At 33.9% G+C, this 576,716-nt stretch overlaps 5 protein-coding genes across 19 annotated transcripts; 2 read left to right on the top strand and 3 right to left on the bottom strand.

The window, feature by feature from the left end:
- The first annotated feature begins 96,810 nt into the window (after positions 1-96,810).
- Positions 96,811-116,857, top strand: COCH (cochlin). The gene is made up of 12 exons (XM_051977297.1): positions 96,811-96,853; positions 97,444-97,500; positions 97,712-97,756; positions 101,464-101,620; positions 103,224-103,357; positions 103,879-103,959; positions 105,299-105,343; positions 105,436-105,583; positions 111,032-111,135; positions 112,328-112,554; positions 112,801-113,317; positions 115,701-116,857. The coding sequence occupies exons 2-12, from the start codon at positions 97,467-97,469 to the stop codon at positions 115,874-115,876; spliced, it is 1,668 nt and encodes a 555-aa protein (XP_051833257.1). The 5' UTR covers positions 96,811-96,853; positions 97,444-97,466; the 3' UTR covers positions 115,877-116,857.
- A 2,691-nt stretch (positions 116,858-119,548) lies between these two features.
- On the bottom strand, positions 119,549-207,105 carry STRN3 (striatin 3). 4 transcript variants are annotated; one of them, XM_051977294.1, is made up of 18 exons: positions 206,437-207,105; positions 169,578-169,681; positions 166,064-166,137; positions 162,439-162,517; positions 157,964-158,140; positions 155,768-155,897; positions 154,523-154,664; positions 149,532-149,642; positions 136,692-136,832; positions 131,992-132,122; positions 130,709-130,884; positions 130,516-130,563; positions 127,058-127,179; positions 126,272-126,439; positions 125,434-125,574; positions 123,186-123,293; positions 121,335-121,421; positions 119,549-121,243 (listed from the first exon to the last, which is right to left on the bottom strand). In XM_051977294.1, exons 1-18 carry the CDS (start codon positions 206,740-206,742, stop codon positions 121,074-121,076), a joined length of 2,415 nt encoding a protein of 804 aa, XP_051833254.1. In that variant the 5' UTR covers positions 206,743-207,105; the 3' UTR covers positions 119,549-121,073. The 4 variants fall into 4 exon arrangements, with proteins under 4 accessions (XP_051833254.1, XP_051833253.1, XP_051833255.1 ...); XM_051977293.1 differs by having other exon boundaries at positions 162,439-162,520; positions 206,437-207,104; XM_051977295.1 differs by lacking the exon at positions 149,532-149,642 and having other exon boundaries at positions 162,439-162,520; positions 206,437-207,103.
- On the top strand, positions 205,807-265,404 carry AP4S1 (adaptor related protein complex 4 subunit sigma 1). 6 transcript variants are annotated; one of them, XM_051977305.1, is made up of 9 exons: positions 205,807-206,311; positions 231,833-233,292; positions 234,850-234,974; positions 235,606-235,758; positions 240,154-240,356; positions 244,163-244,249; positions 245,249-245,317; positions 250,310-250,393; positions 264,771-265,404. In XM_051977305.1, exons 5-8 carry the CDS (start codon positions 240,219-240,221, stop codon positions 250,379-250,381), a joined length of 366 nt encoding a protein of 121 aa, XP_051833265.1. In that variant the 5' UTR covers positions 205,807-206,311; positions 231,833-233,292; positions 234,850-234,974; positions 235,606-235,758; positions 240,154-240,218; the 3' UTR covers positions 250,382-250,393; positions 264,771-265,404. The 6 variants fall into 6 exon arrangements, with proteins under 6 accessions (XP_051833265.1, XP_051833264.1, XP_051833258.1 ...); XM_051977304.1 differs by having other exon boundaries at positions 205,808-206,311; positions 265,157-265,404; XM_051977298.1 differs by lacking the exon at positions 264,771-265,404 and adding an exon at positions 257,894-258,474 and having other exon boundaries at positions 205,812-206,311; positions 250,310-250,321.
- HECTD1 (HECT domain E3 ubiquitin protein ligase 1) lies at positions 261,559-350,689 on the bottom strand. 4 transcript variants are annotated; one of them, XM_051977288.1, is made up of 43 exons: positions 350,593-350,689; positions 348,942-349,203; positions 321,266-321,500; positions 319,425-319,652; positions 316,661-316,942; positions 316,287-316,557; positions 315,381-315,457; positions 315,201-315,299; positions 309,903-310,017; positions 309,212-309,386; positions 307,459-307,597; positions 307,125-307,295; positions 306,480-306,702; positions 301,253-301,516; positions 301,090-301,166; positions 297,375-297,509; positions 296,323-296,469; positions 295,175-295,269; positions 294,209-294,314; positions 293,354-293,488; positions 293,128-293,267; positions 289,833-290,156; positions 289,116-289,282; positions 288,838-289,014; positions 282,786-283,622; positions 281,784-282,005; positions 277,970-278,103; positions 277,219-277,341; positions 275,737-275,893; positions 274,783-275,005; positions 273,687-273,741; positions 273,257-273,439; positions 272,498-272,705; positions 272,331-272,416; positions 271,987-272,114; positions 269,975-270,176; positions 269,489-269,626; positions 268,297-268,904; positions 267,202-267,280; positions 266,860-266,953; positions 265,485-265,635; positions 262,629-262,773; positions 261,559-262,539 (listed from the first exon to the last, which is right to left on the bottom strand). In XM_051977288.1, exons 2-43 carry the CDS (start codon positions 349,079-349,081, stop codon positions 262,402-262,404), a joined length of 7,833 nt encoding a protein of 2,610 aa, XP_051833248.1. In that variant the 5' UTR covers positions 349,082-349,203; positions 350,593-350,689; the 3' UTR covers positions 261,559-262,401. The 4 variants fall into 4 exon arrangements, with proteins under 4 accessions (XP_051833248.1, XP_051833249.1, XP_051833250.1 ...); XM_051977289.1 differs by having other exon boundaries at positions 272,331-272,380; XM_051977290.1 differs by having other exon boundaries at positions 282,786-283,481.
- A 58,695-nt stretch (positions 350,690-409,384) lies between these two features.
- On the bottom strand, positions 409,385-576,452 carry HEATR5A (HEAT repeat containing 5A). 4 transcript variants are annotated; one of them, XM_051977285.1, is made up of 36 exons: positions 576,105-576,450; positions 549,763-549,992; positions 546,282-546,493; positions 544,992-545,100; positions 543,619-543,768; positions 542,949-543,120; positions 539,563-539,723; positions 537,888-538,143; positions 537,048-537,203; positions 529,285-529,535; positions 527,013-527,124; positions 521,308-521,460; positions 520,440-520,539; positions 509,735-509,844; positions 504,103-504,266; positions 503,853-504,028; positions 496,927-497,032; positions 490,359-490,549; positions 482,090-482,249; positions 477,514-477,703; positions 476,670-476,839; positions 470,132-470,270; positions 465,318-465,497; positions 462,902-463,141; positions 458,229-458,410; positions 457,393-457,461; positions 455,300-455,479; positions 448,895-449,129; positions 444,894-445,139; positions 442,579-442,706; positions 440,930-441,077; positions 436,095-436,367; positions 422,854-423,078; positions 414,636-414,790; positions 412,487-412,700; positions 409,385-410,944 (listed from the first exon to the last, which is right to left on the bottom strand). In XM_051977285.1, the coding sequence occupies exons 2-36, from the start codon at positions 549,886-549,888 to the stop codon at positions 410,640-410,642; spliced, it is 6,144 nt and encodes a 2,047-aa protein (XP_051833245.1). In that variant the 5' UTR covers positions 549,889-549,992; positions 576,105-576,450; the 3' UTR covers positions 409,385-410,639. The 4 variants fall into 4 exon arrangements, 2 of the variants coding, with proteins under 2 accessions (XP_051833245.1, XP_051833246.1); XM_051977286.1 differs by having other exon boundaries at positions 414,636-414,787; XR_007950563.1 differs by lacking the exons at positions 409,385-410,944; positions 412,487-412,700 and adding an exon at positions 421,430-421,575 and having other exon boundaries at positions 414,695-414,787; positions 576,105-576,452.
- Between the last annotated feature and the right edge of the window lie 264 nt (positions 576,453-576,716).

Raw genomic sequence — 576,716 nt, 5'->3', positions numbered from 1 at the left:
AGAATACTTGGATTTGAATTCTAGTTTTGCCTCTTGGTACCTGTATGATCTTGCACAAGTCCCTCTCAAACTCAGTTTCCTCATTTGTGAAATGAAATATAGTAGAACTAAATCAATTCTAAGTTCAAAGTTCCTTGAAGAAAATTGTTTCAATTTTTTTGTTTTTCTTTTTATACCCAGTCTTGCCTAGATCCTAACATGTAGAATACACTTACACATGATTTGTTAAATGAATTATAAAATGAGTGAATGAATTTTCTAGCTCTAAATCTATCATCTAAAACCAAGTGCAAAACAAAGATAACTAATGGACATTGCTGCAAGGATCCACTTCTCAAATGCATTAGCGACCAAATCTCAGTTTCCCATATGAAAAGACTCTCTAACATTGTACACAGTAACAGCAATATTATGTGATAATCAACTGTAATAGACTTGACTCTTCTCAGCAATCCCAGTAGGTTTGTGATGGAAAGTGCCACCTGTATCCTGAGATTGAATGTGGATCAAAGCATAGTATTTTCACCTTTTTGTTTTTATTGTTTATTTGCTGATTTTTCCCCTTTTTTCATAATTTTTTAACCTTTTGATCTGATTTTTTTGCGTACAGCATGATGAATATGGAAATACATTTAGAAAAATTACACATTTAATCTATGTTGGATTTTTTGTTGTCTTGGGAAAGAGGGAAGGAGAGGGAGAAAAAATTTGGAACTCAAAGTTTTGCAAAAGTAAATGTTGAAAACTATCTTTACATGTATTTGGAAAAATAAAATATTTTTAAAAGAAAAAAGAAAGAAAGAAAAGGACTCCTTGGTTTCCCTTGGACATTTACTTCAGGATACCCCAATATTGATGAACAGGCCTTCTGTCAAATTGAAATCCCTCACACAGTTGTTGAGGTCCATATTAAAGCACAACTAAATTCCCACCTCCTCTAAGAAGTCTTTACTGATTACTTATTCACTTAGCAAATAGTTGTCAAGATATAATACAGGTAGTATTTCTACAATGCTTTAAGATTCATAAAAATCTTTTCACAACAACCGTAGGACATAAGCACTATTATTGTTCCTGTTTTACAGATGAGAAATCTGATGCAAATAGAAGTTAAGTGGCTTGTCCAAAGTCACACAACTGCCAAATATCTAAGTTCAATTTGAACTCAAGTCTTCTTGATTCCACATCCAGTGCTCTATCCTCCATTTTAAGTACTAGGTAAAATAGAGTTGCATAAAACTTAGCATCTACCTTTAAAGAAATTACAATCTAGTAGAAAAGATAACACAACCCCATTTGAGGTTTTTCATGGCAAAGCTACTGGAGTGATTTCATTCAATCTAACCTAAACCCCTCACACTATATCCAGTTTCCTTTTATTCTATCCTCAGTAAAGACAAATCTCTTACAATCCTTGTTTTGAATGATTCCATCTGTGCAAATGTAAAATCTACAAGATTTGATTGTATGATTGCATGTGGTAAGTGGGATGAAAAAGAAAGAGAAAAAAACTAATTTCAAGCTTTCGGACATGAGTGAAGGGATAGCAGTGTCAACAACAGAAATATTCATAGTATAAGAAAGGATTGGCCTAGGGTAAAAAATGGTAAGTTCAATTTTGGAAAAGAAGAGTCTGTATAATAAAAACTTGGTCTTGGCAATGCTAATTAGTTCTCTAGAAAAGTAGACTTTGAAGCATAAATCTGAGTAAGAGATTTAGATTAGATTGAAGAAAGGATTTTCTGTTATCTAGAGATTATCAGGCAATTCAATGAAAGTATAAGAGATTTAGATCAGATTGAAGAAAGGATTTTCTGTTATCAAGAGATTACCAGGCAATTCTATGAAAGTATAATAGAACCTTCTTTCTTGAACGTCTTTAAGAAAAAGATTCACATGTAAGCTATCAAAAGTATGGCTTTGTCCCAAAGGCTAAGGGACTTCACAAAGTTCCCTCCACTCTTATAATTCCAAGTATCATAAAGAAAACTTTAATTTTCATCTGTGAATCAAATCTCATGTGGATTCCAGAGAAGTCACAAATCATTAATACATAGAACTACTCCAAAAATATAAAAGCAAAATTGCCCGTAAGTCTAGTTCGTATTGGTGGCAGTTGTTCAGTCTTGTTCTGTCATGTCCAATTCTTGAAATCCTCATCTTGATTTTTTGGTTTTTTTTATTTCATGGCAAAGATATTAAAGTGATTTTCTATTTCCTTCTCCAGCTCATGAAGCACTGAGGCAGAGTTAAATGACTTGCCCAGGCTCACATAACTAGTAAGTATCTGAGGACAGATTTGAACTTTCTGACTCTGAGTCTGGGAACAAACAAAATCAAATATTTAGTCTATTACTTTCCAAAGGTTTATAAAAATTAGATTTGGAAAGGATCTTCATTTGTCTCAATCTATACCTAAATAAGAATCCTTCTTTAACATCACCAATGATTGGCCAACAGCCTCTGCTTAGGGACCTCCATGATGAAAAATTTACCAGGATACTCTGTGAATCAAAATCTTCCCCAAACTAATTCACAAGCCCCCCAAATGTGTTTACTTTGACTAGTCAGACAGAGGTCACATGTAAAGCATTTCTTAAAAAGAACATAGTTATAAGAGTAACATAAGTGACCTTCCCTAAACATGGAATTCACTTTTCTCTAAACAGCCTCTCTGTGGAGAGAGTAAACATAAAAAGATATAGCACAAAAGGAAGGGAACACATATACAAGGTATAGTGTATGGCAATAGTTCATTCCTTGACAATCAGATAGCTGCCAGTATTTTTCATGATGTAATTATGAATCATGATACATTCTTTTGGACCAGACTCATGTTTCTGCTATTCCTAGTAGATGTTGCTCTTCCACGGCAACTAAACTTCAATCAGCTATCTTCAGGCTTTATAAGGTGAGGATGTTTTGATTAGTAACCCTCTTAAGCATTGGTTCACATCTATGTCAGACAGTACTTTCAGCAAGCTCCATGATTTACTGGAATTAGTTGCCAATTACTTTTGTAGTTAGATGTTGGAATCCTTAATGCTGTTAAGTCATTAGAGTTGATAGAGCAATAATTATCTAATTTAGCATGGTTCAGTATGATTGATCTGTCCTACGAGGAGATGTTATGGGCCAGAACTTGAAACAAGATACTAAGTAGAACTGATAGAAACAATGCTTGTGTTCACACCTTTAGAGAGCTCATGACTAAGAGCAAGAAGCTCTTAGGGCCAGAGAGCACTCTGGGAGGAAATCCATAATCCCACTCTCAGATCCCACAATCCCACTCTCGGAGAAGGAACATAAATAGAGCTTCAGTGAGCCAGTCAAGTCAGTTCAGAGAGAAGCCCTCTCTCAGAGACAAGACAGATTCATTCCAGCTTTCACCTTGGTGCTGGCTGGAGGTTGAAGAAAGCAGAGGCAAAGAACAACTGCAAGAGCTCTTGGAACCAAGCAGAGAGATAGGTCTCTAAGGAAAACTAACCAGGCTATTTTGGAAGTAGAAAATAAATGTTTGAACTTTTATCACCTGGCTGTGTTTGGAGAGATTATTGATCTGAACTGATACTGAGGCTGCCTCCAGAAAACCTCCCCAAGAAACCTGCTCCCAGAGAGAACCATTATATTTTAAAGAAGAAAAATACCACAGTTAGAAAGCCTGTCCCTCTGGTAGAGTAGCTTTTCAATCTAGTCAGCTCTTTTATTCTCTTATTTGATGTCAGGTATGGTCTTTTTTTTCCAATGGAATTTTATTTTTCCAAATATATGTAAAGATCATTTTCAACATTCATTCATAAGGTTCCAAATTTTTCTCTCTCCTCTCCCCCCATAACTCCCCACTCTACCCCTTCCTTCCTCCCCAAGACAGCAAGCAATCTAATATAGGTTAAATATGTGCAATTTTTAAAAACATATTTTCACATTATGTTGTGCAAGAAAAATCAGATCAAAAGGGAAAGACACACACACACATACACACACACACACACACAAAAGAAACAAGCAAACAAGAAGGTGAAAATATGCTTTTGTTCATATTCAATCTTCACAGTTCTTTTTGTGTATGCAGATGACTCTTTCCATAACAAATCTATTAGAATTGTCTTGAATCACCATGCTATTGAAAAGACCCAGTCCATCACAGTTGATGATCACATAATCTTCTTATAATGTACAATGTTCTCTTGGTTCTGCTCACTTCACTCACCATCAGTTCACATAAGTCTTTCTGAAATCTCAGCTATAATCTTCATGTTAGGTGCTACTTGCAAAGCAATCTGCATCTGTTTGTCTCCCACCAGATGCTGTTGTGATTAATTAGCCTTTTCTGAATGGGAAAAATGGGGAGATTTTCTGTTCAATGGCTATGCACTGCCTCTCAGAATGAACTAAAACTCCAGGCCATAAATTGAGATCAATTCTATTTTTTAAAGTCATCTCTCCTTTATCATCTTTTCTCTCTTCTTCATTGCAACTCTCATCATATATGATCAGAAATCCAATTTATTTTTTGTCTTTCTTCATATCATACCACTGACTGTGACAAGTATTCCTAGGACTCTACTTTTTCAAAAGAAAAAAAAAGGAGAGTGCATGAAATTATTGAGGAAAATGTTTTCACTTTCATGATCCAATGTTCAGTACAAATCATAATGGCTGAGCACTATTAAGGAAAGTGAAAATTCCATTCCCCATCACAAAATATATCCAGGCTTCTTGCTGATACTGCTATACTTTTAAGAGCTTTTATTTGACTTACCATTCTCTAACTCTATCATTCTTTATTTATTCCTACTTACTCTCTACCCAATAATTTCTCAAACTGTTATAATATGCTTTCTGACACCAATACTCAATTGCAGCTTCTCTCTAGATTACCTATTTACCACGTAATATAATTCAACTTCCTTTTAGTTATACTATTTCTTTTAAAGAAGGTAAATTTATATAGGGACAAGTTTCATCCCACCAAGTCTCAGTCAAGCAAGTAGAGCAGTATATTAAATAGAGAGCTAGATCCAAGTTAGGAAAACCTCAATTCGAATCCTAAGTCAGACTTAGTTATATAGCTCTCAGTTTCCTCATTCACAGAAAAGGAGATAATAGCAGTTCTATTTCCTAGGATCATTTTATGGATCAAGTGAAATAATCTATGTAATCTATGTGGGTAATTATTATCTATTATTAATTAATCATAATATCAGAATTCTTTTGAATACTGATAAAATGATATAATAATTCATAAAATAAGTCAGGAAAACTCATCTCCCCAAGTTCAAACCCAGCCTCAGACACTTAAATGTATGACACTACATAAGTCTTTTAATCCTGTTGGCCACAGTTTCCTCATGTGTAAAATGAACTGGAGATGGAAAAGGCAAGCCTTTTCTGTAACCTTGCTTAAAAAAACAAAACAAAACAAAACAACAACAACCAAAAAAAAAACAAGTAGAATCACAAAGACAGAAGCAAAACAACAACAATGGCAAACTTTCAAGCTTTAATTAAGTATGAACTATTATTATTAACTTTCTTTTATTGTGACATGTAGCTCTTTTTGCTTGTTTCCTAAACTGTGGGGATTTATATATAAATATGTAAGTCTATGGACTTTATCATTTCTTTCTTCTTAGATTATTGTTTCCTGTGAACATCTGGATATTTCAGCTGCTAATCTTCTTTCATTCTTGCTATTATTTATGATAAACTAACTTTGTAAATATATGTAAGATAGCTTTTCCCCTCTCCCATTATTTTTACTGTAAAATTATTTTGACCAGAATTGCCATTACATTTCAAATTGTGTGGGATGAACTGAGTGAAGATCCTCTCATGGGAATATTGGCTTAATCCATTCCCTAATTATGACTTAGGATTTTTGCAATAACAAGTTGAGTTATAGTTAAAAAGCTGCAGGTATTAGATTGTCTTAAATGAACACTCCTCTTCTGTTTCCCCCAACTTTTAATGAACATTTAAATACTTCTTTTAAAGGCAATTTATTCTTTTGTTTCTGGAATAGATATCCATCTTTAAAATATAAGCCTGGACTCCCCCAAACAATGGGAGAAAAGGTCAAAGATGGGGGGGGGGATTCTGTTCTATTTAATCTTATGTTTTGCACTTTATGCTTTGTACTTTGACACCCTGTCAGTTGGGAGATGCCCTTTCTCATGAGATCATTGCTTTTTCTTACTCTTTGCCTTTATGGTCTTCAGTTTCTTGCCTAAAGCTTTGTAACATTTTACACTTTCTAAACTATTTATGTTAGTATCATTTGTGTGCACATGATATCACCAGAAGTGGGTGATAGCCATTAATTTTTGCAAATCTTGTAAGTGCTTTGTTATGTGAGAGGTGTCTACTTCCAACCTCTTTGTTGTCATCATTAGGTCAATGAATAGCTGTCTCAGTGCCTCTAATAATCTTCCATCTTGCAGCTTCTGTAGCTCTATATTATCAGCCCTTGGAGGACAGTCACTCCTTCTCCAATGTACTTATCTCCTTCAGAAAGAGCCTCAAACTTGGTTGTTAACTCCGAATATTCTCCACAATGTGACATTCCTTCAATTTTCAATTATTTTCATTGCTTTTAGCTTTTCTTATTCTGAATTTAATGAATAGCCCAAAGAAGAATATTTCCATATGTAATATAGACGAGTAAAAGAGGATTTTGAGTGAGATAGTGAATATCTATTATGAATATCTATACATATTTTTAAGAGTATATAACCAATTCAGCAGATTACTTTCAAAGCTGTCCTACGGAGAGTGAAGCTAAAATGACAGAGAGTAGACAGGTCTTTGAGCTCTCCCTGGCTTCCCTCAGATCAACACCTATTAGATAAATGTGAAGTTGAATTTTACATTTGTTTTAATTTGTATTTTTCTAATTATTTAAGGGGGCTTTTTATGTATCTGTTAATAACTTATTTTTTTCCTTTAATAACTTTTGGGACATATTGTGTATTTTGAATAGCAGATTTTTTTCAAACTTGCTGAAAGCAAGATAACTGTATAACTATGTATACATAGATTGTATTTAACATATACTTTAACATATTTAACATGTATTGGACTGCCTGTCAAATAGGGAAGGTGGGGGGGAGAAGAAGGGGAAAAGTTGGAACAGAAGGTTTTATAAGGGTCAATGATGAAAATTTACCCATGCATATGTTTTGTAAATAAAAAACTATAATAATAAAAAAAGAAAGAAAGAAAGCAGATTTGTGGAGGAGGAAGAAATTTGTCACCAAAGAAGAACTAGAGATCATTATTAATCATAAAATAATTTTGATTATATTAAGTTTAAAAGTTTTTGTACAAATAAAACTAATGCAGACAAGATTAGAAGGGAAGCAATAAACTGGGAAAACATTTTTTACATCCAAAGAATCCCTCATTTCTAAAATATATAGAGAATTGATTCAAATGTATAATAGTCTAAGCCATTCTCCAATTGATAAATGGTCAAAGGATATGAACAGACAATTTTCAGATAAAGAAATTGAAACTATTTGTAGCCACATGAAAAGGTGCTCCAAATCACTCTTGATCAAAGAATTGCAAATTAAGCAACTCGACAGAGACTACAGACAGACTACACACCTGTCAGATTGGCTAAGATGACAAGATGAGAAAAAAAGATATGATGAATGTTGGAGGGGATGTGGGAAAACTGGGACACTGATGCATTGTTGGTGGAGCTGTGAACGGATCCTACTATTCTGGAGAGCAATTTAGAACCATGCTCAAAAAGTTATCAAACTGTGCATACCTTTTGATCCAGCAGTGTTTCTGTTGGGCCAGTATCCCAAAGAGATCTTAAAGGAAAGAAAGAAACCCACATGTGCAAAAATGTTTGTGGCAGCCCTGTTTGTAGTGGCAAGAAACAGTGGATGCTCATCAGTTGGAGAATGGCTGAATAAATTATGGTACTATTCTGTAAGAAACAATCAGCAGAATGATTTTAGAGAGGCTTGGAGAGTCCTACATGAACTGATGAAATGAGCAGAACCAGGAGATATTATTCATGGCAACAAGAAGACTATACGACAATCAATTCTGATGGATGTGACTCTCTTCAGTATTGAGATGATTCAAACCATTTCCACTTGTGCAGTGACAAAGAGAGACATCTACACTCAGAGAGAGAACTGTGGGAACAGTGTGGAACACAATAAAGCATTCTCACTCTCTGTGTTGTTATTTGCTTGAATTGTGTTTTCTTTCTCAGTTTTTCTTTTTCTTCCTTCTTGATCTGATTTTTCTTGCAAAACAAGATAATTGTAAATATATATATACATATTGGATCTAACATGTATTTCAATATATTTAATATGTATTGGATTATCTACCAGCTAGGGGAGGAGGTGAGGGGAAGGAGGAGGAAATTTGCAAGAAAAGTGTCTGCAAGGGTGAATGTTGGAAAAATTACCCATTGTTATGGGCCAGAACTCTGAACTTGAAACAAAAGATTCTTACAAGGTATAAATAAGTGGAATTGATAGAGATATTAGTTATCTAATTTAGCATGGTTCAGTATGATTGATTTAATCCTACAAGGAGATGTTACGGGCCAGAACTTGAAATAAGGTACTAAGTGAATTGAGGAGACAATGGTTAAATCTAATGTACCATTGATTTAATCTTACAACCAATAATGGTTTCCTAGTGATACAATGATTGGTGTATACTCAGTGTGTTGCATATAAACTAGAAGTCTCAGCCAGGGAGATTCAGAGATTCAGAGACAAGCAGACAGAAGGCTAGAGGTTAAAGGCTGGAGCCCAAGCCCAAGCCCTTAGACTCAGACAGATTCATCCCATCTCACACCAGCTTGGTGGCAGGCTCTCCTCCTTCACTTCTCTGCTGAAACCAAGATTTGGAAGGTTTCCAGAAAACTAGTCAAGTCCCAAATGAAGGAGATAGGACTTTGAAAGAGATAATAAAGGACTTGACTTTAACCCTTGGCTGCACTTGTAGTGATTACTGAACTGAAAGGAAGGCTACTCTCAGAGACCCCAAGAGAATATTACAACCCATGCATACGCTTTATAAATAAAAAGCCTCAGTAAAAAATAAATAAAAACTAAACATGCTGCAAAGACTTTTCTTCCTAGTTAACCGTTTTCTCTTCTAATTTTAACTTTATTGATTTTGTTTAGATAAAAACTTATCAATTTTTGTTGTTTAGTCGTTTTCAGTCATGCCCAACTATTCATGACTTCCCTGGGATGTTCTTGGCAAAGATATTGGAGTGGCTTTCCATACCCTTTGCCAGCTCATTTTACAGATTTCCTAATCTGTTGGATTAACTGAGGCAAACAGGCTTGGGTGACTTGCTCAGAGTCACACAGCTGGTAAGTGTCTGAGGCCAGACTTGAACTCAGAAAAATGAGATTTTTTTTGACTTGAAGGCTGGCTCTTTTAAAGGCCCCCATTCAATTTTATATTATCAAAATTGCCTGTTATACCTTATATGATGCTCTCTATCTTTTCTCTGATTATCAGCTCTTCCCTTACTCATAGTTGCAAAGTTATTTTATTCCTTAATTCTTTAATGTGTTTATGATGTGAGCTTTCATATCTAGATTATATAGTCATTTGGAGCTCATCGTGGTATGTGGTGTGAGCTATTGTCCTAAACATAATTTCTTTAAGACTGCCTTCCAGTTTCCCCAGTATGTTTTGTCAAATGAGGAGTCTGTGATTTCTTCTTTTTAAGATATATATTAATTGTTCTGTATTAATTGGAATATGGACAGGAATTTGTTGAATCTTTTCTCATTCTCTTCTACAAGAAAAACCGTTCTACAAGAGACAATCTTCATTTCAATGAGGAAGAAATACTAACATTGCAGCACAGCACAATGAAAAATAGCTTTCTCCATAATGGTTGAAATTTTCAACCTAATTTTTCAAACTTCATGTAGTTTGTGTACCTCACCTCTTAAGAAATTTCTCTCTCTATTATCTCAGTGATTTCATCAGGATCCTGGCTTCAGTTATCCTATCTATAAAGAATGATTCTCAAATCCATATAACCATATACTTAATCTGTTCTGAAGTTCATTCCTCCATCTCCAGCTGTCTCCCTAACATCTATACTCAAATTTAACATATATAAAAATAAACCCATTGTCTTCCCCTAAAGCTCATCTCTCTTCTAAACTCTCCTATTTCTAAGGAGGGATTCACAACAGTCAAACAGATTTGCAATGTTAGAGTCACTTTACCAGACTCTTATTATCAGATATTGCCCACCCATAACCTCATCTGCTTCCTATTCTCGATATCTTCCTATATCTTTTCAACATTTCTATCCACTTTTAAATGCAGGAATTGTTAGAACTGATCAAATATTAAGTTAATTAAAGTTTTGTGAATTTATACTCTACTACATCAGCTTGGATTTATTAGAAGGCAAGAATCTCAATTATAAAAATATATTTCCAAAGAGTCTTTTTGTGAATTTTTCCTGAAATTTCTATAGCACTTTTCAGTTTAAAGGTATTTTATATATTCTCATTTGAATTTCTGTGAGATAGGCAGGGCAGGTATTATCCCCATTTTATAGATAAGGAAACTATGGCTCAGAGAAGCCAACTATTATACCCAAGGTCACATAACTCATATCAAATTGAATTCCAAGTCAATATAATTTTTCCCACTACATATGTGTATTAATACTAATTTCTATCAACATTCTCTACATGAATTAGCCCCATATTTTCTTCTCTCTTCATATTCCCAAGATTAGTTTTCCCTAAAATACAATAAAGCTGTCCATAGGACATGATTAGTCCCTGTTTCCTTTGGTACAACTTTCTGGTCACCTAATGGCCTAAAAAGTCTCATCCATGTGGAGTCCAGGGCCTTCAAATTTGGTGGTACGTTAGAACATGAAAAGTAACCATACCTTCCTCTGCTGATCAAAAGCATTTTCATAAGACGGAGAAGGATGAAGAACAGATGTTTTGTTAATTGTTTGAAAATCAAGATTACTTTATTTCATCCTAACATCTACCCTGAACTGACAGGATCAAAAATCACAATTTATATAAGATATGCTATTAGTCTTGGTCCTGAGAAACAGATACTGAAACATAGTCATTTCTGGACCTCTACTACCTTCCCTTCCATCTCTGCACCACCACTCTCCCCAATAAAAAAAGTCAACTAAATATCACCAGTATATAGAACTTTACTGACATACAACATTCTGATTCTTCAATTTCTCATTTTTCTGCTGAGAGAATAGGAATTTTATTCTTTATAGAACTTTATCTACCTAAGATTTTATGCTTTCTTGAATCTCCCAGTGTCACAAAAATGACATTTTACAAATAACATTTCTATAGATAACTAATAATCTTGATGCCTGAGGCAAATTTAATGGAACAGAGGAATGGCAGGATCACCAATGAATGAATTAGGTAGAGGTAACTGGATTTGAAGAGGTTGAAGAACTGGCAGAAATTGGTACAGGAAAAAACTGTTAGCCAGGTACTGAATTTATTCAGGAGGAGTGAAAGTTGACCTAGAAGTTTATAGAGAGCACCAATGAAGGCCTAAACAGGAAGGAATAAACTTTGAAGGAGGAAAGGAAATGGTTGAGGGTTAAAGAATTAGGAGCAATTTGAAAATTACATTGAGGAACAAAGAATATGTCAACTCTTCCTTCTGGCCCTGAACATCAGGGAGCATGAGAAAAGATATACCCAGGTTTGGATAGGGCACCAAGAGATAAAGTATCTTCAGGAAAAAGCTAGGTTTCAGTGAGTACCAGAAGATGAAATGAATCTAAAACAAAGAGATCAAGGATGAATGAATATTTTTAAAAACAAAAGTTTCTAGAGGACATAATGTAAGAGAAGGCAGAGAAATGTGGACTGAAGTGGATTAAAAAAGAAGGGGACAGGCATTAGTATGGGGAGAAATAGCAGGAGAAAGAAGTTTCGGAAGCAAGAAATAAAGCAGGACAGTCCATGAAGAGACAATCAAACCAAGGGTACAGCCATGGTGGGACAGAGTGTGGCTTTTTCCTCCCCATCTTGTTCACTAACTTCCAATGACAAGAACACTAATTTTTCACCCTTTTCTGGGGCTGTCACAGAAGCAAAGGACGCTAGAGATATCCTCTACACCCCAGCTTCTTAAACTGTGGTTTGTGACTCCATGAGATCTCATAATGTGTGTGGAGGGGTGGGGGTCACAAAATTAGGCTTTATTATCAGTAAATATTTGATTTGTGTGCCTATTTTACATATCTATATACCCAAAGTCATATAAAAATGTCTTCCGCAACAAGGAGTCATTAATGGGAAAAGTTAAGAAGCCCTTCTCTAGACCACAGTAAGGAGAAAGTGGAACCCTAGTCAATGACTCCTGAACAAACGTTCTCATTCTTCTAGCTTAAATACGGTTCTTATCATTTCAAAATACTAAGAGCTGTGTAGAATTCTTTTGTTGGTTTTATAAGCATGATTGCTAGTTTTTTCCTTAATATTTGGCTTACAGTCTTCTTCTGTCCCAATTTCTACCCCTTGAGACATCCTAGATTCCCATTTCCTGACATTACAAGGACAAAAAATATTTTGGAGGAAATATTTATTTTCTTTGTGGTTTCAGAATTATCTATAGTATCATTCCAATGTTAACCCCCTTGATCAATGCCTCTTCCAAAGATCTAACAACATTCATTTCCTGAGGGTGATAATGAAATGGAGGAATTTGACAACCTTTGGTATTTTCCTCAGTGAGAAGATGATTGGGAAGGAAATGGATATCATATATGAATGGAGATCTTAATAAATACATATGTTACAGACCCAGAACAATATTTTTTGTTAGTGAGTGGGAAAGTCTCAAATTCCTTTGGCTGGTAGGGAAATCTGTTAATGTCAGTGTCTGACCAAGGGCTATTTATTTTAAAAATCAAAACAGATTTTTGTGTACAATACATTTTTCTGTTGTTTGCATGATTAGCCTTTTACCAGAAGAAAGACCATTTTCACATAATAGATCCACGGGTCCCATAAGTAAATTCCCAGGATAAGGGAGTGAGGGACTGATTAGTGGCAGGTGCTCTTTTCTTCCACATCTAGATGTTGCCTTGGTTCCAACTCCATTACAATCATTCTGGTCTGGTGTGCTTGGTTTGCCCTATATTGCTCTCTCATAGCCCTAGGAACCAAAGAGAGGGCAATCCTCTCTTTGAAGGATCCCTAGGAAGACCAAGTGATTTTAGGGACTACCTTAAAGTTTGAAGATAGCATCTAAGATGGGATCTGAATAGACCCAACAGGGGATAAACTGGAACTCTGAGATTGTGTCCTCTAAACTACAATCCTCTATCTTCAAATTCCTTAAGCATCTCCAATAAAATTCCCATAACCATCTCACAAATTGAAGACGTACAAATCACTTACCTCGTCCTCCAAACTTTTTCTGTCTAGCAAAGGAATCATTTCAAGCATCCATTTTTAAATGGTTTAAAAATCAAATTTTTAATTAAATAGTAAAATATATTTTTGACTATTTTCTATACAGCTCATTATCAACAAGCAGCTAAGAGTTCTAAGGTTTTCAAAACTAGCCTCAGACACATATTAACTGTGTGACCATAGGCAAACGATTTAAACCTTTGTTTGCCTCAGTTTCCTCAATTGTAAAATAGGGATAACAGCACCTACTTCACAGGGTTGTTTCAAGTATGTTCTGATCATGAAATGAGATAATATTTTTAAAGTGCTTGGCACAAAGTCTGTCTCATTAAAAGAGACATATAAATACTTGTTCCTTTGTTCTTTCCCATTAACATCCAATCAACTGCCAAATTCTGTCAATTCTAGCTCTGTGACATCTTTTATGTCTGTCTCCTTTTCTGTTTTTCTGCAGTCACAGTTTTTATCAGGCTTTATCACCTTTCACCTCTACAACTGTAATTGCCTGCTAAGTGATCTTTCAGACTGGTTTCTCCAATTCATCCTTCCCACAAAAATATCCTTCTCTAAAATAATCTTAAAGCCCAAGTCTGACCACGTCGATTTTCTCCTCAAAAATCTTCAGTGATTCTTTATTCCATCTAAGATAATAGTCATTCATCACCCTTCCCACCCTTACTAATTCTGAGCCCAAAATTAGATTGTCTCTCCTAATTTGTAATCTCTGTTTTGACACTTCAGTTCTCAGTTTGGTGGATTCTTTAATTGACCCTGGGACTCTTACTATATCAAGATGATTTTTTAAAAATAATTAATTTTGGGAACAAAAGGATAAATCAAAGTATATTTTTTTCATCTCTTAGAATCAACTTTTTCATTGAATGCCAACAAATTCTAATTAAAAACACCATACTCATCAGTTATATAAGTTAGAAAAAAAATCAGCATAAACAGAGCTATTGACTGACACCGGCATACATGTATACATAAGGACGTCTCTCTCTATGTATATATATACATGTATGTGTACATAAAATATATCTATGTACATACATGCACACATATTCACAATTATACTTAAATGAATGCATAATTTCATTAATGTGTGTGTCTCCACCAATACAGATTGTAAATCACCTACACTTTTTTGTCCTGACTGATTCTTGCCCATGCCCTCCCATAAATTCTGTTTTCTCATTTGTAAAAAGGAACAAGGATATTACCACATGTTTTCATAAGAAAGTACCTGATAAATAATCCTAAAATTTCTAATAATTTATTAAGTTTTTATCTTCTTTTACTTCTCAAACACACACCACATTTTCCAACAAATTTTTGCCATCTTCTACTATGTCTACTTGGGCATTGAAGTCACCATATGTCAAGGTGTATGTTGAAATGCTCTGGAAGATTTTGTCGCTTACTGTAGAATTTTTCTACTTCTTTTATCTTCTATAACAGATGTAGGCACACAAGCTACAATTATCTTCATGGTGGTCTTTTTGTCTATGTTCATCATAAGCAAGATGACCAAATATTCTATGAAATGATGTTTCTTGCCATCTTTCAGTGCATGATGAAACCAACACTTCCAATTCTTTTTTGACTCTGAGGAGAATCTGGAAGTCATCCTTCCTTTTAGCTAGGATTTTCTTCTTTTCTGGTTTCATTTAAAGCAATAGTGTTTGTACGGACATGATTCAGCTTTTGTATTAGGACATCAATTCATTCATCATTGAGCAAAGTCATCACATACAAAGTGCCAAAAATTAAAACAAGACTTATGGACAATCTAAATGCTATGTGATTCTTGGTCCCCTTTGTCTCCTTTTCTGACACTCTATAGCCATCATTATACAAAGGGATTAAGTCTACAAAAAAAAAAAAGAATCAAATAATCAATAAGCATTAAATCATACGATCTAGCATTTATCTAGTACATTAAGTCTTGAAATATATAGTACATATATTTCTACTACATACATACTCTATCACTACTATATCAATAACAACTTGCTTTATATTTTCACAGACATGTTGCTACACAAGAAGAACCAAATATATATATATATATCCACTTTATGGATAAGGAAGCTGAAGGTGGGAGGGGTTAAGTGACTTGTCTAAGCTCATACCTAGGATGAGTCCAAAGTAATAGTTAAACTTCCTGCCTCTCTATCTACTATGCCATCTACTGTCCTACTATATATCTGGCATTATGCTAGGGGATATAAAATATTTTTTTAAGAGGCAATTGAAGTTAAGTGACTTACCTAGGGTCACACAGCTAATAAGTGTCTGAGGCTATATTTGAACTCAGGTCCTCCTAACTCCAGAGCCAGTGCTCTATCCATTACATGGGATATAAAATTGAACATTTTTCTTGGTTTCATAAAACACTAAGTCAAAGAATTCATCATCTAGGAATCAGCCAATTAATGATGAGCCTCTTTGGACTTTGCTAGATTAGCTCTTTAGATAGTAAGTGAATGTCATCACTGCAATGTATTTCAATGAATATTATATCATTTTAAGTTATATGTGAGTGGCAGCTTGTTGGAAGGAAACCCATGAGATGGCATTTTGTTCTACAGAATCAAATAAATTTGTTTTTTACAGTAAATCATCAAAGCCATATATTTCAGAGAATTATATGACAGTAAAATATGATCTACTGTGCAATAGTCACCTGTAACATCTTGTATTCCCTCTTAATAATTTAACATTTGATGAATGTAGAAAATAAATTAGCAAATGAGATAATAGTTGGAAAAAACAGCTTAGGACAATGCCTAAAGCATAGTAGGCACTATAAAAATATTCCCTTCTTCCTTATTCTCATAAAGTTTTTCTACAGTTGAGAAAGTAGATATGGTTCAGCAGTTTTTAATATTCCCACAGTAATGAAATCTGAGTTTTTTCGCATACTTTTGGCATGTTTTCTTCCTTTAGATACCTCAGAATTAGCTGTTTAGTGTTATCATAATAGTGTCATTTCCAGTACAGAACTCTTTTGTGTTTATTTGATCTAATTCAGTTGCTTTTCCCATCTTTATTCTCTTCAGTCCATTTTTATCTCCTTTATAAGAGGATTCAGATGACAGTGCCTTTTTTAATGAAAAGAGATGCTTATTTAAAAACAAAAACAAAAAAACCCTTTACAGATCTTTTCTCTCTTTCTTCTTCTTCTTCTTCTTCTTCTTCTTCTTCTTCTTCTTCTTCTTCTTCTTCTTCTTCTTCTTCTTCTTTTTTTTTTTGTCCTCCTTCCAGCTTGATTTTTAAATACTCTCCGGGATGACTTGCCTTAATTAGATATTTCATCAACCTTTTTTAAAATTGATTTTATCTTTTATTTTTCTCTTATCAGATAAACCTGATCAGAATCTACCACTGTTCTTCATAATATTTTACCACTGAGTATTTATTTTAAATGAGTATTACTCATGGCTGCCCTATTTCTCTGCTTAGCAAATATATCCAGTGTTTTCCAACACAAGAATGTGAGGCTCTTTTATTCTCCTTATGATGACTGATTTTCATTGGTTAAACTTCTATATTAAATTAGCATAACCAATGTCAGTGGTTTTTCCTCCAACCATATTTCAGCATCAACAACTTATCTAAATCAGTCACAATAAGGTTTTTAAAAATTATTTAACAAGCATATTTCTTACTTTTTTTCATTTAGTTTTTTATTTAGTCTGACCATTGCTCTAATAAGACAGTGACCCTAATATACATAGCCAGCTAATTCATGAATAACTATTGTATCAATAATAATTTGCTTTATATTTTCACAAACAAAAAGAGCCTTAGCTCTATATATGGTTATACACGAAACTTATATAGTAAGGCCTTATACAAAGGGAAAAAAATTTTTTTTAAGCTGTACATTACTTTTTACTAGCATTTATGGTTATGTCCTAGGATCCACTAGTATCTTGAGTTTTAACTTGATAATCATTTCATTGGGTTTTAATTTGGTTATCACAATACAGAAAACTGTCATTAATATCAATGATCCTTCTGGTACATAAAAATTATAAATAGCAATAGGAGATTAGCCTGAGTCTATTGATCCCAGGGTACAATCTATAAATTGCACCCTTTCCCCCCCAATATAAGCTTGTTTTTCCTACCATTTGCCTCTTGCTTCACAAAGTATGATTATAAAGTACAAAAGCACAGTTCTAAAATTCCATTTTAATTAGGACAAGTTTTACCAAATTTGAGGAATTTCTTAAGTTTTTAGTTTTTTTCTGTTTTGTTTTATTTTGTTTTGTTTTTGAAACTGATTCTCTCTGTGTAGGTTAGAAGTGTAGCAGCCACTTACATGCTCAACCTCAGGGCTTTGGGGAATAAAAGCTTCAATCCACTCCACTTCTAAATGGGTACACTTGACCCCCCTTAAGTAATCTGAAGGGCTCCCACTACTTGGGGCTCATCATAATGATTCTGGATTTAATTCAGAAACCTTATAGGTTTAGCATAATTGCAGCTCAGAACTCCCAAATTCAAGCGATGCACTAGCCCACAGCCTTCCTAGAGCAGAGATTATAGGTATGCTGCACAAACTTGGCCAAGGCAAATTCTGTCTAAAACAACAGCCAGTTCACTTTGCCATAGGTTAACTTGTTCTCTCTGGACAACTGCCACAAAATCCTTAAATTTGTGTTATAGGTTACCTATTTTTTTTCCAGAGTAATTACCTTGTTACATTTACACTTTTAACCATAATAACAGTATATCATAGTGGGTGTGGGGGGAGGGTAAACTATGGAACAAGGAATAAGAGATTTCATGAATAATCTTGGATAAGGTTTTTAACTCTAAAAATCAGATTCCTCATCTGTGTGAATTAAAAGGTTTGAAATAGATTATCTCTTTAAGCTTCCTTTTAGCTCAAATTCTATGATCCTAAAATAATTGTTTGGGTAAATGGAGAGGTAATCTATCAAACAATAATATTTCATTAAGTGATTACTGTGTACCAGATATTATGCTAGATATTCTGGTAATAAAAAAGAAACAAAAATGAATTTATTTCTGCCTTCTATGAGGGAGCAAATGTATAGTAATTCCATAAATTAGTGCATGTAACTTTTTTGCCTTGATTTTATTTTTAATAATATTTTGTTTTCCCCCTGATTAAATGTGAAAAGCAATTTTCAACATTCATTTTTAAAAAACTTTTGCGTTCCAAATTCTGTCCCTCCCTCTTTTTCTTCCCCTCTTCCCTGAGATGGTAAGTAATCATCATATGGGTTATACATGTGCAATCAGGTAGTCATTTTATATAAGAAAACTTGAATCAAAGAAATGTAGTTACCTATGACTAGGCATTTATTTTTAGGAGAATGTAGCTATGCTATAAGGGAAAACAGCTCCCCTAAATAATAGGTGTTTTGACAAATGGAATTCAACTCTGAAATGGGACCAAAAGGTTAGAATTGGCATAAGATGGCATTGGAATTTTTAGGTATATATGAAGAAATAATGAATGAGCATAATGAAAGATTTAGAAATTCTAGTGAAGTCAAATAAAGAAGGCAAAAGAGCTGGCATGAGGGTTGAGATCAGCACTGCATGACTGAAACTAGTTTCCTGTTTAAAATACAGGCCCCAGTGAGTCTTTCCCTAAAAAATGTACAAAGAGCTTTTTTTTCCCCCCAGCTTTCACTACTTGCTATTTTAGGTGTGTAAAAAATCTGTGGTGTCAAATCACTTCAATGATTTCCTAATATCACTACTTCCAGCTAGTCTCCAAAGAAATGCAAATGTAAAATATTCTATTCCACTAAAGATGGGTGTGTCATTTTTCATTTTACTAAGAGTGGCAAAAGATGAGCTCAGACATGTCATCAACCTCAAGTTTCTTTGTTTCCCCAAATGCCAGTGCTTTGTCAATCCACAACTGACAGAAGGATCTAACTGATAAAGAAGTAATTTTCAAATTGAGGAGGTGAAGATTCATGCTATAGACTCCAGAATTTTATAATCTAAAAACAACAAAGTTTGAAAAACTCTGATCTTTGCAGTAAACTACAAATTCAATATAAGTAAATATTGTCTTGGGGATTGGGAGAAGAAAGGGAAATAGTGATATTATCAAAGAAGGAAACTCTCAGTCTGGAAACTCCCTCCACAGATACAAAGAAGCAACATGGATGTTGACTCAGAGATTGAGTTGTATCAGTTGGAATCTATCATCTGTTCTTTGGATCACTAAAGCATTTTTGTTCAAAAATCTTCTGTGAATTTTACAAGTTTCCAACTTGAAAAGGACTCCAGAGGATGTCTAGTCTACCCTGTAACTGAAGAAAACCATGATTACAACATCCTCAATAAACGGTCTTACCCATGTAAACTATTGCAAAATGAAGTGAACAGAACCAGGAGAACAATTTACCCAGTAACAGCAATACTATTAAAATAATAGAGTATAAAAATAATCAAGTAATTCTAATTAGTACAATGATGTACCACAATTTCAAAGGACTCATGTCAAAAATGCTGTTCACCTCCAATTAAAGAACTGATGGACTCAGTGTACAGATTGAAGCATATTTTTATCTCTTTCTTTTTCTTTTTTCCAGAATGTGACTAATATGAAAATGTGTTTTGCACGAATCCATTTGTATAATGGATATTGTAATTCTTGCCTTCTCAATGGAAGAAAGAAGGGGTGGAAGTAGTGAGAGAATTTGGATGTGAAAATAAAAATTAAATTGAAAGAATATCAAAGACTATTAGGAAGGAGAAACCCAGTACATCTTAGGATGTAACTAGCCCCTTCTACTTCAAGCTAACCACAAATGAAAATAAGAAACCCACAGCCCAAATTGAGTATGTGTGGATTCCCATTTATGAATCCTTAAAATAAGAGTTAAAAAAGAGTGATATCATTTTCCTGTGGGACCTTCTTGGTTATGGGAGGTAAATGAACATTATGATAATATACTTCAGGATCTGAAATGTGACATTTAAGTAGCACACTGAGATTTGCAAAGCATTTTACATATATTATCTCATTTGATCCTCAAAACAATCCAGTAAATTAAGTGCTGGCATGCAGGTTTGACCATGTCTTTTTCTCCTACCCCATTCAATAAACTACTCCCAAGATTGAATATAAAAACCTATGTTCAGCTTTTAAAGCTTTTCCCAACTTAGCTCCTACTACCCATTCCAGATTTTTTAGACCTTATTCCTCACAATGTACTCTGAGATCCAGTGACCCCAGTCTCTTTGCTGTTCCTGAAATAAGACACCACCATTTTCTGACTTGGGGCATTTAATTGCTTGTTCCTCATGCCTGGAACTCTCTCCTTCCTCACAAATGCCTCTTTCTTTCTCTGGTTTCCTTCCAGTCTCACCTTAAGTCCCATCTTCTGCAAAATATCTTTCTTAGACTTTTTTAATCTTGTACTTCCTGTATATATATCTTGTTCGTAGATATTGTGTTTGCCTGTTGTCTCTTCCACTGGACAATGAGCTCTTTGAGAAGATGTACTATTTTTACATTTTTGTTTTATTTTTATTTGTTTCTGCCCCTTTTTGTATTCCTAGTATTTTTACTCAGTTCATTACCTGGCACATAGTAGATACTTAATAAACACTTACTGACTCAACAAGACAATTATTAACCTCATTTTACAAATTTTACAAACTAAGTTGGAGAAACCAAATGCTGTGTCCAAATTATATAGTTAGTAAAGAGTCTACAGCAACATTTGCACTCATGTCTTTCTAAATCTAACCTCTGCTCTTTCTATTATGCCCAGACTATTAACTATTGGTTACCCCATAGCTTAGGAGCAAATCTGTGGAGCAGAGTAAAAGTTAAGTAACTGAAACATTTTAAAAGCATTAAATTTCTAGGTGTTATAGGGATATAAAGGACAGGACTTGGAGTCCAGAAGATCCAAGTTCAAATCCTGTCTCAGATGTTTACTAGCTGTGTTACCCTAGATAAGTCATTTACTTTCTCTAAGACCCAGGTTCTTCATATTTTAAAGAGAGATAATAGCAGTCTCCAATTCCCAGAGTTGGTGTGAGAATCATATGACATAGTATTTTTTAAAACTCTAGAAATCTTAAAGTGCTATTACTATCATCTATTATGATAGCTGCTGGGACCCCAAAACAAAAAACAGAACAGTCACAAGTGGTATTTTATTACAATTCAGAAATGTTTAAAGAAAATGGTTCTGTCCTTTAGTACCATTCTTGTCTATTAATTTAGACCAGATTTTAGAAGCAAGGCTTATGTGATTTGCCTAGACTGGAGTATTCAGATGACTGATTGCCCAGAGTGATAGGAAAAGGTCTGATGACAGATTAGTTCCTCCCAAACCGGAAAACTATAAGATGAACCAAAATATTTGACATCTTATGCATAAACTTCTCCTTTGAAGTCTTGCCCAAATTAAAACACACACACACACACACACACACACACACACCAAAACAAAACAAAAACAAAAACCCCACAATCCCACAATCCCACAATTCTCACAGAAGGAAAATAGCTCTTTACATCCCTTCTAAAAATTTGATCTATTTCTTCCGATACAGTCACAGAAATGTGTTTGCATAATTCTTCTCATTTCACATGCTCAAAAAGGAACTGCTGAATTTGGCACTTGGCAAGACCTCTGAAGTCTTTGATGGTATAGTGAAAATAAAGAAATAGGATTATAGACCCTTCCCTTGGAATTGGCATCTCATCTAAAAATGAGGTATAATCAGATGAAGATGCCTGTGTCCCAGCTTGTAAAGCTGGTCCTCACCAGTAATTGTTCCTAGAGATTTATTAAGTGGGACTTCGCAGCAACTGAAAGTTATAACTACAGTAAGAGCTGATTTGGGCAATCTAATAATTAGAAATCTCTATTAATAAATCTTGCCCTATTGCAGTGGTTTCAGTAATGTCTAATCTCTGTGACCCAAATGGGGTTTTCTGAGCAAAGATACTGAAATGGTTTGTCATTTCCTTCACATCATTTTACAGATGAGTAAACTAAGTCATACAAGGCTAAGTCACTTGCCTGGAGTCACATAGTTAACATCTGAAGCTGCAGCTGTTATAAATACAAAAATGATAACATAGACTTGTGATGATGACCTTTAGGCATAGTGCTTTCTGGATAATCAAAGAAAGATAAGAGTTCACTTAGTTTTAGTTTTATGCATGCTAACCAAAATATATATATTTCATGCACTATAATACTTGGGTGAAGCAATATAACATAGACAGTGGAATTCTATACCTGCAACCTTGTTTTTAAGTGTTGTTTCTAAGTATTGTTTCTGACAGGAGTTGTGTGATCATGGATCAGTCACTTAATCTCTCCAAAACTTGTAGATTTCCTTAAGATTCATTTATTTCTCTATAAATGACTTATGATCTAGATTAATGGAAGGAGATCCTATGTCAATGAAATTACAGTGAATAAATATATATTAGGTGCCTATGATGTGCCAGGTACTATGCTAAGCACTGAGGATACAAAGTCTCTGCTCTTAAGAAGCTCCTACTGTTATTTTGACAATAATATTCAATAAACCAAAATGAAGTTGGATGTGCCATTCCCCAAATATTCTGAGAAAGGGAAAAGCTGTTATTAGAACTGTGATCATTCAAGAAACAGAGAATTTTCTAAATACAAAGGGCCTTAGAAATCATTTAACCTGATTTATCTGCCTTGAAAATGTGCTTCCCAATATTCTAGATCAAGTATTAGATGAGTCTTAGATTTCTTTTCCTCTATTTTAAATTCCAAATTGAAGAGATTACTTTTCTCCAAAGTCCCCCTCCTTTTTAACTTCAGCCACCAGTTCCTCCTTGTTGGTGAAAATCAATTCCAAAATTATTCATCTCTAAAAAGTTGAACACAAAAGATATGCCCAAGTGTAGGAGAATAGTTAAACAAATCATGGTATGTGAATGCTGTAAAATAATAATCCTCTGTAAGAATTTAGAGAAACATGAGAAGACTTATTTCAAATAAGGTAGAATGAGGGAAGGGAAGCAGAATAAAAAGGAAAAAATATAATTGGTTCAGAAGGCACAACAATTTAAGTGAAATTGAAGATTAAAAAAATACTTTTGTTTAATATAAATACCATATAGCCAAAGTTAAAAGACATGCATGATTACTTTCTGTTACTATTTTTTAAAAATATAATTTGTAATAAAATTTTCTTGAATTAATGATGTATCAAAAATAAAAGATATCTTAAAAAAAAATAGGTGTTCCTCTTGTTTCTAGCCACAACTTTTGAAGGGCAAAATTATCAAGCCAAGAAGTCAATAACTGTTCTCTATTTGAAGAAAAAGAGTTTCAGGAATAGGTACACTAGTACATTGTTAGTGGATTTGTGAATTAGTTCAATCAGTTTGAAAAGCAATTTGCAAATAAAGTGACTAAAAAGTCCATACTCTAACTTAACAGTATTTTTTGTGGTAACCAAAAACTGGAAACAAAGTAGAAACCAACTGAGTAAAAAATTGCTCAACTTACTTTGCTACATGAATATATAATACAATATTACTGTGCAGAAAGAAATGATGAATGTAATAAATGCAGAGAAATATAAAAAGAGCTATATGAACAAAGATAAAATAAACAGAGCCAACAGTACATACAATGACACCATTTTTTAAAAAGTATCACAGAATCATAAAGAACAAGAGAAAACCAAAAGCCAATAATAAAAACTTATTTTTTTAATAAAATAGATTTTTGAGGGAAACAGGGAAAGGGGGAGGGAAAGGAGAATAGAAGAAAGAGAGAAAAAGAGGGAGGGAGAGAAAAAGAGAGATGGACACAAGGAAGAAGAAGGAGAAAAGGAAGAAGGAAAAGAGGGGGAAAGGCAGGGGGAAAAGAAAGAAGAGGGGAGACAGAGACCCAAAGACAGAAAGAAAAACATGTGTGTGTTAAGGGGGAGGGGGAAAAGGAGAGGCTGAGATTGACAAGGAGAAAAGAGAAAGATAGAGAAAGAAAAAAAGAGACAGAGAAATCCAGTAGCTGACTGGATAATTTCAGCCCCATCACTATATATGGTATTTCCTTGGTAACCTTCTGATGTTTCCTGACAACCTTATGCTTTTTCTCTTTAGGTTCAGATGGTCTGAAGCATACTCTGCTAACAATCGTGTTATAATTTATGTCTCTATTGGTCCTCACCCAAATGTTCTCTACCATGGCACTTCGTCCCTTTGGTTCCTAGATTTTTTTTACATGCACATATATTCTTAATGTACTACTCTGCTTCATTCCCATATCTCCTTTACCTATCTTGTTCCTTTTGTTATATCCCTCCAAAATCATATTCCAGTCATGGCTCTCTTCCATGAGAAATATCTAGAAGGTAATAGTAAGTTTGGATAGTAAGATCAGTAGTTAAGTGTCTTTATTACCTTTTCTTTGTGTGTTTATATATAGATATTGGAGACTACTGATTTTATTGATGGCTTTAATGCAGTTAGTGGCAATGCAGAGAGTTGTGGGAATCCCCTCTTTGGTTGGAGATGTACAGAACGAACGTGAAAGAATTCACAAACCCAAAAAGTCTGATTGGAAAAGAGGAGAGGTCCCTTGGCAAAGCATAATTCCTACTTCGGACTTCTGCAGAGATTTGGAGTTCAAAATTGTCTTTTTATAAGAAATCTTTTATAAGACTAGGGTTTCTATTGAATGAGATTCCTTCAATGTTGTCACTGCCCCCAGATCTAGATTTCTAGCTGAATGAGACCACTTAAGTTAGAGCTAAGTCGGGAGTGGTCCTGGGCTAATCTTAATGAAACTACTTAACTGTCAGGAGAGTTTGAGAGTTCACTCCAAAAGTCAAGGAGGACAGTTTCAGGGTTCACCTCCATCAACTTCTTTCTTAGATTTTGTTTCCTATCAGTCTCAGAATATCTTTATTTTATTTTTTGTTGCTATTCTCTGTAGCACAAAAACTGTAACACAGTATCATAAGTATATATATCCATATATATGATCCAGAAGGTACTTTAAAAACTAACAGTATTTTAAGATCACTTTATGGGCATATATTACAGTTATTACATATATAACAATGGCAACAGGACAGAGTTCATTGATATAAATTTCCAGTTATTAAATTGACTAAACCAGCTCTTACTTTAGTAATTTTCTGTAGTTTAGAAATTCCATTTAATAATCTTCAAAAACAACTTCTAGGTTGCTATTCTTTTGGTAAGTATAAACAAGCAGGTTTTTTCCCTCTCTCTTCTTTTTCAGTGTACATTTTTTATTAGATTTTTGATACCACATAAGAAGCTATTATTTGTGAGTGTAGTCCAGAAATCTAAAATTAAAGGTGGGATAACATTGAATGAAATGAGGTGAGCTCTTTGAAGATAGTTATGAAAATCGAGTAAGGCTTCATCTACTTCAGAGTTTGAGTAGACCTGAAGGACTTTGAGCATTGATCCAAGGGCATACGTAAGTCCCCTTCCTGCTATCTTCCCATGACATCATTTTCTCCTTATTTCAGTCAAATATGGGTTATTATGTACTTTTTGGTCAGGTTCAATTTCTTGGGTAGTTCCCGTATTTAGAATGTAAGATCCTCAGCCAATGAGGATGAGGGTCAGTGGTGAGAGGGGATATTTGTGTTAGGGATTAAAAGTGTTAACTCTGCCCTAGAAGGTGCTTCCCCACTTTGGTTGTCTGCTCGAGGGTGAGACTCCTTTCTTTCAAGAATGTATAATAAACTTTGCTTTGCTTCTAGAGATCTCTCCAGCTTTTTTTAAATTAAAAGGTGACTCCCTCACCATTTCTAACCATACAACTTTTTTTTAGCTAGTTTTTCATTTCCCAAATTCTCCTCTGAAATTCTCACCTTCATTGGCAGCTTTAAAGATAGCATCTGTGCAATGAAAGTTGTTAATTTCGTGCCCAATATTTCAAAATCTTTACAGTTTTTTTGCCATTGTTTCCAGTAATATCTTTCATGCCCACATAAATCATTACAAGTGGGTAGAACTAATCAAATGTGACAAGTCTTGGTAGATTCTCCATCATTTCCTGGATAAGTGGCTAATAGAGCAAGTCTCTCTAAATTAAGATTAGATATACAAATAACTGTCTCAATATTCCCTTATCAGAGAGGTGGCTACAATGACTACTTGCTCTTTTTTTTTCCTTCCTTTTTTTCAAAGACCTTTAACTGGAGGTATTTGTAATTCTACAGCATCACTCCTTAGAGTTTAAGTATCTATATTCAAATAGTCTAGCTCTCTCTGCTTTGAAAGAATTTCTTATTTATTTTATAGCACTAGGTGTTCACTAAACCTGCCTCCAAACTGGAATTCTCCTTTGGCTTCATTTCTCTCTCTCAGAATCTTTAATTTGGGTTAAAGTTCAGTTTAAGTTTCAATTCCTGTATAAGACTTTTCTTGATTCCTCCACTTGCTAATAATGCTTTTGCCACCAAAAATTGCATACATGCATATGCACGTATGTTACACAAATATAAAATATGTAATTATATACATATACTATGTTTCCTCTCATAAGCTTTAGGATCATTAAGTGTAGAGATGGTTTGATTTTTGTTTTTGAATGACCAGCTCTTACTTTAGTAATTTTCAGTAGTTTGGAAATTCCATTTAATAATCTTCAAAAACAACTTCTAGGCTGCTATTCTTTTGGTAAGTATAAACAAGCAGGTTTTTGAAGAGTTCAGCACTCTCCTCATTCACCTGACTCCCATGAAGAAGTTGCTTTCCTTTTTGCCAAGACAAATTCTTATACATGTCCATTTTCATATTCTAGGTCATGGAGACAACAAGGTAATAGGGCTTAGTGAAACCAAGGACATAAACAATGCTCTGCTCAAGGCTGAGGTTAAATTTTGATGTAAGAAGCTAATGAATTGGGAACCCACATGTCCATGAGAAAAATGATGTGTATGCTGAAGATCTGAGTATGAAAATATGGATTAAAGACAAAAACAAAATTCCTTAAGACAGGAAGAAAAATCACCTAGAGTCTAATAAGCAACTATAAATTTACATAATTACATAAGCCACCAAAATTTACATAAAACACATACATATGCATGTATGTTTATAGCACAGGTGTGTAATATGTAATTATATATATGTATATTATTTCATTCCATAGAGTTTAGGATCACTAAGACTAGATTGGATAATATATAACAGATGGAATTAATCTCAAGTAATAGTGGCAAAGAGATGGTCTGGAGATGGCAATAAAGAAAGACAAATATGCCTACTCTTCCTCATGGTCCAACTGGGTGTATGGAAAAAGGAGTATCCAGTACCAGAAAGTGTGTCCAGGAAAGACTTATATGAACTGTTGCCAAGTAAAATGAGTAGAACTAGGAGAATATTATACATAGCAACAACAAGGTTATGTGATGATCAACTGTGATGAACTTGGCTCTTCTCAACAATGAGGTGATTCAGGACATTTCCAATAGACTTGGATTGAAAAATGTCATCTGCATCCAAAGACAGAACTATGGAGACTGAATATAGATCAAAGCATAGTATTTTCAATTTTTTTTGTTCATTCATTCATTTCTCATGGATTTTTTTATTTTGTTGTTATTTTGGTCTGATTTTTCTTGCATAGCATGACAAATATGGAAATATGTTTAAACACATATTTAACCTATATCAGATTATATGCTCTCTTGGGGAGGGGAAAGGTAAAGAAGGGAGGGAGAAAATTTTGGAATGCAAAGACAAAAACAAATGTTGAAAACTATCTTTACATGTATTTGGAAACAAGATACTATTGAAAAATTTTTAAAAACACACAAAAAAGTGAATCACACAAATTTTTTTGTTTCCCAGTGCATATAAAAGTTATGTTTTCACCATAAAAAAGAAAAAAATAAAGTGTGGGCAGGAATAGTGTTCTCTGGAGGGATTCAGGTTTCTGTTAGCACAAAAAAGTTGGAAAGAATGTGAAGCAAAAAGATTCAGTAGTAGAATAGAATGAGAATGGGGAGAAGGAGAGAGCCAGAACTGAGTTGTTGTTTTATTTTATTTTGGGTTGTTTTTTGTTTGTTTGTTTTTGAGTCCATGATTTCTGGTTTCAGCAAGTTACTTATTTCCTAGTCACATCATTTCTCCTATCTGATTGCCTCCTTCTGTTTTCAATAATCATCTCTGAGATCCTATATATCTGAAATTTTCATGATGGCAATATTCCAGGTTAGAAAATTCCAAATTCCTGGTTGATTGATAACTGACTCTTTCTCATGACCAAGAAATTGATACCTTACCTGTACAGGACTCATACTTCATCTAAAAGCATTTGAGCAGTTTTAATTTAAGAGAAATCCTGAATCCTAAGCTGAATGAATTGCTCAAAAGCATGGACCCAGGAGCCTTAGACCAGTAGTGTGATATACAAGGTCACATGCAGCCCATACTGCATATGTACTTCAGGTCCTGAGGATGACCTGAAGAAGATTTAAATATAATTGTGAAATGTTTAACAAAGTAAATAATAATAATGTAATGTAATTTATGTAAAAACATAAATAATATCACATCAGACAACACAACAGCCTCTCAGAGAGGTCAGAGAACAGAAACTGCCTCTCAGTCTCTTTGTATCATCTCTCACAAGAGGAGATCCATTCTAGGTTGGATCTACAGCAGCCACCGTCAGGTGGCTCCCATGTATTCCAACAGCTCTCCTGTGTATTTCAACAGAGTAAGTACACCCAGAAATCACTCCATTTTGGTATCATTCTTAATCTTGGATCACTAGTACAGGTCCTTGAGCGCATTTAGGACTCTAAGGCTTAATATTAATGATAGATGTGATTCCTTTTGAAAACAAACTCTCTACAATTCCTTGCGCTCTAAAGCCAGAGATGTGTGATACATTTGGAACTCAGTAATGAGCAGACTCTGGACAAAAGATTTTCCTAAGGGTAAAATATGAGGAAAAACTACGGAAGAAATCAAATACAAGGGTAATATATCTTGACTGGTAACTTTTAGTAGGACCCCATATGGGGTCATAAAGTGTCAGACAAGACTGAAACTACAAAAACAGAAAACTTTTAGTAACTTGAAATCCTGATATATGGGAACTAGCTATGTGTTCTTTCCAGTGTGTATCTACCCTCAACTATGCAGATAATGGAGAAGAAAAGAGTTGCAGATAATACAAATCAAAAGAGAATTCATACTTTTTTATAGAGGCAGACCAAATTTATTCAAAAGATTATGTATTGATGTTCATTCAGTGATTACTATAGAGAACCCAAGACCTAGCTCCATGATCTCAAGGAAAGGTGTCAGATTGATGAAGGAAAATCTCAAGTAACTGAAAGACTGCCAGCATAGATGAAGAAGACAGTTAAGTTACAATCTGTACCAGTGGAGGGAATAGCTATAAGAATGAGAAAGATGAACTCTGAGATACCACTACACGTCTGTCAGATTGGCTAGAATGACAGGGAAAGATAATGATGAATGTTGGAGGGGATGTGGGAAAACTGGAACACTGATACATTGTTGGTGGAATTGTGAATACATCCAGCCATTCTGGAGAGCAATTTGGAACTATGCTCAAAAAGTTATCAAACTGTGTATCCCCTTTGATCCATCAGTGTTACTACTGGGCTTATACTCCAAAGAGATCTTAAAGAAGGGAAAGGGACCTGTATGTTCAAGAATGTTTGTGGCAGCCCTCTTTGTAGTGGCCAGAAACTAGAAACTGAGTGGATGCCCATCAATTGGAGAATGGCTGAATAAATTGTGGTATATGAATATTATGGAATATTATTGTTCTGTAAGAAATGACCAGCAGGATGATTTCAGAAAGACCTGGAGAGACTTACATGAACTGATACTGAATGAAAGAGCAGGACCAGAAGATCATTATGTACTTCAACAACAATACTATATGACGATCAATTCTGATGGACGTGGTCCTCTTCAACAATGAGATGAACCAAATCAGTTCCAATAGAGCAGTAATGAACTGAACCAGCTACACCCAGCAAAAGAACTCTGGGAGATAACTATGAACTACTACATGGATTTCCCAATCCCTCTATTTTTGTCCACCTGCATTTTTTATTTCCTTCACAGGCTAATTGTACACTGTTTCAAAGTCCAGTTCTTTTGTACAGCAAAATAACTGTTTGAACATGTATACATATATTGTATTTAACTTATATTTTAACATATTTAACATATATTGGTCAACCTGCCATTTCGGGGAAGGGGTGAGGAAAAGGAGGGGAAAAGTTGGAACAAAAGGTTTTGCAATTGTCAATGCTGAAAAATTACTCATGCATATACCTTGTAAATAAAAAGCTATAATTTTTTTTAAAAAAAGAATGAGATAGATGACATACTAAAGAATTGAAGGAGCTGAAAATGACCTCCTTTTTCTAGAAAGGCAGCCGCTAATCTGTGAATTCTTTCCATAGATTGTAGGGGACCTACTAGCCTTGCTTATGTAATTTTTATTCTGCTTTCTGATTTTCTCTGCCTGCAATGGAAAATGAGATGAACTCAATTATTAAGGGAGGAACTGCTTGGTTTAATTGAAACCATTTCTTCTAATAAACTGTCCATGTGGTATGTTGACAAAGAAACTACTGATTTCCAGAGTCAGGATCCATGGACCAGAGCACTTAAAAGGATTTTGAGAGACTAGTCTTCCCACCTTCAGGGAAGGTTATGCCTATATACTCCTAGATAATGCTCAACACAGCTTTAAAAGCTCTCCAGAACTCTCCAGAAAAACTCTTTTCAACAATGAAGATTCACAGCAAGTCCAATAGATTTGGTAGGGAAGGAGCCATTTGCATCCAGAACTATAGAGAGTGAATGTGGATTAAAACAGCTTTTGTTGTGGTTGTTGTTGTGGTGATGGTGGTTAATTTGTTTGGTGGCTTTTTTTTCCTCTTGTGGGTTTTTTTTCCTCCTTTTGATCTGATTTTTCTTACTCAGCATGAAGAATGTGAACATAGGTTTAGAAGAATTGCACATTTGACCTATATCAGATTGTTTGCTATCTTTGGGATGGAGGGGAAGAAGAAAAAATTGGAACACAAGTTTTGCAAAGGTGAATGTTGAAAACTATCTTTGCATGTATTGGAAAAATAAAATACCATTAAACAATAAAAAAGCTATCCCGAGAAGGAAATAAAACCTCTACTATCCATTTATTTCAAGTTCAGTAACTATGTAAGAAATCTCTTCTTTTAGCTAAATTAAACATTATACTCATGTAATCATGGAATGAGAACAGCGGTTCCCAACATTTCTTGATCCACAAACCTCTTTTAAGAACAACAAAATTATGGATCCCCAGAGTAATGTAAAGTACTATTTCTATTTTTTTTGCAATTATTTACTGCTTAAAGCATCTTTAAAGAACTTTTAACAACTTGGACTCACAGCAAGAAATCCTAGGAGGTCTGAAAACCACTAAATGAGAACCTCTAGATCAGAAGGAATTTCAAGAGATTATCTAACATATGGCTTGCTTTTGAACTAAACTTCTCCCAAACAAGTATTCTTTAGATCTGAAAATATATTTCATAGTCAGGAAACTATTATTATAGTTATCATTATATTATATCTAATATTTTATTACAATTCTTATCAATATTTAACCAATTTCTTTCTTCTTATACATAATTTTAAGTATGAAAGACTCTTGACACAAAGAGGCTTGGTACATTTTAAAAAAGGAATTTCTTAAATATCTGGTTTATTTAGACCTACTCAAGTAGCATCTAGAAATAATATGTTTGCACTTCCCCAAATATAGCCATCAAATCTCTTGTCTAACTAACTTAGCTCATTTAACCCCACTCAGGAGTTAGTTGGGAATAACTATGTATAATACTCCCACAAGAGTAGACAATAGTTCCCCCATATAAATTTTCAACTTCATAAAACATCAAACATACAACCAATTTTATTTACACAGCAAAAGACACAGAAAGGATTTGCACTCAATATAAAGAATCAAGAGTTACCCATTCCCGTTCTTAATAGATTTCTGCCTTTCTACAGAGGAAGATAAGTATAGTCCTCACAATTTATAGATTACTATGTGTAGGACTTCAGCAAGAGTAAAGAACTTGGGATTCAATAAAGAGCCTGAGACCTCTTCTCCAGGAATCTATATAATACGTTTGAATTATAGTATAACTCATTGTGGGAAGGACTCAGTTTTATGGCCTCCACATGTCCAGAATTTGCCTTATTATTTTGTCACCAGCCTCATGCTACTACCATTGTCTTCCATAACCATAAGGTATTTTTAAGTTCCTATGGCATCAATTATTACTTAGTTCCTAGCTGGTGATGAGGACCTTTTTTCTACAATTATTGTGCTCAAATGAGCCTCACTCCTCCAACTCCAAAAATTCTTTGCTTCTTTCCTCTTTGAGATGGTTTCAGGTCTTTTGGATATATAATAACCAGGACCTGAATGCCTCCAGGTTCATTTAAACTTTATCACTCTTCCCAACCCACTAGCAGAATGTATCTGGACTGTTTTAATTTACTCAGCTTCAATAGTCTTGCTTTCCACACAAAGTCTCCTCAGATAATTGTGGGAACATGCTCTTGCTTGGACCCCTCCAAGGTATCTACATTTCCACTTTAGGTCAGTTCATAGGTAATCCATCTTGATTACCTCCTTCCCCAAACTTGGACATTGTGCTTTCCACTGAGACCTAGACTGTAACCATTTCTCAGAATCTTCTCCAGCAGTTCTTTAGAAATCACTAAAAAGAGGGCAGCAAAATCAATGGTTTCCACTGGCTACTCCCAGAACATGTACCTATAACATATATAATTTAAGCCCAGCTATTATTCTAGAAATACAAAAATACCAGATAGAAGAAACATTGATTATCATCTACTTTTTATTCTTTCACTGATATAAAAACTGAAGCTATTTGCTCCAAATTATATTATCATTAATGGAAGAAATGGAATTAGAACCTAAGTATTCTTCCTCCAGACCAATGATCTTTCCACTATAGCATTATTCCATGTTGTTATTGACTTCTCAAATATCATATATTTTTTTCTCCCTCATATCAACTCTCCATATTTTATTTAAATAGGTTGTTTTAGCACCTTATCTGTTCTTTCAACTATTCAATGTGAAATCAGGGAACCTGAATTTAAATCTCTGTTCTGACTTATCATCTGTGGAATTTGGGCAATTAATTGGTCTAGCTAATCTCTTTGGTCCTTCACATCTCTACATCTATCATACTTATTCTTTCTCATTCCTCCAATTGACCAAATACAATGTGAATTATCATTAGTGTAGAGCAGGAGATACAGAGCTGGCCTTGGCATCCAAAGGACCTTGGGTCAAGTCCAGCCTCTGACATGTACATGAATGGCTGCTAGACAATACAATAGAGAGAGTACTCGATTTGAAGTCAATAAGACTCAGCTTCAAAAAAATGGTACATAACTCATAGGATTGTTGTGAAGATCAAATGACTTAAATGACTAAATCATTTACAAACCTTAAAGTGCTATGTGTTGCTGTTCAGTCATTTTCAGTTGTGTGCAACTCTTTATGACCCATTTTGGGGTTTCCTTGGCAAAGATATTGGAATGATTTCTTCTCCAGCCCATTTTACAGCTAAGGAAAGTGAGGCAGATAGGGTTAAGGGATTTCCTCAGGGTCACAGAACTAGTAAGTATTTAAGGTTGGAATTGAACTCAGGAAAATGACTCCAGGCTAAGCACTGGAGGCACTTAACTGTCCCAAAGTGCTAGATAAATGCTTATTATTGTTATTATTATCTGTATGACCTTGGTCAAGTCATTTAATTTCCCACTACTTAACCCCCTTTCCCCATAGGTGACTCTCTAAGACTATAAATGACTCTCTAAGATTAGAGTGGGTACCCATGTATATTGGTATAAAGACCTTCCTCATCAGGAGCTCCATAAAGAAATCACAGGGCTGTTCTTTTTTTAAAGATTAACTGAATTATAGCATTATTTTCTTAGGTTCTGATCACAAACTGCATTATTTCTAAATTGGCATTGCTTACAAAAATACTGTCTATGGTACTGTGAAAATGTCAAGCTACATGAGTTCTATGATCACATCCTCTGAAATGCCATTTATATTCCCCCACTGATAACTATTTGGCTTACTTCCAGGCAGTGCAAGAGTATATTTTTTAAAGGATGATTTCAGTCAGCGCTACTATATATGGGCTTCAGAAGACTTAATGGACCTACTGTGGAGAAAAGTATGCTGTTTTGCTGTTCAAAATGTGTTTTGATCTGTTTGGTATGTTTAAAAATAGGTTTAAAAGAAATAAGTTTGAAAGAATTGCCTTAGTAGCTGCCTGACTAATGGAAGAGTTGCTAAACAACATCCATTATGTATAGAAGCACTCATAGAGCAAAATTTTTCAAACTATATCCCACCTACGGGAATACTTGAATCCCTAGGGGTAAGGGGAAACATGAAGCAAAAAAAACCCCAAAATTATTTAGTATTTCAAGTACAATTTCTCCTTCTTTAATTTCATTTTTTAATCTTATGTAATTGGGAAAGGGGAGGGTGAAGATTGACTGATGAGAGCCTAGTCCTTGAATCATGTACCACATACATGTGATACACAGGTTTAGTGAGCCTGCTTCCAGAAATCCATGATGGAGAGGCCCTTTCCATCCCTGTTTCAAAGAAGGTATGGGTATCCTTCTATTATTTCCCTTTGGCTTACTTTATGGTGATGAAAAAATCTTTTTAAATGGATTCTGAGACAGAACTAAATATGCATACAAAAATTTAAAGCAGACAAACTCATTTTATCTTCCCTACTAGCTTTCAAGGGAGGAGGAAGAAATGTGGGTCTATGGGTGGAGAGAGAAACAGAAGTAATGGAAACATAAATGGGAATAGTCTACCATGCAGCTGCCTTATCTCCCCATCAGATACCATAAAATAGTGAACACACTGTGCCTTTTCTTTCATGCTAAAAAAAAAAAAAAAAAAAAAAAAAAAAAAAGATTTCCTGAGTCAATGAGAATCAGCGGTGGACCTCTTTGAAAGATTTGAAAATCCATAAAAGTTTCCCTCTGCAACTCAAGGTGGTAGCATTAGCCACATATGGTAGGAAGACAACTCTAAAGAGCAACACGTTTGATTCATTCTAGCAGTGAACAAAACCCAAGACATCAAGTTCCTTGAACAAGGCTAATTCTTCATTAGCTATGCCACATGCAGAAGGGAATTAAGTGGGGATGTCATAAAGGGATAACAGGAAAGAATAAAATTCTTCCTAAGGACCAGGGTGCAGAAAGGGGAGCCTAGACTCCTGATTAGGCTATTATTGTTCTTTAATTCTTGCTATATTCCCTCAGTAAACATCCTTTTATAAAAGTTAGTCAATATTCATTGTTTAATTGATTTTGAAGAAATAGTAATTAGCTGTTTATTATATGAAGAAACTATGAGATGGAGGATTGTGAAAGATGGCTTTAGAAAAACATCTCCAGTTCTTCAAGTTTACCTCTGGACCTCCAATGGGGAAAAATAGTAAGTGTTCTCTGGGAACCCAATCTGTCAATCTAAATGGGGTTGTGAGAATGATCCCAGGATTTATACCATGCTTATTTTTGTTGCTAGCTTTTGTTTTTATGTCAATTCGCTTAAGAATATATCATTGTCCTCATATGTACCCAACTAGACATCCCTTGTAACAGATTTAAAAAAAAATTAATTAGTTCAGTAAAACTACTCTACATTTTATCTAATATTATTCATTCATAGCCCTACCTTGTCTAAATAAAGGGAGAAAGGTATATTTTCTCAACTCTTTTTAAGATCCAAACTTGATCATTTTAATTATACAGGATAAAAGTTTTTTTTTGTTTTGTGTGCATTGTTATTATAATTCTTCTTCTTTTCTCTGCACCAGTTCTATATCTTCCTATGCATCTCTAAATTCATCATACTTATAATTTCCTATAGACATCCACTTTTTTCCATGAAAGCAAAGTTCAATTCAAAATCATCACAAATGAGATTCACAGCAAATTCACTTCAAAAAATGTGGCATAGCCATTAAGTGACATAGTACATGTTCAAACAAGACCAAATTATAGCTGAACATACTGAATGTTGTTCCAAGCATACTCTGCCACTATCAGTCATGTCACTGATATTTGCTGTATTTGTACATGAAGGATATAAAATCAAACTTTAAAGGGTTTTGTATGAAAGTTTAAAATACTTTCTTTAATTCCATTGGTTTTTTAAAAAATCTTATGTAATTGGGAAGGGGAAAGAGATTGGCTGATGAAGGCCCAGGCCTTAAATCATGCATCATATACACATGATATGTAAATTTAGTGAGTCTGCTTCCAGAAATCCATGATGGACGGGCCCTTTCCACTACTTCAGAGGAGATGTAGGTATTCTCTTACTATTTCCTTTTGGCTTACTGCATGGTGATGAAAAATCTTTTAAATGGTTTCTGGGACAGAATTACATATGCATATAAAAATTTAGAGTGAACAAACTTTATTGTGTTCCCTAGTAGCTTTCAAGGCAGGAAGAAGAAATGTTGTGTAGGTAGAGAGAGAAATAGAGGTAATGGCAATATAAGTGGATGTAGTCTAATATGCTGCTGTCTTATCTACCCATCAGTCACCATTTGACAAATAACATTTGTCTTTTGTACCATTGTGGTTTTTCTCTCCTTGTACTTTTTAAAAATTTTCTGATTTTAACTAAATGAGAAACAGAATTTGATCCACTTTGAATCTCTATAGTTCTCTTTCTGCATGTGAATGTCTCTTTCCATCACAAGTCTTTTGGAATGGACAGGTGTCATTCTAAATGAAGCTTAAGTAGCTATCTTTTCCTTCTATTAATAATAGTCCTTATGAATCCCAAATATAAGAACAGAATTTTGAATTTGTGCTTTTTACTTTGTGTTTTAGTATTTCTGCTATTTATCTGTCTCTGTTTTCTTTTACTAGTTTCATTTTTTCTGGTATGGGTTTTCTCTTTAAACTGGTTATGTATTTAACCATAACAAAGGGATTTTATTGCACCTTTAAAATGAGACAAATTTAACATTTTAATTTAAAAAGGTAAAAATTCAAGTGATAATCTATAATTATTCTCAAGTTATTTCAGTTTTTTAAAAGTTATAGCTTTTTGACAAATCGATTGTGAGGGACTTGACTCTTCAAAAATGAGGTGATCCAAGAAAATTCCAATGAATTGTGATAGAAAGTACGATTCGCATCCAGAGAGAAAATTATGGAGTCTGATTGTGGATAAAAACATAGTATTTTCACTATTTTTGTGGTTTGCTTTTTGTTTTTTTGTTTTCTTTCTCATGGTTTTTTTCCTTCTCAATCTAATTTTTCATGTGCAGCAAAACAAATATGGAAATATGTTTAGAATTACATATGTTTTACCTGTATTATATTGTTTGCTGTCTTGGAGAGGAGGAGGGGAGAAGAGAGTGAGAAAATTTTGGAACACAAAGTTTTTCAAAGGTAAATGTTGAAAATTATCTTTGCAACATATCTAACATATATAGGACTGCTTGCCATCTAGGGGAGGGGGTGGAGGGAGAGAGGGGAAAAATCAGAACAGAAGCGAGTGCAAGGGATAATGTTGTAAAAATAAATTACCCTGGCATGGATTCTGTCAATATAAAATTATTATAAAATAAAATTAAATATATATATATAAAGAAAATTATCTTTGCATTTATTTAGAAAAATAAAATATTATTAAAATGTTAAAAATATCATTTGTTTGCATGAGATGATCTTTTGGAATAATTCAGATGATATTAAAAAAATAAAAATAATTTTATTATTCTAAAAAAATCCTTTGGTATAGGCCAAGGCCTCCAAATCTCTTTTGATCCCCTCTAGTTTTTACAATACTTACCATAACCCCTATTTGATATGAAAGTAAACTAAATTCTAGGCTTTATCAAGCATATGCATATAAAACATTCAAAATAGAGAAGAGCATGAACTTGTGATTTCATTGGTATAAGAAACTTTCTTTACCAACAAGGGTCATTTCAGAAAAAAAGCTTTCAATAGTTATATGAAAAAAAATTCTAAATTAATAATAACTGGAGAAATGATAATCAAAACAACTCTAAAGTGTCAACTCACACATATCAGATTGACTAGCACAAAAAAAAAAAAAAAGAAAATGACAAATACTGGAGGGAAATGTAGAAAAATAGGTAAACTAGTGCATTATTGGTAGAGCTGCAAACTGATCCAACCATTCTGTAGAACAATTTGGATAAAGACCTATAAAATTGTGCATGCCCTTCCCCCTGCCATATCATTATTAGGTTTATATCATAAAGAGATCATAAAAAAGTGAAAAGGATCTGTATGTACAAAAATATTTATAGTAGCTCCTTTTTCTGGTGGCAAAGAATCGGAAATTGAGGAGATGACCATTAAGTTGGGGAATGAATGAATATGTTATGATATATGACTGAGATAGGCTACTATTGTGTATACTATTGTGTCACAAGAAATGACAAGGACAGCGGGTTCAGTTAACCTGGGAAAACTAATATAAAATGATACAAAGTAAAGTTTACAGACCTGGGAGAACATAGTATATAATAATAGTAATATTGTAATTATGATCAATTGAAAGTCTTAGCTACTCTGATCAATACAATGATCCAAGATAATTTTAAAGGACAAATAATGAAAACTCTCCACCTTCAGAGAGAGAATCCATGAATTTGAGTGCAAACTGAAGTATATTGTTTTTTCAACTTCTTTATTTTTCTTGCCTTTTTTTTGCAACATGACTAATATGAAAATGTTTTATATGACTTTACATGTATAATGAGTATCACATTGCTTGCCTTCTCAATGAATGGGTATAGATTTGGAAGAAGAACTTTGGAACACTAAAATTTGAAACTTTCCAAAAAATTTTTTAAATCAATGTTTAAAATGTTTAAAAAAAAAAAGTGCAGATCTCAATAGACTTGGGATGGAGAGTGTCAACTGCATTCAGAGAAAGAACTATGGAGACTGAATGTGGAACAAAACTTAGTATTTTTATCCTTTTGTTGTTGTTGTTTGTTTGCTTGTTGTTTTTTCCCCTTCTCATGGATTTTCCCCTCTTGATCCAATTTTTCTTGTGTAACAGATGGAAATATGTTTTGGAAGAATTTCATATATTTAACCCATATCAGATTGTTTACTGTCTTGGGGAAGGGAAACAGAGAAGAGAGAGAAAAATTTGGAACACAAGATTTTGCAAAGGTAAATGTTGAAAACTATTTTTCTATGTATTTGAAAAGATAAAATACTATTGAAAGAAATTTTATATCTCAAAAAATATTTTAATAAAATTTAAAAAAGAAAAAAAAAGTGCAGGTCAACAACTTCTTTGCAATTTTGGTTTACTACCTGTCTAGGAAAGTCACTTAACTGATATTTACCTCAATTTCTTCAATTGTAAAAACAGGAAAAATAACAACATTTACCTCACAGAGTTGTTGGGAGGATTAAATGAGATCTGTAAAGCTTTTAGCACAGAGCCTTGTAAATAGTTGATGCCATATAAGAACTTGTTCTTTTCTCTCTCCCCAGTCCCTTTCCTTTTTTCTCCATAATTGCCTAGAATAGTGAGAAGTTGAAAACTAGTCTAGGTTCACATGACCAATATATGTTAGAGGCATCATTTGAACCCAATCTCCGGGCCTTTGATGCCATTTCTATATATTATGCTAATTGCCTCTTAAGAAATGAAATAAAAAGAATAATTTTTCATAAAGAAAACTTGATTTTGTATATAAATGCCACATGAAAGCTATTCATGAGAGTAGGGTAGAATTAAGTTTTTATTGGAATACATTCAAATAAATTTGGTAAAACCATTGATTCTATTTTTTTATTAACCAACATTTTCAACCTGGGAACTATTTTTTGCAATTCTTGATATAAATTTATTTTTATTTTCAGTTCCAAGTTGTCTCCCTTCTCACTCTCCCTTCCCTATTCATTGAAAAGACAAGAAAAAGAAAAAATAAATTTCTGCCATGTTTCAAAAAAAATCCAAGAAAAATAAAAAGAAGAAAAGAAAAGAAAAGAAGAAAATATGTTTCAAAGTATACTCTGAAGCTATCTGCAAGTGGTTAGAATGATTCATCATCAGTACTTTGGAATTGTGGTCAGTCATTATGTCGATCAGTTACTAAGTCATTATCATTACAATATTGCAATTTACTGTATAAATTGTTCTTCTTGGTTACTTGTTTTTGTTACTTTATGTCACTTCATACAAGTCTTCCAAGGTTTTTCTGAAACCTTTCCTTTCATCATTTCATCATTCAGCACAATAGTGTGTTCTATACACATTCGTATTTGTTCTATCACATTCAGCTTCCATTTGTTTTTGGCTTGGAATTTAATTGAGAAGAAGCCTGAAAACCTTGATTCACAGAGATATGCAATAGCAAACAGAATTAAAACCTTGTAAACATGATTAGTAAGATAGAGGATGCTTCTCTGAAATTTTCTAACTTCAGTGACTGGCTATTGTAGAAATCAGTTAATTCATCTTACACTTGGTTGCTGTTGCTGATTTTTCTCTAGTTTAGTATGAAAAACTAAATACAAGGGTCACTCATAGTTTGTTTCCAACTGCTAAATATTATTCATTGAAATTTTGACCTGCTCCATTTCCAACTTGGATGAGTTCATTATACTTTAGACAACTTAATTTGGTGCCAATCTGAATACTCTTGGGGCTTCAGCCTTATTGCCCTCAGTACTCTCAAATTCAAGTGATCCACCACTTTCATTTCCCTATAGCAGGGAATGACTACATGTGTGTACCATCACTCCCAGCAATTAAAATCACATTTATTTTAAAGATAATATACTATTTTTTGTAGTCCTCCCAAAAAATCTAGATTGGTGTAGGTTCTTATTTCTCTTTCTATTAAGTTGTCTATGATCTGGCTACCCCCAATTCTCCTGCCTGGTACCACTTCCTTGTTTTGTCCCTTTTCTATAAACTCTCCCTCATAAAATATTTTATGCCCTTAAAGCCCAGTTTTAGGCTTAATTACCATCAACTATCTGCCTAAAGAATTAGAAACTAAAAAAATAGGACCCGCATGAATGGATCCCTCCTCCCCCTCCACATAAATATCTGACCCTGGTTGGTATTCTGAACTGATTTCATGTATGGCAGAAAGAATGATCCTGATATCTTAGCAAGAATTATATAGTATAAATGAATACTTGAAGCTATCTTTAGCAAAACTATATCTCTTGCTACCTTTTGAAGGCCATTGGATAAACAGGGTTCAGCTAGGCGATACAATGTATAGGGAGTCAGGTCTAAAGTTAGGGAGACTTATCTTCCTGAATTCAAACCTGGCTTCAAAAACTGGCTAGCTGTGTGATCCTGGGCAAGTCACTTAATCCTGCTTGCCTCATTTTCCTATCTGTAAAATAAGCTGAAGAAAGAAATGGAAACCACTTCATTATCTTTGCCAAGAAAATACCAGATAGAAACTATGCTCAAAAAGTTATCAAACTGTGCAAACCCTTTGATCCAGCAGTGTTCCTACTGGGCTTACATCCCAAAGAGATCTTAAAGAAGATAAAGGGACCTGTATGTGCAAAAATGTTTGTGGCAGCCCTTTTTGTAGTGGCCAGAAACTGGAAACTGAATGGATGTCCATCAATTGGAGAATGGCTGGATAAATTGTGGTATATGAATGTTATGGAATATTATTGTTCTGTAAGAAACAATCAGCAGGATGATTTCAGAAAGGCCTGGAAAGACTTACATGAACTGATACTGAGTGAAATGGCAGGACCAGGAGATCATTAAACACTTCAAAAACAATACTATATGATGATCAATACTGATGGATATGGCTCTCTTCAACAATGAGATGAACCAAATTAGTTCCATTTCTTCAATAATGAATCAAATCAGCTACACCCAGAGAAAGAACCCTGGGAAATGAGTGTGAACCACAACATAGCATTTCCAATCCCTCTGTTTTTGTCCACCTGCATTTTTGATTTCCCTCACAGGTTGATTGTACATTATTTCAAAGTCCAATTCTTCTTGTGCAGCAAAATAACTGCATGGATATGTATACATATATTGTATTTAATATCTACTTTAACATATTTAACACGTATTGGTCTACCTGTCATCTGGGGGTGGGGGAAAGGTGGGAAAAAATTGGAACAAAAGGTTTTGCAATTGTGCTGAAAAATTACCCATGCATAACTCTTGTAAATAAAAAGCTATAATAAAAAAGAAAGAAAGAAAGAAAACTACCAAATAGAGTCATGAACAGTAGGACATGTCTGGCAAATGACAACACAAAATACACAAGGCTACCTGGTCATATTCCTTTCTCCATTATTTTCCCAGAATATGTTAGTCCTGTTCAGGATGAGTAGATGTTTTAGATATTAATACTATACTACTATTAATACTATTATACTCTTCCCTTCTTGTCCCTGACTCTATATCCCACATCTTTCTTTGCCTGTCTCCAGTTAGCTATGTGACCTCTCTCCCCATCCTTTTTGACATGTGAGTACCCTATATGAGGAACTTCCTCTTCCAAGATAGATATCATTGTTGCAACTTATACTCTTAGTTGAGTGGGACAGTGAGAAATTAAGTATTTTGCACAAGATCCTAAAACTAGTTTGCATCAGAAATAAACTTTGAACCTTAGTCTCCTTAACTTTAAGTCCAACTCTCCACCTACTTTGTCACTCTGTCTCTCACAAATTTTCCCTTAAATGTACCAAATAAAATGACCAATTGCTTCCCAAACTGACAGTATCAGGTCTGCTAGGGAACAGTAATACAGCAAATATCCTACTGACCAAAGCAGCTAGAGATGCCAAGTGTACAGCTGCTTCGGTAGAAATAACAATTAATTTTCTACAAGACTACAATGTTTTTGTTTTTGTTAGAATTAGGCACTAATAACATATGGGAGCAGTTTAGGTCTCTAGTATAATTAACAGACCCTAGATCTGAATCCAAGGCTGGGCTGCGGTTGAGGGCTACTGTAAAAAAGACTCCAAGACACCAGCAGATTTCAATTGTACATGATGGAACTGGACATCTTTATGCCCCACCCTGTGGCCTGGCATATTAAAAACTCCCTGGTCTACTTGGAGGGTAACAGTCCCACCCCATCCCTATGTATGTTTTTCCTCCTGCAAATATGGCATGCATTTTTAAAAGATGTTAAATATTTTTAAAGATCTCTGTATCTTTATTTTAAAAGGGTAATTAACTACATGAGCAGGTGTCCTATTCCTCAACATAATGGGAGTAGAAGACAAACATTCTTTCTAGGTACAAAGGGAAGAAAATTTCCTCTTCTGTTACCCCTTGTACCATCTTTACCATTTCAATTTATGCTAAAATTGAGAGACTAAGTTTCTCTCATGGCTACTGGTAGGTAGAAAATTATTATTAATGGAACTCTAATAAATATTCCAATGGTTTTTCATTCTTTCTCACCCTTCAGCTTGGCTACATGCCTTTTATGATCTATCTCTTCTGACCTCTGCTATTCCACATAAAAACATTGCTTTCTGTTATAATAGTCTAGCACAGAAAATTTATTCTAGATTACCAATAGTTTTTGACACAAATATTTTTACCTTTACACACTATCTCCTGGCACAAAGGTATGCTTCAGAGAACTTCTCAGTCTCTTGGCTGAAAGCCTCTACCCAAGAAACCTAAGAAAATCTACACATGGTACCTCTTAAGATATTTGCAAGCATGAAGTTCACATTATTACAGAAAAAAAGTATTTCACTGAATGAAGAAAATGGTAAAACATTAAAATGATGAAGAGTAAAGAAAGCATTATACATGACAGCAATGTAAACAGGAAAAAGAAAGAGAAAAAAAATGAACATTGTATAATTATGATGACCAAGCTTGGTCCCAGAGTAGGGCTGAAATTATATACTTCTCCATACCCCTTATCAGAGTTTTGGAAATTCACATATGTTTTCAGACAACTGGATGAGTTGGTTGCTTTTTCTCATCTACTTTTATCCTTCTGTTTCTTTTTTAATCATTTTATGAACAATACCTCTCTTGGTAGAGGAAGAGAAATGGATATGTTTACAACAGAAAGTAACATAAAAGCAAGATAACACACAAAAAAATTAACAAAAGAGAAAAATATAAATCCTTGAATGCACAACTATTAGTCCCAAAGATATCTACAAATCTCTAGAATAATTTACTGCCTCAAATCAGAATAGAATAATTTACTGCCTCTCAAAAAAACTCTAAATCCCCAAAAGTCCTAATGTTTTACTTCTAACTGGTTAAAAGTATCTTTTCTATAAGAAAGTGTCTTTCTTTAACTTATAGCATATGTTATTCTCACACTGTCAGAACAACATCCTTCTCAATAGTAGTACACTAGTCTCTCAGGCAAGGAAAGGATGAGTCATATTTTTGTGCTTTCTCTAATGGACCAAATGAAGGCAAAAATTCTTCAAAAAATCCTTTTCTTTTCTAGGGGTCATTGCTCTTATCCAAAACACCAACCCCCCCAATTCTCTCCTAGTAACCACTTGCATTCACCCCAAGCTTATCTTCATAGAAACATAGTTTATTTTCCCCAATTAATCAAATATAAGGAGAGGGAAAGAAAAATATCCCAAAATTTACCACATTTTTCTCCTCAGTCAAAAAAATTTTGTCCCTGCAAATTATCACACCACCAGACATTTAAACAAAATAAATTTTACATATACCATATACAGTTACTATAGTCCAGAAAAATCACACAACTAAGTGTCTTTTCTTTAACCATACTTCTTTTCCTCTTGCCTTCCTCCTTTTCTCAAACTCACCTATCAGAATCTTCTATGCCTGAAATTTTCAGGCTAAAAAGTTCCAATTCCCCGGGCTAACTGGCAGTTTCCCTGTTGATGGACTTAAGATTAGAGGAAAATAATCAGAACTGCTTAAGAGGGATCCCACCCCTCCCAATAAAATAATCCAATTGCCACATGCTGAGCATGAAGTGATGCGAAACTCAAAAGTTCCAGGGAGAACTTGGCATAATCATGGACCACATCCTAAAAACTTTTCCATAAACCATTGTAGATTCTCTCTTTTAGCCATTTATGTCCCTGGTTTTACCCCTTCTCTATTATTCCCTCTTCCTCCACTTTGAGTGCATAAGCCTGGAAAAAAGTAAAAAGACCACTAGCTCTGGAAACAGAGGACCTGACCTTTACCTGTATTATCTTGGCAATTTATTTACTTTTGGATCTTGGTTTCCTAATCTGAAAGAAAAATAAGAAGATCAAATGGCCTTTGAAGTAAGTTCTTTCTCTCTCTATGATCTTACAAGCCTCTGTCCTGGACCCATTATGTGGGACTGATGGGCTGTCCTAGTATGGTAATAGCAGTCTTGGACTCAGGGTTTAAAAAGGGTTGGGATAGAGGAAGATAGAATTAACAGACTGTCCTAGGTCAGAAGGATGTCCTATTAGATGAATGTTGCCTCACTCCCAGTATCAACTCTAATTTTTCCTTCAGGCTTCCTTGAGTATTTCTAATTAAGTCAATGTGGCTTTCCTATCAATACTGCCAAATAAAAATTGTTTTTAGTCATTTTGATTGCTTTCAGCACTATTATCTTACACTTCTTCAAAGCTCCTTTAGTCTTAGCAAAAAGAACTCAACATTAGTAAACAAAGTTCAATTCAGATGTGGTCCACTTTATGAGCACTTAATCCTTCCCACAATATAACATGCCATCCTGTGCTCATAGGCAGCTATGTGCCACATTGGCTATATGTTCACCTATTACCTCCAGGGTATCATATATTAGTCCAGTGAGTAGTTGAATAGTCTGAGTCACATCTGATGTGACTTACTGCCACTTTCAAAATATTCTTCTTCCCTGTTATTTATAGAGGACAAAACAAAATATTGTTTCCTTGTTATTTTTTGAGAAACAATTATCACATATATTGAAAATCAGCTTAAGTACTGATGCCATGTACACTTGAGAGCTATTGAAACTATCTACTTCTCCTAGGTGGGGCACAGGTCAGGAGGTAGCCAAGTTTTTCACTCAAATATCAGCTAATATGAAGTAAATCCTGTGACATAATTCCTGGTGATATTTCAACCATGTACCAGGAATGTCTCATATTGGCTCCCCTGATCCTTCTGCTACAAATATTGCCAAGGTACTTAACAAGGTGTGATTGCAACATTCTGGTAAATCATGGGTTTAGATGTCTTAATTTCTGCCAAGTCAAGTACTGGTTTTCACAATCTCGACCCTAATTATTCTTCAGCAAAGAAGCAATAATTGAAAAATACTTTTTTTAAAAAATTATTTATTTAATATTTTCCCGCAGTTATATTCAAAACTTGCTTTTTACATTTGTTTTTAAGATTTCTGAATTCTAGATTCTCTCCCTTATCTCCACCCACAATTAAGAAACCACCTATGAAGTTATGCAAAACACTTGGAAATATTTGCACAGAGCTTTCAAGTAGTTTTTGGAGAATCTCTGATTCCAAATTGGCTAAACCTATGGATTTTGGGTCAGAGTTATACTTACTATTGAAACAACAGACTTATCAAAACAAACCCCCAAGCAAATCTCCTCACAAACATAAATATCAAAAGCAGTTGAGCAAAACCAGCCAACAAAATTGTTATGTCTAATCTAATTGTATATGTGAAATTCTGTTTTGGGAACCTACCATGGTTAATTGAAAAAATGCTTATTTAACTTTACAATATTTAGTGATAACACCAAATATTACATTTTACCTAAATTTTGTTGCCAATCAATTTTTCCAAGTTGTATTTTTAAAATAATGAATCTCTTCAAAGCATAGTATTTTTACTTTTGTTGTTGTTTGTTTGTTCTCCCCCCCCCCCTTCTCAAGTTTATTTCCTTTTTGATCTGATTTTTCTTGTGCAGCATAACTAATATGGAAATATGTTTAGAAGAATTGCACACATTTAACCTGTATTGGATTGCTTGCTGTCTAAAGAACAAGGGAAGATGGAGAGGGAGAAAATTTTGGAACACAAGTTTTGCAAAGGTGAATGTTGAAAACTATCTTTGCATGTATTTGAAAAAATAAAAAGCTATTATAAAAAAATAATAAAATAGGGAAAAAATGAATGCTTTCCCTAGTTTTTATTTTCTAAAAGTTTGTCAAATAGCAATTTTTTTATATTCACTTAACTGGACAGGTAGATTACATGGTATATAGTGCTCTGGTCCTGGAATCAAAAAGACCTGAATTCAAATCCAATCTCAGACCCTAAAAGTTGTGTGACCCTAAGTCATTTAACCTCTGCCTCAGTTTCCCTAATTATAAAATGAGGATAATAGCCATCCATTTTGCAGTGGTAAACCCCTTAAGTTTGTGGAAAAGATTTTCAAATAAAAAGCCAAAATAGTCCTGTTTGTTTGTATAATTGTCTCTTTTTGTGACTAATTATCTGCTTAGTATAGATACTGCACTAGATCTTGAGTTTCTTCAACCTAGGAATTAGAAATCATTATGATAGATTGTATAGCTATTGAGTAGTATTAATGGGATTGGCACCATATGTGGGGGAAAGAGGATTTGGGGGCATGTTGGAATTACAGGCTAGTATTGCAGATTGTCTCAAAAGAATTTGTAGACTTAGACCATCATGATCAAATCAAAAGTAAAAGATTTATTACTCTACTCGCAGGCTAAATCTTTATGGAATTTTAGCAATAAATAAGGGGAAAGAGGAGAGAGAAGTTTCCTAATGGAATTCACAATTAAACAGGGTGAAAGATGCTATTAAGGAGGAAGACATCATTAAGGGGAAAAACACGTTGGCATGGCAAGCTCCTAGAGGACCTGAGATATCATAAGGTAGGCTAAATCCTAAAGAAGAAATTTTAGCAGAGGATTACACCATTGACTGGTAGGCTAATCCTAAAAAGGAGTTTAGCATCCTAAAAAGACTTAGCTATATATAACAAAGAATAAGATAAAATAAGATGTGGCAATTTCCTAGAGAACCCAAGATGCTATAAGGTGGGCTAAATTCCTAAAAATGGAGTTGGGAGTGGGGCAAGGTTTACAATAAAAATAGGTTCTTTTAAAGGAGAAATAAATCTCAGGGTTGACAATATAATTTTGATTTCTGATTGGACACAGTAACCATGGTTTTAGAAAGGTTTTGTCAATGCAAAGATTTTAGCTAAGAATTCCATACTGGCTTCTGCTTGGGTAGGGATAATAAAAGTCCACTTAAAGGTAATAAAAAGTCAAGATAATCAGAGGTCCTTCCTGTTTGCCTCAGGGAGTACCTTGAGCTATGAAATTCAAGCTGTGTCTCACTAGCTACTTCTTGCTATTAAGGATTGCCTAGCTATCAAACATCTAGAGTTTGCTCTACCCTAAAGGTTTTAGGGTAATAAATCAATAAATATTTATTAAGAATCTATGTATCTGCCACTGTACTAATTACTGGGGAGTGATAATTTACTTTGTATAGCCTTCATTAGACTTTTTTTTCAGTATAATATTTTATTATTCTGCCAATCTCAAAATTGTATATTAGCTTTGATATAAACTAAGATCTTTTGGGGGGAAAGGTTGGAAAGGCCCTGATATAAACTGTGTCCCTTTTGAGGAGAAGGGTGCTCCTGACTCTCAAACCCCAGGAGGGACAAGCTCTTCCCAAGATAAGTAATCTCATTCAATTGGAAATCTATGCCTGGAACATAGTCAATATCCTCTATTGAATGGCTCAAACTGCTCCCCAGCTCCAAGCCAAGACTGACCCAATATAACCAGGGTTTTATCAACCTATCTTTGCAGAAGTCTTAACAGGATTTTGCCCACTGGTGATATTTTCTTCTCAGTATAAACCCATCTTAGCTAATTGCCCTTCTGGACTTAGCCCACTGATGAAGATATTTTCTTCTCACTGTAAGCCCATCTTTACTAATTCTTCACAGGAGTTTGCCCACTAAGAAAGCTTTCTTCTTAGCGTAAATAAACCCATTCTTTGCCACATATCTCATGCTTGTATTTATTGGAGTTTGCGAATTCTTTCACAAAACCTACCACTGACTAAGGGGATCTCTTACCCTCATTCTCACACTTCATCAGTTTTAGATCAGCTATTTCTGAACACATGTAAAGCATGATTCTTCTATCTTGTCTGTCTAGCATCTAAACCTCTCCTCCCTCCCCCGTTTTTTAAGAGCATCACTGACAAACTGCAAGTATGAAAATTATTTATCCCAGGAAGTATTCAGGTCCAGAATTTCAAAGAATAGATAAATTTCCAAGTTTATGTGACTGTGAGATTTTTTGGATACTGATTTAATGAATTTAGTTATGTGTGAAGGATATAAGAAGACAGGTGGTATTGATGAGGGGAGCCCCGAAACTCTTTTTCTCTCTCTGCCTTCTGGGTAAGCCATGAGATGAAGCATTTGGGAAGCTCTTTGAAGGAGAGATTCTCCTTGGCCCTGCCTCTGTAAAGGACCCCACCACAGGGAAACAGGATAAACAGCTTCATTCTGTTATTTTGAGAAAGGGGCACTACCCCCTTGCATAACAACTGATTAAGCTTCCCATTGTGTTGGAATCTTTACAAACTGTTAAGTCATTAAAGTTGATAGAGACAATAATTATCTAATTTAGCATGGTCCAGTATGATTGATGTGATGCTACAAGGAGATGTTATGGGCCAGAAGAAACAAGGTACTAAGTGGAACTGAGAAACAATGCTTGTGTTCACACCTTTACTCATTGGAGTTCACATGTTTGGGAGATTTCAGGGTTTAGTATGAGATATCCGAATTCACACCTCCCTTAATCCCTGCCTTCAGAAGGAGGAGTTAACCTTTGGGAGATCATATATAAAGAAGCTCTTAGCTTCGGGTTAGAGAATTTTACTTCAGAACATTCCCAGGGGTTGGAGAGGAGACTGAGAACCAGAAGCCCTCTCTTGGTGGCAAGACAGATTCACCTTTGTGCTGGCTGGAGGCTGAAGAAAGCAGAGGCAGAAGCAAAGGACAAAGCTACAAAAACTCTTAGAACCAAGGAGAGAGAGAGGCCTCTAAGAAAACTAACCAGGCTATATTAGAGACAATAAAAGATCAGAACTTTTAGCACCTGGCTGCATTTGGGTGATTATTACTTTTAACTGATACTAAGGCTACCTCCAGAAAATCTCCCCGAGAAACCTGCTCCCAGAGAGAAACATTATATTATAAAGAAGAAAAACACCACACCATTGAATTAAAGATCAGCTCAAAGACATTCATTCAATTCCAAGAATCTCTATTTTAATTCCAGCTCAAGCTGCGCTGACAAGCCCATCAGAGCAAACTCTAGCTTGTAGATAAAATGAGCCAACTCGGGGCTCAATCTTTGCAGAGGATCTAATATGCCAAGGAATCTCTTTCCCTGGCATAACAGCAACCTCTGCCCGCTGAAATGATATTCTCTTTCAGCATTACCCTCTCTTTATCTTCCTCACCTATTTCTCTAACAAGACTTTATACCTCTTTGTTGGGATTTCTCTGCTAGAAATTCTCTCTCACTCTGTCAGGACTCCTCCACTAGAAACTTTACCTTGCCACCAAGGAATTCAGTCTTTCTATTCATGCATAGCAAAGGCTGACTTCTCCATGTAAATAATAAACTTCTTTTACCATTCTAGCTTTTCGGGTTTGTAAATTCCTTTGTGAAGGACCTCTGCATTCCAGAAAAGGGTTCCCACAACACCCTGCCATGTGCCGAATCATTTGATTCCCTGAACCCCAAATCTGCCACTAACCTCATCATTTAACTCTCTGATCACCAGAAACCTTAACCTCATCATTTAACTCCCTAACCACCAGGAACCCTGAATCTCATCACTATAGTTCCCCATCCTTAATTGTATCAAAATATAACTTCCTCCAAAAAATTAGCTCTATTGAGAGAGGTGGGAATGGGGAGGGAGGAAAGGAGATAAATTGGAACTCAAAGCTTTAAAAACAAATGTTAAAAATTGTTTTACATGTAACTGGGGAAAAAAAAAATAAGAAATTATTCCTATTCCATCATAGCCCAATCATAGGATGGCCTGCAAATGTTAGGGACAGAATGGCTTCATATCAAAGAAGAATAAGGGAACTGCAATCTCTTTAAATCATCACTCTATGGAGAATAGAGTTTAGGGAACTTTAGCAATACCAAAGAAAAGTAAAATCAATACTGCTAAATAGAGAGTGCTAAAATTCCTTTTGGCTTCAAGGGATATGAATGTTGATAATCATCAGTCACTCTAATGTTTCTCCCTTCCCCTTTCTATGTACATGTGTCTGTGTGTCTTTCTTTTTCTTTCCTCTCTCTCTCTGTATCTGTTTGCTGTCTCTCTCTGCATGTCCCCCCTTTTTTTTTTGTTTGAAGGACTGTAATTCAATAGGAGTGAGCCAGATTTGTAATGTCATTTATCTATGGTTCCTTCTTCTCCTCTGCTCTCTTTTGTATTTGATTAGATACCAAGTTAAGCTGATCATAGCTCCATGACAGCTCTTCTTTGCATATTGCCCACATATCTTAGTTCAAGTCCTCTTCAACTTTCTCATAGAATAATTGACTTCCCTATTTCTAGTCCTTCAGCTCTGAATTAATTCACCCTCTACATCACTGAAAAATTAGTCTTCCCTAATGCACAAGTCTTATAATTTTAATTCTCTACTCAAAAACCTTCAGTAGTTTCCCATTGGCTATAAGATAAAGTTATAAATCCCTTAGTCCACCACAGCCACAGTCCACCACCATATAACTTCAAGATTGATTTAATACTATTTTTCTTCTTGAATTTTACCTTTTATTCACACTAGACTTTCAGCTACTTCTCAAATTTAACATTCTTCCCACTTTTTTTTCTTTGTCCAAGTTGTCTTATATATCTAGAATAATCTCTTTCTGTTGTTTGCCTTTCATCCTTGAAAACAATCATGCCATCGGGGAGGTGATGCCATGACTTGCAAGTGAATTGAATTTAAGTGATGGTAGGCTGTGCAAAGTCATCAGCCTTACTTTTTCCTTCAGAGTCATGTAGGTCTATTGATAAAATGTAGATCAAAATAACTGAAGATGGCCCCAGATACAGTGGGAGATTTTGGTCTTTTTAAACTGAAATCTTTCCTAGGTCTCAGTTTGACTGAGGCAACAGGCATTCTATTCATTCTATCCATCTATTCTATTCTATTAAGGCCAAGTAAGAAATAAGGCAAAGCATCATGGCCTTTTACCTAGTCAAAAACAAATGTTTGCTAAATATAAACCATTGAAGTGGGTGAAAGGGACACAAGACACAGTTGGGGGTCTGGACTTAGGAAAACTAGTTCAAATTCAGCCTCACACAAGTCCCTACACTTCTGCCTGTCTCTGTTTCCTCATCTGTAAAATGGAGATTAACAGGATCACCTCCCACTTCTGCTGGGAATCCAAAAATGAGAAAATGTTTTTAAAGCACTTAACCCAGTGTCAGGCACAAATGTGAAATTCTGATACTCTTAGAGCAATGAAATGTGCCGCCTTTCTGCAAGAATAATACTAACACCCTAAAGAGTTCCAATTCAGTGGCCTATCTAGGCACCTGTTCTTCAAAGGCTAAGCTCAAGCACTTTCCTTGTGAAGCTTTCCCTGCTTCCTCCTCCTCCAGGGGGATGTCAGTGTTCCCTCCTGCTATGATTGTCTTTATATTCATAAACTAGTTTCCATCCAAACCTTAGAGTCCTTTTGCAAACTGCTGAATACTCAGGGGAAGACATATCTCTTGATCATGTCAGCTATCTGCCATAAAGGACTTTGGTGGGTTCTAGAGACTTTAGGCAAAGATACACAGAAAAAAGAATTTCCTAAGAGGAGAGGGAAAGAAAAGGCTTTGGAGAATTATAGATTCTCAGTTATGTATGAGAATTAGCTCCATCATATTCCTGAATCTCTATAGTTTTGCAACAAATGAATAATTCCTTCTTATATTTAAATAACTATATCGGACAGTATCAACCACAAAAACAATCAGAGACTTTTAGAATAAGAAAAAGCAAAAAGGGATTTATTACGATCTCACCAGAAAGGGCATCTTCCATCTGAAAAGGTGTTTGTCAGCAAAAAGAGTGCAAAATAAAAACTGCAAAACAGAAGATTAAATATCCTGAATGTAGAAGTTCCTACCCTCCCCCCACTCCTCATCTTTTCTCTCATTATTTGGGGGAAATCAGGCTTACATTGTAATGGAGGAAATCTAACCCAGAAATAAAAGAATAAATAGCCTTTTTAAAAGAGGTACTTAAATGCTAATTAAGAGGTGGTAGGAAAGCTGTACCTGATCTAAAATTATATTATAAAGCAGCAGTCACCAAAACCATTTGGTATTGGCTAAGAAATAGATTAGTGGATCAGTGGAAAAGGCTAGGTTCACAAGACAGAATAGTCAATTATAGCAATCTAGTGTTTGACAAACCCAAAGCCCCTAACTTCTGGGAAAAGAATTCATTATTTGATAAAAACTGCTGGGATAATTGGAAATTAGTATGGCAGAAATTAGGCATGGACCCACACTTAACACCATATACCAAGATAAGATCAAAATGGGTCTATGACCTAGGCATAAAGAACGAGATTATAAATAAATTAGAGGAACATAGAATAGTTTATCTCTCAGACTTGTGGAGGAGAAAGAAATTTGTGACCAAAGATGAACTAGAGACCATTACTGATCACAAAATAGAAAATTTCGATTACATCAAATTAAAAAGCCTTTGTACAAATAAAACTAATGCAAACAAGATTAGAAGGGAAGCAACAAACTGGGAAAACATTTTCACAGTTAAAGGTCCTGATAAAGGCCTCATTTCCAAAATATATAGAGAACTGACTCAAATTTATAAGAAATCAAGCCATTCTCCAATTGATAAATGGTCAAAGGATATGAACAGACAATTTTCAGAGGATGAAATTGAAACTATTACCACTCATATGAAAGAGTGTTCCAAATCATTATTGATCAGAGAAATGCAAATTAAGACAACTCTGAGATACCACTACACACCTGTCAGATTGGCTAAGATGACAGGAAAAAATAATGATGAATGTTGGAGGGGATGCGGGAAAACTGGGACACTATTGCATTGTTGGTGGAGTTGTGAACGAATCCAACCATTCTGGAGAGCAATCTGGAATTATGCCCAAAAAATTATCAAATTGTGCATACCCTTTGATCCAGCAGTGTTTCTATTGGGCTTATATCCCAAAGAAATACTAAAGAAGGGAAAGGGACCTGTATGTGCCAAAATGTTTGTAGCAGCCCTGTTTGTAGTGGCTAGAAACTGGAAAATGAATGGATGCCCATCAATTGGAGAATGGCTGGGTAAATTATGGTATATGAATGTTATGGAATATTATTGTTCTGTAAGAAATGACCAGCAGGATGAATACAGAGAGGATTGGCGAGACTTACATGAACTGATGCTAAGTGAAATGAGCAGAACCAGGAGATCATTATACACTTCGACAACGATATTGTATGAGGACATATTTTGATGGAAGGGGATTTCTTTGACAAAGAGATCTGAGTTTCAATCGATAAATGACGGACAAAAGCAGCTACACCCAAAGAAAGAACACTGGGAAACGAATGTGAACTATCTGCATTTTTGTTTTTCTTCCCGGGTTATTTATACCTTCTGAATCCAATTCTCCCTATGCAACAAGAGAACTGTTCGGTTCTGCAAACATATATTGTATCTAGGATATACTGCAACATATCCAACATATAAAGGACTGCTTGCCATCTAGGGGAGGGGGTGGAGGGAGGGAGGGAAAAAAAATTGGAACAGAAACGAGTGTCAATATAAAGTAATTATTAAATAAAAATTAAAAAAAAAAAGAGGTGGTAGGAAACTGGAGGGATAAACACCTGCAACTCTTTAGTTATAGCTTCATTTGGTATTATAAAATTTCAAGTCACAACTAAGGTATAGTTTAAGACTACATTCCCATAAGAGTGTCTTCACTCAGTTAAGTCCACACATAACTAATATTATATTAGGGCCAAGATTTCTCCCCTTTTCTACTTTATCAAGAAACCAATCACTATGGGAGATCTCAAAGATTTACTTAGGCCAAGATCTAATCAAACAGGAAAATTCCAATTTTAGGCCAATGAATACACTCCTGTTTATTTTATTTGTTTAGACAAGTCTGGAAAAATGTTGATTCTTACTATTATCAAGACAGGTGATATGGAAATTGTTATCTCTCTGACCAAGATTTGAATGATCTAATTTTAGGGATAATTTAGAATGAGCTTTAATAAGCTAAAGACCAACCAGAGTATATAAATTAAGATGTGAAGAAACACACTTCTTGAGTGAGGAATGGTTGAAGGAACTGGGAATATTACACCTGAAAAAGGGTAGATTTCTCTAAGTATTTGAAATGTTGTCACACACAAGAGGGATGAGATTTATTCTAGTTGACCTCAAAGAAAAGAACTAAAATACAGAGAGAAGGATTTAGGTTTGATGTAAAGAAAAATTTCCAGACAAGAAGTTACTCCAAAGAAAAATGAGGTAATGATTCCCTCATCACTATAGGTTTATAAGCAAAGACTGAAAAATTTTCCTTGTCAATGATGTTGGTAGTAGAGATTCTCATTCAGGTATGAGTGAGACATATTGAAAGTCTCCCAGAGATGGTTTATTAAAATAATTAAAGTCTGAGAACCCCAGCTTCCATTTCTCAGAAATAAAATTACTAACCCCTTCACAATAACACTAATGCCAGACCTTGCAAAATGCTGTTGTGACAACCACATCTTGTAAAGCCCTTGCAAAAGTACCTTGCAGGATTTCCACAAGCTTCCTTATTCCCAGAATAAGACCTTGCAGGAAATCCACAAGTTTCCTTACTCCCTGCGGGCAAGGATCCAGCCAATGAAATGAAAAGCCAATAGGAACGGGGTGGGTTAGGGAAGTACTGTGGTTTTTGTGATTTTTGATGATAAAAGCTTGCTGACAGTGAATCTTCCTCGGTGCTGGGACAGCCCACTTCTCATGAGAATTCTAATAAAGGAACTTTCCGTTCATAGTGGAGACACTTCTGAGTAGTCAGTTTGAGTGAGGGTCTTGCTATTCCACACAGGTAGATATTGGATTACTTGGTTTCCAAGTTTCTTCAATTCAGAGATTCTGTAAGCTTCTATTTCCTTGGATGACTTTAAAAATCTGGAAGGAAAGATATCATGCCTAAGTACCCTTAATGAAAAGCACTAAATGAAAAAAATGCTACCATTTTCACTTTTTTGTTCTGTTCTGTTTTTTTTCTTTCCCTCTTCTCTGATTTTTCTTTCATAACATGATTGATACGAAAATAAGTTTAAAATGATTTTACATGTATACCTTATATAAGATTGTTTTCTATCCTTAGGAGGGGAAAAGTAACAGAGAGAGAGGGAAATTTCAAACTCAAGAGTCTTAAAAAAATGCATATTGAAAATCATCTTTAAATGTAATTAGAAAAAATAAAATACTATTAAGTAAAAAAGGGGGGAAAATTTAAAAGATATTAAAATTGCTACAAAGAAAGTCATATGTCAAATGTTACAAGTAAGAAGAGGAGGATAGCTTATTTCTGTCTGTGGAAAGAAATTAATAAAAGTAGATTGGGAGAATATCAAAAAAAAATGTCAAGACAGAAGGGTGTTCCAGATAGAAGGACCAAGGATTCCTAGTCAGCAGAGTGCGATATGTATCCCCTAGTCTAGAATGGAAAAGGCATTTGTTCAATAAAGAGACCACATTTTCCATAAGAAAATGAAATTACCCCCATCTTTCCCTCAAAATTGTCCCTCTATTTCTCTTTTTTCTAGTTCTTCATCACTAACTGTATTCCGTAAGAGTCTGTTCTGAGTCTTCCTTTCTCCTACCTTATTATGTATCTTCTTTGGTGATCTTATTAGCTTCCAAAGAATCAATTATTAGTTCTTTGCAAATAACTCTCAGATCTACTTATCCAGCTCTAAATACTACTTTGACCTCTAGCTTGCATCACTAAATGCCTCTGTATGGAAAGGTGAAGAACTTACAGATTAAGCACATATTGACCAGAGACTGTTAACTAAAGTAGATCAGACCTACAGGCCCCAGTCACATGATTTTAGATGAGACCTGGACTGCATTCCATTGTCCAAAGAAGGAATTAAGTGGCCGAAGCTGTATATTACCTTTTTCACTGCATTCCATTGACAAAATAGGGAGATAAAGGTTTATATAACCAATCATAGCCTGTAAAGGGTGGGATTTGGGGGGGTTCTTTGTCTGAAATGTATAAAAGTTGTAAGCATCTTCAAGTGAATGACTCTCCTCCTGTGGCTATCTTTGCTGTCCTTTCGGGCCCACAGGCCAGGATGGTCCGCTTGTCGAGATTCTAATAAATTCTTTCTGTACATTATTTGGAGTGACTCCTGAGTAGTCAGTTTGGGTAGGTGCAATTGCCCCAAACAGTTTTGGGGGCTCGTCCGGGATGGTGTCTTTTGGGGAGACGGGTGCGCACCTTGAGTGGAGGCAGGCGCCCACAGAGGAATTTTTCCAGTGGTCTCCAACTCAAGCATGTGCGTCCTCCCTCCTTATCAGACAACAGACTGAAGCAGGGGCACTCAATGATGTACAGAAACTAATACTTTGGAAGGAACGAATGCCTGACTGGCTGGCGCAGTTTAGAATCTGCACCGTGTGGCTCGGTAAGCTCTTGGAATAGTTTGGGGGTCTTATTGGCTGGGTTTTAGGGAACCCGAGGGAATAGCCCTCGCTAAATTTTGTGGAGTGATGGACTGTGACAGGTCCCAATGGTAAAGAACTGCCAAGGGAGGCTGCTGAGAAACTGCTGAACTTAGTTTGGGGAACTAAGTAAGATGGGGAAATCACAGTCCAAAAGTGAGTGTCAGGACCTTATTCAAGGAATTCTAGTCGACAGCCCATTAGGAAGTTGACTTAAGGACTGGGAGGAATTTCCCAGATACAAAGGAAAGGACAAAAGAAAGATCATTAAATATTACTGCTTTGTTTGGAGCGGCCAAAATATTGGCGGGGGAACGATTTGGCCAAAATTTGGTTCCTCTGAGGATTGGGTATGTCAACAATTGAATTTGTATGTGAATGGTAAAGACTCTTTTAACCCAGAAGAATCCACCTGTGCTAATCTCTAGCTTGATGGGTCTGCTAAAATCTTTTTGAACCAGCCCCAGACACCGGAATCAGAGAAAACAGAAAAGAGCCAGGGGCTAAAGAGAAAGTAGTAAAGGAAGAGAAGCAAAATTGGGACCCTTTAGAAGCTCTGCCCCCACCCCCAGGGGAGGGACAGCTGGTTGAGGCCCAGTTCGTGGCTGAAGCTCCAGGAGAACAGATAAGAGAAGGGCCATATTCTCCTATTTCCAGGAAATTGCACCAGGTACAGAAGGATATTCAGAGCCTCCCCTTTAGGGATGAGGCAGGATCATTCCCAAGAAAGACACGGGGTTCAGTGGGAGATGTAGGTAGAGAGGTTCCCTTCCCAGCGGGGGGATGCAATATGTTTCCCCTCAGGGAAGTCCCATTAGATGGGGCTCAAGGGGGCATTGGATATGTGAATGCACTCCTAGCAAGAAGTGAGGTCAGGGCATTTAAAAAAGAATTAGTTTCTGTTATGGAGGACTCAGGTGGGGCATCAAAACAGTTAGATCGATTCCTGGGCCCCAGTTTATATACTTGGGGGGAATTAATGCGTGTATTGTCAATATTGTTTACTCCTGAAGAGCGCTGCTCAATTCGGGCACAAGCCATGTGGGAATGGAAAAGGAGGCACCCACCCCTGAATGATGGGATGGTCCCCATCACAGAAGTATCCTGTGAATGACCCAGGGTGGGATGGTAATACTCAGGCGCATAGACAGAATATGCAAGATCTGAGGGAGTTAATAGTTGTGGGGTTGAGGTATGCCTTTCCAAAGAGACAAAATATAAACAAGGCCTTAGCTATCACCCAAGAAAAGGACGAGTCACCAGCACAGTATTTAGAGAGAATTAGAGAAGGAATAAGAAAATATTCAGGAACAGATCCTGATAGCCCAGAGAATGAACAGATGTTAAAGGTGCAGTTTGTATCTAATTCCTGGCTGGACATAAATAGGAAGTTACAGAAGACTGAAGGGTAGATGCAGTCTCCTTTGGAAATTTTATTGGAGGAAACTACTAAGGTTTATGTAAGGAGAGATGAGGACCGGGCTAAGGAAAAAGAGAGGCAGAGAAGGGAATGGGAAAAGTACAGGGATAAGAGAGAAAGAGAGAGAAATAGGTTCATGATTCAGCAGATCCATAACTCAGATGCTGCTAAAAAGGAATATAAGGGACCCAGGAGGGGCTGGGAGTCCGAAAGAAACAATAAAGGAAAGGGTGCATTGAGGAATCCAAATTTAGAATGTTGGACATGTGGAAAACAAGGAAACATATTGGGTAATTTGTTAACATTGTAAGTTATGCTTTATGGAGTTTTTCTAGCTATTCACTATATTGTGAATCTTAAAAGTTCTGAAGGGAACTGGAAAGAAGAATGCAGGGGATTTATAGAGGATTGATTTGTAGGAGCAAATTGAGAGCCTGAATGATATCAAAAAGGAATCAGTTGGAAAATGAAAGGAAATAAACTGATTGCCTAAATCTTGAGAAGGATTCCCAAGTGGGAAATTGAGCGGAGAAACAGGAGGGAATCCTTTGTCTAAGAGTGCAGGAATGGGGGAAGGGTGGCCACATGAAATCCTCTCTTCCTCTCCTCCCCCTCACCAAGTGTGTTCCAGTCACTTTCTGTAATGGCTTGGTTAACTGACTGAATATTTGTTTCTTTGAAACATAATGGTTTTCTTGTTTAAGGAATATGATCATAAATGCGATCTATAGTTTGAAAGAGTTATTTTTAAAAGTTTAATTGATGTTTTTAAGAACTTTTCAGATTCTTTCATGTGAAAATAGGAAGTTTTAATTAACTGTATCAATGCCAATTATTTAAAGGGACTCCAAAGATAATAGTTTTTGCCTTTGTCCTTTTGAAAAAGTTTTTTTTATGAACAATATGTAGTTTGGGATTTTTCTGTGTATTGGGTAATTTAAAAGCAAAATGATTGGTATAATATTCAATTTATGAAACATCTACTTGGGTATGTAAGAAGTGTGAACATTCTGGGATAAATTTCTTATTGTTAAAAGTCTTACAATATGTAGATGATCCTCTTGTGGCAAGAAGGAAAAAGAGTGACCTTGTCCAAGTCACTATCAGTTTGTTAAATTATTTAGGAGCACAGGGACTGAGAATTTCTTAAGCTAATTGCAATTTGTGAAACATGAGGTAAAACATTTAGGTCATTGTATAAGTGAAGGAAAAAAGAAATTAGATCCCAAGTAAATTACTTGGGGGAAAGAATGGAAACAGTAAAGGTAAGGGATTGGCACACAGGGCATTGGTCACTGAAATTTTGACTAATTTTAAGTTATCTAAGAACACTGCAGTGATTTATGTGCAGGGGCACCAAAAAGGAAATTCCTTTGAGACAAGGGGAAACTGCTTTATGGATGAGGAGGTGAAATGGGCTGGAGGAGAGGAATCTGTAAGCACGGAGAAGATGAAGGTGCTAATTCTGGCATTCTGCCTCTAGTGCCTCTACCTTCCCTTACTCCAGAAGAGAAGCAGGATATCCAAAGCCTTGGCGCTCAGAAGGATAAAGAGAGGCACTGGCTCCTCCCTGATGGCAGAGAGGTACTGACCACAGCAGGTATGAGACACGTGCTCCAACATTTACATCAGGGCAGTCCTTGGGGTGTCCAAGACCTGTGTGATGGGGTGCTGACTAAGTCTGTGGCACTGACTTGTACACACTAGCAGGCAAGTGGTCAGTGGGTGTCCTGTTTGTCAAAGGATGAATAGGGCAGCCCAATGACAAGCCCAAAAAGGAGGAAGGCCCCCTGGTATCAGGTCTTTCCAAAGCATTCAGGTGGACTTTACCATCAGTGCTGCCATCCATGGGGCGTCTCAAATACCTGTTGGTGGTAGTGAACCATCTGATCTCATGGGTGGAGGACTTTCCCCTTGACCGGGCAACTGCCTCAGCAGTTGTAAAAGTCCTCCCTGAGCATATCATTCCAGGATATGGGATGGTAGAGCAGGAAGATTCGGACCAAGGTACCCGTTTCACAGGTAAGATCCTCCTATCTGTGGCCCAAGCTGTAGAAATATCATGGGTCTTACATATCCCATGACCTCCGCTCTCATCAGGTAAAATGGAAAGGATGAATAAGGAAATTAAACAGCAACTGACTAAATTGGCATTAGAGACACAATTGCCCTGGACCAAGTGCCTTCCCCTTGCCTTATTAAGAATCGAACAAAACCCCAAAGGGATGTGGGATTATCACCTTATGAATTATTGTATAGTCACCCTTATCCAAAAGGGATTCAAAATTCTTCCTTGGATCCAACATTTGAGACCAAGGATTTGTTTTTAAAGAAATATGTTCTTTCAGCCAAAGAATCCTGGGGGTGGAATGAATATGTTCAATAAACACAGTGCTAACATGAAAAAAAAAAAAAGAAATATGTTCTGTTTTTACTGTAACATCTGAAAACATCACAACTAAAAGGGCTTATTGCTCAGACTCCTCCCTTAGGATTCACAGTGCACAAATTTTAGCTTGGAGACTGGGCCCTGGTTTGGACATGGAAGGAGGACAAGCTGACCCTGAGCTGAGAAGGACCGTTCCAGATCCTGTTGACTTCAGATACAGCGATACACACCAAAGAGAAAGATTGAACACATCACACTCGAGTCAAAGGTCCCGTGGATGCGCCAAAGAAGTGGGCAATAGAGACTGATCCAGGAACATTGAAAGTGCGGCTGAAATTACAGGAAACTTAGCAAAGACTGATGAATTGTGCCTGTAAAATCTTTTTGACTTGTCTCATTTGGAGAACTCTCTTGGGACTTTTCTTGTTTGTATTAGATATTACATTTGTTGAACTGTATTGTTAGGATTAGGGATCTTCTATACTATCAGGAAGAATGGGGTGTGAACCAAACCCAAAGGGTTGGAGACTGTGCCTTGCATATGCATGTATGATGTTATGTGGGTACACCTTTTGTACTGGTACCTTGAGAGTAGTGGGGTATAAAAATACCTTTCAAACCCTGATGCAAACAATAGCCAGTAGCTTTAGATTGACTGACTATTGGACATGTGGGGGACCTGATCAACTTACACGGTGGCCCTGAGTTCCTGTTCCCTTGTCTCCAGCCTGAATCTCGAGCAACAGGTCAGTAATACACAACGGAACAGGTTTCTGGTCAGCAGAAGAAAAGCATCACTGGACTCTGACCAGTACAGCTTTAGGGAGATATTGCCTGAATCAGTCTGGTATAGGGCCACGGATGGGAGAAAATGAATGTACATGGACATTTACTCGCAGGCCAGAGAAGGAGCTGCCATAGACTGCAGTAGGAATGTGAATAGATGGGACCAAACCAATATAACTTGGTATGACGGATCAGTGGTTCGCTGTTTCCAATGTTCTAATAGTAGTGAGGGGTGTGCAAGGAAAATGCCACCTGCCTGTTTAATCCCTGACCCAAAGGGACCCCAAATATGGACATGTGTAACCTTGAAAAGCATAGCATCAGGTTCAACTTACACTTCTATGTAATGGAAGTGGGGGAATAGAGAAGGCACCGTTAGGAAAATGTTTAATAATTTCTGGAGTTGTCAGAATCTAACTGGGAAAATGGTCGCACCTGCCAATGGGTAGTTGAAAGTCATCTTTGGAGATGTAATTCTAATACGGGAGGAGAGCCTTAGGTCCCTGGGAGGTCAGGTATTTTCCACTTTCAAGTGAACCTGTTATATATGTTATATTTTGGTATAAAAATAATCCTGCCCTAAAAGGCATTATTGGATCTGTGGTGAAGGGGCTTATACCCATTTACCCAAAAACTGAGCTGGGGTTTGTTATGTAGGTATAATTAGACCTAAATTTTTCTTTCTCCCATCAAGCATTGGCGGCAATTGGGAATACGGTTATATGAAGATTTGGAAAGGAAAACACGAAGTTCCGACTGCTCCCTAACCCGCATTGCTACTTCTTTGACCCAGTCAAATGATGCCAATGGGTGGGAGATGCCTGGCCTCTGGAGAGAATATAAAAGAGTACGGACCTGCAACATGGGCCCAGGATGGTAGTGGGGAGCACCGAATGCTGATATATGTGTTAAATCAGTTGATTAGGCTACAGGCAGTCCTAGAGGTAATAACCAACCAAACTGCTCAAGCCTTAGACTTACTGGCTGATCAGGCAACTCAGACAAGGGAAGCAGTGTTACAACATCCGCTAGTCCTAGACTCTTTGCTAGCAGAGGAAGGAGGAGTCTGTGGGAAACTGAATTTGTCCACCTGCTGTATGCAGATTGATGATAATGGGCAAATTGTTAAGAAAATCACAAAGAACATCCGTAAGGTTGCACATGTACTGGTGGAGGTTTGGAAATCTCCCTTTACAAATGGCTGGTGGTCATGGTTCGGTGGAAGCTGGTGGAAACAACTGTTGGGATATGGGTTAATAGCTATAAGTGGAATCATCCTGTCACCACTATGTTTACCCTGTATGATTATATTGGTAACAAAAATAGTTAGGAGGTCATTGTCAAGAATCTTACAGAGGATGCCATTAAAATGATTTTACAAAAGGAGGGATGGGAGGTGGTAGCAGGGGATGATCCTGATGAAGTGATTAACAAGCAATGTGTAGAAATGTTAATCGAATTTGACCACAATGTTAGTTCTTCATGAGGAAATATATATACATATATTTTTATGAATAACGGGGGGATGGTGTGTAAAGGTGAAGAACTTACAGATTAAGCACATATTGACCAGAGACTGTTAACTAAAGTAGATCAGGCCTATAGGCCCCAGTCACGTGATTTTAGATGAGACCTGGACTGCGTTCCATTGTCCAAAGAAGGAATTAAGTGGCCAAAGCTGTATATCACCTTTTTCACTGCATTCCATGACAAAATAGGGAGATAAAGGTTTATGTAACCAATCACAGCCTGTAAAGGGTGGGGTTTTGGGGTTCTTTGTCTGAAATTTTTAAAAGTTGTAAGCATCTTCAAGTGAATGACTCTCCTCCTGTGGTATCTTTGCTGCCCTTTCAGGCCCATAGGCCAGGATGGTCCACTTCTCGAGATTGTAATAAATTCTTTCTGTACATCATTTGGAGTTTCTCCTGAGTAGTCAGTTTGGGTAGGTGCAATTGCCCCAAACACCTCAAACTAATACTTCAAACTGGATGTCTAATAGACATCTCAACAAGTCCAAAACTGAACTTATTATCTCCCCCTTCTAAAAACAAATCAAAAAACCTCTTTTCCCAAACTCCTAATGACTATCAACAATATCACAACCCAGCTCACAGGTACAATCTGTTGCCAAGTTTTATTATTTCTCCCTTCACAACATTTCTTATATATGTCCCTTTCTTTCCATTCATATAGCTGCCATGCTCAGGCAGACTCTTATTATCTCACACCCAGATTACTTTAATAACTTTCTTCTTGTTCTTCCTGCCACAGGTCTTTCAAAAATTTCTTAAACATTTTCCTCTCAGAACCCCTTTTTTTACCCATATGATCTCAGGTATATAGGTATATTAAAAAATAGTACTTAAATCCAACATTTTTTTTTTAAACTGGTGGTTTTCTTTATCCGGAAAGCTCTTTCTCTTCATATCTACAACATGGCTTCTTTTAAGAATCAACTAAAATCCCGCTTTCTTCAAGAGGTCTTTCCCAGTGTGTGTCTCCTGACTCTCATCAAATGTTCCCTATACCTACTAATAGTCAATTTCCTTTTGAAATTATCTCACATTTATACTGTATTAGATCTTACATATATTTAGAAGTTTACATATGGTTTCTCCCATTAGGCTGTGAACTCTTTGAGGCTGGTGACTGGTTTTTTTTGGTTTGTTTGTTTGTTTTGGTTTTTTTGGGTTTTCCCCCTTTCATTGTATAACCAACACTAGCAAAATGCCTGATTCACAAGAGGTGCTTTGTAAATGCTTGTTGATATGATAAATTTAAAGGCAGGTCAATTACCAAACACTTATTAAGCACTTTGTGCCAGGCTCTGTGCCAAGTGACAGAAATGCAAAGGCAGGCAAAAACAAAACAAAAACAAAAAAAGTTCTGGCCTTCAATGAGTTATCATTTTAATAGATTAGACCCTATATTCTCAAACTGTGGTTCATAATACCATGTGAGATTTCAAATGAATGTGGAAGTCCTAAAATTACGATTTATTATCAGTGAATATTTGAATACCTGTTTTATATATCTGTATACCTGAGATCACATAAAAATTTCATAGGTAAAAAGGAGTCTCAGTAGAAAATGTTTACTAAACTTTGGTTTAAACAATGTCTAAATAATGAGATGTCTACAAGCTATAGCTAGAAGATAATCTTAAAGAAGAAGGCATTAGCAGTTTGAATGGAAGAAAGGGACTGGGACTAGGAAAGGTCTCTTGCAGAAAACTATTTTGTTCTCTTTCTGGAAAAATACAAGCTTTTTTTTTTTTAAAGGTAAGGAAGCTATTATAATAAAGCCTAACTCATAAAAATTTGGGACTACCAGGGGAAGATTCAATCTGAAGCAAGAGGAAAAGTTATGACCTTTCCAGAGATGACAAAAATACAAAAACAAAAAGTGTCAATAAAACTGTTTTGAAAAACTTGGGGTATTTCTAAACCCAAAATAAGACATTTGTCAAAAATTAGGATGGCACCATTACTAAGGTCATTCTGTTTTTCTGATACTTCTGCTCTGGCCCGAGACTGAGACATCTCATTACTGACATCTTTTCCAGTATGAGAAAAGAAACAGATTTACAATGCTTATTTTTGTTGGGCATTCAAACATGGCCTACTTCTTCACAACTGTTAGAATTTAGAACTAGCTTTTTATCCTTGCCAAATGCCTATTAACAACAGGGTAGATATGTGAATGCACATGATAGAGGGCAGCTGTTCACAGCCTCTTCAATATCTTTAAATGATTTATTGCTATAGATTTTTTCATAATAGTATTTTATTTTTCCTATTACAGGTAAAGATTTTGAGTTCCATTTTTTTCTCTTTCCCTCCCCCCTTCAAAAACGTGTACAATCATTTTAAACACATTTCCATATTAGTCATATTGTGGGAAAATATCAGAATAAGACAAAAAATAAACCAAAAAAGCTGGAAATAGTATACTTCGATTGACATATAGTCTCCATAGTTCTCTCTCAGGATGTGGATGGCATTTTCCATTCCATAACTATTGGAATTGTTGTACACTGCTATATTCCTGAGAAAAGCTAATTCTATCATGGTTGATCATCATACAATCTTGCTTACTGTTCTTTTGGTTCTTCTTATTCACTCAGCATCAGGTTGTGTAAATCTTCACAGGCTTTTCTGAAATTCACTTGCTTATTACTTCTTATAGAAGAATAATATTCTATTACATTCATACATCCTAACCTATTTAACCATTCCCCAATTGATGGATATCCACTCAATTTTTTGCTTATCATCACTGTTGCCATAGACTTTTCACCTCTCAGGCAAATTTTCTGTCCTCCCTTATCTTTTTTCCTTCCCTCACTTTCTCCTCCAACTCCTACATGAACATGGAGAAATATGTAACTTTTTTTCCAGGATCTCCCCTCCTATAATCCTGCCTGGTAAAAAAATGTAGAACTCTGTGACATTCTTTTGGTAATTGTTTTCTGTATTGGGCAAAAAGTTGGGGGAGCCTTCCTCTGTTTTTTTCCCTCATTCTCAAACTGTGTGGGAGCAAATGGATCTTTGCATTTGTCCCTTGTGTGATTTCCAGAAAGAAAAAAATGAATGACTAGCCAGAAAAGGCTGTGAACAGAACAGTTTGCTCTTAGCAGCACTGCCAGTACAAGCAGATGTTGTATGTTCAACAAAGCAATATAGCTTCATCTTGGCATTTGCCTTCCCTTTTCTTCCCTTTGGATAAGATCCTAAAATAATGTTTAAAGAAGATGGAAGAAAGCTTGGATAAAACTCACTTGCTGTATAGCAGGACACTTAACAGGTCACACTAATAAGTTGGGAGAGCTTAGAAGTTGCCAAGTTCCTTTGGTATTCCCATTTTTGAAGATTCTCAGGGAAGAAAAGGTTAGCAAGCAGACCTCAGAGTCAGGAAGACTCAAGGTCAAATGCAATCTCTGACTTATTTACTGGCTGTTTGGCACAGGACAAATTAGTTAATCTTTTAGTACCTTCAGGAAGTTTCTAAGTCTAGAAAATGCAGAATAGGGACCATGTTGTTCAGTCATTTCAGTCATGTTTGACTCTCTGTGACCCTTTTTGGGGAATTTCTTGGCAAAGATACAAGAGTGGTTTGCCATTTCCTTCTCTAGCTCATTTGACAGATGAGGAAAGTAAGGCAAACAGGGTTACATGACTTACCTAGAGTTACACAGCTAGTGACTGAAGCTAGATTTGAACTTGAAGATGAGTCCTCCTGATTCCAAGCTCCCTTCATTGCACCACCTAGTTGCCTGTGAAATATATTCTGCCTGTCAAAAGAGGGGAATCCTGATACAAAATATACTTTTTATTATTAAACTTTGCTATTTTCTTAATAGATTCTAATTAGTTGTATGCCTTTGCTATAAGAGAAAATTCATTGAGGCATACATTGTATACTGGGAAATCCCTATTAATTTTTTAAGTTTAATAAGCTTATAATATATATGTATTAATTTAATATGTTTGAAATTGGTGCTTTTCTAAAAATAATGAATGAAAGACAGGCAAGGTATTGTGTAGCCAGAAGCTAACAGAAGCAATGACAAATGGGAATAGATTCAGTAAGAGGACCTGTGAGCTCTGCTGGGATTTAAGGGTCTACTGTCAGACAAGGAAACTCCTCTGGATTTTCCTCTGATTGACAAAAGCCAAAGACTATATCCAGAAACAGAACTAATTTTGCAGTAGAGGGGAAGGTTTTGGCCTTGACCAAAATACAATATCTGTGCAGATAAGCAAATAGAGCTACATCCAGGACTCCTGTAGAGACCATTAGGAAACTACAGAAAGAGCCCCTAAAAATGAGACACCCACACCCACAGAGAGAGACATGGTTAAGGGCACCTACTAGGAAAACCAAGAAACTACATATATTAGGGCTATTCCCCAAAGAAAAAATTAGATGAGAGCAAAAAAAGAAGAGAGCAAAAAATAAGATCCATTCTCAAAATATCAACGGGGACTACACAAGAGAGAGAAGGTTTCATATCTGAGACTGTAAATGACTGAGAATTTCCATAGATCTTGGAAGATTTCTGTTTTGTTTCCAAGGATTTGTTTTTCTCATTCTTTCTATAAAACTTCTTTTCTTCCTCAATATTGTGAAATGTGTATTTGCAAGGGGAACTGGTATCAGCCCACTGGATGCTGTCATAAAGTGATTTCTCCAGATTTTCTGGGTAGGAGCTATGAATCAGACAATAGAAAAGATTCCATAGGACACTACAATCTTTCCAGGTGCTGAAGCCTTTGCTACAAAGTTTGAGGACAGTTTTCTCAAAAGGTCCTTCAGCATCGAATTCCAAGTATAGTCAATTTTGTATATTAACAATTAAAACAGAAGAAAGTAGAAATCAGAAGGAGACTTCATTATGAAGAAAATTTGTAGAAATTTAAACAAAAACCATAAGAGTAGAATGAAGCATATAATTTCAGACATGATTTATATTTTAAACACCATTCATTTAGGGAGAACTTAATTGTCATAAGAGAAAATATGAGGGTGAGGAGAGTCATTGGGAAGTAAAATGATTTTTTTTAAGAATACTAATAAAACTTTTCAAAACAATGTTTTTAGAATCACACAGAGTGTGAAAAGATTGAAAAAAAAAAGCCATCTAGGAGAAACTTAAAGGAACTTGAAGGAAAAAAATACATATAACATGTATCTTGCATTAAAATAAGATAGATTTTTTGAGAGTTTTTTTCTATTTATTCTCTAATCTTTGCATTGGACTTGTGGTTTTCTCAGTAAAGGGAACTTTCAGAGAGGAAATTTCCTCTATCTATACTAGTCCCACCTGCTCTATAACTTATAGTCTTAGAGAGTTGACATTCCATTAGGAGGTAAAGTAGGTTGCCCAGGGGTCACAAAGCCAGTATGGGTCAGAAGCTGGACTTTAATCTAGGTCTTCTTGCCTCTGAGAATAGCTCTCTATCAGTTTGCCATAAACCAATTATTATTATTGTTGCTACGGTTACCTTTGTTTTTCTTATTCAGACATTTCAGTCATGTCTGATTCTTCATGATCCCATTTGGAGTTTTCTTGGCAAAGATAACTGGAGCAGTTTGCCATTTCCTTTTCCAGATCATTTTACAGATGATCTGCAGTTTTACAGGAAGGAAACAGGGCTAAATGACTTGCCTAGGATCACACAGCTAGAGTCTGAGGCAAGAAATGAATTTAGTAAAATGAACCTTCTTGACTCCAAGCCTGACACTCTATCCACTGCACCATCTAACTGCCTTATTCTTGTTGTTAGCTTCCGAGGGAAATCAAGATTACAAATCCATTGACATGTTATTCACAATAGAAAAAAAAGACTGAGAAATAATTTAATTGTTGTCTTCAACTGAAAGTGAAAGAAGTCTCTTCCTCTAAGAATATAATAAAAATAAGTCTAGAGTAGACATAAGAAAGAACTTTCTGATAGTTGAGATAAGTTGCTAAGAAATGTTACTAAATTATCCACAATTATCTAAAAATTGCAAAGATTCTCATCTATTTGGGATGACTTGAAGTGTGGTCTCTCTGTACATATATTTCCTCAATTCAAAACCTTTTAAATAAATAGATACTATTTCAGAAAACTCATACAAAAGTTCTATCATTTAAAGTATGAAATAAAAAAAGAACTTTCCTCTTCATTAAGAATAATTGGTGCACTCTTTTTGGGACACTTGATTAGCTGTAAAAATTTGACAAAGACATTTTCGAGCTACAGTGAGACAGGAAAGACATTTTTAGATGATTTTTAGATGAATTTAAAGAATGACTTTTTAAAATAGTCAAAGCAGAGTACCTTGAACCATTCAAACACTCAAGTACTGGGTAAATGAGACTTCTTTAACTTTTAATTTTTTTAAACTAATTAGTAATCTCGATCCTTTTTTACCTTTTGACTAGTTAACTCCTTATCAACTCCTCTTAGCTCCAACCTTTTCCTTTTTATCATGTGCTTAGATTAAGGTCTTCAAGAAACAAGTATCTCAATAAATAATTTAAATTTGTGAAATAAAAAGTGTCCGTTATTTTCTGTCAAGCTACTACAAATAAAATTTCTATGTTCTAAAAAAAAAAAAAAAGAAAAGAAAAGAAAAAGAAAAAGAAAAGAAAGAAAGAAAGGAAAGGAAATTTGACAAAGGAAGAGTGGTGAAATTTTAATACCTGAGTTACTAAACACAACATTCTGTCTTCAAGAAAAATTCTCATATATGGGTCAGCATACCAGGGAAAACAACAGTAGCATACTCACTTCCAAGAAATTCTCCCAGAAGACCACTGTATCCTTCCCAAGTTCTAGGGTTTAGCTGGTCTGCATCTCCTCCCACAAATAGCCAAATGCTTCTCAAAGCAACAATGATATGGTCAGCCTAATTATCCATCAGCTAGTACTTAGCGTTTTTTTCTTCTCCTCAGACCACCCAGTTACCACACCATCCTCATGTCCTGGTGATGGCAAACCAAATATAAGACACCTGAAGCCAGGTTTGCTCTTTCCTTGTCATTGAGAAATTAGGAATCAGACTATATTCTTGTTCTGACCTTAATAAATATGACCTTAATTGAGTCATTTAACTTTAGAAGCTTAGTGCCTTTCCTTCTCAAAAAATGAAAATAATCACTGTTGTTGAGGGATGGAGTGTGGAGAATCACATTGCAAGTGTGAAAGTACCTTAAAAAAGCAAAAAGCCTGATAAAAATCCAAGTTATTATCTTCTTACTTATACATAAGGCTATATTTCTGAGCAGTAAAATACAGAGCACTTGCAGTTGTGAATTTGTACAGAGAATTTTCAGAGTTCTCCAAGCAATGAAATCACATGCTTAAACACAAAGGAAAAAAAAAGGAATTAATATATCCTAAACCTGTGTTCAGAAAAGAAAAATGGGCAACCTCTTTACAGGGATGAGAAACAGCCATGTAACCTCTCTTTATAAGTACACTGGATATAAATGAAGCATCAGATTTTGACAGAAAAGAAATACTTAGTAAAAAAAAAATGGAGTTTCAGGGTTTTAATATTAACACAGAGAAAAATGGTCCAATGACAATTGAAGTTGCATTCTTCCCAACATGGCATATCCTTTGTCAGTTTTGTATCTTGTAATTCAAATTATTTTAAACACACACACAAACTCACACAAACTTTTTTCTAGATCCTAAGTTCAGCCCCAAAAATCTCCAAAGCTAGTACCCTAAGAGATAGTCAAGGGAACTTCTTGCAGCAACAATTCACCATAGAAATGACAATGACTTACAAATTAAGCAGTAATAGCTTGGAGTTCAACCATATATGACCTATAGTCCTTACCCTGAAGATCAGAAACAAGAAATGGTTCCTTCCCTCTCAACAATGCAAATTGTAAATTCTTAAATTTAGAGCTAGAAGGAACCTTAGAAATTACCATTTCCAGCTCCCTCATTTTACAGGTGAGGAAACTAAGACCAGTGATTCTCACTCCTCCCTTCATTTAGGTGTCAGGATATGTATGTCCACCAATGAAAAGAGATTCCCATAGTAATGAGCTTTGGAACTCAGTTACATTCTACTATCAATGGTCCTAGGCAGGATTTACAGCCAGGGCTGCTAAACTTCCAATTCCGTCCTTATGCTCTGTGCTTTGCTAACTCTTCTCAGAAGCAATTGAGGAAACAAAGTTAAAAGAATAATTTAGGGAATTTTCTTTTTTGGAGGAAATAGGAATTAAGCAATTTGTTTAGTAACCCTCATAAGTATCTGAGGATGGATTTGAATTCAAGTTCTCCAGACTCTAGGGTTGGTGCTCTATCTACTGCAGCATCTAACTGTCTCTAACTTAGGAAATTTTTAAAAAGTGGTTCTCCTTTACTTTCCCAGGAGTCTTTTTCTATTCTATCAAATGTATACTCGTGTGTGTGTGTGTGTGTGTGTGTGTGTGTTAGATCCAAGTTAAGTCTAGAAGTTCATCCAGCACAGATTTCTGAGTAGTCAAATTCTCTTTGAAAGCCTGAGAAGGTCATGTTGGTTCCAAACCAGATCTTAGGAATATTATCAGTGAGATCACTGTCACTGGGATCAAAAACGAAGAAAGTCAAGAGACAGTCTTCATCACCTCCATTATCTCATTGAAATTAGGAAGCTATAAAAAGGGCCAAGAACAAAGGTAACTCAATGGGACTCAGTTGAATGGTGTTTCAATTTAATATCCTTACACTTACATAGAAAAGTATGGCTTGAGTTCCAGAGGTGGACCAAGATGGTGGAATAAAGTCAGGAAGCTGTTGGAGCTCTCCCAGTTTCCCTCAAAAAACATATAAAACCAAGACTCTGAACAGTCAGATGGAATGAAACCAATCTCCAGCTCAAGATAGGTTGAAAGAATTTCAAATTCCTGAACAGGAAGCTTGGGACAGCACCCCCTTTATCCTAGGAGCAGAGTGCTACCTTAAAAGTTAAAAAAAAAATGAGGAAATACCAAAAGAAAAGGTAAGAAAATGAGCAAGAAACAGAAAAGAACATTGACCATAGAAAGCTACTATGGTGACAGGGCAGACCAAAACACAAACTCAGAGGAGGACAAAATGTACACAGAAGAAATCTCAAAGAGTGAGATAAGTTGGTTTCAAACCCAAAGAGGCTTCTTGGAAATGTTTATAAAAGACTTCAAAAGTCAAATTAGAGGTAGAAGAAAAAATGAGAAAAGAAATGAGAGGTATGCATGAGAGAGTCAATAGTTTGGAAAAGGAAGGAAAAAAATTATCTGAAGAAAACAACTCAAAAGTAGAATAAACCAAAAGAGATACAAAAGATAACTGAAGAAAATCACACATTAAAAATTAGAACAGAGCAAATGGACGATAATGACTTAGTGAGACAGCAAGAATCAATCCACCTAAAAAGAATGGAAAAAATGGAAGAACAAAATAAATATCTCATTGGCAAAACAGTCAACCTGGAAAATAAATCCAAAAGAGACAATTTAAAAATTATTGGCTTACCTGAAGGCCATGATCAAAAAAAGAGCCTGAATAGCATTCTATAAAAGGTCATTAAGGAAAACTGCTCTGATATTCTAGAAACAAAGGGGAAAAGACTCATTGAAAGTATCCATCAATCATCTCTGTAAAGAGATATCTCACAAGGAAAACCACAAGGAACATTGTTGTAAAAGTCCAAAACTTAATTTCAAAGAAAAAATACTGCAAGCTGCCAGACAAAAAACAATTCAAATTTCAAAAAGCAACACTCAGGATTACCCAGATCTGGCAGCTCCTACAATAAAGGATCAGAGGGCCTAGAATACCATATTCCAAAAGGCAAAGGTTTACAACCAAGAATTAACTACCCAGAGAGATTCAGCATCATCTTTCAGGGGAGGAGATAGAGCTTCAATGAAGTAAGAGACTTCCAGTCATTTCTATTGAAAAAAACTAGAACTAAACAGGAAATTTAAACCACAGAAAGGTAAACGGGGGGAAGTGTGTGTGTGTGTGTGTGTGTGTGTGTGTGTGTTTAAAGATTAAACCCTTAGATGGGAAGACAATACCTGTAGCACTTGAAAACTGTATCTGTCACTGAGACAGACAAAAGGGAGTATCACATGAACTGAGGGTGTGGTTGTGAATGGACTCTGATGTGATGACATCAAAGAAAAAGAGATTAAGGGGTAGGAAACAGTCTGTACTGGGAAAAGAAGAAAAGGGGAAGTCTAATGGGACAATTATTGTTCACACCAAGAGGCTCAAAAAACCTATTACAATTGAGGGAAAGAAGGAGGGGGATGAGCATCAAAGGCTTTAAGAGGAAATAACTTAATCATTAAGTTGGGTATAGAAATGTATCTAATCCTACAAAGAAATAAGAGGAGAAAGAGGAAAAGAAAAAGAAGGGACAGGATAAAAGGGAGGGCAGAAACACTAAGGGAAAAGATTACATTGTTGTAAAAGTCCAAAACTTAATTTCAAAGAAAAAAATACTGCAAGCTGCCAGACAAAAAACAATTCAAATTTCAAAAAGCAACACTCAGGATTACCCAGGATCTGGCAGCTCCTACAATTAAGGATCAGAGGAGGTAAGGGTGATAGAAGATAAGGTAGTAGGTGGAGTGGGTTAAAAAAAAACTCGTAAGAGAAGTGGGGGGAGGGTTGATAGATAAGGTAGAGGGTGGGGTGGGCAAGAAAAAAAAAACAACCCATACAATTAAAGACAGGGCGGAAAGAGAAAACAAAAGTATATACAGGAGAGAAAATACAGAGGGAAATACACAGCTCTGGTAATTATAATTGATAATGTGAATGGGATGAACTCTCCCATAAAATGGAAGCAAATAACAAAGAGTGGATTAAAAAACAGAAATGTATGGCTCATAGAACATAAAACATGTATGCACGTACATACACACACACATACACACACACACGCTGAACCAAAGGCTTTATTGCAGTTTTAAGCTTTTAATAACAGAAAACTGCACTAAGATTTAAAAGATGTTGTGTTTATACATATGTATGTTCATATATGTGTATATATATATAGCAGGTACCTATATGATATGTGTATATCATATATGTGTATATTTTTGCACATGCAAAAATCTATATGCATGTATGCTTATAAACTTCTCTTTGGGCTTTTAAATGCCTTTACAATCTGGCTCCTAGTAATCTATCCAGTATCATTATATGTAACTACCACTTGCTGTACTCTACAACTGTACTCATTCACAACACTCCTTTCCACTTCCATGCATCTCCCTGCTTAGCACCCATTCCTTCCTCACTTCTACCTCATAAGATCCCTTAGTCTCTCAGCTCAAGTACTTCATTGTACACAAAGCCTTTCCTAATTTAAAATCCTAGTGCCTTCCCTACCTTATTTCATAGGGTTTTTAAAACTTGCACATTATATATTTTGTATATATTTATCCTCTATTGCTATATATGTACAAATTGTCTTGCCCTGATGGCATATAAGACTCCTTTTAGACAGGAATTAATTCATTTTTTTTTTGTCTGAGTTCCCAGTATCTACAGTAGTCCCTGGCACATGATGAGTGCTTAATAAATGCTTGTTGATGATGCTGAGTGAAGTGAGCAGAACCAGGAGAACACTGTACACAGAAACATCAAGATTGTGTGATAATCAACTATGATAGCCTTTACTCAGCAATACAGAAATCTAAGACAATTCCAATAGAGTTGGAATAGAAAATGCCATCCATATCCAGAGAGAGAGAGAGAGAATTGAATGCATATCAAAGCATAATATTTTCACCTTTTTTGTTTGTTTTTTCTTTCTTGTGGTTTTTCCCTTTTGTTCTGATTTTTCTTTCACAGCTTGACTAATGTGGAAATGTGTTTAAAATGATTGTACACATATAATCTATATCAGATTGCTTGCTATCTTGGGGAGAGGGTGGTAAAAGAAGAAGGAAGAAAAAAATTTGGAACTCAAAATCTTACAAAAATGAATGTTGAAAACTATCCATGTAATTAGAAAAATTAAATACTATTAAGTAATAAATGCTTGTTGATTCATATGCACATATCTTTTCCATTAGACTGTAAGCTACATCAGGGAAGGGAACATTTTTTATATATATCTTGTGCTTATATCACTTTCATTTATAAATATATCTCTCCCCTTAGAGCAATCCCATATAACAAATAACTCCCTCCAAAAAAGAAAAGAAACAAAGGGGGAAATAGCAGTTTTGAAAAACTAATCCAACAAATGAGTCTGATAATACATGTAACCTTCCACACTCAAAGTGACCAAACTCCAAAGTTTGGAGGCACATTTCTCATCCCTTATTATAATTAAACTGCTCAACTTTATTTTTCATTTCATATTATGGTTATTATAGATGTTGTTTTCTTGGTTCTGTATAATTTATATTAATCCATATAAATCTCCTCATGCTTCTGTTTTCTTCATATTTGTAATTTCTTAAAGCACTGTAATATTTTAGTCAATGTACCATAATTTAATATTAATAATTGCCATTCCCTAACCAATAAGAATTTACTCTGTCTATTATTCTTTATTAAGACAAAAGTACTACCATAAATGTTTTGGCATATGTACGAGCTTACTTTCTAAATCTGATCTCCTGAAGGTATAAACCTAACAGTGGAATATCTAGATCAAAGACTACAATCTGACAAGAGTAATATTTTTGTCACTTGATTTGCATAGTTCCATACTGCTTTCAAGAATAGTTAGGAATGCTTCCAAAAATAACTTCACCAATTGTATACTAGCCTCCCTATCTTTCCAAAACCCTCCAATATTAACCATTTGCACCTTTTGTTATTTTTACCAATTTGCTGGATGGAAGGTGAATTCTCAGTTGTTTTAATTTGCATTTCTCATTTCTCTTATTTCTTGTGATTTGTAACAATTGTATAGTCATATAGTTGTTAATAATTTGTCATTCTTCTTTTGAAAACTATTAATATCCTTTGACTATTTATCCACTGGATAATGACTCTTGGTCAAATATTTTTTGTCTTAGTTCCCCATATCAAATCCTTATCATAAATATTTGATTCAAAGATTTTTCCCAGTCAGCTCTTTCTCTTCTTCTCTTAGTTGCATTGATTTTGTTTGCAATTTTTTTCTCAACTTTTTGTAATCACAATTTTTTTTTTATAATTTGTGTTCATCTCTATTCCTTGTTTAAGTACTCTCCCCTTCACCAAAACTATGAAAATACATGATTTGGCTCTGGCAGGAATCATTTTTTAGCTAAATTATTTCTCTCCTCCAGTACCAAAAACATTGCCAGTGTGTAATGGTTATTGAAAGATTGAATTTTGGATTTAAGTCATTTTATTTAATCTTCAAAACAATATAAGGAAAGCAGGGCATATCCCTATTTTACAAATCTGGAGACGAAAGCATGTAATTAATAAGTGGGAGAATCAGGACTTGAACTCACGTCTCCTATCTATAAGCCACATGTTTTTTTCTATTATGCCATACTATCTTTCTTTTTTAAAACTTATCACACCAAACAGCAAAACTCTCTCATGATTTTTTTCCTTTTTTTCCATATAATCCAAAATAATCTATAAGTAAATCTTATGATAATTGGTTCCCTTTTTAGTGCTGCTCCCATCTCAGCCCCAAACTCATGCAAAAGTTAGGCCAGCCTATGGCTGCTAAAAGTCTCCTAAATTTGTTTTATATCCCTGGAGTTTTAGTATTATTTGGTCTCAGTTTTCTCAGTAAACCACTTTTTTTGGAGCTCTATTCAGTAAATCAGAAGTCTAATCAGTCCAATAAGAAGCATTGTAGTATAGAAGCTAGAAGAGGGAGTTTATCAGGGTTTTCTTGATCACCCTGTAGGATGAATCTTTGCTTTTTTCTTCCTATGAAAGTTGTGGACATATCCATTTCACATATTCAACTCAGTGTAGATCAACTGTAGATGAGCTGATTGGCTCAGACTTGTAAAATAGAGCCACCCCTCTGTGGTACATTCATTAAAATAGGAATCTGCTTTTTTCTCTTTTTTTGGAGAACTAGAGGGAAGGTGGGAATAAACTAGTATATGCCTATAACTTTCCCCCATCTATGAGCTGTTATGAATATCTAGGGCAAAAGAACATGGGAGTAACAAGTGCTTTCATCCATGTGGTGAGGGTTCCTGGATGCAAGTCATTAGCTTCCAGATTTCTGGATAGTCAGCAAGTAATTTCCTAAGCAATGTCAATTTTTTTGAGATTTCTGGAATATAACTTCTAGCAAGAAAAGAAACAGCTCCTGGGCAGCAACAGCATATTAGGGAAAAGAAGATTTTTCATATGTTCCTGAAGCTAAAAGAGCAATAAAAGACTTAAATACAGCATGGTGAAATAAAAAATCCTGAACTTTGCCTTCTACATATACATTAAGATATTCAGACAATATAAGATCAGTGGAAAGAAGATTGCCTTTTTATCATCATCAGGCTTCTAGAGGAAGCCTTTACAGTAGTACCAGAAGGCTAGAGACCTGTACATTCCCCTGGAGTAAAAGCAGGATTCAGAGGAATATCAGGGGTCTACCTCTCAAACAACCCCAAATTCAATTATGTATTACCTATTCTGAGTATATTATTTTTCTGCATTGTTTATTGAATCATAATGTCACTATTTTCTCTAAATTTCCTCTGTGGGGTGAAATAAAGGCTGTCCTATACTCAATAATCATTGTTACCTTGGGTGCTTATATGGGAAATGGAGACCCTTTTATCCAAATCTATAAAGATTTATAATTTATAAATATGACCTATATTTAGGAATTTCCCAAAAGGAATTTTAGATGGAGGCAAAACAAGTCAAAAGGCCATTTTAAACAAATGAACCTATTCCATATATTCCCAGAACCGGGGATCAATACTGAAGACAAAAGAGCCCTAGAATAGAAGTCAGAGAACCTAGGTTCTAGTCCTGCTTTTTGGCTCTTGCTAACTATATGAACTTACTAGCTATGTGAAAGTAAGTCAATTCTTTGGATCTCAGTTTCTTCACTTGAAAAACAAGGAGATCAAACTAGGTGACTTCTATAATATCCCTTCTATCTCTAAAATCCTCTCATACTACACAAACTACTAGTGGCCTAAAAGAATGACTACATTTCTGCAGAGTAAATAATTAAATTCTATTTGATGTGTTATATCCAGACAAAAGCATTATTTATTTGACATTCCCAACTGTTTAGTAGTTTTTGGCTACATCTAAAATATGCAACATTTAAAGATGGATTTCCTGTCATCAATCCATCTATCAAGCAACATGTTTTGTAAACTACTTGAGATGTCTAACTTCAGGGTTTTTTAATTTAATCATCACTGGAATGAGCTAAAAATGTCAACACCAGTCTGAAGGGAAAAAACCTATGAAAATGACTGAGAAGACAAGTAAATGAATAACAACAAGTAGAGGAAAATACCAATCTGTCAAGTAGAATAACACATGAGGTGCACTACACAACTCGGGGTTATTCAAACTGGGCTATTAGTAGGCCCAGGAACATAGACATCACTGAGTACATGGAAATGATCATCTTGACTATTAAAAAACAAACAAAAACAGACAAGTTTGAGGTGAAAGGGAGAGACATGACCAAGTGGAACAAACAGAAAAAAAAAAAAAACTAGAACTTTAGCTGTCCTGTGCAGAAATGGATTGAGTTGGACCAGATTCACATAGTAATTGTTCTTTTAGTCTTAGATGGTCTCAGTTTTTCCAGCCCAAACTACAAGCAACAGCATAGCACTTTGCTCTTTAAATAGCTTCTTACGTTTGCCACATATGATCATTCAAAGGAATTTGGTCTGTCTATTCACGCAAGAAAACTGAAATGTCTATCAGTCAAATTTCAACAGATATTTGGATCTGAGCACAGGGGACAATCTCCTTTCTGGGCCTTAGCTCTTGGGAAACAGGATTGTCTCCAATATCTTGACAATAGATACCTTAGAGTGTTTATTCAATAGAAGTATATCTGTATAGTACAGGCAAAAAAGTGATCCCACAGTTGAGTTGAGGAGAAAAAAAGTGTGCTAGATTATCTTCAGGAAATAAAGTCCTTTTATTGACTTCAAGCAACCATGGAAGGAAAAGTCTATATTTTATTTAATTTTTAATTTTTAAAAATGGTTGTCTTTTCCTTATCTTTTTAATACCAATATTTTACTGTGATGTGAGATATGTAACACTACTGCTACTCAGAACTAAGGATAAATATCAAGCATAGGATAATAGAGAATCTCGTGATAGATATGAGAACATTATAATATATACCGACATAACTCTTAGGAAAAATGGAGCAAAGGATGTCTTCAAAGAATTACATGAGAGAAGGAGAAAGTAAGTGAGCTGATCATATGGCAATAGCAAAGGATGACAATTTTGTTTTACAAGGCAATTTGGGGTTAATCCTAGACAGCAAATAATCCAATATAGGTTAAAAATGTGCAATTCTTCTAAACATATTTTTACATTTATTATGCTGCACAAGAAAAATCAGATCAAAAAAGAAAAAATGAAAAAGAAAAAAAAGCAAGCAAATAACAAAAGAGATGAAAATACTATGTTTATTTCCCAAAAGACCTCTCTTTGAATGCAGATGGTTCTCTCCATCACAAGTCTATTGGAATTGGCTTGAACCCCTTCATTGTTGAAAAGAGCCAAGTTCATCACAGTTGATCATCACATAATCTTGTTGTTGCTGTGTATTATGTTCTTGGTTCTACTCACTTCACTTAGCATCAGTTTCTATAAGTCTCTCCAGGCTTTTCTGAAATCAACCTGCTGATCATTTCTTAGAGAACAATAATATTCCATTACATCCATATACCATAATTCAGCCATGATGGGCATCCACTCAGTTTCCAGTTTCTTGCCACCATAAAAAGGGCTGCTACAAACATTTTTCATATGTGGGTCCTTTTCCCTTTTGTATAATCTCTTTGGGTTATTGACCCATTAGTGAAACTGCTGGATCTAAGGTTATGTGCAATTTTGATAGTCCTTTAGATATAATTCCAAATTTCTCTCCAGAATGGTTGGATCATTTCACAACTCCACCAACAATATATTAGTGTCCCAGTTTTTTCATATCCTCTCCAACATTTACCATTATCTTTTCCTAACATCTTAGCCAATCTGGTACCTCAGAGTTGTCTTAATTTAGCATTTCTTTAATCAATAATGGATGACAGTTTTACAGAGAGACTATTCTGCTAGTCCAAGAAAAATAAAAGACAAGTCAAGATGACAGAATGAAAAAAAATAGAGCCTAGTTCCCCACTTTTTTCCTCCACAATGATCTAGAAAATGTATCAAACTGAATTCTGATTAGGAAATCCAAGAAAAAGTCATATTTTTCAGCCAAGGGGAGATAGACGAAGAGATCATAAAAAAGGGAAAGGATCCATATGTAGAAAAATATTTGTAGCAGCTCTTTTTGAGACAGCTAAAATTGGAAATTGAATTTGCATCATTTGGGAATGGCTGAACAAGTTGAGGTATATGAATGTAATGGAATACTCTTTTTCTATAAGAAATGTTGAGCAGGTAGATTTCAGAAAACCCTGGAAAGATTTACATGAACTGATGCTAAGTAAAATGAGCAGAATCAGGAAAATACTGTACACAATAACAGTAGTATGGTGTGATGATCAACCACAATAGACTTAGCTCTTCTCAGCAATAAGATAATTCAAGACAATCCCAAAAGACTTATGATAGAAAATGCTATCTACGGCCAGAGAAAGAACTATGGAGTTGGAATGCAGATAGAAGCATACTATTTACACTTTTAAAAAATTTGGTTTTTGTTTTTTTCTTTATCATGGCTTTTCCCTATTGTTCTGATTGTTTTTTTTTTCCATATGACTAATATGGAACTATATTTAACGTGATTGTACACGTATAGTCTAAATTTTTTTTAAAAAATTATTTCCTATGTTTAACATTTTTGGCACAACATTAACATCCTATTAAGCAATCTTCTTTAGTGTGAAGATGTAGCCAAGAAATTAAACTACATTCATTTCAATTTTAAAATTTGTATCTGAAAATACTGAACAACTTAATTCAGCTTAATTCTAGGGAATTAATTTCACAGATTTTCTTAGTTCTAAAAAGCATGCTGGAGAAATGCTATTAGTGCTCCTTGAAATATAAAAGGAAAAATGGAGAATGGAGTTAAAAGGTAATTGGGCACATTACGTATACCAGCTTTAGAAAAGATATTTCTAAAGTACTTATTTTTATTAATATATTCTAATAACTCTTATATGGCCTTCTTGCTTTCAGTCTTTCCTCTCTCTATTCAGTCTTCTATATAGATGCCAAATTGATCATTCTAAAACATATATCTGACTACGTCACTTCTTTCTCATTAAGTTTCAGTGTCTCCCTACTGACTTTTGATAAAATACAAACTGTTCTGACATTTAAAGCTGATCATAATGTGACTTTTTTTCAAATTGATTTCATTTTACTTCTTTTTACACACTCTGTGTTTCATCCAAACACATCTGCTTCGGCTCCCAATACACGATACTCCATTTACCCCTTTTGTGTCTTTGTAAAGGCTGTCCCTCATGCCTGGAATATTTGCCCTCTTCTTCATCTCTTATAATCCTTAGCTCACTTTAAGACTCAGTTTAGGTGGTGCTTCATGCACAAGACCTTTCTTTTCCCCTTGAGTGTTAGTGCTTTCCACCACAACATTCCCAATAGGCTAGCACAATATGAGAGCCAGCATGGTTTATCCAAAAGGGTCCAAACATGATGCTTTGAGTCCAACCTTGGAAATGTGCTACATGTGCCACCACAGGCCAATCACTCATCTCTGAGAGCTGAGCTTCAATTTCTTAATTTGCAAAATGAGAATGATAATAGTTATACTACCTACTTCAAAGAATTATTGCAAGAAAAGTACTTTTTAACTTTTAAGGAACTACATAATTTGAGCCATTGTGAATAATTATTAATAATTATAACTGTGGCTATTAAAAAAAGAGAGAGAGAAAGACTCTACTTGTCACCTGGAGACTAGTTTCTGGCGGTAATACCTTAAAAAAAAAAAAAAAAAAAAAGGAAAGACAGTAGTATTAAAAAAAAAAAAAAGTCACCAGCACTTACTACCTGGCCCTTTTCAATTTTGTTTTTGAACTGATGACCACCAAAGGCAGCATGGGGCTGAAAGAAGTTCCTTTATCACAGTTCTAGCTAACACCATTATGGTTTAGATAAATGAATTTCTTGAAGGGGACCCTTTAATATATCCAAGGTTATGAATTGAGTTAAAGGGCAATTTCAGAGCATAACTCAGGGGGAAAAAATAGATTAAGGTGCAGCAGGAGAAAAGCAATTCAAAAGATAGACTTTAAAATGCCTAAGGGCTTCTCTGACTTATTGGCTGAGTGCAGGTGGCTGGAGAGTTGGAATCACAGGAAGAGCTCAAAATCGTCCCGGGACTATCATAGGATCCGAAGACCAGCCAAGAGCAAAAAGAACAGCTGACTTCCTAAAGAGTGCAGCTTGGAAGAGAGGAACCCAGCTCCCCAAAGAGAGCAGTGTGTACCGTGATATCACTGGAGCATATCAGTGTAACTTAATTTGCCGTACTTATGGCATATGTTCTTGAAATGCATGTCTTATAAGTATCCCTTCCCCAGAAGTTGCAGGGTAACCTTTGGTAAAGTATAACATTGTATTATGAGGAAAATCTTTCTTACCATTTTTATTGCTATGTGTTTAATTAAATATCTTGATTTGAGATTAAATATCTTGATTTGATTTGATTGAGATAATACACTATCTGTGTATTATCTGCTTAACCAGTAAAAGAAATATTCAAGTGAGGGCTTATGACCTAAACGAATAACAGTAAAAATATAATAATAAATGTATATAACAATAACAAAATAATTACTCATCTATAACACTAGACTTTTATATAACACTTTTGTTTTGAAAAGTGGCTTACAAATATCATCTTATTGAACCCTCAAGATTATCCTATAAGTACTATAGACTTTAGAAATATTCTTTATCCTCATTTTTTCAGATGAAGAAACTGAATTGTTGAGAGATTAAGACCTAATAGGGCAACCAGGTAGTATAGTGCATAGAGCACAGGACTTGAAATCAGGATTTCATGAGTTCAAATCTGGTCTCAGATACTTATTAACTGGGTGAGCTTGGGCAAGTTACTTAACACTGTTTGCCTCAGTTTCCTTATCTGTAAAATGGACTGGAGAAGGAAATGACAAACCACTCCAGTATCTTTGTCAAAAAAAAAAAAAAATCCTTAAAATGGGTCGGAAAGAGTCAGACATGACTGAAACAACCTTTACAAAAAGTTAGCAAATGTCAGAGGAAGTATTTTAATCCAAGTCTTTTTAACTCCAAGTCCAGTACACTATCCATCATGCCACATTGCCTCTATGATTTTAAATAGATCCTCATCTATGCATAAATATCCATTCCTTAAATCTGGGAGAGTATTTAGAGTTGGGGAAGGTACCTACCAATTACAGGAGCCTTAGGTATTAGACTGATAAACAGGTAATAAGAATTGCTAAGTGACAGAATGTATTAATTTCTCATAAGAGAGGAAAATAGACTTTGAGAAAGGAAAACCATTTGTCAGTCCCTAGGGCTTAGGTTTTGCAGGTAAACAGGTAAGCATATTCATAGTTTATAAGTAATATTCTATCATCTAAGAGAGCTAATGATGCAAAATAGTAATGATGCAGTCAGAAAGTTTAAAGAGGTCTACTACATTAATTCATTAAAAATATATTTATACTAAAAAAAAGGACATAATTCAGTTTATGCTACAAATTTTAAATGAAACAAAGGTCATTGCATGGCAGCCTGACTTACTATTTTACCTGTTGAAATGCTTTAAAATAAATTCAAAGTCATATATGTGTAACAATGATATTAGTAGACAAGTTTATTGCACAACTATATTATATAGGACTTTTAGTGCATATAGTGATGTAAATTGTGCTTGGCTGTTGATAGATAAGCCAGAATCAAGTGCTAGAAGCAATTTTGGAGATAACCTAGATTAATCCCTTCATTTCCCAGAGATAGAAACTGAGTTCTACAAAGATTGTGGGACCCAGATCCTCTGACTTTTAGATAAAGGACTCTTTCCATTGGGATAGCATGGTATTTTTTGTCTTACAACCTCTTTATATTCTTAAATATCATTAAAGACTCCAAAGAACTTGTACTTATATGTTATATGTATTTAAATGTACTATAATAGAAATTAAAACATCCTAATTCTTGTGACAATGTTTTTGATTGCAAGGTTCTTCTGAAAGAGTCTTGAGGATTCCATAGACCTCTGGGCCAAACTGTGAGAATTGTTGGTATAATGGATAAAGAGCTGAACTCAAGTCAGGAATGAATTCAAATACTACATCTAATACCTAATATTATGACTCTGGGAATATTATTTCACCTTTCAGTGCTGTGGATATTTCTCTAAGGCTAAACTAAAAAGGTAGATCTTACCTACTTTGGGAGATTCCTTATATAGGAGTTTCTGACATCAATGAAATGATAGATATAGTCCTCATCTTTATCCTTTTCCCTATCACAGTGACTAATTTTGAGCATCTGTTTGGTTTGGTAGATGGAATATTGGTTTTTAAATTGGAGTCCTGTTTCTGTCACTTATAATTAATTACTCTGCAGCTCAGTTTTCTTATCTGTAAAATGATGGAGTAGGGGTGAGGTAAAACACATCACCTTCAACATCTCTTCTACCTCCCTCCAAATTTCTTATGATACTAGCTATATGACCGGACTACCTCTCTCAAGCTCAATTTACTCCTCTGAATATTATTATTAAGTATTATTATTTACTCATCTCAGTATTATTAATCTCCACAAAATGGGGATTAATGATAGCATCTCCCTCGGATGTTTGTTGTGAACTCCAAATAAGATATTACATGCATTATAATACTATATGATGAATTATATGATCAAATATTATAACTGAGACTTTTTAAACCTGAAATTTGCTTTTAAATGAAATTTCATCTTAAAAAAAAATATAACAAACCAAGCACCCAGAGGATATGTTTTTAATTATATAAGCAATGAACCAAATCCAATCAGATAAATCTGCAACTCTGTTTTCAAGGTTATGAACTTTTTCAGATCTTCAGGGAGTATGTAATGAGTTACTGCTGCCTGTAGTCTAAAAGATCTTATGCCCTCCCTAAAGGGCCAAACTTCTGGAGGTAACTTCCTCATTGAACAATGTCCGGTTCATTATGGAGAAGATTAGAAACTTAATTGTGCTACCGTGCTTATGGAAAATTACTTTTTAGCTGAACAAATTGGGATGCATCAATATAATGGAATATTATTATACAATTAAAATAGCAAATATAGTACAAAGGAATATGGAAAGTTGTATAAAATACATAGATCGGAATAGAGAAAGATTTTCTTCAATCAAGCCTTTGACAATATAAACCCTATGATCATCCTGGAAACTCCTCAGTTTCTTAAAATGTTGTATGCAGAATTAATCACACTAACTCCAGATGTAGTTTCACTAGGGAAGAGTAGATCTTTTTTTTTCTTTTTTCTTTTCAGATGTATATCTCTTGATTTTTAAGGCTTTTTGGCTGCCATATTGCCCTGTTAACTCAAAACTCACAATTCATTAAAACTCATGGTTTTTTTTTTTTTTCAGATTAATTTCTTTCTAGCCACTCACTATCTTATACGTGTAAAGTTTATGTTTTCAGCCTAAACATATATTTACATTTATTCCAATTAAATATTTCCTACTTAGTTCAGCCCTCCTGGAAAGCAACTTGGAAATAAGCTCACAAAGTCACACAATCCAATGTGTGATTTGTAAATAAATTAATAAATAATAATAATTTAATTATAAATCACTTATGATATTTAAAATTTTGACTATGTTTTCCAGCATATGATATCCATCTGAGGTCTCCTGACAGCGGTGATGGATGCAGGGTAGAGAATGAGATATACATTTTTGGGCATGGCCAATGTAGGTTTTGTTTGACTATGAATATTTGTTTCAGAAGGTTTTTTTTTTCTTTTTTTCATTTGGGAGGCAAAATAAATTCTTGCTACTTGAAAAAATAAATTTTATGATCCCATTGAACCTTACGTTTTCCTATAATATTCATATGAAAAATGTATATTTAGACATCCTTTACTTTATGACTCAAACATTTTGCGATATAATTAAGAAATTTTGCCAATGAAAATAAACAACAATCAATACAAAAAGATAATTTTATGTTCTTTCCCAGAGGATTCATTTTTAAAGTGGTAAAGGAAAAGACAAACTGAGCAGGGTAAAAGTTTGCAGTAGTTATTATTGTTATTATTAGCACTCTAACATTAAGTTTGGTAATTTAATTGTGTCTTCCTTCTCCTTGCAATAAGTTAGCAGAGTATAGACTTTAAAGGGCCAAAAGTTATATTAATTAAATTACATTAATCTATCTATTTATGGCATCATCTGTAATAACCACAGATGCTGAATTTTGTATAAAAAGCCCTAATTTCAACCAAAAAAAGATATTCTCCATGAAATGAGATGCAGCAAATTGGTCATTTGAATCCTCAATCTCTCTGTTTGACCTTCTGTAACTCATTTGCCCTCTTTGGATCTTAAGTCTTTCACTTTCTTTATCCTTTTATCATCCGTTTTCAGGCCTGTACTGATTTTTGTTTGGGAAAAGAAAGTTGTCATGACCATCTATAATGGTTTGTTCTAAAAAATCACATTTAATCCCACACTATCAACAACCATATGAGAAATTGTTCCTGTCCATCAGAGAGAGAGAGAGATATGGAGGAAGGAAGGGAGGGAGACAAAGATGGAGATGGAGAGAGAGAGAGAGACAGAGAAAGAAAGAGGGAGAGAAAGAGAAAAGGAGAAAGGAGAAACAGGAAAAAAGGAAAGAGGAATAGAAGGAAGGAAAGAAAGAAGGAAGGAAGGAAGGAAGGAAGGAAGGAAGGAAGGAAGGAAGGAAGGAAGAAAGGAAGGAAGAAAGAAAAGAAGGAAGAAAGGAAAGAAAGGAGAGAGGAGAAATGGATTCATTATTGCATTGTTGGTGGACCTATAAATTGGTTCAGCCCTCCTGGAAAACAATTTGGAAATAAGCCCACAAAGTCACTAAATTGTGCATATATACCTTTTGATTCACTAATAACCAATACTGGATCTCTATCCAAAAAATATCTAAGAGGAAAAGAGCTTACAAAAATGTGTAAAGCTCTTCTTTTTGTACTGGCAAAGAACTAAAAATTAAAGGAATCAATTAGCTGAACAAATTACAATATATGGATGTAATGAAAGATTATTGGAACCATAAGAAAGGCTAAAAAAGAGGGCTTCAGAGAAACCTGAGCAGATTTGTCTGAACTGATGCAAAGTAAAGTGAGCAGGACCATAAGAATAACTTTTGCTGTAACATCAATATTGTAAAAATGAACATTTACTCTGATGAATGCCGTAACTAGCCACAGTTCTGTAGGATTGATGAGGAAAAAGGCTACCCATCTCTTGACAGAGAGGTGATAGAATCAGAGTGCAGAATGAGATAAATTTTATAATGTAGCCACTATGGGAAATTGTTTTAATTTTTCATACATATTTTTCCCTGTCATAGGGGAACATGGCAGGAACTAGAAAAAACAAATGCTTTTAAGTTGAAAAAAAGAAAGAAAAAGAAAAAAGGAGAACACTTAACTTTACATTTTCTATAGTAATTCCATGAAAAATTCTTTTCCAGACATCTCTGACTTTACCCCATTCCTGTAGACTTCCCCATGCAGAGTGTACTCAATCTTGAGTTTGACTATTTTTCAACCATATGAAAATGTGTAAATTATTTTTTCCCTTCTAAAACATCAATTTAACTTTACAGAATAACAACAACTATAATGACAAAAACCTTAAACTCATTTCTGGATAAATAACAACTCTAAAATCAAAGAGCAATTTTCTTTTCCCTTTTGAATGATTTCTGCAAATAAAGACCTACCCAGAAAATAGTTTCGCAACTGGGTATAATGAGATCCCAGTGTCATAGGCTGACTCTGCTGTGTATAAGTTGAAAATAATGTCTAGCATATTTTGTTGAACAAGCCCTTCCAGGAACTGGGCCTCTTCTGCCTGGTGAACTATGGGGTAACTCATACTTTTTCCAAGGAGTGTGTGTATTCTTCCTGATAGCCTGCCATCATGAGGATTTGCCCAGCCTAATTGGGGGGAGTTAGTCCAAGGACGTTTGTGGGTACTCAATAAACATTAAACAACAGCAACAAGATCATAGATGGTTTTAATCATTCTGAAGGTTTGAAATTTCTCCCAAGGAAAACTTCAGGGATGGTGGTTTCTACTAGTTTCGAAGAACTAGAACATTATAATGCTTCTCTCTCTCTTGATGGAACTGATTAAAGTTTTAACATAGCCCAGCAAGTAAGTACCAAACTTCAGCCAGCCCACAAATGTTATTTTACCAGCCACCCTACCTCCCAAAGACAGAGAGGTAGTCCAATAAATTAAATCAGTGTTCTTGATTTGCTTGGAATAAATATTTACTTCTCTGGGCAAGAGGATATTTGCTTAACTGCTTCAATATTTTGGTCTTCGGGTGTTTGGTTTTTGTTTGTTTGTTTAATAAAAAAGACATGATACTGCCTCCCTTACTTTAAGCAGCCTGAGGTCATATTTCTCTAGTGTGGATATCATCTACATGCAGCAACATATCTAGCACTTTTATTCTCCTAGAGCTAGCTCCAAAATATCTTGTATCTTCCCTTATATCTATTTTTAAAATAGAAATAAACATTTTTTGTTTTAAAGAAGAGAAAAGATTATTCTGCAAGGTCATATCTGGACTCAGATCTTGAATTGAGGTCAGCTTGTCACAGAATCTTTCTGACTGAAGAAAGAAAAAGATAGGAAAAATTAATTACTCCCATAATCCATTTTTTGTTGAATCATTTTAGTTGTGTTTGATCCTCTATGACACCATTTGGAATTTTCTTGCCAAAGATAACTGGAATGGTTTGTCATTTCCTTTTCCTGCTCAATTTTTGGAGATGAGAAACTGAGGCAAATGAGGTTAAATGACTTTCCCAGGATCACACAGCTAGTCAAGATTTGAAATCCGGGAGATTAGTCTTCCAGTTTCCAGGCCAGTCACTCTATCCACTGTGTCACATAGGGGCCTGATGTTGGGGTAAAGTAGCTGGAACCATCTCAGTAGTCTCCACTCACTGAGAGGCTCGCTATGTAGCAGAGGGGATAAGGCTAGCTTTGGAATCAAGAAAACAGGTTCAAATTCCATGTCCAACATCCACTAGCTATGCAACCCTATACAAATCATTTAATATCCCATTGCCTCAATTAGAATGCTCAGTCCTAAGGATTTTTAACATTTTTTTTTGTCATGGACCCTTTGACTGTCTGGTGAAACCTATGAACCCCTTCTTAAATCATGTTTTACAATGCATAAAATTATGCTTTAATATGTATTAAAATAAAATTAATGCCATTAGCTTCTTTTCTAATTGGTTTACAAAGAATTTCAATTATGCTGAAATATAAGTCAAAATTTTTTTTGTCAAATTCACAAATTTCCAGCTTTACCTTTCCCTAAAATTATAGATTTTAGAGACAGCATCATCTGCTTTTTTATAGAAAGTTCTACAAGAGTGCACCTTACATTAATGAAATAGAGAAGGGTGGGGGAGAAGAAGAGAAGGAAAGAGAAAGATGAAGAGAAAAAAGAAAGAAAAGGAACAAGAAGAGAAAGAAGCAGTAGAAGGAAGGAGGAAGAGGAGCAACAGTAGTAGAAGCAGAAGCAAAAGGAAAAAAAAGAAATCCTGAAATAAAGGACTTAGGTAGCATACTTGTTAATTTGTGCTGATACTATTTGGCTCTCTATAGCAGGACTGACATTAGGATCCATGTCAGACTCTTAATGTTACAAAAGATATTTTATTAAATTTGGATTTGGATTTATGTTTAGCAAGGTACTTTCTAAACTATTAAGGGAGAAGGGATGTGATGTCATAACCTACTATTTCAATAAAATGTTGCTTGTTTCAATTGTGCAATGGGATTTTTTTTTTTTAACCTGCAGGGATATTTTGTGTTTGTGTTCAAAAAAATAGTAAATTGGCATCTTTGTTTCAAGTGATGTTTTTTTTTCCCCCTTGGCAATTATCCATTAAAATGAAATGTGTATGGATGGCAAAAAAGAAAGAATCCACATCAAAAATCCCCAATACTAGATGGGATAAGACTCAAATTCAAATTCTGTTGTAGATACTAATTGTGTGACTCTCGACAACTCACTTACTCTCTCTTATAGCATCTCTGAAATGCTACTGGACTTAAAAGCCTGTAAGGTCCTTTCCGCCTCTAAATCTATTATCTTAGATATAACTAAGATAACTTAGATATAACTAACCAAAGCCAAAGGGACCTAATAAAGATTTGTCAAGCCATGAGCACAACTCATAAAAATCTAAATAATTAAAAACACCAGCAATAACAGTACTTTGGATTGCAATAAATGTCCTCCAACTAATATATCACATAAATCTTAAATTATCTGTATACTGAATCTCCTTAAGTCTCAGCTGTAAAATGAGGATAAAAACAGCTTCTCTCCCTCAGGGTTGATGCAAAACCAAATGAGATATTTCTAAAGCTTGACACACAGTAGGCTCTGCATAAATTCTTATTTCCTTCACCCTCTGTAAGTCAACAGACTTTCCCAGTTCATCCTTTACTCAACGTATACCAGAAAAGGGATGTTTGATTGTTCTCAACAAATCTACTTTAATCTACTTTAATGGATTAAAAAATATATATATATATATATATATACATATATGTATATGTGTGTATATATATATATAAAATATATATATATAAAATGAAGTAACATGGCAAGGAAGTGTTCTTTAAGCCATTCTCCAAATGATAAATGATCAATAAATATGAATAGTTTTCAGAGAAAGATCAAAGCTCTCAATAGTCATATGAAAAATTATATAAAAGATTAATAATTTTTAAGATGAAAATTAAAACAACTTTGGGATACTACTTCATAACTGTCAGATTGGTTAAGGTGACAAAAAAGAAAAATTACAAATGTTTGGAGGGATGTGGGAAAATAGGTACATTAACACACAGTTAGTGGAATTTTGAATTAGTACAAGCATTCTGGAAAGCAGTTTGAAACTATGCCCCCAAAACCCCAAACTATGGCCTTTTGATCTAGTGATACCACTACTAGATCTATATACCTCAAAAAGATCAAAGCAAAATAACAAGGACACATATATACAAAAATACTTACAGCAGTTCTTTTTGTGGTGGCAAAAAATTGGAAACTGAGGGAATGACCATTAATTGGGGAATGGATGAAAAAATTACAGGGCAACTAGGAGGCACCATAGTTCATCAATTGTAACAATGAGCCAAATTGTTGAATAGGGACAAATAAATTACTTATTTACTATTAAGGATAGTGAACTGAATAAGGATAATTGTAAAGTTTTACACATTGGTTAAAAAAAATAAAACATTTATAGAGGAGGATAGATAAAAGTAAATTTAAGTGAACTGCAAACTCAATGAGTCAACATGTGATATGGCAACCAAAGAAGCTAAAATACATTTGTGCTACATTAATAGAAATATATTATTCAAAATGATCTAGTGGCATAGGTAATCTGCCATAGTTTCTCTTGGTCAACTCATACCTTGAATGTAGTGTTAAGTTTTAGATGCCACATTTTAGGAAGAATATTGACAAACTGGAACCTCTCCTTAGGAAGTTGGCCAAGATAAGAGAAATTCAAACCACGTCATTTATGGATTGGTTAAAAGAAATTGCTAATATTTAGCCAAGAGGAGAAAAGACTTTGAATGGGTCAAGGTAGCTATCAAATGAGATATCTTTTTTAAAAAATGCTTAGCACAGAATAGAATCAATAGTTAATAAAATTTTATTCCTTTCTCCTCTCTCTCCCTACCCCATCTTCAAGTGCTATATTTGAAAGATTGTCATGTAAAAGAAGAATTAGACTTAATTTGCTTGATTTCAGAGTGCAAATTGAGAAGTAATGGATGAAAATTGAAAATGGAAGGTTTCAACTCAATATAAGTAAAACTTCCTAACAATTAGAACTATGGGAAAAAAAGGTGAAATTGACTGCCGCAAGAGATAACAAGTCCCATTTTGTGAGGCCTTCACACAAGTGGTAGATGACCATTTGTCAGAAATTTTATAGAAAGATTCATTCTTCAGATATCAATCTTTTAACATGTATTTACTGAACATCTACTTACATTCCAGGCATTGGGGCTACAAAGACAAAACTAAAACAATTCCTGTCCTCAGGAGGCTTACTTTCTTTCAAGAGAGACAACATGGTCATTTGTTGCTGATGAATGGTTTCTGTCATATCTGATTGACATGAACCCATTTGGGGTTTTCTTGACAGATACTGAAGTGGCTTGCTATTTCTTTGTATAACTCATTTTACTATGAGGGAACTCAGGCAAACAGGGTTAAGTGACTTGTCCAGAGTCACACAGGAAGCATCTGAGGTTAGATTTGAACTCAGGAGATAAGTCTTTCTGATCCAGGGCTGGCATTTTATCCACTGTACTATGTAGCTGCCCCTATACTACATATCTACTCTCTCAACCAAACTCCTTGGAAAAAAAAAAAAACAGTATCTACAATTCCTTTCTTCTCACTTTAAACCCTCTATAATCTGATTTCTAAGAGCCTCCCTTAACTGGAACTATTCTCTTGAAAGTAACCAATGATCTCTTAATTTCCAACTCTAATGACCTTTTTTAACCAATTCTCATTCTTCTTAACCTCTTTATAGTTTTTGACTCTCTTTTCTTCTCTGTACTCTCTTCTCTCTGGATTATTCTAGGATTGTTCTCTCCTCTTTTTCCAGATACCTGTCTAACCACACCTCAGATCACCAGCTGTGAAAAAAATAGTTCTTTTTTTTCTATATATATTTTCATTTGATGATCTCTTCAATTATCATAGTTATGCTGACTTATGTTTCCCAGACACATATTCCACTTGATGTCTCTTCTGAGCTCTTGTGAATTGTTCAATATCCAATAGACATCTCTAATTCAGTATGTTCAAAAGAGAACTCATCTTTCCATCTTCTTAATTTCACTATTATTGTTAAAGGTATAATCTTCTTTTCAGTCATCCTAGAATCCTCATTTTCACTTGCCTTCATATATTGAATCATTTGCCAAATCTTATCATTCCTATCATAATAACATCTCTCAGATACAAATCCTTTTCTCCACTTACTGAATACGACCACTGCCCTAGTTCATTCAGGTCCTCATCACCTCTTGCCAGACTTTTAAAATAGCCTGTTTTTCTTGAAATAGTGAAAAGTAAAATGAGCAGAACCAAAATAACATTGCATATAATAACAGCAATATTGTTTTAAGCACAACTTAATGATAAGTCATTTTGATTATTATAAATATTTTGACTATTATAAATTTTGATTATTATAAGTATTCAAATTAATTACAAAGGACAAATGAAGGAAGATGCTATTTACAACCAGAGAAAGAACTAATAAATAGAGGTCTATAAAGAATGATTTTACATATGTATACATATTTGTTTCTAATGATAGCCATCTGGGGAAAAAGAAAAAAGGGGGGAGAAAAGAAATTTCCATAACTTTACCATATATTTATTTTTTTATTTTTTATCACATATTTAAAAGAAATACCAAGTTTACAGAATAAATTTGCAGTTTCACATGTAATCATTTTTTTTTAGTGTACTATGTTATGGAAACGCTTGTTTTATTCCATAAATTAAAAAGAAAATAAAGAGAAAAAAAGAAAATAGTCTATTTGGCTTCCCTACCTCAAACCATTCTCTACATTGCTGTCTAAATTATTTTACTAAAATGTAGGATTGACCATGTCAACATCCACTCTTTCCCAAAGACAATAAACTCCAAAAGTTCCCCATTTCCTCTAATATAAAATACAAACTGACCTGTTTGTCATCTGAAGCCCTACATAATCTGTTCCTTTCTACTTTTGCAGTCAACTTACATACTTTTCTCCAGCCAAGTTGGCTTATTTGTTCCTCTTCACACCCAATGTTCCATCTATCCACAATCATTTCCTACGTCCATGCCTTTGCACTGGTTCTCTCCCATGCCTGGCAGGCACTCCCACCTCATCTCTGTGTCTCAGAATAACTGCTTTCCTCACAACTCAGTTCGCTTGTTAGATTTTATATAAAACCTTTTCTTAAACTCTCTTCCCCCAGATCTAGGCTCCTTTCCCTAAAATTACCTATTTATTTTGCATATACTTATATATGTGTATTTCTTCCCCTTTACAAAGGTAATCAACTAGTATTTGTTAAGCATATGTGTCAGGCACTGTGCCCAATTGCCAGGCAACAAGGTTCAAACTCAACGTAAGGCTTGACAAAGCACCTCAGAATTGCTGCCTTCTCTTTTTCTTAGAGAAATATTAAAAAAAAAAATGCAGGGATTTGTACCTAGTGAAATCCCACCACCCACTAATCAAATACTGGATTGTTTTCTGGGGAACAGAGGAGGGTAGTTAGAAATCTGACCGTGGCTTTTATGTATACCACCTGCTCAATTGTACGGCATAATTTCTTCTCCCACTAAAATCACAACGAAACGCTGGGCGAGGCTGAATACTTCATATCAGCGGAGTTTTATTCCTCCCCGAAATAGACATTTCTGAGTCCTTGGCACCTCCAGCCCAGGTCATGTCTGTGGCGTCCCCATTCATCCACGCGCCCATCCTCTGGGGCTCCCTTGGGGAAATGGGGAGGAGGAGGTGTCCACCCCTCGGTTCTTGGTCCCCTTTGTCCGACTTCCCCCAGCAGGGAGGAAGGGCTAGTCCAGGTGACTCTGGCCTGAGCCCTTAGGGTTCCCCCAAGCTACTGGGCAGCCCCGCGGGGAGTAGGCGGCTCCTGTGGCGCTAGGCGCCTCCAACCTGGCCTCACCCCAGGCAAGTCCCCAAGGTAGAAGGGAGGAGAAAGAACAGTGGGAACCCGGCTGCTGCCGCCGCCCAGTCTCAAGGGGAAATCCCAGCTCCCCCAAGCAGCTCCTTCCTTCCCCTCAAGGCCCTCCCCCATTTCTGTCCCCTCTTTGCCCCCGGCCCAGTGCCCATGCGCGCAAGAGACTCTTTATAGTCCACCCCAGCGCCCGGGCTTTCTGCACTAGTGCACACCCGGTCTGACAGCGAGCAAGCAGGTGGAGAACCGTGTGTGTGTGTGTGTGTGTGTGTGTGTGTGTGTGTGTGTCTGTCTGTCTGTCTATCTCTTCTCGTCTCTTTTCTCCTTTTCTCTCTCCTTTGCCCATCCTCTTGCGTGCCTTCATGTCTTCTCTTTGCATTCCCCCTCACCTAACCCGAGTACCTTCTCCCAGTCTTCTCTTAAAGGAAGCTCCGTTGTAACCCCTAAAATTCTGAATTTTGCACCTTCTATAGAAGGAATATAAAGCCCTTAGCTGGAAGGGAGCAGCTGCCCCGTTTCTTCTTCTTAGGGCGGAGAAATGGCCCCTTTGCACCCTAAGGGAACCGGGATTTCCGAAGGAGTCCCAAACGCACCGGGCAACTGGGTGAGGGGAGGGAAAGGGTAGAGACTCAAGTTCCTTGAGCTAGGACACCGTAAACAGAGTATGTGAAGACCAGAGACCAGAGATTTGGGAGCCGAAGGTGAAGGAGACTGAGATTTATCGGGAGGGTGGGAGAGGCATTCTAGTAGGATCATCGATTGCCAGTGAAGCTAATGGTAGGGAGTTAAAGATAAAGCACAGAAGTCCCTCTTTTCTCCTCCTCGCAGGTTTGAGCATTCCTCGAATCACGATGTCTCCGGCTTGGATCTCTGTTCTCTGCCTCGGTGGGTAATTTCTGGGTTATCACGTCCCCTCAGTTCTATGTTCTAGTGCCTCTCCCTTTCTGATTCTCTTTCCCTTTTCCCCCCAATATCCTGTCCCGGTTTGTTTCCAGTCTCTCTTTGACTCCGGGGGAAGGTAGTGGGATGGAGAGAAGGAAGAAGGGGGAGCATTGAGCCTCAGCTGCAATCCCGCCCCCTTTTCTTCTTTGTACAGGTGGCTACTTTCTCCTGCCGGGACCTGTGAGCTGCGAGGGTGCTGGTGAGTTCAGCCTCTGGCCAGAGCGAATGGGGAAATAAGGGTTGGAGTGAGCGGTTCACGGAACTTGGGCCTCAGTGGGAGCAATGCGCAGGAACCCAACCCATCCCCAGGACCTGTCCTTGAGGTTCTTAGGCCAGCCTTTTGGTAGAAATATCCAAGTATAGATTCGGGGGGAAAAAAGGAAGAAATAGGTGTGTTCGGGCTGGTCGCGAATTTGTCCTCTCTATAGGGATTTCTACCTCTGTCCTAGTTCTGAAGCTGTAATATAGCGGTTTATTGTTCGTTCATCCTACATCCTACTTGTTCCTGTGGTACCCAGTGGAGGTCGTTCTCCCAGCTCCGCTACTCCTCCTAGTTCTGTCCTCCTTTCAGTCTTTACGCAGGGTTTCCTCCCAGTCCTGCTGTTCTAGGAATAGTTGCCCCACCTCTAACCCTAAAATAGAGAAGGTAAGTGTTAAGGAACTGGGGGTGGAGAGCTCTAGTAGATTCATTACCTGAAAAAAGTACCTTTCAGCGGGAAGAGGGGAGGCTAATTACAGGTAAGCTTTTAGCCTCTAGAGAGAAGTGATGGTCTTGTCAAATCGGAAGGATGTCTTTCAACTCTGATTCCATATTTAAAAGGTCATTGAGAAGTAAGGAAAAAAACCCTATTTAAGACAATTGTGATGGTGAGGGAACTGGAAACTGCCTTTAAAAGTGTCAGTTTGTAGAAATGAGAGTGTGCATCCTAAAGAAGGACATTTACTAAGGATATGGAAGGTGAGAGGAGAGTAGTCATCATCAAATATTTGAAAAGTTGTCATAAATATTTATTAGATTTCTTGAACTCAATTGGTAGAAATTTTAGGAAGTTTGGTTTTGTTTTGGTTCAGTATATGAAAAAAAAAGTTATTTTTTAAAAAATGGACTAAGCTGCCAGATGAACTTCTGCGTTTCTCATCCTTGGAAATGTTCAAACAGAAGCTAGATGGAAGCCAGATCATCCTTTTGTTATTATTGTTGTAGATAGGATTCATGTTAAGGAATAGATCCCTTCCAGTTCTAGATGCTTTCATTCCCTAAGTCACAGGATGAGGAAAAAGTTATTTCCTTTTCTGGGCAGTCTTACAGAATCCACTGACTGACTAACAGCATTCAACTCTGCCCCATGCTGGGTTCCAGATGAGATTGTCCCTTGAGAACCTGCAGCATTTGTATTTCATGAATATGGGCCAGGTGGGCCAAAAGTTTTAATCAAGATTCATTTATTTGTCTGCAACTCTATAGGTAACTCCTTTAAAATGCAACAATTTAATATTAATTTCTTATTCTAGGAAATTTTCCAAACTTGTATATTTGGAAAGTTTTTTGGTTTGCTTGGAATTTTATTGTTTCTGAATTTTACAAATGGAATTCAGTTTTAAAATATATTATTATTTGTTCTTGTTGTTTTCCAAAGAAAAGTATTGTGAAGGGGAAAATAGGCAGCCAATGAATGAGGTAATAGTGAGGAAAGAAATAACAATGGGAGATAGGGGATTTTGGTCGAACTTTGATCTGCTATATAAAAGGTGATGATTTTCACTATGATTTCAGTGAAACCAGTGAAATAATAGGTTTGAAAATATTGAATTCTTCTTCTTCTGTAAGAAAAATAGGTTTGAAAATTTTGGATTCTTCTTCTTCTGTAAAGACATTAAATTTTCTCCAGCTAATAAAGTAGTATTAGATATGAATCTCTGCTAAAACAATGGTGTCAGTCCTGTTTAAATCTCTTTATGGGAAAACTTTTACTTCTTATTCCTGGTAAAATAAGTCTTGGTAGATTTCTCAAAGAATGCCCCAGACCAGGGACAGCTAAGTGGCTAAGTGGCACAGTGGGTAGAGCCTCAGCTCTGAAATCAGGAGGACCTGAGTTCAAATTTGGTCTCAGACACTTAATACTACCTAGCTGTGTAACCCTGGGCAAGTCACTTAATCCCAACTGCCTCAGGAAGGAGAAAAAAAAGAATGCTAAAGACTGTAGAGTATTAAATTGAGCACTATTGATTCTAATAAACATATGCATTAGGTACTTGAACAGAATTCTATCTGATTTTTCACACAATCTGTTGTAAAATTTCTCTACTGATTGCTTTTAAGATAATACCTGCAATTATCCATTCTGAATTTAATATTTACATAGGTTTAAAAAGTTGTTCTTGTATTTTGAATATCTTTTTTGATGTAGATTTTTATTTTCACTATTATGTCACGTGGAGGATGATTGTTTTGTTTCATAATTATGGTCTAGATCTGTGATTTAATCGGAGTAATTAAAACTAACATTTATATAGCACTTTGTTATATGCAAAGTAGTTTACAAGTATCATTTCATCCTATCCTCACAATAACCCTGGGAAATAGGCGCTGTTATTATCCCCATTATATCTGGGGAAGATGAAGCAAACAGGGCTAGTGTCTTGCCCAGATTCACATTAACTGTTTGTTGATGTCATATTTGATTTTAGAACTTTTCCCCAGTTTCAGCATTGTCTCCATTGTGCCCCCTAGCTGCCTCTAGAGACTCAGAATGCCTTAAGTTGTAAACTCCTTTGCCAGTGTAGATCAGCAACTCATCTTTATTTTAAACAGATCTTAGAAAATTGCCTGGGCACTGAGAGATTAAGGGACTTATTCTGTGATTGTAGTGAAAGTGTGTATCAGCAATAGAATTTGAAATTAGCTACTTTTTCTAAATTTCAAAGCCAACCCTCCATCCTTATATCTTATTATGCTTCTCTGTTTCATATTAGGGAAAAATATCTTATTTATTATTTGACTTACATAAGCACAGAGAGTCAATTAGTTTGTTTGTTTTAACATCTATATAATATATTCCACTAAACTACAGAAATAGCATTCTTAAACCAGAGAGCTATTTGATATCTCGTTCAGATTGTGTAGACATATATAGTTATTTAATTATAGAAACATTCAAAAATAATTTTACATGCATAATTACTTTGCAGGTGGCATTGAGATATATAAAATTTTCACTTTTATAAAAGTAAAGATCATCATTGTTATTACTAATACTGCTTTATTTTAGACTAAAGTTCTTAAATCATCCCAAATAGAGCTGTGCAACATGATTTTTAAACCAGCCCTGAAAAAATACACAAATTAGAATTTTATAATAGAAGAGACTTATAAGTAGGGGCTAAATTCAGTTTGGGGAAGATATTTATCTGCCTTGCTAAAAATCTGAAATATAGTAGAGAAATGTCAAAATATTCACTTGAAAAAAACCAAACATTTTTATTGATATATTTTTACATGCTCTACATTTGCCAAAGTATCCCTCCCTTCTTCTCTAAATTCCCTTTAAAACAATTTTATTAATGTCTTTTGTTTTTACAACATCTATATTTCTCAAAGAACTCCTCCTCTTTCCATCTCCCAGAATTTATTATCTTATAGCAAAATTAAAATGAGTTTTTAAAAAAATCAGCAAAATGAGTCAACTTATTAAAAACATCTGACATTTATTATACTCCACATTCCTAATCCATCAAAATTGGCAAAACAAAACAAAACAAGAAACAGAGTAGTACCTTCTCTTATCTTTTCTTAGGGACCAAGATTGGCTAAAGTCAAGATATTTCTGGATTTAAAAAAAGAAAGAATAGAAAAACAGCTATCACAAAGAATCATGGGGCTGGTTGTATCCCCTTCTTTTTCTTCAGCTCCTATTGCTATCACATGCTTTACAAGAGGACTTGATATCAGGAAGGAGAAAGCTGATGTCCTTTGCCCAGGGGGGTGTCTTCTCCGAGATTTCTATGTCTTTGGGAACATAGTCTATGCCTCTCTTTCAAGCATCTGTGGAGCTGCCATTCACAGGTAAGCCTGGTGATCATGTCAGAGTAGGAGTGTCTGTTTTATCCATCTTCCAGTTTTACATTGTTATTTTGCAAATTTTCGTTTAGGAGAAAACCAGCTTTTAAAACTTTCCTTAATAATCTCAAAACCTTAGAGGGAATAAAATAGTCACTGGAGGCTTTAGGAGAGAGAGGGGAAGAGAGAGGAGAAAGAGACACAGAAGGGGGGGAAGGAGAGAGAGAGAGAGAGAGAGAGAGAGAGAGAGAGAGAGAGAGAGAGAGAGAAGAAGAAGAAGAAAGAGGAGGATGAGGAGGAGAAGAAGAAGGAGGAGGAGAAGAAGGAAGAGAAGGAGAAGAAGGAGGAAGAGGAGGAGAAGGAGGAGGAGGGAGGGAAGGAGGAGGAAGGAAGGAAGGAAAAGAAAGAAAGAAAGGAAGGAAGGAAGCAAGGAAGGAAGGAAAATCCCTATGAAAGGTTGTCCTGGAAAAAAAAAATAGAGTCATTTCCTCTTGGGGTCTCTTCAGTTAACTGCAGCTCCCTATGCTAGTGGTAACCTGAAGAATGAACTCTGGTCCTTTTAATTTCTTTTGAATGAAATCTAAAATCCTCTGCTTCAAGGCATAGTATGGAAAAGTTTGGAAAGTTGCATTGAGATTTTCATTAACATGGCAGCTCTAAAAAATAAGAAACTAGTGCCCCTTCCCCAATTTTATGCCTATCAGTCACTCAACAAGTTAAGAGGGCACATTTTCCCAGAATTTTTTTTATTACAACTCTTAACAGCTATAATTACAAAACCAAACCGATGCAATATTGATAGAATCCATAGATGACTTTGTTGTCTGAATTATTGAGACATGGATGATTTCCTTGACTCATAATAAACAGTAACCTACATTTGCATAGAGCTTTACCTTTGTTATTTCATTTAAGAATCACAAGAGCTTTGTGGGATGGATTTTGCCTGCCTTATTTTCCCAATTTTATTGATGAGGAAATTTTGGCCCACAAAAGTTAAGTGGCTTCCCCATGGTCTCCTAACTAGAAAGTGTCAGAGGCAGGTCTTAAATTGAGGTCTTCATGAATAATACTAATTTTTTTTATGCCATGGTTTCTATCAAAATTGCAGATTATCAGACCTCTAATTTATACAGCATGTTCACAAAAAGTAGGTAGTACAGGTATTATTATTATCTCTGTTTCACACATGAAAAAAACTCTGGAATGGAGAAGCTGGGTAATTTGCTTATGGATACATGATTTATAACTATCAGGCTCAGGAATGAAACTCAGAGCTTCTGACTCCCAAGACAAATTCTCTTTCTATTCGTCAATAACAGCAGAGTACTTGCAGCTCAGACAACCCACTCCAGTCCCTAGAGCTACTATAAAATTTTTGAGAAGTATCATCTGGTGCTGGATTTGTAGACTGAAGATCTGGGATCAAATCCAGGTTCCTTCCACTACTTATTGGTGTGAGCAATTTCACTTCTCTGAAACTCAGTTTCTTTAATTATAAAATGAGAAAGTTGGAGTAGATCTCTGGATTTCCTTCCCTCTCTAAATCTATAATCCTATGATCTTGGATAAGAATTTTAATTCTGTTCATCCCATTATTATGTTTCAGGGGGGTAATCACCAGCTCAGGAGGGGTTGTGCGGGTCTATGGTCTTCCTGGCCGGGAAAACTATTCTTCAGTAGCTTCCAATGGCATCCAGTCTCAAACCCTGACCCGATGGTCCTCATCTTTCACAGTGTCCAGTAGGTGCAACTAGCTTTTTTTTCTTTGAAAAAAAAAAAAGTGTCACTAGGCAGTAACATTGCCTACCTTTCTTAAGCATTTTTGGTTATATTGCTTGTTCCAAAGACTGAAGCCATCAATTGATGTCAGTCAATGATGTCAGACCTTTGATTTTGGGGATCTAGTGCTCAATCTGATAGAATACATGTGAAAGGAGAAAAAAGTTTTTTTTTTTAATTTCTTTATCTGTCTACTTTTTCCATCTCATGTTAGAGGATTGGTCTGGTATTGATATAAATATAGACCATCTAGCTAAGTAACAGTAAAGTTGAAAAGAAGTGGGATTTGTTCTCTTCTTGTCCAATGAGGGTCTGATTTGGCTCTTCACAGTGGAAAGATCATAGTCTGTTCCCATGGGCAATCAGCATTCAGGTTCACCAGCCCTGTCTACTACTCAGTCTCAATTCTGAACTGGATTTCTTAATCTCTGATGATGATGAGATCAGTAGGAAAAAATTGATCATCTTTTTTTTATTAACAGAAGGCAAAAGTGAAGCTCTAGAAGCTACAGGACGGGCAGTGTCCACAGCACGTCCAGTGTCCACAGCACGTCCAGCAGCAGGTATGAAATGTGGAGTCTATTTTTTCAGTTTCCTGGCCCAAAAAAGTTTTTTTTTTAAATATATTTTAATAATTGGGATGAGTCAACTTTTTAATTGTTTTGTGATAATGTTAAAGAGCAATTAAATCAATATATTGAATTTTGCTTTCTTTAAGTGATAGGTATAAGAAGGCACAATTTTTTCTTCCATGTATCCTATGATTGCTTTTATCTACTGAACTGTGGTAACAACCATTCTCCACTATTCCCTACATTACTGCTCCTTGATCTTATGCAGTAGAAGAAACAAACGTGTTATGAGCTCCTGATATAGTCACATTTAGAGTTTTAAGACATGAATTATAATCCTTCCTCTGTCATTTAAGACCTGTGTGTCCTAAGATGGCTACTCTCTGAACCTCAATTTCTTCCTACAAAATGAAAGTGTTGGACTCAATAGTTTCTAAGATCCTTTTTAGTTCTGAATCTATGATTATGAAATTCTTTCACTCACCAAGTCCTCTCTGATTTTTCCTCCTAGGTGAAGATAAAAGAAGCCAAGGAATTCCCTCCTTCAGTTATATTAATTAGTCATTGTTAATTAGTTAATTAATGTTGATACATAGATTTTCACCTTCCTAGATGTTATTGTTCATAAAATTACTTTGTATTTGCTATTTGTGCATATGTTGTATTTTTCAGTAGATTTTTGTAATCCTTCAGAGCAGGGATTGTTTCATTTTTTGTGCAGAGGGCCTAGTACAAATTCATTAAGAATTTCACGAATGCTTGTGGATTGATAGATTCCTAAGGCTTTCACAGATTTAAAGCCACAAAAAAAGATTTAAAGCCACAGCAATGAAATGCAAGATTATAAGAGAAGAAATAACAACGATAAATAAAAATTCACATAATAATATTATTTTTAGATAGTACAAGTGTTATCTTCTCCATTTTACAGATGAGGAAACAATCTCAGAGATATGAAAATGAGATTCTTTATTTTGTTTTTCTCCCTCCTGACAAGGCCTCCAACCTTGTTGACTTCAAAGTGTCCTCACTGGCCTTAGCAGGAGATTAAACATCTCTAGAAGTCTATACTGGCCTCTACATTGAGATACAGCAAACTATACTCTTAGAGTCTTTACTTCTAATTTCTTTGTAGAGATATTGCTTCCTGACTTTTCGTTTCTTTGGTGGAGATATGGCTGCCTCTAACTCTGAAAGTGACTTAAAGAGATAGATCAGTCTGTTTAAGAATGATGGTCCTTATCATCGACTCCTCTCCTTGCTTCTGTTTTCCACTTTGGAACTTCCTTCCCTCCTTTTGATAATGTGCTGGGTGCTTCCTGTGTTGCAGGTAAACGACAGAAGAAGACACCTGACAAAAAGGCTGGAAACAAAGGTAAGATGAGCTAAGACTTTTACCTTCCTCCAGACTTAGTCCTTGTCTTTCTAGGACTGTTGAGAGAACTTACTTATTTTACTTTTTTGCAGATTGTAAGGCAGATATTGCTTTTCTGATTGATGGAAGCTTTAATATTGGACAGCGCAGATTTAATCTCCAGAAGAATTTTGTTGGAAAAGTGGCTTTGATGTTGGGGATTGGAACAGAAGGACCACATGTGGGACTTGTTCAAGCCAGGTACCTATATTTCAAAATGTCAGGAGACTTGATTGATGGAGCAAATGACCTCTCAGAATTAGAAACCATAGATGGGCAGATTGTGTTTATGGTAGGTATATCATGAACAATGCAAATCCCCAAATACCATGAGAATTAATGGTAGGAGTGCCAAATAAATTCAACACACATACATGAAGTTCCTCCTATCATAAGGTACTATGCTAGACATTAGGTATACAATGACAAAAACAAAACAACCCGTCTTTGAGGAGTTTACTCTCTATTGGGGGAATACAATTTTTGTGTGTGTGTGTGTGTGTGCATGTACTATTCTGAGTTATACATATATATAGATATATGCATATATGGTAGAATAATACATATTCATAAATATAAATAAATACAAAGATTTTACAGAGTAATTCAAATTTATTTCCAGAGTGGAGTCAACAAGCATTTATTATGTATCTCTTGTGTGCTAGACACTGTGTGTATACATATATGTATGTCATACATGTACATATATGTGTATATATGCATGTATAAACATACACCTATGTGTTTGTGTTTAAAATTCCCACTTTCTTCACAATGATACATATCATTTATTCGCTTTCCCAACTCTCAGATAGTTTTGTTCTTACAGTCTTATCTTGTGAGCCCTAAATATTTTTCTCATATCTCAAAAATTCCAGTCCATCTTGATTAGATTCAAATATAATATTTAATTTCTAGCAAAAAGAAATCTGTCTACCACTAATTGCATATAGTTAAATATAGATATGATTTCCAATTGTTACCATTAAGCCCAATTATAAAAATGATTTATCTTTCAAATTAGAAAAGATTCTAATGACATTGATTTTTAAAAAGTGTAGAATTTTAGTTAGGCTTACCCATTTTGTATTTCATTCTATTAGATTCTTCCCATAATTCTGGCATGTCAAGATCTTTTTTTCTATCTCATACCTGTGATCTAATATCTTTACTATGCAAATTGGCTTTACAGAATTGATAAGTTCAATGAGCATGTCATTTATGACTTCTTTGAAATTATTGATTAAAAAAAATTTGAACTGCATAGGTAAAAGCTATTTCAGTAATTTCACTGAAACCTCCGTGGGTGATTTGTTCCTACTGTTTAGGTCCAGTCATTCAAATTTATTCAAATCTATTTATCATACTAGTTTTCTAATTCATGTTTTTCCATCTTATCCATAAGGATACTGTGAAAAATACTGTGACAAAAATTTTGTCAAATTGAAGAGGTATGGCTAAATAAAAAATTGTCTGAAAAACATCTAGGGCGGGGAACTGTGATTTTGGAGGGTTTTTGGTTTGTTTTTTTAAAGATATTTGATAATTAGCACACACTTTGAATCCCTGCTGCTGGGGAAGCTGAAGGCTGGTGAATCAGTTGAGCTTGGAAATTCTGAATTGTAGCAAGGTATGCTCATTGGGTGTGTACGTGAAGTCTGGCACCAATATGGTGAACTCTAAAAGGAACCCATCAAATCCCCTAAGGAGAGGTGATTAATCCAGATCAGAAAAAGAAAAGGTCACAGTTCTCATGATGATTAGTAGTGAGATCTAGCCTTTAGGAAGCTTTTGTACTTTCAAACTGGGCAAGATAGAGGGAATCAGTCTTTAAAAATAATAACAAAAGTTTTTTGGGGGGAGTTCAAAAAGATTATTGAGAAAGGGTCCCTGGACTTCACCAGACTGTCAGAGAGGTACAAGACACAGAAAAAAAAAAAAAAAAAAAAAGGCTGAGAACCTCAGACTTCATGGTTTTAGTGAACTGCAAGCTCAATAAAAAACAATAGTGGAAAAGCTAATGAACTCTTAAGACTGCATTCCAGTTTTAGAGGCATGGTATCTAGAGTTAAAGTACAGGTATATTCTGATCAGTCAGAGTATATCTGGAATAGCATGTTTTCATAGTTTAGAATGAACATTAATGAGCTGGATAAGAGAAATATAACTAGAATGGTGAAGGGTCTTGGGTTCATGAAGACTACTAAGAGGATCAAGGAAGAAACTATTTGGCAGGGAGAAAGAGGAAGACATGATACCTATTTTTGAGAATTGAAGGATTTTCTTGTGGTAAAGGAAATATGTTTGCTTCTTGGTTCTAATTGAAAGTAATGGATAGATACTGTTAAAAGAAAGAAAGAAAGAAAGAAAGAACAAAAGAAAGAAGGAAAGGAAGGAAGAAAGAAAGAAAGACAGACAAATTTAGGCTTGAAATAAGAAAAAAAAAACTTTATTTAAAAAAAATTATCATATCCCAAAGTATAAGGGCTGCACTGGAAGGAAGTAGATTCATTCCCTCTTTGTAGAGGTCTTCAGGTAATAGATAAGTAGTATGACACAGTGGAAAGAACATAAATTCTGTGTTCCAATTAATATTTGATCTCTTGTACCTCAGCTTCCTTATCTATAAAAGGTTGGGATTGGATAGCATCTGTGGTCTCTTCTGGCTCTAAATTTCTAATCCAAAGACTGGTAACCACTAGGGTATGTCACTTACATGGCCTTAAAGGCCCCTTCTTGTGATTGTGAAATGCTCTGGTAAAATCTAAGCATACTATATCTAGGTAATTTTTGTGATCAATAGTAACCCTATTATATAAGAGATGTATATATGATTTGTTCTTGATGAAATCATAGGGAATTATCATCATTTCTCTTGGTAGAGTTCTAGATCTGGACTCATGAAAACTCATTTTCCTGAATTTAAAGGGGACCCTGGGCAAGTCACTTGAACCTTGCTTTTGCCTCAGTTTCCTCACCTGTAAAAAGGGGCTGGAGAAAATGGCAGACCATTCCAGTATCTTTGTCAAGAGAATCCCAAATGAGATCACAAAGAGTTAGACATGACTGAAAGAACTGAACAACAATAGTTAAAAGCTTTCATTTGTAAGATGAGTAAACTAGGGCCCAGAGAGATTGAGGTGACCTGCCCAAGATCACTCAGATAATAAGTGACAGAGGAAGAATAAGAATCCTGATCCTCAACCCAGAACTATTATGCTTTCCCCTGTACCATATACTCTATTGCTATAGCCTTGAACAATCTACCATGACTTTCATGCTAGAATGAAATACTAGAGCAGTTATCTATGCCTTTCCAAATCAACAGATAGATACAAAGATAAATAAAAATAATAAATAAAAAGTTTTTAAATTTCTAAGATTGCCAAGTTTGAGACTAGGACGTTCCATATGCCAGTGAATGAATTTAAACTCTTCTGAGTACCAACTTCAGATTTGGCCATCATAACCGAGACACCTCTGCAAGCTAAGCCTGTTGTAAACTTTATAAATTTGACTAATCTCTGAAATGCATAGCAAATTTAAGAGATTAGAGATTAGGTTTCTAGATTTGACTCCTACTTGTCTCTCCTCATTTGGTCATTGGTGAATTAGTCTCCAGACTAAAATGTAAATTATCTTTGTCTTTCAATTTAATGTTCATCCTGTTCAGCTTAGATTTTACATTAAAAACTTTTAATTCATAAACCAGGAGCACAGATTTTGCTCCTTATCCTCCCCAAAGTCCCCCGACACCTATTTAATCATGAATTTCAAGTAGAAAAACACCTTTGTTACTATGGCAACCACTCAACCTACTGCTTGGATGAAGCCCATCTAAAAGTGAGAAAGCTGATATAGGCCACAGTTGCCCACAGTCTGGGGGTGGGGATGCATGAGTATGTCAGGTTTTATAGAGATGATTATAATTTTGAGTTTAAAAAGAATTCTGCTCCAATTCATGGCATTAACTCTTAAGTGATAAATGATTAAATTTTTGTGAGCAATAGAACTGGGAAACTAAAAGCAAAATTCTCTATTAATCATTAATGACTTAAAAGTGCACAGAAAATAAGCTATACTTCACAGAAATTGTTTCTTAAATAAGCCTCTCATTCTTTTTATATTGAAATATTATGTTCATGATGGTCATTTTTCAGTTGTGTCTGATTCTTTGTGACTCTATTTGGGTTTTCTTGGCAAAGATACTGAAGTAAGGTTTGCCATTTCCTTCTTCAGTTCACTTTACAGATGAGGAAACTGAGGCAAATAGGATTAAGTGACTTCCCAAGAATTATACAACTAGTAACTATCTGAGGTTAGATTTAAACTTAGGGAAATGAGGCTTCCTGACTTTACTACTGGTGCTCTATCCACTGTACCACTTAGCTACTCCAGGGACATAATTATTCCAGTTTAAAAGCAAGTCAGTCCTCCAGATGCTGCTGGATTAGAACAAATGCATAACATTCACCAAATATATTTTGGCTATACTATTGTATACAAGGTATGATAACTGCTAAAAAGAAAAAAATGTTCAATAGGTTCTTACTATTATTTTTTTGTCCCACATAAGTTATGACATGTTATTTGCAAGGAAAAACACAATAGCAAAATAATATAATACAAGAGTAATCCAGGCAATCTAAATACAATTAATTTGTAGAGGCTAGTGAATACTGTGCTGTTATCTGAAGTCAGGAACACCTGGGTTCAAATGTTGTCTCTGACACTTTACTGTTTGTATGACTGAGGATGTCATTTAAATCTCTAAACCTCACACAACTCTCTAAGATTTATTTTACTAAGTTATAGTTAGTTCATCTAGGTGGAGGAAGTTCCCACTCCCCAAATCACAGATCCTTAAGTATTGGTATTTTAGCATGGTTTTGACACTACCAAATAACTTAACCCATCCTCCCCCTCCCTACACACACACACACACACACACACACACACACACACACACACAAGTGAGAGAATATTTATAAAAGGAAAATGAAATGCTTATAACCCTCAGTTAGAAATGCAGAATCCTTAATCAGTACCTGAATAACACATAGATTTAAGAACGGTAGATTTGTCTATATTTTTAAAAATAAGAATAAAACCTTTAATTTACTAAAACTCTATAACAAAGATTTTTGTTTTAACTCTTCTTTTCCTCTGTTAAAAACTTTGGGCTGTTACTGTATTTACCTTACTCTGGAGTTCTGGGCTCAGAAACATTAACGGCTTAGTTACTAACATTCCTGTCTTTAGTAATAAGGACCAAGGCTTCTGTATCCTTGTACCCATTATTCTGTGGCGAGAAATTGAAATGTTGCCTAATGTCACAGTAAAGCAAGTTATAGTGGAGAGAGCTTTGGGTCTAGAAGCAGGAAGATGAATTTGAATTCTACTTTATGATACTTACTCTCTATGTGATTCTAAGCAAGTCACTTATCCAGTCTTAGCCCTTCATCTCCTCACCTTTTAGGGGGGATAATGATAGCACCTAACCTCAGGGTTGTTGAAAGGATCAAATGAAATAACATCATAAAAGGACTTTAAAAATTTTAAGACACTATATAAATGCTATTATTGGAGAAATTCAGAATTTATTTTTATTCATTCTGTTGGGAATAACTTGTCTTGTTTTCCTCTTAGTGAACATCCTAAAATTGAATTTTTTCTGAAGAACTTTACCTCAGCCAAAGATGTTTTGTTTGCCATAAAGGAGGTGGGTTTCAGAGGGGGCAATTCCAATACAGGTAAGTAGACCTAAAGTTACAGGACCTGGTGATAATTAATAGTGGAAAATCATCTCTTAATCTGTGACAGTGTGACAAAATATTTTTGGATTAAAAAAAATCTTACAACTTTGTAGGCTTTATTCCCCCTTATAAGTCATTTACAATTAGCTAAATTGCATGTCTCATATAGGTATCCTTAATGTACAGAAGAAAGCAAAGGAACCAAGTTTAGTAATCAGTATAGCACTAATTTTGTACATTATTGATGGCATTGTCATTTTTATTATATTGGCACAATGCAGCAATGACTACTGAATATTCCTGTTATTTGTCTTTCTTCATATCTGAAAGAGCAGTATGTAATTATATCTATACAAGTCAATCAATAAAAAAACAAATATTTATTAAGTACTTACTAAGGGCCAGGCACCTATGCTAAATTCTGGAAACAGAAAAAAAAGCAAAAGATAGATAGACCTGCCATAATGGAATTTACAATATAATGGGGAAGACTTTATGAAAACAAATAAACACAAAGCAAGATATATGTAAGATAAATAGGAAATAATTAAAAGAATTAAGGGCGACTGAGATTTGCCCCAAAAGACATTTGCTAGAGTTTGAATTAGCTGCCCTTATAGATTTCCAGTGCTATTGAACACTTTAGACTGGTCATTCGCTAATTAGGACACAAAAGATTTCCAATGGGGGTAAGGGCCTACTTGTGTCTTTATCATTCCCAACTTAAATTCTTATGAAAATTATTTTAAAAGAAGTAAGGTTTATAAGAATTAGTATAGGAATAATGTAGATTTTTAAAGAGAAACAGAGAATGCACGAGCTTTACCCATGCAAGTATTGTCCTTGTCTAAAAAACAAAAATTATACACATACACACATATACATATAGAAACATATATCTATAACATGGGTATTCATATATACATACACATACACACACATATATATGCAGTATATATAATATGGCACTTAATGAATTTTAAATTAAATTGGCTGGTGAGCAGTCTTCCAGAAATTATTAAAATTTTTCCTTCAATCAGGTCTTTACAATCAAAGGAACAGGAGGGAGAGAAGGCATCCACAATTTAAAACCTCAAATTGCCAGCCAGGGGGTGTCTGTAGGTAATTGGAAAATCTGTTCCTGCAGTGATAAAGGCTGCTTCAGTATACTTTTCCCTTTCAATCCTAGGAAAAGCCTTAAAGCACACAGCCCAGAAATTCTTCTCAGCAGACAGTGGAGTGAGAAAAGGCATTCCAAAGGTGGTGGTGGTCTTCATTGACGGCTGGCCCTCAGATGACATAGAGGAAGCCGGCATTGTGGCCAGAGAATTTGGGGTTAATGTGTTCATTGTCTCTGTGGCCAAACCCATTCCTGAAGAACTGGGGATGGTTCAGGATGTCGGCTTTGTGGACAAGGTAAGGTGGTCGGGAGAGGGGTGAGGTGTCCTTTGGCTTTAGGTTAATGACATTATGCTGGAACTTCAAACACTGCTCTGGGGAAATAGGAATTTTTTCATGTCCATTCGAGCTTTGAAGATTTATAATGAGAGCACAGATTTGTGGTTTTTCCTTAAGGAGAGCCTTTCTTTTTTGTGAGAAGCAGCAGCCAATTCTGGAGTTTCCCTAAGAGTTTCTCTCGTGTCTTCTGTTCCACCACGTCAGGCCGTCTGTCGGAATAACGGTTTCTTCTCTTACCACATTCCAAGCTGGTTTGGCACTACCAAGTACGTGAAGCCGCTGGTCCAGAAGCTCTGCACCCACGAGCAGATGATGTGCAGCAAAACCTGCTACAACTCCGTCAACATTGCTTTCCTGATTGACGGTTCCAGTAGCGTAGGAGACAGTAATTTCCGCCTCATGCTTGAGTTTGTCTCCAATATAGCCAAGACTTTTGAGATCTCCGACATCGGTGCCAAGATCGCTGCAGTACAGTTCACCTACGATCAGCGCACAGAGTTCAGTTTTACCGACTACACCACCAAGGAGAATGTGCTGGCGGTCATTCGGAACATCCGCTACATGAGTGGCGGGACAGCCACAGGGGATGCCATTTCTTTCACTGTGAGAAATGTATTTGGCCCCATGAGGGACGGACCCAATAAAAACTTCCTTGTAATCGTAACTGATGGGCAGTCCTATGATGATGTCCGAGCCCCTGCAGCTGCTGCTCATAAAGCAGGTAATGTTTTTGCCCTGGCATGCATTAAGATTTGGGAGAAAACTGGAAAAGTTCATTTGCAAGTAGTTATTAGAATTAATGAGCAAGGTTATTTTATTTACATAGTATAATCATTCATTTAGTGTAGCAATTATTTCCTTATATTTTCATATTCTTTAAAGGAGAATACTATTAAATATTCTCTTCAGAATTTTTTTTTTCTTAGAGAAATGGCTTGATGTAGTGTAGTGTTGATTTTAGGTACATCTGGGTTGAAATTCTTCTGACACATACTAGTTGGGTGACTTTGAGCCAGTTACTTCTCTCTTCAAGCCTGTTAAGTTGGGGAAGGAGTTCCACTAGATGTCTTTTAAAGTCTCTTGCAGTGCCAAATCTGAGATTCTGTGATTTCTATCCTGGGTCAAACTCAGTCTAAACACTCTAGTAGTATCCTATCTCTGAAATAAGAGTAGAACAGCAGTCTTCCTTGGCATTAACTTTGCCAACTGAATTTATTAGATCCGATTTGAATCTTTTTTCATTCTATGCCAACTCCTCTACCTCTAGAGTAGAAAAGAATGTTTTACATGGAGAGGTTCCTATCATTCTAATATTCTTGGATTTACTTTGTTCATTAGTCTTCCGCAATTTTTATCTCCCAACACGAGGCCTGATTTTAGGCTTTCTTAGATCATTTCTCATTCTGCTTATTATTTTACTTGCCCTTTTCTGGAGCTAGACCTTTCATAATATCTTCCTAGAGATAAACAGAAATATTTGTAATTTAAAATAAGATACACTGTGATTTTTGTATTAGTATGCTTTCAGCTTTGCTTCCAAAATGTCTTATTAGTGATGCATCAGGAACATATAATCAGGAAATACTCAAAAGGATTTTTTACCTTTCTTCCTAGAATATAGCTGTCGGACACAAACTATCATGGACTATAAAGAAATTTGCTTTGCATGTGTTCATTTTAACCCATCTGTCATATTTCTGAATATTCAAATATCTTCCTATATTTTATCTTCATTGAGGCTCTATTGGAACAATCTTACTTGACTGTTTTTCCACTGTATGTATGATACATCCTCTGTATGTTTTAGAAGTATGATTCCTAAAAAAGCTTGAAACTAGATGAGATTCTAAATCCAGAAACTCAGCAATTACTTTAGTCAGGAGTCTAAACAATGTTTTAGTGCAACAGGCAGGGCCAAATGGAGTGAACATCAATAGAGAATAGAGAATCTACAATATCATCGTAAATTAGTACTATTTGTCATGCTATCTGTGCTTACTTTTACTACGATAACTTTGGTAAATTGTTAATCTTGAAGAACTATAGTGACTTTTCGGCTGAAGTTGAAACCATGGGAGTAAAATGACTAGGATCCATTCTGATACTTCCCTTAGGAGTATCTAATGTATCAATATTATGTAGAAGAAAGAAACTAACATGCTAAGAATCTGAAAGATGATTTACACGTTTGGGAATTATACAAACTACTGTATAGGAAACACACCTCATCTCCAAAAAGGTGAAAAGTGTTTCTAGTGAGACCCAAGAAAAATTGCATTTTCAAACTTATTTAGGGCAAAGGAAGTTTTCTGAAAGATTTCTGAAAAATAAGATTATTTTTTTGATTAGTAGCTAAGAGTTTAATTGGGTATGTTTTTTTCCTATGTTCTTTTTTTTTCTTTTGATTTAATGAAATCATAGGCAATTAATGATTTCTCTTAAGTGTTCATATGCTGGGACAGAGCCCCAGATCTGGTGTCATGAAAACTTCTTGACTTTTAAGGAAGAATATGAATCGTGGTCCTTTGACCCCAGAGCTATTACACTTTCCCCTGTACCATATATACCATTGCCATAACCTTGAAGAACCTACCATGACTTTCTTGCTCCAATGTCCCAGTTTACTTTTATGCCTGTTTAAGAGAAGGTGAGGACATTTTTCTTTCACAAAAGGTAGGAGGATAAGAGAATGACAGGAGTGTAATAGTCTAGTCTTAGCAAGAAGTATGAACATAGAAGACTAAGAAATGACATTAATGACAACAGAGCTGTTAAAGAAGCCTGCAGATATGCAAAAAGTTGCCTTAAATGCTATTGGTTTTGAAGTAACATTCACCATAAACATTCATTAACATAGTTACAAGAAAAGGTATTCCAATATTCCAAGATTTATCTGGGATCCTACAATCTAAGCTCATACTCATCTAATCTCACTATTCTCAATTTAACTAGGTTGCTTAATGAGATGGGAAACTTGAGGTGATAGAATTTGACCCTCATTTAACCTAATTGTGTTTGAATGCAAAATGTGAAATTAAGTTTTATAATTTATGTAGTAAATTGATTCTATCATTTAAATTCATTTTGAATTATTTCCCTTGTAGGTATCACTGTCTACTCTATTGGTGTGGCTTGGGCACCTTTGGATGATCTGAAAGATATGGCCTCTGAACCAAAGGAGACCCACGCCTTCTTCACAAGAGAATTCTCAGGATTAGAACAGATAGCTACTGATATAATTAGAGGCATTTGTAGAGATTTCTTGGAATCACAACAGTAAAGGTGACATTTTCATAGAAGGAAATGCTATAAAGGTCTCTAGTGCTTATGCTCTGATGTTTTAATACATAAAGTACTTGGATCTAATACAAAAACATTAAAGATGTCAGTACCTTTCAAACAATTTCCAACAACTTAATTGAGCATATTCACTATACATTTTATATTCATGGCTTTAACAAGCATAAGATCCAAGATAGTATTTGGAAGCACTACATTTCTTATTTGCAAAAATGCTCTTATAATCTTGACTAGGGAAAATAAACAATCATTTAATGATAATCATTCAATGATTAATTGATATAACATAAGCTCAACTTATAAATAAAAGGTAATTGTTAATTGGCCTGAAAGCAGGGTTAGCTCCTCCAAAAAGGAAAAAAAAATTAATAAACATGAGAAATGAAAAGGACACATTGGAGCCTATCTAGTTATAGAAGTAGCTTTTAGTTCTTCAGAGCTTACCAAAATAGCTGATGTCATGATCGATAAAATAGTACTTTGATCCAATTATGTTCTGCTCATTTGTAGATGTTTCTATAACTTTATGCACTTAAAGATGATTTTCTTGGTATTTTATTCATTTCTGTATGTGTTCATTGGCTATAAAACTAAGAACTTATGAATGGCATGAAGGGAATCATTTATCAGGCTTTATGTAGTGTATTTTTGTAATAACTTATGACTTCCAACTTATTACACTCAACATGGGGGGAGTGCCTTGTATTTTTCTATTTATAATCATAATTTTTTTTACATGTATAGATAAAATTGGCTAGTACTATAAGAATCTCTAATGTACAAAAAAAAAACAAGATTTAAACTCATCTTACATTGTAAACATTTTGCTTGAAGATCTCATATAGAGGAAAAAATACATACTGCAAATAACTTAGAATGAAACTACAGAGATATTTGGATTGCAGTTTGGATGTTTTGAGCAATAAAAAAACCAAAACCCTTTTATTCTGTACTATTCTAAGCTGCCTAACATTTCAATCTTATTTGTGGGATGTAATTATTTCAGTGATTCGAGAGGGAAGTGGGGGATGAGGAAAAAAATGGCCATTAATTGAGATATAAACAGATAAACATTTACAAAGTTCCCTCTCTTACCAAGATACAGGAACAAACAAAAGTTTAACCTCTCTCCCTCCTCCAACTATGACCCATTAGTACAATTCTAAGACCAGAGACTTTTCCTCCACCCTTCAGTTCCCCCAGACCTTGGGGGCTTAAAAAAAATTGGAAACCTTAACTGAAGTAGAAGAGGATTTCAACATAATCAGTTACAACCAAAGCAGAACAAATCCACCCGCCAAGTCTTCTAGAATAATTAAAAGTATTACAGTTAACGGGAAGAGGAAAGACCTAGTCTGACGTTTTTTAAAAAAACAACAAACATGGGGCTTAACATAGACCATGTGAGTGGGAGAATTTTTAAAATTGTATTAAATGTGGGTTTTTTACTCATTTGGAATCCAAGATAACCTCTCCTTTTATTTGGTCCCTAATTATTTCATCAAGGTAGACCACTAACACAACTACAAATCAATTCAGCTGAACACTAAGTTGCCTTATCCTGAGGTCCCAAGTAAAAAAATGACTTGCCCATGGTCTCACAGTAATCAGTCCGTATCACGACTTGAACCCAAATATTCTTGACTCCAAAGCCCAAGTTAAAAATTCTCAGGGAAGGGACAGCTAGGTGGTGCAGTGGATAGAGCACCAGCCCTGAAGTCAGGAGGACCCGAGTTCAAATCTGATCTCAGACACTTAACACTTAATAGCTGTGTGAGCCTGGGCAAGTCATTTAACCCAAATTACCTCAGCAGAAAAAAAAAAATTAAAAGAGAAAAAATTGTGAAATTGTAAAAAAAAAAAAAAAAATATTCTTTACTTTCACTAACTTAACTGGAAACAAGGATTTCTTTCAATGACAGAATTGTATTAGTTCTACACAATACATATATTCCTATTACCTTGCTGCTATTGTAAATATCTTGAAATATTATTTATGCAATATTTAATAGAACCTGGAGCATGAATTGTGTCATCAGTTTTCCCAACTATAGTTTCAACATGTTTTCTTTGTAATTATACTTATTTCACATTCTGCATATAAAAACATTACTCTTGAGGAATCAAGGTGTCATACCAGATTGCCATGTACAACATAAAAATGCTTAAAATTATAACAGTAGCTTTAGACACACAACACTCCCAAGCTGCCTTTCTCTCAAAGTGCTCTGCAATAATTTTTTTGATGCACATTTCCATACATAACTTTTAAAATTCTGATTATTATCTTGGGTGAAATATGATCCACACATTTCATGTATCTTATGTTTATTTCCTTAAGGAAAAAAAAAGGTAATTGTTTCGATCATTGAGCAGGATGACATTTGACACCATTTTTAAGAATACTTTTTTTTGCAGCAGTCCTTGGCTACCCCTACCCTAACTTCAGGGTAAAAAGAAGTTGTTCCAGCCAGTTACTCTATGCAATAAAAAATGCTTGACAAGCCTCCTTTGCACCCTTGCTTTTGAGAAGCAGGAGAAATGTGGGAAAAGCTGAAGTAGCATTTGTTATTAAGCTCGGAAGACATCTCTGGTATAAAGTGGTGGTGGTGGCAATGCAAAGGAAGAGGCTTTCAAGGATGGTGAGACAGTCAAGAGTCCCACTATATATGCCAAAGATAGGCTTGTGTTGACTGTTGATGCACCACTGTGTAACCCTAAACCTGTCTGCTTAGAGAAACATTGTAGGCAGGAATGTTGTTTCATAGCACTATTACTAGTTTTGGGTATATTTATAAACTCTTTAAAGAATTGGGCTGGGAAATTAAATTAAGTGTTCAGTCAATTCAGTTATGTTCTTTGTGATCTCATCTGGGGTTTTCTCAGCAAAAATTCTGGGATCTTTTGTCATTTTCTTCTCCATCTCACTTTACAGGTGAAGAAACAAACAAGGATTAAGTAACTTGTCCAGGGTGATAAATAGGAAGTATCTAAGGTGAAATTTGAACTTATCAAGAAGATAAGCCTTCCTAATTCCAGGCCAGATATCCAAGTCACTACCTAGCTGCCTGAGGAATTAAATATCATTTAAAACATTATTTTCATGAGAGGAGAATTTTGGTGACCCAAATGACTGACTGAAAAACAAAATCATAGATTGCCGACTGTCCAAAAAATTCAATCTTAGTTTTAATAATTTCTGCTTCTAGATTAGGACAAATTGAATTTAAGTGGGGGAGATGAGATAAAGAAGAGAATCAATGTTTTGAATTCAATTTTGTGAGGCAGAGAGAAGGACATGGGAGAAGAGAAGAGATTAAGTTTCTTAATTGCTTTTCAAGACCATCCAAATAAAAATAATGGTAATATTCAAAGTAGACACAAATTACCAAAGTTCAATTTCAGAATATGCAAGAGAAAATCAAACTTAAATGAAATTCCTGAAAAATTATTCTTAAAACTAGAGTCAAAAACAAAAAACTGGTGTCAAGTGTACTGCTAAAGAATATTTTCAAAATACTGATATTAAGATAAATGCTAGTTAAGTAGCATACAAAGTAAAGAATCTAGAAAATTCTCTAGTTCAGTGACTAAGAATAAAGTAGTATCCTTTATTGCAATTCAACACAAAATAATGTGGCCAACAGTAACATACAGGTACACCATTTAATATTTATTATATGCATTTTATATACATTATTTTTCAACAGCTGTACTTTTGCTATGTGGTACAATCTTAAAAATTTGCTGATTCATAGTTTGTAAAACAAAAACCTTACAAAACTCATCAAAACTCGCAAACTGATCAGAAAAGTTTTGTGGAAGACTAGAAAAAATACTTTATTGTCTTAATCATGCATTACACAAACAAAATCTTTAGTTACACCATAAAATTAAGCACATCTGAAAAAATAAAAACAGGGATAACTAGTCCAAACACAGCAGATTTTTCTGAATCCTGATTCAACTACTTTTGTGTCCTATTTGTAATGCAAATATAACATTTTCACTCCAAATATTTTTTAAACAAGATAGCTTTTCTGGAATCGTGGTAAACTGAGATATGTAACGGGAGAAAAGTAAGTTGGTTTGCAAATTAAACTATGAAATTATCCATTTTTAGTCTATTTTAGACTGTTCAAAGAATGCCATAATAGATATACAGGGCCCTTTAGCACATACATAAATGATATAAAGACCAACAAAAAGTGAAATAAATAACAATAGGCCATTAGAGTAAGATGGGTAATCCTTGATAAATAAACTTGTAAATACAGTAAGATGTACAAAATATCACATAGTGATAGGATGCCAAGATTAGTTTTTTTATTTTTGTGTTTTTTTTTTTTATTTTAAAGAGTTCATTGGGGGTAGTAAGCCCCAGTGTTTTATTTTAACACATCTTTCTTTACAGTCTTTTATTTATGAAGACAGTTATGTGATGATGATGAATTAGCATCCTTATGGAAGGACTTGGCTGAGCTGTATTAGGCAAAAGAAGGGAAGAGTGGTTACACGGCAGCGGGTCAGTGAGATCTCTGTGTTTTAGGGTTCTATAATGCAGAAAAACATCATCAATACAATCTTGAGCACTGTTGTGACAGGCTAAATATATAAAAAGACTTATAAAAACTAGAATTTTATCCAAACATTTTGTGCAACTAATGCTAAAATATTTTAAGTTAAATTTCCTTTTTTTTTTTTTTAAAGCAAAATAAATTTAAAAGGGAATCTGTGGCATTCAACTGATAAACAGAGAAGATCACTAAGAGATGAAAAGAAAGCTACTCTTGGAGCTCACTTCCCCCCCACAAGAGCACCACATCCTAACCCTAAGGCAGCACACAGAGTCCAAAATAAGTCTTTTTTTAAGATCAGACTCCACACGTTGGCTTAGACATGTAATGAACAGACATATGCTCAGTTCATATCCAGTAAAGGCTACAAATACTGGTTTCCTTTTTTGCCCCCACAAAATACAGTAATTACAGTTAAATGAATGAGCCTGACATTATTCAAGATGTGGTGATTTTCACCAATTTAAACCTGCCCCAAAATAGCCTTTGCTTAGGCAGATCATACGTAGTGTCTTATCAGTAACCTCATTGATGGCAGTGATGCATTCCCTCTTTCTGTCCAAGAAGACCTGCTATTATGTTGCAGGTACTTTTTTTATGTCACACAAATACTTTGGCAAGGGCATCAGCTCCTGCACTGGCAATATATGCTTTTGATGGATGGAAAGCTACATCATAAATGGATTCATCCAACTTCTTCCTATGAGCTGTTATTTCTTGTACACAAGTCTTGCTGTCTAAATTCCACAACCTAATGGAACAGTCATGACCTGTGGAAGAAGGTCACAATTAATTAAATCTTGCAACAGAACCACAATTGGCATACAACACTCAGATATAATGAATTACATTAAAACTTACTTCCAGACATCAGATAGATGCCATTAGGATCTACTGCTAGACTTGTAACAGCATCCAAATGAGCAACCATAGAATGGATCATTTTACCTATATGAAATACAATAAAGAACATTACTGAATTAACTTTGTGTTTGTTGGGGGGGTGGTGTTATTTTTCAACATGTTAATAGCAACAATTTCACATAAGAGCAAAATCCCAAAATGGACTTTTGGTAAGTAGCCTCAAATAACCAATGTGTAAAATGATGTGGTAGACACTGAAACTACACTGATAAGAAAATCATACCACTAGATTCTACATAAAATTACACAAAGAACTAAAGACTGTTTGCAGAAGTGAGTTCATTTTTACAATACAACATTTAAACAGATTGCTAAAACAAGCATGAATAAATCTTCCTATATAAATTCAAAACTAATCAAGTTCATTATTCTTCTGAGATGTCAAATATTTCATATTTCAGGAATAAATAAAGGCAAGCGCACAGTGCTGTGCCATGAATCCAGGCCAGCAGTCAGGTAAAGTCTATGAACCCACTTTCAGAATGATTTTAATGCAAAAATTAAAACAAAGCATATATAAATCTACACTCCCTCCACCACCGAATTGACAAGAAAACTAAAACTACTGAAATAAAAACAGACAAAAACAAGTTCATGAATATCCTAGGTTAAAGAACTTGTCTCGGGCATTAATTGAAGACACTGTAAAAAATAACCTATAGGGATATCTAAATGGTGCAGTGGATAATTTCCTAACTATGTGACCCTGGGCAAGTCACTTAACCCCAATTGCCTCAGCAAAAAGCAACCTAATACAAAAAACAATTTAGAAGTAAATGTTAAAGATTAAAGAGAGATATTAAAAAAAAAAAAAAAAAAAAACCCAGAAGGTACTACCAAAATACTCTTCTACATGGGGAACCTTTGCTATGAGACTTGTCACTCCATCGAAGTCAGGAAGTAGGCAAGCACTGCAAATCACGTATATTTTCCTATACCAATACTCTTTTTATTGCTGGAAATGCTAGGGCTGCTGTTAATAAAGGCCTCCTTGCACTACTGTGTGGGTGTGTGCCCGCACAAACATACATACATACATACATATATATATATATATATATATATCAAGCATTTAAGCTATAAATAACCATATTTGTATAATGCTTAATACCTAATATGAAATATAAAGTACAGGCATGAGCACTATAAAAATATACTTGATTACTATTACTTTTCAAGTAAAGCAGGATATAACACTTAACTAGCAGGATAACCAGGAATGAATGAGTTTTTCTGATTAAGTCTTACCATATATATTTACTCTGAAAGATTAATAAGGAAACAAAACAAATTATAAGAATATAACTGTGAAATTAAAGTTAATAATTATTTCTTGATAATAAAGAATGTTACTTTTATTAAAAGTTACCAGTCATCATTGTAGACATGTGAAGTTAATGAAAAATTAAACTAAAGATTTTTTTAAAGAATAAAACATTTTAGTTTCCTTTAATTTGGCCTATTTTTGCCTCCTAATTTCAAGACAATGCTTTGTAGTACCCCAAAGTTCTAGGGCTAATATGTATTATATACTATCATAAATTTCCCTACTTTTACCCAGAAAAAATATCAAGATGACTTAAGCTATTTTGAAGAAAACAAAAACTTCATATAAAGAAAACTACTATATAAAATCTAGAGGTTAAATAAAGCATAACATTACAAAAAGTTTTTTAAAAGTCATAGATTCATTACTTAATAGCATAATCTGAAAATTAATAATTCCAATAAGGCAAAATAAAGGCAATAATATTCTCATAATAAAAATAACAAGACCAGTTTTCTTACCCGTTTTATTGTCAAAAAACTTGATATGTCTATCTTCATGAGCAGTAATTGTAACAGGAAGTGTGGGATGGCTTACTACCCTGTTAATATGATTATTTGATTGTAAACCTAGATGGAAAAGAAAAAGCGTGACCAGTGAATCATTTTGTTTTCTTTACTGCTGCATCTTGTACTTATCAAATTACAATCCCTCACATAGTCTAAATTATTGGGAGTCAGTAGGAAGTTAAGATCACTATTTAATAATAAGACCTAAGCACCAAAGTCTGACGATGTTATTTAGGATTCCCTTTTGCTACTCATTATACATGGGAAGTCATTAAGTTTAAGATTATCGAATATGATATTGATTTTTCTATGTTTAAGCTCAGTATATATTATCAGTAACAAAATACTACGTCATATGAGACAAAAGTAATTTCACTAATGATTAAATTAATTTTTTATTCAATTTATTAAAACTATATAAGGTCATCATGAGAAGAAAGTGATGTAGTAGAGATTTTTTAAATAAACCCAAACAATAAAAATTAGTCTTGTGGAAAGAAAAAAAATCCCTCAATTTTATCAATTTTTATAAAAATTTTATCAATTCTAAGTTAAATTCAAGAAAAGGAGAAAATAACTTAAAATTATAAAGCATTTTAAATACAGCATTTCATTTCACTCCCATGGTAATTATGTGAGGTAAATGGACATATAATCCCTATTTTACAGAAGAAATTGTCATTAGCTGTATGTAAGTTTTACTAGTTTGGACAAGTCATTTAGCCTCTAAATCTCAGTGCAATACCTTTTAACTCTTAAAACAAACAAACCCTATACGTAACAATAGACTTCAATCCAATGAGATCTATCACAAAGGCACTACATATAGCATAGTTGAGTCCAAGGACATGGACAAATAGGAAAATTTGCATTGTAACATGATTTTTAAAAAATGTATTGTTGCTGGCTTTAAAATTTCTATTCAACTGCATCAATATGATATGGAGGTGACTCTGGTTTTTTTTTTTTTTTTTTTTTTTTTGCTGAGGCAAATTAAGTGACTTACTTGCCCAGAGTCACACAGCCAGGAATTGTTAAGTGTCTGAGACCACATTTGAACTCAAGTCCTCCTGACTTCAGTGCTGGTGCTCTATCCACTGCACCATCTAGCTGCCCCCCTCTCGGTTCTTAAATACTAAGACAGTGGGGCTTAACTCTGACAAGTTTTACTAACATTTTAAGTATAGTTGCAACAATGGACTATGTCACATATCTACATGCAAAAAATGTACAATCGATATAGTTGCTAAATGAAAAAAAAGAGAAACTAATGATAAATTAAGAGCACAGAATGAATATTTCAGAATTAAGTTAGAGAAAAGTTAATACCAACTTAGTTTTTGATCTCTGAACCTTCTCATCTTATTTATAATGAAAACTTCAGGAAATAATCTAAGCCGATGAAACAAAACAAATAACTCTAGAAGATTTACTCTTCTAGAGAGCCATTCCTCTTTAAAAAATGGTCAAAAGCTATGAATTATTATCAAAGTATCAACATAAAAACAACTGTTTGAAACGACTGCTTCAAATTTCTAGACTAGAAAAATGATTCCCAAATCAGAGTTTATACCTATTGAATGGCAGGTGATGAATTGACAGTCAATACTGGCTGGGGGAGGGGGAAAGAAAAGGAGAGGGAGTGGGAGAGAAGAGTACAGTAATATATTTTTGGTAGACCTGAGAAATGGGCCAAACAATGCAGAAAAATCATTATATTTATGCCTTTTGATTCAGTGGCTCCAGTACTGAGCACAAAGACACACTTTTATGGCAGCAAGAAATTGAACACTCTATATAAAATATTGTAACATCATAAGAAACAATAAATGACAAATTTGTCATATTGTAGGTAGGAAGTGAATGAATATAATGAAATAAGCTGAACCAGGAAAAAATATATACAATAAGTAGAAAAGTACATTAAAAAGCTAAATTCTGACTAACTATAATAACCAAGCTTGGTCTCAATGAGTTGATAAAAAGACTTTTCCACTCCAGCTCCTTCCAGTGAATTCAAGAGGACTACATTTCAGACATACTTACTTTGTATTGTTGGTTTTCCTTAAATGTTCTTCTTTGTTAAACAACAACAGTGAGCTAAAGACCCACAACTTCACCCCATTCCTTCCATTCCCTTTTTGAACACAAAGGACAGAAGTTGGTAGGAAATCACTGATAGATATTCAAGCAAACTTACCAGAATCTACCTGTGATGAAAGCATCAACAATGATTGTGATGTTTCTAAATCATAAATGACTGTACTGCCAGTGTTGAAAGAGGTCACCATATGAGCAGGATCACAGCCTATGAAGTCTACAGATGTAGGTATTCCATGCTCTAAAAAAAAGTCAGGAGGAATAAGAATGTATTATGAGATGAAATGATAATTATGACATCTTTATTCTTTTGAAAAGAAAATAACTTCTATATAACACCAATTAAATTAAGACAATGAATAACTATCAAAATCATGAAGGATAAAAAACACACTGAGATAACTGATGCAAAAATAGGGAAAGTTTAAAAAAATTATTCAAACATGGAAGCACAGCTACAATAGCAGGAAAAAGAACAAATGTTTCATTTGAAATGATTCAAGGTACCTATAAAATAAGTAAGCGATGAATAGACAATAGTTACTAGTTACATTATTAGTTACAAGTTATAGGGGTATACCAAATTTTTTTTAAAAGCTTTTTATTTTCAAAACATATGCTTCTCTCAACATGAGATGTAAAAAGTGCAAGAAAACTTAAAATCATTTTCTCCTTACATAAACTAGATAAAAAATTATTATAAAGAGGATCCTTTAAATCCTTGGATTCATCTAACATCCTTTTGCTTTAAACAGGTGACTGATTAAAATATTAACATAAATTTTCCAATATTCATTTTTTAACCACTAAGAATATTCATCAAAACCTATCTTGAGTTACTTTCTGTCAAAAGCAAAGGAATTAAAAACTACTTAACTCCTCTAATTTTAACAAATTCATTTTTAAAAGTTTGTGTTTTTGTTAGAAAATTTACTTACCTTTATCTCCATTGTAAGTGCAAATGCAGGGTAATTTTTCTGGTGGATTCCACAATCTAACAGTGCCATCTGCTGAACAAGACAGTAATTGATTCTTTATGCCACTATAGGCAAGACCCCAGACTGCATCTGTATGAGCAACTAATGTGCCAGCTAGAACGTTTGGCTCTGGGAAAGAAGAGTGAGAGAAAGGAAGAGCAAGTAAATTTTAATTATTAAAATAATGGCAAAAAATAAATAAACTTTTTGGTCTATTGGATCTGTCATTTTATTACCATCATAAACTCATTCATAATATCAGAAATCTTACATTAAGTAATTCCTTATTTAAATTTAAAATTGGGCTTATATTTCCAAGTTATTGTGGCATTTTACTTTAATTCTAGGAAAGAAATTAATCACCAAATACAGAGTTAATCATTATGTTAAAAGTTCCAAGTGCACAAAATGCCTATTTGTCATACCACCACCATGATCTGTTAGGTTGCAGAAAAAGCTTAATTCTATACTCAAACAAACCAGTTTATGGTGGCCAAACTAGTTCTGCTATCAGACTAACCGCTTTTTGTCTAAGTTTATAATGTGCTTAGAAACAAAATAATTTTCTTTGCAGACTCTTTTTCCATATCTTTTCAGACTTTGTAGAAAGTCATCCATGATAAATAACTAGATCCTAACAAAACCAAAACATATCAAGTATGAGAAAGAACAATTTCCTGATATGGCAGACAACCACACATTCACAGATTTGTAGGCCCTAGTGAAATCATAATATCTACTGCTTACCGTATGTATCATATGGATCCACATTAGGACTAGGCATATTCCACCACTGAATAGTTGCATCAATGCCACCACTAAAACACTGTTCTCCGTTAGAACTAATAGCTAATGATAGTACAGGTCCACTACAAAAAAGAAAAAGGGGAAAGATTATTTATCAAGGAATTTATTTTTTTAAAAAGTCAATGAAAACCTCAAGGCTAATTTTATTTATATACATACACACTCACAAATAATATATATATAGTCCTTTAATTATAATTCTATGTTCCTAAACCTAGTTATATTCAAAAATCTTTCAAGGCCTCTTCCTTTCTTTCTAAAATTCAAACCCTCCATAAGCTGGTACTCTGTGACTTGTGCAGGTACCCATTTTACAATAGCATACGATCTATGCTGCAACCAAACCGATTACCCCTCAATGGAGACGCTTTCTTCTCCCAGTTCTACATCCTCAATACAAATAGTAATGGCTGCATACATTGGCCTTTGTCTCCAACTTCTGAGAGTGCCAAGTAGAACATGGTTAATCCTCTTCCACATGACAAGTTCACTAAATAGTTTTTCTTTCTAGACTAAATAAATTAATTTTCACTAGGCATATTCTCAAGGGCCCTCATCATTTTAATTCTCTAGGTCAGGTATCAAACTTAACAGAAACCACATTTAATTGTAATTGGGAAATGTCTAATGAAATAAATAAAAACATACTACAGTCCAAGTAATAATTTGTAGTGTGCTAAGTCAACACATGGCCCATAAGGGCTTCTATTTGAGTTACTAAGTTCTACTGAGCTATTGACTAGCTGGCTATAGACATCAAGATTGCCAATTCATTATCAAATGCAGCCTCAAGATTACACATCAACTCGGGCTCTGCCATGTTCCCATAAACCAAAACCCTTGAGGATTTCAAACAGAGCCCAAATCAGACACTGCTGACATTTTTTTCAAACTCGTACAGCCTTCACAATCTATAATGCCATCCACCAGCTGTGAAGGGAAGAGAGTCAGGGGATGTCGAGATCTTGCCAGTCTTAGTGTTTTACAATACCACTGACAAGTCCCAGGTACCTCTCACTTAGTTTTCAGAGGGTTGTTAAGATAGACAGATTTATTAGTATAGTATATAAAACACCATCTTCAAAACTGCCATTTGATATAGTGAAAGCTAAGATTTAGGTTAATTTTTTTTTAAGTTTTAGTTTTAATAATTTTATTTGCTGTACAGTATTTATGGCACTATAGATTCCATGTATTACAAAAAGTGAATATTTTCTAAAAATCAATGTCTTGTTTTTTAAGATATTAGAAAAAAAGATCATAGAATTGTAAAAAATTATTTAAAATATTTTGCATGTTACCAATTTTATTTCTTGTATTGCATAATACAAGTTAGTTCATGGCTTCTGTGTTGGAAAATGTATATTATCAGAATTAACATTTTGCTATAAAGAACAGGAAGCAGAAAAGTCAGCCTTTAGTAATCTCCCTCTGGTGAAAAATTTGCAGTTTTTGGTGACTACGGGAATCTAATCTCCTATTTCCCACAGTTTTAAGGTTATCAACAGTTGCGACAAACTGATTATTTAATAACTTCATTTTTTGAAGCTCATTATAAGGATATGTTTAGGAACAGGAACTGAATACCCTCTGATTTCATTAGTATAGAGAACTTCTGTATAAGGAAAACTCTGTATAAGGAAACTCCCTCTACAAGTCAATGTCAGAATATTATCGGTGATTTGCCATCCTAAGAGCTATCTACAACACTCATCAGTTAAGTTACTTGCTCAGAGTCACAGCCACGAAGTGTCAGAAAAATTTCAAAATCAGGTATTTTTGGCCTTAAGACCTGCTTTCTCTTCACTATACTCATAATGCTTTTTATATATTATTAAGTGTAAAAAAAAAAAAAGAATAGTTCTGCCTCTACCTCATCAAGTCATCAAATGACCCCAACAAGGGGCTCCATCTCATTAATTTATTCCACCTACCACCCACTCCTATTTCTTTTAAAGACACTTTTTGGTTGTCCATAAGTCAAGCTAACCTTGGCTAAGAGTCTTAGCACTAATCTTTTAAGATGAGATTTCAGTTTTCTTCTTTGCATTGTCTTTTTAAAATTTAAAATTGGTTGGAGTTTCCTAGATATTGCAAAAGGGTGATTAAACAATCGCCCTCTTTTTCTTTAAGGGTTTTCTTAATTGTGCCATAAGTATTTCATTCTTGGGAGTTTTTCCTTTTACTTGGGCTTTCCCAAGAGAAGCTTCATCAAATTGCATCCTTATTTCCCTGAACTATTTAACAGTCTCCAAAAATCTAGCATAAAAGTCAATCAGTGCCTTCCTGATGTTTTCTTATGATAAAACAAAATTTAATTTTAATTAATTCTCTCCTTTTTAATTTTCTCTCCTTTACTCCAATAACCAGTTTTTTCTTGGCAATAATCAGATAATTCAGCTATCCGCCCTTGTTGCTTCTTCCAACTTTTGAAAGATGAAATTCCATTAAGCTAAGTCAATAAAATATATTAGCTGCTCTGCTTCTGACAGGAAAAAAACAAAACAAAACATAAAAAAAAAAAAAAAAAAAACACTACAAAGTCTAGATAACTCAAGTCCTCCATGACTGCAGCATTATGTCTCCATGGAAGTATCAATTAACCAAATTCATCTATTTCCTTTTTCTATGTTCTCTGTGATATATACTCTTGTAACATTTTCACTTCTGTTCTTCCAATGATCTTTATTCAACTACTCTTTCCCTTATTATTCCTGGATTTCTTCACTTGTCTTTATGTCTATATTTTCTTAATCTACAAAACTATTTTGCAACTCTGCCCCTACTCTCTTTTTATATATCCTGTTACTTAGAATAAAATATGATACTCGTTCCTGCCATCTTCTAATCATGGTTCCCATTTTACAGTATTTCAGTAATACCTACAAGATTAAATTTATTTCTTTGCATTCTTAACTCTAGTCCAACTTGGCTGTTAGAAGTATTTTTATGCAGTTGAGGTCAAATGTTTCATTGCTAGGTTCCTTTCAAGGATTTTTTGTGGCCTGTGAATTTCTAGACACTTTGGGCAAACTAATTTTCACTTTTAAATTGAAGTCTACTTGATTTCTTTCTGTGCAAATAGATCAAAGATTCCTATCAGGAGTAATATATACTAAGCTAGAAATTATTCTGCAAAAAAAAACAAATCAAATCAACTACTCAACTAAACTCTCTTGATGAAATTTCTCAGAAAATTACTGCATTTAGGAATTTATTCACATTAAGCAATTATTTAGTTATACTCTGGTACAAGCGCTACACCAAGCAATGAAAAAAACAAAATGCAAAGATGAAAAATAGAAGAGTTCTGCAATATGATTAATAGAAATGTTTAGTGTTATATATCAACATATAAATATCTATTGGTATATCTATAATTAATTTGAAAGACTTACATGTGGGCCCTAAATGTGTAGATAGGTTCTACATCTAATGAGGCACTCCTGAAAAGGAGAAAAAAAAAAAAATTAAAGTAATTGAATAGTCATACAACAATCATAGAGTAGATTGAATCAGGAAAACAAAAGGGATAGAATAACTTATCAATTACTAATCAAATTACAAAGAGGCTAACATTTAAATACTTGCTTTTTGGCAGGAACTGTTTTTTGCAAGTTCCAAAGTTTTAGAGTATGATCTTCAGAGGCTGTAACTAGCACTGGCTCTACAGGATGAAAAGCTAATGCCCGTACTCCATCAAAATGACTACGTAGTGTATATTTGGGATTCCATGTCTTTCGAAAGGCATCTTTATTGGCAGGTAACTAAAAAAGATAAAATTAGTAAGAATGATATTTAGGGCAATGTGAAGCCTTTAAAAAATTTGTAAGACATCAAAAAGTGGCAATGCACACTCAAAACATTTAAGCATGGTACGGTCAGTGGGTTCTGCCAATATTCAACATTTAAGAATCCTTATTGTGAAAAATTTTGTTTAAAAAGATGTTTTAGCCAAATGGAAATTTCTTTAAATCAGAAAACTAAACTTACAATTACTTTTGTCAACTGAGAATAAAAAAGGCCTTCTATAAATTATAACAAAATCTATATCTATCATTTTCCCAAAGTATTTTTAATAGTGTATCATAACTTTTTTCCAGAAAATCAAGTCATATTATTTTTTAAAAAGGAATAAAGTACTTTCTCCCATACTACAATAATGTTGCCAGTTAAAACATTTGTCTCTCTCATACTTGAAATCACTTATAAAATAATCATATTTACTAAAACTTGAAGCTATTAAGTTTTTAATAGTTTTTAAATAGTAGAAACTATTTCTTTAAGATTTTCAGAAATATCTCCTAAAACAAAGTAACAACCCGCTTATTCAACTTGAATATGGAAGTGAGGAATGCTGAAAGTAATGGGGGGAAGGGAAGAGGGGAGAATCTTGATTTAATTTAAACCTCTATTTTATTGAGTATCTGGACAGAAACAAAAAAGAAAAACAGATAAACCATTAATTAGAGTGAACATGTCATAATAGAACTGAGTCTAAGGTTGGTTTCCTTCCAGCATTCAGCATGACTCTAGGTAGTTTTGTTTTTACAAAATATGTATTAAACTGGCCTTAGCAAATTTCCTAAGGAAAATCTGCTTATAATATGATTTCTTTTAGTTGTCTACTACTTGGAATTACTTATACTACTACTTGCTATCATTTGGAAGGACAATCAAAAGTTTACGGTACCTAATAAGTAACTAATTTTTCATATTTCACTCCAAACTTCAAACAATAAATCACAACAAATTGTCATTTTAATCCGAATATTTTTACTGTATCTTGACATTAATTTCCTTGTAGAAATCAGTCTGAAAATGAAGAGCCCTTTATTAAATCATTAAGTTTAATAAAATAAAACTGCACTTACATCATAACTATAGTCTGCATCATTTGTTACCGTCAAGTCTGCAAGGTCGCCAAGGCCTAGTACACTTAACAAAACATCATCAGAACCCATAATAAATGACTTGCCTCCTCCAGATGGAAACATTGGTTCAGCTATAAAGAAGAAAACCACTTCTTAAATGCTGAAAAATCATACAGAGTAACACAATATTGGCAAATGGAAGTATTTTAACTAAGACATAAAACAGTAGAAATATAACATTTAATTTCCCTACTTCCCATCTATAAAAAGGGAGCCATGGTTAAAATGCAAAATTGTAATGAAATCTACAAAAATAAGTTTTAAAAACCCCAATTAAATTGGCATCTTCTGTAAAGCCAAAATAAATATCATAGCTAAACAGGCCTTTGCATTATTAGTATTTCAAACAATTTTATATGTTGAGATGGAAACGAGAAGAATCTTGTATTACTCCAAGCAAAATTTTGAATGGTTTCCGAGAATCTAAGAACTGTAAGATTACTTTATGATAACAGTCAACTAATTTTAAAGGATATATAGTTAATAAATGTCACCAGTTTTTTAGTCTCTTGTTTACTAGGTTTTAAAGAAATAAAAGAAACATAGTTCCTGATACACATCTAACAGAATTCTTAAAACTGAAATTGCTTTACAACACTTTACAATGTTCATTTGCTGCAATGAAACTCTTAGTTTGGGAACTCTTAATTTGTTAAAGAGAGATATAACTATTCACAGTTCACTAAATACTTCACGATCACCTTAAGGTGTGATCTCTCTCCCTTTTCAGAAGCATTACTTATGTGGATTCAATAAAAAGAAAGAAAGGCTTTGGACTAAGAGTCAGGAAACCTGGGTTCTAGTTTTAGTTCTATTGTTAATTAGCTATATGATTATATAGCTATTATCTGTATCTACTGGCTTTATTTCTTATCCATTACTACAAAGATTACTTTTAGTTTGAAAGTTATACAACTATAATTTTCCCCAAACTGTTCTTAAAATAAACATGTTAGCTAAAATTTACCACTAAGTTTTAAAGTTTAAAATCCAATTTATAAAATAAGCCATCAAATTTAACTAGTTTTTAAGTAAAACTCCTAAATATGTTAATCACCGTTTTCATGTTATCACTGAATCTAAAAACACAATGCTTAAGTTACGTTTTTTAAATTTGCTATTTCTTCTATTTGCAGCTACCATTACATTACTTACAAGAATTATTTTCCCTCTGTATTTTACTACACACCTGTAAATTTATAAATATTGAGGTGGGTAGGCAACTTAGCAATGATGTTAATTTTCTGCTTTGAAAATTATAGTATGAGCAAGATTTTAAAAGAAATTTACGATTATCCATTAAAAGCAAATTTAACTATGATGCTAAAAAAACCAGAAGAATCAATGTAACAACATTTTTACTATGTAATTCTAATCACATCAGAAAATCAGACACAGATATAATTGGGAGAATTCATATACAAAATGCACATGTTAAATAAGATATTTATTCTAATATTTCATACTTCAAAATTATTATGATAAATAGCATCAATGACTTTATATAGAAAAAAATGAAACTAAGTAAATCCAAATTACTTTTAAAGAAGAGAAATTTAATATCTTTCAAATCTATTAAAAGTCAAATTCAACTTTTTAAGACTTCCACAGTTTGATACCAATATTGTTTCCTAAATCGTCTTCATACCATGCTCATAATAATGTGCAAAAATTTACAGGTTAAATTCTGAATTACCAACAGATTTGAAATAGTGAACACAGTTAAATAATGCATGAATATAATTAGTAATTTTAAAAAATAATTTAAGTCTGATTATAATTGCAGAAATATGAACAAATTTAGGTTTCCCTCCCTCCCCCCATTTTGCTAATAATATACTAGATATCACTATTTATAAATGAAAAAAATTTGGAAATGTAAAATTAGCAAATTTAATTATTTTTTAAAAAACCTGTAGGTAAAATTAAAGGTAAGTTACATTTTGCTGTAGTGTAAGCCAGTTACTAGAAAAGCTAATACTTTTTCCAGTTTCTCACACACACATGCATATGCATACACATACACACTGCGGGACATCTTCATAATTTGAGGTGAAGTACCACTCTATTGGCTATCTTAAAGTTATAGAATCAATCTTCCTGGTATAATACACAATTCTTATCAATAAGTAGTCTTGATCTTTGGGAGGGTTAAAGGCAGCCAAGGGTCAAATAATTTATTGGCCCGTATAAAAAGACTGGATCATTTGCATTAAAAAAAAAAAAAAAGCTTCGATATTTTCATAAAAAAATTTTAAAAGGTATGCTTATATAACAAGCTAGTCCTGTCCATTTGGCATTTGTTCAAATATATTCTGATGAGAATTTTTTTAAGCTATATTTTTATAAAATTCAGCTTACTTCAAAGAGCTACCACCACAGCAAATTATACTCAAAAAGCATAACAAGTACCTCCTTCACAAAAATATTTTCCTTTTTTAGGAAAATTATTTGTTGTTGTATACATTGATAACGTGTGTGTGTGTGTGTGTGTGTGTGTGTGTGACACAAACACACAGTATTAAGATTTTTCTACATACAAATTTACTTTGAAAAAATTACTCTGTAGTTCATAACTCATTTTTCCCTCTGCAAAGCTTCTTTTAAAAAAAAACAGCACAAATTAATTGATCTAAAATTAGGGAGCAGAATTGATTTCAAAAAGCCCTTGTTAATTTTAAATACATTAGCGTTTTCCCACTATTTCAATAAATAAGGAATGTGAAAGTGGGACTACAAAAGTGAGACTGCCTTATATCATGGATCCGGTGGGATTTATGAATCCAATCTTTTTCCTGAAGATAAAAGAAAAAAAATCTTTAGCAAAAGGGGTAGAAACACAAGAAAGCCTCAAATTAGGCTGCAATATTCCATGCAAAAAACTCTTTTCTATAAGAAATGTCTGACACTAAAGTGTTTTGCAAAGTAAGAACACTTCCATGGGAAGTGAGAAAATTCTGTAAATATTTTAAAAATAAGAAATAACTAAATTTCTCACACATCCTTAACCCACTACCCAAAGAGGTCAAAAGAAGTATTTTGTCTTTTTTTTCTCCCCAGGCTTTAAAATAAAGCTTCTGACTGTACCTCTGCTCGCTCTTTATTTTTTTTTTTTTACAACTGGTTCTATTTTTTTTTCCCTTTCCTTTAACTGGAGGGAACATTATCATTTGTTATATGTGTTGGAAAATGTCATATTGTCTACCCTTATACATGCAGAAATCTTTTGTATTTCTTTCAATAAAAAAAATTTAGTTGGTTTTTAATTATGTGGTATACACTTGAATTTGCTTTTTCCTAAGGGCCACTGCCTTAGTAAAACAGTGTTTGTCTACTCTAAGATCAGCTCTGTGTGAATGTCTGAGCACATAAGTAATGGCGGGGTGAGAGCTGATGAAGGGATGAGGGTGGAGAACTAAGTCCAAGCAACAGAATGTTATTTATTCAGAAACCTTTCAATTCTATTAATTTTGCTTTTGTTAAGTTGTACCTGACTCTTTATGAACCCATTTAGGATTTTCTTGACAGAGATACTGGAGTGGTTTGATTTTGCATATGATAAAACAGAGGCAAACTGGATTAAGGATTTGCCCAGGGTCACACAGTTAATACGAATCTTAGGCTACATTTGAATTCAGATCTTCCTGACCTGATCCCAGGTTTCCACTGAACCGCCTAACTATCCTAATCTATGAATAAGTATTAAATTCTTCACTCATTAAAAAAAAAATTTAAATATTTGAAATTCAAAGTGTCCAAATAAAAATAAAAATAAAAAATAGTTTATGTCTTTTCTTTCTATTTTGGTATTTTAAACTTTTTACTGTTCATTTTCTTGCCCTTTCTTACCTCTATCTAAACATGTAATTAATATAGTTGGTGCTGTTTAAAAAATATATATACATATTACTTAATATTCACAAATTTAAAAACACTAAAATCATAAGGAAAGGGTTCAAAAGGAAAAACATAACTGGGAAACTGTAGCTAATTTGAAATGCTTTATTAACTAAGGCACCACAAAAATCAACTGTCAGCATATAATCTACTAAAATTTAAACTTAATTTAAATTTTAATATCAAATACTCTCATAAGACAGTTGAAATTGATACTACATTCATTCTAAGAGATGTTACCTTTATCTGACAAAGGTCTAATACTAACAACTCTCTATACTTTAGAAGTTATCAGGCAGTACATGTGTATACATATACATATAAAAACATACATGCATACATAAACATATACATAACAGTACAAAACCAAGAATAGACTTTCCCCCAAATACATACTTTTTCTTTAAAGGAATTAGTATAATTTCCAATTACTACCATATACAATAAATTAAAATTAGTCTTCTGAAAGCCGCCCTGAAAAAGAACCTATAAAGAAATTATAGGAAGCAATGCTTCCCTGATACAGAATGAAAAATAATTTGCTGATTTAAAATTAGAAACTAAAATTCCATAATGTATATTTTAGTTATATTATCAAGGATATGTCCAAAGTCTCTCTGAAGAGCATACTGAAGACTTGCTATTAAAACTCAAACAGCAGCAAGTGAGAGGAAAAAGGAGCTATATTTTGGAATGAAAATCTTCTGTAATATAAACAAATATGGCAGCTAAATTTTTTGTACCTTCCTCTGCTCTTGCACCTTCGTGATCAGTCATTCTAGTTGAGGGTGACCTAGACTGATTAATGATTCCTGAAGGGATGTGGGGTAGCTCATCATCTCCCAGATCAGCTATCATGTCGTGAAGTTTTGTCCTGTTGACCCCTGTAAATTAATGGCAGCAGCAGAGGTTCATTTGGTGGCTACTGCTTGATTTGCTAGAAATTTTTACAACCAGTTTACCAATGAAACACAATAAACTAATGCTTAAGACAATCCCAGTTGTAAATGCCAGTACCAAACATTGTAAATTCCCTATATCATTTAAGCATAATTTTAAAAACAGTTATCAATAAAGTATAATTCCCATCATCCACCAACCTCCCAAGTTCTATCAAAAGCCTATGAGCACTGAATACAGATGATAACTTCCCATAAAATAAAATGATGTACATAACTTGAATATGTAATAATTAAACATAGGTTTTTTCAACTTAAAATTCACTATTTTAAAAGTAACCCCTCCCCCCAAAAATATTACACATGATCTGTAATATGGGTGCAACAAACAATTAACTTTCCCTGATGTTTTTTCATCCCACAAAATTAAGTTACTGCTAAAATTATTCTAATTTCTTCTGATATTTCATGTATATATGTATATGCATGTTATATATGTGAATGAAAGTTTATCTGTGACTCCTTTGTATATTAATATATAAGAACACACAATCTTAAAAGTAGCAATCTAAAGCTTTTTTTCTCTCGATAATTTTAGCTATTTCTCCCCATTCTCCAGAGCCTACCACCCCAAAAAGTTTTTGCCTTATACCATTTCTCTCTTCATTTTCAACTAAATGGACCTGATCAAAGAAAGACGTGTATGGTTTGATTTAAGGTTTTAGAAAAGAGAATAATTTTAACTTTTATTATTAGTGGCTTTAAGCAAACTTACTTGAAACTTTCAGGATGACTAAATATAATCACCTTTTGGCTAGACTTTTGGTTTTGCTAGAAAGGATTTTCAAAGAATTAATCATTCCCACTCTCCTCTGCCACTGGGGCAGAGGATTTTATTTGAATTTTTCCTATGCACTTATTTGTACTTATATACTTTATTTCATGATTAATAACCAATAAACCTACATTTTAAGACTTTTAAAGACAACAAGCTTTTAGCATAGTGAATTTTGTATACTAAGTACTTAGAAAATGTTTACTGAATTTAATTACTACAGTTCCTTCTTATGGAAAATTTCAATAGGTATAATCGAGTAAAATCTGCCTACAAAAATTTCCATTTGAATGTCACCAAATCTCAAATTTAACATGACCAAGACTCAAGCCTTTTTCCTCATCCCACCAAATCTCTTTTACCCATTTACTCCTTCTTATTTAATAGCACCAACTATTTTCCTAGTGAGCAAACTTGAAATCTATGGGTTATCTCTTCCCCCTCCTTAGCCTTTAAGTATCTATCATCAATCACTATGTCCTGTAATCTTTTTTGGAAAAAAAATAATAATAATAACAAATCTCTTTCCCTTCGCCATTTCCACTGCCAAAATACCCAAACAGGTTAGCAAGCTGTAAATTACTACAATAGTTGCATAATCTTCCTGCCCTAATCTCTATTTCCAAAACATTCTTTTAGCTCAAATTAGCTTCCTCAAAGGCCATTTGTTTTCACTTACTTTCTCAGAAAACAATGATGTCTAATGTCCAATATAATAAAATTATTAAACTAATTAAAATAAAATAAAGGGTACTTAAAGTCATGAACTTATTTTTAAAAATGGTTTGTTAACTACTTTTAATAACTGATCGCTCCTCTTTGATAAGATTTATATGCTTGATGAGACTGCCAGCAAAAGGGTTCAGGGCACAAAGATTAACGTATGATTTAAACTCTCAATGTACTTAATGATTTAGTTCTACAAATTGTAATTAATCTGAACAACATCTATTTTAGAATTTAACTCTGCCCACACAGAATTCAATTATTTCCTTGTTTAAGGATGACTTCAAAATGACAATTCAGAAGAAACATATAAGTACCCATTTTATTTAATTATTTCATGTGTGCATATTATTTCCTGAGATAGAACACAAGGTTTTACTAATTTAGATCAATTTCAGGAGTGTAAGTCAAATCTGCTCTCAATGAACTTCAGATGGAATAAAAAGGCTTTCTTGTGTTTAAAAAAATTTTTTTTGTATAATTTAACAAGGTTTCCCCTCATGTCATAAGAATGATGCCAGGACTGAAGAGAACTGAAGGCATTGGTAATGTTTTACAAGAAATAAGATGATTAAAATAAGGTAGTAATACCTTTAAAAGAAAGAGAACCACGAGGCAAGAATTAAGCTTATATATTTCCTTAAACAATGAACTACTACTAAGGAGACAATCTAACAAAAACATAATTTCTTTACAGCTGAAAAATTAGTTGCATATTGCTATTTACTCAGCTCCTCACATAAAGGGCTAAAGTATTTATTTACACCCAGGTGCACACATGTACATAACACAAAGTACTAAATATCACCCCCATTTTCAGAAACAAGATAAAAAGCCTGGGAGTGTTCATTTTTTTCAACATCTCACATCTAGTGTCCGGGCAGGATCTCAATTTTAACACTCCTGACTCCCAGTCCCAAGTACCATTTTTCTGCTATCCCATACTAACTGTACTTAAAACAACAACAACAACAACAACAACAAAAACTTGTGATAGTATGTTCTAACCACAGTGATTTCAGGATGAGGTGGGGATGAGCTAATATATAAAAGTAAATGTCTGTACTTAAAAAGTTATATTTTAGAGTTATTTTATATAATTACTATATATTACAAGGGAAAAAAATGAGTCCCCTGACTTTGCATCAGTTACTGATGATTTTAAAGCATTGCTGAGAAAACCCCAAATCAGGTTCTTAGAAACAATAAGCTTCAACCTCAAGCTCATTCTAACCACCTGTGTTCATCCACTCTGCTTAATAATCAATCCAGTTCACAGAAAAGGACAGATTTAACTGTTCTGCTGAGCTAACACAAAAGGGAAAAAGAAAAACACAAACCTCTTTGATATAAAAATCTCTGTTCATGGACATGTCTACTCTCCCTTAAATCTTTTGAAGACAAGAATTACAAAGGTAATAGGCTCCAACTCTAATCAATTACCCTTCCCCTTTTCACATACTGTACTTGTATTGTAATACTTGCACAGTATTTTTCAATTGTTTTCTTCCTCTGGGAATTGTACCTTCTCACAATGGGGAGAAGACTGGGAGTTTTTTTTTTTTTTTTTGGGGGGGGGGTTGCAGGGGGAGTTTAGCAGTTGTTTTTATTTTGGGAGGGGAAAGATTGTAGGAATCTGAAAGTTCATTCTAAAAGTTATAATTTTGGCAGTATCTATATAACAGCAGGTCCTTTTTTCCCCAGTAGCTATCTTAAGTGTCCTAAATAAAGATTTTAAATTACAAAGTTATGGCAATGCTAAGTAACTAAAGTTCTACATTAATTTGTTTTAAATTTATCAGAACAAAATATGTCACATATGCCTTCCTTAGAGTTGAACTGATAATGGAAATACCTAGATATATTATATATGTAAAATAAAATGATTCATTTACCTTTGACTATGATTTCAACCTATTTCCCAATTCTCAGAGTCTTCTGTAATCTATAAATACCAACTCAGAATTAGCAGGCCTAGGAACATTTCTAGGGACATATATAAAACAGATAATTTTATCTTTTTTTTCTAGATTTAAATTTCTAATTTGTTATGTATTCCTTTTAGTAACATATTAAATAAAAATAAACTTTGTTATGATAATTAAATCACTATATTTTCTAAAGATTATAATCACACTGATAAAATAACATGTCTGTCTAGCACCCTATGAGATATAGTTACATAAAATGTATAAGTTATGAAAGAGAATTCTTAATATAAATTGTTTCTCCTAAACATCTTATGCTTTTTGGTGTAGCAATAAGTGCACAGGACTTGGAGGCAAAAGAACAGCTCTTGCATATACTATTTGTGTGACCTCTGGCAAATCACTTAACCTACTTCTCTGGACCTCAGTTTCATCAATTAGGTCTTTCTATTCCAATATTTTACATCAGAAATAATTTACAATGATAAGATATAAAACTTCTTCCTTATCAGCAGTGTTTGCTGATGTCATATGAATATTTAATTGAGTATACAGAATGGGTGATATCCCCCCCCCCAACTATATAAAGAGAGAAGAATGCATTAATCTCTCTCTCTCTCTCTCTCTCTCTCTCTCTCTCCATGCTGTTCTTCCTGAGTTGTTTTGAGTCATGTCTGACTCTTCATTAAGCCCATTTAGAAATTATGATAAAGGAGTGGCTGACCATTGCCTACCATAGATTCATTTGAAGATGAGGAAAGTGAGGCAAATAAGGTAAAGTGATTTGCCCAGGATGATATTACAATTATCTGAGGCTATATCTGAACTTGGGTCTGACTACAGGGTCTCTCACAGAACATGTGCGTGTGTGTGTGTATATGTGCATGTGTATATACACACATATACATTTACATGAGCCCATAGAATAAATACCATCAGAAATTCATACTAATTTTTAGAATATACCAAAATTACATGAAATGTTACATCTGAATATATTATCTTACAACATAATAAAAATTAACTGATCAAAAACTTCTCCTTTAAATAAAAGAAATGTGTAGGCACATAAAAACTCCTGTGAATAAAAGGGAGCATTGATCTAAGACAATGGTGTCAAACTCTTAGTTTAGTGGGAAGAAAATTAGTATAGGAGTCAAGAAGTCTAGTTCAAGTTTCACCTCACTTTTGAAATATTGATTGAGCAAGGGCAAGTCACATGACCTCTTAGGGCCTTTCCCACAAGCAAATTCTTAACATTCTAAAAGGCAGGGGTGCTGATCTTCATTCCTCATTCCCTTAGAAGGCACTGAACAGATGAAGATCCACTCTAGAAGGGGAAAAAAAAACATCACCCCAAGTACTCTAATTTACAAGAATCGAAATGTGTTTTTTGAATAGGTTCAGAGAAATTCAACGGTTTTGCTCAATGTCAAACTAATATAATAAACAGAACCAGGATTCAAAGAAGCATGATTCTTTGATCAAATAGTCTAGAATACTGAGATATATGGTGCAATGGAAAAATCTAAGTTTTAATTACGGCATTACTATTTACTATCTGTGTGACTCTTGCAACAAAATCATTTAACTTCTATGGGATTTCTTGACCTCCTGAGTCCCTTCAAACCTTCATGATCTTTTGAATTTAAGTTCAACGATGCTATCTCTAACAAATGAAACATGTTTTTGTGAATAGAGAATGAAGAGAGTTCTAAGTAGTGCGGATTAAAATAAGCCAACTCTAAAATAAATAGTTTCTGGTAACCTGTCATCTTTAAAGTAAACATCAAAACAAGATGACAGTCAAGAAAACATACAGGGAAAAGATTATATGATGAGTTTGTATAAAGATTTTTTTTTTAAGTTTTCCTTTATAAAACTGTAATGATCATAAAAGATCTTTAAAATTCTCAAGGGTATGTCCATTAATTGGAAAACTGCTCAAGAAGTTGCGGCACATAATTGTAATAGAATACTGTTGTGCTATAAGAAATTATGAGTAGTATTGGTTTGTGAGAAAATCTAGTGAGATTTATATGAACTGATGCAAAACAAAGTGAGCAGGATCACAACACTGTTCACAGTAACAGCAACATTGTACAATAATTCATCTGAGAATGATTTAGCTATTCTTAGCAGTATAATCATCTTTTTTGTTGTTGTTTATCCCCCTTTCTCAAAGATGACTGATGAAATCAGAAAGGTAGCATCTTGATTTGCAAATGAATGGATATAAATTACCAGTTTCACTCTTCTCCCCAAAGATCTAGGACAATTAAGAAGAAGTGATGAGGAAAAATGCTACCTACCTCCAGAGAAAGGACTGGAGAAGTATGATGCAGATTGAAGCATACCTTTTTAAACTTTATTTTTCTTTTTTGTTGATTGCATGACTACACATATAAAACCTATACAGAATTCCTTGCCTTTTAAGAAGAAGCAAGGAGGGGAGAGAACATGCAACTCAAAGTTTTGAAAAACTAATATAAAAAATTGCTTTTATGTGTAACTGTGAAAAAATAAAAACAAAAACTCAAAGAAAAAACCTCTAAAAACAAACAAGTGGAGTAAAAGTAGATGAAAATTCACAATGTTTTGTCTATACATAAAGAACAAGAAGTTGAACAATTGAGAAAAAATGATAAACTTAGAATAAAGAAAGGGAAAAAACATTTTTATATTTTAAAAAGGGATAGAGGAGAACTAGGTGGACTTTCCACCCTTAGCATGTCCTACTTGCTTTTAAAAACATTTCAATTAGAAAAAGAATACTGTTAAGAAGAGAGAAATATACTTTGTTAATTTGAATAGGTTCAGAGAAATTCAACAGTTTTGCTCAATGTCAAACTAATATAATAAACAGAATCAGGATTCAAAGAAGCTTGGTTCTTTGATCAAATAGTCTAGAATACTGAGATATATGGTGCAATGGAAAAATATAGGTTTTAATTATGGAATTACTACTTATTATCTGTGTGACTCTTGCAACAAAATTATTTAACTTCTATGGGATTTCTTGACCTCTGAGTTCCTTCAAACCTTCATGAATCTTTGAATTTAACCTTAACCATGCAATTTCTGAAAATTGATGCCTTAAATTATATGTCCTTCAATTTGAAAGAGGACATTATAAGGATAATGTCTTGGCCCAAGCATAAATTAGATTTAAATGAAGATGAGCTAAGCAAAAATAAGCAAAAATTAAGCACCTACTACAAGCCAGGCATCGTGCGAAGCACTTAAAATATCATCTCATTTAATCTTCACAATATTTCTGGGAAAAGGTAGTTACTATTATTTTCATTTTACAGAATGAGGAAACTGAGGTAAATAGAAATTAAATGACTTGCCAAGGGGCACTCAGCTGGTAAAATTCTACAGTTATATATAAATTCAATTTTCCCCAACTTCAACCCCAGAATCTATCAACTTTACTGTCTTGCTGCCTATTAAGGAAATATAAGCAGTGCAGTCAACTATGTTCAACCTGAGAGCTATGAAAAATCTAATAGCCCAAGGAGAAAGAGATGAACTTTTATTATGTTAGCTGAGAATAGTAAAAAAAAATTTTTAATTGGTTTATTAAACTTGCTAAGAAGGCACAGAATGAGTGGAACAGTTATTAGACTTCTTTTCTATATTCAACTAGTTTTTCAGAATATTTAAAGCAATAATAAACAGATCCAGGATATTTCACAACTATTTTTTTTTTCTTTCTGCAGAGAATTGGGAAAATATAAATTCCATTCCAGCAAAATAATAACAAAATAAAGAGAAAGCAGACAAAACTGACAGAAGAGCAAGGTATAATTGCAAGATCAAAGCTCTGCAGCCTCAAAACTATGGCTGAAATCCTGGCTGAAGCTTGTTCTATCTGTATCATCTTGGCAAAGTCACAAAACCTCTTTGGGATAGAGCACCTATACCTGTAAACTAGGGGGAGAGCTGAAAAGGAGAATGGATTTTATCATCTTGAAATTCCCATCCATGACATAAAGCCTATAATTTCATAATATATGTATTTTATTAATTATAGGCTTTCTGATTTGCTTTTACTACTAAATTTATTTTAGAGACTTTCCACTCCACCTCAAACAGTTCAAAGGGATGAGCACTCTTTTCCTCGCTGAAAAATTTTTTTACGACTAAGAAAAAGAATGGGTTTTATATTAACAATTATAATATCCTCCAACTCTCTATGCAAGATCTTTTACCAGATCTTTTATCAGTTTACTAAAATCTGAAGAGATTGTAGAAAATATCTTTAGTAAATAGAGAAAAGAGTGTCATTAACATAGCACAGCTTAACAAATATTTCGTGGTGAGCATTAAAAAGCAGTCAACAAAGAATAATCAAAATATTGAAGTTTTATTCTTTATTTCTTCTGGAAAATTTTCAAAGTCCTATCGATAATGGGTAATTCATGGATTACTTTAACTTTTTGACTTGAAACTAAGAACAGTCATGAATAATGAAAAATGTTTTAATTTTAGCAAGTACCACTCCCCATTAGCAGTCCAGGCATAGGCAACATTGTAAGTTAATACAGAAACTTAAGTAAATGAAATCTTGATTATCATGTGGCAATGAAAGAAATATAAAAATAAAATCTAAATTGCCAAGTCTTCTTTCGTACTAAGGTGTTTATAATCTTTAACAAATACAAAATACAGCCAAAAACTACACAGAGAAAGCACATCTACTGGGTTTTTTTTTTTAACAGTTATACTTATACACTAAGGCAAATTGATTAATCTAGCTAGTCCTCAGTAATAACTTTTCAAAAAGCTCCATTAGCCTAATGTTCAAAGCAATTCAACTCACATATAACTAAAATTTAAGTTTAGGAAAGCTACAAACTATTGAGACATTAGCCTTAAAAAAAATTATCATGGCATGCTAATAACTGGGGACAAGTTTCTGTTTATATATTCTGATATAATATCAGACTTCAGCAGTTACTAAAACCATCTGGTATTGGCTAGGAAATAAATTAGTTGATCAATGGAATCGGTTAAGTTCAAAGGACAAAACAGCCAATAACTTTAATAATCTAGTGTTTCACAAACCCAAAGACCCCAGTTTTTGGGATAAGAACACAGTATTTGACAAAAATTTCTGGGAAAATTGGAAATTAGTATGGCAGAAACTAGGCATTGACCCACACTTAACACTGTATACCAAGATAAGGTCAAAATGGGTTCATGACCTAGGCATAAAGAATGAGATTAAATAAATTGGAAGATAGGATAGTTTACCTCTCAGACCTGTGGAAGAGGGAGGAATTTATGACCAAAGAAGAACTAGAGATCACTATTGACCACAAAATAGAAAATTTTGATTATATCAAATTGAAAAGTTTTTGTACAAACAAAACAAATGCAGACAAGATTAGAAGGGAAACAATAAACTGGGAAAGCATTTTTACACTCAAAGGTTCTGATAAAGGCCTCATTTCCAAAATATATAGAGAACTGACTCTAATTTATAAGAAATCAAGCCATTCTCCAATTGATAAATGGTCAAAGGATATGAACAGACAATTCTCAGATGAAGAAATTAAAATTATTTATAGCCATATGAAAAGATGCTCCAAAACATTATTAATCAAAGAAATGCAAATTAAGACAACTCTGAGATACCACTACACACCTGTCAGATTGGGTAGAGTGACAGGGAAAGATAATGTGGAATGTTGGAGGGGATGTGGGAAAACAGGGACACTGATACATTGTTGGTGGACTTGTGAACACATCCAGCCATTCTGGAGAGCAATTTGGAACTATGCTCAAAAAGTTATCAAACTGTGCATACCCTTTGATCCAGCAGTGTTTCTATTGGGCTTATACCCCAAAGAGATACTAAAGAAAGGAAAGGGACCTGTATGTGCCAAAATGTTTGTGGCAGCCCTGTTTGTAGTGGCTAGAAGCTGGAAAATGAATGGATGCCCATCATTTGGAGAATGGTTGAGTAAATTGTGGTATATGAACGTTATGGAATATTATTGTTCTGTAAGGAATGACCAGCAGGATGAATACAGAGAGGACTGGCGAGACTTACATGAACTGATGCTAAGTGAAATGAGCAGAACCAGGAGATCATTATATATATATCTCAACAACGATACTGTTTGAGGATATATTCTGATGGAAGTGGATCTCTTCGATAGAGAGCTAATTCAGTTTCAATTGATCAAGGATGGACAGAAGCAGCTACACCCAAAGAAAGAACACTGGGAAATGAATATAAACTGCTTGCATTTCTGTTTTTCTTCTCAGGTTATTTTTACCTTCTGAATCTAATTCTCCCTGTGCAACAAGAGAACTGTTCGGTTCTGCACACATATATTGTATCTAGGATATGTAACCTATTCAATATATAAAGGACTGCTTGCCATCTGGGGGAGGGGGTGGAAGGAGGGAGGGGAAAAATTCAGAACAGAAGTGAGTGCAAGGGATAATGCTGTAAAAAATTACCCTGGCATGGGTTCTGTCAATAAAAAGTACAAAAAAACAAAACAAAAAACAAACAAACAAACCTTAAAAAAATAATAATAATAATAAATAAATAAATAAAAATAATATCAGACTTGATAAGATGAAATCAAATTGAACTGGTTTCCCAACCTTTAGCTCAGTCTCCATCCATTAAGTGGTGGATTTAATACTATGCACATGTATTTCATTGTTTCCTTAACAGGAAACACAAGCCGCAGTTTTTATGGACCAAACTTCCATGATTGTTAAAGAGAATGGTAATGTCATGAGTTTTAAGAATAATTCAAGCCCACATAAATAAACAGGATCTGTTGCACCGAAGCTAAAAAGAAAAAGCAGGAGAAAATGAAAACTAATACTAAGAACTGAAAATACCATGGAAGCAACCTAATTAAGCCTCAAAAAACAGTTTTCCCAAGGCAACTGGCAGCTATACATTATTGTTCAACTGAAGGAACAGTGAGATCAATTCTTTACTGCTATGGATGAAGAAAAACTGCCTTCCTTGGACAAAACAATATAAAGAATGAATATTATGGACAAGATAATTTTATTTATGAAATTCACTTTTAAAAATTAAACCTATATGAAAATCACTGTGAGAAGAATTCTGGATAAGCCTGTAAAATCTGAGCATTTTAATCAGACTGCAAAATATCCACTATAAAAAGACCCTATGTGGATGACATGACTAATTCTGAAAAATGAGCTGATAACACTGAGAAGCAAAATTAATGCATAATTACAGAAATTCCATAAAGAAGATAAAAGACTGTACCCATGGCTTTGGACAGTGTGACTTGGTCGCAGAACGTTAAGAATATCTAGATGGAGAAATATGTTTCATTTACCTGAATTCTGAACCACTGAAGACCCATAATCTAGGGTATACTTGGAAAATTTCACAAGTATGTTTAATAGTCAATGATAAAAGTATCTTCATAATAAAGAATTTAAGATTATCTTGTGAATTCAAAAGGTAACTTTAAAAAAGACATTTATTAAAATATATTCTTAAATGATATATTTTAAAATATAAACAGGAGTTATAATTATTAATTCAATAACTTTATTTTGTACTTGTTGAATTATACACCAATATACTAAAAGAAAGGATTCTAGAAGGATTTGGCCTAATAATCATCAAGCTGACATAGAATACTTCTATTTTTGTCCAAAGCTAAGAATAAGAAGAAACACAGAGGGCAAAAGGAAAACTGGGAGAAAGATCAAGATGATTTAAATTTTATACAAAACTCAATAACAAATTATGCTAATAACTATACTTAATTAAATCAAAACCACTTTCTTTTGCTTTCCAATTTTCAAATTTTAATAAAGGTATCTATATATAGTCATGTAGGTAATGTAAATATCAAGTTAAATAGGACAAGAAAGAAATGTGATGTCACTTAACATTGAGAATAGTGATATCACATTTTGAGAACACTGCAACAGATATTTTTCAGCTAAAAATCTCTACATATAAGTCCAAAAGGTCAAAGAAAGTATGTCTCTTAAAGCTTAGTTTTTCCAAACTAATCCTAATTTCATTAAAATAACTAATCATGCAAAAAAACCACTTAAACACTCAACATGCACAAATTATAAATAAGTGATGTTAGAGCCTTAATACAGCACCAGCCCAGCACTGTTTTAAAATAAAATAAGCATTTTACTATATAAGTTGAAACTTCTTATAGAATTGCTTAGTTCTAATTTTTAAGTTTCTTAAATCAGCATGCAATAACTGAGGCTAGCACATAGCAACAACTTAAATCTACAGCAAGAAAAATGCAAAAAGTCAAATTTCAATAATGTTAAGCTACTAACATCTAACCCTACCCTCTAAAAAATATTTCCAGAGTGAAACTCTCATTCTTCAACTCTTACACCTACCACTTCATAACCTGACCTATCTAGTGAATCAAATGTGTTATAAAAACTATCAATTTGAAAAATTGTGTCCCTTTACTTTTCTCACCAACTTTTATTTTTCTTTTTGAAAAAGTCAGAAATAACTTAATAGGAGTCGATGGCCACTAAAAACAGTATTAAAATAGCTATTTTAGATTTAAAGCTGATTTATATTAAAAGTTTCAAGATAAACATCACCACTGAACTTTTACATATGATAAGCTCTTAAGGTTTTGTATTGTGAACACTAGCCAGATAGCTTTTTTCTTTTGTAACTTAGGCAGGAGAAATACTGGAAAGTATCATTTTGCTCCTGATATTTTTATATCTACAGGAAACAAAAGATAATAACAGTTAAGGCTGAAGGGAAAGGGGACTGGAGTTTAGTAACCAATTACACAGGTTGTGTAGGACAAACCTGGTTCTCTTTTTCTCCCTTTCTTGTTGATTGCTAACATCCTTATTTCCTGACAAATCTCATACAATGTTTAAGATTTAGAAAATATTTTTTCCCTTTATCCCCATCCAATTAGATGTGCTTTCAATGTTCCTCCATTTTACTAATGATAGACTAAATTTTGTTCATATGAACTTGAGATGATGTACAACAGACAAAGTTTAAAGTTGGTTGCCCCATTGTGAAAAATGGTAAATGTTCACACACACACACACACACACACACACACACACACACACACACACACCATAACTTGAAAATGTTTTCCTCTATATTTAATATGAAATTTACATTATAATAGTCAGAATATCTGCACTTACTCTTGACCCCTTTCTTCCCCTTTCGTTCCTTCTTGTACTGTTCCTTCAGTTTACTTATTAGTCCCTGGTCTACATCCCAAACCTCAGCAGTTGGGGACAGGTCATCTTTGTCTACATGCAGCATATTATTAAAAGAAAAAAAATCAGCAGTTGGCAATGCAAGCTTTTGGCAATCAAATGTTATATAGATTTATTTAATCATCATCAAAATGTACTATTAAGTTATACTCAAAATATTTAAAGGTGCAGTCTTTGCCTTGTTATTCACAATTCAAGCATGAAATCCTATGTTAGTTTTCCAAATTTTAAAATATTTTGACATTTAGAATTTGATTTAATTTTATGAATAAAAATTTGGGAAGTTATTTTCTGAATACTGCTGCTGTCAAAGCACCAATAAACCAAAACTAGAAATAAAATATAAGTACCCAAAATAGATTACTGCATCTTTAGAAAGGTGTTAATAAAAAAATTATTCAGCCAGCATCATAAGCAAATAAATGAATTTCATGCGTACTAACCATGAAAGTGCAAGCTAAGTATATGTCAGTGCCATTTTGTTGATGAAAGTAATCATGCACCCTCTCTCCCTCTTACTCTGCATGCAGAGGCAACTCTACAAATGAGATTATCATGGCCAATATAATAAATATATAGTTCCAAAGTAAAGCCTCTTAAATAATATAAAAACATTCACACAAACCCAAAATAGTTCAACATCTCATTACCTTCTTCCATAGGTCTACCACTAAAGTTAGCCAAAAAAAAAAAAAAAAACCTCAAGATTCTACTGTTGAATATTTTAAAATCACACTTTTGGGGAGTGAGACCAGTGAAATGCAGGGAGATGTGAAAATAAACACTGCTGTGCATTTACTAAAGACGAAATTTCAGCACCTTTAATTGGTCATCCACAAATCCATATTTGTATTAGCTAAAACTTGTGCCTGGAAAAAAGTTACTGTTAAGTAAATGTGGAAGAAACATTTTAGGGGGAGCGAAGTGGTAAAGAAAATAATAAGTCTGTTTATACATAACTAGAATACTGCTGATGTTGGAAGGGCAGAAGGGAGGGGAAAGGATTGCTGGTTGATTTTAAACAGCCCAGTTATTACAAAGTTTGACAAAATATCCTGCAATGGAATCATAATTGTGAGTTTATATCATTATAGCCTGTACCAAAAAAAGAAAACCAAATTATATCAAAATACATTATAGTACTGAAAAGGTAGATAACTTTTAGGGAATAAGTACTTGTTAAATTTTTAAAATTCAAGCAATAAAAAAATATACAACAGAATTTTTTAAACAATTTATTATGAAGGTTTCCCTTCAAAGTTATCAAAAAGTTGTAAATATAAATTTGTGTAGTGATGATTATTTTAGCTATTCTAGATAAAAAGGATAAAAAAGATTGGACAATTTAGATCTATATACAAAACATCCAGTTTTCTTTTTAGAGATGCAACTGATATTTAAAAAATAAAAAAAACAAAACTACCTGAGCATGTCTTGACTGGGAGGTGATAAACTTAAGAATTTGAAAAATAAACTTGAATTGAGTCTCAGATAGTTTTTAAGGTAATTTTTCTCCTTGTGGACATAATATCTGAGTAACCATATGTGCATGTGTTCTATCACTGCCTCAAATGTATTCTAAAAAAGTTAAATTCTCTTACATTTGCCAAAGGCATCAAGTATATTTAACATGACTAATCTAAAGTAAAAACTGAATTGACAGGTGATCTGATATGAAGTTTCTTGATGAATACAGTACAAAGAATCCAATCAGCTTTAACAAAGCAAAAGATTCTATCTAAAAAAGAAATCACTTAAGAGCAGTGTGACAGGAGGATAACCTCAAACAAGAGTTTGGATATCACATTAAAAAAAAAAATTACATACATATCCACAATAGAAACCAAATGGGATTGTTTTAACAGAAGTGGCATAATCTTCATCAGAAATTATATGAAGTAGAAAAAATTAATGAGACATTTTACCAATTAAGATAGATTCTTTGCAGAAAGAAAAAAAAAGCTGTGAGTAGCTCAAACTAAAGCAGCAAAAGGGAGTGAATAAGCAAAAGGCAATATATAAGAATAAGCTGAAGGGGGAAAATAAACCATCATTTGCAAAATAACCTACTTTCTCAAAAATTCAAAGTTAAACTTATTGCAATATAAGGAACATGTTGGTGAATGCATATGTGCACAGACAACATCCTGAAACTTGCCTGGTAAGTAACTGCTGATTGATATTGCTTATAAGAAATAGATAAGAGCACAAAGGAAGAGGCATCATAATCTTCTACACTGTTAATCCTTTTTTAAAAAATCTAGGGGGAAGAAAAAAAATCAAGAAATGAGGTTGTACCACTTCAGGCCATTTTTACTTTTTTTCTTTTTTTTTTTTTAAGGCAAACATGATTATGGAATGTGCACAAAAGTTACACCCATGAAAATTCAACGCAACTAAACACATGGAATTTTAATATGGGCATTTCTGACTGCAAAGGTAGAATAAATATCAAAGACTTTTTAGACATGGCCTAAATCAATGATTCATTTTGTTTTCTTGAAACATGAAAAATTTCAAACTATTATCTATGAAATCTAAATATATACATCCAGGTACCAATTAGACCTTTAGAACAATGTTTCTATCAGCTCAAAAGAAGTTTTGGCAGGTTGGGGAGAAGGAAAAATAAAGCACTTGAAATTATAATTCCTTTAAAGAAATAATAAAAATCGGAAATGCAACAGCAGGCATTTGCAGGGTTACATAGTTAGATAGGAGAAAATATAAAAAACTTTAAAATTAAGTAATGCTATATATTTAATTAGGAGGAAAAATATATAAAATTAAAATGTAGTAATAAAATAGCTAGGTAAGAGAAAACAATCATTTTTTTTAAAGGTCCCAAACTGAATTTTGTCAAATTTTATAATTGGACTACTAGCTTGCATAAATAAATAAATGTGAGAATAAAATGAAATTACGTTCAACAATACAAGTGTCTCTATATGAGGCAATATAATTCATTAGAAAATATATATAAAATGTTTTGTAAACCTTAAAGTAATATATGCCAGCTATTATCATTATCATTACTATTATAATATAACTAATAATATTTATTGCTATATATAATTCAGCACTTTTATAGCTAGTACTATGAGAAACTAAAACTGTCTACTTAGAAATAAACAATTTTGTTAAATCAATTTAAAATAAAAGTAAAGTTACACAAATATTGTCGGACCCACACAAAAAGTAACTTAATAATATAAAATAAAATTAATAAATATTTACAATATTTCTGGACACTTTCTCTTAAATATAATTTAGAAAGATAGGAACATACTATATTTGTGAAGTATGCTTTCTTCTTTGGTATAGAAACTAAATTAGGAAAACAAATTTGCTCTATAAAAACTTTTCCCCTCCAAATAATCCCAAGTGTAAAATAGATACTATTTTAAAAGTGCTTCCTGAAAAGGAAAAAATAATTGAGATGATACCTAAGTTATTAAGCACTAATGAAATTAAATTTTCAATTATTGAGAAGTAAACAGAAATAATTGTTCAAGTTCTTACTGGTTATTACAATTGTTCTAATTCCTCTGCTGAAAGGTCACTCTTACATGTAATAGAGACTGCATCTTCCACACCCTTGGCCAAAAGATTTTCTGTATGCAAAGAGTTCATAACATGCAACTTGGCCTAAAATGCTATTTGGCTATTTAAGTAATGATGCTGTCTATTCTTTGGAAAGAGTATGTTGTATTTCTGTTATCATTTTATCCTCATGCTTTTGAATTGTGTCTTTATTCCTCTCCACTTGTATAGATAATTTGAGTCAATTAATTGTATGGAAGTCTGTGTTTAAAGAACTGTGGGATAAATAGAGATCTCATGGATACACTGTCCACTTATACTTATATATAGTATATAATTTATGCTATTTCATTTCATTTGCTGTAACATTATTGTTTTTCTGTGAGAAATGAAGAAGCCCTTTATATAATGATTTACAAATAATCATAAAGGCAACTTTAAAAATGAACTACAAAAAATTGCTCACTCTTTTAAAGAGTTAATAATGTCTAATGACATATTAAGTACTGATTAAGTTTTCTTCTAAAACTTTTGTAATCAAATTCTTACATTCTGGCATAAAAGTAAGATAATGATAGCAACTCACATTTATATAGTACTTCATGGTTTACAATACACTTTCCTCACAACAGCTCTGTGAGACAGGTGGCACAAATAATTATCCCAAAATGAGTTTGCTGAGGGTAAGTGACTTGTTCAGAATCACATATGTATTAAATGTTGTACTCAGGAGACCTGGGTTCAAATGCTTGTTGCAAGTACAGTACCACTTTCCATTATACCATAGTGCTTCTCCATCAAGCCAAAATACTTTATAGAAACAAATATTTAATATAAGCAACAAAAAGGATACTAAATCTAATGTCTAAAGATTTAGTTTACCATATATCAAGTAAAATTACAAAGTAGAGCATATTGTGACTTATAATCAGACCATTATATTTTATCATGATTGTTATATGTCAAGTTTTTTATTACAGTATTTTAAAAAATCAAATATCTTGATAAAAAAAATAGCATTAATTCTTGACCAACAGAAACCTAAAATCAGATTTGGTAACTTCACCTGCTTTCAATATCTGAAAGGACAAACGACCAGATCAAAATGAAACATAAAAAAAGTTAACAAATTTACTTCCCAAGTTGATCAAAATGAGAAGATTTAAGAAAAGGTTTTGAATAAGATAACACTTCAACATATATTTTCTTGAAATTTTTCATCGCTGGTCCTTTGATATCCATTTTTTAACTTCAACCACACATTCAGATAAACGCACTCAATCTCTTAAAAGTTTTTTTTCCCCAATATATACATCTATCAGACTACTCCCCGCCTTCAAATATTATTTGCTTTTATCTTATCTTCTTACCCCATTCTGTGCCATCCCCTGAGCTCCGTGCTTCTCCAGCGCCTTCTCCATCTTCAGCTGTAACTAAAAAATCAAATTCTTTCAGGGCTTCCTCAGTATCTGGGTCATCAGTAAGGTCAGCTGCTAAGCCTTCATTACCAATCTGCAAATGGATAAAGAGCCACAAAATTTCCTTATGACTAAATTTTTAAGAGATAGTATATTTTAATATTTTCAAACACTTAGTTTGAAATGTATATTGTATTACAGTTTCCAGCACACAGAAAGTTAATGCTTGTTGACTACAGAATGACAATTCTAAATTTTTAACACTAGCTCCATAATACGCAAATTTCCTAGGTGGAACACAAGCTCCATATTGTATTTAAACTGTTAAGTTCTTTAAAGCAGGGAAATCCTCTTAGTTGAGGTAAAACACACACTCTCTCTCTCTCTCTCTCTCACACCCACACACACAGTCAGAGAGTCAATCAGTAAGTCAGTCAGTCTCTCTCATTGAGTATGCTCTCTCAACTACACTACATACAAACATATTCATCTGTGACCCTTGAAAACTGCCACAAATGATCATTGCTACTTTCCCTCCATAATTTCATCTTACTCTAAAATTTGAGACTTCTCTTGTAAGTTCGATTTTTTGGGACTAATTAAAAGGTCCAATAATTAACAAAGATCTCAGGACTTTTTGAGCTGAAAGAGACCTCAAATATTATGTAGCCCAACACTCTTTTTTTTTTTTAAATTCATGTAAATTCTAGCAGGGGGAGGAGGGAGCAATAGATTTGCTCAAGATAAAAAAGGAGAGTCTTAGTGCTAAGATATAGCTTGGGCTTCCCATTCACATAATCAAGCATTAAGAAAAATTCATAGGTTATTTACCAAACTAGACAAATGCTTTTCAATACTCCATTTTTAGTTGCAGATAAACATACTAAGTAAGACAAGTAGGACTAATCCTGACCAAGAGCAGAATATATTCTCCTACACTATGAAATCCAGTTAGGTGGTACAGTAGCTGAGCAATAAACATACTTCCTATTACACACAAAAAAATTAGAAATGAAAATGACTGTTGGACAATTCTGATGAAAAAAAAAAAAACAAAAAGTGAACTAAAGCAGGATATCTAAGAGCCACTGATATAATTATGTGATTAAATACATGAATAAGAGCACTATAAAAATATCTGAAATACATGCATACAAATGTGTCCTAGTTTTTAAGCACATAAAAGTAAGCCTCTACTTTGTGTTTATTCATCCGATGCTTTTCTTTTCCATCTGTGAGATCTTCAATCATATCACTTTCCTCTTCTTCATCACTATCATCTGCATTTTCTAGGAAATTGAATGTTTCAAGAACATCGCCAGAGTTTCTAGAAAAAAAAAAGAATTCACTGATTTTAATGAAATTAAGCACTCTCTATTAATCTATTAATACAATTTAGTTCTAAGATAAATTAATGGTTATTTAACCTGATACGTTATTTAAGACTGGAATTTTTAACAAAATAGGTTTGATTTTCTTTTGTTGTATCACACTCTTAATATTCATATAAATGAATCATATAACTATAGAAATAGTTAGCAGAGTTTTATGCTAACTTTCAAGCAACTCATGTCTGTTTCTGTAATTTAAACCAAATTGTCAATGAAGAAGTAGATACAGTGAAAGCTTGTTTCTGTTTATTCATGCCCAACTGATTTGGAATTTGTTTTAGTATGGACATCTACATGAGCTTGTAGATTAGCTAAAAAAGTTTTAACTACAAAAAAAGGAAATGCTTAATCTATTGAAAACTAAATCTCAGTAAGAGTGCATTTAAAATTAACAATTTTATCTATTCATTAAATGTTGTTTAGATTATAACCATATACCCTTGAAAGTAACCCAAATTAATTTCCTTAAAAACATTCTGAAATTCAAAATTATCATTATTTCCAACTACATTTGTCAAAAGATAAAGGTTTTTAAAATCTCAAAGTGTAAGTTAGCACCATATTTTACCTAAGCACCATATTTTTATACCCCGACTACCACTGGCAACCTGGAGAAGTCTATGGACCTTCTAAATGCTGATTTTAACTACATGAATCACAATGCATAGGTTTACAAAAGAAACCAATTATGTTGATATTAAGTTGCCAAAATACTGGAGGAAGCATTTTCTCCCTCCACTAAGAGGGAAGAGATAAGGCAAGTTTATTAAGAGATTTTAAACTTTGTTTTTAGGATTTGTAAAAATCATTTGCACTAAGATTTAGTCTAAGTTCAAGAGAATAAGTTTCAAATTTCAAATAATTTTAATGACTAGGCTGCCTACATTTAGAGAAAAAAGTAACCAGAATATATCTTCTTCCCAATTAGAATTACTCTTTCACTCCTTAAATTTCTCTTGACACTTTGTACTTTTCCTCGGATTTTTATGTTATTAAAGAGGGAACCCTGAAACTCTGTAAATCCTTGAAGGAGAAAATCTCCTTTAACTCTGTCTCAGTGAGGGACTCTGTCCCCCAGGAACAGTTTCACCCTAGTTATCTGGGTGGGGTCAGCTCAGTCCAGAAACTCACAAAATTCCATTCAAATTCTAACTCAATAGGAAACCCATCTAGGAGCCAACTTGGGACTCCACCCATAGGCCCCCTTCAGCTAAATCCCTAATTATAAAAAGAGTCAAACGAAAACCCTTTCTTTGCAGAGGTTCCAAACATGCCAAGCTCCATGGTTGGCATGCTAAAGGCATCTGTCTACTGGAATACTCTTTCCAGTACCATCCTCTCTTTACCCTCATCTATTTCCCTAATGAGACTTTGTGCCTCTGTCAGGATTTCTAACTTTACTTCCAATCCCCATAATAAACCCTTTTATCAATCTAGGTTTTCAGGTTGGTAAACTCTTTTACATAGAACCTCCATGCCACTACAAGGGAGTCCCCAAAACTTCCTAGCTTGTGCCAAATCCCAAGGGATTGCAGGGGAGCCAAACCTCTCCATTTGGTTCTCTGAACCCTGAATCTATCACACTAGACTTTATCATTTAACTTCTTGACCACCAGAAACTCTAATTTCATTTTGGTTCCCTAAATCTAAACCTCATCATTACCATAAATGTTTTATACTTATATTTCTTTCCTCTACTACTATAACGTTCTTTTTTAAAAAAGTGTGTTTTAACATTTTTTCTCATATCACTGATATAATATCATGTATTTTTTAATTACTTAATGATAAAATTTAGAGAGCACAAATGTTTTCCTATACACAGCAAGGCTCCTTCTGATTATGGTGCTATAATGATTAAGAATTAAAAATTAGTGTATTAATTTCTAATGGACTGTTTCGAAGAAATATAGAATATAGGATTTGAGTGTCCCATAAGCTGTTAACAAATTTTTATTTATCATATGTTCATGAGTGTAATTATTAGAAACATGTATCATACCTTTTGATTTCTTGTCCTTTTTGCTTAGATGGAGATTCTCCTCCATTCAGAATCTGCTCTAAATTCTTTGTCTCTACTGAGCCATTTGGTTCTGAACCAGAAAGTCCAAGCAATGATCTTACTCTCTGAGACCGTACATCTAATATTGTGTCTGTGTAACCTACTTCCTGAAGATACCTGTTGGGGAAAGACAGTGAATCCTGAAAAACATGAATCACCAAGATCAGATAGAACATATGTCAAAATAGATAAATGACTATTCTTTGGCTTGAAGGAAAGAACTTCCAACTTTGTAGTCTTCACAATGCCCAATATACTACCAGGTAATTTGGTAAATGTTTTCTAACTGAGTAACAAAATTGTTCCTTTTCACATTTTGTTATTTTTGCCCTGTTCTCCCTGGGCAAGTTATAAGAACCTAAGAGCATAAATACATTTGTAAATATACACAATTCACAGAGATTTCCTTATGTAAGACTAGTGGGGAGGAGCCCCAATTGTTCAGAAGCCCAGAAATAAAAAGCCAGAAATGTTTTTGTAAGACACGTGTCTCGGCAGGAATAGTTTATTTACTTTTGTGATATGAAAAAAAAATTTTTTTAATTGGATGGCATCTGCAATGATGATTAGGTAGGACAAAAAGAAAAACTTTCTGTTTTTCTGAAAAACAACTGAAGGTGAAGTGACTTGCCCAGGGTTACACAACTAGTAAGTGTCAAGTATCTGAGGCTAAATTTGAACTCGCGTCCTTCCTGACTCCCGGCAGGTGCTCTATCCATTGTTCTAGCCACCCAACTCTGCCCCAAAAAGAGATTTTCAAAAAAATGTGGTAACATTAAATATACAAATAAAATCTCATTACAAAAAAATTCTCATTAAAAGAAATGTATTAACTAAGCTCCTTCCTTTATAGGTAGCTCAGAGTCAAGTGATGTGCTGCTGATCTAATTATTCTTTGTTCTGAAATTTGGTTCCTTTTAATGCCTTAAAATAATTAAAATTGTAAGGTGTCAGATCAATATAGTTCCCTTCAATTCCACAGATTAAAACATTAAGCAGTACAGGACTTTTTGCAAATGGAAAAATATATATATATGTGTGTATAAAAATACATGCATTTAAATAAATAGATGAAGCCATGACCAAAGAAGTAAAAAAATTACAAAATCGTAGGTTTTAAGCTATCTGAGAATTGAGGTTAAGTGAAAATGTTTCTTTACAAATTCAAGGATAAGAAACTATACAAACTACTCACCAAATTTAAACACAAAATAACTAATTAGCAAAATACTTAGAGAATCAGAATTTTAAGCAAAAGGCAAAATATGCCATTTTCTGTTTCTGGTAAGCTTAGAATTTTTCTACAAAGATGTCAATGCCAAATATAGATCAAGCTACTTTATCAATTCCAAGTCAAAAAGATTCTGCTTACTAATCACAAGTCATATTGAATAGGAACTTCTATATTTAAAAAAAACAACAACGGTCATCTTCAAAAATATTTGGAACAGGATAAGATAAACGTGTTAGTTTCTAAAGTCTTTCACAACCTGTTGTCCACCTACCCTTCCAGTCTCAAAGGACATTAATCCTCTATGAACACATCTCAGTCCAATCAAAACTGGCTTTTGTTCCTCATACAATGCATCATCATCAAAGGGTTGAATATGTCCCAGAACTGGAATGTATTCCTTTCTCACACCTTTGCTTTACAAAAATAGCTCTCTTCCTGCAAGCATATATACATATCTTTATACATATAGTGCCCTCCTTTCCAAATACCATCTAGTCAAGAATTTGTACTTACTCTCTATATTTATTGTGTATATGAAATAGAAGGTGCATTTATTATGTGCCTTTTACCAAGTCTTTGTTGTTTCCCCTATTAGAGTAAGAGATCTTTTAGAGACTGGTCCAGGTACTATATTTGTATCCCCAGTGCCTAACATAATCAGGCACTTAATACTCATTGAGAAGAAATCAAAATCATTAAGAGTCACTTCAAAAAAAGCTGTAAATCACTATAGATTAAAATAATAATAATAATGAGGTACCATTCCAAATCTATTAGATTGGCTAACATGACAGGAAAGGAAAATGATGGGGAAAATTTGCATCATTGAGTTCTGAACTAATCCAATCATTCTGGCAAACAATTTGGAACTATGTCCAAAGGGCTATAGAACTGCATACCCTTTGACCCTGCAATATCATTACAAAGTCTGTATCCCAACAATATGAAAGAAAAAGGGAAAGCACCTATATGCAAAAAAATATTTATAGCAGCTTTTTGTGGGAGAATGCTGTCAAAGAATTGAATGAAAGAGTATCTGTCACCTGAAGAATGGCTGAAGTAGTTGTGGTATATAATTGTGACAGATTACTACAGTGAAATGATGTGGTAGCTGGGGGTAGGGTAGTTTCAAAAAAACCTGGCAACATCTATATGAACACAGCAACAGTATTAATTTAACAATGATAAATTATGAAAGATTTAGCTAATTAATTCCAGAGGCAGCTAGGTGATGCAATGAATAGAGCACCAGCCCTTAAGTCAGCAGGACCTGAGTTCAAATCTAGTCTCAGACACTTAACACTTCCTAGCTGTGTGACCCTGGGCAAGTCCCTTGACCCCAATTGCCTCAGCTCCCCCCACCCTTACCTAAAAAAAGGAAACAAAATAAAATTAATTCCAAAGGATCCATGCTGAAAAATGCTATCCACCTCCAAAGAGAGAATTGATAAAACTGAGTAAAATGGAACTTGTTTCTATTGGGGTTTTCCTTCATAATATGAATAACATGAAAATATGTTTTACATGATTTTACATGTATAATTCATCTAGTGCTTGCAATTGTATGGGATGGAGGCAGGGCAGGAAGAAGAATTTAGAACTCAAAATTTTGAAAAATTAATGTTAATTTTTTTACCTTCTACCAAGAAAATATTTAACTTTTTAAAAAAAGATTAATATGCTCTAACATATATTATCTTCTCAAGCACAGACAAGTCCTAGCTTTTAAAATATAAACTGTTCCAAGCAAATACTGAACAGCAGATCATAAAATGAACTCAATGTTAGGGAATTCTATTGATTAAAAAAAAAAAAAAAAAACCACCATTCCAACTTGCCCCTCCATCCACAATTTGTAGTTTTATTCATTAAGGAAACCTTTAATACTGGTCCTAGTTTACAAATGGTTACTGCTTTGTAAAAGGAAGATAAAAAGGACCTAAGATAAAGCTTTATCTGTAGCTATTTATGCCTTTCTTGGACTGAGACTTTCTGGTTATGACAACTGAACTTCTAGATTCCATTGTTCAATTTAAGCTTATTACTCAAAACACTTGTGTTTTTTATTCCCTCAATGTATATGCATCTTTCTTCTCTACTTAACTGCTGGACTATATACCTCTGAAGATAACATCTAGTCATATAAACTACACAAGCAGTCAGAATCAGAGGAATAGTAAGCAGATTTTCTAGTAACAGCTGATAGTCACATATCAATTAAGTTTGCAAAACTCTTTACATTTACTATCTAATTTGATTCTCAAAATAACCATATTAGGTAAGTATTACAGATACTTATGCCCATTTTACAGATAAGGAAACTGAGGCTGGTTAAAGTAAGATTAAGAGAGAGTAAACCAACATTCTCTAAAAGGATGTTTATGAAAAAATAAAATAAAATAAAATAAGACTATGGTTCTGGTTCTCCAGAAAAGTAGAATGGTATCATACCATTTTGACATACTTCAAAAACTGCTCATATATTTGAATTAAGCTCATTTTGTTGAATCTCGGTACATCTTAAACAGTTCTTAGGCTAGTTTGTGCCATTAAAGAAAGTTACACTATTTATTTAGATCAGTACTTTTGTTCTATGCAATGCAAAAGAATTATTCTGAAAATATTTGTATTTAAATTGAATTTTTATACAGTGATTTAAGGAATGATTATCTCGAGTCAAATCAGGAGTTAGTACCTGGCAGGACAATGCAAAATGTGGCATATTCAAGTAATAAAGGGAAGCTCCAAGCTAGGAAATTGTTTTTTGGTTTTGTCCCACTGTTCCTCTTTTCCTTCTTCTTGCCCAAGCAATAACGCTTTATTGTCAATAGTGCAAATACTAATAGGGTTAATAAAGCTTTCCTGCTAACCCATCAATTGCAGGTTGAGGAGCTAGTTTTCATGAAAGATCCCTCACAAGAACAAATATGAATTGTTAAAAATTATTCTTCAATTTTAAAAAACAACAAATTTACAAATTCAAGGGAATAAAATACACCATTTCCCATATCCCAACAACCAAACAACTTCTTCCCTATTCCAAGCCTACTAGAGAAGTAGTAAATAAACAAACTCACGTTTTATCATCTGCCTGAAAAATCTCATGAGTTCTGTTATATCAGGAGTCCAATTTGTATAACAAAGATTACTTGATATCATTTAAGCATATTACTTTACTCACTGTCTTAATAGCTGTCTGCCTTGTTTCCAGGTCAGCTGACTGTTCTGAGGTACTGTGGGAACCTCTGTGTCTTTGGTTTCTTCTGAAAAGGAAAAGTTTATTACTAATAGCTGTCACCCAAACTGCTAAAAATTGTCTGCAAAGTTGCTGTTTATAGTGCATAATCAAAACCTTAAGGGGAAAAAGGCAAAAGCAAAACAAATACTTAGGAAAAGTTTTTATAAATATTAGAATCTATTTCTAAAAATACAAATTAATCTAATTTATTTAAATCAAATGGGCTTTATTGAAGCTTCAGATACTCTGAAGGATACATGATCTCCGATAATTAGAATTCCCCCTAAGTAAATCATAAACCATCTTGTAAGGCTCTAATTCACATCCTCCAGGAAATTTCTGCAAGGGGAGAATGAGGAGGGTGGGTGTTGAGGGAAGGCAAAGGAAAGGGGACATTTCATAGAGCCCCAGCATGAGCTATACAATGGTTATTCCTTGTTTGTAAGATATCTAGGTCACTCACATTTCTAATAATATTTTTTTTATATTATCATGTCACTTCCTACACAATTTTATTTATCTATAATACACTGCATCCTACTCGTGCCAACCATATGTCTCTCCATTCCCTTTTGAGTGACCTACAATTGTAATTTTTCAGAAATTAAATGTCTGATTCACAGACATATAGCATCACTGATAGGCTAAAAATAAGATGGTACTAAAAATAAACTTTTTGTCTTTTTAATGAAAATATTTAGGGGTCATACACAACACTTCAAAGATGTTTAGGAGTAATTCAATACTCCAAAGGCAATTCAGTCTATTTTCTTTCTCCCACTTAATTCTGAATCCAGTTTATTGTTCATTACTAATGTCTGGCATATAAGAAGTGGTCAATAAATACTTGTTGAATGATTAAGCTATAATTTTTCTTTCAATGAAAAACCAATTAATTATTACAATATAACCAAGTTACAATATAACATAGCGTTTTCCCTATGTGGATAATTAAGCAAACCAAACCCAAAAGAAATCTCATTTTATATGCTTTGCTGAGGCATAGCACATTCCACATGTCATTATCACAAACCAGAGCATTTGGTAAACTTCATTGTAATAGAAAATTCTTTTGATACATGCTTCCTGACATTGGCAACTTTGGAGACCATATAGTTCACACCTTGCCATAAGTTTATAAACAAATCATTAACAAACTTATTTCTGTTGCATTTTTTTTCAAGAAATCTCGAGATTTTAACATAGATTCATGGGTGGATGCCTTGTTGAATAGTTTATAAAGCCATTTTGCTCTGCAGAATACCTCTTTAATAGTCAACAATAAGCAGAATGCGATTTTGCTTTTATACCTATTAACTATGTGTTCTAAATATATGGCCTACAAATGCCATATAAGTACTAAAAACATGGTTTCTACTGAAATTTTTTATTATTTCAACATTTTTAGTTATTAGGTAACAAAAACAAAAATACCAACATTCATTTCAGGCACTGTCACATTTTCTTCCAATTTTATAAAAATTGAAATTCAACATAGGTTCTAAAGACAAGCAAGCCCCTTCAAGAAAAAATGGGAGGAGGGGATGGGTGCTATCACAAACTCCAGCAAATAAAACACTTTCCACAATGATTTCCATTAAAACACTAGAGATGGAATACCAAAGAAAGAATATTGAAATTAAAATGTAGAAGATCAATGGATTAGGAATTGGAAAATTAGTTCTAGTCATACAAAGTAACTATGAGAAAGATATGTCCTCTTTTCTAGGCCTCAGTTTCCTTTTCCATAAAACTAGGATGTTGTGTTACATGATTTCTATATTTGCTTTAATTACCAAATTGCACAATTGTTTTAACTTTAGCATTGAACACTTTAGCACATTAGCATTGAAAACAAACTTTAGCAATGAAAATTTTGCAACAGGGTAGAGTAGTTTTCACTCTGTGGGATACAGATACATTTATTTTGTAACACTTTTTTCCTCACTCTAAAATCTGCTTTCCATTGTTAACTATTACTCCATTCTTTTTGTATCATTTAATTTTCCCTATTTCTAGAAATCACATTTAGAAGATTTAGGTTCTTGCCCCAACTCCTTTTGAACATATTTCTCACCAAACCAAGCTTTAACTTTACCAGCAGATGGGGCCAAATAATTAGTTAACATTTCAATTAACTCCAGTTCTGGGCTATATATAAATACATTAGTATTTATAAACAAATACAGAAGTAAAAGGAAAGTCAATGAAAGAGAGAGATGAAGATGAATCATATATACTATGGAAGAGAAGTAGGATGATACAATATGGAAAAAGACAGACTTAAAATCACTAGGTTCAAGTGTCAATTATTCCACTTAACTTAGTAATGCTATATAAAAATCACTTAATCTTTCTGTTTCCTTATCTATAACATAAGGAAAACATTTGCCTCTATCTCTTTAGGATTTTAGAAAGATAAAATGACAAAGTATGTAAAGTGCTTTTTTCTTGAGAACCAAAGTTACTTCTATATAAAATAAAAAAAATTTTAACCTTTGAGATTATAAAGATCATTCAATTCAGTCCAATTTCTTCATTTCACAGATGAGGAAAAAAAAAGAATCCACAAGGTTCTGACTCAGTCAAAAGCTAAAGTTATCATCTCAATTACATAATACAGAATTCTAATCAGGTTAAAAGAAAATCAGACATTCAATATTAAAAAAAAAAAATAGACGTTAAAGAAATCATATTCAGTGCCTACACACTGAAAATTAATTACCATCAAGGCATAAACATTGCAAAATTATAATGTGACCTGTAAGATGACATGATCTTTTAAAGAAAAAGAAAGAAAAATGGGTTGGCAGGGAAGGAAGAGTTAGGTAGAGGAGACATAAATTGTGTGTTATGAGAGGTTAAGTTAGTCATGTAACAGGCTAATAATAGCTGACACTTGAACCCAGTGACTTCAAGTCTACTGCTTTCCATTTATTATTACCCTGTACCTTTTCTGTAATAAAGAGATGTGATTCTATTTCTCTTGGAATCTCTCCTGCCATACCAGAAACTTGGTGCCAAAATTAAACCACTTCCTCCTAAGCTGAACAGCTGAGTAAGTAAATGGGTTACTTAGAGGCAGTAAGAAATCTGGGCCTGAACATATGGTTCACATCTTCTAAAGTACCAGATCCAGTCATATTCCCAACCTCCCAGAGTTAATTAATTCACCATAACCTTTCCAGATGTTGAATATTCTAAATGCAAACTTGTAAATATTTGTGAGGGTGGGACAAAATTATAGGTAAAATATTAAGCACTCATCTCTCCAAGTTCTAAATAAAATATAAATTACTCCATAACTTGGAGCAGGGTTGTTAAGAGGAGGAATACTTAACAATTTTTCAGTTTCACTACATTTCTAGGAGGGAAGGAAGAAGAAAGGGAGCAAGGAAGAAAGGAATGAAGGCTCAAAACTGTTGTTTCACCAATCATATCAAAGCAAAATATAGACACTAAATACATTAGCTAAAAAAAAAAAAATCACTTAAAAAAATAAATCACAAAAGGTAGTAGGGGTAGATGCTATGTTTGTGTGTGTAAATGCATGTATAAATATATTTACCTGATTCAAAAGTTGGCATTTTCAAGTCACCTTGGTTCAATTCTGTGCCATATTTTAATTTGTGGTATTTTGCCCTGAAAAAAATAAAAATAAACTGATGAAAACTGAAACTCACCAAAACATTTCAGGCTTTCAAATAGGTACTTAATTAATAATTACAACTATATAGTTCTTTAAGAATTATACTACATTGAATTATACTGCATTGTCCCAAGAGCAACTCCTTGAATTAAATTACTAATTGAATAGTAAATAATTACTATAAAATTGAATCCTCATTTTATAGATGAAAAAAAGCGTTTTTCTTCCTCAAGGATAACTGAGATTTGAACTTAGGTTCTTCAACTCATAAGTCTAGCATTCTTTCTATTACATCATTTTATCTCCTTCCAAATTAGGACTGATCTTGTAAAGTCTATAAAATTGAAAGTCTAACCTATTGACCTTTTGAAGATGTATAGAATCCCTTTTCTGACAAATTCTAAATTAAAATTCTGATGTGCTTATTTTAGTTTTCATCTTTTTTACTTGAACTCTATTCAGTGTTGCATAATGTTCAGAGTCTGAAATCAGTAATTTCTGAATTCAGATCAGTCTTAGTCACATCTCTGCATCCTCCTTTTCCTTAATTGTGAAATGGATATAGTAAAAGGCACCACTGCCCACCTCCTGCCCTTGCAGGGTATCTAGAGGATCAAATAAGATAGTATTTGTAAAGCAATGAGCACAGCACCTGGCACAGAATAGATGTTATAAAAATGCTGATTTCCTTCCTCTACCTTCCTCTTCACAACTTCTACAAGAGTGAAACATACAACTTTATTGTGCATTGTCCCCTACCAACACTAGAGAAAGGACAGCTGCTCTCTTTTTTTTGGCAGTTATATCCCCAGTCAAGATTATCTTTGGGCTAGAAAGTATTTAAAAAAAAAAAAAAATAGATAACTGATACTTAAGATAAGGAGAAAAAAGTTTTAAGAAAGCTGTCTTTGATATGTTAAAGTCAGGAAGCCAAGATGAACTACACCCTCAAATAATCATAACTTGAAAAGCTAGGAATAAAGACAAAGGTTCCACAGAATCTTTGATGAAGGACAAAATGTAACAATTTTCCCCCAAAAAGGAGTTGGAATGGAATATTCCAAAGTATAAGTTGGACATCATTTCTTTGGAAAATTAAAGAGATATCAGTGCATCAATAAAGATATATTAAGCATCTAGTTTATATGCCAGGAATTTTCCTAGTTAGTGATTACCTAAAAAATACGCCAAAAACACAATGAGCTAATGCAATTTCATCAAGACTATCCTGTTTCTGGTTTCAGAAAAACCTGGAAAAATTTACATGAACTGAGATAAAGTTAAATGAATAGAACCAGAAGAACCTTGTACACAGTATCAGCAACATTCTAACAATGATCAACTGCTAAAGACTTGGCTATCCTTAGCAACATGATAATCCGAGACAATTCTGAAGAACTTGTGATAAAAAATGCCACCTACATTTAAAGAGAGAAACAATGGAATCTCAATGCAGATGGAAGCATACATTCTCCCCCCTTCCCCCAATTTTCTTTTACTTTTTTTTTTTACAGGGGGGGTAGGAGGAGGAGGGCAAGAAATAGAAGAGGGATTCCGTTTTCTTTTGAAACATAGCTAATATAGAAATGTTTCACATGACTGCACATGTATAATTTATATGAAATTGCATGCCTTCTCAAAGAAGGGAGAAAGGAAGACGACTACTGGGAATTCAAAACAGTTTTTTAAAAAGTTGTAATTACATATAATTAGGAAAAAAATTTTTTTTTTAATTTAAAGGCTATATAACAGGGGTTTATAATCTATAATCCTTGGACAAATTTCAAGTTATCTGTATATTTTAATGGGGAGTAGGGAGAAATGCATTTTTATTTCAGTAAGGTCTAATAGTTTCTTTGACTAAATATTGTATTTTATCATTTTAAACTTTTTCTGAGGAAGTCAGAGAGTCCCATAAAACATTAATAAAAATTTAGTTCTTACTTTCTTGGGACAAGATTATTAAATTGGGGAGAACAGAGAATGTTACAGACATAGTTAACTAGATTTCAGCCAAATGATACTCAGGAAAATTTAACAATTTTATCAATGATTTAGAATCCTCATTAAATTTGCAGCTAGAAGGTATTGATGACACAAAAGATCTTAAAGTTAGAGTCAAAGATTAAAGATTTAAAAGAACATAGGATCATAGATTTAGGTTAATGAATACAACCCATTCATTTTACAAACAAGGACACAGAGGCTGAGAAGTTAATTAATTTGCCAGAATTAGCCAGCTACTAAGTGTCTAACTCAAGAGGGATGAAAGGCTTTCTTCATGAAATTTCAAAAACTCAACTATACAAGTGCAAAACTGTAGAAGATAATTTGTCTGGGAAGTAAAAGTGCGTGTGTTTGTGTGTAAAAGTAAAGCAGAAAAGTAAGTGGTGTGGTATGGCACCCAAAAAATAAATCTGAGCTTGAAATGCATTAAGAAAGGCAGAGCATCAAATCAGCTTATGATAAATTGGACAATACCAGGGACAGCAACCAGAATGGTGGAGGGTCTACAACATCTTATGAGGACTGGTTGAAGAAATTTGGATTAGTGTCAAGAAGAGAAGGGAAATGACAGCTGTTAAAAGGCTTCTGTGTAGAAAATGGATTTGACTTATTTTGGTAGCCCCAAAAGGCTGCTTAAAGAAACAGCTAAACAATGGCTGGAGGTAGCAAAGAAAAACAATGTAAGCTTGGTATCATACAAAGATTTCTTAATTATTAGAACTACCCCAAAGTGGGATGGTCTGCTTCAGAATGCAATTAAATTTCGCCTCACTGGAGGTCTTCAAAGGCTGAATTGCCCACTTGTGGAGTATACTACAGAGAGTTTCTTTGTATAAGGGCTGGAACAGAGGGCTGCTGAAGTCCCTCTTCCAATTCTGAAATTTTGTGATTCAGTGATAACCCTACAACTACCATTCAAGTAACAATGAAAACAAACTTGTATGGGACTATATTAAAATTCCTAAGGGCAATGGAGTAAATAAACGTCTAATATTTTTAAAGCCCTTGTATATTTTTAGAACGCTTCTACAAACTATGTTGTAATATTATTCAGATGGTTGTCTATTTTCAAATAACTTTCCTATGGGACAAACTATCCCATATATTATTTTCCTTAACATGACTTTTCAGAACCAATTCAAGATGCTGGGTGAGCTATGCTATATAATTATTGAATTGGGCAGAGGAAACAAGATCTTTCTTTTTAACAAAGGATGCAAATCTTAGGTCCCAAATTAATTTTGTTGTTTCTATTTAGACATTTTAAGCATGATTTATTTCTCCTATTCACCTACAGGAATACTCCTTTTTTCATCTCTATAGCACTTTATACTTTTCAAAGTGCTTTTATAAACATTGCTTAATGGAGTAAAGAAAAGCAAGATTATTCATATTTCAGATGTATGAGAATATGAAACATACATACCTTTCTTGTTTTAATGCATATTCTAACATTTTTATTCTTCTTACTAAGTCTTTCTTCAAGTTTTCTTGACCTTTCCTTTCTCCTTGTAAAAATGCTATTCGAGCCTAGAAAAATAAAAGTAGTATTTACTAAGAAGTTTATAATATTATCTAAATAAAGCATACTGAGCTCTTAGCAGTTCATAAGTTTTTTAATTGTACAGCTAAAAAAATTATCATCTTAAAATACTTGTGTATCTCTAATATTCTTCACTAAATGTAATTAATTCCTTTCAAATTCCTAAAAAGCAAAGGATACCATAAATCTTTGAAATTAAGCTATTTAATAACCTCATTATTATTTCCAGTCATCCTCAGTTTGATAACTTTACAGAATCACAAAATCTCAAAATTGAAAGAGACTTCAGGGGCTATCTAGTCCAATCTATAAGTGGCAAGAATCCACCTTTCTCTTCCCCAAATAACCCCAATAAATTATTTTCCAATTTATGCTTATAGACTTTGGGACTACTTCAGGATGAAGCCTGATTCATTTTTGTCTATCTCTGTTAGGAAGTTTTCCTTGCATAACAATGAAGCATTTCTCCAATTCCCCAACACATCTTCTGATTTCAAATGTCAACAAAATCACTCTTTCCTACAAACCATCCTAAACAAGGAGAAAAAGTCATTGATTTTTCCCACTGTTCAATAAGGAAGTATGAAAACTTAGTACAAACAAGCATAACTACTTTCTTGTTCTCTGAAAAACCCCAACATTTTCCTCCTTTGATCCCTTACTATTTTCAAGTTAACATTTGAAAGATCCATTTGTATATTTAATACCTACACTGAAACCATTTCATAGAATGCTGGTTTTCTAAATATCGATACTCTTGGCCTATAGTTTGGTCCAGTGTCCCACATGAGAGTCAACAAGAATATAAAAAAATTTAAAATATTAAAAGATCACTGGCCTGATTTAAACCAAGGACCTCTAAGTATTAAAAATGCTTTAGTAAAATAACAAATCCATGATATGTCGAAAGATATAAAAGACAATGCAGTATGGTCTAGTGGAAAGAGAATTAGATTTGGGGTCAGAAGAATTTGACTATAAGATCTGGATTCCAATCCTGCCTCCAAGTAACATTAGAGAAAAGTCACTACACCTCTCTGATTTTTCAAAGCAATGTTTTAAAGAAGACACAGAAAGAAGATTTTAATATTTTGACTGGTTATTTGAAAAATCATTTGGAAATAGGGTGGGTTTTTAAAAAATCAATTAGGGAACATACTTAAGTGATATTATTCACTTTTTTAAAAAAAATTGTTATTTTCCAAGGCTGAGTGTCAGATTTTTACTGTATCACCAAAATCAAATAAGATGGTGTGCAATGTTAAATAACAGGACACCATAAAGGCATATGTTCTAAACAATTTTTTGAATTACAGCATTTCTAAATAAGAAGATCTGAAAATACTCAGCCAATTAAAACAAGCATAAATACTGGGTACTAAGAGTAACCTCCTGAAGTTTAAAAGGCATAAGTAATTTTTAATCTGAGATAATATTTTTGGATTGCCATCAACATATTACCTATTTTATTTATCAATTTTGATTCAATGAGAATAGTAAGATAACAAAGATATTTGCCAAAAAAAAAAAAAAAACCTTCAGTAAAATACCATACATAGACCCCCCCCTCCCAAATGGGATATTCACAAAAATTAAGGGAAAACGCAGCTAAAATTTAAGCACAAATCAATGGTAAACAAGAGCTTAAATCTACAGATTAAGAAGAAAGAAATCAATACAAATAATTCTATGTATTGATAAAGGGGAAATATGAAGTCATATGCAATTGCACAATATATCTGAAAAATACAGATGTATCCACCTTCATAACAGACTAAGAAGGAATTCAGCATAACAGAAGTGTTGTCACTACTTCCAACTGAAGTTAAACGCATTCCTAGTGAGACCTTCAAAGAAGACTGCTTAGATACTGTGACTATATTAATTTTAATTTGATCCTTATAATATTGTGACATGAAGAGAACAGACATTATTAATCCCATTCATAGGTGAAAGAACAGAAACATGAGTTTGCTTACCTGTAAAAATATCACATTCATATATCACTTTAGTTTACAATACTCTATATAAATGTCAGCTACTATCACAACTGGAAAACAATCTTTTCTCAGCTGTCCCTTAACTGCCATAAAAAAAAATGGTTTATTTCACTAAGTGGGAACTTTGAGGGAGCAGAGCTTTTAAATGTTTGATTCCCATTTTTCAATTAACACTGCTAATGTACTAATTAGTAGCAATTAGCAAGCTATCACTATCTATAGAAACTCTCAGAATAATTTCTACCTTTCACAGGGAATCCACACAGTAAGAGCAAGGAGTATAATCAAATTCCTACATTATTTCAACTCAAATCTACTCAGCTATTCATTTTACTCTTATCATCAGTAGCATGTCATGGAAAGGTGCCTTATTAAACCTAAACAGTTTTCTACTACATCCCGAATTCTGTTGCTGAAGATTGTTTACATTTATCTACACCTAAGTGATGTAAAAATAAAAGGTAACAACACTTCAAAAGTGCAGAGAAGAGAATGCCAAACCTGGAGTTAGGAAGATATCTCTGCTTAAAAATTCCATGCTTAACTCTGTTTACTACTTCTTCTACTTCAATAAAATGAGCTAGAGAAATAACCAAAATTCTACTATCTTTATTAAAAAAAAAAACAAAAACCTAACGGAGTAAAGAAAAGTCAGACATGACTAAAAGACTCAACAAACTCAACAACAAAAGGATTTGGAACAATATATACTGAAGAACTCAATACATTGCTTAATTTTGTTAACTATTCCTACTGACCTCTACCCTAGATTTTAGTCTTTGTTTATGGGATGGGTTTATGAATATTGGAAAAATATAAAGGTAATATGAAAACAAAGAAAAGAAAAAAATTAAGGAAAAAAATCTAAAAATAATTTTTCAAGTAAGTTTACCTTCTAGGACTAAGTCAAGATAGAGCAACACATTGATTTGAGAGTTTCTTAACAAAGTAGTTCATATTTTAGCCACTAGAGGTCATAAATTGTTAATTTTCTACAATGATTGCTATGACAAACTTTTGAAGTTTCTTTTTATGTTTTCTGACTGGTTAGTTCAACTGAATTTACATTATTGCTGAATTAAAAGTCTTGCATGAAATCATAAAGATACATTCCATTTGATCATTTTATAAGAAATACTAAGTAATTCAATAATCTAAAACTTCGTATTTGAAGCTTCTTAAACTTCCAAGCAACTAAAATCACCTCAAATTTTAAAATTCCATCGATGTCTTTGTTTTTACATTAAAGGCATTTCAGACTTAATCAACTCTTCCTTCAAAAATGAATAAATAGATAAGAACAGGCAGCAAAATCAATAAACATACCAAACATTTCTGATTGCATATTCAACACTCTGAAACCCTTTACTTCGAGCTTGCATCCCCAACTTTTCTTTTCGACATTTCCTCATCTGTTCCGTGGGACCAAGATCAGTTTTTAGTTTTTGACTTCTCAACAAGGATTTAAATATACTCATATCTGGACTAGTTGGCTTGACATGTCTCACCATGGGACTCCAATGATTATGGAGAGACAAGTTGATGACTTTTGCTCAGCTGTCTCACTTAAATTCAATTCACTCAAAGATCAAGATATGACCCTAATGATATCATTCATTAGTCCTGTAAAAAAACAAATGTTTGTGTGCTGAACACTCTGCTAGGAATTGTTAATATGCTGTCCAAACAAGTTTTGAAAGAAATTTATCAAGAAAAGATTGTTGCTTATTCAATCATTTATTTCAAGGACATCTGAATCTCCGACTCCACGTAGGGTTTTTTTTGACAGGGATACTGAAATGGTTTACCATTTCCTTCTTTACCTCACATAACAGTTAAGGAATCTGAAGTAATCAAGGTTACTCCAAAGTTATTTGTCATTTCCACGCTCATTAGTTGAATTCATCCATTACCGTGTGATCAATGGATATGATCTCTGAATTCAGCCCCAAACTCTCCTAAACTCGTCTTGCATTACTCGTATTTTATCGTATTGCTTAATGCACATTTCAAAGTAGATGTTTCATAGGCATCTCAAATTCAAAGATGCAAAATGATTCATCCTTATTTCCCTAGCTTTCCGCCCTTCCATTTCCCATTTCCATTGAGGAAACCACTGTTTTATAACCTTGACATTATAAGTGGATTTCACATTTCTTCACTGCACACATCAAATCACTTACTAAAGCTTGTTTATAGCTCTATTACAATTCTTACATCCATTCCCCTTCTATTTACATATTCTATGTAATAACCACCACAGTGACAAAAACTACTCCACTGGGACCCAAGTGAATTGGTCAATTGGGTAACAAAATTCTTTCTTCCATCTTCTTTCTTCGTTTCTATGTAGGGTGCCATATATTAACTTGTAAGTGCTCTGCTCAAAGTAACAATTTTTTTTTCTTTTTTTTGATAACTTCCTAAGATATCTTAGGGTTTACAGGCTAGATTTCTTTCTTAAGAACCTGCCCTACACGCTCCCAACAATTGGTCCCAGGCCAACCCCCAATTGGTCATGGTGTAGATTCTAACTGACTCAAAACAAATGCAAATAGCAATTGTTTCTATTTAGGCCCCAAATCCTGAAGGTCTTCCCTTCTCAGATTTTTTTTTTTTTTTGACTATGTAAAAGAGGCTCTACTTAGCCTAAATTTTTATTTAACCTATCACAGAATGGGTGTTACCTCAGTCACAGTGAGACTGATTAGAGATCTTAGCTCTCCCTCTGCATGCAGGGCCATTTCCAATCATTCTAATCTACATCTTGCCACTGAAGTCAGATGCCACTGGAGGAGAAAGTGAAGCTTGTGACTTTGCACAAACCATCCTCATTTAAATCCAACTCATTTACATGTCATGGCATCACTCATCATGTTATAGTTGTCTTGGAAAAGAAAGAACAAATAATTACTTACATAGATATAGGTCCTCATCTCTCACTGGACCTATAGTAATATGTAATGACCAAATTTGGTCCCCTTTTGTCTCTCTTCTTCAATCCATCCTCCATACTAAATACAGGTTTGACTAATCATGTATCTTCTCTACTCAATTCCAAAGTCCCCTTACAGTTTCTGGAATGAAATATGAGCTATATATGTAGCTTTTGAAGTCACACACAGCCTGGCCACAATCTCTTTCCAGACTTACATAAGAAATTAATTAATTTCCCATACTCTATGAACTAGTCAAAATGACCAGCTCACTATTTCTTGCACCCAACATTCAAGTCTATCTCCAGTAATCTATGTTTTTGCATTGCCTACCTCAAAAACCTAAGATGTACCCTTCCTCATTTCTGTTAGGTGAGCTACAGGTTTCCTTCAAAACTATGCTTAAGTCCCACCTTTTATATGAAAACTTTCTTCATCTCCCATAGTTTTGAGTACATTCAAAACATTTATCTTTAATATATTTTATATTCTACATTTAATACATTCTTGACTATACTTTGTATGTGTTGTTTATATACATCCTTCCAAAAAAGTCAAGGACTTTATCTTTGTCTCCATATTCTGAGCACTGTACTACAGTGCCTGACACATAGCGAAACTTAAATGCTTCTTTTTTCTTGATTGACTGAATAATAACTAATAAATATCTTAATATTTGCAAAACAAGTGACATAATCAAATGAAGTCCTCAAAGAACACTGGTAGTTCTAAATCCATGATCTAATTAACAATAAAACACCCCATGGGACATATACTGCAAGTTTTATGCTCATTTTACAAATGGGAAGGCTAGATACTCTGAAAAGTGATTTACCTAGGGTCACAAAGCTCATAAAATGTAATAAAAATGTGGAGGTCAGTAAAGATTTTGGCTTATTTTCATCAGTTTTTATATATATCTTTAGAAAGATGGTCATTTGTTTGGAAAAACACATTTTCCCAACATATTAGCTGCAATATATAAAGGTATTTCGATTCCCAGTTAAATGGGCCAGAGAAGCCAGAAAGCAGAGATGAAAACAGAGAGTATTCCAGGTATGGTGAGATAGCCAGAGAAAATGCCTGGAGCCAAGAGATCAAGTATTTTGAGAAGGCCAGTAATGGCTACAAAGGGGGTGAAGTGGAGAAAAGCTAAGTTATGAGCAGTTTTGAATTTTGAACTTTAAACAGAGGACTTTGTATTTGATCCTAGAAGCAATAGGGATCCACCAGAAGTTTATTTACATGTTTGTGGAAACATAGAAGAACTGAGTTTTAGGAAAATCACTTTGGAGGCTGAATGGATAGGCATGGGGACAGAGTTGAGAAAAGCACTTTGTAGGCTACTACAACAGAGATGAAGATGTAGATAAATATGGAGACACGGGCTATGTAATAAACAATGAAAAATAAAATATAATATATAATGTAAATACATATAGTGTAAATAAGGTTGAATAACTGCCCCAAAACTGGGTAGTTAATGTCCACATAGAAAGAAGTCTCTAATTGGATGCCCCAGAGAGCTGTTGTTGGAACTGCATTATTATCAAATCAATAGTTGATACAAAATGAGAATAACATGTTCAATCAGGTCAGAATTAAAAAATATTTTGATGCAATGTAATAATGCAATTAATTTAAGATTAAACAGGATTAAATATAAAGTCCTAGAGTTGGAGTAACCAGGTGGCACAGACTCTGTACTCGTAGCCAGAAAGGTCTGAGTTCAAATCCAGTTACTTTAGTAGCTGTGTAACTTTAGGCAAATCATCTAATCTGTTTGTTTCAGTTTCTTCTACTGAAAAATGAGGGTAATAATAGCATCTACATGCCAATGTTGTGATAAGGAATAAATACAATCATAGTTGTTCATAGTTGTAAACTTAGCACAATGCCTGGCATACAGCAATAGCTATATAAATTCCAGATTAGATTCAAAAAATAAACTACATAAACACATGTGATTATACAACAGAACTTGGAAATCAACTCTGGGAATTTCAGTGAATTGCAAGGCAAACTCCAAAGCAGTACAAGGAAATGGTGTGATATGGAAGCCAAAAACATGAAAGCAACCTTACTTTAGTTGTATTATTTTTCCAATATGAGAATCAGTGGCACTGATATTCCACCCCAGCCAAAGCATATATACACATTATATTCATTTCCCAGCCCATTTTAGGAAGGAAAGAGAAGGGGAATTCAAATAGATCCAAGAGCTTGATACGTTATGAGGCTCAGCTCAAAGAACTGGGAATATTTTAGCCCAAGTAACAGATAACAATAGTATCTAAGAGTGCATTTATGTCTATCATGCATCTCTCAATTGTCTACAACTTTAATTCTTAAGAGACTGCAGTATTCCATGCTTATAATATCACTAGAAGAAACTTGTTCTTCAGGAATAAGACTGGGGTCACTGAAACCAAAGTAGAATTTCCCAAAAGTGACTGAGCCAAGTAGTTTCCTTTTCTTCAACTCTGGACCAACTCATTGCTCAAGAGAAGTGTAAGCCCAAGATATATGTACTATAAACCAGCTCTATGAGCTGAACTATTCAAGTGCATTTTGAAATTTGGACAATAAGCATTCCTCATTCACTTTCTTACTCCTATATGGGGAATAAGTCCAACTTTCTAAAGTGATATAGTTCTTATTTTGGAAATTTTCTAAATGTTCTGCAAATTGATATAATCAGCATCATAAATAAATTTGGAGGACCATACCATCTATCTCCAGACAATATCTTGGTATATTTTCCAGGAATCTTTTAAGATCTTGGACTATATATAGGATATAACTTGTTAGTCAATAGACTTGAAAAAGGCATTAAATTCAAGTTAACCAAATCTTGACTTCTCTTGTAAGAACTTTTTTTAAAAATGCTATCATGGAAACTCATATGCTTTACAACCTCCAATTATAACTACGAAGGTGATCTACTTTAGTTTATAAAAACCTTCCCCCCCCATATTTTTATCAAAGATGTCATCCATGAAATGCATATATAACTGATACAATTTTGTAAGGAATAAAAAAGGGGTCAGTAGTTAGTAACTGATCAACAGTAATTAATTCTTGAGCATTCTTTTTCAGTAATAGTACCATCTATTATCTTTTCCTAGAATACTTGTTTTCTGTCTCAGGTAGCTTGAGAATTTATCCCTAAATGCACCACAAATTACATCTCCTGCAATATGGACATTCACTAGATTCACTTGGTCTAATCCAACTATAGTTTCATTTATTCGATTTAATTTCCTACTTCCTCAATGAAGTACAATGATGAATGATGTTAGCTTTCCAATGAAGTGGCTTCACTATCAATGAAAAAGAAAAGAGTTCATTGTAAAATCTTAAGAGATTCATTTCATTTATTTATAATGATCTCCTTCCAGATTCACCCTTAAACGCTTTGGGATGACCTAACTTAATAATTTCACATCAAACTTTCAAAAAATTCCTCCATGAGGAGTTCTCTATTCATGAAATCACATGTCCAGACTCTCATCTTCCTGAGGATATTACAAATGAGTCTGCACTTTAAATCACACTAACTCTTAAAGGCCATAGTTTTTGACCTGGCAAAATGACCAAGTATTTGCTGTCTAAAACAGCTATTAGAATCTTCTGATGTCCTCTTGTGATGGGATAAAATGCAAATGTATAAAATAGTGTTAGATCCCTGTCCAAGTCTGTTTTGCATTATTAAGGCTTTTTAACAAGTTAGGATACTCCAAATTTCCTAATTTGGTACTGATTTTTAATTTTGCTTCAAAAAGTAAATTATTTGATTTCATGGATAGCTAATTCTGAAATTATTCCCCTATTGACAGCCAGTCATTTCCTGTTCATAAAAAATACAATTCCATTTTTTTTTATGATCAGTTAGTGTTTATCATGTGATTGCTATGACTCTTGATTCTGTTCTTGAAATATTGAAGTATTCACATGTATATACATACATGGAATTTCTGGGTAGTCTTTTAGTCTACATCCTCTGGTTGTTTTTTAATTTGGGTCAGATTTTCCATAATATAGCTTTGATATGATGTCCTTTGCACTGAAACCAGCATATATTAACTTAAAAGGTTATTATAAAGTTCCTTGAAAAATTATACAAATTCTAAAAATGCATCCATTTACTCATGCAAAAAAATTCACATACCTTCACAATAGTCTTTTTGATAAGGTTTATCACAAATCATAAATAATATGCAGAATTAATGGAGAAATTTGACAATTTTTCTATGATCTAAGGCGATTTCTATAAAAAGAAAAAAGCACTAAGCAATCAGACAACTTAAAACTGAATTCACTGACCTAACCATTACAAACCTTTCAGATTAATGCCAACTAAGAATGTTCCAGCTGCAAAAGTATATGAACTCCCTCTAGTTGAAATTACTTGAGCCCCTAAATTTTTTAAAATACCAATTCAAAAAGAACTTACTAAAATTAAGGCAATATAAAATGTATCAGCAGTCTAGAGATGAATGTGTAAACAAATGGCTGCTTGAATTTGGACTCTTATCTAAACAAAAAATGTATAATTATTAATCTTTAACATGATAAAAAAAAAATGAAAAAAAGGAGAGGGAACCATCTACAACCAGAGAGAAGACTGTGGGAACTAAGTGTGGATCACAACATAGCATTTTCACTTTTTGTTGTTGTTTGCATACATTTTATTTTCTCTCATTTTTTTTTTGATCTGATTTTCTTTATGCAGCAAGATAACTATTTAAATATGCATGCATATATTGGGTTTAACATATATATATATATATATTTTAAACCATATTTAATGCATTGGATTACTTGCCATCTAGGGGGAAAAAATGAAAATTGAAAATAAAAAACTTTTAAAATTAAATTAAAAAAAAACACCAAGAATAGGCCTTTCATATACTTTCATATATTCCAAAATGTCAACAAGGAAAACAGAAAACAGGTAATGTAAATTATTCCGCTATAGCTTCCCTCTGACAACTACAGAAGACTATTCTATCTATAAGATAGTTGTTTCCACAAAACTGGATGCCTTGATTTGGCATGCACCAACTACCTGGATGGCAAAGTCAGGAATCCATCTGTTCCTTTGCTTTCTGGAATTCAATGAATTCTTCTGTTTGAGTTCAGCAATTCCTTTCAAAAGACTTCTGAAGAGGATAGCTAGGTGGTGCAATGAGTACTAGCCCTGAAGTACTAACCCTGAAGCCAGGAGGACCCGAGTTCAAATCTAACCTCAGACACTTCCTAGCTGTGTGACCCTAGGCCAGTCACTTAACCCCAATTGCCTCCAAAAAAAATAACATAAGACTACTGAAAATAAATTGATTAAATTAACCCTTTTTCAAGGGTTCAAAATTGAACTTAAAAAAAAATTTAATGAAAAGTCTTTTCAAAAAATATCTAACTCTCATTTTGCACATTCTATCAGTCAACTATTAATATGAAACATTTTTCTTCCAGTTTATCCACTACTTCCCAAACAGCAATTTCAATTTTTTAAAATTATCATGAGTATATTAAAATTTGGGAACTAAACTTTTCTTTCTAGTACATTCTTTTTCCTAAAGTGATATTAGCTGTATGAAATTTCATTTATAAATTAAAGTTAATACAATTCAATAAACCTGTTGTTTCAAATAGCAATGAAGCAAAGTCAGTTTACTGTTATTCATTTCAACTTTTTAAAATACACAATTGAATCTATTATTAATTCTAAGTTTATTTAAGCAGAAAAAAAATAATTTGATGAATACTTTTTTTGTTGTTGCTTTTATTCTCCCACATAGCCTACAGTCCAAGAAAAAACAATTTAAAACAAATACATTTTGGAAATACATTCAAGTATTTGAAAAGTCATATAGATATTACATATCTCAAACTTTTTAGGTGAAATACACCAGTTAAATTTAAACCTTGCAACTGCATAATACTTCAAAATTTACAAAGTGTTCCCATGATTTATTTTATTTGATCCTCACAACAAATCTCTCAAGTCAGCAGGACAAATGATAATGATGGGGAAAATAAGTTTTAGATAATGTTAGGTGACAGGTCATAAGTAAAACTACTGTGATTTATTAAAACTGCCACTTAAGACTCCTCTCTCTACTACCCATGTCCAAAAATGTATCTCTTTCTACATTTTATATTCATCATCCCTCCATCCAGAAAGGAAATTACATTTTTCATCTTCATTCCTTTGGACTCATGTTTTATCAACATGTTAACGTGATTACTGGCACATAAACTGTTCTTTAATCCAAAGAAGTCTTGCCAATTTCCCCTCAAAACTGTCCATTTTATAATTTCTTATGGCACAATTTTCCATTACATTCATATATCACAATTTCTTTAATCATTCACCAACAGGATAGCACCTTAGGTTCCAATTTTTTACTACAAAATAGTTATAAACGGGAATTTTTTCATCATAAGTATTTTATAAACTTTTTCTATACAAACAGATTTTTTTTCATTCTCTGTAGTACAGATCTAGTAATAGTATAACTGGATCAATGAATACGAGAAGCATATAATGAACTATCAAAGGATAGTTGTTAAGTTTCTGGACTTCCCTGAAAAAATGGATCAAATAACCATCAAAAATGTTCTAGAAGTGGTATCAAATTCAAATATATCTCAGGGCCACTAAATCAAAAAAATCTTTACTGTAACTAATGTAACTGTTAACATAAATGTTACAAAAGTACAAATTAATACAATACAAAGTAAGCACAACTATTTTTATTTATTTGTTAAATATTTCCCAATTAAATTTTAATGTAGTGGGGAGAGATAGAATAAGAAAACTGCAAAGGCAGAAAGAAAATATAATCCTGGAGGTCATAAGGAACACCACTAAAATTGAATAGAGGACTGTCCATTCTGACCTTTTTGACAAGTGAATTCACTTTTGGCAAGTCTTTTTAAGAAATCAGGCAAGACTAGGATATACTGCGACATATTTAACATATATAGGACTGCTTGCCATTTGGGGGAGGGGGTGGAGAGAGGGAGGGGAAAAATCGGAACAGAGTGAGTGCAAGAGATAATGTTGTAAAAAATTACCCTGGCATGGGTTCTGTCAATAAAAAGTTATTTAAAAAAAAGAAAGAAATCAGGTAAGAAAAGTCAAAAAAAAAAAAAATCAAACAATTAAATGGCTAATCCTCAACCAATAGAAAACTCTAATATCCAAAATATTTTTATCAAGGCAGATAAGGAGGATGCAGAGACAATATTATTTGAGAGATAATCAAAAATGCTCAGGCCATGCCCATCAATGTCCCAGGACATCATCAAGAATAAATGCCTTAAAAATCTCTGCATGGGGAAGCTGGTTGGGATAGTGGAGAGAGCACCAGTCAGGAGGACCCGAATTCAAATTAAATCCTAGCTGTGTGACCCTGGGCAACTCACTTAACGCCAAATGCTTCAGGAAAAAAAAAAATCTCTGCATGACTGCTCTCTACCATGCCAGCACAATCTTGCTGAACTAGAAACCAATGGTGGTAAAGAACCAGAGCCCTCTTCTGCCTCCCCCCATTCCAAGTCAAAGAGTATATGCTAGCCCTACTTTTGGCTAATAAAATCAAAATACCCAAATCTATTCAAAAAAGAAAACTTTCTTGAGTACTTTTGATGAGTATATGCCATACATACCATTGTCACTGAAAAAATAATGTCAGGCACTCGTTGGACAAAATCAAACTTGTGTAATTAATAAGAAGTTACAAAAGTTACAAAACCGAACTAATTTTTTTTTACATCATTAAAGTACATAGTAACAACAAAGGACTGGTTTTGTGGTGAAAATGAGAGGTAATTAATGGATAGCCTCCCTGTACTGCAATGTATCTTCTTGATATTAGAAGTAAAAAAGGTCCACAAATATTAGACAGATGAACTTAGTAAAGAGGATAGACATACATGGACTGGATACAATCTGCATTACAATAAAGAATATGTACACTGATAGGATGTGATAGATCTCTTTGAATATCTGAAAAGAGGGAGGGGGAGAATCATTCACAGAAATACGACTAAATAGGATTTAACTGGTAAGTAACTAAATGGTGCAGTAGATAGAACATAGGATCTGGAATTAAGAAGATTTGAATTCAAGTCCAGACTCACAATTAGTTATAGAACTCTGAGCAAAAAAACTTAAAAACTGCTCTTTATACCTCAGTTTTCTTATTTGTAAAATAATGGGGATAACAACATTTACATTCAAAAGTTGTTTTGAAAATAAAATCAGATCATTTGCAAAATTTGTTATAAATGTTAAATAGCAATATAAATGCAAACTATTATTTTATTTTATTTTTGAATTGAATATTCTTTATAGAATTTCACAACTTTATGAGATTAACAGTGCATACATTATTATTCCCATTTTACAGGTGAGGAAACTAAGGCTCAAGGAGACAAAGTGACTTTTTCAAAGTCACTCAAGTTGTGACAGAGGCAGATATAGAACCCTGGTCTTTAACTCCAGGTACAATGTTCTTTCCACTATATCACACTCTGCATAGGAGTAAACTATTATTTTCTTAAAGTACACAAAAACAAAACAAAACCAGAAATTTCTGAACAGTTCCATAAACAAAGATGGGCTCATAAAATAAATCTTAAGTGATCAGAAAGAGAAAATGTCTAAATATTAAGGCTTTCAAAAGTATTATACATTTATTATTTTATCTTCAAAAGGTAAGCCATAATTTGATTATTTCAATCCTCTTAATGCACATTTAAAGTGAAAAGATAATTTCAGAAACTTTGTCAGCAGGGTTACTATATAAGTAAAACAATTGTACATTTTATCTTAAACCCACAAGATTATAGTTTAACTATTTTGTTATACCCAATGTTACGTCACTGAATCAATTTATTATTTATTTGGTGGACTTAATTATTACATAGACTAGGAAATTATGTTTCTAGATATTTTAAAATGAATTCCATATGCAGACACCAAACATGCTTTCAATATGTTGTAATACTAAAAATGAAAATTTTGAAGTTCTTTATAACTAGAATACTAGCAAGTTAAACTCAAAAGAAAATTGTGATCTCCACGTTTCACTCAAACATAATGATATTGGGGTCTTTCTCAAGTAAATAAGTTGAAGGTCCAGAATCTACTTAATCTGCAACTCCTGTAAATCCATTACAATTATACCATAACTACTGATTTTCATGATAATCATGTGTCATCAAGAAAATAACCTTTTGTTTTCTTCTATTTCATATTTTTTATTTTGCTGACCAAGTCCTTTTAATAATTCAGGAAAGAAAAAATACTAAATTTTCATTTAATTCACTCCAGAGTAATTTCTGTCACCAAAAGTAGAAATAATTAAATGACTAATACTCAATCAATAGAAAACTCAGCCAAAATATCTTTACGAAGGCAGGTAAAATAGTTATTTGAGAGGTAACCAAACACAATTTTGTCTAGGCAACAAAGTAAATGGAGCAAATAAGCAACTTTCAGAATCAAAATATCAACTAATGACTAACTCCTTCCACTTCCCCTTTTCCTTTCCTTTCCCTTCCTTCCCCCAACCGGGCCCCCAAAAAAGCACAGAAATCAGGAAACAGTCTTCTTGATCCCTAGTTCTCTTTATATCAGAAGGGAAGCAGCATATTCAAACTTTTCCTGTGCCTTGATTAATTTCTTGTGCAATGTTTTTAAAAGCTATGTAGCCACTGATTCCAGAGAATAAAAATTTTAATTTCTAGAACTTAATTTTTTTCCTGCCAGTGATTCACTGTCTGCAATCTTTGATAGCATAATTATATTAAACTCAATTATATTCAACATTGTCATCCAACTCATCTCCCTAATCAAAATAATTTAGAATATTCATTTTCCTAAAAGAAAAAAAGGATTATAATTTCCTAGTCACAACAAAAATCAACTAGAAAAAAGCACTATTTGTATATTCTTTGTTTATATAATAGCAAAGACCTTTTAAAAAATTCTATCTGCCCAGTGAAATATTAAATAAACAAGGTACCAATTTTGCTTCATAAAATCAAATCCAAAACAGAAAAGAGAAACACAAGGGTGAACAAGATGACAATGACGACCACAAAAAAGGGACACATGTAAACATGCAAACTCCCCGAAACAAGCTAAACTTTGGGGTAAATGAAAATAATGTGAAGGAAAGTAAAATTTAGCTTTTATAAAATGTATTAAAATTGTTTTAATTGAATAAGATATTACTACCGATCATCAGTGGGAATAAAAAGACAAAATGATAAAAGGAGTTCCCTGCCCTTAAAAAAGTTTAAATATTCTTGGTTTAATAAACCAAAACCAAGAATTTACCAAAATACATCAAATGGAATGGCTAGCAAGCTAGAGCTTTCTATTAATTAATAGATGGTGAAACTACAAGAAAAGTTGTTTTAAACAAATCCTACAAGATTTTTGAGAACAATCTCAATCTAATTCTACTCTGTTATCATCTTACCTAAAGCTCATTTTAAATCTAGGGCATGGCAAGGTACACTATGCCACTTACTGAGCTCAATTTTCACAAAGAGAATTTGCTAAGTACTACTATTTTGATATTTTTTAAATGGAGAATTTGCTACCACTAAGTTATGTGGGATTTTTAAAAATATCTTTTAGAATGATTTCTGCCATACTTTTCCTCTTCAATAACAATGCTAAATGAAAGAAAAGAACACAAAAGTATAATGCAAATTATAAACACAGATAATTAAACTCATAAACTACTTTCCCAAAACAATTCCCTTAAATAGCAATGATATTTTCTACATCTCAATTCCCAGAACCTTGCTTATAATGATCTAATACCACTTAGTACATTCTGACTTGTACTACTCATTTTTAATCATGTTAGCTCCCCTTAAGTTCTAAATTCCGTAAGAACTAGGATAATGTCTGTTTTCTTGTTGCACAGTGCAACAAGAAACTAAATTAAATTAACAATTTATTAAAATTCCTACTATGCTTCTAGTGTTTAAGTTCTGAAGATTCAAAGCAAGGTAAACAATTCCCCTTTCTCAAGGAGCTCATAGTTTATTAAGGGACACAACCTACAAACAACTTGGTATACACTAGAAAAAGACAAAATGAAATGATTGAGGAAAGATTAGTTTAGTTTTAGATGTATTGAGTTTTAGATGCCTACACAACATTTAATTTGCGATAGATTAATAAAATGAAGTCAAGAGAAGTTAGGGTTAGATAAAGTAACTACTAAATGATTCGAGGTAGTAAAATCACTGCACTATTCAAAATCATGCAATAAAAATCAAATGATTTTAAGAGGAACTGTCACATTTAAAAATTTATATAAGAACCTTATTTTTAAAAAGCAGCATAATTCTTTATACATAAATAGATGGAAAACATATAAGAAACATGATAAATACTTAGACAATGCCTTGGGGGAGGAAGGAATCTCCTTCCTTTTTTTATAGGTGGGAGGACCATAATTATGAACAATGTATAGATTCAAATTATGATAGTTTTACTAACCACCTTCTCCCCTTCCCAAAATAGCTTTATTATTTGTTACGAGAGTAAAGAAAATTAGGATATATTTTGAAATGAAAGGAATGTAAAAAGAATAAATATTATAAGGTTTTAAAAAAAATTTTAACTTATGGAATAAAACAGGAAACTCCATAACATAGCATAACATCCTAAAACAATAAAAAAGCATTGACACCCCGAATGCTTTGTTTAGAACATGACCCTTTTTTTGTCTACACCCAGTCCTCCAGTTTTTTTTCCCCAACTTATTTCCCTCAAAGAGTTAACTCTCATCCAGCATCTCTGTACTCTAGGACAAGTTCATTTTGGTTTGGCTGGATTCAGAACTAGCAACCCCTCCTTAATAAGAGTCATGGAAAGAAAGAGAATTAAAGGAAACATTCTCTCATCTACTTTCAAGGGGGAAATTCAAGTGCATTTTTTCTTGAAGGTGGATGAAAATGTCTCCTACTAAATTAACTCTGTTGATATCCTAATCAATGTTAATATTAAAATTTTGTTTTAAAAAATTAAGTTATTATAGTAGTATCTTGACTTTATTGAGATCTTGATAATCTTTATACTGAGTATCCCAGAGTGTCTTGTACTCACCTTTAGTTGTCAGATGAAACCTATGAAGCCCTGCAGAGAATGATTTTAAATGAACAAAGGGAATGGTACAATCCTTTTTAAAGCATCTATTATTTGCCATTTATTTATCTCATTTGTCACTTTATTATATCATTTGATTCTCCCAAGAGCTCTGTAAAGTAAATACTATTACCCTCATTTTACATTTGAAGAAATTGAAGCAAACACAGGTGGTAACCTACCCAAGGTTCCAAATCTAAAGAAGCATCTGAGGCTGGATTTGAACTCAGATTCTTCTAACTCCAGACCCAGCTCCATTGTGCCACCTAGCTGCCAAAACTATACAGGACCACAAAGAAAATCAGCTCTATTTAAATAGTTATTTAAAAAAAATTTTTTTAAGTTCACAGACTCTAAGTTAAGAACTCCTAGTATAGATTCAGTACACTGGGGAAAAACTGCAAATATCTCAATTCAAAATAGGTACAACCTTGGCTATGACTTTTAAAGAAATCATTTAAAAAAAAAGAAATATATTATGGTACTTTCAAAGTTTCCTTACCTAAAATTTTTTTTAATCATCTCTATACACCAAATATCTAGTGCATTATATCAGGGAAAAGAGCAATTTTCTCATTCCCAGTCACTTTTTTTCTGCTCTCAAATAGCAACTGAACTACAAACTGAGCCTCTTCTCTAAGCATTACCTCTGCTATTTCTATATGTCTACAGATGGTATAAAAAGGTGAGGACTAGTCAGCACTTATTTTTTCTGTTCAGAAGTCTCACCTTCTCGCACTCCAATATATGTACCTTCTTTGGAGAACAGCTGAAATTTAGAGGACTTAAGACTGGCAAAGTAGGTTTTTATACACTCTCATTTGAACCTTATAACAATCATTTAAGGTAGATACTATAGGTATTATTCTTCATTTCACAAGACAATAAAACTGAAACTCTGAAAAGTTAGAGTGTTCTAAAATGTCAGTAAAAGAATTCAACCCAGGTCTTTTCTCATTTCAGTCATCTCATAAAAGAGTAGGGAAAGAAAGGAAAATCTAAAAGTTATTTTTAGCAATTTTCCACTCATCTTATGTTAATCAGCATCCAAGCTGATTAAGGTCTTTTATATAATAAAGTATGAATTTAGAAACTTAAGATCAATTAAAAGTGACTTTATAGGTAGCCTTCTACCCAAAGTAAAAATCATCTTTACAACAAATGAAATCAATCTTTGCCTGAAAACTTCGTAAAAATGGAAAAAAAACAAGCACTATTTCACAACATGCCACTCTCCTGGAGCAATAAATACAGAATAAATAAGTTCTTATACAAATCAGTACTTCAAATAGTTAAAGAATTATGTCTCTCCCAAATCATATGTTTACCACAATAAACTCATCTCAATAAATTCATCTATGAAAGTTTTAATTTGCTTCCCCATTCTAGGTACATCTTTCTTGCTGAGATCCAACTTCCAGCACTCCTTTTAACATGTGGTGCCCAAAAAGGAACACTAATCCAATTACATCAACAGAATAACATGTGACTACTGCCTACTGTATTAAGGGACACTATTAATGAAGCCTAAAATGACTCTTTTGGCAGTTACATCACACTGATGATTCATGCTACTCTTTCATTTAATCAAAACCCTAATGTCTTTTTCACATAAATCGGTGCCATACCTATCCTCTCCATCCTCTTTGTATAGGTTTCTAGAACCAGGAGTAATAATTTATAAAGTACAGAATTGTACATGTACTTCTATTAAGTTTTATCATATTAAATTTGATCAATTTTTCCAAAATACTAAAATCTTACTTTCATCGACTTTTAAAAAAAAAAAACTTTTTTCTTTTATATAGACCTTAAGGATACACCCTTATAACTGTCTAAGACCTAAAAGAATCTGATAAAAATCTTCCACATATACCAAGTCTATTATTACAAAAATTGTCTGGCTAATAATTATTTTTCATCCTCTCTCCCTTCTTATGGAAAAAAAAAAAAAGGCAGTATTTTCTATGGTATGCTTTCCACTTAAAAATAGCCCCTCTGTAGATTATCTCACCATAATTATTTGCCTATTACTTCACCTCACCTATTTAAATAGAAAACTCCTTGAGAAAGGTTGTTTCTAAATCAAATTTAAATTTGCCAGTGTTTAACACAGTTTCTGGTCCCTAATAGACACTAAATGTTTGGTGACTTGACTTTTTGTTAAATAAAATATTTCAAATACTATTTAAAGTGTTATGCCTTTTTCAATAACATCTTACACAAACTAATTTGTTTAAATGACTCAAAATTCTACAGAAAAGAAAAATATTTTGAACACATCACAGGCTTGCTAAAGGAAGATGTCAAATTCTAGTAAAATTATTCGAGTAAAAGAAAGTAGAGATAACCAACATTTGCTCATTAAATTATATTTTCCATTCATTCTAACAACTGAATAATGATGTAAGGTAATAAACTAATGACAAATAAACTTTCCTCATGTAAAAAAACAAATATTTTGTAATAAATATTAGCAGCCAAATGGTGACATGGCTGTGCTAATTAAAACATTCTTTATCAGATTTAAAAAACATGTTATTCAAAAAACTTCAAAGTGTTCATTCAGATGCTTCCTATCCATATCTCTACCTTCACTTTATATGCCTATAGTTCAATCAAAGGAAACATCAAAGTATCCTTGCCAGAAATGTTCCCCCTGTCACTTAGGAGGTCCAATTAAAACTCTATTAGAGATGACGGACTTCTTCAGATTCTCTTATTTATTTCTGGATGACATAGTAAAAATTGTATCAAGCCACGCCTATGAATATGGGCAAAGTTTTTATATCACTTTATAATGATTAAACTATTCACACAGGAAAAATTAAGTATATGAGTATCTAATGTCTCAATAAATAGGATTCAAACTTTTTTGATCTTGCAAAATTAGACTGGGAATGAGAGAGAAGAGAGCTTGCATAAGAGGGCAGAGCAAGGAAATATTAGGGGGTAAGAGTAAGTGTGATTGTTGGAGACAAGTTTTACAACTAAATATTGAGAAGGTAGGATATGACCCAATTTCACATCCTCTAGTTTATCACACACCCTTTGGAATCAAGCCACCACCCACGTTGGGGATTATACTACAACATGCAATTGAACCAACAATAAACAATATGAGTAAATATATCTTGGACAATACAAATACTAAATTGAATCTAAAATGTGGCAGGAAGAATGAGCTGAAAAACTTTTGGGAAACTGAAAAGTTCTTCTAAAAACTCCCCAAATTCTTAAAATATTATTTCAAAAAATGCTATACAGCTAAATTATTTCAAATTTCAAGGATTTGTTAACTAAAGGTCTTTCTAAAAACCATTTTCCTAGTGTTGCTTTAACCTGCAAGTCATGAAGAACTTTCTGAAATCAACTATCAAAAAAAAGCTCCTTCCAAGAAAGAACTATTCATTCAGTGAATTTGCATCCCTTGTGGTTAATACAGTGTTAGATCCTGGCATATAGGAAACAGGCCTTGAATAACAACTTGACTGATTAATCCAAAGAGAGGTACATAGTAGACAGCAACAGGATGAAACATTACAAACAAGATTTAAGCAAAATACTTGTAAAGTAGAGGTGTCAAAACTCTGGACAGCAGTGAAATGAAATTACATATAATTAGGAAATAATTAAGAAAAGAAATAAAAATACAATACAACATAGGTATTGCTAATACTTGTGGTTTTCTGAAACTCCAGCCTGCAAGGGTCCATTTCTATTTGAGTTTGACATCACTTCTGTAAAGGATGTGATCAAGGAATCAAATAAAATGAAATAAACAAGATGATAGAATGGTCATGTGATTTGATGGAGCAATAATGCTTTTTTTTAAAGTCAAGGAAATTAAGACCCACAGCTTACTAAGTTTTCTCTTGTGAACTTTTGGGAGCATATAGGCATGGATGAGTTGCTGATATTCCCATTATGATGAAATATTCAGATGCACAGCAGATGGCTTGAATTAAACAACTGACAAATACTACTAATAGTAAAGCTCAATAGCTGTAACATGGACAAGTAAACAAAACAAGGCCAACCAACCAAACAAAAATCATAGCATTTAAGAACAAATAGTCTTTCAAAGTTTCACTGGCCTTTATTTTAATTTGAATGATATTTGAAATTGCATTTAATTTAATTTCAGGAGTCTCTTCTCAAAAAGTTTTTCCCCCCCCCCAAGCCATTCTCCAATTGATAAATTGTCAAAGGATATGAACAGATAATTCTCAGACAAAGAAATTGAAACTATTTCTAGCCTTATGAAAAGATGCTCCAAATCATTATTAACCAGAGAAATGCAAATTAGACAACTCTGAGATACCACTACACACCTGTCAGATTGGTCAGATTGGCTAGAATGACAGGGAAAGGTAATGCAGAATTTTGGAGGGGATGTGGAAAAACAGGGACACTGATTCATTGCTGGTGGAATTGTGAATACATCCAGCCATTCTGGAGAGCAATTTGGAACTATGCTCAAAAAGTTATCAAACTGTGCATACCCTTTGATCCAACAGTGTTATTATTGAGCTTGTATCTCAAAGAGATTTTAAAGAAGGGAAAGGGACTTGTATGTGCAAGAATGTTTGTGGCAGCCCTCTTTGTAATGGCCAGAAACTGGAAACAGTGAATGCCCATCAATTGAAGAATGGTTGAATAAAGTGTGATATATGAATATTATGGAATATTATTGTTCTGTAAGAAATGACCAACAGGATGAGTTCAGAAAGGCCTGGAGAGACTTACATGAACTGATGCTAAGTGAAGTCAGCAGAACCAGGAGATCATTGTACATGGCAGTGAGACTATATGATGATCAATTCTGATGCGATGAACCAAATCAGTTCCAATAGAGCAGTAATGAACTGAACCAGCTACACCCAGTGAAAGAACTCTGCGAGATGACTATGAACCACTACATAGAATTCCCAATCCCTCTATTTTTATCCACCTGCATTTTTGATTTACTTCACAGGCTAATGGTATACTATTTCAAAGTCCGATTCTTTTTGTACAGCAAAATAACTGTTTGGACATGTATACATATATTGTATTTAATTTATACTTTAATATAGTTAACATGTATTGGTCAACCTGCCATATGGGGGAAGAGATGGGAGGGAGGAGGGGAAAAGTTGGAACAAAAGGTTTTGCAATTGTCAATGCTGAAAAATTACCTATGCATATATCTTGTAAATAAAAAGCTATAATAAAAAAGTCACTCAAAAGAAAAATAATAATAAACTCTGTAAAGAATGCAAAAAAAAAAGTTTTTTTTTTTTCCCCAGATAAAAAAATGTTTTAAAATAATTTCACTAGTAGTGGAGGAAATGCCCAGCTCAGACTATACCAACAACACAAAACTAGCATAATAAATTATATTTATGGCTGTCACGCAAGGACAATCTAAATTCAGTCACCATGTCTTGTCCCAAACACTTCAAATCACCTTCATATCTTACTACTACTATAGCAACAAAGTCACAGATCCTTGAAATTTGAAATAATTTTGGGCATATACAAAATTTAAGTTAATATTTAGCCATTCAATCAAATTCTGTTAAAAGTGTAAGGGGGCAGCTAGATGACTCAGTAGACAGTGCATCAGTCCTGAAGTCAGGAAGACTGAAGACATTTGACACTAGCTATGTAACCCTATGAAAGTCACTTAATCCTAACTGCCTCATGATGTAAGGTGGTTTATGTTAATTAATAAAATGATTCCATGTTATCATATTTTTCTACTAAAGACTTCTCATATTGTTCCATATACATATTCATTTAAACTTGAAACAAATATTAATTTGATCTCTAGAAGCAATAAGGGATACAAATACTCTGTACTCAATACTGGAAAAAAATCATTAACAATATACATTATCTTGGACTTATTATCTTGGAGCTAAGATATAGTAAGATATCTAGCCTAATCTTTGGGAAGTAGATTTTTTGCATAACAAAAGATATAGCAAGATTCCAGTCTCTTTCAAAAAAATTTTTAAAGAGCTTTTTATTTTCAAAATACAAGCAAAGAGTTTTCAACATTCACCCCTGCAAAACCTTGTGTTCCAAATTTCTCTACCCCAACTCCTCCCTAGACAGCAAGTAATCCAATAAAGGTTAAAAATGTGCAATTCTTCTGTGCATATTTCCACATTTATCATGCTGCACAAGAAAAATTAGATCAAAAAGGAAAAAAAAGAGAAAGGGGGAAAAAAAGCAAGCAAACAACAACAAAAAAAAGGTGGAAATACTATCTGATCCACACTCAGTCATCATAGTTTTGTCTCTGGATGTGGATGGCTTTCTCCATTACAATTCTATTGGAATTCACTTGAACCAACTCGATGTTGGAAAGAACCAAATTCATCACAGCTGATCATCACGTAATCTCCTTGCTGTGTACAATTGTTTTCTTGTTCTACTCCCTTCACTTAGCATCAGTTCATGTAAGTCTCTCCAGGCCTTTCTGAAATCATCCTGCTGATCATTTCTTATTGAACAATAATAATCCAGTACATTCATATTCCATACCTTTTTTTTTGGCCATTTCCAATTGATAGGTATCTATTCATTTTCCAATTTCTTGCCATTACAAAGAGGGTTATTAAAAATATTTTTGCACATGTGGGTCTTTTCTTGTTTTTAAGATGTCTTTGAGATACACTCAGTAGAGAAGACACTGCTGGATCAAAGGATATGCACAGTTTGATAGCCCTTATATGCACTGGATTGTTCTCCAGAATGGTTGAAATCAGGTCACAACTCCATCAACAATGTATTAGTGTCCCAGTTTTCCCACATCCCCTCCAACATTTATCATTATCTTTTCCTATCATCTTAGTCAATTTGAGAGATGTAAGTTATGTCAGTTGTATAGACTCAAAGAAAAACATAAAATGAATTATCTTCAGACACCAAAATGATTATTCATAAAGCTATCTGATTAGTTGTTTTCTTTTAATGGAAATTGGTTGCATAAACAAGGTCAAAGAGAAAAAAAAAGTGGCTCTCTAAGAAGACAGTCAAGGAGACAAAAAGCTCTAAGTCAACACAGATTTGCCCTACAATTAAAATAAAACAGCCTAAAAGCTAAAAGACTTAAGATTTTGTCAGGAATAAGATGATGAGCAAGAAATGGACCATATCAAGCCTTGAGTAACACTTTTCCTCACAAAAGACAAAGCATTCCTTAATTAAGCAATTACAAAATATGGCAAGAGAAACTCAAAACCTAGAATGAAAGCATGTAAGAGTATTCAAGCCACTTTAAAATGAGATAAAACGTGGTATAATAGAAAAATATTGGCAAAGAAAACTAAGTACATTCAAATCCTTTGCCACTTTCCTTGCTGTGCAACCTTGAAAGAGTCATTTTCATTTCTTTCAGTTTCATCATTTTCATTTGTAATATGGAAATACAAACTGTTTTACCCATTTCACAGGTTTATTGTATAATATGGATTTCAATCAAAATCCTAAAAATTTCTATCTAAAATTATTTAAGCATTTAGAAAAGGTAATGGTGATTATTAAACTTAACCTCGATTCTTTTTGTTATAGTTAACTAATGTGAATAAACAAAGGAATGATAAAGGTCAAGGCTTGACAAATGTACTTGGGATCCATTCAGAAATTTAAGGAACCAAAAAAGTTCTTAGAATTATGGGAACTGAAAATATAGGCCAAAAGATACATATCATAGGGCATTAAATTAGAACCTTAAGCTAAGATCTAATTTATTGAAGGGCTGACAATGGGGAGTGCAAGGAAGAATTGTCTAAGATAGATCTCCAAGGCTCCAAGGACTCAATCAAGATAAAGGCTCTAAGAAAAAGCTGACTACAGAACTTTGTATAATTTACAACTTCAACTTTATCTTTACAGTAGGTAGAAACCTAAAGGATAATCCTCATCCTTAAACCAGAACATCATTCCCCATGTATTCATTATTACATCTACCACTCTCTTGGTTTCCAACTTCTTTCAAGAGGCTTCAGAGAATAAGGCCTAAGCAGAGAGGGAACAGGCATAACCTAAAGTGTTATCTATTGATACAAGTGACACTCCCTAGTGCTACAGAGTGATGGGCGGGGAGGGGGGGAGGGGGGGAGAGAAGGGAGGAAGGGAGCGGAGAATGGCTAAAGTCAAGTTGTAAAAGGATTTAAAAGCTAAAGAATGTATTTTATCATAGAAGCATGAAAAAGCCACTAGTTTAAATAAAGAAGATACACTGTCAAATAGGCCCTTAAGGAAAATTATTGGCAACTGTGAATATAAACTGAAGAGGAGAGAGATTTTGAGTGAGAAAGGCCAATTACAAGGCTGCTGCAACAATATAGGTAAGAGCTGATAAAGTTTAAAAGGGGGGAGGGGGGGAAGTGTAAGCAAGATCTAGTAAACTAATTCAAAAAGAATCAAGAATAATACTGAAGTGACAAACTTAGAATTGTCTTCAGCAACAAGTCTAGAAGATAGGTTGGGAACATCAAATTTGACACAGCTCTATAATGTCTCAAAAGGCAACTAATGATGGAGGACAAAAGCTCTGGAAATAGAGTTGGGTAGATTATATAGGTCTGTCAATCATCTGCCCAGAATTGACAAACTCGGGGGACTTCAGAGTCAACAAGAGTGTAGAGATGATCAAATTAATCTGGCTCTTCAGTAGTAAGTAGTTGGCTGAACAATTGTATATAAAGAATTCCCATTAATGGATTGATGCTAAAAATCCAGAGGAAGCTTGTTACTCTCAGATCAAAGAATTTTGCCTTGATTCATTAAATGTCGATTTGGACAAAGACAAGGAAAGTGTTGGAATCTTTACAAACTGTTAAGTCATTAAAGTTGATAGAGACAATAATTATCTAATTTAACATGGTTCAGTATGATTGATCTAATTCTATAAGGAGATGTTAGGGGCCAGAAGAAACAAGGTACTAAGTAGAACAGATAGACAATAATGCTTGTGTTCACACTTTTAGAGAGCTCATATAAGCAAGAATAAGTACTCATTGGAGTTCACAAGTATGGGAGATTCACAAAGTAAACTTTGTAACTTTGTGGATTCACACCTCCCTTAGGTGTGCCTCCAGAAGGAGGAGTCAATCTTTGGGAAAACATATATAAAGAGGCTCTTAGCTTCGGGTTAGTTAGTTACTTACTTCGAGGGAGTTCAGCTGACTTTAGATTGAGAAGGGAGCGTCAAGTGAATTCAGCCAGAAGCCCTCTTTGAGTGAGGAGTTTTACTTAGGAACATTGAATGGGGTCGGAGAGGAGCACTCTGGGAGATTAAGAGCCAGAAGCCCTCTCTCAGAGGCAAGAGAGATCCATTCCATTTTCCACTTGGCTGGCTGGAGGACGGAAGGACAAACCTTTGGATTTGGAGATATTCGGAGGGAGCTCTTGGAACCAAGCAGAGAGATAGGCCTCTAAGCTAACCGGGCTGTATTGGAGACAATAAAAGATCTGAACTTTTATCACCTGGCTGCATTTGGGGTAATTATTGATCTGAACTGCAACTAAGGCTGCCTTCAGAAAACCTCCCCAAAAAACCTGCTTTCTCCCAGAGAAGAACCATTATATTATTTTAAAGAAAAGCATAAAACCTCTAGATTTCACAAAACTGGGAAAGAGAACCCACCCAAAAGACTCAGGAACCAAAATGATTAGATTAAAATAAATGCTGAACCCAATAAGATGAAATTTAAGACAGATAAAAATAAAGTGCTGCATTTAAATTGAAAAACAGTGATTGCCTAATATGTCAGGAATACCTGGAAAAATAAAAATTCATATAAAAAAAGGATTTACAGGATTTTATTTGATCATAAACTCAATAAAAATTAGTACAACCTGCTACAAATGGAATCTTAGGCTATATTGTTCACAATTTAGTGTACAGTTACAATTCATGGCTTTCTTCTGTGGAATACAGTAGAATTTAAAATGAACACTAATTTAGGTCAAAAATACACTGAGAATGTGAGATTTCTGAAAACCATTTAATACAAGGGGCAGTTAGAAAAATTTAATACACACATATTAAGGATGCTTAGAGGAAAAAAAGACTAGATAGATTGAGCCAGGGAGGACATGCATACTTAAAGTGTAGTCATGTAGAAAAGAATGTTTCCTCAATTATTGTTTCAAAAGGTAACACTAGAACCAGCCAGTCAAGTTAGAGGGACAGATTTTACTGAATAATATAACATGGAAGTAAGTAGAAAGCACAAAGAACTTAGTAGTCATAAGGCAAGTTACTTAACTATGCTGAGCGTTCAGTTGTCTCATTTTTGATACTACTTTTAGGGTCCACCTAATAGTATTATTGTGAGAGAATCAAGTAGTCTTCCAAGAGCTGGGAAGGGTTGAAATTCAGGGTTTTTCTAATCCAGGTCCACTCCCCCTCTCCTTCAAAGATCAGGGGAACACATTCTAGTACATCAAAATTCCCACTTTGCAAAGTTACATAATCTCTTTTAACTCTACTATGACAACTTCTATTCACTTATAGAATTACAATTCAATCATTTTAGTGGAGAGGGGGAGGAGAGATAAGCATTTATATATCACTTACTTTGTGCCAAGCACTATACTAAGTATTTTAACAAGTACCTTACTTGATTCTCACAACAAATCTGCAGGGTGAATGCTATTATCCTCATTTTACAATTGAAGACATTGATTCAAATTAAGTGCTTTGCCCAGGTATATCCAGCATAGCTAGTTGTCTAAGGCTGCATTTAAACCCAAGAGTCTTCCAGATCCCAGACCCAGAGCTCAATCCACTCACTTGGCTCCCTGTCTGTAATATAATGAACTCTGAAATCCCCTATTCTCTCGAACTGTGCTCTTCTTTCTCCCTTCACCAATTTTTTTTTAAAGTATATATTTTTAACATTTTGAAAATTCTGAATTCCAAGTTCTCTCCCTTTCTAAAATTCTTTATTCACCTATTGAGAAGGCAGGAAATATCATTTATACATTTTCTCTCCAGCTGTACTCTTCTATCTCCCCTTCACCAAACTTGAAAAAAATATATATTATGCCAGCCATTCTGGAGAGCAATTTGGAACTATGCTCAAAAAGTTATCAAACTGTGCATACCCTTGATCCAGCAATGTTTCTACTGGGCTTATACCCCAAAGAAATACTAAAGAAGGGAAAGGGACCTGTATGTGCCAAAATGTTTGTGGCAGCCCTGTTTGTAGTGGCTAGAAGCTGGAAAATGAATGGATGCCCATCAATTGGAGAATGGTTGAATAAATTGTGGCATATGAACATTATGGAATATTATTGTTCTGTAAGGAATGACCAGCAGGATGAATACAGAGAGGACTGGCAAGACTTACATGAACTGATGCTAAGTGAAATGAGCAGAACCAGGAGATCATTATATACCTCAACAACAATACTATTTGAGGATGTATTCTGATGGAAGTGGATCTCTTCGATAAAGAGAGCTAATTCAGTTTCAATTGATCAAGGATGGACAGAAGCAGCTACACCCAAAGAAAGAACACTGGGAAATGAATATAAACTGCTTGCATTTTTGTTTTTCTTCCCGGGTTATTTATACCTTCTGAATCCAATTCTCCCTGTGCAACAAGAAAACTGTTTGGTTCTGCACACATATATTGTATCTAGGATACACTGTAAGCTATTCAACATGTAAAGGACTGCTTGCCATCTGGGGGAGGGGGTGGAAGGAGGGAAGGGAAAAATTCATAACAGAAGTGAGTGCAAGGGATAATGCTGTAAAAAATTACCCTGGCATGGGTTCTGTCAATAAAAAGTTATTTAAAAAAAAAGAAAAAGAAAAGAAATTCAAGTGATCTCTCCATGATAAACAGCTCAGAAAAATGTCAGGAACTATGATAATTTCATAGCTTTATTCTGTTTGGCTTTTTAAAAGAAAATAAAACCCTCTTTTTTATTCTTGAAAAAAATATATATATATATAATGTGTATTTTTAACATTTTGAAAATTCTGAGTTCTAAATTTTCTCCTTTTCTCAAATCCTTCTCCCACTTTCTGAGAAGGCAAGAAATATATCATTTATATATGTAAAATCATGCAGAACATTTTCATACTAGCTATGCTGTAAACAAAACAAAAAAACCCACTCTTTTTAAGAGAAAGTGTACACTAACTGTAGGCTATTACTTCAACATGGGGATTTACCTCTTGAATACACGTCCCTTATTTGAGTTGCTAGCTAACTATCTCCACTTGAATGTACCATTGATATGTACCATACCATTGGATATATATGTAACCATGTATCATTGGATGTACCCCAAAACTTAAATTCCTAAATTAATTCACCTCATTAATCAAGTTCAGTATCTTAACATTATTTTGACTCCTTTTTTCTATTCTCCTTATCAACCATTCTTATCTATTTAATTGCAAAATCCTATCTACTCTTCTTTTGTGATACACCCCATTTACCTTTCCTTTTTGCTTTCATAGCTACTACTCTATTTCAGGATTTTATTAGTTTTTGGACCATCATAACAGCTACAAAACAAATTTTTGCCTCCCATTTCTAATGCAAGCCCATGGTATTTTGTTCATTTGGTTTACCCTAACAAAGATTCTGGATTGGTTTGCCATTTCCTTCTTGAATCTGCCCCCATTTTACAGATGAGAAGGCAAAAATAGAGATGAACTTGTCTAGGGTCACACAGCTAGTAAATATTTGAGGCAGAAATTTGAAATCAGATCTTCCTGACTCCAAGCCCAGCAGCCATTCCTAGGGAAGTCTAGGACCTCTTTTTAGAAAACTATTTTAAAAAACATAAAATAAAATAATGGAAGATTACAAAAGAAAATAATTTCATTGAAATCCTGCCACCAAAAAAAAAAAAAAAGCCACAAGTTCAGACCTCAAGAATTCCAATCCTAGAGCAAGATGCAAATCATATCACTCTGCTATTCAAAAAATTTAAATGATTCAATCTTTTTTATGGAACAAGTTCAAACTCCTCTAACATACAAGTAGAAGTTAGGTTGTGATAGGAAGAATATGCCATTTTTAGCTTTCCTATGAATAAACTATGCTCCAGTCAAACATTATTATACCCACATCCCATTCCCAATCAAAATAGACATTGATTAATCACCTACAATATTACTGGCTTAGTGCTGGTATTGGAAACATCAAAAAACAGTTCTTGACATAAAAAGGAAAGGGAGGGAACACGCACTATGTGCCTACTATGTGCCAAATATAGTAATAAGGACTTTACAGAAAATATCTCATTTGATCCTCATAAACCCTTTAAATTAGGTGCTTTTATCCCTAATTTAGAGTTGAGAAATCTTGAGTTAAGTGATTTGCCCAAAGTGATTTATTAGATATCCAATAAATGTCCGAGACAGTTAAAACATATGAGGCTGAGGGTGGTAAATAGAAAACTTCCAATCAGGAAGACCTAATTCAAATCCCACTTCCAATAATATGAGTTCCAGTACTGAGCAAGTTCCCAAGAAGCTTTTAGACTTTAAACTGAAGAAATGTTGATCTGATTTATTTAATGGAGGAATTTCTTTCACCAGGAACTTGCTGCACCAATGAATGAAATCACAGGGTTGAAGATATACACAGATAGTTTACAAACACAAATAGTCAAAGGAAACAATAAAGGCCTCCTGTGTAGATGGGGCTGGTTTTGAGATGAATTTTTAAGGAAATATTAAATTCTAAGAAGCAGAGATAAAGCAGATTCTACGCATGGAATTCTTGTTAATGTAAAAGGCATGGAACTAGGAAATGAAATGTCCAGAATAAAGAGCAGCAAAAAAGCCAGTCTGTCTGGACCAAAAAATATACAAAGGGGAAGTAATAATAATATCATTACAAGGCTAGGAGGATGAGAGAGAATATTTGGATTCAGGCTCAGGAGACCTAAATTCAAGTCTTAAGTCAGAAGCTTAGTACCTGATAGTGGGCAAGGAAATAACTTATTTAAATAAGCCTTGCTTTCTCATTTGCCAAATGCTAACATTTGTGCTCCTTAAGGCAAAAGGCTGTTGTAAGGAAACTATTTTTATAAATTGTAAAGTCTCATAAAATATGTATTATAAACTTATAAGTAGGTAACACAATGTTTATAATTTATTATAGCTCTAGAACTAGCATTTTGACAACTGAAATATTTCATTATCTTACAGCGTATCGATCTTTATGCTAATAATTCCCAGATCTGCACCACCAGTTCCATATTACCATCTGTCTTAGACATCTCAAAACATCTGAAATTCTACATCTTCAAAAACAGAAAGAATTCCTTTTTTCTCTAAAACCTTCATTCCTGACCAACTTTCCCATTACTATTGAAGACATTATAATGCTCCAGGTCACTAAGCCCATCCTCAATTACTCACGTATAGTTCCACCCCACATATCCAATCTATTATCAAATCTTATAATTTCTATCTTCACAAAAGCTCCATTATGTCTTTTTATCTATTCACTACTTAATGTATACTCAGACTTTAGTACACACCCAAATCACTTTTCTACTGGATTACTACAATAACCTGGAATCAAGTCTTTCCCCATTCCATTCTATAGAAACCAATTTTATCATCAATTTGTATGATGAGAATCAACAGACAGTAATTTTGAAAAATAAGGTATATGAGGAAGAGAGAAAAATTTGGAACACAAGGTTTTGCAAGGGTGAATGTTTAAAACTATCTTTGCATGTATTTTGAAAAAATAAAAAGCTATTATTATAAATAAAACAAAATATTTCTTTTAAAAAGAGAAATAAGCTGCACTTTTATAAGTTAGTGATATCACTAGCCTGAAATTACGAAGGCTAATTTGGTCTCAAAAATTACTAGCTAGGTGTCCTTGGGCAAGTTACTTTAACTGCCTCAGTCTCCATATCTATAAAACCCATTACAGTATCTTTGTCAAGAAAATCCCAAATAGGATCACAGAGTCAAATATGAACAAAAAATTACTAAACAACCACAAAGTAATAAAGACTTCATTTCAACAGTGCTATCTGTAGAACACTTTATAAATTATGTTTGTTTTAAATGTATTTATAACTTATAGAAGATATCTTCTGCTAATGTCAAATGGTCCTCAACCAACTAACCCAGAAATTCCTGACAGTTTAGGATCTAGCAGCATTTTCGATTAAACTGGAAAGGCTTTTAAAGAGTACAGGCACAACTATACGCTGTATTTCCCATCAAAGAACAAGCCTAGAAAAATCTGGAGACAACACCACCAGGAGCTTTAAAACTTTCACTTAATGAAGTGACCAATTACCATTATATATATATGGTACAAAGTTTCCAAAAGTACTAAAGTAGGAAAGACAAAGCCACATACATGCACCAGAAACAGTAAGAACCACAAAATTAGGAATTACAATTTAAATTTGATTAAAGGAAAGGCATAACAAAAACTAGAGCCAGTCAAAGGGCTATTTCAAAACTGATTTAGAGAAGTCCAATAGTAACAACCAAATGACTGTGGAATATTTTGTGAGATAAACTTAGTAATTTTGCAAAGAAATCTATTATAACAATCATGCAAGCAAGTATTAATTAAGGTCCTATTTTGCCACAGGCAGTGTTATAAGAAGGAGAGAACTGACATGAGAAAACCTAGATTCAAGTCATTCTCTCTCTCTCTCTCCCTCTCTCATTCATACACACATACATACAAACACCCGTCAGTGCCTCAAGCATTTCTCTAGAACTTTCAGTTTCAGAGCAGTTTGACTGACTTAGTAGAGGAAGTACTCAACAGCTCAGAAATCAGTGGACCAATGTGTATGTAGAGGGGTCACCAATTACTGCACAGGTAACAGTCATACCAAAACAAAAGTGGGCAATCGCTTCCCTCAAGAAAGTAAAAATAGGATACACACACACACACACACACACACACACACACACACACACACACACACACACAATAAATTCAGTGATTTAACAGACTCAAGTCAAATTCCTGTTCACAAAGAATAAACCAATACTTAAGTTCCACAGTATCTTTTCCAAAGCCAGGGGGAAAGTTTACATATTAAAATATTACCACATAATTTTTCACTACAGAGCAGTTATTTTTAAAAAATATTTCTAATAATGGACAATTCAAGGAATCACATTTCTAAAAAACTATACACATAATATACTACGTTTTAGTCAACAGTAATATAATTTATATTTTAATTCTATTAAATTTGTCTTTCAAATATATAAACTTACAATTAGCAGGAAACAGCAATGTTGTAATGATAAACTATACAATGATCCAAGATAATTCCAAAGGACCCAATGTCGAAAAAATGCTATTCACCTCGAGATAGCACTAATGAACTGAGTACAAACTTTTCTTTTTTACTTCATTTTTCCTTTTTTTTTTTGAAATATGGCTAAAAGGTGTTTTGCATGACTTCACATGGATAACATACTATTCACCTCAATGGCTGGGGGAAGGCCTATGAGAAAATGTAGAACTCAAAATTTTAAAAGACAATGTTTAAAATAAGTAATAAATTAGAAAAGATAAATCTGTAATTAGAAATGCAATGACACTTCATTAAAATAATGACATGAATTTCAAGAGGCACACTTTTTAAAATACAATGGGTAAAAACACCAATAAAAACTTTTAAATTAAAGAATCTCAATAGGTTAGTAGTAAAATTGAAAAAATTATAGCTAGTTCATTAATCCAATTTTACATCTGAAAGATAAATTACTTTCACAACTCATTAGAGAAACAAAGAACGTTTTCTACCCCAAAAGCAACACAAAGTCTGGCTTCAAAACAGAAATTATGCTGTCTTGAAAAACTAAATTACTAAAGGCAAAAGCATTCTGCTGAAATTTTATTAGCAAGCAGAATCCTAAGACAACAAAATTTTGAGTAACTAATCTAACTCCCTACTACTAAATAGGAGAAAACTGAGGTCTTTACTAGGGAAATGACTTGCCCAATGTCAAAGAAGCAGAAAGGAAGAAGTCGGGATTCAAACTAAGATTCGAAGTTTCCAAATCCAATACTAATTCCACTACAATACAGCTTCCTTCATAGTTTAAGAATTTCCCATTGAAATGACTTGGATGGACAATCCACAGAATTGGTCCAATCAATATATTTATTTTGGAAATACTGTGCAAAAGAATAGTAATCTAGTCTCAGAACTAGTAATATAAAATAAGAGGCTATTTTGCCTATGGGAAATAACTGCTTTGGGCAAGTTTTCCTTCAATTAAGATGCATCTTTTAAATCAACAATACTCCGGCTAATGAATTATATAGATGGATCACAGAAAACGGATAGCAACTTAAAAAATAACCTAATTTAACCCCCTTATTTTTATTGAAGGGGAAAAATTAGATGTCAAAGAGGTTCTGTGACTTGGATGGATTCACATAACTAGTAAATGGTTGAACTAGAATTTGAATCTAACTACAATCCTCAAATCTTTGCCTTGTATAAGGACTTCTGAAGAATTAGAGGCAAATGTAAAGGTACATAGTGGGTGTGAGCTACACAGAATACAGTTTATTAGATATCAGACAAATAGGAAAAAAAATGGATTGGTCACCCACAAAAGTAAAAACTAATAAGCAATCTTAACTTGTTAACATTGTAATGTGAAGAAATACTGAGGAAGTTCCCCAGGGTATATGTGTTAAGACTCATCCTCTATGGAGGATTTACAAGAGGATATGAGCAAGACTTTCCCAGAACAGGTGAGCATAGATTGCTGCACAGGGAAAAGGAATATCAAAAAGAAAAAAGGATAGAAAGGGCAAAGTCAATATAGACATTATAAATTCAACATCATTAACTTAACTTCACTAATAAAACAATAAGCTCTCTATTGCTTGTATTACATTTTGAGAGTGACTGAAACTCTTATTTAAAAAATTCCTAAAATACAAATCCTAAACTTAATTCCTTGTAAGATATACTGATCATCAATATTTAAACTACATAATTCTATTTCAAAACAATCAATATAAAAATGGAATTGTACCTATTAATTTTTTTCTTGTAGTTTCAAACCTGTCTACCTCACTATTCAAATGATTTCGCTATGTAAAATGGTGCAAAACATTTTTAAATTTTGTGTTTTTAAAGTTCAATACTATATCAAATATGAAATAAATCCACAAATGCTACAAAAAAAGAGCTGATGGATATAGAATAAATCCTATAATCTTATTTTTCAAAAATTTGATAAAGACAATTTCAAAAGCAGAATTATAATACTTTTTCTTGGAAAAAAAAATCATTAAATTCATTTTGTGACTTCAGGATGAGACAAGAAACTCCTTATTGGCTCCAAAAGGTCATTGGCCTGATTTAGATATTTAAGATGAGATCTTTTTAAAGAGGGTAATTTTTCCTCCATTATTATATTACTCTAGTTGTGTACACTGTACAACGTATATGTACACCGAGCTATAATACTGCACACAAACTAAACATATTCTTGTCAGAAAAAAAGAACAGGTGCAGTGCTTTCTAGCAGAGATGTTTCCCCCTTCCCCCAGTCCTAAATTTGCCGTGGAAGGGGGCTTAAAAATAAACACTTTGGTAATGTCCACTAAAATACTCTTCTCCAACAAACATACCAACATAGGGTCTTAAATCCAAGTCCCTGCCCAAACACAATAGAAATACGCTCGTATGCTTCCCATTTTTGAGGGCGAAATGAGGCACACTTCATTTTCCATATCCTCCCCCAAAAGGGACTTGGAAATATGCAAATATCTGTTCTTTATTTCATCCAGATTTAAATCCAATCTGCCTTTTCCTTTTGCCTAACACCAAGTAGCAAACAGAAGGCAGAAGGAAGTGACTGCTTGGGTCTCAGAGGCGAAGCAACCACTTAAGAATTGTTCTTTATCCAAGAGTTCAAGAGTTGGCCCGAAGTTGAAGCTTGTTAGGGGCCCAAGGGGAGAAGGGGAAGGGGACGCTACCTAGCTGTACAGGGGACCCTAAGCAAGGTTCAACAGGCGGGGATTAAAAACTTTAAAATTCCTTTCGGAGAGAGACGGGATGCTGAGGGGAGGGGAGAGGAGCTGTCAAAGGGCAGGTGTGTGTGGGGGCTGCTTGGAGGAGGAGAAAGGGGGAGGAGGAAGAGCCCGGCAAAGTCCCGGACAGGGGTTTTTGGCCCAAAGGAGGAAGACTTAAGGGCAGCCTAAAGCACGCCTCTTGCCGCGGTCCTCCCTCCCCTACGCTGGGGTTCGGCGGAGGGATCATCCCGGGGCCACAGGTTCCCAAGTTGGGCGGCCGCCGCCGCCGCCGCCGGAGAAACCCCGGCGGACGCCATACTAGAAACCAAAATGGCTGCCCCGAGGAAGCCCGCACAGCGCAGCCAGTAAGGGCCGTGGAAAAGGCTTCCCGCGGTAGGAGGGAGGAAGGGGGAGGGGACCCCTGCCAGGACCTGCGGCTGCTGCTCGTCCTCCTCGGCCCGGGCCCCCCAAGGTACGTCTCGCTTACCTGGTGCCCCCAGACCGGGGATCCCCGCGCGAGCCCCACCCCCCTCCACCCTCCCGTCGAGGTCCCGTCGTTCTCCCCACCCCCATCCCCGGGGTCCCGAGACCGGCTACCTGCAGTTCGGCCCGCTCCACTTCCCAGTGCGCCCGCTCCATCTCGAAGCGCGCCCACTCGTGCTGGATGTAGTGCAGTATGCCCGGGATCGTGTACTGCTGCGGCCGGGACAGCTCCGGGCCCGTAGAGGGGCCCGCGCCCTCCGCCGCCGCCGCCGCCGTAGGCTGACCTCCGCCGGCGGCCGCTCCTCCACCGGCTCCCGGTTGTAGGTTCATGTTGACCCCTGGCCCCTGTTGCTGCTGCTGCTGCCGAGGGGCTGCCATTCCCGGGCCGCCGCCGCCGCCTCCTCCCGGGAGCTCATCCATTGTGTGAGGGGCCCCAGCCGGGGCGCGGGGGGAAACACGGACGGCTGGGGGCGGGGGGGAAGGGGGAGGAAGGTGGCCCCGCGCGGGCGGCTGGGCGGCGGCCCGCGGGGAGAGGGGCGGGGAGGGGGTCGTTGCTAAGTATCTGCCGCGGGTCAGAGCAGGGAGCTGCCGGCCGCCGCCATTACAGTCCCTCCTCCATCTGCCCGTCTCACTCACTCACTGGAGGGAGGGGGGGCGGATGGGAGGGGGAAAGGAGGGTAACGTGGGGGGGGGCGGGGGAGGGAAAGGGGTAGTCGTAGAGCCGTCGCCCCCGCGCGGCATGCTGGGTAAGCAACGCTGATGCCGTTGCCGCAAATCTTATAGCCAAATAGAGTCCGGGTCCGCCGTTGCGCAAGCGCACTGAGGAAGGGAGGGGCCAAGACGCGAGGTGGGAGGAGTTATGGGTCTCCTCTTTCCTCCCCTCCCCCCAGTCTAGCTCGGTTCTGCTACTAGTCTTTGGTCTCTTCCCTGTGTCCAGCGCCTTCTCTTCGCACTTTTAGGTGCGCGATAAAATCTGGACTGCGGAACTTTATTCTTTGCAAGTTTCCCGAGTAAGCTCGTCTCGCCCCACTCACTTCCCTGCACCTAACCCTGTGGTCCCAACTGGGAGGCCGCTGCCAGGGGCCAGATTTAAACCGGTTTTGCTCTTGCTCTTCCACCGGCCACCAGCCTCTGCCAGCCCTGGATTCCTAACATTTCTCTCACATTCCTAGCGTAGTTCACGCCGCCCTAGAGTGTCGGGGCCTCTTTCTCGGATTCGTAACCTATGCCAGTTTCTTCTCCATTAAGGTCCTTTGGGAGTCTCTCTTTTGGCAAGAGATGGGCCCTTCTGGACTGTGAGGCCAGTTTGATGATTCCTTGCCCTCCGGGAACGACGGTTCCCACTCTGGGAGAGAGCACTTTCTCCTCCTGTTCTCCCTTTATGTCTTGGGTCTGTCACAGAGCACTTTGCTAAGGGTGACCAGCTCGTGTGGGGCACGTGGAAGGGGGAAAGGGAAGGTAGCCTCTAAAGTTCCTTTTTCTAATCCCCTCGAGTCCTTCTCTCTTTGCCTGGGGTTCCCAGTCCCACTCTGGAAATCCCCTCAACACCGCGCCTTTCCTTAGCTCGGACTGCTTCAGATCCTAGCCATTCAAAGTCTAGAGTACAGGCACAGGTGCTTGCATGGACATTAGGTATATGAGGCCAGGGGAGCTGGGCAGTGAAGACATGTTCAGTTAAATCAGACAGGATTTTTTTGGTATTTGTAATATGCATTTGATGAGAGTTCCCTTTTAACCACCATTTTTGAGGTATGTTTATCACTTTTTACACAAATTTGGCACAAATATTTATCAATAAAAATTTATAAACATTAAGCTCATCAGACACCACTTTTAAATAGGATTTAAGACTACAAGAAACCTCAAGTCATGTAAGTCCCAAAGCTTTAATTTTATAACTGCAGAAACTAAAGCCCAGAAAAAAATCAAGTGATAAGTATATATAAATAGCAGAGGTCATGATTTGAACCCATATCATCTTACTTCAAATTCAGGGCTTTTTCCAACTTCATGAGGCTTCCAGTTCCTCTTTCTGCCCCTTCCATTTTCCTTAAGCTACACCCTATCAAAATTTATTTGTCTTACTGTCTTCCCCAAGTAACTAGCTTACTAAGGCTGATAAACTAATTTTAAGATAAACATTTGATATTGCAATGGCTTATTTAACGTGTTAGCTGTCTGAAGGATCATTTGCTTGTTTAAAAGAACCTGTATATTTTTGGATGGAATCTCTAAAAGTAAGATTTTCAGGTTTCCTAAGTATGGTATTGGACTGTATAATCTTTTTAAGTGGGCCCACCAACCATTCTCTAGGAAATTAAACAAATTTTGTCCCATTTCCATGAGATTCACTTATATTTAAATTCACTTATATTTAAGTTTATATTTAAATCCATATACTGTAGAGAGGCAAGTAAGTAGGTAATGTGATTTTATTGACCTCAACAAAATCTCCAGTATTCATGATTGGCTTGATGTGCTGAAGTCAGTCCTATGGCCCACATCATCAGAGGAACCTTGACAGCATTTTTCTGTATTCAAAGGAGGATAAACAATGATACAGGGCCCCAAACTTTGTCATGTAAAGCACAAATGATCAATAGAAAATTTTTAAAGAGTGGATAAAGGTCTTAAGAGCAGTTAGGCAGCACAGTGGATAAATTGCTCATCCTGAAGTCAGGAAGACTTATTTTCATGAGTTCAAAAGTGGACTCAGGCACTATCAGTGTGATCCTGAGCAAGTCACTTCACCCTGCTTGCTTCTATTTCTTCATCTGTAAAATGAGCTAGACAAGGAAATATCAAACCACTCCAGTATCTTTGCCAAGAAAATCCCAAATAGCATCACAGAGGCCCACTTTTCTGAAAAAAACCAACAGTTATCTTCTCTTCCCTAGAATTTATCCTGGCCCTCACTTTGCTGCTTTCAGTTTCTTATTGACTGGGAATCCAGATAACCAATATTATTAAAATTGTCTGAACTCTTAGAGTAAATACTTTTTTTTAATGAGGGATTAAGTACCTCTCCTCTGAGTTTAATTACCCTCCCTAAAAAAATGAGAGACTAAAAATTAGAGAGAGGTGTAAAAACAGTGTTAAGAGCTTATTTGAATATACAAATACAACAACAAAAAAAATATTTCCTGGGGTGGGTGGAATAAGTCATACACACACACACACACACACACACACACACACACACACACACACATATGTTTGTTATGGGGGAGATCTCCACAATAGTGCTCTAGGAATAACTGATAAGAGATGGAACATTTTTAGCTTGAGGGAGTTGGTAATATAGTTCAAAGAAGAAAGGAACACCTTAACTGAGTCTTGAAACAAAATTGGGGTTTTGAAAAGTACAACTGAAAGAGGAATGCCTTCCCAGACCTGGAGGATAAATAAATTGATGAAGGCAGATGGCTTATCATCTGGGGAATAGCCAAGAGCCCAGTTTTTGTTTTTTTTTTTTTTTAATTATTATTATAGTGTTTTATTTACAAAACATATGCATGCTGGAGAGACTTACATGAACTGATGCTGAGTGAAATGAGCAGGACCTGGAGATAATTATATATACTTCAACAACAATACTATATGATGATAAATTCTGATGGATGTGGCCTTCTTCAACAATGAGATGAACCAAATCAGTTCCAATAGAGCAGTAATGAATTGAACCATTCACACCCAGCGAAAGAATTCTGGGAGATGACTATGAACCACTACATAGAATTCCCAATCCCTCTATTTTTGTCCGCCTGTACTTTTGATTTCCTTTACAGGCTAATTGTACACTATTTCAAAGTCCGATTCTTTTTGTACAGCAAAATAACTGTTTGGACATGTATACGTATATTGTATTTCACTTATACTTCAACATATTTAACATGTATTGATCAACCTGCTATCTGGGGGAAGGAGTGGGGGGAAGGAGGGGAAAAGTTGGAACAAAAGGTCTTGCAATTGTCAATGCTGAAAATTTACCCAGCATATATCTTGTAAATAAAAAGCTATAATAAAAAATAAAAATAAAAATAAAACACACACACACACACATATGCATGGGTAATTTTTTAATATTGACCCTTGCAAAACCTTATGTTCCAACTTTTCCCCTTCTCCCCCCCTCCCAAGATGGCAACATGTTAAATGTGTTAAAGTATATGTTAAATCCAATATATGTATACATATTTATACAGTTATCTTGCTGCAACAAGAAAAATCGGTTCTAGAAAGAAAGGAAAAAATCTGAGAAAACAAGAATGTAAGCAAACAACAGAAAGAGTAGAAATTATATGTTGTGGTCCACACTCAGTTCCCATGGTCCTCTCTCTGGGTGTAGCTGATTCTCTTCATTACTGAACAGTTGGAACTTTTTTGAATCATCTCATTGTTGAAGAGAGCCACAGCCATCAGAATTGATCGTCATGTAGTCTTGTTGTTGCTATGTATAATGATCTCTTGGTTTTGCTCATTTCACTCAGCATCAGTTCATATAAGTCTCTCCAGGCCTCTCTGAAATCTTCCTGCTGGTCATTTCTTATAGAATAATAATACTCCATAACATTCATATACCATCATTTATTCATCATTCTCCAATTGATGGACATCCATTCAGTTTCCAGTTTCTTGTCACTACAGACAGGGCTGCCACAAACATTCTTGCACATACAGAGCCCTTTCCCTTCTTTAGTATCTTTTGGGGTATAAGCCCAGTAGAAACACTGCTAGATCAAAGGGTATGCACAGTTTGATAACTTTTTGAGCATAATTCCAAATTGCTCTCCAGAATGGCTGGATGTATTCACAATTCCACCAACAATGCATCAGTGTCCCAGTTTTCCCCCAATGTTGGAGGCAACATTCATCATTTTTTTTTCCTGTTGACAATCTGATAGGTGTGTAGTGGTATCTCAAAGTTGTCTTAATTTGCATTTTTCTGATCAATAATGATTTGGAACACCTTTTCATATAGGTAGAAATAGTTTCAATTTTTTCATTTGAAAATTGTCTGTTCATATCCTTTGACCATTTATCAATTGGAGAGTGGCTTGATTCAAGAGCCCAGTTTAAGTGACACATAGAGTACAGTCAGTTAACAGTGGGGGACACAAAGACAGGTAAAAGATTCTCTGCTTTTGAGGAGTTCACGGTCTAATAAGGGAGACAACATGAACATAACTACAGACGAGCTAGATGCAGGTTAAATTGGAAATAATCAATATAAGGCATTTAAGAGAGGTAAGGAAAGGCTTTCTGTAGAAGGTAGGATTTTAGCTGGGACTTGAAGGAAACCAAGAGTCAGAGTTAAGAAAACATTCCAGACATGCTCATTTGAAATATGATTATAAGGTTAGATTGGACTCTTATTTGGTTATTCAGTGCCAGGCTAAGGAGTTTGTATTCTAAAGGAAATAAAGTGCAAATAAATCAAACATTTATTAAGCACCTACTATATGCCAAGCATTATGCTAAGTGCTGGAGATAAAAAATTGGGCAAAAGACATCTCCTCCCCATAAAGGGCTTTACAATATAATGGATAAGACAGCATGCAAACAAATGTATGCAAAGCAAGCTATGTACTACAGGATAGGAATAATAGAGAGGTAAGGGACTGGAAGGGGGGGGGGGAGGACAGCTAGATGGTGTAGTGAATAGAATATCAAACATGAAGTCAGGAGGACCTGAGTTCAAATCTAGTCTGAGACACTTAACATTTAGTAGCTGTGTGACTTTGGGCAAGTCACTTAACCCCAAATGCCTTGCAAAAAAGAAAAGAAAGATTGGGGAAGACTTCCTGTAGAAGGTGGAATTTTAGCCTGGGTGGTCTGTAGTTAAAGCAGAGGTAGGAAGGCGTCTAAAGCAGTGGGGGAATGAATGGGGGGAATATCCAAGACCCAGAGATGAAGTGTCTTGACCACCAAGAGAACTGAATGTTCAGAGCTATGTATGGGAAAGTAGAGATGTAGAACTGGAGTTCTGTAGAGAAAACAGATACTGATGATACTGATGAATCAAATAATTAAATCTATGGGAGACATCACAGAGGGAAAAAGTTTAAAGATAGAATGAGAGGGCCCAGGACAAAGCTTCAGAGGAGATGCTTTGGGTATAGTCGAAGTTTAATTAGCAAAGTTCAGATAGAAAAAAAAAACAAAAGAGCAATGTTTCAGAAGCTGAGAAGAGACTATCCTATAAGGAAACGTCAGCACTTTCAGAAACTGCACAAAGATCAAGATGGGGTTTGACTGAGAAATGATTAGCCATTTGGTATCTAGCCGGTACCTTTGGAAAGCAAGTAAGACGAGGCAACCATTATACATTACCTTTACTATTAATTTAGCAATTAAAAAGGAGAAATATAGAATGATCTCATGGAACAGCAAGTTTAAGGAAAGGTGTTAGTTTCTTTTAAAGATGAACATTTTTATAAGGCATCAGTAAAAATAGTAGGAAGATATTGAAGATGAGAGTGATGGAGCAAAAGCTTCTAAAAATGGGCATCCACAATCAAAAGCACATCACAAGAAAAAATGAGCACAGACTCATTTATTGGGGAAAGAACTTACTATTCGAAAAAACCATTGGAAAAATGGAAAGTAGTCTGACAGAAATGAAGTGTGCACCTATAATTTACATCATATATCAAGATAAGCTCCAAATGGGTACATGGTTTAGCCATCACAAGCAACATGATAAACAAATTAGAAAAACAAGAAATTGTTAGATCAAGGAAGATTTCATGGCCAAATAAAGTCACAGTAGGTAAGTTAATAAAGGATAATTATATAAAATTTTAAACTTTTTGTACATCCAGCTAAATGCAGCTAAAATTAGAAGCACGTACATGGATGGGAGGCAAGGGGCTTTACAGCAAATTTCTCTGCTGATTTATTTCTTGCACATGTTTAACTGATACTGGATTGCTTGCTGTTGGGAAGGGAAGGGAGAAAAATTTGGAACACAATGTTTTGCAAAGGTGAATGTTGAGAACTATCTTTTCATGTGTTTGGAAAAATAAAATAACTATTAAAATTTGGAAAAAGATTTAGTTCTAAAATATATAGCTGCTGATTCAAATATATAATATGAGCTATTCTCCAACATTACTATGCAATTTTCAGAGAAAAAAAATTCAACCTATCAATATCCATTTGAAAAGGGCTCTAAAAGACTTACAATTAGAAAAATGCAAATAAAAACAACTCTTGAGATTCCATGTCATACCCTGCAGATTGATAAAAAAAAATAAAGTGACAAATGCTGAAAGCTGTGGGAAAGCACATTACTGGTGTTGCTGCGAACTCGCCCAGCCATTCTGGAAAGGAATATAGAACTGTGCCCAAAAGGCTATTACACTATGTATAATTCTTTGACCTAATAATACCACTACTACATCTGTACCCTAAAGAGATTAAAAAAACAGGAAAAGGACCTATATATACAAAAATTATATATGTGCATATATCATATAGAAAACATATATTTATATATCCCTATTTTGTAGTGCTAAGAATTGGAAACTGGAAGAGTGCCCCTCAAGTAGCTGAACCAGTCATAGTATATGTGATGGAATATTGCTGTGCTGTAAAATATGATGCAGAGGATGATTTCAAACAATCAGCTTAGAAAATCTTAAGAATTTTGATCCATGCAATGGCTAACCACACTTTGAAGACTCATGTTGAAAAAAACTATTTTCTAAATAAAAAGGTGATAATGCAGATTGATACTTTTTTTTTTTTTTTTTTGCTTATGACCTACCTGCGAATTTGTTTTGTTTGGCTACACATGTTTGTAATAGAGTATTTTGTTTTGTTTTCTTGGGGAGTAGGGAGTCTAAAGGGAGGGAAGGTATATCTTCATTTTTTTTTAATTGATTAAAAATAAAGCACAGGTAGAGGAATTAACTTTGCTGAAGAGAAGGATCACCTCCTCCCCAGGATTAGAGCTAAGAAAAAGATGAATAAGGAATATAGACAGGCTTTGAGGTATGGAGTAGGGGAAATCTTATATTGCCTAAGTCTTCTCTAGGCTAAATCACAAATATTATTTCCAGATCCACATCATTCTCCAACTGATTAAACTTTATGACACTGATCATAATTCTGAATGAACTAATCATCTTAAAGTCCACAATAACATAGTCCCTTCCTCCAACTCCCACTGTTCGTGTCTTCCCTCTTAGATTACCTTCCCTTTACATGTAGGTATCTTGTATGTACGTAGGTCTTTACTTGTTGTCTTCCCTTTAGAATATGAGTTTCTCCAGACTTGGCACCACATATTTGCCTTTTTTTTAATTCTTTTGTATTCCTAAATCTTATTAGTACAGGGTCTCAGTAAATACTTATTGACTAAATGATTAACTGTAATACATAATTGAAAAGTATAAAAACCTGATAAATGGCTCAGTCATACATCTGACCATGTGTGGATTTTGTGGCATGTTACCTACTATAAGAGAAGCTCAGTAAGAGAAGCTCAATGACTTATACTGTTAGTTCATTTTCCTCAGCCTATAAATTAACAGATTGTTTTTTTCCCGTCCTAACCTTCTCTTCCCCCAAAAAAACCCTTCCCTTAACTCTTTTACTCCTTTGAACTAAGATTCCTTCTCTCCTTGTTACTTTCATAACCAAACTTCTTTAAAAGAATTTATTATCCCTGTTTTCTCTAAACTCACTTATTGTGTAATGATCTCTCTTCTTTTCTAACTATTCTACTGCTTTCTGGAATAACATCTATGGAATAACTGCCTAGTTAACAAAGCTACTACAGGTCACATGATACATTGGAATGAATATAAATACAGAGACAGAAGAAGGGAGTTCAAACCCCGGTTCTTCCACTTACTATCTATTTGATTTTGAAAAAAAATCTAAAAAGGTTTCTATCTGGGCTTTAGTTTCTTCACATGTAAAATGAAAGGATTGAACTAAATGACCTGTGAGATCTCTTCTAACTATAAATTCTGTGTTCATCTTAAACCTCTTTGACCATTCAGCCACATTTAAGCAAGAAACTTGGAGCATAAACCAGCACTAAGATTCTAATTAGAATTCTGGTGTGAAGATACCTTGCATGACATCTTAAAGTATGACTCACTTATTTTATCCATGAGGGGAAACAAAGGGTAAATGATAGTTTTCAATTATTTGAAAAACTGTCATGTAAAGGAGAGATTATATGCTTCATCTTCTACTATAGCCTTCCATTGTCATAGATTCTGAAACAGATTGCAATCTCTGGTACCAAGTGAATCCCTCTCTAATTTGAGGAATTGGATCAAGGAGAAGTTCTCAACTCAGAAGGACCTGTTTGGAAAGGATCATACTCAAAGGTGTGACAAAGCCAAGAACAAGGACCAGGAAAAAAAAAAAAGTTAAAAAGGTTAGAGGCAGAAAGGGAGCTGTTAAATAGAATAGCTGTTTAGTAGAATTAAATCGAGGACTCAAAAGATGATTTGAGGGAGGAACAGCAGAAGCTGAATTCTAAAGTTAGGCTGCCATGATTTAGTCCTGGGAAAATGACAGGTATTTGGACTAGAAAGGCCTCAGTTTTGTGCTTTCAGTTAGGACTTCACATAGATGTTATTTGAGCTAAATTTTGAAGGAAGCTTGAAATTCTAAAAGGTCAAGGTGAGAAGAGAATACATTCCAGCCTTTATGAAAAGATAGAGAAATGACATATACTCTAATATATGATGAATGTGTATTCTTTCAGTGCTTACGAAGTAAAATATTACTGGATTTGCTAAACAATGCCATCTTTATCCAGTTTACACCTTTCAGAATTTTATAAAGTTTAAGCAACTTTCTCTTCAGCTTTATGTCCAACACTTCAAAGCTCTAATTCTTTGAATTCTTTCCATATGAAAATCCCTCTTATCCCCAAACCCAAACTGTCTGAGATATTAAAAGGAAGGAGATGCCATCACTTTAGACAGGTTAAAATATTTTGTTTTACTTCTAATCCACCCCATTGTGATAGTGCCTAGCATTTGGGGTAGTGTCTTCATGTAATACTTTGCAAAATGTTCAAGATCCCTTTACTTTGTAGTAACTGATCACTCGGTTTAAAATCATCTCAGTCATTTCTGTTGCAATTATCTTATTTGTCTTACCTCACCTAACTGGAACTCCCTCCCTCCAAGCTGCTACTGAGTCATTTCCTCTTTCAAATCTCACTTCACAACCTTCCTGGTTTGTTTTAGTTTTTGCCCAGAGCTTTCCTACATCTTTCCTCTGCCTTGTTGGGATGTTCACATTTTCTAAGCAGCATGTTTCGGCTTCATGAATACTTCTTCGTACTTTTAATCTAGTCTCCAGACACTTATCTATACCCACTCCTTTACTTCAGATTTTGAAAGGGGTTGTGATATCTCATGAATAGGCTACCTGAACAAGAGAGGTGTGTCAAAGGTGTGTCAAAGGTGTGTCAGCAGAAGCTTGTGAAAAAATTCCAGGTTGCTAAGTTAAACATAGTATGTAATACTCAGATCCCTTCTTTCCAGTTTTTCTAGTACAGGATTAGGAGTTCCATGTCTTACCTGGGAATACTCACCTAAGTTCACATAACTTTGATGTATATCTTTATCCCTTTTATTGTGTGACTCTAGGTAAAGCCTCAGTTTCATCATCTCTAGGAAGAAAGATAATCTCTAAAGTCTCTTCTGATTCCAGTATCACATATTTTCACATTTCTTTTCCCCAAAGAACTTCATGCACTTTACAAACATTGCATTCAGCCGTTTTGTAATATCTGGGTGAAGACTATGGGGACAATTATCACCAAAAAAAGTGAGATGGCAATAGAGCTTGTGGTTTGCTTAGGACGGTGTCATTAGGAATGAGTTGTGGTCTAATTGAAATGTTTACCCTGCTTGAGTCTAAAGGAAAAGGAAAGGTCTTCCGGAGCCAGATCTGGAACAAAGCTTTAAAAACTATACTCCCTGTGTTTGTAATGAGATATAGCTTGACACAAGTGAACACCTTCATTGTACAGCGTATTATTTGTGAAGGGGAATGTAAGAGGGTAGATAGAAGGCCAGCCTTAGAGTTAGAAAGATGCCAAATTCAAGACTTGCCTTTGACACATAATGGCTGTGTGACCATGAGCAAGTTACTTATCTTTAAGATTTGTCAAAGCATTCTCTGAGACTGTAGATTACAGCAGAGTTGCTACAATTTGGGAGAGGGAGTTTCCACACTGGGAATTGCCTACAGTAATGAAATCACAGAGACAGATCAATATTTATAAAAATTAATATTAAAGAGTCTTCCTCATATTCCCATGTTGCACATACAGAAACTGCTTGCCTTGCAAAGAGAGCTTAAGTTCCATACCTTCGGTTATTATCAGCTTTGTTATTCTTAGTTCTTGGTCCAAAATTAATTTTCTAGATTTCCCCATTTATAATCCTGTAGAGAAGCTTATAACAAAGATACTATATAATTCAAAGAATTGCCTTTAAGATAAAATACAAAACTCCTCTACTTAATCATTTAGTCTCTCAACAATTTACTTGGACATTTAGTCTCTTTACAAAGTCTAATTCAGACATAGTTGACATTCCTCACCCTCACCCACTTTAAGGACTAGACAGGCTGACCTGGCTGTTGCTCATATGTGATCTTCACAATCTTCCTGGTTTGTTTTAGTTTTTGCCCAGAGCTTTCCTACACCTTTCCTCTTCCTTGTTAGGATGTTCACATTTTCTAAACAGCACTTTTCAGCTTCATGAATACTCAGATCCCTCTTGCCCACCCTAGAAGTTTCTCTCTCTCTATTCTCTCAATTTTTGGTAATTTCCCACATCTCTGAATTACTTAATGTTTCCTTTGAACATACTTTGTATTTATATCTCTATGAATATGGCGTGCTCCTGACCCCAGAATTTGAGCTTCTTGAAATCAAATTCTTGTCTTTGTCTGCTCAACACCTGATCAAGCTATTCAATAACGTGTAAGAGATCTAAGAAATGCTTGTTGAATTGATTATAGAAGGATTAGAAAGAATGTTCCTCACCTGCAAAATGAGAGGTTAAACTAGATAATCCAAGAACTCTGCTGCCTCTAAAATTCCCTCAAGCTGACTCTCTTTTATGCTACTTTCTACTATGTTTTGGCAATAAAGTGCCACATGTTTCAGTTTCAGAATCATTCCTCTATCAGAAGTAAAGTTTATGATTTTTGAAGTGATACAGATACTTGGTGGAAAGATTTAGTGTTCACATCTATAAATACAGTCAAACTATAAGCAAATGGACAAGAGGCCTCAAGCAAGATCTTCAAGGAAAATGGGCAAATAGTCAGAAAGCCCACAAGAAAACTTTAGAGCAAGTGGAACTGAAAAGGAGGAGGCAACTTTGACCTGAATTGAGGATTAACCTGCCAGATGAGATCAGATATCAGCTTCTCATTTCACTAAATGCTCCAAGCTAAGAAAACTGTGGAAATCCAGGAACACCACAGCACCTTTGAACATTCAAAACAAACAAGTGGATAGAAAAAGGAAGAGCTCTTTATCAATTAGAAAAAAAATATATAGTCTTTTAGAAACACAACATACTCTATTTTTTTAAGAATTTAATTTGGCTTCAGAATTTTCTCCTGGATAATATGTTAGAAAGTAATAGACTATGATAATACTGTATTAATAGCTATCACACGCAGAGTAACCTGATGTCAAAATGGAAAAAAAAAAAATTGCTATCTAAGTCCAAATTCCAACTGGACATTTGGCTAAGAAAAAAAGACTTTAAGTTTTTATAGTTTAGATAAAACAAAACAGCCAGAAAATTTATCTGAATGGAAAATTGCCAGACTCTTCATAGGTAATAATTTAAAGATATGGAAAAGTGATTTGCCTTCTGTTGGAAGAACAGCGAATATCCAAGAAGTCAATTACTGCTGCAGTAGATATTTACTTCATGTGAACTCTTCTATGTGACAGATAAAAACATTTCAACCAATTATGATGGATAAGTCTGTCTTTAGAGGCTTCTAGTTGAACTAAAACTAAAAATTAATGAAAAAGATGAAAATCTGTTTTAATAAAAACAGCCTAAAGCAAATAAATGCTTATTACCCCCAAAAAGAAAGTGGATCAGAGAACCTTTTAAATCTTTTATTGCTTATTATGATTGAAATTTTACCTTTCATTTTAAATAATTTAATGGAAAATTTAAATATCTGACAAAACCTATGATTCAAATAGTTCGAAGGGTAATTTTAAAATTTTTTTTGAATATTAAAGTAACAAATAACCCCAAGATTAAACTCTGTCAGATACACACACATACATATGTGTTGTATATGTATGTATATCCTTTGGGCAGCATTTGGGGAGTCTTGTCTGACAAATTTAATCTCTTATTTACATTTTAAGTGTGAGCTGTAACAAGTTGCTACACTTTACTGTGGAATGTAAAATAGCTGAAATTGCTTCTAGGCAAAGGGCAGCCAAGCAGGCCATTTAAGCAACTGTGTGTGCCACTCTGACATCTGATCTGAATGAGAATGGTACTAAATTCAGAGGGATGTGTCTGCAAACTTGCTTTCAGCAACATGCAATTGGCATGCTGTATTTATTTGAAGTAGGAGAGAAGATGATTGAATTAGTTGACCAGTAAATCAGAGAGCCAATGAAACAGAAAGGTTGATGACAAACCTTACTAAGCATATTATAGTAAATTTGGTCGGGTATTTCCAAATTTCACTGTATCTAGTGGAAGCTCTTTTGTGGATGAAAATAGTATTTTTGGCTCCAATCTAAGAATGCCTATAACTTAATAATCAATTAGGAATGTGGCTTTTTTTTTAATGTAATTCATTTATTTAGAAACCAGATTAAATTTACAAATACAATAGGAGGTGGGAGTTGGAGGTGTGTGGAAGGTGGAATTCCATCAAAAGATTTCAAAATAAGTTTTGATACTGTTCTTATCTGACTCAAACTGATGAGATTGAATTAAAATACTTTTTGGAGGTAATAATCACCCATTTCATTACTGATTCCCTCAGGCACTCTGACTTCCCAAGATAGCCATTAGTATCATATGAAGACATCATCATATCTTGCTTGACTCACATTAGGAACACTGACTTTCTAGTTACTGTGGAGATCTTAAGCTGACAAGATCAAACCTTGTGACTACTAATTACTTTTTTGAAAGAGAATTCACTTTAGCAATGTCCTTGGCCCTTCTGGGTAGGTAGTGATTCCCTGAGTTTAAATTAAGCATAGAGCCCATGCCTTCTTTTAGGTTATCATATTAAACTGGAGTAGTAATTCACTGCTAGGATATTAATTTACTAAAAATCGTGTTGAGCTCTGAAAGAGTTAAAGCAACTTTCCAAAATATCTAATTTCCTTATTGGGTTTTTTATTTCAAATAAAAGATCTCATTTTATCTCGTTCAATACTATGTTGTGATCCACACTCAATGCCCATAGTTCTCTTTCTGGATGCAGATGGTTCTCTACATCCCAAGTCTATTCATTCCAATAGATTTGTGATGGAAATGCCATGCACATACAGAGAGAAAACTATGGAGACTGAATATGGATCAAAGCATAATTATTTTTACTTTTCGTTATTATCATTTGTTTGTTTGGTTTCCTTTTTTCTTTCTTGTGGTTTTTCTCCTTTTGATCCGATTTTTTTTCTCAACATGACAAATATGTTTGTAAATATGGAATTTTAAATTTTTTTATTTTAATGGTATTTTATTTTTATTTGAAATAAAAAACCCAATAAGGAAATTAGATATTTTGGAAAGTTGCTTTAACTCTTTCAGAGCTCAACACGATTTTTAGTAAATTAATATCCTAGCAGTGAATTACTACTCCAGTTTAATATGATAACCTAAAAGAAGGCATGGGCTCTGTGCTTAATTTAAACTCAGGGAATTACTACCTACCCAGAAGGGCCAAGGACATTGCTAAAGTGAATTCTCATTCAAAAGAGTAATTAGTAGTCACAAGGTTTGATCTTGTCAGCTTAAGATCTCCACAGTAACTAGAAAGTCAGTGTTCCTAATGTGAGTCAAGACATGATGATGTCTTCATTTGATATAAATTAAAGAATGATTATTTATTTTACCAAAAAATTGTTTTATAGAAGAAACCATTATGAATATCCTCTATTTTTAAAAAATAGTAAGAATTACAAAAAATTCACGTATGTTCAACTTTTCAGATATATATCTGTCTACTATACAGAATAAGATATTCTACTAATTATTTAATAAATAAAATAATGACTAGATTTCAATAATCCTGTGGAATCTTAATGCTGGGAGGAACCTCAGATGGAATTTAGATTAGATTCCTTTTTTCTTGAGGAAATGGAAGCTCAAAGAGACTGATTTATTTAACAAGGTAAAATCAGGGCTTGGCCAGATTTAAACTTTATTGTCTTATTCCAATGCCTCTTCCACTAGAAGATTGTTCATTTGGTTAATTCATGATTATGAATTCTTTTTTCTTATTTAAATTAAATAATCTGAAATTTTGTGGTTCCAATGCCTGTTTTTGTAATTTTCTGGCCCATAATTTTAATTCTTTTGGAACTTTATTCTTAATCAGAAATTCTGTTAATTTCTAGTACTTTGAAGCTGTTAACTGCTTTTCTTATGAGACTGAAGAAATTATATTTTAATGATGGATTTCTTTATTAGATTTCTCAGAGGAATACTATAGTGTTTTCAGACAGTAATAGTAAAATGAACTAGTTACAGTAGAGACAAAATTTACATGTTATTTTTATAAGAATACACAAAGTCTTATCAGAAATAGTAAGAACAAAGTAGCTATAAAACAAAACATTTTAAAGGGTTCACTTTTGTTTGAGTCTTAGTTTTTTCATTTAACCCTCCAGCTCTAAAATTCATACTGTGCAAAAAAATCTATGCACTTGAATATTCCTATGTACACACATTTCTTGGTTTATTTTAACATGTGAAGTATTTTGGATCAGATTAGCCACTGTCTCCCTTTTCTACATATACACACGTCAGAAACTATGACTAATGAACAAAAATAAAAGAGATATTTTCAGTTAGACTGTGTAATGATCCATTTATAAAAGATACATATATGTACACATTACACATGTTTCTTTTAATTGCACATGTTATTTTCAAAATGTTTGTTTCCTAGTTTTTATTATCATAGTTATTCAACAAATTCAATTTAATTTAGCATTTTTTAAGTACCTGCTGAGTACAAAGGCACTGGGCTAATTTTTAGGGATACAAAAGTGAGGCAATTCTTATCCTCAAGGAATATAAAAGGAAAGATTAGACATACCATACAATTAATTTAGTAAGGGTTACATCAGTTCTCAGTCTTCTCTACCACAGCCCTGTGTACTGCCATTTCAAGAAATGCAAGTGGTAGATGGGAACGTTCCACAGCTGAAGATTATTTCGAGCAATTGAGATGATAGGGCTAGCATCCCATGACAAAATGTAAAAGGGTGCAGACATTCTCACCTTGCTGAGCATGACAACTTGTATAGAAACTCTGCCCAAGCTCAGTCTTTCAGATACTTAGTTTCTTTAAACTGCAGCCTATCCTAGGATTATCTTTCTTTTTTACCTCTTGGGTCTGATAGCTACCTCTTTGCCTTACTCCCCAGGTCCGTGGCTGCAGCCTCTGGGTTCTTGTTACTTTGTATTTGCATTTCATTTTCTAATTCCAATAACTATTCCTTCCCTTTGCTTCCCATCCCTGCCCCCCAACAAACATTCCATTTAACTCACCTCTTGCTCTTGGTTCTTCCTTCTCAAAGTAAACTTCACTGCTAGACTTCAGTGAGTGTTCCTCAGCTAGTCAGCTTCACTGGCCGGGGTATGAAAAATTTCAGCCAACATCAGGGTCTCGCGATTCCCTCAGGAACTTCCAGCCCAGCGGCGTACAAATACACTTGTAGAAATACACAGGTGCTACGGTGTGTCTGTCATTTCACCAGATTGAATATTTCCTGTAATACATCCCTCCAACAGTGTCACCCCATCTTTGCCTATGTGGTGTGATTCTGGTCCAAGTTCTTCTGTAATTTCCCCACCTAACAAATGGGGCCTTCATCACATTATCTCAACATTTCAAGGATGCTTGTTGTCCTTCACTTATTCCTACTTTTAACTCCCTGATCATGCCATCTTTTAGAAAATAAATTTCTTTGATTACAGACTCCTTTACAATATGGCTATATAAATTCCTTGTTTATAATATGGTGCAGCCTACTCATTCATGCACATCTTTATGGCAGTTTGGGTCATTCTCAATTTCAGTTCTTTGAAGTAATCCATGGCTTAAAGCCATACTGCTTCTCTGTAAAAATATTGCTGTTAAAGAGTATATATTTTCTTAACAACACCCCCCAACCATTGGTGCTATACAGCTGCAAATCATGGAATAACTTTCAGAAAAAATAAAATTGAAGGTAATCCAAAGAAAATTGGAAATATGGATAGTGGGCATAAGTAAACTGTAGCATACTGCTAATGATAATTTACATGCTGATGACATTTTGCTGACTACATCAGACCCCAAAAAATTGCATAGCCTCTTAAAAGTTCCATGATTATTCTAAAGCTAGAATTCAAGAAATGAACAAAAAATGTTTTTTTGCCCAAACTATATGAAATATGTACTCTTCAAAGTAGATATTCAGCAGTTGAAAAATAGTTTGTATCAATATAAAGGAATATTTCAGTACCATAAAAAATATAAGTATGATGAATTTAGGAAAACATGGAGGAGACATATGAATAAATTTAGAGTGAAGTAAGCAGTATCAGTAAAACAAAATACACAATGACTTTTTAAAAATCTTTTTGGACCAGATCTATGATTTTATTGGAATAGGGAACTCATGGTAAAGAAATACAGATTGGCACTTAGTCTATAAATTATATTTTTAGAGAGTTGCTTTGGACACTGAGTGGTTAAGTAACCTGGACAGGGTCATATAGCCAGTATCTATATGAAAGACAAGGGAAGATGGAAGAAAAAGGGATAAATACATAAGCATAATGTCTACTAAAACACATTACAGATATTACATTTGATCCTCATGCCAACTTGTTGAGATCAGTGCTATTATCCTTAGTTTGTTGTTGAAGAAACTAAAACAACTTCCCTACGTTGCCCCAAATGAACTCATAAAAATAACAAATTTGATTATATAAAATTAAAATTTTAATTTAATTAAATTCAGTATAACTAGTATCAGAAAGTAAACCGTTAACTGGGAAAAAAAATCTTTGCAACAAGTTTCTCCAATACAGGCATCATTTATAAAAAGGAACTGGAATTTGTTATTATATAAGCATGTGTATGTACATGTAAGAAATTGATTCAAACTTAAAAGAACTTTCTCAATTGATAAAATGATAGACATATAAATAGATGATTTTCAATGAGAGAAACCCATACTTGAAAGTTCTGCAGGAAAAATGCTCCAATTCATTAATAATTAAAGAAATACAAATTAAAATAACTGAGATTCTACTTCATAGCCAGCAAATTTCCAAAGTTCTCCAAAAAAGAAAATTGACAAATGAGAGACTGTGGTAAAACAGGCACATTAATGTACTGTTGGTGGAACTGAATTGTTTCAACCATTCTGGAAAGCAATTTGGAACTCTTTTCCATTTTACTAAATGTGTATTCCTTTTGACCAGCTGATAAGCTGCCAGCCCAAACAAAGAGAAAAAGATTATACATACACACACACACACACACACACACACACACACACACACACACACAAATTTAGCAGCTCTTTTTACTAAGAATATGTCCATTAATTGGGGAATGACTGAATTAGTTGTGGCATATAAATATAATGGAATACTATTATGCCATATGAAATGATCTACAGTGAAGTGAGTACAACCATTGTAAAAAATTATAAAAAAAAAAAAGAACAATTTTTGAAACACTTAAAAATTCTGATCAATGCAGTAATCAACCATAATTCCAGAAGACTAACTTTCCTGACAAAGAGGTGATGGACTCAGTTTGTAAAATGAGACACATTTACAGACACGATCAATGTGTGAGTTTGTTTTGCTTGACTATATATGCTTGTTACAAGGGTTTTCTTTTTTTTTTTCTCCAGTGGTGAAGAGAAGGGAATGAAAAAACAAATACCTCCTCATTGGGGAGGGAAAGTTAATTTTTTTCAAAGTGGTGATGGTGGTGAAACTGGAGAGAGAGGGGAAGTAGGGAGGGAGAGAGGGATGAAAAAGGAAAAGGAAAAGAAAGAAAAGAAATTTAGTTCCAGTGAAAATGCTAAAAAATTATCCAAATGCAATTCAACCTGATCTCTTCCATTTAATTCTGGACCTATCTCACTATCTGTCTTCTATATATGTCTTCAAGATACATTTACTGATAATGTAACTATAGATAGGCTAAATTTCCAATTGCATGTCATAATTTGATCAATTTGCCCTTATTATCCAACTGATTTTTTTTGTGTGAACTATTAGATAGCCATGAATCTGACTGAAGAAATTCTGTGGTTCTCTTGAACTGAAACCAACCCAATGTGATACAAATGAGAGCATCTGGGTAATTGTACCAGTTACAGAGAATTCTTCCATTTGGATTTTGTATAGAACATCTTATACAAAAGTATCAACCAGTTTTCACAGACATTGTTTCTATTTTATGCCTGCCTTTATCATGATAACTAAGGGACCATTACATCAAGCAATCTTGTGGGATCTAAACATTCATGGGAACAGAGCCTTTGTAGTTATATTTTGCTGTACTGAATTAAATTTTTTTAGTAAAAACAAATAAAACAGGATCTCCTATTTGCTGTGCCTCAGTCATTTGGATGACTGTGAAAGTCTTCTGTCATAGAAAATTGTCTGAGAAAACCTGTTTCTCATATTTCTCATATCCTTATTTCCTGCTCACAGGACCCTTGAACCTTGTCCCCATGATTCTAAATACTTATTAATGAATTTTCTTCCTACTGTGCCTCAAACTAAATCTACAAACACTTCCCAGGTTTCTCTCACCATTCTCACCTTTTCTGGCTCCCATGTGTGTCTTCTTCCATTAGAAGGAAAGCTTCTGAGGGAAGATACTACCTTATTTGCTTGTGCTTAGATCCTCAGAATTTGGCACAATGCCCGGCATACAGGAAATGCTTAATAAAGTGTTCTCTGTCTACATACCCTCTGTCAGTAATTGCTGATAGCCAGCTACTTGGTTGTTTTGGGGGGGAAGAAAAGGGGTAGACATACTGTGCACGATCTTCATTCCTTGGTAATTTTCTCCAGTTTGAAATATCTTTAAAATCCAAGAGTGTCTTACAAATTGTGTCACCCCCTAGCATAGATTTCTTCTAAGTGTTTGGTGAGATCTAGCTGCTCGTTTTCATTTCATATTCTCGAGTTTCCTTTTCTGTCTTCATCATATACCATATTGGATGATGAGATTTAGAATGAGTCCTAAGTGTTGACCAATAGCATTACTTATGAGAACAGATCATTATAGAAACACTGGAAGATGTATATCATTTTGCATTTATGTAATTTATCTTCCATATCTTAAAACCTTAAATTCTCAGTTGACATTAGATGGAAAATACTAATAAGTGGCAAAGCATGTTATTGCATCCCAGCACTAAAAAACATTTTAAACCTCTTGGCAAGGAGAGGACAGATCACCTCTGACTTTCAGATTAATTAATTTAATTTTCAAATGGATTTGGGAAAAAGGAATGCTTATAAATAGATCCCAGTTTTGGAAAAGTGCTACAAAACTGTGAAGTGCTAGTATGTATACTCTTCACATGAAAAGTTTTTTTTTTTTTTAAGTATATTTTACCTTTCAACTCCTTCATGTTCTCAATGTTGATTTCAACCTAGCTTGGGGATTTTTTTCTAGAAAGGACATCTCTTGATTTCTTGGATTGTAATACAACTAGAAGGAAAATATCTAGTCATAAATTTATAGATCTAAAGCTATTATCTAGAGCCATCAAATAGGTGAGAAAACAGCTTTAAAGAGGTTCAATGAGTGAACTAAAGTGACCTATGTAATGTCAGACTTATTTGGATTTATATCACAACTTGGATCAGAATTGAACAAACCTTTTTTCATTAATAAATTGTTGGGGCTATGGGTCATTATCTACTAATAAGGGAGAAATTCAAATATTCAGCTGCTGAGAAAGCAATAAACCTGATTAGACTGTTGCACTTGTTCTTATATGTGTGGAAAAGAATTTACTAAGTAACACATCAGTGGGAAGCACAGCTTGGTCAATTGTCCTTAATTTGGTTCTTTCTCCCAAAGGATGTAGTCCAGGTACCTAACTATACAGAAACTTTCAAAGAAGCAACATAAATTCATAGTCAAAATCCTAACAACAAAAAAAAGATAATCCAGTCAAACTTTTAAAATTGACTTCATGAAATTACATTTCCATAAGCTGAAAACACTAGTGGAGAAAAATCTGATGGGAAAGAAAATCTTATCAACAATATCCTCCAAGAACTTTAGAGCCTCTTTAAATGGAAGGGGGAAAAAAGCTTGGGGCCAAAAAAAACAACAAACCCAAAACATATTAGTGTAGAAAAAGATAAAGCAATTGTCAAGTTTAAGGAAGAAACAAACTGTCCCAAACTGAGGGGAGAAAAAAAATTTTCTTTCTTAATTGCTAACCAGCATTATTTTCTCTTATCTTGTAGCCAGATAGGGGCAAGTTTTGTTCATAAAACAAAGTTAATATGAAATGGTAAATAGGAACTGCTAGTTGCTACTCTAATGTTTTCTGTGTTCTTGCCATATTGGTTAGTTGATGTCAGCACATCTATTCTGCAAAGTAGCACATATTTTAAGGAAATATGACATTTAGAAATGTCACTATGAATATCGTGATGAATCCAGTATTCTCAATAAATATGCAGTATAGATACTGCAGCTGGATATTTCTCCGAAAATTCTGTCACTTAGCTCAACATTTTCAAGCAAATGTTACTGGCAAGTACTTAGTACAGGTTAAAGTACTACCAAAAAAGTTACTTTTTATAATAGCATTTTGGGACTGAAAGTGATCTTAAATCATTATCTAGGCCAATGCTGTCATCTTATAAAGAAGGAAATGATTAATTTTACTTTTTATTTGTTTTCTTTATTTAAAATGTGTTTTTTTTTTCAATATGTGGAAAACTGAAAGGCAAGTGATTTTATAAAGTGATGAGTACTTAAAATATCAATCATGAAGCATTTGTGAAATGTTGGGAGAGAGGGGATGAGGGTAAGAAGGGTATGAATAGAAAAGGGACAAAGCCCCTGCTGCTAAGAAGTAGCATTTTATATTTCACCAAAACTGTGGGAAATTTTAAAGAAATTACAAATAGCATGCAGATTTTCTTATGTATTAGTAGTTATCCATTGTCATTCATTGCCTACCTGATGAGTAGATATTTGATGTCTTTTAATTTGATGTAATTTGACAATCAGCCTAGTGAGCTACTCCAACCTATAAGCTTTACTGTGGGATCTATTATAGCAGGAAAAAGAATAAGTTGCAGGGGTTGTCATCTGGAGATGCTATCTAGGTCAAGGTGAGTAAGGATTGTAGATAGAGATTATGAAATATTATACACATGCAAAGCTTACCTGTTGAAATTAACACAAATCCCAAAGACTAAAGAAATTCAGCATCTGATTAACTAAGGATATTAAAATTAAAAGGATAAAATTGCTTAGGACTTACATCATTAACACCATTCTTTTTTCTCATTTACCAAATGTTTATTGCTATCAGAAGTATTAACCCCATCAATTTTAATTCACCATTGATTAAAATGGTGCTTCAAAGTTCACAAAGCACAGGACATAGATTTTTCATCTGAGCTTCATTACAACCCTGTGAAGGGAGGGACACAAGGTTTTCTTTGTTTTCACTTTGGTCTGAACCTGTGATTTCACAACTCTGAAGAATTGTTGGCAGGGATCAGGGACAGTGCCTAGCTGCCTCCCTATCTGTCAGGAGGAGGCAGATCTCACCTCAGAGGAGTTTGTGACTCCACCACTTGCCCTTTATTCTCTTCCTCTTATATATCTAGGAGCTGAGTTAGAAGGACTGGTCCGAGGTCCGACAGTAGTGCTGGACTGAGCAGGCCTTTATTGCAAAAGTAAGATCCACTGCAGAAGGAGCACATTGCTTCTAATCATCATCATCATCATCCAACAGCTGGTATTTATATAGTGCTTACTGTGTGCCGGGCAGCCTCCCAAGGAAAATGAGGCAGGCAGGGTTAAGTTGCTAGTATGTATCAGAGGCCAGATTTGAGCTCAGGTGTTTCTGACATGGACAGAGTGCTGAGTCTGGAGTCAGAGACCCAAGTTCAAATTCAGCCTTAGACACTTACTAGCAGTGTCACTCTGGGTTGCTTAACCCTGTTTACCTAAGATTTCTCATCTGTAAAATGAGCTGGACAAGGAAATGGCAAACCACTCCACTATCTCTGCCAAGAAAACCCCAAATGAGGTCACAAAGAGTCAGACACGACTGAAACTACTGGGCAACAACAGAACTTCTTGACTTCAGAAGCAGTGCTTTATCAGCTGCACTACCTAGCTTCTAATTAGTTTGCCATATTGTCTTATTAAATCCAGGAGCAAGTAACTTGTGAGCCAGACCAATTATGGAACCCATCTGCAAAGGCAAGTTCAACCAAGTGGTCCATGGATTGCCTAATAATTCTAACAAGTATTTATGAAGCTTCTACTATGAGCAAGACACAGTGCATAGCACTAGAAAACAAACAAACAAACAAAAAAGTCTCTGTCTTCATTTGTCTTGTATTTTACTGAATGAAAGATCCAACATAAAAGCAGAGAAACACATTTGTGATCATTTGAGGGCAATAACATTACTACTAGGCCAGTAATGTTTCTGTTTCAAAAAGTTGGTTGCAAAAAAAAAAAAAAAAGTCCATTATATCTGTAAGGTCAAAGTAAATAATGTACATATTATCTTTTAAAAAACTGCTGGACAACATAAAGATTTTTAGGGCCTTCACTTTCTTCTCTCCCTAGAAATTATTGGGTTTTAAAGCACCGTCACAGAAACTCATAGAATTACAAATTTAGCTGGAAAGGACCCTAATGATCTACCTCATTTTATAGAGAGGAAACTGAGGCTCAAAGTCCAAGATCAGATAGGTATTCAGTAATACCTATTACTCATATCTAGGTTTCTTGACTTTAACTAAACTCTTTTGATGTGTATCAGAGAAGATACCACAGGAGGAAAGGGCTTTCTATAATTAATTACAGATGCATACTGTAATAATCTGCATATAGATCATCCTTCTCAAAATCTGGCAGGTGTAAACGCTAAGCATGGTCCATAATAAGCACTGTATTTCAGTTTATATAACTATTTATTTTCCTGCCCAAAAGTCTTCATTTTAGGAATTATAGTTTATGTGGAAAGAACAGCCTGGTGAGTAGTAAGCATGGAGGCCTATAATCAGGGAAGTTGTAGATTAGAATTTTGTCTCTAGTCCTTACTTACTCTGTGACTTTGGGCTGTTACACACACTCTTAATTTTGCTTTCTTCATTTACAAAATGGAGTTGTTTTGAAGACCTTCAAGAATGTGATACTGTTAGTATTTTAAATTTTCACATAAAACCAGGGTTATTGGAAATATTTTTTCAAGATGCTATCATATTATTTCATCAAAGGATTTACATTTTAAGATAAATTTACATAAATCACCAGTCAGAAAGAGTTGGACTATTTTTATTTCTTCAGAGATCATCTTTGCTCTGTGATGGCCATTCCTCATCGTTCCAAAATACCAAGAATTGTAAAATTTTGGCAGTTAAATGGAAACTTAAAATTATCTTCAACATGTAGTTCTCATTTTTAGCAAATACAAATTATACATTTCGGTGATTTATTTTGACCTTTTTTCAGATTAATATTTCAACTCTTATCAGAAAACTACATATTTGATTCTACCATTTTATTCACCAAAACTAACAAATCAGTAATTATAAAGGTGTCAGATTTTCTATCTGCCACATCTATCTAAGCAGAAAGATAGATCCAGCTTTGTCTGTGTGTGTGTGTGTGTGTGTGTGTGTGTGTGTGTGTGTAGTATAAATGTAGACAAATCACTTACCTGCCCTCAAGTTGTTTCCTCATCTATACAACAGTTATTGGACTAGATTTCATAAAAGTTCCTTTCCAGTTCCAACATTCTCTCATTCTAACCCACCAAATATTAATATAAATATAATATAAATACGAAAAAGCAAATAATGACATCTTCCTCCAGCTCCTTCCGCTTGTACTTGAATCATGTCTTTTCTCTGAAGATTCCCTTGAGACATACCCATTTACCTTGCTAGGTGTAGTCTTTGAAAAGTTTAAATTCATCTGCCTAAGGAGGTTTGGTCATTGGTTTCTGCCACCATTACCTCTAATTGTTTTTCTTTAGGAGCTGCGTTGGAAAAGGCTTGAAAGTTCACGTGGCCCTCTCCCTTCCATTTCATAAATGAAGATCCTTAACCCCACCGAAGGGAAATGGCCAGCCCTGACTCGGCCAGAGGCACCACGGGGAGTCCCACGGAAGGGGGCGAGGGGCCCGCCCACTTTGGGGTTCTCTCAACTTGGAAGCCATCAAACGCCATGAGTCTTGATTAAGCCCCAAGAGTTTTTCCCAGCTGAGAGAGAACTGCTGCATCCTGGAAAGAGCGTCGGCTTAGGAGCTGGGAAGCCAGTCACTCTGTGATCCTGAATGAACCACTGCCCTCCTCTGTGCCTCCGATCTCTCCCTAGTAGATTTGCGGATAATAATGTGTGGCCCCTACCTCACCGGGTTATTACAAGGAAAGAACTTTGTAAACCTTACGGCCCAATAGAAAAGTGAACAATAAACAGAGGAAGTTAATTCCTGATTCCTTGCCACTCCCTACACTTGTCTCAACATATCCCTTATTACTTTCCTGAATTTCATAATCATTCCATCCCTTCCTTCATAAATAACTAGGACCTCAATTAGTAGTATCCTCAGTTCCCTGACGTATTTATGTTTTCACGTGCCTGTTTACGTATTTTATAGCAAAGGCAGCCTATATGCACCATTCTTCCCTCTTTTACGATAGGGGAGTCCTATCACATGTTCCTGGGGACGGAACTGCACAGAGAAATGGGCTTGTAGCCCTTTAGTTGCCTCTAGCTTCTCCTTTAAAATTAGCATCTCAGTGAGTGTCAGGATCACAAGCCCTTCTTTGGAATGCTTATGGTGAGAACTCTATCCTTAGGGAAATAGGAAAGAATCTGATCCCCTGGCAAAGTGTTTCAGTGAGCTCTCTTTACGTCTCACTTTACTTCATATTCCATCCAACCTGTTTTAAAGTCAAAGGCTTTGCTCTGGCCATCTTTAATAAAGGAGAAAAGGCATTCTTGTGCCGTGAGGAAAAGCCCATGACCCTGGGGCTTAAAAAGAGATTTTAAATAGTTACCCTTCCCAAAAAAAAAGAAAAAAAATGCCAATCTTAATTTGTTTATAATTTCTCATCATGTCACCTGCTGTCATTTCCCAGCATCAGCTTTTTGGAGAGTAAAGGCCTGAAAATCGGGCCTTTGTGCATCAGGACTGCTGCAATCCCATCCACAACCATGAGTTTTGTTTTCCTGGAAGAATGGATAAGTGACCTCAGCATACCCCCATTGGTACAGCTGTCCTAAGGGAATGGGAACCTTTCTGAATAACATCCTGTTCTCTGAGTGCATATATAAACTGGATACATGCAGCGCCACACCTTATCAGACAAACTGTATATTAAATATCTGGATTCATTACAGCTGTTGTCACTGTTAATCATTGCAAAGGTTTGATATGGGTTGTTGGCTTGAATTTAGGAGTGACATCTGCTCTGATAATTTTTAGAAGAGGTAAGATGAAAGAACAATACCTTACTACATATAAACATAAAAAGCTCCTTTTTTCTGTTTTCCCCACCTCAAGTTCCTCAGGTCCATTCTCCAAATTGGAATAACATATCATTTTCTCTTTTGGTCATCATTTTACATGGTGAGGCATGGTCATCTGCAACAACATTTTTTAAATTTTATTTTTTTTAATTTTCAAAACATATACATAATTTTTCAACATTAACCCTTGCAAAACCTTGTGTTCCAAATTCCTTCTACCCCCCCCCATAGCAAGTAATCCAATATATGTTAAATATGGTAAAATATGTATATTAAATCCAATATATGCATGTCTATTTATACAATTATCCTGCTATACAACAAAAATCAAATCAAAAAGGAAAAAAATGAGAAAGAAAACAAAATGCAAATAAACAATAACAAAAAGAGTGAAAATGCTATGTTGCCATCCACACTCAGTTCCCACAATCCTTTCTCTGGTTGTAGATGGCGCTCTTCATCACAAGTTATTGGAACTGGCCTCAATCATCTCATTGTTGGAAAGAGCCATATCTATCAGAATTGATCGTCATATATTCATATACTCTTATTGTTGCTGTGTATAATGATCTCCTGGTTCTGCTCATTTCAGTTAGCATCAGTTCATGTCAGGCTCTCCAGGCCTCTCTGACATCCTGCTACCATTTCTTCCAGAACAATAGTATTCCATAACATTCATATACCATAACTTACTCAGCCATTCTCCAATTGATGGGCATCCACTCAGTTTCCAGTTTCTAGCCACTACAAAAAGGGCTGCCACAAAACTTTTTGTACATGTGGGTCCCTTTCCCTCTTTTAAGATTAGAGGTGGTCATCTGACCAATAACCCAGTCCACGTAACTTAGACCTGCTTCCACAAGATCCTATTTTACAAGACATTCTGAGGATTAGCCCTTCCCGATCTTCTTGGGCTAACCTCAATAGATCCACACCTCATTTTTCTCCATACCTCTGTATACTTTGTCAGAGTAGGAGTTTTACTGCTGCCATCCTCAATCTGGGAGACAAAAAGAAGTGAGAGGCAAATAAGGATTATTCAACTCTATCCTTTGCTGTTGATTGAAATCAAAACAGATGATTAAAGGTTGTAACTCTTACAGGGGATACTATCTTAAGAATAAACAATTCTCCTAAAAATCAGGATCACTTTATGTCAGGAATAGACAATCAAATTTTTTCAACCTGAATCTCAGTAGCAATGGATGAATTTGATACCTGTGGTAGCTGTTAATGAGTAAATGTTCAACATCAGATGATAATCATAATAATAGCTAACACTTATGTAGCACCTATCATGTCTCAGATACTTTGGCTAAGTACTTTGCAAAAATTATCTCATTTGATCCCACAGCCATCCTGAGAAGTAGGTGCTATTATTAGCCTCATTTATAGGCAAATTGAAGTTAAGTGACTCAACTAGGGATACAGAGTCAAAAAGTGTCTGAAATGGATTAAACTTAGATCTTCTGATTCTAAGCCCATCACTTCATTCACTGTACCCTCTACCTTCCTTAGATCCTTCTGTAGGTGGAAAGCTAAAGTGATATAATTACCCATCAGCCATCAGTCAAGCATCTTGTGGGAGAGGCTGTTGGCTCCAGCTGTTGAGAGCAGTGGTAGACTAAGAACAAACTCATAGAGTAAGTATAAATTTTTTAATAAGAAAAATCGGACATTTTGTATGACCAGAGCTACATATTCTCTGATATACAGTTAATATCTTGTAAACTTATTTAAGGCAGAAACTGCTTTTAATTTTGTATCCCTAGCACTTCACTCAATAACTGCCACATATTAGTTGCTTAACAATAAATGTTTATTGGATTGACTTGCATTTCATTGGATCAATTATACTAATAAAGCATTTCTGCTGAAAGACATAATACATGCAGAATAGAAAACGACTTCTACATTGTCAATTATATATTTCCTACCTATTAAGTTCTTACTATATGCCAGCCCACTATACTAAATGCTGTGGATACACATCAGTGTGAGGGATACAATTGGATGGTATATTTTATAATATCTCTTGTAAGATATTTAAAAATTGCTTCATGTGCAAATTCTTCTTTGGAAATATGCTACAGCTTTGTTATGTCCATAGTATCTCTCTGCTTCCTTTGGCTCACTCAGTTTTGATTCTTTGGAGACTATAATAGCTACAGCATCACTGAAAGAAAGAAAAATGATGTTAAAAATAAGTAAGTCACAACTAGATGGATAATCATGGGTCTTTTTTTTTTTTTTTTTTTTTTTTTTTACTATTAGACTTGTTTGAATTGTTAAATTGATCTATTTTGGATCCCTGGGCAGAGGCCATGTAATATTCCAGAGTGTGCAGTCAACACCAAAAGGGAACATTTGAAAGTTATATATCACCTAAAGAGAATCCCTCTTTTATGACACCAGTAAACATCTTGGGTAGGTGTATGTTTCATAGTTTTGAAATTAATGATCAGTATCATTGTACAAAGATACAAAAAGATATCTGTGATTGCTTTGTGTGGTCTGAACATAGATGTAGGTGACTATTGTTGCAGGAAATCTTTTAAGGCTAAATTTTGCTTTATTAAATTAAATACATTGAAAAAAAATAAGGACAATAGCTTTTTCTAGTCTCTAAATAGATAGTTCTAGCAGGTAAGTTACTGGGAATATCTAGTCTGCTGTAGAGAACTGTCTGTACAAGCAAATAGCACTCATTTCTTAGGGTTTGCTGAGGATCAATGAAATAATGTGTTTAAAGCACATTGCAGAACTTAATATATGAATGTGACATCATCATTATATTATCATTCAAGGATTTCCTCCATGTATGTATCAATTATTCTTATAAAAGTTATAAGGTAATAAAAAAGTCATATGGATCAGTAGTTACTGATGTCATCTTCCTATCATCTTTTTTATTGTAATAATATCTGTAATTTTATTTGATATATTCACCTCTTTTTGATATTTTTGAAAATCAGTACTTTAAAAATTGTATTGCCTACAGAACAAATCTCTTCTTTATATGATTAATCTTATTCAGCTATTCTTCTCAATTTCATTTTTTAGATATCACTTCCACTGCTTGATGTCACAGTCACTTTGTGCTGCATACATTGGGAAACAAGATGTTTGAATCTAAATAGGGAAACATCAGTAACAAAAACAGATTATTATAGAAATATTAGCAGACCTGTTCCAATTTTTCATACATTCTTTGTCATTCATATTCATAATTTATAAATAATTCATACATTATTCATAAATTATCTTAGGATTATATGGTTTAATAGAATAACATGTGAAACTTTATACAAACTCATTTTTACTTCAGTGACCCTTTGCTCTACTGTAATGGGTCTGTTCTACCTCCATGGTGTTTTGAAAATGAATTTTATAAATAACACCAATTTTGCTGTTGTACTTAGCATCTGCCTTGACAATAAGGTCAATTGTTTGTTGGTAGATGTGGTTTCTGGGTGTTGTGAGTCGCCTTGTTTTGGTCATAGCTATAAAATAGTTAAACTTTTCTAGAAAATGGTTATAATTAAAATCAAAACGTAGTCACAATGTAGTATTTTTACCTTTTTTGTTATTTGCTTCCCTTTTTTTTTCTTTCTCATTTTTTTCCTTTTTGATCTGATTTTTCTTGTGCAGCATAATAATTATGGAAATATGTGTAGAAGAATTATACATGTTTAACATGTATTGGATTACTTGCTGTTTAAAAGAGGAGTAGGGGGAAGAGAAAAAACTTAAAACACAAGATTTTGAAGCAGCGAATGTTGAAAACTCTTTGCATGTATTTTGAAAATAAAAGGCTAAAAACAAAATAAGTCAAGTCAGAGATATTATTATTACCTTCTTTCTTCTAGATTAATTTTGATTTTTAATTTTGTTCTAACCAGCCAACAGTCCTAACAAATATGCAAATACATGCAGAATAGAAAATGACTTCCACATTGTCAATTATGTATTTCCTACCTATTATGATTGTCTGTCTTGGTGCTCATCATTTCTCACATCTTTCAGTCTCTCTGAGAAACTGAATCTATGACATAGAAGTATGAATATTCCTCTACTTTTGTCTTTATTCACTTCTTAATATCAAATGATATTTTCCAGCATATTTCCAACCATAATTTATCCCTTATGCCCATTTTCACATTAAATTTCTTGAGCATCAGTGTATATGCTGACTTGTCAAGTTCTTTTGAAGACTTTCATTATCTCTTTCATTTTCTGTAATTGATGTGAGCACATAGTCTTATTACATTCATGATAGTCTTTTTTTGCTTATAGTGAGAATGTCAATATTGACATAGTTCAGTTATTCCATTGAATGGTAAGTGAATGAGTGAATGAATGAATGCATAAGCCAGAATTTATTAAATACCAGTCTAAGACATCTGCTAAAACTTGAGGCTACAGAAAGAAAAGCAAGATAGTCTCTATTACATTCTGAGAAGCTCACATTCTAACAGGGTAGAGGTTCCTTCTTTTTTCTCTTGATAGTATTTTATTTTTCCAAATATGTATATAGTTTTCAACATTCATTTTTGTAAGACTTTGGGTTCCGAATTATTTACCCTCCCTTCCTTACCTTCCCACTCCCCAAGATAGCAAGCAGTCTGATACAGGTTTAAGCAAATTTCCATATTTCATGTTGTGTAAGAAAAATAAGACCAGAAAGGAAAAAAAATCATAAGAAAAAACAAACAAGAAAAAGTGAAAATACTATGCTTCAATCCATATTCATTCTTTAAAGTTCTCTCTCTAAATGTGGATGGCATTTTCCATCCCAAATCTATGGGAATTACCTTGAATCTCAGCGTGGCTGAGAAGAGCCAAGTCCATCACAGTTGATCATCATATAATTTAATTGTTACTGTGTACAATGTTCTCTTGGTTATGCTCATTTCACTTAGCATTAGTTCATGTAAATCTTCCCAAGCTTTTCTGAAATCAGCCTGATCATCATTTCTTATAGAACAATAATATTGCATTACATCCATTACCATAATTTAGCCATTCCCCAACTGAAGGGCATCCACTCAATTTCCAGTTCTTGCAAGGCATCCTAAAACCTGTATTATGAATCACTTTTGGAAAGGTTTTCTGGTGAAATCTCTTGACCCTTTCTCAGAATAATGTTTTTAAATGCATAAAATACATAAGATTTTAAATGAAATGAAATATATTTAAATAAAATTATAATATTTTAAAGTTCACAGACACTAAATTTAAAAAATCTTGTAATGGGTAAGAGAGCTTAGATCAGTGGTTCTCAAACTTTTGTTTTCAGTATCTTTATCCTATTAAAAATTATTGAGGATCTCTCCAAAGCGTTTTTGTTTATCTGGATTATATTTATTGACATTTACAATATTGGAAATAAAAACTATTTTTGAATTTGTAGACCCTCTAAAAGAGTTTCAGAGATTCCCAGGATTCTCTAGACCATACTTTGAGAACCACTGGCTTAGATGAAGGGTTAGCTAGAACAGTCTAGTGGTCCTTGAAATATAGTGGCAAGACTACTGATAATATATTTTCTTGAGTGTCATTTCCATTGATAGCTACATATATTTCCAATTTTGAATCATTTGATTATTTCAAAGACTGAAGTAGGCAAGAACTTTCTTTTCCAGGTCTTCAGTTCAGGGTTATTGAGGGAGGCACTGACTCCAACACCTGCAGAAGAGGTGTAGGGTCAGATCTCTGTAGGAAATGCTCCCCCAGATAATGGCTATGAGAACTAGCTTGGGGAGCAGGGCTGTTGGCCTGGGGGCTGCTGTTCTTCCAGTGTCAGGTAAAGTCTGGACCACATCCACTAGAGGGGAAATGGTACTTAGAGGGGTGTTCTGGCCTAACCATCTAGAATGATTTGTTAACTTGCTGGGGCTTGAACAAGGAACTCAAGTTTTAAAAAAAACCACTCTTCATAAAGTATGTATAATTAGATATAGATATATAGGGCAGTCAACCTTCTGCCTACTGTTTTCCCCTCAACTGCAGTCACTGTAAAAGTAGAAGACCATAGAAAACAGGGCCTTCAAAAAAATTTTTTTTTCTGTTTTAAGTGTTACTTTGACCAAATGATTTATCACTTTATAGCCCACCCTCTGGTGATGATCTTCTCTGTAATTACATAGGCTGGACCTCAGATAGCAGATGCTATCATGGGAACCATATTTGAAACATGCCTAATTTGGCAAAATTTCCTAGTATTTAAAGTTTGCTTGTATAGTTTTTGGGATTATTTGAGCATTTGAGGAAGACATAAGGAGGAGAACTTTGGTAGGGAGTTAATTACCTAGTAAAAAAATTTTTATTAGGTCACATGGTACCCTTTCTAGGGTGGGGTTCATTTATTTATTGGGAGTAAAGATTTTATTTGGAGAGTATCTTCTTTCCCTCAGGAGCAACTAGGTGGAACAGAGGACAGAGTTCTAGGGTCAGGAAAACTCATCTTTTTGAGTTCAAATCTGGTCTCAGCTACATACTAGCTGTGTGATCCTAGCAACCCTCATTGATAAATTAATTGGAGAAAAAAATGGCAAACCACTCCTATATCTTTGCCAAGAAAACTCCAAATGGTGTCAGAGGCAGACAAAAACTGAAAACTACTGAACTGAATTTAACTTAATCTATTCACCTCAAAAATAATTAGAAAACATAATAGGAGTCATTTGGTCATTGTGAAATTTGGTCTTTTAAAAATTTATTTTTACATATCTCATATCTATCAGAGTGCCTTATATATAGTAACTCTTAGTAAATATATTTTAAATTGAATTATCTTTAATATTGTCTTTTTCCCTTCAGGTATATTGATCCAATTATAGCTGATACTTCTGTGCTTTATCAACATAAAATACTATCCAGGAAAAATGATAAAATTTTTCCTCATGGTGAATAAGCAAGGACAGACCAGACTTTCTAGATACTATGAACATATAGAAATCAATAAGAGAACTATTCTGGAAGCAGATGTCATCAAAACATGCTTATCACGGTCCAAGGAACAAGTAAGTTTCTGTGGTTCTTTTTTATCTCACTCAGGAAGCCTTGCCAGACATATTATTATAGGATTTTAAAAGATCATTTTTTAAAGATTTTTTTTTTCAGTAGGTGCTGCTTCCCTTCACAAAAATTTGCTAAGTAGCAGAAATAGTGTGGGGCCCCAAACACAGCTCCTTTCTCTTTCCTTAGGAACAAAGAACACTGTAAATTCCTGGCATGATCCTTTTAAAGAAAATGATGCACTGGAAATGGCAACTCAAATGCCTTTCTCCTACCCTAAAATGTTGATGGATATATTTCTCTATTTAGGGTTAATTTAGAACTCATTCCTCATGAAACTTGTTAGTCCCCTAAGGAAAAACTATAGTTTTTCACGAAGCCAAAAGACTAATCTAGAAGTGAAATGAAATCCTTTTGGCCCACTTTTTGCCTGTTATATGACATTCTCTCTTGGTTTATATTCTCATTGCCATTTGCCTACAGTAAATGGGCCTCTAAAGTTACAATAAAACTTGAAGATTTCATATAACTTCTTCCATTGCCAAAACATTCATTTGAATTTTTGATATCTTTTATTTCTGAATGGAAAAAAGAGAGAGAAAAATCCTGAGTAGATAAAACTATTATATCTTCAATATTGAGGGTTTATAGGTTAAAAACTTTGATCCAGAAGGGAACCTTAAAAGTTATCTAGCCCAGGACTTCTTAACCTTTTCCCAATTGCAATTCCTTTTCACCTAAGAAATTTTTATGTAACTCAGAAAATTTTATGTAACCCATAAAATATGTACATAAATCAAACATTTACTGGTAATAAATCATAAAGAAATTTATTTTAAAACATTTCTTTGGTATATATATTACTTTACTACTTATTATAGAGCAAAGCAAATTTGAATACAAATGAGTTGGAAGTATTTATTTTCACATAAAGAATTAAATCTTGGTGGAATATTTGATACTATAGGATTTAGAGCATTCAGGAACTTTTTCTCAATGACAGATATTTTGCCACTCCCCACATGCAGTTTTATGACCCCATGTGAGGTCACAACCCATAGTTTAAGAAGCTTTGATCTAACTGTACTTCAGCATTTTACAGATGATGAAGCTGAGACCCAGACTTGTCTAAGGTCACTCCGCTAGGAATGAGGTGAGGGTCAGGTGCTCTTGCTCTGGATTCAGTATGCTCCAGTAAACCATGATGCCATATTTTAAAAAAATAAAAATAAAATCAAGCTCATCCCTGACTACCTATATATTCCTAGTAAAGTGAAATGAAGAGTTTGGACAATTCTTTGATTATCTCCCAATTCCTTTTTTCCTGAAATATCTGGAAAATTGAGATAAAAACAGGAAGCTTTATTAAGTTATCTCTGCTAATGTTACAGTTGTCCATTTTATTCTTAAGCAAATAGACTAAAAAATATGAGCCACTCCTGAGATGAACATAAAAAATTAAGTTGTTTAAGTATTCATATCTTATATATTGAAACTCTGTTTCCCTTTCTTGGCTTTATAAGTTTATTTTCCAGTTGTAACATATCAAAGGTCCTCTCCAGGTTACTACTGTGACTTGCCCATGGTACATTCTACCTCATGTTCTCAGAAATGCCTGCTTAGAAGAAAACCAAGTTAATTGGTCAACGCTATGTTAAGAACCATAGAAATATAAGTGAACATGAACATAAACTAGTTCTTTACAGAAAGAGAGCATTCAGCAAATTAAAGAATTATTTTGAAACCAGCCTTTAAGATGTGAGCTCTGGAATGTATGGCTGTACAATTTCTGAAGCATCTAAAATTATTTTAGAAATCATCTTGTATCTGGTGAGCTTTTGGGCATGAGTGAATGCCAAGAGTACAATTTCTAGGGTGACCTCTGTTTTATCTGCAGAGATTCTCTGATGCTTTTTATGCCAGTAATTCCTTATGGGCTTCAGGAAGAATCTGAGTATCCCAAGCGCTTGTCTTTCTTTGAAGACTGCAGCTGTCTGTAGAGATGATACTGGCTCCCAGGTCTGAGAAATGTGCGTATCACCTTTTTTTCTGATTCAGGAAGCCAGCTGCAAATATCCATAACTCTAGGTCGCCCTCCACACAAAAATATTCAGAGGAATCTCCTTAAGTGCAGAATTTCCATAATGAAGATTTGCAATTTTATTCCACAGGTGTATCTTGCCTCTTGAGAGTAACAAATCATCTTACAGCTAAAAGCCAAAAAGTGCTTTTTTGGAGTGGATTTAGTCAAACATACCCTAAATTCCAAAGGAAGAGGGCTGGGATCCTTATAGCTGCCTCTCCCTTGGATGTGTGTCATCATAGTTTCTACTATTTGTCTCCTTACAATTGCTTTAGTAGATAAGCAAATAAAAGGGGAGGTATTTTTTCATATGATAGTGAAAGGAAAATAGTTATTTTTTCACATGAAGCTATGTTTACAGTGGGAGATTGTGTCTAGCATCTGCCCACAAAAGCTATCTTTAAATAATTTATAGAAGGGATAAATACCTATCTCTTTTACCTACCTGGAAAAAAAAAATCAAGATTTCTGGTTGACTTATAAATTTCACATGTGAGGTTCATTGATGACTTTTTTTGTTAATTTGGTTATTGATATAGTCAATTATGCTAATAGTTTTCCTAATATTGAACCAGCCCTGCATTCCTGGTATAAATCCTACTTGGTCATAGAGTATTATCCTGGGGATGATTTTCTGTAATCTTTTTGCTAATATTTTATTTAATATTTTAGTATCAATATTCATTAGAGAGATTGGTCTATAATTTTCTTTCTCTGTTTTCAACCTACCTGGTTTAGGTATCAGTACCATGTCTGTGTCATAAAAGGAATTTGGTAGGACTCCTTCAATCCCTATTTTTTCAGATAGTTTATATAGCATTGGAGTTCATAGTTCCTTAAATGTTTGGTAGAATTCACATGTAAATCCATTTGGTCCTGGGGATTTTTTCTTAGGGAGTTGGTTAATAGCTTGTTCTATTTCTTTTTCTAAAATGGGACTGTTTATTTATTTCCTCTGTTAATCTGGGCAAGCTATATTTTTGAAGATATTCTTCCATTTCATTTAAGTTGTCGGATTTATTGGCATAAAGTTGGGCAAAGTAATTCCTAATTATTGCTCTAATTTCCTCTTCATTAGTGGCGAGTTGTCCCTTTTCATTTTTAAAACTAATAATTTGATTTTCCTCTTTCCTTTTTTTAAATCAGATTTACTAAGGGTTTGTCTATTTTGTTGGTTTTTTCATAGAACCAGTTCTTAATTTTATTAATTCAATAGTTTTTTTACTTTCAGTTTTATTGACTATGATGACTTTTTAAAAGCACTTTCTGAAACTTTGAGTCCCTAAGTCGTTTTCCAAGAGATTTAGGGAAAACAGAGAAAATTAAAAAAAAAAATTCTCCCTTTATTTGATTGGTTATTTTCACATTAGAATCCTCAATGAGCAAAGCGGTGGCCTGTGTGCAGATTATTTATGAACTGTGTCTTCTGGGGCCCCCCAAGAAACAAGAAAAAAATAAAAGCCTCTGTCCTGGATAGACCGACTGACTTTTCTTTTCCCTTATTTAACCTCTTTCTCCCCTTCCCCCACCCACCCCGCCCCCAAGTGCCCTGAGCAGTCCTTTGAAGGCTATAAGGAGAAGGGTGAAGTAAAGGGTTGGCTAATCTTTGGTATAATTTGTATTAATGGGAGCGTATTGACAGACATTCGTATCTTATGTGGGAATAGGTTCGTTCTTGTAAAGAACCCTGTTAACTTAGAATCTGGTATTTAATGTGTTTTTGTCTAGTGCTCTTTTATCGAGTATAAGGATTTTAAGCTCATATATCGGCAGTATGCAGCTCTCTTCATCGTAGTTGGAATCAACGAAACGGAGGTAAGAAACCAGGAGGACCCGTCAGAAAGCAAGAGACTTTGGGAGGCCGGGGCTGTTTCTGTAAGGGGGGGGGAGGGGGCCCTCTCTCCTTCTGACTAGATAGTCTGTCAGAAAACAAGAGACATGGAGGGAAATAGCCAAAGCCGCGGCTGCTCTGGGTGATGGGCAGCTATGGTCTTCTCTTCAAGCCTAGATGTGTGGAGACGGCTTAAACTGCTCACACAGGTTGGGACAGCAGGGTCACGGCCCTCTTGTCAGCCATCGGTCCCCCACCTTGATTCTGGGTTCAAGATAGGGATGGAGAAGGAGAAAGCAGGCAGCCAGGAAAGTCTTATCGACCATCAGGTTGCTGCAACTGTGAGGGTTGGATTACAAGTATGCAGGCAAGGGAAGGGAGAAGAGAGGAAGGGGGAGACAGAAAGGGGGAGAGAGAGACAGACACAGAAAGAGAGAAAGAGTCAAGAGTGACAGAGACAGAAAAAGAGAAAGAGTCAGAGAGACAGAGACAAAAAGAGAGAGTCAGAGAGAGGCAGGAACAGACAAAATGAGCAAGACACAAAGACAGACATAGACACAGAAAGAGTAAGAGATAGAAGAGACAGAGACAAAGAAAGTCAGACAGGCAGACACAGAAAGAAAGAGGGAAGAAGGAAGGGAGAGAGAGGAGACAGAAAGAGTGAGAGACAGAGAGAGGGAAGGAGAAAGACAGGGAGTGAGAGAGAGAATAGACAGAGGGAGAGAGAATTTAAAGTGAGGGTCCTGCCTCTATTGGGGTACTGGTATTCCTATTAGGTTCCTTATAAACTTCAGAAGTAGCTTTAGAATGAATTTCTTCCTTTCCTATATTTATAATTTTCTCTAGAAGTTAAAAACATTCTCTCTGTCTCTGTGCCTGTCTCTGTCTGTCTGTCTGTCTGTCTCTCTCACACACACACACTAGCTGTCTGACTTTATATTCAAATTAATAGTACCATCCATCAGCTTTCTTTTTCATTTCAGAATGAAATGGCTGTATATGAATTCATCCATAATTTTGTGGAAGTTTTGGACATGTATTTCAGCCGAGTGGTAAGTCTCATAGTAAAAGAAGTAGTATCCTTCATCTGCCCAGTGGTCCAGAAAAGGCATTGGTCTTTTTGAGTTTGAACTACTTATAAATAGAGCAGTTTAGCAGTAGAATGAAAAGATGCTCAATTTTTCTTCTTTACTGTGGCTCATCCAAGGAAACCTATGTTTGGCTGAGGTCTTTTTAACAGATTAGGACTAAAAAACTGATAGCCTCTTCTATATGGAGAACTTTAAAAACAGTTTAAAAACTTCTCAATGAAGTATAATCTTCAGAGATATAGGTGAACTTGACAAGGAACATTTGGAGAGATAATCATCAAGGGAGAGTCTTCATTAATTTAATAAAGACCTGGTTAAGAATAAATCCTAGATACATGGCCCTCTTCAACAATGAAATGAATAGTAATGAGCAGTAATGAACTGAACCAGCTAGACCCAGCGAAAGAACTCTGGGAAATGAGTGTGAACCACTGCATAGAATTCCCAGTCCCTCTATTTTTGTCCACCTGCATTTTTTTATTTCCTTCACAAGTTAATTATACACTATTTCAAAGTCCGATTCTTCTTGTGCAGCAAAATAACTGCATGGACATGTATACATATATTGTATTTAATATATACAACATGTATTGGTCTACCTGCATTCTGGGGGAGAGGGTGGGAGGAAGGAGGGGAAAAATTGGAACAAAAGGTTTTGTAATTGTCAATGCTGAAAAATTACCCATGCATATATCTTGTAAATAAAAAACTATAATAAAAAAAGAATAAATCCTATATTTTCTCCACAAACTATCCACCATATTACTCTTATAGTGTATGACAGATTGCTAATGAAAAGACTTGAAATTTACCATACTTTAATTTTAAATGACTTCTGTATGGAAGGAATGATATATCATTTACCTTTGTCACATTACCTTTATGATTTAAAAGCTGCATTGCCTTTATGGTCTAAAAGCCTTTTTACCTTTAAGGACTTTCTCTATCCCAAGTTATGGTTTGACAGCTGAAATAAATTCCCTGTACGAAATAACTGAGTTCACAAGAATAAGATGCCTGTTTCTGGAAGGATATAATTTATTCAAAGTAAAACAAATAGGCAAAAAGTAGTGGCTCTGAGTAACACCATAGGAAAATACTTAGATGAGGAAGCTTAGGAAGCAGAGGTGGAAACATGGTTGGGATCATTTGGTTAAAGATCAACAGAAACAGGAACATGAATGACGCTATCCTTGGACTGTACTAGAGACTGTACAAACCACCTGGATACAAAGAGGAAGTAGACGAAGAGTTTGGAATACATTATGGGCCCAGGGGACTTTTGTTACTCAGGCTTTTGCTAGAGACTTTGCCAAAAGCAGAGAAAATAATTTCTTGATTTGTTTCAATCATAAAATTATACTTGGTGTTTTTCCAAATGAAATATGAAGTTTTATTGTTTGGGATACCAACCCAGTGAGACTGCTGGATCAAAGGATATCAGTTTTATAGCCCTTTGGGCAGTTCCAAATTATTCTTCAGAATGGCTGGATAATTTCACAACTCCACTAACAATGCATCAGTGTCCCAATTTCCCCACATCCTTTCCAACATTTATCATTATCTTTTCTTGTCATCTTAGCTAATCTGAGAGGCATGAAGTGGTTCCTCTCAGAGCTATTTTAATTTGCATTTTTCTAATCGGTAGTGATTTAGAGCATTTTTTTCATATGACTATAGAAGGCTTTAATTTCATCTGAAAATTGGCTGATCCTTTGATCATTTATCAATTGAGAAATGACTTTTATTCTTATAAATTTGAGTCAGTTTTCTATATGTTTTAGAAATGAAGCTTTTATCAGAAACACTGGTTGTAAAAATTTTTTCCAGTTTTCTGCTGCTTTCCTTCTAATCTTGGCTGCATTGGCTTGCTTTGTGCAAAAACTATAGAATTTAATCTAAAAAAAATAATGTGAGGAAAAGATTAAACTCAAGAAATGAGACTGGAAGTGGCAATTAAAGACAGCAAAATCTATTCTTTTCTCTTTTAATTGGATTAGAGCAAAAAAGATTACAGGAGGGATAAGAAATCTGCTCCAGGTAGATGGGACAGTGAGACAAGAGGCAATGCTGCTCAACTCTCATTTTGCTCTTTTTTTTTTTTTTCTTTGAACGAGAGAGCAGAACTGATTCCTGGGAAGCTGGAAACCAAGATAGATTCTGCAAACTAAAACAAACTATAAGTTTGGCTTTAATTCCTGGTAAAATTCTAGAATACATTTTTAAAGACATAATTAGAAAAGGATGTGGTGGTCACAATGAGCCCATAAAGGTTCATCAAGAACAAGTCATATCATACTGCTCTCATTTTCTTTTTTAAACAGAGTTATTAGACTGGGAGTTCAGAGAAGTATTGTAGATATCATTACCTAAATTTTAGCAATGCGTTTAACAATATCTCTCAAACTAATTTTTTTGTGGACAAGATGAAAATACATGGGCCTATTAATTAGGTAGTTTCAGGACTGGTTGAATGAATAGACTGCAAAAGTAAATCATAATTCATTTAATGTTAACTTGGAAATGAGTTCTTTAGTAGAGTACGTTAACGATCTGTACTTTAAACCCTTTGCTATTTAACTTTTTAAAATCAGTGCCTTGGACGACATTCTTATGAAATCTGAAGATGACACAAATCTTAAGCAATTCTTCACCTAAAGACCCCCAACCTGGGTATTTTAGTGGACTACAAGTCCACTGGGGGAAAAAAAAAACAAAAGCAGCTTAAATTGATAGAGAGATCCTAGTTGTGGAAAAAAAAGTCCAGATTTTGGAGTCAGAGGACGTGGTTCAGATCTTGCCTTGGCCCTAATGGACTCTCTGTTCTCCTGGCAGACCCCATGGGATGGAGCCCAAATGCAGCGGGAAGGGAATTTCTAGCCTGGGGGAGGTGGGGGGGCCTGTTAAGTAAAATGTTTTATAAACTATCTTGGGCAAGTCACGGAACTCTGCAATCCTCCTCCAGCCTCTGAGGCTCTTCCAGCTTCTGCAGCTGTGATTCTCTCCACCTTTGGACACTGGGATAAAAACAACCTAAAACACCAAGGGAGACTTAACATCCCAGACTAGGGAGCAGTATCTGCCCTGAGTAGAAGGCAGGTAGAGAACTCTGTTCAGTCTCGAGTTCCATATTTTATGGAGGGTATTGATATGTTGGAAAAAGTCCAGGCAAAGCCCCTCTAGATTGTTCCACAGGAGAATGAGTTGAAAGAAGTGGGGATATTTTAACAAAAAGTTTCTTTAGGAGGGGCATGAGAGTGTCTTCAGGTATGTGAAGTGCTCTTATAAAAGAGATGAACCTATTGTGCTTGGCCTGGCCTCAGTAGGTAGAGCAACCAGGACCATGTGGGTAGACATTCTGAAGAGGCTAATTTAAATCCAGTAAAGAAAGAAATTCCTAATCAGAGTTAGCCTAAGGTAGAATGGGCAGAGGAGAAGGAAATCTTTGGGAAGAACATGATGGCTATCTTCAAATACCCAAAAGATTATTATGAGGAAGAAGGATTAGTCTTGTTCTGCTTATTTTCAGAAAGTAGAACCCAGAATACTCGTTGAAAATGACAAGAAAGCAGATTTGGGTTCAGCATATTATTATATCATATAGAGGCCTGAAATTTGGATAACTTTCCATAAAGAGTTGTAAGTTTCCATCACTGGGATCTTTAAGCAGATGGTGGATATTCAGTTGTGGATAGCATTTATGATTTGGGGTAAGGCTGGATGTTCTAAGATCTCTTTCAATGCCAACAGTCAATTATTTTATTAGCCTGATTTAGGATAGAATGGTAACAGATCTACAGAAGCAGGTCAGGCCCATCCCCCTGTTAGTCCTTTCTCCTGATGGATCACTCAAGCCTGGCATTTATGAGTTGTCTTGTCTTGGGCCAAAGAAGTTTCTGAACCAAACCAGGCACAAAGAAGCTAGCCCCAATAACAGGGCCTTTAGAGAACAGAAAATAAACTTAGGAGATTCCAAAGCCAGATCAAAAATGCATCTTCTATTGCTTACCTAGAACACCCAGGGCTCTTGCATTTGACTCCATCAAATGTAATTCAGAAGACCAAACTTGTTTAGAAGGAATTCCAATTGAAAATTAAGCTCATGGGATCAGAGTTGACATTTTGTAATTTCATAAAGAAATTTTTGTCTCAAACAGAAGCAACCTTTCCTGAAATGACAAAGCTATAAAGTTGGAGGCATCAAAAGGAAAAATAAGAAATATCCTGCCTTCAGTCTTTTTATTGGTTTCCTTGTTTATCTTTTGTACTCTAGGACAGAGTAAAATAACAAGTTCTTGGATTAGGGCTAGAATTCCACAGAAAGATATAATGACCATGTAAACCACAAAAGTAAAGATGAAAGATTCAGTCCCTAACAGGTGAATGGACAGTGTTGTAAAGTCCCAATATATGCCCACATAGGATGACAACAAAAAGAGAAGAACAAAAATTACTGTGGGAAAGAAAACATCTGTCCCACCCAAGCAAGATGTCTTTCATCAGATATTTATTTTTAGTTTAGGAGTTTTGAATATTCTTGCTGAGTCTATCTTTGATCTTACTGAACTTCTTCAATCCAGAGATAAGTTTTATGCTAAGGGAAACTTCTCAGAATCAAGATTTCAGAAACGTAAGATAAGCAAAACACTTTCACTGATGCTATTGAGGAGAAGGATGTCAAGAGTCTGCCAGCTGATTTTTCTAACTTAAAAATCTTATTCCTCTTAAATATATTATAACTTTCTCCCAATCCATAAAGATGAATTGATCTGTTTAGGAATTCCTCAGGATAACTTTTTCTCAGAAAAGCTTCAAAATCAAGACTCCCTGGCTTTCTGTTTTCTAAATTAGAATAGCATTCTGTGCTCAGAAACCCTTCATGGTCAGTATCCATCTGTAGCAATACTATTCTCTCTCCCATCTTTTCTCTTATTTTTTTTTTATCTTTTTCAGAGTGAATTAGATGTATCCTTTTCAATATTGTGTGCCTATTTGCATGTCCACTATGCAAAGACTCTCCTGTGACTAAGCGGGCAGGTAAGTATTATTTGTATTACCCAGAATCTCACAGATGGACATGATGCCTCTCTCTCACAGAAAAAAAAAAGTATTATTGGCTTGATTTCTTGATTAAAATGTTAATTATTTGTATATCACTATCATTTATTAATTTAACAGCTATAGGCATATAATAGAGGTTTTTAACCTGGTGTCTATGAACTTTTAAAATATCTTAATAACCTTATTTCAATATAATTTTCCCTTTATACAATATACAGTCTACATATTTTGTTTTATGCACTTAGAAATCTTATTCTGAGAAGAATTTCCCATGTTTTACAATATTGCCAAAGGACTCCAAAGCTCAAAAAAGGACAAGAATCATGATCTAGAATTACTTATGCTCTGTGCAAAATTTAGAGGACATATCCAGAAAGTGCTTCTCTTAGAGCAATTGGATTTACAAGGATTCCCAAATACAAAACTATAATAGCCCACATTTACCTGGCAAATCTCTTTTACATTTATTATTTCATGGATCCCCAATACAGTGTTTAGTAAGATCAAGATCATTAATAACGATACAGTCCAGACAATTTAGAAGGTTGGAAAGAGTGTCCTCTTTTATCATCATTCCCTTTGATAGCAGACAGAGCTAACTGCTTTTTCTTTTTTTTTTCCTTCCCTGATCTCCCTTCTTAAATCAAAGCAGCAAAGACTTCTAAAAAGATGTATCATTTTCTCAGAGATCCTTCAGGCATATTGATATTTGGCAGGAGCATAGAAACAGACTTTGTTTGGATGCTATGCAGGCAAGTTGACTTTCAAGTTAATTTTTACTTTAAAAAATTCTGTTTATCACTTGGAAGTAAAATAAGAGGCCGCTTTGAAAACTAATCTAATCCTTGTAAGTATGTAACTTATATGTGGATAATAACAGTAGCATTTAGTCATTTTTGCTAGCTGTGTCATCAACATTTTTGGTGTGTTTACAAATATCTAAAAAATTGTGTGATATTTGACTCACTCTTAACAATATAGGGTAGAACTAGAAACCAAGCCATGAATATTATAAAGAGGGAGGTTTCAACCCCATCTAGGGAAAATCAGCTTAACAGTTTGTGCTATTTGAAAACAAAATGGGGGCTCCTTCTGGAAGTAATGAATTCCCTGTCACAGGAAGTGTTTGAACAAGACTGGATAACCACTGATGAAGGAGAATTAAATAAAGGGAATTCATTTTTCTGGGAGGAAAATTTTTGCCCTCATAGTCTGTGACTGCAATCATTAAGATGTCTGAAACTACTTCCCCTTCCCAGGATCTTTTCATATGCTTTTTATAAGACTTTTCAGCTTTTTGGATAAAATTAAGCAGTTTTTATCATGCCTAAGTGATGTTCCTAATGCATAGGTCTAACCATGACACTCTGCTACTCAACAAACTTTAATGGTTCCTGATTACCATAGGATCAAATATCATCTCTTCTGCTTATCAGCTGAAACCCTTCACAACTTGATGCCTGCCTGCGTTTCAGGCTTAGATGTCACTACTTTCATGTACTTTTTTGTCAAATTAAACTGGCTTTTCTTGCCCTTTCTTAGACATGACATCCATCTCCAGCCCAGTATCAGCCTTTCCGCGGGCTGTCCCTCATATCCAGAATACACTCTCTCTCACTAGAGCTTTTAAAGAATTCTAGTTTTTGGTTTTTTTTAATAATATATTTCTTTTTTTTTTAATTTTTATTAATATTTTATTTTATTTTATAACAACTTTATATTGATAGAATCCATGCCAGGGTAATTTTAAGAATTCTAGTTTTTAAAAGCTTAGCTCAAATACCATCACTTCCTCTGTGAGATCTTTCTTGTTTCCGTGGGTGCTAGTACCTCTACATCAAAGTTTACTTATATTTACTTTATATGGACTTATGTATATATTGCATATGTGTATGCATACATATGCATATACATATGTGGGTGGATGAAAAAGCTCTTTTAGGACTTTATTTTTGCCTTGTTGTTACCTCTACCCAGAACAATACCTGACATGTAGTAGATACTTAATAAAAGTTTGTGGATTGAGTGATTGATGCCTCCTTTCCAAAAGTCCTACTATCATGCTCCATCATGGTATGGAAATGATTTTGGGTTCTTAAAGGCTACATCAATGGACCACTGGCTCAGAAAGCTTTGATTATGGCCCAGAGATATATTTAAATTTGCGGTACAAGGAACAATCCAGTTAATTGATGAGATCCTTATCACCACCTGATTAGTCATTAGGTAATTAATTTTTTATCATAAAAGCTCATGAACTGTGAAGGGATTATGCTCTGTGTTGGTAGAAAGAGTCATGAATATCTATCAAAATATTATAAATCCTTAGTCTTCTGCGCAGAAAAAAAATTTGAGGAAACAAAATACATCATGTGTCTACTGTTGGCTTATTAACTTCTTACTCAAATGCAGGGCAGAAAAGTCTTTTCCAGGTTTGTTGCCATGGGCCTATGAGATAGCCATCTAACCCTTACTCACCTGGCATACAGCTTCTGTACCAGAACTCTGGACAACTCCGTTATTGACAGTCTCTTAGAAATAGGACCAATCAAAAAACTTGAAGGTCTTATATAGCCAATTTATTTTTCAGAGAAGCATGTGCATCAAGATTCTAGAAGAAATATTAGCCTTTAGGCCCTTGCCTCAATCATAGATAGCTGGGTTCCCAGAGTAAAAAGCAAAAGATAGATTTGATCAACCTTTCTTTAGAGCTTTAGTTGGTTGCCAGAGATCTGCATAGTTGTTGAGGTTTTGCACCAAAGCCAAAGCAAATAGGCCTCCATTCCTTTGCCTACAGTCATCAGTTCAGAATCAACTCATTCCTCAGTTGACTTGAATCTTGAATTTTCAGGATATTGGAAAATGAGTTGTCTGAGGACTGTGGCCCTCCCCCAGAGGGCTAGTGCAGTGTCTAGCATAACTACAGTGGCCAGGAGACATTTCTGAATTGCCTATCAACTGCTTAGGTTAGAGAGAGCAACCCCCTGACTTGTTTGGTTCTTGAGCTAAATCCAAGATATTCGTTTGTTTCCCTGAAAACCACTGGAAATGAGCAGAACCTTGTAAAGATGCTGACTAAAGTAGTTGGCTGATGTTCCCTGGATGTTTGCTGAATGTAGCAGGATCATTCTCCAGAGGCCTGCTTTCACATAACTTATGCTGTCCATCTCTGCCTTTCTGTTACAACCTTTTTAGGCTTCTGGTTCTGGCAGGAGTGGCCTATGTGCCAGGCCGAGTCAGGGGACTAAGATTCTAGTCCAGTTCCAGTTTGACAACCAGGTTGTAGAATGCAGTGATGATCTATATAAATGGAAAGCATTATTAATATGCCATCTTGGAGCAATGTTTCTTTTCTGGGTCACCTAAGGACATTCCCCAAGGGTCCCTAAAGAATAGTTTATTTTGATAGAAGATTATTTGAATGAAACTTAATAACTTATTAAAACAAATCCTGGTCTAACTTGCTGGATTTTAAAGTCTATTTGGCAAGTAGCTCTTTCTTGTCAAGGAGACAGTAAATGCTGAAGGAGATAATAAATTTTACCATGAAATGACCCTTCTCCTTCAGTATCTAGTGGAACCTATGACACATACACAAGTAACTTATAAAGATAATATATGGCAATTAAGTGCATAAGAAAGACATAGGAGGGGGCAGCGAGGTGGCGCAATGGATAGAGCACCAGCCCTGAAGTCAGGAGGACCTGAGTCCAAATCTGACATCAGACACTCAACACTTACTAGCTGTGTGACCCTGGGGCATTTAACCCCAATTGCCTCAGTTGGGAAAAAAAAAAAAAAGACATAGGACTATGTGAGACTTAAGAATTGGGGCAAGAAGAGAAGGCCATTGTCAATTGGATATCAGGATTTCCTGGAAGACTTATAGCTTTTGATTTGGGCTTTAAAGGAATTCAGAAAGCTACAGCTGGGAGGGAGGTATTGCAGACATCTATTGTTCAGTTTTATGTGACTCTGTGACCCCATGGACCATAGTACATTAATGCTGTCCATGGGGTGTTCTTGGCAAAGATACTGGAGTAGTTTGCCATTTTCTTCTACAGTGAATTAACAGGATATAGTAAACAAGGGCAGAGATAGAAATATAGAATAGCTACTAGGTGTGCCAAGTAGTCCAGTTTGGCTAAAGCCAAAGAGTACATGTAGTGATTGTTCAATCATTTCCAACTCTTACATGACCCCATTTGGGTTTTCTTGGCAAAAAAAAAAAAAAAAATAAAATAACAGATTGGTTTGCTGGGTTTTTCTCCAACTCATTTTGCTAGATGAGTAAACTGAGACAAGAAAGGATTTACAAAATCAGGTCTTTTGCAGTCTGTTCCTTCCTTTCTTTTTTGTATATGACTTCACTACATTTTGAGCAGCTAGGTGGTTCAGGGGATAAAATGTCAGGCCTTGAGTCAGGAATGCTTAGCTTCCTGTGTTCAAATATGGCCTGAGACACTATGTGATTGACCAAGTCACTTAGTCTTGTTTGCCTCAATTTCCCCATCTGCAAAATGAGCTGAAGAAATGGCAAACCACTCCAGTATGTTTGCCAAGAAGACCCACAAATTTGAAGAGTCAAGTATAACTGAAAAATGAGTAAACAAGTTTGACCTTCATATGGCAGGCAAGAGAACTAGCAAATAACTTTGATCAGTGGAGTGACATGATCCACTACATGTATATTTGAGAGAAAGTGTCAAATGGCTTCTGGAGGGAAGAGAGAAGAAGCAAGATGACTTCCCAGGAGGCTTTATTAGGTAGTTAGGCAAATGGTAATGAAATAGCAGAGTGTAGCAGCGGGAATACAGATGAGAGATTGTGGAGATACATCCCACTGGATGTGATCGTAGACTGGGTATGAAGGAAAGGAGAGAAACTTCCTCATAGCTTAACCACAAGAGGCTGGGTCAATGAATAATAATGTGATTGATAGAGATTGTGGGATCAGAAGGGATTTTGAGGGACAGAGTGGTAGGAAGTCAGGTAGGCAGCTAAAGGTACAGATATCTCTTCTGAAAGGGGAAGGCAGGATGGTGTACTTAACTGTAAAAGCACCCAGAGGGTTCTGAAGACAGTGGCCTGGGTTCAAATCCGTACTGAAAGGTTTTGATCTGTGTGACCTTGGACAAGTCACAACCTCTCAGTCTCGGGCTCAACTTCTCTAAAATGAGGGGGTTCCTGTCTGGCTCTAGTACTATGGCCCCCCTCGTCAGGAGTTAATGGCAGAGTACAGTAGGGGACCAAGGTCAGAACTTTTTGAGAGATTAAAATTGACTTTCAGAAATTAGAGGAGAGTCATGAGATAGTAGAAACAGAAAAAGAATAATTGGAAAAATAAATTCAAGGAAGATGAAGATTACTGGAAAAAAGATTATTAGATTTGAGGACATTGATTGATTATCTTTAAGAGACATTTCTGTTGAAAAGCTTTTAGATAATTGATAACTTTTTCAAGAATTGTCTACAAAGGGGAAAAATTGCACCGATTCCTTCACTTCCTCAAAAAACCTTCCCCATAGGCATTGCTACTCAGTTTTTCAGAAATAACGCTTTTTGTGTAAAGGAACACATATAGCCCAATATTCTTGACAGGTTTTTGAGAGAAACAGTGATACAGTAAAAGGGTAGTGGTCTTGGAGAAAAATTTTTGATCAGAGATTAAATTCTACTAATTTAGTACCTGGCTGCGCTATTCCTCACTGGTAAAACGGAAATGGGACTTGAATTCCTTAACTCTCCAAATTAGTGTGAAGCACTGTTTTACAACTAGGCCACAAACTCCAAGTAACCTTGTCTTATCTAAATTTTCTTTATCCCCCTGCAAATGCAGTGCTGTGCTTTGTAGACTACACATTTAAGTTTGTGGTTAAGTTTATTACATATATTGTCATGAAAGACCAGGCTCAGTATTGACCTTAAAAACTGGAAGTGGTGATTTAAGTTTTAAAAAGTGAAAGAAATTGGCTATTTTTTCCTTTTCATTGCTCACAAAACTTTCTCAAAAGTACCAAGTATTTTTTGTCATCATCTGAGGAAAGAGCATTCTATTACATTTCTTTTTAGGCTCTGTGTTCTTATCATCTTCATTCTTAGTATGTATTTATATTCCATCAGGTATGCTAAAACATCTTTTTTTAAAAGCGGAAATAAAATATGAAATGAAATTGTTTACATTTCAAGTCCAGTATCAAAAAAATGGAGATCCCTGAATCCTTCCGTTTTTTTCCCCTAATCTTTCAATTTGAAGTGCTAGTTAGCTATATCCTTTTCAGTTAGGATCTTGGAATTATCTTTGGGTAAGTTAAGCATGTCTGCACCCACCAGACTCATTCTCTTAAAGAAGGTTTCTCTTCTTTCCCAAGAGGGATCTTTCCCTTTTACTCATTGATTAGAGAAAGGAAGTGAAAATTCAAGCCAGAAGAAGACATGCTTTGCCAGTTATTTCTGCAAATAAGTAGAAGCAGCATTGGAACCAAATGAGGAAGAAAAAAAATCTCTTTTTTTTTTTTTTTTTTTTTTTTGGCTGAGATAATTGGGATTAAGTAACTTGCCCAGGGTAACACATTTAGGAAGTGTTAAGTCTGTTAAGTGTTAAATCTGAGACCAGATTTGAACTAGGTCCTCTTGACTTCAGGGCTGTTACTCAATCCTTTGCACCACTTAGCTGCCCCCAAATCTCTGTTTCAATCTGGAAAACAACCTCAAATTTGGAAATTACAAAATAAAACTAGTAGTATTAGTCTAGCTATTTGCTTAGGCCAGAATGTTTACTGAAGAGCTAAAGAAGGAAGAATAAGGTATTTTCTTGGAAGTTTTTTGAGACTCAGGCAGGAATATCTTAGGTTTCATTATTTTTTTATATAAATAGTTTTCTTTATTAAAAAATAAAGACCATCATTTTATTTGTTATACTGGATAGACCAAATATGATAAAAATTATATCTTTTTTATGATAAAACTTTTTTTGATATATGATAAACTTTTATAATAAAACTCACTTTCAGTAAAAGCAGATTTCTGTTTAATGTTTACATGCTTAACTTACCCAAAGATAATTCCAAGATCCTAATTGAAAAGGATGTAGCATAACTAGCACTTCAAGTTGAAAGGTTAGGAAAAAAAAATCAGATCCTCTGAATAACCTAATATAACATTTTATAAGGAAATAAAGTTTATCTTATTTTTGTAAACCATGATTAAGCTTAATTTTACTCTTTAGTTTTTTAGTATTATTTGTGTCAGACCAAGAAATTGGACAGGTTTATCACATTCATATAGACATGAGAAATGAAAAATTTTCACTATTTTGAGAATTGTCTAGTCTAATTCTAGGGTTGTGTTTGAGACCATATTAAAACAATGCTTATAAGAGTTTGGACATGAATTTTTTCTGCCTAATCCCAGAATTTAATTGTTCTTCAAGTGAAGTTTTCTAAGCAAAAGAAGATCCTTAACTTGACCTCCCAGATAATGTTTAACTTGGATAAAGTGCACATAATTTTGGATGAGATGGTACTGAATGGCTGCATTGTGGAAACTAACAAGGCTAGAATCCTCGCTCCTCTCCTGATTCTTGACAAAATGGCTGAGAGCTGAATAAGGAAGCCATGTCTTGATGGCACTGATTCACAAGGAAATGTCAGAAGCACAGAACATCCCTTACAACTATAGCTCTGGAGAATCCACAAGGCCACATATTACAACAAATTGAGGTCTAGTACCAAAAGCATGGTTTGGGGATCGGAGATTTCCATAGTTTCCTAAATGGAAACAGAAATAGTATCTTCACAATATGATATGCAATGGGAATTATAAACTAAATTAAGAGGTGAGGATCTTACCAATTATGATTCTAAGTATATTTCTTTACACTTCTTAAATTTTGTTAAATGAAGTATCAGGGCTTGATATTTATCAGCCAATGAAGTTTGAAAATTAGCTTGAAAAACTACATAAATCATTCAAGATGATGTTTTTGTTTTTATAAATTTTTATAAATTTTCTTTTAAATTCTAGTATATCTTCTAAATAAACTTTTCACAATTTAATCTGGTTCCATTTGTCATTCTATAAAAACTTTTGTAATTAAAAAAAAACTTTCAAGGGTATATAGCAATTAAAATGTTTGTACATTTATCAAGTAATGGATAATTAGAATCAAAATAAGGAGTTTTTAACTACTCATCATCAAAAAGTTTTAAAAAAGTTCAGCTCCCTTGAGAGTATCTCAGCAGCTTCACTATCATTTAATTTGCTTAGAACAGTGCAAAAAAAAAAAAAAGTTTACATGAAAGATGTAGAGGCCTTCTCCCATCCTACTCCTGTTTGACCTAGTCCATCTCTGTCTCCCAATAAAGCACTATCATCAATCAGGAGAATCAGAAGTATTTGTGTGCAAGGAGAGAAGGGAGAAAAACCTATGGAAAGGTTAGGTAAAGACATTCTGCCACCTTGTGGAATGCATCAGGTCTCCTTCCACCATTTTCTAACAACCCTCTCTGTCCCAAGTTGGATGAGCAAGTTTACTAAGTATTGGACAACACACCAAATTCTACTAGTAATATTCTTGTTGTTAATTGCTTCCTAGTACAGTTCCTCCAAATTTATTTATTTCCTGGAATGTTTTTACTCACTTAAGAGTTTGGATATGGAAAGCCAGAATCTAACTGTAAAAGATGAGGGCCAGAAGCAGCTGCTGGTCAATCCACTAAGGCAGATCATGGAGAAACTAGAAGGGACATTCACAGGAGGAAGGCAGAATACATGAGAAGTGACCATTGGCAATAGTGTGATAAAGAGACCCAGGGCAATGGGGAAGCCCAGTTGGAAAGAGGTCTTAGATATACAAGTTAGAAAACACTGTCCTACTTGGTAGGCACTGCATCAGTAGCATATGTCAGGGAATTACTGGAACTAGTACACCAAGACTTGGCACCAAGGGAATGAACAAATTTAATTTCTGGGTCATACCAAAATAGTAGCTGTCTTACATCTTAGCACAGATTTTTAAAACCTTGTGAGTTTAATGACTTTTAAAAATGATACACAGGTATCACTGAAAAATCCTACTTAGGGACCCTCTAAGCTACTCGTTATCTTTATGATATTTTGAATTGAAAAATCAATATTCCTACAGTGTGGGCCATTTACTTTTTCAGGTTTGTTTTTGAAAACAACCATTGATCTAAACTAAACAAATCAGTAATGGATAAGTCTAGGAAACAACCTGTTGCAAGGAGTAAAAAGTGGAAGAGTCAATAAATACTCAAGTCTTCCAATTTACTCCCAGTGTGATCTTAGGCAGTTCATTTCATCTCTCTGACAGGATCATTTATATACAAATATATATATACACACATATGTATGTGTATATTTGTATATTATATATGTATATGAATAAATCTGCTTTGCTTAAATATGCTTCGTTATTATAAGGGAGGCACTATGAAGGAAAGAAGGAAGATATTGGAAGTATGTGTAACATTTGTTTAAATATCAATAGGACACTTTCTTTTTAAATAAATAGATAACTACTTAGTACTAAACAGCTTCCCATCTTTAAACTGAACTCAAGCACAAAGCATCAGGTCTTATTGCTCCCACCCCTTTTCGAACTTATTCCATCCATGCTCTGTTCTCTGGCAGCAATAAATCTGTTTTTATTGTGTAAGACAATATAGGAACAGAAGACACTTAAATAAGGTTCTACTATTTACTATGTGATGGTGGACAAATCACGACATTTCTGGGCCTTAGCATTCTTATCTTTAAAATATGGGATTTTGATGCAACCTAAGTTTCCTTCCAACAATTAAATGCTTATTAAATTCAGGCAGATCGGCTTACTTGAGGGAGACACACATACATGTGTGCACATACACACACAGACACTCACATAAAAACTAATACAAGGTATGAACTATCCACCAAAGCAAAAAGGCACATAACAAATCAATTTTTGTATAATAAATCAATAATAATAAATCAATATTTTTGTAGTCACCAGGTAATTTCTGATTCTCCTGTCAAATACTTTTAACTTCCAGACTGATTTCATAAAAGTTAATCATTATTCTAGATGGAATAATATTCTAGAACAAATCTCTGAAAAAAGTACAAAGTTTTAGTCATGCAGTCGTGATCTTATCAAGACAACACCACCAGTATTTTTTGGATTAAAGCAAAGATCATATATTTAGATATTGCTGTTATTATGTTTTCACTTTGACCTTACCTCTCACAGAAAACTATGAGATTGACAATGAGGTGAAATGTATTTTTAAATGTTGCCTTCAATAGCAAGTCACAAAATTCTCATGTAGCAACTGAAAATGGTAGTTCCCAAATCTTTAACTATGATAGTATGACCACTCAGATATAGAAATATAGGTATGTAGATGTAGATAAATATGCAATTTCATCACATGCTTTTGGCTCTGAAAAGAGTATTTGGTTAAGTCAAGGCTAAAGTCAAGGCTAGCAATGTTGACTTCACTTATAGGCAGATGTTATGCAGGAGTCCTCAAACTTTTTAAATAGGGGGCCAGTTCACTGTCTCTCAGACTGTTGGAGGGCTGGACTATAGTAAAAACAAAAACTTTGTTTTGTGGGTCTTTAAATAAAGAAACTTCATAGCCCTGGGTGAGGGGGATAAACGTCCTCAACTGCCGCATCTGGTCCGTGGGCCGTAGTTTGAGAACCCCTGTATAGATTCTCAAGAGTTTGGGAATTACAAACTGAGGATATTCTGAACTGTCTTCAAAACCCAGAAACTGTATTGGAAAAGGTTTCTTCATTCCAACACAGCTTTTTCAAGATTATCTAATAAAAACTTAAGACTTACATGTTTCTGTGGATACAAGGGTAATAGGTTTGGTTTTTAAAGTTAATACAAGTAACAACAGTTGTTTCTTGCTAAGTAACACTAAGACTGAATAAATACATTGTTGAAATGATCACAAACTTAGTGACCATAAATTTTACATTTCAACTTTTTAGTGAATTTACTCTAGAAAAATAATTTTGTTTTCATGTGTTAATTTCATGAAATGAAATCTGGCAGTAAAAATAAAAGATTATCTGGTCAAGCTTAAAGTTTGATTAGTGGCAGTGAATTAGTCACATGACACGAATTTGTACGCTGCAAACATTTTAATGATTATTGTTGAGCATACACATTGGAATTTTTTTTTACTTCAAACTGCAACAAGTTAAATAAATGTTTATAATATACAAAGAAAATACAACCAAAAGCAAAACTTGCTTTAAGTGTGCCTTGCACCTAGAACCAGTGTTTTTTTATTTTTATTTTTTAACATAGCTTTATTGTTGAGCTGCACAAACACACTTAAGAATTTGATCTTTATAGCAGGGCCTTAAGAAATAAAAATATACTCCCACTTCAAAGAAATAAAAAGGTTGTGCATGATTATATGCCAAACAAAAGAGAGAACACTAGAATACTCTGATAGTGCAGGCATCGTTAAAAAGGGAAAGAAAAAGCTTGAGATGATGCCCATTAACTCTCTAAGTTTTAAGGAAGCAGGTTTTTTGACCAAATAGCTTAAAAGCCAGCAAAATAGGGATCAGTGATGGCAACTGTAGTGTATGGGGCATGAAATGACAAATTTTACACAAATACAGTTAGAAATTTTTCAGTGAACACTGAAGATCTGAGGAGCTGCTCTTTGGAACAATCAAACAGGACCACCTTATTCCAGTCACATGAGCCCTGGAAGCATCACACAGTGTTTTCTGTGCTATTTACCTGCTGGCTGGGTATTTAAAAGGGATTCATTTTTTGTCTTTAGCAGCTAACAAACTTACTCCACAAGTTTCTAAGCCTCAAAGGTGGAAAAAAAAGGCAAGTGTCATCAGAGCCCGGCGTGAAGGTCATACACTTTTCTGCACACAAACACAAGAGGCTTCACTATTATCAAAAAAAGTCTCGGATGTCTTTCGTTGCACTCCATAGCTCAGTTGAGATGAAAGCCTTTCTCCATAGTAGCAGCGAGCAGGCGCTCTCTCATAATCTCCTCGGAGGAATACTCAGGCAGCTTAAGGTAATGCACACACGTGTTCACCGACGGGTAGCTGGCATCCGTAGCATCAACCTGCAGAGATGAGAAGGAAGCCACAGCCGTGACCCAGGCGCCAGAGGGCAGCTGGCCCGCGCCCAGGGCCCTCCCGGGGGAGCCCCTACCTTGCGCACAACGGTGAGGCGGGGGTGAAGGTTGGCCAGGCCGCCGGGGGGCAGAGTGGAGCAGCCGGTGGTGAACTGCAGGAAGGCCTTCCGTTCGTCAGACGACATGCCACACAGAACCCGCACGAAGCGCAGGAAGCCGGGGCTAGACAAGGAGACAGGGAAGATTCCACAAGTCCCCTCGGGCGGACACCCTTACAGGGACTGCGACTGTCTTTAGACTCACTGCCAGCTTGAGTTCAATACTGAGCCTGGTCTTTCTAAATTCAACCACAAACTTAAATGTATAGTCTACAACACACAGAACTAAATGCATGTGGATAAAGAAAATTTAGATAATACAAGGTTACTTGGAGCTTGCGGTTTAGTAATAAAAGAGTGCTTTCCACTAATTTGGAAAGTTAAGTAATTCAAGTCTCATCTCCACTATGCCAGTGAGGAACAGTACAGGGGCCAGTTTACTAAAGTAATAGAATTGAGTCTCCTTCCATACTACACACCCCATCCTATACACTTTCACTACACTACCGGCTGATGATGTGGGGGGAATGGTAAAACTTTAAACTTCAAAAAGAGGATGGATTAATATAGGCTACAGAGTCAAGGACCTGGGTTCAAACTCCCCCCCCCAACTCCTTTTTGATATTTACTGCCCTGGGTGAGCTCCAGATCCTCCCATTTCATCATCTCCAAGATGAGCAAGCTGGACCAGAGGCCTCCAAAGTCCCTTCCAGCTCCAAATTCTACTATATGACAAAGTGAGTTGTGTCTGAAGAGAATTTGCTCCAACTAAGGTAACTGAGAGGTGACCATTCATGTTATCCAAACTCAACTGGGCTTTGCTAACATTTTCCATCTTGGTCTTAAGATACTCCAAACTTTCTATTCCAACCTTAAGACCTCCAATACACTGGCACAATGAGATATGAGCTCCTTTTCTTCCATGTTCATCATCTCAAACCCCTTCCCATGATGTGCTACTCTCTCCTCCATTCCCTTCTGACAAAGAGGTTCGCTCACTTCCCCTCTCCAAGGACAAAAACCTTGACAAATTTACTTGATCCTATGGCCCTCCTATCTTTTCCAGATACTGCATCTTAACTCATCACTTCAAACAATTCTCCCTGCTATTCCTTCCCTATGGTTTTAAAATATTCCCAAGTTTTCCACATCCTTAAAAAATCTTCACTAAATCCTACCATTTTCTCTATCCTCTATCTCCTCTCTCTTGCTCACATTCCTAGAAAAATTTATTTGCAGTTGCTACTTGTATGTACTTTCTGCACAGAGAGAACTGATGCATCAGCTTTTTACACTGTGGCTTCCAACCTCATCATTCAAATAAAACTGTTCTCTCCAAACTTAGGAATGATTTCTTAATTATCAAATCTGATGGGTTTTCCTCAATACTAATCCTAAATTTAATTGCTACATTTGACACTGTTGACCAGCCTCACCTCCTCTTGGATGTTCTCTTTTCTGTGTTTGTCTTTTTTGTTTGTTTTTTGACATTAAACTCTCTTGATCCACCCCCTAATGTATTCACAGTTACTGAACATTCATTCACTAAGATTTCATTTAGAGAATGTCTTCTCTCTTCCTCTCCCTCTGCAAATTTAATCATTCACCTATGTATACCTATGCATACACACACACACACACACACACATACATACACCTCTCTAGCTCTAATTTCTCCCATGAGTTTAGTCCCATGTTACCAACTGTCTATGAGACATTTCAAACTGGATATTCCAGAGACATGATGAATTTACTATGTCCAAAACTGACCTATCTTTCCCAATGTACTCTCTTCTCTTCCAAATTTCCCCATTTTTGTCAAAGGTATCACTTCCTTCCAATCTACCAAATCTGTATTCAAAATGTTATTTTAGGATTTCTCACTCTTCCTCAGCCTACATATCCAATTAATTACCAAATTCTGCCATTTCTCCCTTCATAATATCTCTAAAATTGAACCCCTACTAAGAGCTATGAAATTAAGTCAAGTCCTTGATATTTGCCTCAAGTTGTCTTCTCTTCTAGTCCATCTTACATACTGCTGCCAAAAAAAGTTTCTAAAACACAGATTTGACCACATAGTTTCCCTAATCACGTCCATTTGCTTCCTATTGTCTCTAGGATAACAGCTCTACACGACCTGGCCACAACCTATCTATCTTTTCGAGCCGCTGGATATTACTGCCCCTTCTAGCCAAATTTGCCCTCTCTTTGTTCCTCACACATAATTTCGTATATCTTGTCTCAATATCTTTGCTGAATAGCAGTTCCTCATGGCTGGGATGATAGGATAACTTCCTAAGTTAGTGCCCTCCTTCCAAAATTATCTTGCATTTAACTGCTAATAAAATAATATTTATTATCTGTTTATTTATGCTGTAAGTATTTTTATATGTACTTATCTTCTCCATTAGAATATAAGCTTAAGAATTAACAAATAAGAACTATGTGTCATTATTTGTACTTGCATCCCTAGAGCCTAACAGTATGTAAATACCCTCTCCTAGATCACTGCTTTGAAGGCAAAAGAAGAGAATGATAGAAGATGAGACAATTCCTTAGTATCTGGATTACAATACTTGCTAACGGAGTTACAGAGGATTGAAAGTGGCAATAATAGGGGGTTGAGATGGGGATGATTTGTATTAATAGAATTTTTGCATAAATGATTTTAACACCTCAAGGAACAATTCATGACAAAGAAAATTTCAAATGAAAAGAGAGATCCATAATAAACAATTTATAGCAAAATGCACCTTTCTTATTAATTTTCATTTGCCTTATATAAGTTATGATGCAAATCTCTTCTTTTTGTTCTAATTTTCTTGCACATACCTATCACGTGTATAGCCTAGCTTAGGCTCAGTATAATTGATAATATCTTCAGCAGCCCAGGATGGTGATTGATTTCCACAAAGAATCATCTGGACTTCTTCATGGCTGAAGGAACTCAGCTTCTCCATTGGGAAGACTTTATTAAATCCATCTTTATCATATAAACAAATTTAGGGGGGAAAAACATTAACAAAAGATGAAAATTCCATTTCTGAATTCTGATTTCAAAACAAAGTTTTAAGTTTATTAAGTTTTAATACCTGAAGAATATGCTATTAAAATATTAAAAGTACATATGGAAATAGTTATGAATAAAAAACTGACTTCAGTTACATAAAATTTCTCTACTAATCTGCTGCCAAAAATTTAAACCTCAGCCGCATCTCATGGATTGTTATAATCTTCAGAAACATCATTCTGAAAGATGACATCAACTCAAATCAGATATTCTCATATTTCTCTCTTTTTTTTTGCTAAGGCAATTGGGGTTAAGTTACTTGCTGAGGATCACACAGTTAGGAAGTGTTAAGTGCTTGAGGCCAGATTTGAACTCAGGTCCTCCTGACTTCAGGGCTGGTGCTCTATCCACTGCGCCACCTAGCTTTCCCTATTCTTATATTTCTTACATATACCAACTACAGGACTTCATCATGCTCCTCAAGTTAATTTCTCCCATCTTCCCTCCCACTTTTCAGCTCCTTTTTAATGTGTCTCTTCCCCAATTATATTAAGAGGGCAAGGACTGTCTTATACCTTTCTAGGTATTCCCAATGCTTATTAGCACAGTACCTAACCCGTAACAAATACTTAAGAAACTCTTGACTAGGAAGAATGTAGGTGTTCTGCCCATTTTATAGATGAATAATGATTCAGTTATTAAACTCTGTATGTAAGGTTTAGCAATCAACTTTCAGTGAATAATCAGGGGCTAAGGGGCTGAACCCCTCAGAATATTCTGACAACCTCTTCCCAGTTCTCTTCAATCTCACTAGCTCCTTTTTTGTGCTGGTGAACTAGAGAGGAAGAACAACCCTCTATGAAGAAACCTACAAAAAAAAATCAGACAGTAGCCTTTACAAGAAAACTTAGTGACACCAGTCTTTACCAAATGTTCTCCAGCCCAGCACCTTGCCAAAGATTTCCTATGATTTAGCTCAACCTCCAAAAAAGGGGGAGGAAGGGGGAAGGATGGGCGAATTATATAAAGGAAGAGGTAGAGAAAGAACCCAAATATTAACAAATGATACTAAATAGGAGTTTCTGGTAGAAAAGGGAACCACAAATGAGAAAAGTTTTCAACATATTCAGTTCCCTTACTTCAATTAATCTTAAAAAAAAAAGTCCCAAAGAGTCTTTTTGTGACAATTAAAATTACCTCTAAAAGCTTCCATCTGCTTCTGAATACCCGTCTGCATGCAGAAGTCAAACATCAAATCTACATATTCTTCTGCATTATCCATTGTAATCATCTACAAAGAAAAAATAAATTAATTATTACTATACTCATTAAAAGATAGTTCAGGCATTTCTTAATGCACTATATATATATATAATTATTATTATACTCATTAAAGGATAGTTCAGGCATTTCTTAATGCACTATATATATATATATATATATATATATATGTATATGAAAAGAGAGAGACAGACTGTCTATCTCCCCTCCAAGATACAGATATCAAAGTCTAGCTAATCATTGAAACAAAACTTTTACCTCATCTTCACCTCGAGGTTTGAGATCCACAGCTGTAAATCCATAAACTCTGGAGGAGGGACAGAACTGGAAATTTAAACTAAAAAGTAAAAGAAAAAAGGACTCATTACCAGTCCAAATTGTTGGCAGGGTATTGAATACTGGGTTGCAATCACCCCCCAAAACTGCAGACCCAAAATGACTTTCTTTAACCTAAAGCAAGGAGAAATGACAAGTTTAAACTATTTATGTCTTCAATTTAAATAATTTTAATTAAATGTTAAAACAATATGATGCTCTGAAAAGAAACAAATTAATTTTCAATGTGCCAATTTTGGGGGGGAAATTTCTCCCATTTCAGTTACTCCATTAATTATAAATGTATGAGAGGCTAATGTGAAAGATGTATTTTCTGCCTCTTTCTCTCTTGTTTCAATTCTACAAATTCTTAAAACTTTACTGATTACAACAGGAAAAAATTATTAACTTTGCAAAAAAAAAATTACAAATTCTACAACAGTGCCATTGAAAAGCAGACAATGCTTAATGTAAATCTGTGATCTCAAACATTAACCTGTGATGACTTATAGAGAAGTATCATGATTTTAGAGGATAAGGAGATACTAGAAGACTTAGATCACCACCACCACCCCATACACAGTCACACAAAGAAAAGGTTCCTATACAAGCATACTATATCCCTACCTTCCATAAAAAAAGAAGATACTAAATTGATTCATCAACAATCTGATTAATTTAGGCTAGTGTAAGTCCAAAGACAGTCCCTTCTTCTCCCCAAAAACTCAAAGCTATAAGCACTTGAACTATGACCTTTGATAAACTAAATTTAGAACTTGAGATTTTTAACTATTACTATGATTAATATTCTTACCTTTCAGAAATAGCAATCCTTATACCAATAGTAGATGGCTAAGTGCCAATAAAAAAAAACTTTTAAATCCTACAGAATTTTTCTGGCATTTATTTAACACTTTTTCACTTAAGACTTTACAAGACAAGAAATAATATGTGATTTTCCCCATAAACAGGAATTCCTAAATTAGGGAGGGAAAAAAGGAATTTATCAGGTCTAAAAAGCATACATATAAATCTTACCCTAAATCTTCTATGCTAAGAGGAGGTCCAGAACCTGATGGATTCTTCAACATTAGATCCTGCAATTTTGTGTTCTTTTCATCTTCTGAAAGACTTTTATTGCCTAAAATTTGGCGCCTTTTAATAGCAAGGTCTTTAATTTCTTTTAAAAATCTGGCTCTATGTGGATTTACCAGTTCAAAATCTTCCCAAGTTAAAATTCCATTAAACCATGCTGGGGGTTTTGGTTTGGGTGGGTCAAGAATAAATTCTGATTTTGAATCCTCTTCAAAGCTTCCTACTGAAAGTGAATCATGACCTTCTTCTGTAGATGCTTCAGACTGACTTTCAGTACAGTGTAAGTCTCGATCACCTCGTGACTCATAAATAAGTTTACTCATATTGCTTTTAATGTCACCCATACACATGAGTTTAAAGAAAGGCTTAGAAATAGGTAAGTCCACAAGTCTATTGTCCTGAATGCATTTGGCCAAGAAAATTCCAAGAAAATGAAAAAGTTTTGTGATTCTTTCAAGTTCATCACTATCTTGTGGGAATGGTGCAGTAAAAAGTCCACATGATCTTTGTACATAGTATCCAGGGGGTTTCAATCCACCTCCAAGATCAACCTGATTGTTGTAAAAAGAAGAAAATAATTAGAGTATAATTGAATCACATATAAGACTCCTATCTTCCTATTAGAAAATGGGGGTATCCATAAATATTGCCTTTTGTCTAATAAATTCTAAAATAATATTTGTAGTAGCTGAATTATGTTAACAATCATGAACCTAATAATGCTAATATCACAATATTCAATAACAAAAGTTTCACTAATGTAGTGAGGGCATGGAACCTTAACTCTAAAGATCCTTTTTCAAGATACAGTTAAGTCAAGTTACGCATCAACAAAAAGTCATTTCAAACTAAATGTAGGAGAATAAGGGGAAGAGGGAGAGAGGAGAATGCCTCTACAGGATAAGAGAAGGAGGGGAGATGTTTTTAATTTTAAAAAATTAAACACTTAAGTTTAAAATTTTTTCAATTCAGGTGCAATGACATCTTAATAAAGAGGATAAAAAGTTTGTTGTTACTTATATAGCAGTCCTATGGTTCCAAAATTCATATGCTCTTAATATCTGACTTTTTGGTCTCACGTTCATGGATCAGTAATTCTAAGATAGCGATTTCAAATGGAGGAAATGGATCTTACATGACGAGATTCATCATCTGGGAAGTCATCATCACAAAGCCATGTTCCCAGTTCAGTTCTCTGGAATTCTGCTGCTACCAGAGCATAAAATTCTAAAGTAGGTCCCAAGCCAGTCCCTTCTTCTCCCAAAAACTCAACCTGAAATAATGAAAAGATTGGGAAAGTGGCTTAAATTTGTTATCAAAATGTTTTTATAAGATAGATAAGAAGGTACACATCTCATTTTAACTTTGTTGAATGATAGGCAAACCACATAGACTCAACAATATAATTAGTTTAAAAATAAAAAATTTCAATGTCTTTGTCAACATAAAACTTAATACTCAGAAATTATTGTAGCAACAGCAGAAATCCACTCTTGTCCTAGGATTACAATTATGAACCACGTGATACTAGGAAAAGATACTGGTTCTCAATTTTGACATGTACAAGTGAAGGAGCTGGACTCCTTTCCACCAACGAAGCCATCTAATTGAAATGCTGTACCTCTAAAACTGATTTCCGATCTGCATGTATTTGCATAACATTCTCAGCCCACTCCATCAATGAATCACCACGTGGAACTTTTACTCTTTCATGTTTAAGTCGACCAACTCTAAACTCTCCTGGATCATCTCGTCTTACAGTACTTGTTGTTCTTGTTCGTTCAACAGTAGCCTCACGTCTATTCTGCAACCATACTATTGCTCTGGAAGAAGAAAAAAATTGTGTACAGATGTATCATATTTGGAACTAGTAAATTATCAATGCTATTAAAAATTTTTAGTTAAAACATTTTTTAAAATACATAAAGAGAATAGAAGTAGAAATTTTACCACCAAGAGCAAAAATACAAAAGAAACGTGGGAAATCATTACATTAAGTCTAAGAGAAGAAGTATTACAAGTCTCCTCTTCAACAAATTTACTGTGTAGTCTCTATGAAATAAAATAAAATATTGAAATATTTATTCATATGTATGTACATATATGAATATACACAGATACCACATATAGGGAGGTAGTTGGAAGAAGACATAAGTTTAAATATTGCATATGGGATTTATAAAGTGACATGGCCAAGAACCTAAAAGTTTTTGCATCTCAATTCATTCAAATGTAAAATGTAAAATTAAATATAAAATGGGGATAACTCTTACAATGATCTGATAGCTTTTATGATGTTCAAATAAGACACTCAAAGAAAAATGTTTCAGAAGTTATAACATGTAATAAGCAAATGAGTTATTATCATAGTTCCATTCACCAGAAAATATTCAAAGTAATTAAATATGAATATTTTTCATGTTACAGAGAAAGTCCTTTGCACATTTAATAACTCTAAAACAGAGAGAGCAATGAAACTATAACAAGCATTAAATTTACAACTCAGAGCATTAACTCAACCCTCTCAGTTCATAAAAGTATGTAATGTTATTTTTCTAACATATTATCAATGAAAAACCACAGGATTAAACCACCTTTTTAGGTATACAATTGCTGGGTACCATAATTATTTGTCATTTAAACATTTTATTTTGTAATTATTACAAGAGGTGAAAATCTATTGGGAAAATAAATGTTTTAATTGCAACAGAAATGTATAGCTCACAATAAAATTTAAGATGAATAGAAACTAATATTTGGCAAAAATATAATTTTAATTGTTAATAACTAAAATGCTAAGGAACTTTAAGGAAGGCACTTTCTGGATAAATGGACAAATTTTATGTCCCAGAAAACTAAATGACACTAAGCAAGGATAATGTCTGGCACTCTTCAACCATTATCTAGCTGGTAAGGATTTCTTCCATTCAGTGTGATTCATTTATTAATTGTGTATTATATGATGAGCTTTGAGGAATACAAAGACAAAAACACAACTGTATGGCTCTCAAGAAGCTTAAATCCCATCTATTATTTTATATTTATGATATGTAAAATATTACAAACAAGTAATGCCTGCAATGGAAAATGAATTAAGTAATTAATTCATATTTATTGAAATAAACCCCTACATTTTCTGATTTATGTAAAAAACTTACCAGCATATAATCATAGCAAATTCTTTGATCAACTTTTAGAATTTATATATACTTCTAGAAAAAGTCTATGAACTTGCTATCTGGTCTTCCCATAACAATAATTTCCCTCAAATAAATCGAAAACATATTTTTGTCTTTGTTTGAATCACAACTCTATTTTATAAAAGTATTTTTAAACCTGAGACCTTTACATAAAACATGTATTTTTCTGTCTTCTTCCCCTGTCCCACGAAAACATGTAAGACTTCTATGTAAGCCTACTGCAGGCAACAAATGCATAATTCAAAACCTTGTCCACCCTATTCTTCAAATCAAAAGCAAATATTTAAAGAATATTTCAAAACAAAAATTTATAATTTAGACACAAATTTAAAAGATTACAGCAATAAATATTTAGTAGCCCTAACTATGGTACTGCTTCTTAAGAATACTATTACCATATTAAACATCTTTTAAAAGGAGATCTATTTCTTACCTAGATGCTCCAAATGCTGTACATGTGAAATAAAGCTGCCTGGTTTCAAATGGTATTAAGAAGGGACATTTGCTGGTTAACTGTTCACACCAGTCTGGCAGAGCCCCACTTGCTAGTGCCAATGGTTCCTGAAAATTATTGTACAAAACAATGGTCTGAATATTGTATATGAATTAACAAGAAGAGTAAATTCTGATATCCAATTAAGCAAATGCAAAGTGTGTCAAGGTCAAAATTAATAAAAACAGCTATAAAGAAATCAGGCAGAGAAGAACATATCAAAGAAAGGACTTCAAAAGCCCAGCACTTACAGTACGCATAGTTCATTGGCCTGGTGTAATTACCTCAATCTGCTGCAATATTTTCGTAGTGATTTTTTTGCTTGTGAATTCATCTGGTGGAAAATTAAACTGAAGCTGCTCATCTCCTTCTGTAAACATTAATAAAAATATAAAAACTTGACTGGCTTTTTAAATGATGCTGAAGAAACCAGACAAGGTTTCTTACATACCTTCTTGGGAAGATCTTGAGTAAGGATCACTTGCAACTATATACAGAATACGTAATAGCTGTAAAACATCTTCTACTCCACATGAATTCTGCCCATTGCCTGCTTTGGCCTGAGGCTGTTCTTTGGCCAAACTAAGAATATCACAATTTTGAAAAGTAGAAATGGCTCCCTGGCTCAATCCAGACTTTGATCCATGTTCACAAAAATCCTATAGAAATAATTTGTAAAATTAATCATTAAGTCACATTTTTAGAATAAATCAAAAGTGAAATCTATCATTTGAAAACAGTTATTTTGTTAAAAGCTACAGAGAAGTTATGCTTTCTAGGAAAAAATATTGTATAAATCAAACTATAATCAATTTCTTTTACCATCAAATAACTCCTAATAAGTTGTACACATTTATAAGAAATTTTACATCTGGGCCTATAAGGCTAGATTTTAAAATGAAATGTTGGAACATGGACATCATTAACTAAATACACTTCCTCCTCTTCTTCTTTTTTTCTTTTTTTTCCTGAGGGAACTGGGGTTAAGTGACTTGCCCAGGGTCACACAACTAGGAAGTGTTAAGTATCTGATACCAGATTTGGATTCAGGTTTTCCTGACTTCAGGGCTGGTGCTCTCTCCACTGCACCAACTAGCTGCCCCCAAACACTCCATTATCATCTTCCTCCTTATAAGAAGAACCTATAAAGCCACAAAATGAAGCATACAGCCATTCCCAAAGAGAACAATATTTGGATGAGGACATATACCTTGTATGCAGCTATGAGCTGAGAACAATTTCTGTTTTTCCTAATACTTTTATTAGTGCCGGTTAATTTCCAGTGGCGTAGGAAAGCGGAGTCTGCATTCTTCTGCAGGTAGGTTATCAAGTCATTCTTTGGTAATTCATCAGTGCCAAGGTACTGTTCCACATGCTCTACAGACCAGCAACCCTACAATAGGAAGAACCAAATGTTGGTCTTTCCTGATTGTAAAGTCTAAGATGTTTACATGCATCACACTATGATATCTTCAGGATCATGCATTTAAAAAGTAACAACTTTTTTTTTCCTAATTTAAAATGCTGTTAGTATTAATTTTTTCCCCCCATATGGTGCATCTTACAAAAAACAACATGTTGGTTATTGACTAAGAGCAAGAAAAAAAGACTTAAAAAAGTAATAAAGAAAATGTTCTTACCATTTTTCCATTTTCCTTTTCTTTGTCAGAATCCTTCATCTCTCTGTACATGATTCTAAATATGAAGATATTATCCAAATTAATTAAGTCTTTTCCTAAAGTTTATTTCCAATGAAGTTTATTTATACTTTAATAAGGGCCCACCCTTTGGCCACATCCTGAGGGGGATAATAAATGTAATATCTTGGGAGAAGTTTTATGAATAAAAACAGAACAGGTTACTTCAAAACTAGGGGCTAAAGCAAGAGAAGTCACTAATTTTAGAGAAAGACGTATGAAATGAATATTTCATCATGAATACAAACCAAGCACACAATAACAATTACAGAAATCTTGATTAAATTATAATAGTGTGCTAATAATGAACTTGATAACTACTGGAAAGAACAACAGAATGGAAAACTATTTCCATTGAGGTTGCATTAAAAGAATAACCAGAGGCATGGATGAAAAAAGGACATTTTCAGCACATTGTAATTAAGCAACAATTTTCAAAAACAAAAGCCAATAATTAGAAGATGGATATGGGAAAGAAAGAGAAGCAGAGGAGAAAATCAGAGACTAGAAAAAGAAATTGTATATATGCTGTATATTGTTTTGCTTATTTTTTTCTTCCCCAAACTGAAATATTCCATAAGAGACTTTGGTAGTATATAACTATTTTTATAATGCATACTTACAGTAAAAAATGTCAACTATCAAATTACAAAACTTATTTCAATATTCTTTTGTTTGTTTGTTTTTTGTAGTGAGGCAATTGGGATTAAATGACTTGCTCAGGATCACACAGCTAGGAAATGTTAAGTGTCTGAGGACAGATTTGAAGTCAGGCCCTCCTGACTCTAGGACCAGCTAAAGTCCTCCAGGAAGTTTATCCACTGCACTTCCTAGCTGTCCCCAATATAGAAAGATATTCTTTCATATTAATCAATGCTTTATACATTTTAAAAGAAAAAAGTAACCAAATAGGTATTTTTAAATAACTCTACAAATTTTGGTTCATAAAAAACAACCTGAACTACTGTCAGAAATAGAGTTCAAATTTGGGTCATTTCCCATCACATAATATGAAAATGTAACTCAAAAAATCTCTTACGTGTATGTTGGTTCCCAAATACGCCTAAGTTTATCAGATTTCACATTGCCATTACAGGAAAACTGAAGTAATTTTTGTACATAGTAAAAGATGGTTGATCTGAAATTAGTGAGAGGTAATTCAACTTCACGAGTTGTTCCAAGACCTGTTACTTTCAAAGTAAGGGCTAATCGAGGTGATGGAGTACATTCAACTTCTTCTAAGAGCTCTGAATGAGGTGTACCTAGAAAATTTGAAAACCATGAGAAAATTTTATTACAGTAAAACATACACCATAATAAAGTAGAAAGCCTATAAAACCAACAGGAAGAAATGACACTTACTCCTTTCTCTATGACATATATTAACTATATGAATAATACATTACCTTTTAAAGGCAAAGGGATAAACTTAATCATATCTACAGGCACCGTCTAGCCTAAATGTTTATGTTTGTGTACTACAGATTAGCCAAGTTTATTCAGGACATTGCTATATTATAAAACGTGCAACTACCTTCACAACTAAGCAAAAATGCCCTTTCCATCTTTTTATAGTACTTATTTAATTTGTTACTGCCCAGTTGTGTTTTATATAAAATTGACAGAAAAATTAAACAGAGTCCATGTTCATCATTAGCCCTTTTGAAAACAAATCTTTTAAAATAAGGATAAATTAAAAAAAAAAAACAAAAAACAAAAAACAAATTTGTGATTTCATAAAGTAACTTGTTGTTTATAATAATGAATAGCAACAGCTCAGATTCATCAAAATATTTTGTACTTGAAATGTTTCTATTGATATGATTTCACAATTTCAGGACCAAATAGAACAAAACACTTCTATTTTTTGTTAGTTCACACATTAAACCAAAACTTCCTTTTTTTAAGCTCACTACATGAGCTATTTTATTTAATGTCTAATAAATTAAAATTAATCAGAAGACATAAAATACACACTATTCTGTCTACATACCTGGGGGTGGAATTTCTAAATCAGTTGTCTGCTGAACATTAGTACGACCAGGTCTAGGATCAAAAGCAGGTACTAATGCTGAAAACTGACGTTTTAGCACATAATCATCATCCCAAGTTCTCCGACGTCCTCCTTTAGTTTCATACTCCTCCTCTTCCTAATTAAAAAAAAAAAATTCTATGCAGCCAAACATTACCTGTGAAATAATTTTATGCATGAAAGAGAAGTGGAAGCAGTGAAATGTTTCTGGGCAGTAAACTGGCTTCTTCATAGTTGGTAATTTAGTAGTACAATTGAGTTGTGTCCCATCAAAGAATAAGCAAATTTAAATTTACATATGTAAAAGATTATATACAAGACAGAAGGAATTATCCTGCCAAATTCTTTTTGGACTGTAACTAAAAAGATAGATTATGATAACTATCATATACTTTCAAAAACCTACTTCATTTCCTCTAACCTTTTATTCCTGACTAACTCTATTAGTGAATAATAAAATGCTTGCCCTGATAACATGTTGCTAAATTTTTTATGGCAAAAACTACATAAATTTATATAAACACAACTTTCTAACTTTAGTCCAAAAGAAAAAAATGGTACTTTCCCCACTTATAGTTATTGGACTGAAAGAAAATCTGCTAAACATTTAACAATTTCAACCAGAGTAAGTTATGGTTACATATCCTACTGGCATTTATGTTAACTTAGACACTAAAAAGCTTTGTAACATGCCCCAGAAATTAATGAAATGTGACTTTGAGAAGCAAAGTACCAAATGCTAGAAACTTTGCCACTACAGGTTCCGTGGTCCTCATGGCCAAGATGAGAGTTCAAGAAAAATATTGCATCTCAGCTACCACAGCTATTCCCAGTAGAACAGTAACCCTCCCTCTATTTCCAAACAAGTCCCCTCCCCGCCACAAGTCCAAGGAAGTAAAATATCCAGGAATATAAGTGTCCTAGGAAATGTCACTTGCTAATTTTCTGTAGAGATATTACTTATCTACTTTTTCGTAAGCAATGGCATATATTCTAAGCTCTTTTTTTTTTTTTTTTTGCTATTTTGTTACAATTTAAAATATATATATATGTATATGTATATATATATATATATATATATATATATATTATAATTTGGGTTCAAGAAGCTAAGGTTTACACTACATAGAATTCCCAATCCCTCTATTTTTGTCCACCTGCATTTTTGATTTCCTTCACAGGTTAATTGTATACTATTTCAAAGTCCATTTCTTTTTGTACAGCAAAATAACTGTTTGGACATGTATAACATGTATTGCTCAACCTGCCATCTGGGGGAGGGGTGGGAGGAAGGCAGGGAAAAATTGGAACAAAAGGTTTTGCAATTGTCAATGCTGAAAAATTACCCATGCATATATCTTGCAAATAAAAAGCTATAATGATTTAAAAAAAAAAAAAAAAAAAGAACCTAAGGTTTAAAGACATAGATTAACTGAAGTCTACCTGTTCCCCAAGGGGCCGACTGCCTGCTCCAGCAGGGACCTGTGGCAATTGTGATGTGACAGCATGGTGAGTCACATCAGAGCGGGAACCTGCCCGACGCTGCAAGGATGGACGCCTCAGGATCTTAAAAAAAGAAATGTAAAAAATTTTTAATTACATAAAGACTACTTCCCCAAGCCTGACCAATTTTACTCTGAAGCAATCAACACACTCTGTTATTAAAATTGGGAATTTTATAGGTCACTCACTTTCAGAAAAACTTAAAAAGTGAATAGTTTTGTAAGCAACCCATTCTGATCATAAATCTATAACCAATTTATTATTCATTTCTAAGCTTCAAACACTAAAAATAGTTACTACCTTCCCCATTAAAAATGCATTTTTATTAAATTTGATGAAATGGAAAAGTTAATATAAGGAGACCCAATATTTTCAAGTTCCTATAAATAGATTTTTCAGGCACTAGACTCAGCTGGATAATATGAAACAGTCTAATTTAGTACACTAAATTAAACCATACATAAGAGATGTACACTAAAGATATACTTCAATAAATCTTTAAATTTCATTATCCAACATTTTTTTTACCCATCAGTCAAAACATTCATCACTGCTCAGGGAAAAGATTATTTAATCCCCAATTTTCCATTTAAGAGAACTTTTCCTTTATTATAATACTATTAATTTAGCATGTTTCCTGGAAGCACCACTTTCCTACATCAATGAACAAAAGCCAAGAGATTTCCTGTACCATAACTTCTTCATACTCTTGATCCTCCTGGTTATCATCTTCATTTTCATCATCTTCTTCATCTGGCTCAGGCAAGTCCTCATCATCATCTAACTCTGCTAACAATGTACTTGCGCGGCAGCTATCAAGAAAATCTAGAGAATAACATAATAATTTTACTTTTAAAGTAAATCGTGAATTGACAAAAAATACCATATACATCTATGGTCCAATAAAACAAGATAAAACTAAGAACAAAATATGAAATTGTATATTAAGGATAAAATGACCCAAACATGATTGCAGGGGAATTTGTAGGATAAATTGGTTACAAATAGTCAAGACAGCAAGGACAAGATGCAACAGTCAATAATGAAGTAGTTAATAAAGAAGGGAGTTAATAAAAATATATTATTTTATATAATTTTCTTCATGGTCTATTGGAATAAGAAATTATCTAATTGTAGTGAGTCTATCCTTTCTTAACATCATATTGTAGAAGTACTCAATAAGTACTAAAAGGTACTCAAATAACAGGCATTTCTTTTTCCTTCTTTACTCTAGGAGTCAACATAATAGATTACCATTAAAAATTTCAAACTAGAAATCTTCCAAGTTAAATTACATCTTATAAATATAATTACACTTTGCATTATAAAAAAGTGTTTAACAGATATATTTAACTTGTGTTTAATAGTAGAGGTTCTTTTCTAAAACCTAACAGGTATAGCCTAGTCTCTTCCTATATTAGTATATTAACATACACCCTTGTTACATATGTTTATATATATAATATATATGCATACACATACATATACTATGTATACACATGTATGCCTATTTATTCACATATGTATTGGGATGTGATTGTGTATGTGTTTTTACATTTTACACAAAAGATAAAAGCAGAGAAAAATCAATTATTAATCAAAAGAACGATAGGAGCTAGTTCCTGGTTTAGATCATGAGAAAATAGACAGGAAAACAGTCTATGTCGCTCAGAGACATAACTCCAACATCACTACCACATGAGAATACATAGAAGATCAAAGAATACTATATCCAAGAAAGAAATGTGTATCTATATACAAATATACAGTCCAAAAAAGATGAACTGGACATCATAAGGCAAAGAGAAAAGGCTTACCTGTCAGGTATTACAAAATGAATAGGCCCCAAGATTGGAAAATACAAATAAAAAAAAAAATGGGATGGGAGTGGAAAGATAGCATCACATTATCCAGTCTATATTGGATATTTCCCCCAAAAAAGATAAAAAACAAAAAGGACAAGGATGTATATGTACAAAACAATTTCATAGCATCTCCATTCTGGAGGCAAAGAATTGGAAATTGAGGGGGCACCCATCAACTGGGTAATGGCTAAATAAATTGTGATATGTGATTATGATGGAATGCTATTGTGCTACAGGAAATGATAAACAGGATGCTCTCAAAAAACCTGGAAAGACTTCCATGAGTTTATGCAAAGTGTAACATTCTCCACAGCCTCAGGGCAGTTAAACATAACCACCATATTCTGTCATGCACATCTGCTGTGAAGGCCAGATTCTCTACTATTACTCTATAATCCCCACAATCTCCCAACCCCACTCCTCCCTGATTTGGTGACTAGCAGGTACTTCTTAGCAGCAACCTCTGCAGTGTGGAGAAGTTGTAGCCTGGGGAAAGCTCTACTATACCCATACTTTTCATTTTTCAGTGATAAAGAATGACTAACGCAAGATAAGGAAGCATGAAAGGCTGTGATTACAAACATCCCTTTTTCAACCTCCTCTATTTCTATTGTAGATACCATCATTTTGGGATGTTAGGATCCCTGATTCCATATTTCCTTTGACTCTATATAAAACTTGTCAATTTCTTTAATTTCTCCTACCACAACACTTCTTGTCCCTTAGTTTATTACAAAAGCCTCCTAATTGCTCTCCCTACTTCAAGTGCCTCCCCTCTTTAATCTGTCCTCCATATATCTGCCAATGTTTTTAAAATATGTCTGACCAGGACACTCTCCTTGTCCTCCAGTGGCACTATACTGACTCAAAGCTCAAATATTATCTCATCCTTAGGTATAATTCCCTTTAAATTTTTATTTTTGCACAAGTTTTCTGATGTCCAAAATTTTTAATATAGTTGTATTAAAATTTGTATAAGCACATAATATAAAAATAAATAAGCATTCATATACAAGGTACATGCTCTTTTTTGAAAAATTATGTTTTTGATTTTTTTTTTTAGCACTATAAATATATGAAAAAGAGATTGGAGATTACTGGCTTAGGACATTGAAACGCTAAATGATGTATACACTTTTATACAAGATAGGTCTTGAATCCAGGTTTTTCTGACTACAAGGTCAATTCTTTATCCAGTAAGACATACCAGATCATTTCTTATAAGAATAACCCAAAAATGGAATGAGCTAGCTGCTCTGGGAAGCAGTTAATTCCTCCCCAGTAAAAGTCTTCAAGCAAAGTCTAAATGACTTTTCAAGTTGTAAACGGGAATTTTTGTTCAGTTACAGAATTATAGTAGAGTCACTGAAGTCCCTTTCAACTCAGATACTGCAACTTTTAGAAAAGCATAAAAAATTTGAGGATTTAGAGCTAAAAGAGACTTTAAAAGATCATACAGCCCAACTCCTTCATTTTATAAAAGAAAGTGAGGCTTTATAAATTACTTGCCCAAAATCACACAGACATTATAGATACTGACTAGCAGTGACAAGATTAAATTTAGATAGAAATACAGGGTCAGTACAAACTTCAATCATTTTCCTACTTAAGCAACAGAAGTTCTCAAATGCACACCAAATAAAATATAAACTACCTTTTAGTTTAGTATTCATGGGTTTCTGTAAACTAGCTCTAAAGTGACGTTTCTAGTCTTATCTCTCAGTACATTGTCCCCTGCTTCAAAATGGAGTGACTTCTTTTACCTTCTTGCTTTGGTACACTAAATCCTTTATGACTGAAACAACTTTTCCTTGATTCAATATCTGGCTAATATCTTTTCTTTCAAGTCAAGTCTAGATACCAAATTTTCTATCATCTTCCTTGATCTTGATCCCTTCTCTTTAAATTTCTTAGCCTACTTACCATGTTTGATAACCATTTCACTTCTTTTATATACTTATTTGTTTGTTTCATCTTTACTGAAGTATTATTTGATACTAGGCTTAACTCACTCCTTTACATATATCAGGTATTTAATAAATAAATACTTAATTTCACTAGGTTAAAATAAAAAACCTCAAAGTCACAAAATGACAAGATTTGGATGTTAATAGAAAAAAAAAAAAAGACAAAAAAGGCCTGACAAAAGTAAAAGATCATATGGACTGGGGAGGAAAGGGGGGGGGGGGAGAGGAAGGATGGGGAAGAACCATTAACATATTTATAATGTAGGAAACAAAATAGATAAAACAATAAAACTTCTTAATATTGAAATATCAACTGCTAAAAAACATATAATAATTTTTCTAAGTCAATTTTAAAATAATACTTTAACAAAGCTTATTTACCTGCACTTTTGTCTTCTCTTTCCTTTTCTTTAAGTATTTCAAGTACAATACCTGCTAAAGTAGTTGCCAATCTCTCCCCCCTCCCCCAAACTTCAATACTTATCCAAGTAAATTATTTTGCATTTTTGATTCTCCTATAAAAGAAACTACATAGCTGCTTATTATAAAATCATGGCAATTAAAATCAACATATTTTAATTAGAACTTTTATATAGAAAGGTCTAAAGTTCTCTCAGGAGAGAAAAAGTGACTATATAAAAGAACCAACAACTTAAGATTTATAATAACTTACCATATAATGAATATTCTGCTTCCTGACCTGTGTCACTCTCACTTGAGGTTGATGTGAGGCTGGTGGTTAGAGTATTACTTAGTGACTGACCAACTGATAGAACTGTTGTTGCTGTGGCTACATTACTGCTGCTAGTAACACTAGATGTTGACATTGTCACTGTAGATGTAGTACCAGTTGTAGTCAAATTAGGGAAACTTTGAGCACCCATAAGAGGAGAAGCTATAGATAAAAAGATGGCAAGTTAAAAATAAAAAAAACATGCCCATATGTATAATAGACCAAAAAAAAAAAAAAAAAACCAAAACAAGGAAAACAACTTTTAAGCAGGCTTAGTAATAAATGTAATGGCTATGAAGATTAAAACTAACTTGGGAGACCTAACATCAAACTGTTTCACAATGACTATGATATCTTCAAACTATAACTAAAAGTGGCTGAATATAAACAAGAACTAAAATAATCTTTTCAGTCGTGTTTTCCAAAACAAATTACTTTGAATATTTGCTTCCACTAGAATCAAAGCTTTATCTTCACTAAAACTAACTTAATCAAGATCCAAGCAAAAATTGTATCAGAATAACACTAATTTCAATGAAGTATGCTGAACTACTAAAATTTCCCTCTTATTAAACAATCTCTATAGTTACTTTAGGAACCAAAAACTAAAGCTTCTTTAGTTTATGACAGAAATAGCCATGAATTTGTCCATTTTAAAATAAAGTAGGCTGTTCAAAAACAGGAGGTGGGATGGATTTGGCCCTTGGGACAGTTAGTGAGCCCCTAGTTTAGAACATAATTAATTTGAGCCCTTCAATATAAAAAGAAGTCTGTTCAACTATTATTTTGATATCATAAAAACTTTTATAATTCAAAAGCACTAGAAACCAATTAGAACTTCAGTTTTTAAAATAAACATAAATCACTATTTAAAAGGCTCTATTTTACACCACTTAAAAGAGTTGAGAAAAGCATTGTCTTTCATAAGGAAAGATCACTTACTTGCAGTGCTCATCACATTCCTCCCCAGAGTATTAGTGTTATTATCACTGCTGCTTCGACTCAAATTCATGTTGTTTGTAGCATTGGTTCGTGCTATGTTTGCCACTCTCCTTACAAAAGATTCCAAACTAGAAGTTTCTCTAGAGGATAAGTTAGGAACGCTTGCACTAGAGCTCATAGGGGCCCCAGCAGCCAATAAAGAACTTACTGAGAGTCTGTTACTTGCTGAAGAGCTAAGGGGTCTTTGTGAAGCTGCTTCTTTGTTAGTCAATTCAGACACTGAACTAACATCAGGAGAGCTAACACTCACAATCCCCATGGATATGGCACTAGACTCTCCAGCAGTACGAACAGAACTATCAGGACCTAACTTCCTTTCCGCATTTTCACTTCCTGTGTCCGCTGTTAAGGTGCTGGTACTTGCACTGGAGGATGACCCTACTTCAGCTTGAGGCATGTTTTCAGCAGACGAGAGAACAACAATCGGTTCATGGACATCAGTTCCTGAAACTATACTCTGTTCCATTACACTCTCTGATCTCCGCTCCATTTTGGTCGAACCCAAGCTGATGTCGCTGCTACTGGCCACGCTACACACAGAACTGCTGCTTCCTTTTCTACTTGAGGAGCCTGCAGCAGCAGAGGTCTTGTCTGGACAGTTGTTTTTCACCAAGCTGCTCCATGATTGTGTTGTGCCTGAAACAGTGGATGAAACAGGTTTGGGTGATGCCGCTGTATCAGGGTCGTACCCTGGTGCAAGCTTGAGGTCAAATTTTCCTTCTGCGCCCATACGGTAAGAGTTTGAGCCACCAGCATCCCAGGTGACATCAATCCAGCCTGGAAAGGGACAGGAGTTTGTGAGACCCAGCACAAAGCAGACAGGAGCGTGTCAGACAGAAGCTCCACAATATGGGATCAGCTTTGTATCTCTGAGTTACTAGAAGTCATTAAATAACTTTCGTCTGCCAGCTATAAATTTAAATAGGAGATTTGAAAATTCAATCGATTTAAACCCTTTGTCTCTGTGTAAGGTATTGAAGGCCAGTATTCTTTGGGTCATATCATTCACAACAGAACAGAAGAACAAATGCTGGAATTGGAGGGAAACCTGGGTTCCACTGGCTGTGTGATTATAAGCAAATCACTGATCTTTCTGAGCTTAAACTATCTTAGTTTATGACTACTACAAGAAAAATGTTTTACAAAACCATCAAGTACTACAGAAAAGTAAATTCTTCTAAGTTAATTATTTTTTTAAAAAACTATTCTGAGCAAAATATTTCAAACAAAATTTTCACAAAATATTTCACCTGGTATATTATTTTTACTTTCTGACAATTCATTTTGATTATATATATATATATATATATATACACATACACACAAAATGAAAATGTTATTTTATAAAAGCACAGGGGAAAAAATCCTACATTTTAAGCAAATTCAGAAATTAACAAACCTTTTTTTTTTTTTAAACTATGCTAAGTAAAATTATACAGTCAAGTGGTCCCATCTCTCTGAAAACACAAAATCACATTAAAAACAAAACAAAAACAAAACAACACCCTCTGGTTCACTGATTTTGCACATATTGAAAGTAGTCTTTAAATCTTTACCAATCCATGGGAGAATATTACAAATAAAACATTAAAGTTTTAAGGTAATGATAGTTTTTGTCATTTTGCTCAGATTTTGAAGCTCAAAGATTCTTTTTTTTAGTACATTCATCTTTATAAGATGAATTAGGCACAGAAAATTTCAAATTCAGTGATTTGATCTGTTATTAAAGTTATATTATTAATGATATTGTAAAATGAATTAAACTGTAATTTTTCCATTTGTATTACTATGTACCTGAAAAAGAAACCATTTTAATATAAAATAAAGATAATTAAAATTTAAAGTTGAGTTGAACATTAAATTGATCTTAAAAAGAAAATAGTTTAACAATTTTGAAGATTTATAATCTAAGCATTTCATATATGAAGAAAGCTGTGTACTACATACTTTCTTTTCTTAAATATAAGAAAGCTATGTTTTATTTTCAAATTTAAAAATATATAGGAGGCAGGTAGGGAGCACAGTAGATAAAATGTTAAGACTAGGAATGAGAAAGACCTTATCCTAAATCCTGTCTCAGATATCACGTCATCCTGAACAAGTCATTTAACCTCTCTTTGCATTAACTTTCTCACCTAAATAAGGGGGTGGAAATAGCATCTCCCACACAAGGCTGTTGTGAGGATCAAATGAAGGGACATATATAAAATAATTTGTAAATGTAAAACCAACACACTTCCTAACTATTAATAATGAGGTAACATATGGTCCCCAAAAGTTTCATGTTTTTATCTGTTTCTAAACAGATGTAATTAATATTAAAAACAAAATGGTTCCTAGGATCTACCTATGGAAAAGTATTTTAATAATTCTGGAGCTATTTAAAATACCTTGGAACATTACTAGCAATAGTAAGAAGTAAATACATGGCTGCTTTAAGGATTATTGGTCCTTTTAGAACACTCCTGACTATATACAAAAATTCATGCAACTAATTCATCCAGTGGAGTTAATTATATGGATTTGAGCATATTCACAAAAAATCTTAAATGGATTTAATCCATTTTATTTGGCTAGCATCTTAATTTGCTTTGTATGCAGAGTAGCCCTCTGAAATTAACACATTTCTTTTAAAAAGAGAAGAGATGGGGACAAATAGAAAATTTTAGAAACATTATTAAACCAAATGTAAAGACATTTAAGTATTTTAGGACTTGTTAAATTTAATTTTTTTCTTCATAGATAAATATATGCTCTTTATCCTTTTTCGTTACTCTTCATACAGACAAGACCAAACTTACAAATCAGTTACATTATCAAAAATTCAATTTTAAGTTAACTTTTTGAAAATAAAAACACATTTTCCCATAGAGACATTATAACAAAGGCTTCTGAGGTTATTCCACAAACTTTTATCAAACTTACCGGTAATAGTATATTATTAGTTCAATAAAGATAATTAATAAGCAAGCTAATGTTTCTAAGGAGAAAATACAGAATTCTAATCTGAGAGGAATAATGATTCTCATGACACTAGGAATGGCTCCCATCAAACCTGGGACAAGTGGTCCAGAAGAAAAAAAAAAAATAAGGTTAAGAGTTTAGGAAAGGGAAACTTGCATTAAGGGTGGGATGTGGTATGCACTAAGAGCTCCTGCTAGTGCTTAAATATCACGTTAGTCCAACTCAGCACTTGAGTATTTTCTTCAAAAGCCTGAGCAACTGGCATGCCTATTTCTCTTTCTCTATGGATTTTTGTAAATGTTTAGATTAGTGATCTAGTTAGATTTTATTATGTTGAATGCTAAATTTAACAAGTGAATACTTATTTTGAACTACTGAAAATACTATAGGGAGAATAGGTAATAGTTTGATTTCATTTCTAGATTGTCAAGACTTAGAAAGATCTAAACTCATTTTCTTCTATATGCCTGTCCAACAATTTTTAGCAGTGATTCCATTTATTAGTGCTTCCAAGAATGTGTTTATCTAACATTTAGCGTGTACAAATATTTGATGTGATTTTTGGATTCTCCCTTTTGTTTCATTAATTAATCTATGCTTGTCCCAATATTTAACAGTTTTCATAATTATTATTTCATAATATTTTGATATCTGATAGTAATAGTTTACCTTCATTAGTTTGGTTTATTATAATTGTTCATTATATTGCCCAACTTACTTTTTTCATATGAATTTTACCATAAACTATCTATTATATATTTTACCATAAATTCATCTAATTATATTAAATAATCCATTGGAATTTTTATTGGTATTTCATTAAATCTTCAAGCTAATTTAAAAAATTATCATGTTCATTACATTTGCTCAATCCAACCATGAGTAGGTAATATACTATTTATCAAAACCATCTGCATTATTTTTGTATAGCTCTCTATAATGAATGTTTTATCAAAGTTAATGTCCAAAGAATTGGAACCAAGGATGTGTCTATGATTTGGGGAATGGCTGCACAAATTATAGTTTCACAATATACTATTGTATTATAAGGTATTTATAAAGGGGACATTTAAGTAAAACCCTAAATAGACTTATATAAACTGATAAAGAGTGAAATGACCAGGTCCAAGAGACAAATTTGAACCAGAACATCAATGTCATAAAAACAACACTGGAACACTTAATAAGTGATCAATTCAATGACTAACCATGATGCCAGAATAATAATGATAAATCAAGCTACCTGTCTCCTGACCAAGAGGCTATGGATTTAGGGAACTGAGTAAGACATATATTTTTGTATATTGACAACGTGGGTATCAGTTTTGCTTGTCAACTTGTCTGCTCAAAGGTTCTATTTTTCATTTTTATTTCTAGGAGTCGAAGGAAAAGGGAAAGGAAAGAACTGCTGTTGCTTGAAAAAACTAAAATGCTACTTTTAAAATAATCAAATAAAGATTAGAATCCTTAAAAAAAATTAACCATACACAAAAAAGTTTATACTCAACATATGATATTGTATTGTTGTTGGAAATATAGGTATGACACAAGTCCCAAGAAGAAACAAGGACTGAAACTTTTAAAGATAAGAGAAAACTTGTGGAAAAAGACAATAATGGAATGTTCTTCTCATGAAGAAGTATTCCAGCAAAAGCAAACAAAAATGGAAAAGGAATACAACTTTAGATGATCCAAATGCCTTATCAAAATACAAGTCTTTCATATGACTTTACAATAGGATTAAATTTATTTTCTTTGAAAATTTACTTGTACACACAACAACTCTCACCTTAATAACCACTTGGTAAATAATTATTTACTTTATAAGCTACAACACATATCTCATACACAAATCCACATTAAGATAAAGGCTAATGGGCATAACTGTTATGAAATTATTATCTTAGAGATCGAAAACCCCCAGAAGAATTTTATCACTCCACATACCCAGTCAAACCCATTTCTCTTGTAGAGTTGAAGCAGGTATAACTTGACTATTGCTAAATATTAAGACCAATCAATTATATCTTTGATCTTTCCTTGGCACTAAAATTCATTTCATGAATAACTTAATTAGGAGAAAAGAGAATGTTTGCCAAAACATAAAACAAATAAAGTTTATATTTTTGCTTTAAAAAAAATGATTGGTTTCCATGCATAATAGCTGATTATTATTTTGAAGTACATGAGCAAGAAAAAAATGGAAAATTCACTTCCTATTATTTTTATTTGACAAGACTACTGAAAAGGATCCACATGCTTTAGATATTTTTGATAGTTCTGATCAGCATTATAGAATAGATCAAACTAAAACCCACCACCAACTCCTTAATGTAATACTGAGGTTTATTTAGATAACACTGAATTTAGGGAAATAAATATTAAGGTCAAATAATCAAAAGAAAATTTACTCTATTAATTTAAACCTTGTGGAAACCTCACAAAGAAAAAGAGTGGCAGGAGAAAGGAAAGACAACCATGCAGATAACTCTTATTCTTATGCAACTGGAAGCTTTTAAAATGTTTTTTAAATACAATTTATAGTACCAAAAAAAAAAAATTAATATTGCTTGATCCCAGTGAAGCCAGAAAGACAAGAAATCTACAGTATATTATAAAAGACTAATAAGAATATCACAGTTGCTAAGATAAAAGAAAGATAGAAAGTAAGTTATCTGAGTTGTTATATGCATTGACAAAATAATATTAAAAATTTAGGTATTTTTACTTATACCATATCACAATAATAACGCTTTTTAAAATAACCAATATGCAGAGATGATTTCTTTACAATTCTCACAATCACTAAAGTAGCTATTTCAATTCTTCATAAAATAAACTATGGTTGTCAGTAAAATCATTATAATTGTTTCACCATCCTGAAAAAAAGTTTAGAATATATCTATTCAAAATCCAAAATATTACTGAAATGGAGAGAAAAAAGTAGAAATCAATTCCAAGTTTTGACAAAAATGCCAATATGGCATTTTTTAAAATCCCATAATTCTCAAAATAGGTACCTACTGACCATTATGTAGTTCTCCTGTGACAGTGCCTTCTCCTTGTGGGCTGCCATCCTGATCTCTCCATTTCCAATCAATTCCTCGTATAACCCGGGCTCCAGGAACCATGTACTTCAAAACTTGGGAACGTACTAGACGTCTCTGTCTCCTTAAATTAGCTTCTGCTTCTTTAGCTGCTTTTCCTATAAAAAACGATTCCAACACTGTCACAAACAACCCACATTTGAAAACTATTAATTTTTTAATCAACACCCGAAAAAATTACTACATATCATTTCTTTACCAAGCTGATCTTCACACACTCCATTCACAGTGCCATAAAGTTCAAATCCAGATAAGGAGAGGTAGTGTGTTTGGCCACTAGCGTTCTTTCCCATTTGTTTGATTCTCACATGCCTCCATCCTTGTTTCTCATCTTTTGGAGGATCAAGAGGCCATGTTGCCGTTGACCTTTTTAAAAGTTGAGAAGACATATTTTAAAATGAACTTCAAAATATTGTTAGCTAATTAATATGTTGTAAATCGTCATTAAAAAATAGGATCACCCACAAGTTTAAAGGGCAGAACTGCTCAGTTCATTAAAACTTAGGGGATTATAATTCCCCTAAGAAACCAATATATAAAATTCCTTACAATAATGGGGTTATTAAGCCAGGAAAAAAAAGCCCTCAAAATAGATTTGATATGCAAAATGCAAAAATGATACTTTCTATTAATGTATTTAAACTAACTTCAAAGCAGTGCTTAGTACAGTGCCTAGCATATAGTAGGAGTAAATGCTTAAAAAATGTTTGTGACTGATTTGTGTTCTGTCTTTAATACCCAATTTAATACTCCAAAATATAAGCTGAAAGCACATTTTAAATTAATATATTCCAAATTCCAAACACAGTAACTGTTACAAAATGTTTTCCTAAAAATTTCACAGAAAAGTATTATTAAAATATTATATTTTAAAGAAACAAAGTTTCCCAATTTGTAAAGCCAATCTTCAACTAACCCTGGTTCATTCAGACTACAATCATCAACATGTGTATACAAAGTAGTCCAGTTCTGTCCATCTTTGGATACTTGGAAAACCCAATTTCTAAGCGCAGATCTTCCATAACCACGAGCATGACGTAATGTATACGCTGATGGAATTACCCATAGACCAAGATCTATGGCAAACCAAGCATTCTTATCATCATTGCTATGACAATTAAGCGCTGAACTATCCCGGCTTAGGATGTCTTCTAAGCGACCATAAGGCAGATTTCTTCCTTCTGATGATGTTACCACCACTAAGCCATAGGCTGCTGGATTTACCCACTCATATGCAGTTCTAAACAGATATAAAATAAAATATTAGGAAACTATTAGTGCTAGTTATACTGATTTCATTCATTCATTCATTCATTTATTTATACAATAAAAAAGAGACACAACTATGAGTTAAAATGGAAATGTTACAAGGAGCAATGTTCACATTATTCAAACTCATAAATTTTAATATGTTTTCATCATCTTTGGATATGACTAATTATTAAATGCATTTGAATATATTTAAAACAATTATAAAAACCTAGGTGATTCAACCATAACTTTGCTTATCTCCTCTAATTGACAGTTAGACTTGGTATTGCAGAAAGTTACTGATGAACCTTGAAGCTCATCTTCACTTTGCAAAACTCATCTCTCATTTTTTATATTGTTTGAGAAACGATGTTTGCATTTGAGGAAAAAATGAGCCTGAAGGGATTAAGGTAACACAAATGGGGTCTTTACAAATATGCACCTAACTACCAACCTCAGAAAAAACAAAGGGGCTTTAACTAATAGTGATCTATATGTTTTGTACAGAAACTGTGGGAAAATGGTTTTTGCATGCAACTCAAATTTGCTCAATGAAAATATGAGAGAAGAGAAAAAAAATTTTTTGCAAAAAATTTACTATGTTTGCATGGCCACACAAAAAATGAGTGTGGCCAACAATATAAATTATGGTATTTGACTTAGACCAAAAATAAATCTTAAAGATCTTTTTTTCAGACTATCTGTTTCTCCTCACACAGTTTTTCTTAGATTATTTCCTAATTTCATAAGACTCCATGATAAATCTGACCAGAAAACTTTTCTTGTTCAACAATGCCCAGAAAATCAACAAAGTGTTAAAAAGGAAAAAAAAAAGTATCCCATTTCTCTAGATATAGATGTATTCAAACAGAAGTTAAATTGATCAAAAATCATTAAGCAATATACAATAAAGCTGTATGTAATAAATTTTATCAAGCACTAGAGAAACAAAAACAAAGAAAGATAGTTCCTAAATTAAAAGAGCTTATATTCTACTGTAATTATCCTATAGGTAATAAGGAACTAGATTGTTTTGGCAGCTTTGAAGATACATTACACTAAGGTGAAGCTAAAGACAGGAAATTTTTTGGTAAAGATTTCATTTATGACCTTTTCCATTGTTCTGGATGATTCCCTTATTTGAGATCTTCAAATGTGATTTTAATTTGGCCAATTCTCTGAGAGCCTTTTAAAATTATTACCCTATTTTTCCACCTAGTATAGATTATTTTATGTTTTAAGTCAGAGCCCAGAGTCCTTTTCAATTTTAAATTAATAGTTCTAATTTACACAATACATTTGGACAGGAGCAAGAAGGTCTAGATGTGGTAAATCAATTACTGTTGCCAATAAGGTTAGGAAGGCTATGATGTTCAGAATAGGTGTCACAAGTATACAATGAACTGGGCTCATAAATGAGTTAAACAGGGAACTCTTACTGAATTGTACTTGGAAAACTGCATCTATTTTCAATAATACAGAAGTGGTGGCAGATAAAGAATCATTTTCTCTCTTTAAGATTTCAATTTTAATCTACATACACACACTGGAATAATTTGACAAGTAGATTTTACACCAAACCCTCTATAGGCTCAATTTTCCACTCAAATGCGTATCTCAAACAATGTTGATTATAAAAGGTATGAACACATATAACAAAAAAACAAAATGAAGGTCTCTTGTCCATACAACCAAGAGCAAGAAGTAATCTATAATATTAATACAGGCTGTCAATCAGAGAATATCAAAGCAGATGTAAAGTTGTAAGAATACGAATCAGGTAGTTTCTTTACACTCTCTTGCTGACTTCATTCAATCAAATCATTAGGGATCTAGCTATCATCTCTATGGGGATGACTCCCAGTACAATATAGTGATTCCTAAAACTAAATGTTATTTGGACATTATAAACTGTATCCCAAACATATTTAAAATTTAACATATCCAAAACAACTAATTATCTTTCTCCACAAACTTCCCCCCCTTCTAAACTTATCAGTTTCTGTAAAAGATCCCATTTTTTCCCCCTAATCTCTCAAGTGTATACGCTTGGCATTACTCTGAATTCCCCATGTTCCCTCATTCCAAATATATAAATTGCCAAATATTGCCACATCTTCCTTCAGAGCATCTTCTAAATCAAAGTCATTCTACTTACAAAGTTACCACTTTAGTTCAGTCCTTCATCACCTCTTGGTTAACAAAGTCACTTAAGAAATAAAAAATTCAAGTGTTTTGAATGATAAGCAATTCTCTGTGAAAATGTAGGTTCTTGGAGTTTTTCTCTTCCTTTTAGACATAGCTCAAGCTCTTCACAATGCTTTTCTTGCTATCCCCTGCCCAACTGCTAGTGTCCGTCCTCCTAAACTACCTTGTATTTAACGACTTTGTATATATTTATATTTTTTAATTTCTATTTGTACTATATAAAATCACATATATACTTGTCTCCTGTAATAGGAAAAAAACTCCTTGCCAGTGGAACTGTTTCATTCTTTGTAGCCATGTATTTAGCACCCAGCACAGTGCATGGTAGATAGGTGCTTAATAAATACCTGCAGAATGATAGGCAAACACTAAATACTATTAGTTTGTTGCCAATGCCAATTAGTTTATGTTCAAGTTATTATACTAAAGGCAGAAAAGAGCTGTATGATCATGTATGTTAATTGGCATAACAAAATAGGTTTATTTTATGAAAGGAAAGAAAAACACATGGATAGGTTTTGATTCTAAAATTCAAATACTTAAATAGCAAAAAATGGTATTACAGTTTTCCCTAGGACAAAGTACCAAAAGAGAAACTGTAGAAAAACATGTATAAGAACAGTAATGGAGTAAAAAGCTTTGAGTGGTTTTGATATGCATAGATATTGGCAGAAGAAGGTATACCGCTATGAAATCATGGAGCTTTCAAAATAAGATTACAATTAGCATACATTAAAAGATAGTTTGCTTACTTAGCATTTGTCCCAATCCAGTAAATGATTCCGTTTTCATCAAAATCATGCTGGTGCCGGAAGACAAAATTTTGCCCTTCTCGTAGTTTCCGAACAAAAACAAAAGATGACCTATCAAAATCATACCACTGCTTTGCTACCTGAAAACAAGAAACATAGACGATATCAATTCAAATAATTCCATTATGTTCAACCAGACAAAAATAAATAAATAAATAAAGCTCACCATTTTCAAGAGATATTGCTCTAAAGATTCAACTGTTGCCAGGGGTTCCATTTTCAACATTCTTCCAGTTCTATCTATTAATGATGTTTCCCCAGATGCACGTTCCAAACGAAATCGTAATCTTCTTGTCAATATCTTTTTAAAACAAGTACAGAAAAATAGTTCGGAAAATGCCTTGCTAGTCTAGAATTATGAAATATAACTAATCATTTTACTCTATAGTTTTTGAAAACCATGTCAACAGTAAAAGTGAAGCATTTTTATTAATTCTCAAAACAAGATAAATGGAAAATTAGCAGATACTATCAAGAAAAGCACAGTTCATATGCAAACTATTAATTGCTTGGAATTCTCACATAATTTCAATAGAGTAACTTTTTTGGGGGGGGAGGGGAAAGGCTGAGGTAATTGGGGTTAAGTGACTTGCCCAGGGTCACACAGCCAGGAAGTGGTAAGTGACTGAGACCAAATTTGAACTCAGGTCCTCCTGACTTCAGGGCTGGTGCTCTATCCACTGTACCACCTAGCCTGAAAGTAAATTTCTAACAAGTATCACAGTATCATAAAAAGATTGCTGAAGGGAAAAAATTATCTCTAAATCCAAAACCTTAAATCTAAAACTGTATCTTTTTTTATGTAACGAAAAATATTCCTTTGTAAATTTATTAAAGAAATAAAAGTTGAAAGTACTAATACTTATAGCAATTTACAAAAAGGATATGAGCCTGAAATAATTTAAAAGTTTGACAAAATCAAGAATGTCAATCAAAAGAAAAACAAACCTTTAAGCAAAAGGATAGGCAGCTTAGCTATAAACATTCACCATTTTTAATAGCTTATGTAATCTATGATTACCTGGAGATTATATGTAGATCCTGGAGTATCATACAAATGAAGAGGTAGACGTTCAATAGATTCTAGCACTGCTATTAATTTACGAATTAATGCAACTGCTGGACGACTATGAAGATAAAAGCAAATGTTAAAAGAGTATAATAATTTCAAAATATTGTTTGAATAAAGGATAAAAAACCAGAATTATATAAAATACTTCTCTAATAACTATTATCCAATTGGATAAAATAACAGAAACTGAACCAAATGAGGGAATTTATTAAGAAAAAGTTAAAACCCAAAGATTCAGGTTTCTTACTTGTCTACTAAATAAAGACCTCACAGTCATGCTGCTTTCTCTGTGTGGTGAAATCATATTTTATTTTTCACAAACTTCTAAGGAATCACAGGCATCTATGCATAGTTCAACTTTATTTCTCATAGATCTAAATAAGCTTTAGTAATTTGTAGATTTGTGCCGTCAAAGAAAATCCTTCTGTGCCATTTGTTTCCATTGCATAAGTAATATGTAACTGAAAACTGGTTTTGACTTTCAAACAATAGATGAAGAAAAATACACATATATTTTAATTCAATTATTAAACCATTACTACAAGACAAATTAGGTATTGAGAAATACTTTAAAGTATATAAGGAATAATAAATGTATTATATCCCAAGACAGTTATGTTGCTCTAGATAAAACTACTCCCTTTTTTGCACAAAGAAATTGAAGTTCACAGCAATTAAGAGACTTATCCTGATCATGTAGAAAGTCGCTTTCAGAAGTAAATCATGAACTCCCCAACTATAGTCAACAAAAGTTCTTTCTACAATATCTGGAGTTTGTTTTTTTTTTTTTTTTTAAAACACAAACATAAAGAACAAGGTACTTAAATTTATTCATTAAGGGCAAGCAACATACAACAAACTGTTTAAGCAGCTACATTATTCTGTGTAAGCAATTAAAGGAAAAAGTGGCTTTACCTTTCATCATCTTCATTTTCACTGAAGGCCGTCTTAAAAACATTGATCCTCTCTACTAGCTGACTACAATCTTGTTTCACCTCTAAATCCATGCTCTAAAAGAAAAACAATCTTATATAATAAACTATAGACAGTATTCTTTTTCTCATTGGGGTCATGAAAATAAAATGCACAGAATATATTTATGAGACAAATTCAATATACTTAGCCACCAATATATTTCTATTATCTAAAGGTCTTTTATGAAATTCCTTATAAGGCAGTTCCCCCTAATTAAATTACATTAGTAAACTGATAACCACATAAGAAAGTATAAAGAAACTAAGGGTTGATTAAATTTTAGAGAAATTCAAAACAATGATCAACAGGGCTAAATATCATGTTTATTAGATATAAAAATAATGATTAATTTTCTTTATGGAAAGTCATAAGCTAGTTTTGAGGGACATGGAAAACCATCAGCAATTATTTATCTTTATCACTATGTGAAGTGAACCAATAAATCAGATAAAACTCTAGACTAAAATATTATTCCAATTATTAGGAAAAGGAAAAAAAAATAGAGATTCATTAGAGCTGAAAAACAAAAAAGGGGTCAATAAATTTATTACTCAATTTTTATTTTACTGAATTTTTTAAAATCAGATATTATATAGTTTAAACTAAATACTTTTAATATTTTAGTTTCTGAGGATGACCTGGCAAAATACATTCTTTACTATAGAGAATGAGAATTTTAAATACTGATGTATAAATAGTGATTCATTATTGCTATTATTATTATTGCTAATAATAATAGATAGTGATGTCATTTACTATGGCAAAGCTTCTTAAACTGTAGGTCCTGATATGGGTCTGTATAACTGAATGGGGGAATCATGAAAATTTTGGCAACATTAAAGGTATCAAATACCCTGTCAAGAGTTAATTCTTTATATGGAAATAAACAAGCCCATTGATCTTATTAGTATGCAAATTTTTCATCTTTAAAATGAATTATGATTTATTAGTAGTAAATATTTAATTTGCATATCTATTTTATATACTATGTATCTAGCATCATGTAAAATTTCTCAGGCAAAAAGGGGTTACAAGTAGAAAAAATTTTAAAAGCCTGTATTTCCATTTATACTTAAGAATAGACTTACATTATTCAAAACAGTAAGAAGTGCTTGCACCAAACCACTACTACACATTTCATATGGTGAGATAGTGTTTTCATCCTTCAAGAGTACAATTAAGTTTTCCAAAGCTGTCTTCATTAAATCTCTCCAAGTATTCTCACTCTCAATACACTGAAGAAAAAAAAACACAGTAAAGAAATAAATAAATAAAGGCCAAAGTTCCTATTTTACTTCAAATGTTATTAGCCCTAATAACAAATGAATTTCTATATTACATGCAAATTATGTTTATATACTGAATACAAAGATGGGGGGAAATCCCACTTCAGCTTAATAAAGTTTGTTGTTTTGACATGAGAATCTAAACATATTAAACTAAAAATGAATCTGTAAAATGATTTCTTTTTTAAATCTTTGGATTTAGAGGCAGCTAGGTGGACAGTGGAGCACCAGACCCGAAGTCAGGATGACCCTGGGCAAGTCACTTAAACCCAATTGCCTCAGCCGGAAAAAAAAAAAAAAAAAAAAAAAAAAAAGGAATTATAAAAAATGAAAGATTAGGGAAAAAAGGAGAAAACTTCAACAAAAACTCCCCAAGACTAGTAAAAAATCACGCACTTTCAAAGTTGATGCTAATAGATATAGAATGAGAAAATTTCAGACACTGTCAATTTAAGGATCTGTATGGCTTAAATAGTTAAGGCAGAAATTTTCATTTGGAAAAAAGGTGCAAGGAGAAAGAAAATTTGGGGAGACAGGGTTGGTGAGATAGTGATAAGAGATACAAAAAGAAAAGTCCCAATAAAATATTTTAGGAAAAAAAAATACAACGAAGAGAAAAAAAACACATCGAGAAAGGAACAAAAACAAACAACACTGTTAAAATACTAAATGTGATAATATTTTAGGGGGAAAAAAAATCTCAAACTTTATCTAATGAATGGAAGACCTTTAAGTCTCATAAGCAGTCCTTTTTCCTGTTCTTCATCCGGGATTACTCATTTTTTTGATTTGTCAAGTTCATGAGGGAAAAAAAGTAAAGTTTTTGTTAAAATTTATTAGTTGTTAAAACTCACTTGTCTGTTTGTATGAAGTTCCCAAGACGATTCTAATTGAGTTGCTATGTTTCTAAGTGTTACTACTACTCCTCGAGGCATGCTTTCAACAGCTTTAAAGTGATCATCATACAAATCTCTGGCCATAGTTCGTACCTACCACACAAACAAACACAAAAAATTAATAACAATAAATTTTTTTCAACACATTTAATAAATTTGCCTTATCATTTTTTTACTCTTTAACAGTCATGGAAAACTTAGTTTTTCCTATCAACTTAAAAAAAGATCCATAACTTTTACTCGTGCATGTAAAATTTCTGATATAAGTATGAGTATCAGCTGTCTAACAACATATTACTAAGCAAAATTACTACTGGAGTAAATGTTTTTAGTTACTAAGATTCTATGTTCTTCTGGAAACAAAACAGAAGCTTATCAATTGATGAAGAGCAAAAACAAACAAAAAAAAGTATAATACACAAATGTAACAGAATATTACTACAATGGATATATAGACTCCAGAGGCCCCAAATGATAAATGGTTAGATGATATGAACAGAAAATTTTCAGATGAAATTAAAACTATCTATAGTCATATGAAAAAAATGCTCTAAATTACTATTAATTAGAGAAATGCATCATACCTATGAGATTACCTCCAAGATGACAGGAAAAGATAATGATAAATATTGGAGGGAAGTGGGAAAACTGGATACTAATGCAGAATTAGTGGAGTTGTGAACTATCCAACTATTCTGGAGAGCAATTTGGAACTATACCCAAAGGGTTATTAATCCAAAGGATATGCACTTTGATCCTATAGTGCCACTACTGGGTCTGTAACCCAAAGAAATTATAAAAGAAGGAAAAGGACCCACGTGAGCAAAAATGTTTGTAGCAGTTCTTTCTGTAGTGACAAGGAAATGGAATATGAGTAGTAGATGTTCATCAATTAGGAAATGGCTGAATTAAGTTATAGTATATAAAAGTAACAGAATATTACTATTCCATAAAAAATTATGAACAGGCTGATTTTAGAAAACCCTGGAAAGATGAACTGATGCTGAGTGAAGTAAGCAAGCAAGCAGAACCAGGAAAACATATATAGCAACAGCAGCACTATGCGATAATCAACTATGACAGACTTGGTTCATCTCAGTGGTTTATTGAAAAGGCAATTTCAATAAATTTTGGATGGAAAATGCCATTCACATCCAGAAAGAGAATTATGGAGACTAAAAATAGATTAACACATACTATTTTAACCTCCTCCCACTCCATTTTCCCTTTTGTCCTGATATTTTGCTCCCAACGAGATTCATATGGAAATGAACAAGTATGATTTTAAAAAGTGTTCATGTGTACCTGGGGAAGAGAAAAATAATAAACTAAAAAGAAGAGTACAGGAAAAAATAGAAAAACTTATATGAACATCAGTTCATATCATATCAGTAAGATGAAACAAATACAATCCAGCAAGCAAACAAAACAACAATGAAAACAGCAAGTTGGCCACCAACAACAAAGTTGAAAAATGAATGTTAAGAAAGTATAATGACCTAGCTCAGTCTCAAAGAACAAATATGAGAATGCATCTCCCTCCTTTCTAAACAAAGGTGGAAGGCTAAAGATATCGAATAATACAGACTATCAGGCTTAGATGATGTACTCAATTTTCATTAACTTTTTTTCTTATTTTGTATTTTTTTTACAATAAATGGCTTTAATAAAGTGAAGAAAGAAATAAGGTGATATAAACAATTATCAATAAAAACTTAAAACTTTTTTTAAGTTCCAATCATCTTATTTTTCATGGGATTTAGCCTTAGTTTATATCTTATTAATCTATATAACTTCTTTGACCATAAATTCCTCCTTTCTCTAAAGATCTGAGTATTAGACTACTCCTTGTTCTCCAAATATGCTTATAATGTCACCCTTTATGTCTAATCCACGAACCCATTTCAACCTTATCTTGGTATGGGATATTAGATATTATTGGTCAATGCCTAGTTTCTGATATACTGTTTTCCAGTTTTCCCAGAAATTTTTGTCAAATAGTGAATTCTTGCCCAGAAGCTTAAGTTTTTAGGGTTAGCAAACACTAAATTACTATAGTAATTTGTGTCTTATGAACTTCATCTGTCCTACTGATTCACTACTGTATTTCTTAGCCAATATCAAATGGTTTTGATGACCATGACTTTATAATATAGTTTTACATATGGTACAGCCGAGCCACTTTCCTTTGCACATCTTTTTCATTAATTCCCTCGAAATTCCTCCCAAATGAATTTTGGGCAGAATTGTCATTTTATTATATTATAAATAACATATATTATATTATATTAGCCTGCCCACAAGTAATTGATATTTTTCCAATTATTTAGATCTAACTATTTGTGTGAAAAATGTTTTGTAATTGTGTCCAAACAGTTCCTGGCTTTGTCTTGGCAGATAAACTCCCATATATATTATATTGTCTACAGTTAATTTAAAAGGGGTTTTCTTTTTATCTCTTGTTGCTAGGCTTTGTTAGTAACATATAGAAATGCTAATGATTTATGTAGATTTATTTTATATCCTATAACTTTGCTAAAATTGCTGATTGCAAAAGTAATTTTTGGCTGATTCTCGAGAATTCTCTAAATATACCGCCATATCACCTGCAAAGGGTGCTACTTTTGCTTACTCATTACCTACTCTCATTCCTTCAATCGTTTTCTTTTCTTATTGCTAAAGCTAACATTTCTAGTACATTATTAAATAATAGTGGTGATAATGGGCAACCTTGTTTCATCACTGATTCTACTAGGAATGCTTCTAGCTTATCTCATTATATATAATGCTTGCTTATGGTTTTAGATTGATGCTACTTACTTTTTTTTTTGCTGAGGCAATTGGGGTTAAGTGACTTGCCCAGGGTCACACAGCTAGGAAGTGTTAAGTGTCTGAGACCAAATTTGAACTCAGGTCCTCCTGACTTCAGGGCTGGTGCTCTATCCACTGTACTACCTAGCTGCCCCTGCTACTTATCTTTTTAAGGAAAACACCATTTATTGCTATGCTCTCTCGTGTTTTTAAAAGAAATGAATATTGTTTCTGTCAAAGGCTCTTCCTGCATTTATTCAGATAATCATATGATTTCTGTTAATTTGGTTATTAATATGGTTAATTTTGCTGATAATCTTCCTCATACTGAACTAGCCTTGCATTTCTGGTATAAATCCCACCTGGTCATAGTTTATTATTACCCACAACACTTGTAAAAACTATGATGATATAAAACAAACACAGAGGTCAAATATTTTTACAAATCTAAATGCTTTTCCTGCTCATTTCTATCATGCAGAAATTATAGGATCACAATCACACTAGGGATAAGAAATATCAATTTTTGTTTAAAAAAATTATGTCAATTAAGTTATCATCATCAGTGGCAAAACTGAGAAGAATAAGAGCTCTCCCTCCAAAAAAATCTCTATAAATTTTAGATCTAAATTGTTTGCTGTATTGCAACTTTTATCACCATTATTAACACGTTATTTAGACAAGAATATTTAAAGCTAAGAGATTTAGTTAGAAGACAGTTAAATGAAAATAGTAAATACAGAAAGGAAAATATAGCAAAAATTATATTATAAAACTTACTTTATCAAATAATAATAAGGAATTTAAAACTTTATTGGGAATAATTTTATTACAAAGAGAAAAACAATTCCTTGAAAAATACCTTTTGCTTTGTTTTCTCCAACTTAGATTTCAATTTTCTTCCTCTTTTGCCAGTCCAGCCAGTGACAAATTCTGACCCTACAAAAAATATACAATATTTTCATACAGAATATAGGTATTACATGAATTCTTACTTGTCAAAATTTTAATACAAACATACTAACCCAAAGAGGTTTCAGCTGTAAATGAATGTTTCGTTCCTCTATTAGATTCAAAGACAAAACCAGGTAGGTCTTCTTTCAATATTGTAGCCTGTTGACCATCTGAATTATGGATAGCAATTTCTCCTTCTTTTAAACATGTAAGTGACCAATTGCCTACAGTAAGTTTAGTGGGTCCTGGAACTGAAAGTATCGGTTGACTTGAAGTGGATGGTTTTACTTGGCTTCGAGCTCTTTGCAACTTCTCTAAGAACTCACTTCTGCTTTCTATAAAGAAAAAAAAAGTGGCTACTTTTTGTCCTTTTAAAGCTTTGTCTTTCTTTACAAGATATTTCCATAATAACAGCATAATTCCTTTTTCATATGAATGTTTTCAATGCCAAAATTGTCCCCCCAAAAAAATCTGTATGATGAAATTATATGAAATCAATTTGAAAAGTGCTTCTCAAATAAGACAATGGAGCTCCATACTATTGCGAGGACCCAATAGAGAATTGCCCTTTAGATGAATGCACCTGAGAAGCCATTTTCGAATGCAGAACAATGACTGGAGTAATGGTAATTATGCATAAAACTATTTTCATTTTTTCAAAGATAGGCTAAGTAAGTCAGGTTAAGCAAGTAAGCTTTGAGGGCTACCTCAAAGTTGGACAGGATCTGCAGATGCTGAAAGCATCGTGATGAATCCTCCAAATGTGGCTACCTGGCTCAGCATTCTCTAATATCATCTACAGAGGGGTGATTAGGTTGCCCTCTGATGCACTCACTGGTATGAGAGGAAGAAACAGAAAAGGAAAGATTATCTTTGTTGAGAACTGACTGGTCAAACTGGAATCAATATTATTTGAAGGGGGAAGGAATGGGAATGGGAAAGGAGCAAAAGAGACAAGAGTTAGAGTAGACAAGTAACATAGCTCTTGTCTTAAAAGAACATAAACTATTGTCTTAAAATAACCTATCCACAGAGATCTAGAAAGCACACCAGACCAAATCTAAGAGGAAATCCAAGGAAAAAAATACGTGAGTCATTTTTTCAGACCAAATAGGTCTAAGAAGAAAGATATGCAGACAAAAGGGACAGGTCATGCAAAGACTGAAAATAGACTAAAGTTGTGAACCAGAGTAGGAAACAGAGGAAGCATTAAGAAGTCACAGGAACTCCAACGATTATAGGGTATCAATGGCAGGACTGTCCTTACACTACTGGGGTTCCAGTTCAAATTTTTTAAGTGTGATAATTTACCTCAGAAAGAAGCAAATGCTACAAATCACAGCTTTATTTATTATTTTATTTATACTTAGAATGAGGGAGAAAATTATAGTAATTTAATTTAAACATGTAACAAGGACATTTGTTTTTCAGAGGGCTCAAAAAAAGAAGCAACAGCAAAAAATAGACCAATACGACTAAAAATAGATAAAAAACTAAATTCTCTTAACATTATCATAGAAAATATGAATATAACAAACACATATGCAGCAAATGACACCCGAACTCCTAAAAGGAAATTCTTCAAGAAACTACATAACATCTGAATTCTTTTTTAATAAGCTTTTTATTTTCAAAATACATGCATAGAAAGTTTTCAACATTCACCTTTGCAAAACCTTGCGGTCCAATTTTTTTTCTCCTTCTCTTTCCCCTACCCCCACCCTCTTCTAGACAGCAAGTAATCCAATATATGTTAAATATAACATCTGAATTCTTAAAGAAAAAGCTAACTGAATTACAGGGGAAAATAAAACAGTAAAAGTTCTAATACCACAGGACCTCAATTCATTCTTCTCAAACAAGTTTTACCAAGAATTAAATAAAAAACAAATGAAGGAACTGAATAGTAATTTAGAAAACTTTAGCGATGACAGACTTCTAAAGAGTTATAAATAAGAAAGGAAAATATAGCCTTTTTCTCAGCTGCATATGGTATCTTCACAAAAAAATGACTACATGGTGGGGCATAAAAACACCAAAAACAAATGTAGAAAAGCAGAAACATTAATAAATATGGGCAACGGATAAATATTTACGGAAATATAAAATGTCCAGATAAGCAAAACAGGTAACAGAGGACAACAATAATTCTATCTTAAAACAGAACAAGCCATATATGAACTCTCCATGCAAAAAAAAAGCCACCAAGCACATAGGGATTTATAGAAAAACAAATTCCAACAATAAATTGTCTCAAAAAATACTAAGAGAAAGAGTCTTGCCAAATTCTTTTTTTGACTCAATTATGGTCTTGATATCTACACCAAGGCAGAGTCAAAACAGAGAAAACTATAGATCAATGTCACCATTAAATATTGACGCAAAAATCTTATTAATAAAATATTAGCAAGGAAACTACAGCATCATACCACAAAAAGCATGGATTTGTACCAGGAATGCAAAACCGGTTCATTTTTTAGAAAAAGTATAAACATGAACAGATCATATGAGTAACTAGAAGAATGAAAATACAAGATTTATACCAACAGATAAAGAACAAAATTTTAACAAAATACAGTAATTCTGATTAAAAAAAGAAAACAGTAGAAAACAGGGATAGATGGAATTTTTTTCAATATAATAAGTAGTAGTTATCTGACAACAAATCCTGATCTATAATGCAAATAAACTAGAGAGAGTCCTTTCCAACAAGATACTGGGAGAAGCAAGGACATTATTACCATTCCTAGCACATTAGAAATGCTAGCTAAACTGAAAAAAAAAAAAAATAAAGCTAAGGAAATAAGCCTATGTGGAGAAAAAGCAAGATTATCACTTTTTGCAAAAGATATGCTTTACATAAAGCACTCTAGTCTTCTAAAAAAAATAATTCAAATAATCAATAACTTTACCAAAGTTACAAGACATAAAATAAACCCACACAAATCATCAGCATTTTAAAAAATTCTTTATCTCAAAAAAAGTAGCAGAAAGAAAGAAAAATTCCATTTAAAATCACTAAAGACAGTATAAAATGCTTGGGAATATCCTTGTCAAGAAATACACAGGAATCATGTGAACACAGTTATAAAGCATTCTTTTCATAAAGGCAGATATAACTGGAGAAATATTAATTGTTCATGGGTATATATCAAAACATACTAAATATGATAAAATCACTAAATTAATTTATTTATTCAGCATCATACCAAAATAACAAAAAATTATTTTATAGAATTCCAAAATATATACACATACACACAAAATTCATCTAGAAGAAAAAAAACATCAAGAATATGAAGGGAATCAAAATAAAGTTGAAAGGAAGGGAGCCAAGCTGTACCAGATTTCAAACTACTCTCAAGCTATAAAGAAATCAGTAAAAATTTGATAAGAAATAGACAAGTATAGAGATAAGTAGAACAGATAAATGTACAATATACTGAAGCAAAACACAGAAACCAATCATTCTGGAAAGCATTTTGGAATTATGCCCAAAAGGTTATTAAACTATGCGTACTCTTTGGCCCAGGAATTACAAGTAAAGAATCAAAGAAAAGTGGAAAAAAAGAACTGTATACAAAAATAGCAGCTTTTTTTTTTTTTTTTTTTGGTGATAAAAAATTAGAATAAATTAGACTGGAGAATATTTTAAGAGGTTATAGTATATGAATGTGATGGAGAACATAATATTCTCAACATTCTACCAAGAGTGGATATGTACTAAAAGTTTGTCATTGCTTGGACACCCCAAGAGTAGTAGAAAAGGGCAGCAGGAACCCCAACAGGAAAGCCATAAAGTTCATCAGAGGAGTAGTTAAGGAGTTTTAACTGTCAGGATGTATGGCAAAGTGTTATTTAAACAAATTCAGGATATTAAGGCCTAACTCCCAGAGACATGAGCTATTCTAGATACTCACTTTCCCTACTTATCTGCCTCCTTACGTCATAAATCTTCTACTTACCCACTCTTCATCTTTCTCCCATATTGTGTTATTTGGCTGATGAGTGTTAATGAGTGAATTTTTATAACTTATTCTTGCTCTTGTCTTATATTAAATGTTACATTAATACCTACAACTTATCTTCTATATAGTGTTTTGATTACTCCTGTTTACCATTAAAACCTTGAAAGAATGTCTAAAGAGCTACAAAACTGTGCACACCTTTTGATCCAGCAATACCACCACTATTCCAAAGAGATCTAAAAAAGGGGGAAAGCAACTATTTGTACAAAAAGATTTATAGCAGCTCTTTGTGGTAGCAAAGAATTGAAAGAATGCCCATCAACTGGGGAATGGCTGAACAAGTTGTGGAATATGAATGTAACAGAATATTATTATTCTATAAGAAACAATCAGCAGGCTGATGTCAGGAATAACCCAGAAAGAGTTACATGAACTGTTACAAAGTGAAGTGAGAAGAACCAGGAGAAAACTGTACACAATAGCAATAAAATATCCAAGGACTCATGATAAAAAATGTTATCCACATTCAAAAAAAGAACTAATGGATTCTGAATGCAGATCAAAGGATACAATGTTTCACTTAATTTTTTTCATGTTTTTTTCCCCTCTTTTTGATCAGTATCTTCTTTTACAATACAATTAATTAAAAAATATGTTTTGCATGATTGTAACTTAAGTCAAGTCATTCATTTTAGGAAAGGAGAGTTGAGGAAGAAAACTTGAAAGTCAAAATTTTTATGAATGTTAAAAAATTGTTTTTACATATAATTAGAAAAACAAACAAACATTATTTAAAAAAAAACAACTAGAGATAGTTTGACAGATAGCAACAAAACTGTGCATGTGATTGGTTTCCTAATTGGGTGGGAAGGAAATATATCTTTGATCTATTCTGGATAAGTTAAGAGTTGAATGAGCCAGACCAGAGGGGAAAGGTGGGGCTGTGGGTACCACACAAGATCCTTTATCCATAGTGCATGGATAGGTCATGAGTACAACCATGATCCACCAAAGAGTAAAACAGACTACATATGTAAATACTATTTCTCTAGGACTCACAGACATCTAGCACAAAGCTAGCATACCACAGGTAAACTTTACTCATATGTGAAAATCTTATAATCGGTTAAAAAAGTCAGTGTAGTAGGATTACAGTTAGTTGTAGAGGCAAAGAATCTAGGTTTGAATGCTGGCTCCGCTTAATAATATGGAACTTGGATGATTAATATATCCATGACAGCATTGGGAATTTTTTTAAAAAGTCACTTCTTTACATAAACTACCATTAAAAATATGGAAAACAAATCTTAGGATGAAAGTAATTTGTTACCTGAACTATCAGATCCACCTTCAGGACTGCCACTGGAATACATTGTGGCAAGTTTTCCATCCAAGATAAATCTGAACCACCCATTGCTGCCATTAGATAATTCCAAAGCTGCTGCATCACTCCAGATATATAAGCAGTCTCTTCCTCTAATAATTGACCAATCTCTCCAATGGTATGGTTTACCCTGCTGCAATTCTTTAGCATCTTCCTGTGGTTCATCTTCCTATGTAAGTAAGAAAGTTAAATGAAACAAAGAAAATAATCTGAATTACAACAATTTAGAAAACATTTGTAAAATCTAATCAACAAATGACATTTAGGATATAAAAGAACCTCTAAACATTCAAATACAGAGGCAAATACATGTGGATATATATAATAGGGAATTAATTTTCTATAAATATGACAAATATTTACAATTAATTAAATTATGAATATGTAAGATCAGTGACACTAGATAAGGTGTCAGAAGATAAGATTCCAGTCCTAAATCTTCCATTAAAAAACTATCTAATGCATGTTACTTAACATCTCTCATTTGACAAGCTTTATGGTCACCTTTTAAGTGCATTATTACACAGGAACAAACATGTTTCTTCTCCAAAAAAAAATATATTTTATAAGTTTGCTTTGAAGACTACTTACTTTCTCAGGTTTTGATTCCTCTTCATTTTCGTCATCAGAAGAAGGTCCTGCCAGGGTTGACACTTTACTAATCACTCCAAGTCTGGCAAGTTGATCCAAAAACAGATCACCACCTTTATCTACCAAATCCCTGATGATCTGTAAGGCTAACAAATGGCCATCATCATCATCCTACAAAAAAAATTTTAAATAAAGTAATTAAAACAAGTTCACTATTTCTGATTGACTAAATTTCATTTACCTTATGAAGATCACATGATTTCTATAATATATATAGAACTGAATTGTAAAGCTATACAAATGAAAAGCAAAAAAGTTTTATTAAATAATTTACCTCTTGATCAAGAACAGTGGCAGTAATCTCCACTAGTATTGTAGGTAAATTGTGACCAGCATCAGAATCACAAACTTCTTTAAGGAGTGCTTCAGAACAAAAATGAATCATTTTTCTAATGAGAGCAAGACTTGCTTTCCTTTAAAATAAAAACAAATTATTCCCATAAAACTAAAATAAAATAAAAAAACCACTCAAAAGTAACTTCATTGTAACAAATATTTAAAATTTCCCAAATTCATGTGTATATATTAAACCTAAAGAGCTCTATGAAATCACAGTACAAAATATGATAATCATAAGCAAACAAATAGTTTCTATTCTCGGGTACACATTTAAAATTAGCTATAAATGTTCTTGGTTTCCTTCATGTAGTAATAATTTAAGGTATTATCAATAATGACTACTTTTAAACCTTTCTGAAATATCCCCAAAATACTATCTTTTACCTATGAAAGATTTAAAGTGTCATAAGATACTGGACTTTAATAAGAAACATTACTACTAAAAAGATTTTGTTATTATAAAAAATGTTTAAGACAAGTATGAAGTATTATCAAAAATATTCACATTCAATTATCTTTAAACCTATTTAATATAAAGACAATTCTTAGTTTGTTAATCTGTTTTTGATAGAGACATTAATTCAAATTTGCTTAAAATTTCCTCTTGATAAAATCCTTTTATTGTAACACTTGTTTATAGGCTAGAAAAAGGCATATTGTGGGAAAATTTAAAGGAATATTTATAAGCAATTTATCAAAAGATATATTAAAGAATGGTTTCAATTCTCTAATAAGAGAAATGAAATTAAAACTTTTTGAGTTTCACTCCAAATCCACATGTATGGCAAAGATTTCAAAAAATGAAAATTAGTGATAGATACTGAGGTTGTGTGAAAAAAAGATACATTAATACATTGTCCCAACTATTCCAGAAATAGATCTAGAATTATATTGGAAAAATCCACTCCCTACTAGACACAAATCTTCATTCCAAAGGAGGTCAAAAAAATAAGGGAAAGATTCCTTATTAAAAGCAAAAGTACTCTTCTTGACTAATAAGGGGGGAGGGGGGAGAGGAGGAGAGATGTTACCATGGTGGGAATGGGTTAGGGTGGGATAGGAGTAGGTAGAACAGGCAATGCAGCAAATGATAGAATTATTTTTTAAATGAAAATTAACAACTTTATATGGAGAATATAAACATACAAAAATACTCCATCTCATATATTAAAAGCCTAGCAATACAAAGTACATAAGCAGTTAGTAAGCAATCCCAAAAGAAATTTTTCAAAAGGCAAATTAAAGAACAAATTTATTATGCCCAAGAACAACACTAAATAGTGTTAAACAGGAACAGCAGTATGCAATTTATATCTCCCAAGATCTTCACAGGTTGAAATGTTTATAAAGGAAGCTATATGTGTAATAATTTGAACACAAAACCCTGCTATTTTGGATTAATATCATAAGAAAACAATGGAAATGTGTATAAAGGATTTTGAGAAATTAATCTGGAAACTTAGGGCAAATGATGAACTTAGCATAAAAGAAATGAGGATTTTTAAAGATGAACAATTAAGCTTCCTTGTAAATAACAGAATGTAATTAAGTACCTAGAAAATAAATTCTTCAGTCTTTTGTTCTAAAGTTATAATAGCTTTATTTAGTTTCCCTAAAGAGTCACAGTCATATAACCCCAAACTTAATATTAATGTGAGAAACTAATGATAAACATATGAAGCATTTACCTGATTGAAGGTAACATAGTTTGCTGAAATGTTTGTGCAAATACTGGCAATAATCTTTTCAAGTATATTGGTGCCATTTCTGGATCTCCTTTGGGTTCATTACATTCTTCTTCATCTTTATTTGCATCTTTCTTCTTTTTATCATCTCCTTTATTAACTGGACACATCCAATCACCTTTAAACCAATAAGTATTGATCAACAAACTATATTTGTGAAACTTTTTATAACAAACAAATCTTAAGCATTTAACCAAATTTAAGGTTTTACTATCACTAACTTTAAGTTCATGCTGTCACTGAAATCCTGATTCAGTTGTTTTTATTTATTAGGCTATGCATTTTAGTAATATACAATATTTAAAAAGTTGTTCATTTCAATAATAATTCGGCTTTCGGAACAAATAATTATAAAATGACAACTTGAAGTTATATGTAAATACTAGAACAATATAAAAGGAAAAAATTATCAACTAAGCAGTTATTTAATTCTCTGAAATTACTTAACTAATTTACCTCTCCAAACTATAAGTAACTCAAGTCAAGCAGCCCCAACCTGAAATAATATCAAGACTATTAGTTACCTAAGATTAAATAACTACTTCACATTATAGTATGCATGCAAAAAACTAATAGCCAAATTGTCTGGAAAGTTTAAAAAACATGAATAAAAGGAAGGAATGTTATTACTCACCTGGAGACTGAAGAATAGCTACTACTTCACTATGACCTCGTTCTCGAGCTTTATCTAAAGGAGTTTTTCCATCTTCATCCCTTAAATCAGGATTTGCACCATGTCTTAATAGGGTCTAGTATGAAAAAAATTTAATTGGCAACAATAATTTTTAGTTGCATATTCCAAGAAATTTACAAAGCCATAACTAAAAGGAATTACAACTGTGGTTCTTAGGTTTATAAGCATCAAAAATCCTAAAATTTAAGTTTTAGTACCAGATTTCAAACCATATGTTCTATTTAAGGCAGCTTGTCCTCTTAAAAAAAAAAAATCAATGTTCCAAAGTCAAATCATCACATATCTAAAACACTCCATGTCAAAGTTTTTTGTCTCTAACGATTATACCATCATTTTCCAAATTACCTGGGACTAAAACTTTAATAGTATTATTCCTTACATGAAGAACAAGAGCAAGATATCTCAATATCTCTTTTACAATGTCTTTCAGATGTGTTCATTTGCATTGTCAATCTCACCACCCTATTACAGGTCTTAATTACTAGTGCCTGAATTAATCTGACAGGTTCCTAACTATTCTCCCTGCCTCCAAGTTTCAGCTTCTTTTGATCCAATGAGTCTCAAAGTGTAATTCTTAGATGCCTGGTATTCCCTGAGGCCTATTTTCAGGGAACAAAAACTAGCTTCATAATAATACTATAATATTATATACATTTTTTTTCCAATCATATATCTGTGTAAGACCAACGGTAAGACCATATACTCCAACCAAAACAATATATCATCACAAACAAGAAAGTAGTTATCCAGATATCTTCAATTATGTCATACATTAAAGAGATTGGCAAAAAATCTCACTCTTCCCACTAAATTTTACTTTGGAAAAGTTGTTTTCATAAAAATATATAAATATATATGGACTAACATATAATGAGTTTATTTTAAATGAAGCAATAAAGATTTAATAAATTTCAGTAAAATATCAGTATATGTGACTCAGATAAACAAAAGCTCTTTAGCATCCTCAAGGTCCAGAGACCAAAAAGTACATACAAGTAATTTTTTGAAGGATGAGGCATTATTAACAACAGAGGTCAAGAAAGGTTTCATGTAAAAGATAACACTCAAGCTGTTTCACAGGAAACTAAGAATTCTAAAAGGTAGGAAAATAAGGTAATACATTCTGGGAATGGGGGGACAGTTAATACAAAGGAACAGAGAAGAAAAATCTCAGAGAAGAATATAAGAAGCCTAGGTTGGCTGAAATATCTGAAAATTACATGTATTAGAGAAATATATAATAAGATTGAAAAGAAAGGCTGAAGACAGATTCTTGAGTAAGAAAATGAAATAGTTGGACCTCTACTTTCAGGAAATCACTTTGCAATTGTAGGGGAGTAAACTGAAAAGCAGGTAGACAAACTAAAAGGGTATTGCTAGTCTTTGTGAAGCCTGAACTAGGATAATGGGAGGAAAAAAACTAAAAGAGAAAGAATCACTATGCACAACAAATGTGGTAGAAATATACCTGAGACTTGGCAAATTACTGGTTACATCAAACAAAACTGAAAAGGCAACAGCCTTGAATAGAATTATAGATGATTCCAAGGTTAAGAATATAGTGACACAGGATGGCAGAAACTAGGCACTAATCAATATCTAACACTATATACCAAGATAAAGTCAAAATGGGTTCATGATTTAGAAATAAAAGGTGATACTATAAGCAAATCAGGAGAGCAAGCGATATTCTATCTCTCGAATCTGTTGGAGAAGGAAGGAATTTATGCCCAAGGAAGAACTAGAGGACATCACAAAATGGAAAATGGATAATTTTATTAATTAAATTAAAAGGGTTTTGCACAAAGAAAACCAATGCAGCCAAGATTAGAAGGGAAGCAGAAAGCTGTGAAAATTCTTTTATATCCAATGTTTCTGATAAAGGCCTCATTTCTAAAATTACATAGAGAACTGAGTCAACTGTATAAGAACACCAATCATTCCCCAATTGTTAAATAGTCAAAGGATATAAATAATTTTCAAATGAAGAAACTAAAACCTCTTGCCATATGAAAAAACACTCTAAATCACTGTTGAGCAGAGAAATGCAAATTATGACAACTCTGAGGTATCACTTACACTTTTCAGATTGGCTAAGATGACAGGAAAAGATAATGATAAATGTTGGAGGGGATATGGGAAAACTGGGACACTGATACATGGTTGGTGGAGTTGTGAACTGATCCAACCATTCTGGAGAGCAATTTGTAAATACATCCAAAAGGCTATAAAACTGTGCATACCCCTTGATCCAGCAGTGTTTCTATTGGATCTATATCCCAAAGAGATCATAAGATAGAGGAAAAGATCCACATGTGCAAAAATGTTTGTAGCAGCCCTTTTCATAATGACTAGGGACTTGAAATTGAGTGGATGCCCCTCAGTTAGAGAATGGCTGAATAAGTTATGGTATATGAATGTAATGAAATACTGTTGTTCTATAAGAAATGATTAACAGACTGATTTAGGAAAAGTCTGAAAAGTCTTACACGAAGTGATGTTGAGTGAAATGAGCAGAACCAAGAGAATATTACATACAGTAACAACTAAATTATGTGAGGATCAACTATGATAGACTTAGCTCTTTTCAATAATAAGGTGATTCACTGCAATTCCAAAAGATTTGGGATGGAAAATGCCATCTGCATCCAGAAAGAGAACAATAGAGAATGAATATGGATCAAAGCATACTATTTTCACTTTTTTGTTTGTTTCTTTCTCCTGGTTTTTTCCCCTTTGGTCTGATTTTTCTTGCACAGCATGACAAATATGGAAATATATTTAAAAGAAATGCACATATTTAACCTGTATCAGACTATTTGATGTCTTAGGTAGGAGGAGAAAATGTTGGGACATAAAGCCTTACAAAAACAAATGTAGAAAACTACTTTTACATGTATTTAGAAAATAAAATACTATCTGGGGGGAAAAAAGAATCTAAATGACTGAAGTATAATTCCACTATGACACTACCCATGCCAGAACTAGGTACATTTTGAAGGCAAGTGAATTTGGGGAGATTGGTTTTAAATATATTAAGTTCATGTTTCTGGGACATTCAATTTGTCCAATGTCCAAAAGGCTACTAGAGATAGATTAGAGGATAAGAGAAATATTAGTGTTATATGGAATTCATAAAAACACCATACCTACCAGAACTCATGAGATTAAGAGAACATGGAAAGAGAAGCAATAGGAACCCAGGATTGAACCTTGAGGTACCTCCACATTTAATGTATGATGTGGATGATTATCCAGAAAAAGAACATAAGGGCAGGTAGACATCCAAATATTTTGAATACAGTTATTTTAAATGGAATTTCTTGCTATTGAGTTTTGTTGATAACATACAGAAATGCTAATGATATCTGAGGGTTTACTTTATAACCTACAACTTTCCTAAAGCTGTTAATTGCGTCAAGTAGGTTTTAGATGATAAGTATATCATCCTATCTGCAAAGAATGATAAGTTTTATCTCTTTTTTTATCTTTATCTATTCTAATTCCTTTCTTTTACTTTTTTTTATTGCTAAAGCCAACATTTCTAGCACAAAATTGAGTATGAGTGGTAATAATGGGCATCCTTGTTTTACCCTTGATGCATTGGGAAAGCTTCTAGTTTCTCACTATTACAAATAATGCGTGCTGATGGTTTTAGATAGATGCTACTTATCATTTTAATAAGAATGGGTGCTGTATTTGTCAAAAATATTTTCTGCATCTCCTGAGATAGTCCCAACCTATCAATAACAAAACTAACAGAAATCAAATGACTATATTGATTATATTTGTAGGCAGCAGGAAAGGAACCAGAAGACAAGGAGAAATTGAAGTTTAGACAGAGAAGAAAGACTGGTAACAATCTGACACAAAGGGATAGGATGAAGAATATAATACATGAGGGGGCAGCTAGGTGGTGCAGTGGATAGAGCACCAGCCCTGAAGTCAAGAGGACCTGAGTTCAAATCTAGCGTCAGACACTTAACATGTCCTAGCTGTGTGACCCTGGGCAAGTCACTTAACCGCAATTGCCTCAGCCAAAAAAAAAAAAAAAAAAAAAGAATATAGTACATGAAGGGAGATTGTGGCAAAGAGAAGAGCCATTCCTTTCTCAGGAACTGAAGAAAAGAAAGAAATGAGATTTGAAGTTAAAGAGTTTTGAGATACAAAGGAATCTTTTTTCCAACAAAATGTGAAGTGAGATATTAAGCTGACTTTGACCAAAAGATGAACTGAATGAAGTATACAAAGAAAAGAGGAGTTTTATATAAATGTAATGAAAAACTTCTGTGCTGTAACAAATGAGAAGCAAGCATATTTCAGAAAAACCTGAAAAGGATTACATGAAGTAATGCAAAGTGAACTGAGCAGAACAACACTGGACACAGTATGAGACAATGTGAGATGATCAACTGTTGAACATTTTAACTTTTTAACTCTTTTCAGGAATACAATGATTCAAGAAAATTCCAAAGAACTCATGAAAGAAAATGCTATCCAAATCCAGAGCAAGAATTGATGGAAGTTGAATACAGATCAAAGCACACTACTTCCATTTTCTTTATTTTTTCATGGTTCTTTTTTTTGGGGGGGAGGGGGAAGGAGGTCCTGTTTTTTCTTTCATAACATGACTAATATGGAGATATGTTTATGTGGCTGAATGTATATAACATACCAAATTGCTTTCTAACTTGAGGAAGGGGTGGTGAGGGAGACAGGGAGAAAATTTGGAACTCAAAAAAATTTTTTTAATGAATATTTAAAACATTTAAAAACTGACAAAATTGGCTTTATATGTAACTGGAAAATAAAATATTATTTTAAAAAAGAAGATGCTTCTTTTAAAGATAAAGTTGTAGGGATTCTACATCCTCCTTTGCTAACTTGCTATATTATTAGACACTTAAAAACTTAACAACTACCATCATCACAGTTCACATTCATAATAGCACTTTAAGATCTGTAAAAACACTTTCCTCATAACAATCCAGTGAGAAAAACTATTCATTCTCCCCACACACACACACACATCTTGGTTGTGATTTATCAATTCACAGAGATGAAAAGCATCTAAAATATTACAAGACTCATTTCAAATACTTAACCAACTTCTCAATTACCACAATACTGATAAGATAAAGAAAAATATGATCATGAATTAATGTATGTTATCTTTCCCCTCATGATAAATCTTAAACATATGTATACAATTTATTACATTAATGCTAAAATTCACACCTTTGCTACTTGAGGCCTTCCAAAGCAGGCTGCATAATGTAATGATGATGACCTTTGACCCCTGTTAACATCAGCACCTCTTTCACACAGAAATTCTACCTGTGAAAATTAAAAAAAAAAAATTAGTTGCCTTATTTATTCCTCTGCCTTTGAAAAACTAATTATTACATATCTGCTTACCATTTCCTGAGTTCCAAAAGCAGAGGCCCAGTTTAAAAGGGTTTGACCTACATCATCCATAAAATTCACTTCAAATGCTGCAATTATTAAATTATTAAAAATAATTAAAATATAATTGAGAATAAAATGAAAATATCAGAGTATTTTGTAACCACAGAGCACAATACAGAATGAATTTATTCTGAATCAATAAAAACATTTTTCATCATGAATTTTCTAATAAAGTTTAAATTGCTATGTCCGCCCACTAAAGAGTATAAGAAAATGCACTAATTTCAACCAACTATAAATAAAAGTGAAGTCAATGAAACACGATCTAAATTTCTTTTTAAAAGAGATTTATTATTTCCTCTATAGTTAAAATGAGCTAAGAGAGTCTAAGTCAGATTACTTATGTAATTTAACTCATAGGCAAAGAAGAAACTAAGCTGATAAGAATAAAAACACCTGAAAAGAAAATTATAGCTGAGGCTTGGCATCACTTTATTAGTCATCATAAAATGAATATCCACCACGATATTTTAAACCTCATAAAATTGATGGAAACTAAATCTTATTATAAAGGCAGTTCTATTTTTTTTCATCATTAATTTCCTCATTCCACACTGCCTCCAAAGAAATTTTTTTAAAGACCTGAATTCTATCATTCAGCACCAATCATGTGGTCCCCTATTTCTCTCAGATTTCAGGAAGAGTCAACAAAGCTTAATTACAAGGCAGCTTCACCCTTTAGTGGAAAAATGGACAACTGAAAGCTAACCTAGATAAGACAAACTTGAACAGAACTTAGAGAGAGGAAAACTTCTATGTCTTCCAAATGCATTTTCAAGAAACATATAATAATAATAATCAGGATCTATAATTTTCTATTATCCATGACTTCATTTCTTAAGGTGATGTGCATACCTCCTGTGTCAATTGCATCTATAAGTGCATCAGTATCTTTACTTCGGATACAGTCTATGAGCTGCCGATGTGAGCGCTCTCCAGAACTGTCCAATCTACGAAGTCCTGGAATTCTGCCTGTGGATCCAGCACTGGATTTAGGAAGGGCCTTTCGTCCTTCAAATAATAGCACCAAGAGAAGGTCAACCAAACGCATGGTATCCAATACACATCTTTCATCACCCTGTAGAGCACTTTCAATTGAATCTGGAAGCTCAGATCTCAGGAGATCCTAGAAAAAGGGATGCAAATAATTATGTCTCATTTGCTGACTCTGTTCCATCATTTCATAAAATACTACCCATTGAAACAAAAAATAGTGAAAATATTCTTACATGTGTGACTACAGGAGAGCCTCTGCAAAGTGTTGACAGCAAACTTACAATAGTTGAAACCTGATTACTTAATTTGGAATCAGCAGCTGTAGATGGTGCTCCAGTTGTGCTTCTCCCTGGTTTGCATGCTGATGATGGCCCTGAGACAGTACCACCAGCTGCTGCCATTCGAGATAATAGCTCTTCAGTTAGTCCATGTTTCGCTAATGGGGCTGGGTCAACACCACGTCGAGTAAATCTGTCAGCTAGAGAAGCAAAACATCTCAAAGCTCCATCTGAAACCTAGATATGGAAAGAGAAAATAGAATCTCTAGATAAAGATATCACAATCTTTATAACTTGAGTAACCTGAAATTCACATAAAAGACTATGACAGTGACAACAATGTTATTGATAATCCCAAGAAAAACCTAAGCAGGTTACACTGGGTTTAGAGAGAAAAAAAATGTAATATTTGGTAATAATACTGATGTCGTAACTTTTTTTCCTCTAAATACTGTCAATTCAACAAGTCTGAGAAATTAATATGATATTTTACTTTACAAGGATTTTTGATTTTAATTAACATAATCTAAGAAATAAATCTAACTGATTGGTTTTTTGGAAAAATATTTTTATAATGAATAACTTCTCTGACTACAGATTCGTTATGTAACTTTTGTCTTTTCCCACAATACCTATTCCAAAACCTTTCTTTCCTTTTCACCACCAAGTTTACAAGCAAATGATTACTGAATAAACAAATGACCTATCTGTAAGGCTTTTCTCCTGGTTCCTCAAAATTTCTCTCAATATCACCAAGTTTTCACTAAGCTTAATTACTATACCTGCAATATTAATTCCATTTCTTCCAGGACCTATCAGTCATACCCAATCTCTCATTCATTTTTTTTGTCCCTATCAACAAATTCCTCTCTAAAAACAAACACGTTCAAGTTTCACCAATTTTTTAAAAAGCTCCCATGCCATTTTCACCCCTTTTACTACTTCTCCAATATAACTATACATTCCTAAATTGTCTTATAACGTTAACTACACCTAATGTTTCTACTTTCAACTCTCCTCAATCCCTTGCAATTTGTATTCTATCCCCCCCAAAATCATCACTCAATATTACCAATAACAAAATCAAATGGTATTTTAAAGTTCTTATCATCTTTGACCTTAATGGCTACCAAAACTCTGGCCATCTCCCTCTTCTCAAATGGCTTAGAGGATTCTGGATCCCCTGCTTCTCCTTTCACTTCTAATTTCTCTCCTTCCTTTCATTTTCTGGCTCCATGATTTCTGTATGACCCCTTGGCATAAGAATCCCACAAGCATCTGCCCTCAATCTGTCTTTTAGTCTTGCTCTTTAATTCTTTCTTATCTTTATTCATGGCCATACCTTCAATTAACTTCTCTATGAAGATGACTGACTCTCCATTCATGAACTGTCTTCTGAGTGCTGGATCTGCATTTCCAACTGCCTATAGGAAAGGGATTCATAATCTGGGGTCCACAGATCCCCACCACCCCAAGAAGCCAATGGATAGATATCAGAGGATCTGTGAACTTGGATGGGAAAAAAATGCATCTTTATTTTTACTATCCTTTAACTAAAATTTAGTATCTCCTGCAGGTAGGTAATAAAATCATTATTCTGAGAAATCCATAAGCTTCACTAGATTGACAAAGAAGTCTAAGACACACACAAAAAAGGTTGAGAACCCCTACCAGAGGAAATCTTCACTAAGATGGAACTTCATAATTCACCCCAAACTTCCCATATTCACAACCTTGAATTTACTGTGGATTTTTTCTTCTTGCTTTCTTTTCCTTAATCACTGTCCATAACTAATCAGTTATGAAATCATGTAATCTACTTCCACAACATTTTTCAAATCCATGTCATCACCTCTATTCTCAGAGAACTTCATACAGAGCCTCATTACAATGTGCCTAGATTATTATGGCAGCTTCCTAACAGTATCTTCATTCTCACTCCTCCCTTCAAACTATTCTCCATATTTCTGTCAAAACAGTCTCCCTCAGCTATAGATTTGATCCTGCTGTTTGTCCTTTCAAACTCTATAATGATTCTCTTTAGAATCACTTACTGTGTAAATTTCAAACTCTTCTGGACATTAAACCCTCCCAGAATCTGGCCATTTCCAGTCATATCTCTTAATATCAGAATTTTCAAATAGAAAGGATCTCAGAGGCCATGTAATACAACCCATGCCCTCAAAGAACCTTCAGTATAACATACTCAACAGGTAGTCATCCAGCATCTGTTTAAAGTCTTGTAATGAAAAGGAACACTTTTCTACTTCCTAAAACACTCTGGGATACCTAACTGTTAAGCTATTTCTAACATCAAGTCTAGATTTGTCTCATTGGAACTTTCCCATTGTTAATGTTCAGCCAGGTTTTTATCTTGGTTGCCCTATCCTGAATGTTCTACAATTTACTTTCTCTAATCAATGCCCTTCCTAAAATATGTGAAGAAACTTAATACAGTCCTCCAAAACATTTCACGCATTTCAAGAGCATTCTGGGCTTTTATTCATATATTCTCTATCTTAACACTAAATTCAACTGTACAAAATCAATCAAGTTTTTGTAAGGCATTCAAACAAAAAAGCATCATAGTTTCTGTGATTTTAATATTGCCCAAATCATTTAGCAAATTACAACAAAAAAAGAACACGATTATTAATTGTGAAAAAAACATATTAACATTCCAATTAATTCCATCATTTCCATCAACTTGTCCACATACCTGATGATCTTCATGTTTTAATAAACTAGACAGGGATTCTACACAGATTTCTAATGAAGAATCTTGAGGTTCCATTTTGCCACAGAGTCTTGACACTACAGCCATCGCAGAATGAAGGGTATCTTTATGAACCAAGTGCCCACTATCACGAATGAATGTCAGCACACAGTTTAAACCACCAGCCTCAAAGACAGCTCCTGATTCACGAGTACAGATCAGTTCTAAAACCTACGAATGATTAAAATGAAAAAGTACAAAAAAAAATTGTGCCTTCAAAAAGCAATGTTTTTCTGCATTTTCTGTTAGAGAAGAAAATTTCTATTAATTCAGAAAAAATAGATGATTTTGGCAAACTGCTTTAATTCATGAGCTTCTAATCCAAGTGAGGAAAATCAAGATGATGAGCCAACAAGAAGTTTCTTTCATTAAAGGATACTAATTTTTTCTTTGATCAGTATATCTAATAATACTTCTTATTCCTTTCACAATATTGGATAAGGCTTTTACAGAATAATAATATGAAGAGTACAAAAAGAGAGGTCCTTAGAAAGGTACTACTGAAATAAAGCAAACAAATCTGCTGGCTTATCACTGACTACTTAAGAACTGTAGTTTGGTAAGGTCCATTAAAAAGCAAGATAAAAAACCAACAATTGGTCTAACAAATGACTTAAAATGAAAAAGAATAGGGACTACCTACTTAGTATCATTCAAATTATAGTAGACCTATGAACCAATAGGAAGCTGAAGCAGTATGAGAGAAAGTCTAAAAAGGACCTTACAGTCTTTGTTACCAATTTCCTCCACTGTTAAAGACTTCTTACCCTAAGCCCTATGAAACAACCCTTTAAAATAATAAAGGATATGTCTTTTACTGCTTTCTACCACTTCAAAAAAATAAAAATAAAAATAATAGTGAGGGGAAGAAAAGAATGTTCATCTTGCCAGAATACCTGACTTTTCTCACTTATGTATCTCACAAGGATGTTATAAAGAAAACAAACTTTAAAGCACTGTATAAATGTTATTTATTAGTAATCCTCTCAAATATAAACATAGTACAAAGAAGGTTGGAATTAGAATTCACAGACCTGGGTTTCAGACCTAGTTCTATCACTTGCCTAATGGAAGAGGAAAAGAAGTGGAAGAGGAAAAGGCAAAAAAGGAGAAGGAGGATCCATAGTAACAACTAACACTTTTTTTTAGTACTTACTATGTGCCAGGCCCTGTTTATACACTTCACAATTATTATGTCATCTGATCACCCCAACAATCCTGGGAGGTAGGTGCTATTACAATCACTAGTTAAAGGCTGGGATACTGAACCAAACGAAATCAAGTTACTTGCTTATAATCATTCAGATAAGTGTCTGAAGCCACATTTGAACTTGGACCTTCCTGACTCAAGGGCCAGCCCTCTAACCACTGCACCATCTAGCTATAAGAGCTTAAGAAATGCGTCTTGATTTGGTGAATCCCTCCTACTAAGCACTTCTGAGCTTTAGCTTTGTTTGCCAAAAAAGAATGATATGCAAATATGTTTTGCACAAATGCACATCAATTTGTTTAATTTTCAATAAGTGAGGAGAGTCTGTCTGTGACATTCTTCAATCTTCCATAATGATAAATCTTCCAAAAATGAAAAAAGAGAGGGAATGATAATATTGACATCCACTTCACAGAAGTGTTGTGAGGAAAGTGCTTTGTAAACTTTAAAGTTTTACATAAACATTTCATTACAATGGCCTTCAAAACAGAGCAATTTAAGATATGCATCTTTTAAAAAGTAGATAACTTAAAACATAAATTTTAAAAATTATTTAGGTTTTAAAGGCACCTACCTTCACGCACTGTTCAGCTAAGTCTCTGCTGGTTCTGTTGTTAAGTTCAACTACCACCAAACGATTACAAAGTGCCTTTATGGCTCCATCTACTCCAACAATTCTCCGAGTACATTCTGCTGATACATCTAGGTAGTAGGTTATGGCACGGGCTGTCACTTCTAATACATTGTCAGGTGCACTTTCATCAAGAAAAATTTTACAGAGTGCTGGCAAAAAAGTACGAGGAGGGCACCTACAGTGAAAAGGAATACATTATACAATACTAACAAAATATAAATATTGCTATTAACTTAACCAACACAAAAAAAAGTAGCAAAAACAACTTAATAGTAGCTTATGAAAGAAATCAAGAATGAAACATTATAAACACATCAAAACTTTTCAAATTTCCTTATAGATTTAAGGCTATTAAAAATGTCCACTTGCTAATTTCATGAATTTAAAGATTAAAAAAAATAGTTCAACAGAACAGAGAATATAAAAATAGAAACCAATATATTAGATTAGTTTTTTGAGGGAATGCCTGGCTCATAGTAGAGGTATAATAAATGTTTGTTGACTTGACATGGTAAATTCAAAATACAAAAGCACTTAAGAAAAGAACAGGCAAAAAATTTTTTTTAGAAAAATTGTATAGCAGTATAGCAATGAATTATAGTGTCACATGACACACTATATATGTATACTATACTACATCCTATATTATAATATACTATTATAATCTAAGTTAGATCAAGGATATAAACATAAAAACAAAAACATAAAAGAAAGAATAATGTATCTGTCAATTGTAGAGAGTAGCAAGCTAATCTATCTTAAAAATGGAAGAAACTACTGGACACAAAATTTATGAAGTAGATGGTCCAAAAATAAGATTTATCTAGGACAAAAAAAAAAAAAAAAAACCTTAAACTAAATAAAAACAATCAGAAAGACCAATACATTTGTAACAAGACTGATAGAAATTTAATATCAGGGAAGAAAGAGCCAAGAAAGCAGAATGAAGGTAGGGATTCGCTTGGAGGTTCTCCCCCAGATCCTTCCAAATACTTTTAAATAATGACTCTAAATAAATTTAGAGCATCAGAACCCTAAAAAATACAGAGTGGAACAATTTTCCAGCCAAAGGGAGCTTGAAAAGTCAGCAGAAGGGATCTGCGGCATCAGGGTGGGACTAGAGCACAATCATGGTGAAGGTCATGCCAGCACAGCTGTGGCCCCAGAAATCAGAACAGGCCATAAGAGCTCTAAATCAGAGGGAGTGGTGGCAAACTCCAGACTGCTCAGCAGGCTGGAATCTCAGGAAATCTCAGTAGGAAAGGTTTGGCTCACTAGAGTTTGAGGGGAGCCCTAGTCCAGGATCAGGCTTTAAGAGCCACCAAATCAACAGCAGCAGCGACCCACAGAACAGCACTGCTTCTAGCAACCTCAGCAGTGACAGCAACCATTTCCAGAAATCTCAGCACATGGGAGGAGGGACCTCTTGGCTGGCACTCTGGCAGGACTCTGTTGCTTTGCCCATGCACAGATCTGGGTAGCAGTTCCGGCTTACAGTATAGGTCCCTAGAAGGACCTCTGAAAACAGCTGCACAAAACTTTTAAAAGCTTGGGACATTACAGCCTCCACTTGAAAACAGAGCCCTACTTTAACAAAGAGTTAAAAGGCAAATAATAGGCTGGGAAAATGAGTGAACAGAAAAAAAAATTCTGACTATAAAAAGTTGCTATGGTAACAAGGAAGATCAAAATACAACTCAGAAGATGACCACAAGGTCAAAACTCCTACATCCAAAACCTCCAAGAAAAATGAAAATTGGTTTCAGGAAATGGAAGCGCTCAAAATGGATCTTGAAAATTAAATAAAAGAGGGAGAGGAAAAATTGGGAAGAGAAATGATACAAAAGGAAATACAAAAAACTAATGAAGAGAAGAATGCCTTTAAAAAAATTAGTCAAATGGGAAAGGAGGTACAAAGTTGTACTAAGGAAAATAATTTCTTAAAAATTAGACTTGAGCAATCAAAAGCTAATGACTATGAGAAATCAAGGTATAATAAAACAAAACCAAAAGAATGAAAAAATAGGAAAAAATGTGAAATACCACACTGGAAAAGCAATTTACCTGGAAAACAAACCCAGGAGAGATAATTTTAAAATTATCGTCTACCTGAAAGCCATGACCAAAAAAAAAAAAAAAAAAAAAAAAAAAAAAGAAGAGAGCCTAGACATCATCTTTCAAGAAATTATCAAAGAAAACTGTCCCATATTCATATATTTGCCAAAGGGTAAAATAGACGCTAATGATCATGTCCTGAAAGAGATCCCTAGGAATATTATATTCAAATTCCATGACTCCCACATCAAGGAGAAAATACTGCAAGCATCCAGAAAGAAACAACTTGGAGTATAGTGGAATCAGTCAGGATCACACCAGATTTAGCAGCTTCTACATTAAAGTATCAGACGGCTCAGAATATATTCTAGAGAGCAACAGATTATAACCAAGAATCACCAACAGATTATGACCAAGAATCACCTATCCAGCAAAACTGAGTATAATCTTTCAGAGGAACAAGACAGACACTCAATGAAATAACAGGATTTTCAAGCATTCACAAAGAAAAGACCAGAGCTGAATTGAAAAACCTAATTTTCAAATACAGGACTCAGGAGAAACATAAGTAGACAATTAAGAAAAGTATATCACAAAGGATTTGATAAGGTTTATCACAGTTTTAAGGAGATTTTTTTTAAACAATATGACATTAATAGAAATGTTTTACATAACTACACATATCCTTTCTTAAAAAAGGAGTGGAGGTGGGCAGGAAAAGAAAGAATCTGAAATTCATAAGTTTTAAAAACAAATGTAAAAAAAATTTTTTTAATGAAAAAAAATTCAAAATATTTTTGTAAATGAAATGACAGCACTTGTGGGGAAAAAATATGAGAAAGAACTGAAATCTATGAAAGAAGAATTGGAAAAGGAATTAATAATGAAGCACTGTTATAAAACCTTGCCCAAGCAACAAACGATGAAAATTCAGATGGATCAAATTAAAGAAACCAATGACTCCCAGAGGAAAACATGAAATATTTAAGTCAAGAGGTTGATAAAAATAAAAGAAAATATAAGGAAAACAGATTAAGGAGAAAAAAAAATCCAAGAAACACTGTACTCCCTGTAACACCATGACCTCCTCCCCCTCCCCCCAAAAAGTCTGAACATCATATTTCAAGAACTATTAAAAGAAAACTACCCAGAACTACCCAGATCTCTTAGAATTATAGGACAAATGGGGGCAGGGAGAAAAGAGAAAGAACTGAAAGATGAGAAGGCAGATTTAAGATTATTAAAACGAAATATATGTTTAAATTAATTGTAGACTAATTAATTAGATTGCTGCTAGTGGATGGAGTACAGGGCATGAAGTCGGGAAGACTCCTCTTCCTGAATTCAAATCTAGCCTCAGACATTTACTAGCAGAAATGGTCCCTTAACCCCGTTTTCCTGAGCTTTTCATCTTTAAAATGATCTGCAGAAGAAAATGATAAACCACCTCAGTATCTTTGCACCAAAAAAAAAAAAAAAACCATACACCAAAGGTAACACTCTTGAAGAATCAGTCACAATTGAAAAAATGACTAAAAAATTTAACCCTAAAGAACTGGTATGTCGAAGAGCAAATTATAAAAACATTAATTTCATGAGAACAAATGATAAAACACCACATCAAAATTTTGCCTAGGAGAAAATTCATCAACAAATCAAGGAAAAAAAATAAACTGGGCATAAAATTTAAAATTTTAAAAATGAGAAAACATACCATGAAAACTGAAATACATTTCTGAATTGGTTGAATTTGGTTTGAATTGAATTGAAACTACTGAATTAATAAAATTTAAAATGTAACTGGCTGGTTTTTTTAAATAATATAAACAAATAGCTTAAATGATCACTCACAAAAAAGAGAAAAGTCACAGTTTCCTATTTGTTATGAAAAGAAATATCTTTTCAAAATAAATATAGGATATACGAAATAAATGGAAATCCACCTATCAAAACACACATAGGATATGTATGATAACAGTTAACATTTATATAGTACCACTTATATATATGGCACAAACTTTTTTATATATACATTATATATATATATATATGTGAATACAACTGCAACAAGTTAATCAGTCAAAAGACTTTCACTAAAAAGCATTTATTAAATGTTTACTATGCTTCAAACACTGCACCCAAGTAACATAAAAGATAACATAAAACATAAAACACAGATCCAGCTCTTGAGCAACATACATTCTAACTGAGAAGATTACATATAAATAATTAGGTACATAAAATTTATGTAATGTGGATGGAACTAATCTGAAAAGAGGAAGTACTAATGGGTGAAAGGAACCTAGGAAGGCCTTCCTGCCTAATGTAAGTTTTGAAGAAATTAAAAAGACAGAGATAAGGGAGGCAGGGCTACATTCATGATAGGAACCAGGGATACAAACACAAAACCAAAAAAAATGCCTTAACTCCAAGGAGCTATCTGATACTAAATTAAATTAAAAAGTAATAGAGCTAAAGTTTTTTCTTTTTTCTTTTTGTCCTGATTTTTTTCAATACTTTATTACTTTGCATTATTTCATAACATTAAACAAATAGCAGGGTTTATTCTCTACAGTAACTTAAAAGTTTTTGGAAACAATCTAGTCAAGTGATATATAAACTGCAGGATACCTTTCTAACTATTCAGAAAAATGGCAAAGCAACATTATAGGTCAATTGACAATGAACATTAAATCTCACATTAAATTAATTGGCTAACTCACTACTCAAGGTATCCTATTTCTTGATACCTAAAGATTACATAGAATATTTAACTAAGGAAGAATTCACTGGTTTTCATATTTATGGATAATGAGTAGCCAATGGAAAGGATTAGATATGCATACTACTATAGTTTCCTATTGGTTTTTTAAATAGTTAAAATGGGACTTTAACATATAATATTTGGAGTTCTGTTTTCCAAGGCTCTATAATTCAAATTTATCATAATTACATTGCTGATAAAAATCGGAGAATGTTTTAAATATACACTAGACTCAGAATCTCTTTTTCACAGGTAATTTTTTCCTCATTTTAATTTCAGGATTTAATACATGATATATCTCTTCTGGGCTATTATATTATCAGTAGAGTGAATTCAATTCTTTACATATTATAGTTACCACAGCTATACGGTCTGTGCTTTTGAAGCATTTCACAATTATCATAATTCTTCAGAAAAGTACACTGACTAAATTTCCTTTATTAACTAACTATACAATTATAATAACTTATAGAACTATAACTCACTCCTTTTTTCTTTATATATATATGTATGTATGTACACACATACACACACACACACACACACACATACACACACATATTTTTGTAGATTTTTATTTACAAAACATATGCATGGGTAACAGTTTTTCAACATTGATCCTTGCAAAATCTGTTCCAATTTTTCCCCTTCTTCCCCCCACTCCCTCTCCTAGATGGTAGGTAGTCCAATACATGTTAAATATATATAATTCACTCTTAATTAAGGCTCCAATTCAGATTATTTGAGTGCCTACAACATACCAAATGTTATGCAGAATAAGAGATATTTTAAATGGATAAGGAGGAAGATGAACTATTGGAAGACTTCAAGTTTCCTATAAAACATGTAATACAATCATCTGTTAAAAGTTAACTAAGAGGAAGGGGACTTAGGAGTTTAAAATATAAAAAGTTTAAAATCAATCAAACAGCCACTTTGTAATATTTAATAAAGTATCAATATTTGGTAAAATCTACTAAGTGTCAGGCACTATGCTAATGGTTGGGAATACAAAAAAGGAGGCAAAAAACAGCCTTTGAGCTCAAGGAGGTCACACTCTCAAATAAATAAATATATATATAAACAAGTTATAGACAACATAAATGGGAAATAATTTAAAAGAAAAAGACATTAAAATTGAGAGGTTATAGAAAGCTTCTTGGGGGAAAGAGGGGAAGAGACTAAGGCGGAGTGAAATGATTAGAAGGATCTACATTACAGGAAAATCACTTTGACAGATGAATGGAGGATAGACTGGGACAAGTAAACTTGAGATAGACTGAACTACCAACAATCTGTTAAAACAGTCCAAGCATGGGCCTGCACCAGGGTATGGCAGTTATCAAAACAGAAGGGAATATATTGGAACAGTGATAAAAAGACAGAATTACCGCCTTGGCAACAGTTTTTGGGGAGGAGGGATGAGAAACAGTGAAGGGTCAAAGATAAGACTTAGGCTGTAAGTCTGGGGGACTGGGAGAATGGTGATGTCCTCAACAGCAATAGGGAAGTTTGAAGGAGAAAAATGTATAAAAATATGGTCTAGGAGTATTTTACTTTTAGTACAATTAGTTAAAAAAAATAGAAGTTGCATTTACATATACATATATATTTTTTATAGTCAAAGCTATCACTTACCCGTGGAACTAATTTTTAAAAAAATTTATTCTATTAAAAAAAAAATCTGCCTTCTCTTGCTCACTACTCTCCTCCATTGAGAAAGAAAATGACTGTGAAAGTACAATTAAATAAAACACAGTCTCCCAATAATCACATTCCCCCCAAAAAGTCTCAATTTGCACTAAGCTCATCATCTTTCTTGCCAGAAGGTATAGAGCCAGTTTTATCACAACTCTTCTGGAAGTGTGGTTGATAAGACATCACTGTGCTGACCACAGTTCTTAACTCTTTCAAAGATGATCTGTACAAATATTATTATTATTATTTTAATACAATGTTATAATACTAGCTTTGTTCACTTTACTTTGCATCAGTTCCCACAAATCTTCCTGTCTTTTAGCAACCATCCCTTTGATGTTTTCTTAAAGCACAAGAAATTCTTCTATCATGGAAGGTGGTAGTAGTGGTGGGGGTTGTTTGTTTTTTAACCTCTTTTTAAAAAGCAGTAACAAAAAGACTATATAGGATAGAAAATAAAATATTATACTGCAATTCAAGAAACAGAGGTTCTAGTTCTGACTCAACCACTATGAGCTACTATTAAAGGAAAAGAGCTTTTTAAAGGAAAGTTGCTAATAACTTGGGATACCAAAAATCTCAAAACCAAAAATATTATCATTATCTTAACAAAAACAAGTACATGCTGAATATTATAATATTTTAAAACCTGAATTCACAGTATATGAACACACAATATTTAACAATATTTTGCACACAACATTAAGTACTTTCAGGGTCAGGGAAAGTACTTTTCCAGTCACAATGTAATTGCTAAAAAAATTGCCCCCAAATAGATATCTTTATTTTGGGGGGATAGAGGAAAGAGGGGTGGAAATCTAAGTTAAGTGACTTGCCCAGAGTCACACAGTTACTAAGTATCTCTGGCTGAATTTGAACTCAAGTCCTTCTGACTTCAAGTAATCTATCTACTGCACCACCAATGGATACCATGCAGGGCCTATTGGAATATAATACAGAGTCCATTTTAATACCAAACTTTTTATGTGTTATGATTTATTTATTTGTGTAGCAAAATCTTTCTCATAAACTATAAATTGAATCATCACTAATTTTCAATTCTAAATTCAAATTAATGCAGTTTTCTATTGTTAAGAACTGTTCTTCAGACAATTCTCAGACAAAGAAATTGAAACTATTTATAGACATGAAAATATGCTCCAAATCATTATTAATCAGAGAAATGCAAATTAAGACAACTTTGAGATACCACTACACACCTGTCAGATTGGCTAGAGTGACAGGGAAAGATAATGTGGAATGTTGGAGGGGATGTGGGAAAACAGGGACACTGATACATTGTTGGTGGAATTGTGAACACATCTAGCCATTCTGGAGAGCAATTTGGAACTATGCTCAAAAAGTTATCAAACTGTGCATACCCTTTGATCCAGCAGTGTTTCTACTGGGCTTATACCCCAAAGAGATACTAAAGAAGGGAAAGGACTTGTATGTGCCAAAATGTTTGTGGCAGCCCTGTTTGTAGTGGCTAGAAGCTGGAAAATGAAAGGATGTCCATCAATTGGAGAATGGTTGAGTAAATTGTGGTATATGAATGTTATGGAATATTATTGTTCTGTAAGGAATGACCAGCAGGATGAATACAGAGAGGACTGGCGAGACTTACATGAACTGATGTTGAGTGAAATGAGCAGAACCAGGAGATCATTATATACCTCAACAATGATACTGTTTGAGGATGTATTCTGATGGAAGTGGATCTCTTTGATAAAGAGAGCCTTAATTGATCAAAGATGGACAGAAGCAGCTACACCCAGAGAAAGAACACTGGGAAATGAATATAAACTGCTTGCATTTTTGTTTTTCATTCCAGGTTATTTATACCTTCTGAATTCAATTCTCCCTGTGCAACAAGAAAACTGTTCGGTTCTGCACACATATATTGTATCTAGGATATACTGCAACCCATTCAACATGTAAAGGACTGCTTGCCATCTGGGGGAAGGGGTGAAGGGAGGGAGGGGAAAAATCGGAACAGAAGTGAATGCAAGGGATAATGCTGTAAAAAATTACCCTGGCATGTGTTCTATCAATAAAAAGTTATTTAAAAAAATAAATAAATAAAATAAAATAAACTCATTAAAAAAATTTTAAAAATAATAATAATAAAACAGTATTCTCGAGAAAAACATTACAGAGGACAGAGTCCTAAGCAATGAAAGATGAGAGGGCACAAACAGGGTAGAAATCAAGGATATGAAGCTACAAGGCCAAGACTACTTATTTTGTGTATAAACTTATACACATACATGTTTTTACCTCTGAGTCATTACAAATTCTTTGAAGGGGAAGTGGAACTTCATTTTTTTAATGGTATACCCAGCACTTAGTATAGATTTGCTAACTGGATCATGACAGAAGGTATCATGGAAAAAAATGTTGACGACACTGACTATAGGAACTTGGGTAAGTCATTTTAGCCTTTCTGAGTCTTGGTTTTCTTATCTGTAAATTCGATGGTATAAATTCAAATATCAAAGGTATAAAATACAAGAGGCTCTTATGTGCTTGAGCAGATTAAAATGTAACAGTAAATTTAAAAAAATAAAAATAAAATAAAGGGTAATTAAAAATAAGTCAGCATATAGTCTACATTGCTCCTTATAAGGAGTTTAGTGGCCCTGTTCTATTTGAATTTGATATTACTGGACCAGATGACCTGTATGATTCCTTCCAGTTCTAAATCTATAATCCTAAACCTATCTTCTATTCTAAACAGTGAGTTGTCTCAGTTATCACAGGTAACTGGCTTAGAGAAAAAGTAGATGAGAGGTCTCTCTTAGAGACCTCAGTGAAGAAATATTGGCCTCAGAATGAACAATAGATAGTAAAAAGGACTGGGCCCCCAAAATGTGATAAAGTCGTACTGCCTAATCTAGGAACTAATATATATCTGAAAATAAGTTTCCGCAAAAGGAGATGAAAGAAAGGAATGATGGGAAAATGAAGTAAGAATTATTATGGAAGACATGTGTAACTGTACAAAGGGCATGCTGAAATAAAGATTGAGTACCACATTGTGATGAGAAAAGAAAAAACAAAGGACATGACAGAATAAATATATGAGTTCATGAAAAAACAGCATGGGAGGCTAGATCCTAGAGTATCTTAGAAGGAATGAGATAGATGAGGAATGTGATAGAAAGGGGAAAATTATGTATCATACTATTCTCTGGACTGGAAAAGGGAAGGATAGAAAAGTCAGATAATTAAAATAGTAATCAAAATGATCTAACCTTTCTGGAGAGCAATATGGAACTAATCCCCAAAGGGCTATAAAACTGCATTCTCTTTGATCCAGTAGTGTTTCTACTGGGCTTATATCCCAAAGAGAAAATGAAGGGAAAAGGACCCACATGTACAAAAATGTTTGTGGCAGCCCTCTCTATAGTGGTAATGAACTGGAAACTGAGTGGATACCCATTAACTAGGAAATAGTTGAATAAGTTATAGTACGCAAATGTAAAGCATTATTATTCTATAAGAAATGATGTGCAAGCTGTTTTTAGGAAAGCCCAGAAAGACTTAAATGAACTGATGCTAAGTGAAGTGAATAGAACCAAGAGAATATTGTACTCAGCAACAAGAAGCTTATGTAAAGATCAATTGTAATGAACTTGGCTCTTTTCAACAGTGGGGTGATTCAATGCAATTCCTGTAGCTTTGACACACAAAGTGCCATCCCTCTCCAGAAAGAGAGAGATAGAAGGAGATTAAATATGGCCTGAAGCATTATTTTCACTTTTTGTTTGTTTCTTTCTTTCTCCTGTTTTTTTTTCCCCTTTTGGTCTGATTTTTCTTGCACAAAATGACAAAAATGGAAATGTTTAAAAGAACTGGAAATATTTAATCTATATCAGATGACTTGCCATCTTGGGGAGGGGGAAAGTCAGGAAGAAAAAAAATGTGGAACACAAAGACTTAGAAAAATGAATGTTGAAAATTATCTTCACATGTATTTGAAAGATACTGATTTTTTTTTTTAAATCCAGTAACAAATAAAGAAAATAGGAGCTATGGACAAGAAGAGAAACTAAGTAATGTCAACATAAACTATAAATAGATATATCAAAGACCTGATGATAGTAACAATAATATATATTCCATAGAGAATAATGAGAAGATACATAAAAATTTATGGGATAAATCTCTAGTTCAAAGAAAAATTTACATCTGAAAAGATTCTTTGACCCAGACATTGCAATGTTGTACATACACCAAGGAAGTCACTGATTTTTTTTTTAAAGACCCCCATATACCATCAAAATATTTATAGTAGCACTTTATGTGGCGCTGGAAATCAAGTAGATGGATACCGTTTAAGGAAAAGTTAAAAATAAATGTGCCACATGAATGTAATAAAATATTACCATTCTGTAAGAAACAAAGAATACACTAACTACAAAGAAGTTTTGGGAAGTTTCTGGAAAGAACTGATGTAAAGTAAGGAGAGCCAAAAATATAATCAAAAATTAATGTTCTAGAATTATTTAAGAAAAAATGTCTGATGGATGCCCATCAATTGGAGAATGGCTGGGTAAATTGTGGTATATGAATGTTATGGAATATTATTGCTCTGTAAGGAATGACCAGCAGGATGAATACAGAGAGGCTTGGAGAGACCTACATGGACTGATGCTAAGTGAGATGAGCAGAACCAGGAGATCATTATACACTTCGACAACGATATTGTATGAGGATGTATTCTGATGGAAGTGGATTTCTCTGACAAAGAGACTTAACTGAGTTTCATTGGAGAAATGATGGACAGAAACAGCTACACCCAAAGAAGGAATACTGGGAAATGAATGTGAACTATTTGCATTTTTGATTTTCTTCCCGAGTTATTTTTACCTTCTGAATCCAATTCTCCCTGTGCAACAAGAGAACTGTTCGGTTCTGCAAATATGTATTGTATCTAGGATATACAGCAACATGTTTAGCATATATAGGACTGCTTGCCATCCTGGGGGGGGGGGGGGGGGGAAGGAGGGAGGGAGGGGAAAAAACGAAACATAAGTGATTGCAAGGGATAATGTCGTGTAGAAATTATCCTGGCATGGATTCTGTCAATGCGAAGTTATTATTAAATAAAATAAAATTTATATATAAAAAGAAAAAAAAAAGAAAAAATGTCTGGCCCCAAAAGAGAAATATTCAAATAAGCATTTATTAAGTGACTATTTTGAGCCAAATCCTGTGCTAAGCATTGGAGATGCAAAAGAAAAAAAATTATGAATACGGAGACATATGAAAAGATTCATCAGAAATGATAAAAAGTAAGCAGAGCCAAAAAAAACAATAGGCAGGAACTACTATATGAAAAGAACCATCACAAAAAATAATCAAAAATAAAAATTACAAAGAACAGGCTTTGAAGAGATATGGGAATAAATATCCCTTTCCCCATAATTTTGCAAGGAGGGGGAGGGATTTCTAGGAATGAAGCACTGCATTTATTGTCAAATACTTTCAATATTACTGATTTATTTTGCTGGTCCTCTTTTTCTTTTTTCATTAAATAAAAAATTGTTATAGAGGATGGGTACCTATCTAAGAAAGAGAAAGACATGCAGGGAAAAAATTTAGGAGATATTAAAAAAAAAAAAAAGATACCAATAAACTTATTTTAACAAATGTAATAAATTCTACTCATTAACTGTTTGTTTCAACCAGCAAATTGGTAAAAACAAAAAATATCTTAGAAGAAAGGCACATACATTCCATTAGCAGAGCTATGAATCCATTTTCTCATTTAAAAAAAATTATAACTTTTTATTTTTCAAAATATATGCAAAGATAGTTTTCAATATCTACCCTTGCAGAACCATGTGTCCCCAATTTTTCTCCCTTCCCATCTCTCCCCTTTCCTAAACAGTAAGTAATCCAGTATAGGTTGAACATGGGCAATCCTTCTAACCATATTTGCAGTTCAATAAATATTATAACATAACTTAGCCATTCTCCAACTGATGGACATCCATTCAATTCCCAGTTCCTTGCTACTGCAAAAAGAGATGCTATCAATATTTTGGCACATGTGGGTAAAAAACATGAACCTTTTCAACCATTCTAGAAATCTATCTGGAATTATACAAAAAAATTCACTAAACCTTTCACATTTACAACCTTTAACCCAGAACAAAGAGAGTAGAAACAAAAAGGATACTGATCTTGGGGAATAATTGAACTGTGTTATATGAATGTAATGGAATATTATTGTGCTACAAGAAATTAGGAATACAAGGAGCAGTAAAGGACCTTAGACTTTCATATCTAATTTAATTTCCCTTTTAAAGTTAAAGAAATCAAAACTGAGAGAGAATACACGACATCCCTAAGGTTCATACTGGTAGCAAGTAGAACCACCATGGCAATATACTTTTATTTATTCCTAGATTATTTCAAAAATTTCTCTGTCATTTGTACCCATTTGTACCAAAAGAAGCTTCATTATTTTAGACCTTTATTTTCTATTGTTCTATTAACCAACACTTCAACATTATCTGAAGTACAATTAAACTGACATTTATAAATGATGAGATACCAGAAAATTTACAGTCACATTTCTTTTGGGTTTAGTTTTATACAAGATTTTCCTCACAGATTATAAAAGAAGGAAAAGGATCCATATGTGCAAAAATGTTTGAAGCAGCCCTTTTTTGACATAGTGGCAAGGAACTGGAAAATGAGTGTATGCCCATAAAGTAGGAAATGGCTGAATAAGTTATAATATATAAATGTAATACAATATTACTGTTCTTTAAAAAATGATGAGCAAGCTGATTTCAGAAAAGCCTGGAAAGACTTGATAATACTGATACTAAGTGAAGCGAACAGAACCAGGAGAACATTGTACAGAGCAACAGCAAGATGATGTAATGATCAACTAGGACAGACTTAGTTCTTCTCAGCAGAGGTGATCCAACACAATTCCAATACACACATGATAGAAAATACCATCTGCATCCAGAGAAACTGAATGTGAATCAAAGCATATTTGTGTGTGTGTGTGTGTGGTTTTTCCCTTTTATTCTTACTTTTCTTTCACAATGTGAAGAAATGTAAGGGGCAACAAGGGTCCTAGAGTCAGGAGGGCTTGCGTTCAAATGCAACCTCAGACAATTAAACTTACTAGACACCTCAGACAGTTAAAACTTACTAGATGTATAACCCTGGGCAAGTCACTTAACCCCAATTGCCTCATCAAAAAACAAAAACAAATATAAAAATATGCTTAAAATGATTATATATGCATAATCTGTATCAGACTGCTTGCTGTGTTGTTCTGGGGTAGGTAAGGGAAGGAAGGAAAGAGAAAAAATCTTACAAGAATTAATGTCAAAAAACTATCTTTACATATAATTGGAAAAATAAAAATTTTTTGTAAATTTTAAACAAAAATAAAAACAAAGAAATGACTATGGATTAACAAAAAATAAAAAAAAGATTTTCCCCCTCTCATATCTCTATGATGTAGTATAAGTATTATGTATACCCATCTTATAGTGAAAAACTAAAAGCTATAGAGGTAAAATGACCCACATAGGCACCATTAGGACCAAGATTAAAACCTACATTGTAACTCCAAATACAATATTCTTTTCATGACATTGACATATATATAGATTGTCATCTATTTAAATCTAATGGAAGACATTTAACTCATTCTTTATAGGGTAAAGGATGAGCCAAAACAAACCTATAATATCTTTTAAGCAGTAATTATCTAAATCATAATGGAAGCAAGAGCATCATGCTACAGTGGAAAGAACATAAGACCTGGATTCTTGTTATGCCAGTATTTATCTGTGTGACCTTGAGTGACCAATCAACAAATACCATTATAAGTATATGGCACCTACTATATGTCAGGCACTGAAAATATAAATACCAAAAAAATCAAATAATTCCTGTTCGCAAGCATTCATTCCAATAGCTTAGACAAGAAGTATATATAAAAAGAGTATAAATATAAAGTTGATAGATACAAAGTAGCTAAATATAAAATAGAATGAGAAGGCACTTCATATATCTAGTTGAAAACCAATTTTACACATATACAATGTGTCAATTCTGTAATAAACAGAAAATTGAGAAGAGGCAGTATTATGTGTTGTTTTGTTGGTTGTTGTCCTTGGTTCTTGAATAGGACAAAACCTATATCACTATGTTTGAGTCAAGTTACAGTGTATCTGACTGGCTGATTAGACCAATATGAGCTTGAAATACTCTACCATAAGTTGGGCACAAACAGTCCATGTGAACTTTGGGGATGGATTTTCTAAATGTGTACCCCTTCTGCTTTGTTCACAGAGCACAGCACCTTTTCTGATGAGGGCACACCACACTGGGTGGTCCTGTGCCAGTCACACAATCAATTCTTAAGTTGAGAGACTTTGAGAGTGTCTTTATATAGCTTTTATTGACTACCTTGTGAGCGCTTGCCCTGTGTGATTTCTCCATAAAATAGTCTTTTTGGTAACTGTACATTTGGCATTTGAACCTTGGGGCCAGCCCAATGGAATTGCTCTCTGCAGTAGAGTTAGAATGCCTGGAAGTCTAGTTCAAGCAAGGACCTCAGTGTCTGATACCTTATCCTGCCAGGTGATCTTCAGAATCTTCCTGAGACAATGCAAATGAAAGAGATTCAGTTTCCTTCCATGGCGCTGGTAGACTGTCCAGGTTTCACAGGCACACACAACATGGAGGTCAGCACAGCAGCTCTGTAAACCTTCATGTGGTGCTCAGTCTACCACCTCTTCTCCCACACTTTTCTTCAGAGCCTCCAAAACACTGAACTAGCTCTCCATTGTATGTCTCAACTTCACTGTTAATGAGTAGGTCTCTGGAAAATACACTCTACCATAGTTTTCAAACTTCTCCATTTGCTGTAACCAATAGTTCCACACATAGATGATATGGTCTTAGCTTTTGGAGGACCCGTATTTTCTTGGTGCTAATTACAAGGTCAAAATCAGCAGAAGGAGTAGAGAATTTATCCATGATTTGTGGTATCTCAGTTTAGGAGGCTGCGCTGAATACATAATCATCTACAAACAAAAACCCCACACCAACACTCCCTCCACTTTAGTCTTGACTTGTAGCTTCTTTTTAAGCATGGTGTGTATATAGTAGACAGATAAAGATCTCAGTTTGAATTCTGCCTTTGACATTACTGTCTGTGAGCCTGGGCAATTCTTTTAACTCTCATGGGCCTCAGTTTTCTCATCTATAAAATGAGGTTGGATCTTCTTTCCAGATCATACCTTCTAACCATAGATATTGTGTCCTGGGCCCTTTTTTCCTCTCCATCTATACTATTTCCCTTGGTAATCTCATTAGTTCCCATGGATTTTATCACTATCTCTATACTGATGATTCTCAAATCTACTTATTCTGCCCCAAATTCTCTGCTGACCTACAGTTTTGCACTTCCAACTGCTTTTCAGACATCTCTAAATGGATATTCAATAGTTATACAGAAGTAACACTAGCTTCAAGATAGCTATGTCCAAAATGGAACTCATCAATTTTCCTCCTAAGAACTCCCCCTCTTCTACCTTCTTTGTTTCCATAGAGGACAATACCATACTCCCCACCAAATCTCTCAGGCTCCCAACTGTGCCAAGAGGCAATGGCCCTTTGCCAGAGGCTAGTTGCTACTAACAGGTCAGAAAAGGTTATCACAGCAGATACAAAAGGATTTAAGAATTGATCTGGGTTAGTATGAAAACAGGAGCCATACTAAGAAGTAGACATTTCTGTTTCTCATTTGATCTCATTTGAAGCACACTCCATATTAGTCTCCTTGACTTAAAACTAGAGTTTTTTTACATAGCTATTTATATTTTCAAAGGGCTGGTACAAATAGTAAAATTATCATCAGTCAAATATGCTACTTAACAGTTCTTATTTTAAAAGAAAAAAACTGAGGGGGGAGGGGAGAAACAATCTAAAGCCCTAATAAATCTTATACATCACTTATAAGATTTCATTTTTCAATGCTTCAGAGACAAATATATACATACCTGGCATGTGGCTTAAAGAAAAGTTGCTTCTGCAGAAAGGATTTAACAGAATCTCATCTGACTTACCTTCTACTGGCAACACCATTACTTGCCATATACAAATTCCCATCAGCCAAGTGTATTAGTATGTTAGACAATAGCACTAGGGACACTGGCTTCCTCATTTACAAAAAAGCAGTAAAACCACAGGATCAGTAACACAATTAACCCGACTTAATCCAGTCTGGCAAACCAATTTCCAACTTTTAGTTCCATAAATTCTAGATTCTGTGTTATCAAACTTTGTCTCAATTTTGGTCTGGACACATCATTTCATTGATATAGAAGAATACTCAGTAAGGACTTCCCCATCAATTCAAAGGTCAACTATTCTACTATTCAAATCTTAGAAAATAACCTTGGGCACCAAAAGAAAAAAAAAAATCACCAAATATACAAAAGCATTCAGTAAGACCAGGTCTGATAGTGTACTATACAATATATTCTATACTTGTAGCTGGAGGATTAGAGGATAACAATAAATCAGTTAAGTCAGTTAAGTGTCTACTATGTACTAGTATTGGTGCTAAGCCCTGAATATATAAAAAAGAGGCAAAAGACAGACCCTATTCTTAAGGAGCTATCAGTCTGATAGGGGAGACAACATGCAAATGTATATGTATAAAATGAGCTGTGTCTTAGATGATATGCCCAACTTTACATAAGGCAGGTTTTGAACTCAGGTCTTTCTGATTTAAAGCTTAACTTGCAATTACCCACATTTCACATGTATTGCCTAACAAGTTTGCCATCTTTTTATGTAGTGGTCTACAAAGTAGGGGAGATAGCTTGATTGCTCCTGAATCACCAAGGAATTATTTCTTTTTTTTTTTTTTTTTTTTGCGTGCTTGTTTGCTGAGACAATTGGGGTCAAGTGACTTGCCCAGGGACACACAGCTAAGAAGTGTTAAGTGTCTGAGGCTAGATTTGAACTCAGGTCCTCCTGACTTCAGGGCTGGTGCTCTATCCACTTTGCCACCTAACTGCCCCTTTAACAAGGGATTATTTCCAACAAAACCAGTCACCTAAGTTCATTAACTCAGTCTCATCTTCAACTGTTCATTCTTCCTCATTCCACATATTTAATCAGTTGCCAGGTTTTGTTGTTGCTACCTCTATTCTCCTCTTACATCTAACCCCTTTTCAGAAGATAGATTATAACTATAGTTTAGGCTCTTATCTATCCCCTTTTCCTGGACCATAATAAGCCTCCTTATTATTCTGCCTGGCTCAAGTTTTGATCATCTTCAATTCTTCCTCCATAGATCTGTCAAAGAAACTTTCTGTAAGAATACATATAGCCTCATCACTCCCCTAATCAATAAACTCCATAATCAATAAGCTCTAAGGACTTCCTATTGTTAGGATCAAATACTACATCCTTAATTCATCATTTTAAATTTCTATGTTGTTTTAAAATGTACATAACTGTTAGCACAATAGTACAAATATATAATTTATAAATAAGCATACATATATACATAATTTTTTAAAACTGATATAAATGTACAATCAAAATTTACAAAGCATTGCTCTCAAACATGAATATATGGAATCTGCCAAAATAATGCAACACAATTTCTTAAGATAATTACAAAATTAGCATCATTGAACTGAAGTATAAAGGCTCCCAAAATAAAAAAGTTCATTAGAGTGTAAAAATTCTGATTTAAGATTTCTGTAGCTGGTTTTTTTTTAAGTGTCAAAAAAAAAAAAAAAGGCATTCATATTCAACTTTAAACTTTTCATTATCAAATTTATATCAGCTTTCTTAAAGTCACAAACTTTGGGCTGTATTTAAGACAAATTTAAGATCTGGATGTATTTTAAGGCAAAAACTTTTTAAAATGTTCCATTCCCATCACTGGAAGATAGTACATTTGAATTCATCAATCCAAATATTCCTTACATCCAAACTCCTTATACTATAACATCCCAAATAGATTTTCCTACAAAACAACCATAAAGCAGAAAACAACCCAAAACCACATACCCACCAACAAATGGGAAAAGCAATTTGACATTATCCAGTGAATAATTAAGACAAAATATTACTAGTCTTGCTGAGACCCTTTTATCCAAAGGAATAATTAAAAAGGCTTACCCAAAGATCAATTAAAAATGTGTAACTTTCCCTAAAACTAGTAGTGTTTTTTGTTTCAAGTACATTTTAAAACTGTTTTGTTTTTTAATTTATAGGGCAAGGAAGTTGGCACAGTGAATAGAATGCCAGGCCTGGAGTCAGGAAAATTCCTCTTCCCGAGTTCAAATTCAGCCTAGACCCTGACTAAATGGTGTGACCCTGAACAAGCCACTTCACCTTATTTGTCTCAGTTTCTTCAGCTATAAAATGACCTGGAGGAAGAAATGGCAAATCACTCCAGAATCTTTGCCAAGAAAATTCCAAATGAGGTTACAGAAGAGTCAGACACAACTGAACTCAACAACAAGAATTATTTTTATAAGTATAACTAGATATATCAATCCTTAACAATGCTTTGATAGAAATAAAATGACAGTATTTACTCCTGTGATAAAATACTAACTTCTCAATTGGCTGGTAGTTACTGAAAGTTACTGAAAGAATAATAACCTATTAAGTGTTTAATTCTTTTATTCTCCAAAATGGAAATGAAAATAATAGACTTTACACATAAAAAGTAGAAATGAAAAGATCATTCCAAATATTGAGCACTGGCCTATCTTGCAAAAGGATTAAGATTAATACAAATGTTTGTAGAACTAAACCAAGATTATAAGAGAGAACCTGCAATTAGTGTCAGAATTACTGTGTGGAAACAAAATACACATATAAATAAACAAGATTAAAATCTTGTCTCAAGGTTCTAAAGAGATACAAATGTTGTGTCACAACTTTAGCACCGACAAAATAATCCATAAAGTATAATACAGTGGACATAGAGATAAGCTTTGGAGTCAATAAATTGCTTCTCAGAATCTCTCTCAAAATTAAAGCCTAATTACCATTTTCATACTGGAAGAAATTCAATTCAAACATCATGATAAAATAAAATTTTGTGCGTTTCAAATTCCAACTTTATTTTTTTAATGAATAAAAATCTTGGGAAGACGACAGGATGAAAAAAAATAAAAAGCAATTGAGGAGTAACAAACCTCAGAAGATAGTTTTTGTATGCTCCATTATAAGAAAACTCAAGCTAACATTTTCTTTAAATTAGGCAACAAATTTAGTTCATTTATAATATATTCTAGCCCTCTCCCTGCTTCTAGACTGGTTCAATTTAGCACTAGTGAGATAAAAATAACTCCCAGACTATACACTAGTATATATGTTTCCTTCAGTTCATAGATAAAAGAAAAAAAAAGATATAGACAAAAGGTAAAATTCCCAGGCTTTTCCATATAGTGTATGCATGTGTATGTATATATACATATATAAAACACACTTTACAGACATGACCGGAGAAAAGCAGTCTGGTCCAGTGGGAAAAGTGGAAGATTTGGAGTTAAAAGTCCTGAGTTCAAATTCCGTTTTACTCTAACTGTATACATTGGAACAAGTCACAGCCTTTCTAGACCTCCAAGTCTCATTTGTAAATTAAGGGATTATACTAACTGACCTTTAGGTTATAATTTAGTACTACAGTACTATATAGAACTATCATACCTATCACGTAAATATTTCACGTCACATGATTTCACCAAGAACAAATGATGAAATGTCCAAGAAGTTTGCCTAATAAATTTTTCAGGAACATATCCATTTCCTATATTAAGGGACATCTGTTACAGAAAGCATGAGAGAGTTTGAGGACAAAAAAGTGGATAAGGACAGAAATTAACAGTTGACCCACTTCTCTATAATTCACTGGTTAGATAAAGAGACAGGAAAAAAAGCACTGGTAAGGTAAAAAGTAAAGACATTAATTCCAGGGAAAGCAATGTTGCTCTTTCTACCAAAAGCGAAGGAATAAAGTCTCTATTCTAGTTATGCTTTTTCTTTATTTTTTAAAAACACTCAACAATATGACACAACAATCTTTTTAAATCCTATGAAGCTTATCATTTTTGTCAATAATTAATATGGGGGCAAAGTGAAAGTGAATACTGAACAGTTCTCTATCTACTATATCACAGAGTCTCTCAACATAATTTTAAACTGCATTAAAAGTTTAACATCCAAAATATGGAAATAATAATCCTGGTTAAACAAAGACTTCTTAATTTTTTTCCATTCACAACCTCTTTTTGCCTTAAAAATTTTTGTGTATATATAGGTACATAAAATTGATATTCAAATCAAACATTTACTGACAATAAATTATAAAAGAATTTACTTTAAAACAAATTTTGGCATACATATAATTTTATCATTTATTAGAAATGAAAGTTCTAATAACTTTCATATTCTATATATATATATAGTATATATATATATATTTCTAATAAATGATTGAATATAGAATAAATAATATATATATTATATATATAAAATATATATATATATATAGTATATATATAAACATATATACTAGTGTATAGTCTGGTATACTTTTTTGAGTATTAATGAGATAGATGTATTTATTTATTTTTACATGAAGAATTAAATATTGGGAATATTTGCTACTGCAGGAAATTTTTCAGTTTTTTTTCTCAAGTTTTTCAAAGTTTTCTGAGTTGATCAATATTTTGATATTTTGTGAAACCCACATTCAATTACATTATCCCATATAGGATCACAACTCCTTTTTTAAGTTTAAGAAATTTTGCGTTACCCCTCTGGAGTACTGTATTTAGTTCTGGAACCAATATTTTAGGAAGGATAGTAACAAGCTAGGAGAATGACAAAGATGGCTAGAGCACTAAAGGTTATACCCTAGAAAGATCAAGTGAAAAAATTAATTATGTTTAACCTAAAGAAAATTTGAGGAATATAATAATGGTCTTCAAGTATTTGAAGGCTAGCCATAATAGAAGATGGATTAGACTCATGCTTCCTCCCTTCTCCCAAAAAAGCTAGGAGAGCAAGACATGCCAACTCCAGAGAGGCAGAATACTTCAACTGGGAAAAATATCCTAATGAGCCCAACTCTCAAGAGAAAGGACTGCATTTGGAATATGGGACTTCTCTATCTTTGAAGGTCATCCAAAAGACACTGAATGATCATTTCCTAGGGATGCTGATGAAGGGTTTTCTGTTTATGGTGCAAGAGTTGTTGAGATCCTTTCCAATTGTGAATCAGTGAAATGGGTGATATTTTGAACAAGAACATTTTAATAATGTCCCTAAATTCACACTATTTAGATGCCTACTTATAAAGACTGCTAAGAACTTCTAGTTACCAAGTTCTTTTCAATCTACTCTCACTTTCCAAAAACTATTTTCTACAAGAACATACACCTAATCATCAATGGGAAAATAGGACTCAATAAAGAGAATTTTACCCAACTGCTAACTATTCAGGTTTATACAGCTAAATCTGTCAAAAGAGGCTTATCTATAATTTAAATTATAGCATCATTGTGACATAAGTTTTCAAAGCAAAAAACCAATGGCCAATTATGCCATGTCCAGAAAAAGCCAATTCCAATCTAGCTCCAATGTTAAAATCTCTGCAGATGTGAAAATATAGTGTATCCAATTACATAGTTTCTAGAATATTTGGTAATTTTTATCACTAGTAAGATATCTAAACTGTTGTAGCATCCTTAGTTTTTTTAAAAATTAAACACACTGATTAATGCTCTTCTCCATCTAAACTCTCTAATAAAAGGATCTCTCTGAGTATATGGGAAATATATGTTCCTTTCAGGTTCAATGTATGAGTTTGTTTTCAAAATAAGTACTGTATGATCTTGACAAAATCAAGACTAATCATAGCAGCAGAGATTCTGGCATTTTCTCATCTTACTGATCTTCAGTTACTAATGTCCTTTGGTGACTGAGCAGCTTGTGATTTCTATGTCTATTTTTTAATATATCACCATGTGGGTAAACCTAAATAATCAGCTTTGAAATGATTAATGGTTAATTTAACAGTCTACAGTTTCTATATTTTAGATCTAAAATGATTGGTTTAAAAGGGCAAAAATCCTGATTTGTGTTTAAATATACTTAATATAATACAACTATGGCTCAAGAATTCCAAAATCCTCAGAGCAAAACATTATTACTGCCTTAAAATACTAGCTTACATAATATAAATTTAGTAAATTTATTTATATTATTCCCAAACTAAAAAATTTCAAAATCATCCTATCAGAATATTAGTAAACTTTGAAAATTTTAGTTTCCTAATTCCTAATCCAAGAAATTCCTAATTCAATTATTTTCCTAATTCCTAATGCTTTAAAAAAAAAAAAAGAAGCATATTACAGAAGGATATTTTGAAGAACTTTGATCAAAATAAAATAGTTACTGAGTATCTCTCAGAACTTTCAGATTCTTGAGTCAAATGATTTTAACAAAAATTTTTCAAACTATCCAAATTACCCTTAATAGAGTATTAGGTAGGGAAGAAAAAAAGGGATATTTGGAAATGAAGGTAATGGGGATTAAGAGGTGGGGAAAAAAGAGACTTTTAAAATTTTTTTATTAAAGAAAGCATAGTCCTATTCAAGTTTGTCCTAAAATGAAAAATATACAAAGTATTTAAAATTTCTTTGAATTTCAAAAAAAGAAATTCAAAGAAATATAGGAGGGAGTCAGTATTATTAAAGATAAATGAATATCTAAGTAGTAAGGGGAAGTTTATCATATATATCAACCATCCACCAAAAAAAAATAAATCTCACTTTTGCTAGAGAACAAAAATAGTTCACAATCAACATGAATCATTAACTTCCTTCTGAAACCTCATAGAGCAAAAGAGACAGACAAAAAGAAATGAGAGAGAGACAGAGAGAGAGAACTCATTGTCCCAAATATTTGTCATCAAAAAACTACACTAAGAAATTTAATGTATCTATGAAAACAGTAGGTATCTGTGATTCTTTAATTTACCTAAACATGATCTATAATTTTACGGAATTTAATGATCTACAGTAGTTAAACTTGAAACAAAAGAAAATGAATTGCTTTCTAAAAAACATTGTTCAAACTTCATATAGCATTACACAGTGATGGAATCACTTTCATAAATAAATTCTTTAGAAAACACAGTATCACAGTTAGTCCAGATACAGTGGTAGGTAGCATACCAAAGTGAAAAATAACCTAGAGCGCAATTCCTAAGAAGTGGTTCATCTTAGTTCTGTCACTTAAATTGGGCTGTATGACCTTCTAGGCAAATCTCTGAACCTCTCAGCATCTATAAGACAGGTTTGACAATTTATCCTGCTCAATTCCAAAGGTTATAAAGATTAGTTAAGAAGAGGTGACTTTGTTTTATAAACTTCAAAGTGCTGTAAGAATGTAAGATGGGTAGTTAATAAATGTTCATTGACTAATATAACATAGATCAAATAAGTAGAGAAATTCCTGAAACCATAGACTTTCTGGCTTTGCCAACTTAAAGGAGGGACTTGATAAAAATTAAATTTTCACATTTTTTGGTAACAACAATTTAATCCCTCAAAAGGAAATCTAAAATTTGCAAAATGAAAATGGAATATTAGTTTTTCATTTTTATTTACAAATAAGCAAACTATATATTTACAGACACAAAACTGACTAAAAGGTACCAAGAATAAAAGATCCCATTGTTTTTAAAAGAACAATACCATACACAGTCTGAAAAGCTGTCCTTCAACAAAGCAAGGTGTCTCCTAAAACAAGGTGTCTATCATACATAATATCAAACAAGATTATTTGATAAAAGCAGTAACAGAAGTAACTTTGCTCAAACCCCTTTTGATTATTAATATTAAGTAAGGAAAAAACATAACTCCTATGAAGGATTTTTAAAAGGACTTGGCCAAAAATTGCACAAGATGAGGCTTAAATGGATGGTATTCAAAGAATTATACAGGAGGGGCCCACAATGATGAGTTCACAAATCCTCCAAATTACCAAAGAAATTTAAAAATCTTGGCTAACTAGACTTCCCTTTTGCCATAGTAATCTACAGTAATCAGCATCCAGACAAAAACAGAAAATTATCTTTCATTCAAAACAAAAACATATTTTTACCATGTTTAGCTTTCAAATACAAAAAACCAAAAACCCCAAAACCAATAATTCAGAACATTCTTCAAAAATCAATATCACTATTTGTTTCATTAAAAACGATTCTCTATAATACAAGTCTAAAGCTGTATATTTGCAAACAATTCAGATCACTTATTATTTTCATTTGTCTAGGGATAAAACTTTACTCAAAATTAGAATTTGTGTCCTATCTGCTATTATGTTCCGTTTTAGATAAGAAAATTCAGAATAATCTGTCAAGGACCAACAAGTGAAAGATGTAAGGCTGGAAAAAAAATTTAAAGTAAAAGTACAGGAATTGCATACCTGTTTTTAAAAAACCCACTAAAACATGGGGCTAATATTTATCCGATAGTTAAGATTTTTAAAAAGTATTTATCAAACCTCAGGCCCAACAATTCCACTTTTGGAAATACACCCTAAACAAGTTTTCATAAAAACAAAGATCAGACGTCAAAATGTTATATATACGTATGTATCTATATATATATACATACATACGTATATATAAATATATTTATAAATCTAAATAAATCAACATTATTTGTCATTTCAAAGTAGAAGAAACAAGCCAAATGTTCAACAGAGCCTTTGTCAAAATAAGGAAAGCTTGGGTTCAGGTCCCGCTTCTAACACATATATGGGCAGGAGGAAATGAACAAGTCATTTAAGTCAGTGACCTAAGCAACTTTCTAAGACGTAAATAGAATGGAAGTCAATTACCTTGGTAGGGAGGAGTTTCCTCATTCAGGCTTCCCTGTATCAGAGGTGTCTTATTACCCCAAATGAGATCCAAATCAAATTAAAATGTAATTGGAAAATATTAAGTAAAATAAAAATACAATATCACATGATACTAATTTATGGTTTTCTAAATCAATATGTGACTTGCAGGAACTTATTTCTATTTGAATTTGACACTGCTCATCTACACCAACAAAAACACAGATCTAGACCCCTTCCCTATTTTTTTTTTTTAATTTTAAAAATCAATGTAATGGAATACAGTGCCATTTACTATACCATTAACTAAAGATTATAAACACAAGGAATCGAATTTTATATATAATGTAAACAAACAAAAAGACCTAAAGAAAAGCATACACACTATAACTGTAAAAATATTTATGTACATAAATATGAATGAAAAGAAAAGAGAATAGATCTAAAAGCCATGATTATTAAACTATTAAGAACACACTGGAAAAAGATATGTATTTTTAAGTAGAAATAGTCATATTGTTTATTCAGTCTTAGTGTTCTCACTTATGTACACATTATAATTTTAAAATAATTTCAGCAACAACTATTATGCCTTGTAAACAGTGGGCATTTAATGTTTATTGAATTTAATTTCAAATTTTAAAAAGCGAATATCATTTATTTACTCAGAAATGGCCAAGGAGGGAAATGACAGGATCCCAGACAATTATTTTAAAGAGTAAATTAACATTCACTGTCTATAAGAATTTAGGCTTTTAAAAAGTAGTCGTTCATAAAATTTAATTAGGCAACAACTATCTAGTATCGTATAAAAGTCTGATTAATTTACACCATACTGGGTAAATTAAAGCTATCAGTTTTGGGTTCTCTGGGCCATTTTATTACATTTTTTCAAATAACTCATCCCTAAGTTTTAAAGCTATCAATGAAGTGAAGAATGTAATTATAAATTAATGCTGTTACTATTAGAACTTATAATAATACAAGGTACCATTACCAATAAAGATTTGCCTAGAACCTGCCAAACATGTCACACACAAAAATGCCAGATATTTAAATCATATAAAAGCCTAAATACCTCAAATTTCTGCAAAAACATACGCAAAGTAATCATCTGAATCAAAGTCAAATATAATTTTTGTTGTTATACTAAAAGTTTGTCATATCAAACTCTGCTTCACATGAGTAAGTCACTGAAGGGATTTGGAAACTTTTTCTGGTTTACAAAGTTTTTCATATTAATGCCATTATCAATGGTATTTTTTAACTAACAAAAGATCAAGACAAACAAAACACCTTTATCACATACATACTATGACCTTTATTCCTAGAACAATACAGAAATTAAAAGGCAATTAATTATATTAGATCTCAGCTAATATTTCAACAATTTTCCAGTCCTTATTTGAAACTAATGTAAAGGAACTGCTAAGTTCAAAAGTTCCAAATCCCTTTTTCTCTGAGTAATAAATCAGTAAGAACTACATTCTTAAAGTAAAATCATCCAAAAATTCAACACTAAAGCAAGAGGGTTGCTATAAATCATGCATTTAACACAGTTTTATTTTCAAATTTTGGGCACGAATTCATGTCCTAGGAGAAAAAAAAAAAGCTAGTAACAAGTTAAAGACTTTGTTCCACCTTCAAATTTCCAATTTGTCATTACCATTTCAAAAATTAAATCTCTGATATCACCCGTCAATTTTAACACTCCAAATTGAAAACTAAAAGCCACATTTTTATTCTGACCACACAAAAGGACAAAAGCCCCAAAATACACACTCATTATTCTCTAAAGCATTTTTGGGGGTCAATGTCATGGTATAGAAATAGTTACATAAAAGGAGACAAATATTTATAGTCTCTTTGATGTAGGCATATTCTAGAAATGAATCAACCAATCAATTAAAAATGATCACTTCCTATTTACTCACTGTGTCATCACAATTATCACTACTGCTATTATTTGACTGATTTTTCAGTTGCTTAGAAAAATGCATTTCCACAATTCTGAAGATAGTTTTAAATGGTGAGAAAGACTTTATTTTCAAAAATCAAGGGCAGATTTTTAAAAACCTGAATTCAGGACATGGTTGAAAACAGATGTCTTTACAGAAACTCCAGTGGAAGATCATGATAAAGGGTTTTACTTACGTTTCAAAACAACGATCCACGTTGTCAGACATCAAAAGCAGCATACATAGCTGTTCAAGGGCTATTAGTTGCATGTCCCTTTCATCTCCCTGCCCCATCTGTAGCCATTCCAACAATGTATCTGGGTCCACATCTGCCATGGTTTTTAAAAGCCTCTTTGCTTAAATTAAAAAATAAAGGGAAAAAAGTCCTTAAAATGCCCAAGCCAGATCAGTGAGCATCAAAAATACATCAGTCACAATCAAATTTTTGATGTCTTCTCCTAGGAATTAAAAAAAAAAAAAAATCATCAGTAGATATACAATAAACCATTTCACGTTCAGTATTCCTTACTATACTAAATTAAAACCAGTTGTGCCAGAGAACATAAGCTGATTAAGTTGCTGCCTAACCAGAAAGCTTCTTTTGTCAAAGACAGTAAGACAAGCTTTAGATCCAACTATTGCTATTACTAAAGACTTCAAGCCAAAAAGATGAAACAACTTTCCTTTCCCCCCCCTGTCAAACTCATTTTTTTTTTAATTTACAAAATGATTCAATTTCTCTATTCACCTTACATTTCAGAAAACGTTGCTGGTATTAAAGTTTAAAAGCACCTTTTCCAAAGGGGCTCCATCACGTGCAGCAAAATTAAAGATTTGTGAAGGGATTCTAGAGAAGTTTTCAGGAGTTAAAAAAGTACAATTAAAGTAAAGATAATAGAAATGTATAGATGAATAAATATAGGTTAAACCATTAACATATTTAATCCATACTCCTTTTTTTCCTCCCTCCTTTCCCCCACCCCAATGAGGAAAAAGGGGCAGAGGCAAGCAAAAGATAAAGATCAAGGGCAGAGGAGCATCCAGGGCAGCAAAGCAAGTCATTTACAGATGTTCTTTGTAACTGACACAACAGGAAGACTTATGTAGTCCCACGTAAGCTATTGGGAAGGGAGGGGGAAAGAGACAAGAAATCGACAACATGTGCCTTTGTGCACCCCTGGACAGTGACTAACAGAATTTGCTCTTAGACATCCCTAAGTCAGGCAGCTCAATGAAGAGCACCCGACCTCCCAATCATCTCCCTCTCCCTTCTCATTCTATCTCTGTTATATCTCTCTCTCCCTTGCCCCCTAGTTCGTCTCTGCCTCTATGTGTCTCCCCACTTTTAAGTTTGGTCCCAAGTCCTCTGAAAGAAGAATAACTTCGGGAGAAAAAATGGAGAAGCCTCCCACCCACCCCCAAGAACAAAAAAGGGAGACGGAGGCAGAGGGAGCGCTAGGAGAATCCCCCCGGACCGGGGACTGCTCCACCACTCCAGGGCCCGAGAGTCGTGGTCTCACCAGGGGCTAGAGGATGAGCCCCTTCTCAAGGGCAAGGAGGCAGCCCCTGGTGCCAAGAATCGAGACAGAGGGCAGCCGCCTCCGGGTCGCCTCCTGGGTCCGAGACAAGGGGAAACAAAAGAGTCGAGGCTGGGGCTGCCTCTCTGAGCACAGTCTATTCCCGGGGCCGAGCCAGGGCACCTGACTCTGGCTTCCCAAGCTACGCTTCCCCGCCCACCCCCAAGAACCAGAGACGCCGCGCTCCAGACCAACCATCCTGTTCTCGCTGCCGCAAGCCCCCAGCCCGGCCCGTCCTCCCCCGAGCTCCCTCTCTAATCCGCCCCATACCAGGCCGCGGGCGGAGCCAGGCCCGGCTGCGGTCCTCGAGTTCGCGGGAAGCCGTAGGCCGCGCAGGTCGAGCCGGGCAGGCGCCGCAGGAAAAGCCCCGCCCTTCGTGCTTCTCTTCCTCCTGAGGGGTGCTCGGTGACAGCGGAAGCCAGCGGCCGAGCGCGCACCAGCCCCAGGCGGCGGCGGCAGCCCCGGCAGGGTCCGTCCCCCCGCGGACACGCGGCTCCTCGGGCCCCGCTGCTTAGAGGCCCGCGCTGGGGCGGCGGCGGCGGCGGCGGCGGCAGCGGGGGGGCCCCGCGTCCATCGTGCTCCGGGAGGGGGCCGAAGGGGAGGGAGAGAGAGCGGGAGGCGGAGGGAGCGACACCGGGGCCAGGAAACCACCGAGCGAGCGACAACCGGACTTGCCGAGCCCAGCGGAGGCGGAGCCGCCTCTGAATCACTCGGGCGGCGGCGACTCCCAGAGACGGCCACCTGGGGCGCTGCGGAGACTCGCTCCCGCCCGCACACTCCTGGCTCTGCCAACCACAGAGCCAACCGGACCAGACAAGCCAAGCTGCGTTTGCTATCTCCGCCTGCCCGGAATTGCACCTATTCTCGCGGCTCTAGGAGTCCAAGTTTCCCCTTTCGAAGTGGACCCTGTCCGGAGTCTTCCCGGAACATTTTACTCTGCGCGCTTTTGTTCCGAGAGTTTTGTTTCCCCTTTTTGCCAATAAAGGAAAAAAATGCTGGGAGTCTGGGGAACTGCAGGAGAAAAGTGTAGGGAAAAGGAAAGGTTTAAAAAAGGGAAAGGAAAAAAAAGGGGGGAGGGTCATTCAAAAAAACTAATCAACATTTATTAAGCGCCTACCTGATGACTGGTATTATGCTATGTACTAAGTATATAGAAAACAAATGGCATTCCCTTACCTCAAAAAATTTACAATCTAATGGGAGACGACCTGTAAACAAATATATACAAAGCAACCTATATACAGAATAAATCAGAAATAATTAATAGAGGGGATGAAGAGGGTTAGGAAAGGCTTTCTGTAAAAGATGGGATTTCAATTCAGACTTAGAGGATTTTTTTTTGTTTTTGTTTTTGTTTTTTAATGCAGAGAACAGAAGGAAGGCTAAAAGGAGAACATATAAGCAGGTAAGCCTTGAAAGCCACAATATACATTTATTACATACTGAAAAGCAAGCTGTATGTAAAAAAGATCTTTGGTTTCATGTGCATTCTTTTTCTGTTTTGCATATTGAAACATGCCCATTTCAAAAACATTAAAAAAAAAAGAAAGAAAAGCTAGCAGGATATCTTTTTAAGCTACAATTACAAGCTACTTTCTTATATTTTTTAAAATCAAGTTTTATATAATAGAGACCTTCAGTTTTATATAGAATCTTATTTTTCATATATATATATATAGAAAAGCCCATTTATTTGGTGTTTTTAAAGTTTGGAATAATTTCATTTAAAGCTTCCTCTGTTCCTTGCTGTTCTTGGTGTTCTTGCTTTCCCTTTTCAGTTCTTCTCCCACAAGGGCCAAAAGGATTTTTTTCCTTTCAAAAAGTGTCTCCAGGGTCTGGCATAGTGATTAATCAGAACCTGTTTTTCTGAATGACATAGGGGAAAGGTTAAAGATAAGCTCCTCAACTCTTTCCTCTTTGTGAACACACATACACACACACACACACACACACACACACACACAGTGCCAGATCAAGACCAAAAATCTCACCAAACTGGATCTTCATATGTGGGCAAGCACTTTTCCTTGCAGCCCGGAACAGGGAAGGAGATCCATGTCTCAAGCTGTGGGACCAAATGAATTATTTCTTCAGAAGCCTTTTGCTTTATTCTCATAAAAAAAGTCACCTACTCAAAAGGAATTTGATATAATTTAGGGTGTTTTATCTAGGATGTATAACTATGCCTTCCTTTAATTTAAAAGGGAGGAATAAAGTGTTATCTTGATTAACCCTTTCCAGTCTTAGATCTGTAAAGGGGTTTCAGAAGTCACTTAATGGAGTTTCTTCATTTTATAAAATGAGGAAATTGACCCCTGTGGTGACATTGGCTCTGTGTGGCTAAGCTGGAATTCCTAGTGAAGTGTTGTTCAAAGGTAGGATGACTTTATTTTTTTTTTAAATGTGTAATCCTACCACTTATCATGGTGAAGAGGTAAAATAGACATCTGGAATGGTAAATAGAAATAGTTTCAGAACTCACAATTTATCAGAAGGAAGACACCATTAAAGGGAGTATACCAGTCGTATACTTGGCTAACAAGCTAAATGCATAGAGGAGTTTTGAAGACTGAACTCAAAAGGGGATTAGTAGGGGGAAAAGATTACCCCATTGATTGGTTGGTTGAATACCATAAGGCAGAACACCATGGCAGGCTAACCTTAAAAGGGATTTAGCACAGATCTACATCTGGAGCAAATATTTTATAGGGGAAATATAACCTTGGGGATTTTATATCAAAACTTGGCTTTCTGATTGAATACAGTAAGTTAGAGTTTCTAGAGACCTCCACCTAGGGTGGAACTGTAATGAAAGTCCACTTATGTAAGAACAAAAGGCTCATTTAAGTCTGAGCTGATCTCATATATGCCCTTCCTGCTTGTCTCAGGGAGTATTATAATCCTTTCTGTGCTTCAGACTTTTTCTCATAATATATACCTAGCTATCTAGGACATCATCAACAATATCTTGCACATAGTTGATACTCCATAAATGTTCATTGAGTTTAAAAGCACTAAGCCATCTGTTCTCTGCTTCTTATATTGCTGCAACTGTTTCCCAATTTTTAAATGAGGAATGTAGAATGTAGAATGTAGAGTAGCCACACAGGCACCTTTTCCAAATAAGATCTAATATTTTCTTGGCTAATTAGGATGGCACCCTGAAAACCAAGTGACAAGGATTATATTCTTTAGGAACAACTATAATAAACATGGATTATCATTAAAATGAGATCAGCATCCACTGGCATTATTGGAAAAAGCATCTTGAAAGAGCTCTTTTTTTCTAAGTTTCCAAAGCAAGTTTGTTATTGAGCATCTAAGGAAAATGACAATGTATTATTATATCCAAATAGTTGGAAACAGTTTCGCATACATGGTTTATATTAGTACTGGTACTGACCTGGAATCAGAACTCTATATTAGATCTCTCAAGCTCTGCTAATAATCCCTGGCCTAATCATCACATTTTGATTTTTCCTCTAGGATACACAGTATTACATAAGAAAGACTCATTCTAGGTTTTCCAATAAATTTTATATAATAAAAACAGTGATGTTTTATTTTCAGACTAGTGGATTTCTTCTATCCCTAAACAAAACATACATACTTGTATGGATGTATAGTAACATTCACAAATGGATATTAACTCTCAAAGTTATAAAGTGATCTCAAAGTAGGAGGGAAAATGTTTTAATATAATCCCATGACACTTAACTACAAAACAGCCTTAAAATTGGTGTGGGGAGAAGGGAATGTTAGTTAGCAAGCTGTGGGTGTATTGACTGAGAAAGATCCAACTGCGAAAGCACCTATCATAGTAAATCTTCTCAAAACTGTATTATACTCCCTGCAATTTTTGTGGAGGGAAAGGGAAAGCAAGAGAAGGGAAGGATAAGTTTCACATCCTTGACAATGCTTCTCAAGTGTCCCTACCACTTGGGAAGTACTTTCAATTGAGTACAGGATATGTGTAAAACATTCTTCAAGGATAAAATAAAAATTCAGAGAAGTCTTATTTACCATGAAAATCCTGAGCTTACATTTTCTCAATGAAGAGACAATTACGTTTCATTTAATTTTCTGCATAATATCACATATTATCTACTTTGACTATATTTAGTATTTACTTTTCTGTGAAGATGTTGCATTTCCTCAATGGAATGTAAGCACCTTGGGGACAAGGACTACTTTTTCATTTTTTCTTTTTTTTGCTACAGTACCCAACTGTACTTTACACACAATAGGGACTTCATAAATGTTTTATAAATTGAAGAGACTTCAATACTTCAAGGATCTAGTATTTTGCTTATCTAATGCATTCTTTCCACCAAAGCAGATTACAATAACATTTCTCATAGAAATTCTTCCTAAATTAATATGACTGGGGAAAAAAATTATTGCCTCGTGGCTAACATTCTGGCAATGAGCTTCTCCAGGCTTATCCAAGCTGGTCACCAGATAACTGACAAATGGTCTTTCACTATTTTTAGCAGAGTACAAGGCTATTTACCAACTTCCATTTGGTAAGACCTACCAGGGTTCACACTGCTAACATGTATAGAATCCATACTTATACCTATAGATGAGATATCAAAAAAAGAATTGAAAGGTACTATTTTTTAAAATCTAGTAAAAAGGTCCAGATTACCATGTCTTCTGTCTTTACTCCTTTTTATTAATCACTTCATATTCCTGATAAGACATGGTTCTCAGTATATAGAGTTTAAATTGATGCCATCTTTGAGCTTACAACCTAAGAGACCAATGACATAAGTAGACATATAAAAGATACTCCAAAACATAGCTACCAAGCCATTTTAATGAAATTTCAATAATGCACAGTCTGAAAGATGGTGTGGAATAGTAAAAAAGAGTTGAGGATTGGGCATTGTCAAATAGTGAAATGTATAATACTACATCTTTCTTTATTTAGAGAGTGTCTGGAATGAAAGGGTAAAAGAATCATAAACGTCTCAAGGGTTTCATAGGGTCTCAAGGAAAGATCTCTGAAGAACTATGCTCTAGACTGCCTAATAGAAATATTTGTTAGCTAAATAACAATCATCTATTCCTTATAATCTATAGAATGAGATGGCATTCCTGTTATTTGCTGAGTATTTCCAATAATATTCAAATGATTAAACCCTATTTTCTCTAGGTATCGCATCCTTAAGTAATTGTGTAAAGGTAACTTCACTCTCTTTGGAAAGAACAAGACAAAGCAATACCTAAGCCTTATACCTTGGCCTCTGGTATCAATTCCCAATGTTTACCTAGACATTACAATTTGAACCTATCTGCTGCTTAAGAACCCTTTTAGAATTTCTCTTCAGACTTTATTGACTGAGTGAATATCTAAATTTCCCCCAATAGTTTAGGGTTAGGGTTAGGATAAAAAAAATTTTTTTAATCATCTTTAATATGTAAGCATTATGGTTAAAAAATAATCTAGATAGTAACTCTTTTATATGAACTATAAGGTTCTTTTTTTTTTTTTTTTTGGAACTATAAGGTTCTTTATCACTTTTTAATAGCATCTACCTCCCAGGTAGGTTGTGAGGATTAAATTAAATAATTTTTATAAAGCATTTTCAGTTATTGACATACAGTGAGTTCTATATAATTTTTAGCTACTATTATTGTTATCATAGATAAGTGAATAATAACAAAAATTGACCTAATTGACTTATCTGGGTTAGAAAATCAGAAACTTTTTCATCAAAGCAAAAACAGAATGTGAGTAAAAGTCAAATTCATTTCCTCTTTCAAGAATTAGATTCCCAGAGATATGCATTGCTCCAGAAGACCAGTTGTCTTAGAGTAGAAGGAGCAATGGCGATTATATAGAATAACAGCACAAGTAAATGTTGGGTCAGGAAGACGTGAGTTCAAATGATGCCTTAGACACTTATAAGTTATGTGACCTCAGCAAGTCACTTAATCTTTCTCAGCCCCAGTTCCTTCCTGTGTAACTTGAAGATAAAAATAGTATCTACCTGACTGTTGCAAAAATCAATGAAATAACATATATAAAGTGCCTTGCAAATCTTAACCTTAAAAAGGTAGCTTTTATATGCTAGCTATTTTTACCACCAGTGTCTATCACAGCTAGACAGGTGAAGATCACATTTCTTTCTCCTCATATTCAAATCCTTGATTTGTGCCTCATAACCTTTGTTTTAAAACCCCAATTAGCACAAAATAAAACTACAGAATTTGCATCTGATTTTGCCTTAGTGTTTTTCCTCTCATGTTGTTATCCAGGGTTTTTGATTTAAGAGAGAGACTAATGGGCCTCTTGTCAAAAGAACCAAGATTCTATTCATTGCTTTCTGCCCACTCATTTTTATGACCTAAATTAAGATTTTCAGTTGCCTCTTCCATTAAACAAAGAAGATAACAGCATTTGTCACCAGAAAGTGTAGCTTCCCCAAAACAATCTTTGACTGAAAGACCCAAATATTAGCAATGTTTCAGTAGATATGCTTGTTTTCTGCTGTGGCTGCAGCCAGTAGACAATTTATAAAAGAAAGCTAAATATAACCATTATGGTCATATAAATTAGATTTCCTACATCAAACACAAAAATTTCCCACTCAATTTTTTACCCTATCTGTCATTTAGAAGTCCCTTACCAAAGTTTGTTGAATTGAATTGAATTCATTCTTTCTGGGAAAAGAAGGAAATAAACTCTAGATTACTGTAGAAACTTTAGTTGTGGCATTTACTACAAACAATAAAATACTGCCTTCCTATTTTCAAAAAGTTCCACAGATTTCTCCCATCTTCATTATCTATAGAATAAAACATGTTCATCATATAGTGAGTTCTTAAGTGTTTTATTTCATTCATTCATTTAAATAGTTCATCATTAGGTATTTTTAGGAAACTAACTCAATGTAGAGTTTAAAAAGCATATTCAAAGTGGACCTAACATTCCATCTCCCATCTCTTCTTTCCCTAGTTGTGAAAACTTTCTTTAACTTATATTAAGAAAATAATGAGTCATTTTAGAAAAGGGCTAAACAACTTAGTATTGGTTTTAAAGGAACAGACACCCAGTTTTCAACAGGCATCCCTCTTTAATAATCCTCAAAGCCATTTCCCCCGTCTTTTTCCTACCTAGAAAAATGACCAAGTGACCAATGATATAAATTGTCATTGTTGTCCACTTGCTTCAGGACTTGAAGTTGTACTTTAGAGACCTGTTGTTACTCCTAGGGTCACATACAATTCAGCTCTGGGCACTGGTGACTCATTAATCAATAGGAGGGTGAACTTTGGTCCTTCTCTCCTTCAAAGTGAATGAGGCTTAACCACATTCAGTTTTGCAAGTGGGAAGTGGTTCTGACTATAATCCTTCTGGACTTTTCATTGGAAGCCCTGAGGAAATTGATGGTCTGAAACCTGGCTATGTTTACTTCAGTCTTGAGGCCTCATTCTTAGAGACCTTAATTTGCTCCCTTTTTTTAACTTAAAAATGCTGCAGAATTGCTGGATTGGAACTTCAGTAACTCTTGAATCTGAATCTCTCGTTTGTTTTCCTGAACTACCTTTGCTAATTTTCCTGTACTTGGAAAACAAATTCTCATTGGACCCAAAGCACCTTCCAGCCATAGGAAGAGAAAACATTATGATGTTTCTGTCTTCTCTGCTGCAAGAACCTGATTCCAGGTGAATGTTTTGTGTTTTCCTTACATCACTTCCCTTTCTTTTAATAGTCTAAGTTCCATAATTACTAATAGTTTTCACATTAACATTCCTGTAATCCTGTGTGCTTGATGAAGAATGGAGAATTTTAAAATAATAAATTAGATTATACATACTAAAGATCCCAAAGGCCTTTTAAAAAGTTGGCAAAAAATTTTTTTTCTCATAACAAAAATTGGAATCTCAATTCCTCTAGGAGAAAACACAGAACCTTTCTTTATGGGATAGTTTCTTTTGGCCAAGCACATACTTTATTATAACATTTATGAGACTATAACAGAATATTCATTTATGGGAAAAAAATCTTTTTTCCCTGACTGACATGGAACTTCACTTAAAGATAGTAGGAAAATTTTCCCAGGACAGAAATTTACTTTTTAGTAATGGAGTACAATTTATTAAACTTGTTTTCATGAAGTTTATTGAAATGCTGGTTATTTTGTCTATCCTTGTTCTTAAGTACTTTCACTGGGGGAAAAAACGTCTTTCAAAAGAATAGGTTTATTTGTAGCCCCAATTAATTGGTTTCCATGTTTTCAATTTCTCCACAATAGAGTACAGATTTGGACCCTGATCTGTTCTTCACTTCTTTCATAAAGATCCTCTCTTACCCCCACACTTGGCCAGGTTACACAACACAAGGAACACAATGTCAACTGCTGATGTTTCTAAAAGTAAGGAGTCATGTTTACACTCTTGGCTACCAGCATAGAGAGGAAGGCTGGAGTCAAATGTAAAACGTGGTGTTGCTCATTCCCTGGCAAATATATTGTGCAATATGTTGCATTGGGCAATGTGTAAAAGGTTGCCAAACACACATAACCCCAATGTTATGATTACTCATCTTACTGTTGTGATGTGTGTGTGATTGAGATCCTGTAGGTCACTGGGAATCAAAGTGCATGCTAGTCAAGGACAACAGCCAAAAAAGAAAAAACCCACCCAAAACTATTGGCAAACAGTTAAGTACCACCACAAAACTCTCTTTGAGGAATCCTGGCAGCAAGACATATGACTGAGGGACTTCTGAAAGTAAAATGTGATTTCCTGATGTTCTAGTATTTGCTATGAAACTTTTCCACTTAGAAACATTCCATTAGAAACTCAGTTTGTTAGAATTGAGGCTATTTGACTTCTTGTTAGGTTATCTGCGTATATGACACAGCTAAATGAAGGTTAACTGTTGTTGCTCTGTTATGCAGGGGAAAAAAATTGGTAGACTCACATTACTTTAGGTTCCTATTGGATTTGGTTCGATTTATCATACATTGATTTTCCTAAAGTACAGATTTAACCACATCACTTCCCTATTCAAAAATATTCAATAACTCCTTATTGCTTCTAAAATATAATATCTTCAATCAAGCATTTAAAGCTTCCCACAGTCTTATTTTATATTACTTACCTTAAACTCTCTCAAACTGGCCTGCTACCTATTTCCTGTATCAGACACTCCATCTCCCACTTTTGTTCTTTTAAACAAATGATCTTCCACATCTGGAATTACTCTTTCCTCATCTATGACTAGTAGAATCCCTACTTTCCTTCAAAATACTCTCAGATGCCACCTTCTTTACAAGATCTCTCACCACACTAGCATCTCCCACATTAGCATATTATTATAAATGCTATCTTCTCGAAATTACTTAGTATTTCTTTGTATTTACTTATGATGTATCTCTCTAAAAGAATGTAAGCATGTGGGGGACAGGAATAGTTTTCATTTTTTGTCTTTATGTCTTGCATATAGTCAATGCTAAATAAACATGACTGAATGACCCTAGGGAGTTGGGTAAGTTAGAATTATCTGTTCATTTTGCAAAAAGAGAAACAGGTTTTAAGCAAATAAGATATTTGTTCACAATATGACCACCAAGGAGCTTATAACATAGAGGTAATTCTCAAGTTAAAATGCTCTCTTTTAGACTAGACTAGATATTGGCAACCTTTTAAAGATAGAATGCCAAGTTTTGAGTCACTCCAACTACATGTTCTTAAGGGAGCCTTTTATTCTTGAAATGCTTGAAAGCAATTGTTACATAGAAAAATTTCTAGACCTAGAGTCAGAGATAGCTTTCTTTTAATATTCCTCTGATAGTTATGAGTTGTATGACACTGAGGAAGTCACTTAGACTTGTTGAGCCTCAGTTTCTTCATCTGTAATAATACCTTTAGTGTTTCTTATTGGATTGTTTTAGATTGAAACTTTATAAATCTTATAAATTTTTATTAATAATAATCATACCTGGGATATATATAGATATATACACATATCTATATATAGTGTTTTAAGATTTGCAAATGTTTTATATATGTTAACTATGTAATAGTTCTAATATAAAGATATATATAGAGACAGGAGATAGTGATTTCCCTTGGGCTTAAAGCTCCTTACTTAAAATAGACTGAAGTCAGGGAGAGGTTTTAGGTAAATACAAAGTTGGGCTCAAACCTGAGGCCACCAGATTCCTACATCCCCTGTTCTCTGTCTGTCTGTTTTTCTCCTTGTTTCTCTCTCTGTCTCTGTCTCTGTCTGTCTCTATCTGTCTGTCTGTCTCTCTCTTTCTCTCTCTCTCTCTGTCACTGTCTCTTTTTCTCCCTTCCTTTTTTCCTCCTCTCTCTCGCCCTCTTTCCTCCCCTCAAAAAAAAAAAAAAAAAAAAACTCTTAAGAAAATGAAGTTAAAAAAAGAAAACTGTCTCAGTCTGTATTCAGACACAATCAGTTTTTGCTCTGGGTAGGGATAGTATTTTTCACAAGTCCTTCAGCGTAGTCTTGGATCATTGTATTGCTGGGAAGAGAAATCATTCACATCCCACAACATTACTATTACTTTGTACACAAATGCATTTCACTTTGCTTGAGCTCATGGAGGACTCTCCTGATTTTTTAATGAGAGTATTCTGCTCATCATTTCTCACAGTACAACGGTACTTCATCATAATCACACTCCACAATTTATTCATCCATTGCCCAATTGAGGGCATCCCCATAATTTCCATTTTTTTGCCCTGAGAAAAGAATTTTTTTTCCTATAAGTATTTCTGTACATATAGGTCCTTTTTCTTTCTTTCTTTTTTTTTTTTAAATCTCTTTTGGGATTCGTATCTAGTAGTGGTATTGTTAGGTCAAATGATATGCTTGATTTTATAGCCCTTTGGCCTATATAAAGATAGGAAATCTTTTGATCATTTATCAGTTGGAAAATGGCCAAAGCCCTGTTTTCTGAAGCTGTTTGTTTTAATGTTTAAATGACATTGAAGGAAATGGAGGGTGGTAGACTTGGGAGGGAAGGAGGAGAGATTTTTTTTCATTGCTTTTTTTTTTTTACCTGTCCCCTATATACTACTCTGTTGGGGCCTTTGGTTTTATACCTTCTCTTCTCAAGTGGCTTTTTGAGATAAATACTCTCCCTTTTTTTCCAGTGCCTATTGATTCTAACTTGTAAATAAAGAAAATACTATTCAAGTTTGAAAAAGGTGCTATTATTATTCCTTGTTTTACATATAAGGAAACTGAAGCACAAAGAAGTGACTTGCCTGGCATTTTACAGTCTGAGAAAGATTATGAACTAAGGTCTTCCTGACTCAGGGTGCTCTGTATGCACGGCACCATGCCTTATATGCAAGGAAAAGTATGTAAAAGGAACTATTTTCCCAAAGGAAGAATTCTGCTTCTATTTCTAGAATTTGTTTTCATCCCCAACCCCCAATATACTGCCCACTTAGCAGGTTTTGCTCCTTCACTAAGTGTACTGAAGGTTGACTTTTCTTCAGCCTTATCACATCAGGAAATCAATTAGTTCAGAATTAACCATCCTGTTTTGCAGATGAAGATTCTAAGACACCAAGCTGCTATGACAGTGAAGGGAGCCATGATACAAGAATGGCATGCAGGTCATTTCAGCCTTTTAGATGAGGAATTGACAATCTCCCAGAGCTGTAGTACTAACTCTTAATTTAGTCACTTCCTGCCCTGTTAGGAGAGGCAGCAGGGTATGTTGGGAAGAGTGGTGGTTTGGTTCTCAACATGTGGTCAGGAGAATCTCAGGGGTCTTTCAGAGGGTCTACAAATTCAAAATTAGTTTTTATTTCTGATATGGTAAATATCAACAAATATAGCCCACATAAATAAAAACTTTTTGGACAGAACTTCAATCATTTTTAATATAAGTATAAAGTATACTGAGAACAAAAGTTTGAGAAGCAAGGAAGACCTGGGTTCAATCCCCACTTCTGACACATAGTAGCTGTGTGATTGTGGTCACTTAATTTCTCAGTGCTCTGGCAATCCTCAAAGGCTCTAAGTTGCAGCCAAGACTCAAAACCAATGAAATCAGAGATCCATTGCCTTATCCTTGCTCTAGCATAAGACAGGACTCTCATTCTGCAAAGGTTTATGTAAAGAGCACAGGAGGGAATAATATGGACTTAGAAGTAGAAAAGATCTCAAAGACTATCTAGTCCAAACCCCTCTGAGATCCAGAACGTTTGTGTCTTGTCCTGACAAACTGGTCCAGATCCATATTCTAAGTAACAGAGACATGGGTAACATTCTTGTCTGGACAAACTTGTCCAGATCCACATTCTAAGTAACAGAGTAGGGAAAGGAGCAGGAAGTGCAATACCTCTCACACATATTTCATGCTATCTTTGTCCTACATGGCATATGTTGCCAGCTACCGTAGATGTTTATATTTTAGAAACCTTCCACAATCAGAGGAGAAACATAGGGGCTCCAACCAAAAGTGACCAAACTCGCCTTAGCAAGAGCTAGGGGCAGAGGAGAAGGTCAATAATTTTTAAGAGAAGAAAAGAGAAAATCTCAAGTCAAGGCAAGGAAAAATTATATGATGTTGGGGATTGGAAACGAGAAAATAAAGTGGGGCTAGGAAAGAATTATCGGAAATAGTCTGAAAAATACAGAAAAATACCCATGTCCTTCTTCAAGTTCACATCAATTACTATACTATAGTGTGAGATCCTGCCAAGCAAAACTGCACTCTTTGAAACTGAACTGAGATGTTAAATGATGTAAAGTAACTGAATTTTCCTTTTGCTTGATTCAACTCAGTGCTCATAAAAATGTCAAGGTTTATATTCTTGTTCCCCCAATTTTGTTTTCTAGAGGTATTGCAGATTGACAGGCAGAATGCCATAATGATTAGAGGAACATCCTGGTAGCCAAGAAAACCATAGGTCAAATCTTACTTCTCATACATACTGGCTGTGTGACTAGGGGCAAGTCATTTAATGTCAGCAATTAAGATTATGTACCTACCTGTATTAATAATGGGCATTTCCTCACTTAGGAAATCACACCCATTTCTATTCTGTAGAACTATATGTAGCAATAGTTACTAACAGGGGTAACATGGGCAAGTTTAAAAATTAACATAGAAAATGTGTTCTACTATGCTCAAAAAGTTATCAAACTGTGCATACCCTTTGATCCAGCAGTGTTTCTACTGGGCTTATACCCCAAAGAGATACTAAAGAAAGGAAAGGGACCTGTATGTGCCAAAATGTTTGTGGCAGCCCTGTTTGTAGTGGCTAGAAGCTGGAAAATGAATGGATGTCCATCAATTGGAGAATGGTTGAGTAAATTGTGGTATATGAACGTTATGGAATATTATTGTTCTGTAAGGAACGACCAGCAGGATGAATATAGAGAGGACTGGCGAGACTTACATGAACTGATGCTGAGTGAAATGAGCAGAACCAGGAGATCATTATATATCTCAACAACGATACTGTTTGAGGATGTATTCTGATGGAAGTGGACCTCTTTGATAAAGAGAGCCTTAATTGATCAAAGATGGACAAAAGCAGATACTCCCAGAGAAAGAACACTGGGAAATGAATATAAACTGCTGGCATTTTTGTTTTTCTTCCCAGGTTATTTATACCTTCTGAATTCAATTCTCCCTGTGCAACAAGAAAACTGTTCGGTTCTGCACACATATATTGTATTTAGGATATACTGCAACCCATTCAACATGTAAAGGACTCTTGCCATCTGGGGGAAGGGGTGGAGGGAGGGAGGGGAAAAATCGGAACAGAAGTGAATGCAAGGGATAATGCTGTAAAAAATTACCCTGGCATGCGTTCTATCAATAAAAAGTTATTTAAAAAAAAAAAAAAAGAAAATGTGTTCTAGACACACACAAAAAAATAACATTCATCTCATGGAAAACAAAAAGGGAAAAAGTAGAGTTCCTTCTGTCACTGGGAGTGACAGAGGTAGCCAAACATCTAATCTTACAATGTGTCCATCAAGGATTGTCCCTTGTAATATTAAAAAATGGAATATCATCAGGACAAAATAACACATGGTATCTGTATTCCAAATTTTATGAGTCCTGAGGTGACCATAGTAAGAACTTACACAGAAACTATCTTGACTATATACTTTCTATCGATCAACAAATAACAGCTAGCACTTGTAAAGTGCTTTAAGGTTTGTAAAGCCTCATTTTATCTTTGCAATAACCCTGGAAGGTAGGTGCTATTATTATCCTAATTTCACAGATGAGGAAACTGAGGCAGACAGAAACTAAGTGACTTGCTTAGAGTCTTATGGCTAGTCTGAGGCAGGATGCCGCCAGCCTGGTCTTCCAGGCATTGTGCCAAGAGGAGGACATAATACAATTCAATTCATCCCAAAGCTCTTAAATGCCTGGTAGGTGTTAGACGTGGTGCGGTGAATTGGAGGAGAAACTTGTGTGTAAGAGAATTCTGGCATATGTCCAGACCACCTGAAGTGGAAGCACCCACACAGAACTTCAGCAAGAAGACATTCTGCCCTTGTCCTACCATGTGGGTGGGAACGGGCTTGTTCTATTGTCTGTACAGACAGAACTTAATACATCCTTAAATTCACTGACTGAGACACAGTTGTTCTCTATTTCCAGTGGTGTCCTAGGGTGAAAGTCTCATTCATTCACATCAAGAGCACCACATGGTCAGCTAGGCAAGGAAGTCATCTTCCCCTTCCTCTTAGTCCTTATGGTCCTGAGAAACAGACTTAGTATTTGGGGGCTATATCATTTTTCCTTTTAGTTTCAGATTTAGGGACTAGAATTCCAGGAGTTGGAGCCATGGGGATTTTGGAGCCAAAGATTCCAGGGTAAATGTTGCCCATAAAGGAAGCACTAAGAAGTCAGTGTAGTTAAGCCCTGGCATTGGACTTGGAATTTAGTGGGACCAACAATTAGTAGCTAGGATAAGGTCCTGAAGGTTGAGGAAAATGTATGCTGAGCATTGATCTAATTTTGTAATAATATATATTGCTTTTTAAAAGTTAATCCAACTGTTAAATTGGAATAGGGATACTAGGACCCCTCAAACTGGAGAAACGCAATTGGTGGGCACTTGAGCCAATAGTAGAGATGATAGATAACCATCCTAAGAATACCTTATATACCAATAAGGATATTGAAAAAATCTAGCCAAGAAATGAAATGTAATACATCTGACCTTCAGGCAGTAGAATTGGGAATCAGAATTATCAGTGGAACATCTGGATCCTCAAAATGTTTTAATAGGGGAAGAACACAGAGAATGAGCATTTGACTTGGGCAAATTTGCTATAAATTGGCTCAAGAAATCAAGAAAAAGAAAAGCATTTGTATTATTTCTATAGAGAAGCATACTTGCTTCAATGAGCTTATAATTTAGTAGGTAAACCTTAAGCAACTGAGAAGTTAAGAACAAAATAAGAGTTAACTGGTAACAATAAAAATTAATTTAATTGCAAAGGACTCACATCCAAATTATGATTTAAATCTTTTGCCTTTGACCTAGATTAGGAATGATAGGGGCAGCTACGGGGTGCAGTGGATAGAGCATCAGCCCTGAAGTCAGGAGGACTTGAGTTCAAATTTGGTCTCAGATTCTTAACACTTCTCAGCTGTGTGATTCTGGTCACGTTAACCCCAATTGCCTCAGCCAAAAAAAAAAAAAAGAAAAGAAAGAAAGAAAGAAAGAAAGAAAAAAATTAGGGAATGATTGCCGAAGTCTTCATTCCTTTAGATCAGAAGATTAAATTTAATGTCATTAGATTATTCTTACTCAATTCTATTGCATATCAGACTATACCACCTAGATTAACACATAAACAGTTGATGCTCTTAGATTTTGCTCACTGAGAGTATGATTATTTTTCAGAAGCATATAGAAGACACAAACAGCATTTAATTACCCAGATTGGGTGAAGTCATAAAGATCTCTTGCCTCCCAAAGTTTAGACACACAAAAAAAAGAACTTCTAAGCCTCTCTTGCTTTTCAAATAGTTGTGTCCTTGGGGAAATTGGTAAAAAATATAGGGCAGACTGTCTAATTGCTCTTACTGCAATGTCAGTAGGTGATTGGATTCAATTAGCATTTATTTAGCAGTTATATATCCCAAACAATAAAAATATGCAAAATAATACCTGTAATTATGGTGAAAGAATTTAATATTGGGGAAATCACAAAAGATCTCATGCAAAAGTTGTTCTTGAATTGAATCTTGAAGAAATGAAAAGAGGTAAAAATGAAGTATACTACAGTCAAAAGGAACAAACTGTACAGGTCTTGAAGACAAAGATGAAACATCTTGTACAAGAAGCATCAAATTGGTCAATTTGGCTGAAATGTAGACTGTGGGGCAGGGAAGTGGAAAGGGAAAAGGAACATGTAATCACCTGGAAAGATCAGTTGGGGGCCAAGCTCTGAAGGGATAAAAATGCCAGCACAAGTATTTTGTCCTAAATGGAACACTTATTTTCTTCCCTCCCCTCAGTTGAAAAAATAAGCCCACACATTTGTAACACATGGGCATACTCAAGTAAAACAGATTTCTACATTAGCCATGTCCTGAAATGTGTGTCATTCTCCATTTTGAGTTCACCACTTCTCTAATAAGAGGTAGATAGTTTGTTTTAAAAGAGGATAAATAATGAACAGTTTTGGGAAATTATAAAAGAAAAATTAGGTTAATTTAATTATATAAAAACAAGTACCTCTTGTGCCACAAAAAGGAACAAATGAAATAAGAAGGAGAGAAACAAATTAGGAGAAATATCTTTGCATCAGAAACTTCTGGGCCAAGTTAACATACAAGGGAATAAATACAAATTTATCAAAGCAAGAATATTTCTCCAATCAACAAGTGGTCAAATGATGTTGTTGTTCAGTCATTCAGTCTCTTTGTAATACCATGGATCATATCAAGTTCTTCTGTCCTCCATTATCTTTTTTTTTTTTCATTTTACTTTTACCTTATTTCTTTTCTTTTTTTTTTTTTTTTTTAATAACTTTTTATTGACAGAACCCATGCCAGGGTAATTTTTTACAGCATTATCCCTTGCATTCGCTCCTGTTCCAATTTTTCCCCTCCCTCCCTCCACCTCTTTCCCCAGATGGCAAGCAGTCCTTTACATGTTGAATGGGTTACAGTATATCCTAGATACAATATATGTGTGCAGAACCGAACAGTTTTCTTGTTGCACAGGGAGAATTGAATTCAGAAGGTATAACTAACCCGGGAAGAAAAACAAAAATGCAAGCAGTTTATATTCATTTCCCAGTGTTCTTTCTCTGGGTGTAGCTGTTTCTGTCCATCTTTGATCAATTAAGGCTCTCTTTATCAAAGAGATCCACTTCCATCAGAATACATCCTCAAACAGTATCATTATTGAGGTATATAATGATCTCCTGGTTCTGCTCATTTCACTCAGCATCAGTTCATGTAAGTCTCGCCAGTCCTCTCTGTATTCATCCTGCTGGTCATTCCTTACAGAACAATAATATTCCATAACATTCATATACCACAATTTACTCAACCATTCTCCAATTGATGGACATCCTTTCATTTTCCAGCTTCTAGCCACTACAAACAGGGCTGCCACAAACATTTTGGCACATACAGGTCCCTTTCCCTTCTTTAGTATCTCTTTGGGGTATAAGCCCAGTAGAAACACTGCTGGATCAAAGGTTATGCACAGTTTGATAACTTTTTGAGTATAGTTCCAAATTGTTCTCCAGAATGGCTGGATGTGTTCACAATTCCACCAACAATGTATCAGTGTCTCTGTTTTCCCACATCCCCTTCAACATTCCCCATTATCTTTCCCTGTCATTCTAGCCAATCTGACAGGTGTGTAGTGGTATCTCAGAGTTGTCTTAATTTGCATTTCTCTGATTAATAATGATTTTGTTCTCCATTATCTCTCGAAGTCTGTCAATACTGTCTATGGGGTTTTCTTGGCAAAAATATCGGAATGGTTTGCTATTTTCTCCTCCAGTGGATCACCTTTTGTCAGAACTCTTTTTTATGATCTGTCCATCTTGAGTAATCTTGCACAGCAGAGCTCACACTTTCACTGAACTACAAGCCCCTTTGCTACAAGAAGGCAGTAATCCAGGAGTGGGAGGGGGACAAAGGAAATTCTTGGAAGAAATAAACAATCAAGAGGTAGGCCATAAATTGTTCACAAATTTTTCATAATTAAAAATGTAAATTAAAGCAAATGTAATTCTACTCTACCTCCATCAAATTAAAAATTATAAAATGCAATGCTGATATAGCATTGGTTATAATACAGATGTGGTTAAAAAAAACAGATATGCTATTACACTGCTAGTGGAATTATGAATTTATCTAATCTTTTAGAAAAAAAGCAACATCGAATTACACAATAAAAAATTTAAAATGTGTATATCCAGTGGTCTTACTACTAAAAACATACCACAAGAATGATATTGACATGGGAAAATTACCTATTTGTACAAAAATATTCTTAGTGGTACTATTTGTAATAACAAAAAAAAATGAGAAACAGATTTTTTTAGGCAGCCATTGTTTCAGAATATCTATAGAAATGATGAAATAATATATGCAATGGAATATTATTTAAGATAAGAATGATTAATATGACAAATTCAAAGAAACAGGAAAACTTGTTCAAAGTGATGAGTAAAGAAAACAGAAGTCAAAGAACAACATGCATATTGATAACAACTAGTTAAAAAAACATTAAAGGCTTTATGGAAATCTGTAATTCATTTAGAAATTTTCAAGTTCTAAATAATTGATTTATGCTCAACAGACTCATGAGACCAATATTTCAATTAAAATGCCAAAATATTATTTCATCTATTTTTCTTCAAGATGTTTTATTTTAACTTCTTTTGTCAAGAATAGGTATTCAATACAGAGAGTCTTGGAGAGACTTACATGAACTGATGCTAAGTGAAATGAGCAGAACCAGGAGATCATTATACACTTCGACAACAATATTGTATGAGGATGTATTCTGATGGAAGTGGATTTCTTTGACAAAGAGACCTAATTGAGTTTCAATTGATAAATGATGACAGAAGCAGCTACACCCAAAGAAAGAACACTGGGAAACGAATGCGAACTATCTGCATTTTTGTTTTTCTTCCCAGGTTATTTTTACCTTCTGAATCCAATTCTCTCTGTGCAGCAAGAGAACTGTTCGGTTCTGCAAACATATATTGTATCTAGGATATACTGCAACATATCTAACATATATAGGACTGCTTGCCATCTAGGGGAGGGGGTGGAGGAAGGGAGGGGAAAAATCGGAACAGAAATGAGTGCAAGGGACAATGTTGTAAAAAAATTACCCTGGCATGGATTCTGTCAATATAAAGTTATTATTAAATAAAATAAAATAAAATATTAATTAAAAAAAGAATAGGTATTCAAATATATAAGAAAGAACATAAGAAAAATAAGCTAAAAATCAAGTGAAAACAATGAACAAAAATAAGATATTATAAATGATTGCTACCTAGGTAATTCTTTTAATTATGAGTTGTTAACTCCACCTTAAAAATATATATATATATATATTGACCTTATCAAAGAAATACTTTCACTGATCTTTTACTGCTGATCATTTTTCTTCCAGTTCCTATCCATTCAGTTCTGTTTTCTTCATCTTGTAAAATGCTCTCAAACATTTAATGACAGATACTTTATCAAAAGCTACCCATAACCACCTAAGTAAAATAGATTTTTCCAGTCTTCATCCTCCTTTACTTCCATGAAGTACAGTGGATTGAGAGCTGAAGATGAACTTTCCTGGCTCCAGGCCCAGCACTCTATCTGTTGTACCACCTAGGTGCCTCTTCTCACATTTTATCTTTAATTTCTCCATCTCTATCTGCTCTATTGGCTTTTTGTCTTTTTCCTAATTCCTTAGGGTAGATGGTCCCCAAAGTTCTGCCCTGTCTTCTCTCCCTCTTGGAAAATTTCTTTCAGTTCTAAACTTTTTGTCTTTTTCCTAATTCCTTAAGGTAGCTGGTCCCCAAAATTCTGCCCTGTCTTCTCTCCCTCTTGGAAAATTTCTTTCAGTTCTAAACTTCAAGTTTTTGCCTTTAAGAAGAAAACCCTCATCTCAATTTGAAAATTACCAGCATTATGAACTTATCATTAGGCCCTCTGGCATCATCATTTCTACCAGTGTACCACTATTCACTCAGCCTTCCATGTTTTTGTATTTGCTTATAATAGTACATGTCATATCCCCAAAATAAACTATAATCTCCTTTAGACCAAGCATTATTTCATTTTAGCTTTTGTAACCTCAGTACTTAGCATAGTACCTGGCAATAGTAGATCCTTAGTAAATGTTTGTTGAAATGAAATGACATTTTTGTGAATTGAATTTATTTATAAACATAAATTTATATGTCAAGGAAGTAATATTTTAAATTATAAGAAGTAGGAAATTTAAACTTGAGAGGTTGAAAAGAATAACATAAGAAGTTAGAAATGAAAAAAATATGGTCACATATAATCACAAGACAACAATGGATGGGACTAGATTATATATGTTTGATATAAGACTGATCCTCTGAGGGTTTAATTCCATTGCCATCTTTCACTCTTATCTGGCAGGGTTCAGCAAGGATATATCAAAATTTAGTAGGCCTGTGCTCCTGGGAATTGTGCTAGTCATGTGCATGGGTGGGTCAAACAACGAGGTAACCTATTGGAGGCTCCAAAGGAGACTTAGAGATCAAAATGGAAGAAGGGGACACAGATGCTATGAACTGTTTTTGCTGACTGCTGGGTCCCACACATCTGAGATGAAGGCCATAGTGATGTGGGGGACTAAGACTAAATAGTTCCAGAAGGTGGAAACCAGATATAATGCTTTACGGTAGAGATGACCCAGGGCAATAGAGACCAAAAGTGTAGATGTTTCAGAAAGAAGCCAGAATATTTTCCTAATTTGAACAGGTAACTCCTAAATTGCAGTAACATAGAGAATGGAATTGTAGCCTAAGACTTTTTTTTTACAGCTGGATAGAAAGAGCTCTTTCAACAGATTCCCTTTCACTATAGGAACCATTCTGGGAAAGGCTGAATAAACCATTCATCAAAGATGTTGAAGAAAGAAAATGACCTCTGAATTTCCCTTTAGTTCTATGATTTTGTAAAACAGTGAATTCCCAAATCATTCCATAGGTTTTGGGAGGGAATGGGGTGTAGACAAGACTTGTGATTTTATTGTTCCAGGGGACTGTGAGCAAGGAAAATCCCCTTGTAAATGCCTTTTGGCAATTCCTCTGTATCTTTCCCTCTGACTCCCCTCCACTTAGACACCATCACCTAAATTCATCACCTCATAACTAGATTATTGCAACAGCCTATTAGTCTTTCTGACTCCAGTCTCTCTTCACTACAATCTATCCTACAGAGTTGCTAATGTAATTTTCCATAAATACAGATTTGCCCATGTAACTCCCCTATTGGGCTGTCTCTGAAGATTTCCTATTTATTGCCTTTAAGATAAGAGGAAGGTGGAGGAGGAAAAGAAGAGAAGAAGTGTTTATATAGCCATTTATATAGAATGAGCATTTATATACAATCTGACCATCCTTACTGGACTCTCTCAAGGTGTAGATGGCCCCCTTCATGACTGAACAATTGGAACTGGTTTGAATCCTCTCATTGTTGAAGAGGGCCACGTCCATCAGAATTGATCATCATATAATCTTGTTGCCTTGTACAATGATCTCCTGGTTCTGCTGACTTCACTTAGCATCAGTCCATGTAAGTCTCTCAGGCCTTTCTGAAATCATCCTATTGGTCATTTCTTACAGAACAATAACATTCCATAATATTCAAATACCACAATTTATTCAGCCATTCTCCAATTGATGGGCATCTACTCAGTTTCCAGTTTCTTGCCACTACAAAGAGGACTGCCACAAACATTTTTGCATTTTTTTTAAGGGAATATAAGCCCAGTAGTAACTAGCTGGATCAAAAGGTATGCACAGTTTGATAACTTTTTGAGCATAGTTCCAAATTGCTCTCCAGAATGGCTGGATGTGTTCATAATTCCACCAACAATGTATCAGTGTCCCAGTTTTCCCACATCCCCTCCAACATTCAGGATTATCTTTTCCTATCATCTTAGCCAATCTCTCAGGTGTGTAGTGGTATCTCAGAGTTGTCTTATTTGCATTTCTCTGATCAATAATGATTTGGAGCACCTTTTCATACAGCATAATATTTGGAAAAAAACAACGTATAGTGCCTAGAACATAGTAGGCACTATATAAATGCTAACTGTTATTATTATTATTATTTAGCAAATAGCATCACAGTGTCAGGTACTAGGTCCTTATGATCTGCACATAATGCATAAAGTCTATTTTTTTCTGATTATTCTTCAAGTTTCTATAGAGATTTGCAAAATATTTTTCTCATAATAACCCTGTGAGATATAGGGTGCAAATGTTATCATCCCTTTTTATAAAATAGGAACTGGAGGCTCAAAGAGTCTTAGAGATTTACCTGCTATCTCATAATTAGTAAATGTAGGAGCCAGGATTCATGTCCAGGTCTCCTTTGTCTAACCCCAGCATTCTTTCTACCACTCCATACTCTATCTCCTGTTGTCATTGTTTTTACTGTTGCTAGTATTGTTGGGTCCCTGTGGTAGAAACCAAGAACTGGACCCGGGCTCCTGGGGGAGTTTCTAGGTCTACAAGGTCCCCAGGACCCACATGTCCTGAGAGCTGCTACTCAGCAGCACTTAAGCAATAAATTTGCTTGCACTTTTGCTGTTTGCTGTCCAGACCTGTGCTATGGAATTGGAGCCGAAGTTGAACTGATCTTGAGCAGATCCATGATGAGAAGGGAAGCAATGGGCAAAAGTGGTGAGGTTTCAGACCTGATGGCCAACATCTCACTGGCTCTGGTCGCATGGTCTGTGAGGACAATGATAGAAAAGGGAATATAAGCGGGAGAATAGGAGCAGAAAGGGGAAAAGGAGCCCATGATGAGGATACCAACAGGAAGAGAGAGAAGAATTCTGAGTCACCAATGAGTGAGGATGACTATACATGTAGATGATGGGGGAAAAGGGATGGACCGGGAGGAAATCATTCCTGGTGTAATAGCTCTATCAAGGGCTGATAGGGCAAGGAGAATCCAGCATAGTAGGGGCACAGAGACTAGGGAGACTAGAGATAACTTATAGGTGCTATCTTCTGTGTTACATAGAAGATTCACTGTGAACATTCCTAACATGCTGGATCTTGAATCAAGATAATTGTATCACTGCTTTTACCCTGAGATTTTGTTTTTAATTGCTAAATTTGCCTTTTAAACAGGAAGAAAATAAAATCAAAGACAAACCGCTCACAAAATACATTTTCTGAAAATACTTATAGCAACATACTTTATGATAACATGATTAGCTTTGTATTTTTCCATTGTAAGTTAAAAAAAAGACAAAACTTAAGCACAAACAACATATTTAACTTTAGATTTTTTAAAATTATTTTTGTAGCTTAATGTAGCTAAAATGTCTTTTACATGATTATAGTCATTGTGTTCTCTCAGTTCTTTCTTCATAACAAAATCATTTCATATAACATTGTCTATATTTCTTTGTATGCTTACTATTTGTCATTCCTTAATATTCTATAATATTCTATTACATTCAGATAACATAATTGTCTTAACCCTTCTCTAATTATTGGGTATATCATACATTTCCAGCTTTTTGCTATTATAAGTAATACTTCTTCTGCCCTAGTATTAATAAGAGTCTGATAATGCAATGGGGCTGAAAATATGTAGGTTAGAAAGAAAGAATATAAGGCAAAAGTAGTCAGAGTGAGTGTGGGGAGAAACTTGTTAAAGATTTGAAGCATGGTGCATCTAGGGAAAATAAAGCATATGTCCTGGGACTTTCCCCTTTTGGATCTTCATTCTGGTAATTGCAGCTGTTCAGTGATGTTAATATCTGTCCTACGTCATGAGCTGTATTGTTCTGGAACCTGAATGCATCTTGATCTAAAACATGGAAAATAAATGATAGTAAAATTTATGGTGCTCAGTAGTAGGCAGAAAAAGAAGGAGTAGGTATTACCTGGTTTCCAGTCTCTTTTTAGTTCATTATTTGGTATATAATTTTAAGACAGTCTTTAGTTTATCTTTCCTAGCTTTGGTTTCTTCAAAAAAACAATGGCAAGTAAGATAGCAAAGCATTTAACTGAGATAGAATACAAATGTAAATAACAAGGAGGAGAAATGAAACAAGAGAATAATTTTTAATCTCTCTGTATAAAACAGTTGTATTTTCCAATAGCCTCCCATGTAAGTGGGATAGGCAACACTCCCTAGACACATGGTCTGAGGTGAGGAAGAGTTGTGTTTTGGCTTGAATAACTCCTTCAGTTCAATCTTCTGATAAATCCTGGATCCTGAATCCATCTTCACAGCTGTCACCTGCTGCTGTAGTTTCTTTCTCCAAGGAAAAGCATAAACAGGAGATTGTTGGAGTTCTTTTGTGAGACTGACTAGAAACCCTAATTTCTTTCAAGTTTCAGCTTAAATACCACCTTCTGTCTGAGATCTCAGAAGTCCCTCAGCTTCTGGTTTGGTCCTCTCCAAGGTCACTTTGCATATGTTCTGCATATGTGTTGTGTCTACTCCTTATTCCTATATTTGTGCATCTTGAAGACTCCCCAATTAAACCTTTACCATTAGGGCAGTTTTATTTTTATTTTTGTATTCCCAGGGCCTTGCACAGTGCCTAGTACACAATGTGCCATTTGACACAATTGATTACTTTCTCCTTGGTATTCTCTCCTTGATAGGTTTTCATAATACTGCTCTCTTATGGTTTTTCTTCCTACCTATCCAACTGTTCCTTCTCCAGTCTCCCAACATTCTACCCCAAGCCCTCTTTTCTTTTCCCTTATATACTCACTTACTTGGAGAACTCATCTCCTATGGTGCCATTTATAATCTTTATATAGGACTATGCCATCACCTCTTTTCTGAGCTCTAGCCCCAAACCACCACATTCTTTTTGGATATATTGATTGGATATATTGGATATATTGATTGGATATATTGATTGGATTTTTTTCTGTATTACTGTCAAGGGCACTATTATCCTCCTATCTACTATCTATTATCCTACTCTCCTTTAATATCACCTCAACTCCTCACTCTTACTTACCCGGTATGTCCATTTTATTGCCAAATCTCTGAGCTATTCCTTCTTTCCCCAAGTTGCACTCAAACTCATAGGTGAAATGCCCAGAATACAACCCCAGAATTCTTGGGGATACCCACTACTAAAGCTATAGCTCCTGAGCTCCCACCTTTTAATTTTCTATGCTCAATCAACTAGAACAGAGTGTCAAGCTCAAATAAAAATAGGATCACTAAATTGGGGAAGTTCTGAACAAGTTGTAGTATATGCAGGAAATGAAATATTATTATTCTATAAGAAATGATGAAAAATGATTTTAGAAAGGCCAGGAAAAATTTACATGAACTGATGCTGAGAGAAACAAGCAGAACTAGGAATACACTGTACACAATAACAGCAAGAATATGTGATGATCAGCTATGAAAGGCTTGGTTCTTCTCAGTGGTTCAGTGATTCAAAGCAATCCCAATAGACTTTGCACAGAAAATGCCATCTGCATCCAGAAAAAGAACTAAGGAGACTGAATGTAACACTTCTTTTTTCTGCCTTTTTTTTTTTAATCTCTCCCATGGATTTTCTCTTTTGCTCTGATTTTTTTCTCCCAACATGATTCATAAAACAATGTGTCAATAAATAAACTAATTTTAAAAAAGAAATGGAACCACTAAATTGAACATAATTATCCCTGCCAGCCGCATATTCACTTAGTTTTAAAATGTAATGTCATCAATGTCAGGAGTGTTGCTGCAGTTATCTCTTGTTTGACACCTCTGAGCTAGGAGACACAATTAGCTTTCAGCAAAAGCATCTATTATGGTTCAGTTAGTCAATCAATAAACATTTAAATGTCTACTAAGGGACACTGTGATAAGTATTAGGGATTCAAAAGAAGACAAAAGATAGTTTTTTCCTTCAAGGAATCAATCTCCTGCAATCATAAGTAATTATTGAACATTTCCCCTCCTATAATCCTAAACATACAATAGAACCTATAGAAAGAGAGAATTTAGATACAGAATACAATTGTACTAAGGCACATATATGTATACATATGACAAGCATAAATGACAAATTCTGGTATGATAGGGCCTAGAAATCCTTTCCTCTCCCCATAGAATCCTCAGTCTTCCAGCTCTTCTGGGTGCATCATATCTGCTGAGTGTGTCACCCCACTGGGTACCCAGGATGTGCTCTTCACCACAGCTCAACTCCCAATTGCTAGGGCTAGCTGTTTCTTGAGTTTATAGCTTTCCCTATTCTGTGCTGGCAGGGATCTTGCTTTTTTTAAACATGCTTCTTCCTTTGGGGGCCACTGTCAGTTATTTTGACCTATGTCTTGCCACTGTAGCTTGAGGACTCTGGAGGAGAGACAAGGCTGATGATTTTGCACAGCCTTGCCTCACTTAAATCCAATTCAATTGCAAATCAAGACATCACTCTCCTAATATCAGAGGTCCTCTTTGAGAAGTACTTCTTCAAGAGACTGCTTTTCTTTATAGAAAGCTAAAAGGTGGGGGCTCAGAAGCTATATAGCTTTAGTAGTGAGAATGCCCTAGAATTCTGGGACAGCAGTGTGTTCTTTCTATCTCAGACCTTTTTGAACTGCTTACTGATTGGGGTGACCCCAATTCTATATATTATGGTCAATGGGGGGAAGGAGAAAGAAATTCTCTCCTCTCCTTCTCTCTCCCCCTGACTAATATGATCTCCTCTAAAAGGGCTCTTGAACTAAAAAAAACAGCTTCCATTAGGCAATGGGATTGTTCCTTTCCATATGTTTGGAGAAAGGTACACACACTTCATAAAGAAATCTAGCTATAGATGATTCCTTAGAGTTTAAGATCTCATAAATACCTTGAATTATATTGGGAAAGGAGGAGGATGGTGTTGAAAAATGAACTCCCTACACTTGTTGAACTTCTTGCTGAACTAGATATTTCTACATTCCCTTCCGGTTTGTACATTCTATGATGCTATATGATTAATTTATAGGAAATATAATCTCTCTTTATAAATAGACATAGCTGTATTTTTATAAGGATGATGTATTTTGATGCTGTGTAATGCTTCTGCTAGGATAGGCAGGAATGGGAAAGGAGGGATGAGCCAGACAAGAGACAGCCCAAAAGACAGCAAAAAGTTTAATTTTGAAAGTTTGGGTGGTTTCCTGACCTTTTATTCATTCATTTCACCAACGATTTATCAAATACTTACAATGTAATTTGTTGTAAATGAGAGGGGGAAGACTTGGTTTTAAGACCTGTCTCTGACATGTAGCAGCTGTATCACTCATTATAGGTGAATCTATATCAGGGAAGGAATGTTTTAAAAAGGAGTTCCCTACAAAAATAAAACCATAGGATCATAGATTTAGAGCTGTCCATCTAGTCTAGGAATTCTTACCCTTTTTGGTCTAGCAAAGATCTCTTTGACAGTCTAGTAAAGCCTGAGAGCTCTTTCTGAAGTTAATATTTTAAATGTATTAAATCAAAATCATAGGAATGCAAAAGAAATTAATTCTATTGAAATATAGTTTTCAGAATTAACAAAAAAAAACAAAAACAAAAACAAGGTCTTGCAATTCCAATAGACTTGGGATAGAAAATGTCATCCTCATCCAGAGAAGAGAGCTATGGAGACTGAGTGTAGATGAAAGCATAATATTTTTACCTTTTTTTAGTTTGTTTGCTTTATCTTTCTTGGGCTTTTCCCCTTTTGTTCTGATTTTTATTTTATGACATGACAAATATGGAAATATGTTTAAAATGATTGTCCATGTATAATCTATATAAGATTGCTTACTGTCTTGGGGAGGGGGGAAGGTAAGGGACAGATGAGGAAAAAACTTTGGAACTCAAAATCTTTACAAAAATGAATGTAGAAAACTATCTTTATAGATAATTGGACAAATAAAGTTGAAAATGGAAAAAAAAAACAAAGGTCATGGGGGCAGAGTTAGGTGGACCTGAGTTCAAATCCTGCCTCAAACACTTAGTTGCTTTGTGACCCTGAGCAAGTCACTTAACCATAATTGACTCAAAAAAAAAAAGTTAGCAAGCCCAGTTAAGAACCCTGATCTAGTACAATCTTTTCATTTTACCGGTGAAAAAAGTTATGATCAGAAGTCAATTGATTTGCCCAGTGTCACAGGTAGTAAGTGATATAGAAATGGTTAAACATGATCATTTGACTTCAAATTCAAGGCCTTTTTTCACATTTTATCTTAAGTCCAAGGGATCTAAAGACAAAAGCAAAATAGTCTCTACCCACAAGGAGCTTATATTTTTCTGGGAATAGGATGAGGTATCAATCAGTCAGTCAATAAACAATTATTAAGTATCTACTAGGTGTCATATACCGAGGATACAAAAATAATTTTACCTTAAGGACAGTGGGAAAAATTTATTTTATGTTAAAAACAACAACAAAAAAAAACCCTCTTAAATTGTATGACTCTTACAGAAACCATAGGGAACCATTTTACAGAGCAAATTAATTGGGGGAGGGGAGGAGTTGAGGGGGTGCCCATGAGTGGGCAGTGGAGTATAGCCTGTTCAAAAGTAGCCTGAGCCAGCAAAGGCTGTCTTGAAAAAATGAGGGAGACACCCTCTGGGGGAGACTATTTAGGTTAGTAATTTAGGTTAGTAAACTTCCTCCTTCTAATTATAGGAGTAAAGAGCTGATTCTTCAGTGTGATTATAACGCTGAGTACCTCATGTATACTTCAGCAAGAACAGGATATCCTGACTTAAATAATAAAGGCTGCAATGTGAAACCTAAAGATTGGGAGAGATTCCTGCTGCTTTCCCTGTTACCTGAACTAACAATACTAATCAGAAATAAGATTCAGGCTGTGATACATTGACTGCAGACTCTTCAGCTGAAGGAGAGAAACTGGGAAGAACAGGTCTGATGAGCCAAGAGGTGGCCCAGAGCTTGACCAGAGCAGCGTCCTGACTCACCAGGATGTCTCATTGGGCTGAACACGCCGTTCTGTGGTTTCCTAATCTCTCAGCTCATTGCTTTGTTTCCTTACCAAGCATGGGCTGCAGGAGCCTTTCTAAGCCCGACACTTCATTCTAGGAGGAGAACTAATAACTGGGTCCCTCCTGGATCTGAATGTGCTTCCTGTACACAGTTCTTTTGCTACTAGTCACCTGTGTCTGTCATACATTAACATGGCTTTCCTCTACAGAGCTACAGAACCAGAAAACAGAGTTCCAGCCTATTAACCAAGTGTAAAGATGAAGTTTCCAAGGTATCTGGGAACAGAGTTTGGGGGTGAGGTGTATACACATGAGTGCTGGTGCTCACCAGCAAAATAACCCAATTTAAAGGCAATTCCTTATTTGTGTTAAGTAAAGTAATACATCAAACTATACCTGTGTAGAGGTAAAATAAGCACCAGGAGTAGTAAATAGGAAATAGATTCGGAAGAGCAATAGATTGTAAAAAGTATATTATGTAAAAATAGCATAATAGAGATTAAATTCACAATATAAAAAATTATGTCATAGGCATCCATCACAGATACAAAGTAGTACTATTTATTATGTGAATTAACACACAAGAGTTAGCAAGGAAAGGGATTCTAACAATTAACAAGGGGAAAAACAAGTTCCCTAGTGGAATTTACAATTAATCAGGAGGAATAAGCCATTAAAGGGAATATGTCATGAGGTACACCATCGACTGGCAAGCTAAATCCATAGAGGAGTTTAGCAGACTAACCCCAAAAGGAAGCGGATTACATCATTGACTGGCAGACTAACCCTAAAGGGATTAAGTACTCTAGAAGAATTAGCTATAATAAGGAGAAAGACACTATGAGGCAAAGAGGGGGGAAAGGGTGAGAAGAAAGATACCATGAGACTGGACATCATGGCAGGCTAAGCCTAAAAGGAACTAAGCAAAGATTTACAGCAGGGCAGATGTTTTATAAGGGAAATATAACCCCAGGGGTTTGACATCATAATTTAGCTTTCTGATTGGATACAGTGGGGTTTCTAAAGACTTCCACCTAGAAGTAGTGAACTGATCCACCTTAGAATTATGCCCTAAGGGCTATAAAACTATGCATACCTTTTTTTTATTATAACTTTTTATTGGCAGAATATATGCATGGGTAATTTTTTAACATTGACCCTCGCAAAAACTTCTGTTCCAACTTTTGCCCTCCTCTCCACCTCCTCCCTTAGATGGCAGGTAGCCCCATAGATGTTAAATATATTAAAGTATATGCTAAATACAACATATGTTTACATATTTATACAGTTGTCTTGCTACACAAGAAAAATCGGATTTAAAAAGAAAATAAAAATAACCTGGGAAGAAAAACAAAAATCATGCATACCTTTTGTAAAAAAGTATTTTTTATTAAAGCTTTTTATTTTCAAAACATATGCATGGACAATTTTTCAACATTAACCCTTGCAAAACCTTGCGTTCCAATTTCTCCCCCTTCTCTCACCCCTTCCCTAGATGGTAAGTAATCCAATATATGTTAAAGATGGTAAAAATATGTTAAATTTAATATAGATACACACCATTTGATCCAGCAATGTCTCCACTGTGTCTATATCCCAAAGAAATCATAAAGAAGGGGAAAAGACCCATGTTTGCAGCAACTCTTTTTGTGGTGGCAAGGAATTGAAAAATTAGGAGATGCTCATCAATTGGGGAATGGCTGAAAAAATTATGGTATATGAAAGTAATAGAATATTATTGTTCTATTAAAAAAAATGAACAGGCTGGTTTTAGAAAGGTTTGGAAAGATTTACATGAACTGATGCTGAGTGAAGCAAGCAGAACCAGGAAAACATTGTACACAATGACAGCAAGATTGTGTAGTGCTCAACTTTGATAAATTTGATTTTTCTCAATAGTTCAATCATCCAAGGCAATCACAATAAACTTTGCATAGGAAATGCCATCCAAATTCAGAAAGAGAACTACTGAGACTGAATGAGTAGCAACTATTTTCCATCTTTTTTTTTTTCGTGGTTTTTCCCTTTTGTTCCGATTTTTGTCTCCCAACATGATTCATATGGAAATATGTAAAAAAGAATCATAAAAGGATGTACATGTATAACAAAAACGTTTTATATGTAACTAGGAAAAATAATAATAAAAATAATATAATGACCTCACCTCCATTTGAACAGAAAGCTACTTAAGAAAAAAAAGGCTTACTTAAAGCTGAGAGGATCCCATCAGGGTCCTCCCTGATCACATCTGGGAGTATTATAGTTCTATCAGTGTTTCAGGCTTTCTCTGCTAATGCTCATATAGCTACCCAGAACCTCAACACCAGAATGATTTCTATACAATGTCCAACAAATAATGCAGTGAATTATAATACACTCAACAAAGTGTTGTGATCTCATTTCTTGTTTTCAGTTCTTCTGTGACTTCCAACTCTACCAGCTCACCAATGGATCAAGAGATCACATAGAGCTAGAAGAAACCTTAATATCATCCAATCTACCATCCTCATTTTATGGGTGAGAAAACTGAGAGATTATGTCCAAGGTCACACAAGTAATAATTGCTTAAGAAAGAAGCCAGTTGTTTCCTGATTCCAAATTCAGCATTCCATCCCAATGTATAATCTTGCATTTGGAAGTTGTCTCATTCACTTCAGGACCTAATTTCCAAAGTAAATAAGCATTCCCATAATGGATAAAACTCTGGATTTGGAGTCAGGAAGACTGGGATTCAAATCCTACCATTCATGAAGCATGCTATCTACCCCCTGACAGAGAGATGATATACTCAGCATATACAATTAGATATAAATTTTTTGGATATGGTGAATTTGCAAATTTGTTTTCCTTTTCTTTACATATTTATTGCAAAGATTTTCTTATTGTTTATTTTAATGTGGAAGAGAGATGGGAGACAGATAAAATAGATTTTTGTTCACTGAAAAAAATAAACTAAATGTTAACAAAGAATTATGCCTCATTGACCATGTCCAATTTATTTTGGCTGTCTATTTGTCATAAGAGTGGTTTTTTTCTTTCTGTTTGACTTTTAATGGAAAGAAGTTGGATGAGAGAGAAATTATATTGTTGTAGTTTAAAAAATAAATTAAGTGTTAAAAAGAAAATGACCTTAGAATAAGGAATTATATGATAAAACACTTATAATAGCACCTTTTTTTTTTTGTTGTTGTTGTTGTTGTTGTTGTTGTTGTTGCAACAAACAACTAGAAACAAAGTAAGTTGTTGTTGTTTGTCTTTTGTTCTTGAAAGGGACCAAGACATCAGGGAGGAGATGCCATGAATGCAAGTGAATTGGATTTCAGTGAAGGAGGGCTGTGTGAGGTCACCTGCCTCATTTCCTCTCCAGAGCCATCTGGATCCAGTGGCCAGATAGAGATCACAATGACTAGAGATGGTCCTGGAGAATGACTGAACAAGTTATGATTTGTGAATGTAAAGGAATATTATTGTGCTATAAGATATAGTGAATATAATAGATTCAGAGAAACTTAGGAAGGCTGGTGTGAACTGATAAGAGTGAAACAAGAATAAGCAGGACAATTAATATCATGACAATAATAATGTCATAACTCTGAAAGATTTTAGAACTTTGATCAGCATAGTACTGACAAGGAGAGCCCCAAAACTCTTTCTCTTTCTCTGACTTTGGGAATGAGCTATGTGGTAGAGCACTTGAGAAGCTCCTTCAAGGAGACTTTCTCCTTGAATTCTATCACTGTAAAGACCCTGTCTGAGGACAAATAGCTTCATTCTGTTATCTAGGTGGGGCTGGTTGAGTTTTGAGCTGGAGAATTCCAACCCTATTTCAATTAAAGATTTTCTATTCAATTCTAGCCCAAACTCCACCCACCAGTTCCCATCAGGAGGGAGAGCAGACCTGGGCTTATAGCCAAAGGTTTCTATTATAAAAGAGCCAATTTTAAATCCTCTCCTTGCAGAGGACCTAACATATCATTTTATGCCAAAGAAACCTCTGCCCACTGGAATGATATTCTCTTTCAGCATTACCTTCTCTTTATCCTCACCTAAGACTTTATACCTCTCTGTCAGGATTTCTCTATTAGAAACTATACTCCCCTATGGAGACCTTGCTACTAAGGAATTCAGCTTTTCTATTCATGCATAGCAAAGCTGACTTCCCAATGCCAAAATAAACTTCTTTTTATCAGTCTAGCTTTTTGGGTTCATAAATTCCTTTATGAAGGATCTCTGCGCTGCCAGAAGGGGGTTCCCACAACTCCCTGCCATGTGTCAATCCCAAGGGGATTTAGGGGAGTCAAACCTCTTCATTTGATTCCCTGAACTCCAATCCTGCCACTTAATCTCATCATTTAACTCCCTGACCACCAGGAACCCTAATCTCATTTTGGTTCCCTGACCGAATGGAACCCTGAAATCTAGACCTCATCATTTGGTTTCCTCACTGTGAACCCCCAAAACTAGACCTCATTATCCCGAAATCTAGACCTCATTAGTATCTATCATGACTTCAGAATACTGATAATGAAGTATGCTTCCAATATCTTTACAAAAAAATCGATGATCTAGAGATGCAGAATGAGATAGGCCTTTTTCAAAAAAAAAAAAAAAAAAAGCCAATGTGTTGATTTCTTTTGATTGATTGTGTTTACCTGCTGCCACTGTAGGCCACTTGGCCCATTATTCTACTATTCTATTCTAGGGATGTGCTTTTTTTTTTTTTAATAAAGCTTTTTATTTTAAAAACATATGCATAGTTTTCAATATTCACTCTTGCAAAACCTTGTGCTCCAAATTATTTTTCTCTCTCCCTTTCTCCTACTCCTTCCCCTAGGTGGCAAATAATCCAATATATATTAAACATGTGCAATTCTTCTATACATATTCCTGTAATTATCATGTTGTACAAGAAAAATCAGATCAAAAAGGAAAAAAAATGAGAAAGAAAACAAAATGCAAGCAAACAACAACCACCAAAAAAAGTGAAAATACTATGTTTTGATCTACATTCAACCCCCACAATCCTCTCTCTGGGTGTAGGTGACTATCATCATCACAAGATCATTGTAACTGGCCTGAGTCATCTTGTTGTTGAAAAAAGCTGCATCCATCAGAATTGATCATCACATAATCTTGTTGCTGTGTACAATGATGATCTGGTTTTGCTCATTTCACTCAGCATCAGTTGATATAAGTCTCTCCAAGCCTCTCTGTATTCATCCTGCTGGTCATTTCTTGTGGAACAATAACATTCCATTACATTCATATACCACAACTTATTCAGCCATTCCTCAACTGATGGGCATCCCCTCAGTTTTACTCTAGGAATATTTATGAAGACTCCTGGGGGTGAAGGGATAGAATTAAGACTATGAATAAAGAGTAAGTCATATCCAGTAGGAAAAATAAGGGAGAGTCTGGAATAACTGGATAATCCCCATGGTCCAAAGTAGGGATAAGAGGAGAGGGAAGCAATTCAGCCACAGGTCTTTTCATCTTAGATAAACAACTTTTCTCAGACACACTACTACAATAATAATAATAATGATGAAAAATTTTAAAAAGAATATTACTTTGGTCTCGGATTCTCATCTATAAAATGAGGATTCACTCATTTATAAAATGGGAATAATAATTGCACCAACCTCACATGATTGTTGTGAAGATCAAATAAAATAATGCACATAAGATGTTTTATAAATCTAAAGCCCTATAAAATGTAAACTAGTATCAGTCTTCCTAGATTTCCAGAATTGCCACCCCTCTCTAATAAAGGAAAAAACGGAAGGGTCCTTTGGATGTTCCTGTAGCCCCTTCTCTTGAGGAAGGAAAAAAAAGGGGGAGTTATAAATTCATTTATGGACAAATGACTAAATTAAAGGGGATGGTGGAGCCTACAAAAATCCTTATAATTTAGTCCTCACTTTCCAGGTATTATAAGTATTTTAATATCCTCAGACATTGCAATAAACAGAATGGTTCTGTATATTAATGTTTCCTGCTGTGGTCAAGATAGCTTGAATCACAGATGAGGGATTAAAACACAACTGATAGAAAATTTCAGGTGGGGAGGGGTGGAGAGAGAGAGGAAAAGGGAAGAGGGAAGAACAGAGGCTTCATGGTAAGTGGAAAAAATGGCAGACCTGGAGTAAGAAAAACCTGAATTTGTATCTCATCTCTGATATTAGCTAGGTGACTAAGGTCAAATCACTTAACCTCTCATCTGTAAAATGGAGATAATGCCTGTAGTATCTACCTGAAACGATTGTTTTGATGTTCAAATGAGATAATGTAGATAAAGCTCTTTGAAAATCTGAAGGCACTGTATAAATAAATTAGTCTTACTGGAGGATAGACATATAATTAAGAATATATTATTGTTGTTGTTGTTATTCCTTTTTTTCAGTCTTGTTAGATTTCATGACTCTATTTCAGGTTTTCCTGGAAAATATACCAGAGTGGTTTGTCATTTCCTTCTCCAGCTCATTTTACAGATGAGGAAACTGAGGCAAATGGTTATGTGACTTGCTCAGATTTTCACAGCTAATAAGTGTCTGAGGATAGATTTGAAGTCAGGAAGATTGACAATTTATCTACTGGCCATGATACAGGTTGTGGTCCCTTTAAGAAACTAGTCCTTTCAGATTGCTTTATTCCTTTCTGATTCCCAACCCTCCTAGCTGATGCATTATTAATTCAGGAAGCTAAGACCTTTGATTCACAAATCCTGGTCAAAAGCACCCCTTTGAATTCCAATAGGAGATCTGGACTTTCCTAGCTCCCACCTGATCTGAGCCAATGTGGGCTGTCCCAGCCCCCATTGTAATGATCTGCTCAGGTTCCTAACCTCCACCAAGCAGACTCAAGCCTTCACTGAAATCCATTGAGGAGCCAACTTGGGACTCCACCCACAGGCCCCTTTAGCTAAAATCTCTCATTATAAAAGAGCCAGCTTGGAGCCCTCTCTTTGCAGAGGTCCAGAACATGCCAGCCTTATGCCTGGCATGCCAGGAATCTCTGTCCACTGGAACCCTGTTTCTGGTGCCTTCCTCTCTTTATCCTCATCTATTTCCTTAACTAGACTTTTACTTTATTTCCAAACCCCATAAGAAACCTCTTTTATCAATCTAGGTTTTCAGATCTGTAAATTCCTTTACAGAGGACTCTCGCACTGTTACTAGACCTTATTTAACGCTCTACCCTTGTGCCGAATCCAAAAGGGTTACAGGGAGCTCTATTTGACTCCCTGTACCCCAAACCTGCCACTAGACCTCAATTAAACCCTAATTTCATTTAGGTACCCCAAATCTAGACCTCATCAGCCATTTAGGTATTCCACTATGGCCCCTACTCTTCACTTACACAGCTGCCACCCTCGTTCAAGCCTTTATCACCTATCACTTGGACTATTGTAGCCTGCTGCAACTCTTTCCCTATTTCAGTCTCTCCAATGCAGAACTGCCAAAATTTTCAGAGATTTTGTCATCTCCTGACAAGTTAAACTCTAATGGCTTTCTCTTAGCCTTCAGATTAAATACAAAGTCTTCTATTGAGTATTTAAAGCTCTTTGATTGGTCTCCATTGTTTCTATTTCCATTCACTCTCAGATCTAGTCATGTTTGCCTTCTTGCTTTTCCTCCAATGTAATATATCATTTCCTGTTTCCAAGATCTTGCACTAACAGTTCTCCACTCTTAGAACTCTCCATTCTCATCTTTACCTCTTGGAATTAGATTTAGTGTGCTCTTCATTTTCACTTGTAATAAGGGTCAGAAAATCTTCCAGGGCATCTTTCCACATGGAGGATTTTAGGGATCCTCCTTCCCAGAGTTGTGCTGATGACTGATGTATAAATCTTGGAGAGACTATAAAGTATGCACAGAAATTTTATCACTGGTTCTGGTCTGCTAATGACTTGTGGGATGGGAAATTTGCATTGACTTCAGAAGCATACAGAGACCTGGTGGATTCTGCCATGTTTCTTTAAACATCTGAATATTTAAACATTTCTTTAAACACTTATTGCTTGAGCTCAACAGAAGTATAGCAGAAGTTTAGGAAATGAAGTCATCAGAAGACTGGAGGTCTGATAACTAGGCTAACAACAATAACAACAATAATAGCAACTAGCATTTTAATAGTGCTTTAAGGCTTGCTAAATGTTGTTTTTTCTACAAACATTTTCTCACTTGAGTCTCACAATATCCCAAATTTAGTTCCCATATTTCCTAAAGTAGTATGGAAAATGGGCTTCTCCGAAAGATTCACAGCTTTAGGGAGAGGTTTAAGCAATAATCTTTTGAAGCTGTAGTTTCACTTCAGATGGGAAACATCAGTGAGGAGAACTTTGATTTTACTATTTGAAAATTGTTCTTGATAGAATCTGACTCTGGCCACTCCAAGTTCTGGCTTGACTTGCCTATCACTCCCATCTACTGGTTTATCTTGTCAGCTCCTTCTTCATGATCATGATCTTTGGCAGACTGGAAAGACATGAACCAATGCTGAGTGAAGTGAGCAGAACCAGGAGATCATTATACATAGCAACACAATTCTGTGGTGATCAACTGTGATGAACATGGCTCTTCTCAACAATGCAGTGATTCAAGGCAATTCCAAAAGACTGTGGGTAGAAAATGCCAATCTCTTCCAAACAGAGAACTATGGAGGTTGAATGTGGATGTAAGCATAGTATTTTTATCTTCTTGTTTGTTTGTTTCTTGTTCATGTTTTTTTTTTTTCCTGTTTTAGTGTGATTTTTCTTGTACAACAAACCTGAATATGTTTAAAAGGATTGCACATTTTTAACCTATATTAGAATGTTTTCTGTCTTGGGGATGGAGGAAATAAGGGAGGGAAGGAGAAAAATTTAGAACACAAAGTTTTACAGAAATGAATATTGAAAACTATCTTTACATGTATTTGGAAAAATGAAATATTATTGAAATATTTGACCCCACCTACCCTCCCAAAAAAGAACATTGACAGATACCCTTGGGGAAATGTGCTAAAAACCTCCTTTTTAGTTCAACTGAAAATATTAAGAAATAACATTTTCTCAGGACAGCTAGTTGGTGCAGTGAATAGAGCACCACCTCTGAAATCAGGAGGTCCTGAGTTCAAATTTGGCCTCAGACACTTAACATTTCCTAGCTGTGTGACCCTGGGCAAGTTATTTAACTCCAATTGCTTCCACAAAAATAGAAATAACAATAATAATAATAATAACATTTTCTCTAGCCTAAAAATCTTTCCCAGACTTTTCCCCTTGGGAAAGAGGTCAAGGCAAAGGCTAAGATAAAAGGAGAAATATTTCTGGTCTAGTTGAAATCATTCCCTTCCCTTTGCCCTGATGCATTAGCACTATGACTCACTCTTCTCCATTCAGAAAAAAAATGAAGATATTTATCATTCTAACTGAAGATTAAGTAACTATTGTTAGTGACTATTGTTTTGGAATGTTAACCCCGAATTGTGTTTTAATATATAGTGATTCTTCCCTCCCCCTCCCCACCCCATTTCACAATTCCTACAAATGTTACCTCAGATTGTCTTGGTATAGAGAGAGAGGGTAGATATGGTAGTGGTTGTGGGAAACTAGCCTCTTTCTAGCCTTGAAAAGCTTGAATTTAGAATGATGTTAAATTTACACACTTGTTTCTGACGGACTTCTACCTAGAAGAATACAAAATAAATAGTTTTTTCTTCTATTCATCTATCAGACAACTTTCCTTCTTCACAGAAGCCTCAGGTACATATTCCTAGCTGTGATGTAGACATGTGACCTCATTGGAAATATAATCTTTATTCTACTAACAAATATTCCTCTTCTATTCCTCGAACTCCTATTCTAGGCCTTCTGGAAAATGTAGCCCCATGCTTATGCTGGTCATAACTGTGATGAGTACAATGGGAAAAATCATTTTTGCAGCTATCTACTTCAAAGGCCTGTGATGAAAATGCTTCTTAAACAGAAAAACATATCATTGTTATTGTTGAACAACAAAAATGTCATTTAAACTATTTTTGCTTATATTTATTATGAATTGAAAGATAAAGGGGTTAGAATTAATTTGCTGTTCTCCATGGTCCAAAAGATTTATGGCTTCTAAAGCCAGGAGGTATGTGATATTTTGGTATCATTGGATCCGAACACAGAAAAAAGGAGCATTGTAGCTAAGTTTTTCATTCAAACCAGCTAAACAGATTATTTTATCAAAAAGACATAAAATTTCTAATTTTTCTCTGGGTGTTTAGGCTTCTAGGAAATGTTTTATTTAGTGCAAGAAACAGGTTCAGTCTGTTGAATGTCTTATTTTTATAAAGACAAGGCCTATGGCCCTGAGGCCTAAACAAATAGCCATATATTATATCCAAGTCTTCTCTCTTATAAGTCTAAGGACAGTTATATAGTGGACATTTAGTTATATAGTGGACAATTTCTTTTTTGAATTCAAATCCCAAACTTTAGGCATATAGGGAACCCTCAGTGTGGAAGCACCCTCGTCTGAGGCAGATTGGTGACTTATTAGTAATTAGTTGTGCAGAGAATTTAAGTGATTTGTGAAGAATCATACAACTAACTAACCAGGTGTTATGTAGATAAGAGCACTGGCCGTAGAGCTAAGAGTACTTGAGTTCAAAATCAGCTCTCAGAGTACTAGCTGTGTGATCCTAGGCAAGTCACTTAACCCCAAATGCTTAACTCTCCCCTCGACCACCCTGCAAAAGAAAATAAATCATACAGCTAGTATGTGTCAGAAGAAGGGTCTGAACTTAACTCTTCCTAACTGTATCCCCTAAGCCATGCTACCTTTCAGTACAAATGGAGGTTTCCAACATTTCCACAAATCTTCCAGCATCTCCAAGTTGCCTCAGCTTGTGTTAGCTATGAGTGTTAGCAGGAAGGCTCTTAACTTTGATGGAATTGAGTGCCAGGTTTAACATTACAAGAGATATTACTGTAGCTAGAATCCTAACTCTTTTTTCTTTTGTGATAAAATGGGGTGCTTCAACAGATTCATACATTTAGATAGTTAAGGGTACTTTTTCAATGGCAAGTAAAATAAGCATTAACCTCCTAAGTAGTTTTTTCTGACATGAATAACTTCAAAGGGTGGGAAAAAGGAGAAACCCTGCTTCTGAAAGGTATTTGGCGAAGTAGGGAACAAAATCCTACTACATCTGATTTTTAGGGAAAGATCGAATCTGCGTATTTCACTAATGAAAGCACACGTGGTTTCTTGCCACTATAACCTTCCTCAAGAATTGTCTTCATATGCAGACTCCCTGACTCACAGAAATAGAAATGATGGACTGTTCTATGCATTATAGGGACAAAATGGCATTGCTACAATATTTTACACTTTCTTCCTGTCACTTCCATTGGTGAGCTTTACCTCTCAATGTTCCTTTTTTATGGTGGTTATCTGGTCAGTGTTGGAGAAGCTGTAGGGAAATGGGCTCACTAATACCCATTTATTTATTAGTGTCCAATGTTGGTGCAGCTCTTTTTGAAGTGACAAAGAAAAGCAATCCCATCAGTTTGGGGAGTAGTTACAAAAATTATGGGTATATGAATGAACTGTTGGGCCATCAGAAATGATTAAGGGGAAGGTTTCAGAGAAACCTGGGAAGATTTTTATAAATTGATACAGAGTGAAGGAAGAAGAATCAGGTGAATACTTTATATAATACAACATTATATGTGTGGGTATGTGTGTCTCCCCAGATGCTAAAACATACAAAAACAGAGACTATGAAAATGGCAACAGTGTCATCTGGGGTAGGGTAGGGTGATCGAAACTACAAGACTTTTTTGTCTTTATTTTTCCCTCAGAGGGACCTTATGAATTTTGATTTGAGATATGTGAATGACAGATGAGTCCCTTCCCCTGCTTAGATGGGTTAACTTTTCATAGAATGCTATATCTTACCTTGGATGGGTCAAACTTTGGCAAGTTCCATGGCCAATGAGTGAGCTCCTTACTAGGTTTGGCTGCTGCTGAAGGATATGCTGGTAAATATTTAACAACTGGCTCTAAAAAACAGAATATACTTTAAGTTTAATCTATATTATTAACATTTTCTCCAACACTTTCTTAAGTTTAGATAATCGACGAATAATAATTCAAGCCTTCAAAGATTTCTGAGGTGTAAAGGCTCCCTCTGAAAATTTAACAGTAAACTGTTGCAAGCCAGTATGAGCTGGCTCCAGCACATCCCTGGAGATTGTAGTGTTAACTAGAATGTCTGGCTAATTTTTGCTTTGCACTTCCCTTGTTTGTCGACATTCGATCCTTTACCCAGGCACTCCTTTCCTGGCATTACTTAAAGGGACTGAAAGCCACTCTTTGGCTCCATAGATATGTGTGTTACTTAAATGAAAAATACATCAAAAGCCAATAAATAGGGATAGACCCAACACTGGCATTATAAGATATTCTGGCTGCCTGCCTATGTCTACAGTCAACCCAGCACATGAATTTTCATTCCTCCACAATCCATTAGGTAACATACAATACTCCTTAATCGAAGGTATTTAAAGTCACATGACTCACATTCCTGGATCCTTCTTATTTATCTGGTTTCTCCTATGTTTACCATGAATATCTGGGAATATTTCCTTTAGAGGTTCCTATAGCCAAAACCATTACTTCTACCTTAGTTCTGGGTAAACAAGAATAGTCGTTTGAGTCATAATTAGTCTCCAGATAATTGAACCACAAAACCATAGGTAAAAATTGATCCTTCTAGTAAAGCAGATAGGTTGCAGAGAGGAGGGGAAAGGAGCCAATGGACAGAGAAAAATTATGCTTAAGTCCATACTTCTCAGAAGAAAAAAGTTCAATTTGGTTTTACTATATACATTTATCTTACTTTAAGTAATTGATGTCTTAATTTTCTGAGCCAGAATTAATTTTCTTAATTTTCAGTTTGTCAAATGTATAATGGTTACTTAATTCCTTAAATGGCTTGTGTTAATCCACCATTTTCTTTTTATCACTGTGATTATTTGGATCTCTGATCTGGATATGACAGGCTTTGGCCTCTAGCCACAAACACTGTTCCAACTTCATTCTGGAAAAATTAAGGACAGTGTAGGCTCAGATTCCTGGGATAATGTCTTCAAACTAAAACATCTATAAGAGAAAGTACATGATGATCAAGCAGTTTGGGTCTATTGACTTATCAAATATAAAGCTGGGTCAGGTTCTTCTCACTGACTTCTGAGATTGGTTGAAGGAGCAGGGAATCCACCTAAGATTTAGTTTTTCCTCCTTTAATTCAGGCCATCTAAGGATCTTTTACATTTTTTTCCCCTGAGATGACAAGAATAAGGCAATATATTCAGCAGCTCATGTTTTATACTTGTGTCTTGAAAAGGCTTTTATTAGAAAGCTGGTCTTGTGATCTCATCCTGGAATAAGTCTACGTCTAAGGCCACTGAAAGCATTTCTGCCAAGTTGATTTTTACCCTCTGATCTAAATTGAGAAAGAGCTCTTGTTGGGATGGTGGCCAAGAGACAAGTCACTTTGTTGATGTAGCATCGAGGGTTCCTGGATCATTCACAAGAATGTGATATATCTCTTCCATGGGCTCCAAATTCCACTGACTTGTCACTTGTTGGCTTTTGTTTTGTTTTCCATTTTCTGTTCCCTTGGTGGTAAAGTCAAGGATATTTGGGTGTTACCTGCCTGAGAATGTCAAATCTCAGTTGATTTCTTCTGCACCTACGTCCTGAGTTGTCCAGCTTCATTCTCAAGTGAGTCACAAAGGGAAGAGGATCCTGGATGCTCTCAGGACCCATTTTACATTCAACCATGGCCTACCCACCATGACTCAACCCATTCTGTTTCAGCATATTCAAAGCATGACTAAAGAAGTATTTGTATCTTCATAACAAAGAAACACATGGAACTTAAGAGATCCTGAAGGATCAAAATTAATTGGGATTCCTAGGTTAGTTTTAAACCTGAGGTTTTATTTAGCATTTAATAGATATTGATTAAATGCCTAAGGGGTGCAAAAGACTGCCTGAAAAGATAAAAAAAATTAGATAAATCAGTCCTGGATCTTACATGTCTATTAGAGATACAAACATATAGATAATAGATAGATAGGTAGATCGACAGGTAGATAAATAGATATAGCTATAGATAAATATAATGCATAATATTATATAGCAGCCTTCTGTGATTCATTCCTCCAAGCTGAATTATACAGGTTGGGTGCCCAGAGAGGCAATGACTACTATACTCAGGGTTTTAGAGGGTGAGTTGGTCAATAAGCACATATTAAACATTTACTATATAGCAGGCAACATGGTAAACTCTGAAAATACAAAGAAAGGCAAAAGACAATCCCTGTTCTTCATAAACTCATAGTCTAGTGGGGGATAACAGGGTGGGTGGCTAATTTTAAATAGCTCATGAGACACTATCCCATCCCTTACTACTGTGTAAAGATAAACTAGTCAGGTCAGAACAAAAACATTTACTTAAGTGGCATAAATGAATGAATAAATGAATGAAAAAAGCATTTATTAAGTATTTATTTTATTTGGGGACACAGTGCTAATCCTTGGGGATCCAGATATAGAAATAAAGTCTCTGCTCTCAAGGAACTTAATACTTTTAGGGGGAAATTATCCACTTCTGGGACACACATAGACAAGGCAATCACAACTCCAGAGTTTTTTTTAATCCCTCTTTTTTATCCTTTTTAATGCCTCTCCTAGTAAGAGTCTTCATGAAGTTTGCTTTGAGATGTGGGGTAGATGACAGGGGAACCCCTCCCCTGTTCAGATGAGCCAGCTTCTCATGGAATACAGAATTTTGCCTTTGATGGGTCAAGTCAGGACAGGTTCCTTGGCTTCTGAGGGAGTTCATCAGCAGGTCTGGTTGCGGCTGGCAGGGGCAGGTTGACTCTAGACAGCTGCTGTCAGACCAAGACTGGGACATCACTGGGTTCTTCACAAGACACAGTATCTTTGCTGAACAGGTAAATCTGCTAGGTCTGCTTTAGTTTACTCTTTGATGGGCAGCTGTAGTGTTCACTACTTACGGCCTGTGGCTCAGCTGGGCCTTTTGGTCCTTTTTTTTAGGCTTGGTTCCACTGAAATTCCTCTTTAACCCTCTCAGAGTCTCAGCTTTGAGATAGATTTAATCTCTTTTGATTTAAATCCTTTTTGGTTTAGAGGCTGATTTTCTTTAATGAAGAATTCTATTTACTTATGATCATTCTGCCCAGTTATACATGCCAGATTCAGATTAGGTAGGGGTGAGAGGTGGGAGATGCTTAGTATTATACAAAAGTCCTAAAGGTCTCTGTGCCCAGGAGCATGTTCACTACCACCAGAACATCTTGTAATCGAACTCTTCAAGCCTTTAACCTCACTCTAAAATCTGAAATATTTCTTCTGCATCTGGAAGGCTTTCTAATCATTTACATTATAATCTTCGTCCCTACAACCCTAGTTGAAATTTATGCAGGCCCACACTTTCGATCTTATATGGATTTTTTTGAAGGAGGTAGGGGTAGGTAGGTAAGAGGGTCCCGATCTGTTATTTTATAAGCATAGTAGGCTCCCAGTATGGAAAGTATCTCCATCAAACTCCTTTTACTTGATATACTTTATAGTTCCCTAGAGCTACAGAGAGATTAAGTGACTTAGCCATGAGCATCCAAATAACTTTTTTCCTCCTTCCCTCCCTCCTTCCCTCCTTCCCTTCTTTCCTAACTCCCTGCTCTTCTCCCCAACCCTGCTCCCAATAACCTGTTTCTGAAACTGAACTTGAACCCTGACTCTAAGACTGGTCCTTTAAGCATTCTACTATGCTTTCTCAAATATATTAGTGTAAAATAAAGTGATATGTGAAGCATGAGTGAAGGTCAGTTAGTAAGTAGGAAGATAAGTGGGAAGGTTTCATAAGAAATAACATTTAAATTAGAATTTGAAGTGTATAGAAATTCAACTGGAAAAGGGCCAAAAGGAAGGGATTTCTTACATAAGGAACTGCATGATCAAAGATATAGAAATGGGAACGTTCAAGGTGCCTTTTGTTTTTGAGGGAAAGCATAATTCAATTTGGCTGGAGTATAGGTTATATGAAAGGGAGTTACAACAAACTAAAGCATCTGGAAGGCTTTCTAATCATTTACATTATAATCTTCATCCCTACAACCCTAGTTGAAATTTATGCAGGCCCACACTTTCGATCTTATATGGATTTTTTTGAAGGGGGTAGGGGTGGGTAGGAACTGATTTCCAATCAGTTGACAAATATTACCATTTCTTCCTTCATAATATCTCTCACATATAATTCAAATTCTCCAATTATACAGATACCACCTGTTTGGTGCCTTACCATCTCCCAAACAGATTATTACAACCATCTCTTAATTGGTTTCTCTAAATCAAATCTCTCATCATTCCAGTCCATCCTATACATTGCTGCCAAAGTGATTTTCCTTAAGGACAGATCCGATCTCTACTCAGTCAATTGCAATGATTTTCTATTGCCTCTAGAATAAGAGGAAAAGCAACAAATATTTGTTAAGATGTTGAAATTGCAAACAATAATCAGGCAAAAAAAATCTAAACTTTACTCAGAAGGCAAAAAGGAGCAGAAGAGTATTGTAATTAGATCTATGGATAAAGAATGGCCTGATCAGGTTGGTAAGGTGGGGGATGGGGAGAAAGCCAGTGAAAAGGGACAGATGAAGATATATGAAAGACTGGATAATGATGGCACAAAGTCCTGGAAAACGCAAAAGAAAATGGGGTTATTTACCCAGGGAATACTTAACAGCAAAATTAATTCAACAACAACAAAGCCCTGGATATGGATTCTCAAGGAAAATGATGAAAATTTATAGACAAAACTTCTTGTTGTTCAATCATGCCTGACTCTTCATGTCTCCAGTTGGGGTTTTCTTGGCAAAGGTACTGGAGAGATTTGCTATTTTCTTCTCAGCTCTTTTTTACAGATGACTAAACTGAGGAAATGGGGTTAAGTGACTTGTCTAGGGACATGCAACTAGTAAGTGTCTGAAGCCAACTAACTGCTCCAAATGAATGAAAGGGGAATAGCAATTTCAGCCCTCAGACTACATTGTAAAGCACCAATCATAAAAATTGTCATTAATTAAAAATTAGAGAAGATTAATGAAATAGATAAGAATCTAAAATAGTGGAACTCAGTAACCTAGTGTTTGATAAAGTAGAAAACATAAACTACCTAGAAAAGAACTCACTATCTGATAAAAACTATTTAGAAAATTGGAAAGTTTAGAAGAAATTAGATTTAGATCAACAATTTACATAGTCATCCATTGACATTCATGGATTTCACATTCTCAGTTTTGGTTGACCATTGAAAAGTAAATGGGAATTTTTGGAGATTTACAGTACGTTGTGAAAAATTGCAAACAATAAGCATAATTGATGTAGAATATAGTAACCAGAGCCAAGAAAACAATATACATAATGACTATCATAATGTAAATAGAAAGAACAACCAACAAGGACAAATCATACCCCACACTAGAGAAGCCCACTATTTGATACAGATTTTTAAATATATGTAAAATTATAGTATGCATACTTCTATTATTAATTCTTTCTCTGGAGGTAGATAAGTGTCTTCCTTCACTCAGAATAACTTAGTCATTCACAGTGATTCTTTGAACAATATTGCTCTTACTGTATACAACATTTTTTTGGTTCAGCTTCTTTTCCTTTTCATTAATGCCTGCAAGTCTTTCTATGTTTTTCTAAAATCAGCCAGGTCATCATTTCTTACAATATGGTAGTAATATATCACAATCATATACCAATAATTTTTTTAGCCATTCCTTAATTGTTGGGCATCCCCTCACTTTCCAGTTCTTTTGCCACAAAGAGAATTGCTATAAATATTTTAGAACATATAGGTTTTTTTTCCTTTTTCCCTGATCTCTTTGGGAAATAGATTTAATAGTGGTATTTCTGGATCAAAGAGCATACATATTTTTATAACTCTTTGGATATAATTCCAAATGACTCTCCAAAAAGGTTGGATCAGTTGACAGTTTCACCAACAGTGTATTAGTATCCCAATTTTTCCATATCCCCTCCAACATTTGTCATTTCCCCCTTTTATCATTTTAGCCAATCTGATAGTGAGATATTTCAAAGTTGTTTTAATTTGCATTTCTCTAATCAATAATGATTTAGAGCATTTTAAACAGGTAAAGACAGAGACAGACAGAGACAGAGACAGAGACAGAGAAATTGTTTTGATTTATAAGAAAAAACAACCTGCCTTTCACCATTATCAACTGGGGAATGACTCATAGTCATATAAATTTGACAAAGATCTCAGTATATTTGAGAATCAAGGTCTTTATCTGAGAAACTGTCTATAAAATCTGTTTCCCAATTTTCTGCTTTCCTTTTAGTTTTGGCTACATTGATTTTATTTGTATAAAATCCTTTTAATTTAACATAATTAAAATTGTCCATTTAATATTTCATAATGTGCTCTAGCTTTTAATTATTTATAAATTATTCTCCTATTCATAATTCCATGTTCTTTAAGTTTTTTTTTTTTAATGATGTCTCCCTTTATGTCTAGATCACATATCCATTTTGACCATATTTTGGTAAAAGGTAGAAGACATTGGTCTCAATCCAATTTCTTTCAAATTACTTTCCAGTTTTTCCAGTAATTTTTTTAAACCAAATAGTATATTCTTATTCTCAAAGCTTAAATCTTTGCGTTTATCAGTTTTTGGATGTTTTTAATGTGTTGTTTGGTTGTGGTAATTTTTCTTTTTCCTTTTTAAAAAAATATTACTGTATGGAATGTCTCTCTGGGAGAGGGATACTAGGAAGTGATACTAGGGAAAATTATGATGATATAAAACCCAAAAAACATCAATAAAAACATTTTTAAGTGGAGGAATAAGGAAAACTTTTTAATCACAGAGAAAAAAGTGAGTGATGGGGTCAATCTTGATGATTTCATTCTCAATCATTCTTGCCCTTTTTTTTCCATCTTGTTTTTCCCTATAGCATTAAAATATAACTAAATATCCTCTATTCTTAACTCCTCCCCCCAACCTCCCACTAAACTATCTTTCCTTCCTTTCCCAGCCAATCTTCTTGAATAATCAACATATTCCTTCTAATTTTTTATCTCTTATTTACTCTCCCACCTTATGGAACCTAACTTATCTCTGGATTGAAACTGCTTTTCTCAAAGTTACCAATGATCTATTATTATAATGGAGAAGTTAAATGATCTTTTCTCATTGCTCATCCTTCTTGAACTATCTGCTGCATGTGATATGGTTGACACTCTCTTCTTTCTAGATTTTTTGTGACACCTTCTACTATTCTCTCCTTATTCTTTTAATCCTCGTCAATTTGATCCTTTTCCTTTATCCTTCCTGGTTTGTCTCATACCCCCTACCTATGGGTGTTTCCCAAAGTTCTGACCTTTATCTATATGTTCAGCCCCAGACTCTCCTCTCAATGTCAATCCTATACCACCAGTTATTTATTGGACATTTCAAAATGGGTGTCCTAAAAACACCTCAATATAACAAACAACTTGTTATATTTTTGTCCTTACCTACTCATCTTCCAAGTCTTTCTCATTTCTTTTTAGTCTTCTAGGTTTCTAATCTTGGCATTACCCTTGATTTCTTACCTTCTTTTACTCCAATTTCCAATCAGTTGACAAATATTACCATTTCTTCCTTCATAATATCTCTCACATATAATTCAAATTCTCCAATTATACAGATACCACCTGTTTGGTGCCTTACCATCTCCAAACAGATTATTACAACCATCTCTTAATTGGTTTCTCTAAATCAAATCTCTCATCATTCCAGTCTATCCTATACATTGCTGCCAAAGTGATTTTCCTTAAGGACAGATCCGATCTCTACTCAGTCAATTGCAATGATTTTCTATTGCCTCTAGAATAAGAGGAAAAGCAACAAATATTTGTTAAGCATCCACTATGTGCCAAGCACTACACAAAGTATTTAGAAATATTTACTTGTTTGATCCTTACAAAAATCCTGGGAGATAGGTTTTGTAGTTGAGGAAACTGAGGCAAACAGAGGAGTCACCCAGCTAGAACGTATCTGAGACAGAATTTGAATTGAGATCTTATTGACTTCAGGCCCAGTACTCTGTCCATTGAGCAATTAGCTAATTCTGGATAGCTATTTGAGTATTCTATGGAGAAGCTAGGTCAAATTTTTGGATTTTATTTCACTGGTTCAATCAGAATGAATTCAATTGAAAATAGTTTCAATGCCTTTTTAAGAAAAATTAGCCTTAATTAGACCTTAACAGATATTACAGAACTATCCTATCTACACTAGCTACCTAGATTGTAAGCATCATGAACATAGCGGCCACATCTGTATTCCCTAAACTGCTTGGGAAAGATATTCAATTCAACAAACATTTGTTCAGCCCCTATTATGTGCTACTATGTATCAATGACGATACAAAGATGAAATGAATGTATATCTGGGTATCCTTTCCAGGTATAGACAATGTCAGCTAGTGGAAAGAAGCAGAGGAAAGAATAGTTATGGGAGAGAAAACAAAAATGTAGCCTCACAGAGAGAAGGTAATTATTCAGGATAAAGCTGGACAGTGTGTCCTATTAGCCATCATGTAATTAATTTATGTATGATTGTGATGAGGATTTTGAAAATAATAATTGGAATCCTAATCCCTAAAAGTGTTTGGTGACTGGAAAAATGTATATTGCTTAGTTGTCAATGGCAGGAATGTAGATTTTAGTTTGTCATCACGAAATAGAGGTATTCCAGAGAGACCCAAGATCAGGTGTGGGAAGAGATCTCAGCTTATACTGCCACCTGCTGTCCAGAAATGCTGACTAGAGGGGAAAATGGGCTTAGGTTTTGCTCTTTGGAAGAGATGACTAGAAATGAGAAGATTTTCTGAGAGGCGGAAATCCTCCAGAGACTAGCCAAGAGAACAGACTTGATAAAGTTCTGAAGGTTCCAGGCTTACTGTTTCCACTTTTGTTGAAAGTGCATGATGCAACTTCAGCATTCCAGGAATAGTGAGTTTTAAGTGGAGCATCACAGCGACTGTTCCCATTAAAGAATTGCGATAGAGCTGAGGAAACCCAAGGGCATCAATAAAGACTTGCAAATGGTCCTGGGAACACGTATTCCACATTCATATACCCCTTTGGTTTTGTAAGTTTGTGTCCATTCTCTCTGTGGATACTGTGTGCGTCTGTGGACTAGTGTGTCACGGGTTTGTAAGCGGAATATTTCTGATTTCTCAGTTGATATTGTTCATTTTGAATGACTACACAGTATAATAGTAGGAGGAAATTCAAGATCCACACACAAAAATACTTTGGAAAAATATGAGAATAGTGGAGAAAAATAGAAAACAAATGTGCTTCTTTAACTTTCTCTAATCAGTTTCTTTTTATAACAATACAAATCTGTTATAACATCATTGACTCACAAGTGACCTTAAAACTAATTTATTCCAAACCCTTTACTTTAAGGATGGGGAAACTGATCATTCTTGTTTCATATGGAAGGACTCTTGAAATCCAAAGGTGTCATGTGGTTTGCTCAAGATTATTTGTAAGTTAATGGTAAAATAAGATCTCTTTTTCTATTTCCTGGTCAGAACTATATACACATATAGGATGGTAGTTCAGGGAGTCACAAAGAAAGAAAACAGATTGTGTAAAGATAGATGGAGTCCAATGCATACAGGTTGGTTGAACAGCATACAAGTGGGGAACCTAAAGAAAAAAAAATGCAGAACATAAGCAATAAAGAAGGGATTTTTTTTCTCTTGGAATATAGAAAGAACTAGTGGTAGAGAAAAAAACAACATTGATCTATTTTCTTAGTTCATAGTTGTAATTATGTAGGAAAAATACCCATATGTACATATGTAGTCAATAATAATCATGTGTTTAAGGCTGCTTGATGGTCACTTGTAATTTTAAAAATAGCCATCAAGAAACTAGAAGCTGAAAAATGATTGTTACTATCTTCCAGGATTTTCAAAAGGCTTCTAACAGGACATCTTGAAGACCTCTCATTTTTCTGTCTGTGTTCTCTTCTGTTTGGATATTGATAATTTTCACAGTCACACACATAATCAGTACCGCTAGCATTCTACAGATGGAGTCGTATTATACAGGTAGTTTCCCCCACATAATTACCAAAGAGTGGTTCCAATTCAATGCAGCTGTTTTCTTTTAAACAGGAGATTTGTGCTCTGGATTAATGAATTAAAAGGATGGCAATGAGAATGAGACAGTGGAAAATCACTCAAGAGAAAATGCATTGAAGACTAAGGCTTTTGGAGTGCACCAGAGTTAAATTAATTATAGAGGCAATACTTCATCTTATCCCCTTCCACCTCCAATGAAGTCCAAATAAGTAGTAGTTGATAGTAGCGCAGATAAAATGGTGATGACTCAAGTGTTTTGATACTCATTAAGGCAGGTGTTACTCCTTAAGGTGTGAGCACGATACCTGCTTCCCTCTTTTACCACACCTTTTCCCGTCTATAAAGGTTTGACTCAAGGGATGTTTTTCTGTTCCTCTAGCCTAACTTGGAAGAAGGCGTGTGACTAAGGGTTGGGTCAACCTATTTTAGAAAAGCTTTTTATAGTATTAATTAGCAAACTATGAGAAGCAGCAGTCATGTGGTCCCCTCTGTAATCTTGCTCTTTGCTGCCCTCTAAGAAATCTGGACTTGATTTAAAAAAATCTTCATTTCAGAAGAGTTATGTGAGACCCTTTGGTCAGCAATTACTCTTGCTAGTAATGGTAAGGGAGAAGAAAGTGAGGGATAAAAGAGATTATTAAAATCCCTGAAGGTCATTTTAACTTTTACCACCTCCAGACCCAAACTACTTACAGGAGCTAGGAATGATTAATGAGACAGGTAAGTTTTGCCTCACTCTCCTTTTTTTTCCTTTCTACTTTCTAGTGGAAATAGGAAAAGGCAGATAGCAGAGAAAGGTGAGACTTATCATGCACTTCTAGAATCCTGTCACAACCCTTATTTTATCAAGCTAAAATAAAGAAAATTTAAAAGTAAACCATAGTAGATTTATAAGATAAGCCTTCTCTGATTGGGCTTGATGACAGGGATTGTAGGTATGACTATTTTCTTTCTTTCTTTTTTTTTTTTTTCCCCCCTGAGGCAATTGGGGTTAAGTGACTTGCCCAGGGTCACACAGCTAGGAAGTATTAACTGAGATCAAATTTGAACTCAAGTCCTCCGGACTTCAGGACTGGTGCTCTATTCACTGCGCCACCTAGCTGCTCCTTGTGTGACTATTTTCTAAGAATAAATCCAACTAACTTTTGAGAGGCTCAGTGACTCATATGATAACCCAAAGTGCAATTTAAAAAGATGGCCTACAAGACACTGAAAATTGTATCAAGCAGAGGGAGTAGACATTTTGATAAAATCTTCATGAAAGTGATTTTTTTTTAGGTTATTTATATATTTATATATATATATATATATATATATATACATACATACATATATACACACATTCACTTTTTACATACTTCCATATGAATCATGTTGGGAGAGAAAAATCAGAACAAAAGAGAAAAAGCACGAGAGGAAAAGAAAGATGAAAATAGTATGTGTTGATCCACATTCAGTCTCCATAGTTCTCATTTTTTTTTTTCCAGTTACATGTAAAACAACTTTTTGGTTATACATGTACATCCATTTTTAATATATTTCCATATGAGTCATGTTGGCAAAAAAAAAATCAGAACAAAAGGGAAAAAACCAAGAGGAAAAAACCAAGAAAAAAAATGAACATTGAATGTGTTGATTTACATTGTCTCCATAGTTCTCTCTCTGGATGCGGATAGTGTTTTTCATCCAAAGTTTATTGGGATTGCCTTGGATCACTGAATTGCTAAAAAGAACCAAGTCTACATATAAATGGAATATTACTGTTCCCTCTACTTGGATTCAATACAAGTTTCATTTCTTGGGCAGACCTCTTAATTATTTGATTCTGCAGACAGACAAGGGAGAAAGGTTGCTTTGTTATTCCTCAAGTTGAGATTTGGTATCTTCATAAGAGTCTAATATCAAACTGAACTAATCACTTTCTAAATTATCATGGAAACTTTAGGATCATGGCAAAGCCAACATATTTCTTAAATTAAAAAAACATAAAAATATGGAATGGGTGACCAGCGAGAAATATTTTAACTTGAAGATTAAAAGAAAAAAAAATCTTAGTTGGAGAGAGCCATCTGCATCCAGAAAGAGGACTATGGGGACTGAATGTGAATCACAGCATAGTATTTTCACTTTTTTTGTTGTCTGCTTGCATTCTTTTTTCCTTTTTGATCTGATTTTTCTTGTGCAGCATAATTGTCAAAATATTTTATTTTGTATATGTACAATATGTGTAATTACACATTTAACCTATTTTGGATTATTTGCTGTCTAAGAGAGGGGAAGAAGGGAGAAAAATTTGGAACACAAGGTTGTTTTTTTTTTTTTATTATTATAGCTTTTTATTTACAAGTTATACCCATGGGTAGTTTTACAGCATTGACAATTGCCAAATCTTTTGTTCCAATTTCTCCCCTCCTTTCCCCCACCCCCTCCCGCAGATGGCTGGTTGACCAACACATGTTAAATATGTTAAAGTATAAGTTAAATACAATATAAGTATACATGTCCAAACATTTATTTTGCTGCACAAAAAGAATCGGACTTTGAAATAGGAACACAAGGTTTTGCAAGGGTGAATGTTGAAAACTATCTTTGCATGTATTTTAAAAATAAACTATTTTAAAAAATCTTAGTGTAATTAGTGCATGTTGGAGAATGAGGGGAACAAGCGTTTTCAAAGCCCCTACTACGTTGCAGGCACTATGCTAAGTGCATTAAAGAAATTAACTCATTTAAGCCTCAAACATTATGACATAGGTGCTTTTATGAATCTCATTTGGCAGATGAAGAACTAAGGCAAACAGGATTAAGGGACTTATCCAGGGTCACATGGCTAGTAAGTTATCTGAGGCCAAATTTAAACTTGGGTTTTCCCTTCCTAATTTCAGGTCCAGTGCTTTATCCACTGCCCCATCTAGCTTGTTTATCATGACACTGTGAGGCACGTGCTATTATAACTCATTTTAGAAATGAGAAAACTGAGATTGAGAGGTAAAGTGTCTTGTGTAGTCACACAATAATCAATTTTTAAGGTTGGGATTTGAACTTAAGCTTTTTCTGATTCTACGCCCACTGCTTTAGTCACCCAACTACCTGAGTTCCAATTCTGCTGGCCTGAGAGGCTTATTAGCTGTGTGATTTATGGAAATTGTAGATTCAGTCTCTTCATCTGTAAAAAGAAGGGTTTGAATTTGATGAATTTTATGGGGCCTTCCAGAGCAGCTAGGTGACATAGTGGATAGAGTCCTGCGCCAGAAGTCAAGAAGATTCATCTTTCTAAGTTCCAAATCAGCCTCAGACACTTACTAGCTATAAGATCATGGGCAAACCACTTACTCCTATTTGCCTCAGTTTATTCATCTGTAAAATGAGCTGGAGAAGGAAATGGGAAACTGCAGTATCTTTGCTAAAAAAATCACAATGGATTGCACCAGGACTGAAAACTTTATATAGTCTTCTAGCTCTAAAATTATGGCATTATGATAGATATTTAAACTATCCATTATGTGTAGAGTTTCCCAGTGGGAGATTATATTGATTTAAATTCCTTCTTGTTGATATTATGGGATATAAAAACACTAAAGTCTTATAATGTAGTAATGTAACCTACATCTACCTTTCTTCCTAAATCATGAAGCAGCAAGCATTTATTAAGGGGTGGTGGTCGGGTGAAATAGTGGTGGTAATCCTAGAACCTGCTTATTCTGAGCTCATGTGGATCTGCAAATGCTATAAGTCAAGGCTTGATATATTGTTTTGTTGATTATCTAGACTTAAGTATTAACAATGCAAATTAAATTTACAGTATGTTGTTGAATCATGTCTGACTTTTTGTAACCTTATCTGGTGTTTTCTTGGCAAAGATATCGGAGCAGTTTGCCATTTCCTTCTCCAGTTCATTTTGCAGATGAAGAAACTGAGGCAAATAGGAGTAAGTGATTTGCCCAGTATCAAATAGCTAGTGTCTGAGGATAGATTTGAACCGAGAAAGATGAGTCTTCCTGATTCCAGGGCCAGCATTCTGTCTACTTTACCACCCAGTTGCTCTTAAAAGTGTATTCTGCAATTACTTTTTTCAGAGACCTTGTCATCAAATAGTTACCAGCATACCACTGAGAATACGTGTCAGGCACTATACTAAGTGCTGGGGACAAGGAGGTACAAATTTCTTTTCACAGTTAACACTAAATGAAATACTACTAAGACAGAAGATAACAGAAATGATAAAAAGCTCATTAGGGATCTACCGACTAAACAAAGGGGAAGTAACTGACCACTTCTCATTTTCATATTGACATAACAGGATATTTTAACCTAGACTTGAAAGCATTTCAACAGTGAAGAACATCTATTGAAAAAAGAGTTTTCAAGTTTGGTAAATACAGGTTCTAATTATTTACTTCCTTATATCTGTCATTTCTATTTTCATTTCTACTACATTTCAAACTTGTCATTTCTACCTTTATTTTTTATTGCATTATATGTTGTTCCCCTTTCTCCCCTCCACTCTGGTACAAACATCTTATCACCTTATCTGCTGGATGGTCTGCCTGCCTCAAGGATCTCCCCAACTAGAGTTCAACTTCCACTCAACCTCTCAAACTGACTTCTGTTTAAACCAAGATCTGATCTAGTCCTCTTCATTAAACTCCAGCAGCACCTTATCACTTCTAAGATCACAAAATATTTGTCTTTCAAAGCCCTTTATAAACTGGCCCCTTCCTACCTTTTCAATCTTCTGACTACTTAACAAACACTATGCTAAACACATTATTCAAAGGGAAAACTGAGGCAGTCATGGTAGATGGAAAGGACTGATAGTACTTAGGTCAGAAAAATAGCAAGGTAGATAGCAAGACCCAAGAGATGCTAGGGAATAATGGTTTGTCCTTTTAACAGGAGGCTCTAGGAAATCTCCAGCAGAGGTAAGGATCAGAGATCAGCATATAGATGTCAATGATTTTCTTCTGCCTGCTGGCAACTTGGCAGTAGGGCAACAAGGATGGCTGGAAAAGGGAAAACTATCTTCTCAGTGATAACAGCTGTTGTTGGTCTTTCTTTTTGCACTGGCAGGCTGGTGCAGAATATGCTAAAAGTTTTTGGCTTCTCACTGTGGCTTGGTGGCCAGTGAAGGTAGTTGGTTCTCATGGGTCCCCTTTAATATGCACAATTAAAAAAAAATATTTTCAATACAGAATATTCTTCTGAAATATATTCAGTAGGTAGGTGGTCTTTATAGTCTCATACAACATACAAAACATGACTACAAAGAAATAATTTTCATATATTGCTTATCCATTCAGTGTCATTACTTAATTTATACTGTATTACTCTTTTTTGGGTATGTAACACTTAGGAGAGGGTCACTGATTCCAATGTTCAATTGAGTAGTACAGGACACCCAATTAATGTTGTGAACATGTCTTTCTTTTCCTTTTTAGATGGTAAGCTTCCCTCACATAGGAACCATAGATCACAGGAGCAAGAGATTGAAGGGAAATTGATATAAGGCTCAACAACCTCATTTTAAAGATGAGGAAAAAGTTAAGTACTGTACTTTGCACAGTGCTTTGGACAAAAGCACCCAATAAGTATTGTTATGAGTTTTTATCTTAAGCAAGATTCACTTACACAGTCACTTTAAGGAACTTACAGAATTTCAACAAACATTTATTAAATGATTCTATAATGAAGGTTTTCATGGAGGAGATGGCATATGAGCTAATCCTCTATAGGAAGGTAAGGTTATGGGGCTTGACTAACTGATTTTTATAATGAAGAGATTGGACAAGGTAGTTTTTGAGATTCCTTCCAGTTCTAAGTCCCATGGTTTTGTAAGGTGTAGATGAGAATGAATTAAGGCATTCTTCTTTTGATAACCTCTGTTTTGAGGATACTCTGCTACTATGTTTTTTTTTTTTTTTTTTTTGGAATACCTAGCTGACAATTTTGGGGAAATCAACTTTTTCAGGCTCTAAATAAGACCAACATTAGAGTTGAATCATGAAACTAAAAAGATTTAATGTAGTAATGAATACGACTTACAGGATACTTACCAAAACACAGAAGAATTTCTACAACTCCATATACCAGGCTACTTTTTTTTCCCCCACAGGTTGTTTTAATTAGAAGAAAAGTGCAAAAAATGTAAAAGAATTAACTCTGTTGTTTACTTTTTGGAGGATGATGAAAAACTTGGTCAAACTGCTGCATTTTAAAACTCTTGTTTTAAAGAACCAACATGTAAGGCAAATAATATATTGCTAGGCTCCTTAATTTTGCATTGCACTTGTATCTTCATTTGTGTGCATGTATGTGTTAACTTCTTGAGTATGGAAAGGTTTTGTTAATCTGAAGGGCATCAATATTTTTATATTATTGGTAACAGTTTATCAATTATAATTTCATTAAAATATTATATATATATGTATATATATCTCAAGGCAAAAGATATGGTTTACTTAATCAAAATTAATTTTACACTTGACTCTGCAAAATAAAGTACATCTTTATCTATAATATTTTTCCAATACAAACTAAGTTTGTCAAAGATTTGATCATGGAGAACACTGAAAGAGAGTATCTTCTTTTTTTTTCATGGTGAGTTGGGGAGGGGAAATGTTTAAAAAGATAGCACCTTGAAGCTAAAGCAAAAGGCTGAGTTAGTTTATAGCATCATATTTTCTGTCATTTACATGAATTGTGAGCATGAGTACTGAAAACATAAATATTTCCATCATTGAATTAAACAAAATCTTTCCAAGCTGCTAATCAGCATATTTAACTTGGAAAATATAAGTAAGCTAATTAATGAAACACCAAATTATCACAGATTTATTAGAAGATGTAAAGAATATCTTAAGTATTTAAAATGTAAATATTAATTATTTTACCACAAATGGATATATCTGTAGCAATTTTTACAAATACTTTTTATCTCAATTATACAATTACAAATATCAATATCTCTAGTCTGATCATCTACTACTTTCAGCTAGCATCTTCTCTTAAAAGATTATTTAAGAAAAGCTTTAACTTTTTTTTTTTTTGGTGTTAAGCAAACCTGAAGTTCATTTTTAAGGGCAAGTATATTCAAAATACTCCAGAGGAATAAAATACTAGATAAGTTAATACTCATCTAGTTCACTTAAATTTTTATTTAAGTAATTTCTGGGAAAGATGCTGAAGTCAAGCTTTCCAAGATTAAATTATTTATGAAATTATTTCAGAGATGATCCCTTACCAATCCTGATATACATTATGCCTTTCATCTAAATAACACTAAGCTATCAAATGTTGCACAAAAAAGAACTATACATTAGTCTAATGAAGCAAGCCATAAAATAAAAGATAATGTTGTTTACTTCCAAACAATGTAATGGGATTCATCTATTCATTAGAAGGAATGAATGTGCAAACTTATAGAGGACAAATGTATCTTACTTAACCCTTCTATTAAAAAAAAAAAAAAAAGATCTCTCTTATGTAACTAAGTATGAAGTCACTTATAAACTTTGAAGTACTTTGAACTGATCTAAACAGAAAACAAATATTGAGGTTATTTGATCCAATGAAACAAATGAGTCACTGAAAATTTTCTTTTGTGGGTAAAATGACTTAAAATACATCTATAATGAAAAAATTAGCTTTATTTATGTGAATTAGAAAAATTGGTTTCAGTTAGAATTTTGATCAAATGTTTACTTCTGTACAATTTACAATAGTAAATATATACAAAACTTAAAATAATAAAAATACAGTACATCACATTCTGAGCCCCAGTGTGTTTTCCCAATTCTGAAGGTACCTCTATCACTTCAGTTTTTAGTTGTTAGCAAAGAAATGCTGTGCTTATTTTGACACAGTGCTTGGTTTATGCATAATACTGGCATGGAAGGGGAAAAGTGAGGACCACCAATAGTTAGAAAATACTTAAGAGTAGCCAATCTGCTCTTAATGTCATTATGTGTCTTCCTATAACAAAATATGTTCCTTATTAAAAATTTATTTATACTCTTTTTAAGATGTGAAAGTCATCATTAAACCCACTGTTGCTCCCCATCGATGGATATGAATTTACATGCATGTCAAACTTATTAATTTGAATATATGCAACATACTAAAATGAAGCAAATTAGAATTAGAGTAAACAAACTCATTTAAATGACATACCTGATAATTTGAACTGATTAATATAAAACAAAAACAAAACCACATTCTGAAAAAAGACGTCACTTTTTTAGACACCAAACTTTAAGTCACACTGCTGCAGAGCCACAATGAATTTGTATATTTAAATAGACTGGATAATTTTAGACTTTATTATAATTTAATTAAAGCTATCAATATTACCTTAATTATCAGGTTTAAGTAGCTTTACAATAATTTATCTTGTTCAAGGAATCCAGTAACATTTAATTTATTTACTTAATGGGGCAGGACTTAAGATTAGCCTTTGTGATAAATTGTAGACTGTAGATATTTGAACTACAGTTAAATCTATATCTATTATGGCATTAAATATATCACATGTACTTGGATTGTCAGAAGACATATATTTCATTTTCTAAAAAAAATAGTCATAGATTCTGAATAAATTTAAATTCATGATTTCTTGAAATTCTTAAAAATGATTCTGTCAGGGCTTCTGTACATTCTTATTAATTAAAATTCAAGATCCATCTTTCATTTTTTTAGAGCTATCTTGAATGGAAAGGTTAATGTCATGTAAAACAAAATTGTCCTTCATCAAATTTTTTAAAGAATAAATCAGACTTCCAAAGGTATTTGTGCCTAAAACCTTCCTCTAATCCTCAAATGGAAATGAAAAGGCACCAACTCTCTATTAAGTATATGATTAGGATGCTTGCAATTCAAGATGACATCAAAAAAAATTGGTCTTCAACTGAATACTTGAATTTTTTCCAGGTTTCGTGATATGTTTAGGGGTTGTCTTGATTTTGATATTTTCCTGATTGCCTTTTATAGCTGCCTCAAGACGGGCTTTCATTGTGGGAGAAGAAGCCATAATATTTTTAAAAATTGATGAATACTGGGGACCAATCTGCATCAGATTCTGCAAAGCAAAGTCATGTAAATTTCTCATTGTGGTGGGTGCTGAGCTCAGAGTGTTTTCATCCAAAAGAAAGGAAATAAGAATAGGGAGAATGCCGGCCACCAAGTGAGCACCTGTAAAATGTGAACACAAAACAGGAATCTTACGTTCAGTGAACAATATGTATGTTTATAATGACATGATATATAAAATTAATTTTCTTTGGGGATACATTTTTATTCCTAAAGGGAGAAAAATAAAATAGTTCTAAATTCTATTCCTATGATATAATTATTTCTATGTAAGTAAGCCTCTTTAAGTCCCTCTGTCTTTTCCTATAATTGTTCAGTTTTTTTGAACCCATTCCTTCCCTTGGAAAACCTCTTCAAGAGTTTGTTCCTTCTGCCATCCATTCTACTACCAGAGACCAAGTATGGCATCGTATTTCCTTCCTACTGCCAATTCTAGACTTCACCTGTTTCTCTCTCTTCTGACTCACAATCACTTGTTACTATCATGGTCACTTTCCTTTTTAGAAACCCACAAGGTCTGATGATACTATCTAAATTCCAAGAACATTTTTTCACTTTCCTTAATGACTTTTCATACTAAGATCACTGCTTACTCTGTCCTCAGCTAATCTCCAAAACTTCAGTAAATAGCAGGATGACATTCCTAATATTTAACTTTATAATGACTCAACCAACTTCTAGCCTTCAGCTATTTAATTTTCCTTCTCTTTTACTGCCAAATGTCCAGAAAGAGCTATCACTGCTGCTTCTACTTTCTCACCACTTGCTTACTCCTCTTTCTCCATCAATGTAGGTTCTCTATCCATACCCTCAGAAGAGTTTCTCAATCACCAGTAATTTCCTAAATATAAACTAATGCCTTTTTCTGACTTCTTATTTTTTTTTAACATATGCAAAATCTAACTCTTATTTCTTGATACTCTTCCCTACTCCCCTCCCCCCCCCCCCAAACTGGTTTTCCTGGCTTCTTATGGCTCAAAGAATCATGGAAATATTGGAAATCATAACTAACTCCAACACCACCATTTTACAGATGAGGAAACTAAGTTCCAGAGGCTAAATGGCCTGCCAGCTTGCCAATAGTCACTGTGATTGAGCTGGTGTTGGAAACCATGCTCTGGGTAGAATTTATATAAAATGCTTTACAAATTTCAAAGTTCTATATTTTAATTATCACTATCATCATCAGCATCACTATTAAAATCCAGGATCTTTCCCATGTGCTATGCTGGTTTTTCCCCTTGTTTCATAAATACAATTTCTGACTCCATCTGACAGTTCTGGCTTTTGTCCTGTTATCTTTTTCTACATTTCTCTCCATGGAGAGAATGGCACATTTATTTTTGCATCTCTTTTCTTATGTCACCGATTTTCCAATTTTGCAAACTCTCCTATGAGCTCCAGTAGGCTACTTCTTTTGTATTCCCTTCAGCCCTTAACACATGACCTTGAACCAAGTAGATATATAATATTTTCTGGACTGAATATGACATTACAAGGAAGTGATACAATATAACACAAGTGACTTTCTGTTTTCTATTCTGTTTTAAAATACATCAAAATAAAGATTATAATTATTCCAACAAACTTTTCACAATAGTCAATCTGCAAAATATAGACGTAGGGGCTGTTGGGGATACTCACGATGCTGTTCTTCTGCAATTGCCACTAGGGCTTCTAAGACCTTGATACCTTCTTGAATCACCTGAAGCTCAGCAGCATCTTCAGGTTTTACTTTATCTGTCTCTTGCAGTTTTCTCACAATAGATGATGCTAATGAATGAATATAAGGGTAGGATACTGCTGGGTTTGGATACTGGAAAATGGAAAGCAGTAGTTGATAGCACTTTATTTGTACCTAAATGGACAAAACATATGGACAATTACAATATGAAAAGAAAACAGATATTAAAAACAACAAAAGAGAACTGTGAGTAGTAGTTTAAAAAAAGTCACTATGAAAATATGATGTGCAAGAACCTAGAAAATCAATGTTGATTTTTGAGATCTTTTTTTTTCAATTTATTTATAGTAGTCAAAGTCCAAGCTCTAGCACATATTGAACAAGATAGAATTATCTGTTTCCCAAGGTGACCAGGGAAGAAGGAAAAGAACTGATATGTTTGAAAATATTTATAGCATCTTCCTTTGTGTTGGCAAAGAACTGGAAATTGAGAGGATACCCATCAATTAGGGAATGCAAGTTATTTATATGATTGTGATAGAATAATACTGTGCTGTAAGAAACAATGAGCATGTTCATTTTAGAAAGACTTGCATGCAATAATGAGTGAAATGAGCAGAACTAAGAGAATGTTATATATAGTAACAGTAATAGTGTTTGAAAGTAACTGTAAATAACTAAACTCTTCTGAGTAATATGAATAATAAAATCAACTACAAAGGAATTCTGAAGGATGCTATCTACCTCCATAGAAAGAACTGATAAGCGTGTATAATATAGTTTCACATTTATATATACACACATATGTCAAATGGTGATCTTCTCTAATGTCAGGTAAGGAGAGGAGGGAGATAGCTTAGCATTTAAAATGTAATAAAAATAAACCAAATTAAAATTTAAGGATAGTTATGATTTGAAGATGTTGTCAAGAAATACTGGTCAGAAAACACATTACATATTTTTATAAAACACAGATCTCTTATGATTTAAGGACTGTACTTGACCGGCTGTGCCAAGCTACTTGAAAGTAGTACCATAAAGCTGTTTCATTGTAAAAGGAGGGCATGGGCTACAAAAACAAACTTTTTTTTGAGTATATAACAGAATAGTTGTACCCTAAGGGTGGGATGTGTAATTTACAGTTCTTCTTAAGAATTAGAACTGATTCTTAAAACTTTTTTTTTTTTTGGAGGCAACTGGGTCATATAGCTTATAGGCTCCTTAGGCCAAATCTGAACTTAGGTCTTCCTGTCTCTAGGGTCAGTACTCTCTCCATGGTTCCTTTCTTTTAGAAATAGAATTTATTAATTCTATATGATTAAAAGGCGTTTAAGCTTAGTAAATCTGTAACAATAGTGACTTCTGTATGGGATTTGTGAAATCAGTTCCACAGGTGAGCTTGATTCTTTCTTGGATTATCTATGAAGTCTGAATGTAAGTCACAAATGATCATTTGTAATCATCTTGAAACAAACTTATTTCAAGTAGTATAGTGTTCATATTTAAAAAAGAACAATAAACTTTTCAAAAGCTGAGCCCTAAGACTTTCTAATTATTAGATGAAACTAACTGGTTTTATTACTCAAAAATCAATAAAAAAAAGTCCTAGAGTCACATGATCATAGCTCTAGAGCAGAAGGGGCCCATGAGATCGTCCTTTTATTTTATGGATGAAGAAATTGGGACCCAAGAAGGCTGAGACTTGTCCCTGGTGTAGGTGGGATTTGAACCAAGGTTTTCTGATTCTAGTCAGTCTTTTTATTCCATCATGAGGCATCTTTCATAAATGTAAATGGTGCTCTGACCTGAAGATGATCATGGGTTCCTGAAATGTGTCAACAATCAAGGTTGGAAAGTCTCCGAGTAGTTGTGGAATTGTTAGGGGAAGGAGGCATAGAGGAGAGAAAGCACTCCTGAGGGAGAACATGGATGAGAGGGAGGGTAGTATGAGCAGGCAGAGGTGGATGCAATATGTACCGTCAGAAGGAATATGTAAATCAGTGAAAAATCTGGTCCATAGAGGAGGGAGGTTGAAAGGTAGCAGAATAGAAAAGAGAATTATGGGAGCTTAACACTATTAACTGTGATTAATTCATCAAGTAAACTTACTACTGGGTCTTTTAACTCAAGAGTAGCTTTAAACTTCTGTATACAACGTTCCTGCAGGCACTGGATGGTGGTCACTTCTGGGCTTGTAGACAAGATAAATACTGTTATGGCAGTAAGCAGGCTGATTTCATCAAACTCTTGCTGTGTTCCATCTACTAAAGAGAAACGATCCATTACAGACAAGCTCTGAACACCGAATTCTAGTCTGAGGGCCAGAAGGGGCCACAAAAAACCACCTTGTCCAAACTTTTCATCTTTTATAGATTAGGAAACCAAAGCTCTCAAGTTCAGTGACTTGTCTAAGGTCATGGGCAGAAAGTGGTTGAATTGGGATTGAATCTTCTTTTTCCTAACCTCACACTCCCCCCACTCCTGTCTCCTTCCTTCACCCTTCTTCTTTATCTGGTGCTTCAAAATGAACTAGTGACATTCAAGTGTCCCCCACCCTTCCTCCCCATGCCAAGGCAATTGGGGTTAACTGACTTGCCCAGGGTCACACAGCTAAGAAGTATTGAGTGTCTGAGGCCAGATTTGAAAATCTGGTCCTAACTTCAGGGCTGGTGCTCTATCCACTGCACCACCTAGCTGCCCCAACATTCAAGTTTTAAGATGCATCCATTATAAAATCTATTTTACCAGTGAAAAGAACCATCCAAAGAACCATCAGTGGCCATTAAAGAGCAGGGCCAGAACCTAAGAATTCACATACCCTTTGCCTGTACATACTGCACACATACTGGAAAGACATGAGGCAGTGTGTGTGTGTGTGTGTGTGTGTGTGTGTGTGTGTGTGTGTGTAAGAGAGAGAGAGAGAGAGAGACAAACAGACTGACAATCAAAAACACTTGCCATGTTGCAGATTAAGATGTGTCTTCTAAGTTATTGTTTTAATAGTTTTCTTGAAAAGTACTGCAATACTGTGTGATGATTAGCTGTGAATGACTTTGCTATTCTCAGCAATACAATGATCCAAAACAGTTTTGAAGGACTTATGATGAAAAATTCTATCTCTAGAGAAATAATGGTGAAATCTGAGTGTAGATTGAAGCATACTTTAAAATTTTTTCTTTGGGGTTTTTGGTCTGTTTTCTTTTGTAACATGAGTAATGTGGAAATGTTTTGCATAATTATATGATTTTTATCAAATTGCTTTCCTTCTCAAAGGGAGGGGAGAGGAGGAAAAGAATCTGGAACGCAAAAAGAATTTTTTTGTTTTTCATATGTTTAAAATTTTTTTTTTACTTTTAATAATAGCTTTTAATTTTCAAAATACATGCAAAGATATTTTTCAACATTTACTATTGCAAAACCCTGTGTTCCAAGTTTTTCTCCTTCCCTTCCCTCCCTCCAATATATGTTAAACGTGTACAATTATTTCTACATTTATCATGCTGCACAAGAAAAATCAGACCAAAAAGACCAAAAAAGAAAAAAAGCAAACAAGCAACAATAAAAAAGCTGCAAATACTATGTTGTGATTCACATTCAGTTCCCACAGTCTTCTTTCTGGATGGAGATGACTCTCTTTATCACAAGTCCATTGGAATTGGCTTGAATCACCTTATTGTTGAAAAGGAACTCAAAAATTTTAATGTTAAATGTTAAAATTGTTTTTACATGTAATTGGGGAAAAAATAAAACGTCAAATTTAAAAAAAGAAAAAACAATACATATCAAGGTTCAATTTAATTTTCCAAGTGGGGAAAAATCAGGAAACCAACCCTACTGAAATATGTATTCTATTGTTGATAACTATGAATTGTTGGGACTAAATTTTTTGCTGGGTGCATGGAATTAAAAGGTAAAATTCAGGCAGCTAGATAGCAATGGATAGAGTGGAAGACTTATTTTTGTGAGTTCAAATGTGGCCTCAGACATTTAGTTGTTTGGCCCTGGGCAAGTCATTAAGCCCCCTGTTTGCCTCAGTTTCCTCATCTATAAAATGAGCTAGAGAAAGAAATGGCAAACCACTTTAGTATCTTTGCCAAAAACTCCTCCCTCCAATCCCAAATAAGGTCAACAGTCCAACACAACTGAAACAAGTGAACAACAATCCTTAAAACTGAAAACTGAGACATACAATGACATATCTCATTAGCCAAAAAAAAATACATAAGTCATTTGGGGCTCTTTCCTAAGGTGTTAGTTTACAATAGAAGCAAAAGTAGAACTTTTTGCACTTCAATTTATGTTATACTTTAATTTTCATATTCTAATAAATTGTTAGACCTGGTTTATTATAAAGTAATATTATGCAGAAATGTTAACTATAAAAAAGTTATGCTAGACCTAATAATATGATATAAAAGCATATTCAAAGTAAAAATGAAGTGTTATGAATAAAAAGATACTATTTTGATAATTACTAACATTTCTATAGCAACTGAAGGTTGCAAAGGTCTTTATAAATATTATGTCATTTTATCTTCACACTCTTTTGAGGTATGTGCTACTATTATTCCCAATATGCAGATGAGGAAACTGAAGCAGACAGTTTAAGGTAACTTTCCTAAAACTGTCCTAATCTCAGTGATCTGTGGTTTATTATTTCCTTCAGAAAATACATAAATCACCTCTTAAAATGATGAAAATAAGATATTTTAAACTGCTTTTATTATATCTTTAGTGAATGGTCAACAAAAGAAGAACTTGGAATTTTCCTGGTAGGGCTGACATATCAACTTAGGGATCTAGAAGAGACCTCAGGGGTCATCAAGTCTGGCCTTCTCAAAAGAAGGAGAAGCTAGAAAGCCACCTGCTAATTAAGCCTTTTGGTTCATTTGGGGCAATTAGGGGTTTGGCATCTTCTAATTTAGATTATTTATACTTGAGAGATGACAGACCAGGAGTTAAAGACAAAAGGTTTCTGATGGTCAACAGCTGCAACTACTAAGCTTTTCAGGTTACAGATGCTGCAAAAGGCAGCTGTCAGCAGGAATAGTTAGATGGGGACACAAAGAACAGAGGAGTGCAACTCTAAGAGGTATGGAAGGATAAAGAATCTGCTCCTGTGATCTCTAGAAGCCACATATTGTTTGAGCTTCTGTTATGACTGTAATTAACAAGTAGATGAAGACTAAGTGTAATGTCTTTCTATAAGACAGAAAGGTAAAGAGTTTTAAGGAAAACTTTCTGTTTTTTTTAAACTTGTCAGAGAGACTGAAGTGTTCTTTGGAGGCCCTTCCCCTCACTTCAGGTGCCATTTTATTAATGGACTCTTGAAAAACCATCTCAGAACTCTTGTCTAAGAAAAGAGGCCTCACAGATGTCTCCTTCACCAAGAGAGTAAAAACCAACAACCCCTTGTCCTCCATCCACTAAACAGGAACTGATTCTTAAAACTTTTTTTTTTTTTGGAGGCAACTGGGTCATATAGCTTATAGGCTCCTGAGGCCAAATCTGAACTCAGGTCCTCCTGTTTCTAAGGTCAGTACTTTCTCCATGGTTCTTTGTTTTAGAAATAGAATTTATTAATTCCATATGATTAAAAGGCGTTTAAGCTTAGTAAATCTGTAACAATAGTGACATTGAGTCATTTTTCAGCCCCCAAGTTTGACAAAGTGAGACCAAGAGTGTGTGGACACCAAAGATGAAGATCTTATTAGGTGCAGGGATAGTTAACCAGCAAGTCCTGAAATCCTATTTTCAGCACAAAAGTGTGGAGGGTACAGGAATAAGTACCAACTGGCATTCTTTTTGCACATTATCCAGGTCTCGGATATAGATCCAGATAGGACTGAGAAATGAACCTGTGCTTTGAAATGGTTTTCTAGGGAAAGAAACAGTCTCCATGTACTAAAAAAAGGACTGGGTTAAGTCACAAGCAGTAACTGTATGGCTTGAATCCCTGGAAAACAGAACATGGTCTCAGTTCTAGCTTCTAGCTTAAAGTCTGAAAAGGAATAATGAGGACAAGAATCTCAGATCAAAGCAAAGTCTGTTTTTCTGTCAGGAAAGATTTTCACATGGTTGACAAGCTTAGTCTAACAATCGTCTACTGAAATTTCAAATACAGGGAGCAGAGAGCACTGTTGCTCAGGCTCAATCAAACTCAGATTCAGGAGCTTTTGGAGAACCCAGATTACAAGGGCAACAATCAGACTGCCTTGTATCAGACTAGTCTAGGAGTACTAAAGATTACGAGAATAACACAATACTCAATATCCCTAGAAAGCTGTGGTAGGACCAATCCAGATAGCAAGACTTAAGTCAGGAAGCAGACTGGAAGGATGAACAAACAAAAAAAGAATCCTAATGTAAAAAGCTATTAAAGTGAGTGGGATACTTAGGACACAAAATCCAGAAAAAAAAAAATGACTTCAAAATATCTACAAGTACCTTGGGCACATATTCAACTAGAAATCTTAGAAGAGATGAAAAGTTAAAAAAAAAAGTTTAAAGTGTGTGTGTGTGTGTGTGTGTGTTTTAAAGAAATAACCAAAGTCATAATTAGAGGGGGAAAACAACTGAAAAAGAAAGGAAAGTTATGAGGGAAAAAATGGAAAAGGAATAGCTTGGCACAAAAAGTGCCAAATCTGAAGAAAGCATCTGAAAATCAAAATGGACCAAAGAGAAGCTAACGACTTTTTCAACAACAAGAAGAAAACAAAGTCAAAAGACTGAAAAAATTAAAAAAGAAGTATTTCATAGCAAAAACAACTAATTGGGAAAATGGATGAAGGAGAGATAATTTAAAAATAATTGGATTAATTAGTATGGCAGAAACTAGATATAGATCAACATCTTACATTATATATCAAGATAAGGTCAAAATGGGTATATGAATTAGACATGAAGGGTAATGGCATAAGCAAGTTAGGAGAACCAGGAATGGTTTATATTATGTAATTAGGGTGTGATCTAAGGAGGAAATGGTTGGGGGTCCATGGCTGATATCAAATCTGATTCTTATCTGAACTAGTCAAAGAAGGGAAGAATACACAAACACATATGGACACACACAGTTGAGTACAGAAATATATTTTACTCAGTAGGGAAACAGAAAGGAGAGAAGAAGGGAAAATTAAAGTGAGAGTAGAATTAAGGAAGCAAAACAAAATCAAAATAAGGATATACTAAAATGCTCATTGTTCATTTTGAAATGGTAAAGAATTGAAAACTGAATGGGGTGCCCAAATACTGGGGACAGCTGTCTACATTATGGATATTAAATTAATGGAAAAATATTCTGCTCTAAGAAATGATGGAGATGGTTTCAGGGAAACCAAGGAAGACCTGTATGAACAGGGGAACAATTTATAAAATGACACCAATATGGTCAAAACATACAACTTTGAAGAACTTAGGAACTTTTATCAGGATAATGACTAATCAGGGTTTCAGAGGACTAATGAAGAAAAATGCTCTCCATCTTCTGTTTGAAATAAAGGATTAAATAATACAGAATAAGACATACCTTTTTGGGGGGCATGGACAGATGAAGAAATTTGTTTTGCTTAATTATAGAAAATTTATAACAGGGATTTTGTTTTTCTTTTTTTCTCAATGAGGAGGTGGGGATAGTAGGGAGAAAGGACAGATTTTTGATGATTAAAAAAAGTGGTAGTCTTACTGTATTCTGCTTTGGCCAAACCACATCTGGAGTATTGTATTCTATTTTATATATCACATATAGATAGGGAAATTAATAGGTAGGAACATGTCCAGAATTGACACAAGAGTATACTTTAGAGAGACCATGATAGGCTGTCTTCAATATTTACAGGACTGTCATATTGGAAGAGTAATCTCATTGTCATTGTTCCCGGAGGGCAGAACTAGGACCAGTTCATGGAGATACGAGGTAATCAGATTTTGGTTCAATATACAGTAAAAACAATCATTCAAACAAAAAAACAAAAAACACCAAAAATCAAAATAACAAAAAAAAAAAAACTCAAGCCATTCATATGAATTAGGTTTGTTTGAAAGATAGACAGACAAAGAGAAAGAGAGAGAGAGACTTGTGAATTTCCATCTCTGGAAGTCTTCAAAAAAAAAAAAAAAGAATCCAAATAATCTTATATTAGGAACACTGTAGAGAAGATTTATACTTTGGATAGAGATTGAACAATGATTTTTTAGTTAGCTTATAACTCTTAATTATACGACTAAGACTACATCCTAGAGAGCTAGTTTATATGTTTTTTCACTCTTACGGAGTCTTTTTTATCCTATGCCCTTCCCTTCTCCTACTTCTGGGATGGGTGCAAAATCTCTTTAAGGCACTAGTGCCTTTATTGAGTCGGCAATGACAATGGCAACAGTAGTAGATCTTTTTATAGTATGCAACTTAGTTTAAAATGACATTTTAAAGTTCTGCAGCATGTTGCAACAGTTTGATTTTCTTAAAGACAAATGAACAGGCCCATTCTAACTTTTTTTTTTGGCCCATATTTCTAGAATAAACAAATAAAGAACAAAAATGTAAAAACACTATTTTTGACACTTTAAATAATGTTTAGGTAGGGCCATAAAAGCAATTTATTTATCTGAAGCTGTTAGAAATTGGAGAAAGATAATAGTTCTCTTATTTATACTTGGATATTATAAAAATATCAAAGGAAAATGCAATTAAACTTAAGAGAAAAAAAACAAGACATAAAAGAAATTTGAAATATATAATCTGACTATGCCCCCTGTCACAATTTTTCTGGATATGTGATAAAAAAAAGTTCAGGATATACTGCATAAAAGAGCAACAAGCCCCATATAAAAATGAGACTCAGATGTAACTAATTATACTACTATTAGGCTATTATCAGGGACAAAAAGACACATGACTGAGTAAATACCGTGTTAGGAGCAATCCTTTGTTGGGTGAATTCATAGATGATATAGATTGATTCTAGTCAAAGAAGTTGCCTGTTTTACTGTTTTTTGGAGAACCTGATGTCAAAGCAGGAGTAAAACCCACTTTGTGGTTTTCGCCTCCATCAATCTATGAAAATCAAAAACTTACTGTCAGTCAGTCAGTCTTCCTTAAATGATTCTAGCTTTTTTTTTCCCTATCTACCCACTGACTTTCAATAAAAATGATTTTTAAAAAACCTAGAAGATTTTCTGAGACAGGGACTTTCTCTGACCTATATTTTATAAAACTTAGCATTCAGCTTAGTGTCACTTAGTACAATTAATGAATAGTTTTTTAATGCTGCTGCTGAAGATATTACTCATGTGCTTTTATTCTTACTCATACATTCTTTTCCCACTTGAAATCTTCACTAAAAATAATATGAATGAGTTTAAAAATATGGTATAATCATGGAGTCATTCTCTTTTAAACGGTATTAATAACATTTTTATTTAAATAAAAATAAGAAATGAATTTTAGTACTGGATTTAAGATTTTAAAACACTTTTGAATGGTTAGAAAAATTATTTTTTTAAAGCAGGACTTTACGTAATTTAACTATTTAAAAGAAAACAAAATACCATATAACTAGAGTAGACTAAGTAACATTGTCTTCATAAGTATCAATACTTGAAAAGAAAAGTAACCAGTTTAGCTGAATAGTCTAGAACCAAAACTCAAACATCAAGTCAATAAAGTCAATAAGTTATATACATCAGGAACTTTCATTTTTAAAGCAAAGCAAAATTTATTTTTTGGTTGGAAAGCAATTATACCTAATGCCATTCTATTAACTTCAGAATGCAGAATGGGATACTTAGGTAGGAGAATAGAACAATAATGTAACCTGACTTCAGTAGGAGGGAGCTAGCTTCAATAAATGCTATAAAAGATGATAATGGGATGGAGTAGACTCTGAATTTTATATGGTAATGCACTAGAGGCAGGGACAATTTTCTAATATACTTAAGAGCTTTAAAAAAATGCTTAAACAGCTGCAAATGAAAACCACCAAAGGAAAAAGTAAACTGAACCCTGATGGATGGTGATTAATCAGTCATGCTGGATAGTGCTTCTATTTTTATTAAACCTACTCAGCTGCTCCTCAACACAAGACTGCATGACATTTACTTTCTGTAAAAGGTTAAGGATTAAAGTAAGATGTGAATAATTATGTCCTTAGCTCCCTATCTACATGTGCCTATCCTATGGAATACCTATCCAAGGAATACAGTTATAACAAATGAAAAATTTCAGAATTTGTTATAATTTTAATAAATTTAAGAGTCACAGTGAATTATATAACAGATTATCTTAAAAAGAAGACTGGGCAAAAGTTTTGTTTAAAGACAAAGCCTTAATTACCTGGATCCCAGCAGTCTAGGATTGTTGTTAAAGCACTTCGAAGAAGGTCAGTCCAAGCAGTGTGACTCTTCTCTGCTCGAGCCAAAGGAGACGCCAATATTCCTTTCAAGGCTTGTAGAGCAGCTCCAACAGTATAAGACAATTGGCCTCCAGGTAACCTCACAGCAGTTTCTCGGAGGACCCCAATTATAAGGTACAGAATAGTAGGGAGAACTGAAATGCTTCCTGTAAGATAAAATGCATTTTCCTACTTCAAATTTCATATGTTTATAGTATGCCTAAAAAGCCACATCAATACAGTCCCTTTTATCTCTAACTCTCTGATCCAACCAATAGGATGTAGCAATACTTATTGCAAGTTAAGATACTAAAGGATTTTAATTGTAAAGATTAATGATATGAACTTCTAAAAGTATTTTTAACAATGTTTTTAGTATAGAATTTAATTTTTCATATTATACCTGCTGTTTTAAAAATATGATTTATCTAGTCTTTGGTTAAAACAGGATCTAAAAGTTGTGAACTTCTTAAGACAAGAATTAAATCACCTCTTTGAATAAATCAAAATTGATAGTATTAAATGTCATTATTTATCTCCTTGAGTGATGTTTTATCTGCATTTAATATATTAGTTGAAAATTTGATATAATGGAAAGATCACTGATTTTAGAGTTAGAAAACCAGGAGTAAAATCCTGTTTCTGTTACTACCTGCATGATCTTGCACAATCATTTAATCACTGTGGGCCTCGGTTTCTTATTTGTAAAATGAGCTGCTAAGATAAAGTTTTGGTACACAGTAGGTGCTAAATAAATGCTTTCTGACTTGACTTTCAATTCTAAAACTGATTCTATGAACCAGTAAATCTTTATAAAAATAAAATTCATCAAATATATGCCACTTAGTAATTCATTTTAAATCAACGTGACATTTTTATTCATAGCTTGTTTTTGTAAGACTTGTTATCTATGTGCTTGGCAATAGTACTTACAATCTAGTTTTAAAAAGAGGTAACACACATATAATTGAAGTTTATTTACTTGATCCTTAGATGGCAGTGGGACTATGATTAAAATCTCAATTTTTGCTCTACTTAAGGAAGAAGGAAAGGGCAGATGATTCCTTCTATGGACAATATATCACAGAAAGGAAATGTGGCTAAATTATCAGAAAGAAACCAACTGTATGTAGTTTGTGAGAAAGTGAAACTACAGCTTTGTGCTAAAGTGGTTTCAACTGTGATGACAGAACTTTCATGACCAGTGATGCCTGTCAGTTAAAATAATAATCAATCAGCAAACATTTATTTATTAAGTGCCCACTATGTACAAGTAACCGTGTTAAACAATGAGGATACACAAAAGGCAAAAGCCAGTTTTTGCTCTTAAGGAACTTAGAGTCTAACAGGGAAGATGACATACAAATACATATATACAAAAAAATACACAAGATAAATAGAAAATTGAAAGAAAAGGCACCATAAGAAGAGAGGCTACGAATAGGGGCTTCCTGTAAAAGAAGGAATTTTAGTTGAATCTTGGAAGCCAGGGAGGTTAGTTTTCATAGTAGAGGTGGAAAAGCATTTCAGGTATGGGGCATACATAGTGAGAGAGCATGCCCAGAGATGGAGTGCCTTATTTATACAACAGCTAAGAGGCCATTGTGTTTAAATCAGAGTATGTGAGGGGAAGTAGGGTACAAACAGACTAGAAAGGTAAGAGGGGACTGTGTTATAAAGAGCTCTGGATACCAAATAGAGCATTCTTTATTTGATGCTGAGGGTGACAGGGAGCCAACAGAGTTTATTTAGTGGGGGGATGACATGATCAGCACCTATGCTTTAGAAAAATCACCTTATGATGTATCTGAATGGAAGATAAGTTGGAGTGAGGAGAGACTAGAGACAGGCAGATCCACTAATAGATTATTTTAACAGTCCAAGCCTGAGTGATGAGGAAAGGGATGATGCAAAGGTGAAACCGACAGGCCCTTGGCAACAGCTTGAATAAGAGGGATATGAAGAATCTAAGATGACTTCTAGATGATGAGTCTGAGGGATTAGGAGGATAATGTTGCCTTCTTCAATAGGGGAGATGGGGGGGGGGGTGGAGATTGAGAGGTAATTATAATTAGTCATTTAAACAAATTGAATTTACCGTGCGGACTAGATATCTAGCAGAGAGGCTGGGGCAGAATAAATTTGAGAATCAGCACAAAAATGCTAATTAAGCTGATGAGCACACTAATTGAAGGAGTATAGACTAACTGAAGGAGTATAGAAGTAGAAGAGTCTAAACAGAGCCTTTAACTTTGGTTAAAGGGTGTAATCTGTAGGAGGATTCAGCAAACGAGAAAAAGAAGTCAGATAAATAGAAGAAAAATCAGGAGAAAAGTTATTAGCAGAGAAACTGATTAGCAGCATCAAAGGTAACAGAAAAGTCTAGGAGAATAAAGATTGTTAAGGGCTGCTGAAAGGATTCCTGAACTTATCTTTCTGAGTTGCCATATTTTCCATAAACTCTCAACAGAGCATGCAGGAAAAGCCTTGAATGTGTCAAGGACAAAGCGCCTCCTGAACTGACATAATTTGTGGTTGCCCCCTAAATTGGACTCCTTATGTCCCTTGGGAGGCAAGACAGGTGCCAGATAGGGAACTTGGGTTCCTTTGCCAATAATCAGAACTTTCTTATCTTCATAGTCTCGTGAAGATTGCCAAGAGAAAAGAATGGGCTTTTGCTATCGTCTTGCTCCTCCCCTTTAGAAAGGCTTACCGTACCTTTCCCACTCATGCCATGCTCTTTCCTGTTTTCTCTTCCTCCTACTGTTATGCTGCCATAAATATACTAAATTTTGTAAAGACTGTGATCCCTTCATTTCTCTTGTAATAAACCTGGTTTTCATATAAGTCTTGTACGTTGTGATTGTCTGTTAACAAACAGTGGCAGTAGTGGGTTATGTATAATGAGAGAAAGTGACTGGCACTGAAGATCCAAATCTAGGGCTAGATACTTGCATCTTGTGTGGGGAGTTTCATTTCCCCATTAATATACTGAATTCCCTTCTTTTTGACTTGAATTTCTCATTGCAAAAGAAAGCATGTCGTCTACTTTCTTATAAAGGTAAGCCTTATTTGGTTAAGGATATTATCCCAGTTGATACAGAATTGAGAATACAGTTTGGATTAGTGGGTTAGATGTTTGAATAAAGATAATCCTTTCTAGGGCTGGTTTTGAGAAATGGGGGTCTCCTATTTCCAAGGTGATGATTGAGGTGATGCAGTCAAAGAAGCCACATTCTCCTGGGTACAGACTGACAGAAATAAATAAAAAAGATACATTATCTAAATGTATGTTGTAAGAGTTGCTGGAACATATGTTCCAAACATAATTGGAAATAAAAGAGTTTAGGGTTGTCTTTCTTTTTGTCGATGTGTTCCTCATGGATACTAATGTGTCCAAAGATGGCTTTGTTCTCCCATGGGCCAAATTTCATAGCTATATATGGCCTTAAAATCTGCAGGTATTTTTTTGTTCATTTTAACTTGATTTATAGATCTAAAGCCTATATTAGCAAAAAAAATTTTAGCACTGCTGAGTTTTTTGTCTGTATTCTTGTGTCTGTGCTTATGTCTCCATGTCTTATTAGCCAACTTAGGGTTTTAGAAAGATTGTGTTCTTTTCCTACATTTCTGAACTTTGGTCAAGTTCTTTCCACCCCACCCCCTTCCCTTTCCCTATTTCCCCTCATTCCCTTCACAATGATTACCTTATTGTTTTATACGTAGAGAAGATGATTACAGAAAGACAGGTTTGGGGGCTATTTCAGTGAAAGTTCAAGCCTTGAATTTCAGGATTGGACTGGCACTTAATCGTTAACTGATTCATGAAAATGGGGAAAATCTTTGTGAACCAGGACACAACCAAAAGTAACTGAGTTTAACTGGAATATCTAGTTTGGCATTTAGGGAATCATACAAATTAAAATTAAGCACAGATTAATGTAATTTTTTGGAATTGGTATATACTGTGAAATTGAAAATGTTGCTGTAAGGAAAAAATAATGATGAATGTTGGAGGGGATGTGGGAAAACTGGGACACTGATGCATTGTTGGTGGAGTTGTGAACGAATCCAACCATTCTGGAGAGCAATCTGGAATTATGCCCAAAAAGTTATCAAATTGTGCATACCCTTTGACCCAGCAGTGTTTCTATTGGGCTTATATCCCAAAGAAATACTAAAGAAAGGACAGGGACTTGTGTGTGCCAAAATGTTTGTGGCAGCCCTGTTTGTAGTGGCTAAAAACTGGAAATTGAATGGATGCCCATCAACTGGAGAATGGCTGGGTAAATTGTGGTATATGAATATTATGGAATATTATTGTTCTGTAAGAAATGACCAGCAGGATGAATACAGAGAGGCTTGAAGAGACTTACATGAACTGATGCTAAGTGAAATGAGCAGAACCAGGAGATCATTATACACGTCGACAACGATATTGTATGAGGATGTATTCTGATGGAAGTGGATTTCTTTGACAAAGAGACCTAACTGAGTTTCAATTGATAAATGATGGACAGAAGCAGCTACATCCAAAGAAAGAACACTGGGAAACGAATGTGAACTATCTGCATTTTTGTTTTTCTTCCCGGGTTATTTTTACCTTCTGAATCCAATTCTCCCTGTGCAACAAGAGAACTGTTCAGTTCTGCAAACATATATTGTATCTAGGATATACTGCAACATATCTAACATATATAGGACTGCTTGCCATCTAGGGGAGGGGGTGCAGAGAGGGAGGGGAAAAATCAGAACAGAAACGAGTGCAAGGGATAATGTTGTAAAAAAAATTACCCTGGCATGGATTCTGTCAATATAAAGTTATTATTAAATAAAATAAAATAAAATATTAAAAACAAAAACAAAAACAAAAAACAAAAAAAAATTTCTTCACAAAAAAAAAGAAAATGTTGCTGTAAAATGTGAGATTCCTCTTCATTTTATCATAGCTTTCTGTATTTGAACCTCAAGAAATGTCTTGCTCCTTTATCCATACAAGAGGAGCTTATTTCTGAAAGTAATTTGAAAATGCTTTGTTTCTGCTTTTATGAATAATATGAATAATTATAGAATAATAATTCTATAAATAATATGGAGTCTGACCATTACTTGAGCAGACTAAGTTTTGTAAGCTTTAGAGATTTTTGTAAGAGCTAACAGCATCTTAAAGAATTTTTGGTCTTCCATTTCTTAGCAAATTACAAATGTTAACAATTCAACAGTTTAAATGTTATAGGAATGTTAATAACCAATATTTGTACCTTATGTATTAAATTCTTTAATAGGTCACTGGTATTATTTAACAGCAATTCATACTAACATTTTAAAGGAAAATATAAGGAGAAAACAAAATAATAGATGGCAAAAGGGAAGAATCTGAAGGTAATAAGGAAAGTGTGGATCTTTTTAATGAAAGACAATTTAAGTAGATAGAAAGGGTAGAGAAAGTTTTGGCTTTTTTTAAAGAGGGAAGGTTGTGTGAAATGTCATATATTTATTTTAATGGGAACTGTAATAAAAACTGCTGCTTGAGTTGAAAGTATATAGGAAGAATTTAGCGAGAGCTATGAATAAATTGATAAGCTATAGATTCCTTCTGAGATTGTGAACCCAGATTTGAACTAAATTAAAATGTGCTCTTAAATGTGATAATTGAGGTAGATCAAATCCTTATATCAGATTGTCACTTTTATTATCTTTAGCAGTGGACTGGCTGGAAATAGTGGACCTTATGATATGACATAATGTTTGAAATAAAGAGCATTTATATAAAACATACTATAGTATTAAAATATTAAAATCATTATCCAAGATTTTGTGTAAAACCATTTGGAACACAGACCAAGCATAATTGAATTCAATCTTGTCTCATTTATAGTGAAATATGTCTTTCCAAATTTGATGTTTAAGTCAAAATTTATTACACTACTTATCAATAAGATAAATTGGGAAGATGCATGGATCTGAAACTTGTTTACTAGGTGACCTTAAGCATCTCAGTTCACTTCACATGATTGTTAAGTACCTAATACAATGCCTGCCACAGAGCAAATACTGTAAATGTTAACTGTTGTTATTAGTTCCTTAAATAGATGTGATTACTTTTTGATATCATATTTAATAACTTTATATGAGATTTTTGGATATTATCAGTATACAGTGCTATTGGTGATGAGATGCCTGATTTTCTGTGTAATTTGGAAATGCATTCAACTGGACTGAAGTCATATCTGTTTAGTAAAGGGCTTGTTTGAAGTTTCAAATATATCATATTGTTTATGATTTGTTTTCTAAATTTTTTATATTGTGCAAATTAGTAAACTTTTATGTCACTTAGGTCAAGTGCTTTTTATAACTTGGATGTAATTAGAGTATGACAAAGAAACTAAAAGATAAGAGGAAAAATTGTTTAAAACCAGTTATACTATTTTAATCAACTTTGCTAATATTGTTTATACTGTTTTGAAAATGCCATTTAGGGCACTGGATATTTCTACCTTTGCCTGTAGTTAAGAGGGAGTTACATTTACAACTATTTGGCTATCACTTATGAAAGTGCAAGAATGTTTTAACTAAGCTATTCTGGGTTATTACCATAATGTTAAAAACCTACAATTGATAATTGAGTATTGTCTGAGGAAAGAAGGGGATGAGATGAAAGCCTTATCTGGAATGATTCTGCTTATTCACAGCAGTCTGCCTTGAGGTTTGAATGTGTGTAGCAAGGTTAGTCTATTCTATCTTGCTTGGGGATGGGGATGGAGACGGGGGGAGGAAGGAGGTATGAAGAACATAGCCTACAGCATACAGTAGTTCTAAGGGTAGATGGGATGGACAGGCAAGAAGAGAGGCATCAGGTTCAACCCTTCTTTGTTGATTCCCCTCTTTTCATAAACTTGTCAGGTTCCTGGAAACCATATGTGTGGGCAAGGTCATCAGCCCTGGGAAATAAGTTAGTTTGGTTGTGGAGTTACTAAATAATGAACTTGGCTTGCTGAGGATGTAAAAGTTTATGTATAATATTGAAATGCTTTCTAATGATTGCTCTTTACAACAAAACAAATTTAAACTTGAGAAGAAAAGAAAACCAATGAAAAATGTTAAGTGAAATTTCTTACATATTCTTTGAATCCTGGTAAACTTTATTGCTGATTGCAACTCCATGAGAGGAAAAATTACTATTTGCAACCCTAAGCTGGGATTGGTGAAACTTGCCATTTGAGGTAAAAGCTCTGATACAACTGATAATATTTTGAGTTTTGAATTCAGGTGTAGTTGTCTGATGAATCACTAAGTTAGTAATCTACCAATTGAGGGAAATGCCACAAGCTAGTCAGAGGCAATGTAACCCTCATCAGATCGAGGTTTGTATCTGGGAAAAAGCTGAGACGTCTTTGGCCTACCCTAAAGTGGGAGCCTTCAGGATCAGTTTCCCCATTATGTTCCTTATGAACAGGAATGTTTCCCACCTGGCTATTCCTGAAATCTGGCTATGAAGTGGAATTGTTACTACATAGTTGGTTGTCAATTATGATTCTTACTTGAAGTCAAACAGAACTAAAGATACTTTATCCTGCCATATGTGTGTTGAGTCTTTATAGCTAATTTCTACAATCTGAGCAAGTGGTCAATAGAAGACAAAGGAACAATACAAGAATGTAAAATCTTGCTATTTTCAATACAAATGTGTAGTTATTCCATATCCCAAACAACTAGATAAATTAATATGTGGGCTTGTCATATGCCTGCTGATGTTTACATAGTTTTATGTAAATATATATGATGTAAGAATAATTGGGAATTGATACAAGTATTTGTGGCACCTAGCTGTCACTCTATTAATTACTGAAAATAAATCAGAAACATCTTCCATTGATTTGAATAAGGGAATTTTAGTGTAATCAATTTTCTTAAAGAGGGTATAACTTATGGAATATTTTGTGTTACATCAATGAAAAAGTCAACTTTATTCAAGTTTATTACCAATGTGGAAATAATAATTGTTTATATTGTGTGTGCTGTAGTACAAATTATATTTGGCAACTAAGAGATCATTAGTAACTTTGGAAAAAAAGCAGTTTTGATGGATTAATAAGGTCAAGAAGCCATATATAAGAAGTTAAGAGAATGGGAATAGCTATAGTAGAGGTACTCATTGAAGATAAATCTAAAGTGAACTCAATCAGAATGCTTGGAAATTTTCTCCATCTTTGTTCAGCGGCATGTGTGTAAGAATGAAGGTAGGAGATAATGGGAATTATTCAAAGTTATGGCTTGGTTAGGTGTTAACTGGCTATATAAAGAGGATAGAAATGGAAGTTCTGACAGTGTAGAATTGAATTAGTTAATGAGGCAGAGCAAGATGGGGATAAAAAGAGAGGGTAGTTAACACAGGGGAGATTGCTTGAGAGAGAATTGAGTGGTTAAGGATACAGTGCAGATAAAAAGTAGGTGTTTTAAGGGAAAGCAGAGGGAGAAATAAAAAGCCACTAATTTATGGTCAGATAAGGAGATTTTAGAATTTTTGAGAGAGATAGTATATTTGTCAGTGACAGAAAGATCAAGATCTGTGTGTGATTATGGTTTGAGTGGAGTGGAATAGTAGCTCATGGGAAATGAGTAGGTTGAGTAGTCAGGATGTTGAGGGAGAGTCAATATATGTATATTTAAGTTCCCTAGTATGTTGACAGAAGATGGGAAGAAGAGAAAAATGTAAGCCATATTTTAAATTCCATAAGGAAGGAAGATTAAAAGGGGAGAGGATAAGAAACTTGAAGCACTCTAGTTGCTGTTGCTGTTATCACTGTCATTTGGTGCCAGACTGGCTGAGGTATTGAAAAAGAGCTATTTGGAGAGAAAAAATATAGGTGTCCTATTAGCCAAGAGCAACAAAGATAACATTCCTCTTCTACCTCTTCTTCTAAGGAGTAGGTTTCCAAACTAAAGCTTGTTTCTGCTTTTATAAAGTTTATTTTGTATGTCTTTCTACCCACAGGTAAAGACTGTGCATTTAATTTGCTCAAAGGTGGCTAAAAAGAAGACTAAATTCAGCTACCCAGAGAAAGAAAGAAAAACCTGTACTGGAAGGAATTCTTTGGGCAACATCAATGAAAACCTTTGGGTACCATGCTAAGCACTAAAGACTCAAAGAAAGGTATACAAACTAAAGAAGTTCTTACTTATTGGTTATTAAATTCCCCCTAAGCAGAGACTGGATCAAATATTCCACTGAGCACAATGGAATCAAAAGTATGGTGGAAAGAGCTTTTTCAGTATGTAGGGATCTCAGGCAAATCTTTGCCTTTGATCTCTTCAGAAGAAAGTTAACTAGCCTCATCTCCCCAGTCCCATAATCTAAGAAGAGCAGTGATTTTTTTCAAGCACAGGATTTTTTCTTGAAGGGAGGAGCTGAGAATGTGGATCTAGCCACAGGAGTTAGAGAAGCAGCTGGTTTTCCTCTTTAGCTAAATAGTTTCATACCACTGTTAAGCCATATGTGAAGCAATTAGAGAACATAACAGTATAAAATTAGAGATTATGACAGCTTAATTGTGCTATTATAGATAATAAGTATAATAGGAGTTAAATAAAGCAAAGATTACTATGGGCTTCCCAAAGGAGACTTGAATTAAGGGGGCTTTTAATTATGGGGATAACGGGTTTCAAATCAACTTGACAGTTAAGTATTTAATAAGATATTGTGCTGGGCACTCTGAGTATACAACTAAATAAATCTTTATGGTTCAAGGAGATTAAAAATGAGAAGAGAAAATAAGGACACAGATAGAAATAAAACAAATTAGAAGAAGAGATGCACAGAAGTGGTAAAATAAAATGATATGAGAGTTCTGGGGAGAGATTATTTCCAATTGGGGAAATCAGGAAAACTGCTTCATTAATGAAATAGCAAGGATTTCAAAAGTCTAGAAATGTGTTTGTGTTAGAATTACCTTCATTTACTCTGAATATAGCTACTACAGCTAGTTATTTGAATTTTGTTTCACTCATTATGACACACATTTATTATTCTTTGAGAGCAGAGGCTGGTTGTTTTTGGCCTTCCCCAGTCTCTAGCAAAGGGGGTTTAATAAATTTTTCCTGAATGAAATCTGATATAGTACAAGTCAAAATACTTCTTTATAGAAGTATATAAAATCTTATCAAAATTTATATGGAGAAAAACTTTCCACATATCAAAGGTTAGTTTGGAAAATAGAAAACAAAGCTGCCAAAGGTGAATCTGCATGTCCAAAGCAGGTATGACCAAAATCATGTGGGATTGGGCACAAAACAGAAAATTAGATCAATAAAACAGAATAGGGAACCCAGAAGAATGAAATATATACCCAAACTTGGTGTCTAATACATACATAAAAACTTGGGAAGAATTTATTATTTAACAAAAGTATTTGGAAAAATAATATGCTAAAAATAAATTTATATTTCACATCATGTAAAACTGTAAGTGTGAACAAAATCATTGACTTATTTTTTTTTTAAGTCTACAAAGGGGCAGCTAGGTGGCGCAGTGGATAAAGGACCAGTTCTGAAGTCAGGAGGACCTGAGTTCAAATTTGACCTGAGACTTAATACTTTCTAGCTGTGTGACCTTGGGCAAGTCACTTAACCCCAATTGCCTCAGCAAAAAAAAAAAAAAAAAAAAAAAAGTCTACAAAATGGAACATATATGTCTCATTGTAGAAGGGATAATTATTATTAAGATAAGAGATTTAACTATGTAAAATTATATGTAGTAAGACCCAATAAAATTAAATACAGATTAATTTAAAATGTCATACTGTATCATATCACTATATCATAACAATGTTTCCTAATATTGGGCTGTCTATTGTCACTAGGTGGCATAGCAGAAAGAATATTCGGGTCAGGAAGACCTGTGTTGAATACTGCTTTAGATACTAGCCTTGTGATCTTAGGCAAGATATTTAACCTCTGCCTCAGTTTCTTCATCTATATATTGGGACAATGATATCTACCTTCCAAGGTTGTTGTGAAATTCAAATGAGACATGTGCAAAGAATTTTAAAATATTAGATAAATGTTAGCCATTGTTGCTGATATTATAATAATAGGCTCTTTTTATACCATTTTGAATATACTTTGAATTTTTAGAATTGCATGCATACAAATATAATTTGTGTCACTCTAGGTCAGTAGTTGATAAGAAATTTAATATTGAACCAGCCCTGCATTCCTGGTATAAATCCTACTTGGTCATAGTGTATTATCCTGGTGACGATTTTCTGTAATCTTTTTGCTAACTTTTTATTTAAGATTTTAGCATCAATATTCATTAGGGAGATTGGTCTATAATTTTCTTTCTCTGTTTTCAGCCTACCTGGTTTAGGTATCAGTACCATGTCTGTGTCATAAAAGGAGTTTGGTAGGACTCCTTCAATCCCTATTTTTTCAAATAGTTTATATAACATTGGAATTAATTGTTCTTTAAATGTTTGGTAGAATTCACATGTAAATCCATCTGGTCCTGGGGATTTTTTCTTAGGGAGTTGATTGATAGTTTGTTCTATTTCTTTTTCTGAGATGGGACTGTTTAGGATATTTACTTCTTCCTCTGTTAGTTTGGGCAAGCTATATTTTTGGAGGTATTTTTCTATTTCATTTAAGTTGTCGAATTTATTGGCATAAAGTTGGGCAAAGTAACTCCTAATTATTGCTCTAATTTCCTCTTCGTTAGTGGTGAGTTCTCCCTTTTCATTTTTAAGACTAACAATTTGATTTTCCTCTCTCCTTTTTTTAATCAGATTTACTAAGGGTTTGTCTATTTTGTTGGTTTTTTCATAGAACCAACTCTTAGTTTTATTAATCAATTCAATAGCTTTTTTACTTTCAATTTTATTGATCTTTCCTTTTATTTTTAGAATTTCAAGTTTAGTGTTTGACTGGGGGTTTTTAATTTGTTCCTTTTCTAGCATTTTTAGTTGCAAACCCAATTCATTGACCTTCTCTTTCTCTATTTTATACAAATAGGCCTCTAGAGATATGAAATTTTCCCTTATTACCGCTTTGGCTGCATCCCATACATTTTGGTATGATGTCTCATTATTATCGTTTTCTTGGGTGAAGTTATTAATTATGTCTATGATTTGCTGTTTCACCCAATCATTCTTTAGTATGAGATTATTTAGTTTCCAATTATTTTTTGGTCTACTTCCCCCTGGTTTTTTGTTGAATGTAATTTTCATTGCATCGTGGTCTGAAAAGGATGCATTTACTATTTCTGCCTTACTGCATTTGAGTTTGTGGTTTTTATGTCCTAATATATGGTCAATTTTTGTATAGGTTCCATGAACTGCTGAAAAGAAAGTGTATTCCTTTCTGTCTCCATTACATTTTCTCCAGAGATCTATCATATCTAACTTTTCTAGTATTCTATTTACCTCTTTGACTTCTTTCTTATTTATTTTGTGGTTTGATTTATCTAATTCTGAGAGTGCAAGGTTAAGATCTCCCACTATTATAGTTTTACTGTCTATTTCTTCTTGCAGCTCTCTTAGTTTCTCTTTTAAGAATTTAGATGCTACCCCACTTGGTGCATATATGTTTAATATAGATAGTGCTTCATTATCCATGCTACCCTTTAGTGATAAGAAATTTAGACATAAGATTTGTTTCTAAAATAATAGGGAAGATTTTAAGTTCATAATTACTTTCTCTATGTTACAGAGTTAGAGTAATTCTTAATGTTTCAGTGTTATAATTGTTGATAATAACATATTCAAACAATTTTTTTTTAAAAGCATGATTTGGATCCAAAGCAAAATGGTTGTAATGTCAAAATTATATCCCCATTCAAGGAAAGGACAATAAATAATATAAAATTATAATATAGCAAACTACCTGACTCTCCCATTTTATTTTTAAGCCATTATGTTAATGGCTTTCATTCACTTATTAAAAAAAAGATTTTCAATTATGGGAAAGTCTATTAATCTTCTGTTTTTTATAACAACTATCTCTTGTTTTCAACATTTTATATTACAATGAATCTAAAAATGTCATATTGTTAAAGAATTAAAAACAATAGCTAGATTTCTAGCTTTCAAACTAGTTTAACAAAAAGATCAGCATCTAGACTTGATTATCTCTTAAGATCATTTCCCACTTCCCAATCCATATAATAAAATCACATATCACATCCTACCTTCGGGAGAGCATACTCCAGGAAGTTCTGAGAGGATAGCTAATGCTGCTGAAACCAACTTATTTCCATCATCTGACAGAATCTGTGCTTTTGTAGTTTTTACTCCTGGACTACCGGTGAGTTTAGGATTTAACTCTGGAAGTTGCCGGACCAAAATGCATACACATAGCTCTAATGTTGCAAACACCAGAGATCTTCCAGGTACCAGTCCTCCTGTATCCTTTCCTTCTCCAAATTCTGGTAGGGTTTCCTTTTCAGCAGCTCCATCATCAACTACAACAAATAAAAATTGTTTGACAAATATTCTAGCTTTTGGTTTGCTAAAGTTAATATTTATGTGCCATGTCTGAAACAAAGTACAATCATGGAACCTATTATTTAAAGGTCCTATTATTTAAAGCTATGTTTCAATAGAAATAAAGAATATTTTATTCTTAAGTTGGGTGCTTTAAAATATTTTCTATTTAATTGATTAACCAGGTGGACACATAGGTGGATACAAAGATATTGTAACAAATATAGTTGTAGAAATGGCTTCAATGCTATTAAAACCTGATAGCTAAGTGAAGATCGCAGAATTGGAATAGGAAGGAAATGCCTCACAAAAATCTATAATACTTTTTTTTTTTTTGAGAAAATTGGAGTTAAGTGACTTGCCCAGGGTTACATAGCTAATAGTTAAGTGTCTGAGGCCTGGATTTGAACTCAGGTCTTTCTGACTCAGGGTCAATACCAAAATAATAATTTCAAAGGCAGTTTCACTCATAACTTTCATGAATCATTCTAGAGATGTGATTGTCACACTAAGGGGGCACTTTACAGATCTGAAGATAAATGATTTAACATGGCAAAACATGTGCTGGCCTAAAGAGTTTCATCAGTACTTTCTAAACATGCAAGTAACTACCAGTAGCCAAGACAATATTGTATTAAATAGATATTTTCTTCAATATTCATTAAAATTTCAAAAAATAAAATTTGATCTATAAATTAGTATTTTTTGTTTCTGCAAGCGACAGGCCAAAATTAAATTGTAGAAATGAACCAGAGTCTATACTGGCAAAGGGAATAAGCTTTTATTTATTTATTTTTATTATAAAAGCTTTTTATTTTCAAAACATATGCATAATTTTCAACATTCACCCTTGCAAAATCTTGTGTTCTAAATTTTTCCCCCCTCCCTTCTCTCAAAACTTTCTTCCCTAGACAACAAGTAATCCAATATGTTAAACATGTGTGATTCTTCTATACATATTTCTATAATTACCTTGCTGTATAAGAAAAATCAGATCAAAAAGGAAAAAAAACGAGAAAGAAAATAAAATGCAAGCAAAAAACAACAAAAAGAGTGAAAATACTATGTTGTGATCCACACTTAGTTCCCACAGTCCTTTCTCTGGGTGCAGATGGCTTTCTTCATCACAAGACCATTGGAACTGCCTGAATCACCTAACAGTTGAAAAGAGCCATGCCCAACAGAATGGATTATCATAGAATCTTGCTGTTGCCATCTACAATGATCTCCTGGTTCTGCTCATTTCACTTAGCATCAGTTCATGTAAGTCTCTCTAGGACTCTCTAAAATCATCCTGCTGATTGTTTCTTATAGAACAATAATATTCTATAATATTCATTCTTATTAATTAATTCATTAATATTCATAACTTATTTAACTATTCTCCAACTGATGGGCATCCACTAAGTTTCCAGTTCTTTGCTATTACAAAAAGGGCTGTCACAAACATCTTTGCACATATGGGGCCCTTTCTCTCCTTTATGAGCTTTTTGGAATACAGGCCCAGTAGAAACACTGCTAGATCAAAGGGTATGCACAGTTTGATAGCCCTTTGGGTATAGTTCCAAATTGCTCTCCAGAATGGTTGGATCCCTTCACAATTCCACCAACAATGTATCAGTGTTCCTGTTGGAATCTTTACAAACTGCTAACTCATTAGAGTTGATAGATTATTGATCTGATCTTACAAGAAAATGTTTTGGGCCAGAACTTGAAACAAGGTACTAAGTAGAACTAATTAATACAAGGCTTGCGTTCACACCTTTACTCATTGGAGTTCACAAGTATGGGAGTTTCGCAAAGTAAACTTTGTAACTTTGTGAATTCACACCTCCCTTGAAGCTCTTAGGGCCAGAGAGCACTATGGGAGAAAGCCCATAATCCCTCTCTCTCAAATCCCACAATTCCTCTCTCTCGTATAAAAGAAACAGACAGAGGCTCTCGGTCAGATTTCAGCTGAATTATGCCAGAACCCTCTCTCCGAGGCAAGAGAGATTCACTAGAATATTTTCTACTTGGCTGGCTGGTGGCTGGATTGGAGAGGAGCACTCTGGTGCAGACACAGAGCACTTTGGGAGATTGAGAGCCAGAAGCCCTCTCTTGGAGGCAAGACAAATTCAACTTGGAGCTGGATTGAAGGCTGAAGAAAGCAGAGGCAGAGGCTGAAGGACAAAACCTTTGCATTTGGAGACATTTGGATGGCTCTAAGCTAACCTCCAATATTGTCTATATTGGAGGCAATAAAAGATCTGAAATTTTATCACCTTCTTTGGGAAGAAGAAGATCATCACATGTTCCACTTTTCCCACATCCCTTCCAACATTCGTCATTATCTTTTCCTGTCATTTTATCCAATCTGACAGTTGTATAGTGGTGTCTCAGAGTTCTCTTACTTTGCCATTTCTCTGATCAATAGTGATTTAGAGCACTTATTCATATGACTAGAAAGGGTTTTAATTTCTTCATCTGAAAACCGTCTGTCCTTTGACCATTTATCAATTCTTAATAAGTTTAAGTCAATTCTTTATATATTTTAGAAATGAAGTCTTTATCAAAACCCTTGAATGTAAATTTTTTTCTCCAGTTTATTGCTTCCCTTTTAATCTTATTTGCATTGGTTTTGTTTGTACAAAAAACTTTTAAACTTAATATAATTTAAAGTATCCATTTTGCATTCCATAATGTACTCTAGTTCTTCTTTGGCCACAAATTCCTTCCTTCTCAACAGATCTGAGACAGGCTAGCTTTTGTTCTCATAATTTGCTTTGATATCACTCTTTATGTCTAAATCATGAACCCATTTCAAACTTATCTTGGTATAGTGTGTTAGATATGACTCAATGTCTAGTTTCTATCTAATTTCCAATTTTCAAAGCAATTTTTGTTAAACAGTGAGTTCTTATCCCAGAAGCTGGGGTCTCTGGATAGTTTGATAAATCTACATCATTATAGTAAATGTCTCTGTGCCTTGTAAACCTAACCTATTCTACTGATTGACTAGTCTATTTCTTAGCCAGTACCGGTTTTGATGAGCACTGCTTTGTAATATAGTTTTAGATCAGGTACAGATAGGCCATCTTCATTTGCATTCTTTTTCCATTAATTCCCTTGAAATTCTTGGCCTTTTGGAATAAGCATTTATTAAATGCTTTACAGTAATTATCTTATTTGATCCTCACAACAACCCTAGGAGTTAGGTATTATAAAGCATACAGAAGTTAAGTGACTTGCCCAGCATCATAACTAGTAAGCTTCTGAGTATGAATTTGAACTAAGGTGTTTCTGACTCTAGTACTTTATCTGCTGGACTATATAGGTACTTTGTCTTTCTCATCAGAATGGAAGCAAAGATTGTTTTGCTTCCAGATAGGTGGTGTTCAAATAAATACTAAATGAGTTTCTATTTTATCCCAAAAGCAAAAAGGGAGGTGGCTAATGTTTCTTGAACAAGGGACTGATAGTTTTGGATAATAACTTATCAGCTGTGTGGAGGCTGGATTAGGAAGACTAGAAGTAAGGAGACCAATTAGGAGTTTGTTGAAATAATCCAATCAAAGGGTGATGAGGTTAATTGCTTTGTGAATAAAGAGAAGGGAAAAGATGCAATGGTATTTTGGAGGTAGAACTGATGAAAACTGGTAAATGAGTACAAACAGAGAGTGAGGGAGAAAAAAGAATCAAAGATAACTCGGAGGTTGTAAACCTAGAAGAATAGAAATTCACTTAATAGAAACAAGATACTTAGGAAGAGTATGAGGTTTGAGGAGAAAGAAAATAAGTTCAATTTTGGACATACATTGAGAAGCTGGCACATCCAGTTGGAAATAGCTATTGACAAATAAAGATGCTGGGGATAAAATAGAAAAGGTGAGACAGTTCCTGCTCTCACGAAATTCACAGTCTAAATTAAGAGAGACATCATATAAAAGGAAGTTTAGATGCTAGGCAGATGATAAGGCCTATAAGTTAGGCAGAGTAAGGGTGGGATGGTAAGATCCAGGTGTCATTTGAATCAGTAGATAAAGACTTTAGTGTCTATTGGTCTGACAGCCAGAGGCAGGACAAGGAATAAAACTTGGTGATCCTTCCATCACAGGAAGGAACAAAATTGAAGTCTCCCATCTCATTCAAGTGGTGTGAACAGTAGATTATAGAACTCTACACATACAATACACACACACACACACACACACACACACACACACGTCATTCTGCACAATGATAACAATGTAACCCATAATAGCTAATGAGATCATTCAGAGAAGGCAGGAAAGCTTCTCAACATGCCTGAAATAATTTTCCTCTATAATTTAATCTTGTTGAATCCCCAGCTTTCTTAGAAGCCCAGATACCTCCCACAGGAAATTCTTCCTGCTTGCTTGAATTATTATTGATTGCCCCCACCTTCAAAATTTACTCTGTATTCATCTTGTACCAACTTATCTATTCATGATTCTCCCTCTCCCCTTTTCCCCCCCAAGCATGTAATACCCTTTTCTGATGATACTCTGCAATCAATTTTTGGCCTTCTGATACTCACCTTCTGCACTTCTCCTCTTTTCTTTTATATGTTCTTGGGCTGCGTAGATAATCTGTCTTACAACTTCAAGTGAAGCTAACTGAATGGAAGGTGACTCTCTAGTCAGTATTACTCGATGGAGTACATTCAACAACTCAACTCCTAAGTCCTATGACAGAGAATATTGTATTGAAATTCAACTGGCAAACATGCTATTTATTTTTGTATTTTAGTATTTGGGGAAAAAAAACACTAAAATTAAATAGTATAGTCAAATTTTTAAAATATAGCACATAATCAAGCAAAAACAGGAATCTGTATAGTAGATTGATTAATTCAGTGGAAATCACCAAAGTATCAGAAAGTTATTTACTAAAGATGAAAAATACTTGGTTTTTATTTCAAAACAAAAAAGCCCATTTCACACTAAAAAACTGATGAGCTCAATAACATTAAGAATCTTTTGAAAAATACCATCTAAAACTAAGCCAATGTTAATTATGGAATCACTAAAGCATAATAAAGTTATACTTAGTGGTTCTAACACTGAAGTTAATATAAACTAAACATTTAAATGACTAGCACAGAAGTAAAAATGAGAATGGCTAGTTCCTGAAACATGTGGTTACACACAAATAACAAGATTTTACGTCTTAATAGTCATTAACAAAAGCACAAGATTTATAGCTTATATATCTAGCTGAAAAGAGTTCAATATTGAAGCTACTAACATACTTTGAAAAGCAGCATAACTAAATTGAAAAGATTAATATTAAAATAGTTTGGCAACTAGGTAATAGCTTTTTAAGTCATGGAAACTTATGAAGATCATCTTATCTATCAAGATATAAAAGGGATCTATGTTGGTGGAATGAGTACTTGTACTGTTTTTACTAGGATGTTTTTACATCCTAGTAAAGTGAGCAAATCTGCAGGAAAAAAAATTATAATACAACAAAGGCACTATTATAATATTTTTTTAGACCTAAGGATATTAGTACAAAACCAAAATTTTTCATAGAGCTTTACCATAAGATGGCAATAACTTGGTAAATGCTTTGACAATACAAAATGATGCTCCATTTTATTTTTTCCACATTTGATATTTTCTCCAAATATATGTAAAATAATTTTTAACATTTGTTTTTAAAACTTTGAGTTCCAGATTCTCTCACTTCATTTAAGAAGGCACATTGGAAGTTATACAAAATATTTCCATAAAAGTCACATTGCAAAAAGAAAAACAACCCATAGATTCCCACCCCCCCAGAAAATAAATCTCTCAAAAAAATAAAGTAAAAAAAAAGTGTGCTTCAATCTGGATTCAGACACAATTAGTTCTTTCTTTAAGTATGGATAGTATTTTTCATCCTAAGTCTTTCAGAGTAGTCTTGGATCACTATATTGCTGAGAATAAAGTCATTCACTAATTCACTAATAAACATCATCACACAATATTGCTATTACTGTGTATACAATACATTTCACTTTGCATGAGCTCCTAGAGGAACTTTCCAAGTTTTTCTGAAAGCAGCCAACTCACTGTTTCCCATAGAATAATAATTACAAAATTATATTAATGGGAATACATAGAAAGTTAGTGTTATAGTTAATAATTTAACCCAAATTGATTGATTCATGAAATCAGTGATAACAGATGAACAATTTACCTGGTCACTGCCAATCTTAGATCTGGGCCAAGGAACATCCAGTAAAGCCTGCAGTGCATGTAAACAAGCAGTGATGCTTTCCATGGTTGCATCTGAACGCAGGGAACAGAGAAATTCCACACTGATTCCTATAGATAAAAAGATTCATTGAGAACTATTTTGTAAAATTTTATAAAAATAAAAATTTTATAAAATAAATAAATAAAAATATAATCATTTAAATAAATCACAGTTAAAACAGATAAATTTAGAGAGCCTAAATGAATTAGTTTTGAGATGTAGATTAATTAAACTAATGAAAACATACTACACAACTTTTACCAATACTCAAGAATTGTTTTCTGAAGGGTGAAAGAACTAAGGAAAAATTTTCTGGGAGTTCAGAAATTGAAATTACACTAGAGAAGCAAATATTTCCACTCATTTTTATTTCCCAAATTTCTAAATTTTTGTTTTCTAAATTCATGTTAAAACTTGAATTTCATAAAAACTAAAGTAAGTATTAAAATAAAGATTTCTTCTAAATCCAACATTATGTAAAACTTAATTTTATTGGCTGGTCAAATCAGTGATTTAGTGAATTGTAGAATTTATGAGACTCTTATACCTCTCAGATTGGCTAATTTGACAGGAAAAGATAATAATTAATGTGGGAAAACTGCAACACAAACACTATGTTGGTGGAGTTGTGAAATGGCCCAACCATTCTGGAGAGCAATTTGGAACTATGCCCAAAGCTATCAAACTGTGCATACCCTTTGATCTAGCAGTGTCACTACTGGGTCTGTATCCCAAGAAGATAATATAAAAAGGGAAAAGGACCCAGATGTGTTAAAATATCATTAGCAGCTCTTTTTGCAGAGGCAAAGAACTGGAAATTGAGTGGATGTCCATCAGTTACAGAATGGCTGAATAATTTTTGGTATATAAAGATAATGGAAATTAACGTTCTACAGAAATGATGAGCAGGCAGATTTTAGAAAAGCCTAGAAAGACCTATATGAACTGATGCTGAATGAAGTAAGCAGAACCAGGAGAACATTGTACACAGTAACAACAGGATCATGTGATGATCCACAATGATGGATTTGGCTCTTCTAACAATGTGGTGATTCAAGGAAAAATGCCAATCATATCCAGAGAGTGAACTATGGAGAATACATATGGGTCAAAGCATAGTATTTTCACCTTTTTGTTTATTTGTTTGTCTTTCTCCTCATGGTTTTCTTTTGGTCTGATTTTTTTTGTACAACATGACAAATATGGAAATGTTTAAAAGGATAGTACATTTTTAACTTGCATCAGATTGCTTGCTGTCTTGGACAGGGAGAAAGGGAGAAAAATTTGAACATAAAGTTTTACAAAAATGAATGTTGAAGTGTCTTTACATATATGTGGAGAGAGAAAATACTATTGAGAAAAAAAATAAAGAAGAAAAACTTTTTTTTTCTTTTTCTCCTGGTTTTTAATGGGGAGTGAAGAAAGAAAAGTCAGCAATAGTGATGTCAAAAATAAAGCCATCCAGTCTTTTAATGTCTTAGGTCTGGTATTTCTTTTAAATATATGATATATATGACTTCATTTGAGTACACATATAGGTTACCCCCAAAGTCTCACAGCAATTTTAAAATATGAAAGCTTAAAATAAAACTTTTGGCACTCTGTCAAAAAAAAAAAAAAAGAACTTATACAAATTCATCTCTGCAATTTTAAGTCATGCTTCATCTTGTTGAAAGCTATAAAAATGACAGAAGAAAAATTTTAAATTATCAGTTACCCAAGATGGCTGACTAAACCAAATCCATAACTTAAAAGTACATCTTGATTTTCAATAGAAATAGAGAAGAGTCAACTTCCTTCAGAGCTATACCGGCATAAATATATAAAAAATGCCTAGGAATTGAGTGAAAAGAGTTTACTTCATTTAGTCGATGGTTTTCTCATATTGTCCTTAAGGTACTGAGAGACATTATTCTGTACCTGTTTCACGATAGCTATAATACCATACTTGAAAATTAACCTAAAACATCTAACTTTTACTAATCATTGCACCATATTAATCTCTGAAATTCCATTGCCTGTAATTTTGAGAGTCTGAGATACAGATTTCTAAAACAACCTATATCCCAATACTGAACTGGAAATTAAGTATTATTAAGCATGTACTTTTTCGAATTCATAACTTTTACTGTTAACACAGGGAATAACAAGTCAGTGAAATTCAATTAATTCCACTATTTACTGAGATCAGTTTGACAGCTATTGAGAGCAGATTTGAGATAAAGCATAACTTACAAACATATACTGTCACTGACCCAAGATAAGGTGAAATCTGTCTGTATAAACATCCTCAGGGGATTTCACTGATGCCCCAGAAGAACTCTGACACATTGTAGTTGGTGTTACAGGTCTTGAGAGATTAGTTGCTCCTTCATCTGGGTCAGCTACAATGAAGCCTGTGCTAGTGAGCCACAATGCTGTAGCATGAAGAATAAGAGCCCACGAATTATGATAGTGTGGCTTTGCATTTTCACTAGTTTCTGCAGTGTAGAAAGCTCCACCTACAAAAAGGAAAACAAATTCAATTTTAATAAATGTGATTTAATAAATGTGCCTTATTTGATACATTATTTTTTGGCTTAACCCATAAGAACAACCAATGAAGTTCCGGTATGCTAAAAGCTTTTTAGTTAATAACAAATAAATATTAAACATTACCCAGGGAGGCTTAATCTTTTAAAAGAAAGTCACTTAACTAATGCATTATGATATATATATATATGTGTGTGTGTGTCTATGTGTGTGTGTGTGTGTGAGAGAGAGACAGAGAAAATCAGAGACAGAGTGTATACCTGCACATTCTATAGGAATAGACTTCTAAGAAAACATTTCAAATAACTATGACTTGAAACCAGTCTAAGGTTACAAATAATCTAATTTTTATAGGATCAAAAACCCTGAGCTAGAAGGGATGAGAGAAGTCATCTAGTCAAACCCCCTCATTTTACAGCAGAAGAAACAGATGTCTGGAGAGGTTAAATGATTTGCTCAGCATCACAAAGGTATGTGTCTGAGAAAATATTTGAGCCAAATCTTGTAAACTTAGAACTAGCACTCTGTACCATGTTATCTCCCACATATTTTCACCCCCCCAATTTCATTGTTTTGTAATTATAGGAAGGTTTTTCTTTATAAAAATCATCCAGACAAGGTAGCCTTGACCAATACCTTTGCAAAAGATATTACTATATTATGATAACCCCATCCACCTGCCAGTCATCTTTTAATTGTTTTAATCCAAAAATCTTTTTCTCAGTCTTAATTTTACTTTTTTTGTAGCTTTTGTTACTGTCAAGCAGACCCTTCTGTTGATTGGCGTCAGGAACACAGTTCTCTAATGATTATTTAATAATCAATAGGTATTCTTTAAATACATTATGGTCGGTCCTATGTTAAGCTTGGGGATACAAAACACAAAAATCATACAATACTTCCCCCTTTAAATAGCACAAATTTTAATAGGAGAGACAATATGTGTACATAGAAATATATTCAAACAAAAGGTAATTTTGGAGAGTAGATACTAGCAGCTGGTGGAAACAAGAAAAACTATACATACTGTGCTTGAGGTTCTCTTGAAGAGAATTAGTTTGTAAGAAATGAAGAAGGTGAGAAGATTTCAGTATATTCCAGAGACAAGGGATAGTCAGTGCAAAGATAGAAGATGAGAGTATTGTATTTAAAGAATAGGGATGCCATGTGTAATAAAACAGGAAATGCAGGTTAGGGCCATATTGTAAAAGGCTTTACATGCCAAACAGAAGATTTAACCCTAGAGGTAAAAGAAAACTACTGGAGTTGACAGGGTAGAACCACATGATGAGACCTGTGTTTTAGAAAAATCACTCTGTTAAGTGTGTGCAGAATATATTGGAAAGAGAAGAAACAAGCAGGGAGCAATTGGGAGGTTGTTGCAACAGTTCAGATGAGGGGTGATGAGAAACTGGACTGGAGTAGTAACATTATAAGCACAAAAAAGGGATACCGTGAAGACAGAAGTCTAGGACTTTATTCACAATTAATTGGAAATGTAGAGTAAAAGAGAATGACAAGTGAAGATGACTTCAGAACTAGAACCTGAAATGTTTGGAAGGATGGAGGTATTCTCAACAGAACCAAGGAAGAAGCACCAACTAAAGAAAACCCAGAGAGAAAATATAGAGAGGGAAAGGATGGTGAATTGTTGGATGCTGCAGAGAAGTAAAGAAGGATAAGCAATGAAAAAAAGGTCATCAGCTTTGATAATAAAAAATATCTAAGTAATTAGAAGGAGCAGCTTCAACTGGGTAATGAAACTGGAAAACTTCAAACAGCTGAATTCAAGAGACATAGGGGAGAAGAGGTGAAAGCAACAAGCCTTACACAGGTTTTCTACTACCTAGAAATATAAAGCAGTAGAATTTGAGAGGATTATAGAGTCAAATGAGGGCTTTTTAAGGATGAAACAATGTCAAAAAGCTTTGAGATAGAGAGAAAAAGAGAAGTTGGAGCCTGTAGCAAATAGCTTCTGTTTTCTAAATATTCACTGAGGTCTTTAGTTGTGAGAGTGATTATGGAAGTCTTAGAAAACAAGAGGAGCTTTGGAAGAGCTACTGTGGTGAATTCAATGAAGAGCCAATTAAGGAGAAGTAAAAAGGTTTCCTTGTTGCAACAAAAGCCAGATGAGGTTAGACAGTACAAATTTATAGTGGACAAGTAAAGCAAATTTCCACCTATCTATTTTGAGGCCTTAAAAATACTTTTCTTCAGCTGTTAAAGATGAAAAAAAGAGGAAATACATGTTTTTTTAAGTGAAAAAAGTTAATTAAAACTCTGTATTGGACACAATCAGTGAGGTTATATAACTTTCTTCAGTTTTGTTCAGCAGCACAGAGAGAAGCAGAGGCAGAAGAAAAGACTTCTTTGGCATCTCCACCTGATGATGCTTTATAGATACTTGCTGGCTGATTGATAATCTGTAGTCACTTCAAACTCAACATGATTAAAAGAGAACTAACATTCCTCCCAATGTTCCTCCAAATCCCCCAATTTCTTGTCTGTGAAACTGATAAAAGGTTTCTTACAGAAGATGGAACATTAACTGAGACTTGAAGAAGATGGAGATGATAAGGGAGAGTGTTTCAGGCATTTGAGATTGTCTGTTAAAAAATGTTCTGAATTGGGAGAAAAAATTTTGGATTTGAGAAATAGCAAGGAAGCCAGTAACATATGAATTGCAGGCTAGCAAGGATTTTGAATGCCAAACACAAGATTTTATATTTGATCCTAGAGATGAGAGAGAACTGCTGGAGTCTGATAGAAAGGAAGATCAAGTTGACAGTTGAATGGAGATTGGATTATAGTGGGGAAAGAGACTTGAGGCACAAAAACAATCAGAAGTCTACTACAGTGGTCAAGGCATGAGGTGATGATTGTTTATAGCTGGGTGATAGCAGTATCATAGAATAACAGGTGTCAGGCAGCATAGTATGAAAGTAGAAGATTAAACAGATTAGATATGGAGGATAACTGATAGAAAGGAGCTCTTAGATTGATGGAAGAAGCAAAATGACATCACTATGTTAGGGTCAAGGTATCTGAGTGTGAATGATCAGATCAATACGAGCTCAGAAGGTTCTGCTACATTTTAGGCCCAGTCTAAAAGAAAAAGAGTTGAAGATAACATCTACTTTAACCTGGGTAACTACAAAGATGGTGGTACTCTCGTTAGTAAAAGGCAAGATAAAAAGAGGGAAGTGAAGGAGGATACTGAATTTTATTTTGGACATACTGAGTTTAAGATGTCTACTGGACAGGCTGGAGATATGAGTCTGAAGATTAGCCCACAGATTAAACATGAATTGACAATCATAGCAAAGAGATGAAAACTTAATGCACTGAAGCTGATAAGATTACTCTACCCTATAGAGGGAAAAGAGAAGATGGTTCAAGACAGAGCCTTGGCTGTCACTCTCTATTAGTGGTCATGATCTGGATAATGATCCAGCAAAAAAGACTTAAGAAGCAACCAGATGGGGAGGAAGAGAACTGCTATAAAATAGAATCAAGGAAACCTAGAAAGAAGAGAGTATGAAGGAGAAGGTGAAGGACTGTGTCAAAGACTGCATTGAGGTTAAAAAGGATGAAGATTGAGAAAAGAATCCTTAGATTTAGCAATGAAAATGTCAGAATAAATGTATTGAACTGAATTACCAGATGAAGAATTTTTTAAAAATACTATATTTACAAATATTTAGGGTCAATTTTACTATCTTACCTTCAAGAGGAAGTTGGGAAGCAAATTCTGAAGGCAAAGTTAGGAGAGCAAAATCTTGAAGAGCAGCAAGCCAGAGTTTGCTTAATGTTCCAAGATCTGTTTGGACTAAGTCTAGAAGTCCATCCATGGAAGATGACACATCTCTGGCATTTTCCTCCATAGAGCCAACAATTTTCATAGTCTGTTTCTGTTTCTCAGTTTGTTTTTTCTGTCTCTCTACAGCAATTATGTAAACCTGTGATGAAGTTAATCTGTCATTAGTAAAGTCTTAAAGGGATTTTGAAAAATAACAAAATATAATTTTATCTTTTTTCAACCTTTAAAAAATAGTATTTTCCCCCAATTACATGTCCAGAAAATTTTTAGTATCTAGTTATATAAGATTTCAAAGTTCCAAATTTTTCCCCCTCTCCCTTTCCTAAAATGGCAGGCAATTTGATATAAGATATAAGTATTTCATGCTATCATGTAAAACATATCTCCATATTTGTCCTAATTGTCAAAGGAGAAACAGATCAAAAGAAAAAAGACATAAAAAGAATAAAATAAGCTTCAATCTGTCAGAGTCCATCTGAATTTAGCTGAATGTGGACAGCATTTTCCTTCATGAGTCCTATGTACTTATATTAGATCATTGGGCTGCTAAGAGTTAAGTTGTTTATAGTTTATCAAAAACACAATGTTCCTCTTAATGTGTACAATGTTTCCTTGGTTCTGTTCATTTCACTTTGCATCAATTGCTACAAATCTTTCCAGGTTTTTCTGAAATCTACCTGTTGCATTTCAGTACATTTAAATACCATAGCTTGTTCAGTCATTCTCAAACTGATGAACATGCCTACTTTTCCAATGGTTTGCTACCACAAAAATAGCTGCTATATTTTTGTATGTTACTCTTTTCCCTCTTTTTTATGATCTCTTTGGGATACAGACTTAAAAGTGGTTTTGTTGAATTAAAGGTCCTTTAGGCATAGGTCCAAATATGTGAATAATTTTTTTTTTAAATGCAGGAAAGACTTATTTTACATAAGAATGGGTGCCTAGGTCAGTAGACACAACTTTGAAACTCCAAAGGCAGGATTTTATTGCCCATCCACAAGAGCAAGTCCCTTTCCTGATTCTCCCATTAATTGGATGTTATAGAAGTTACAAGATCAGAATCTCCATCCCTCTTTACATAGCCAGTCCCTGCCTACAAGGAGCGTATATTCTTGAAGAAAGGAAATGAACTGTAAAGGGCTAGACAAAGAACAAAAGATTCTTTTCATATCTCAGCTAGTATTCCTAAACACAAAAGCTAGTCCCTGCATCCAAGGAGCTTTACATTTTTACATTCTTTTGGGGAAAGACAAATTAGCCTCTACTCTAGATTATTTTTTGATATTCTTGTGGGTTTTAATTTTCTAATTCAAGTTTTATTTCTCTAATTTAATTTTTATAACCGTGGAAACCAAATAAATGTCTATCCATGTCTTACAATCCCCCACCCCTTTTAAATAATTTGGTTTCTATTTCTAGGCATATAAAAAGATGCTCTAAATCATTATTGATCAGAGGAATGCAAATTAAGACAACTCTGAGATACCACGACACACCTGTCAGATTGGCTAAGATGATGGGAAAAGGTAATGATGAATATTGGAGGGGATGTGGGAAAACTGGAACACTGATGCATTGTTGGTGGAGTTGTGAAAGTATCCAACCATTTTGGAGAGCAATTTGGAACTATGCCCAAAGGGATATCAAACTGTGCATACCCTTTGATCTAGCAGTATTTCTATTGGGCTTATATCCCAAAGAGATCTTAATGAAGGGAAGGAGAGATGGCTGAATAAGTTATGGTATATGAATACCATTATTCTGTAAGAAATGACCAGCAGGATGACTTCAGAGAAGCCTGGAGAGACTTACATGAACTGATGCTAAGTGAAATGAGCAGAACCAGGAAATCATTGTACACGGCAACAGGAAGACTATACAACAATCAATTCTGATGGATGTGACTCTTCTCAACAATGAGATGATTCAGACCAGTTGCAATGATCTTCAGCCATCTACATCCAGAGAGGACTGTGGGAACTGAGTGTGGTCCACAACACAGCATTGTCACTCTTTGTTGTTGTTTGCTTGCATTTTTTTTTCTAATTTTTTTTCTGGTTTGATTAGATTTTTCTCGTGTAGCAAGATAATTGTATAAATATATATGCATATATTGGAATTAATATGTATTTCTACTATGTTTAACATATATTGGACTACTTGCCATCTAGGGGAGGGGATGGGGGAATGGGGGGAAAATTGAAATACAAAGTTTTGCAGGGGTTAATGTCAAAGAATTATATGCATATGTTTTTAAAAAACTTTAATAAAAATAATATTTAAAAAAATCAAAATCAAAATAAATAAATAAATTGGTTTCCCACATCCTTTTCCAACCTCTCAAATTTGGCTAATACTTTTTACATCTCACTTCATAAAAGTTTAACTTCTGCACAGATCTCCTTACACAGGATGGATAACTGATCCCTAAATTTTCTGCTAATTCTTCTGACAGGGCTATACTAAAAGTATTGTCCTTTCCCCACCAACAAGCTGTCCAGAGGCATTCTATTTTCCCATGTCATTCTGCTAGTAGGATCTAAACTTTCTCCTAGTACTAATTAGAGGCACCGCCTCTCTGATAGAATTTATCCAGTGATATTTACCCACTATAGTAGGAATGACCCAAATCCAAAACTAATTAGATTTCTAGCTTTGAATTCATCAGTTACTCTCCTTGACTTAATTCTTCCTGATTCAGTCTCAATTTCTTCTTCAAATGACAGGGTAAAAAGAACAGTCAACTGGATAGGTTGCACAGGTGCCCACTCAATTCCCAGGCAAATTTTGAGAGTGCTACATTACGTGAATAATCTTATAAATAAATCTTTGATAATCCCAACTCTGTCAAAACCAGACTTCATATTATGTCCATACAGAAATGTAAGTAGCTGGGTACTTTTCCATGGAAGCACTGAACTAGCACAAAAAAACCACAACCTTAGATTTTTGCTCTTGACTAACCATATTATGGAGATGCACAAGCCAGAGAGAAGTGCCACAGTATTTCTACAAATCAGGTTATAAGAGGCTTTATTTGAAACCATGCCTATGAATACAGGTGTTTTTAGTAACTTAAGTATTATACCTTACTTCAGGAGTTCATATTATCTTATATTTTCCCATCATAAAGGAGAGAAAAGTGATTAAAAAGTCAGTAATCTATAACCCAAGTGATTTTTTCCTATTCTACTGCTCCTCTTCTCTTTAGCTTGCCCAGATCTTGATCACAGATTCTAGTACTTTCTCTTTTTTTAATATCTTCTTTTATGATCTGCACCCTGAAGCTGAATTTTATTGCTTTTGACCATTCCAGCAATAATTCCTCTTGAACTCTGTTTCCCTGTTGAGCTTAATGTATTACTATACCAAACTCTGTCAGCGTGCTCAAACTTTTCTCTAGATAAGAGGGTCATCCTCACTCTGAGGATGACTGGTTTACCCACCCTTTCCTTTATGTTTGCATACTCCTTTTGCTCTTTGTTATAAGAATTACAGAATTGTAAGAAAATTTCCTTTTCTTTCTTTTCTCAAGATAGTCAAAACAGAACAGAGCCGTATCTAGGCCTCTGTCTTACTTAATTCTCTCTCTCTCTCATTCTTGAAAATAAGGAAGTTGAAGAGAGGGAAAAGGACCCACATGTGCAGAAATGTTTACAGCAGCCCTTTTTGTAGTGATAATAAACTAGAAATTGAATGGATGTCTATCAGTTGGGGAATGGCTGAATAAGTTATTACATATAAATGTAGCAGAATATTATTGTTGTATAAGAAATGATGAGCAGGATAATTTCAGAAAAGCCTGTAAAGACTTACATGAATTGATACTAAGTGAAGTGAGCAGAATAAGAGAACATTGTATTCAATAATATAATAAGATTATGTGATGATCAACTGTGAGGGATTTGGTTCTTTTCAACAATGAGATGATTCAAAGCAATTCCAATAGACTTGTGATGGAAAGTATCATTCACATCCAGAGAGAGAACTATGGAGACTGAAAAGCATGATATTCTTCACCTTTTGTGTTGTTGTTTGCTTGTTTTTTTCGCTTTTGATATGATTTTTCTTGTGCAGCATGATTCATATGGAAATATGTTTAGAAGAACTGTACATTTATAGGCTATATCAGACTGCTTGCTGTATTAGTGTGGGGGGGAGAGGGAGAAAAATTTGGAACACAAGATTTTGCAAAAGGTGAATGTTGAATACAATCTTTGCATGTATTTGGAAAAATAAAATACTATAAGAAATAGACAAAAAAAAATAAAAGAAAATTTGGAAGTTGGGGAAGGTGTAACTTCCATTTTTTTTCCTTTGTAACAGAACTTAAGCCCCTCATTATTGATTAGGCCATCTTAATTGCTCAAATGCATCAACTTGTCTAGGTTTTTCTCAGTTTCTTTGTCTGAATGATCCTCTGTATTTTCTTCTGACGTTTTCATTAGCAATGCCTGAATGTACCATATTCTATTAAAAATCCATTTTGTCCCTTTTGGGATCATACTCAATTTGCAAGTCTTACTTAGTAAGTTTGTCCTAATTTCAATCCTCTAACTTTTTGCTTTTGGAAAATCATTTTTCAAGATTTCCTATACTTTAAATTAGATGCTGCCAAGACTTGTCTGAACTTGACTGATTCCTAGGAACCCAAACTTTTTTCTTCAAAGTTCTTTTAGGAATGACAATTGGAATCTTATTGTGTAATTGTGGGTCATTTTATGATTTTCTAATATATGACATCAGAGTCGGTTTTTTTTTTTTTTTTTTTTTTTTTTTTGATCATGGTTTTCAAGAAGTCTGATTGATGACTGGGGCAGCTAGATAGTGCAGTGGATAGAGCACCAGCCTTGAAGTCAGGAAGACCTGAGCTCAAATCTGGCCTCAGATACTTAATATTTCCTAGCTGTGTGACCCTGGGCAAGTCACTTAATCCCAATTGCCTCAGGGGAAAAAAAAGGTCTGAGAATTCTTAGTTCTCTCAACTTGTTTTCTAGTCCAATTGTTTCTGATAAGAGAATATGCTAATTGGGTAGAAATTTCCTCCTTCATTTCTAAGCTATTTATTTTCCTTCCAATTTCAGAGCTACTATTTCATTTTTATTTCTTGCTTCATTTGTTCTAAGTATTTTTGTGTCCTTTTGGTCAACTCATTTTATTTTTCTTTGAAAATTACTTGTAAAATTGCCCAGATTAACCGAAGAGGAAAATGAACTTTAATGACCCCATCTTATTAGATAAGTGTGTGACTGCAAAGTAGAATCACCTCTACCTGTTGCTTAGACTTCTTTAACTAAGGACATCAGTTATATTGATCAGAAAGAAAAGTCAGATTTTAAGACTGACACAAGGAGTTTTCTCACAATTATACTTTCTGAAGCAATCCATAGCTTATCTTAAAACTATCCCCATACTGATCAATCAGTTATTGTTTCCAATGTTCCTTTGATTGTTTATAGATACTTGGGGGAGTAGGATACCTCAATTAATAAATTCAGGGAACTGTACCTGTTTAATCTTTCCCTCTTCAGACCTGGAAAAGTCCCTAATCTTTCATTCAATTAAAAATCTAATTACCTTTAATCGTTCCTTTAATTAGTTGGCCTTATTTGTTTTTAACATATACAAGTCTTGGCCTAGGCTAAGAAGGGGCCTGGCTCCAATTTGTTAGGCAATTGGCATGCATTGCTCAATATGTCAAAATGCTCAGAAACTGAAACCTTTGTTTCATCTTTCACCTATACACTTTTGAAACCCTTTCCTGCTGTTTTGACCTTTCCTAAAATGGCGAACTGCTAATTATGGCAGGAAAGGATAACCTAAGTCCTTTCCACCTTTATCAATTTGTAGAAGATTATGCAAAATGCAATAAAAAGTATTTTTTAAATTGATGCAATGTAGGTTCTTAAATTTCTAAGTATCATAGAATATGAAATTTAATAGATCACTTATGTAAATGTGAACTTTCTTCTCCACACAAAGTTATATAGTTTTGCTTAAAGCTGCCAAGAAAATTGATTTTACTTTTGACTATTGGAACATCCCTCTGTTTAACTCTTTTTAAAACAGTAGGCAATATGCAATATCATTGTTGCTTTAAGTTGGGACCAAGGATGGAGAAGGTTCAATTATCAGTTTCCACAGTAAATAAATTATCCTGAATATGGAAGGAATTTTTGTTTTTTAATCTTAAAAGCTTGTTATATATTTTACATACACAGTTAATTTTTTTTTTTAAAGTTTTAGTGGTTGAATGTATAAAAAGGAAATTACTGAAAATTGAGTTATAGATGGAAAAATACTAACCTCAGCCCAAGCTTTGAGAACAGCTAGGATTTCCATTGTGGAAGCACTTTCATTATATAACTGACTCAAGGCTTCTTTTCCAGCCTGTATTTTCGTCAAGGATGATACAAGCAATTGATGAACTCTTCGGAGATCATTAAGATCACTTACAACTCCACTTGCTATCCAGGCACTGCAAACCTAGCAGTTTGATAAATAAGATATATTTTATTTTTTAAAATTATAAATGATGTACATGTGATTTTGGTGGTCATTATTTCTATATTAGGAACCTATTTACTGAAAATAGTGTTATCATATAAAATGCTGAGGGTGGTACAGATGCCAGAACAATATAATTAATTGAAAATCATGATTTAAAAGTTGAAGAAGAAAGTAAGAAAATGAATGTAGTGACTGTAATGAAAAGTAATAAAAACTACAAGTGGAGAAGTTTTCTTAAGGTTAATTAATATGGGAGGAAAACAATGACAACTACCCAAAAGTGTAAACAGAGAAATGTCTGGATTAACATTTAAATGAAATTTCTAATCTTGATGGAATAAACTCCAGAGTAATTCTCAGATTAAACATATACTTAACAATTAAAATTTAGTTTAAAAATTACTCAAATCAAAAATAATTTAGAATTTGGATAATTTGGGATAAAAGGAATTTGATAATTTGGAAAACACATAGTTCTATTTTTAATCAATTTTTAAAAATTGCCAATGATGATACAAGATAATCAGTTCTGATGGACGTGGCTCTCTTTAACAATGAGATGAACCAAATCAGTTCCATTTGTTCAATAATGAATAGAACCAGCTATACCCAGCAAAAGAACTCTGGGAAATGAGTGTGAACCACTACATAGCACTTCCAATTCCTCTGTTTTTGCCCTCTTGCATTTTTGATTTCCTTCACAGGTTAATTTTACATTATTTCATAGTCTGTTTCTTCTTGTACAGCAAAATAACTGTATGGATATATATACATGTTATATTTAATATATATTTGAACATATTTAACATGTATTGGTCTACCTGCCATCTGAGGGAAGGAGGGGGAAAGTTGGAACAGGTTTTGCAAGGGTCAATGCTGAAAAACTACCCATGCATATATCTTGTAAATAAAAAATCTATAATAAAAAAAAATGATGATATAAGATAGAAAAGCCATGTATCTGCTGAAGACATGATTTCCTAGTTTGTATGTTATAGGTTTTTTTTTTTTTAATTATTTCTTTTTTTTCTCTCTAGCTACTTATTCTTTTGAGCAACTAACTGCTTAGTTGAATCTCTGAATTAGAAACTCAGTGAGGAGAAATAAGAAAAAAAATGCCATATTTATTACCACTTTAGGCATGGAATTTAATTTTATATAATATTAACTTCATTTTACACACATAAGGAAACTGAAGTTTAGACAGGGTAAATAATTTTATCCAAGGTCATAGAGCTACTTAGAAAGAAGCAGAAGCAAAACTTGAACTTAGGTTTTAAAAAAATCTGATTCCAATACTGCAATATAATGTGAAGTAATCATTCAATATTGTTACTTTTAGGAAATCTGATAGTATCTGGTAAAGGATTCAAATAAATGACCTAAATATTATTGGATGGTTGGCAGAGTTAATTTATGCAAGCTAATTGTCTCTATTTTATATAATTTAAAGTTTAATATGTAAGATTATCTGATAACTCAACTTAAAATCAATTTCATTTAAATGTTATAGTGATGACTGCTTAGAAAATGGATCATTGTGGGCAGGTAGGTGGTGCAGTAGATAAAGCACCAGCCCTGAAGTTAGGAGGACCTGAGTTCAAATTTGACCTCAGACACTTAACACTTCCTAGTTGTGTGACCTTGGACAAGTCACTTAACCCCAAATTGCCTCAGGGGAAAAAAAAAAAAGGATCACTATAATCTTATTTTATAAGAATTCAAAGATATAAACCTAGTTTAATAAAAATACGATTACAACCAAAGTTTTCAAAAAGAGGGGAAAAGAAGCAATGTCAATAGTTAGAAAAATATATTAAAAAATATCAACATCTGAAAGTTTGGCCTTGAGGTTTATAATTTAATACTTTGTCTTTTTAAGTCCTTACCTGACATGCTTTGGCAGTTACATCTGGTGGTGTATCTGAAGTAAAAGCTGGTCTAAGTGCTGCTCCCACCTGATAATAAATAACATGAAAAAGGAAAAAACATGAAACATGAAAATATCAATAGAAGAAAGCTTCTATTGGTTAAATTCAAATAAGTGGTAATATTCTAAAATAATTTCAATTCCCTCCCCTGGCTTTCTCCTTACCTAACCTAAGTATACAGTAACATTAACTTCTGGAAAGAAGTGAATAGAGAATGCTAACCAGGAAGTGAACTACACTGATCTGCCTATTTTTTAGTCTTCTTTGCTATCTTGGAATCATAGCAGGAAGTTTTCTTGGATCAATGTTGCTAGAGGATTTTGAGACAAATTATAATCTTCCTAGGATTCTTGAGGCACAACTATAAATACAATTAGTTTCAAAGAAATCTAGAACATAGATTCCATAGTATAAAATTACATTGTCTTATGTGTGGAATATTTTCACAAAGTCCCATATATTATTCTCTTCTGTGACAATAATTTGTAACGAATAACCTAAAGAGAATATGAACAATCTTTTCACTATTTACGATGTTTTATTGTTATATTAATTGCCTGCATATTTTGTGAATGATCTTACATGACAGATTTCTTCACTAACCAAATTCATAAAGAAAAAAGTTATAATAATAATTTTTTCATATATCAAAGAGCAACATAAACCATCTAGAAAATTGAAACAACTGAACTTCTACTCAATTTCCTTCTCAGGCTTGTTGGAAGCCCCATTTTGTTATGAAGCTTTTAAGATGACTATCACTGATATTTTAGCACAGTCATACAATGTCTTACATTGGCTTGATACTGTTCCAGAATCACATGACCTGGGAATTCTGGTTCAGGAATAGTTGCAAATTGCCGAACAACTACTAATAGTGTCTGAAGACCAGAAAGACGGAGCTGATCACTGTGGTCTGTTGCAGCCATAAAAGCCATGCGGATCAAGTCAGCAAGATGTAATACCAAAAAATCATCTGATGACAAAAAAATAAAATAAACATCTGATCAGGAAAAAAATCATGCTATTTTGATACTAAATTTCTTATATATGATTATCTTCTTATTCTGTTTTGTGATAATACTCTCATTTACCTCTTTCCTAACTTAATTTATATTTGGTTAAAGAAGGCAGAAGTAGTTTTTGTTATTGTTTTTACATAGGACTATGATTTCACCACAAAAAAGTCTTAGTTTTTCAAACCGGAGATAATGAATATAGTTAATTCCATATGCAATAAAACTATTTACACATAACCCCTTAAAATAGGTCCCATTAAAATCATGCTATATATAATGTTAATATCCTTTAAAATATTTTCCCAATGATAAATAAAGAAAAAAATTTAATATTAATATTAACTTTAAAAAAATTTTAATTTCAAATTTCCTCTGTTCCCTCCCTTTTTCCCTCAATGAGACAATAAGCAATTTAATGTAAGTTATACATTTTCAATCAAGCAAAATGTATTACCATATTAGTCATATTATGAAATATGACACAGAACTTCACACGTACAAAAAAAATACATAAAAAATATACAGAGGGGAGAAAAAACTTCAATCTGCTTTCAGAATCCATCAATTATTTCTCTGGAGGTAGATAGCATTTTTCATCATGAGCCCTTTGGAATTGTCAAAGACAGCTATTAGTAAATCATATAAAATACTGCCTTCATACTTGTATTAATACATTTTAAGGGTTATTTTTATTGTAGTGTGCTGGGACTTAAATTTTTTTTATATTTATTTTTAAGATAATTAGTTGTATACTCCGGCATATTTTGTTTTATTCATTCAAAAACATTACATTAAAAACAGGCCTGTAGCCTTCATCAGAGTACAAAAAAGCTATCCTTCTGTTCATGACACAAAAAAGGTCAAGAACTCCTGAATGAAAAAGACTTGAAAAACAATATGATTTATGACTTTAAAAGTCCAAAGAACTAGTCTCTATTAGTTTTATTTTTTATTACAAATCATAAATAACAATGTCAACATTTTTCTAAAAGTTCTTAAGTATAGTTCTTAAATATGGACTGGTCATAGTTCAATGGAAGGATTTCATACAAATCTCAAGTTTCTCAGAAATTACAACCTATATCATTTCTTAGAGCACAATAGTATTCTGTCATATTTATAAACCACAGTCATTCTTGAAATGATAGGCATCCCTTCAGGTTCTCATTCTTTGTCACCTCAGAAAGAACTTTAAGTATTTTTGTACATCTTTACTGCTTGTCTTACTTAGTACTCATTTATATCCCAGTCTATTTGTGCATATGCCTCTATGTAATCTTCTTTCTTTTGAAAAATTCAGATGAGACTAAGGTTCAAGTGTCAGTTGTTCCTCTATATCCTTTTCTCCTTATCTGTAGAAATGTCTACCTTCTGGTCATCATTACGTGAGGTAAATTTCCCTAAATTTCCTTTCTTTCTCCCTTAGTATATATTTTTTTCCTTTTTTTAAGATCAAGATTAAACAAAGGCTACTCCTAACCCTTGTCTTTCTTCTTCTTCTTTTTTTTTTTTAATTTTTATTTTTTTTTAATTTTTATTTAATAATTACTTTATATTGACACTCGTTTCTGTTCCAATTTTTTTCCCTTCCTCCCTCCACCCCCTCCCCTAGATGGCAAGCAGTCCTTTATATGTTGGATATGTTGCAGTATATCCTAGATACAATATATGTTTGCAGAACCGAACAGTTCTCTTGTTGCATAGGGAGAATTGGATTCAGAAGGTATAAATAACCCGGGAAGAAAAACAAAAATGCAGATAGTTCACATTCGTTTCCCAGTGTTCTTTCTTTGGGTGTAGCTGCTTTTGTCCGTCATTTATCAATTGAAACTCAGGTCTCTTTGTCAAAGAAATCCCCTTCCATCAGAATACATTCTCAAACAGTATCGTTGTTGAGGTATATAATGATCTCCTGGTTCTGCTCATTTCAGTTAGCATCAGTTCATGTAAGTCTCGCCAGTCCTCTCTGTATTCATCCTGCTGGTCATTCCTTACAGAACAATAATATTCCATAACATTCATATACCATAATTTACCCAGCCATTCTCCAATTGATGGGCATCCATTCATTTTCCAGTTTCTAGCCACTACAAACATTTTGGCACATACAGGTCCCTTTCCCTTCTTTAGTATTTCTTTGGAATATAAGCCCAATAGAAACACTGCTGGATCAAAGGGTATGCACAATTTGATAATTTTTTGGGCATAATTCCAGATTGCTCTCCAGAATGGTTGGATTCGTTCACAACTCCACCAACAATGCAATAGTGTCCCAGTTTTCCCGCATCCCCTCCAACATTCATCATTATTTTTTCCTGTCATCTTAGCCAATCTGACAGGTGTGTAGTGGTATCTCAGAGTTGTCTTAATTTGCATTTCTCTGATCAATAATGATTTGGAACACTCTTTCATATGAGTGGTAATAGTTTCAATTTCATCCTCTGAAAATTGTCTGTTCATATCCTTTGACCATTTATCAATTGGAGAATGGCTTGATTTCTTATAAATTTGAGTCAGTTCTCTATATATTTTGGAAATGAGGCCTTTATCAGAACCTTTAACTGTGAAAATGTTTTCCCAGTTTGTTGCTTCCCTTCTAATCTTGTTTGCATTAGTTTTATTTGTACAAAGGCTTTTTAATTTGATGTAATCGAAATTTTCTATTTTGTGATCAGTAATGGTCTCTAGTTCATCTTTGGTCACAAATTTCTTTCTCCTCCACAAGTCTGAGAGATAAACTATTCTATGTTCCTCTAATTTATTTATAATCTCATTCTTTATGCCTAGGTCATAGACCCATTTTGATCTTATCTTGGTATATGGTGTTAAGTGTGGGTCCATGCCTAATTTCTGCCATACTAATTTCCAATTATCCCAGCAGTTTTTGTCAAATAATGAATTCTTTTCCCAGAAGTTAGGGGCTTTGGGTTTGTCAAACACTAGATTGCTATAATTGACTATTCTGTCTTGTGAACCTAGCCTTTTCCACTGATCCACTAATCTATTTCTTATCCAATACCAAATGGTTTTGGTGACTGCTGCTTTATAATATAATTTTAGATCAGGTACAGCTAGGCCACCTTCATTTGATTTTTTTTTCATTAATTCCCTTGAGATTCTCGACTTTTTATTGTTCCATATGAATTTTGTTGTTATTTTTTCTAGATCAATAAAATATTTTCTTGGAAGTCTGATTGGTATAGCACTAAATAAATAGATTAGTTTAGGGAGTATTGTCATCTTTATTATGTTCGCTCGGCCGATCCAAGAGCACTTAATATTTTTCCAATTATTTAAGTCTGACTTTATTTGTGTGGAGACTTTTTTATAGTTTTGCTCATATAATTCCTGCCTTTCCTTTGGTAGATTGATTCCCAAATATTTTATGGTATCAACAGTTATTCTGAATGGAATTTCTCTTTGTATCTCTTGCTGTTGGGTTTTGTTGGTGATGTATAAAAATGCTGATGATTTATGGGGATTTATTTTGTAGCCAGCTACTTTGCTAAAATTATGAATTATTTCCAATAGCTTTTTAGTAGAATCTCTGGGGTTCTCTAGGTATACCATCATATCATCTGCAAAGAGTGATAGTTTGGTTTCCTCATTGCCTACTCTAATTCCTTTAATTTCTTTCTTGACTCTTATTGCCGAGGCTAGTGTTTCTACCTAACCCTTGTCTAATGAGATTATGTCTATGGAAGGTTTGAGGAAAAATGAATATGTTTGAAATAGCATCTGTAGAGAAAGGGAAAGTGAGTTGATAAGGCAAATAATAGGAATGTCTAGTGGTAGCAAGGGCCCAATTAAGGTTTATAACATAAAACTTTAGTGGATTCAGAAGGGTTGTGTTATTTCTCTACTAAAGGTTAACTTGTCCCCCTCGAGGAGTATATTCACTTTTGTTGGGTAAATTATTCTTGTAGTCAACATATAGCCTTTGTCTTTTAGAATACTGTACACCAATCATCCAATATGGTGGTAATTCCTTAGTATTTGAATTTTTTATTTCTAGTGGCTTCAGGTTTTTTTTCCCCCCCAATTGACTTGGAAGCTCTGAATTTTGTCTATAATATCCTTGGGAGTTTATATTTTGGGGTTTCTTTCAATAATTAATTTTAAAGGATGGTTAGATTCCTTTTATTTTTATTTTGTCATTTGGTTCTAGTATCTCTGTTACTTTTCTTGAGATATGATTAACGAGGTTCTTTTTTTAGTCATGACATTCAGGTATTCCAATATTCTTAGATTTTTTCCCTCCTTGATCTGTTTTACAGGTCAGTTGTTTTATGAGATAACTTTCTATTTTCTTCTCTTTTTCCAATATTTTACATTACTTTTCATATCTCTATCAGTTTTGAAAAGCAAGCATTAAATTACCTATAAAAAAGAATAGTGCATTCCTTCAACAAATTATCATTTTACCACTTCACTTGGCTGATACTTACTTCGTGAATCCCTTTCTTTCATTTCCTGAGCCAAAGCAATATCAAAGTGAGCACTGTCTGAATTCTCACACTGGCTGATTATTTTACACACACATTCAGCAGCAAAAACTCTAGTAGCCCATCGTGGATTTGTAATTGGCCGGCATTTCTCATCATTTCTGCAGGTTAGGACTGAAGCATCATCTTCTTTATCTATTTCATCATCCTGAGTTGTATCCACAGAGGCAACAGTTGTAAAATCTATGTTTTTTTTTAAGGAAAAACAGTCACATTATAACTTATTCAAATAAATTTTAAAAAGAACACAAGGACTGCAAATTTAAACTAGAATAACTATTTCTATATTTAATAATTTATGAATCTTTGGTAATGCAAATACTATGTCTATGTAAGTATGAGAATAATTATGCTCACAGGAGATGCTATTTGCCCAAATAATTACAGTTACAGTTAAACTGTATGAAATACAGTTTCTATGACATGTTTATTAATGAATTGTGATATTAAGAAGGCATTAGTTTATTACTGCAATGACTATCACTTTGTGACTAATGATTTTTTTTAGGAAGCTCAAATTCTCTTAAACACAAATTAAGAAGTTGAAGTCTGTACTTTCCTGTGAATGGAAATTCATTTGTTTTTCTGTAAATACTTTATCTGTCAAAATTTATTTTTGTTTTGTTTCATCCAATTGTGAGCTTCTTGTAGTTAAAGAGTCTTTTTGCCTTTATTTGTATATCCAGGGTTTGGCATAATGCTTGCTGATTTACCTTAATAGCACAAATGTTACAAAGAACAAAGTTCTTTTCACATAACTGAAAAATAACTAAAGACTTATGAAATGATTTTATTAAGTTAATTAAGTGAAAAAAGTCAAATTATAGTGTCAAATAGACCGTGAATTGGTACACAATGTGGCAAAGTGTTGATTGGATTTGTTTAAGGGTAGGCTCACTGCATGCCTGAGTGGGGAATCCAGAGTGGCCTGATTCTAAAACATGGGCATCAAAAAACAAAAACAACAACAATCAAAAAACCCCAACTCACCTTAAAAACAATATGGTGAAAAAAACCAATACGGTGAGATAAAGAAAACTATGTTTAAAGGGGTAAGGAAAAAAGAGATGATTATAACTGACATTTATATATGTAGACAGCACTTTATATACAGTATTCCCTTAAAATGGAAAATACCAGGAATATCTTACTTTTTTGGGAAAAGATATGTAAATTTGTCAAAAAGAAAAAAAAAACTATAGTTTCCTTTGATTATATGAACCCTTTTTTCATAAAAATGTCTTCATTTTTGTGCCATAACCATAAAGTAAAAACATAAGAAAATGAATAATATTCACAAAGTGTATAAAATGTACTTTATTTGGAATTATAAGATAAAAGTTACTAAGTTTTTCAAAAGCTTTGATCCATTGAGCCCACTACTAGTTTTTTATTCCAAAGTGGTTTCTGATATATTAAGAAACTTCCACAATCTATCTACAGGTCAACAGAAGATGTTTTTTTGACAATAAAAAATTCTAAAAAAACAGGTGTCCAAAAAAGGGATATAGTTGAAAAAAATTATGGTATATGAGTATTGTGACAGATTTGCCTGAGAAGATGGAAAAAGTAATACAAAAGAACATATAGAATGACTGCAATAATATAACTGTCATAGGCCACAAAAGGATAGTCAATTATAACATGTTATTTATGTTAGTACCACAATGCCAAAGCTAAAGAATCTTTTAAATAAAAAAAGTAATTGTTTTTGTTGTTGGGAACTCCCTTTCTAAGGGAGATTACGTTTATCTGTTCAAAGAAAAGAAAATGAACTAGAATTTTAAACATGAATTTAACTCTTCTGATCCATATTTTATCAGATAATACATTAGGTAAACAGCAATATGGATAGTTGGCATTATCAATAACAGACCTGAACAAACAGATACTGGAATCATCCATGTGCTATTTATTTTGAAGACTTATTTCATTTTAATTTTCTCAATTATTTATTTAATAATCATCTCCCCATGCTAATTAAAATTAAATGGAAAAAGAGATAATGATGGGTATATGTATAGCCATACTTTTAGTGATGGAATAAGCAGTGCCACAACATTTTGAGTCATGCTCTGTTTACTAGGAAGGTGATTCACTAAATGTAACTTGAATATTATAAAGCTGGAAATATTTCATCACAATTTAAGCAATTTAAGGGTTTGTTTTACTTGAAAGTGATTTTAATATAAAAGAAAAATGTTTTAGGACCTTAGTATCTCATATTTTATAGATTTTCATTCTAACACAATATGTAAAAGAGCAGAATAGTAAGTCTAAAATTTTCAGTGAAAACTCCTTTTATATCTATGGATCTTATATGTTTTTATTATTGTAATGAGAATGTATATACACTTACCAGCTGATGAAGCAAGGACATCTTTACAAAGTTTTAGCCAAAAAGAAAGCTTTCCCACTGCCATTGATGTGATCATATGATTCAGGGTTTCTTTGATATCCTGGCACAATCTCTGATCAGATTCTTTGTCTAGTAAATTCAACAATGCCCCCTCAAGACCTACTTCCCGGATATTAGCATCTGTTAAGAGGAAAATCCATGATCTGAGTTAACACAGAAAAGAAAACTGCCCTAACCAAAGTACACATTCAGAATTATTCAAATATTATTTATAAGAGTATTGGCAAAGTCACATTTTCAATGATTGTGTTTCATTTAAACTTGTTGGTGATGTTTTAGGGTAGACTAATAAACCCTGTAGAGGCATTTTTGAGTACTCTCATTGAGGAATGACCCCTTTATAGACTAAATATGTATCTATTAATTATTTCTTATTTATAATGGGCTTTCTTTTCTTTTTTTTTTTTTTAATTACAGCTTTTTATTTACAAGTTATATGCATGGGCAATTTTACAGCATTGCCAATTGCCAAACATTTTGTTCCAATTTTTCCTCTCCTTCCCCCCATCCCCTCTCCCAGATGGCAGGTTGACCAATACATGTTAAATATGTTAAAGTATAAATTAAATACAATATAAGTATACATGTCCAAACAGTTATTTGCTGAACAAAAAGAATAGGACTTTGAAATAGTGTACTATTAGCCTATGAAGGAAATCAAAAATGCAGGCAGACAAAAATACAGGGATTAGGAATTCTATGTAATGGTTCATAATCATCTCCCAGAGTTCTTTCACTGGGTGTAGTTGGTTCAATTCATTACTGTTCTATTGGAGCTGATTTGGTTCATCTCATTTCTGGAGATGGCCATGTCCATCAGAATTGATCATCATATAGTATTGTTGTTGAAGTATATAATGATCTGGTCCTGCTCATTTCACTCAGCATCAGTTCATGTAAGTCTCTCCAGGCCTTTCTGAAATCATCCTATTGGTCATTTCTTACAGAACAATAATATTCCATAATATTCATATACCACAATTTATTCAGCCATTCTCCAGTTGATGGGCATCCACTCAGTTTCCAGTTTCTGGCCATTACACAGAGACCTGACATAAACATTCTTGCACATACATGTCCCTTTCCCTTCTTTAAGATTTCTTTTGAATATAAGCCCAGTAGTAACACTGCTGGATCAAAGGGTATGCACAGTTTGATAACTTTTTGAGCACAGTTCCAAATTGTTCTCCAGAATGGCTGGATATATTCACAATTCCACCAACAATGTAACAGTGTCCTTGTTTTCCCACATCCCCTCCAACATTCTACATTATCCTTCCCTGTCATCCTAGCCAATCTTACAGGTGTGTGGTGGTATCTCAGAGTTGTCTTAATTTGCATTTCTCTGATTAATAATGACTTGGAGCATTGGGCTTTCTTTTCAATAAATATTTATTTTAAAATTATTTCTTGTTCTATGTTTATAAACATCCAAAATTACCCCCAGTATTTCTCCCACTCACCTAAAATCCATGCCCTATAATAAAGAACATTTTTCAAAGAAAAAAAAAAACAAATCAAACTGATCAAAACATTAAGAAATACTGAAAATAAATGCAATAGTGTATTGTACATAGATTCCCACCTCTGCAAAGAAGTGGATGAAATAAGGGTATTTTCTCATATAGCTTCCTTGGGGTTACGCTTATATGTAATTTTGCCCCATTCGCTTTTTAATATTTGGTGAGTCTTTCAATTTCCATTGTTGTAGTATAGTGTATATTGTTTAGTTGCCTCTACTTAATTTCACTCTACCTTAGGTTCATGTAAGTTTTTCCACTTATCTCTGTATTCAACCTAATATATGATATTCACTTACTATCATTTGTATACTTATTCCCCAATTTAAGGATATCTACTTTGTACCCTGGGTTTTCTCTTGATGACACTTTATTCTTTTCCAATGTTGGCTGCTCCTCTTGTGTTTTTACAATGTTCATTTAGATTATAAATTATTCTCCTGGTACTTTCCCCATTTTACTCAGTTTATATGTCTTCCTAGGTTTTTCTGGAACTGTCACTTTATCTTTTAAAGCTTAATAATATTCTATTATATTCATATACCATAATCCATTACCAATTTATTGGTAAACAAATGTTATTTATATACCAATTTATTATTCCAGTTCAGTTATGAGTTGTGTCTAACTCTCTAAGACTCCATTTCAAGTTTTCTTGGTTATTCTCCAGCTCATTTTATAGATAAGAAAATGGAAGCAAATAGGGTTAAGTGACTTGCCCAGAGTTCCATTGCAAATAAGTGTCTGAAGTTGGATTTGAACTCAGAAAGATGAGTCTTCATGACTCCAGACCTAGCATTCTATTCACTGCACTACCTACCTGCCCTCCCAATTGACTGGTACACCTGAATTTGAGCACGGATTAAAAAAAAACAAAAAACAAAAAACCTTTCCCCTTCCTTTTAACCTTCCCTTTACTCTCCTCACCACAATATTGTAGTTATTTTCCTTATACTTCCTTTCCTTATTTTGAACTTCCTCATAATATTCACTACTCTTTCCCTTTCTCTGCCTATTTATTTAAGTTTAATGTATTACTGTACCATGTTCTTTGTGTATGTTATTGTGTTTTGTCATCCTGTTTTTGGTTCAGATAAAAGTAAGGTTCATGTGATGATTTCTTTTCCTTCATGTTTATATACATTTTTAAATTTCATCTACCTCTAATATATAATATTGAATTCCTTCCCTCTATCCCATTATTTGTTTTATTTAAATTTCTCTAAGACTCTCTGTGAGAGGAAAACTGTTTATTCTCCTTTTATTAGCAGATAAAGAATTCATCATCATACAATCTTTTCCAATTGATTAAATGTTGGTATTTTTCTTTTCTTTTCTTTTTTTTAATACCATTCCAAAGTGGTCTTTCATAATCAGGGATTCATAGAAATCCCCTCTGTCATTAAAATTTATCTTCCTCTCCCCATAAGATTATATTACATTTTACTAGGTAAGTTATTCTTGGTTATAAGTTTTTATCTTTTGCTATATCAAATTCCAAGCTCTTCTGTTCAGAAAGATAGAAGTTACTGAGTCTTGTATTATTATAACAGTTGTGGTTCCTTAAGTCTCACTTTATAGCTGTTTGGAATATTTTTCTCTGAATTGAAAGGTCTAGGTTTTGGCTATGATGTTTTGGAGGATTTATCAAGAAGGGGTAAGAGTAGAGTCTCTCACTCAGTGTGATCTAATTAATGATGATGGCGATGTTGGGACAAGAGTAGGGATAGAACAGGAGCTCCAGAAATGTCTTCCAGAAGGTGGAATTCCTAATGGTTGAGCTGCCTTTGAAAGTAGGACTGAATTTGTAGTAGATTCACAACTAGCTAGAGAGTGAAAATCTTAGTTACTTTTCAATGATTTGGGGCAAGAAGGGCAAGCAATTCTTTAAGCTTTGTTCAGCTTAGGGAAGAGAAAGGATATGGTTGCCTTTCTACTTGGAATAACTCATTTCTATATAAAAATAGTCAACTTAGTTAAGGGTCTTAGAAAGATTATCTAATAACTTTTGTGTTTTGTTGCAGAAGAACTTTTCCTAGAAACACAAATAAGAAATGTCAAGATTAAGTGAATTCAAATTGGAATGAAGGCTTTAGCTAAAAAATGAAATTAAAGATTGTTACTGGTAGTTTAATTCATTATAGCTCTCATATGAGTAAATGTGGGAATGTTAGTAAAAAGTCTGTAACCTATAAAAGAATGTGAAGGTACTTTGAAAATTATAGCACAGCACAGAAAACTAAGATCTAGATTGTTTTTTGATGAAGTTGTTTTCTTAATTTATTTGCAAATCCAATTCACTCACACAAGTATTTCAAAATAGAGAATAACTTTTTTTCCCCTGAGGTAATTGGGGGTGACTTGCCCATGGTCACATAAACAGGAAGTGTTAGGGCTGGTGCTCTATCCATTGCACCACTTAGCTGCTCCAAGGATAACATATTTTTATTTTTTATTTTTTTAAATATATTTTATTTTATAATAACTTTATATTGACAGAATCCATGCCAGGGTAATTTTTTTTTTTTTTACAACATTATCCCTTGCACTCGTTTCTGTTCTGATTTTTCCCCTCCCTCCCTCCACCCCCTCCCCTAGATGGCAAGCAGTCCTATATATATTAGATATGTTGCAGTATATCCTAGATAAAATATATGTTTGTAGAACTGAACAGTTCTCTTGTTGCACAGGGAAAATTGGATTCAGAAGGTAAAAATACCCCGGGAAGAAAAACAAAAATGCAAATAGTTCACATTCATTTCCCAGTGTTATTTCTTTGGATGTAGCTGCTTCTATCCATCATTTATCAATTGAAACTGAATTAGCTCTCTTTATCGAAGAGATCCACTTCCATCACAATACATCCTCAAACAGTATCGTTGTTGAGGTATATAATGATCTCCTGGTTCTGCTCATTTCGCTTAGCAGGATAACATATTTTTAAACATAATTCATGGGCCAACAAAACTAACTGCTTTTTCTAATTAAACCCCCAAATCTAAAAGTACTTAAAAAAAAAAAAAAGCTAAGGTCTTCTATCATTTACATATTTATTAGATATTCCCAGTGGAGATTTTGGTAACAATTGCTTATGAATGTTTTCAGCTAAAAACTATAAACTAATTTGTTAAAAAGTATTTGGTCATATATAGATAATTTAAAACTACAAAAAATAGGAACTTAAAATTATGGCGGATACTCACAAAAATGTATTACTTGGAGAAAAAATATTACCTGGAATTAAGTCTTCTCTGCTGTCCTTAGCAAGAACAACAGCATGTTCTGAAACCTCAGCTGCTTCCCTTTGCACAATTTGACGTAAACAAGCTAGTACTGCTCTTCTCAGAAACAAGTAGGAGCTACAGAGATTCACCTAAAAATGCAACACACAAAGTTGTAGGCTTAGATTCTTGACAGTATTATCTTGATCTGATAGGTATTGTATTTGATCTCCTCTTTAACTTCAACTAACTATTCCAGATTGCTGTGTTAAACATAAGAATGTGACATCCAACATTACTAAGAGTGTAAAACACAATGCTAATTTTTATTATTTATACTTTTTGGAAGCAGTTTTAGGATATGTGACTATATTTAAGTATGCATAATATACAATAAGTATATAATATTTATAACATTAAAACAACAGTTTAGAGAGGCAGAACAAAATCAAATTAAGTTATAGTTTATAATAGCAAAGAACTCACAAAACTACAATAGTTCAAGCAAAAAAGAGGTTACAAAAAAGAGGTGAGAAAAAAGTTTGTTGTTTATTTAGTAGCCATGTTATTTTTCTTTTTTGTCTAGTGTATGTTTATCTGCCTTGATATTTGTTCATTCAAATATTGTCTGTTTAAGTATTTTTTTGAAAACATTTTAATAGACAAGCCCATTTTTGTTTAAGGTACTTTCTATATTATCCAATACAATATCACTGAGAAGTGAGAAATTAATTTAAAAAAAATGTTAAATTACTATACAGATGAAAAATTCAAAGAAAAGCAGAGGTATTTTTATTTTAAAACCACAATAAGACTATACCTTTTCAAAGAGGAAAGGGTGAGAAGTTAAGGAGATAATGGTACCTTTGTAACTAGTTTCCAAGTATTTCCAAATTTCCAAATACTTCGACATCATAATTAAATTTCTTACTCTTTATTATGCAGGGATATATAATTATATAATATATAATAATAATTATATATTACAATGTGGCTAGTGAATAATAAAGGACAATTTAAATATACTTTAAATTATTAAATCTTACTAATTCCAAGACTTTCAGTAAGAGATGGATTTTACTGCAGGTGACTCCAAGTGGGTGGAACAGTAAAAAAAATAATGCTACTTACAAAATTTACTTTAATATAACCATAGTACCCACAGATTAAAAACAATTAAAACTTTGCCTTAACTATTGGTTTTCAAAGCAAAATTTAGGAATCATTAACTTAATTCCTGAAAGTACCTTAAGGGCTGCTGTTGGCTTAAAGATGGAAAATAGGAATAGGGTGGATAATTAGTTGAGTATCAAGCACTCTGAAAGGAAAAATACCAGGCAATAACTGCTGTTTTTTGTGGAAAATGTTTCAGATTGGTATAAGCATAAGACATGGAACTACCGGCTTTAAAATTCAAGAAGAGAGAAAATCATTATAAAGAAAACTTTAAAATGAGATCTTAATGATCTCATTTTAATAATGAAAGCATTTCTCCAAAATTTATTGGTAGTGAATAGAGTAAGTATGAGCCAATATTCTAGCACAGTGAAATATCTCTTGCAGAAAAACTTTTGAATAATACCATGATAATCATATGTATTAGGTGTAAGTTCAAGGAAATCAGTTCATGGGCTAATGAAAAACATTACAACACAAGCAGTACAACTCTTTCCATGCCGAGGATTATTTATATACTTAAGACAATATGCATTAAATTTTAAAAATTGCCTCACAATGTCTCTGGCAAATTATTTAACTGGATTTTAAATGTTCAAACAAGACCAAGCAATGCTTATTTAAGCTGGTCACAACTTTACCAGTAAGGGCATGCTTAAAGTGATGTCAGCTAATTAGAAAAGAACATCCCATATCAGGATGCCACATGATGCAAATCAGAAGGCTTCATATTGCTATGTCATTCTCCAACATGTAAAGTGGAAACAGGAAGAAAATGGGCTGAGGCAAACAAAGCAAGCAAAATATACAAATTAAACTACAACCCCATTTCCTTTTTTTTTTTTTTTTGCAATGAATACATAAAGTCAAACTGATGCAAAATTAAATAGATAAAAAGAGCAAGTGTACCAACTGGACAAAGTTGGAAAGGGTTTCTTTAGGGTGCCATGAAACAAACATCATAAAGCATGCTACACATTTGCATTTTGCATTAACGATTAGTTGAACAAAAAGATGTCAGGAAAAACAAAAACAATTACAACAAAAACCCAATACAGACAGCACTTCAAACTCTCCAAAAATTTAGGAGTCAAGGGTCAGGGACCTACCAACACAGAATTATCCAACAAGATCTCCTGCACAAAAACAAATGACAAACTGGTCATGACAAAACCAAAAAATAAACACTAGGATGATGTTGACAATATTGAGTACAAAGATTGTTGAATATCATTCAAATATGCTTAGTTACATCTCAAAAATATCCATCAAATAAGTTTTTCAGACTTCGTCACATCAAATAAGTTTTTCAGACTTCGTCACATCAAAAGGTCAAAGATCTTCAAAATGCTCAACCAAGTAGAAACTAGAATTACACAAAATAAACTTACCAAATTAATAGGAAAATGTAGAAATACTCTGCACTTGCAAAGTTTGAATTTCTGAGGGAAGCCTCACTATTTAAAATAGATCAAACAAATTTCTGTGGAGGTATGAATATGCAATAATGTCCAGTAAATGACATTTAGTGATTCGGGTCACCAAGAGTTAATGATAGATTTATTACAATTAAAAGCAAAATTTTAAAATTGCTAGCATGTTGATTAGCTAATAAAACTTGGAAAAAGTGAGGGAAAAAGGTTAAATGTTATTCATTTAAAAAGACAATCTCTATCACAGTGGATGGAATGTATTCTGAAAACTTAGACACAAAGCAATAAAAAACATAAAAATATTTCACAAAATTATAGGCTTTCAAAGTCATAAGGCTCCTGAATTAAATAAGGAACAGGTCCTACCTATGTTTCCAAGAGAACCACCACTTTGCTTTACTAAATGAGCATTTTCTTAAAGACTTCCAATGAAGGCAGCACATTCTACTTTTTGGATATATCTAATTGTTGGTAGTTGGTAGTTTTTCCTGATGTTAAATTTACATTTTCATCTCCACTATTTCCACTTACTGCTTCTAGTTCTGCCCTTTAGGAAACCAACAGGACAAGTACAATCTCTCTTTACCTAACAGAAATAAAACCTGAGACTAACATCTTTCAGCAAGAAAGTAAAAGAATTTGCTCCAGCTGACATTACTAATAACTGTTATATCATAAACAAAACTTAAAAAATGAAAAATGTACTACCAATCATGCTTGATTGAAAAGTTAATGTTGTAGTAAAAAGAGATATTTGTATAAAATTTCTGAAAATGTAAAAAAAGTCTTAAAATTGGACCATGTAATAGTCTTTTTTATCTTTTTTCTACTTAGAAAAGGTCAAAGAAGAATAACAGTATAAACTCAGTAATGGAGATCACATGTTATTCATCTTTTTATAGAACTCTCCTTTGCACATAGATATGTATACTAAATATTAAAAGAACTGAATTGGTTGGTCCTTTTGCCAAAGTATTTGGTCTAATTGCATTTGAAGTGGTAGATTTAAAATAAAATTATAATAGTTCATAGACTCAACCCACTTCAATTAGAATTTTATCAAGTACCTACTATATGTAAAATACTGCGGTAAACTCTTGGTACACAAAGGCAAAATTCTGAAAGCCAGTACCTATTAAGTTCCAAGAATTTAGTATAAGTTATTTCCTGTTTGTTTAAGATAGAAGCATACCTTCCCACCGAAGCACCCCCTGCCTACTTAAATGAACCTATTTCTCTGCTCCTCAATAAAATGAGTTATACTCTTTGTATGGATGTATGCCTACATTGATAACAGGTTCCCTTTCCTTTTTTCCCTTCCCTGTCTTCCACATATCTTGTAATAAATCTTTCCATTGAAAAAAAAAAAAGAAAAAAGAATTTAGTGTAAATGTTATTGTTGTGATACAACATTTAAATAACTGAACAATAATGTGAAGAGGGAGAGAACACTAACAATGAGGAGAATTAGAAAAGTTCTTAAAAAAGAGAGTCCATTCTGGTAATTCAGGGTGGGCTATTGAAAAGAAATGGAGGTGAAAGATGGAATGTTAAGATTAGCAAACAGGTCAATTTAGCTGAAGCAGAAAACATGAAGATATATAATAAGACATGTATGAAAAGATAGGGTAGAACCAGAATACATTAAATATGAGGCTTTATATATGCACCCTAAAGATAACAAGGACTCAGTGGATATTTTTGGGTTGATTAGTGAAGTTCATGCTTTCAAAAGATTAACTTGGCCACGTATGGAGGAAAGATTGAAGAAACCAGAGATTAAAAGCAAGAAATCAAATTAGGAGTTTATTTTAACAGTACAGGAAAAAGTCATAAGACTGAATTAGAAGTATATATCCAAGTGAAAAGGATATCACAACAACAGGAGGAGGACAGAATATACAAGGTAAGGGGGTGAGAAACAAGGTCCCAAATTGCAAAAGGTCAAGAAGAATAAGGACTAAGAAAAAGTCATTAGTGTAAACAATTAAGAGATTGCTAATAAGTACAGTCACAGATGAGTAGTAATCAAAAGTAAGAATGATAGGGATGGAAAAGTAAGTGGGTGGTAAAGGATAAGAATCTAGTAAGAGTAGATGGTCTTTTCTGGGTGGTTGGATATGAAAAACTAGAATATAGAAGTAATATCTTGATGGGGTAGCATCAAATGGAAAGATGATTATTTTTTGCCTTTTTTTTTTTTTTATAAAGGATAGATGGAATGTAAATGTGTGTAGTTTGCCGGGAACGAGTTAGTATATAGAGAAAGAATGACGATAATAGAAAGAGTGATCAAAGTGTGTTAGCCTCTGGAGGACAGGAGAGAGAATTGCACTGCCAAGTAATAGACTTGGCAAAGAATAAAAACACTTCACTAGAGACTGGCCTAGAAGAGAAAGTAATGGAAGATGATAAAGAGGGATTTTAAACTATAAAATAGGAAAAGAGGTTGCCTGTAATAGACGAAGTAATGGATTCTATTTTGTTGAAAAGGAGATATAGGAAGGTTGAGGAAACAAAATGAGTAATATAGTGAGGAGTATAAGGGGGAGTAAATAAGAATAAAAGGCCTTCATTGCAGCAGTAAAGGCACAGTTGATAATGATATTAATGTTTTGGGTAACCAGGCAGCATGATTTCCCTCAATAGAATTTAACAAGTCCACAAGTAGGAGTAAGAAAAAAAAAAGCAAATCAGAGGTTAACCTAGAGTCTGAAAGATAAGAAAAAAGTTTCTACTGTGCTTTTACAAGTACAGAATGATAGTAACCCCAATCAATATCCAAATAAAATAAAATCCAAATAAGGAGAATAAGTAGAGTCAGTATGAAAAGAATATAGAAATGCCAACAATGATTGCTCACCAATATTATTCTAAGGCTGGGGTTTGTAAATGATTATTTAAATATGAAAAGGATAGTTATATGCCAAGGGGGTGGCTCTTCAGATAAAATAAAGTCCTATTTTAGAAGGATCAATGTGTCTAAGTTTGGACAGAATTATCATCATGAGCTAAGGATTTGCTTTGGTCATAGCAACTTACAAGAGGAGGTAACTCCTAAAACAGAGGGGCTGACAAAGGAAATTTCTGGTTGTTTAATTGTAAGCAATGATATAAAACTAGTGTAAGAAGAAATGAAATCTTCCTAAAAAATTAGAGCAATTGGCAATATTTGGGGGCGGGGGGGGAGATGTTCAGTGGAAAGCAGAACATACTTCTAGTTTTGAACAGAATCTAAATTAAACTCATTGAGAAAAACCTAGATTAAAGAACCCAAATTCTATCTCCAGTTTTTAATAAATAACTATGACCCTGGATGCCTTACTTAACTTCCTCCATTACTTTATATGTAAAACTGGATAGTTTTTAAAGGTCCTTAACAGCTCTAATTTTCTGTGTTTTACTTTGAGTTTCAAACTCAAAGTTTTGTTAAGGAATATAAAACTAAACACTCTTCTTATTCTGAGCTAAATCCAAATTAAGTTTGGTTATTTTGCAAGGTTTCTTATTACAGTTTTCTTTTAACACAAAACAAAGCAAATCTCAGAAGGAAATGAATAATACTCAATACTATTTTATTCCTTTAAAGAATAATATTATATTTGATTATTCCCTTGGTATTGCTGTAACAAATAAAATCTGAAAGCATATTCAGAAACCCAAACCAAAAATTATTTTTGTTCAGAATGACATATAATTTATTTTTATTAAACTGAATTATAAGAGCTTACAATTATGTATTAAGGATTAATAAAAACTTTACTCAGAAGAAATCTGTGATGTAAATATTGTATATATATATATAAAGACTTCAAAAAGAAAAGAATTAGAGAAAACTAAGTATTATATAATCTTCCTGAGAATTTAAAAAATTATTTAATATAAATTTTAGGAAATTTCAAATAAAAGAAGGGAATAACACATGTAAAATTTTATACTTACACAAAGACAGCTGACTAGACTAGATAAATTGACATAGCGTGGGGCAAACATATGAAGTTGTTGAAGACAAGAGATGGCTTGAGCTTGAACAAGGCAATCTGGGTTATCCTGCATTATTGCACATCCCAAAAGACAGGATGTCCGTAAAGTAGAAATTGCAGTACTGCTACCTAAAATAAAAAGAGAAATATTTTAATAAATGAGCTCATGATGTTTCAAGTTACGCTACTTTACTATTAAGATTCACAAAAAGGAAAGCATTTAATTATTTCTAACTTAAAACAATATTCTTGAAGTAAAATTTATTCTAAAAAAAATGGTAGATGCTTTGCAATTTAGTTTATGAAAAAATTGTTCATTCAGAAAAAGGGACTGATTTAATAAGAAATCAACAATGAATACTCTGAAGTTAGCTCAATTGAAATCACATAAAAAATTGTTTTCCCCTGAACATCCAGGGTTGGAATTAGGAAATAATTTCAGAACCAGAACTTTCATCATGTATGCTGTATTAGTTGAAAGACATTTTCTACCACTAAACCTATATTCCTTTAGTTTTGAACAAACTACAATGATTATGTAAGGTTTTTTTTTTTTTTTTTTGGGGGGGGAAGCAATTATATATCTCTTTGGATCTTTCCTGTATTACATTAATGTTAAAAATTCACAATAATTTATTGCCAGAAGGTTAAAGAAAACATTGCTAAACAAGTTCTGCACTGACTCAGTGCATTACACTGCACTGTACTACAGTGCACTGATTCAAAAAATATTCCAATATTTATGAATAAATGAATGATATCCAGATTTATGAATGAATCATATAAAAAGTAGCTATTCAAACCTTGTAGTTCTGGACCCAATGTGGTGATGAGTGCATTCAAACATCGTCCAAGACTTTGGTGAACTTCAGCATGAGTAGGTGGAACAGTCAACAACAACATTAGTATAAGAGAGAGGGTAGATTCCACATGTAAATGGTACAGTGGGCCAGCAGAATCAATTATCAATGAGAGAGAATGTAGGGCCCATGTCTGAAAGTTAGGAAAAGGAAAAAAAAAACTATTATAACAAAGAATATAATATTTTTAAAATATTGTATTAACATTAAATAATAGATCAAGAAAAAAAATTAAAGAAAAAGGAGATTTCCTAAAAGCTCCTTGTCCCCACACCCAATAATGAATATTATAGATAGATTTGAAAATGAAATTGGAACCTATTTTCTTGAAATTAACTGAAGTAAAGGAATTCCACACTATTTTCTTTAAACTAAGCACATAGCTCATTGTCCCCCTCAAAATCATCTATCCTCAATTTTAAATGTGTATTTCAGGATGAAATACATATTTATACATATCTTAATACTAATTACCCTAAAAATAATTTGAAATTCCATTACTCTCTATTAACTTCCTTAACTTCAATTACTGCTTCCACAGATTATTGGGTTAAAGCCAGTTTAAATAAATAATAACTTTTGAACAAACTTACAGAAAGGACAGAAATTGTCACTCCATATATTATTTTTTTAAACCAATCTTAAATTTCAAATCACACTAAACACAAAATAAAGTAAAACACAAGATAGGTAGAATTAACATATGAATTATTCCAAGGCAATGTCTGTTGACTGAATTCTTTCTAGTCATTAAGTGAATATAATGTGGCAATTCAACTTTTCATCTTTAGATCGTTAAGAATATAGCCTTGTGAAGGCTGAAACTGAAATATGAAGCTTTATATTCAAAGAATTTTACTTGAATTCTTTTTTTTCTTGAGAGCGAACTTTTATTGAGGGAGGAAAAATGTCAACAAACAGTTGCAACTGAAGAATAAAAGACCGTTTCCATTTTACCCAATTCTTTCAGATTTCTCCTAAAAAGAAATTTCTAAGAAGAACAAAGGAAAGTTGCATGCTGAAAAGAAAACTCTGAAAAATATGATGGTAATAAAGGGCTGAGAGGGCTAAGTATAACACTCAAGTTGTAATTAACTACATTTTCATATCTTAACTGAAAGTGCAAAACAGTTATTTGCAAAACTAGTTCAGTTTTCTAAATATCAGATATGCTTTAATTCTACAAGTGTTTGGAAGTTACTTATGTTTATACAAAAAGAAGCTATTATTCCTTTTTTACAGCAATGATTATACAATAGGAAGCCCAGGACAAACAAAAATTAAGGAATGGAATTTTCTCAAAGCTCAAGAGTGAAAAGACTATATTGGCTGATTTTCATGTAGTACATGTATTCTCTTTGCTAAAGGAAATCCAAGTGCTGCTACAAGGAATGGAGATATGCCAATTGATAAATGGTCAAAGGATATGAACAGACAATTCTCAGATGAAGAAATTGATACTATTTATAGACATATGAAAATATGCTCCAAATCATTATTAATCAGAGAAATGCAAATTAAGACAACTCTGAGATACCACTATACACCTGTCAGATTGGCTAGAATGACAGGGAAAGATAATGCGGAATGTTGAAGGGGATGTGGGAAAACAGGGACACTGATACCTTGTTGGTGGAATTGTGAATACATGCAGCCATTCTGGAGAGCAATTTGGAACTATGCTCAAAAAGTTATCAAACTGTGTATACCCTTTGATTCAGCAGTGTTTCTACTGGCCTTATATCCCAAAGAGATACTAAAGAAGGGAAAGGGACCTGTTTGTGCCAAAATGTTTGTGGCAGCCCTGTTTGTAGTGGCTAGAAGCTAGAAAATGAATAGATGCCCATCAATTGGAGTATGGTTGAGTAAATTGTGGTATATGAACGTTATGAAATATTATTATTCTGTAAGAAATGACCAGCAGGATGAATACAGAGAGGACTGGCGAGACTTACATGAACCGATGCTAAGTGAAATGAGCAGAACCAGGAGATCATTATATACCTCAACAACGATACTGTTTGAGGATGTATTCTGATGGAAGTGGATCTCTTCGATAAAGAGAGCTAATTCAGTTTCAATTGATCAAGGATGGACAGAAGCAGCTACACCCAAAGAAAGAACACTGGGAAAGGAATATAAACTGCTTGCATTTTTGTTTTTCTTCCTGGGTTATTTATAACTTCTGAATCCAATTCTCCCTGTGCAACAAGAAAACTGTTCGGTTCTGCACACATATATTGTATCTAGGATATACTGTAACCTATTCAATATGTAAAGGACTGCTTGCCATCTGGGGGAGGGGATGGAAGGAGGGAGGGGAAAAATCGGAACAGAAGTGAGTACAAGGGATAATGCTGTAAAAAATTACCCTGGCATGGGTTCTGTCAATAAAAAGTTATTTAAAAAAAAAAAAAAGGAATGGAGACATGTAAAAAGGTTTCTTGAGGGGAATATGTATAAAGTTTAATTTTCTATACGTTTTATAGAATCACATAAATTTTCTTATGTCCCATAATTATTAGGTTTTCTCTATGCAACCCCATAATAATGGTACTATCTTTGTATGAAAAAATGTAGACAAGCTATAGGTTATTAAGGATTCCTTAACAAAACATAGTAAAGTTAAATGCTAGCCTCAGATAAACTAGATATACAGGCTACATCTCTTTCTTGCTGATGTCAAATGCTTCTTGATAAATCTTGATCAGAAATGATCTATTATTTGTTTTTTTATCATTACCACATACTATTTTGAATCTGTGGAGGAAACCATGTTCCTTTATTTATTTTGCTATCTGGATTATTTACTACTAAAAATTTATCCAACATTTCTAGGATGGTGAAGATGGATCTTAGTTTATGCTCCACTTTCTCCTTATAATTTTTATCTTCCTCTAGGTGGTAGTTTTTTGGCTCAGTGATGGAAATGATTCCATCCTGACATCTGTCTGCCCCCTGAATGTCATTTCAGATTAAAGAAAGCAGTTTGCATTTTTCATTAGAGAAGTTGGGCCCTTGTTTGACTATTGGTTTTATGCAAGTAGCCACATGGACATTATATTCATTTTATTTTGCCTTCTGAATTGTTTTAGTCTTCTCTATAGTGAGGAGGCCATAAATGGGATTAGGAACACTGGTAGAAAAAGGAAGAGGGACTTGGGGAATGAGAGATAATATATTGAAGGTGGGAGTAGGAGAAAACCAATCTAGATTAGGAGTCCATAAAAATGGCTGCAATAACCACTATTTTTAATAAACATTAAAGATATTCTTAACCCACCTCCAAGCACTGAAACATGTATAGTGCAGAGAAGCTTAATACACCTAGCTCATAACCACTCTCTTATCTGTTCTGCTTTTAACTGTTTATTATTCTTCAAAAGCTTATGAAACAAAATACCACCATAAAATTACTATTCCAAAGAAAACTTATTAAAAAGATAAATGCTGCTTTTATGACACTGAAAATTTTGGAGTTAATCATTGGAATTAAGATTTTAAATTAATCAACCAAACTTACTAAATAAGTATATACTTTGTGCCTGGTAGACATTTATTAAATGGACTGTGCAAACAAGCTAGGAGAGAAGGATTCAAAATAGTCTCTAATTTTGAAGAGATTAAAGCAGAGTAGATGAAACAACAAAGCATGTCATTAACTGCTGGATTAATACAGACTGCATATGCTATAGTACCATCAGAGATGGTACTCTGGGATTAGACAAAATTTCACAAATGGTAGGTAGGACCTGATTAGAACCTGAGAGCAGATAAAAATTTGTGGCAAAGAAAAAAGCATCCCACTAGAAGAAGAAAGCAAAAAACAAAACCCAAAAAGTCAGAGGTATGAATGAAAATGGCATTTATGTAGGGAAAATAAAGAAATCAGATAGAGATTTGATCTGATAGGAAGCAATTTATCTAAAAAGCAATGTGGATCCACTGTGGATTTTTTAAGAAGATGAGAAAATGAAGTGAGTGTTTCAGGAAAATGAACTTGCAAGAAGTATTTGAATGGACAAAAATCTGAAGAAAGAATTCTCATAACTGAATTCAGTCTCAGTTTTAAGACTACAGTAGTAATAAAGGGATGAAATATAAGGGAGGAGACTTAAAAATGATGGTATTAAGGATGGAAAGTAAAAGAAATATTTTTGAAGGAATAATTAAAAGGTCTTAATTGATCTGAAAAAGAAAAGCAAAGGAGAAAAGAAAAGTAAAAAACAATTACAATATTTTAACTTGGAAATGGAGTCAAGGATACTATCACTGATGAAAAACAGTAAAATATAGGTTAGATTAAGATTGGTGGATGATAAATTTAATATTAGTTTGAGGGCTGATATATAGAAAGGCCCAATCAATAAATAAAAGCCTAATCAAGGCTAGAAATAGCCTTGACTTTAATTATAAAAAAGCATTTTCCATGAACTGTCAAATCTTAAAGAAAAAAAAATTACTTATAACACTTATAAAATGCATGTTTCATAAGAAGATATCAAATGAAGTAGCTTACCCGTACATCAGGAGAAGTTCCATCCTGTGACAGAGTGTAGAGGATTCCGATGCAAGCATTTAAGTGCTGAGAAGAGCCCACTCCTCCTAAATATCTATGTAAGGATCCCAGAGCCAAAGAATGTCCTGTTCTGGTTACCACATCCCTAGCTGATTTCAGTCTGTTTTATGGAAAGAAATACAAATAAATTTTTTTTTTGTCATGCCATGCCAAAATTCCTGAATAAACATTACTGGTTATAAAAACTATAACTATACTATACTATACTATAACTATGTTATATAGTTGTATAACATTCAGAAATCTTAACTGTACTGAAAAGAGTAATACTTTAAAATGAAATAATATTGTATAACTAATGATTCATCCATCATCTCCTCATATTTCAATGAAAGCAGTTTATCCATTTTTGGTCCTTTGCCATTGTTCACATTCACTTTATCTTCATAAGAGTTTCTCCATGGCTCTGATCTTTTCATTGGGAATGCTTGGAAGAATGCTTCCCATATAACATTACATTCATTTTGCTATGTAAGTTATTTTTTGCCATAAGCTGATATCCTTCTGGAATTATCATAAAGCAAGTTAACCATTCCTTTGATAGTGGTGGCTGTTAAGTTGTGTGAGATGTTTTCTCAATATGTGAATTTCTTCTTTCTGAATACTTGTAATATTTTTCTTCGATTTGTAAGCTCTGGATTTTTATTAATATTCCTCAGAGTTTGCATTCTGGGGCCTCCACTTAGATCTGTGGTTCTGAGATTTACACAGTTTCTTTTTAAGATTTAGGGAATGTAATAGCTAGAACACCAATCCTGGAGTGAGGAAAGACCTATGTACAAATCTGGCTTCAGATACTTACTTCTGGGTGACCATGGGCAAGTCATTTCGCCCTGTTTGCCTCAGTTTCCTCATATGTAAAATGAACTAGAGAAGGAAATAGCAAACTACTATAGTATCTTTGCTAAGAAAACTCCCCAAAACGTATCATAAAGGGTATTATACAGCTGAAAAACAACTGAACAACTCAATTCTTGAAAAATGACAGCAGGCTCTTTTAATGGTTATAAGCATTCAGATAGTTCAGTGAGACTTAATTTTTTTCTTCTTATTTAGTTTTCTAAGCCAGTTGGCTTTGCTATAAGATACCTTACATTTTCTTCTTTTTTTCTCCCTAGGCTTTTGATGTTAATATTTCTTGTTACCTTATGCAGTCAAAGAAAAATACTTTGGATCCTTTAAATATTCAGGGAGTTTGTTGCTCACCTAAGATTTTGTATCTTTTATGCCAAACTTTCTTTTTCTTTTTTTTTAATAGCTTTTTATTTACAAGTTATATGTATGGGTAATTTTACAGCATTAACAACTGCCAAACCTTTTGTTCCAATTTTTCCCCTCCTTCCCCCACCCCCCTTCCCCTAGATGGCAGGATGACCAGTAGATATTAAATATATTAAAGTATAAATTAGATACACAATAAATATACATGACCAAACCATTATTTTGCTGTACAAAAAGAATGGGACTCTGAATTAGCCTGTGAAGGAAATCCAAAATGCAGGCAGGCAAAAATATAGGGATTGAGAATTCAATGTAATGGTTCTTAGTCATCTCCCAGAGTTCTTTCGCTGAGTGTAGCTGGTTCAGTTCATTACTGCTCCATTGGAACTGATTTGGTTTATCTCATTGCTGAAGATAGCCAGGTCCATCAGAATTGATCATCATATAGTATTGTTGTTGAAGTATATAATGATCTCCTGGCCCTGCTCGTTTCATTCAGCATCAGTTTGTATAAGTCTCTCCAGGCCTTTCTGAAATCATCCTGTTGGTCATTTCTTACTGAACAATAATATTCCATAATATTCATATACCACAATTTATTCAGCCGTTCTCCAATTGATGGGCATCTACTGTTTCCAGTTTCTGGCCACTACAAAGAGGGCTGCCACAGACATTCGTTGTGCCAAACTTTCTTTCAATTTTTTCTTCTAAAGCTCTCATTTCTTTCCTAATTTTCCCCTCAAGGACTTGTTACTTCATTTATAAAAATCATTTAAAATCTTTTTTTTTTTTAAACTTTATCTCTTCCAGGAATTCCCGTTGATTTTATATCCAAGCTGCAATTTTCTGAATCATTGCTTATAAATTTTTTGGGAGTTATTCTCTTCTATGCCTGTGGCTTGAATTTCCTTGCTACAATAGCTTATTATAATTTTTTTTTTTTTTTGGTTCCTGTTTCCAATTTACTGCCTGAGTCAGAAATGATATTAGGGCTGGGTTCAGGCACACTTTTGAAGAGAAAGTGTAGGCCAACTCTATTGCTGTTTTTTTCTTTTCTTTCGGAGTATTAAGCATTGTATTACTTTAGAATCTCAAGGACACAGTGGAGAACTATGAGCTTTCAGTGTTCCCAAAGTGGTCTATCCAGGGCAAAGCCTGATTGTTGCTCCTCTTGTCTAAGTTCTGAATTCAGTTTGAGTCTGAGTTTGGGTCTGTGCAAGAGGAGACTGTTGTAGTATTCTGTCTTCATCAGCCAACTGGAAAGCTGTTGGCAGAGAGTAGCAAAATTATGGGTTTTCTTTTGATCTTGGATGCCTGTCTTGGTTTACTCTTTCACAGGATATGCTAGATGCTTTGAGACTTTGTTTTGCACCTAAGTTCTGAGTCTACCACTACTGCTGCTTTTGAATCTTTTCCTTTCTTTCAATTCAAGGCCTTTCTACATGGGAATGTTACTTCCCTGCATGTTTCCTTCTCAATTTCTTCTGGATATGTGACTTGTAACTGGGTAGTAGGTAATAAAGTTGGAAGTTGGCACCTGTCCTGTTGTAGTGACCTAACACAGAATTGCCTGTATGGATAGGAGATTTCTTCTTCTGGTACATCTCTCTCTCTCTAAGTATTCCATGAACAGCATGTTCCTGGATAGTACCATTCCTAGTGTTTGTAGATCTAAGTTTGTAGACTAACACCCTCCAAGTGGTATTACTTGGACAAATGATTCACTGTGGCTCCTTCCCTCCATCCCCCAATTTTCTCAACAGGATTTGGACGGATGCATTTTTCTTTATTAGTTTGGAGAAGTTTATGAAGGGGACCTCATTATCCTGCTTCCTACCATTTTCACTTTACTCCTTTGAAATTATTTTAAATTGAATTATGGATGTTTTCTATGATGTGTTGTTTGATCTACCCGTCCTTCAGGATTATTCAGTTTCTAATTAATAGTTAATTTTTATTTCAAAGCCTATTATTGAATATAAATTTTAAAATCACATTATCATCAGTAAAAAGTGCATCTGATATTTTTATTTTTCTTCATCTACTTATTAGGTTTTTGTGCCCTGATATATAGTCAATTTTTGTGAAAGTATCAAGCACAGCTGAGAAATAGGTATACTCTTTTCTTTTCTTATTCTATACTCCTGAGAGATACATTTCTAAAATCCTATTCAGCTCCTCAACTTCTTTCTTGTTAAATTTTTTTTTTGTTTAATTTACCTAGATCTGTCTGAAAGGAGTGAATTGAGGCCCCTCATTATTACAGATATACAGATATTGCAAATATACAGATTACTCATTTAACTTTTTAAGAATTTAAATGCTATGCCATTTGGTACATATATGAGTATTCACATAAATTCATCATTTATGGTATTTTTTTAGCAAAATATTGTTTCACTATCTCTTTCAATTAGGACCATTTTTACTAACCCTTCCTTTTTAAAAATAACTGACTTTAAGCATAATTCTACTCCAGCCACTTATTTCAACTCTATGTGTATTTTTTCGGGTTTAAGTGTGTATCTTATAAACAACATATTGCCAAATTTTTGTTTCTAATCTATTCTAACTTCTGTTCTATGGGTGAATTTTTCCCATACATAAACAGCACAATTGCAAATTGTAAAATTCTATAAATCCTATTTTCCCCCTCCATGCCCAATTTGAGTGTTTTGCTTCTAATTCATCCTTCCTTTAAGCACTTATTCCAATTCTCTCCTGCCTTACTGTTAACCTTGTTTTCTTATTTCTCTATTGGATAAGATGTATTTCTGTAACCAAGTGTGTATATATGTATAATTTTTTTTTGACAATTTCAGGTAATATATTTAAGTGCCACCTGCTACCCTCCCACTACACCCTTATTGTTATATTGACTTTTACTTACATGATTCATTTATACAGGATAATTTTCCTCATATTCTCTCTCTCCTTTACCCCCTTCTTCTTAATGATTTATTTTCTTCTTCTGAGATCATCAAAATATAACAAAATAATTCCCAGTTCCTTAACTAACTAAATTCCCTTAGTAACCCCTGAAGATTACAGATTTGGGAAGGATTGCTTCCTTCCCATATAAACAATTCCCCATATAAGCATCTATATACAAACAACAGAATATAAATATCTAATCTTGTTTAGTTTTTTTGACTGCTCATTTATCCATACCTTTTCATGCTTCTCATGATTCCTATGTTTCTATGTCAGATTTTCTCCTCAACTTTTGTCTTTTCTTTAGGAATGTTTGAAAGTCCCCTATTTAGCTAAAGATCTACTTTTTCCTCCTGTAGCAAATCTAAATCTTTTGCATTCTGAAATATCATAATCCAAACCCTCTGTTCTTTTACCCTGGTGGCTACTAAATCTTGTGTGATCCTGATTGTATTCTCTTGGTCCTTTAATTCTTCCTTTATGACTTTGTAAATATTTCCCCCCCTTTAACGTGGGAGTTTTGGATTTTAAGAGTTAATGCTCCTAGGAGTTTTCGTTTATGGCTTCTTTTAGAAGGTAACTGTTAGTGTTACTACTGGGCTTATAATCCAAAGAAATCTTAAAGGAGGGAAAGGGACCCACATGTGCAAAAATGTTTGTGTCAGCCCTTTTTGTATTGGCTAGAAACTGGAAACTGAATGGATGCTGAATAAATTATGGTATGTGAATATTATGGAATATTATTGTTCTGTAAGAAATGATCAGCAGGATGATGTCAGAGAGGCCTGGAGAGACTTACATGAACTGATGCTAAGTGAAATGAGTAGAACCAGGAGATCATTACACACGTCAACAAGACTATACAATAATCAATTCTGATGGACATGGCTCTCTTCAATAATGAGTTGATTCAAACCAGTCCAGTTCCTTAACTTCCAGTAATGAAGAGAGCCATCTATACCCAAAGAGGACTATGGGAACATAGCATTTTCACTCTTTCAGTTATTGTTTGCTTGCATTTTTGTTTTCCTTCTCAGATTTTTTTTTTCCTTTCTAGATCCAATTTTTCTTATGCAGCAAGATAACTATAAATATGTATACATATATTGGATTTAACATATAATTTAACATATTTAACAAGTATTGGACTACCTGCCATTTAGGGGAGTAGGGGGAAGGAGGGAAAAATTTGGAACAGAAGGTTTTGTAAGGGTCAATGTTGAAAAAATTTCACATGCCTATGTTTTGTAAATAAAAAATATTTATAAATAAATAAACAAATAAAAAAGGAGGTAACTGTTAGAGCCTTTCAAACCCTGCACTGCTCTTTGATTCTAGGAAATCTGGGCAACGGTCTTCAATAATTTCTTAAAATTCATCTCCTGGCTCTGTGTGTGCGCGTGTCTCTCTGTCTGTATACATTCATAATTTTTAGAAAGTTCAGTTATTTAAAATTCATTCCTTGATATTTTTCTAGATAAGTTATTTTTCCTATGAAATAATTCTTATTTTCTTCTAGTTTTTTCAGTCTGTTGATTTAAATTATTTCTTGATGCCTCATTGAGTCATTTAATTAGTCAATTCTAATTTTCAGGGAGGTTTTTCAAGAAGTTATTTTCTTCATGAAGGTCTTTTTTTCTTTTTAACCTTTCACAATCTATTAATTTTCTTTTCCTATCTTTCTTCTATTGCTTTCATTTTCCCCCATTTTTTCCTCCAAAATACTTTCATTTTTAAAAAAATTATTTTAACTCCTTTTTAAATGCTGGCTTTTAACACTTTGAGGAATTCTTGCTGGGTTAGTATCTAAGTTTCATTTTTCTCAGAGACTTTGCTACAAGTTGTTTTTGAGTCATTGTATTCTTCTCAATTTGTATTTTGCTCTCCTTTGTGGCCATAACAGCCATTTATGGTGATATTGTTTGATCATTCTTCACAGCTTGCTTCTTAATTTTGGACTTCATATTAATGATGGGCTCCATGCACTTTGGAAGGTGAATATCTGTCCTCTTATATCCTTTTACTATTTCCATAGTTCACATTAGAAATCTGCAAGTTTTTTTTTTTTTTTTTGTGCTGAGGCAAATGGGATTAAGTGACTTGCTCAGGGTCACACAGCCAGAAAGTATTAAGTGACTGAGGGCAGATTTGAACTCGGGTCCTCTTGACTTCAGGGCTGGTACTATATACTACACCAACTAGCTGCCCTAAATCTGCAAGCTTTTGGTACTCCCAAAGTTATGTTATATAAGACCAGAAAAGCAACTCTCCTTACTTTGTACTTCCTTGTTGTTCTTTAAAGTATATCATTGCTGTTATCTTTTTACTTTAGCTTTACACAACATTATTATATTATTCAATGGCAATACATATTTCACAAATTCAGTTATATTACGTGTCTTTTCTACAAATGGTGACATTATTAAAGGATGATTTATGAATACTCTGAAAAGAAAATACTGCTTATTATGAATACAGGTTCATTTAGAACAGGTCATTTCTGATTATTTTAATTATTTTTTGAGAAGTTAATATGCAGGCATATCAAGGAAATGCTACTGATAATATTACACCTGGATTTGAGCAAGATATATGCAAAATTATTCAGATTTCCTTGTAAACAAAATGACAAAGGCTGTGGGCTGGATGAAGGTTCATTTCAGGTCAATTTGGAACTTAGTAAATAACAATCCAAAGAATGATGATTAATAAAGATCAATCTAGGAAGAAATCCCTTGCAATACAATAAGGCTTTTCCCCCCTTCATCATTTTTACTAATGATATGAATAAAAACACAACAATATTATGTCTATCAAATTTGCAAGTGATAATATCCTGGAATGAACAGCTAACAGAAGAACAAAATAGAACAAAACAAAAAATAACAACTTGGGATTCAAAAACGTATTGAGAGACTTAGAATAATGTGGTATATAACAAAATAGGGGTTTTAGTGTGCTATAATCATCAACAACATGATATCTAAATCAAAATCTAGGGTGATCATATGTTGAATAAAAGTAAGTTTTATGCAAAGTTATGGTCCTGCTGTATACTCTCTTCTCATTCATTGTAGTATTTTGTTTAATTTTGCAGTAATTTGTTTAATAGGTAATCTAGAACATACCCCGTGGTGATCAGGACAGTGGTGGAGAAAGTCTCAAAATTATCCCCCCACAAAGATCAATTTAGGAGACTATGGACAATTAGCATGGCGTGGGGATGGTGGAGAAACAGAGGGAAATAGGAGGAGAAGAATGATACTTCTCTAGGATTTTAAAGGAATATCATGGGAAAGAAATGAGTCTCATTATGCTTGGCCCTAGAAGAAAGCACTTCAAATAATCAATAGTAGTTACAGATAGAGATTTTTGACTTGTTAAGGGAAAAAATTTCAATTAGAACTGTTCAAAACTGGAAAGATCTTCCTTAAGAAGTTATGAATTTCCTTCCTAGCTGGGTGATCTGGGCAACTCACTTAACCCCAATTGCCTCAGCAAAAAAAAAAAAAAAAAAAAAAAAATTATGAATTTCTCTAAACATTTTCCTCTTCAAACATAGGTTATACTTGAGCCTAAAATTACTGGATTAAAGGGAAATGTTTAAAAAATAAAATTAGAACAAAGGTAATGCTAATGGGATCTGAGGTCTGCAGGGATCTATTTCTATTTCAATTTAACATCTCTAGGCTATATAATCATTTGCTGGGAACTAGTAGAATTTAAGTTTTGAGATTTTACCTCATTCTGAGATTTTTATGTCTCTAAGCATAGTATTTCTAATTAAAACAAAAGAACTTATAAAAAGACCCAGAATTTATAATTCTTTTCTAAAACCAGTGAAATGAGGGTTGGTTTTATTTTATTTTATTTTATTTTAATGTATTTGAGTATTCTGTATTGATTCCTCTTTTCCCTCATAAAAGGTCCACAAAGTAGGAGCTTCTTCAAACTGGACAATAGGACTGTGACATCACTAACAAACCAGATAGTTTCATTCAACTTTTCATGGCAACATTAAAATACAATGTTACTAAACATTAACTGCACTTACTTTTCAAAGCTAACCTGTGCTAATCCAGCAGTGAAGGAGCCATCACCAATCACTTGGGCTAATCTAGCCAAACCTTCTGCAGCAGTACAACGCATTAAGGGGTTGGTACTTTCCAAGGCTCCCATCAATAATGTTAGTGCAGGTCTTCTAATTTCTTCTGAGCCTAAATTTCCTTTGGAGTTGGCCACATACTGAAATACAAATAAGTTACCATATTAGCAACTACAACAAGTTATTATTTGACAGGGATAGAAATGAGTATTTTTGTTATTAAATAATTGATATATATATATACCACAGTTGTATTCTACATTTTCAAAGGAGGAGAATATGGGAAATTTATGCTTAACACTAAAAATATACTGGATATAATTTAATATATCCTTGAAGCACTGAATAGCAAAAATATTTTCGCAATTACCACATTCATTGTGAACAACTATATTATAATGATACATATATGTTCATTTAAAGAGTTTAAGTTAGAATGAGTTTAAAGTCATGTTAAATGCTTACTAGTTTATTGTACTTTTAAACATTACTTAAATGAAGAGGTATAAAACTGGTTGTAAGCAAGATCAAATGCTTTAAAAATGAAATATTATACAGGGAAAGCAGCAATAAAAGATGTCAAAGAAACACATAACTGGCAAAAATATGTGATTATAATGTATTAATGATAAGGGAAAAAAATCAATGAATAGTCTATGAGGTCTATTATTATTCACTCATACCTTATGATTTAGAGACATTTATAGGATGATATGGATGAAATTTACATAGGATGGTTAAGCATGGAAGAGGGGAGAGCTACAATTTTGGAGGATATACTCAAATTGATAATGTGAGAGACTGAGGTGCATCAAGGAAAAATTATTAATTAAATACTATTTATTTGATTTTGAGATTTTTTTCTTTTTTTCCTTTGTCAGCCATAAACTGCACACCTTAGAGAACAGGTCAAAATAAATTCCAACAGAAGCTAGGTGGATTTTTTATTATATAAGGCTATACCTATTTTCTTTCATGCCCATTTTCATTGGTTTAGGCTTTGTTGAGCACATTGCACATATACAAGGTAATAAAAAGAATTCTATCATCAAGGTGTCTTCAATCCAAATGTAAAAATAAAACATACACCAAAATATTAGACAAAGTAGAGAATAATATGAACATAAGAAGTACAAAGAGCTCTGAGACTTCAGGGAAAAATCATTTCTAGCTTAGGGAATATTTTTGCCTTTGTTTTCTCTGTATTTGAAATAGAAACATAATACACATTTAATGAATACAATGATCAGCATTGTATGTTCAGTTTGATAAGGAGAGTACTAGTAATTTGTAGGATCAGGAAAGACTTCAATGAAGAAGGTGCTTTTGATTTGTCACAGAGAAAAACTTTGAGGTGAAGAGAGCAGTCACTGCTACTTCTGCATTAAAATCATAGAACATTAGAACTATAAGATTCTAGAAGTCATCTAATGTACAGGTTATTAATCTGGATTTCATGAACTTAAAAAATTGATAATTGTATTTCAATATAAGTGATTTTCTTGGTAATCCTATGCATTTCATCTATGCATTCAAAAAGATCATTCTAAGAAGGGGTACATAGGCTTCACAACAACAACAAAGGGAATTATGACACACACAGACACACACACAAAATTGTTAAGAACACCTGATCTAGTCCAATTCCAAAATTTTACAGATGAGGAAACCAAGACCATGTGAAGCCAAATTATTTATTTCAAGAGCACTCTTGGCCACTCTGAATGTAATATACTGGATAGAGTTTCAAATTTGGAATCAGGAAGACTTGGGTTCAAGCTCACGTCTATCACGAAGCTGTCACTTAGTCTCCGAGTTTCAGTTTCCTTCTCTGTAAAATGGGAATAATAGTACTTACCTCAAACTTATTGAAAGGTTCAAATGAGAAAATATATGTAAAGTTAAGAGACTTTAATGCATTACATTATGATATTATTATTAATAATTTGGGATTTCCTGTCATACTTTTTTCCAGATCCTAGTACACATAAATTTATTTGCTTTTCAACAGGTTAATGTTTATATGTCTCAATAGCTTTAAATTAAAAGTGTCAAATAGAATAGAAATGTAAATGTTCTTTATTAAAAAACAGTGCCTAGCCCTGTTTGTAGTGGCTAGAAACTGGAAAATGAATGGATGCCCATCAATTGGAGAATGGCTGGGTAAATTGTGGTATATGAATGTTATGGAATATTATTGCTCTGTAAGGAATGACCAGCAGGATGAATACAGAGAGGACTGGCGAGACTTACATGAACTGATGCTAAGTGAAATGAGCAGAACCAGGAGATCATTATACACTTCGACAACGATATTGTATGAGGACATATTTTGATGGATTTCTTTGACAAAGAGACCTGAGTTTCAATTGATAAATGACGGACAAAAGCAGCTACACCCAAAGAAAGAACACTGGGAAACGAATGTGAACTATCTGCATTTTTGTTTTTCTTCCCGGGTTATTTATACCTTCTGAATCCAATTCTCCCTATGCAACAAGAGAACTGTTCGGTTCTGCAAACATATATTGTATCTAGGATATACTGCAACATATCCAACATATAAAGGACTGCTTGCCATCTAGGGGAGGGGGTGGAGGGAGGGAGGGAAAAAAAATTGGAACAGAAACGAGTGTCAATATAAAGTAATTATTAAATAAAAATTAAAAAAAAAAAAAAACCAGTGCCTAGAAAATAATTAATTTTTAGAGGTATACTACGAGAACTATTGCAATACTTTATGAAGACACGGGGATGACTTATGTTATACTGCTGAACTTCAGCTCTGGAAGGTTCTACCAAGATGGAGAGATTTTAAGTTCAAGAAGAGTCTTAGTTCATCTGTTGTCTCATGACCAACTCACTAAGTTTGGAAAGGCTTATCACCAGCCATAGCAATTTCCAATAGAATTCATTAAAGTATAAAAGGGGTAGTGTAAAAGGAGTACTCATGATAATGAATGACAGATTCCTGATGCACTGAAATAATATGGGCACTACCTGCTCCTTAAGATAACTTTTTGGACTATTCTATAATAATACTTATGTGTACATTCCCAATTTTTTTTTCCCAATTAACTAAAATCTACCCCTCACTCTAAACTGATATGGAAAGATCTGTTAACAAATATGTACGTCAACTAAAACAAATTTCAAAACTGGCTATATTTAAAAAAAAAAGTTTCTATCATCAGCATTAAAGTTCATGATATTTTGACAATCCAGGCCTCTATTTCCTTAATTCCCATAACATTCATTTCCATTCTATCTCAGACACTCACAATATGATGATCCTACCCTTACTTAAAACTGTTTTATAAGTTCTTGATCTTGAACTCAGAAATTTCCTTTTCTGATAAAAATCTTCTGTTTTTCAATCTCTCCTACTGCCCACCTCATTCCAAAGACTGTTCCAGTCTTTCTATCATTCTTTGTTCTTCCACTCAATCACTATCTCTATTGAGCTCTCACTTTCTTCCCTTCAGTTCTATGTCTAACAATCTCAGTGAGTTTTACACTTGAATCTTTTGCCCCTTTAAACTTTTATTATTCATGGTCTCATTAAACTCAAATCTCAGTCACCTTAATATTATTTTTAAGATGCTGAACACTACTGGAGGAAGTAGTGCCTTAGTCCACTGATGCAAGACAATCTTTTTATTTCTCACAGTCCCTACAGTAGTTGTTTCACACATTCTTATCTCAAATCCCCAGAACTACTCTAATTCATCTCTCTTCTATTGCATGGAGAAAACTGAAACCATTCTCCTTTTCATTCTTAGAAAATGAAATTACATTCATTTTTCCCCAAACTAATTAACTACTACTGTGTACTCAATCTCATTCCTTCCTGCCTCTTTCAGCAGCCCACATCATCAATCATTCCCTTTCACTTTCATCTTCAATCTCTTCCTATTTATTGACTCCTTTTCTACAAACATGGTTAGATCTCTCCTATCCTTAAAGCAGTAGCTAAATTACTATAAATTATTTGTTCTTTTCCCTGCTAAAGCCTTCAGAAGGTCTGTCCTTCTTACTTCTATTTTCTTACTATCCATTTGCTGCTCACCTCCTTTTGGTCCAGCTTCTAACTCTACTGAAATAGTTGCCAAGGATTTCTGCCTTGCTAAATGTGATAGCTTTTTCCAAGTTCTTATCTTCCTTTAACTTTCAGCAGCTTTTGTTATTACTCAACTTCAGCTTCAAGAACTCCTTTCTTCCTTTGACTTGCATGAACAATGATTATTCCCTCTTGATTTCACCCTTAATGGTCTGATGACTGAAGTTCTTTTGTTGTTTAGTAATACTTGTTTTACCTCTTAAAAATGGGTGCTTCCTATGCTTCAATTCTGGATCTTCTAATCTTCATTCTCCCACACATTTTTCGAAGGTGACAAATCTATACATTTTGCTATTATACAAATTGTTTGATGGGCACCTGCACTTGGGTATTTTCTTCGAATTTACAATGCTAAAACTGAATTAAAGCTAAACTGGCCTTCCAATTGTTTTTCCACACAATTTGCCCTCTCCTATCTCTGTGCCTTTTTACTAGCTTTCCCCAATGATTGCAACTCACTTTTCCCTCACCTTTACCTTGTAGAATCCCTGGCTTCTTTCAAGGCTCAATGTTAGTATCTTTTATACATGAAAATTTAACTGATCCTCCAAGTGCATCTCTTTGCCTCTACATACATACTGTCTCTTCTATAGACTCCTTTAAAGATTGTTTCACCTCTGTTTCTATATTCCCTGGCACATGCAGTGCTTGGCACACAGGGAAATTAAGCTTACAATAATGGCCTCAGCTTTCTCAATAAAATAGTAAATTCTAGAAAAGAAATAGAATAAATAGAAAATAAAAGAAAGATGAAGTACTGTTGATTGAATGTATGATTAGTCTGTCATTTAAAATTACTATTTGTTTCTGAAGTTCCTTTTCAACTTTAATTGATATTATTCTCTTTTTAGGCAAAATGGATAAGTAGGTGCTGAACTTAACTCAAAATGCCACTTTCTGTCTCTGGGCATTGAAATAAATTGGTACAGTCAGATCATATAATGGAATGAGTGCCAGATTTGGAAGATTTGAATTTGAATTAAAATCTTGCCTAAGAAACAATCACTGTACAACAACCTCTCTAAAGGCTCAGTTTCTATACTTTTAGAATGAGGATAATAACTTAGATGGCAGGATTATTGTGAGGATCAAATGAAATAATGTGGTGTGACACTTAAATTTTATAGAATATAGACATCAACACTTACTCCTCCATGACTACTATGTATTCTCTCCTCATCTTTATGCTCTTTTGAAGCTCTTTGGATCTTTGAATAGTTTTCCCTGATGTCCAGGTTTTATTCTTAAAAATTCTGGTACACTTTATTTGGATTCCTCTTTTTTGAGTGATGGGATTACTTCTTAATTTATATTATATTTTCTGTCACATTTCCTTCTTAGGATGTCTATCTCTTAATATCAGATGCTGTGCTTTATATTTGTTTCTGTTTCATATGAACATATATTATGAAATACATATTTATGAAATAATATATGTAAAGGTTTCAGTACAACGCATGGTACACAGTAAATTTTATATGAATGTGAGTTGTTATTATGAAATTAGGTTTTTCATAAATGTTTTAGAATTGCTGAATTTTCCTAAATAGTTCAGAAATATGTATGCACATAAATGTGTATATATAGGTATGTATACATACACAAATAAATATATTCATATGCATATATGTATACATACACATTTGGACAAATTACTATTACTAATTAATTAAAAGTGGGCTTCTTCTCAGTTATAGTACTAATGTAAATAAAACAAATTTACATTAAAAAGAAAACCCTTAACTATGAAAGCCCTAATTTTGATCCATGTTAATAACAATTTGACAAAATTTAAGTTATTTAACTTCATGAATTTATAGTAATATATTTTAATGTCAAGCCCTTAAAAAGCAAATATTTAGACCATGAGGGAAAAAATCCCTTATTGAACAATATAGTTCAATAAGGATAAACAGGAAATTATAAGCATGATAACAAAATTACAAAATCTTTTCTTTAAATAATAATTATCATTGATTAAAGTAGATGGTTTTATACTTGTAATTTAGTTCCAGATCCCTTGTGATGATTTGATGAGTTTGTAACAGATAACATCAACAACCTAGAGTTTTAAGTTGTAAAGGGTTTTGAGAAATATCTTGTATTCATAAGTTAATAATACACATAATGTAAAGTTCATGGACATTTAAAAAAAATCACTGTACAGTGTCTTTGCCTAGTAAGTACTAAATAAAAGTCTGCTGATACTGTAAAAAAGGTACCAAACATTATAAGATTGCTATGCTTTACACATCACGCTTTATTGTACTCAGTTATAGGAAAGGAAGTTCAGCTCTTGAAACAATTTACTCAAGAGAAGGCTAAGGAAGCTACTGGCTTTTTTTGTCATTAAAAGAACACATAAGCAAATTTTTATGTATAAAATATAAGGCTTACCTTCAAAAAATTAGAAAATGCTGCCATAACATGTAATTGTACTACTTGCTGACGAGATGCTTTTGTGTGTTTTATATTGTCCAAAAGTTGTTCCAATACCAAGAGCCTTAAAATCAAAAGCAAAAAATGTTAAAAAAGCACATATAGATAAAATGAAATATTTATTAAAAAGTCAAAAGGACATTTCTTGACATTTCTATGGTAATTTCTTATTTAAATTATCTTGTAAAAGGCATTAAAATTTATACACCTGATGGTTAAAAACTTAAAATTTTATAGAAAAGGGAATCTTATTAAATGAAATAATACATCAAGGATATGAATTTTGTGTGTGTGTGTTCTATCAATGCCAATAGACTGAGATTCATTATAAGGCTGAGTTGGTACAGTGAATAGAGTGCTGGACCTGGAGTCAGGAAGACTCATCTTCTTGAGTTCAAATATGGCTTCAGATGTGTGACTCTGAGCAAGTCACTTAATAAGGTTTGTCTCAGTTTCCTCATCTAAAAATGTTTTTCTTTATCAAGAAAACCTCAAATGAGATCATGAAAAGTCAGATGTTAACTAAAATGAGTTAACAGTAACATATGTAACAGTAACCCAGGCTTTGGCTTTAAGGGTTACCCAACATCGAGAGAGATAAAGTGATTTGCTCAAAATCACACAACTAATGTCAGAGGCAAAACTGAATTCAAGCCTTCCAAACTCTGGGTCCAGTACTATGTCACATTGCTTCCATAGAGTATATTTCATAAAGGAGAAAATAGGAATATTTAATATGTACAGATGATACATTGTTCCTATTCACCCAAAAGCCTATGATATATGGATTTTTTCTTAAAAGTGCCAACATCCTACAACAAATGTGAAAATGATTCTATGTGATCTCTTCTAGCACGTCCAGACTACTTATTTATAAGCATCATTCAACAACCTGACCTCCTTGGATGTTCATTTCATCAGATTATATCATCTTACATAATTATGCACATTATTAACTATCTTCAGGACAGTCTCTCATCTTTCTCATGTCAGCATCTGGTTACATTTTCTTTCAATCTGAATCTTGCCATCACTTTCAATAACTTCAACACTCACCCTGGTGATTCTTCTAAAACTGGCCTCTGAGATCATCATCATCAACCGTTAGGAACTTCATCTCCTCAATTACTGAGAATATATAAAGATATTTTATCTCTAAAATTCTAATCTCTGAAATTTTCTTCTCTAATTACAAATTCCTATTCACACAACTCTTTCTACGGCATTTCCTTCTCCTAAACCTGTTCTTCATTTTCATCATGACCTCTATCCTTTCATACCTATTTGTCCATTAATCTCTTCATTGGCTTTAACAGGTTATTTCAATCAATAGCTTTCACAATAATGACAAATTCCATACCTTTGCTAAATCCTCCTCTTCCTTCACTCCTTCCACTGTTTCTATCTTGCTAATTCTTAATTCTGAGTCATGCACATTTCTATTCTTAAAGCATCTAAGAGGTAGTCATGAAACAATCTTTTCTGGTATCCACCACAAATTCATAATTTCCCACTCTACAATGCACACTCAATACTGCATGGCAATCAATTTATTCATTTCTAATGAACTACTATGCTTCCCACAACAGTTGTTTCCAACTTTCCTAAGTTCCCAATTCAACCCCTATTACTTCATCTTTAAGTACAGTCAATCCTCAACATTTATGTATTCAACTTTTGTGATTTCAAGCATTTGTATATGTGTGATACATGCAAGTTTGTGGAATGTAGAGACAATTTATTGGTCCTGTTTACTCTACCCTTGTAAAATACCTCATGCATTTGTTGCATGTTTTTGTATGCCTTTAAAACTCACATTTTGTATTGCAATTATGCCTCCAAAGTACAAATCTTTGTGGCTCTAAATGATCTTGAGATCTTGCCATTCTCAGTGTCTTAAGAGCAATGACCAAAGTCCTCTCCATTGGTTTTCAGAGGCCAAGGTAGAGAAGTTTGCAGCAGTATAGTATACAGTGTAATGCCCTTGCACTGCCACCTGACACAGTGGAAGGTAAGATCCAAATTAAAAATACTTTAGTTTTAATAATTTTATTTGCTGTACAGTACTTAAGGTATTGTAGATTTCATGTGTTATGAAAAATGAATATTATCGGAATATTTAATTGAGATGTTAGCACAAAAGATCACAGAATTCTAGAGAATTACTAACAGGAAAAATGTTTTGTATATTATTTTATTTTGTGTACTAGATTTTATGGTTTATTCATGATTATAGTGTTAGAGAAAATATGTATTATCAGGACTTTTAAAAATAAATATTTATATGCAGTAAAGTATATTTTTTAGCAATCTCTAATGAAAGATTACAGTTTTTGGTGGTTGTGAGAACCAAACCTTCTATTTCCTAGAGGTTCAATGTATCACTGTTTATATTTTTTTTACCTTTTGCATCATTTTCTAGGATTGTTACCCCTGTGAAAGTTGAGTTTTGATTAAATATGATATTGAGACCATATTGTTTAAGTTTTCTGATCACTCTGCTTCCACATAACATAACACTGAATTAATTCTTCATCTAAACTGTCCTCCATCCCCAGTTTTGGAAATGGCATGGCTCTCCTCCTTCTTGCTAAATTAACACATGTACTTTATCTCATTTTCTTTCATCTCCTTCAGGAACTCCTTCCAAATGGGACCTTTCTCTACTCTCTTATCATCAACCTCTCCCTCTCTATTGGGTTCTTTCCTTTTGTATACAAATATACACTTGCCTTCCTATCCTAAAAATAAAACTATACCCCTCCTAAATAATCTTTCCCTGACTCTGATATTGCCTCCTCAAGATGTTAACATATGTTTTCTCCATCCTCACTAAAATTCTAGAAAGTGTTCTAGATTTACCTCTTCTTCTTTTTTACCACTCACTCACAACAAACCTCTTTGCTTTTGATTTCTGCTCTTATCATTCTACATATAGTGTTAACTTCTTAATTGTCAAACTATCTTCTTAATCCTTCTCATCTTTGACATTTCTGAAAAATTTTAAATGACCAATTGTTAGATGAGCTATTTTTACTACTTTCTCCTTCACTGTATTCTAAAGGCACTGATTTCCTCTGGTTCTCCTAATTATCCCTCTTGGTTTACTTTTGTTGCCTCATCTTTTGCCCTCTCTTTTGACTCTCCATATAGGTATATGCCAAGGCTATTTTATTTTATTTTTATACTGTTTCTTCTTTGCAATCTTTTTTCTATTTTGTATTTAAATTTTAAACAAATAAATACACTCCAAAAAAAGCAAGAAAAAAACCAAGTCTTTTATTCCCATGGTCATATATACAATTAACAATTGTGGTATTGCCTGAGCTACTACAGGAGGTTACCAACTAGTCTTCCTTTATTCAGTCTTTCTTTTCTCTTAAATCCATCTCTAATAGAGCTGCTAAAAAAAAATCCTAATTAACAAATTTCCTTCTTGCTCAAAAAACTTTACTAGTTTTCCACTATCTAAAAGATAAAATACAAACTCCTTAGCCTATCTTTTTAGGAGAATCCGAACTAGTATCAGGCTTCAACGTAGAATACGCTGCTGGCCCATTTGCTATATTCTTCCTAGCAGAGTACGCAAATATCATTGCTATAAATGCCATCACAACTATCCTATTCCTAGGACCATCTCTTACACCCAATCTCACTCAGATAAACACCATTTCCTTTATACTAAAACACTCCTCCTTACTAGAGCTTTTCTATGAATCCGAGCCTCATACCCACATTTCCGTCTCTTATGATCTCCTTAATATTTCCACTTTTATTATTTGTAATTATTTCACAAATGCCCTATTTCACTCTACTTCTTATCATCAAATTATATACATGTGCCAATTAAATTATACTGTTAGCATTTCTTAATTTTGTCCTGCTTTCTAGAATCTTTTCTGCATTCTCACATTTTGCCTCATGGAATGCAGTCCCTATCATATCTCCACCTCTTATAAATCCCCTTTTTTCCTTTCAATGCCTAGGTCAAGTGCTTCTTCATCCATGAAGTACCCTTGATTAATCTTATGCGAAAGTGGTCTCTGCTTTTAATTCTTCACTTTGTCTAGACTTCTCCTTTTGATTTTATCATTTTCTATGTTGTTTCATATTCATATGTACTAATTTATTCCTCCTATTGAACTAGAACTCTCTTTAGAGGAGGGATTATGCTATTTTTCATCCTTACTGCTAACTGCAGAGTAGTTACATCTGAAAAGTTTGCAAGGATTCTTAATCTTGAGTCACAATCTGACTTTTTAAAAAATCTTTTAGGAGCTAGATGAGTTATAAAAATATGGTGCTAATGAGAAGATCAGCTAGCTTTACCTATTTCCCAGACACAGAAGGCATCACTATTTCCAGAGAGGTGCTGAGCATATGTTATATATATAACTGTGTTCAGGCAAGATTGTGTCAATGGATTAGTATAAACCCATTTCTTTTCAAAAAGATGAGAAAAAAATAAATTATATGACATGCAGACAGTGACTCAGTAGAATCACTTTCATATAAGATTAGAACATACATTATTTAAGAAGCAGTTAACTTCATGAAGGATTCTACCTTGTGCAACTAATCTATTTTGAACTGTTTAATGTACAGACAGATATTTAAAATGATCTCTCCTAACACTGCCACCATTCTGCTGTAGAGTCTTATCACCTCACACATCTATTACTGCAATAACCTAATGGTGGGCTAGTCTCTCTTTATTTTGTCCTCCAAACACCAAAGTGATTTTCTAAAAGTCAGGTCTGATAACGTCACCTCTGTGCTCAATAAACCCCAATAAATCCCCTATCATTTCTAAAATCAAATATAATATCTGCTATTTGGCACTCAATGGCCTTCATAAACTAGCTCCTTCCTATTTTTCCAGTCTTCTTCTACCTTTTCACATATACTTCAATCTAGTGACAGTGGCCTCCAGGTTGTTGTTTTTCCAGGAGCAAGATAATCCCATCTCCTGAGTCTGGGTATTCTCTTCAGGTGTCCTCTATGCCTGGAACAGTCACCTTCCTCAATTCCACCTATTGGCTCAGTTGACTTCCTTTGGATCCCATCTTAACTTTTACAGGGAGCCTTTCCTAACCCCTCCTTATATACAATGACTTTCCTCTGTTAATATTTCTTGCTTATCCTGTATACAGCTTGTTTTGTACCGATTTGTTTACTAGAGCTCACCCTATTAGATTGTGAGCTCCCTGAAGGCAGGGACTGCCTTTTGCCTTGTATGTACCTCCAGTGCTTAGCACAATGCTAGGTATATAGTAGGCACTTAATAAATGTTTATTGATTGATTTAATTTAATGTTTAACATTTAATGTTCTGCAGTGAGGGGCTTAAGCACAATCCCATGTCAATATTGATATAAACTGTTCCTATGGTTTAGGATTTAAAATGCTCTAAAAATAAAAATTTTTCTTATTCCAAGCATAAAGGGATTGGAATGGAGAAAAACTACTTTCTGTTCTCAGTTTAATCTTTAAATAGAACTTCTTCAAGTATTGGTGTTGTATGCCACAAAATGCAACCAAAAGGAAAACTTCCAAGTATGGAGTGTCTAACAAAAATTCCAAGCTTTTAATGACTACCTGCTCCTTTTTTACTTTAAGACTTATTTTTAGTTATAGTTTTCTCTCCAAAAAAAAAAAAAAATGTGTATACACACACACACACACACACACACACACACAGCCAAAGTTTAAAGGGAGAATAAAAGCAAGTGATCTTTAATAAATGTTACACCATAATTATCAGAAAATGAGAAAGTTTATAGATAGAATCCAATTTTAAATCTTATAACTTCTATAATTCAGAGCTCAGTGGGATAACTTTTCCATCTGCTTCCTTCATTCAGTTTGTTCTCCCTTGTTCTCTAATAAAATCCACTGGAGAATACAGATAATACAGATAATTGCTTATGACCTATTTTCTCAATATGGTCTACTGCCCTGACCATATTTCTTAATATTTTCCAAACTACTACCCATTTTATCTCATTATTACTACTTAAGTTAGCAGGTTTCCTTTTTAATTACCTCCCAACTTTAAAGTATTTTAAAAATTGATACATACTGCAAAATGCATTAGAATTCAATATTCCTACCATAAGAAGAACATAAACAATGGCTTAAACATAATAATAATACAAATATATGTTAAACAGTGTTACTACAAAAAAGGACAATGATGAAAAATCATACTACTTAAACCATAATTGGATTATGGATATGAACAGAAACTTCTTGTTATTAGAAAGAGGAAATCAAATTATCTAGGTACAAGATTCATTTAAAAAAAAATTAAATGAAAATAATACTTTCAGAAATTTTTTTCCAGTGCTATATTTCCAGAGATTAATTTAAATCCCTGAACCATTAAAAAAAAAAGCTTTGACCCCCTGACCTATGCCAATTATTTAAAATCCACTTTATGTCCTAAATTATGCTAAATTTCCAGGGTAGCTTACACCAGTTTTTCTCATGAAGCCTTCAAATGACTATTTTAGCTCAGCTTCATTCCTTTGAGTTTACTGCCTCTACTGTGGGGTTTAATTATATACTATTTTATGAAAGAATTTATATCTTAGACTTAACTTTTCATGTATATATATTCTCTCCCTGCATTTAGACTGTTAACTCTATAACATGTTACACTTTGATTCTTGATGGGGGTAGTAGCACAATCCTATATTCATAGCATATACTCAGTATTTGATAACAATATATTTCTCTTATAAAGATCTAACAATTTCTCAATCTAACCTAAGATTTGTGCAAATTGACAAACAATGATTTTCCTAATTTTCATTTCTATTCTAGATATTTAACAATTATATAACATTTCCATTTGTTATTCAAGAGATTCAAATTGCTTACCTTTGAGATTCTGCTACATGGGCACACACAATTCCAAAAAGCCTGGCTGCAGAGCTGATAAGTGAAAACATTGGAGGTAGGGGCTTAGGTACTGAATCTCCTTCTATGCCATGTTCATAAACTGAAAATGGGTCATACTCTAGACTTCCACAAGCAACACCATTACCAAGGAGGAGCTAAAAAACAAAACAAAACAACAAATGAAGCTTGTGAACCATGATCCAAGTAACTATCTGAGAATGTACTTTACCTGTTCTTCAATAAATCTGTGGTCAGTGTCTTGTAGCAAAGGACTTAGTAATAAAAGATCATCTTGGTGACAGAGGGGTGGAAGTAAGAAAGTGGATGCTGCCATCTGGGTATCGGAAGAAGTCAGGTCAGCAGCCAGCTCTTTGAGGATAACACAGAGGCTTCCTGATGAGGCCAAAACAAACAAAAAAACCCAAATATTTAGGTGGTTAGAATATAGGTAATGAATTTTATCTTTGTGAGGACTCAGATTCCATTTTTGTTCAGATCAATGGTTTCATCAGTGTGGGGAACTCATAACTTGGAAACTACTTCTAATGAGGCAGATCAGCATTGTCAACTGCAACTCAGATAGAGTCAAAAGGTAGAATCCTGAGAGAGAGAGAGAGAGAGAGAGAGAGAGTAAGTTAAATAACTTACTCATGACCACAGAGCTAGGATATTGTCAAAATCGGGATTTGAAACCCTGATCTTCTTGATTCCAAGGCTATTTTCTTTTTTAAGGTCTGGTTAGTTTTGTTCTATTCCACAGGCTAGACATTATTCCTAAAAATCTGAACAACTATCTTGCAGATATGTATTTTGAATGTGCAAATTTTTATAAGGGATATCAAGGAAGAGATATGAACTGATCAGTAGAAATACAACATAACTAGCGCAAAACAACCTAAAGAACATGTTCTGATTCTTTTAATGCTTTGCCTGAGGTACATGAAGGATGGCAAAACCTAATTGCTCCAGGTATAATATGAATCTGAAAAAGATGTAAATCACACTTATAAGTCAGTTCATTTTCCTCCACTGATTTATAGTATAATTTCAAATATTTATCTTCATTATTATTATTGCTATTATAATCTTATATTCAATATTACTATAATAAAACTCACATTTAAAGTGTTACTATATGTGTAATATAATTATAATTTGGAAGGATTTCCTTTGGAGGAAACAGCATACATAAATCAAAGTACACAAGTCAAATATAGACTAGATGGAAGGTGACCAAAAATGGAAAGACATTAGTATATCAGAAGAAAGGTCTTGTGGAGGTGGTGTTTAACAAAAGATCTGGGGAGTCAAAGGTTAGAAGAGGAAGAATTCTTGACTGGTGTACAGCCAAAACAAAGTCAAGGAGAGATTGAGATAGAATATCACATTCAAAGAACAGTAAGTAATGCAGAATGATTGCAATGTGCTATGAGAAAAAGGAAAAAAAAAAAAAACCAAACTCTTGTAATCTAGATTGCTAATTACTGCTTTTGGAGAATTCCCCTGTGCTATCTAAATTATGCCAATAGGTTAGCTGTCAAGTGTGCAAAAGTGAAATAATCTGACATCTTCTGGTTGTCATGAGAGATGTGAAGAAGAAGAAGAAGGTACTAAAATGGGCAAACAATTCTAAAATTGCAAAGAAAATTTCTCTTAACAGGTTATTGTTTTATAAAGACATACAAACTTTTCAAACTTGTAGGAAAAATAATTTTATTTGAAAAATTAACTGACTTTGGAAATAAAGAAACATACATGCTAGAGATTAAATTCATAGATCATGTTAATTTTACAATACTTAACACGATTATGCTGTTCCTTATTGTTTTTCAAAATTAAATGACAAATTTCCTGTCAAAATCCTATGTATGCATGAATTTCAACTTACAAGAGGGATAATTTTAATATTAATATTTTAACATTAAAGCAGGAAGTTGTGGTGCAAGTCCAAGAATTGGAAGGGATTTAAGATATTATCTACATACTGTTCATTTTCCTTGTCTTACTGAAGAACTTTGGAGAGGTCACTTAACTTAACCAAGGTCACACAGGTAACCTTATAGAAATAGGGATTCAAACCTAGGGAGGCAATCCTTGTCTGACGACTAGTTCTTCCTACTTCTCCACACTTGTTCTTCTGTTTCAGCTATAAACTACGACTACTTAAACTACCTAGTAGAGTTCTGAGAAAAATACTACTTTTTATAAATATGAATTTTAATAATGATTGTTCTTAATAGTTCTACAAGCAAATTATTTTAACTTTAACTGGGATATCATTATTTTGAAACATCCAGTATTCAGGATTATGTCTTATATGGTTTTTAGAATTGCTATTTTATTTTTTTTAATATTCAAAGGTTTGGATAAAGGCTTAATTTCTAAAATATATAAAGAATTGACTCAAATTTATAAGAAATCAAGCCATTCTCCAATTGATAAATGATCAAAGGATATAAACAGACAATTTTCAGACAAAGAAATTGAAACGATTTCTTTTTAGTTCTTTTTTATTCTGAGGCAGTTGGGGTTAAGTGACTTGCCCAGGGTCACATAGTTAGGAAGTGTTAAGTGTCTGAGACCAGATTTGAACTTAGATCCTCCTGACTTCAGAGCTGGTGCTCTATCCACTACATCACTTAGCTGCCCCAAAACTATTTCTAATCATATGAAAGGATTTTGACAGGAAATTTGTCATTTAATTTTGAAAAACAATAAGGAACAGCATAATTGTGTTAAGTATTGTAAAATAAACATGATCTATGAATTTAATCACTTTACCTGTTCCAAATCACTACTGATCAGAGAAATGCAAATTAAGCAACTCTGAGACACCATTATACACTTGTCATATTGGTTAAGGTGACAGGAAAAGATAACGATGAATGTTGGAGGGGATGTGGGAAAAGTGGGACACTATACATTGTTGGTGGAATTGTGAACGGATCCATCCATTCTGGAGAGCAATTTGGAACTATGCTCAAAAAATTATCAAACTGTGCATACCCTTTGACTCAGCAGTGTTTCTACTGGGATTATATTCCAAAGAGATCTTAGAGGGAAAGGGACCTACATATACAAAAATGTTTGTGGCAGCCCTTTTTATAGTGGCTAGAAACTAGAAACTGAATGGATGTGCATCAAGTGGAGAAGAGCTGAATAAATTACGGTATATGATTGTTATGTAATGTTATTGTTCTGTAAAAAATGACCAGCAAGATGATTTCAGAAAGGCTTGGAGAGACTTATGTGAATTGATGCTAAGTGAAATGAGCATAACCAGGAGATCAATATACATGGCAACAAGAAGACTATACGATGATCAATTCTGATATATGTGGCTCTCTTCAACAATGAGATAATTCAAACCAGTTCCAATTGTTCAGTAATGAAGAGAGCCATCTACACCCAGAGGGAGGACTATGGGAACTGAATGTGGACCACAACATAGTATTTTCGCTCTTTCTATTATTGTTTGCTTGCATTTTGTTTTCCTTCTCAGGTTTTTTTTTTTTCCTTTCTAGATTCAACTTTTCTTGTGCAGCAAGATAACTGTATAAAAATGTATGTGTATATATATATTAACATATATTTTAACACATTTAATGAACATATATTGGACTACTTGCCATTTAAGGGAGGGAGTGGAAGGAAGGAAGGGAAAATTTGGAACAGAAGGTTTTGCAAGGGTAAATGTTGAAAGATTACCCATGCATGTTTTGTAAATAAAAAACTACAATAAAATGAATTTTAAAAAAAAGAATTGCTATGTTTAAAAATATTGCATAAAATATTTGTATCAGGGACATTAAGATTCACACTACCGATCTTTGTAGCTCTGTTGTCATGAACTAGTAGAACTCAGTTTCCTTCAGTTCACAATAAAATATCAGGGTAGGAATTTGGAGGACAGTATTTTTAATTGACCTAGGTAAAAACTAATATTATAGATATAAAACAGAGTAGAAAAACACAATAACAAATAAATTATAAAAAGTTATCAAATTAACAGAAAGCTTTTGGCTACACTTTATTAATATATCTTTTTCTTTCATATCAAATATAAGCACAGTAAAATGGTGCTTATTCTTTGTTTTCAAATTTCACTTGAGTCACAAATGCTGACTTTCAAGTCTATTTTCTGAACATTTACTTGTATAATATCTACTTGTATTTTTAACCCTTGCTCTAATTTCAAGTGAGAAATGCAACACTTTCTTCCTCATCCCTAGTTGATCTCCCATTATTTATTGTAACCCACAGTAAGCAAATTATTGTAAATCTGCTGTCAGTTCTCTAATTAGGGCTGAGAAAATGACAAGTCAGTTTAATATGACTGAATCCTCAAGTAAATACTTGAAAATAACTTTTTTCCTGTTTTCTATAGGGAAAAAAAAACTTTCAAAAATTTTGTGGTTTAGCTTTGTTTTTAATCAATGTTCAAATTACCAATGGTTTTGAAATGTTAAATTTGTTGTTCAATAGTTTACATCTATAGAAAAGGTTTTTTTTAAATCATGGTTTCACCACTATTTATATTCTTCCCAAACCCAGCATGTGTGTTTGTTTCCAAACTGCTATGTTTTCAAATAAAGTTCTTCCTATAAGTTGAAAGATTCTTATATCTTTTTAAAAGAATAACTCTTACAGAAATTTACTTTGCATTCTTAGAAATGTTTGCCAATTTCAGTACCTGTCTCCTTTACATCCCTTACAACGATCAAAAGAGGCTATTTTACTTGCTTTCTGACAATTTCCTTTATTAAAAGGCTGGCATTTCATCAATTGGAGAATGGCTGGGTAAATTGTGGTATATGAATGTTATGGAATATTATTGTTCTGTAAGGAATGACCAGCAGGATGAATACAGAGAGGACTGGCGAGACTTACATGAACTGATGCTAAGTGAAATGAGCAGAACCATGAGATCATTATACAGTTTGACAACGATATTGTATGAGGATATGTTGTGATGGAAGTGGATTTCTTTGACAAAGAGACCTAACTGAGTTTCAATGGATAAATGATGGACAGAAGCAGCTACACCCAAAGAAAGAACACTGGGAAACGAATATGAACTATTTGCATTTTTGATTTTCTTCCCCGGTTATTTTTACCTTCTGAATTCAATTCTCCCTATGCAACAAGAGAACTGTTCGGTTCTGCAAACATATATTGTAACTAGGATATACTGTAACACATCTAACATATATAGGACTGCTTGCCATCTAGGGGAGAGGGTGGAGGGAGGGAGGGGAAAAATCAAAACAGAAGCGAGTGCAAGGGATAATGTTGTAAAAAATTACCCTGGCATGGATTCTGTCAAAATAAAGTTATTATTAAATAAAATTTAAAAAAAAAAAAAAAAGGCTGGCATTTATAGAAGACCTAATGATGTCATTTGGAACTAGTATTTATTTAGCTATTTAAATCTATTTTCTTATTTCATACTTAGTTAGGTGCTAGTATAGATATCCCAATGTCTTATGAGAAAATATATGAAATAATTAAATATAGACTAGAGTGAAGACAGCAGGCATCACACTTCCAAATGAGTTTGCTTTATCTATACACTGTCTAGACTCCACAATAGATTAAAGCCCAACTCTTGTGACTAATTAGGTCTCACTCAGGATTCATTAAAGATGTATCTTTGATGAATGCTGGAGTTATATTGCATTGATTTTTTTTCAAAGAGGAGAAACAATGTAGAGCACAAAACTTGGCAGTGGTTCTGGTTTTCTAACATACTCTACTTATCTTAAAAAGATATTATGCTACGGAAGATGACATTTACTACTAAAACCACCATGAGTTCTTTGGAAATAATAATAGCATCCATTTCTACTCAAAGCACATACCTGCATAGATCTCAGGAGGTAATAAAGCCAATAGTTCATAAAGTCTTTGTTTGTAAATCACTGAAGGAGTTTTTAAAGGACTTCCATATGTTTTCTGTATTGAAGAAAGTCTAGAAAAAAAGAGTATATAAACTATACAACACTGTATAAGTGATCAACAATTGTTTAATAATACCTACTATCTTCACTAGGCATTGTGCTTAGCACAGTGGAGATACTAGTACAAATTATAAAATAGCCCATATTTTCAGTGAGCAAGCAGCTCTGAAAATATAAATTAGCTAGATATATTTTAAGTGCTTTCTACTCATTACTCTTCAGGCTACATATAGTTGTTTCATATAATCTTCTAATTTCGTTTATGAGGCAAACTATTCATTATTCTTGGAATAAATACTCTCCAATACTCTATGTGCTGCAATACTCCTCTTTTTAAAAGGACAAGGTCAGGAGGCCATCCTTTCCATGAATCCTCCTTGTAACTTGTTTCTATGAATTCCTCTTGTAATATTGTTCAAGCCTTACCAAACAATACTGATTACTCTCATGATATGCCTTTTCTGCTCCTTCTCTTGGGTTGTAGTACTCTGCTGGAGGAAATCACACAACTGTACTCACTAGATTTATAACAATTTAATGCCAGACAATTTTAATAGTCACACTATTTAATCTTAACTGGGATCTCAATGCTGTATCCAATCTTTTTATACGTCCATGTTGCAAACTTCTTTTCAATCCTCCTACGCAAACAGAAGACCTTCTTTTACTGACAAAATTGTAGTTACTTGTGCAGAGCATGCTTGCTCTCCTCCCTCCCTCCTTCCAACAATAGGGTTACTCCTTTCACCAAGGCCAACTTCTTTATTTGTGCTTTTAACTGTACTCCTTCTGGTCTGTTCTAGAAACTCAGCCTTCCATTTCTCCCCAACCTTCAGACTTTTTTTTTTTTTTGAGCTGAGACAATTGGGGTTAAGTGACTTGCCCAGGGTCACACAGACAGGAAATGTTATGTGTCTGAAGTCATATTTGAACTCAGGTCTTCCTGATTCAAAGCTGGTGCTCTATCCACTGCACCACCTAGCTGCCCCAACCCTCAGACTTCTATCTCTCGTTATCTATTTCTTGACTTCTCTGCTATAATTTTACCCATGGTTCCTTCAGTCTTAAAGTCTTCATGTGACTTTGCTATTTTACTCAATTCCAAATCCCATAATTCTAATCTCTTTCAAATAGTCATTTATAATCCTTGCTTCAATTCTTGCCTCCTGCCTTCTTTCACTTTAAAGCCCCTTGCAGTCTGGCTTCTTCTACCAATCAACTAAAGGTTGACTTCAAGGTTAATCAAAATTGTCTTAAATCCCTGCATCTAATGGCCTTCTTGAAATTCTCATCTTTATTGATACCTTTGCAGTTTTTGATAATGCTGACCATCTCCTCCTTCTCCTAAATGATCTTTTCTTTCCTGACTTTTACATTTCAGGGGGAGAACATGGATGACTGAATGAATGTTGGTCCCTTAAACACCCTTACATACTCTAGAATCCTAAACAAACACTCATCCCCTTTCTCTCATTTTCTTCTGTATAATTTGCTAACTACATATGAACAGGCTCAGGATTTTTTTTTTAATTCTACAAAAGCTTTCTCTTCTACCTTGCCAAGTTACAAATTCACCTCTCCTTTATGGCCAAATTACCTGAAAAAAGTTTACCTAATTCTTCTGCTTTCCCATCATCAAATCTCCATTTAATTCTTCATATTTTGTCCTCAAAACTCTACTGAAATTATTCTTAAAGGTTATTGGTTATTTCAATCACCAAATCCAGTGATTCTTTTTCAATCCTTAATATACTTTATCCCTGTAGCATTTTGACACTACTGACCATACATAATGTGCTACTATTCTCTTTTTTAGCTTACACGATCTCTTCTTCCTTTTCCTATCATGTGTGCCCTGTCTGTCCTTGGCCTTCTTTTTTTACCTCATATTCTGCTTTGGCAACCTAATTCATAGTTTTAATCATTACTTTTAATCAATGATTACCAAAATGATCACAAGTCTCAGGCCAACTTCTTAAGGGAAATCTCTACTTACATATATATCACACCACTTAACATAATGCATATTAAGATTATCATTCCCTTATTATTTGCCTTTCCTTCCCTCATCATTTAGAACTTTTGATTTTCAACTTCTCTCTCCCTTCTTATCTCAAATTATCATTAAAATTATCTTTTCACTCCATCTGTTACTACTACTACTACATATTAGGATAGACCCTCTTCATTCTGTGAAGCTCCAGTTCCCTCAATAAAAAGCTTCCTCTCTTTAAAGTTCTCAGGACATTGCATTTAAATGTTTTTGGGTTTTTTTGCCCTATCATACTCTGCTTTATATACATCATGTGCCTAGTTTTGTGTATGAATATGACCCCTTCTATTATTAGAATAAGCACAATGAGAATCAAGGGACCATTTTTTGTATCTCTAGCACCTTACACAATTCCTCAATCTTTTGGAGAGTAGGGAGGGAATAGGAAAAAGGGGTATGGGATAAGGATGGCCGTGACTTCATTTGTGAACTGTCAGTGAAAAATTTCTCCTACCAAAGAAGTGAGGCAAAAGAGTTCTGTCTCTTATCATTTTTGAATTGCCAAAAGTCCTGAAAGATTAGGTGAAGAGGCAAAATTTGAACCCAGCACTTTTTAACATTGAGGTACCTCTTTAATTGTTTTATGGTTTCCCTCAAAAACTACCTTTGCCTGCTGATCAAGTTTTTGGATGCTCCTCATCACAGAATCACTTAACTAAACTCTGGGATAAACTGCCATCAGATTCCCCTAGGACATTTCCTTTTTCTGACCGTGCCTGCCAAGAAGAGTTATCCAAATGCTTCACAGAACCCCACCACCATACCTTATACAAAGTCACTTGAGGGATGCCCAAAATCATCCCTAAAAAGATAAAAAAAAATCACCTCCCTACTATCCCTAGCATTGCTTCTAACTATCCTATAGTTCTTTTCTCAGCCAAACTCCAAGGAAAAACCTCCTCTTCTCACCGGTTTCTCAACCTTTTGCAATATGACTTTAGGACTTCAGCACTCATCTGAACCTGCTCTCCTCAAAGTAAGCTGATGTGTTTTTTTTTGTGTTTTTTTTTTTTTAAATATTGCTGACCACTGTCTCCTTTTATATCTTCTACTACTCTGGGCTTTCATGACTCTACTCTCTCATGTTTCTTTCTCTATTGTTCTACTAAAAGTGCAATCTGTTCTCAGTTTCTTTTGTCAATTCTTCATCTATTTCAAGCTCCCTCAAGAGTTTTGTACAGCCCTCTAACTCTTTTCTCTTCCTACTCTTCTTTGATGATCTCATCAATACCCACACATTTAATTGACATCTCTATGCTAGTCACTCCTAGTTCTTCAATCCCACTACTTTAGTTGCCTATTAAACATTTCAAAGGAACATCCCAGGGCAATTTCAAATTCAACATATTCACAATTGAATTGAATTCTCCCCAGGCTTCTCCATTTTTAAATTTATCTAAACCCATTCTTCTCCTAAACTTTGCTATTTCTAGTCTTCTAAATTAGTAATTTAGGCATTATGCTTGATTCCTCACTCTCCCTAATCCTACATATCTAATCAGTTGCCATATCTTGCTGTTTCTACCCTTGAAACTACACCACTTTCAGCAATTTTACCTCTTTTAGCTAAGTTTTCTCATTTCTACTATTAGTTACTAGACCTTTTTCACCTTTCTCCTAGATTTTCACAAGCCTCCACTTTCTTTCTACTTTAGTCCAAAAGGATTTTTTCTTAAATGTAAATCTGACCATGTCAGTCCTCTATTTATAAATAGAATCAAATAGAAATAAATGTCTTTGTTTAACTCAAAGAATTTCACAACCTGCCTTAAATCTACCTGGACGTTATTCCTTTTTACATACTCAAAATCCTAATTAAAGTAACTTTCTCTGTTCCTCCCAGAGGGATGCTTCATGCATGCTCATTTCTGTGCTGTTTCAATAGCTACCCCCATGCCTGGAATGCACTCCCTCTTATCTCTGTCTCAAAGAAGTCATCTCTTCCTTCAAGAAGATGAGGTCTTTTTTCTTGATCGCTCCAACTTTTAATACCCTGCCTTCCTAACAATTTATATGATTTTTGTCATATTTATTCTGTACACACACATATATGCTTTCACTGTCTTCTCTGCTAGAATATAAGCTCTTTGCAAGGAAAGACTATTTTAATCACTATATTTGTATCTCTGGTATCTACCACAGTGCCTGGCACATAGTTGACATGTATTAAATGTCTGCTGACTTGTTCCTGAACCTCTGAATCATAGTGATAATCTGCTCCCTAATTAATAGTTTTCCAGTGATCTTAAACCTTGTTGTCTCTTGCTCCTTTTATTTTCTGATAGTGAATGAGACCCAGATTCCTCCAGATAACAGAGCATCTCCCACTGAGTACTGGCTGGACTTTTTTCATGTTTCTGATTCATCAGTTGAGGAAGTGGTTTGGAATACTGCTCCAATTCTAATATAATTTCCAGACTCCTCTTCTAAAGTTCTGGTATCCAAATTTATTTCCTAAGTCAGATTCTAGTGGCTATTACCTATCTATGACATTCATTTCCCCTCTTTCCTCAATAAGTTTTAGAGCCTAGTTCACAATCTTTCAACCCCAACTTCTGACATCATACAAGAGGGACTTCCATATTAACTGATATTTTCTCAAGTACTCTAACTTCTCATTTCCTCTCATTTCCTAGTCTGCCCCAAATCTCACAACTTCTTCCTTAATTACACACCAGAAATGGTTATAATCTTGACTGTTTCTTTGTTCAAAAACTTCAAAATTCTTTTATCCTATCATAATCTTTTATCATTTCATTTTCTCTATACCTGCCTATCTTATCCTTATTCTTGAATGAAGTTAACTGTGAAAGCTGTCTCACAAGATGGAGACAGTGTTCTAAAAATTGAGTGAAGGTCAGTTGTGCCCCAGACCCAAGTTTCTTTCTCCAGAAACCATATGGTTTACAAGGAGTGGGACCTTTTCTTTGTAGTACTAAGTTGGGGCCACCTTGGCATTAAAACTCCCACATAAGGTAATTTAGTAATACTAAAGATGTGTGTTGGGTTAGAAGTTTTTCCTCATTTACGATTTAGAATGTGAGGTCATTTGTCCTGATTAATCAGGACAAAGATCCATCCTATAGGGGGTGTCAGCTCAGATCCGTATATAATTCTTGTCTATTAACTGGGCCTTGCTTTTCCTTGTCTGACTTTTTGTTGGAAGGGAGATGCCCTTTCTTGTGAGATTGTAATAAAGCTCCTTTCTGCTTTTACCTAGAGAAAACACCTTGATTTGAGTCAATGGTCTTGTCCCACACAGTTTATGAGGCCTTGACTGGGATCCTATGACCGGATGAGTAGGTGAGGTCACTAGCCTTAGCAGGGGGATACCCTGCCTTGCTTTAGGCAGCCTTTGAATTTTTGAGACTTTTCCTCTCTCCAACGTCAAGTGGCTCAATGAGGACAAACTCAAGGCAAAACATGGCTGTAAGTCAGGCAACTTTTGTGCCTGAGGGCAAGTGATCTGTGAGATCCTTGAGTTGAAGATTACAGACTCTAGAGGGATGCTCAGGATAGGAGAGGCCTTTTGGGGGGGACTATGGTTTGAGGGTGACCCTATTGAATTGGGTATGAGAGACTGAGATCTAACTGCATTTGATTCTGAAAAGTCTCATCAAATATTCAAAATTGGAGGGCTCTGCCAAAGCTTCCCTCTGAGATAGTCCTTTGGGAAGATTAAAGGGCAATAAATAAAATGATTAAATATTGTTGCTCTATATGGGGAGGACACTCTCAGGACTAATTGAGTATGTTTGACTTAAATCTGTAAAACAGATTTCTGTGCGTGTCTGTGTGATTTCTCTGTGTGTGTGTGCTTTGCCTTCTGTGTTCTGTATTAAAAGTTAGCAAGTAATGAGAGTTAAGGAGTCAGCCTCTGTTGCTGGTTTGGAAAAGATAAGGCTAAATTGTTCCATAGCAGGAATTAATTGAAGTCATTCTATATGAGTGAGTGTATTGATTTTTGACCTTGGTAAAGTTATTTGGGGGCTAATACTAGGGTCCTTAGTCCAAGAAAGAGAATCATTCTCTCCTGAGTCTGGTTGATTTCAGCAGCTTTGCAGAAGTGGGAGAGAGAAGAAGAAAATATATTTAATACAGTGAAGATGTTTAGAAGGAGATAAATGTACACAGAAAGGTTAATGAGAAAGTTTAAGTATGTATGAATGAGAAGAGCATGGACTGAAAGGGATTAGAGAACTTTTTGGAGTTGAAAACTTTTGGGAAAATGGAAAAGCAGTGTGCTATCACTTAAAAAAAATGAATGAAATGAAAAATAACATTTCTGTGGACTCAGAAATGAACAATGTAAGTTTGCAGAAATAGTTAAGTTACAGAACTGTTAAGAACATTTTAGCAGATTCTGAGGTTTTTAAGAATAAGTTTTTAGTTGCTTGGAACTATCAGCTAAATTGAACTGATCTACTATGTTTTTAAGTAGCCTTAATTTACATGATTAAAAGTCTTCTGAGGGAAACTGACAAAGGAAAAGGGTTTTTCCTACTCTCACGGGTTTTTTTCAAGCTTTTCAGGTTTGTGGAATCTATCTTGACTAGGGAGGTATTCCTGACTAACCTGAATTCTTCTGGAATTTGCGTTGGTGTCCCAACATTTTTGACATGAGTTGTCCTCCCCAGCATTTCTGTCACAGAGAGTGAGACAGCCACTGGGCCACAGACCTGTAGCTGGACACCTTGGTCAACCTTCTTCCCCCAGGGTTTGCCAATTTCTTAAAGATCTGTGGTCAGAATTGAAAGGGAAGTTTTTCATTGGAATTCTGATTCTGAAATTGTAGGAGATAATTACTATTAACTTGTGAGCACTAATTCTGGTTATAAGAGTTGAGAAATGCTTATTCTGGCATAAGAGTTGAGAAATGTGTGCACTGATATTGAAGTATTGTTTCTAGAAATTCAGATCAAATTATTTGATTAGATTTTCAGTTAAAAACTTTGGTTTTCTGGTAATTTACCTAAAGAGGTTACATATTTGTATCTTCTAATTAGATGAAATATATTTAAATTATTATGTTGCTTGCTAAATTGTCTATGGGGTAATTTGTAAAAATTGTCTGAGCTGTGCTTTAACATTTTGTCGGCCCTGCTGGATATGTGGCATAAATTTTGTGAAATTTGATTCAAAGCTATTTAGAATACTTGTCTTGCTTTCTCCTTTAACAAAGAAATAAAAGCAAGAAAATTTAGCATATGGGGACGGGTGTAATTGCAGAACAAATTGTATTTGACAGAAAAATAGGAAGTTATTGAAGGTATCCCTCCATAGGAAGGGAACCTGGCTCCAAGATATTTAGGTTAGGTTTTAATGAAATGACACTAGTGGGGAAACTTAAGATATAGGGGGAATGGGTGGAAGCTTTCTCCAAGTTCTGCTACTTTAAGAGGTGTTCATGTAAAAACAATGGAACAAATTATGCCTAAGTATGGATTGGTAGAGATTATTGATTTTTGTAAAGGAACATATTTTACTTCTAAGGCTTTATAAGAAATAATAGGGAGGGATTGCAAAGTGAGTGGCACCTAAGTATCTGCCCTCATCAGGGAAAGTGGAAAGAATGAATCATTCTTTAAATTGTTATTACAGACTAAATTGCTTTTGGACCAAATGTTTGCTTATTACTCTGTTAAAGAATTAGAATGGTTCCCAGAAGTGACCTGGGACTTTCCTCATATAAGATAGGTTTATTTTATTTGGGAGGAGAAAGGAAAGACTCTCTCTTGAAACAGGATAATTTTTTAAGGAATTATATACTGGCAAAGTCCTCATTCCTTTTTAGCCCTTAGGAAACAAGGAATGCTGACAACACCTTTGGAGTTGCAGTTTGCAGGAAGATTTGGTGCTTACTAAGTCCTGGAAGAAACAGAGTGGGAAGGACCTTACCAGATGTTATAGATGACTGCATTGTGGAGACTGAAGAATAGGCTTATAGGAACCTCAAGAATAGATTATTAAGGACAATTTGTAATCTCTAAATTTGAGTTTGCAATTAGGAATGTTTTGGTGGGAGGTGGGAATGTTTATACTTACAGGAATTTTAACAATATTGGTGTTGTACCTGTTATTGATATTTTCAAAAAAAGTTTAAAGGGACTCTTCAATTGAAGGAAGTTGAATTAACTTGTTTTTGGAATGAAGAAATTATTAATGTTAATTATGATAAGTTTCTTTTATGTAAATTAAAATATTCAATATTCTGTATGAGTTTTAATTGGTTGCATTGACTCATCTTAAAGTTGTACCCATTATTTAAAGGGACTTTTGAGAATAATAGTTTTTGCCTTTGCCCCTTTGTAACAATTGTAGACAATATGCATTTTAGAATTTTTCTAAGTAAAGAGTAAAAGCAAAATGATTTGTGAAATGTTGAACTTCAAACCATCTACTTAGATAGGAAAGATAAGCTATGGAACTCCTAAAATGAATCTCTAACTTACTATTTACTTCAATGTAAGGTCATAGTCAATACCTATTTAGGATATGTGATCCTTGAGAGCTAAAATTCACCTAAAGCTTTGATTAATGAAATTTGCTATTGGAGATAAAATCTCTTGCGACTGTAGCTGATATTATTTGGAGCTTTAAATTTAGGTATGGCTGTGTGACGCAGTATCAAGTCAGTGATCCACCATCTGAAAGAAATATGCTACAAGCTACTCAGAAGAATGTGATCCTGAATTGTTAGAGGTGGAGGTTAATATCTGAACAAAAGTTGTGAGAACAACCCTGGCTTCGACTTAAGGTGGTATCCTTCTGTCTCAATTTCCCAGTGATGTTCTTTTGAATAAGAAATCACCTGATTATTCCTGAGTCTGGCTTAAGATGGAATTGTTACTATCATGTATGTGCTCTCAGGTCATGACCCGAAGGATGAGTTTTGATGCTATTTAAATCAGGTCACTGCCTTTTTTTTTCCCCCTCTTATGGCAAGTTTTTGTAATCACAGCAAATAGTCAGTAGAAGCCATGAGCATAATTAGGAAAAAAAAAAAAAGTGGTCATTACATCCTAAAATAGTCAAATGAGTCTTTGGCCTAGTCATCTATCTATTGCTAGGTGCATATGTTTGTCTATTTATTTTAGCATTTCCGTTGTTGTTGCCTTTTGTAGTAGCCATCTTTATTTGTGAAAGGTTACCTACTCCAATTATAAGGTATGATAGGTGGCCCTGCTACCTGAGCCCAAGAAGAAAATTCCAGTCAATAAGAATGTATGGGGATGTGTGTAATCTTCCCCAAGAGATTGTCCTACTATCATTCCTTCTCTTTCTTTAATCTTCAATTTTCCCTTAGGTAATGGCTTCTTCTCTGGTGTCTACAAACATGCCCAAGTTTCTCAATCCTTAGAATCCTCTAAATCCTACAGTACCTACTAGGTATCAGCCTAAAACATTTCACTAATTATAAAGTTTTAAGTTTTACTCTCATAACTAATAATGGCATGGGGATGATACTAGATTCTTAAATGCTATGTCAGTAGAGTATAAGACCTTGGAGGTTTCATTACTCTGGAAATACTTCACATAAGAGGCCACAAATAAAATGTGTTTGCTATAAAAAAGCCAATCTAAGTGTTGCAAGACTAACTTAGCATATTAGCCAAGTGGTGATGAATTTCTAGATCACATTATCTCAAGAAACAAAAGGGCTACATACAATCTGCTGATGATGTAATATCCATAAAGAATAAATCATGGATTTTTCAAAGTAATTGTACAATTTTTCACTAGGCCATATTATGGAATAAAAGCAGATTTCTATACATTAAAGTTACTAAATAAATTTTTGCCTTTTGTTCTTAATTTTTTTGTTAACTTTGAAGTCCAACATAATATTTAAATAAGTAAATTTTACAAATGGGTTAAATATTTGAATTATTAGAATCTATCTAAACTTTTTGCTCTTACATTTAAAATTTAAAACTGATAACTGAATCTATACATTTTTCCTAAAATTATTCATTGGGAGCAGAAAAAATATGAAAATATTCTCTGACCAGAACTAATATTTGTTTGATTCAATAAACAATTATTAAGTACTTACTATTTGTCAGACACTGTGTTAATTTCATTCTGTTTGACTATTCTAAAAATAGAGATGCCTAAAGTTTACATATCAGCAATGACTATAATTTTTATGCTAAGTTGATTTTTATATTATGTTCATGTGAATGAAATTTGGTAAAAATAGATATAATATACAAAAAAGAATTAGCATTATCCTTAGTAAGGACCATTTTAGTAGCTAAGGACAGATTCAAAAAGCCAGAAATGACAATTTCTTGCTTAATTTCTTTGGCTAACCTTATCACATTGAAAATAATGTTTACTTAACTCCTAATTCTCCACTCATAATATCACTTTTCTATAATATTTAAGATCTCTCAACTCAAGATATTACATTAAAATCAAATAGGGACTAAATATTTCATTTACAAAAGAGAAAGAAAAAATAGGGCTTACTATTATGCTTCAAAAATTAAAATGTGTCCAGAAGGCTGGATCTTACGGGAGGATTTTTATATCGCATTTGGTACTTACTGAGTTAATAAATCAACAGCACATGGAAGGGGAGGAAGAAGTCTCTGAATGACTTCATCAGTAAGAAGATCATTACAATGGGAAACAAAGCTCTTGATAGCTGGAGAAGAAATGACTAAGTTAGTATATGTTAATCAACTGTGAAAAATCACACTTAATTTTGGTACATTTATATTTTAGCTAAGGGCTAAGATTAAAATAAAATAGAATCAAGGCTGCCAAAATTTGGACCTGATTTTTATACAAAGAAAATGTTTTTTCTCCTACCTTGAATTTTTTTTCATTAGGGTTATTTTAAAAAGAACACTGTTACAAACCTTTCAACATATTTTAATTAAGGGATAAATAGAACTAATTTTTTTGAAGAATTCACAGAGATTATAAATTTGCTCTAAGACGATTTTTTTTTTCTTTGTCCAAAAGTAACCTAAAAAAGGGGGGGAGGGAATACAATGCATCTATGTCTTCTTAAGGAATTTTAAATTTCCTAACAGTATCTATCTTCAGATGTGAAGTAAATTAAAGGTTGAAAATATTTTCTTATCTAGGCTAAATGGAAAAGTCTACATGATCATGGACACTATTATAGTCTCTTCTAATTTTTGTTTGACAGCTCAGAGAAGCCTATGGATTTTTCAAAATACTTTTAAATTATAAAATAAAATATATATTATTATAAAGGAATGCAATTACATTGAAGTAAAAATTTAAGATATTTCCTTCGCTAGTTCATGGAATCCCTTAATATCTCTGTGGACCCAAGGATAAGATCCCTGATTTACACCACCAACTCAGTTCTATACAGTAAGAAAAGCACCAGATCTGTGCCCCCTAAAGTAGACAAGGAAGAATACTTAATTCAACCTACCACAGAAGGCACCTGCACGACCTTCCAAGGTCACCTGCCACGTAAATGAGTCTCCTCTACTCCTTTCTGTTTCTAGATCCTTAGGAGATAGTGGAAAGACACATTTCCATAATCTTAGCACCCGGGGAAGGTGGTGATGAACAAATGCAGAGCCTGTAATATTTTAGGACTGTCATTTACAATGAGTAAAATACAAAATTGTTATATTCTTATTTACTTTTAAAAGAGATACATTAATGTTAAAATCAAGTTATTTAAAAATAAATAGAATATATTCAAGACTGGAAGGAAAGCAGAAGATTAGGGGGAAATTTCATAGACTTTTTTTAGATAAAATATCATATCTTAAATATATAAGAGAACTTTCTCTCATTTGTAAGAATGAATCATTACCTTATTAAAAAATGGTCAAAGGATAAGAACTGGCAGTTTTTCAATGTAGAAATCAAATGTATATATACATATGAAAAAATTCTCTACATCATTATTGATTAGAGAAATAAAATTGAAAATAACTTTGAAAGATTATCTCATACCTATAAGTACAAAAGGACCTTTGAAAAAGGACCAATAGACCTATGAATTTATAGAAAAAACTGATAAATTATACATGCTATAGAATTACACACACACACACACACACACACTACACACACACACACACACACACACACACACACACACACACAAGCTTTTGTGTCAAATGGTGACCTCTAATGTAGGCTGGGGAAGGAAGGAGGAAGAGAATTTGGAAATTAAAATATTAAAATAAGTAAAAATAAATAGAGAGGCAAAAAGGTAAAGCAGGGAACAGTCTTATACTTAAAGAATTCAAAACCAGGTCAGATACCTAGGTAAAGATACACCTTTAACTACTTTAATAATGTAAATGTGACTCTGGGAAAATCACAGTCTCTGTCTGCCTCAATTTCCTTATCTGTAAAATGGGGATAACAATAATAGCTACTTCCCGGTGTTGTTGTGAGGATAAAATAATAGGTGCTTTGTAAATCTCAAGATGAGACGTAAATACAATTGCTAAATCACATTTTTAATGCAGTTCTTAAATAATATCAACATTTCTTTACCTCTTAAAACACTAGATTTCTTTATAAATATTTGAGTAAATGTGTAGTTTAACAGTTAACACTAGGTCTGCTGAGGATAGTAATAGCTATGGTTCCAACTTTTTCTATGCCAAACCTAGACATACAATGAATCCAATAAACAAAAATTTTAGTGAAAAAGATGTGAAAGATATAGAAATTATGAATATCGAAGGGTCATTTAAACATTCCTACAACAATAAGCAGTCAATGAGAAAAAAAAATTTTAAAAGAAGGAGCCACATACAAAGATGGAAGCTATGGCTTACTAAACAATTAGAGAAAATATAGTACTTATCCAAAAGGAAGATGAGCATTTTAAACTTAAAATCAAGGATTGACTTAAATAATTATAAAGAAAAGCTTTTTTCTTCAGCTTTTCCCCTATAACTTTTCTTCTTTTAAATTAAATATTCTGATATATACTTGTCTGTTTCTCAATATTCTGATATAGTAGAATGTAATATCAAATTAAAGAAAGAGGACAATACAATCTTAGACTGTAGAGGTGAAGAGCAATCTCTAAAAGTAGGTTTTACTTTTCAGACCACACTTGTAGTACTATATTCAATTCTCAGTACCACATTTGAGAAAGGATATTAACTAGAGACCACCTGGAAGACAGAAACTAGAATAGTATAAGGTTTTATGACCATTGCATTTGAAGATTAGCTAAATGAAGTGGGAATACATATACATGTCTTCAAATTTGTGAAAAGTACTCATATGAATGAATGCTTATATTTGTTCTAGAAGTCTGGAAAGGTTTGATCTAGAAAAAATGTACAGAAATTACACAGAAGAAAATGTAGGCTTTATGTAAGGAAAAAATCCCTATTGAAATTATTTGAAAATGGAATGAGTTTGAAAGAAGATAGGAATGATAATAACAACAGACATTTATACAGTTTTTTAAAGTTTACAAGATCAGAGAGTTTTCAAGCAAAGGCTGAATTACCACCTGTCAGGTATGATGTAGAAGTTTATTTTTGCTCAGGTTACAAGTTAGAATAAATGACTGAGTTCCCTGCCAAATGTGAGAATGTTTGAGAATTCATTTAACTGTTTCCCTTATAGGTCTATGAGTACCATCTAGTGGTAGGACATTGTAAATGAACTGCTGTATGGCTATATCCAAAACTCGAGGGAAAAAAGAAAATTTCCCCCCATTTTTCAATTATTCAATTCAATTAAAACCTAACTGTGTGCCTACTGTGTGTAAAGTACTGATAGGCCCTTGGAATACAAAGGCAAAAACACACTGAGTGGCTCTTGGAGTGGTTCATGATTTAATAGCCAAAGGCAAAATGAATTCAAATATAATTGTCATTTGGTTAAGCCTTAGTTACTTTCTTTAACTACTTTAATAATGTAAAACATTCATGACTTTCATCATTGTGGGCCTTTCCTCCATCAGTGGAATTCATAATCCCCCACCTTCTTGGTTTGTAGTTTCCTGAATTGCCGTGGCTAAAAACATCATCATCTAATAACCAACTTTCTGGTAATCTGTACACAAGAAAGCCTGATCTTCAGGACCATATTCAAAGCCTTTCCAGACTGGAAAAAATTGCCCATAGGCTTCAATACTCCAATGCTATGAGTAAGTATTACTTTAGGGCAAGGAAAGAGAATTAGATGAGGGTCCAATAAATTTTGAAGTTTAAAAGTGAAAGGGGATTAAGAAATGCTGCTTCAAATTCTAAGGTTAAATCTAAAACAATCTGCCTAAATTTAAAAGAATATCTAAAAATCATATAAAAGAGGAAGAAGTTGAGTATGATAAATAGAATTTCAGTCATAAAAGTTTGGCCTGAGGTACAAAAGATAAAAGAAGATAAAATTATAGTAATAAAGGATAAAAGAAAAGAGACTTCAAGAAAAAGAATAAAAGTTCCTTGTTCGGTTCTGCATGCATGTATTGTATCTAGGATATACTATAACATATTTAACATGTATAAGACTGCCTACCATCTAGGGAAGGAGGTGAAGGGAGGGAAGGGAAAAATCAGAACAGAAGTGAATGCAAGGGATAATGTTATAAAAAATTACCCATGCATATGTACTATCAATAAAAAGTTATAATTATAAAAAAAATAAAAAAATAAATTCTGCTAAAAAAAAAAATCAAAGTTCTTAGCTTTTTTTTTTTTTATTTTGCTTTATATATGAAATGCAAAACTTTTTGTGTAATTGCTTTTTTTTTTTTTTTTTTTAACTAAAGTATAGCAGGGAGAGAATCTTAAAAACAGGGTCAATTCTTTGAGGATACTATGGCATTTTATAGCCTAAGTTGACACTACATAACAAGTAACTAAAGTACTGTTTTAATAAGCTTTGAGAACTTTTTCTCATATCTTAAGAATATGGAGCATTATACTGTCACTCATCAACTAATCACTTATTTAGATGTAAGGCTTCTTTTAAAATTAAGCTATGCCATTCCCCAACTGATAAATGGTCAAAGGATATGAACAGGCAGTTTTCAGATGAAGGAACAAAATATGAAAAAACATTTTATGTCACTTTTGATTAGAGAAATGCAAATAAAAACAACTCATATGAGGTACCACCTCACATCTATGAAATTGGCTCATACGATAAAAAAAAAAAAGTGATAAATATTAAAGATGACATAAGAAAATCAGAATGCTAATACCTTGGTGGTGGAGTAGTGAACTGATCCAACCATTCTGGAAAACAATTTGGAAGTATGCCTAAAACAATTTGGAACAATGCCATAACTAAATTGTTTGACCCTTTGACCCAACAATACAACTACTAGGTTTCTATCCCAAAGAAATCACAAAAAGGGAAAAGGACTAACATGTGGTAGCAAAATATTGAAAAATGAAGAATGTCCATCCAATGAGGAATGGCTGAAAAAGATGTAGTATAGGAATACGAATAAAGGAAAATGCTATTCATACCAGATAAAGAACCAATGGACTCTGAATGCAGATTCTTTAATCTTTTTTTTTTCACTTTATTTTTCACATTTTTTTTCACTTTATTCTTTTTTTTTTTTTGTGGTGATTTTTTTTCCCCTTTTGATGTTTTTCTTTTACAACTGGGACTAATATGGAAATATGTTTTACATGATAGCATATGTATAAATTATATCAAACTGCCTATCATCTTTAGAAAAGGGGAAAAGAGGGAGAAAAATTTGGAATTCAAAATCTTGTAAAACTGAAGGTTAAAAAATTTTCTTGACATGTAATCGGGATAAAAAACAAAATGCTGTTTAAAAATGCTTTTAAAATGGAAAAAATTAAAATAACATAAAATTAAGCTATATAATAGCAAAAAATCATGAGATTTTACAAATCTAGCTCATTAAAATGAGCCACAATTTTCTATATTCTGAAGTAGGAATTTTCAGTAAAATAAAATTATGATAAAGCAACAAAATAAAATTTTGAAGATACTGAAAGGGGAACACATACATCATAACCATAAGGTAAAATGAATATTAGAAATTCTTCCAAATAACTGAAACTGTACAAAAATCATAATTCTTTGAAGGTAAATTTAGATTAAAAAAATAATCAAAAGTCATTTAAAGTGAAATCTACTAAAGTGAAAATATTGGTGATCAAGGTGGCTAAAATACTAAAACAATTTTTGGCCATTAAAAAAAAAAATGAGAAAGAAAGAAAGAAAAGAAAAAAGATCCCTGGTACATGAAACAATGTGTTATTTTCTCAGATGGCTCATGATTTAATTCTGGCGAGATTTTAGCTGTGTTCCAAAAATGTTTTGTGCCTAAGCAGCATCTTTGGAATAAAAGCAACCTCCTAGTCGAACTACTCTGAAGAATAACCTTCATATGTTTGCTTGGGTTTTAGTTTCTATTTTAAAAAGTAACTTCTACTATGGTTTATCAACATAATGCAAATATTATAATAGTACGATTAACTTCAACAGTTTAAGGATCTGTGATTTCAGTAGCATGCACAGTCCCTTCCTTTGGGAAGTATGCAACACCCTCTATTCCAGACAATCTTCTGCAGCTGCGACCAAAAAAATTCATCACTTGGAAGCCAGCTTTCTCAAAATGACCTTTCTCTCTTTCTTAGATAAAACACATAGTTAGATTACTTCATATTGGAAACTTACTAGACACCTTTCTTGCTGGATGGCAGCTGCTAAAAATTAGAATTTCTAGATGAATGCTCTTTGAAAACAAGGTTCACTTTTTAATTAAACTAAGACACTAGAACAGGGCTTTAGAAGAACAATTTAAAATGATAAGCATAAATAGAAAAAATAGAAAGACACAAAATAAAGCAAAACTTGATTAAAATACATATTTGCTGCAATACACACACACACACACACACACACACACACACACACGAGACTTTAAATGAAAAGCATAAAATAACAAAAATTTGAACTGAAAAAAATTACAAGAGAACAGAGTATTCTATGAAATTATCCTATATTATAGTGGAAGATATGTTCAAATTGTCTTTCTAATAACTTCATAATTATAATTATTTTATCATATTATTATATATATGTAGAATACTTTACATTCTCAAAACATAATGATGTACTCAGAAATATATAAAATTTCTAAAAGCCAATTACCTAATGTCATTAAGGCAGCTATCAGCAACCAGCCAGCTTGTGTTCGTTGAAGTGAAAGGCGACTATTCTGAGCAGCAGAACATAACAAATCCTCTGCTAACATCACAATTATCTATTTATATTTAGAAATATATAGAAATAAAATTAGTACCAAGAAAGCACATAAGGTAAAGAAAGAATATTACTTTTTAAAACAACATTTCAAAAATTAAATATATAATTCAAAGAAGTGTTGGTAAAAAGCCATGATTCTTGAAGTCTATGCTATAATACCATATTATACCAGCATAATCATAACCATATTAACAGATTGTTTATAAAGTTAATTACTGAAATGTTAGTAAAGTAACAAAATTGTAAGCAGAAAATATTTTGTAACTCAATTATGGCAATATAGTAAAACTATTTTGGCCCAGTCTGTAACATCGTATTATAGTAATTTTAAAATGGCTTTTTTCCTAATTATCTAATTTCCTCATATTCAGTTCCATCAGTGATGTTATATCTCTTTCCTGAAACATCCCTTCTATAAAATTAAAAAAAGTTAAATTTCTCTAGCAGAAAAAATTTTTACCCTTAAAAATCAAATGAAAGCAGTTACTTAATTGAAAATTAAGTGCACCAAATCATGAACCACTAACTGATATTAAACATGCCTAACAAAATACTATAAAACTACAAAACTGATGTAATTTTTGTAATATTCTAATGACTTGGAAAATCCCGTACTGGGAAGAAAAAAAAGCAAAAAACACACTCTTAATCTTAGTTAACACTGTAGTACTCCACAGGTAATATTACAGTAAAGGCAGTAGGACACCTGACAAACCTCTACTTAAAGCAAACAGCTGTTTCCATATTTCAGTTTCTTTAGTAAATCAAAGAAGTTTAACGAACAGACTAATGCATTATTTACTGAAGTGAAAACAAAATAATAAGACCAATTGATGTGAGTAGTTTACAAAGAGTTTACAGAGTAGTTACACAGAGTTAAGTCTCATAATTTTATTTCAAATATAATGATCATATCTAAAAAGTGGGAAAAACTGCGAAGGAAGATTTTTATATCCAGGGTACTAGATTTCTTCATTTTTGCAAGGAGTCAAGTAGTAAATTAAAATGAGCCTCCAATATTTTGCTTGTTTTTAAAAGTAACAAAGCTAAATTAAAACTGCAAATTCATGAGGTTATTTCCTAGGCAAACAAACAAACAAAAAAATGCAATTTAGCTGTATTAAATTAATCCCAGTTGGCAGTTTTGACAATGGGAAATTATACTTCAATTTTGCTTCTCATTATTAAAAAACAGTAATAGCTAAATTCAATTTAGCCTCTTTATTCCAGATCATATGCATTGCTCTCTTAAGAAACTACTATAAAACATAATGTTGTAGGAGTTAGTAAAGTTGCCTGGGTTAATGAGTTCTGAAGCAATACTAACCAGATATTGAAAAAGAAAAATTTAGTCCTTGGTAAAGGTCTTTATTAAAGATACTTGCTGTACTAAAGAATAAAATGATAGTTACTATCCATTCTTACGCAATAATGTGGTAGTGGTGAAGAGGAGAAATGACTTAGCAATGTTAAGTGAATGGCATGGTAATCTGAATAATAAGGGCTTTTATCTCTAAATAGTAGTTTTTTTCAGTTGCAATTTACCAGTTCTGACAAAGTTTCTCTAAAAATTCTTTGATGCTTAGGCTATTTTTTTTCATTCAATTCTTTAAGGTAAAATGTTACTGTATTTTAAAAAAAGTCACTAATTAAGCAGCAATCTACTAAATATGTGCTGTGTTAACAATGGTACTTATCATTTAATAAAGTATGTAATTCATAAAAATTGCATTTCCTAAGAATCAATGTTAGGTGGATGAAATTTTAAATAAATTTTTCTGGAAGTGTTACCTGATAAAATGAAGTATTCAGAGTACAATTCTGCCATGGAATGAAAACAATATTACTCAAAAATCCATGAATTTGGAACCAATAATACACATATTTCTTTTAAAATAATACTATTTATAGTTAAAATTGTAATATTTAGCTTTGAGAATCTTGCCCCATGTTTATCAGAAACCTATTCAATGTAACATTGACATTTAGCTGTCTCATCAGACTGTTTAAACTTCTTGAAGATGTAGATTACACAAAATCAAAGATTTTTCAAAGGGAGAGGAGATTATCTAGTGCAACTCTCACATTTTACAGATAATGTGTGTCTTTGAAACAGCATCATTACATACGGAAAATCATACATTAGGGTAATCATTACCTTTCCTTTTCCATGTGGAATTCCTAAAGGGCAATATTTCACTGCTCCCAGTAGAGTTGCCACAGCAAAACTAAAGCCAGTCACAGCTTCGGGTGAGGATTTGAGCACAGTAAGTCGTTCAAGGCAACGGTCCAAAAGTGGAGTTAGGTAGGAAGGCAATGCTACAGCAATGCAGTGTAAACACCAAGCTGCTGCTAATCGAACTGAAATGCTAGGATGAACAATAACTGAAATGACATTGTCAAGAATACCTGGAACAAAATAAATAAAGAAATAATGAATCTTTCTAGAGAAAAGACTGATTTAATAACCAGTCAATTAATAAACTTTTATAAAGCATCTACTACATATGCAAGACATTGTGCTGAATGAATACTGAGAACATAAAAAAAGTCAAAAGACAAATACTGTCTACAAGGAACTTAAAATCAAATGAAAAGACAATATTTAAACAAATATATACTAAGCAAGCTGTATATTGGATAAGCAGGAAATAATTAGCAAAGGGAAAGTATTGGAATTAAGAGAGGTTGAGGATGGCTTCCTGCAGAAATGGAATTTTAGTTGGGCTTTAAAGGAAGGCAAGGAAGTCAATAATTAGAGCAGCAGGAGAAGAGCATTCCAAGCAAAGGGGAAAGCCAGAGAAAATGTCCAGAGTCAAGAGATGGAGTGTTTTATTTGTGGAATAGCCAAGTGGCCAGTGTCACCATAATCAAAGGGTATGTGTTGGGGAGTGAGGTATAAGTAAACTGGAAAGATTGGAGATTAGTTAGGAAAATATGATCTTGGAAGAAACAGGGAACCATTGAAGTTTACTGAGTAATGAAATAACATGATCAAACCTATACTTTAGGAAAATCAATTTGATGGTTGATTGGAAGATGGACTAGAATAAAGAGAAATGTGAAGCAGGCAGATCCACTTGCAGGCTATTGTGGTAATTGAAGTATGAGGTGACAGAGTCTGAAAATAGAGTGGTGGCAATGTCAGAGAAAAGAAGAGGGCATTTTCTAGAGATGCTACAAAAGTGAAATTGGCAGATCTTGTCAAGAGACTGGATATGGAGGTCTGAGAGATAATGAGGAACAGAGTATGGCTCCTGGGTTATGAATCTGAGGAACAGAAGGATGGTGGTGTCCTCTACAGTAACAGACAACGTGTATGTGAGGAATTCTAGGGGGAAAATGATAATGAATTCATATTGAGTTTAAGATGTCTTCTGGACATCCAGTTCAAAACGTTTGAAAGGTAGGTGGGGATGCATGAAAGATAAGGGACATATTTAGTCATGTTGATAAAGATTATATCCTTCTTATATACCAATTGTTGAGTTATCTAAAGGTCAAACAAAGAGATGTGATTCTAAACATTGTCTCTTTTTACAAAATAATCACTTCTATCAATCGCTCTAAACTAGGTCAGCTCGCATTTTTTAAACTGTGTCAATGCTCTTGTTAATTCTCTGGTCTTAGGAACTAAAACTGGTCAATAACGATAGGGAATAGGAGAGAGAGAAGCATTCTATGTCTTCCCTAGCCTAATTTTTCTTCCATTTCAGCATACCTTTTTATTAATTGTTTAACATAGATCTACTTCATCATTTTTTTACTTGAAAAAACTAAAAAGGAATTCAAGTCAGCTTGATTTCTTAGTGGAATTCATACAAAGAGATTCTATTGTTTCTGTGATCACTAACAGAGTACTTTATTTGAATTAATTTTTAAAATAACTGTATATGTTCAACTCTGAGATAAGAGGCCTAAAATCCATTATTTCACACACAACTGTAAGGCAAAAAAGTCTTTTCAAAGAGCTGCCTAAAGGTCAAATGCCATAAATATGAAATAATGATTTTATTTCAAATATGCTAAATCACCATGATACTATGAAATTCCTTAAAAATGCAATGATAGTATTATGTTCCAAGAAATTATTAATACGGAGCAGCTAGGTAGCCAATGGATAAGAGTACCAGCCCCGAAGTCAGGAGGACCTGAGTTCAAATCTGGTCTCAGATACTTAACATTTCCTAGTTGTGTGACCCTGGGCAAGTCACTTAACCCCAATTGCCTCAGCAAAAAAAAAAAAAAAAAAATTATTAATATGAAGAATGTTAAGAAAATTGGTAAAATTTGAATGAGCTCAAGCAGAATAAAGCAGAACCAGAAAATCAATTTACCTAATGTCCACAAGATTATAAAGAAAATGTTGAAAGAATTCAGAATCTAATCAATGCAGTAACTAATGGTGATTTTAGAGAATCTCTTGGTAGAGATGTAGTAGATTACAGAGGAGAAATGGGAAAGGGGGAAAAAAGAAGAGAATAAGTATTTACATTCAATTATTGTTCTGTAAGAAATGACCAGCAGGATGAATACAGAGAGGACTGGCGAGACTTACATGAACTGATGCTAAGTGAAATGAGCAGAACCAGGAGATCATTATACACTTCGACAACGATATTGTATGAGGACATATTTTGATGGAAATGGATTTCTTTGACAAAGAGACCTGAGTTTCAATTGATAAATGACAGACAAAAGCAGCTACACCCAAAGAAAGAACACTGGGAAACGAATGTAAACTATCTGCATTTTTGTTTTTCTTCCCGGATTATTTATACCTTCTGAATCCAATTCTCCCTACGCAACAAGAGAACTGTTCGGTTCTGCAAACATATATTGTATCTAGGATATACTGCAACATATCCAACATATAAAGGACTGCTTGCCATCTAGGGGAGGGGGTGGAGGGAGGGAGGGGGGAAAAAATCGGAACAGAAACGAGTGTCAATATAATGTAATTATTAAATAAAAAAAGAAAAAAAAAAAAGTATTTACATTCAATCTACTCTGTGCCAGACACTGCATTAAGCACCTTACAAATATTATCTCATTTGCTCTTATAATAACCTTAAGAAGTAAATCCTTTTAGTATATCCATTTAATAGTTGAGGAAACTGAAGCAAACAAAAGTTAAGGAACCTGCCCAGAGTCATACAATTAGTAACTGTCTGAGGCTGGATCTAAACTCAAGTCTTCGTGACTCCACTCTATCACTGTGCTACCTTGCTATCTTAAGGTTTTTCAGATATGGGTGGGTATGTTTTGTTTCCTATTGTGTGTTGTTCTGTCCCAGTAGAATGTAAAATCCTTGAAAGCAGGCACTCCATATTTTTTGCTTGTTTTTGTATCCTTGGCACTTAGCAAGGTACCTTGGACAAAGTAAGTCCTTATTAAGTCTTTCCAAATATTTTCACTTATTTTTTGTAAGGAAAGTCCTGGGATTGGAGAGAGGTAGAAGTCATTGAAAAGTATTTTTTAAAAAGCCTAAATATAACATTTTTAAAATGGCTTAACTTGTTGTAACTTAAGGAATATTTTTCTAGTTATATGTAAAATTGTAATGAATGACTCTGAGAATACATTTGTATAAATCTTGGTCTACCCCTATTATTTCATAAGTTTAGAAAATTCCTGATGAGGAAATTCTCTCTATCAATGCAGATGCAACTATTCTGCAAATTAAACAGTTTAATGAAGTTGTTAGAGACACTGAGAAATTAAATGATTTGCTTAAGTTAGAGAATCTGTGTCACTTATAGATTTGAAGCCAGGTCTTCTTAACTCTAAGGACAATTCATCAATCCATTAAACCAGTGGTTCTCCCTCAGAGATTCTACTAAAAAGCTATTAGAAATAATTGATAATTTTAGCAAAGTAGCAGGATACAAAATAAATCCCCATAAATCCTCAGCATTTTTATACACCACCAACAAAATCCAAAAGCAAGAGATACAAAGAGAAATTCCATTCAAAATAACTGTTGATAGCATAAACTATTTGGGAATCTACCTACCAAAGGAAAGTCAGGAATTATATGAGCAAAATTACAAAAAAGTTTCCACACAAATAAAGTTGGACTTAAATAATTGGAAAAATATTAAGTGCTCTTGGATAGGCTGAGTGAATATAATAAAGATGACAATACTCCCTAAACTAATCTATTTATTTAGTGCTATACCAATCAGACTTCCAAGAAAATATTTTAATGATCTAGAAAAAAATAACAACAAAATTCATATGGAACAATAAAAAGTCGAGAATCTCAAGGGAATTAATGAAAAAAAAAATCAAATGAAGGTGGTCTAGCTGTACCTGATCTAAAATTATATTATAAAGCAGCAGTCACCAAAACCATTTGGTATTGGCTAAGAAATAGATTAGTGGATCAGTGGAAAAGGTTAGGTTCACAAGACAGAATAGTCAACTATAGCAATCTAGTGTTTGACAAACCCAAAGCCCCTAACTTCTGGGAAAAGAATTCATTATTTGATAAAAACTGCTGGGATAATTGGAAATTAGTATGGCAGAAATTAGGCATGGACCCACACCTAACACCATATACCAAGATAAGATCAAAATGGGTCCATGACCTAGGCATAAAGAACGAGATTATAAATAAATTAGAGGAACATAGAATAGTTTATCTCTCAGACCTGTGGAGGAGAAAGAAATTTGTGACCAAAGATGAACTAGAGACCATTACTGATCACAAAATAGAAAATTTTGATTACATCAAATTAAAAAGCCTTTGTACAAACAAAACTAATGCAAACAAGATTAGAAGGGAAGCAACAAACTGGGAAAACATCTTCACAGTTAAAGGTTCTGATAAAGGCCTCATTTCTAAAATATATAGAGAACTGACTCAAATTTATAAGAAATCAAGCCATTCTCCAGTTGATAAATGGTCAAAGGATATGAACAGACAATTTTCAGAGGATGAAATTGAAACTATTACCACTCATATGAAAGAGTGTTCCAAATCATTATTGATCAGAGAAATGCAAATTAAGACAACTCTGAGATACCACTACACACCTGTCAGATTGGCTAAGATGACAGGAAAAAATAATGATGAATGTTGGAGGGGATGCGGGAAAACTGGGACACTAATGCATTGTTGGTGGAGTTGTGAACGAATCCAACCATTCTGGAGAGCAATCTGGAATTATACCCAAAAAATTATCAAATTGTGTATACCCTTTGATCCAGCAGTGTTTCTATTGGGCTTATATCCCAAAGAAATACTAAAGAAGGGAAAGGGACCTGTATGTGCCAAAATGTTTGTAGCAGCCCTATTTGTAGTGGCTAGAAATTGGAAAATGAATGGATGCCCATCCATTGGAGAATGGCTGGGTAAATTGTGGTATATGAATGTTATGGAATATTATTGTTCTGTAAGAAATGACCAGCAGGATGAATACAGAGAGGACTGGCGAGACTTACATGAACTGATGCTAAGTGAAATGAGCAGAACCAGGAGATCATTATACACTTCGACAACGATATTGTATGAGGACATATTTTGATGGAAGTGGATTTCTTTGACAAAGAGACCTAACTAAGTTTCAATTGATAAATGACGGACATAAGCAACTACACCCAAAGAACAAACACTGGGAAACGAATGTGAACTATCTGCATTTTAGTTTTTCTTCCCAGGTTATTTATACCTTCTGAATCCAATTCTCCCTATGCAACAAGAGAACTGTTCGGTTCTGCAAACATATATTGTATCTAGGATATACTGCAACATATCCAACATATAAAGGACTGCTTGCCATCTAGGGGAGGGGGTAGAAGGAGGGAGGGGGAAAAAAAATCGGAAAAGAAACGAGTGCAAGGAATAATGTTGTCAATATAAAGTAATCATTAAATAAAAAATAAAAATTTAAAAAAAAAAGGTTATGAGATGATAAAGAAAAATAATAAAGGAGCTTAAGGAAAATGAAAATAAAATAAAATAAAATGGGGAGAAGCCTAAAAAAAAAAACAAAAAAACTGCTGGGATAACTGGAAATTAGTATGGCAGAAATTAGGCATGGACCCACACTTAACACCATATACCAAGATAAGATCAAAATGGGTCCATGACCTAGGCATAAAGAACAAGATTATAAATAAATTAGAGGAACATAGGATAGTTTATCTCTCAGACTTGTGGAGGAGAAAGAAATTTGTGACCAAAGATAAACTAGAGACCATTACTGATCACCAAATAGAAAATTTTGATTATATCAAATTAAAAAGCCTTTGTACAAACAAAACTAATGCAAACAAGATTAGAAGGGAAGCAACAAACTGGGAATACATCTTTACAGTTAAAGGTTCTGAGAAAGACCTCATTTCCAAAATATATAGAGAACTGACCCTAATTTATAAAAAATCAAGCCATTCTCCAATTGATAAATGGTCAAAGGATATGAACAGACAATTTTCAGATGATGAAATTGAAACTATTACTACTCATATGAAAGAGTGTTCCAAATCATTATTGATCAGAGAAATGCAAATTAAGACAACTCTGAGATACCACTACACACCAGCCAGATTGGCTAAGAAGACAGGAAAAAATAATGATGAATGTTGGAGGGGATGCGGGAAAACTGGGACACTGATGCATTGTTGGTGGAGTTGTGAACGAATCCAACCATTCTGGAGAGCAATCTGGAATTATGCCCAAAAAGTTATCAAATTGTGCATACCCTTTGATCCAGCAGTGCTACTACTGGGCTTATACCCCAAAGAGATACTAAAGAAGGGAAAGGGACCTGTATGTGCCAAAATGTTTGTGGCAGCCCTGTTTGTAGTGGCTAGAAACTGGAAATTGAATGGATGCCCATCAATTGGAGAATGGCTGGGTAAATTGTGGTATATGAATGTTATGGAATATTATTGTTCTGTAAGAAATGACCAGCAGGATGAATACAGAGAGGCTTGGAGAGACTTACATGAACTGATGCTAAGTGAAATGAGCAGAACCAGGAGATCATTATATACCTCAACAACGATACTGTTTGAGGATGTATTCTGATGGAAGTGGATCTCTTCGAAAAAGAGAGCCTTAATTGATCAAAGATGGACAGAAGCAGCTACACCCAGAGAAAGAACACTGGGAAATGAATATAAACTGCTTGCATTTTTGTTTTTCCTTCCCGGGTTATTTATACCTTCTGAATCCAATTCTCCCTGTGCAACAAGAGAACTGTTTGGTTCTGCAAACATATATTGTATCTAGGATATACTACAACATATCTAACATATATAGGACTGCTTGCCATCTAGGGGAGAGGGTGGAAGGAGGGGAAAAATCGAAACAGAAATGAGTGCAAGGGATAATGTTGTAAAAAAAATTACCCTGGCATGGATTCTGTCAATATAAAGTTATTATTAAATAAAATTTAAAAATAAATAAATAAATAAACCAGTGGTTCTCAAACTTTTGTTTTCAGTCTCTTTATCCTATTAAAAATTATTAAGAATCCTTCCAAAGCGTTTTAGCTGGATTATATTTATAGACATTTACCATATTGGAAATAAAAACTATTTTTGAATTTGTAGACCCTCTAAAGGGTTTCAGAGATCCCCAGGATTCTCTAGACCATTCTTTTGAGAACTACTGTATTAAACTATACTATCTGGATAAAGTTTGAGAGAAATCTGAGCTAGCTAAAAGCCCTTAAATTAAAAAAAGAAAAATCTTTCTGCATCTATAAATAAAGCAAAAAATTTAAGTTGTGTTTCTTTTATAAATATCCACTGGTTATATGAACTTCATTAAAACAACAGTACTAGCTCTTGAAAGTCAGCCATATAAAAGAAGGTTCTTTACCAGACAAATTAAAATTTCAAGATACTTGATATCTGTAAAAATTAAAAATTTTTTATGAGTCTCAGATATATAGAACAAATTACTACCTGCACTTGAATCCTGTAATAAAGGTGCAGCTGTTGTGCCAAGACCATATATTAGATTTCCAAGTTCTTGTAAAGCACACACTAGCACATGCTGGCTGGCAGCAACATCTGTGGAGCCAGGTCGAGTTTCCAAATTACCTTCACTCATTACAGCATCTGAAAAAAGTACAAATGTTAGCTATGTAATACAGTTTCTCTACAACACACGACTTAGAGTATGTGGTGGGGAGTGACAATGTAAAAAGAACATGTACAATTTGACTCTTCTTAATGAAACTCTCTGGACTACTCAAAACAACAGTGGTTACAATAAATGTAATTAATCTATTTGGATTAGTATCTAGGTTAGATATCTCATCATCCATTAGCATCATCATTAGCATCTCCTCATCCATAATGCCCAAGTATCGTGTATGTGGTGGGTATTTTTGCATATGTGTGTATGTGTGTGTGTATATATGTTTTTTTCACTAATTTAGCAGCAAATACTATAAGGCAGAAACAGTATCTTAAAAAAGATTCTTGGTCAGGTATGTGTTAAATGAGTTGGTCTCTGAGGTACCTTCTAATTCTGAGAGTCTGTTAATTGATTTCAAAAGCACATTAACTTCTCAAATTGGGGAAATATTTCTTTTGACTAAATATTTATCTATATAGCTATCTACAATTGACATTTCCTGAAGAAAAAATACCAACACAACAGAGTAGGATGATAAAATTTTGGCTGTTCATGTACTTTGCATGCATCAGATTTTTTGAAGTGTCTGTATTATAGGGCTAGACAATAATCACACCAGTATTATTTTTTTTTATTAAAATACAATTTTATTAATCCCATACCAATAGTTTTCTTTAGTTTCCAGATGACCTGACAAATATCCTTGGCAGCAGCAATTTGAGCTTTTTCCCCAAGAAGGCTTCCTATAGTAGTTCGAAGGATAAATGAAACACAGCGACGACAACAGATAGCATCCATCTGAGTTTGGATTGCTTTAGGGTGAGACTGTGACACTAGGCTAAGGATATGAGAGAGTAAGGTGGAAAAATTTCTTTCTAACCAACGTCCTCCTAGTGTTGAAATAAATACCACATATGCCTGAAAAAGAATGAAAGTTTGATTGTCAAAATTAAAATATTTTCAATTAAATATTAATATTCTTATCACAGAATAAACTGAAAAGATCAGATTTTTCTTCTTTTTGAACACTCCATTCTCAGTTGCAGCTATATGTAATGCACTAACTTAATAATGGATCTCAAATCCTTTTCCATTTAAAGATATAACTGCAATGTGTGGTCTTTTCAACTCTTGATTTTGTTTAACTTGTTTGTCCATTTTATTTTGTTTCAGAGAGAGAAAAATGTTATGGAACCATCACAAGCAGCTGTGACATAAAACACTGTCTTTTGGCCTCACTGAACCACAGTTTCCAGCTACTTGAGATTCTTAGCATGGAATCCCAAACCTAATGTAAGAAACATCTTAAGAATTATTATGCAACAAATACATAGCTCAAAGAACTTTCAGCTCTGGGCACTAAAAAGGAGTTAAGTACTAACAGTGATCAAACACTATTCTTTATTTTCATGAATTTTAATGCTACGACTTTGTCAGAGATACAAAGACCAATGAGACCACATCAAAGAAAAGATTGCATATGAAACTATTTAACAAATTTAGCAACCAGAAAACAATCATTTCTCTGCATATCCTTTTTTCTTACAAGTGCTCAACAGCATTCATTTACCATCAAATGAATTTATTATTTTAAGTATGTCTGTGATGATAAAAATATTAATACAACTGGTATATACACAAAAGCTGATTTTAAATGACAAACTGCAAATAAGATATGTCACAAGAGAAAGGGATTATTCTTGAATTTTCTACAACATTTAGGTAAAAACTTTAAATTAAGTTTTACTGATGCTTTTATTTTTATACAAGTCATTTTTGGAAATCTCTTCCTTAAATGAACTCTTTCAGGACATTTTTTTCTTGAAGATTTAACATTACTTTTGAGAACCAAATACTTTTTTAGTATACATATATACTAACATTTATTTTGGAAATGAAACAATATGAAATGGCAACATAGTATTTTTGAACAAATTTTTATCTTATAACATCAGTCACCTACCATAAGACAGCTAAAAATATGTCAGCATACTGAAAAATTTGTTTAACCATAAGAAAAAAAAGAAAAAAACCTTCAGAAATAAAAGAATTACTTAAGTATATACTGCAACAATCAAATAAATCCTCTTCAGAGTTAGCTGGCTTTGCTTGAGCTCAAAGTAAAAATAAAGCTCTTTTGCTTATAATCTAGGTCTAAACAAAAGTCTAAACCAAGACACCATGACCTGTGATGACATGTTATAGTACTAATAGAGAAGTTTAAATTTCAACATTATCCCAAACATTTTGGAAAATGTGGCTCAATACTATATCTCAAATAGGTGTCAAATTTTGGGAGTATGAACTATAGTTAGATATTTCATATGTAATCCAAACCTGAGTAACACCAACTCGAACATCCCTACTGACTGAACTGGTTCCTTTCAACATATCTCCACTGGCTCGAAGAAATCCTGAACTCCCGCGTAGAAACCCTGTTCCTAGTAACTCCATGGCTTCCTCCAGAGAAACTTTGCGAATGTTTTGCCGGGAAGTTGCTGTAATAAACAAAGCCAAAAACTCTCTAAATATAATTATGTTCTATAAAATAAAGTTAAATCCATGTTACACTTTTTAAAAAAGATGTATTAATAAATTTAAAGGGAAGTGTGAGCCTTCTAGTAAATTTAAGGCGTGTGTGTGTGTGTGTGTGTGTGTGTGTGTGTGTGTATGTATGTGTATTTATTTTTTTGCTGAGGCAACTGGGGTTAAGTGACTTGCCCAAGGTCACACAGCTAGGAAGTGTTAAGTGTCTGAGACCAAATTTGAACTCAGGTCCTCCTTACTTCAGGGCTGGTGCCTCATCCACTCCGCCACTTAGCTGCCCCTAAAGCATATTTTAAACAAATAAATCTTTGGTATTAAAAATAACAAATGATAGCTATATTCTCCTTTGTCATCTTAAGAAAAATAAAAGAAACTGATAGACTGGAAGTAGCGAAATAAAATTCTATAATTTACTACCAAGATTTATAAAGTAACCTCTACTTCTAATTAAGAAAATATGTAGTAAGAAATCTAATTACTAGAACTCAAAATTAAACAACAAAAAATAAAATAGCAAAAAAAAAAAAAAAGATAACAGCCAATACAACAATTCATATACAACAAAAAGTTAGGAAAAAAATCTTTTAGAATGTTAATAACTCTAATTATCCTGGTGTGAATTTTTACTACTTCATTTCCATATCCTATTATTCATTTATAGAAGATCTGAGTCTTCTATTTGAAACAGTTAAGTCAAGACTAGATCAAAGTATTAGGAACATAGAGTAAGAAGCAAACTTTTACCAGCAGAAAAATTAGACTCATTGACCATTTCATCTACCTTAATCTTTGAATATACTCTCCTCTCTCAAGGAAATTTATGTGCAAACTATTTGCACAAGGAAAAAAAAAGAAATCCTCTTCATGTGAAGAGAGTCATAAACTGAAAGATTAATTTAAATGACATGGTGAAAAATATTTAAAGAATAGTCACTAAAATGGGACTGAAAAAGTACAGCTTCAGTGCACTAAGAGTAGTTTATTTAAAAGTCAAAAATTAGGTAGGGAACAATGAGCAATGAAGAAAAATGTCACTTGTGTATAAATACAAATGCTTTTAAATAAAAAAACCTTTTATTTATGAATGCCAGAAGAGGAAAAATCAAATAATTTTCTTCTCATCATTTAATTAAAAAAAAAAAACAATCATTTTCTTTATTTAAGGTTTTCCTTGTCTGAAATACATGACAATAAAGCCTTATTAGGAAGACTGGAATTTCTCAAAGTAATATGGGTTCTTGATATATTTACAGGACCCATTCAATGCTTGGAGGGGAAAGAAGGAAGGAAGACGGGGGTGGATAAGCAAATTTTGAAGAAAATGAATTAAGAACTATTTCTAAATTCAGAAATTGCTGTATATTATCATAAATTTTGAAAGTCTTTAATATATAAATTTAATTTCATATTTAGTATTATAAAAAGTCAAATACTATTAGCATTGAAATTTTATTCACATTTTACAGAATAACAAGAGTTCCACAGAATACAATTTCTGTGATGAAGATTTTTTAGGTGGCTACTTTTGGACTGTAAAAGGTCACTGACATACATTAGAAACATATGGGATCAGACAACAAAATCAAATAATGAAAAACAACATCAACGGTTATTTATTTTAAAATTATTTTCTGTGATTTTTTTAATAGTCCCAATTTTTTGTGGTGTTTTAACAAAAATTATGGTACAAAAATCTGAATCACTTCTATAATTTTAGATTTTATAAACTATTACCTATATAATTATGAAATTATAATTTTAAAATTTTTTACAAAAATCATATGCTTAAGCTAATTCTATAAATAAGTTTAACCACTTGGTAAACCTGGGAACACATCTTTCAGATCAGAATTAAAAAATTATTGCTGAACTGGAAGAAATTTAAAAGATTTTTTTTCCTATAACTCTTATTATATTTGATATACAACAAAATCCCCCTTTACATTTTAATATTAATTATATAGTTCTGATAAAGACCAAATATATGAGACTATAAGAAGCTCTTAAAAATTCACAAAGGTAATGTTCAGTCTACAACAGTTTAATGATTAAAAAATACGGATAATTTTTCAAAAGATAAAAATATAAATTTTTAATAATTACTTGAAAAAATTCTCAATCTTACTAATAGTCAAAAGAAAGACACTTTTTAAAAAACTCTCAAAGAGACCATTTCACACAAATTGGATAAAATAAATAGCAGAAAAGTTTCCTGTTAATTCCATCGTGGAGAAAACAGGTATACTCATTTATTGTTTTTAGGATTCCAAAATTTTGTTAGAGAACAATCTCATGACACAAAGGAAAAGTTACAAAAATAATAATATTCTTTGACTCAGTAATTCCATTATTGTGATTATATCCTGAAAGTGTTACCACATACAAAAAAGAGCTCTCTCTTTAAAGATCTCCTTAACTATATATAATTAACTGCATATAAACATAATATACTTAGAAAAATCTGGAAACAATCTACATGTTCAAGAATAGAAGCAATGGTTAAATAAATTATAGTACATCAAAGAAATGAATAATGCCATTAACATTAAAAACTCTTAAGGAATATGAAAAATAATGCAAAATGAAAAAAGCAGAATTGTAAGAACAGTGAACATAGTAATAATGACCACATAAGAACAAAAACTTTTAAGAATGAATGGACAAAGAATACCAATGAAGACTTAGCAGAAAAAAGTATATTTTGAAATAAATTTGGGTACTAAGCAACTAATATAACTAGTTCAAACTAATTAGTTATATTGAACTTCACTAAGAAAATAAATGTGTTATATTACAATAAGAAAGAACTTTAAAACCCAACATTATTGTTTTTGAAGTTATCTACTATTTGTGGTTAATTTCCACTGCTCACTTCCATTTGTATAGATAACTGAGCAAAATGTATACTGTGGTCATTTATTATTTTTAAATTACATTACAAAGAGTTAAACAAGATTATACATCTGGTACACGTGGAACAATTCAGAAATATTCCAGCACAATAAAAAAGCTTAAGACTGAAAGGGTATAGATATAGTGCTAAAATCACTCCTTTCATTGTGTTTAACCTAAGAATTTTCAAATGGATCAAACAACCGTCTCAGAATCAAAAAGTAAGGAGTCATAGAATTAAAGTGACTAAAAAATATATTAAAAAAGGATTACAAGCATTTTACCTGTTCCAGGTTTGGATATTACAGCTCTAGCCAACACTGTACCTAAGAGCTTTGATACTGCTATTCGCACATCATAGTTGGAACCTTCAAATGACTTAAAACACAAAGTTGCAACACTGTCCATGTCTGTACTCCACATAAAGCTAGCTTCATTCTGAAGTTCAAGGAGACACTATACAAGAAGGAGAAAAACAAACAAATGAATAAGCAACATATAAAAAATTTGCAAAATAAATTATGTAAAAGCGCTAACAAAACATTTTATGTCAAAAATATAGAAACAATGACTACGACATTTTAGTATTTAACAGACGTCAAAAAGACTTTAAAACATAAAGTAATGTCCCAAGAGAAAAACAAGTTGTCAAACTTGTTGCTTATTAGCAAGTTGTCAAAATCTCCCTTTGGAAATAATTCTGTTGAGAATGAAAAATTTTAAGTGATAGTTTTATTTTGCTTTCTAAATATTCTAAATATATTCCTAAAAACTCACAAGTCTTAAAGTGTGTTTAAAAATAATAGCCTTGATTTCTACTTTGCTCATTAGTATCACAGAATATAACTCTTTAATAAGTTTAAGCAGCTAAAGAGATGGGGGAAAGGGAAAGTGCATTATTTTGTAGTCATAAGAATTTAATTTTTTTTTTTTTTTGGTTTTCAGACTCTTTACCTTTGCAGCAGCACAGCGAACTGCCATGGACCTGTCTGTCAAACATGACCTTGCAGCTTTATAAATATCTCTGTGACAAGGGGCAGCAGCAGCTCCGAGTCCATTCAGTATATTTTGCAAACTCAGCATAATCTCATAGCGACCTTGAGACTACCACAAAAGGGAAAGAATGAACAATTTTTCAATGATAAAGACACTGACACACTAGTTTGTAATATGTAAAAGTTGGTTATGAAGAGATAAACTTCACATAAAATAATAAACATATTTTGGTATTTGGACAAGAAAAGACAACCAGGTAGCAAAGTGGAAAGAGTACCAGGCCTGGAATTAGGATGACTCATTTTCCTGAGTTCAAATTTAGCCTTAGGTACTTACTAGCTTTGGAACCCAGGATAACTCACTTAATCCTATTTGTCTCAGTTTTCTCAGCTAAAAAATGGGGATCATAAAAAATCAGACAGAACTGCAAATGACTTAACAACAACAACAACAAAAATAAGACCTGAGAGATATTTTCAACAGGATTTAAAAAATAAATAACAAGGGGCAGCGAGGTGGTATAGTAGATAGAAAATCAGCCATGGAGTCAAGAGTATCTGAGTTCAGACATTTACTAGCTTTGTGACCTTTGGAGCTGAATACCTCCAAAAAACAAAACCAAACCTCATAAATTTTTTTAAAATTAATAAAATAGATGAAAGATCTTTCTTTTGTAGAAACCATATTAAAAACTCTGATAACTTCTATATCATAAAAAAATCAAAATAAACCTACATGGTCCTAAGGGGCAGTGAATAAAATGCTAAAAGAATGGGAAATGGCCCTAATTTCTCTTCCATTTCTTCAAATGTCAAGAAAAGTGGCAGATGATACCAGAGGCAAGAAGGGATCACATACATATATGCATACATACATTCATATATTAAATACATATTGATGTACTTCATTCTTTTGAGAATGCATAATGCTATCAGTATAAGCTTATTTTTCATCAATGCAGAACACAACTTCTCTGTAATTTAACTGGGGAACTTAAAGATTATCTTTGGCTAAAAAATTAATCAACCAAAATAATGAAGCACTGAACTTAGATCCTGGACAGTAGCAGTATTTCATCAGATTCCTACTTGAAATCTTTTCAACTTGGTAGAATCTACTTGCGTTTGTGCTCTAACATAGCCTTTAAGAAGTTGTGAAATATATATTCATGTATCTACTACATACTATTATGTTTGTATATAACATATTCAAATATATATGTAGCAAAAGTTATATAGATCGGTTATATCAGAGTTTTATAACTTTTAAACATTCATCAAGCTTTAAGAACATTGTTTTGCTATTCTTCATTTGAACTTGTGACTTCTTACCTCTGCACTCTTCATAGCTTTAAGTATATTCCCCACTGTATCTATAAAGGTGTTACCCAATAGTCTCCCCAACTTCTTGTACAAAGAACCCAGACATACCACAGCAGCACTGAAAGAAAATAAAAAATCAGTCAAGAAATGCTTGCAAACGTAGAAAGAAAATTTCCACTATAAAGAGATGACTGATGTCTTTTTTTTTTAAGAAAAAAAGATGGATTATAATTCTTTGGAAATGGATTGAAATGTGATTTTGCTGTAAAATCATTTGCTAAATTGTAGCATCTGATATGCTACAATATACAACCAATTTTCAGTTACTACAAATTTCAGTTCTCCAAACTTAGATCTCTAAGGTCCCTTTCTATGGCATTAATATATAGTAGGAAAGGCAATAGACTAGAAGTCAGGAGACTTCTGATACTACCTACATTATCCAAGACAAGTCATAATCTAAGGCTGTTTATTCATTTATAAAAGGAAGAGATTGGGATAGATTATCTTTTAGCTCTAAAAATTATAAAAATCTGTGATTAATTATATAAAATAACTTTTTAGTACACTTCATTTCTTAGCTAATCAATCCAATTGGCTTTTAATACAGACTGAAGAAAAAGTAATATGTTGATGAAACGTCATGATAATTATTCATAAAATCTGAAAGTTATCTGGGAAAAGATTCTGTAATAAACTCTATTATTCTCTGCTTACTACAATTGCAAACAATTTAAAATAATTCTTCCACTCAAATAATTGGTCTTAATTGTTCTGGTTAGGGGAAGAAGGGAAAGAATCAATACAGTACTCAGTCAATTGTTCATTTTTTGAAACCTTTAAAGTGGCATTTTTATAACCAATAGGATGCTGTCAATAATTTATTATAAAATAAATTTTTTTAAAAAAAAGAAAAAAATAACCAATAGGATGCAAATTGTTGAAATCAAGAAAATACTTTACTAAATGTAAAAGTGTTATTATCCTTCCAAAATGTGACCAATTTACCCAAACTGCTCCTTCTCTAATAAATCAACTGAGAATTCAAAATGCTATAGATTCACCAAATCCTGATTTCACAAATGTTACTTAAATGTTAAAGACACAACATAAGAAAATAGCTCATCTTCTAAATTCTCAAAGCAAATGAAATATTTAAACAACTATTTTTTAAAAAGAGGGATATAAATTTGAATTTGCATTAGTTTTTAATTCATTCTTCAAATCAAACAAATTTAGCCATTTCACAAAGCATGATATACACTATTACTGTTTTATGTTGTTTAATATTAAACTTACAGTTTTGTGGGAAGATAACTTGGAGAGTCATCTTTGCTACGAATGAGTTCATTACATTTGTCAATTGTTTGATAAACAGAAAATGTATCTCCAATACTATAAAGAACAGCTAGGTTCTCAGCAAGAAGCTTTCGGGTAGGTGGCCCTGGAGAGCTATTTAATAGAGATATGAGCTGCTCAACAATACTCTTCTGTTTCTCCTTTATGTCAGCCTAGAAATGAATTTAACAAAACACACCTCAAAGTCAATGAAACACTATGTAAACTTCTTGCATTTTTATTAACTTAGAATCTTTAACTTACTGTTTTTATAAATGTAAGTATATAATTTTATTATTCCCATACCCTTTTTAAAATAGTATTTTCTTTTCATTTTTGTAAGATTTTGAGTTCAAACAACCAGATATAGATTATACAATTACAGTCATTTTAAACATATTTCCACATTGGTCATGTTGTGAAAAAAGAATCAGAATAAAAGGGAAAAAACATGAGAAAGAAAAAAACAACATAAAAGTAAAAACAGTATTCTGTAATCTGCATTCAGTTTCCATAGTTCTTTCTTTGGAAGTAGATGGCGTTTTCTATCATAAGTCTATTGGAATTGTCTTGGATCACTGTATTGCTGATATGTCTATCATACTTGGTCATCATACAATCTTGCTGTCACTGTGTGCAATATTCTCCTGGTTTTGCTCACTTCACTCAGGAGCAGTTCATGTATGTCTTTATAGGTTTTTCTGAAATCTGACTGCTCATCTTTTCTTACAAAACAATGGTATTCCATTACGTTCATACACATAATTTGGTTAGCCATTTCCCAATTGATGGGTGGCATCCTCTCAATTTCCAATTCTTTGCCATCACAAAGAGAGTTGCCATAAATAATGTTGTACTTGTGGACCACTTTCCATTTTTTATGAACTTATAATGGTACTGTTGGATCAAAAGGGATTTACAGTTTTAAAGTCCTTTGATATGTCCATATTCTTTTTAAAAAATTATTTAATATTTTCCCCAATTACATTTAAAATAATTTTTTACATTTATTTTAAAAATTTTTGAATTCCAAATTCTCTCCCTTATCCCCACTCTCAGCTCCCATTAAGAAACCACACGTGCAGTTATGCAAAACATTTCCATAAAAGTCATGTTGTGAAAGAAAACATACATCTCCCACCCTAATAGAAAAAAAAAAAAAACACTCAAAAATTATGTTGAGGGGCAGCTAGGTGATGCAGTGGATAGAGCACCAGCCCTAAAGTCAGGAGGACCTGAATTCAAATCTGGTCTCAGACACTTAACACTTCCTAGCTGTGACCCTGGGCAAGTCACTTAACCCCAAATGCCTCAGCAAAAAAAATTATGGGGAGAGGGAGAGAGGGGGAGAGAGAGAGAGAGAGAGAGAGAGAGAGAGAGAGAGAGCGCTTCAATCTGTATTCAGACACAATCAGTTTCTTCTCTACGTAAGAATAGGATTTTTCATAAGTCCTTCAGAGTAGTATAGATCATTGTACAGCTGAAAATAGCAATGTCATTTACAGCTAGTCATCCCAGAACATTGCTATTACTTTGTACATAATATATTTTATTTTGCTTGAGTTTATGGAGGACTTTTCAGATTTTTTTTTTCTGAGAGCATTATTTCCCACAGAATAATAATATTCCATAACAATCACATACAGGGCTGGTTCAATACTAGGAAAACTATTCGTATAATTGTCTATATCGATAACCAAATTAACAAAAACTATAAGATTATCTCAACAGATGCAAAAAAAGCATTTGATAAAATCTGACAATCACATACAATTTATTTAGCCATTCCCCAATTGATGGTGATATGCCCACACTCTTAGATTTTCTCTCTCCCTGTCCCCACATAGACTTATAAGCATTTTCTGATATATCAGTTGACCATTGCTCTTTGTGACCTATTATTACATTGGCTAAGGACTCCATTTTTGCTAAAAAGTCATTTCAAAGTTTGAAATGTAATACATATTCTTTTTTTTTTTTTTTAAATAATTTTTTATTGATAGAACGCATGTCAGGGTAATTTTTTACAGCATTATCCCTTGCATTCATTTCTGTTCCGATTTTTCCTCTCCCTCCCTCCACCCCTTCCCCCAGATGGCAAGCAGTCCTTTACATGTTGAATGGGTTGCAGTATATCCTAGATACAATATATGTGTGCAGAACCGAACAGTTTTCTTGTTGCACAGGGAGAATTGAATTCAGAAGGTATAAATAACCCGGGAGGAAAAACATAAATGCAAGCAGTTTATATTCATTTCCAGTGTTCTTTCTCTGGGTGTAGCTGCTTCTGCCCATTTTTGATCAATTAAGGCTCTCTTTATCAAAGAGGTCCACTTCCATCAGAATACATCCTCAAACAGTATCATTGTTGAGGTATATAATGATCTCCTGGTTCTGCTCATTTCACTCAGCGTCAGTTCATGTAAGTCTCGCCAGTCCTCTCTGTATTCATCCTGCTGGTCATTCCTTACAGAACAATAATATTCCATAACATTCATATACCACAATTTACTCAACCATTCTCCAATTGATGGACATCCTTTCATTTTCCAGCTTCTAGCCACTACAAACAGGGCTGCCACAAACATTTTGGCACATACAGGTCCCTTTCCTTTCTTTAGTATCTCTTTGGGGTATAAGCCCAGTAGAAACACTGCTGGATCAAAGGGTATGCACAGCTTGATAACTTTTTGAGCATAGTTCCAAATTGCTCTCCAGAATGGCTGGATGTGTACATATTCTTACTAGAATAATCTATATACTGCAAAGTCTGAGAATATTCTTTTCTTTGTTTGTACTTGTGATATGAAAAATTCTGGAAGAAGGGAAGGACTTGTATAGCTACCTACTGTATAACTTCAAGGATACCAATAAGGCCCTGCTACTTAAAAAAAAAAAAAAAAAGAGCTAGTTGGTGCAGTGGATAGAGCACCACCTCTGAAATAAGGAGGAGTTGAGTTCAAGTCTTGCCTCAGACACTTAACACTTCCTAGCTGTGTGACCCCTGGACAAGTCACTTAACCCCAATTGCCTCACAAAAACAAAACAAAACAAAAAAAACACCACCACCAACAACAAAAACCTACTTAAATAAAAGTACTTTGGGGGGAAAAAGTACTTTTGCTATGGCAAAGAACTAGAAACTAAAGCAATAAACTTATCAACTGGGAAATAGGTAAACAAACTGTTATAGCAATATAATGAAATATTACTCAGCCACACAGAATTGAGACACAAGAAGCTTGGAAGCACTTGTACTTATTATGAAAAATGAAGTGGGAAGAACCAGAATAATTTATACAATGACTACAACAAAAATACAAAAATCCTAACAAATGCACTTGATTATAAATTTACAAAACCATGAATTAACAATAAGATACTCAAAAAAGGACTAGCTGGAAGAATCAAAAGAATTTACTATTTTAAAATTTTTACATACCTTGTTGGTTGCTAGCAAAAGTTTCTCTAAAAATTTCAACCATTCAAAAACAAATTCTGCCTTCTGAACTTCTCCAAGTTGATTATATGCTTCTTCATTCAGCAATAAGCTGTGAGCCAGTTCCATTCCTTTCAATTAATCTCCTTTACAAACCACAGTCTGAAACTTGTAGTGTGACAGCCAGGATTCTTCTCAATAAAATTCAATTAGTGGACTTTAAATACAAGTATCTGTAGTAAAAGAAAATAATGCATTTTTAAGGGGGGGAAAAGTATAACTTAGGTTTTATTTAAATAATGCACATTTTAAAGAGGGCAGAATTTATGTACAATTTTAAAAGAAGAATCCCAAATTTGTAAAAATCACAAGTAACTTAATTTGTGATTTTAATAGCTGATCAATCAGTAAACATTTAGTAAGTTATCTACTATGTACTAAGCACTGTGTTAACTGTTGAGGATACAAAGATAGGCAAAAGACAGTTTCTGCCTTCAAGAAGCTCAAAATATCATAGCAGGACACAATAAATATACACATATAAGATATGTATATGAAAAATAGAAAATAAACAACCAAGAGAAATCACTAGAATCATGAGGGTTTGAGAAAGGCCTCCAATAGAAGATAGGATATAATCTGTACAAAAGAAGAGGGTAGAGAAGCCAACAAGTAGAAATGAAGATGGAGGGCTTAATTTTGACACATGTAGATAATAACAATAGTAATAACAATTTACTTCCATAGTTTTCAGGTTTATAAAATGCTTCTTATGAAGTGTTTCCATTTCATAGATGAGGAAAGTGAGAGAAGACAAGTGGTAAAAAGATATAGTCACATGGCTGGTATCCATCAGAATCTTGATTAGAACCAAGCTTTCTTATATCAACTCTAGTACTTTTTCACTACTCCATGCCTCTAAACCATATAAACATAGAGCCAGCCAGTACATCTTTTTAGTAATGTGACAACAGTAGATCTAAGTGGTAATGCTAATATAAGACAAACCAATTAACTAATATTTCATTTAATATATATATGTAAAATTTTGAATGGTTCAAGAAAGGTTATGTTTGTTAAAAGAAATTTAGTTAAGAAATCTATTCTTTTTTCCCTTTTAACTAGTCTTTATTGGCCATTAAAGGGCCAGAGCTCAAATTTCAGTAAAACATTTCCAAAAGTTCTCCTTTCTTTCTCAAATTATTTGAAGAAATGAATAAATCCTATAAATTTGTGATAAATTCAATAAAATAAGAAAAATAAATATGAAGTATACACAAGACAAAAACTAAATTTGTATTCAAAATTCATGGCTATATGAAAAAAAATTTAGCTTTCTCTGAAAAAATCTTAACTACTAGGATATGTCAAAATTGGATCAAAAGCAAGTTACCCTTTCTAGAGGTCATCAGACCTGCTGAAAGGGACACTTTTCCCCTCTGCAACAGCAAAATTGTGGTATAAAATGATCTATCAAACAGCAAAATGGGTAATACAATGCAATAATAAATAATTTAGTACAAAGTTTGACATCACAGGCATGGCAGAAAATTATCTTGATTATCAAAAATATATTTCATATATAACTCATTTCCAAAGGAATAATTAATTCCTAATCACTGATATTATATATGCAAGATAAATGTATATGTATTAACAATGTTTTAAAAAATAAATTATGTAAATTTACAGATGAAGATGAATCTGTTCTTAGAAATCACTGTTTACTTCAAAATCTTATTTCTGAAAGGATATACATATGTATATATTTATATACAGGTATAGTGTATGTGTCTGTGTATGAGAAAAGAGAGGAGATAGAGAGAGATTATGACATCCATTTTATTTGTTAATATAATCTTAACTTGTATTTATAAACATTCATGGGGCATACTGGAGGAATAGTTTCACCTTCCCTATTTGTGAACAAAAGGTTTCTTGACTTTTGCTATTTAGCTATATACAACTCTGCCTAGGACCATTATCATTCTAATGTAATGTATAATTTCTGTTCTTCATAAATGCTTCTGCAAAAACTGGCAGTAAAAAAAACCCCTCAGTTTTGCTTATTTCAAAGATCATTGTACAGCTGAGAATAGCAGTCATTTACAGCTAGTCTTCTCAGAACATTGCTATTACCAAACCTCCAATGTCCTATGTTATTTGAAGAGTTAATATACTGAAATGTCCAGTAGAAAAATAAGTAAAATACAACTTCTAATATTTAAAAATTATGATATGATTGAAAAGAGGCATTATCTTCCTTCCCACCCCCGCTATTTGTTACCTGAGATATTTTATTTCAACACAACACACATTTGATATAATATCAAAACAAACTTACAACGTATATTCATCCAAATTATTTCATCAACTGTTAAAAGAATGAGGGATATTTTACATATGACAGTATAATAACAACTTATTTGGTCAGATTTGTATTGTCTTTGTTTTATTTACTTTGTTCATACAAAATTAGTCACTATGCTTTGAGTTCTGCTTTCTTCACTTTGAATTCTTTCCTTTAAGTCTTTTTCAGTAGTTTATGTACTTAGATTCAATGAATACTACATTATTATGTACATTTATTTATAATTTCTGATTTTCCATAATGTTTCATTATAATTTAAAGGACAACCCTGGGAATTTGAAGGTTAGGCCAATGGAGTATAAACTATGGGAGGTTCTATCTACCATATTAGAAATACTTTTATGATACCCTTGAAGAAACCAAGTCTGTCTTCTGAGAATCTACCTTATGACTAATTTTTTTTTTTTGCCATGATATGAAACAAAGTCTTTTGTAGCTACTTTCTGCATCAGTAAGGCCAGCAGCAAAGTGACAAGAAAGAATTAATTAAGAATTAGTTTCCAGACTTTCTAAAAATTTAAATTTGATCACTGACACTCTTACGTAAGATATCTGTCCAATGACCAAGGGGTGGACATAGTACTAGATGTACCAAATCATATGAATCCTGACATTTTTCCTGTAAAAGAAACTGGAATAAGGAAGATGCAGCTAAATGAGAGAATGATTGATAGGTGGAGGTGGCAGAGTAGTTTGTATTATATTATATGCCAAAAGATGACAAGAAATGCTATTTGATGGGAAATTTGGATACTATGTATTATATAAGCATTTGTTAAAAGATCCTCATGATAATACGATACTGATTGCAGCTTAAATATAGTGGAAAAGATACAGTAAAGATAGGAAAAGGAACCAGATTGGGGAAATATATATATATATATATATAAAGGAGATTGACTTATTCTGGAGATGATACAATTGCAAGAGCATTAAGGCACCAATACAAAAGTACTTGAAGAATAATGATGTCATGGAAAGAAATATCAGACATTAGTATTTTTAAAAAGATGAAAGAAAACATCTTTCTAAGGATTATCTATGCATGAATTGAGCACCCAAATGAAGTTATTTGTAGGAAATAAATAGGCTTTTGACAAATGATATTTAACAATGGACAATTTTATCATATCACAAATAATTGAAAGGACAAAAGTTAAGCGCAGACACACAAATAGAGACTTAATTTGTAATTTGAAATTTAGATAAGGGGCTCCCACTGAAGAATTTCTCTTTACTAACACAGGTTGGTACCTTCTCTGTATGTGAAAGTCTGAGAGTCAGCCTCAAGCACTGAGGTGTTAAGTGATTTACCCAGGGTCATACAGACAATATCTATCAGAGACAGGACATAAACTCAGACTTTTTGGCTTTGATTAAACTACACTACCTTTAAATAAGTAAAAAATGGAGAAAATGTCCCACTATGCTTACTGTTTAATTACTAAAAAGCATTTGAATTGGTAAAAGAAAATGCTGCCTTATAGAACTTTTTATAGCAAGCTGTCTTTCATCAATACGTGAAGATCATTTAAGATTCTTTGGAAGATATAACTGGAATAACCTTGTTCAATGACCCTCTGAAAAATCAACATCAAGTAAAGCATAAAATAGGGAAATATATGCTTGCCAAAGATATTAATCATTGTAATAGAGCAGAGTGCAGGTCAATGAAGGATTCCCCATAAATAGGGAGGTCTTCTAAATGCTTAACATCATGGATGATATTGTATTGATTGTATCAAGCCTCAGGATATTGCAGAGCCTCTTGAAAGAAATCTATAAAAAAGTCAAAGGAGTTTAGCCTGTTCATTTACACAGGAAAGACCAAGGGGATGAAGAATGCCTATTGCCTTAATTTCAACATGCATTTGGATGTTATCCTACAGACTTTATCTGACAGTATGCATATCTGGAATAGACAACACAACGGTGCAAGACAATTAGCTTGGCTAAGAGTTAAAAAGAAGGAGGGAAAATTGATAAAGCTCATTGATTAACCCCATGTTTTCTTGAAAGAAAAGGGCAATCTTTTCAATAGTAACAATTTACTGGTCATACTATATGGAAACAATATACTGAACATTGTTTTTTAAGAATTACAAGTAAACACAGAGAATGGGGAAGTTTCTGGTGGATATAATCAATGAATAATTCCATAATAAAACAAATCCCCAAAATGAGCAAGCATAGTTATCTGTAATCTGGGTAGAAGGGAATTCATAAATTGATAATATCATAAATTCATTGAAATATATCTCAACAACTTCACGATGGTGAAATGCTCCTGAGTTCTCAAAGACTGTGTCAGTGGAACACAGGCCTGAAAGGTCTCAAAGCAAGCTAAATATAGTCCTAAAATATAGTGAATTTTCTTTTTAGCAACTAGTCTAAATAATCCAGAAAGGCTCATCACGAACAGACTGGCCATTTGGATGATGGCACATAGATATGGCACAGAGTTAAATATAAAGAAAAATGGCCCTCAGTTCTGAACAGCGTCTTTCTGTTTCTTTAGTAGTGGAATGATTGAAAACAGAGCAAAGATGCTAAGAATCAAAAAGTGTATTTACAAATATTAATTGAGCTACACTGGTACTCTTAAACATGAGATCCTCTTTCCATTGTCCAACTAGTAAAGATACTCCTTAAAGAATTGGATGGTATCATTCTTGCATTTTAGCTACAAATTAAAGAGGAAAAAAGGAAGGTACAGTTAAATCAAAGGATGGTTTACATATTCAAGGAGAGGCAAATAAAAGTATTGATAGAATTGGCTTCATTGTACTTGTTGCCAGCTCCATCTCCCAAGCTACACAGTTCCCTGCCTAATCCTCAACCTTCAAAAGGAAGAGCAGTATCAAAACTTTGACTATCTGCCTTCCATCTAATGGCCCATTTTTCTCCAGTTCAATATTCATACTCCTCTGAGGAGTGGCACTTCTACTAAATGGTGATTATTTTCTCACCCTATACTTTCTAGAGATCCTGAACCCCAATAGATCACCATCCAAATCTTATTTCCTATCCCCTTATTCCCATCTCCCTGGATTTTCCTAATCCCAAAGTTGTAACCAAATACTATTCTTCTCTTCAACTGTGACCTCTAAAATACTGGTTCTATAAGCAGCAAACATATCTTCATCCAAAATCTTTTCTTTTCCCACTCTTCCTACCTCTTAACTATTATTGAAACCTGGCCCCCTTCTGCTGACTGCCTTTTCCAGAACTGACTGGATTTGTACTCATTCTTCTAGGTTCAATAATCAAGACAGGGCATTTGGAATGGTCTGATTCACTGCTGCTTCCGGTTTTTCCCTTTATTATCATCATTAGGTAACCTCTTCTCCTTTGAGATTCATACAATTCATTTCATATCTACAACCCAATCAACATCTTAGCAATTGCCAGATCATTTCCTTCCTCAAAGAGTTTAGTATCTGTTTTTTCTCTCTTTCTCAACTCCTGCCCTCATATTTGTGAACTTTGACAAACATACCAATTCTGCTTCAAACCACTCAGTTCAACTTATTCACTACTTATCCCTTCTATTCCACTTCACTTGAACTATATTTAGAGATGGTCATGCTCTTGATCTTTGTATCACCTACAAATGCACCACACCTCCAAGTTCAAGAATTCCAAAACTCCCTAACTTGATCATTATCTATTGGCTTTCTACCTTTCTCACTACTTTCCTTTATCAAACCCTGCTCTTCATTTTCACTTTGACGTTCAAACTCTTAACTCCTTAGTTCTTTTCCAGGCCATTACCACCTCCCATACTAGCCAATTTCTCTTCTTTTGACTCTCTGATGAATAGAACGAAAACTGTTCTTCCCAAAGTTATCGATGATCTCTTAATTGTCAAAACCAATGGCCTTTTCTCAATCCTCATTCTCCTCCATCTTTCTACAGCCTCTGACCCCATTGATCACTTTTTAAAAATCTTTTCTCTAAGTTTTCAAGATATCACTGTCTTCTGGTCTTCTGGTTCTCCCATCGATGGGACCACTCATTTCTCAGTCTCCTTTGCTAGATCCATCTGAGCCATGCCTTGTAACAATAGAAGCATATTTGTAAGACATTAGTGAAGGAACTGATTTTACCATTATGGACCAAAAACTATTTTACAGAAAGTACAGTGTTATTAATGTACTGTTGGTGAAGTTATTAACTGAACCAATCATTCTGGAGAGCAATTTGGAACTATGCTCAAAGGATTATAAAGCTGCATATCTTTTGATCTATCAGTGCCACTACTGTATCTGTACCCAAAAGAGATCATAAAAAGGGGAAGGACCCACATATGCAAGTATATTTGTAGCAGCTCTTTTTTTGTGGTGACAAAGAATCAGAAGTTGAGGGGATGTTCATTAACTGGGGAAAAGCTGAATAAATTGTACTATATGACTATAATGGAATACTATTGTTCCATAAGAAATGATAGGCAGGCAGATTTCAGAAAAACATGGCAAGATTTACATGAACTGATGCTAAGTGAAGTGAGCAGAATCAGGAAAACATTGTAAATCATAGCAAGATTATGTGAAGATTTACTGTGATGGACTTGGTTCCTTTCAACAATAAGGTGATCCAAAATAATTCCAATAATGTGATGGGGAGTGCCATTCACATCCAGACAGAGAACTATGGAGACTGAATGTGGATCAAAGCATAGTATTTTCATCTTTTTGTTGTTGTTTGCTTACTCTTTTTCTTTCTCATTTTTTTTTCCTTTTTGATCTGATTTTTTTCTTGCGCAGCATGAGGAATATAGAAATAAGTTTGTTACATAGACATATGAGAGATTTAATACAAAAAGGGGTGGAGGGTTTAATTTACATAGGATTGCTTGCTGTTTTGTGGAGGTGTGGAGGGGATTTTAGAGCATAAGGTTCTGCAAAGGTGAATGGGTGAAAACTGTCTTTGCAAGTATTTGGAAAAATAAAATACTATTAAAAATTTTAAAAATAAAAAATGAAGGTTGAAAACTATATGTGCAATTGGAAAAAATGAAATACAATTAGATGGGGAGGAAGAAAGTGAAATGTGAGCTGAGACTTTTTTTTTAGTTAAAAAACCAATTATTCTAAAACATTAAATCCTTCACCCTTTTTATATTAAATCTCTCATATGTCTATGTAACAAACTTGATTGATGTTCTGAGAGAAAATTTGTCCAAAAATATGTATATTGATATCAAAGTAAGGATTCAATACTAATGATTTTTGCATGCTTATTTTCTTTGGTAGTCAGAATGTTGGTGTTTTCTATGCAAATTTTGAGGCTTTGTTTCTGATCACACTGAAGATAAAATGGCATATTTTGTCACCAGTTATTATTTTTCTTTAAAAGATAATTTCAGAGTAGCTAAGTGGTACAATGGATACAATACCAGCCTTGGAGTGAGCAGAATACTTGAGTTCAAAGTGCCTCATGCACTTAACACTTACTAGCGGTGTGATCTTGGGCATTTTACTTAACCCCAATTGCTTCATCAAATTTCATTTATTTATTTATTTATTTTAAGATGAGTTCATCCAGTTTTATACAGCTACAATGGAAAGAATAATGAACCTGGAGTTCAAGATACAAATCCTGCTTTGGTCATTTATAATCTGTGACTTAAAACAAGTCACTTAACCTCTCTGGGCTTTAGCCTTGTTATCTATAAAAATGTTTTGGGTTTTTTTGTTTGTTTGTTTGATGAGATTGGTCCTGTAGATCCCTTTCAGATCTAAAATCTATGTTCCCATCAAATATCGTGAATATTTCTTTTCATTTCAGCATTCTTTCATAATAAATCTCTACTTAAATTTAACTGTTCAAGATCCCATATTAGTCACAGTCCCCAACATGAAGTTAAAGGTAGAAAAAAGGCTAATTCACATCAAAATATTTATAGTAGGACATTTTGTGGTACCTGGAAAAAAAAATCCAAATTGATAGGATAAATAAACTGTTGTAAATGAATGGACTATTACTGTGCCATAAGACATGAGAATATGCCAAGTAAAGTAAGCAAAACAAGGAAAACAATATATAAAATAAATAAAACAATGCTAAATGGAAATAACCCAAGAAATCCCTAATCCAGTGCAATGTTTGGTCCTAAAGAAATACACTACCTTTTTTTTTTCAGAGGTGGCAGACTATGTAGGCAGAACATTGTATATACTGTTTGATTAAACTGATGTGTTGGTAGTTTTATAAAGATGCTCCTTTCCCCCCTTCCCTTTTCTGTTCTTTACTGGGATGATTCTTTGGTAGGGAAGGGGTAGGATAGATTTGGAAATGAAGGCAACATAAAAATAAAAGATATGAATAAAAATGCTAATTCTGCTAACATCAACTTTCCAGATGTGTAATTTATCTCATAAAACCATATTTCTGATTTCCAACATTTTTACTGGTTCAGCAATGACTTTCTGGTCATTTTAAGTATTATAATTAGCACCTTTCCTATTTTCTTTAAACTATGCAGTCCTTTTTATAAGAGTTGCTAATAGAAGTATTCTTCATTTTATAGTTATAATATTACTTCATACCCATAAATCATGTTTAAGTACTGGCTAAGATCAACTTCAGGGAACACTGTTACAGGATGGGCTACCAGTGTCTGATAGTGGCATTATGTAAGCTCCTGACAGAACACACTAAATGAGTGATGAAGCAGAAGACTTGGGTGCTTAGAAGGGAACTAAAGCTGATTTAACATTTACGATGAATTCTGGAAGATGAGAAACTCTAAAAAACTTGTATGACCTCTATATTATCCTCAAAAAAGAGATTAGATTCCTGGGGTATATATGCTACACACCTAGTAAGCTATGATAGCATATAATAATCTTACAACTGCAAAATGCATGCAATTCGCCTTGGAAAAGAGTAGAGCTAAATACAACTACAAAACACTGTAAAATTCTGCATAAATTAAAATTCAAAGTAAAAAAATGCTTATATGCCTATTATGTGCAAAAGGAGAGACAAGGCTTATTTGACAGAGTTGTTAAAAGAGTTCAGAAAGACTCCTGTCAAAGTTCCACCTGTGACAGACAGATACTGGCAATATGGTTCTGAGCAGATCATTCAACCTCCCCGTATCTTAGGCAACCCTTTAAAACTACAGGGAATCTGTATTAGCAAATGAGGATCCTGACTGGGAGGCCCATTAACAAATGAAATCATTGGTCTAGTCTAAAAAAGGAGAAAAAAACATGGAAGGCACAATTTCTCAGCCTTCTCAATCAACTCTGATGACATGTCTTTTAATTCTCATATAAGTCACTTACCTACAAAGTTATAACTTTAGTGTTCATATCTCACAAAATTTCACCACCGCCAAGATTGATCCAAAAGTCCATTTTGGCCAAAATGACCTATTTTTTATCCCTCTAATTCTCATTTAATCTGTTTTCTACCTTCATTATAATTTTAAATTCTTCAACTTTTCTCCCAGATCATCTTCTCAAATCAGAAATGACTTGCCTTTTCCATTCTTATGCCTTATTCATCTCATGGTCTATACTTTAAAGATCTACAAGTTACTATCCTAGAATTTAATCATCTTCCCTCCCTTCTTCTACTATTAGCTTTTTCTCAATCTCTAATAACTTTAATTTAATTTAATAAACATTTACTTAGGATCCACTATGTGATAGACACCACCAATAAATGCTAGATACTCCACCCCCCCCCCAAAAAAAGACATCTCTTTTTGAATTAATGTTTACTTAGCTTCATATGAGGTTATTTACTTCGTCATATTTCACCAGCAAGTAAACTGTGAGGAGATAAACTTGTGCTTCCTATATGGAATAAGCTGAGAGAGAGAGAAAAAAAAACCTCTTTTTTTAATCCTAAATTGTTGAATATCCTCAAAGAAGGGGATTAAATTAAAATTGATTTCCTCCATATGATTTTATTGAGGATTAAACCTCAGCTGACTTTTCAGAGCTATTCAGAAATCCTATTTTACTCTAATGGGCACTCATTCTTTGAAGTAGCTATAGTCAAACACCAAAAGTAGCCCATACTCTCCTGAAATCTAATTTATACTAGAATAGATGAAGTATATGAAATATGTGATTTAAAATATCCAAAAACACAGATTTTACAACATGCTGCAACCCAGAAATCTCAAAAGAGTCTCTAGTCTTCCAACCCATAGTATAAAGCATTTTGTCCCTTTGTTTAGCAGAGTAAATAATTAGAATAAAAATTTTGGGGGATGGCAATGAAAACTAAAGATATAAACATATATGTAGATTTTATATATATATATATATATGTAAAATTTGGGTTTGAGTGCATTGCTTTAACCAAGTGTAAAAAAACATGTTTGAGAAAAAACACCGCTACAACTTAGCCCCTAAGTGACTCGCTCTACTCCAGTCAAGAACCTAATAAAAATGTTAGCATCGTTAAGTGATATTTATCTGTACTGTTTTTTTCCCCTTACTGACTGCTTTCAGTTTACTTTCAGGCTATTTTTCATTCCAGTGATACTTAAGAGTATTAATCTAGGAACTAGTTGAATAAGAGAAGCACTAATGTTGTTGACAGATGAAGGAAAGAGAAAAGAACTATGGGGGGCCAGCTACAAGGGGTAAATTTTCTACCCAGAAAAGAGCAGACTAATGACAGACTACTTCTAAGACAGCCCTCCACTGCATATCAACTGGGATACGTTTTTCACTTGTAAATGAGTTAGTATTCAAAAGATTTAGCCAAACAACATAGTTTTAGAACCTCTGCAATGAGAAAGACGCTGATGGTTAAATCAGCTTTGGAATAAAAGCAGCGAGCTATTTTTTTTTTTTCAATTTGAAAGGCAGCACATACACCTTATTATTTAGGTAAAAATAATTTAGATATCTAGATAATTTAGGCTTTAAAAATACCTTTCTAATCTGTATAATTATTTTAGTAACTCACAATAAAATTTAATGTACTACCTGGGAATTACAAAATTCTAATACTTAAAACACCAAGCTATAGTAAAAGATGTGATAAGGTTGTTTTGTTGGGAACACAATGTGCCAAAAGCCAATAGCCACAATAGACTGGACTAATACTAATTTGTCAGAATTGCCTTAAAAGCTATGAGATGAGTTTCATGTTTAGTCTTTCATCTTGACCTCCATTCTCCAGTGTCCTAATTTAGATGGTATTCCCAAATAATTCCCACACATCAAAAACATAAGAAAATTGTGACAATATATCCCACAATAAACATCCAAGACTTTCCTATAATTACTACTTCTAAGTTACTACAATTTTTCTTTTAATCTTTCTACCAAATTAAGTCATTAGCCAGTATTTCCATCTATTATTTAATACTTTGTGAAATCAGAGGTTGCAAAACAAGAAACTTAAAGGCTGCATACAGCAATAGTTATTGGCTGATATATTACTTATGGCCTGATAGGCAACCAGATAGGTTTCCCTTTTACTATCCTGTGTAATTGTACTTGATTACTTTGAGACCACAGACATAGAAATGGAATGGACCCAGAAGATCTCTTCAATCTCCTCATTTTACAGATAAGGAAACTTTATCCCTGAAAAGTTCAATGACTTGCCTACTGACAATAAATAACAGAGCCATGATTCAATCCCAAGTCCTCTGACTGAATCCAGAAAACTCTTCAAGGAGGGATTGGGTCTTATTGGAACTTTTATCTGTCAGAAAACTAGTCTAATAATTAATTGGGAGTTTAGGTGAGTAATATTAAGTATCTGTTATATTTTGTTACACTGTATACCCAGAACAGTGTTATTAGATACATAAACTTACAGAATGGATGCTCGTAGCTGAAGTCTGAAGTCAAGAATACTTAAAAGAAAAATAGTAACGTTCGTAAAAGAAAGTTTCTTTAAAAAATCTTTGGCTCTAAAGATAAAATATATGTAAATATATTTAAAACATTTAAAATGAATTGCTTAAATTCTAAGAACTTAGACCAGGGACCAAAAAAAAAAAAAAAACCAAACCCCAAAATCAAATACCTTTTTTTTTCTTCTCCTAGGTTTATATTAATAAAACTGAAAATATAAAGTAACACATTTTCTCCAGCAATGTCATTTCTGATGGGTGTGACATGGTATCTGAGTTTTTTAATTTTCATTTTTCTAATTAGTAGCATTTTTCATCTGACTATGAATAAATTTCTTTTTTTTGAAAACTACTTGTTAATATCCTTTGATCATTTATCAATTAGGAAATGGCCTTTACTTCTATAAATATGACTCCATTTCCTATATTTTTAAAAAATAGGGCCTTTTTTTCGAGAAATTTGCTACAATTTTTTAAATTTAATTTCATTGTCTATGGTATCTTTTAGCAAATTTCTTGTTTATCTCTTTTAGATTTATTTTTGCTTTTGTTGTCTAAGATGATTGCTACCCTTGTATTTTTTATTTCAGCTGAAGCATGTTTCCACCCTATCCCCTTAATTTAACTGTTTCCTGTTTCAATTATATCTCATAAACAGAATACTGTTAAACTCTGGTTTTCCAATCCATTCTACTTTCTACTTCTATTTTATGGGTAAATTCATATTATGATTATTAATTGTACATTTCTCCCCATCCTATTTTTTCTGTTTATCTTTCTCTTTTTTATACTATTCTTCATCAAAAGTCTATTTTGTTTTTGATCATTGCCTTCCTTAATCCAACCTCTCTTTTACTACTTTGTCCCCCTTTCCCTTCTACTTCTCTATTGGGTAAGTATGTGAATGTTTATGTGCATGGGTATGTGTGTGCACGCATGTGTGTGTATTCTTCCCTCTTTGAACCAATTCTGATGAGAATAAAGTTCAAGTACTGCCTACCACCATGCCCAATTTCCCTGTCCTTTCATTTTTCCTTCTATACTTCTTTTATGTAAGATAATTTCCCTATTCTTTCTTCCCCTTCCTCATTCTTCCAATGTATCACTCTTTTTAAACTTCATTTCTTTTTAGATCATCCCAATAATCAATTCACACATGTCCTTTCTCTATTCAGATTTCTTCTAACTGCCCTCATAAAAGATAGTTATTAGGAATTATAAATATCATCTTCCCATATTGGTATGTAAGCACTTTAACCTTATTGGGTCTAATTTCTCTTTCATGTTTATCTTTTTATGCTTCTCTCAAGTCTTGTGTTTGAAATGTCAAATTTTCTATTCAGTTATGATCTTTTCATCACAAAACACTTGAAATTCCTCTATTTTAATAAACGTTCACTTTTCCAACTCTGAAGGATTATAATCATTTTTGCTGTGTAGGTTATCTTGGTTAAACTAGCTCCTTTGCCCTTCAGATGATCATATTCTGCTCTTTCATGGTACAAGTGGCCAAATCTTTTATAATCTTCGATATGGTTCCACAATATTTAAATTGTGTCTTTTTCTATGCTTTCAACATTTTTTTCTTAACCTCAGAGCTCTGGAATTTTCCTAGAAAGTTCCTAGAAGTTTAATGGATAATTTCTATTTCTATTTTATCCTCTGTATTTAAAGATATTAAAGCAGTTATCTTTTATAAATCTTGGAATACAGTGTTTAGACTCCTTTAATCATGGTTTAGAGGCAATCCAGTAATTCTTAAATTATCTCTCTTTCATCTACAATCTAGGTACAGTTATTTTTCTGATGAGATATTTCACATTTTCTTTCTTCGTTTTCATTCTTTTGACTTTTCAAAAAATTATTATTTGATATTTCATGAAATCAGTCATTGGTTAGGAATAATTCTAATTTTAAGGGATTCTTTTTTTTCAGTGAGCCTTTGTACTTTCTTTTCCCATTTGGCCAATACTGTTTCTAGAAGGGTTCTTCAAGGAATTTTTGCATTTCCTTTCCCATGTGGCTTATTTGCTTCTAAGGAATTTCTCAGTGTCATTTTTGTGTTTCTATTTACCATTTGGTCAATTTTACTTAAGATGTTATTTTCTTCAGTGCTTTTTTGGTTTGTTTGGGCTTTTTTGTGCTTCTTTTACTAAGCTATAAACTTTTCATAATTTTGTTGCATCATTCTTATTTCTTTTCCTAATTATTCCTTTACCATTCTTATCTCTTTACTCTTTCAGGAATTCTTGTTGGAACTTTTCTTGTAGCCATTTTTCATAGCTATTTTCATGTTATCTTCTGAGTATATGTCTTGGTCTTTCCTGTCACCATGATAGCTTTTTATGGTCATGTTCATTTTGTTCATTTTCTAGTTATTTATTAACTCTGAAATTTATGTTGAAGTTGGGCTCTGCTCACTTGAGGCATGGTTCCAAGTTTCAGACTTTTCTGCATTGTTGTTTTCAAAGGTAGTTTTGAAGATCTGAATGTCTGGTACTTCTAAAGCGGTATAGTTAGGGAAAGGTATAGTCACTAATTTTCTGATTTGTACTCTAGTCATTACTCAAGAAGGCATTTTCTCTCTACCTTGGAACTGTGATCAGAATCCTGTTCCCTACAGGTGACTAACTACAAGTACTCATTTCTGCCAGAACTACTCTGAAATTGAGAATGAACAATGCAATATAGTCCTATGTAACCAGTGTCAGCAATGGGTCCCCTGTAATCTCTATATACTCTCTTTGGGCTGACAGATCCTAAAGCTGCTGCTACTGTTACAGTCTCTAAGGAACACACTTTGTGTTGCTGCTGTTGTGTGTGTTATGTTCTAGAATATCCCTTACTCCTTGGTGTCACAGACCTTACCTACTAACTAAATTTCTTAGGCTAGAAAAAAAAGTCTCACCTTGACTTTTTGTAGGCTCTGCAACTCTAGAATTTAATTTGAGGCATTACTTTAAAGATGTTTGGAGGGGAATATTGGGAGAGTTTAGCTGAGTTGCTTCCTCTACTTTTTCCTCTTATAAAAATTCTGTCATAAGGATGGTTCTCTGGGAAAGAGTAGTGTGAAGAATATAGGGATAAAATATATGTGGTGAAAAACCCAATGTTATAAATAAAAATCTAAAAAATCACTAGGTTGCTCTTGAAAAAACAAAAATAACTTTATTCCCTTATCTCTAACACTTCAACTCCCAATATCAAACAAGTGATATGTAACAATGCAACCAACATTCTAGGATTTAGAGTCTTAATAGACATTTATTTTTGCTAACTAACATCTAGTTTAGATATGGTGTTTCTTGCCTATAATCTTTTTTTTTAGATAATAATATACTGTGGTGTTCTCTTCTTTTTTAAAATATATGATGGTTCTTTCTGGGATCAGGTTTCTTGGGGAGGTTTTCTGGAGGTAGCCTTTCTATAGGCATGTCCTTTTTTTCAAAATTCAGTGAAACACTAATTTCTTCCAAAAAGTTTTTTAATAATTAACACCATTTGACTCATTATTCTTTTATTCTACTCCTTACTATCTTCCTCCCCATTCCTCCAGCAATGATGTATAGCTGTTTTAACTGTATTATCTGCCAGTTTTTGTAAAAGGCTGTTTTGGTGAGCTGAATGTGATAAGGCATACCAAAAGTTGAACTCACTGTCATGAGTAGCTACTATGTCAGTTAACAGTTTATCTTTATTAAAAATTAAGTTAAGGAGAGAATGGCCATACTAAGAAGTAAATATGATACAATGATGTCTCACTAACAAGACTGCTGGGTCCTTGGAAATGGATTGCTAAAATAGTTAAATACATAGGATAAAAATGGATAAATACCTGTGTTAACAAAAGGGTTAACAATATTTTTTCCAGTTATCATACCCTTTGAACCAGCAGTGTTTCTATTGGCTTATACCCCAAAGAGATACTAAAGAAGGTAAGGGGACCTGTATGTGTCAAAATGTTTGTGGCAGCCCTGTTTGTAGTGGCTAGAAGCTGGAAAATTAATGGATGCCCATCAATTGGAGAATGGTTGAGTAAATTGTGGTATATGAACGTTATGGAATATTATTGTTCTGTAAGGAATGACCAGCAGGATGAATACAAAGAGGACTGGCGAGACTTGCATGAACTGATACTAAGTGAAATGAGCAGAATCAGGAGATCATTATATACCTCAACAACGATACTGTATGAGGATGTATTCTGATGGAAGTGGATCTCTTCAATAAAGAGATCTAACTTGGTTTCAATTGATCAAGGATGGACAGAAGCAGCTACACACAAAGAAAGAATACTGGGAAATGAATATAAACTGCTTGCATTTTTGTTTTTCTTCCTGGGTTACTTATATCTTCTGAATCCAATTCTCCCTGTGCAACAAGAGAACTGTTCGGTTCTACACACATATATTATATCTAGGATATAATGTAACCTATTTAACATGTATAGGACTGCTTGCCATCTGGGGGAGGGGGTGGAGGGAGGGAGGGATAATGTTGTAAAAAATTACCCTGGCATGGATTCTGTCAATAAAAAGATATATGGATTCTGTCAATAAAAAGATATATATATATATATATATATATTATATATATATATATATATATATATTATATATATATATATATATGTATGTATGTATATTTTTTTCTACTTAAAATTCCTCAGAATTGACTTGATGATGAATGCTAAAGATAGTCAGACTTTTTATATGTTCTGTTTCCAATAAATGACAAGAACTGAAGTATATTGTTAGAATCCTAGTGTTAACTCAATGGAATTGACACAATTCTTATTGGTTCACACATTAGAGCAAATCCTCACAAGATGTTAAGTCACAATAATAAATAATAAAGATTCTTGAAAAAAAAAAAGATGTTAAGTCACTAGTATTGATAGAAACAATGCTTAAGTTAACACCTTTGAGAGTTCACACATTAGCTCATACATTAGTTCACACGTTTGGGAGATTTCAGGATTCAGTATGAGATATCCAAATTCACACTTCCCACAATCCTACTCTCAGAGGAGGAGTCAACATTTGAGTTTACACCTCTAAAAGAGCATAAAAACAGCTGAGCTCTGTCAGGAGAGTTCAGTTGAAAAGATTGGAGGGAAGCGTCAGTTCGGGAGATTGACAAGCTAGAGACTGCAGTTGGACAGAACAAAGGATTTGGAGGAGGAGAACCAAGATTTAGAGAGAGCTGGAGGCTGAAGCTGGCAGACAAGCTGCAAGAGCTCTTGGAACCAAGGAATGAGATAGGCCTCTAAGAAAACTAACCGGGCTATTTTGGAGGAGGCAATAAAAGATCTGAACTTTTAACACCTGGCTGCATTTGGAGTGATTATTACATGGAACTGAAATTAAAGCTGCCTCCAGAAAACCTCCCCAAGAAACCTGATCCCAGAGAGAACCATCATATATTTTAAAAAAGAGGAGAACACCACAGTATATTATCATCTAAAAAAAAGATTATAGGCAAGAAACACTATCTATATCTAAACTGGATGTTAGTTAGCCAAAATATATGTCTTCTAAGACTCTAAATCCTAGAATGTTGATTGCATTGTTACATATCACTTCGTTGATTCCACTCACAGGCAAGAAGAATATCAGTACACATTTGTAACCCACAGCTTGGTCCCTCACCTTTCCAACACACTCCTAAAGAAGAAATTGGGCAAAGATATTTTCATCAAAAATGCTAATAAGCATTTCATACTATATATGTGTATATATGTATATATATACACACAAAGACAGTTTTCAAAAGAAATCATAACTTTTCATTTGTCATGTCATATGAACATGACAGTCATATGAAAAACTTTAAGTCACCAGTGATTAGAGAAATACAAATTAAAAACAACTCTGAGATACCACCTTATACCCATATACCATGGCTAATATGATGGAAAAGGAAAATGACAAATACTGGAAGGATGTGGAAAAACCAGTATACCAATTATTCTGGTAGAATTATGAAGTGGTCCACCCTTTCTGGAGAACAATTTGGAACAATGCCCAAAGGTTTATAAAACTGCATACCCTTTGACTCAGCAATACTGCTACGAAATCTGCATTCCAAAGAGATCTGAGAAAAAGTTAAAGGACCTATATGTGCAAAAATATTTATACCAGCTTTTTGTGGTGGCAAAGAATTGGAAATTGAGGGGATGTCCATCAATTGGGAATGGCTGCACAAGTTGTGGTATATGTGGAATACTATAAGAAATGATGAGGGGGATGATTTCAGAAAAACCTGGGAAGACTTATATGAACTGATATTAAGTGAAGTGAGCATTAAGAAGGGAACACTGTCCACAATAACAGCAATATTATAATGATGACCAACTGTGAAAGAATTAGCTCCTCTGATAAAGACAATTCCAAAGAACTTTTGATAAAAAATGCTATACACTTTTAAGAATATAGACTGAAACACACATTTTTTCATTTGTTCTTGCTCCCCCGCCCCTTTTTTGCAAACTGTAATATAGAAATATGTTTTACATGACTTCACACACATAGTTAATATATTGTTTGTCTTTTTAATGAGTGGAGAAAGGGTCGGAGAGGAGAAAAATTTGGAACTGAAAATGTTAAAAAAAAAGGAATGCTAAAAATAAATTAAAAAAATTTTTCTATCACATTTTCTGGTTTTTGGGCTACTCTATATATAGTGATTAGTCAGGTATGGTTAGGTTCTTGGAGTAGCTCAAAAAAGTTTACTTCAGCCATATATTTAATGGAGTATACATAACACAACAGTGGAGACTGGCTCTACTATCCACTACTTAGATTTCTTTGGGTCTATAAATGAAGAAGCAGGATCTAGATGACCTTAAGGTACCTTCTGGTTCTAAATCAATGATACTATAATCTGATCTCATTGATATGAGTGAAAAGATTAAAATATGTTCAGTATGTATTAAATATGCTCAAGAAGGTACACATTTAATAAAGGGTGTCCAAAAAGCCTTAATTAAGTGTTAAGATTTAATAGTTAGTGGGACACCTTGAATGTCATAGATTTACATTAAAGTAGTACAATTTCTAATAAGATTACATCTTAAAGGATAAATTTTAGCTATCTGAAAACTTCACTTCCAAAGAACAATTCTTTCCCTAGCATGTTGATTAAACTCTATTGTATGGAGATGTTAATGTTCACACACATATATGTACACACACACACACACACTCACATATACATACACATGTGTATATGTGTAAATATATATATATACATACATATTCTATACATGAAGAATACAGCATTTGCAGCTGAAAAAGAATTTAGAGATCATCTAAGTTCTAATTCTGCATTTAACACTAGAAGGACCAGGAACATTACCCAACACAAAATTTTATTATAATTTTATTTTGAAACAAAAAAATTCATCTTATCGCTATTTGCTTTGTGAATGAAAACAAAAACAAAAAATGCACTGAGCCATCTACTGCAGTTTGATCCTTCAAGTCATACTTACAGACCAGAAAACAACAGCAAAAAAGAGGTAATTATGCTGGAAATTAACAAGTAGCTGTATTTTTTCAAAATAACAAGTTTACTGAGAAAGTCTACCAAGAAGCATTTTATTCTGTAACAATAGAAATTTATTTGAATCCTCAAGGAAATATAAGCATATTCAAGGCTTTAAATATTTAGGAATTACCCTCAGAAGTTTTCCTTCTCTCAGTATCATATGACAGGTTCCAATGTCTTCAATAGAGTATCAGCAATAATGGTTTTGGCATATCAACATTATGTCTGTTTTCATCTGCCAATTTTTATATTGTTATTACTAAAAATAAATGATTAATTTGGGATACTTGCTTCTATCCTGTAACTTTAATTCAACTGAATGTTATTTAGAGCTCAGATTTGTTACTCTTATCCTATTGAAAATACAAGTGAGATTTCATGCTCACAATTACTTTTTCTATTTTCAAAAGGCCAAAAAAAAATTTCAGTTTTAGGATTTAGATATATATTTAGAAAATATTAATGTTTACTGACTGACTAGTGCTCTTGGCAATAATAGGGAAGTTCCGAAGAAGGGACACTTGAAGGGGAAGATAAATTACGTTTTAGGTATTGTTAAGGTTGAGATGCCTACAATTCATTCAGTTTGAGATGTACATTACTATATTTCAACCACTGTGACAAGCACTGGGAACAGAAAAAGAAATGATAGGACATGTCTTCAAAAAGTTCTCAATTTAATGGGGGGAGACAAGAAGTAAACAATTTAGTAGAAAGAAGCTATTTATAGAAATAATTAAAAGAAGGAGGGCACTACAATTAAGAAGAGTTGAGAAAGGCTACTTGTAGAAAATGGGGTTTTAGTTGGGACTTGAAGGAAGCCATGGAAGTCAGTAGTTAAGGATATGCAGGGAAAGCATTGCAGGCATCTTCCAATTTACAATTTGCAATCTGAGCATCACCCTTGACTCTTCACTCACACAATTCTCTCCTCATCAAAACCATTCCAAATTTCTGGTCATTTCTACTTTCACAACATCTTTCATATATGTCTTATCTCTCTCCCTTCACACAAGCACAACTCTAGTTCTAGTCCCTAATACCTCATGCTTGAAAATACTATAATAGCTTTCTAGTTGGTCTCTTTGCCTCAAAAACCTATTTTAACATCCACATCAAATTGCAAAGATAATTTTTCTAAAGTAGAGGACTAATGAGGTTTTTCCTTTTCCCCCTAATAATTTCTAGTCTCTTTATTATTCCAGTATCAAAAATTAAATCCTTTGCATTGGCATGTAAGACTTCAAAATTACATTTTACTCCACTTTTATCTATCAGCTAGGTACAGTGGTCTACTTTCTATTCCTTACACATGATTTTACATCTCTTTTTTTTTTTTAATTTTTTAAAAATATATGTTTTATTTTATTTAACAATAACTTTATATTGACAGAATCCATGCCAGAGTAATTTTTTTACAACATTATCCCTTGCACTCGTTTCTGTTTCGATTTTTCCCCTCCTTCTACTCCCTCCCCTAGATGACAAGTAGTCCTATATATATTAGATATGTTGCAGTATATCCTAGATACAATATATGTTTGCAGAACCGAACAGTTCTCTTGTTGCACAGGGAAAATTGGATTCAGAAGGTAAAAATAACCCGGGAAGAAAAACAAAAATGCAAATAGTTCACATTCGTTTCCCAGTGTTCTTTCTTTGGGTGTAGCTGCTTCTGTCCATCATTTATCAATTGAAACTCAGGTCTTTATGTCAAAGAAATCCACTTCCATCAGAATACATCCTCATACAATATTGTTGTCGAAGTGTATAATGATCTCCCGGTTCTGCTCATTTCACTTAGCATCAGTTCGTGTAAGTCTCTCCAAGCCTCTCTGTATTCATCCTGCTGGTCATTTCTTACAGAACAATAATATTCCATAACATTCATATACCACAATTTACCCAGCCATTCTCCAATTGATGGGCATCCATTCAATTTCCAGTTTCTAGCCACTACAAACAGGGCTGCCACAAACATTTTGGCACATACAGGTCCCTTTCCCTTCTTTAGTATCTCTTTGGGGTATAAGCCCAATAGTAGCACTGCTGGATCAAAGGGTATGCACAGTTTGATAACTTTTTGGGCATAATTCCAGATTGCTCTCCAGAATGGTTGGATTCGTTCACAACTCCACCAACAATGCATCAGTGTCCCAGTTTTCCCGCATCCCCTCCAACATTCATCATTATTTTTTCCTGTCTTCTTAGCCAATCTGACAGGTGTGTAGTGGTATCTCAGAGTTGTCTTAATTTGCATTTCTCTGATCAATAATGATTTGGAACACTCTTTCATATGAGTGGTAATAGTTTCAATTTCATCATCTGAAAATTGTCTGTTCATATCCTTTGACCAAATTTTACATCTCTTGAATCCATGGCTCTACAAAAGCTGATCAATCCTACTTTCTGGAATGTTCTTCTTTCTAATGCTGCTTCTCTTAGCTTCCTGTTTTTTTTTAAGTCAGCCCAAATTCCATTTTCTGCAGGAGGACTTTTCTAGTCTTTTCCCTGGTCACCTCTCTAGCTATTAATACATTTTCTTTTGAGATGGCCTTTTTAAAATTTTATACTCATAGATATATGTTATGTAGTCATGTCCCCCGTTAGAAAGTGTTTTTCTTGAAGGAAGACTTTTCTTTTAACCTATTTTTGTATTCCAACACTTGGCATAGTTTGCTATAATATATTTCAATTACAAATTGTTACATAGTCACTTATGAAATAATCTCACTAAAGCACTTACTGATATATTTTTTCTTAAATATAAAAATAACTTACTTTATTGAATCCTGACTAAAGTATGGTGAATTCTGAAATGGCCCACTTCTTCTTCTGAAAAATTCAGTACTATGGCAACAAGTTAATACAAAGATCAATTCTGATGGATTTGGCTCTTTTCAACGAGATGATTCGGGCCAGTTCCAATAGTTTTGTGATGACCCAGAGAGAGGACTGCAGGAACTGAGTATGGATCACAATATAGTATTTTCCCTCTTTTTTGTTGTTGTTTGCTTACATTTTGTTTTCTTTCTCATTTTTTTCCTTTTCTGATCTGATTTTTCTTGTGCAGCATGATAATTGTAGAAATATGTATATAAGAATTATATGTTTAACACATATTAGATTATTCATCATCCAGGGGAGGTGGGGAGAAGGGGGAAAAATTTGGAATGCAAGGTTTTGCAAGGGTTAGTGTTGAAAAATTATCCATGCATGTTTTGAAAATAAAAAGCTTTAATTAAAAAAATAGAAAAATTCAGTACTTAGAAAGAATATGTAAACTAAGCCAAGGAATAAGAAATTAGATTAGGACTCAGCAACTCAATTTAAATAAGTCACTTCATCAGGGTCTTATTTTACTTATCAGAACTTTTTCTGGATCTCTTTTTATTCTCATCATTCCCTCACTTCTATCATATTTAAATGCTCACAGGCTACATTATCATCTTCAACATCCCTCCAACTATTCTCCTAATTTTAGAATTTAAATTCTTTAAAGGTAAGGCAGAGTCTGTCATCTTTTATTGTTATATCTCCAAGATCCATGAATGATAATTAAAAATATTTGCCAAATGAAAAACCAGCGATAAATATATTCTCTACTTCAGAGATATCATCAAAATTAGAAGAAACCTATTTAGTCCAGAATAAAAGTATTATAGACTACATCACTATGTAGACTATAGACTACAGCAATATGGGTAACAGCACTAGCAATGGCTTTGGAGTCTAAGGACCTCAGTTTCTTTATCTATAAAATGGAGAGGAAGAAAAAGGAGATGGCATTCACTAAATGCTTCTTAAGGTCTCTTCTGGTCTAAATCTATGACGAAATGAATTTAAAATTGTTGAGATTGATGCCTTTAAAGAGTAGTGTGACAGTAGGAAATAAGTCACATAATTATGCCTCCAGACTGTGATATGTGCTAAAACTTTACAATAAAAAACATCATAAAAAGGAAAAAAAGAACCTATTTGTAGAAAAAAAAAATCATAGCTACTCTACTTATAATAGCAAAAAATTGGCAACGTTTTGTCCAATACAGGTATAATGGTTGAATAGATTATGGTATATCAATATAATGGGATTTTGCCTCTAACACATATTACTTATAGACAAACAGCCAAATCAATCAGTGCTCAGGTAGCTCTATTAGACTGATTTAGTAATGTTCTCCATTCTGATATATCACATGCCCAGATTCCCTTCCTCAAAAAAAAATTTAAATGATGGTAATTTAGGACAAATAAGAAATATAGAAAGACCTAAATGAAGTGATGCAAAGTGATAACAGTAAAAGTAGATTTATGTACAAACTGACTATAACTCTATAAAAGGAAGGAAGTAGGAAAGCAGAACCAAAAGTGTTGGAATTTAGGGCAGGCTTGGAAAAAGCAAATAAAAAAACTTTTTCCTTATTTGTTAATTTACCCTTGTTAAAGTCTAAATTTTTAGGGTAAGATTTTATCTCATGTTTTCACATGGTTATTTTGTTATTTTTGTTGACTTAGATCTACGACTTTAGTAGATAAATTTCTGAGCTTGAGGTTCAAGTAAGGCTAAATGGCTTGCTAGGTCAGATGGCTAGTAAAAATCACAAGGTGGATCTTCTTGATTCCAAATTCCTTCTAATTAGAACAGTTGCTAATTGACAGTAGCTAATTTTATAATAAAAATTAGTTTGTCAAAGTTTTTTAATTAAAAAGTGAGTCCCAAAAGTAATGCCTATATTTTCTACATTTACTTTAAAGAATTTTTATAATTTTTAATTTTTATTTGTATAATTTATCATATTATATATTTGTATATAATTGTTATTATATAAACACATTCATTGTAATGATTATTGAAAAATATGACCTTCATAGAAAACTATGACAGAACTACAGAACTGCTGAACAAATTATGCTATATGAAGGTACAGAATATTAGTGTATTCTAAGAAATGCTAAAAGGGACAGATTCAGAAAAACTGGAGAGGTCTTCTATGATGCAGAATTAAGAGAGAAGAACCAGAAGTACAATGTAAGAGAATTATAATACTGGTAAGGACAATAACCCTTAAGTCTTATTAATGCAATGATCAGTCATATATCCAAAAGAGGAATTATGCATACTACCCATCTCGGATAGAGGCACAAAAAGGACTTATATATATTTTTGTTTTGGTTGACAATAGTTGTTGGTTGCAAGGAGGAGCTCTGAGTTTTTTGAGTCACAATGGCAGATCCTGAGGGCGGTTGAAATGGGGAGATGTGATAATGATATTTTCACCAAAAGGAAGATTGAAAATGGAATACTTTTTTAAAATGCACATTAGTGAACAGAATTAATGCGCAGAGTTAGAATGAGACCGAAACACACAGAGCAAATATTGGAACTATTATAACCCGATCTTCTCTTACTCTGTTTTAAAGAATATTTATGTTGATGATATTGGTCAAATTCATATTAAAAAGTAAAGTAAAACACATGAAGGGGCAAAAGCTCCATCTCTAGCTTTATCTCCAGATTTGCCACGATTTATTTTGACATCAACAATAATTGTAAAAATTAAAATCAATCATATTAACACATAATTCTTATCAAAGTTTTGCCATTTCTTTCTCAACAAGAGCATGACGTAAAGACAAATTCTAAAATGTGACTATAATCCTATAATCTTCTAGAAATACTACATAATAGTTTGTAATAAAAAGTCCTAAAGAGCTCAGGGTATCTAACAGTTCAATTCTAATTCTTCTATATACAAGAAAGTTAGAATATCTTGCCCGAGGTATGCATTATTACAATTACTGATCATTATGTACAACTTCAGAGTTGGTAAAGCAGTTAATAACTACTTACAATTGTGTTGGTAGTAATAAAAGAGTAGGCTGGTGATTCCAGAGAAGATCTTTAACTTTTGAGAAAAGTTATACCTTTCTCAATGAGTTCTTCGGGGGATAAGTAAACCCGGCCTCAAATCTTCCTCACTCCTTCTAAGGTTCCCGTCAAGAAATAAAACATGTTTGAGTTGGATCTCATTCGTTTTCCTGAGGTCGGCCCTAACAGCGCGGGGAATCTGGCTTGGGAGCGGAGCAAGCAGCCGGCTAGGGCTAGATTCCCAGAGGGTTGGGGAGGGGGCACACCCAGAGGCTGGGCTAAGGGAGGCCCAACCTTGCCCTGCCCTGCCTTCCAGTCCCCGCTAATGGTCTGCAAGAGTCCCGGGCCGGCGCAGAGTCCATAGACAGCTCCTACCTGTTGTGCTCGTGCGCACAGACACCGGTGGGACTCGCGGCAGTTGTCACTGTCGTTCCCGGCCCCTTTTTCTCCCCCCCCTTCCCCCTCCACCGCAATCTTCTCCGATGGTAGCTGAGGGGGTTTCGAAACTCTGGGTGGAAGAGCTTCTTCTGTCCTGTCCCGCAAGTCCAGGACTTGGACCCTATTCCGCGCCCTCCCCTGCCCCCGGATTTCGCCACAGACATTCTCGACCCCCCTCCACCCACCCCGCCTCGCCACACAGCCCCTGCCGGACACGGCTTCTCGCCGGATCAGAAGTCAAGAGTGGGAGGGAACGCCCCCCAAACCCTACTAACCGAGCGTCCGAACTGCCGCCGTCGCCGTCGGGTGGGGACCCGGAGCCTCAGTCCCGACACCGCCCCCTCCCGGGGAGCCTCTCCTCAGTCGGTGTCTCCCAGCCCAGTGCCGTCCCTAACCCCGTCCCGTCCCGGCACGTTACCGGCTCCTCAGGCAAGAGGGACCCGAGTGGGGATCAGACTGACTGACCAGAGAACAAACTGACGAATAGACAGACCGGCAAGCGCAGGCGCTGGGGCAAGCAGAGAGGGGCGGGACCCACAAGGGTCGCCAGCTGTCCGGGTGGTCGAGGAGTGGCGCGCGGGGAAGCCGGGAGCCCGCGAGTTGGAATGAACGAGAGATGAAGTGGAGCCCCCGGGCTGGGCTGCTCCGCAGGCCTCACTAGCTAGACGCAGAATCATCGAGCTCCCACTCTGGCAGGGGTGACTGATCTATCGCCAAAAAATGGATGGGAGGTGGCGGCGCAGTGGGGATTAATGAATGTAGCGTGGTTTTGCAATTTGCAAATTCCTGTAGAATTGTAGTTCTCTGTGTATATTCCTTTTGTTTGTTTTTTTCTACCACTTGCCAGCTAAATTTTTTCCAGTCTTTCCTATCGAGATTTTTTTTTG

The sequence above is a fragment of the Antechinus flavipes genome, chromosome 2 (assembly GCF_016432865.1).
Source record: "Antechinus flavipes isolate AdamAnt ecotype Samford, QLD, Australia chromosome 2, AdamAnt_v2, whole genome shotgun sequence".
In the NCBI taxonomy this organism is placed as follows: domain Eukaryota; kingdom Metazoa; phylum Chordata; class Mammalia; order Dasyuromorphia; family Dasyuridae; genus Antechinus; species Antechinus flavipes.
Note: the sequence above shows the minus strand (reverse complement) of the source record. Positions and strands in the feature narration are given on the sequence as shown.

Excerpts from the sequence above, each read along its gene's own strand:
- AP4S1 (XM_051977303.1), top strand. The coding sequence starts at position 240,219 with ATGATAAAATTTTTCCTCATGGTGAATAAGCAAGGACAGACCAGACTT. Across the intron at positions 240,357-244,162 it reads TATCACGGTCCAAGGAACAA|TGCTCTTTTATCGAGTATAA; the intron begins GTAAGTTTCTGT and ends GTTTTTGTCTAG. Across the intron at positions 244,250-245,248 it reads TTGGAATCAACGAAACGGAG|AATGAAATGGCTGTATATGA; the intron begins GTAAGAAACCAG and ends TTTTCATTTCAG.
- COCH (XM_051977297.1), top strand. The coding sequence starts at position 97,467 with ATGTCTCCGGCTTGGATCTCTGTTCTCTGCCTCG. Across the intron at positions 105,344-105,435 it reads CAAAAAGGCTGGAAACAAAG|ATTGTAAGGCAGATATTGCT; the intron begins GTAAGATGAGCT and ends ACTTTTTTGCAG. Across the intron at positions 105,584-111,031 it reads GTGGGACTTGTTCAAGCCAG|TGAACATCCTAAAATTGAAT; the intron begins GTACCTATATTT and ends TTTTCCTCTTAG.
- STRN3 (XM_051977293.1), bottom strand. The coding sequence starts at position 206,742 with ATGGATGAGCTCCCGGGAGGAGGCGGCGGCGGCGGCCCGGGAATGGCA. Across the intron at positions 155,898-157,963 it reads AAAGGACAAGAAATCAAAAG|AAACTCTGGCGATGTTCTTG; the intron begins GTATGATACATG and ends TTTTTTTTCTAG. Across the intron at positions 149,643-154,522 it reads AGGGGATGGCACAGAATGGG|ACAAAGATGACCTGTCCCCA; the intron begins GTAAGAAGATAA and ends TGCTGCATGTAG.
- HEATR5A (XM_051977285.1), bottom strand. The coding sequence starts at position 549,888 with ATGGAACTGGCTCACAGCTTATTGCTGAATGAAGAAGCATATAATCAA. Across the intron at positions 529,536-537,047 it reads ATTACAGGATTCAAGTGCAG|GTATTCTTGACAATGTCATT; the intron begins GTAGTAATTTGT and ends ATTTTGTTCCAG. Across the intron at positions 441,078-442,578 it reads CTAAGATTGGCAGTGACCAG|GACTTAGGAGTTGAGTTGTT; the intron begins GTAAATTGTTCA and ends TCTCTGTCATAG.
- HECTD1 (XM_051977288.1), bottom strand. The coding sequence starts at position 349,081 with ATGGCAGATGTGGACCCAGATACATTGTTGGAATGGCTACAGATGGGG. Across the intron at positions 315,458-316,286 it reads AGATGCAATTGACACAGGAG|CATTTGAAGTGAATTTTATG; the intron begins GTATGCACATCA and ends TAATAATTGCAG. Across the intron at positions 301,167-301,252 it reads TACAGCTGAAACCTCTTTGG|GGTCAGAATTTGTCACTGGC; the intron begins GTTAGTATGTTT and ends TATTTTTTGTAG.